Source organism: Talpa europaea (genome assembly GCF_964194135.1).
Source record: "Talpa europaea genome assembly, chromosome: 8".
In the NCBI taxonomy this organism is placed as follows: Eukaryota; Metazoa; Chordata; class Mammalia; order Eulipotyphla; family Talpidae; genus Talpa; species Talpa europaea.
This window is the reverse complement of record NC_140075.1, coordinates 67,134,008-67,710,723: the sequence shown is the minus strand read 5'-3', so window position 1 is coordinate 67,710,723 and position 576,716 is coordinate 67,134,008. Positions and strand designations below refer to the sequence as shown.

General features: G+C 36.0%; 1 protein-coding gene and 1 pseudogene across 3 annotated transcripts; both read left to right on the top strand.

Annotated features, from left to right (window-relative positions):
- Positions 1–263,070: 263,070 nt before the first annotated feature.
- PRKD1 (protein kinase D1) lies at positions 263,071–547,947 on the top strand (the record flags this gene model as incomplete). Of its 2 annotated transcripts, XM_084241019.1 has the most annotated exons (19): positions 263,071–263,334; positions 410,039–410,177; positions 470,136–470,267; positions 471,580–471,740; positions 478,354–478,377; positions 496,027–496,237; positions 496,392–496,469; positions 498,828–499,032; positions 500,781–500,904; positions 502,978–503,055; positions 503,886–504,165; positions 505,159–505,211; positions 507,446–507,518; positions 509,707–509,813; positions 527,199–527,360; positions 528,250–528,348; positions 529,253–529,520; positions 546,872–546,957; positions 547,729–547,947. In XM_084241019.1, 19 exons carry the CDS (start codon positions 263,071–263,073, stop codon positions 547,945–547,947), a joined length of 2,763 nt encoding a protein of 920 aa, XP_084097145.1. The 2 variants fall into 2 exon arrangements, with proteins under 2 accessions (XP_084097145.1, XP_084097146.1); XM_084241020.1 differs by lacking the exon at positions 478,354–478,377.
- Positions 459,408–459,689, top strand: LOC311175786 (small ubiquitin-related modifier 2-like; annotated as a pseudogene). Its single transcript has one exon. The product of its transcript is annotated as a small ubiquitin-related modifier 2-like (transcript).
- Positions 547,948–576,716: the final 28,769 nt, after the last annotated feature.

Here is a 576,716-nt window from a genome sequence, read left to right as displayed (position 1 = left end):
GTGCTGCAGAAAGATAAAAAGGAGACCCAAAGAAAAGAGAAACATGTTCAAATATGGAGGGTGGAAGGATAACAGAGGTAGCGGGTAGAGGAAATTACTTTGATGGGCAATCATAGCTAACTTCATAATCTTCATAATCATAACTTCATAATCATAGCTTCAAATGGAAGAATGCTGTATGTACATATTTAAATGTCTACTTAGTTTTTTTTTGGTAGCTATATCCTAATTCCTTAGAAGTGGAAATTAACAGAGGTAGGATGGGGGTAGAGGTTAAACACATATAGAAACCTGAAAATATTAATTTAAAACTCTGTATCCAGAGTTTTATGGAGCACATTGTTTCAACACCTGTATAAATGTTTAATATCATGTGATTTTTTATTACAATCTAAAATTTCACTTTCGGGTATTATGTTCTCACCCTCCCCCTTATTTAAAAAACCTCAAGGCAAATTTATTCCTGGTATTTATGCTATTACTGTAAGACTTTTTTTGTTGTTTGTTTCTGACACAATATCACAGATTTCTAATAAATCTGCCCCTTCTCCTGATAAGTTTTAAGACAATACGACTTGCAAGGACTACATATCACAGAGAACTGAGCTTAGAGTTTACACTGGCATTTGCTTGGATTTGGGCAAAAAGGACATAGCTGGCTAAACTGAAGTGAAGCAAATGTGAAAATTATAGGAATTATACTTTAAAACCTAAGAGTGAGGAAATAAACAGTATATGTTTGAAAAATGCAACAGTTGATTTTAGGAAAAATTATTAAAGGTTGATATAAGTGACAGCACTTTGAGCAGTCGAAATAAAGGCGAGTATGTGGTCCCTTTCTTGAAATAGCTGTCAATATCTCCCTTCTGTGCCTTCAGAAACAACACAAAGTCTGTCTAGTTTGCATGGCAGCAGCATTTGGTTGGATTTAGAGAGCTGTTTGCCTCGGCATTGTTACTTTTCTCAATGTGGAAGTGCCAGTTACTAGGAAAGAAGGCAAACCTCTGAAATAGAGAGCTGTGCTGTGTGGTTTAGAGAACGTTTGCAGCTGCTGAAATCCCGGGACTGTGCCACAGCGAGGACAGTATTATGCAGCAGGCGCACCTAGTGTTGTTTATTTTAGATTTTTCTAGCATTTGCCAACATATTATCTATATTGGTTAACTGTAATTTACACAAATATACAGAGAAATTGCTGAGTTTTTCCCCTTCTCAAACCTATCTCTTTATAGTGAGCAAAGTCAGACTTGTGAATCCGCTCTAAATGTTTGAAAAATATTAGTTGTTATTCCATAGGGTAATAGAATATAAAACTAACAGCAATACAAAAATATTAGTCAATAATGTCCTTTCCCAGGTGACTCTTGAACCTTGTGAAAGCACACATTCTCAACAAAGATTTATTAGTCTAGTCGGGGAACACATGATAATGATAGCAAGAGCTGCCAGAATCTAATTTGCTTTAATTAATCATTTGCTTCATAACACGGCAATTCTACCCCCTCCCCCCGTTTTTTTTAAACTGTCTAGATTATTTTAAAACATTAGATATTACACTGTGGATGGCTGATGAAACTGAAATTGAATGCTGTAAAAGTTAGATTAAAAATTCATTTAACAGTATAAACATTTTAGAGTGCAGGATGATACAGATTAGGTCAAGTGAGTATGGAGTGATAAAACAGTCATGGAGCTGAGAGAAAAAATATTGTCAGAGGGCACTCAAACAGCTGAATTTAGTCTAATTTAAATGTTATAACAGATTAAAAAATCGTTAACTAGAAATCCCATTAAAATGACTCTTTTGGTATTTTAGCAACAGACTGATAAGAAGTCAGCACCTAGGTTCAAATGTATTTATTCATTTAACTGTACAAAGAAGCTTTGGTTCTGACTGGAATTAGTTCCCATGGTTAAGGGTCCTCAGTGGAGTGCTGAGACTGAGTCAAAGGTTATATAACAGGGTTTTCTTAGTAGAATTAAATGGACTATTTCACAATCTTGGGAGAGCCGATTCCAGATATTCAGCATGCCCTTTTAAGCAAAACATTTGTTTTGGAGGCCTTGCAGCTTACACTATTTTGCTGATACCTTGATGGATCATTTCAGGCCTTAATTCTTATCCTTGTCTTTGAAAGCCACCTCAACTAGGTGATTGGCTGTGTTAGGTGGTATGTAGCTTAGATTAATGTTCAGAATTCTCTAACAGCTCTCCTTTATGTACATGATAATCTTAACCCCCTTTTGGTGTCATCCAGAGCCCTCAATGACCTGATCCCTTCAGATATAGATATAGATACAAATATAGATATAAGATCTCTCCGATTTCACCCCAGCTTCCACCCCTTCTTTACCCAGCACTTTATTCACTATTAATGACGTACTATTTATGATTCAATTATGTCTTGCTAACTCATCACCATGCTTCCTCTTGAATATTATTTCATAGACAGATATTCCCGACTCTTTCTCACACACAATGCTGACGTTATAATAGCTGCTATGAGGATTAAATGAATTATTTTTATGTAGGATGAGTCTGGCACATGGAAAACACTGTGTAAAAATATTATATTATTATTAAGCACTCTCTTTCCTTTCGGCTCCCTATATTCTGTACCGTTGTCTCCCATATCAATCACATTATGATATTGTTTGTTTTCATGGCTTTTTCTTCACTATATTATAATCCTCTTGAAAATACATATCAATCATCTTTGGATCCCCAAGCTAACACAATGGCTGGCTGACATGCAGTATTTACTTTGTTAATGACTCTTGTGTGAAGAAGTGGCTATTTGTTGTTAACTATTTTGCAATCTGGTCACTGGCCAATTTTTAATAAGTATATAAGGTCATAGATTAGTATTTTTGAAAGGAGACATTTTGTATGTGTGCATGACATTTTTTTCCTCAAGCAGTTTTCATACTGCATTCAGAATCAGTTCTGGAACTTCATAGAAGAATTTAGCATTATAATATACTTCTTTTTTTTCCAAACAAAAACAATAGTCTCCAGAACAATCAATTCTTTACCTGATTAATTGAGATTGATGATTATTGCATTCATAAAGTGTTTAAAAATCAGTTCTCTATGTATGAAAACTTGGCTTTTATTGAAAATAATAGAAAGCATTTCCTTGATTGAATAAAATAATGGCAATGGGCATGGACCAAGTTTGTATTTTTTTCACTGTGGTTCCTTGATAGAAACTATGCTCCCATCTTCCATTAAACTTCTAATTTCTAGTATGTTCTTAAAACAGACAAGCTAATACATTTCCCTATTTCCCTGCAGACTCCAAAGACTTCTCCTGAGTTACAACCAATTTACAATGGTAGAACATACCCCATTGAGATAAAAAAAAAAAAAATGAGAGTGGTAGGAGACCTTAATTCTGATCCTAAAGCATGTTTCAGACTAGGAGAATCAACTAATTTTGATTTTTTTAAAGATTTATTTATTTATGCATACAAGAACTGGAGTACAGGCCAGAGGTGGGGGGTGAAATGATTCACCAGAGACAGAGTGGGGAGCAGAACAGGAGGATTGACCAAAATACATTGCTCAGGGGAGCAGCGGGCGAGTCAGGAGAGGTATGCTGCACCATGTGGGTAGCTCCCTGGCTAGGTATCGAACTCGTGCTGCAGTGGCTGCAGATATCTTCATAGGTTGTGTCCTAACCCCTTGCACCACCAGGGAGGCCCTAATTTTGAATTTTGTAAAGAAAAGCACATTAACATCTCCTGCTTCATTAATAGTGGAAAACCTTGTGGGATCTTATGGTCAAAAAAGTCAAATTCAGGAGAATTGAGGCTGCTCCCAGAAGGGGTCCTGTGGGGTAGTGTGCAAAGAGGTTAGGGACCAAATAGACTGTGGTAAAGGATAGTGGGTACTTTTCTGGTGGGCATGGTGTGATAACATATCTAAAGAGATTTTAACCAATACCCCTAAATCATATGCAATGATACAAACAAATATTACCTCAATAAAAAGATAATATAATTTGAACATTAAAACAAAAAGCAAAAAGTGGTAGTAAAATTAGAAATTTGGCTTCCCCGGTAGCGCAGCAATTGAGTGCTGGGTTGTGAAGCTTCCCGCAGCCTCAGCAGCACTGGTTTGTTCACCAGACGCTGGGCAAGGGTCCCACATGGCGCGCAGACCTCTCCTGCCGCCCGCTGCTCCCCTCAGCAGTGTATTTCATCAGTCTGCCTGCTCTGCTCCCCCTCTGGCTCTGGTGAATTCTCTCACCCTCCCACACTTCTGACTGTACCCAGTGCTTGTATAAATAAATAAATAAATAAATCTTTTAAAATAAAGTAAAATTAGAAATTAAAAAAAGCCAAAGTCATATAGGTATTTTCTAGTCCCTGACCCTGAGAGAAGTAGGATGTCCACTGCAGCTTAAGGAACATCTTTATAATAAAGACCTAGCAAGAAGTGGGGTAAAATTAGAAATTTGGGGGTCTTCTTGTAATTTTGCCCCTAAAATTCAGGGGGTGGAATTATAAATTTGTATTGATTTGATTGACTTCTTTCAATCTCAGTGAAAAGAACAGAAAAGAATGCACTGTCATTTGCTTGGTTCCGAATTTCTTAACATTCAAAATGGAGGGTGAAGATGGTGGTGAATAATTCCTGTCATCCCACAGGGAGCACTGTAATCAAGGAGTGTTAGAAGGGTCTTTACATCCTCTCTAGATCTCTGCAATACGCACTTGCAGAATTGGTTAAATGAGCTACCATACTCTGGTCAATATGAATAGGCTTGTAAGTTGCTCAGTTTGATTTAATGGCCACCCATAGACACTTCCATATGCAGAAGGAAGTGTCATGTTCAGCCTGAAAAAAGCTCTAAAAAAATCAGCTACTCCATTTGGCATTGTGGCTGTATTTTAATGTCCTCTTCAGAATTCTTCGTTATAGTAACATCTCTGCAATCAGTCTAGCATAAAAAGGCCTGTTTATAATAAATTGGTCAGCCTTTTATGTGCCTATCTTTCCTGATGGGTTAGAGAACTATAAGATTGTTCCTTGTAGACTTGCCTATAAGATTCTCAATATTACTAGTTGTATCTCTCCCTTTGCATAAATGATTTATTTTAGGCTTTATATGTTTTGAGTCTGTTTTCATTTTTACCTTATAATTAGTGGAGGCGGACACAATGGGTTCTGCTTATGAAGTGTAGGTCTTTGGACCATTTAAATAAGATGTGGTTGTTGAAGGAAACCAATAAGTGAAAAACAAACTGTTCTGTCTTTTGTCATCTTTTCAATTAGGAGACTATGCGACAGTTGTGAACTGTAGTGCCCTGAACAGGAAATATTGGCAGAGGTAGAAGTGTGCCATTGAGTTACATGAATATTCTGAGGTAGAGTAATCATGTTGCCTTGTTAGTACATAATAATCACCCATTACACAAGAACCTAGATCTTTGGAATCACTCAAAGTTTTCATTAGAGAGTCAGCAGTCTTTTAGACTCACTACAGTGTGCCTCAATGTTGAAATTGCATATTACAGGTTATGCTCCTGTAAATAAAAGACATTTTGTTATGCCCACACTCAGCTGTGTATCCTACTGTGATTTCTTTACCAGACCCTACTGTGAGCTATTGCCAAATACAATGAATTATTGGGAGCCTTCCCCCCCCCGCCCCCCCCCCCCCGCCCAAACTTGATGTCTGTCCAGAAGATGAAAACACTGATTAGGAAAAAGAAGGATAAAAGTCCTTCAGGAACAAAGTGACTCTAGGCCTTGTCTGCAAACTGTAGCGTATTCATAAATGTCAAGAGTTAAGTAAGGGGTGAGGAACCAGGACATCCTGTCTCTTTATATATATATATATATATATATATATATGTCATTTTTCATTTTTGCACAATGTATGCATTTTCATTTTGGTTATATTCCCTATACAATTCCCACCCCCCTTGCTTTGATGCTAATCCTTCCTCCCCCCTTCCCCCCCTCCCCCCCAGGATGTCTCTGGTTTATAGTTGCTTGTTGATTTTGATTTTTACTTTATTATAATTAGTCTTTTTACTGGTCCCTTATTTAGGTTTTCTAAATTCCTACTATGAGTGAGACCATCAGGTATTTTTCTTTTTCTTTCTGGCTTATTTCGCTGAGCATGATCCCTTCCAGCTCCATCTATGTTGCTGCAAATTGCATGAGTTTATCTTTTTTGATATCCTATCTTGAGAGTGCCTTTCTAACCATCTCTGGGAAGCATAACTTCCTTATGCATTGAGGTTTAATGGGAAATGAGCAAACATGACCCCTGAGTTGAATTTTAAAGGCTTCTCTGGTTTAACTTTAAAAGGAGAATCAACTCTAAGGCAGTCTTTTGCTTTTATTTCTCTTGGGGGGCTCCAAGAAGAACTCAAGTGTGGCAAACTTTTAGAAATACTAGTGGATTGTTATAGAATAGGCAGCTTCCCCAGACCTTGTTCCTAGTTCTCAGTACTTCTTATCTTTACTCAAAGTGCTTAGACTAATAATTACCATAAAATACACTGATCTTCTAAGTTGTCATGTAGATAAGGAAAACTTTCGTTCTTTAAGAGAGATTTTTCCCCCCTTATCATTTATTGTCCTGTAGATATGGAACTCTATAATTGAAAGATGATACTTGGGAGACTTTCATTGTGAACTTTTTGTTGAATTCAATTAGGTATTTATAATAATATCAATGGTTTACAGTTTCATTTACTGTGGGTCCCATTTATAAACAATGTCTCATATGTTACAACATTTTTCAGATAAGGAAATGTGATTGCCAAGAGCCACTTTGTTGACAATAGTGAGTGTAAGGTTTTGTGTTAGACAGTCCTGGTTCTGCCACTTATTTACTTCTTGAATTAGTTGTTATTTATCAGTCTCAAGTTCAGTATTTCTTCCATTTTACTTTTACCAACCTGAAATTATTACATTACAAATTAAACAGAAAGGGAATGTATTTTTGTAATTATTTATCACAGATAATGAATTTTAAGCTGTACTCTGCAAAGAAAAGTAGAAATTTTAACTAGTTTTTGCAGAGTAAGAAAACTTGCTCCAAGGGCATTTAGTTCTACTGTTTTTTGTTGGCTGCAGCAGCAAATCTTAGAGAAAGGAACTGTTTTGTATCACCTGTGTTTGAGTCATCATGGAGTACTGACGTTTCTATTAAAGAGTTAACATGAGCTAGAAGTATCTGAAGATGACCAGTTTTATTTATTTTACTTTTTTAATGTTGAGGTAACATTAGTTTTCAGCATTGTATCTATAATTTCCAAGTACTTTTTTTTTTTTTTTAAAGATTTATTTATTTATTTATATAAGCGCTGGGTACAGTCAGAATCATGGGAGGGTGAGAGAATTCACCAGAACCAGAGCAGGGAACAGAATAGGCAGACTGACAAAATATACTGCTGAGGGGAGCAGCGGGCGTGGCAGGAGAGGTCTGTCGCGCCATGTGGGACCCTTGCGGGCGGCTGGGGATCGAACTGGTGCTACAGAGGCTGCGGGCAGTTTCGTAGCCCAGCGCTCAACTGCTGCGTCACCAGGGGAGGCCCAATTTTAAAGTACATTTTATTGCTATGTCTATTGCCAAATATCTAGTAACCATCCACTACCAACCAATTAGTCCCTTTTACCCATTCCTTCATCTGTTCTTTCCTTCTGGTAACTACCATTCTGTTGTCAGAGACTAAAGGTTTGTTTTTGTTTTCTTTATATTCCACAAATAAGGGAAATCATATGGTGTTTGTCTTTGTCCTGACTTACTTCACTTACTATAAGCCCCTTAATGTTCATCAATTTGTTTCAAATGGCAAGATTGTCTTTTTATGGCTGTATAATATTCCATAGTTTATATGTACCATGTCTTCTTTATCCTTTCATTTTATTATTGGATCATTTCCATATCTTGGCTATTGTAAATAGTGCTTCAGTGAATATAATTGTACATTTGTTTTTTTGAGTTAGTAATTTAATGTTTTTTGGGTAAATACCCTGAAGTGGGATTACTGGACCATGTGATACTGCTATTTTTAATTTTTTTGAGGAATCTCATACTGTTTTCCATAATGGCAGCACCAGTTTACATTTCCACCAACAATGGATGAACTCCTTTATGGAGAACTCCTTTTTCTCCACATCCTAGCTAACATTTATTAGCTTATTTATTTTGATAATAGCCATTCTAACTGGCATGAGGTGAAATCACATCATTGTGGTTTTCATTTGCTTTTCCCTGACATTAAATGATCTAGAAAATCTTTTGTGTCTGTTGGTCATCTGAATATCTTTGTTGATGAAATGTCTATTTAGATTCTCTATTCATTGTTTAATCAGATTGTATGGTTTTTTTTTGTTGTTGTTTTGAATTGTTATTTGTTATATTTGTTACATTTTGGATGTTAACCCATTGTTACAAATATATTCTGAAAGTATCTTGTACCATTCAGTAGGCTGTCTTTTTATTCTAATGATGGTTTCTATTGTTTCTTTCACTGTGCAGGAACTTTTTAGTTTGCTATAGTTTCATTTGTTTATATTTTTTTTGTTATTCTTGCTTTGGAGACAAATCCACAAAGACATCACTAAGACCAAAATTATAGAACTTATTAGCTATATATCATTTAATGTATTTTATGATTTTACAGCTTATATTGTAGTCTTTAATTCACTTTGAGTTAATTTTAGCATATGTTATAAGATAGTCCTAACTTACTTCATTATTTTATATGCTGCTGTTCATTTTACCCAGGACTGCTTATTGAAAAGACACTCCTTTCTCCATTGTATGCTCTTGATTCCTTTGTCATTTATTTGTTGTCCATATATGTGTAGTTTTATTTCTGGGCTGTCAATTCTATTCCATTAAACTGTATGCCTGTTTTATTCCAATACCATACTGTTTTGATTATAGTAGCTTTGTAGTATAGTTTGAAGTCAGGGAGCATGATAATTCCATTTTTGTTCTTTTTTCCTCAAATTATTTTTAGTTCTTTTTGGTTCCATATAAATTTTAGGATTTTTGCTTCTGCTTATGTGAATAATGTCATTGAGATCTTCATAGGGATTGCATTGAATCTATATAATATTTTAGGTCATTGATAATTTTGGTGATAGTGAGTCTTTTGAGCCATGAGCATGGAATATCTTTTATTTCTTCTGTAGTCTTCCATTTCTTTCAACAGTATTTTATAATTTTCAACTTATAAGCTTGTCACTTCCTTGGTAAAACTTATTCTTACATTCCTTATACTTTTTATACCATACATGTGAATGGTATTTTTGTCCTTATTTCTTAACCTGCTGGTTCATTGTTTGTGTAGAAAACACAAGAGTTTTGCATACTGATTTGGAAACCTGTAGCTTTACAATATTTGTTTGATATTTCTAATGGGTTTTTTTTTGCAGTCTCTAGAATTTTCTATGTATTTTCCTACTGTGACAGTTTATTCTTTCCTTTCCAAACTGGATAGCTTTTATTTATTTTTCTTGTTTAATTGCTCTGTGCAGGGCTTCCAATACTATGTTAAGTAATAATGGAAAGGGTAAGCATCCTTGTCTTGTTCCTCATTTTAAAGGAAAAGTCTTCAGTTTTTCTTTATTGAGTATGATGTTGCTATGGGCTTGTCATAGATGGCTTTTGCTCTTTTGGGTATGTTTCTTCTATATCAATTTTATTGAGCTTTGGATCATAAATGGATGCTGAATTTTATCAAATGCTTTTTTGTATCTATTGAAATTATAATTTTTTGAAATCCTTCATTTTGTTGATTTGATGAATCACATTGATGTATTTGTGTAGGTTAAATCATCCTGTATCCCTGAAAGGTCATAGTTGTATGACCTTTTTAAATGTATTGTTGAATTCAGATTGCTAATATTTTATTGAGGATTTTTGCATCTAGGCTTATCAGAGAAATTGACCTGTAATTTTTTTTCTTGTGTTGTCCCAATTTTGGTATTATTATTATGCTGGCCTCATAAAAGATTTAGAAAGTGTTTACGTCTTTTCATATATTCAGAAGAGTTTGAGAAAGGTGAGTATTAGGTTTTCTTTGAATGTTTGGTAGAATTTACCACTGAGTCATCTGGTTTTGGGCTTTTGCTTTTTGGTATGCTTTTGATTACTCTTGCAATTTCTTTACTTGTGATAGGTCTATTAATATTTTCTTTTTTGTCATGACTCAGTTTTGGGAGATTGTATAGCTCAAGGAATTTATCCATTTCATCTAGGTGGTCCAGTTTGTTGGTATGCAACTGCTCACAGTAGTCTTTTATGATTTTTTACATTTCTGTGTCTCCTCTTTCATTTATGATTAATCTGAGTTTTTTCCTCCTTTTTTCTTAATGAATCTGGCCAAAAGTTTGTTAATTTTGTTGATTTTCCCCCAAGAAACCAGCTCTTTCTTTATCTTTTGTATTTATTTTTTGTTTCCTTTTTTTGTTTATTTCTATTCTGATTTTCATTATTTCCCTCCTTCTACTGACTTTGAACTTTGTTCATTCTCTACTTCTATGAAGGTGACCAATTTTAGATAACTGTGCTTAGCACTGAGCAAGGGCTTTGGAATGATGAGTATTTTTCTCTTTTCACTTTATAAAAGTTCTCTGATTAAAATCTAGGAAAACTCTGTTGAACTGTGAAGTAAGCAAAAATTAAATTGAATATGACCAAAATATTCAGCTGTACCTCAGAGAACACATACATACTCAACACATGCATGCATACCCATACACAAAATAAAGCAAAACAAAGAGTAGTTAACTTTCAGTTTTATTCATTAAAAAGACTCATTTATAATTGTACATGTGCAGAAGGGCTGCGAGACTGAAGTGATACCTGAGAGAGGCCTGGGAATATGTTTGCACCACATTACTTGGACTGCATGATAATTGAGAGTCATTGTGGCTGAACACTTTATGAGTTTGTTTAATTTGTCACAGTAAATAAAGCTTTTTTGATGCAAGTTAATTAGCTCTCTTGTGTTATTGCACATCAAATGTAATTAACAACCAACTGCCAGTGTGGGGTTGCCCTTGTGTAACATGGTAATAGAGGGAAAAACTTAGCTGGGACTGGATTAAGTAAAAGATAATACTGTTACATCAATCACACTTCTGTTTGCTTAGTTTTAGATGAGCTAGAATCTAGGGAGAAAATATCAGATGTCATAAGATATCAGTTGTTTGATATGATTTCCTGAAAACCTCAAGTATTATGTCAGGCTCACATTTGCCACCACATTAAGTAAATATTGCTAAGTAGAATTCCTACCACTGCTCAGAGTTGCCTTTCTCCTTTTCTGTATATTCCTTCTGCTTGAATCTTTCATTTCTGGCCATTTACCTTTCTTTGACATTTTATCTCCTCTGTGATAGGTGCTGCTATACCTAAAGCAGAAGGAATACCATTAAATAATGAGTAGGAAGGAATTTTAATGGACAGGAGAAGATAACTTAAGAACCCTTGGAAGAAAGTACCATGCTTCCAAATTCCTAATGATGTACTCAGCTGGATTATATTTTCAAAAAGCATTGTGCCTTACTTGTTCATTTTTTTCTTAAGCACATTTAACACGAAAACATCAGTCAGCCTCGAGTTAGCCTTATTTTGATCATGTGATGAGAATAAACCACCACCTCCTTCTCTTTATGGAAGGAAGACTATATGTCAATTTCTCTAAGTAATAACACTCTTGTGAGCAGTAACTACCTGGGTAGGCAGGGAAATTGAACTGGAATGGGAAGATATGCATTAAGTCCTGATTTTGCCACTGCAGTCTGACCACCTGGGTCAGAATTAACTTCTCTAGGATGCATTATTTCCTCATAGAAATAGTTGTCTTCTAGTTCTAAATTTTCTATGATCTCTCTCCTGCTTTCCCAGGAAATCCTCTGGGTTTCATTTCTTTTCACCTTCCCCACCCCATATTTTTTCTAACTGGCAACAGAGGACGTGTAAATCCAGTGCTTTGAAAGTTGTAACAGTCAGTGATTCTACTCTCACTCATTCATTTAATAAATATTTAGTGAATACTTTTCATGAGCTCAGATTCTAGAAATCTGAGGATGAAAATGATCTAGATAATCCCCCATAGAAATAATTGAAATGCAGAAAAAGGTAGCTAGCTAGCTTAATATTTAGATCTCTCTACTCATATTGAATTGTTTAACAATATTCCTATATATTTTGCACAGATCCGTCTCTAATTGGGTTTTTCTTTCCATGATCTACATACTCTGTAGATCAAATATGAGCCAAAAGGCGTAAACTAAAGCAAAGGGGAAAAAAGCTCCCTTTTATACTTGAATATTTCGTTTTGAAACAACTCTTTTTGTTAAGAGTTGGCAAGAATGCACATTTTATTTTCTTTCTTTTCATTTGAGGATTCAGTATGAAGGATTATATCACATATTGAATTCATTTGTACTCTTTCAAAAATAATCTTTTTAGGAATAACAAAATACATGCTCACTGTAAAAAAATTAGACATTTATGATAGATAAAAAATTAAAGTGCCCCATTATTTCACTCCCCAGAGATAATCACTATAAATATTTTAGCTCATATTCTTCTCCTTTTGACATAGACTAGTAAAAATATATTTTTTCCCACACATGGAGTACTACTACTAATATTAAAACTTGATTTTTTTAAATAGTCTATCTTGGCTCTACTTCCATACAGATTAATCTCATTTATTTTAATACTATGTTGTATTTCATTTGAATGGACCTGTATTTATTTAACTGATACCTCAGCTGATAGATAGTTGGGGTTGTTTTTAGATCTCTTGCTGTAATAAATAATGCATAGCATTTATGATAATATCATCATGACAAAGAATAATAATTCATAAATACGTATGTCTGATACTTTATTGCACACTTCATAGGCATGATTTCAATTACTTCTCAATATAATCCTACAGATCAAAACAGTGAAATATAGACATGCTATATAGCTTGTACCATGTCACATATCTAGAAAATAATGGAACTGTGATTTCAGCCCAGTCTCTCTGATTTTAGAGCTAGAGCTCAGCAATCATTCAACAACTATTATTCATACATTTTTGTATACCGTGTTAGTATATGTGCATGGTACTTTTATAGTGATAAACTTACTGAGTCAAAGTACATGCAATATTTGTTTTTTTTTTTTTTTACTTTTGATGCTATTTTATTTATTTTTTATTTATTTATTTATTTATTTATTTTTAGATTTTATTGTTATATTCCCCATACAATTGCAGCCCCCCCCATTCTGACCCCAATCCCTCCCCTCCCGCCCCCCTAAAAGTGTCTCTGGTTCATAGTTTTTTGTTGATTTTGATTTTCACTTTCTTATAGTTATTCATTTTCCTGGTCCCTTATTTAAGTTTTCTAGATTCCTGCTATGAGTGAGACCATCCGGTATTTTTCTTTTTCTTTTTGGCTTATTTCGCTGAGCATGATCCCTTCCAGCGCCATCCATGTTGCTGCAAATTGCATGTGTTTATCTTTTTTGAATGCTGAGTAATATTCCATGGTATATATGTACCACATCTTCTTGATCCAGTCATCTATTTTTGGGCATTTGGGTTGTTTCCAAAGCTTAGCTATTGTAAACAGTGCTGCTATAAACATAGGGGTGCAGGTGTTCTTTGGAATTGATGTTTCTGTGTCCTTTGGGTAAATACCTAGGAGTGGAATTGCTGGATCATATGGAAGCTCTATGTTTAGTAGGTCCAGAAATCTCCACATAGCTTTCCACAGTGGTTGGACCAGTTTGCACTCCCACCAACAGTGTAGAAGAGTTCCTTTTTCTCCACACCCTCGCCAGCATTTGTTGTTGCTAGTTTTTTTAATATGTGCCATTCTCACTGGTGTAAGATGGTATCTCATGGTAGTTTTGATTTGCATTTCCCTGATGGCAAGTGCTGTTGAACATTTTTTCATATGCCTGTTGGCCATTTGTACATGCAATATTTGAATGAAACATGTATTTTCAAATTGCTCTCTAAAGTTTTCCTAATAAACATCTCCATTTGTAGAAACTAAGATACTAGCATCTCACTTTGTGTTTTTAACTGTTGAAATATGGCTCATATCTATGTTCTATTTTAGAGACATTACATAAAATTTTAAGTTTTTTAATTATAATTATTGTTCATTTTCTCTATCATCATATATATCCAACTCCTTATTCTGTTTCTTTACACAATGCCTTTGGAATCCCTTTCTAGACAGAACATAACCAGGTACCATGCTCCGAGCAAGCTCCAATTATTCAATCCAAAATCAGTCAAGTTCACAGGACTTGGGCAAGGTAACTGACAAGAGAGGGATAGGAGTAGACAATTAATATTGTTTTTTTCCTCATAAAAATGATGGTAGTTCTGGGAAAAGAGAAGAAATGATTTTTTGAAAAGTAACCTATTTTTAAAGAGAGCAGAGGGCTCAAGTGAAAAACTAAGAAAAATAACTTTAAAAGGATAGATGTTCAAATTGTTTTTTAAATAGAAAATTTAAAAATTATTCAGAAAATATAAAGTGTTGGATCTAGAACTTCATTAAAATCACAACATTTATAGACTACAGATATTTGAAATGAGTTTGTATATCAGCATTAGATCAAGAGCATAAGCACTTTAACTTATAGAATAAATACCCGTTGCCTAAGATTTTTCTAATTGAGTCATATTATAGAAGAGTGAAAGAGTAGGATCCATTTGACTTCAAGAAAAATAGGCTTATATGTCATTTTTTTCTCTTTGAAAGCCACCTGCTGTCAGATGTGTCCTTAAAGCGGAGGCAAGAATTTCTTAACTGTAAAATTCTAACTCTCAGTGAATAAAACCAAAATCAAATAAAATAATTATATGGACACATTGTTTATTTGATATATTGATGATATAGACAGAAAGATGCCTAGTAAGTTTATTATACTACCTGAATCCTTCAGGAATTTGAGACTAAGTGTAAAAAAAACACTAAGTAATTGTACAACAGGGAGCAAAAGATAGTTAAAATAAATGAAATGTGCTGCTATGTTGGACTCAGGATAGAAAGGGATGACTCTTTACAAGCTACTCCTATGTCAGAAAGGTCTTGCAGTAAAGCAAACTTAAAAATGTATTATCCGCTATAACCTACATCTTGGAGAAAGTGATTAATGCAATTTGACCAGTTTATAACAGAGCCATAATATATTGTTGAAAGGGGCCTGCTGAGGTAAAATATAGTGTTGAAAATGTGCTATTTCTTAGTAATAATAAAGGCTACCAAAGTAAGCCTCAAAAAAAAAAAAAAAAGGTAAGTCTGGTCGATGATTAACACCTTCGGCTTGCAGAAACTCCAACTTTCCCAAAAGCTTCCGATTCTTTAAACTTTTTGTTCTTGTTATTTTTGCCTGGCTTGGATATTTTGGTTTCTGGTAGGGATAAAACAAAACAAAACAATGGTTTATGGGGCAGGGGTGTGAGAAATATCTTGGGGAAAGAGGCAGAAAACTGAATTTTGTTTTTCTTTCGGTAATCCTGTTTTCTTCCTTTTTAAAAAAAAATAGAAATATATAGCAAATCGTATCACATGTCATGTTTCAGGATATTGTATAGTTAACATCTACAGAATTAGGCTGACTTGGAGGACTTAGACTTTGGAATCAGACTGCCCATGTGGGATGTGCAGTTCTTGAAGGGAACCTCCTACATGTGTGGGTGATGTTAGCCAACAGATCAGGTTTCTGAAAGTTTTGACAACAATTGGGTGGCAACTTAAGTAAGAAGTTGGTGTTAGAGAGGGCATTCAATATGAAACCTGGTAAAACGAGACAACAGGAAATCCTGAAAACTAGTTTGGAAGCCCATGGGGTGAGTGGTATGAACCCTCTTAGCAGGGCGTGGTGTTGCCCCAGTCACTGGAAGGAGAATAAAGCACAGGACACAAACCCTCAGTAGAGAAACTTGTATGAAATGACCCTTGCCCCTAGGGATATTAATTTTCTGACACTGGTAATAGTCCTGTTTGATAGTGGTTAGGTTGTTACCAGAGAATAAAAACAAGGAAAAGCACATGAATTGTTTATTCTTCCAAAGTGAGTAGCATAAACGGCAGTAGCAGGTTGACATTGCAAACTTTCATCTCTAATGTAACAGCACACAATTCCCTTGACAAGAGACAAAGCAACTGCTAGGTTTAATGTGTCTTTATATGAACAAATGATCTCGCATAATAATACTGCTCAGTGCTGACAATCCTTTATGAATACAGCAGCGTAATGCCGACAGTTAGCTAACAACAGTGCTGCCTGCCCAGATAGAAGGTTTGGAACTACACAAGAGGGACATATTCGTCTCAAGGTAATTCTGGGGAAATGTGGAAAGGCTGACATCTGGACTGTCACGCAAAGTACACACATTCTGAAACACAAGAGAAGTGCCTTCTGAGAGGTCTTAGTGAGGCTTCCAAATTGTCATCAAGAGCTTATTAAATTTTCATAATTTTAATATGAAAGCAAAAAGATTGTTTTAGAGAACTAGTGGGAGGGGCCAGTGTTTGAAATGGATGCATTTATCCATTTATTAAATATTTCTTGACTACTTTCTCTATTCCAGGTACTATGCCAGGTGATGGAGATAAGATAAATAAACATTATAAGGTGAGTCAGATGATTCAGAGGAGAAGGTGAGTAGGTGGATGGGTGACCATCCTAGTTGGAAAGAACAGTACATGCAAAGCTCAGATTCATAAAAAGGGACATTCGTGGGTTACATGGTGTGAATAGTGCTGGGAGAGATGGTGACCATGGAGACCAATAACTGCCAAACTCCTTAATCAGTGGCACCTTTTTGGGTCTTCATTGATAATAGAATATGGGTAACTAAGACATAAAGTTCCTTTTTCATGCAAGACAGAATGAAATTATATATAAGCATTTCCTGATACAGAACTGTTAGACATTAGAGGAAGTTGTGGGGGGAGATTAAGAGATTTCCTTTTCTAAAGGTATATTGTAGAAAGTAAGATGGGTATATATGGAAACTAATGATGAATTCTTTCATCCCTGGAGATTTTCTTTATTTCCCAAACCAACTAAAAGGAGTGTGAAAGATTAATGAAGGGGAAGGCCACTGTAACGAATGCAATTACAAAATGCTTCAAATTATGAGGGGCAGACTAACAACATGGGATCATACATAGGGGTATTTCAACATCAAGATAATGATTGCAGCATAAATGACTAAAATTATTTAACAACCCTAAAGCCTTTGAACTCTGTATGGCAATTTCTAACATGCTATGCATGCAACCTTTAGAAAGAGGAATTTACTCAGGTCAGGAAACTGTGCACTGAATAAAACCAAGGACATCTAGTTGGTCTTCAGTGATAGGTGCTGACCTCCAGTGCTATCCCCTAATTGTAGATTGTCTTCAGCCTTTGTGATCACAAGCTACGACCTGGCTGGTGTTTGGTAGCCCATTCACTAGGGGTGGCCAGTTTCATGTCTAATTCTCAGTTTAACCATCTATTTGTATGCTGTTTGCAAGTTTTTGCTTTGACATTTACATCCTGTGAATAACAAAAGAGAGTTAACAAAAATTTTCTAATGTAGATCATATTCAGTTTTCAAAGCACATTTCCTCATTCCCTGTTTATCACATCCCATTGATATTGGGAGAACCAGTGCCATCAGAGTTCACAGCAGGGTTTGCTCAAAAAAGTTTGCCACTAGATGTCCTCTCCATCTGGAAACAGGACAAGCATAGGTAACTTCTTGGAAATTATCAAATGTTAGAGTTGGGAAGGACCTTGGAAATCACCTAGTTCCTATCATCAGTTGGAAGTTGGGTAAGCTGAGATTCTCACTCAGAGCCGTACAATAACAAAAGACTAAAATTTGTATTTTTCAAAAGATTAGTTAGCATGTCCTTCTAAGCTATAATATTTCCCCTTTTATCCTTAAGTATAAAGCAGAATACTTATTTTCTGTTGTGGATCAATTATTTTAGAAAACACTTTGAAAATACAACTGTCATAAAATATGTTATTTTTAAAATTGTATAAGAAGAGCTACATTAAATTTTGAATAAAAACCTTTCACTTATTAAAACTTCATATATTTGGTTGCATATTTCACACAAAGCTCCCAAGTTCAATAGCCATTACATATGAGTTTTCTTTCTTTCTCTCTTTTGTGTTACATGATCTCACCTGGAAGTAACTGACCTGATCAGCAGATCACCATGATGACTCTGTTGGCAAAGGCAATGGAGCATTTCTGCATCATTTATTTTTTAAGCATGTTGCTAAGTGCAGAGTGATTTCATATATATTTTTCTTTGCCCATATAACAGCCTCAAGAGGCACATAGGACAGTATTAATTTTCCCATCATAGATATGAAAAAGCAATGTCTTAGATTAATTAAGTGATTTGTTTAAAGTCATGGGGTGGGTGCATAATAGAGCTGAGTTAGTGCCCCGTTATCCTCACTCTTGGCTGGTTGCTCCTTTCTCCTTACCAAACCATTCATAGCATTTTTATTATCATCATCATCACTACTACATCATCACAATCACCACCACCACTACAGTCATCATCATAATTATCACTTTTCTTTTTCTGATTATTGTAACTTTTCCAATCATGAATTCTTTCAACCCCAGCAGATCTCAATGTCTAACAGCATTTGTTTCCTTGTACCATTACCCCAACACTGCTTTTATATTCCCAAAACTTGCCTCTTGGTGGCCTAGCAAATTTAGTCAGGAGGCTAAGGGGAGATGATTATTCCTAATGGTATTTCAGGGGTTCTTCTCCTACTATTATTTCTCAGTAGCACTCAAGAGTAGGATTGATGTTTATTGTGTCCCTACATTATACTTCCTAGAGTATCTGAAGAAATTACTGACATTTTTTGGCTCCAGGTACACCAAAGAAAATGGTGATGGCAAAATCAGCAACTCAAAATTGTCTTCAGCGGCTACAGTCATACTTTTGGTGATTTTTCAATGAACGTAATCAGATATTGATCCTGTATCTTGCAGTACCCTTCACCCTTCCATGGAGCTTCCCACCCACTGGACTTACCCACTTTCTATTGCAGATCTTTAGGTTCTCTGCTCATCATTTTACAACAAATTAGTCCTCATGGAAAAGGTCTAGAGGAAAAGCTTTCCTACCCAAATCAAAGTTTTTATTTCATACTCAAATCATGGTCTTTTTCTAAGGACATAACTCTAATGCTTTTATTATTTGCACCATTAGGGATTTCAGTGATAGGGGAAATAAAAAGGGGCAGATAAAAACTCGTGAATCCTTTATACATTGATATACCAATACATAAACAGTAGATTAATGGTGCTTTGGGGGGAAGTGGTCAGAACACATAAACTTCTAGGTATGCACTGTACAGCATGGAGACTATAGGTAACATATTTTATATATTTTATAAAGTTTACTGAGAAAATTTCTTAAAAGTTCTCATAACAAAGAAAACATATTGTAACTATGTGACGTGACAGATGTTAATTACATTGATTGTGGTTATCAATCTACAATATATACACAAATCACATCAGTATGTTGCACACCTTAAACTTACACAATGTAATATGTTACTTTTATCTCAATAAACTGGAAAAATCAATTAAGCAGGAATATATGACTTAATCCATTGATTTTAATAAATCTCTCTCCCTCCCTTCCTTCCCTCCTTCTTTCCAATACATATTTACTGAGACTCTCTTCTGAATATAGGACAGTATGAGGATGATCAGGAGCTAACAACCTAGTTGGAAGACTGCGCATACAAAGTGAAATAGCATCAGAGTGTGGAAGAGGAGGACTTTGTTACTTAATAAATTTGGGAATATAAAGTTAGCAGAAATACTAAACTCAAATACCTTTGAGTTTATGAAAGTAGAACAGTATGAAGACAGTAGGCCAAGTGGCATCTGCAAGCTGTCCATTGCATTTCTGAATCAGTCTGGCCCACAATTTGCTTTTTATGATCTTTTATGACCACTATAGTTAGCCCTTGTTCCTACTGTTGCCCTTCTTCCAACTTCTGTCCCTCCTGCTAATGATTTCCTCCACCCATGTCCCAACCTAGATCAGGGATCCCATTTGTCATAATGAAATAATTGTAGTACATATTCTGTACAACATATGATCAGGTCTTAGTTAAGGCTAGCCCACTATTTGATAAACTTACCTATATGTATCTAAATCTGCAACTAGAAGAGTAGAAGCAATAAAAGTTTCCTGCATATACAAATATAAGATGTTGTTACTATTGTGAACATTAATTTGTGACAATTTGGAATGGGTTTTGTCCCTTGATAGGGACAGAGAGTCTTATATCCTAGTTGAAAAGAAAGTCTTAGTTATGTAAGACTTACGTGGGTTCTATGCCATCACATGGTAGATAAAAGGCTTTTCAGTGTCCTTAACAACATTATAATCTGATAATGAAATTTCATATGCATCCACATAATTAATCCAAGAAGTATTTAGAGCTAAAAAGGTCATCTCTATGAAATAGCACTGCAGTTCCAAGTTTAGTATTCTAAGACTGAGAAAGTTTAAGTTTAGTACAAAAATTAGAAGAGAGGAAAGGAATAGAAAAGCACGGTAAGCCTATTTCTTCATATTTTACATATGTATATGTAAACATACATAGGTAAAGATTAACTCTAGAATATACGCTAAAGAACTAAAGAGTTGTTGCTACTTTAAAAAATAAGAACAAAAAACAAATGTGAAAACTTTTAAATTAAATTCCAACATTTTCAAACAAGTGCTGCATGGGAGATCACGCAAAGCATCCAAAACCTAAATTGAATGTATGTTGGCAAGAGCATCTTCACATCTCTCTAAATAACTAGCTAATACAGTCAGTATTTTGCACCTCATCGAGGCCTGGCACTTATTTGCAAAATGTTCCAGTCAATTGTCAACTAAAAAGAATGTAGAATTTCAATCCTTTTGGGGGAAAAAACAGGCAAAAGTTTCCTCTCAAAGAATGTTGCATTGCAAAGAGTGGAATTCTCCTGTGGCTGCCAGGACTGCTGTCAGGTGTGATCTAGCCTGTCAACATTTTTAGGAGAAAAGCATAATCAACAAGAAAACAAAGATCAAGTCATTCAAAAAGAAGATATGGAAGAACCCATCTTTAAGATGCTACAATTAAGCATTTTATCTATTCTATTGAGTAATTTTGTAGAAATTCAATGCAAAAAAATGCAAAATACTCTGACTTATTTCTTTTTCTTATTTATTTGCTAGACATCTATTTACTTATCTGACCAGAAGTTCATTTATCATGTAACATTTAATTTAATGATTTATTCATTTAACTACAAGGCAAATGATCACAGAAATTATCAGCTATGTAGCTAGCAATGAAGGAATATGCAGGTTATTTTTTATATTTTAAGATTTATTTATACAAGAACTGGGGTACAGGCCAGAGGTGTGGGAGGGCGAGAGAAATCACCAGAGACAGAGCAGGGAGCAGAACAGGCAGATGGATCAAAAACACTGCTGAGGGGAGCAGTGGGAGAGGCAGAAGAGTTCTGCTGCACCATATAGGTAGCTCCCTGGCCAGCCGGGAATTGAACCCACGCCGCAGAGACTGCGGACAGTTTCACAGCACTGAGCTCAACCCGCTGTGCCACCGGGGGTTGGGGGGGGCGGAATATGTAGTTTAATAGAGAGGGAAGGACATGTACTGAAATTGTTGTAATACAGAATAGAAAATAAAAGGCATCTTGAAAGAGAGCAAGGGACTATAAGCATCCAAAAGAGACACGTAGTTGGAGATTGGTGTTTCTCCTTTATTGAACCCATATACATTGTGACCATTGTGCATAGTGTTTTATGCATTAAATGCCTTAACTACCCTATGCAGAAAGTATTATTTCCATTTTACAAAGGAAGTAATAGAGACTAAAAGGTTAATACATTTGACTAGGTTCCCACAGTAGACGATATTAGAACACTCAGGTGTCTGAGGGTGGCTTTAGGGAATACTTCACAGAGTTTGGGGCATTTGCACAGATTCTTGAGGCTCAGGTAGATTTGAATAGTGAAATGTGGGGAAAGCTCTCTTCATGAAAGAGGTTAAAATTTGGTTAGATCCCTGGGTAGGTGCAGGTTTCCCCTCTGGCATTGGAATCTGGAGTTAGTGCAAAAAGTGTAACAGTAGAGGAAACATTTAAAAATGTTACTGTAGACCTTTTATTTTATCATAAAATGTCTAGGCATACATATATTTTCCAATTTTTTTTTGTAGCCAAATCTACTGAATGGAGTTCCTATCCATAACACACAATTTGATGCCAGATTTGATATGATTCAAAGTGGAGTGAAACTGGAAGACACTTAAGAATAATCAGAGTATGGTTTCCTTCTAGGATTTTTATTGTTTGTTTTCTCAGTCTGTTTTAGCTGCCTTGCCCAGTCCTAATTTAACACCATTTTTTATTGGCCTCTTGGTTTTTCTTTTAAACTGAGCCTGTAACTTAGTTTTCCTAAAAACAATTTTCTTTCCGTACTCATTTTTATCAGTTTTCATATTTAATTAAATCACATAATTGCAAGAATAAGCAAGACTGGCATAAATAGGTTTGGACAGGCATACAGCTAATTGGTGGGAGAAGGGCACAGGCACACTTACTGTATAACTTGCCAGCTCAGAGTATTTAATCATCCATGTTTTACAGAGGCCATGTTTTACTGAGGGAATAGAGAGCATTGATATGATGAGTCAATTAGATCTAAACGTGTTAAGAGAACTGCTATTGCAATGGAAGAGTAGGAGATAATGTATATTGGGGTCAGATCTTCTAGGGCCTTGAATGCCAAGCTAAGTAGTTTAGTCATTGCTGATTAGCCATTATTGTCATCCCTACAATGCTAGGATCATTGTGCTCAGAGCTGTGGATAGTAAAGATTAATTTAGATACTGCCTAGAGAGATTTGATAGGGAAAATAATAATGTGGTGGCAAGTGTGAAAGAAGAAAAGGGGAGGGAGTGAAATATGTTTTGGAAATAGGATAAGTATGATATGGAAATGATCATATGTGAGTGTGGTATTTAATGTACCTTTCTTAAAAGTAAATGGAAGGAATTTGCTTCCTGGACATGATATGAAACTTCTACACTTTATAGTGCTTTTGACTTTTTGTTTCCATTTAGTTTTAGTCATTCCACAACCATCCAAGAGGTTGTAATGGTTTCTCTTGCAGTAGTCCTTTGTTTACCACTGTTTATACAAGCGCTCCTTTATTTAGCACTGTTGTATATTATTTCCTAATAGTTACAGCTATGTACCCTATTGCACTGATACTAAGATACACTTTATTTTGCATTTTTCAGATCTTTAAAATCAGTATGCTTCTTAAAGTGAAAGTGCATCTTGACATATATGATGCCATGTCAAAATTAATCAGTTGCGTGTTTTTCCTTTCTTAGTGGTTCAAACCATAGTTGTGCTTTATAGCTAATAACACCTTCCTTCCTCAACCAGGTTACAAATTCCAGGGGTGATTTTCAGGCTGCTTTTCTTCTTCTTCTGCATTCTTCATAGTTCCTTGCACAGTGCCAGGCACTTTTACTCAGTACTTCTTGACTTATTGTTAACTCAAGTTAGAATTATGGTAGGATAGTTCATGAATAAGGTATTGTATAGGGACTTAGAAACTATAATATTCTGAGCTTCAAGGAAACACCCCAAACTCTTAAAACATATACTTCAAGAAATATATTCAGAAATCACAATGTGAGCAAGAATTAACTTGGTTAGCCTACTATTTAATTTTTTAAAAAGATTTATTTATGCATACAAGAACTGGGATACAGCCAGAGATGGGGGGTGAAATGATTCACCAGAGACAGAGTGGGGAACAGAACAGGCAGCCTGACTGAGATACACTGCTGAGGGGAACAAGCAGGTGAGTCAGGAGAGGTCTGCTGTGCCATGTGGGTAGCCCCCTGGCCAGGGATTGAATCTGCACTGCAGTGGCTGCAGACAGCCCCACAGGCTGCGTCTCAACCCCTGTGCCACCAGGGAGGCCCCTATTTAAAATTTTTAATGTCTGTTGTTAATGATCTCTCATGACATCTAAGGAATTTTTGAAGAGGCTATTTGGTTTTCCTTCTGTTTATATTGTTTGTGAATATATCAATTATTGGACAGGGAAAAGTAAAGAGACCAGGAAATATCCAGGTAAAAAAACCATCTAGACCCTATGTGACAAAAGTATTTTGAATAAAGTTACCTTTTCCAAAATTTTTCATAACCCAGAAACCCTGAGTGAGGAACTGGAATTTCTGAATATATATACTTTAAAAGGCACAGTAGCATATAGGTCAAGGAAGTGGGCTAGTTAAACACAAGTCTAAGGAGGACGGTTAAAATAAGCAGGGTTACTTGGTAGATATTTCAGTTTTCCAATCAGAATATAGAAATTGCTTTTGTTGGAAAAACTAATGGATGATGGAAATAGATTTAAAAATGCTCTGGTGAGGGGGCCTCCCTGATGGCACAAGGGGTAAAGACGCAACCTATGAAGTTATCTGCAGCCACTGCAGCACGAGTTCGATCCCTGGCCAGGGAAGTGACCCACATGGTGCAGCAGACCTCTCCTGTCTCGCCTCCTGCTCCCCTCAGCAGAGTATTTCAGTCAATCTGCCTGTTCTGTTCCTCACTCTGTCTCTGGTGGATCCTTTCACCCCCCACACCTCTGGCCTGTATCCCAGTTCTTGTATGCATAATTAAATAAATCTTTTTAAAAATGCTCTGGTGATGTAAATCATTAATAAAAATATAAAGAATATGAGCTTTGAATGGAAAGATATTTGCATTATCAACAAATGGTCAGTGCAAAATAAGGATTTAGTACAATGCTGCCAGAAAGGAGTTAGGTTTTTGGAGTCTGAAGACAAAGAAATAAATGAGTACAATGGGTGTGGTTGTGTCTTCTCCTGTGTCACCAAAGCTGAATCATATTGAAAAACTAAGCCACGTTTATAAAGTACAAACTTTCCTGGAAAAATTTATCTGCTGTAAGAAGCGAATATACTTTTCCCTATGTAGAGTTTACATGAGCATTATTTGGAAAATGATGATAGAAATAAAACCATAAAAATAAAATATTTAATAAGAAAGTGTTTAGTAAGGTCATAGTATGATATTATTTAAATGATAATAAAAGAGATGCTTTTTATTATTTATATTGAAAACTTCACCTTGAATTGATTTTCCTAGGCTTATTAAAGATTAAATAATGCTAACTAACCAAATATTGCCAACTCTTGATTATTGGTATGAAGAGATGATTTATTGGCATATAATTAATAAAAATTTTGACTTCCAATGAATACTTGGTGTTTTCAAAATTTTATTGTGCTTTGGAATTGCATAGGGATCTTTCAAAAATGTTGTTGAACTTCCACCCTCAGATTCTGATTTCATTGGCATGAGGTTTTAGAAAGTCTTTCTGAGTCATTCTAATGGGCAACAAAGTTTAGGAATCATTATATTGCTAGTGAAAACCAAGTATTACTTACTTTTTAAAATTTGACATAAGAGCTCCCACTATTCACTGTGTAGGGAGAGAAAACTTTTGATAGTGAAACACATGCTCTTTGCAGAAAGGATAGTTTGATAGATGTACACTTTTGCCTGTGGCAGTGATAAGGCATGCACCACAAGGATAATCTTCTGGATATGAGAATTAAATGGTCTCAAGAAAAAGATACTTATCAATTTTATCTGAATTTGGACTTTAATGAAATCTTGTTAATTTACTTAAATTAATTTTCTGTAAAACATTCATATTCAAATGTCATTTCAAAATAAAAAGGTAAATTTTGATGATTCACTATTCTAAATTATTTAAGCATTGGGGAATAATCAGAGATCTATTTTCTGAAAGGGAAAAACACTTTAGATTGTTGATCATTGCAATCACTGCTCTAGGTAGATATATATTATATTTTTGTTGTCTTTAATTTCGATGATTCCCTGAACTAAAACTTGTTGTAATACTAGCCTTCATAATGGCCCTGACTATTCTTTGGTTAGTTCTGTGATAAAAAGAGCAAGATAGTAATTTCAAGATGTATTTCCTACATGACTCTGCTTTTGTGACTTTATCGATCCCAACATTATCTGAACTCTTTCCCCCTTAGTTTTGGGATTTCAGATGAGAAGGAGTTATTTTACTATCTCTTGGAGAATAACATCGATGAACTATTTTTGTCCAATGCAGCATAAATTGTTTTTGTCCACAGTGGATTCCACCCAAAGAAGGCAGACTCTGATTACTGGTTATTAAGCTTTTTTCCCCTGCCATATGTCTGAATGGAAACGTGGCAGTTTTTTCTTTGGGTTTCAACAAAGTGTTTTCTCAAACCGCAATGAAATGAGTTGATTGAAATGCCATAATAACAGTGGTGGTAGTAGATTGTTGCTACTTCTTGATAAAACAGAGAAATGGGGCTATTTGAAATCAGGGTAACTTTGGGTGAAAGGATAAGGCCGTGAAACCAAAGATCAAATTTTCTGTAGATCTAATCCTAGCTAATAATGAATAGCTTTTACTTGTTTGAAATCTCTGCAGTTGGGATATTAGCTTCCCATCTCCTGAGACATACAAGAACCACCTCAGAATGAAGAAGAAAAGCCAGAGAAGGTCTCATGTTGGGTGACATTTGTGTTGGCTGTACTTACGCAGGAGGAAAATGTCTTCTTTTTCATGTTCGGTAGCATTCCCAAGCCATTTAGGGTGATATTTAATGGGGCTGGTCATCAGCTTAGAAATGCATAAGGGAGAATGCATTAGTCACAATTTGTCTTGATAATGCTCTCTGCACTTATTCTGGAGTAAGACACTGATGTATTCTAAAGAAGAAGATCGCCTTCCTACGAGTGCTGATCACAATAGTCTCATTAGACTTCCTGAGGCACTGAAGTGGACAGTTTTGATAGCGATGTGAGGTAATTGTTTTATTCTTAAGTCTGAAGCCAAAAGAGTTTATCTAAAATTAATGAGGGACTTTTTGATAAAATAATATTTAAAATCAAAATCAGAGTCTCAGGCATCATGCAAACTTATACTAAAATCATAATATGCTATTTGACTAAGTGCCCAAAATTATGGACAAGGATGATTTTTCTAACCTCAATCTACTGGATTAACTCTATGTATTCTATTTTCTTCAAATGTCTCTTGGATACACACACACACACACACACAAATGTGGTAACATATACACGACATAAAGTTTACCATTTTAACCATGCCTTTGTGTGGCATTAAGTACATTCACATTGTTGTGGAAACATTACCACTGTATCTCTCCAGAAAAATCTCATCATCTCAAAGGGAAATTCTCTCTTCTATCAGCCACTGGTAACCACTATTCTAATTTCTATCTCTATGAATTTGGCTATTCTAGGCACCTCATAAAAGTGGGGTCACACAGTAGTTATCCGATTTTGTTATACATTCTTTTTTAAGGATCTGGTTTCATAAAGTGATACAGTCATCACTGTTTAGACCAGGAAAAGATCAATAATGCCATCCTACTTAGATGGGTAAGTGAGCTGATTACCAGAAAATTAGCTAATTTGCTTTGCTGACTTCTGGTTCAGAACATTTTCTCCAGTTTAAGAGACTCTATTAAGACTCTATTTGTACCTATACTCAGTTTCATGATATTTGTGCTAATAAAGTATTTAACATCTCTCTCTGCTGGTCTATAATCTTGCTATTGGTTCTACATTTAGTGTCCTCTAAATGAATAAACATTGATTATACTGGCAATGAAGATGGCTAATATTTATTGTGTGCTTACTGTTTGACAAGCTTCATGCTGAGTGCTATACATGTATTTATCTCATTTCATCTACACAACATTCCCTCCTTATATAAGGATATAAGTTTAAGATACTCCCAGTTATCCCCATTTACAGATGAAGAAACTGAGCTTGATAGGTGAGGTTGTACAACAGTTATGTGGTAGAGCCAGAAGACCCAATAACAAAATGTACCCAGTCTGAGTGTTATTATAAAAAATCAATGTTAAAATGAATTTGGTTTTGGCAGTCTATTAAAATTAAGGAATACTGAAATTGTTTTTTTTTACTTCTATCAACTAATTTTCATTCAATTCCTTAATACATAAAATGATCATCTATTTTGTTTGATCAAGGATGATGTTAAATTAGTTAGATAATAGAGTTTGCAGTAACATTCTCATGTGTAAAACACTTTATGAAAGAATTATCTCTGTGTTCCATCTGTAAATATTATTAAACATATATTTTAGACATTAAAGATATTAGTGACAATAATACTTGGGTAACTCGAGTTAACCAGTCTGGGTTGAGCAATACTCTGACAATGCTCTTGACCTATAAAATTAAAAATTTGCATCCTAAGTCCACATTGTCAGATCAGCAGCACCTATCAGTTATGATTTATGTTGCTTCTAGTCTTCATTTGCCTTCAGTATTATTTGCCTTCACTTCTTATTCTTAATGGTTCTCTCAGTCCCATCAAATGGCCCTAGTAGAGGTCAACAGAATACCCAGCCAGTCAGGAGAGAGTAGCTGAATAATTCTTAGCCAGGAGGTTGGCAGAAGAGGTTGTGGACTATTCAGTGATTGACATTATCTCTCTGCTTCTTTCTCAGTTTTCTAAATCACAGTGTCAGTAATTATGTATGCATTAGTCACTTCTCTGGTGGCTCTACTCCTTACACAGTATCTTCAATACTCACCATAGATGTATCCTTTATAATGAGTAGTCAGATAGAGTGCTGCTGTCAGTCAAAAAATGATCCTTGAGGTAGTTTTTTAACCTCTAATATTGGGGCAAAATCCCTTCCACCCCCAAACGTTTGCTTTAAGACTGCGTCAGCCCAAGACCAGAGGGGAGACATGATGTTTACCCCCTAGGTCCTTCAGAGATTAGCCTAATGCCCAAAACAGATCATTACTAGATAGAATTTTTGATTTTCAATTTCTGCTGCTTACTGTCATCCTATTACTCATGGCTATGTCACCTGGTTCTGCTTGCATGCTTGCCTCCATCTCCTACTGCATAATTTACTTCTTCCACATATTCTTGCTGCTGATTACATCCCCCACTTAGTCATCATAATTTTTATATAATGTATATATTGTTTGTAATGTGTCATTTTCCTTTATATTGTTACATTGTAAACATGCTGTGTTAAAATATGTTAAATTGGTTTAAACAAGTTTCCTTTTTAGATGCCTTTAATTTAGCTCAGATTGGTCTAAACCCATGAAGAACCATATATTAAACACTCTTGAATAGCTTCTATGAAAAGAAACTTAATTTATGATGTTTAGTATTATACATTATACAGTTTCTTTATTTTTCACTCAGTTCATCATGCTGTGAAAATTCATGAATATTTAACTATTAAATGAAATGCAAAATTTTCATTATCATTTTATTGAAAACTTGACATCTTAAAATACCATACATACCATTAGTATTCTAATGCATTGTCACCTTATTGAAAAATGCTGCTAAAAAACAATACAGCCATTCAGAAAAAAAAATTTTGTCCGCCCAAGGCTATTAACTATAGTTCTACACATACATTAGTGACAAATAAGTGAAGCAGCCAATGCTCACAAAAGATGTCACTAAAATGCTAGGAAACAACTGTAACCATAGAAACCATCTCACACTGCAATCTGAACATCTTTTGTCAGTGTGTGACTAGAAATGAGATGCTTAAAATCATTAGACTATCAAAAAATCTGAACATCTCTCCATTGAAATTTACATATTTAAATATTTTGAAACCTGCAAAAACTTCAACATGATACTTCTATAAAATATTGTTTCAGCTCCTAGCCCTCAACTATCAGTTTAGATATAACAACAAAAATTATACATGAAGACTTGCAATTTTTCCCCCTCTTTCTTTAGGCTACATGCATTGTCTAAGGAGCCTAAACAAACACCCTGAGAACAGAGGTTAGCTCCGAGGGCTGTCTACCTTCCTGCTCTAAATCTTCACAATGGTGCCATTCTTCACCTTTCCTTTCTCTTTTGAACAATCACTGGCTTAAATTGTACCTGTTCCAGCAAGACAGGTTTGCAGGTTTCATAAGCCTTCATGACAGTAAGTACAAAATTGTCTTAGATAATGAGATATTTAAATAAAGGATTTGACAAACCAGTGTAGGAGAGCTTGAGTTTGGATGAATGTGGAACAGCCTTTGCAACCTTGGATATGGAACTGACTTTTTCCCCTTGTCTTAATCTTCTCAGAACTCCTGAAAGGTCTGGTTATTTAGCTGAATGCTCTGTGTTTCAGGGGCAGTAGAAGCCATTTTCTTTGAAACCTCCATTTGAAACTGAAGGTTGAAATGCATCTTGAGCATCCTGGGTTATTGAGACTTTACTGTTTGTAAATCTTTCTCCCTCCCACCTTTCATTATTATTCCAAAAATATTTATGAGGCACCACAATGTACTAAGCACTATTCTAGGCACTTGGGACACATCAGTGAAATATTCACTGCATTGTAGAGCTTGTGTCTTAGCAGGAGACAGGCAAGAAAAATTAACAGAACAAGTGCATATGATGTCTGTAGTACATACCACGTTCTCTCTCCTGAGGACATAATAGGCACTTTGTGATAGTGGCTCTGGAGTTTCTTCTACCCTCTATGCAACTGTATAGACTCCATGAACTCCAAAGTCCAGGATATTCCTCCATAGGTAATCATGGGATTGTGGTAAGATCAAAGAAGAGTCCTTCCTGATTGCTTAATAATGACTTTTTGTAGAGAAATATTTAAAAATCTTAAAGTTATAATGGACCATGAAGAAATCTAACTCCTTCATGTCATTGATGAGTAAGTGGAGATTTAAAGTTGACATGAATTGCCTAATTACTTCATTAACTGGTTAGCAGCAGAATCAGGTCTGAATTCTGTCTTCAATATACGTGCTCTTTAAATAATAAACTGACTCCTACCTATGTCTCTTGCATGTGTGTGTATGCAAATATACAGATAACCAGCACAAACACACATATACATGTATACATTAAGATGTCTCACTTGCTTAAATTTGATACCTGATTTAAATTTTACTTCTGGAATGTCAGCTTTCTCATACAATTTCTTTCATGGTTGTTTAAATTGCCAGCTGTAATGTCAGAAACAAATGTGATTCAGTGGTGGGCACTGGAGGAGGCTCTAGAGAAATGACTGAGTGTGCTCAGGGAGGCCTTCATCATTCCTCACCCTCTCATTCCTCCCACAGAGCCTACACTGTTGTTATACTGTGCACCATTCCATATCTGTAAACTGAGAAATAACTTGTGAAATTCATTTGGTCAAACCATAGTATTAATTCATTAGTGTTTTATAAACTGTTTATTATATATATATAAAATATATATATTTTATGTTTGTGTTTATTTATACATGTGTGTACACACATGTACACACATGCATAATACATGCAGTAAAATGGTCTATACATACAATCTCCTTTTTCTTTAAAAATATAAATTTTCTACTAAATAGTTATTATACCTCTTCAGATAATAGAGAAGACAATACCACAGAGTTTTTAAACGGCTTTAATGATAAATCAACAAATTATTAAAAATTTGATAAAATAGCAGAGCAACTTACTCTTTGCCATGTTTAGTCAAGAGTGGGCTTCAATTCCATTTTTCAGTGACTAGAATGATATAGAATCTAAAATGTAAGTGGTTTCCATCCTCATTGCAATCTAATAACCAGCTCTGCTTTTTTCCAGCACCCTGCTGCCTCCCTCCTTCCTCCAACCCCCTTCCCAACTGAGGACAGGAAACACTATTAGCCATTCTTTTTTTTTTTTTTTTTTTTTTTTTTCATTATTGAACTGGATTCTTAGCATCTCAGGTCCCCTGGGGCATGGGGAAACCTGTTTAGGCAGACCACCCAGGATTCCACAGAAAAGTGGTCAGTGGATTGCAGGTGGTTAGACTCCTGCTCAAGTTTCTGTTAAGACCCATTAACTCTGACTTGGTGGGCATTTAAGAGCATTAACTACTTCATTTCCAAACCCTTCAGGCAGTAAAGTATTTGAATGTTACAGAAGAATTACTGCTACTTCTGGAGATTCCTGGGCACCACCATCTCTGCTTCTTGTGAGAGAATGCCTTCATCCCCCCAAATTCCAGCATAGGCTCTAAATCAGGGCCAAGAAATGTTAGCAGTTACCTCTTAGAAAAAACTAAGAAGTTTTTTTTTTATTATTAAATTGTTTTTCAGAGATATTGGGAAGACTCCTCTGATATCTCAGTGGCTTTTGAAAATTTACCATAAAAGCTTTATTTCTTTTGCTTAAGATTTTACCATCTTGTTAAAAATGCAAATTTCCTTGGGAGCATCAAAATATTAAAAACTTATGAAGTAAACCTTACAATGAGACCCAACCAGATTTGTCCTAAGTACATACTTTGATAGCCCATGAAAGTGCTTAGAGATGAGTATGGAGTATGGGCAGGTGGCAATGCCAACACCTGGGGAAAGGAAGAGGGAAGAGAGATTAGGTATTCTTAAAACACTTTTATTTTTAGTAAAATTTATGATAATTCAAGGATTTGGGTGGGGGATGAGGAAGAGAGAGTAAAGGAGAAAAGAGAGACAGTGAATGTGTCTAGGAGTCAAAAAATAGAAAGAGACTGGTAAGACTCAGATTGATTTGCATCACTGGACAGAAACAGATGATGATTGTTTAGAGCAGACACTAAGGATTGTAATAAGTTGATGTTATCTTAGTAAACTTTTGGTTAGTAGTGCAAGTAGAAATCAATAACTTGGTTTCAAAACCAAACAATTAATTTGTTGATATTGTCTTTATTCCATTAACATCTTCAAGGATGTGTATGAAGCATGGTGACTCATTTAAATTCTTTGGATTGAATTGAATCAAAACTCTGCTTAAAAATTTCTCTCAAAACTACTCAGGAAATATCTCTGCCCCAACAATTAGACTCAGGAACTCTGAGTGCAGAACTGAATGAAAGTGAAGTTCTCTTCACTGGGTTGACCAGCCATCTGATGTCAGAGTATAGTAAAGGAATGAGGTGGTTACCTTTGGTTATAAAGATTGATTGCTGACACCAAGATTCCTGACTTGAAGAACTGATTAAATGAGGGCTCCTTCTATAATGACAGGAACAGGGATTTGAAGGTAGGGCATCAACCAGCAGTAACTGAAGCATATAAGAGTCATATGGGTGTGAATTATAGTAACTGTTGAAACAGTGGTATAAGATATGGCTGGAGCTATCTCTAAATTGTAGTTCTAGCATAACCCATGAGAACTATTCCAAAAATTCTGGGGGGGATATGGTCATATCTCTTATTTTTCTTCAGTAGAATCTGAATTTCTCTTTTGTCTCCACTCTTGGGTGTTTACACAGCCTCACTGAGGTATCTGTATTCAATCAGGATAAACCTGGGGTTTGGTTCCTGAAGTGCTACCCAGTATGGTTATTAACAAGTCTGTCCCACACAGACTGCAGTAGTGTTGATCTCTATGGGCCAAATCCTTTCACCAGCTCCCATAGTTCTTGGAGGGAAGTTGTCATCTTGGAGAAGAAATGGAAGAAGAATGACTATGTTTAGTTAAGAATGCCTAGGATCATCTTGGATCATCCCACACTCACTGCTCTTAGAACTCAGCTCTTCAATCCTTTACACAGGTGTTTGGAAGACATCACAATTCCAGATATAATGTATCAGAAATAGTCTAATCATCCATTCCTTCCAAGGGCCTGAAATACTTGTCTGCTTCAGTCCCCCAGTTACTGGATAATCCTTCCTTCTCAACTCTTGAAACACAAAAGATCTTCTTACATCATTTTTTTTTTGACAATAAAGCTATCCATTCAGTTTCCCATGAGCATTCCCAGTCTTATCCATCTTTATCATTTCTGAAGGTGGGAGAGTAGAGTCAAATTTTGTGAATTAGGGGAAAATTATTGTCATAAGAAACATCAAGAAGTCTTTATATGATCTCTTCTCACTATAGCTTTTTTTTTTTTTTAGGTTCAAATTTACACAAACTATCCAGAGAGAGATTTTGTGCTCCACAGAGCTTATATCTTGGAATAAATTCTCCTTAGAAAGTAACCCTGTGAGGGAAGCTGTAGCATTATACAATATGGAGGATTTGAACTGCATTAGAATGAGGAACTTTGCCTCCCTTTAATTTCCAAACAACTTCTGTGTCACTGAGCATGGAGCTAATAACTCTACAGACTCACTTACAAGTTGAGAAGTGATAGTGTGATTGGATTGCAGTTCTTTAATATTTATGAGTGCCTAAATGCCAAATGAACTCAACAATAAGCTTTCTGCTGTTACTCTCAACAGGAAGGCTGAAAGCAGGTCAAGTGTGCAGGCTCATCCTTCAGTTATTTTGGAAGTAATGGTCCACTAAGGCTGGGTCTACATAATAACACATTAACTCTCTGAAAAATGAAAAATTAGGTCAATCACCTAACTATTTTGACACCATAGAGAAGTTATCAATGTGCTCATTCTGAGTTTTAGGCATAAACCATTGAAATCTATTATTTCTGCTATGTATAGATAGCAAATACTGTCAAAATTCACTGATCCAATAACAATACATGATGTAAGAGTACATTTTATATGTTGGACCAATGCTAAGTGCTAACACTTTAAATATATTATCTTTCTTAAATTTCACAATCTTATGAGGCAAATGCTATTTTATCCATTTCAGAAATGACTAATCAGAAGAATATTTCTTTTTCTTTATTATTAAAAATAGGACCATATACTTAATAAACTAAATATTCTTTTATACTGTGGTTAATTGTAAGCCTGAGTTTCTATTAGAGAAAAGATCAAATAATAGGGTCTTGGCATGCATTGCCATTGCTTTGGTTTCAAAAATTCTTCACAGAAAAGTGAATTCAGAAAAACAGCCTGGAGATTTGGAAAGCTGAGGTCATTCAGAAGAATTGAATCCTTGGGTGAGGGGCAGTTAAAATTCTTTTTTTTGGTTTCTTTAAAAGAATTATATAAAGCTATATATGTAGCTTCTCTTTTTAATTAAAGCTACATTGGTATACAGCACTATCTGATTCAGAGGCATACTATCATACCTTTTCAGATATATGTCACTTTGTCACACCCACCAACCACCAAGGTATTGTAGTGCTCCATCATAGTTCTTTGGGCCCCCTCCACATTTTGTTCTCCACCCTTCCCCTTCCCCTCTGGTAGCGTTAATTCTACAGATAGATTTCTAGGGTTTGTTATTGGTTTGGTTTAACCCTTTGTTTCTCTGTATTCTACCTATAAGTGATACCATCTGTTATATGTCTTCCTCCTTTTGATTTATTTTGCTAGAAACAACACAACACCCCAAGTGCCCAAGGACGGACAAGTGGATATGTGATACAGACATAACACAATGGATGGAATACTCAGCTATAAAAAAAAGATAAACTCTCACCACTTGTGACAACATGGATGAAACTGGAGGGAATAATGCTGAAGACTCTGTCTTAAGTTTCCTGTTTCCTTACATCCTATTATGACTTGAGGTCACAATGATAGAATTTAGACCCTGTCTGCACTCAACTAGCTCTAGCCTAGAAGATCTGTATCATGCATAGATGCCATAGAAGAACATTGAGAGGAACATTCTAGATACTCCATTTACCAGGATCATCCATAAAAAGGGACATGATCCAGGACCATTATGCTATTTATTGTCAACCATTCAGCAATGTTTATACTTATGAAATGACTAAAATAAACAAGTAGGGAAGTCTTAAAGTGAAAAATAAGTCAAAAGAAGTCAATTAATAAATAATGTACTAGAAGGGACAGGCAAGAGTGATAGGAAAGAACACTCATTTTGCTTTGGTGATGACAGAAGAGGTGGTAAGTCAATTGTGGGTGTGCATATGAGTCTCAAGTAATTTTATTATTTCTCTCTTACTCCAACCAGTTGCTTCCTTGAGTCAGTAATACATTTGGATAGATGAGGCTCCTTCCAAAGTTTACAGCTCAATTAATAGCTTCTCACCCTCTTCCCCTCCCCTAACTGTATACTTTGGATATACATGGATTTATATACCAAGTTTCCTTCTTGGCCAGGGCATAGATTCAGTGCTGTTACACACATGTGTTAGCATATAATGGTTATGTGAGATGGTATGTGAAATCATCCTTCCAGCCCTGTGCCTTGACTGGGAAGGTGAGGAGGGTGGTAAATGTGAGTGCAAAGATTCTCATAACCAGAAGATGCAAATGAACGAGAAGAAAGACAAGCCATATAACATAGGAAAGGGAAATACCACGAGAAGCAGATACTAGAAAGACCCTTCAACATTGAGGTTGATGCCTGAGAAACCTTTGTCCAGGAGAATTGTTTAGCTAATGGAAATAGACAGAAGCCTTATTTCCCCTTCCTTTTCCAATCCATAGTAATCTCAGAGATAGAGAAGGTACTATCTACAGTATGGGCCATTCAGAGTTTTAAAAAATCTTGGTTTTTAATTGCTTAGATAGAAGAATCAGGGATCAAAATGTATCAGCATAACAAAAATGATGACTGCAAATATGAATGTTTAAAACTCAGGTTCAAAAATTATAAATTATTATATTTATATAGATCAGTCATCCTGAAAGTTAGAAGGACAATCAACACCGGCCTGTTCTAAGATTTGTATTTCAGTGGCCATCTTGTTTCAAGTACAGTTGTGATTTACTTGCCAAGATTTTTGTCCTCTGGCTAATGAAAAGGAACTGAAAGGAAGTAAAAGTAAGGTTAACAATTAAAAATGTTCTGAATGCTTTTTCGCCTATAAATTGACTGAACTTGGCTTGGCTTAACTTTGCCAAATACTGTCATCATCTTTGACTCTGATGCTATATGAAGCTACAGTTTTTCCATCATGAGTACATGTTCTTTTGGTGGGGATAAATGTTCTTTTTTAGTCCTCTTTATCAACTCCTTTTCTTTAGCCTTTATTTCTAGTCACTATTTTTCTAAGCATGAAGTTCAACCACTGGAGATTTCACTGACATCTAACTGCAATCATAGTCTTTGGAGGATAGAAATAATTAAACTAGATTATATTCATATTTCATATCTTTTTATAACTTCATATACTTTAATACACCCACAGCGACAGGTAAAAGTGAGTCAAGATTTCCATAAAGAGACATTTCACCTTGTGTCTAATTGAAAATGCAAAATAAGAAGTGAGTTTTAGATATGAAATGGTATTAGAACAGAGGCTCTATAGCATATGAATGAGTTTGCTCTTAAGAAAAATGCATAAACAAACTTATTGTCTAATGTTATAAAGCTGTCTTATTTTGTTGGGAGGAGGGAAGGGAATAAATATTTACTCTGTGTAAACTTGGACAAAATTTTCAATATCCTGTACTTGAGTCTTCTCATCTGAGAAGTTAAGACATTGGATTAGATTATTTTAGTATTACCTCTAGTTTCAAAATTCCACAATTCAGTCCTAGAAATGATAAAAACATTTGCTGTAGGAGCTGAGTATCATGGGAGGAAGCAAAGTTTTCAGCAGGTGCCACAACTTAATTTATGATGCTCATTATTTTCTATGTTTCGTGATAGTGACTAGAATACATGTTACTAAAGGAATAGATCACTTTCCTTTGAACAGTGCTTGATAAATTTCTTATCCCTTATATTAGCTTCTTAAGTAAAACTGGACATGGTGTGTGAGATTTTAGCCTTTTATATTTCACTATCATTATTTTCTAAGGGTAATGCTGATTCTTTTATTGTGTGTTGTTGAGGGAGTGAGTGGCAGTAAGTTTAGAGAACTTGGCAAAAATTAAGGCTAGGTCATAAAGAGTCTTATATGCTATAAGAGGCTTGAACTTCTTAGCACCTTATTAGGAAGGTAATGAAAAGCTATCAATAACTTTTAATGAGAGGCAAGGTATTGAGACAGAAATGGTCTTGTCTTTTAGAGAGAAAACTGGCACAAATTGGTGTGGGAACAGCCTACAATCAGTGTGACCAGTTGAAATGCTCTGAAAATAGTCCAGGCAGAGGATGAAAAGTCCATAGAAGATGGAGAAAGAGGATGACTACAGTAGTAATTTAAGGCAGGCAATCACCGGTTTTTAATTGTTTCATACACATGCAATGTCAGGGAAAGAGGACAGTTGAAGATGGCTCCATGTTTCTATCTTGGAGGTCTGGGGAGATAGTAGATGTTTGGATAGAGAAAATAATAAGCTCAATTTTATGCATAGGGGATGAAAATGTAGCAGGAATGATCATAAAAGAGGAGCAGAGGAAAGGGGAAAGGGGAATGTTGACTTTAAAGCAGAGAAGAAAAGGAACCCAGCAAGATAAGTTGTGATATCTGTGTTATCCATGACTCAACTGATGAAACAGACATTTGTTATGTTAGAAAGGCTATGGCCTATGAGAGAGAGAGAGAGAGAGAGAGAGAAAGAGAGAGAGAGAGAGAGAGAGAGAGAGAAAGAAATAATGACATCATTGGATGAGCTAGCATTGGGCTTCTCTGTCTTCTTTTTAAATTTACTCTCTGTATTCTTGATGCCAAACATGATGCCTGACAAATAAGAAGTCACTTTATGCTTGTTGAATAGGTGGATAACTTTAATGTATCATCATGATGAGAGTGTATAAAGCATGATATGAGACCATCAAGGAAACAACTATTTTTGAATGGATAATAAAAGTCAATGATATTTAATAGAAAAAGTGGCATTTAATTTAGGTCTTGAAGGTAGAGGAGGATGGAAGATGAGAAACAATTGAGGTAGAGGTAAGAACATTTGTAAAGACATATTGGTAATAAGATGAATTTATTCTTAATTTTGAGCTCTTGAGGAAGAAGAATGTCCTTTTTAAAACAGTGTGCTATTGAGCTCTGTTTCAGTATGAATTATCATGAGGATTTTTTTTTATTTTCTAAAAAAGATTTTCACTCTTGAAAATATGTCTCTATTTCATCATTTTTAGGATTGCCATATTATTATGCTGTATGCATAAATAAATAGAAATGGTGTGCACAGCTTCTCCCACTTAAATGAAACAGGGAAATAATTCCACTAAGCTGCTCCCTCAATCAGTGAGTCAATGATGTAATGATGCTCTTATGTGAACAACAGCATCAATACTGATGAGTAAACCCTGATAATATTTAAAGACCTTAGTTTTGGAATGAATAAGTATGGAATAAATTAGGTTTTAAAAATGACTATTAATTTTTCTCAACAAACTGTGGAACTGAGGAAACATAAATTAGCATGTTTTTGTCTTCCCCTTCTCTAACTAACTATAGTCAGAATCTTGTCCTAACTATAGTCTAGAATCCTGTCCTAAACTATCCATGTTCTGATAGATTCTTATAATTGATTTGTAGAAAGAGTAGAAACATTTCCTAGTTTATTTGTAATAGATGTTTCCTTCTTTAATTACATATTGTTTAATGTCCTATGTGTCAAATATAATATTGTGTGTCATGAGGAATATTCTAGCTCCTGAGGAACTTGCAGACCAGGAAGAGACAAAATTTATCCACATTTAAAAAAATAAGCAATCAATAACTAAACTTAGTAGTTCTTTTGATTAAAGTTCAATTGGATTCCCAAAGAATTCAACTCTCCTTTTAGTTTCTGAACACTTTCAGAAGACTTCAATTCCACAAACATTTATCAAGTGCTTCCTGTGTACCTGTCACCTTGGCAGTTACGTTGGAGGATTCTGAGATGAAAAAGATATAGCCCCTGCCCTCCGGGTGCTTTATTTGGGAATGGGAAGAGTGGGAGTTAGATAAGTACTCAAATGACTCTGCTCTAGGCAGAGTAAGTTAAGAATCATGAAGGAAGGAAATCAAGTTGGCTGTGGGTGAAAGTCTCTCAAAGCATCAGAAACAATAGTATGGAGGTGTATCAAGTACTATGGGAAATAAAAAGAAAAGAAAGAGGATATGGGTCTTAACATCTTCAAAGTAATAAAACAGGAAAAATGAGATTCACTAGGTATTTTTGATTTAAATGGATCATGTAAACCTTCAACTTACTTATTACAAAGTGTTATCTCATGCCTTGAAAAGTTCAGTGAAGTAAGTATTGTGTTTAATAAGCCTTTCCTACCTAATGCCAGAGTTCAGGACCCAGGGCAATTGTCCTTCTTGTCTGAGGCTCAGTTATTTCCTTGGGAGCAGACAACTTGATGGTCCTCTGCTTTTTTTGAGATCAGCGACAGCTCTTATTAGTGCACTGCTGCTGGCTCATTTCTCGCACCTGCCACCCACCACCAAGTGTATGGGTGGTACTCAATTCCTGTTTGACTCACTGCTGTGACTCCTGGGAGTAAATGCAGTAGAAAAAGCAGCTCTCTGTAGTTCACATTTAAGGCCACAACTTGTTCCTAACTCATATGCTTTGGGTGGTTCAAGTTTTTAGTCTTCTTCTTGAGTTTTTATCTTCCTGTAGAACTGACCTCTTAGCTCTTTTATTTATTTTTTTTTTTAAGGTCTCTGCTCAAATGTTACTTTTTTTTTCTTTTTTTTTAATTTTTCTTTTTTATTTATTTATTTATTTTTTAATAAATTTTATTGTTATATTCCCCATACAATTGCAGCCCCCCCATTCTGACCCCAGTCCCTCCCCTCCCGCCCCCACCCCCCTAAAAGTGTCTCTGGTTCATGGTTTTTTGTTGATTTTGATTTTCACTTTCTTATATTCATTTTCCTGGTCCCTTATTTAAGTTTTCTAGATTCCTGCTATGAGTGAGACCATCCGGTATTTTTCTTTTTCTTTTTGGCTTATTTCGCTGAGCATGATCCCTTCCAGCGCCATCCATGTTGCTGCAAATTGCATGTGTTTATCTTTTTTGAATGCTGAGTAATATTCCATGGTATATATGTACCACATCTTCTTGATCCAGTCATCTATTTTTGGGCATTTGGGTTGTTTCCAAAGCTTAGCTATTGTAAACAGTGCTGCTATAAACATAGGGGTGCAGGTGTTCTTTGGAATTGATGTTTCTGTGTCCTTTGGGTAAATACCTAGGAGTGGAATTGCTGGATCATATGGAAGCTCTATGTTTAGTAGGTCCAGAAATCTCCACACAGCTTTCCACAGTGGTTGGACCAGTTTGCACTCCCACCAACAGTGCAGAAGAGTTCCTTTTTCTCCACACCCTCGCCAACATTTGTTGTTGCTAGTTTTTTTAATATGTGCCATTCTCACTGGTGTAAGATGGTATCTCATGGTAGTTTTGATTTGCATTTCCCTGATGACAAGTGATGTTGAACCTCTTAGCTCTTTTAAAGGTTCTAGAGAGATCCAGCTGATATTGCAGATCAGCCTCAGGGGCATTGAAAGAAATTTATAGGTCTAAGAGTCTTCCTTGCATCCTCAGAGATTCTTACTGAATCTTACTGAATTCTTACTGAACTAGCCTGTCCAAGAGATTTTTAAAAGCTTCCAGGTGATTCTTACATGTAGTTAGGTATAAGAACCACAAATTTTCACAAAGTGTCCTCTGTGGCAGCCTCTTTGTTTCTGAGTTTGACTATTCTTATAGGGTAGGAAGACTGACTTTAACAAAACCTGCTGTTTCATGGACAATCAGAATATCTGGGGATCGATTTAAAGGTATTATGTAAGTATTTCACTCACAAGTCAACAGCAATTTATCAGATTCTCTTGATCCTTCAATTGACAAATATTTCTTGGGTAGTTATAGTAACAACTGTCCAAGGTTGATAAGATGCAACCACGAGAAAAACTCTCTTTTACTAACAAGAAGCTACACAGTATGTTAGGAAGAATACAGGCTCCAGAATTAGAAAATCCTTCAAGTATTGAATGTGCTATGTATTTTGTTGTGTGACCTCAAAAAGTAACTTCAGCCTTACAGAAACTCCTGCCCTGATTTCCCTGAGCCTCCGATATCACATCTGCAAAATGAAGATATTAATACATATTTCATAGTTCTCTACATTAGGACTAAAATATACTTTTTAAACCCTCAAGGAAATTCATAGATAAGGAAATTGAGACTCAGAGGTTAACACGTTGTTCACAGTCACGCATGTGGAAAGTTTCAGAGGAAGGATTTATCTAATAATATGGTGGATCATTGTAAGAATGTCTCCCAATGAATCATACCTTTCTGTGTGCACATACCTTTGCAATATGAAGTTACTGCTCCTCTCAAGAGATGGAGTTTATTTTTCTATTCCTTTGAATCTGAGCTGTTCATGGGTACATGTGACATTGTGTGAGTTCTGGAGCCTAGGTCTAACAGACCATGTCACTTCCCTCTCATGGTCTTGAAAGGCAAGACTACCATGAGGTGAAGACATCCAGGTCAGCTCACTGGAGAATAAGAGGCCATTTAGAGGGGACTCGATGTTCAATTGACAGCATCAATTAAATACATGTAAGTGAGACTATTTTGGTATTGCCAGCCCCAGTCAAGCTGTCACCAATGAGACTAACAGACTACTTACACAATTTTCAGGCTGTGAGAAATTACAAGCTACCAAAAGTTTGGGTGGTTTATTGCTATGCATCAATACATAATTGAAATCCAGACTCACACTCTTCCTTCTAACCACTTTTCTGGAAAAATGTATATAAAATACTTATTAAATTGCTTGGCGCACAGTAGTTATTCTTTAGTCCTTCTTAACATTCTTATTACATCAGAAGGTAAAAAGTACACAAAGATTTCACTAACAGCAATGACGATAAATGACAATGAGTTTTACAAACAGATGCTGCAGAAATGTAGGGGGCATTCACTTTGGGTTGTAAGGATAGGGTAGAATTGTGACTAACCCTTGAAGCTTGCAAGTATTTGAGAAACCTGTAGAAATTCCATTGTCCTGCTAAACTTTGGTTCAGCTTGTGGTCACAAAGTTTATAACCACTATCCACTTCTTCTTAATGTGTCTTATGTTTTTAATGTGAAAAAATATGAGCCCCTGCTAGCACTCTCCAAAGTCACATAATTTTATTAAAGAACTAGAGAGTTCTATTAAAAACAACTGCTATGGAAAGAGAAAGCTTAAACAGAGTATAGGCAATTACCTGAAGGCCTGTTCACTGATTTCCCTTGGGCAGTTTTCTGGAAGGTGCTCGCATATGAGTCATTGCACAATTTCATGAGTGGGAGGGAGGTTATCAGAGGCCGGATATTCCTTTTTGTTAGGGGAAAAATAAGGCAAATCAACATAAAAGTCTTTTAAACTCCCCTGGTAACTAGATGATCTTGAATTTTAAAGACATATTGAAATACTTTATTTTAGAAAGCATTTAAAGTCATCATTGTTTTGAAATTGCTAAGAGGTTAGTCTCAGCATCATTGCCTTTGAAAGCAAAAATTTTAACCAAAAGATAATTTAATTATTAAATGGCAATTTGGTCCAATAAGCAGAAGTAAGGCAATATCAGCATGAATTTCAAAAACTGGCTAAGAGCTATAAATATAGCCTGCAATATTTTGCAATATCTAAAGTGTTTGGCCTAATGTTGAACATGCTCCATTGTTCAAACCAGCTGTGTTCTTTCACTCTTTCATTTCTATAAAACTAGGATAAAGGCTGTCAAAGCAAACGCGGCAGCAGCAGCAGCAGACTTTCTTGCTGAAAAGTTCTGTGTACATAGTACATAGCAATCTCAAGATGGAACTTTGAATGTTTCAAACCAGAACAAAATCTTCATCTAATTATAAGTGAACTATATTAAGCACAAAAGGCAATTTCAAATTATACTGAACAAAGTTACATTTTACTCTTTGCTTTCAAAATGCATTTATCGCAATTTCACAAACTAATTGCAAATTCATTTTGCTTAATTTTCTTAGGTTATTTCTTTTATTGCTTTCAAGTGCTCTGCATATTTCTGAACCATCGAAATCCATAAGGGAGATTTCGAGGAGCTTTTTTTTTTTTGTTAATTTGTATTTAAAATTGTAGAATAGGAAATGAATCATTCTTTTTGTTTCTTATTCTTGGATTAATGTGATGACCACCAAACCGGTTCCAGTTATTACAGACACATTCAAAATAGAGGGAGAAAAAGTTACCAGTGATGAGCACATTTGAAAAACTAGATTTGGAGAAAGACTGCAATTTTAGAGACAAACTCAAATGGAACTGAACTGTATATAACTGACTTCCACTTATGTTGATATGATTGTAGGTCTTTGTATAATTTTGCATAGGTTCTCAAACAGAGGCGGCACTCCATTTTCTACCAAGGTTGATTATCTACTACATAGATTAACTGTGGCATGTGGTTCATCTAAGGCTGATTATTTTGCTCTGTTTACTGTAATTCCAGTATGTCTTTCCCAATTATATGCTGTATGCCAGAAAAAAATAATTCTAAACTGGATTCAAAAGCTCCTGCTTTTCAAAGTAAAATAGAAGTTGATACATTAAAAATATTTTATTTTGTTATTTTATATTTATGGTCTGCTCTCCTCTTGCACCATTGGTAGGGAAGGACAGTGGATAATGGTCAGTGTGCAGCAAGTATGATTTTCTTTCAGTAGTTTCACAAAGTGTGTTTCTGGAAATGTTGATTCGTAGCTTAACATGGACTTTGTTCCTCTGTGTCCTGGGGGACATGGCAACCCCTAAAATACCTGCATTCGAGTATGTGTGCGTGTGTACGTGGGGGGTGTGTGTGTACGTGTGTACATGTGTGTGCATGTGTAGAGGGAGGGAGGAAGAATCCTGGGGATAGGATGTGGGAGGTCAGCTCTCCTTTCCTGCTTTGGCACAGATAAGATAGTAATCACAATTGAATTTCTAGGTTCTTATCTTTTAATAGTATTACTCTTCCTATAATTGAGTAAATTGTTTGTGTGCTTGTTAATTAATTGCCCCCAAATAATAAAAAGTGTGTGGAATTCATTCTGCTCTTTGTGGATTTTAGAGTTTTTGCTTGAGGGGAATGTCATTAAGTTGTAATAATAACCTACATTTACATAGCGCCTTCAACATTTTCATACTGAAAGAACCTAGAATACCTTGAAATTACCTTGAATAGATGTAAGAGCTATAGATATCTTTCCTTAAATGTCCTGAAATATCAGCATGCCTAAAATTAAAATGCAGTCATTCTTAAAACATAGCCATGGAAAATGAAAAGTTTTATTTCCTTGGTGGAAGCTGGAATTAATCAAGGATTTGGGAATCTAAGGAGCTTGTTTAAGGACATAGATATCTAATTCACAATTATTTTATTTCCAGCTTCTCTTGCTTGCTTCATCTTCTTATGGCCGTCTGTCTACCACATTTCCCCCCCTTCCCTCCTTCCCTGCCTTACCCCCTCCTCCTTCTCCTTCTTTAGTAAATGTGGTCTGGTCCTTTACCCTGCTGAGTTGGTGGCCAAAGCTGATGACTCTGTTTTTAATTAGCAATTATTGGCTCTTCAGATTTTTTTAAAAGATTTATTTTTTATGCATATAAGAACTGGGGTACAGGCCAGAGGTATGGGTGGTGAGAGGATTCACCAGAGACAGAATGGGGTACAGAACAGGCAGATTGAAATACACAGCTGAGGGGAGCAGCGGGCGAGGCAGGGGAGGTCTGCTGCGCCAGGTGGGTTGCTCCCTTGCTGCCTGGGGATTAAACTCAAGCTGCAGTGGCTGCGGATAGCTTCACAGGTTGCATCTTAACCCCTTGTGCCACCAGGGAGGCCCAGCTTTTCAGATTCTTGCTAAAAACATATCTCAAGCTCTCTGTTAATCAACTCTAATCAAACTCCGTTGAAAGAAATGGTAGTAACACACAATGGCTTGCAGAATTTCCAGATTAGTCATTTCTCATGATATTTAAATATTTCCCCATAAGAACAATTCAAGCCACAGGAGACTTGGGTAGCTCAAGCATTTTATTTTACTCTCTCGGGAGATTATTTTTTCCAAATTTATTTACTAATTTATTTTTGTTATACAAGAATGATTTTGGATAACTGCTTTTATTTAGCTGTGTTTTGCTATTATGTCATTCTCTAGATTGAGGGAAGCTGGGGGACAAGGTCACTTGAAACTTGCTCTATTTCTCACAGGAATGTTACTGCAAAGTCTGTTGCATTACACAGTGTTCTCTTTATGTGCATCTGAAAGACATTCCACTCTGAACACACTACTAGGGAAAGCATGGCTTCTTTATGGCAACTGTGTTATTTTTATATCCTGGTCCCTACCAATCATATTTTATTTTCCTTTGTTTGGCTTCTCACAAGCTTACAGCCAAATTTTACAGCCTACTTCTAGGAGCTATATGATTCGTGGTCTGCATTCTCTACACTAATCTTTTTCCTGGCTTTATTTGATTTGTCTGTCCTTGATTTTTTATCCCTTCTCCAATTAACTCATTATTCTAACATGATTTACTATATGATTTTTTTTTAGTGTAACTCATTCCTTTTCAGGGTAGGAGGAAATAAATGTGAATAAGCAGATAAATATCAAGGGAGAGCACTCAATAGACCGACCCCCAGGGGTACCTGAATTATTTCACATACAGCCAAGACAAAGTGTCCTCAGTCAGTGCTGCCAGGCTGGATGGCGTCCACAAACCCCATCTCATGAGACCTTGGGACTCAGATATTATGTCACAATATCTAAGAGGAAAAGGTGCTCTGGGCCCAACTGCATAAATTATAGTCTTCTCTTCTCCCCATATGAGATACTAAAATTCTTAAATAATGTAATTTGGAGTGAATTCCAACTTCGTAAAGTCCTTCAATGAAGAGATTACAGGAGGCTCAGAACTGCCTGATCTCCATGACTTATGGCTTTGGTGTTTCATGTGGAAGAAAATCCTCAGAAAGGAGGGAGGAGGCAGAGCCAGACCCTAAAGTCCTTAGGTTTTGACAGTCCCCAAACAGGGAGAGGGAGTGGTGGGCTGACTTATAGAAGAAAGAGCAAGATGGGTATTACATATTCTCCAGGGACTTTTTCCCCAGGTTTAGACAAAAGAAAATTGCCATCAGTATTCCTAGAAATGTCAGAGGCCCAGGAGGGTGGGTGACCCACAAATCAGCACTCTAGGGCAGTACATTTTAGAGGGTAGGTATCTCAGATAGTTGGCAGATACAGGGTTTATCAGTTTTAGGACCATTGACCTTAGATTCAGTAAAATGATTCTGATTCCCTTTCCCTTCCATACCTGGCATACGTATTAAACCTTCTGCAATAACACAAGTGGATGGAATTGTTGCCCTGTTAGGATGGCACGCATAATGCTGTATCCATGGACCCAGAAAGTTATTCTAAAACTGCCTATGGCCTAATTCTGGTCTTTCTGGCAAAAAGAGGATTGGGATTTTTTTTTTTTTTTTTTGAGTATGGAAAATGAGAGCCAGCCCAGGTCAGTATAAAGAAGCCTATACAATTGTTTTATTCTTTACATTGAGTTTGTTTCCAGATGTGAAGTTTTATCCATTTTAAGATCAAATTTTGCTTTTACAATATGAACAGAAAATGAGATCAACTCACCATCCTTTACTTTATTACAAACTTCTGGAGAACATTTTATAGATATGAGTGACTTGTTGGAGGGAATCCAGAAAATAGAGAAGTGAGATTGGGACCTATGAGAAACATTTTGAAATTTTTCGCCAAAGGGTGATAAGGTAATAAAAGCTGAGCTCAATCTAGAAAGCCTGGCTAGAATTGTGGGCCCCACTGCCTAACATGATCAGTCACACTTTTCAGTCCTCATGTGAATTCCAGGTGACAGTGGGGAGAGGAGTCTGACTACCTGTTCTCCAAACACCGTGCAGTAATGTCAGTAGTAATGGTTGAACCCACAGGTAACATCATGCCAACAAGGGGTCAGTGAGAAGTGAATGCAGGTCTGCAGCCTGCACACCTGGGTCTGGCTGGAGGCCTTTGGCACTGTCCCCTGTTTACATGAGTCAGAACTCAAGAGATCCTCTGGCTTTCTGCCTGATTTTTGAGTCATGGTCAGCTTGGAGAGGTCAGCCAGACTGAACTTCATAAACTATACCAAACAAAAGAGGCCCTTGGTTTTGACCATGTGCCCAGATTTCCCTGTGCCCAACTTTAAAGCAGCATCATTCTACTTAACCGTTTGTAACACGATATCACTTAAACTAGCTCCCCTAGTTACTTGAGATAAACAGCACAGAGGGAGAGAGAGAACTGAGGAGGAGTAATAGAAACACGTGTGCTTTACAGCTATTCATTTTGATTATTACAATAACCTCTATTTTTGAATTCTGAATTTCTGGGGAAAAGATGGCAAATCTAATGATTGTGATCTAGTAGCTTGTTGGTACTGAAAATAAGAATTAAAAGGGAAGGCAAAGGACTTGGACAGAACAAATTTGATTTTTTCCCTCCCCATGATGGTTACCACAGTGGTGCTATTTATCTAGATGTGTATCTCCTGCATCTTCATGCTCTACTTTAAACCCTGGTGTGGTATGAATAATTTCTCCCTTTGTTTCTCTTGAAGTTATTTCAAAACAGAGCAATATAATCTTCCCATTTTTTAAAATAGTTTCCCATTCAACAGGTATTTGAGTGCCTACATTATAGAAAACACTGAATGTAGTGATCATTAGCTTACAATTGAACAGGGAAACTATGACATACGTATATCAATTATCTATGATACTTGGCTCATTGTGACACATACATTAGAAGACTTGGAATTAAAGATCTGAGAATGTTCAGGACATTTTCATTGAGAAGTCAGAAAATGTTTTCTTTCTTTTAAAGATTTATTTATTTAATTACATAGAAGGAAATATAGGTGAAACACTACGTGATATGCACATCAAAGACATCTTTACAGACACATCACCCAAAGCAGTGATCGTGAAGGCAAAGATCAATAGCTGGGACTACATCAAATTAAAGAGCTTCTGCACAGCAAAAGAGACAATAACAAAAACGAAGAGAAACCCCACCGACTGGGAGAACATTTTTGCACACAACACTAATGATAAAGGACTGATCACAAAAATCTACAAAGAGCTGATGAGTCTCAACAAAATCAAAGAAAATAATCCAGTCAAAAAATGGGCAGAAGAGCTAAAAAGACACTTCTCTGAAGAGGAAATGCAAATGGCCAACAGGCATATGAAAAAATGTTCAACATCACTTGTCATCAGGGAAATGCAAATCAAAACTACCATGAGATACCATCTTACACCAGTGAGAATGGCACATATTAAAAAAACTAGCAACAACAAATGTTGGCGAGGTTGTGGAGAAAAGGAACTCTCCTGCACTGTTGGTGGGAGTGCAAACTGGTCCAACCACTATGGAGAGCTGTGTGGAGATTTCTTGACCTACTAAACATAGAGCTTCCATATGATCCAGCAATTCCACTCCTAGGACACAGAAACATCAATTCCAAAGAGCACCTGCACCCCTATGTTTATAGCAGCACTGTTTACAATAGCTAAGCTTTGGAAACAACCCAAATGCCCAAAAATAGATGACTGGATCAAGAAGATGTGGTACATATATACCATGGAATATTACTCAGCATTCAAAAAAGATAAACACATGCAATTTGCAGCAACATGGATGGCGCTGGAAGGGATCATGCTCAGTGAAAAAAGTCATAAAGAAAAAGAAAAAAACCGGATGGCCTCACTCATAGCAGGAATCTAGAAAACCTAAATAAGGGACCAGGAAAATGAATAACTATAAGAAAGTGAAAATCAAAATCAACAAACAACTATGAACCAGAGACACTCTATGGGGAGTGGGGGGCGGGGAGGGGAGGGATTGGGGTCAAAATAAGGGGGTTGCAATTGTATGGGGAATAAAAAATAAAATTGATTAAAAAAATATTTATTTATTTATTTATACAAGAACCGGGGTACAGGCCAGATGCGCGGGAGGGTGAGAGGATTCACCAGAGACAGAGCAGGGAACAGAACAGGCAGACTGATGAAATACACTGCTGAGGGGAGCAGCGGTCGCGACAGTAGAGGTCTGCAGCGCCATGTGGGACCCTCGCCAGCCAGCCGGGATTGAAACCACGCTGCAGAGGCTGTGGACAGCTTCACAGCACAGTGTTCAACCATCTGTGCCACCAGGGGAGGCCCAGAAAATGTTTTCTTAGGATTGTGGCTTTTATGGTGATGCTTTGAGAGATATATAGTATAAAATTTTGGAGCTAGACTCCTGAAAAAAAAAGAAGGGAATGGAGGCATCAGACTCCCAGACTTCAAACTATACTACAAAGCCATAATCATCAAAACTGCATGGTATTGGAACAAGAACAGACATACAGACCAATGGAATCGAATAGAAAATCCAGAAGTAAACCCACAGATTTATGGTCAACTAATCTTTGACAAAGGAGCAAAGAATATGCATTGGAGCAAAGAAAGTTTGTTCAATAAATGGTGCTGGGAAAACTGGGTCGCTACATGCAAAAGAATGAAGCTTGACCACCACCTCACACCATACACAAAAATCAACTCAAAATGGATTAAAGAACTAGACATAAGACCTGAAACCATAAAATATATAGAAGGAAATATAGGCGAAACACTACGTGATTTGCACATCAAAGACATCTTTACAGACACATCACCCAAAGCAGTGATAGTGAAGGCAAAGATCAACAGCTGGGACTACATCAAATTAAAGAGCTTTTGCACAGCAAAAGAGACAATAACAAAAACAAAGAGAAACCCCACCAACTGGGAGAACATTTTTGCACCCAACACTAATGATAAAGGACTGATCACAAAAATCTGCAAAGAGCTGATGAGACTCAACAACAACAAAGAAAATAATCCAGTCAAAAAATGGGCAGAAGAGCTTAAAAGAAACTTCTCTGAAGAGGAAATGCAAATGGCCAACAGGCATATGAAAAAATGTTCAACATCACTTGTCATCAGGGAAATGCAAATCAAAACTACCATGAGATACCATCTTACACCAGTGAGAATGGCACATATTAAAAAAACTAGCAACAACAAATGTTGGCGAGGGTGTGGAGAAAAAGGAACTCTTCTGCACTGTTGGTGGGAGTGCAAACTGGTCCAACCACTGTGGAAAGCTGTGTGGAGATTTCTGGACCTACTAAACATAGAGCTTCCATATGACCCAGCAATTCCACTCCTAGGTATTTACCCAAAGGACACAGAAACATCAATTCCAAAGAACACCTGCACCCCTATGTTTATAGCAGCACTGTTTACAATAGCTAAGCTTTGGAAACAACCCAAATGCCCAAAAATAGATGACTGGATCAAGAAGATGTGGTACATATATACCATGGAATATTACTCAGCATTCAAAAAAGATAAACACATGCAATTTGCAGCAACATGGATGGCGCTGGAAGGGATAATGCTCAGCGAAATAAGCCAAAAAGAAAAAGAAAAATACCGGATGGTCTCACTCATAGCAGGAATCTAGAAAACTTAAATAAGGGACCAGGAAAATGAATAACTATAAGATAGTGAAAATCAAAATCAACAAAAAACTATGAACCAGAGACACTTTTAGGGGGGCGGGAGGGGAGGGATAGGGGTCAGAATGGGGGGGCTGCAATTGTATGGGGAATATAACAATAAAATTTATTTAAAAAAAAAAAAATAAAAAAAAATAAAAAAGAAAAAAAAAAAAAAAAAAAAAAAAAGAAAAAAAAAAAAAAAAAAAAAAAAAATTTTGGAGCTAGAAATGAGGAGACAGGAATTATAGGAACAGGGATAACATGAATTAAGGTCAAAAGTGGGTTTAGGGTACAGACACTAGCCCAACTATAGGGTATATAATAAGATTTATAGCAACTTATCGTTAGATTTATGGTTTTTACATCTTTTCACATTTATTCATCTTTGTTACAACTCCATAGGCAAGACCTATGATTATTGAGGACCAGATTCATCTTTTCAATCCTACTCATTGGTCAGCAGGGAGTGGACCAACGGTCAGAAGGTGTATCTGAGTTGGGCATAATGAAGGACAATCCAGCAGAGAAGATGGATGTTGGAGTGGAAAAGCCTGGAGTTGGGGAGACCAATTCTAAGGCAAGAGTGGGAGTATAGTTTGGGAATGAGAGAATAAAAAGTAAAGGATTGGGGAGTAGACATATTCCCAAGGCAGAATTGCAGGTCAGTAAGAAGCAGTTTGAATGCTTCAAGGTGCACTTAAAAAAGTAGTATCATAAAATTATCTGCTCTGACACTTCTTAATTAGATTAATTGATCTTTATCTGTATTCTCAGATGTTCTAATAACTCTTTTTTAAGGACTTCTGCCTAATTTTATTGTTATTTATATATCTGGTACCCTTATGAACTTGCAAGCTGCTGAAAGATAAGGATTATTCCTCTGTCTTCCCCCAAGGAAGCAATAGCTTGGCCATTTGCACTTAAGTAGCATTTAATAAATGTTTGCCATATTTAATTAAAGTTTGACAGTGAAAGACAAAAAAGAGTGTAAAACAGCCTGGTGGCATGGGCAGGTTTAATTATTTTAAGAAACAAGTGAGATATGGTGCACAAAATATCTAAGTTGGAGTCAAACTTGGTTTAAATCCTGGTACCATCCCCCTATTTTCTACATGATCTTAATAAGTAACTTAATGTTTTTAAGCATTATTTTTCATCGTAACCTGCCAATAGAAGGTTTACCTTTTGAAGTTGCTGTGAGTACTACATAAAACATTGCATGTTAATGGTCCAACCCAGAGCATGCAGGAAGCTTCAGCAATGTTTGTTCATGTTCAGGTTTCTTACAGTACCTGACTTGAGTATGTTCTTAGCAAGTGGAAAGAAGATTTTTAAAAATGGAAAATGTAAGAGGAAGGGGAAATAATAGAACAAGTTTCCGTAAGATGGAACAGAGAGAGGAAATGTTTTTTAAAAGAAAGATAACTACTTCCTTTCAAATGGGCAGGAGAAAAAAAATAGTGAAATTTTAAATAAATTCTGCTAAATGAAAATAGGGGTCCTCAGAACACCAACTTCAAGATGTAGAAATGAAGATTGTCTTCTGGAGATGAGGGGTGGGGAGGGAATGTAAATCAGGTTAGGCAGTGAAAAGGAACAGACAATATTTGGAATAACTGCTCTGGTTATTGGGGCAGGGGATCAGCAAAACAAGAGGAGAATTGCTTAGAAATGAGGACAGTCAGTAAAAACCAGATGGCATCAGTTTCCATCCACATACGCAGCAAGTGAATATCAAAATGGGTGAGTCCAAATTGTTCCTGGTCAATTCCGTTTATGGAACTCTTTTCAGTACTGTGTAGGCAAAGATGTGCTCTCAACCAGGGAAGAGAATATGGGTACTACCGGCTCTGAAAGAATGGATGGATATGTGTGTGTGTGTGTGTGTGCGCGCGTGTGTGTGTGTGTGTGTGTGTATGTTATGCTATACTAGATAAGCCCTTTATTTGATGTGTGGCCAAGTCTTTAGAGATTATCTAGTTCAATCCAAACTTAGGTATAGGAACTCAGTGTGATTGGCCAGAAATTATTTTGTTAGGAAGTAGTTTGGTATAATGGTTAAGTTGTGACTCTAGAATCTGACTTCTGAAATTTGAATTCCACCTGTGTGATACTGGGCATATTTCTTGAGCTATGTAAAATATTTCTTTTGCCAGAGATGCCATAATCACTCTATAGTTTTACCTAGATTCAGGTCTCTTGATTCTTGCCCACTATTCTGTCTTCCACACAGGTCTGTCTTATTGACTGACAGATCTCCCTGAAGATTGACTGTGGTAACTATTTCTTTTGATACAGCTCTTTCTTTTTCTTTTCTTTCTTTCTTGTTTTTTTAAGATTAATTTATTTATTTATACTAGCACTGGGTACAGTCAGAAGCATGGGAGGGTGAGAGAATTCACCAGAGCCAGAGTGGGAACAGAATAGGCAGACTGACGAAATACACTGCTGAGAGGAGCAGTGGGCGTGGCAGGAGAGGTCTGTTGCGCCATGTGGGACCCTCACCAGTGGCCGGGGATTGAACCGACACTGCAGAGGCATCTTTAACCCTTGACACACCAAAGTTTCTCTTCAGTTGTTTGTATTAAACTTACCCAGTACCTTCACAGTTAATGTGGTCTTGGAAATACTTGTAACAATCTTTGTATATAATTTATGAAATCAATATCAATTTTTAAAGCCATATAGCTTTTGTTACCACTATCTTTTGAAGACTAATCTCAATTTTTTTTCAATCAGAATTTTGTTAGAAATTTAATACTATTAAACCTATTTTGGGACAAGAAAACTAAGGAACAGAGAGGATCAGTGAGTTTCCTGGGGCCAACCAGAAATGTGGGCCATGAAGCATGAATTATCCACAACTTGACACATTCATGTGGCTTTTCTGATTACAACCTCAGTCCAGCACATGCTTGTGGCATTGCATAGATGCTTAATGTAGATGATAAAACACTAAATTCCCTCTTTCTGGAACTCAGAAATAATGATTTCTTTTCCCTACCTCTCTATCATTTTTGTGGTGATCAAGAGGAATTAGAAATCAGACTTGGTAAGGCCATTTGCGCTTCAGGAAACAAGTCAATTGTTTGTGTTTCCTTCACTCTGGAGATATTCTGAGGGTTGGTACACACCAGTCTGGAAGAGAGAAGGATTCATGGACCATCTCATTTCTGACTCAGTCAGCCAGCTGGGTGTTGAGACTATTTCCATGGCTCCCAATCCGTCAATGCTTGAAAACATTTACTACGGAAAAGATCGCTGGCTCAGGGAAGACATTTGTCTAATTCGGCAACAGCACTTTACACTGCATTTCCAGATTATGCCTCTCCTTGAAAATGATCTATTACAGGAGCAGTTTATAAAATTAAACACTTGTCATTATGCAATGCAAAATTCATGAAGCAACCAAATGTCAGGGATCTACATATTTAAAAGATGGGAGCTTTAGCATTTCTCTCCTGGCAGGGATTCTGAGCAGTAAAAGGCCCAGAGAAAAACATAGCTAATCACAAAGCTGTTTTGGAAGGGACCAGACCACTCCTTTTTGGAACTGTTAGTCCAAAGGGACCCTCTTTTCCTAATAAAAAAATAGTTATTTCTTTAATAAATATGTATTGAATGTCTACTATGTGCCAGTCACTGTGCAAAGCACTCGGGCAACATCCACGAATCTAAGCAATGTTCTGGCTCTCGTGCAGCGCGCATTCTAGTGAGGGGTAGAGTACAGCGAGATAGACAATAAACAAGTAAACAAACAAGTGAACAAGAAAACGATGCTTTGACACACAGGGTTCCCTCCCCACCCACACGTGCGTACTGTTTTTTTCCTATCAGAGAGAAAGAGAGAGATCTGTCCCTTCCAACTACAGCAACCTTTTTTTGAATAGTCAGGGCCAAATCGCTCACTTATGAATAGTTAACACCGAGCAATTCTGGGGTGCAGAATACTGCCCTGGGTTCAGCAATGGAGAAAGACCACATGGTGAAAAATAAACTAGCCGTCTGCACAGAACACTCCTCTGAAAAATACAAAGCACAGTCTTGATAAAAGTCAAAATCAGAATGTTGGGACTCTCTGAGGCATACCCTCTCCCATGGCCACTTCACTTCTCGCACTGGAGGGAAGAGGAATTCTCAAACACTCATCCCGGATTTGGCCTGTGATAAATGCAGGAGCATTAGGCAACTCAAACATTTGCTTAGGGACCCGGTTTCCCATCCATTTTAAGCTCACGAAGAACACTCCTTGATAGAGGGACCAGGCATGTAGGATCTCATCAGTGCTACAAATCATATAAGCTGAGAAGCAAGAGAAAATCCAGAAGCATTACTTTTAGCCACTGAAAGAAAATGGCTGCTGTTTCAGTCAATTTTAAAGAAAATGACTTTTTTTCTTTTTAAAGCTGCCCAACTCCTTTGTACCTTCTCCCAAAACTGAAGTAATGGGCAAGGCATTTAGTTCAAACTGTCTCTCCTGGAGGATGACACATGCCAGCAGATCCTTGGCCAGATGGGAGCCGTAGAAAGAGGCTCAGAGGGCATTTTGTTGCCCAGTCAGTTTGGATTTAAACCAGGTGCCTTCAGGGGAGAAGGCCAGAGCTTTGCCAGTCAAGAGCAGGGATGTAAGCTGCCATTGTGTGAAAACAAGTTAAGTTGCTTGGTTCCAGGGAATATGGTCCAAGTGTCATAAATGCATCTGTTTAATAATGCATATCAGTAGCTGTTCCAGAATCTGGGCTCCTTGAGCTGCCTTTGTTTCCTCATTTCCAGAAACATGTACAAGCCCATGTCTTAACAAAAGCACTAGATGGCAGCATAGGACACCTATTCAATTGTCTCTCTCCACAGGCTGCTGGAATTTTGACAGATACAAAACGGTACCTGTGGTTTTGTGTATAAAACTGGTATAACTGTTTGTACATTTAAAAAATGTAACAATAAATTAAACATAAGGGAAAGGGGTTGCTAATAAATACAGTGTTAGACTGCATTTTTGTATACCAGGTGACAAATTCGGGCATTCAAACCCGATATGGGCAGGAAGGAAAGCGAGTTGAAGGAGCTGCAAAATGTACATGCTGGGTGGTTATAGCTTCCTTGAGGGTTGTTGTTGATTTACCCATATGTCTGTGTGCATTACACAGAGGTGAAAATTTAGGAAAGTGAGGGCTACGATATGTCTGCAAGTCTGGTTACAAGGGATTCTAGAAGGAAGTACTGTTCGTAGTTTCCTAACTCACTGTTTGGATGGGTAGAAGCTGAAAGTGTGAACTCATTATATCTGTTTTCCTTAAAAGGGACACAAATCACGCCTTTCCATTCTCTTAGATCCACTCATAATTTAGAAAATGGGCCTTCCATCTTAGCCTATAGGATTGGGCTCAGTTACACACTGCATACTGCAGTCATTTCCTCTGTTGGTTAGGCGGATTCATTTTCTTGGTTAGAATGAGCTATAGTCTGAGATGCCAAGGGCATGGGTTTGATTCCAGTAAGGGCCATTTGGCATGCTGCAGAGAAGAAGAAAATAAAAACTATTCCAAGGCTGAAAAACATAGTAAATTTCACTTAAACAGGTTATAATAAAGATTACTACTCCTAGAAAGAGAAATCAGGGCACAAGTCCTATCAAGATTGTCAAAAGAATTCTTTTTACTCTTTCTTTCACTCAAAAACATTTGTTATCTATTCTGTGCCATGATATGTCATTGAGACCTCACAGTGACCCTGTCAGTTGGATCTTTTCACATGTGCACAAGCACAAGTTCAAGAAACAATTGGTGATTTGCCTAAGATCATAGGCAATGGTACTAATGGGACTTGAAGTTAGTCTTTTGACTCCAATCCCTGAATTCTTTCTACTATACCATACAACTACAAAGAAAATGCTTCATATTTTATACCATCTCAAGCTCTTCTGAAAACATTTTCATCTCAGAGTTATGTGAAATTTAGATCAAAAGTTTGAATTCAAGTGCTGTGTAATTATTTAGTAAATGACATTTAGGAGTAAATATTCTACTAGCTGTGGAATAATAATATATATATGTACACTATAGAATTATATATGTGTGTATATTTTATATATATATATATATATATGCTATGAGGAAAGAACATTCCATCTTGGCTTGTTGTTTTATTACTTGTTTACAACTAGGACAAATGTCCTTTCCAACAATAACCTTTTTTGTAGAGCGGGCTTATAGCCTTCTTCTGGTGTAGGGAAAGGTATTTTTCAGATATCCTTTTTTATTTTATACACCTAAATTTCACTCTCATTTCCTTTATTGTTGCCCCTGGGTTTCTATGTTTTGCTCAATACAGTATACTCAGCACTAAACAGACTGCCTGACACATAGTGGCTTCACATTTATTTGTTGAACAGATGGAATGAATGAAAATAATGAGTCTCCATCTATTGGTCTTGTTTGGTCCAGTCTAAGCCAGCTTCTCTTTCTTTCCAAAGAAAGAGATCTCTCCATTTTAAAATCAGATCTTAGCTCAAATCTTATCTAGTAATCAAAGTTGTCCCTGAGTTGCTCTAATTGTATAGTCTTGCCACATGATGTGGAGCTTGTTTTTATTTATTTATTATTTTGCATTGTTTCTGGTTGTTTCACATGAGTCAAAATTCCTCAATTAGAGTTTCATGGCTGCAGGACAGTGCTCATCATCACATAATATCAGTTTACTTGCTTCTCTCAACAATCTGTAAATTCTGTGTAATCATGCCTTTCTGTGTTGGCACATTCCAGTATAATCCTACTATGGGTATTTGAGCATGAGCAGGGATGGGGAGATGTTATCTTTTGGGAGGGGATGCTATCTGTTTCAGTGTGCATTCAAACCAACAAAGAGGTCAACGTTGCTTTATTTCTGGAGGCTGCTGATTGCCCATTTTAGTGATACAGGTTCATCATCTCTTTTTTAGCTAGTCACAAAGGGGCAGTTGTAAACAACCACTATCCAAATTGGATCACATTACCCAGGAGATGAGCAAACACTAGATATAGCCTCAGTCAGAGTCAAGGGCTGAAACTGACAGTCTGTGATGTGAATCAGAAGCAAAGACCATAGAAAAGTAGGTTGATTTCCTCTTACTTAGCATCAAAGCAGTGGAATGAATCATTTAAATACTCAGTGATTTTTTTTTTTTACAAGCTTTCAACACAGAAATTAATCAAGTTTTCGTTGCTTTCTATGTGCATAAGCTCATGGTTGGCTGTAGTGGCAGGAGGGGACAGAGCAGGATCTCTAGGACTTGAGCAGACGGGCAAAAGGAGGAGTCCTAGAGCCCTTGGTGGCTTTTGCAGTCTTTTATTGGGATTACCAGGTACCCGGCAGGGAGTGGTGCTGGGGGGCCGGGAGGCTAGCAGGTAAGTCTTCACTCTTTTCTGGGCTCTGGAGTTCTCTCATGGCCTTCTCTGTTCCTTTCGCTCTCTGTTTCGCTCTGCTGTTCCTTTGTTCTCTTTGCTAGCGTCCCCGTGACGCCCCCCTTTATTAGCCCAGTCTTAGCCCAGGTAAATCCCATCTACCTATGCCCACACCCTACTCCAGGTGCCCACCATCAGGCATGCCTTCAGGACCGCAGATCCATCATTAATCCTAATGGCAGGAGGGCAGAAAAGCCCGATATTTTTAGTTACTCTACATTGGCTTATCTGAAGGCATTATATTGCCATCTATATGGTAGGATTTGAAGTATATTACAAAGTCTCCAAAGTTTGTCCCTACTGGCTTGGTCAACTTTTATTTAGCATCAGCAATGTCACTTTCTCACCCCTACACAGATGTAGGGTAAAGAAAATGTCAGGCTTTTCTGCCCTTCTGCCATCAGGATAGATGATGGATTCTTATCCTGAATGCATGCCTGATGGCGGGCACCTGGAATAGGGTGTGGGCATAGGTAGATGGGATTCAGCTGTGCTAAGACTGTGCTTTTTTAAGGGCGGCGTCACGGGGGGGACGCCAGCAGCACCAGCAGCAGAAGCAGCAGCAGTAGTAGAAGCTGAAGCAGAAGCCGAAGAGAAGCCGAGATCACCAGAGAGCCCAGATAGAGTGAAGATTTGCTGGGGGCTGGGAGGCCTGCTAGCCTCCCAGCCCCCCAGCCAGCACCCCTGCATGCCATATACCTGGTGAACCCCAATAAAAAACCTGCAAAACCGCTAAGGACTCTGACTCTTCCTTTACCCGGTCTGCATGGGATCAGAAAACCTGCACTGTGGCCAAGTCCTGCCCCTACAACAGAAAAAGTAGGAACGCAGAAAGGAAAAAACTTATCTCAGGGGTTGGAAATTCTAAAACAAACTTTATTTATATTACAATTAAAGTTAGAGGCAATTTTATTTTTCGGGGTGTTGGGAAAGTAAGGAGGGGCAGGATCCCAATTGTACTTTCTTAATCATATCCTGCCAGAAAAGTGTGAGGTCTGAGGTACAGGTTCACTGGCTCTAATGTCTGATCAGCATATGAGTCTACTAGTAAATCCCCCAAGACTTTTCTATAACTGTGTTTACCTTCAAGGATCAATCTTTCTCAAGGGCCATATATTCATGGAATTTATGCCCAAGATGGGATACAGCAACCAGAGTAGGAGGCAAGGGTCAGCAACGTTCCAGTGTCCTAGGTTCTTATCATCTTTATGATGCTTGCCTGTATTTTATCATGTTGTGTTAGTGAAACCAACCATGGAAAAACTTGAGAATTTCTTTTTAGGGACTACAACAACAGAATTAAAAGGTCTGTAGAGTCAAATAAACAGAGAATCTCTAAGGCGCCAGAAAATGCTACTCTACCTCAGTTGGCAAATAATCAGCTATGCCTTTGGAAATATACCCAGAGTTGAACTGTTTAAGGGAAAAGAGTGAGAATCAAAGCATTGATAGAGCTTTGGTAGAGCTAAATTTTGAGCTTAAGTGATATGGTTCCATTGATTGATCACATGACTTAGAAGAAAACTTGTGGAAACTCTCACTACTTCTTGATAACTTAAAAATTACCCTTTAAACACCTACTCATATGTTTATGCTGGCCCACAACCATCTCTCACCTTTGTGAATTCTGCCTGTTATTAGAGTTACATGCTCTGAATTTTTTTTTCATGTTGAAAATATCTTTTCAAATAACAGTTCATAGCTGAAACAGTTCAGCTGTCTGTTCTGGGTCCTTGTAGTGGCAGGAAGAAACAGGGCAGGTTTTCTATGGTCGAGCAGGCAGGTTAAAGGAGGGGTGGGCAACCAGCCCCCAGCAAGTCTTCACTCTTCCTGGGCTCTCCGTTGTTCTCTCATGGCCTCTCTTTTGCTCTCTGGCTCTGCTGTTGCGCTGGCATCCCTGTGACACCGCCCTTATAAGCTCAGTCTCTCAGGCCAGGTATATCCACCTACTATGCCCACACCCTACTCCAGGTGCCCGCCATTAGGCATGCATTCAGGACTGCAGATCCATCATCAGTCCTAATGGAAGGAGGGCAGAAAAGCCTGATACCTTACTTACCCTAAAGTCCTTGCCTTTTTTTTTTTTTTGTAGCATATTCTAGAACAAAAGTGTTTATTGATTGGTGGATGACATTAGTGATTTTATTTTCTAAGGAGTAATTATCGAAAATGTGAACTACTGTATTTGGATCTTGTTGTTTCTTTTTCCTTCACCACTCTATTTTGTAGTTCCAAGCATCCCATTAGATTATAAACAGCACAGAAAAAAAGGCAGTCTGATCTCTTGGTTCACTCTTTGATCAAAGAGAATTTGAGAAAACGTTGCCTAGAATAAGATTTTTTTAGATCTCTGTGTTTTCTTGACTATATATGTATTCTTTATTATTATTGTCAAGGTCTCCCGAGAGAACCTCATGGAAACCTTATACAGGAATCATTATTATTACAGGGAGATAAGGGTGAAGTATAACAGGTGGAATTAAATGTAAGTGCTGCAGCTGTTCAGCTGGGTATAATAGTACACACCTGATGCTACTTATATTCTGTCCTAGTAGCAGCTGCTAAGAATTTTTTAAACAAAGAGAGCACCGAATATTTGCATAACTCATTCCAAGTGTGGGAACTTGCTTTATTATTGGTAATAATGAAAAGGAGACAAAAAATTCAAGACTGTCTTAATTTGTGGAACCAGTTAAATGTTGCATGCTTTGTGTCTCTTCCCCTTCTTTCCCCCCATTAAAATGTGCGTGGGGATGGGTAACAAGTAAGAGGAGGAGTTAGGAAGAGGTGTGTAGGTCACAAGTGGACTCTTTTCTTCTAGTGTCTGTCATGATGACAAATGACAAAATCTTTCTAGTATATCCCATATCTCCTTTTCACCAGCTACCACCTTCATGTTATCCTAACACTAAGATAGTACAGGCTATACTATAGAAATTACTATAGGAATTAAGTGACATACTATAGAAAGTACTGTCATGTAGTTTCTAGCAGCAGAGAGCCTGAACTTGTGGGCACATCTCTCATATGGCACAGGATAGCAGAAGTGTAAGCTTTGCCAAAATATTGGTGACTTTACATATTCACAAAAAAGTCAAAGTCAATTTCCATGGTCTGAAACAGTTGAAAGCTAGCAACAGGGCTTTCCCTTCTAGTTTTTATATACTACTTACATTAAACTTTCAGAGTCCAATTAAGCTGGGACTGTAAGACTAAAAGGTAAAGTCATGGGAGCCTTGTTCTGTGAATACTAAGCAGGCCACATAACCTTCATCTCTTGAAAGGTAAAATTGCACTGTTTTCTAAATAGAGACACATACTTCCTGATGGTCTAGTGGCTAGGATTCTGCCTCTCTAAATGGAGGCAGTATGTTTTCTAAGAAACATAACTTCATTTGACTTTCAGTGGCGAAGCTAGTTGTTAAGTACCAGTACCAACTTCAGCCACAGTAGGCAACAGGGCCTAGTGGGATCTAGTGAGTGCAGGAGCTAAAGGACATCTTATGGCTTTATGCTTCTCTGATGATTTCCAAATAGCTTCTGTATCTTCCCTATTATTATGCATTCTGAGACAAATAACCAAGCCTCTGCAATTTGGAAGTTGTTGTTAAAGCACTGCACCTATGCTGACTCATATATGTACTATATCATTATTTGTATTTACATTATTTCCCTATTTTCTCCTGTGATTAGTAAGTAATATGTATTTGCAAGACATCTGGTTAAATGCCAGGATCTGGTGAGATTTTTGTGGCATAGTGTGTGTGCATAGCATTTTTCTCTGCACTACAGGAAACATTATTGGTAACTTGCTGAAGTCTTAGTCCAGTGGTGGAATGGGTGGGGGTCTTCCACACAAAATTCTAGGGTCTTGAAATACTCCCATGGATCCTCTTAATTCAGCCGGCTAACAAAACAAAGATAACATAGTGTATGCATAACCATTCTAAGCTGATGTGGCATGGAGGTGACACTTACTACTGCTCAGATTTTAGTATGAAAATAATTCAGGTGACTCTAATTGTAGTGAGCCTGGACAAAATGACCAGCCATTCAACAAAGAAGATGAGAACACAGAAAAGAGTTGCCTATCACTGTGCAACTTTCTGCTTTGACAATAGTGATATCTTTGTAAACATAGGAAGGCCTCTCCCCCTCCTTTTTACCATGAGATCTAGATAAGTCACACTGCTAGCTTTACTACATGTAATAATTTGTAAAAGAATTGCAGACACAATAGGGCAACTCTAAAATTTTCCTTTTGTATCACCTTCCCACAATATAATTCCACCACTGAATCTCACAGCTGGGGATCTATATTTCAAGATGACAGTAGTGGATTCACTGCCAGTCAGATCTTGTTAAGTGAATGTACACCACATGCCCTTGATCTGAGCCTGGGTAGCTGGTTAAGAGGGTTGTAAATTTCAAGACGGTGCCATTCCCATTTGCAATGGCACCTCATGTTTCATTTCTAGCTTCTTGGTGAGAGTGTCTCCTCCCACTGGCATGACATTTAGATTGTTTTAGTGGCTCCTAAGATGGGTGTGAGAAGAACGGAAAAACTCCTTTGAATTGTAATCAGTCTGTCTCCAGACATAATGCTAGCAAAGATGCTTAAACAGCACTCTGTAAAGATGTTAAGAAAATATTTGTAGTGCTTCACACACACCTATAGACAAAAAACAGTTCTTGTTGCTGTAGAAGCAGCAACACTGTACAGCCTTAATTAAAGCATCATCTGACCTGTTTTTTTTTTTTTTATGCTACAGTTGCAGAATCCTGCTGAAGAAAAGGATTAATTACAGATGAGCTGTGTGTCATGATAATTAACTATTGCGGCTTCTCTTATTTGCCACATTCTGGTACTTTTTCCGCTTTAGTAGATTCAAGGAATGAGAATTTTTATCACATCCCCTGCCTGCAGTCCCTGATGGATTTGTCACACATAAATTTGCACGGCATACACAAAATATTGAGCCATCAGCATTTTATCTCTGTGCATGTTGGAACAGACAGCAAAGTCAAGCTTGTAGTCAAGGCAAAAAGGTCCAGGTAGAGAGATATTAAAGACATCATGAGATGTGGGAAAAACAGATTGAGAAAGGATCCTCAAATGAAACTGACATGAGCAAGCGCTGGAACTATTGAGCACATGTTTATGAGTGGTGAATAGATTGACTCCAAATGATCATGATGAGACAAGATCTGTGACTCCACTCTGGATAATACTTAGGATTATCCCCTTAATATAATACAAGTTCACTTATTGCCAAAGTCACATCAGGTTGTATAGTTTTCCACAGAATGTATTACTTCCAAAAACATCTGTGGGAAGTGGGACCACAGTGCTAGGCAATGCATAATTTCCTATATTTGAAAGGATTCTATTAGTATTACCACTTGATTTTCTAAACAAATTGACTAACAGTACATCCATCATTGCTTTGCAGTTTCCTTCTACAGATGCGCAGAGCAAAGTATTAAATAAGATAATCAGTGAAGATTTTCTTTGACTTTGGTACTTCTGAAAATTACCCAAAGACCTGAGCTGCAGACAGCTTAGGTTATGAACTGCAACTTCCCTTTGATCGCCTGACTTCAGAATATCCGAAAAATGGCCCCACTTTCATTTCTCCAACACCGTCTAAGAGTTGTGCACATATATGCATTTCTGTATTGAGTTTCTCTCTAGTCAAAATACTGAGGATGGGTTCAGTTTTCCTAATTAAGCCCTAATTCATAGATATACTTCTTTTTTATATTCTTTTTTAAAATTTAAAAAAAGATTTATTTATTTATTTATACAAGCACTGGGTAAAGTCAGAAGCACGGAAGGGTGAGAGAATTCACCAGAGCCAGAGCGGGGAACAGAACAGGCAGACTGACTAAATACAGTGCTGAGGGGAGCAGTGGGCGTGGCAGGAGAGGTCTGGCGCACCATGTGGGACACTCACCAGTGGCCGGGGATTGAACCAGAGCTGCAGAGGCTGCGGGCAGCTTCGCAGCCCAGTGCTCAACCGCTGCACCACCAGGGGAGACCCCATCTGACTAATTTCTAATTTATCAGAAATTAGGAATTTTTTTTTGTAAACAGTGAAAATTTAAAATTTGTTTGAAGTGACTGATTTTCTAACAAATTCTATTAAAACAAATTGTCACTTCTCTCAAAATAAATTGTACATAGGTTGTAATATCATCCATTGTAAATGCAATACATATTAATATAAGGAAACAACCAGAGCAACCTTATCTTTTAGATATATTGAATATTAGTTTTTGGAACATGGCAAGTTAATAAATAATTTAAGAATATAATAGCTTCTGATTTTCTGGAAAATATGCTTCTCCTATGTTCTAATGGGATGATTTAATTCTACCAATTTGTGAGATAAACGATATTGCATAGAGGTGGTTAATATGGATTCTGTTAGTTTAGTCATGTGACTGCTTGCTAATCATTTAGAATTGTGTATTCCACAAGAGAAGTTCTGAGAGTCTGCTTAGTGCCTTATAAAAGTTCAAAAATGTCGCAATGATCACATTTATATTTTGAAATAAGGTACCATAATCATAACTTAAGTTAAATAATTTAATTAAAATCCCCAAAAGACAATGAATGTGTGGCTGCTCTCAGAAGTCAGATTTCTGACTGTTTTTCTGTCTCATAAATAGCTGATGTTTTGCTTTCCTGGACATATTGAAATTCATACACACATACATCTTGCACATACACATACTATAGTTAGGAACAAGTGGTGGACTTTGGTGGTGATAATGTAGAAATAACCAGAGTGAACATTTATTTATTCTTTACAAAATTTAGTTGTAGGCAGACATCATCACATGAAATTCAGCTTTAGGTAAACATGTGGTACATTGATAGGTAAATAATGGAGGAACAGTGATGGGACAGGAATCAATAGTTTGTTTCTAGTCTTATCTACTAATTATCTACTTACCTTGATGATGTCGCTTAAATTTTTTGAGGAATTTTGTATGCAATAAAAATACAAATAATGCAATACATGCAATACAAATAATGGCTATGCAATACAAATATGCAATACAAATAATGGCTACCAGATCTGTGCCCTGAGAGTACTCTAAGATTGATGAGAGATAGTGTGCTTTAAACGCAGACCTCTCATATCTCGCCCGCTGTTCCCCTCAGCAATGTATTTCAGTAGATCTGCCTTTTCTGTTCCCCACTCTGTCTCTGGTTAATCCTCTCACCCCCTGCACCTCTGGCCTGTACAGTTCTTGCTTGCATTAATAAATAAATCTAAAAAAAAATAAAAACATATAATGGAGGAACATGAAATTTCTCTCTCAAGTAAAGCAGATAAACATGAATATACAATTTTGACATTCTTAGATATGCTTAAATAAAATACAAGGTAATGAAAAATTTTAGGAGAGAATTAAGAATGAAGATTGGAATTTTAACCCTATCATTAGAATGAGTCCTTTCTGCTACTTATACAACATTTTTAATAGAGTTTTTTCTCACATCTGTGTAAGATGTTTCAGTTTATTACCATAAGTTATTTTGATTTTGTAGTCATCAATTTGTTTAGGTAAGTGTTATTTTATTCCTATTTTACAATAAAATGATACATTATACTTACTTTACAGATAAGGGAATGGGGACTTATATAGGTTAAATTATTTATCAGGGCTAGCCCAGTTAAGTAAGAGATGGAGCAGGTTTACTAACATCTAGTTCTGTGTTCTTTCCACTACACCATGCTCCTGTCTATTCTTTATGTGTACAAGAGAGCTACACTTTGTTTCTTTTGACTTCACCCTCATGCTTCATTGGATATGGAGTGAGATTTTCCCAGTTTGGGGACTGGAGAAGGAAGTTCTTGGGTCAGTAGGCCCCTGAGGTTAACGTATAATCAAGACAATAAGCTAGGTAAGAATATAGATAACCAAGATAACCATAGACCTGTAATGCTAGGACAAAGGAAAAGCCAAAAAAAAAAAAGTTTAGTGGCCTTAAAAAATGTACCTTTCCTGTCTCAGATGCTACATTCTAAAATTCATCACCTTATTTACCACAAAGCCATTTTTTTTTTGTTTTTGAACAGTCTGCTTTCAGACAATAAAAGAGTGCTTCAGAATGACTAAGATTTGCCTCTTCCTGAGGGTATAGGACTCCTCTGACTGCCAACTTTTGTTAAAGGATTTTGTTAAAGGCAGTTGAGTTCTTGAGAAGTCATTGAATTCTGTGTACATTTTGAAGGTAATCCCTGATGCAATTCACTGACAATTTGGATATAGAGTACAAGAAAAAGACAGAAATCAAGGATGCTTTCCAAACTTCTGACCTGAGCAAATTGAAAGCTGGAATTGCCATCAACTGAGTTGGAGAAGGCTTCAGTTGGATCATGTTTTTGAGCTAGTAGGGAGAAGGAGGTCAGTAGTTTTGTAACTTTGAGGTCTTTTAAGTATCTTATCATATATGTCAAATAGCAATTAGATGTGAGTGCAGAGTTCAGGAAAGAGGTCTCCATTGGAGTTACAGGACTGACTGTGATGTTGAGAGCAAGATCGATATTATGGAGCTTTAAACTATTATGAAACTATCAGTTGGTGAAGATGCTTGTGGTTTCAAAGACTAGCAAATGTGACTCCAGACAATTTTAATAGTAGAGGAAATCCTCTGCTTTACATATGTAAAATGTTCCGTGTAAAGTGAGGTTGAGGCAAGACCCAGTCCAGTTGTTGAGTGGTATCACGTGAATCAGAAGTTTTCTATCTCTGCTTTTGATTTGCCACAGTATTGGCCTCATTCTAAGACCAACTTGCCCAAATTAAAGTCATATCATCCTTGTGGTCCAGAAGACAGGATGCACAGATTGGCTTGACCCATTCAGTACCTTCCACGTAACAATGCCCAAATCTGAGATGGGTCTATCTTGCTAAAACCAGGGACTGAGATTAGGGAGAGGGAGGTAATGGAATCCACTACAATCTCTAAGAAAGCTAGATTTCTTGCTATTAAATGCTATTGAATGTAGTTGAGGATGAAGAGTTTGGAGGAGTAGTCCCTTTGGAACAGGATGAAGAAATTCAACAGCCAAGGCTTATTGTAATTGAATGAAGAAAATTAGTTTAATATTCTCAGAGAAATTGTCTATTCTTCAATGGAAAAAATGTTTTTGTTCTGTTCGGCAAGGGGTAATTCTCAAACCTGGACTATGTCTCACATTTACTAGATTTTTAAGCCTCAACTGAAGACTTCCTCAATGAAAATATTCAGAAAAGGGGCCTGAGATCTATATGTTTAGCAATCAATGCATATAATTCTCAGAGCCACATGGGAGGCTTTGGGAACCAATATCTAAGACTCATGCAAAATCCACCTTCACAGTTCTGGGCTGTGACATCAATATTAAAGCGTAAGATCGCTTGTGGTTTGGAAGATCACGTTCTTTTAATGTGAATAAAGTGAAAGAATGTCAGTGCTCCCTGGTGGCATATTACTTTCCTTGCAGATAATAAATACTTGTGATTCTTCTGGAAATACATATCCCTCTCTGTCACGTTCTTTTTAGGGTATGGAAGACATGGTTTGATTCATTTACCTTTCTAAGTAAGCTGCACTTCAAAGCCAAAGAATTCATTAAGTGCAAGTGGCAATAGTCCTACATCCTAATGTGTCTCTACAGTAAAATAAATTTAAAATACCTCACAGCTGTTTTCCTCTGGAACTCTTACAATGCAACAAATCCTGCTCTAAGGTTTTATATGTATTTATTCATTTAATTCCCAACACGATCCTCAAAGGTGGGTGCTATCATTATCTCTGATTTACAGCTGAAGAAACTGAGGCACTAAGAGGCCAAGTAACTTTCCTAAATTGATCCCACTAGTAAGTGAGAATTGCTTCTAGGACTGCCTTTAAGGATTAGCGCTAGGAAATAGGGAGCCTGAGTTTAGGAATGTCTTTGGCAATACCAAAATTGAAGGCCACCTGCTCATGAAATGACAGTGTCTTGATTAATTCTGGACAACAGGGAGCTATCTTGAGATCATTGTATCATCAACACCTTAAATATGGGTCTCATTAAAACAATGGTGGGAGGGAATGGCTTGCCTAACATGCCTTCTCTGTTGTGACATACTGTGATTTGACATTCCATGTAACCAAATTTGGCAATGTGAAGAACCTTGTAGTGAAGTTTTACCATATTTCAGATAGTCATTGTAGATGTTCACAGGGATCAGATTCATAACAAACAATCAAACAAACAAAAAGCATAAGGGATGGTTTGAAAAGAAGCAGGCTCTGTGAGACAGGGCTTTACTAAATGCAAATTGATTTCTGGAGGACTTTCAGGTCACCAAGGGCTGGACGATTTTCTCTGCTGTTGGAATAGCTTTGAATAATGAATGGTAACCATTAAACAGAGTGAAAGTTGCTTGCCTTTTGGACACTACTTCAGCATGTGCTTATGGCACATTTAAATAACAGGTCAAAGTAAAATAGAGCTCATTTAATTCAGAGTAGCCTTTTGAAAAATACCCTGCCTAAGAACTGTGACTTTCTTTGTTCAGTAATTTTACTGATAGTGTAATACTATACTCCATGAATTAAGGTGGGTGGGAAGTGGACTTCTAATCCAAGTAAATCATTGATTCACTCTTAACATTTATTCATTCACTTAACATTTATTGAGTAAGAGAATAAGGACAAATGAAGAGAAATGACTTGGGCATCTTAACCTCTTCAGAAATGCATGGCAGGTCATACTGAGAAGCTATCTATATCAGCATCTGACATTGTGCTGAGCACCTCCGCAAAAAGCGTTTTTTTAATATAGCCTTGGAGGAATAATGATAATTTATCCACACAAAACAATGCTGACTTGCTCTTACTAACTATATGTCATACTTTTTTAAAAAGATTTATTTATTTATGCATACAAGAGCTGGGGTACAGGCCAGAGGTATGGGGGTGGTGAGAGGATTCACCAGAGACAGCCTGGGGAACAGAACAGGCAGATCTACTGAAAGACACTGCTGAGGGCAGCTGCGGGGGAGACAGGAGAGGTCTGCTGTGCCATATGGGTTGCTCCCTGCCTGGCCAGGGATCGAACTCATGCTGCAGAGGCAGCAGGCAGGTTGCGTCTTCACCCCTTGTGCAACCAGGGAGGCCCTATATGTCATACTTCTTATTATATCCTAAATATAAACTTTTCTTTTGTTTTCATGTTTTAATATAGTTTATTTTTCCATTTAGTTTTCTCAATTACCTCTGTAGACAGTTTACTCATTCATACCTTATCAATTATACCAGGCAACCAAGTCACTGCTAGTGCCCATTGCAGAACTACATTTAGTAGCACACTGAAGTCACACAAAATGTTTCCTAACCTCCATATAATCTAATTCTTCCCACAGCCCTGAGCTGGATATTCTTGTTGCCATGTGAAAGATAAGCACAGGGTTTAGAGGATTAAATGACTTGCTTCAAGTCATCCTGCTGATAAGTAGGAGAGTGGAAGTTTGAAATTAGGCTTCTGTGGCCCCAGCGTATTGATTCTTTGTGTTGTGTTGGTGTTTTGCCATGCAGAATAAGTACTTCAAAATTTACTTTATTTTAATTGTCTCCTTTTAAGGTAATAACCATTTTCTTATCTGGCTGACTCTCTGCAGTTGTTTTCCAACATAATGACTCACTGATAAATCTCTCCTTTGGAATTTTTTCTTTTCTTTTTCCTGAATTATTGTGGAATTTAAGTTTCTAACATTAGTCTTTAAAATTATATTTTATGTTGTTATTGAAACAACATTGCATCATGACATTAAAGAAGTCTCAGGTATACAAATGATAAATTCAGCATATATATCTATTACATTAAGTTCAGGACTAAAAGTCCAATTCTGTCCTGCACCGTACAGTTGACCCCTTTAACCCGATTCACTGACCTTTGACCCCTTCCCTTCTGGTAACCACTGATTGGCATTACAGTCTAAAATTTTATTTTTGTTTTATTTTATCCATTTATTTCATATGCATGAAATGATTTTCTTTCTCCATCTGACTTATTTCACTCAGGATAATACCCTGTAGTTCCATCCATGTTGTAAATGGCAGGATATTATCTTTTTCTTATAGCAGAATAGATTTTTTACAGAACTTGAACTTGTGGGCATTGGCCTCCAACTTGTGGGCATTATTTATATTCAAGAGGAGATATATATAGTCTTTTTCTTTTATCCCTTCAGCACTTTCATTGTTAAGTTTTTCCTGCCTAACTCTCATTCTCCTCTCTTACCATTAAGTGATATTTTGATATTACTTATATTACTTATAAAACTGCTTTGCTTATCATCCTTAGTTCTATAGAAATTAGCTAAGAAGAAACAAGCAAAAAATTTCATGTGTTTCTGAATAGGAGCAGTTGAAGAGCTGGTGGGAAAACATATCCATGTTTATTGTTAAACTACCTACAGGAAACGAAGGTATGGTTATTGTCTTTCAATTTGATTGTGTGTTCCCTAAGCTCATGAATGTGTTTCACAATCAGGCATGGTTTTGTTTTATTGTGCAGACTTGAATAGTCCTTAGGCACTCAAGAACTAAGAGGGAGTCAAATATTCATTGGGTGTGAGATATAGTTTCCATCCGTTTGATCTTTGTACTTGCTTTTGAAGATATGTGCTTCAGAATATTGTATGATTTACAGGCCTAATTAATATTCTTAAGATTGGTACATGGTATCTAAGTGTGCAGGCCAAAATGGATTTAAGTAAATCCACTCAACAGCTGGTATAAGTGTGCTGCTATAAAAGAGCACTATTAAAAGTTACCATTAGAATGCAGGTTACATCCCAACATATATCACCACATCCCTGTCATCAGGTTTCCTTTTTCCTCTTCTGTCCTCATGCTATGTGACTATAAATAATCTGGTTCTAATTCTGTACATAAACTCTGAAACAAAATATGTTTCTGAGACTAAAGAAGAACCTTCTAGAACCCCAGGCCTATTTATTCACATTTCTAGGCATTATTGACATACCAATAATGTTCTAAGAATCCTTATTGTGTAATCAGAACAACCAGATAGTTGAGGAAATTCTGGGAGAGATGTTCAATACACAGTTTTTGAACTGATAGACATAGAGAGGGCACATTCCCTTGTTTCTGTTTAAAATTTGGACATTAGTTTTTCTATCTTCTAAATCTCCTATCCATCCTTTCCTGTTTGACTTGACTTCTCATCATCAGTTGTAGCAGTCACCTAGTGACCCTTGCCTCTACTCATCTAACTCCATTCCATCTTCCATTGTCTTCTGTGTTGATTTCAGTCATAAGCTAATTTTTGACATTCTTTTGCTTAAAGAAAGGCAATGGAAAACCAAAGTCTATATAAAAATTAAAATCTTTAACATGATTCACAAAATATTTAACAATCTAGCCCCCAATAACTTTATGTTTTATCTCCAGAAAACCTTTCTCACCACGTCAGGTACCCTATATTATAGCCAAACCATACCACTTGTCATTTCCTGAATACACTGCATTTTCTTATTGTTTTTGTTTCTGTACTTGTTATTCCTTGTTTAATGGTGTATAATTATGAGATGCTCATCATTTATTTCTGGTCTTTGTTATCCTCTCCTTTCTGAAGGTTGCTCTGTTAGCCCCCGGGAAATAGGTTACAACTTGTATAGCCTTCATTGTTGCAGTTGCCTATTCTGGTGTTGGTTGGGAGCATTTTGTTCATTCATGCAATTGTGAACTCTTTAAAATGGAGTTTGGATCCTTTCATTTTTGAATCCATGAATCCTGGTTCTCTATCTATAACATAGGAGGTATTACATGAGTATTGTTTGAATGAAAACAGTAATTTTGAACACACTAGAAAGTAAGATAAATGTAACTCAGCATGTTATGATTTTATAATGACATCAGAATTTGAAGTAATTAATCTTTCCCCAAATTCAAACATGAAAATATCTTCATGAATATGCTAGCCTTGATCTTTTAACCTAGAAGACACGTAATGGCTATTTGCCCAATTTTAGTGATACTGACATTAATAAGAGAGTTCGAATTGTGATAATCTGAGTTCTCCATCAACCTTTCATTTGTGGTTTCATGTACTGATGGTTATTACCCGATTTAGTGATTTCATTCACTACTACAAAATAGTGATATTTAGATTTATCTTAATAATTTATTTAGCTGGAATTCTGTTAGAAACAAAGAAAAACCTTTTGTTCATCAATATGGCTATGTAGCTATTTTAAAATACTTCATAGGGCCTTCCCGGTGGCGCATGTGGTTAAGCACAGCACTATGAAGCTGTCCGCAGCCTCTGCAGCACGAGTTCGATCCCTGGCCAGCCAAGGAGCTGCTCACATGGTGCAGCAACTGTCTCGCGCTACTCCCCTCAGCAGTGTATTTCAGTCAGTCTGCCTGTTCTGTTCCCCACTCTTTCTCTGGTGAATCCTCTCGCCCCCCACACCTCTGGCCTGTATGCCAGTTCTTGTATGCATAAATAAATAAATCTTTAAAAAAATAAAAAATAAAAAAATACTTTATACATAAAAGGTAAAACGCTTAATTATTTATTGCCAAACATCAGAGTAATGTTACTTTCAATGCTATCTAGTATGCATATTTGCATTTGGATTTATTCCCATTATGTAGTATCATGTAGAGTCCTTACTACACTATATGATGTCTCATCACCCTTTCTGGACATAAAAATTCTCAGCTTTTGACTTGTGTTACCTGTTTAATATCAAGAAAGTGATATACCAACCAACCAATCAAGTGCAGCAAAGTAAAATACCAATTAACCTAGTAATTGACATCGAAATTCCTGTGAGAGAGAAATCAATCTTTGCTTAGGAAAAATGTCCTGAAATTGCTTGGAATGGAAAATGATGTGGAAAAGGAGAGAAAAAGAAGCAAGGTAGTATGGTGAGAACTCAACTTTAGGCAAGAACCTGGAGCCCAAGTGGATAGATTAGCTGAATGAATTTTTAAAGAACGGACTATCAAATGTTTAACACTACATTGTTGTGGTATCAAATATTGTAACATTTCCTAAACCTTAGTAAAGCCTACCTAACACTCTAAAGCCTGATAGAGGGATATGAAATATTTAATATATTTTAAGGGGTGAGGAAACCCAGGAAATGGGTGAGTTCCACATTTTTGCCATTATGGTATAAAGACTAGACAAGTGAAAGAGTGAGATGATAAACTGAATCAGTTAAACAGAGATCGGACTTGAAGCCACAGGACTGAAGCCTTCTCAAAGTTCATAAATTTGGGGAAATTACTCAGAAAATGAAAAAGCCAGTTGCGTCAGTCATCTAGAGCTCAGTCTACAAGGTAATGTAATTAGTACAAAGAAAGTTTGTTTAATGTGTCTGAAAAGCTTAAGGAACTGAAAGATTCTCACTTCTACCCTCTTCTACCACAGGTTGAAACTTCTCCTTTCTTTCTACTGTTTTTGTCCATTAGTGGTATTCTTAGTTTTTCCTTTGCTTCAATAGTAACTGCTTAGCATTGTAATCAGCGATCTAATTTCATTTGAAGTTGCGGTTAACTTTTCTGTCAAGGATTTTGATCATGCCACTTTCCATTTAAAAAATTTCAGGGTGGCTTCTGTTTCACTGTGGATAAATTCTGGGATTTAAACTCACACTTCCACTCTCTTTGCAAGATGCCCAGAATCAATTATTGCCTTGATTATTTTTACTCACCAGCCTGGCTGCTCTAACTTCCAAGAACAGTGAGTTCAAAGCCATGTTGGTTCTGATGTTTTTATTCCCATCTCTAAGTCTTTTGAAAACAAACACTGTATGTTTAGATTTTCCTTCCATTTCCCCCAATTCTCAAATAATCCATAAACATTGTTAAAATGATGGAAATTAATATTTGCTTTGGTAAGTTTAGAGGATTAATTTATGTATTAAATACCTATTGCTACATGACAAATTCATAAAGAAAAAGTGTGTGTTTTGAAAAATGTGAGACATATATATATATTATATATGTATGTTTGTTGTTGAGAAAGGTACAGTGGAAAATAAAAAAAAAATGCTGGTATATGAGAGAGGGAAGTATTCTGGAATTATGTCCTTGAAAGATTAGATGTACTGCCCAAGTGGAGAAATAACCTTAAAAGGAGTGTAGGTAGTTTATTGCAAAAAGGTAGGAAAGTAGAGTATTTGTTATAAGTATTGGTAACGATGCTTGAATTTTGACCCAATATCTGGTCAATTCTGGAGAAGGTTCCATGAACACTTGAGAAAAATGTGTATTCAGCTCTTTTGGGGCACAGTGCCCTGTGTCTATTAAGCCCATGTGGTCTAATACTTTGTTTACAGTTATCATGTTCTTATTTATTTTATGTCTAGTTGATCTGTCTATTGGTGAAAGCAAGGTATTGAAGTCCCTTGCCATGAATGTGTTTCCCTCAATGTGTGTTTTCAGATATGATAGTAATTGCTTTATATATTTTTGTGTTACTTCATTCGGTGAGTATACATTGATGAGCGTTCTGTCTTCTTGGTTATTGTTCACTTAATCACTATATAGTGTCCATTCCTGTCTCTTATTACCTTTTTTCAGCTAGAAATCTATTTTATTGGATGTAAGTTTGGCTGTCTCTGCTTTCCATTGGTTCCCATTTGTGTATAGGAATTTTTTTTTTCATCCCTTTACCCTGAGCCTATATTTACCTTTGTAGCCATCAATGGATGCTGAGGTTGGGGTGGTCTAGGTCTCTGTCACAGACCGGGTCCCCACAATGGCAATGGGCCAATAATTACTTTTCAAGAGAGAATTAGAGTTTGGGTAAAGGGTGTGTAAAATGGTATTTTTTTAAAAAAACATATGCCTCTATGGAGACTTTCTAATATTACTTCTGTAATTAAAAATAGAAATCTGCAGAAGAAAAAGTAATTAGAATGTTATTCCTTCAGTGAAAGAATAGAATCTCAAGTGTTCTTTATTTTCTGTCCTTATGGTACTCTGTGAATATTATAGAAATAGGCATTATTCTACTTTGAAATACTAAAGTATAGCTACAAAAAAGATTAAAGTCCAAAATTACTGAATCAGTTTCACCTTTTTGGAAGGTTTTAGATAGAGTCTAGCTTCCCTTTAGATGCTATTTTCTAGAAATACATAAACAATAATATTCCATTTGTTAAACAGACAAGTTAAACCATTGTATAAACAGAATATATATCTCAGTTTTCTTAAAATATAATCCTTTCTAATATTGTGGGTAGGAACTCACTTTTTGGACTTTTTATTTGTCAAGGACAAACTCTAACTGCTGAATGAGGCGGTAGAGTTCACTGTGTGCTTCATTCTCTGAGAAGTAAATACAAGGAAATGTTGATTTATATTTTGAGGTACAAGGTCTTTCATTCTTCCAAAGGAACAAGATATTTCTGTGTTTTGTAAAGTGTATGATCCCTTATTGTAACAGGCAAAAAACTGAAAAAAATTCTTAACTATTAAAGAACATATACAATGTTTTTATTTAAATAACCAAAAATAGGAAATAAGGAAAGCTGTCTTCTTTAGTTCAAAATAAAGTCACACAACTTTGTGAGAAACTTACTGTGAATTATTAGGTGGTCAGTATTCATACTCCTCAACATATTGCAAAGAACATAGTTACTTCTTATCACTTTTCTATAATCTCTCTTTAATTGCATTGAGACTTCCAGTGGTATTCAGAATCCTGACTCCTCTTTCCTTCCTTGATTTACCAGCAGGGATTTTTGTTACAATACGGAAAAATTCACATCTAATCAATTCACCTCACCTCTAAATTTTTAAAGCCATACCTATCACGAATCTCAGTAAAACACTAAGATTTGAATGTTAATAATGTGACCCATTCTTCTTGGACAGAGATTATAAGATTATAAGATAATAATCTTATTATTATTGGGATTATAAGATAACTAGGGCAGGGCCTCCCCGATGGTGCAGCAGGTTGAGCACAGCACTGTGAAGCTGTCTGCAGCCTCTGCAGCATGGGCTCGATTCCCTGCTGGCCAGGGAGATATCCACATGGCACTGCAGACCTCTACTGTCTCACCCGCTGCTCCCCTCAGCAGTGTTTTTGGTTGTCTGCCTGTTCTGCCTCCTTTTCTGCCTCTGGCCTGTACCCCAGTTCTTATATAAAAATAAATAAATCTTAAAAAAAATAAGATAACTGGGTCAGTAGCGAACAACTTGTTTTCTGTGTTCCATAAAAGGTGAATGCACTTTTTCCAAGGATAGGTTGATATGACGAAGAATCTATCCTGATAACTTTATTCAAGTAGTACAGAACTGAAAGAAATAATCAGGCTGTAGTGTAATCAAGAAGACATTTATTCAAAAATAGGAACCATGATTTAGGTACAAGACCAGTGGGTATGTACTTCAGGGTCAGGATGTAGAGGGGTTTTAAAGGATTAGACACGGAGGTGGTCTCTATTTCAGTAATTTGTTATGAGCCATTTGGACAGGTTCTTAAATTCATTTGTCTCTTCATGCTTGGTGAACAGAAAGTCTCCATACAGAAAGCTGTCATGTAGGGGGTGTCCTGAAAGAATCATGAGGCAAATACATGTCTTTTTTTTCCTTGTAGTCACTGGATTGCTGAGTCAGCTAATTTTTACCTATAAGTTTCTGCTTGGCAACCTACAGATAAGCAGGGGTCTGACTCAAGCCAGGTTCCCCAGTAGCAAAAAATTCAAATACTTTATTTTACATTTTTATCTACCTCTGTGCTGTGTTATTGAATATGACTTCTTCCCTTAAAAGAATCAACAAAAGAATAGTAACATCAATTCTAGAAGGAACATAATTACTTCCTATATATGGGTCCAGAACTTAAAATTAAGCTATTTTAGTAAAGGTCATTTTTGTATATCTTGTATATAATGTAAAATAAAGGAAAAAGGTCTCACTATATTTGACACTTACAGTGACTTAATTCACCTTTGTTTTGACACTTGGGCAGTTTATGGATTACTGATGTGATTATGTGAGTCTCAGGTCTGTACTAATGGCTGTCCTAAAACACATTGCCTTTTCAGTGGTAAATGGATTTTAGAAGTCTGGGATGTTTTCAAGTACTTGCTTGGGATTATTTATTACCTGGAAACTCTTTGTTGAGAATTTGATCAGGACACACTGGTGCATTCTAAAGAAGTTCTGTTTGTACTGGTGAATTTGTCTTGAACTTCAGAGTAAATGTTTGGTTGCAAAGGAGTCTTTTAAAGGATTGGGAGAAGGAAACCTCTGATACTGTGATTTTAAGACCAGTCAAATCTTTGATCTTTAACCCTATCCCCAGTACAGAGGTCCTAAAACCCTTGGAATTTCCTAAGGGAAGAGAGCAATATGAACTGTCTTTGTGTTAATGAAGTGATTTTTGGACTGTCCTTTTACGTCAACTAAGGATGGGGGCTGGTTGCTATGGAATCCAACCAAGTTGTTAGAGCATTGTAACTTTCAGCCCAACACTCCTCATTACGTCCCCTCATCCTACCACACCCTTCTTTGGAAGGGAAGGGGAACTGGATATTGAGTTCAGTCAATCACACATGGCCAACCATTTAATCAGCTATACTTGTGTTTTAATCAACTATTTAATCAACTATGCTTGGGAATCTTCCACAAAACCTTAAAAGGATAGGACTCAGAGAGCCTTCTGGTTGGTGAGTGAGTGAAGAAAAGAAGAAAGGGGCATGCTTGTAGAGGGCATGGAAACTCAATGCCCCTTCCCTCATACCCTGCCCTCTGCATTTCTTGTATCTAGTTGTTTCTGAGTTATAGCCTTTTATGGTAAACCTGTAATCTAGTGAATAAAATTTTTCTGAATCCTGTGAACCACTCTAGCAAGTTAAAGTCCATGGAGTAGGTCAGTGAATGGAACCCCTGATCAATAGCCTGGTTATTCTGAAGCACAACTGATAACTTTCATTTGAGATTGATGTTTGAAATGGGGGATGAAGTGGTGGGGGAAGTTTTGCAGAACTGAACCCTAGCCTGTGGATCTGATGCCATCTCCAGGTAGATAGGTTGAGAACTGAATTGTAGAACATCCAGATGGTGTCTTAAAATTGTTTTGGTGGTGTGGAAAAAGAAGCTCCCACATACTGGAATTGTCAGGGCAGAATCTTAAAACCAAACTGCCCAAAAGAAGGTCCAAAATCATGAAACTCATTCACAATCCAATAAATTACAGCAGCACATTAAGATCTACACGAGAGGGCCTCCCTGGTGGCACAGGCGGCAGAACACAGCACTATGAAGCTGTCTGCGGCTTCTGCAGTGCCAGTTCGATCCCTGCCGGCCTCGGAGAAACCCACATGGCAAGCAGACCTCTCATGTCTTGCCTGCTGCTCCTCTCAGCAGTGTATTTCGTCAGTCTGCCTGTTCTGTTCCCCACTCTGTCTCTGGTGAATCCTCTCACCCTCCTCTGCATCTGGCCTGTACCCCAGCTCTTATATAAATAAAATAAATCTTTTAAAAAAAAGATCTATGCGAGCGTTATTAACACTGAACAGGAGTTACTAATCACACACTTGTGTGTGTATATATATATATATTTAAAGATTTATTTATTTATGCATACAAGAGCTGGACAGGCCAGAGATATGGGAGGTAAGAGGATTCACCAGGAAAAGAGTGGGGAACAGAACAGGCAGACTGACTGAAATACATTGCTGAGGGGAGCAGCAGGAGAGACAGGAGAGGTCTGCTGCACCATGTGGGTTGCTCCCTGGTGGACCGGGGATCAAACTCGTGCTGCAGAGGCTTCGAATTGCTTCATGGTACAGTGCTTAACCCCTTGCGCCACCAGGGAGTCCCACACATATATATATAAATGTTGTACACTTATATAATTTTTGTATTCCTGCAAATTTTCCTTCAAAATACATGATGAATTCTAATTTCTTTCTTTGAACTGCATTCTTTTTACCTTTTATATCTGCTGCTCACATCAATTTATTAATCCACAGTGATGATTTTCATCCCATCCCTTCTCTTTACAATTGCTCCATCTTTATTATTCTTACTGTTCTTTCCACACTTCTGTCTCTCGGTTTCATCTTTGTCTCCTTGATTCAAACGGTAAGTCATTGGAATTTGGGGCAAAGGTTATTGTGTCTGAGATCCTTTATCTTCCCTCCTGTAGCTTGTTTGGGAATCGTTTTTTCACAGAGTCTGCGTAACATGTGATTTCTTAGTGTTGCTAAGGCAAATCCACAGCTCTGCTGATATCTGAAGGTTAATTTGAGGAACTAACCTTATGAGTCTTATGATCACGGATGAGCAACCTAAAGGAGTCAGTATTCAAATAAGCCCCAGAGGCTCGGGTTCCATTAAAAAAGAATGTCTTCATTTTTCTCAGCTGTCCCAGTCCTTGGAAATTCCAGACTCATGGGGTTTCTTTCAAGAAGCACCTGTTTGCATTGTAGTCTGAATTTGTAGCAAATTATTTCTACACAGTTGGAAATAACATCAAATTGGCTCTTTTACCAGGCACGCTGGACGGGTGCATTTGGGTTTTGTAGATGTTTGTGTGTTCTTGTAGTGTGAAAATGCCTTTATTTAAAACAAATACATTTTCCAGCTCATTATCCCACAGTGTGAAGCCCAATTCTGTTAAAAATAATTACAATGGCTGAATTATTTTGCTGAGAAAAACAGGTATCCACATGCCACACTGAATCCAAACTTTTGTTTCCAACAGGCTTTTGATGCATCATCACAAGATATTATGGCTTGAGGGTTTAAAGAATATTCCTCTAAGATTATTATCATAAATATTTCTACTGATTTGATGAAAAATCCTGTGAATACTCACAAGAAGTGTGTTTTCTTGCCTCTAGAATACATCAAATGAGTTTCTTTTATTCAATTTTTCTTTTTTTTTAAAAAAAATAAATATTAGTATTGAAACTCATTAGATGGTGTAGTCTTGTTTGGAGGAAAATAAAAGGTTTATCTTATAACTTGCTATGCATCTATACAAAAGTCTAATTTGCTTTGGGAAAATAAGAGTAAAAATTTGAAAAAGAAAGCTTGAGATGCAAAACTTCTAATTCTCAAGCTACGCATGAGAACTTCAGTTCCATTTACCTCGTCCATGAGCTTCAGACAATCCAGTCTCTAAACCTTTCTTCATATTTACCTTTGTCAGAATTATATAAGACATTTGCATGCTCTATTCTTCTCTTCATCTTTAATTTGAAGAGAATTAAAGAATGGATGGATGAGGTAGATAGTGAGGAGGAGAGAACTGAATGCTGTTTTTGCTGGAAATAATTTTCAAAGTCTGAACCTTCATGTTATTCAAGTACTTAAGAGTTAGTCAATAATTCTCAATAAGTTTTCTAAGGATAAAGCAGACATGTTGTCCAGGGATACTAGATATTTTCCAGGTGTAATCCAGGCAAATACAATTTTTGCAATAGCTCTTTTGGTGTTTAACAGAATGTGGGCTTCTACAACATAGACTCCTCCACAAAGGGCATTGGACAAAGAGACATTTTTGTACACACACGTGCATTTTTCTGGCCCTGAAATGTGCTCCTTGAATAGTACTGTGAGATGCTGGGAAATTCTGCCCTTTATATCCTCTTCTTGGTAATTTACACTGTACTTTAACATACTAAAGTTCTACTAGGAAGTTCTGTAATAGAGTAACTTTGCTTTGTTTTATTTAGGTGATGTTATTAAGGCTTATATGATCATGGTACCCTTTTTATATACAACTTTTATTAACATTATGGGAATTTACAGAAGGAAGCTACTTTGCAAGGAAGATTTCCAGAATAAACAACTAATTTATAGGTTATAGTTGGCAAGAAATATTATATACACTAAAACTGCCAAAAGAATTTTGAAATTTTAGAAGACACGTGAAGGTCCAGATTACAAGGAAAATGCCACAGTGAGTATAAAATGAAATTCAGTCTGATCTCTTTCAAAATTATCACAATTTGTTCCTGCGATATAAGCTAGTGTTTATAGGCGATTTTACATGAATAGCATTGCTGGAAAGGGGCTAGTTAAATGTTAGAGGAGTTTAATTTTTATCAGGAAATAGTCCAAAATATGTATTTTAAAACTTTTACATTGAGTATATTTTCTTTTAAAATGTCTATAATATAAAGTTTTAAGTTTCCCACCTCTCTTTCTTTCTGGCCCTGCCAATTTGAATAGTGTAGAAGCAATTCTAGACCACATCCAGGATACATGGTTATATGGTAATTGCCACTGGGGGAAAAGAAGAAATAGGAGGCATGATCCCTGAACTTGAGTAACTGGTCAGAAAAGACATTAGGTTGGATTTTCACACTGAAATGAGTGAATGAGTGAATTGATTAGATAAAACAAAGAGGAAAGTTGCATGTTGGTGGGAGTTCAGCTGGGCAAACAATAAAAGCTGAAGGAAACCTGGTCTTATCCCATTGTTAACTAGGCAGTAGAAATAGCTCAGGCTGCTTTGAGTCAAGTCGCTGTTAGTTCTCAGCTGAATGATTGTTGCTCAGAGGCAGATGGTCTCTATCTGTAACAAGATATCCTTTATTTCTTCTATGGAGATATCTTCCTCCAAGTATAGGAACATACTTTGTAGAAGTCTGTGAGGAAACCATTCTTTATGAACCTGGATTGGCATAGGGGAAAACTCTGTGGTAAATCTTAATCCTGTCCCTCTGATGGATGTGGTAACAGTGTTGTACAGGATGACTGAGAGGAGAATTCTCCAGTGTGGTCATGTTTGTGTAATGAAAAGTATTTTGCAAATGATATCTGTATGTTCTAAAAAGCATTCATACTTCTATCTAGTAAAGGAATATATTGGAGAATCTGCTGGGCTAAAAGCCTAGAAATATACGAGGTTCCTACTGGAAAGTTGATATTTTCTTAGCTTTGGAAAGGAGGAAGAGTCTTTTTATTTTCTTTGGGGGAATTTGGCTGGCTTCGGAGAAGTTAGAATGGGAGTGAACAACTGGAGGAAATGGTAAGAGGGGGTCAGACTAATTCATGGTTGTTTGCTTGAGGACTCTGATAACGCCTCACCTTCCTGTCCCAGGGTGCAGCAGGGACCCAGTAAGGCACTCATAGTGATCATTAAACTTGAAATATTAGAAAAAATACACATTAAGAATATTGCCTGGTGAAAGATTAACAAAACATGACACTTCTGACTGTGCTGTGTATCGCCTTTGTTTTTTTATGTGCTTGTTATGAGAGACTATACCCGTGGGCTATGGTTAGTTAACCAATTAACTGGGAGTTACTCTTTAAGAATTAACTAGAGCTTTACAGTCTAAAGATAGGAATGTCTCAAGAAGAAGAAATGAATAATTTAACTTATGTTCAAATTAGAAAGGCTTCGGAAAGTTTTCTGGTGTCTTTTGGGATTTTGATTACTTTTCAAACACAATCAAATCCTGGATTGGTTGCCATGCCTAGCTCAGTCTCTGATATAGTAATGTAAGTGCCATTTAAATGAGCAGAGAAGGTTTTGTTTAATATTAAAACCATCATCTCTCTTCTTTAAATGTTGTAGAACCAGAACTTTAAAATGTAGCTGAGAAAAGATGGATGACAGCATAATATTCAAAGGTAATTTTAAGTTGGTATATAGGTACTTTTAAATCACAAATCTTAAAAATTGTGTTTTTATACATTGCCCAGGCATTGAAATTCTATGTATTACCTTTACCAAGGTATCTGAAGCTCATACAACACGTTAAGAGAACTACTAGGGTTATAAACAGTAATTTTAACTGGAATCATTTTACCTGTCTTACTCTTTGTAACACCTAAAAATTCATGTTAAGACCTAAAATCAGGATACATATTTTGATCACTTTTAAGGGGTTCTCCTATTATTTTTACTTTCTGGGATCATTATGCTCATATCTGTTGGAATTAATATTTGAATTTTTTATGTTCATCACAAGGCTGTGTCCAGTTAAAAAAATTGATTTATGTGGGATGATATTTGTGACATTGTACTATGTGAGAGATATTTTTTCCCCTTTTGGTAATGGTTACACAATAACAATAATAAAAATCTGATTACATTCGTTTATCTTTTCATCAAAAAAACTTATTGGACTCCATGTTCTATTAGAATAAAGGAGTTTAAAACTATCTAATCTCCAGCTTTAGCTACTGGTTTTTGTCCTTTAAGATAAAAACTCTTATTTGCTAGTGTATTTCATATAATATAGTACATACTCCAAATAAATGTTTTTCAAATTGATTTGCTAAATCAATTGCTTATTCTAACGATAATACCATATATGCAAACCTGGAGTTACTTGATAAATTTACAGAAGATTTAAAGAACTTTTAATAAAATAGAATAAGTATCTTTAGTGGGAAAAGGACAATGTCCTTAGTTAGACTTAGTCATTTCAGCTCTGAATCTCGTTTAATGGAGTGTTAGACCAAAATTTAATGGAGTGTTAGACCAAAATGGTACAGCAACTTCTTCCAAGGAAATGAAATCCAGTGGTCTCGTATTACTACTTAACTAAGAATGATAAAGAAAATAGAACAAAAATAAGAATGAAAAAGGCATTTCATATAAATATGGTAAAGCTTCTAAATCAATTCATCAGGGCTGACTATAAACTCAGAATTTACAGAACATAATACATTCACTTTAAATGAGTTTTGAATCTGCCATCTTGTTGATCAAATAAGGGATACAAAAAAAGATTATGCAAAGACATATTTTGGGAGAGGTTATGGAAAGTATATTAGAGAAGAAGGGATTGAGCCAGACCCTGCAAACTGGGAAAGCCTTGGAAAGGGAAAGAGTAGAAAGATATTAGGGGCAGGAATAAATGCTTAATTGAGAAGTCTGTGTAATATAAATTCATATCTTATATACAGGTCAGTGCTTATCAAACTAGGGTCAAAGGAGAGGGTACCAAAAACTTCTAAGAGAGCTTTTTAAAACTTCATTGCCCTCTCAATGTCTCGTCAGTAATGCGGCCCTGCTCTAGTGAGACTGTTAATTGATGGAGTGCTTAAATTGCTTTGGCAAAAAGAAATATTTGAAAATCACTGCTGTAGACAATTAGAAGCCATTGGAAGTTCATGAGAAGAAGAGTTTATGCCAAATAGTTATGTAATCAGACAATGAGCTTCATAAAGTGTCTCAAATCCCTCAAGAACTTCTCTTTGGCATCACTAAAGAAATATTTGACAGATGGACTTATCAGAGCCTATGCTTATCTTTTTTACTTATTATGTATGGCATGTGATGGAGTTAAAACCAACAGAAGTAATATTTAAAATATTTACCCAGATTTCAAGGAGGAAAGATGGAATTGTAATATTCATGCATCTTATAAATTCTAGATTCATTTTACCTCTTAATACACAGATGATTTTTTGATATACTTTAAAGAGATTGTTATTGGTAATTGTCATGAAATGACCACTATCTCAGGGCAAAGCTATAGTCAATTTATAAATCCTTTTTAAAAATAAATGAAGAAGTGTTTCTTTCCATCTGTTCTAAGTGCTGCACCTGAAAGTCCCGATCCAAGCCTGAAGCCTGCCAACATTTACATGCTGATTAATCCTATAAAATTTGATAGAGTCATTCCACTACAACACCTGGAATAATTGCATAGTGGCTGGCAAAAGAGAGCAGAAGGTACTGTTAAATCTGTCAATCATGGTGTAGTTAATAGTTCCCTCGAAATTGCACTAAATACATGAGTCCTGACCTTTTTGTTTATTCACGACCCATTTTCTTTGTATACTTCTTCCTTTGATTTGATTGTTTGTTGCTACATTTAACAACAACAAAAAGAAGAAGCAAGCCACCCACACCAAAATCCTCCCTTCTTCCATTAAAATTAAGCATTAATAATAACAGAGGCTGAGAGAATAGTGAAACTGCTGAATCTTAAAACATATCAGTGAAATGCAGGATGGGTGTTCTTTTGTCAACAAGGTAGGTTTGCTGGCTTCCCTGTGCTGGACTGGGCCCAAACCATGGTGCACCCTGAACTGGGAACAATTCTTTATAGTAAATTATGCTATATTATTCTAGAGCCCCCTTTTGATCTTTTAATGTCTTACTAATAGCACCTCCATTTCATATAAATTCTGAAAACAAGAAAAAAAGGACATAGGTATTTTAGCTTCCCATTTTACCAATAGAAAACTAAGACATAAAATTGTTGTAATACTTTTCTATAGTTAATCCTGGTTGAATATTCAGATAACTACTTATTGAAACAATGGCACTGGTCCACAAAAGTAAGTTGCACAATGGAAGGTATATGAGTTTTTGAATAACAAACTTGGGGTGAGTACCTAAGCTAATTGATCCTCTATTTTCTCCTCTATAAAGCATGGATATAATGTATATAAATTTGTACTAAACATACATTAGTCTTAGTGTTTAATTTGCTCAGTTGTGAGTTTCTGACTTTGTAAACTGGTTTTCCCATATGTAATAGGTATGAATTGTTAATAACTTATATGTAAATAGTATTTACCTTTTAATAAGATGTTTTTTAATTATCAAATGGAATAATTGGGCCATCTATGTAGATGAGAGATGCCTGAAAATATTGTTAGAAAAAAGGAGATTGTAAAGAAACAGTATAAATAAATAATTTAGAATGAGTTGGCCTAAAATTTTCAATAGTTTACAATTCTGTGAGTTCTTTAAAAATATTATTTATTGTGTTTTTTGAGATTATAAAATAATATATACGTACATTGTATAAAATTGTGTGAAATATAAAAGAGCACAAAAGTAATTGCAATTATACATGATAGATTGAAAATACGCTTCTTTTGAAAATAAGTTGCCCAACCTATCAGTAAATACATTTTAGAAGGCATAAAGCTTCAAGGACACACAGGAGAGGATATGACAGCAGATAGAAATGTCAATAAAATTTTGGAAGATGGGAAGCAGATGGATTGGTGTTAAATAAATTTGAAGAGTGAGAAAGTAGAAATCTATCTACTCACACGGGGGGAGGACTAAAAAAAAACAAAAACACAACACCTAACAAGTTTGAACTTCTAAATTCAGTGTTATAAACATATAGAATGGTGAATACTCTAGGGCAGGGTGGGGGCTGAAACTGGGAAGGATATTTAAAAAAATCTATGTGATGAACACTTGGGTCACAGATTCCCTCATCTTACAAGAAGACAACTTTTGTGCAAAGTTAAACCAAAGAGATGTGGATTTAAAGTACAGCTGAGGAATGAGGTAAATTAAGTGAAATTCTGTATTGGACATGTGTGTTACTACTTTTCAGTTTACTATTGGAGAATCTTCCCTAGAGTAACATTCTTGGCATCTTATCCTACCCTGTCTCACTTTTTCCCATGGAGGAGGAGAGAATTACATGATCATTGAGCTACAACGAGAAAAACAATGCAGACATTGGCATCTGGATGAAATGAAGTGAATGACCTGCTTTGGTAAAAACCAATGGTCAATAAACCTGTCCTGGTAAGAAGAGTTTCCAATGATCACTTTAGTGCCTTACTCTTAAGTATAAATTCACAGTCAATAACTTTTAAGGAAAGACTATAATATATACAAATAAAAAGACAAGAAACAAGAAGAATGAAAGAAAGGATTTCAGAGAAAATAGAAGAAATACTACATATAATGGAAGAAATCACACTTCATATTTATTATCCTCAAAGATAAAGTAAATTATTCTAAGAATAGGCAGATTCAAATAAATGCCGAAGAGAAGTTCCATGCTGATTGCTATTAAAAGGTAATATTCAAGAACAAGGCAAGGTTTTAGAAACTGAACAGAACATTAGTTTTCCCTTGCTGCTATAATAAATTATCACAAATTTAATGGTTGAAGAAAACACAGATTTATTATCTTATACTTCTGAAAGTCTGAACTCTACAATGAATCTCACTGGGCTAAAATCAAGAGATAAGTAGAGCATTGTTCTTTTCTGGAGGCTGTAGGGAGAATTTGATTTGTTTTTCTTTTTTTTTTAAATATTTATTTCACTTATGCATACAAGAACTGGGGTGTTGGCCAGAAGTGCAGAGTGGGGAGCAGAACAGGCAGATCTACTAAAATACACTGCTGAGGGGAGTAGCAGGTGAGGCATGAGAGGTCTGCTGTGCCGTGTGGGTTGGCTCCCTGGCCAGGGATTGAACTCGTGCTGCAGTGGCTGGTGATAGCTTGATAGTGCTGAGACTTAAGCCCTGTGCCACCACGGAGGATCTGAATTGTCTTCTTGACTTTTCCAATATCTAGATGTTGACTGCAATCCTTGACTTGTGACTCCCTTCCATCTTCAAATCAGCAGTGACTTGTTGAGTCTTTATCACATGCATCACTCTGGCTCTAACGCCTCTGCCTTCTTCTTCCACATTGTAATTACATTGGGCTCAGCCTTGTAATCCAGGATAATCTCCCTATCTTAAAGTTAATTAATTAACAATCTTTTTTTTTTAAGATTTATTTATTATTTATACAAGCACTGTGGTATAGGCCAGAGGCGCAAGAGGGTGAGAGAATTCACCCAAGACAGAGCCGGGAGTAGAACAGGCAGAAGGACCAAAATACACTGCTGAGGGGAGCAGTGGGCGAGACAGGAGAGGTCTGCCATGCCATATGGAAATTTCCCTGACGGGCCAGGAATCGAACTGGTGGTGCTGCAGAGGCTGTGGACAGCTTTACAGCACTGCGCTCAACCCGCTGCGCCATCAGGGAGGCCCTAATTAACAATCTTATTCCATCTATAAATTTAAGCCCTAGCCACGTAACATAACCTATTAGCATGTTCAGTGATTAGAACATGGATATCTTTTTGTTAAGGAATTATTCTGAGTATCACAGATACCAAAAATGAAACATTCTTATTGAATGATTAAAAGTGTAGAAGTAGCTCAGTCAATAGAACAAGATCAAAATATCGAAATGGGAGAAAATAAGTCAAGATGTTTGACAAACCAGGTCCAATGTGTAGAAATTCCAGAAGGAATATGCAGAAAAAAGGTATGAAATTATTTAAAATAAAAAACAATATAAGAAATTTTCCTACAACAAAAATACTTGAATTTCTGATTAACAGACACTCTAAAAAAGAATTCTCATAATTAATTTATAGAAATAAGTTATCAGAAGAATAATATTATAAAATTCCCCCAAATTTATCCCAAATCTTGAATTTCCCAATGGGAAGAGTTCACCTAGAATCCAACAGAAAGTTTAGAAAAGGATCACATCATAATGTATCACACATTTCAAAATACTAGAGATGATAAAGCAGAAGTTTTTGGAGAAAAAGAAAAGTCATATAAAAATTGATCCTCTTTAATGACACTTACATTCTCTATAATAATATTGAAATCTCAAAGAAAAGTAAGTAGTGCTTTTTAAATTCAGAGGAAAATTAGACACGTTCTTGAATTTTGATCTTGAATAAATTATTACAGGGAAAAATCAAACAATTGTTTTTTTTTACCTTCTATGCACCATATCTCAGAAAACAAATATATGAAATAAGTATATGAAAATGTGATGGTGCATTAAGAGAGAAAAGGAAAACAAAGAATTCAATAAAAGAATGTGGTAACAAGAAATTTCAAATAAAAGAGGTGAACGGGAGTTCTGTGCTGACTTCTGTGGAGCACAGCTAAGTTACAACCAGTGTGACTATAGTGGAAAGTCAGAGAACTTTAGTAGGGATAGCTCCAAGAAATTATTTTTAAAAAGGATTAAAGATATATGATTTAATGTATTATATTTTGATGAGGAGAATTTGCTGCATTTGTCAAGAAATTTGGACTTAAATAAGAATCAGTACCTTGTAAACAATAAAAGAATTAATAACTTAAATAAAAACAAGAAGCCATAAAGAAACAGGCATAAAAAAAGTATAACATGTAAGTCAGTTCTAAATACCATTATGGAATAATTAAAACATTTCAAAAATCATTGTTTTTTTAAAAGAAATTATTTATTTATTTAAAGAAATTATTAATTTATTTATTAATTAAATTTGTTTTTATTTTTATATTCCCCACACAATTGCACCCACCCTTATGTTGACCCCAGTCGCTCCTTTCCCTTCCCCACCCCCATAGTGTGTCTCTGGTTTATAGTTGTTTGTTGATTTAAAAAATCACTGTTATATAACTGTTTGGGGAAAGATGGAAGATAACTGTAGATGTATGTTTTCAGGCAGTTAAATCTTCATTTTTTTCAAATTAGGAAGTCAAAGAAAATACTAAAATTAAGGCATTTTAAGTATTTTTAATACAAGCTTATTATATTGAAATGAATATAAAGAAATTGTTAAAAGTGTTAGGAATCAGGAATTCAGAGTGTTGGGGCAAATTACAATTTGGGTTTTCTAATTATGTAAAAGTAGTACTTTTAAAACATACAATTTAAATTAATTTTCCCTTTTCATGTATTTCATTTAATAATGCTCTCTCATTCATTTGTTCTCGCCCTCCTAACCTTTTTCCTGTGCTTTGAAAATGTTATGTTCCCATCCAAGTTCTTTTACACATACTATTCTACCTTTCAATAACAATCACCTTAAAAAATTTTCAAGTGTTCCTTCTTAATATTCATTTGTGAGTTCAATCATGTCTCCTTAGGGTATGTGGTAGGATATAGATGGTTGAAGATTTGATACTCCTCTCTTCAGTAGGTACAATGTATTTCCTCTTCCTTTGAATCTGAATGAACTGTGTCCTTTTGAATTGATCAATAGACTATGTTAGAAGTGATGCTATGCTATTTCCCCTCCTAGCCTTCAGAGGACTAACATCTACCTTGGTCTTTTGGAGCCCTGAATTGCCAGTAAAAAGTGTGACTATCATGATGCTGCCAATCTGTGAGAAGTCCAATCCGAACAAAAAATGGTAGGCACAATCATGCTTGAACTAAACTCCCTGAGGGGGACAATGGAGGACTCTCTTCAGGCAAAGGATAGGATGTTTATTACTGAATATGTTGTTCTACGTGTGGTAATTTTTGTGTGGACCCTCATCACATCTCTACCTTCTGCCCTCTCAACATTTTTCTAAGTAACTTCATTTCATTTCTCTATTTCATCATCAGCCTGATCTCTCTAATTTTCTCTGTCTTTTAGGAGAGTCCGGGTCTTCATATATTTTCTTTCCAAGAATTGTTTTTGGCAGATTCTTTAAGCCCATTTCTTTTAAGGGCTTGGATTTTTGATTCTCAAATAACCAATTTTCAAACAAAGTTCTTCAAAAACTTTATTTGGAATTATATAGGATTATTTCTGCTATTACTTTTATACAAATTAGAAACTCACAATCTGATCTTTTATTTTTCATTCCTTCCATAATGGTCAGTGAAAGCCTCTGGCTCAGTGGGCTGGGGAGAAGATTTTAGGGTAGTGGTATCTACAAAACCAATCCCATCATATTTTCATGTTGCTGAACTGGAATGTGAACACTGACAGGAAAACTCCAAGGGCTCCATGTAACTGCTGTGTCATGTATCTCTCAAGAATTTTCCCTTGTTTGAATGAACCCACTTTTCTCTCAACCAGTAAAAAGGAGTGGGCAGGACTCTTGGTTATAGCCTTCCTTGCATATGTATGTGTGGGAGAGTCACATTAGACCTAATTACATGGTAGTGGCATTACCAGAAAAATAGTTGCTTGTGCAAACCGATGACTAACATTAGCCCTCTCTGACTGGACTTGAAAATGGTTCTTTAGTCTACTCTTTCATCTTTGGAGGCATGAATAAAAGATTTTCCCAAGTATGAATGCTGTAGAGTCAATCAGATTTAAAGTATTTGAATTCTACAGGAAAGATAAATTGCTAAAACATTCTAGGGTAGTAATTCAGTTCAGTTGCCAGAGTTCTAAATGACTAAATTTGCTAATCACTGTTGGAAGCTTCGTGATTCTTCTTATTTCTCAAGAGTGTCATACTGTGTAGGAACCATGTTGACTTGCTGACTCATAGCCTAAAGGCCCAAAAGAGTTAATTAACAGTTTCTGGAAGTGTGTGTCTTGTTTATTAGATATTCTCTTATCAGAGCATTCAATAAAGTATGCTATGCAGGACAAGAAGACCATTATTTCTTCCCAAACACTGAGCTAGATAGCAAGGATTCACCACTCTCCACTTAAGTGACTGCTTGTTTTTCTCTGAATTTCATCACTTCTTCTGTAGACTCCATTAAAACTCTTCCAGGTGAGTTTTTGAAAGTAAAAGTGAAACAAATAGTAATTTTATTGTTAATATATGCTAACCACAGCTGTGGAATGAAGTATAGAAGAAAAGGAAGGAATTGGAAGATGTGGACTTCTCACAGGGTGAACTTAGTGGCATTCATGATAGCATAGGCTTTGGAAATTGTGAGATTGAGAAAGTGACAGAATGTAATAGGGACCTGTTATATGACATTATCGATAGTGAATATTCTGTTGTTATAAATAAGTACACTGGATTTGATTGTTCAGCTAAGTATTGATTCTTCAATAATCTTATGTCAGTGTCCAGTGTGCAAGATCAGGTCTGTATAGATAAAGGGAATTCCTTACTTGGAAATTTAGGGCTTCTTGTTGATTCCATTTACTTCTAAAGGCAAAATGTGCACTACAGGCCAATTATCTGGAATCTACACTACTGAAGCAACTTTTTTTTTTTTTAAATTTTTTTTTTAATTTTTTTTTTTATAGAGGCATGTTTATTTATTTATTTATTTATTTGTTTGTTTTGTTTACACATGCACTGGGTACAGCCAGAAGCACGGGAGGGTGAGAGAATTCACCAGAGCCAGAGCGGGGAGCAGAGCAGGCAGAAGGACCGAAGCACACTGCTGAGGGGAGCAGCGGGCGGCAGGAGAGGTCTGCGCGCCATGTGGGACCCTTCTCTGGTGGCCGGGGAGCAGCCGGGGATCGAACCAGCGCCGTACTACTGAAGCAACTTTTAACTGGAATCTTACTTAAAAAAAATAAGAGAAGAGCCATTTTCACTGAGCTTATAGGAGAATAGTTCCTTTAGAGGAGGGGATGCGTTAGCTCTCTTGCTTTATAATATATAGCACAGCACCCTGCATACACAGGTGGTCAACAATGTCCATCTATGTAAGCTGAATTAATTCATTAACCATAAGAGAACAAAGAACGTGTAGTCAACATAATTACAGTGTCAAGTATGAACATTGCTTGAAGATTGTTAAATATTGGGAACATAAATAGCAGTTCACTTAATTTGGATAATCAATTTATCGGTGCACTTGATTTTCAAATTGTTTTGAATAAATAGGAATTTAATGGGGGAAAACTTTATTTTATAGGATCATTTAACAGTTGACTGGATTCATGTGCTGTCCTTCAAATATCCATTCACTTATTCATTCAATGTGTATTTATTTGGAACTCAGTATCTGCTAAGCTTTGGAAAAACGTGAAAGAAAAACACTGTCTCTCCAAGAACTTATGATATAGCTGGTGGAAGAAAATGGGCACATAAATGTTAGTACATACTTAACAATTTATACTATATACTTAATATATTAAATATATTAAATAAAAGTGCATACAGGTGACCCTAAAAAACTGTATATACTACTCATACATGGTATTGTAGGTGCAAGAGGCATTTGTGCTGTGAGAAAATGATGATGACTTTATCACTTTTCCAGAAATAAGTGAATGGTTATATATTACAGGAGCCCAAGGAGATTTTGTGGGACTAAGAAAGTAAAATGTTTTCCCTTGATTTGATGAGCCAGAAAGACATTTAGAGGAATATGTCCTATGAGCTAGTGTTTTTCAGACATTTTGACCACAGGTCACAGCAGGAAAATTAATTTTGTATTTTTGGTTCAGTACATACATGTATAAATATCAAACTGAAATGAAATTTTCACAAATCAGTACTTACCTTTACTACATGAGCTACACATTAATATTTTCTGTTCTAATCTAATCTACTCTAGTTTGTGCTAGTTGTGATCTGTGAAATGGATGTTACAACCCAATCACTGCTGTCAACAGTTGTGAGTGTGAATTTGGAGCTTATGGTCAGAGGAGTCCAAAGTTACAAGAGTGAGCCATTATGAACTCCTCGATTCTAGAAGTTGGTGATAGCATGTCTTTACTTTTCCCATATTAGTCAGTTTTAGGAGTCCAGGACACCTTGTCCTCTCTGGACTTTCATTTTCTTCTCTCTTCTCTTCTCTTCTCTTCTCTTCTCTTCTCTTCTCTTCTCTTCTCTTCTCTTCTCTTCTCTTCTCTTCTCTTCTCTTCTCTTCTCTTCTCTTCTCTTCTCTTCTCTCTTTTCTCTTCTCTTCTCTTCTCTTCTCTCTTTTCTCTTCTTTGTGCTTTTATATTTTTCTGACCCTCTCACTATCCTGACAGGCTCCCAGTCCATCCAGGGAGTAAAGTATGTCTTCCTGTTTTCATAGAAAAAGAGACTTTTTAAGATTCCTAATGTGAAGAAACTACAAAAAAAACCTTTTTAAAAAATTAACATTGACCATATCTCAAAATTTTAATGTTATTATGATAATGCAGTTTCTACAAGACTTTATTGGCTTTGGGAATCTTATTCCATGTTCATATTTTCTTCATGTGGAAAGACAGAATAACACTACCAACCTCTTATTGCCCCTTCACTCATTCCTCACCAATGAGACAAGAATGAATTCTAATTGGTATTCCAGAACTGGGCATGCTGGCTCAGTCCCTTTCTCCTACTCTTCTCTTAAGGTATCCATTCTTACCTCATTCTCCATATTGTAAATGGTGCCAGTGAATTACAAGGTAAGTTCAGTTCAGTGAACTATTAGGAAATGGTGCATTGGCTGAAAACATTGAGAGATTGACAGACTAGCAGTTAGGGAACAAAACAGTGCCTTGAAATTAAAATTTCTGGCAGCACCTTGAGGCTTTATGATTGTGTGATACTTTAATAATGGCATTTTAAAATTGACTGATCAGCTATAGGTGTGTGGAAAGCTAGTACAGGGGAGATAAAAATATGATTTTAAGAAAAGGGTAAATTGAAATATGCCTTTTAGATATGAGCAGGCAGAACATTCATTAGCTATTTTATGTGTTTTCTTTTTTTTAATGATTTATTTTTATTTATTTATACAAGCACTGGGTACAGTCAGAAGCACAGGAGGGTGAGAGAATTCACCAGAGCCAGAGCGGGGAGCAGAGCAGGTAGAAGCACCGAAGTACACTGCTGAGGGGAGCAGCAGGCGGCAGGAGAGGTCTGCGCGCCATCTGGGACCCTCCTCTGGTGGCCGGGGAGCATCCGGGGATTGAACCGGCACTGCAGAGGCTGCGGGCAGCTTCGCAACCCAGCGCTCAACTGCTGTGCCACCAGGGAGGCCCTATTTTATGTTTTCTGCAAACTTTTGGGACACAGACTTTCAACTACTCCTAAGATCCTTATTCAAGAGTATTGACTTTTAGCTTTGACTTCCTTTTGTCATGGCTCATATGCAGCATAGAGAACATACTCTGAATTTCATTCATTTAAATGATGCATTTGGAGCATACAGAAGAAACGGGAAAGGATAATTTTGCATTCATGTGGCTTCTCCAAAGTTTCAGAGTCTATCCTTTACTAGAAGGTCTTGAGCTGATGTTGAATTGTTAAAGGTATAAAGTCTGACCGTAGGTTAGAATTCAGAGATCAAAATTCTGGATTTTCCCCTATAAGTGTGATGGAATTTAATAAAAGATAAACTACAAAAAATTGGAGTCTTTTTTGGGGGGGAAGGTATATTCTTGGACATGAAGCAAAGAAACTGCTCATTGAAATTATTTTGAACTAGGGAATTTAAAAGGGTGGCATAGGACACTAATTCTAGGGATCATAAAAGAAAAAAATTAGTGGATGCCAGAGTGTACTTCAGTCTTATTGTCAGAACAGAAACTAGGGGGTTATAATATGCAAGAAGGAGAAATATTTATATAAGAGAAAGAATGAGATCTTTGGAGAGAGATGAAGAAGAAAACGAGACAGCGAAGGTCAGTATTGACTATAGCCACCTGACTTAAAGGAGAACATTATTAAAAGGGGAAATATTTTAGTGATTACTAGATATTACTAAATCAGAAGTGGTGCCAGGGTCCAGAGACATGCAATAGAAGACTGGCAAGATTTTATAGAGTAGACTGGGATAGACTTCCCAAGGGAGTGAAACACTAGGAAACGATGCGGAATTCACTCACTGTCACAGTATATAGGAGAGAAATTAGGGCACTACTGAAGAAGAAATGCACCAGATGTACTAAATGTTTCAAAAATGTGAACATAACTAAGAGGTAAAAACCATAAAAATTCTCCCTGTTATTGGAGGTACTAAGTAGTGGTGGATGGCTTGACCAGCGGATAATTTTAATAAAATCAGGACTTACTTATTTCATTTTCCTCATCATGAAGTATCCCTCAATACAAATTTTTTATGGAACATGTTAGAATAAAAATATGTCTAGGCCACAAAGTAAAGAAAGAAGCCGAATGTAGTCAATTTATCTCTCAATTCCAGCAAATGGTTCTGGTCATCATGGATTCAAGAAAGAAAGGACCGGGCCTCCCTGGTGGCGCATGGGGTTAAGCACTGCACTATGAAGCAATCAACAGCCTCTGCAGCGTGAGTTCGATCCCCGGCTGACCAGGGAGAAACCCACATGGTGAGGCAGACCTCTCTTGTCTCGCCTGCTGCTCCCCTCAGCAGTGTATTTCAGTCTGCCTGTGCTGTTCCCCATTCTGTCTCTGGTAGATCCTCTCACCCCCCCATATATATGTCCTGTACCGCAGATCTTGTATGCATAAATAAATAAATTTTTAAAAAAAACTTTAAAAGAAAAAAAGGGCCAAAGCACTTTAACTCATTAGAAACTCAGCTGAGTTTCCCAAAGAAGCATATCAACTACTGCAAATTAAAAAGAAAGAAAAGCTATTCAAAGCTAGGAACAATCAGAAGTTTATGAAAGACAGTGTCATAAGGAACATAACACCTGGGTACTATACACCCTAGAATACTAGGGTGCCGCATCTTTTAAAACCTAAGAGCAATGACAGTTCAAGGATCTTCTGAGGTGTTTCTCTAATTGAAATGAATGTGAGCATGAGGAACAACGTTTCTCTTTGAAATAGATTTCATAGCCTAAGTCAGAGTTTCTCAACCTCATTACTATTCACATTTGGGTGAAAAATTCTTTGTGAAAAACTGTCCTGTAAGTGATTTAACAGCATCCCTGGCATCTCTATCATAGATGCTATTAGCACACCCCGTTTGAAAAGACATCAAAAATGTCTGCAGATATTGTTAAATATACTGTGGGGGCAAAATCATGCCTGGTTAAGAACCACTGACCTAAGCAAGTTCATAACAAGAAGTAGCAGAAGAAGCGAATGTGGCACAGAATGGAAATGTTTGCTCACAAGACATGTAGTTGCTATAAGGTGAAGTTTGTCTTCAATTCATAATTGGTGCACTAGAATCACAGACTCCAAAGGAAAGAGGGAACTAAAGGAGTTGAAGATCTTGACTCGGAAAGAAGGGCATCTCACATTAGGCCTGAGGTATAAGCTAAGGTGCAAAATTTCTATATTTTGCAAGAAGGCAAGATTATCTCTGGCAGCTTTCTGTAACATATGAAAACATACATAAGTGTTACCTTCAACCCTTACCTTGCCCTCCAGACATAATAAACATGTTATTTCAAAAGTAACCTCTTTGTGGGACGAGTTCTCTCCTTTTGTTGAATCTTTAAAGTGAAATTTGAATAGGTTGTAGGCTTTCTAGCTAAGTGGAAACCAAGATTTTATTTCTCTCCCTTCCTCAGACACCACTGAGTCTAGGAACTTAATTTTTCCGGAGTAAGTGTTGACTGGATGGGGATTATTTTATATTCCAAATAGCCTTTAAAATTGGACCAGTGCTGATAGAAGGTTATGTCTTAAAAATTCTTTGTTATCTTGAAAATTGAAGCTCATCAGAGAATTTGAAGATCCTCAGGCTCTAAAGTAACTGTGCTTCATCCATTAGAGGTTAGAAACTGCTGCACCTGTTGAAACAATCCCATGTTTACCAATGCTTCTAACAGAGAATTTAACTGAAACCAAACAGAATAAGACTGTAATTTAACTGGACATATTTATAATATATCTTTCAATAGTAAAATAGTTTTCATCTGTGCTTCAATGTTATTGAATTTAATTTGTGAATACTTAAAAATAGGGTCTATAAGAGTATTCAATTTCTTAATAACTTGTGAAATTAATAGTTTATATTCAAATTTGAGGACTCTTACTGATACATTGCTGTTGGAGCATCTTTGATCTCATATCGTTGTAGAATCTATATAGCCATGTTAGTTAATATGACTGGGGAAAAATTGGAATTAGAATAGTGAGTGAAGGTCAGACTGTGAATAATAGAGTAGTCTTAGAGGTTTTTACCTATAGCATGACTGTGACCCATTGCAGAGCATTCTGGAGGCAAAATATGCTGACCTAAGAAAGTCCAAAATGAAGCTATGGTTTATCTGGGGAGCATGCTGTCTCTTGTAAATGGGTATTGCTCTATCCTTCTAGTGAGCTGTGTTTCCCCTGCCCTGGAGGATAGCTCCATTCAACTTTATCACTGGCTTAACAACTTTTTAACTGGCTTAACCTCGGTGGGTTTAGATGATGAGAAGTTGAGCAAACCTGGGTGGAAGAATGCTTTTTCTTTCTTCACATTTCTTTCAATGTTAGTGCCTCCTCCTGTTGCCTTCCCTTACCAAGCTTCTCCCCAGTGCAGGTGCACTGACTTCAGTCCCAGCTCCACCCCTTCCTCCCACTCTGCCCTTTATGCCCAGCTAGGGATCTGCAGAAAGCTTCCCAAGCAGTATGCTCTCCTGTGTTCCCAATTTGACAACCGTTGATTCTCTTATGGAAGTCCTGAGGATATTTGGCACTACCTAACTCTGAGGTTAGTCATGATGCTACTGGTTATTTCTGTCTTATTCCTCATTTGCCTCTTAAGTGGTTTGGAATTCAGAAAAGAAAAAAGAAATGTTACTATTTATGAGACTTTTCAAACTCTAAAAAGATTCTCTTACCCCTTTTAGGGATGGAATTAAGGTGACAGGAAAAGAAAGCGCCTTTCTGCCACCCTTTTTGACCTTTTGCTCCTGGCTCCTTTGTCCATTGTTAATCTTCAGGTATCTGAAGGGTAGTCTACACTTTCTACCATCATAGCTGTCACTATAGCTATTGGTCCCATTTTCTCACTTCACTCCCTTTCTTTAAGGAAATAGACTCTGTAGCAAACAACTCAAACATGTAGCCCTTTCACTTTAGATTGATACTGTCTCTACATTTGGTGGGGTTTAAAATCCTTATACATCTTTCTTGCTTCTCTATTTTCTATGCTTGGAAAAAGCTCAGTTATTGAGACATGTACAAGGGGAATGGTACCTTATTCAAGGGGTATGGTTTCCAGTATCCAGTATCAGTATGGACATGATTCTCACTAAAAATAAAGATCCTTCCTTGATACTAGACTCTCTTCCTTCCATAAATAGGCTGCACATGTCTCCACAGTGCCAGAGTTTTGAGTTGTATGTCCTGGAACAGCAGGCTACTTCAGTTTTCCATCTCTTTTTCCCAATCTAAGCCAAAAATCAGGCCAAATAACACCCTTAGGATAATGAGCAAACACCCAATTATGTCCTCCATGATAGAGATTCTGCTGTTTAGAAGATGGAGGAAGTGCTTTGGCTCTGATCTGTTCCCTCTGGGAAATGTTCTCATTTCCTAGAGGACTGGAAAAGCACCTCCTTATAGGAGTTATTTTAGAGCTTTTCTGGCTCACCATCAAGTGCTTCTTTTATCATATACTATCTAGTACAATCCAAGAAACCCTCTCTATATATTTCCCCTGATGAGTAACATGCAAAAGTGTTCACTACAAGATTCCATTAAGACACTGGCTATAAACCAACATTGCTTTAGATATGTTCCCTAACAGTTGACTGAGTAAAATGTGTGGGTACCGTAGCTACCCAAAGCATAGTTGTAGAAGCAGTCCTTATCTGTACCAACTCTGTCATTAATCTACTGATTATTTGGGCAGTCACTAAATAATTTTGCATTAATTTTCTCAATATTTAAAACAATAATAATAGCTACTAAAAATGTTATGTTGAAATAATACCATAGATGTAGAAAAGTTTAAAAGATTTTAGGAACATTAAGCATCTGAATTTAGTGTTACCATAGTCATAGAAAACAAAGACCCTTGATGGTGGGTGTTCGGTGAATGTGCTTTCTGCTAGTTCTTCATTGTATTGAGTATGGTGCTGGGCATGAAGCAGACACTAGAGATACTTCTTTTTTTTTTAAGATTTATTTATTCATTTATTCATTCATTCATACAAGAACCAGGGAATAGGCCAGATGCGCGGGAGGGTGAGAGGATTCACCAGAGGCAGAGCAGGGAACAGAACAGGCAGATTGACGAAGTACACTGTCGAGGGGAGCAGCGGGCAAGACAGGAGAGATCTGCCACACCATGTGGGATTCTCCCCGGCTGGCAGGGATCGAACCTGTGCTGCAGAGGCTGCGGACAGCTTCACAGTGCGGTGCTCAACCTCCTGCGCCACCAGGGCAGGCCCTAGAGATACTTCTTAATATGATTATTACACTACAAACAGGTAAAGTATTCAGTTTTCCACAGTATCTGGTACACCTATCAAAACATAAAGGAGTGGCCTTTGTATATGCCTTTTTTGGTTAATGTTAATAATGAGTTAAAGCGTCAAAACTGTGTTGTTTTTTTTTTTCCCTCAATCTTTTATTTCATATAGCTGAACACTGCTTTGACTTTTCTTCCTTGTAGGAAAGAGACCCATGGCTCATAATAGACCTTTCCCAGACCAGTGTTTCTAAAATTTGTTAAATTTCTGATTCAGTGATTTGGGTTTGGAACCCAAGATATTACTTTTTTTTTTAAGATTTATTTTTATTTATACAAGAGCTGGGGTACAGGCCAGAGTTGCGGGAGGGTGAGAGGATTCACAGAGACAGAATGGGGAGTAGAACAGGCGGATGGACCAAAAGCATTGTTGAGAGGAGCAGCATGCGAGACAGGAGAGGTCTGCCTTGCCATGTGGGGTTCTCCCTGGCCGGCTGGGAATTGAACCGGTGCTGCGAGGCTGTGGACAGCTTCACAGCGCTGTGCTCAACCTGCTGAGCCACCAGGGAGAGCCCCAAGATAATACAATTTTAAACAAGCACCCGCTGATAGCTTTGGTTTGTAGACCTGACTGAACAGTAATGCAACTGTACAAAAGGAAATAGGCAGAGAAGTTAGCTGTCTTTCTAATAAGGATGTTAAATAAGGAAGAAAAGGGAAAAAATACTTGCAAAACACATTCTGATACTGATGAAGGTTCCAGAGGGGGAAAACAGTGGTGTGTTTTATAGCCTACTGTTTCCAGCTTGAGGAATGTTATGGTCATGTCCTAAACTTTAGGAAGTTCATGGAAGAACAGATACTCACTGATCATATTTGAAGAATTCTTTATACATCCTAGCTGTGGAAAAGAATTTATCAAATATGATGCACATTTTCTTGCCCACTAAGGTCGATTCTTGGTAAAACGGAAGAGTTGCCTCTTGATATCACTGTGATTGTTATAGTCAGTTTCTTCATCACAAAAGCATCTCTTTGGAGTGTGTCATTAGTGATTGATTCTGTTGTGAATGCAGTCCAAAATCTACCATACCATACAGTTTGTGTGAAATAGACCACAGTGTAACAGCAAACTTGTCGGGGTTGATAGCAATATTCAGTCCATTAGAGATAACTTCTGTCTTATATGCTTGCACTAGCATAAAAATCAAATAAAGTTAGTTATGTATAAAAGCATTTATCTGCTCTTTGATAATAGGTAGGTGAAAGTCAATAGAACAATGTACATTAGCTTCTAGGATTTTCTTTATTCTATAATTTTTAGGATAATAATCAATGGTGAATCTGTGTGATGACCATAAGAACAAAATAAAATGAGGTACCTCCTGTATTAAGTGCCTCTCCATTATAACGTAAACAATCACAACAGAATCTCATTAAATTGGATCAGTTGAGATTTGGTGTATTTGAATGAATATAAAATAAGAACTATGACATATTTAATAATCTATTACTTACAAGTATCCACAACAACTAGAAAGAAGCTCAAAGAGAACATTTTAACAAATAAATAACAACACAATCATTTGCTTTTATATAGATTCCTCTAATATGATTGAGCATGTGAACAAAATGGTCCCTCACGGTTGTTACTTTATTCTTTTCACCATTGTTTTGTGTGTGAACATTTTATTTAAAAATAAATTGAACAAAATAAATCCTAGCTCTTCTGTATATGCTGTATGATGGAGCTGAAAATATTGAAGTTTTATTGACATTGAAGTTTGCTTTTCTGTTTGGCTGAAGTTCTTCTAGATCCTAGGCCCATGAGATTATAGTTTGGTCATATTTTGACCAAGTCAAAAGATCTTTTTTAGGCGGCATTATAATATGCATGGTTTATTTCCCTTCCATTTAATGGAAGTAATTTCCCCTTGCTTTCCTAGTTCTCCAGTGTTGTTTAAAAGCAGGCTACGGGATCCTCCCTGATGCTTGCATTCTGAGGTTCTTGTCTATAGGTGGAGCCGCCTATCTGGGGTTTGATGAAAACTCTTTCACTGATGATTCTATTTTCACATTTTTTTTAATAATCTCCCAATTAACTGCTTCAATATGTTTATGAAATTTCTAACCTGATAATACCAACAGGCGTAACATTTGGTGGAGATATTTTGATGTGAGCGGAGCTGGTAGTGGTAATACAGCAATAATTGCCGGCTCATTTACGGACTATTTAGGTCGTGCAGTGAGCCAGATGAGAACAGCTAATGAGCACAGCTTCTTGCTGTAATTAGTCGAACAGTGGTGGCTCACAGATGATTTACAGTTTGCAAAAAAATCTGTGTATTTACTGAAGTGCTTATGTATTCTGTAAAGTTGTGACAAAGTAACAACTTGGGGATGTTGTGCTTTCTGCTCCCACATATTCTTCAGAGAGATTAAACAATAATGTTATCAGCACCCACAGCTTTGGCGGCGAGTGGTACAAGTGATAGGCAGCTTCAGGTTTCCTCTTTGTCTGTTTCTCACCCAGTTTTTCTTTCACATTCCCACAGTTTCTTTCACATGCCTCTTTAACAATGTGGTAGGTACAACGAAGCATCTCCACAGCTTTTCAATCATGTCTACCATAAAATGAGATGTTGGAAATCTTCGTCTGGTTCTCCTTTTGGTAGTCGGATTTTTAAAACACTAACCAACTGGAATAAATAGACTCAAATAGCTGTAGATTATTGTGGCCTGTCTTTAAAGGGTCTCATTTCATTTCTGGAAAGGACTGACTCAGAGAGCTATCCCATAGCAAACAGAAAGTGGAGCCGTACTTCAGTTTTCCAATTTGGAAAATATTGTATAAAAGAAATTTGATCATAGGCTGCCCTTCATTTTGGAATTCTGTCAGGGTCATGACTTTAAATTCCTGTGATGACTAGCCCTAATGCTCTCAAGGTAAGTCAGTTTTGCCACATCCCTCCAAATTTGTTCAGTACATAAAAAATATTATCGTTAAATTTTTCCTTTATATGTTTTTTCTTAGTTTCCCTTCTTGTAGTTTCTTTTTATTCTAATCTTGATAAAATAACTTATTAATCTCAGGTCAAACTTACATCTTGCCATACTACTTGATAACCCCACTCTGATCACTGTGGCAGCCAACACTGTAAAGAAAGATCATTGAAGACAGAAGGGTGTTTTCTGTTGGGATCAGTATGATGGATATTCCAGGAAGGAAGAAAGGAATGGACAGTCAGATGGAAGGGAGGGAGGGCGGAAGGCATTATGAACATTTAAAGCATTTAGTAAATATCTTGGGCTATCATTGAAATTTTTTTTAAGGTGGATCTTTTGGCGACTTGCAACAAAAATGTTGTTAAAGCATACAGTTCTGAAGAGTTGTTCATCACACGTTTTTTTGTTCCTAAGTCCAAGATAGTGCTGTACAAATGACAAGCCCAACAACATTTCTTGGCAATGAACAGAGTTGATGTATTTTGCTCTTAGAATTTGTATTTGACTGAAATTGGTACATGCCATTTAAAAGAAGTACGGAACCAGAAGGTATCTAAAGAGATAATAACATATGTTTATTATCAAATCAGGCAAAATCTGGACTAGGAGCTCAAAATGATGGTTGTTAAACCTGTGCTTCTTCATTGTAAGTAAATGGACTTTCTTACTAATGCAAACCAACAAAATTGGAGTTTTGTTCTTATTGCTCTTTTACTCTCCCACAGTTTTGATGTTTTTATGTCCTTTGTAGCTTTTTTGCATCATTAATATCTATTGGTAAATCAGCAATTAAAAAATCCATCTTTATACTATAATCTGCCAGACAGCAAAAATCATGGTTTTTCTAATCAATATTAACTGATAACAAGCTCAGGACAACTTTATTCTGGAAATTTCTTAAGACATAGAATGGTGTTAAGTATAGTCAAAAAGTCAAAAGTAATCATGCTCACATGTTCTGTTTATAAGAAACTTCAAATGCTTCTTTCAAAGTGGTGTGCTGTTTTGATGGCCTAATGGCTCCTACTTACTACAAAGACAATCTTTTGCAGCTGTTGTCCCAGCTCTCCTTAACCCTATAGTGATTCACTCAGCAAAACACAACATACCCTACAAATTCCGAAGGAGGAAAAAAAATACTGCAATAATGCACTGAGATTGAGAGAGATTTGCACCAGCTTCTTAACATAAAGAGGACACTGCAAACAGTACTCTCAACCACAGCAAACAATGGAAATGATATGCTCCAAGCAGGGAAACTCGCTTCTTCATCAGTAAAATGGAAATAATACTAGCTCCTATGAGAAATTAGGGAGGATTGATTACCTAGTGTAGTGATTACTACGCAGGTGATATTTCAATGCAAGGTAACCACTATAATCTTTAGTGATTATTATAATTGACATAACTTGCAAAACTTTCTCAAAAAGTTGCCAAAGTATATTTTTATGACAGTGATATGCATTTAAGAATTATTAAATATTCCTGCTTGAAATGTATATTAACAAAATGTATATGGTCATAGGGATACCATTAGTAAGATGTGTTAACTGGGGACTTCTATGCAAGGAAGAATGTGATTCACACCCGAGAGCCTATCTACAGCTCAGAACAATAATGATGAACATGTCTAAGCAAATTTTCTACTACACGAATTTCTTAGCAATTTGCCTTCACTTATGTGTCTTTCTGACATTTTACTTAGAGGTGTTAAATTTAACACAATTCTTTTATTTTTACTTTTTAATAATTTTTTATTAAAGTAACATTGTATTATGACAATTTATAAGTTTCAGGTGTGCATTATTAAGCACCATTCTTTTAAAGAAAAGTATGCAATAGCTAGATTTCAGCCTTTTATCTTCAATATATGCTGGTTCCTTATGATTTTCTTTTTATTACTATTTGTTTTGTTACCCAGAAAACACAGTTTTAAGATTATGTTGCTGCAATTAATAATTGCTGAACAGATCTGGCAAAAAATTCCATAGGAAAAAGACTTTTTCCTGTAAATAAAGATAATTATTAAACACAAAAACTGATTATGAATCTTCAGACATTTACTTATTGAAATTAATATGTGAGCACCTTTGACCAAATACCTTTGGACATACTCAATTGTTGTGTAAGACAAATTATTTTTCCCTGCATGGGTCTTCTGAGAGCCTGAGAGGCCACTGTGTAATTATGTTAAGTATGGCCTCCTGAGGAAATGGTGCGTGTGCAATTGCGTGCACATGCACACTCACACACACACACACATGCCACTGTAAACAGTTATGAGGTCTGAGAAAATTAAACCTATAGGATATGAGTCTGTGAACAAGTTCATTAAAAATGAAATAAAAATTGTAACTTCACCTACCTAGGATTTTATTTATTTTTTAATTAAAATTTTTTTTTTCAAGGCAGTAATTTTTTTTTTAAGATTTATTTATTTATTTATACAAGCACTGGGTATAGTCAGAAGCGCGGGAGGGTGAGAGAATCCACCAGAGCCAGAGCGGGGAGCAGAGCAGGCAGAAGGACCAAAGTACACTGCTGCGGGGAGCAGCGGGCGGCAGGAGAGGTCTGCGCGCCATGTGGGACCCTCTCCCAATGGCCGGGGATCGAACCAGTGCTACAGAGGCTGCGGGCAGCTTTGCAACCCAGTGCTTAACTGCTGCGCCACCGGGGAGGTCTTATGTTTAACTTTTTAAGACACTGCTACATATTTTTCAAATTGAAACTTTTCAACAGTCTTTGAGAGTTCCAGTTGTTCTATATACTTTGATCATTTTTGGTTTTTGCTGTTTTTAATTTTGGCTATTATAAGTAGGTAGTAGTAGTATCTCAGTATTTTAGATAATTTCTCCTACTGGATTTTCTTGATTAGAATTATTTTTGTGTATTCTAAGTCCTTTGCACTTTTGTGTGTATATATATATTTTTTAGATTTATTTTATTTATACAAGAGCTGGGGTACAGGCCAGATATGCACGAGGGTGAGATGATTCACCAGAGACAGAGCAGGGAAAGGAACAGGCAGACTGACGAAATACACTGCTGAGGGGAGCAGCGGGCGGGACAGGAGAGGTCTGCCATGCCATGTGGGACCCTCGCCGGCCACCTGGGATGGAACTGGTGCTGCAGAGGCTGCGGACAGCTTCACAGTGTGGCGCTCAGCTGCCTGCACCAGCAGGGAGGCCCTGTGTATGTTTTAGAATTAGCAAGGTAAATTTTACCCAAAGCCTGTAGGGAATTTTTATTAGGATTGGATTACATCTGTAAATTAATTTGGGAAGAATTGCCATCTTAGCCATGGTGTGTCTTCTGTGCCAAAAACACAGCAGAACTTTCAGTATGTTTAGGTCTTCTTTAATTTGTCTCAGCAGAGTTTTCTACTCATCAGTGTATAGGTCTTGTACATCTTTGGCCAAGTATGTTTCTAATTATTTTATATTTTGGGTGACATTATAAATGCTATTTTTTGATTGACTTAATTTTAATTTCCAATTGTTTGCTGCTGGTGTATAAAAATACAATTAACTTTTGTTTATTAGCCTTGCTTGCTGAATGCCTTCCAAATTCATTAACTGACTATCTCTTTTGAAGATTTCTTAGGGTTTTTCTGCATAGAAACAAATATGATTTTATCTACACCTTTCCAATCTGCATCTTTTATTTATTTATATATTTCATCATTTTTATTTTTTCATCCTTCATTTCACTGCTTTGAAATATCAATACCATGTTGAATAGAATTCATAGTAACTTGTTTCTGTCATATTCTTATACTCAGAGAAAAAGCAGTCAGTTTTTTTAACCATAAAATATGATGTTATCTATAGTTCTTTTTATTTTTTTTAAAGGAGAGGACTCTCTTGTATGTTCTTTCTTTCTTTCTTTCTTTCTTTCTTTCTTTCTTTCTTTCTTTCTTTCTTTCTTTCTTTCTTTCTTTCTTTCTTTCTTTCTTTCTTTCTTTCTTTCTTTCTTTCTTTCTTTCTTTCTTTCTTTCTTTCTTTCTTTCTTTCTTTCTTTCCTTTCTTTTTAAAGATTTATTTATTTATTTATACAAGCACTGGGTACAGTCAGAAGCGCGGGAGGGTGAGAGAATTCACCAGAGCAGGGAGCAGAACAAGCAGACTGATGAAATGTCCTGCTGAGGGGAGCAGTGGGCGGCAGGAGAGGTCTGTCGCGCCATGTGGGACCCTCACTGGCAGCCGGGGATCTAACCGGGGCTGCAGAGGCTGAGGGCAGCTTCGCAGCCCAGTGCTCAACCACTGTGCCACCAGGGGAGGCCCCTATCTATAGTTTTTAATGTGTATACTCTTATACTAGATGGTGGAAGTTTCCTTCCTTCTATTCCTAATTCCCTAAGAGTTTTTATAAAGAGTGGACATTGGATTTTGTCTTATAAGTCTTCTGCTTCTAAAGAAGTGATCATTTGGTGTTATTTTTTAAATGACTGATTGCATTGGTTATATTGAATATTAAATCATTCTTTAATTTCTTGAATAAACTGCACTTGGTCACAATGTACTATTCATTTTTATATTTTAGGATTTGATTTGACAATACTGTAGGAGTTTTTGCATCCATGCTCATGAGGGAAATTGGTCTGTAATTTTCTTATAATTATATCTTCATCTTGTTTTGAAATCAGGGTTATTCTGCCTTCATAGGCTGAATGGGAAGTAGTCCCTCTTAATTTCTATGTAAGAATTCATGTAAAATTGGCATTATTTATTACTTAATAGGTAGAATTCATTAGTGAAACCATCTTGGTCTGGACTTTACTTTGGACAAGCTTTTACATTACAAATTAATTAATAGATGTAGACATATTCAGTTATTTCTTGATTGGACTTTGGTAGTTTGTAGCTCTTAAGAAATTTGTCCAGTTGCATTTATTAGAATAAAGTTGTTCAGGGCCTCTCTGGCGGTGCAGGGGTTAAAAATAGTGCATCAAACTATTAACAGTTACTGCAACACAAGTTCGATTCCTTGGCTGGCCAGGGAGGTGACCTATGTGGCGCAGCAGACCTCTCCTGTCTCACCCACTGCTCCCCTCAGCAGTGTATTTCAGTCAATCTGCCTATTCTGTTCCCTACTCTGTCTCTGTGAATCCTCTCACACCCTGTGTCTCTGGCCTACACCCTCACTTTTGTATGCATAAATATATAATCTTTAAAAAAATAAAAAAAGGTGTTTATAGTACTTCAATATTTCAATAATGATAATTGTTTAGTTTGTAGTAGAATGTGTAGTAATGTCAACTCTTCTGTTCATTTTTTTTTTTTTAATTTTTTTTTTTTTTTTTTTTTTATAGAGGCATGCTTCATTTATTTGTTTGCTGGTTTGTTTGTTTGTTTTGTTTATACATGCACTGGGTACAGTCAGAAGCGCGGGAGGGTGAGAGAATTCACCAGAGCCAGAGCTGGGAGCAGAACAGGCAGAAGGACCGAAGTACACTGCTGAGGGGAGCAGCGGGCGGCAGGAGAGGTCTGCGCGCCATACGGGACCCTCCTCCGGTGGCCGGGGAGCAGCCGGGGATCGAACCGGCCGCGGGCAGCTTCGCAACCCAGCGCTCAACCGCTGCGCCACCGGGGAGGCCCAACTCTTCTGTTCTTGATGTTGCTAATATGTCTTTTTCCTGACAAGTCTGTCTAGACTTGTCAGTCTAGACAGTTTTATTGATTTGTCAGTCTAGGCAGTTTTTTATCAGTTTTATTGATTTCTCAAAGAAACAGCAATAATTTCTCTTTTCTTGTTGTGTTTATTTTTTTCCCAGTCTGCTCATTATTATTTCTCTTCTTCTGTTTACCTGGGTTTTATTTGTTCATTGTTTCCTCATTTTTAATGTAGATGATCAAGGTTATTTGAGAGCCTCCTTAATTTTTAAAGTTTAGATGTCTAGTGCTATAAATTTTCCTCTAAGCATAGCATTAGCTGATATCCACAAATTTTGACATGACACACTTTCATGTGTTCAAAAATATTAATCCTCCGTATGTTATCTTTTTAGCCTATAATTTATTTATAAGCTTGTTTAATTTCCAAGTATTTGGGGATTTTCTAGAGATCTTTCTGTTAATGGTTTCTAAATTCATTAGTGTGGTTAGAAAACATAATTTATGTGGTTGAAGCCTTTTAAATTTATTTAAATTTTTTTATGGTCCAGAATATGGTCTGTCTTTATAAATCTTCAGTGAAAAGAATGTGCATTCTTCTTTGTTGCATGATTGTTCTGTAAATGTCAGTTAGGTTTAGATCACTAATAGCAACACAAGTATTCTAAAACAATAATTTTCTGCATATTTGTTCTGTCAGTTATTAACAGGGATATTAAAACTTTTGATCATATTGTGAATTGGCCTTTTTACCCCCTTGTAGTTTTATAATTTTTGATTCCTGTATTTTGAAACCCTATTATTAGATGCATGTTAGCATTTTTTTGTTTTCTTGATGAACTAGCCTTTTTATCACTATGGAATGACTCGTGTTTTTATATTGACAATATACCTTGCTCTGAAATCTACTTTGTCTTATATTATTAATGCTACTACCCCAGCTTTTGTTTTGATGAGAGTTGGGATGGCATATCATTGCAACCTTTTTAATGTTTTTCTATCTTTATAATGAAGTGTGATTCTTCTCAGCAAATACTGGTTAGGTATTGCTTTTTCACTTGGTCTGGCAATCTTTGTCTTTTAATTGGAACATTTGAACCATTGACATTTATTATTATTGATGTATTAGGTTTAAATCTATCATCTTGCTATTATTTTGTCTGTGTTCCATCGTTCCTGTTGGCTTTTTCTTCTTTTCCTTACTTCTTATAGATTATTTTTAAGATTCCATTTTATCTACTTTATTAGCTTATTTGTTTTGTTCTTTCAGTGGTTAATTTTTTAAAATATATATGTATCTTTAACTTATCACCTAGTAGAAGAGATACCATTCTGTAGTTATGAGATTGACAAATATCAAAAAGGAGGAATCTGAATTTATGTAGATTTGAGCAAATAAATTCTCTCATAACACTTGTTTGGGATATGAATTGATGCCATTTTTCTAGGGTGCAATTTAGTAGTAAAATCAAAAACACTAAGATAAACTATTTAACATAGTAGTTCTACTTCTAGGAATTAATTTAAGGAAAACATGTCTGAATGCTCAAAGATGTCTGTGTGATGTATTTACCAACTTGGGGCTGGTTAAATAAATTATGCTATAGCCATTTTTAAAAGAATATTATATTCTCATTAAAATGATGTTATAGTTCTTTCTTTCTTTCTTTCTTTCTTTCTTTCTTTCTTTCTTTCTTTCTTTCTTTCTTTCTTTCTTTCTTTCTTTCTTTTCTTTCTTTTCTTTCTTTCTTTCTTTCTTTCTTTCTTTCTTTCTTTCTTTCTTTCTTTCTTTCTTTCTTTCTTTCTTAAGATTTATTTATTTATTTATACAAGCACGGGGTACAGTCAGAAGCACGGGAGGGTGAGAGACTTCACCAGAGCCAGAGCGGGGAGCAGAGCAGGCAGAAGGACCCAAGTCCACTGCTGAGGGTAGCAGCGGGTGGCAGGAGAGGTCTGCGCGCCATGTGGGACCCTCCTCCGGTGGCCGGGGAGTAACGGGGATCAAACCGGTGCCACAGAGGCTGTGTGCAGCTTCACAACCCAGCGCTCAACTGCTGCGCCACCGGGGAGGCCCTAGTTCTTTATTTTTTCCATAGAAGAATACTTCATTCTCATTTCCTTTCTCATTTTTTATGTGTGTGTATATACATATAAATTTAAATGAAATATATTCAAATTATGGAGTAGTATATAATATGTGATCTCAACTTTCAATTATAAAACCACATGCATGTATATATTCAAAAGGGAAGGATGTGAATATATAACAATGTCTATCCCTTGGTGATACAATTTTATTAATTTAATTTGATATTTTATTTTTTAAAAAATGTAATTATCATGTACTACTTAAATAATTTGTTTTAATTAAGCAGTGGCAGCAGCAATTACTTTAAGTTTCATTTTCCTGTATTTTGGTTATCTCACCAGAATAATTGAGGTGATACTATCCACCACCTACCTCATAAAAATGTTCGAAAGACTTTTTAAAAATGTCAGGGACTGCATTAATTCTGTATGGGTTTGGGATATTTTGTATTGTCTTTTTTTTTTTAAATACTCTTTGAACTCCAATTAGTTTTTTTTTTAAAGATTTATTTTATTTATACAAAAACCGGGATACAGGCCAGATGCACAGGAGGTTGAGAGAATTCACTAGAGACAGAGCGGGGAATAGAATAGGCAGACTGATGAAATACACTGCTGAGGGGAGCAGCAGGCAAGACAGGAGAGGTCTGCTCACCATGTGGGTTGCTCCAAGGCTGGCGGGGATCAAACCAGCGCTGCAGAGGCTGCGGACAGCTTCACAGCACTGAGCACAACCACCTGCGCTATCAGGGAGGCATCCTACGATATTTTGTATTATGTCTTTTAATAGAATTGATAAACATTCCTGAATGGCAGAGAGGTTTGCAACAAAGCAAAACATGCAGTCTCACATTTAACTGACTTTCAAATCCCACTGAGTTGTGTAAAATGAAATTCCCTTAACATAAAAATAGTGGGAGAAATTCAAGGCTTTGGTTTCATTTAGTTCAAGTACATAATCCAGGCCTCTGCAGTTGCTTCATTTTGAGAGGGTGTAATTTTCAGAGACATTCTCTGATTTTGCTCATTAGAAATATCCCTGAGCAGCCTTTTCCAATAAATTTCATGGTTCTGATGTGAGCCTTGGCTAAAAAGTATCATTGCCTAAAGGAGGTAAAATTTAGAAAACAAAATAAACTGAATTTTGTTAGAACTAATGTTTTAATTTAGCTTCATACTTTCTTTAGAGTTTAGGGCCTACAACTTCTCTCTCAAGGGGATTTCTTTTCTTATTTGTTAATTCTCATAAGAAACACCTGTAACATTTCCTGAAACTCATTGTTCTCATATCATTTCAAAGATCCCCACCCCTATCCATATAGCCCAATTCATTTATTAATATAAGTTAGAACAGGACCTCCCTGGTGGCGCAAGGGGTTAAGCACAGCAATGTGAAGCTATCCACAGCCTCTGCAGCAGGAGTTCGATCCCCAGCTGGCCAGGGAGTTACCCACATGGCACAGCAGGCCTCTCCTGTCTCGCCCTTTGCTCCCCTCAGCAGTGTATTTCAGTCAGTCTGCCTGTTCTGTTCCCCACTCTGTCTTTGGTGAATCCTCTCATCCTCCACCCCTCCACTCCTCTGGCCTATACCCTAGTTCTCATATGCATAAATAAATAAATCTTTAAAAAAAAGTGTAAGTTAGAACAACAAGATTGAGACACTGGCTTATATGCCACATAACGGCTTTCCAGTAGTGACTGTCATTGGGATATCTGAAATTTCTGAGGAAATAAGAATTTTTTGCCTTTTACTTTTCCCTTTTTTATGGGTCAAGGAAACAACCTATTTTTCAAGTGTACATTTTGATGTAAATTGTAAGAGATAAACATGTAGTACATGTCAAATTTTTTCAAGTGCTGTAGACTATTATGACAGTGAATAAATTTTAGGTAGCATCAAGAATAGGGAAGAAACTGTAATAGAAATTTGGAGTACTTGACCATAAGAGCAATTTGGCTTTAGAGAATTTATTATAAATAAATTTAATACAGGGCTTCCCCTGATGGTGCAGGCGGTTGAGCGCTGCACTGTGAAGATGTCCGCAGCCTCTACAGCACCAGTTCGATCCCCGGCTGCCTGTGAGGGTCCCCATGGCACACAGACCTCTCCTGCCGCCCGCTGCTCCCCTCAGCAGTGTATTTCATCGGTCTGCCTGTTCTGTACCCTGCTCTGGCTCTAATGAATTCTGTCACCCTCCTGCACTTCTGACTGTACCCAGTGCTTATATAAATAAATAAATAAATCTTAAAAAAAATCAAAATGTGTTTGGTAAAAATAAATAAATAAATATTTTTGTAAATTATTTCAACTAAAACTTATAGTCTATTATGAAATAAGTTGTGTTTAGTTTCCTTGGGCTGCTTTATAAAATTTCCACAGATTAAGTCACTTAAGACAGCAGGACGTTATTATTATAGTTCAGAGCAGAAATAGAAAATTTGCTTTTTCTTGGGGGCCCAGAGAGGCAATCTATTCCATGCCTCTCTCTTTGCTTCCAATGGGTTCTGGCAATCCTGATGCTCATTGGCTAGCAACCCCTTGTATGTGCATCTTCACTTGATGTCTCCTTTTCTTCAGAGGCACTAGTCATTTTGGATTAAAAACCCACCATTCTTCACTGTGACCTCTTCTTAGCTAGTGATAGATACAACAGCTGTATTTCCAAATAATGTCACATCCTGAGATTTGGGGGAAATACAATGAATCTTGGAAGAATTCATTCAACTTAAAATGTAAGTATTACTCTTCTTTTAAGAGATGAGGAAATAACAGCTCAGAGCAGTTAGATAATATACTTAAGGTTACATATATATCACACTTGAGCTGGAACTCAAGCTCAGACTTTTCTGTCTGTGACAATATCCATTTCCTTAACAGTAAGATGAGAACTATGAGAAATTTCATATATCAGTAAATTTATAGTGCTGTTAAGGAGCTCTAAGGCATAAAAATTTGAGTAATTGAAAAAAATTCTTTCAAAGAGACTTTAAAAATAAGCTAATGGATAACCTACTAATTTTTTTTCTAAGTGCAAAAAACCACAAAGATTTAACAGAGTTCTACATTTCCTTTTCTTTAAAAAAAATGATGCTGGGAGAAATACAAACACCAAAACTACAAACATGATGATGCTATCATCTATAGGTGTCATTACTTTTTGCTTCCTTCAGTTCAAGTTAAAGGCAAGCTCTCTCCTAAATTCTCTGCCTCTTACAGTTTATGGTATCTCATTTTATATATAATCTGCATTTAAATTCACCTGTACGAAGACCAAAGCAAAGTCTTTTACCCCAGAATCTTCCCTTTCTTTAAAATAGAATTCGGTTGAATAACTAACTATAAATAACTCTTGTCTCTCAAAACTTACTCATGTTTTGGAGACCATGGGAGCAGTTGAACATGCAAAAGGCATAGAGTACTACTACGAAACATATTTTGGAAACTGATGGTGTAGTCATTAATTATGCTTCTGGGTTTTATGATTAAAGCAGAGCAAATATTAGCTGGGCCACAGGTGGAGCTCAGCTTGACCAGATTGAACTGGGGTTTGCAGGCTGGAAGGAGCTATCATAATTCACAGTACTGGGGTGCAAGGACATGGAAAAACTGGCCACAAAATTGACTTGTTAATAATTCTCTGAATGTGCTTCTTGGTATCCATAAATTTGCTCAAACATCTGATTTGTGTCAGTGGCAAAACATAGGTAGTGTGTGTGGAGGAGGTGCACAGAAAGGCACACTGATGGAGTGGCTCAGTGCACATTAAATCAAAGCCCGGTCTAATTATTGCCTTGCACATTTTCCCAGGGAAAGTAGTATTAGCTCTAAGTAATATTTACATAGTTCTTTGGGGGGGGGAGCAATAACATTTATTATGCACCTAAAATGTGTGAGGCAATCCTTTTTTGCATTTGACATGTGTTATCTCATTTAATTCTCACCACCTCTTCATTTTCCTCAAAATAATGCTATTAGGACACATTATTATTATTACTGTACTCCAGATAGGAAGAATGACACAAATCTAGTACCTTCTCCAAAGCTACTAGGCTTATAAGCCCCATGTGGAGAGCGACCCATGCCTGGGTTATTTTGTTGACTGCATGCTTTATCTTTGTTGTGTTTTCCATTATGGCAGCATTCAAGTCAACAAAGTATGTCAGAGAGCATATGGGTAGATGGATATTGGTGTCAATACTACTATATTTTCTTCCTAATTTTAGCTTATTTCTTTCATTTGTTACTTAGAAAAGTGGTAGAATTAGTTAGGGATCACTAAGTGGTCCCTATATTTTTACCCTCCCTTTCTGTGAAGTTGAAATTATGTGACTGTAGTCAGTGGTCATTGAGTGAAAGGCACACATGCCACTTAAAAGTTGCTGCACCTCATCCAACTCTTTTCTTCCTGGGATGACCTTGGAGGATGAGAGTTTCAGATGGCATAGCTCCAAGGTGGAGGCTGCTCACGTCACAGAGTCACCATCTGGAAAACAGTTGAACAGGAGTGCAGTGCACCCCACATTAAATATAGGTGTTATCCCTCTGATATTTGGGAGCTGTTGGTTACTGCAGCATATCCCATCCTATCCTTAATATCAGAGACAGTAACACGTTGCTTTTCTTTAATATTCTCTTCCTCCTCACATATTTTCCTTGACCTTTATACATTGCTGCCTAGAAGAATGGTATGCCTTTGGAAGGGAGTCACTTTGTCCACAAGTATGATCAAGAACATTTTTTCCGGTTTAATCCTATTCATTATACAATGCTGAATTCATTAGTGCTCATTTTAATGACTGATAGAAGCACAGAATTCTACTATTGAATACGTCTTACAGTGCTATCAGCACTATGCTCTTTAGGTATGTTTGATGAAAGCTGATAAGAAATATGCTGTTTTGGATGAAAGCTTTTTCTTTACTTCATCATAACTACTACTCAGTTCTAGGATATGGCAGATGATTCTAATTATGGGCTCATAATCTTGGATTTTTTGCACTAAAAATGTTAATTTGAGCCTAATTATTGGACGAACAACCTAAAATATGCCACTTTTATTTTTATTGACTGAGAGTTTACAGAGAAAATTAAATAATGCAGTGCAAACCTACGAGGAGGTTTTTCTTTCACTTTCTGCCAGCAGAGAAGTAATAGAGCCAGCAGCACTGAAGCAAAAAAGTAAGATATTCATTGAGTCTGCCTTCAGTTGCTTGGGCACACAGACCATCTGGCAATGAGAGGAGAAGGGGGCTCAACATGCCCTTTGTTAATAAAGTGATTGCCACTGGGAGGAATAATTCTTCCTTTAATTGTGTACCTATTTGAGAAGAGAGCAAATAAAGGGTCTCCCTTCCCAGATGAAAATGATGAATGACCTTGAAGACTCAGCACTAGTCATCCTTGGAAAGCTGGATTCTCATCAACTCTGCTCATTATGAGTCTAGTCTGAGTGTACACAAAGCACCTATTGACTTCAGTGGGAGTTCTAAGGCACAATCAGTCCTGAGGGAGGTGATGTTTTTAAATTGTGCTTCCTATCTCACTGAAAGGCTAAAAAATGAAGGCAGAAAACACGGACACCTCAATTATAAGCTTTAAAATAAGATAAAGCATACAATGAGGGTTTCACATCAGTAGCAACAATTAACTGCAACCACTACTTGCAAATGGAAACTTGTGGTGTTTGGAGTCGGTCAGTCACTGATACTATGAAGGAGAGAGAGAAATGCCAAAGGATCTTGCTGGAAACAAATATTTAATTTACAATTCATCTGAGACTAGTGTAAGTGAAAGAGAAATGCTAGAGTTCATGGAACCTAGATTTTATCAATTGGTATTAATGGTTATGGTTTGATGGGTTTATTTTTAAAGCAATAATTGCAGAGTCAAACTTAATTGTGCTCAGTTTCATATGTGTTATAGCAGTTATCCAGCTGTTGCTTGCTAAATTCGTTTTATTTTTGTTGAGGGCAATAAAGATGACAATGGTTACAGAAATGCAGAATAAATAAAATAGATGGGTGCACTCTTGCATAGGTTCCTTTCTTACAGATTTCATGGGATACAGATACTGTAACTTGATGAGCTTAGTAATATTTCACTAAAGTTATTTTAGTCACATGCTTGCATTATCATCTATACAATCAGAGAGAATTGCTAACTGTTGTGTTGATCCATTCCACTGAGAAAGCAAGTGGGAGACAACTGGCATGTAATAGAGGTATTTCTGTCTGAGTCACTATTGCTTATTGTCCACAGAATCATTTTGAAACCCAATCTGTTAGAAGCAGTGTCTAAATTCTACCAGGCTAATACTCCTACCTGTCTTATGACCAGAACATGCCTTACATCCTTTACTTGATCTCATAAAAACTGATTTTGGGGGGCATAGTTCAAAAACCCAAACTTAAAATGAAACATTGAACATTGATAATAATATATTACCACTTAGCACAGTAAATTAATAATTTTTAATGAGGCTTTTTATGACCTATAAATCTCAGCAATCTTGTTAACATGCTAGGTACGTTGTAAGTGATCAAGAAATATGTTTGAATAGTTTCTTTTTCTGTGTTGTACAAAGACCTGTTCTCTAGCAGGTTTTGCTTTTATTCTGCTTTCTATCTCAAATCATCTTCCCTTACCTACTCCCAATGACAGACTCTTTACATGAGCTGCATACACCTTCTGGCACACTGCAGGTTTTTCATAATAGTTAAACAACAACTCTAATTGCTATGTATAATTGAAGAGTAATTTTCCACAGTACAGGTGCAGTTACCTGAAATCTATTTGCCAATGAAGTACTTAAACAACTCTTTTCCCTGTGTTAATTTAGCAAGAAAACTAGATATCTCTTAATACCCTCTTTTTTTCTATTTAGGAGAAGAACTGGGCTTTATTTTATCTGGAAAGTAAAGTTATTTCATCTGAGCAGAGGCTATTAATGCTCTTTACTATGAATGTAAGTACATCAATTTGATATTATAAAGAAATTAATTCTGCAAAAGCAAGACCCTATTCATTTTGTACTCTTTGCAGTATTATGTCAGGTGATGAAGGAAATAGAAAATGGAATGTTTCTTTTACAGAAAAAAATGGATTTTTGGACATTTTGGAAGTCTGATGTAAACAAATAGTATTTTTTTTGGTATTTTAAATACATAACTTCCATCAATTTCCTCAACCTTTAAAAAGTACAAATGTGCAGTTTTGTACACACATTTAAAATATACCTTTACTAGAGATTTTGCTCTATTTTCAGTTTAACGTTATAGCCTTTAGTTTCAGGTAATATTCAATCTTTTAGTGGGGCATTAACGAATAGAGGATGAATAAAATAGAAGTTCTGCCTTACAGCTATGAGGCAATGAAGCTGGAATGTCATGGAATTCCAGAAAGGATCTATTTTTCTCAGTCCTAGCCATCTCACGGTACCTTAGGGTGAAGTCATCATTTGCTTAATTTTGGGAGTTCAGATCACATAGTAGCTCTTTCTGGCCATTTTTTATTATCATAGAATTGTTGTCACTGTTTTTTAAGGCTGTTTAATCAAACACTTTCTAAAACAGTCTGAAGTCTTTGTGATTCTTGAACACAAAATGGCAATAACCAGAGAAATTTTGGCATTTTATGCTGTAACATGCTACATAGCAGAAATTCAGTGCACTGTAAGTGCAGTTTCTTGGATTTACACACACACACACACAGAGAGAGAGAGAGAGAGAGAGAGAGAGAGAGAGAGAGAGAGAGAGAGAGAGAGAGAGAGAGAGAAAGAGTTATTAACAGTCTTACAGGACTTTGCAGGGCAGATTCCATGCCTGAGTTTGCTGATTAATTTGTGTAATTCTTTTGCAAGTGTTATACAGTAGACTTCTTGGGTATACATTAATACAGTAGACTTAAAGTCACATATGCACAACAAAACAAATCATAAATAATGAGATACTAAAAACCAACTGTCACTGAGGTAGCAATTATTGGTGTCTCTTTTTCGCTTCAGTGACTTTTTCCTTTTACCCTGAGACATGCAAACAGAACAAACAATTAGCGAAATAATTGATGATCAGTACCTTCAAAGCTTGTGGTGACCTGGTTTATGCTTTATAAGCTTAATAATGAGAACACCTCTTATTACTGATTAGTGTGCTGCCTGGTGCTCTCCGATGGTGCTTGGGAGGTACATCTGTATCAGACAAAAGGTTTTTATCTGCCCTTTACAGTTAGTTGGTCCCTAATGAACTGAGCTTTTGTCCCTTGCCATTTTTAGATTCCAATTAAACTTGTTTATAGAATAGACAAATAATTAAAGATGTACTGTTTTCCACGACTTAATATTGTCTTCCAATAGGGTTGTGTTGAAGTTGGTGGCAATTAACATATATAGTAATGTTTTTAATCATTTATGTATTAAAGCACATGCAAAATGTGCCCATGTTTTCTTAGTCTTCTTTGTGCTTGTCAACCCATTCTCTTAACTTGCATTGGGTATGCTAATTACCCTCTGTCAAGGTAGGGTAATTCATCTTTTTCAAGGAAAAAAAATCAGTTTTCATTTTCATGCTTGAGAAAGTCAAAGAATGGCAATTTATTCTGGAGCTTTCAGAACCAGAAAAGAATGCTTTAAGGTTATGACAAACTGATTTTATGTTGTGCACAGCAAGAAGCATTAAACAGATAAATAGCATGTCATGTTAGAAATTTTATGTTAAAGTATAATTTCTTACCTCTTTTGTTGAATTTTCTATCAACTTGTGTTCTATATTAGGTTCTTCAGTAAAATACCTGTGTAAAATTTCTTATCACAAAAATATGGAGAATGAAATATGAAAAACTTATGGTAGCCATGTCATCCCCAAACAAATGAAAAATCCCTGCAATGCCCAGAGACTATGGTACTTTTAGTTTACTTGTAATATATAAAGGGATACTCAAAACAATATCCTCAAGATCCCATGTGCAGTTTTTAAATGAAGAGTTTAATAAACTCAAGTCTTCTGAATGAGATGGACAACTCTTTAATGTGACTTCCTCTAGGATTTTTCAGGAAATATGTCATATTAGCGAGCATTCCCACATCTCCAATACTGTTTCTTTAACCTAACATGTCCTCAATATTGGAATGTGTACTAATGGATTAATTTCTTCATTTACATACTTTTGGTTCATCTGATTTTGGCTTAAGTATTAATGGAAAGGTTATGCCTTGGAATTCTAATGGTAACTGGAGAACTACCTTGGAGATATTATTTGGGTAGGTGAGCTTTTATCTCTCTGAAACATCCAGAAAGTGCCTTGCACAGATACTACAATGGCAAGGAAAACTATTGCAGTGTGACATCTTTTCAGTTATCATGTTTGTTTTCTTCAACCTGTTGGATAAAAATAGAAAAATGTTCTGTATTCTTTAGGGCTGAAGGAAAAATGGAAATAAAATTCTAGTTGTAGTCCACTTATTTTCCCTCTTTGTTCTGCAATTATATAATCTTGGACATTTTACATACAGTACATTTTAGATGACTAGCAATACTTCAGATACTAAAACTTGCTACCCCATTATGTAATATAAATAACTTGAATGATCCATAATTTAAAAATATATATTGTCAACTATGTTTTGAATCTTTGAGAATAATGCCAAGTGGAAATTTTTCCCTAATGCAATTATGGTCAGGGTAAGTACCATATTATCAACTCCTATACAATTGAGATTTCAGAATAGGTCCTGTGTACATGTAGTTGGAGTATGTATGTAGAAACATAAAATCAAGTTGTTGGATTAAGTTTTCGTCCCTGTAGCAAATCAGGTTGCTGGATGAGCATGGCACATGAATGAAGTGTCAGTAGCCAGTAGACTGCTCCCCAGGGGTACCACACAGTGTGCTCCCACAAGTGGAGTTGCAAGCTTATGAAGAGTTAGTTGTATTTGTTTCCAAACCCATGAATGTCATTTGTACTTATCATTTTAACCATGTAAAATTACTTTTAATTGCATTTTATATCTGTGAAATAATAGTACAAAAAGAGAGCTATGTTTATGTAACAACTGCATTGAATGCTGTTGAAAAACTTGTTAAAGTTACAAAATAAGTGTAGGTAGAATTAGATTTGGGTGAGTCAAGGAAATACAAAAATCTATCAGAGCACCCCAATCATATTTCTGTCCAGGTCTCTGTAAGTTGAATAATCTACTACTAGAACTCATAGAAAATGCAGTATGAATGTGGCTTATGGAAGGAAATAGCAGTCAGCAGACAGGCCCACATTCAATGAAAATGCCCAAGCAGAAATGAAAATTATTTCATTCTTCATTGAAATACTGGTGAAGTAATGTATAGCCATATTTCAATTTAATAGGAATACTAAAGACATATATTCTTTTGACTCTCTCCCACTTTAATTTCCTTTTTGATTAATTTGACAACTAATTTTCCCTTTTCCTTCTGATAAGAGACATCTAATGCAGCAGATAAGTGGAATTTCCTTATAACCAAGTACTTTGGATAATTCATTAACTAAACACCTTTGGATGGGAGCCCAGACTCTCACTTATTTTCCTGCATTTTGTTCCATGGGGATGTTAAGGTGAAATAACTCCAGAGCATGGGGAAATATCATTGTCTTGATTTAAAGCTACTAAAATAGCTAAATATGGTTAAGCCAAGTGATTCATTCAGCATCAGATCCTTTATATAGTAGAGTGTCTATGTAATCTCACACTAGTTTACTTCTCAAAACATGCATCCTGTACATTTATTTCTGGAAATATAATTTCTTCAAACACTAGCTGTTCTCCTTTGCTGAATAGTAGGCTATCTGGATTTTGGCAGCAGGTTCCAGGATTTCTCCCATTTATATGCATATCTAGTGCAGGGTATGTAAGTGAGAACTAGACCCTGGATAACCGACACATTAGCATGTGTGAAAATAGCTCAATTAACAGGTATAATGTGAGAATGTCCATTAATTCCTTAAGAAACAATGGCTCATAGTGCTAGGACCAATGCAGGGTCTTGCAGATGGTGTCAAACCAACTGTGTTTGCAAAGACACAATGCAGCATCTGGAGGGCTGGCAAAATCCAACAACTTCGGAGACAGCAAGTCAGATTTGATCAGAGAGACCAACACTTGACCACATGAGTATCTCAGCTTCCTGGGATGTGTTCCAAAATCCATCCATCTCATCCAGTGTGACAGTCAAAAAAGTCACACTTCACATCTCTGCATCAAGCCATGTCTCTGACTGTCACACAACTCGGCCTGCTTGACAGAATAAATTTGTGGCATCCTCCAATGGCTTCCTCACCTTTTTTTAAATACATAACCTTTTCTTCCCCTTAAGTAAAATAATATGCTTGATAGACACACTGAACTACAAGTGCAGTTTACTGTGGACAAAGGAAGAGATCAGGATTTTTCTAATTTCTTTGATTTTAGAAAATTCTTCTTCTCAACATTTGTCACCTGGTGGAAATAAGGGCACCAAGCACTATAACCGCCTGAGCCTGTGTGCGGTGGTTAAGAGATAGGGCTCTTTCTGACATTTTGTTGCTTCCTTTTTTTTTAAACTGAGATAATGTTAGTTTACAACACTGTATATGATTCAGAGGTATAGGTTCTACCTCTTCAGATGTCTGTTATCACACCACACCCATAATCAAGGCACCCATAATCCTCCACCATAGTCCATTGGACCCCCTCCACACCCTGCTGTCCATTCCCCCCCAACCCCCACCCCCAGTAGCTTCAGTTGTACAGTCTGCTTTCTGAGTGTGAATACCGTTATCTATTACCAGCTGAGTGCCACTGGGTCCATGGGTTTAGTTTTATCTTTTGCTTTTCATTGGAGGAGAGAGAGGTGGAAGGCTAATAAAAAATATCTATCTCTAGAGTGTCAGGAGACTCTGATATGTGTAGAATATTTAGCACATTGTCTAGCATGAAATGCAAATGTTAAGTATATGCTACTTTTAAGTCTCAGCTGTTTCATAACCATTTCAGGTTATGTTATGGTTGTGTTCAGGTTATGTCACAATCATGAGAGATATTTCAGGGTGGGGCCTCTGGAAAAGGAACTGGGAAGTGGTTTTCCATCTCTAGTGTAGGCTTATGGGAGAGAAGAAAAGAAACCTTCTTAAAGTGTACTGTCAAGTTTGCCAGGATAGGAGCATATTCTATAGTGTGCACTTGCCCAGAGACACCCTGGTGCTGTTTAATTCTTTTATATAGAATTGGTGGCAGAAGGTGGAGTAAAGTGAGGATTTGAGGATTCAGGATTCTAGTCATCTTCCTATCTATTGTGTCTGAGTAATAGTGATAATAAAAACCATAATACAGTAACATGTAACATGTTTATTACAGGCCCAGGTATTATTTAAAGCACTTTTCATATATTAGCTCATTTTTCAGTCTCAACTTGCTCTAGCTTACAAAGTCTTATGCATATTTTATAGAGAAAAAAACTGATGTACAGTGGTTGAATTGTAAGTGACAGAGCTATAATTTCAACCCAGCAATGTATGTCTGGCATCTGAGTTGGGCTATATTAGGAATACACGTGTGTTTAATTATAATCTATATCATTGTATTGTGCTATGACTTTTAACTCTTCCATTGCTTTTATTTTTCCCAAAAGTAAGAATTCCATGGAAATCAAAAATAATGATCATTAAGAGCAGATATAGTAAAATCACTGATATTAGAAGCTTCTTTAGGCATTCATTATTACTTATTCTATAGGTTTTTCAGGAGAAAATAATTGAGAGGCATTTTCTACTGGGGATGAGTTTGTGTTTAGTGAATGATACCATCATTACTATTAAATCAACAAACCATAGACAAGTGTTTAAGTGTCATGTCAGTCTGGAAAACAGAAGCCACCATGATATTTTGGTTAGAAATTAAAAATTCCTCTATGTGGAAATTCATAGGTTATACAACTTTTGTAAATTCTGAGAGCATGAAGCCAAGAAACTTTTTAGGAAATAATTGAGGAAATCCAAAGATACTGGGTTTGTAGGGAAGCAGCAGCCAATGATTTTAATTGCAAGTAACAGCATAGTGGGTAATTTCCTTGTGGAAATCCTCCACAGTCAAAGGCAGGCCGCAGCTCACATAATTAAAAAACTTCCTAACTGTAGTCACCTTGGGAATGAGCCTCAAACAGTGAAAGTGCTCAGTAGGTACTAAGGGCCTTTGAGAGGGCCAAGGACATATGGGAAGGGTAGTTCCAAACTTCCCTCCTGCTCTGCTAAGTGAATGTAGGTGGGAGCAACATTTAATGTAGACCCTGCACTTGTCCCGCCACCAGCTACAGATAAACCAAACTAATTAATATATTTCATATCACTATATTTAGTGCATAAAGATTTTGATACCTATTATTTCATATGAAAAATATAAAATGCATAATTTTAAGTAAAAAAAAATCTATATAGACCCTGTACCACAGTGATATACAGCTTCAGGAAGTCAGCTCGTTCATCCTTTTACTTCTAATCAAGGTTTTGTCAATCATGCCAAGAAAATTATTTTAAAAAACCATCATAGGAGAGTTCACTTTATCCTGTGACAGTGACCTAATGTTCAATTATTAATTCAGCAGATATTTACTGGCCAGTTTCTGTACTCAGAATGCTGAGGAAGTACTTCATTACTATGGTCCAGGCCTTATACAGGGTTTTAATCAAAGACTTTATAAGTGAATAATTTAATTCTGTATCATAAAGATATTAAGATATTTTCTTGCCTGTCAGATACTATAAACATTATATGTTATTAGTAGAAGACATATATACTAGAAGAATGCTAAAGAATTTTAAACTTTCATGGCCAAAGAAGATGTTAAATACATGGAATTTGAGCAAGGACTTAAAGAGAAATGATCTAGGTGCTGTCTCAAGTGATTTAATTACTTGCAAACTAAATCTAGACTCTACCAGCTAGGTACTGTTCCTAGTCCCATTGTATTTTGGTGGTAGCCAGGCTCAGAGATGTTGTGTAACCTCAGTTGCTTGGCAGACATTGTTAGAATCTCAAAAATCCAGGTTAGTGAGATGTTAAAGCCTCTTTCAACTTCATATTCAACATCAACTACAATTTAAGTTTTAAATATATACTGAGATAGAGAGCTCCCAAATGTTAGTTTACATACTTATCAGGAAAGCTATAAAGAGGGCCCAAGTTTTACATAAAAGTTAGATATAAGTGCATAATGAAATAAGTGTCTTTTATATGTCTGCTTATATCAACAGCGACCCATTGGTATAATTGTGAATTAGGATGGTCTAAACCCTTTTGTAGTCAACACTTAATTGAGTTGAAGTCACTTGGCCATGTTGTACTTGATGATCCAATTTAGGGAAAGAATTTTCATTCATTTATGAGGCTGCCTGACAATGTGATTAAGAGTGTGGACTCAAGCTATACTCCCTGGTTTGGAACCTATCGCTGTTACTTACTAGGTACGTAAGCCTCAGACTTTTCATCTAAAAATTAGGAGGAATATTAATTCTTACTGAATTTATCATCTATTACTCCATGACAATTGCCGCAAAATTGAGTCAGGAATCCAGGCGTGGCTTAGCTAGGTATCTCTGTATCAAGGTCTCCCCAAAAAGCTGTATTCAGTGTATCTTAGGGTATCAGTAAGGACTGTGGGGTCACCTGAAGGTTTGATTGGGTGAGAATATGCTTCCAAGTTCACAATGTTCTTAGTAATTTTCAGTTCTTCACAGACTACTGGACTGAGGAATTTAGGTCCTCTCTGGCTATTGGTAAGCTATTGGTAAGCTGGCTATGAGAAGCTTCTCTGTTCCCTGCCATTTGAGCCTCTTCATGAGACAGCTCAGAATATGGGCAATGACTTCTCTCAAGCAAATTGAACAAAGAGAAGGCACAAGATGGAAGCCACAGTCTTCTGTAACCTAACTTCAGAAGTGACATCCCATTAATTTTGTCATATCATATTCATTAGAAGCAGATTTTATGTTCAGCCCAAAGTAAAGACAAGTTGATAACAGTTGATTACAGAGGTGGAGATCATAGCAGGCTATTTAGAAGGTGCCTACCATATCTTCTGAATTAGTTTGTATGTTAATATATGTAAAAGATCTCAGAACAATGCTTAGAACTTAATAAGTGATATGTGTTAGTTGGTAAGTATTAATATATCCAAATCCAAATGCTTAACATTCACTTAGTTTCTACTTTTAAGAAATGCAGCCCGAGATAACATATAAGCAGATAGTGAAAAGTCATAATGGAGCTGTGGTTATTGAAAAAAAAGAAATCATCACGAAGAATGGTGAATGATGAGAAAAGTTTTTTTTATATTTTATTTTATATAATTCTTACATCATTTTTCATTTTTGCACAATGTATGCATTTTCATTTTGGTTATATTCCCCATACAATTGCACCACTCTTTATTTTGACCATAATCTTTACTCTCCCCGCCCCTCCCATGCCCCCCATAGTGTATCTCTGGTTTATAGTTGTTTGTTGAGTTTGATTTTTTCTTTCTTATAGTTATTCTTTTTCCTGGTCCCTTATTTAGGTTTTCTACATTCCTGCTATGAGTGAGACCATCCAGTATTTTTCTTTTTCTTTATGACTTTTTTCGCTGAGCATGATCCCTTCTAGCTCCATCCATGTTGCTGCAAATTGCATGTGTTTATCTTTTTTTATTGCTGAGTAATATTCCATTGTGTGTATGTACCACATCTTCTTGATCCAGTCATCTATTTTTGGGCATTTGGGTTGTTTCCATAGCTTAGCTATTGTAAATAGTGCTGCTGTAAACATAGGGGTGTAGGTGCCTTTTGGAATTAATGTTTCTGGGTCATTTGGGTAAATACCTAGAAGTGGAATTGCTGGATCATATGGAAGCTCTATGTTTAGTAGGTCAAGAAATCTCCATACCGCTCTCCATAGTGGTTGGACCAGTTTGCACTCCCACCAGCAATGCAGAAGAGTTCCTTTTTCTCCACAATCTCTCCAACATATGTTGTTGCTAGTTTTTTTTTTTTATAAATATGTGCCATTCTCATGTGTAAGATGGTATCTCATTGTAGTTTTGATTTGCGTTTCCCTGATTGCAAGTGATGTTGAACATTTTTTCATATGCCTGTTGGCCATTTGCATTTCCTCTTTGGAGAAGGCAAAGATAAACATCTGGGACTTCATCAAATTAAAGAGCTGCTGCACAGCAAAAGAGACAATAACCAAAACAAAGAGAAATCCCACCGACTGGGAGAAAATTTTTGCACACAACACTAATGGTAAAGGACTGATGACAAAAATCTGCAAAGAGCTGATGAGACTCAGCACAAACAAAGAAAATAATCCAGTCAAAAAATGGGCAGAAGGTCAGAAAATATTTGATTAATCAAGCGATATTTGTATTAAGTTCCAAAGTATGCATGAGAAGTAAGAGAAGAGAGTGTGGACAGGAAGCTATGGAAGTCAGTGAAGCAAAGCAGTAAGGTTTTCAGGATAGCTGGGCAATATCCAGGAAACCATGGGTAATCCAAGTCAATTGAAGCATCTAAACTATGCTTTTAAACTGGGAGATAACATTTTAACTGGAGTGGGAAGGGCACAATTTTGGATGAGTCAAGCTGACTCAGTTAAGGGTGAAAAGAAGGATTTACACCTGGTTGTTGAGAATATTGAAAGGAAGTCTGATGTATTTGCACTCAATTCAGTCAGTAGCAAGAAACATTGAAGATAAGGAACAGAGTATCACACATGAAACTGAACTTCAGGAAGTTTATTTTGGTAATTGGAAGTAAACTGGATTGGAGCAAGGGAATTCTGAAGAAGACCTAGTTATATCATTATTATAATAGTTAATTATGGATGAAGATCTATCCAAACTAGAGCAGTAGCAGTTGGATGGTGAGGAAGGGGATGAATTTCAGAGAGGAACAGTCTCAGTTAATAATTTTGTTATCTCACTGTAAGATTAGGGTTAGACTGACTGCCTATAGGATTTGGGGAATAGATCTAGAGACAAATCCTGCTGTTGACAAATTCTGTATCACCTTGGGCAAATTGTTATTCACTCTTTCAACCTTCGTTTCTTTGTGATGAGAGGATTAAATGAGCTAATGTTTGTAAATATATATGTGCCAATAAGGTGCTGAGCACAGCAGTATATCTCAATAAATTCTAGTTTCAGTACTCTGAAAGGGTTATTATTTACAAATAGTACTGTAAATAAAATTCTAGGTTAGTATTATATCATTAGTCTGCTTATAATGGGTTTAAACTTTAACTAATATATATGTATAATCTATTTCATTATAGATTTAAAATTTCATTAATCTTTTCATTATAGATTTCAAATTGAGTTCATATATACATGTGTATATATATATGTTTATATACATATATATAAATTACTCTATGCCATGATTTTCTCAGAGAGATTTCAAATTGAGTATACACACAAACACACACATATGTAAAAGCAAGAACTGCCAACTTTTACTGATCTATCAATTTATGCCCAGCACTGTACAGAGCATGATTCATGCATCTCATTTAGTTCTGCCATCAGTCATATGACATATGTGTTTTATCACCTGCCTTTTTAAGTTAAGAAATTTGAGTCTTAGAGAAACTAACTTTCATAAAACCCAACAGCTGATAAGAGGCAGAGTGCATGTTTGAACAGGTTATTGTTTATTTCAAAGCCTTGCCCTTAACTATTGTGTGAGCTGCTGTTCTGAAATATGAGTACACACACCTTTCTCTTTCCATATATATCTCACCTGATATACCTTTTGTATAGGGGGATTTGCTAAATCAATACATGCTTGTTGATGAAGACCCATCATTCATGTCCCAATTGAGATGATATGGCTGCCATTTTTTTGGCCTCATACTCTCCTGGCACTTCACCTCCTGAGTGATAAATGTGGTTTTACTCCTTACTATTTTGGCACTGCTCAAGTGCTTTAAAAATGTTCCATTCCTGACTTGGAGAGGTGATTTACCAAAATGTCAGTCAGAATTAATTTGAATGATATTCATTGCAGTTCCCCAAGGCCTAGAGTTACTGGCATGTTGTTTTTGGATGTCATATTTTGATGGGAGATAACATTTTAACTGGAGTGGGAAGGGCACAATTTTGGATGAGTCAAGCAGTAAGTCACCAGGGACTATATTCATAACTGTATTACTGCTCTGCTTTTACAGGAGTTGTCTAATCACAGTGATTCTAAACCATTTAAAAGTTCCAGCACCCTATTTTTTTATTTCATTTTGCAAAAATCTTTCTCCTTAAATTACTCTATGTCATGGTTTTCTTAAAGAGATTTCAAATTGAGTTTACTTTGACGGATTTTTAAAAATTATCCTATTAACAGTGAGATAATTAGAGCCATTCCAGGAGGCTATAATATGAGGATTTGGAATTATTTCATAATTCAATATTTCAGTGATATTTATTCAAATTAACTTGGAGAATCTGAAATTCATTTTCCTTTTTTTTAGGTAACATAGTATTTTTATAAACAACTTTATTTAAAGTATCTTTGGCATATAAACTACATATATTTAAGGTATACAACTTAATATGTCTGTGAGCAAATATATACATACATTTGTATATATGCACACACAAATGTATATACATATATATATAAAATAAACTTAGTCAAGCTAACTAACATTGATTACCTTTATATAGTTATTGGTATATGTGTGTATGTAGATTTGATTTAAGATTTATCATCTTAGAAACTTTCAGGTATACAGTACAATATTGTTGATTATTACCATGCTGCATTTTAGACCTCCAGGGCTTATCCTGCATAACTGAATCTCTCTGTACCTTTTGACCAATATAACACTTCTGGGAACTACCATTTTATTCTCCACTTTTATGAATTCAACTTTTAGGTTCCACATGTATGTGAAATCTTGTAATTTTTGTCTTTTTGTATCTGGCTTGTTTCACTTGCCGACTGAAAATAATGCCTACCTTAGATTTATCATCTTCTGAATTATTGCTAACTGGCCAACAACTTTGTTTTGACTTTAGCACACAGTATTGCCCATATCTTTTTCCTAACTGCTTTTTAGAAAAGCACTAGTTAAAATAGATGATTTCATCCATTTTGTTACAAATGGCAAGAGTTCATCTCTTTTTTATAATTGAGTAGTATTCCATTGTGTGTGTGTGTGTAGCACATTTTTTCTAATCCACTAATCTGTCTATAGGCACTTAAGTTGTTGCTATAACTTGGCTATTGTAAATAGAGCTGCAATGAAAAACAAACACTTTTGCTCATCAAAAAGGACATCAGGAAAATGAATAAACAATCCAGAAAGTCAAAAAAAAAGAGATGATTATATCAAGCCAAATGACTTTCCTACCGTATTTTTGAAATTGTAACAAGATCTGGTAATACCAGTATTGGACAGTATTTATCAGGCACTTATCTATATACCTGGTACAGTTCAACCATTATATAGACTTAGATAATTCTAATTTTTCTACTTCTCTGGTATTACTGTTGAAGGTAATGGACACAGTGAAATGACATCCAGTAAGTTAAGGTGTTTCATTGCAAAGAGGTTGCTAATGAAAGGCCAAGGCAGTTGTTTAGATCAATTGTCCCCTCTTTTTAAATTTCAAAGACTAGACATCTTTTTCCCAGACTTTGAAAGTCAAATGTAATGATGCTCTGCTCTTAAAAAAAAAAAAATTGAATATAGCTAAGTTTTATTTTGGAAAATAATGAAAACGTGCTTAGAAAGCATTATCTCCCAATGCCATTCTTATATAAGAAATAGTTTTATACTTTAAAAGTATAAGAAAACACAATCTCTGAAAAAAATACATATCTTCCCAAGATAAGGTAGTTTCAGCTGGTACTAGTAGGGGTGTGTGTGTGTGTGTGTGTGTGTGTGTGTGTGTGTCTCATGGTTCTTACTTTGCTACAGACGGTATAAACTCTGTAACAGCAATGTTCCAAGGACTTGTATTTAGGAATGATTAACTTTTGTTATGTAGAACCAGTAGATATTTGTTTTCTGTCCTGAAACTAGAAAAAGATTAGAGGAAAAGGAGATAATTGTAGGAGTGTTTTAAAAAATAAGATACCAGTGATGAAGTCATTTTTAAATATAGGTATCCTCTGGAATAGTCTTGGACATAGAAATTTTTAATTGAAATTTTTAATTTTTAATTGTAATTTTTCAATGAAGAACTTATTTGGTAACTACCTCTGAGGAAAAAATAAAACCTGCATATATTCCAATCAAAATTTCAATGTCATTCTTCAAAGAAATAGAACAATTATTGATGAAATTCATATGGAATCACAAAAAACCCCGAATAGCCAAAGCTCTCCTGAAAAAAAAAAAGAAGGGAATGGAGGCATCACACTCCCAGACTTCAAACTCTACTACAAAGCCATAATCATCAAAACTGCATGGTATTGGAACAAGAACAGACATACAGACCAATGGAATTGAATAGAAAATCCAGAAATAAACCCACAGATTTATGGTCAACTAATCTTTGACAAAGGAGCAAAGACTATGCATTGGAGCAAAGAAAGTTTGTTCAATAAATGGTGCTGGGAAAACTGGGTCGCTACATGCAAAAGAATGAAGCTTGACCACTACCTCACACCATACACAAAAATCAACTCAAAATGGATTAAAGAACTAGACATAAGACCTGAAACCATAAAATACATAGAAGGAAATATAGGCGAAACACTACATGATTTGCATATCAAAGACATCTTTACAGACACATCACCCAAAGCAGTGATAGTGAAGGCAAAGATCAACAGCTGGGACTACATCAAATTAAAGAGCTTCTGCACAGCAAAAGAGACAATAACAAAAACAAAGAGAAACCCCACCAACTGGGAGAAAATTTTTGCACACAACACTAATGATAAAGGACTGATCACAAAAATCTGCAAAGAGCTGATGAGACTCAACAACAACAAAGAAAATAATCCAGTCAAAAAATGGACAGAGGAACTTAAAAGAAACTTCTCTGAAGAGGAAATGCGAATGGCCAACAGGCATATGAAAAAATGTTCAACATCACTTGTAATCAGGGAAATGCAAATCAAAACTACCATGAGATACCATCTTACACCAGTGAGAATGGCACATATTAAAAAAAATAGCAACAACAAATGTTGGCGAGGTTGTGGAGAAAAAGGAACTCTTCTGCACTGTTGGTGGGAGTGCAAACTGGTCCAACCACTGTGGAAAGCTGTGTGGAGATTTCTGGACCTACTAAACATAGAGCTTCCACAGGATCCAGCAATTCCACTCCTAGGTATTTACCCAAAGAACACAGAAACATCAATTCCAAAGAACACCTGCACCCCTATGTTTATAGCAGCACTGTTTACAATAGCTAAGCTTTGGAAACAGCCCAAATGCCCAAAAATAGATGACTGGATCAAGAAGATGTGGTACATATATACCATGGAATATTACTCCGCATTCAAAAAAGATAAACACATGCAATTTGCAGCAACATGGATGACGCTGGAAGGGATCATGCTCAGTGAAATAAGCCAAAAAGAAAAAGAAAAATACCGGATGGTCTCACTCATAGCAGGGATCTAGAAAACTTAAATAAGGGACCAGGAAAATGAATAACTATAAGAAAGTGAAAATCAAAATCAACAAAAACTATGAACCAGAGACACTTTTTGGGGGGTGGGGGGCGGGAGAGGAGGGATTGGGGTCAGAATGGGGGGGTTGCAATTGTATGGGGAATATAAAAATAAAATTTATTAATTAAAAAAAAAATAAAACCTGCATAAAAAATGAGATATGGAACAAGAGGTAGGATTATCCCTTTTGGCATCTAACTAATATAACTGGGGGAGTTTACAAAATTTAAATTTTTAATCATGGTCAGAGTGTTACTGAAGAGCATTAATTCTGTTAGAGAAAGCAAAAGTATGGGTAGAATTATTTCTGAAGAAGTAACTAGAAAATTTTCCCTTTGAAAATGCTCTACTTGAAATAAATGCATACATATCACTCTTCAAGGTAAGTGCAATCAATCTCTTTTATAGGAGTTTTTCCTCTAAGAACATGTATTTCCTGGTAGGAAAATGTTATTTTATTCTATTTTATATTTTTTAATATATATTTTTATTTTTTAATATATATTTCAATATATATTTTATTTTTATTTCACATCCTGTCAATTTTTTGACAGTATAGGATTTCTCCCCTCAATTGTGGCCACCATAGCTCTCTCACTACCAAAGCACCCATAGTCCTCCAGCATAGTCTATTTTGCTCTCTCTTTTTCTCACCTTTTCCCTTCTCTTTGCCCTCTCTCCCTCCTGGATGGCTCAAATCTGTGGTCAGCTTTCAAGGGTTGTTTTTAGTTTGTTTTTATCTGACCCTTTGTTTGGCTTTGCAATATTCCACATATAAATGAGACCATATGGTATTTGCCTTTCTCCTTCTGGCTTATTTCACTGAGCATAATCCCTTCCAGCTCCATCCATGTTTCTGTAAATGGCATGAGTTTATCTTTTTTGATCACTGAGTAGTAGTTCATTGTGTATATATATATGCCACACTTTTTTGATCCACTCATTTGTTTTGGGACATCTAGGTTGTTTCCATATCTTGGCTATTGTAAAATACATAATACAGGAAACAGGAAACAACCTTTACCAACTAATTCTGGAACACCTTGCCTGGAAACAGTAATGCCAGGTTTTGCCAGGAACAGAGCTTCTCCCTTCAAGTTGGGAAAGCGATCCATATTATCTTCCTTTCAGGGTGTGGTTGTTGGGTATGGGAAAGGTTTTTCAAACTCCTCAAAGTAAGAATATATAATTTTTAAGACTAAACCAATATATCTAAATTTACTCAAAGGTTGCAAGAGATTCCATATTCAATGGAATTTCACCTTTCTTTGAACTGTCTTACAATTTTGCCTATAAACAAATTAAGAACCTCTTTGTCTTTATTTCAAATAATGAAATTAGGGATTTATACTAGATCCCAAAACACAGTAAAATAAAATATTTACATTACTACCTTTACTACTTGATAATGGGAATGCCCTAGTAATTGAATGCAAAAAAAAAGTTTTGTGGGCCAGAAATTCCCTCCTTCCCATGAGGAGATCATTTTGTCCCTTTATTGATGCTGCGCTAAGAAGGTCACTGGATGGGGTAGTTGAAGAGCACTTGAGATGCCAGGTTTATAAAAAAGGAGACACAATAATGTTACATAAAGCAACTTTAGCCTCCTCACTACTCATAACTTCTTTTCAATTGCAAAACTATATTTTTCAGATCTTAAAAATAGTGTAATTTAGCATAAGGTAATCAGTAAGCAAAGCAGTGGGGTGAGATGCATAAAGGACCGAGAGTTTACATATGGAATGTGGTGTGTAATCAATGCATCTCTTGTCTCTGTTAGTGCGGCAGTCCAATACCTGGGACCATATTTTCTCTGGCTTGAATAATATCCCTGTTAGTGGATTATTATGAGAATTAAATGAGTTAATATATGAGAGTTCTTTGAATGGATCCTGGCATGGATCCATATAGAGCAGTGTTCTCCAAAATATTATATTCCTCAGAGACTGACAATCCAAGCATCTATTTATGGTAAAGCTATATTCTTGTGTGTTTTCTAACATATTTAACATTTATGAGTATTGTCTATTTCATAAATACTGCATATATGTATATAGAAAGTGTATACTTTTTTAATAGTCATATTGGTTGGGAGATCATTGATATGATGGTCCCCTAATTTTGTTTAAAAATTGAATTTAAATTAGTTTTTCTTAGGAAGAATATCTATTCATAGCAAATTATTTTGTTTTAAGGTTATATGTTTTTTTTTTTTAAAGACTAAACCAATAGCTCTAAATTTACTCAAAAGTTTCCTTTTCTAAATCATTTCCTCAGAAAGTCCCCTACCAGGACATAATTCTTTAAGTTAATGAATCTTCAGATAATTTATATTGATACTTTCCTTGAAGACAAAGAACTATTCTGGGTTTCATGCTAAGATTTAAAAAGATTTTACTTGGGTATTTGTAAACTACTCTTAACTCCTTTCTACTTCCCCTTTATTTAGATTTTCTACTGTACATTGATATATTAATTCCCCAAATTATCTACTGAAAAATCTAAGGACAGGAGTATAAAAGAATCATTAGGTAGAAGAATGTTTTCCTATTAAAGTTGCATATTTCAAAATCTGCTTCAAAACATATGTCCCAAGCCATTTTGTTACAACTAAAGAATAAACCTGTGCCATTGCATTTAGACTGAAAATTAGCAGGAAGCTTTTGAAAACACCATTGCAGCTATGGAACAAATATATGAAATAATTATTACCTTCAAAAGTTCTAGAAAGACTTGCTTCCACAAGATGTCATTATATAAATGATCTTTGGAGGGCCTCAGAGCTCATGATAAAACTACCAAATTGCTTATTAAGGAGCAAACAACAGCTCTGCTGAGATAAGTGTAACAGGCTTAGAAAAGCACATCTATGGTGCAGTCCACCTACACAAATTCAGCTCCTACAGGAACACAGAAAACAGTTTGGAATTCATTAACATGCAGTATTTACTCAAAAAGCTGCAAAAACATTGTGTTTGCATAATTTTATCAATTGTCAATAGCAGTGCTTGCCAACATTCATATCTTTATTGAGATGCAAAATTAAGAGCAGGAAGAAAGTTTGTATCAATATTAATACTGAACTCACTTGAAAAGATGACATTTATTAATAATGCATCTGGCTCAACATTCGCAGTGGTATTTAAAGGCTAAACACAGTCCCAGCTCAGGGAACATTTTTCAGCCAATCTTTTTCGTCAGCCACCTTATAGTTTTGAAATATATAAACCGTTTTTTCCATTCCACAAATGGCTACTTCCCCAAAATTCTATTGAAATTTGGGATGGGCTGGATGTAGTTAGAACAAGAGCAGTAATAAGACAAAGATTACAATGCATTAAACATTTTATGAAGAATTGTGTTGGTGCAAAGCATATTAGTTTTAAGAACTCTATGTTTGGAGAACAGCTGGTGTGGGCTGAACATGGAAACAACTGTTGTAAAACAAATGTTAAGGAATTGCTGTAAACAAGACTTCATTTATTTACAGTATGTTTCACTTCTTTTTTTCCTCTATCTTTCACTCTATCTATATTCATTCTGGACAATACAACCAGAATGGCAAAAGATTCCAGCCCAGAAGTGTGTGTGTGAATGTGTGTGCAATGGGAATGTTATAAACATACACATTCACACACATATATATTGTGAAATATATTATTGTTTATATATACCAGTTTTTATAATTCTGTGTCTGCTTTCTTGAGTTGATCTTTTGTATCAAAAACTGTAAAAGTGGAATACTGGTGATACTGAGGCTGTGCTGTGAGTTGTAAATTAGTAAAACCAAATCTCACTTCCCATAAAAAAGCATTTTTCCCATATTCTTCATGACTAATCATTCCTGTGTTTGGATCTGACTTTCAGATTCTAATGCTCTGTGGACACATAGTCACAATGACTTTATATTGTTCAAAAACCAGCCACATCTCACGTGTTTGGAACTTGAAACCTTATATTAAAATGTGAGGATACTGGGCCTCCCTGGTTGAGCGCAGCACTGAGAAGCTGTCCGTAGCCTCTGCAGTGCCTGTTCAATCTCCACTAACCACAGAGATACCCACATGGCGCGGCAGACCTCTCCTGTCTCGCCCGCTGCTCCCCTCAGCAGTGTATTTCAGTCAGTCTGCCTGTTTTGTTCCCTGCTCTGTCTCTGGTGAATCCTCTCACCCTCCCCCATATCTAGGCTGTACCCCGGTTCTCATATAAATAAATAAATCTTTAAACAAATGTGAGGATACTGAGAACACTTGAAGTCAGGCAGGCCCCTTGGACTCCACTACTCCCTTTACTGCCCATGAATTTCTCCCTATTGCAAGATCCTAACACCTTGTCCTCTTCAGTCTGCTGTCAGTCAATTTCTGCTCTGCTGTTCAGTACTAGCGTAATTCATGTATCAATGTGTTTTTCTTCACATTTTTTAATGTTTTGCCCTTGTATGTTTCCCCTAATGAGTGCACTTATGCAGTTTAATTAAAAGAAAATGAGAAGATTGTTGAAAGAATCTAATGGAAAGCTTCTTATGCAATTTTTCCTTAGCATGTAGACTCCTGGAGGGCAGGAGGATGTTCTAAATGCCACTCATTTTCTTCTTCCTTGCAGGCTTAAGTAAATACACCCTTGTTTTCTAGAAGACACTGGCATCACTGTCTTGATTCTTGCTAAATTTTACCTCTCACAAAAACAAAAGGACCACTGCTGCCCAGTGGGCAATGTCTGCCTGTCATAGAACTTTCAAGGTTCATTTTGATCAGTCAAGAAACTAGATATTTCATATTTGTGTGATCTGTGTTTTGTGACTTACCTCAGCTTAAAATAACCAGTGAGGCTTTAAAGTAATCCCCGCCCCCAAGCTTGCTCTCTTTTTCAAAACATAATTAAATAGTACATGTAATTAACTCTCTAGAGCTGCTATTTTTGTAGTCTTTGCATTCCTTAAAATTTTTTAAATTGAAATATTGGGAAAATATATTACAATGTATGAAGTAATATTAAACACTCAGTATACTTCTCTTTTTTATTCACACACCAGCTCCTAATACACCAGGAATCCTCATTAGATCACTCTATGCTTCTGCTTGAAATCCTGCAATGGCTAACTGGTTCTAGAGAATAAGAAATACTGCTTTTGTTTTAATTTCAGTGATAAAATGTTTTGAAGGAAAGCATACCGTTTCTCAGAGAAAGGTGATTTTTGCTCTAGTTTTCCCTTAACTCCTCATTGCTTTACTGTATAATCCAAGGCAAATCTCATGTACTCTACTAGCTATGAAATTAAAATTATGATATTTAAGAACTGAACATTTTTTCTCTGGAGTTGTGGGCCATTTTTATTTATCAACCTTTCCCATATATGTTTTGAAGTTTGATGATTTCTAATTATTTTATTTTCTACTTGTAGGAAGAAAAATTCAGTATAGAACATGGTGATTACTTTTATTATTACAGGAAATCCATTGACTGGTCTGATTTGAGTAATCCATTTTTTCCTTCTCTTTCATTTCAACGAGAAGTATTTGGTGCCTACAATTTAAAAACTAGAATATGCTTGAAAATTCTTGTCATTTAATTTACCGTTCAATAAGGACAGAGGAAAAAAATTTCTCCTGCAGTAGATTATTGAAAATAACATGTATTTAATAGAAGAAAGAGGGAGCTAATGTTTATTGTGCTAGCCATGATAGTCTTATTTACTCCTGAAAAACCATCTTGGTTTGCTGGTGAGGAAAAATAAGGCCCTAAAAGCATCAACAGGGAAAAGTATCCAGCCCAGGTTGTGAGGATATGGGAATTCAATATCATTCTGAAGGCCACATTCCTTTCATCATAGTCCAAACATATTTGGAACTCAGAAAAAGAGGGATGGGAAAAGATGTCAAGGGGTTTAATGGGAGGCAAATAGATCGGGAAGGATTTTAGAAAGACAGCATTATTGAGAAAATTTTATTTTGTACAAATAAATATTTTTAAATGGTAGCAATTTTTAGCTGCTTATGCTGTTCTTTCAGTTTGTACTCTTTAATTAAACTATCCCAGAAATTTGAAATCAGATTAGAATAGAATGTTTGATTTGAACTTAAATTATTAAAGATAAGTATTGATAATTCTTGTTCTGAATGTAAATCTATAACTGGAAGTGACCAGAATTCATCATTAACAGCAAGCTACTGATATTACAATATGATGTATTATGAATTTGCTTATTACTGTTGAATTGGCTGTGCTCTGTGGCTGCAGATAACTTTATAAGTTATGTCTTAACACCTTGCACCACCAGGGAGGCCCTCCAGGTCACCACTTTAAGGATTCCTGAGAGTCAACATGGATGATATTACCAGCAGAATGTGGGAAAAATTATTTTTAGTGGAGGAATGTATACAAAAACTAACTAGACTGTTACCTCACACCATGCATAAAGACCAACTCAAAATGGATTAAAGAATTAGACATAAGACCTGAAACCATAAAAAATATAGGAAAAAATATAGGCAAAACACTACATAACATACATCTCAGTAACATCTTAAAGACACATCACCTAAAGCAAAGAAAGTGAAGGAAAAGATGTACTGCTGGGACTACATTAAATTAAAGAGCTTCTGTACAGCAAAAGAGACATTAACCAAAACAAAGAGACACCTCAATTATTGGGACAAAATTTTTGCACACAATACTACTGATAAAGGACTGATCACAAAGGTCTCCACAAATAGCTGACAAGACTCAACAAAAACAAAGTAAACAATCCAGTCAAAAATTGGGCAGAAGAGCTAAAAAGACACTTCTCCAAAGAGGAAATGCAAATGGCCAACAGGCATATGAAAAAATGTTCAACATCACTTGTAATCAGGGAAATGCAAATCAAAACCAATGAGATACCACCTCATACCAGTGAGAATGGCACATATTGAAAAAACTAGCAACAACAAATGTTGATGAGGATGTGAAGAAAAAGGAACTCAACTACACTGCTGGTGGGAATGCTAACTGATGCAACTACTATGGAAAACTGTGTGGAGGATCCTCACACTATTAAAAATGGAACTTCCATACGATCCAGCAATTCTACCCCTACCCAAAGGACACAAAAACACTAATTCAAAAGGATACCTGCATCCCTATGTTTATTGCAGCACTATTTACAATAGGTAAGCAATGGAGACAACCCAAATGCCCAAAAATAGATGACTGGATCAAGATGTGGTATATATACACAATGGAATATTATTCAGCAATCAAAAAAGATAAACTCATGCCATTTACAGCAACATGGATGGAGCTATAAGGGATTATAGTCAGTGAAATAAGCCAGAAAGAAAAAGAAAAATACTGGATGGTTTCACTTATAAGAGAAATGTAGAGGAACCAAATAAAGGAGCTGGAAAAAAAGTAATTATAATAAATTAAAAATCAAAGTCAACAGGCAACTATAAATCAGAGACATTCTGCAGGGGAGGAGAAGAGAGAAGGATCAAAACAGGGGTGGGAAGAGCACAAGGGACTATGGTAATGGTGCATGGATGAATTGGTGGTGGGAATTTCATGGGACTATACCCAAGAAGAGAAAGCATACATTGTACAAAAATGAAGAATGATGTAAATATATATATAAAATAAAATTTGAAAAAATTAATATTAAAAAAAACAACTATCAAGCATGCTTAGGGTCTTCAAGACCAATCAGTCTTCAATTGCAAAGTTTACAGCAATCAATGTATATCAATCTGAATTGACAATAAAGAAAGCAATTTAGAGCTTCTGAGGAGCTTTCTGGGGAGGGAACCTATATTTTAGCCACTCACATATGTGTGAGTTGTTGCCTTGTTTTGGTTTACATTTCTCCAGTGATAAAAGATGATGAGTATCTTTTCATGTGCTTTTGGCAATCTGTTTGTCTTCTTTGGAGAGGTGTTTATTCATATCCATTGCTTTTTTTTTTTAAATCAGTTTTTCTTGTTGTCGAACTTTATGAGCATTTTGTATAATTTGGATATTAACCCGTTACTGTTTGTATGATGTGCAAATATCTTCTCCCATTTAGTGGGATATCTGGAAAAGTTTTATTTTAAAGATTGCATTTAAATGAGGAAGGAACCCTAGAAAATGTGTTTGATAGTCTCCAATGTTACAGAACTTGATAAGAAATCATTGGTATATGCATATTTTTAATTATCAATTTAAAAATAGTTATTTTTTTAAGAAACAAATTTTTGAACATTCCCTGAATCACTACCACATAATTCTAGTGTTCTCTAGGGGCCAGAATTTGAAGTGTACTGATTTAAAGCATAATTTTCTTCCTGGAAATTTTCTAAAACTGTTGAATATAGAAGTAAACACTTCATTTTACTCTAAGCAAACAGGGGTCATTCGTGCCTATTCAACTGTTCTTTCCAGATCTTCAGAGGATCTCATGCTGCTTTTGTTGACATTAGAATTAGCCCACTGGGAAAGAAACTTTGTGGAGAGAAATGTCAAACATTTACTTTAAAAACTGGAAGTGGGGAAATAGAAGAGGTGACTATATGTGAGTAAATAAAAAGCTCTCAGAATGATTTAAAATACAAAGTTGCATTAATTTATTTTTCCATTGATGAGCTAGAACTCTCCATAATTGTTTTGGCTATAATAGAAGGATTACAATAAAAATATATTGTAGCAAATTGCATTACTCCCCCACCTATATCAATGATAATCACAAGTTATTGCATTCAATTAGGTGATACTTCAGTCACAAAATCTACATTTCTATTAACTCTATTTCAAGAATTTATATAATATAAAAAGAATAATAATTTAATATAGCAACTTGAATAGAAAATTAACAAGAAGAATATGTCTACTTTCAGATTAGATATTCCATTATACATCCTGACATGCATATTTAAAACTTGTCCTTAATATATTAACCTCCAAATTTTTGGCTTTCTTCAATTTAACTATTGAAAGAAAGAAGCAAACCACAGAAAACCTGATATAAAGAAAATACATCAAACATACATAATATTAATAATTGAGTTTAGATGTATCTGTATCATCTCTAGCAATTACATCTCAGTATGGAGTTGATTCTTTATGGTGATCTATATATTGAAAATTTATGTTCAGATTAATGACCCAAGAATATTTGCAGCGTGTTTAACCAAATGTGGTCACCTTTGTTCTCCCACTAAAGCATCCACAATCCTCCATCATAATCCATTGTGCTTTTGCACCCCCTCACCCCTCAATGCCCCTTTTCCCCTTCCTGGATGCTTCAAGTCTATGCTTCAGGTCTATTTCGGGGGTTGGTATTAAAGTTTGTCTTTATCTGATTTCTTCATTTGATTTCTCTGTATTCCACATGTAAGTGAAACCATCCAGTATTTATCTTTCTCCTTCTGGCTTAGTTTGCTTGGGGTAATCCCTTCCAGTCCCATCCAATTTGCTGAAATGGCCTGAGTTTATCTTTTTTGAATGCTGAGTAATTCCATGTATATTCCATATCTCCTTGACCCGTTCATCTGTTCTGGGGCATTGAGATTGTTTCCATATCTCATCTATGACAAATTCAAGTAGGTTCACTTAAATATTCTTACTACAGAATTCTTGAATGTTCATTATTTGTATATATATATATACTTATATATGTATGTATGTATATGAATAATTCTTACTTCATTTTCCTAGAAACATTATCCTATATCAATAGATCAGGGATTGGCAAACTTTCTGTTAAGTAGCAATTTTACATGCTTTAGTCTTTGTGACCATACTGTCTTTGTCACAACTACTCAGTTCTACCTGTGAACTCAAATAGCAGACAGTTAATGAATAAAAGAGTAAGTGTGGCTGAGATTCAATTAAATTTTATTTACAAAAATAGTCATTAAGTGAGATTTGTCCTTTATCTGTATATTTAACATATTCATCTTTTATAATTTGTGTATATGAATGCAAATCCTCTTGAGAATATTAAGGCTGTTTCCAGTTTCTGCTTTTATGAATGGCTGCAATGAATATCCTTGTGCATATGTCAATTATTGATTATTTCTTTATACAAATTTTTATCAAATTTTTCAAATTAGAATTGATCAAAGAATATGCATATTTAAATGTTTGAGTTATTACAAGATTGCTCACCAGTATCATCATGTATACTGGATGTAAATATGCTTATTATATTCCCATGTTCACCCTAATATTGGGTATTATTTCTCTTTAATTCTCAATTTGCTTTGTAAAACATTGAATCCTTCATAAATTTTTTTCTTTTCTGTTGTTTTTTAAAACTCATTGACATTTAACTATGTGGAACTTCTTTCCACTTGTTTGGTGGTTATTTCTGTTTATGTAATTTGCCCATTGTTAGATTAAGTCAGTTTTTCCCTATTGATTCATATGCGTGTTACAAAAAGATTTTACCAGTTTGTTGTTGGTTTTGGCTTTTGTATTTTTTCCCATGTAGAAGCTCTTACTATTTAAAAGTATTTTTATGTAGATTTTTTTCTTTTATTTCTTCTGAATTTGGAGTCAGGTTCACAAAGACATTTACTGCACTAAGTAAAAATATTCTGCCATATTTATTTGTGGAATGTGTAGCATTTTCCTTTTGAATTTATAATACATTTTAAAACAGTGTTTTTAGATTTGTTAGCATAAATTTACATGCCCTGTTACTTACTATTTTAAATACCTCTTCCATGATGTAGTTATGGAGAATTTGAATTGTTGAGTCAAAGAGTATGCATATGTATATGTTTCTCAAAATTATACATTTGTTCTGTCTCTTTTTTCTTTACTAATTTTCTCAAAATTTGTTATTTTTATTTTTAAAATCTCTTAAAAACAAACAAAAACCAAAGCTGCTCCCATGTTAAGAAAGACTTATTTATTTATTTCCTTTGGGTATTTATCCAAAGGAAATAATAAAACAGGAAAAACTATGCGCATCAAGTTCATTGCAACATTACTTATAATAGCCAAATTATGAAAACAGTGTAATTGTACATTGATGGATGATTGGTTAAAGAAAATGTGAGAGCTATATATGTATATGTTATATATATGTTATGTATGTTGTTATATATGTTATATATGTTGAGAATATTATGATAAGTGAAATAAGTCAGGTGGAGAAACACAAATATCTTTGATCTCATTTACATATTGAATTTAAACAACAGCAACAATTACAAAATAAATCCAAAAAATCCAAACTCATAGATACATAGAAAAGATAATTGGTTGCCAGAGGTGGGGGTAGGGGTGGGTGAAATGGTGAAGGGGACAAAAGTACAAACTTCCAGTTATAAAATAAATAAGTCATGGGGATGTAATGTACAGCATGGTGACTATAATTAATAATGCTGTATTGCATATTTGAAGTTACTAAGAGAGTAATCTTAAAAGGTTTCATTATGAGAGAAAATTGTAAATGTATATGATTATAGATATTAACTAGACTTATCTGGGTGATCATTATATAATGCATACAAATATTCAGTCATAATGTTGTATATCTGAAATAAATATAATATTATTTGTCAATTATACCTCAGTAATAAGTAAATAAATGAATTCATTAATTTATTTATTAATGTTTAGTTAAATAAATTTATTAAAACAGCAAAAGTGGACCCTCATATTATGTATAGAAACCCATACAAGTCTTACCCTACACCATGAACCACACTGGACTGACATGAAACAACACAAAAAGGCTGAAAAAACTGAACTGAGCTAGGATAACATATCCCTGAAAGTGGAAATAAATTTATACTCTTATTATGACCAGATTAATTTCTGCCAAAATAAAAACTTCAATATTCTTTTTTTTTAAGATTGGTTTATTTATGCATACAAGAGCTAGGGTGCAGGCAGTGAGAGGATTCACCAGAGACAGAGTGGGGAGCAGAACTGGCAGATCCACTGAAATATACTGCTGAGGGGAGCAGCGGGTGAAGCAGGAGAGGTCTGCTGTGCCATGTGGGTTGCTTCCTGGTTGGGCATCGAACTTGTGCTGCAGTGGCTGTGGATAGCTTCATAGTGCTGTGACTTAACTCCTTGCCCCACCAGGGAGGCCCCCAAAACTTCAACATTCTTTAGAGTATTATAACAAGACACAGAACCTACATATCACATTTAAAATTCATATAAATAACCAGAAGAATATGACCCATTTTCCAAGGAAATGAGGGTTAAAAGGGCCTCCCCGGTGGTGCAGCAGTTGAGCGCTGGTCTGTGAAGCTGCCCACAGCCTCTGCAGCGCAGGTTCAATCCCAGGCCTCCATGAGCATCCCACATGGAGCGCAGACCTCTCCTGCTGCGCCCGCTGCTCCCCGCTCTGGCTCTGGTGAATTCTCTCATCCTCCCGCGCTTCTGACTGTGCCCAGTGCTTGTATAAATAAATAAAATAAATCTTAAAAAAAATGAGACTTAAAGGACATATGAGTCAGTGAATTTGAAGACAGAGCAATAGTGTTTTCTAATAAAAATGGGAAAAAAATCCTTAAAAATATAAACAGGTTTAAGAGTTGGTGAGACACTCATAAAAGGATCAAAAATGTAATGGAGTCCCAGTAGGTGAGTACAAAGAGATTGAAATAAAAAAATGATTTTAATTAATAATGATTCAAGTCTTCCTACTTGTGAAAGTCACAAATTAGTAGCTTTAGGAAGCTCAAAACAAGCACATAGTTAAGCACATCAAAATCCAACTGATAAAAATCAAAGTTAGGTAATATCTTAACAGTAACTAGAGAAAATTGACATAGGTAGAGGGGAGTGATGTTATTAATAACTATAAAATTACATATTTAATGGGTGATTTTAGAAAGAATGGAGACCAGACAACAATGAAACATCTTTCAAAAAAAACCCTACCTAGTCTTGACTTCTTTGGTTAATACTTCTTTGTTGCTGCTTCCTATCTTATTTACTACTTCTTGATTTATGAATTTTTCCCTTTATTTTCTGGTATTCTACCTTTTTGATTTGGATACCTTATTAATCAATGTTCAGTATTCTTTCCTTACAATAAAGGAAAATATTTAAAGCTATATGCCACATCTAATTGCTTTGCATTTGTAAAGATGTCATTAGATTTGAATTATAAACAGCATGAAATAAAACTCCCACATATCACAGTTTCATAATAGATTCATCCAGATTTGGTTAATTTGAGTATTTGTTAGATGTATCATCTGCCCAAGTCATCAACCTGTACTTTTGAGAGCTGTGTAGTTTATACCATGTATAAAGTGACTCCCATGAAACAAAAATAAATGAGACCCTGGAAAGAGATATTCATGGCACAGCTCCCTAGTTTCCTGGGTTCCATGGAGAGGCACTGGGGCAGCAGGGACAGGAACCAGATCCACTCCCTTCCTCAGTATCTTTGTAAGCCCCTGCCTGTGTGCAGGGCACAGGTGGTATACATCAACTCTATCAGATACATTTGAATACAATCAGGATATTAAAAATTGCAATTCTAGAGCTTTCCCTGGTGCCGCAGGCAGTTGAGCGCTGTGCTGTGAAGCTGTCTGAAGCCTCTGCAGCACAGGTTCGATCCCGGCCGGCCAGCGAGGGTACCACACGGCGCGGCAGACCTCTCCTGTCGCGCCTGCTGCTCCCCTCAGCAGTGTATTTCATCAGTCTACCTATTCTGTTCCCTGCTCTATCTCTGGTGAATCCTCTCACCCTCCCACGCATCTGGCCTGTACCCCGGATCTTGTATAAATAAATAAATAAATATTAAAAAAATTGCAACTCTAACAGCCAACTAACTGATATTGAGATCTTTGGAAGATTCTTCTTGTGAGCTCATGATTTCTTCAAAGAACCTCTACTAAGATCCTCCTGGTTCATGGGTTTAATTATTTTATCCATCAATCACCAGAGATTGAACTCGTGCTGCAGTGGCTGTGGATTGCTTCATAGTGCTGCATCTTAACCCCTTGTGCCACCAGGGAGCCCCCTCTAGAAAATTAATTTTAATTTTAATGTATTAATATTCTTATTATAATGTGGGAACCAACTCTTTAACAGTAACTTATCTTTCGAAGATATGTGAGAAAGAAAAAAAATATAAGAATATTTTATGTTCATACTCTTAAAATGGTAGACCACGGGAAAGGGGAGCTTCTGTAATAAACCCTGATCTTTCTGAGTTTACAGAAACATGCTGACTGGCAGGTGCATGGTGGAGAACTTCAATCTCAGTTGCCCCTTATGTTCCTGTCTGTGAAGCATAGGGATACTTCCCAGTTTAGCAGGATGCATCTTAATTTAGAGGTACAGCACAGTCTTCAGATCTAATTTGAATCTCAGCTCTCTCAGTTACCAACTATGTGATCTTGAGCAATTCATTTAGCCTCTTTGTTTTTCAGGTTGGTATCTATAAAATGGGCATAACACTACTACTTACTTAATAGGACTATTGTGAAAGTCAAATGAATTAGTTTTAGAATAGTGCTTAATATATTGTAGTGCTAAAGTGGTTTAAAATAAATTCTATTTAGCATTACCTTCAAGCTCTGTAATGCAATCAACTGGTTATTGTCTTGTTGGGCTTAATATCTTTGTATTCTCAACACATGAACCTATACCATAGATATGTTAAAGTTATCCTTTAGTTTCACAACAAATTGCTCTTTTTAAGGATGTATTATTCTCAGTTCTATGGACAATAGCAATTGCACTTTATGTTGTCTTATTTTATTCAGTACCTGTTTTAATTAAGTCCATTTGTTCTGATTGTTCTGCATGACCCCAAACCTTAACATCAGCTGTTGTCTTTGCCCATCACTTTTCACTTTCCAGTGCTCTCCCATGATAAGCATGCCTTTCTGCTAGGGCCTCCCAATCTGAGAATACTCCTGTGGTATTGTGATTTATACTAGGAAATATTTATTTGGTCTTTGTTCCTGTGTCTGGTATAGAACTCTTAAGACCCTAGGAATTTCCTAGGAGGTAAGAGAGATAAAGGTGTCTTTTGTTGTGTTAAAAAAAGGTGTATTACTCTTGAGACACTCTGTGGGTGGTGAGGGGCGGGGAGGGGAGGGATTGGGTCAAAATAAGGGGATTGCAATTGTATGGCGAATATAAAACTAAAATTTATTTTAAAAATTAATTTAAAAAAAGAAAAAAAAAAGGTGTATTACTCTTCAGTAAGGGCTGGTTGCTAGGAGAACCAGCTTCCTGGTGATTAGAGGGTTGGAACTTTTAGGCCCATCCTTTGACTTCTGGGAAGGAGGAAAGGAGCTGGAAATTCAATCAGTTGCCTAAGTTCTGTGAATTCATCAGTGATACATATGTGATGAAATTTCCACAAAAATTCCAAAGGACTAGGTTTGCAGAGTTTCCAGATTTGTGAATAGGTGAAGGTGCTCCAGGTTGGCACCTGGAGGAGAATAGTAGCTTCATTCACCTTTTCAACATACCTTGCCCTATGTATCTCTTCCATCTGGTTGCACCTAAGTATGTCCTTTTATAATAAACTGGAAATCTAATAAGTAAAATGCTTTTCTGAGTTCTCTGAGCTGCTCTAGCAAATTTTTTCCTTTCTAATTTTATTAATTTGCACAAAAAAAGGTCATTTCCATAACTACAGAAGTATGAAGTTCCTCCAGCAAAGTAATCAAGCCAATGGTGAGGTCATGGGAATCTCCGATTTATATCCAATAAATCAGCAATACAAGCAATACTTGGAATTGGCATTCAGAGTTGGAGGGGTTCATTGGAACCTCTGTTTTGTACCTGGATGGTTAGAAACACAGTCACATTGGCCTTATCATTGGCCTCTGAAGGCAGGAGTAGGCGGGGGGGTGGGGGGGAGGTGGGAATTCTTATAGGTCTGAACCCTTATCCTGTGGAATCTAACACTATGGGTAGAGAGTGTCAGAATTGAGTTAAGCTACACCTAGCTGGTACTTGAGAACTGCTCAAATCCAGTGTGTGGTAGGGGTACCCCTACCACACATTGGAATTGGGTCCAGGAATCTTAAAAAAAAAAAAAAAAACCATTAACTCAGGCTCAACTTAACTATCATTCTGGCCACAATGACTGGTCTAGGCATGGAGACCTAAATTGGATCAATCAGAATTTTCCATGAGATTTTTATAAGCTATCAGACAGGCTCCTTGTCTTTTTTGGGTTCTAAAACTGAAAGTATTTGGCAACAACTATACTCCTTGCCATGAGGATAAAACTGATATGCAGCAGGAAAGAATGAGGCAAGGACATTTTTAATAAGCTGTGAAATCCATTTTAGAGATTCTCTGTTACTGTTGGTTGTTGTTTTTCTAATTCCTCATGCTAGTAACCATCACTATAGATTATACCCTTGCGTTTTCTGTATGTGCAAGCCTCTATATTCCATGTCTTGCTCCTCTTTTATTTTTTTTAAAGATATATTTTTTTTATAAAAAAAATATTTATTTATACAAGCACTGGGGTACAGGCCAGAAGCGTGGGAGGGTGAGAGGATTCACCACAGAGCAGGGAGCAGAACAGGCAGAAGGACCAAAGGAATAGTGGGTGAGACAGGAGAGGTCTGCTGTGCCATGCGGGTATCTCCCTGGCCAGCTGGGAATCGAACTGGCATCGCAGAGGCTGTGGACACGCAGACAGCTTCACAGCACTGCGTTCAACCCACTCCGCCACCAGGGAGGCCCTGTCTATGTTTTTATTGAAGTTGATTGAAGTTGAAGTTTTCTTAGAACACTGTATGCTCACTTATAGAATACATTTCTTTCAAGCAGTTAATTTGTTTTATATGTTTGAAGTGATTTGAAAATGTCTCTTCATATTTAAAAATGACTGCTTAGAAGTCCTCCTATCTGGTTCCATGAGGATATAGGTCATATCTGTTTCATTAGTCTTTACTTCTGCAATGTTTAACAGTCCTAATTAATTCCAGTTAATCAGACAGAAGCTAAAACATGAGCTTGGGGGTTACCAGGTAATTTCCTTATAGATAAGACCAAGGATTGCATTAAGTATACTAGATAGAAGGATGCAGTAGCACTTTCTAGTGGATAGGAGTGAGTTCTTGTCATTCAACTCAATTGATAGGATCCTTCTGTAATTATCCATAGTGGAAGAGATTTATTTAGCATTTCACTGTAGGTATTGATTGAGCTACCTCACTGAGAAATTTGGAAATAAACAGATTCAATTTAGACTTAGGTTAACATACCGCTTCCAAAACCCAATAAATGCAATTTAGATAGATTTTAAAGTGTTAATAATATATAAATGTTCTAGTTGTATGAAATTTAAATACACTAGATCATCCCATTCTACAACTGTTTCTTTAATCATGATTTCTATTGTAGTATATAAGATATATACAATATTGTATACAAGAGTTGGGGTGTAGGCCAGAGATGTGGGGAGGTGAGAGGATTCACCAGAGACATAGTGTAGAGCAGAACAGGCAGATTTACTGAAATGCACTGGTAAGGGTTGCAGCAGGCAAGACAGGAGAGGTCTACTGCGCCATGTGGGTAGCTCCCTGGATGGGGATCGAACTCCTGCTGCAGAGGCTGCTGATATCTTCATAGTGCTGAGACTTAACCCCTTGCATCACCAGGGAGGCACTTACAGCTGTTTGTTTTTAATCATAAATCTATAGAAATACAAATTCTTCTAAATTAAGAATCATTGAAACTTTAAACATGAGCTAGCTAAAAGAAATGATTGATGTAAAATATAATGTTTCTACATCTCTATATACATTCATTTTAAAATTCAACTTTTGCCTTCTTTTTTTCAATGGACAAAAGCAAAGTTTTTTTTAAAAATGAAAATTTAGTGAGCTGTCAAATTCCTGGTATTAGACCATATTTTTTTTTTTTAAAGAGTCCTCCTAATCTTGATGGATATAAAATTACCAAATCAGATTCACTTAAAGATTTTTTTAACAATATTTTCTTTTTTTTTTTTTTAAAGATTTTATTTATTTATTTATACAAGCACTGGGTACAGTCAGAAGCCCCGGAGGGTGAGAGAATTCACCAGAGCCAGAGCAGGAGCAGAACAGGCAGACTGACCATACACTGTTGAGGGGAGCAGCTGGTGGCAGCAGAGATTCGCGCCATGTGGGACCCTCTCCCAGCGGCTGGGGATCGAACAGGTGCTGCAGAGGCTGCGGGCAGCTTTGCAGCCCAGCACTCAACTGCTGCGCTACCGGGGAGGCCCTAAAGATTGTTTTTTAATCCCAGATAATGAAGTTATTTTTTCCAAGGAAAGCAACCCAAATAAAAGATAATCTCCTTTCTATGATTCTGCAGAAACTGAATTTGTTACTAATGGTAATCAATCTCCAGATACTCTGTAGCTAACTAAACCATGGGAACACAATCAGTCGGGTGGCTTGACACTGAAAAACAATGTCTACAGTAAGACCCTAATGAGAAGAGATTTCTTAGAGGGGTTGGGAAAAAATTCTAGAGAGACTTGATTTTACTTGCAGACAATTAGGAAGACAAACCAAGGTTTTGTGTTAGGATAATAATGGGCACCCTTGGCATAAAATGATTGTACTAGCCGTCATAGACCAGCTAGCAATTCTCAGTTCTGACTGGTACCTAAATGTAAATCAAAGCTGTCTTCTCTAGAAGTTATGAATATTGACACTTATTTTCTTAATTCTTTCAGTCTCAAAATTCAATTAAAACACCAAGTATATGTTCCTTCTACACCCAACCTTTCTGCTTTCACTTCTACTATCAATTACAGTTTCTTACATGTTACCAACTTTGGAAAAGCTATTTTTCGGTTATCTTTAAGGGGGAAATCAAAATAAACTGAATGATGAATAGGAAAATATAAAATGTTTCCATAAAAATTAATTCTTCCAAGGAGTCAAAGTGAGCCTTCTTAAATCAAACCTGACAGACTTAAGAACTTAATAGGGGTCATTATCCCGATATTCTGTATAAAATAGACTTGTACTGTGTCTGATTAAACACAAGCTCCTGGGCTCTCAGCTGGGCCTGTAACATAAAAGGGAGTTGAACAATAGCTTATGAATTCATTAGAAATGACAGCAATGTTTCTATCAAACATCTCATCTGTTGTATTGATGAGTCACATCAGTAGAATGAAAACTTGCACCACTTTGTGTACAAAACTTAGGAAAGCAACATACAGCAGCAATTCATAACATGTACACACTCATCATCTGGTTTGTAAACCATTACGTTTGGGCCTAAATACACTGTTTGACAGATGCTTCCAGCCTCTTAGGTTTTAAACAGTTTTCACTTGCCAGGATTCTCACTTCATTATAATGAACATAAAATAAGATGGCAACAGCTCGCTCAGGTAAGTTAGCAATTTTCATCCATACCTAATGTGAATCCCAAATTACAAGTCATCTTCTCAGAAAGTTAGAAAAACAGAGATAGGTGCCTTGAAGTTCTTTTCTGATTTCAATTTGAAAATATTCATTCTTAGGTCCTCCCTGGTGGTGCAAGGAGTTAAGACACAACCTATGAAGCTTTCCACAGCCATTGCACCATGAGTTTGATCCCCAGTTAGGGAGCTACCCACATCGTACAGCAGACCTCTTCTGCCTTGCCTGCTGTTCCCCTCAGCAGTGTATTTCCGTTGATCTGCCTATTCTGTTCCCCACTCTGTCTCCGGTGAATCCTCTCACCCTGTCCACAACTCTGGACTGTACTCCAGTTCTTGTATGCATAAATAAATCTTAAAAAAAAAAATTCATTCTTAAATTTCCAAACCTTCTATCTAAATACCCAAACTTAAGCAACTTAAAATTATTAATTTTGCTAGCAAATTGTACAAAATTCAAATTTTAGAATGTTTCAAAAAATCTTTTTAACTATTATGGTATATCTGTGGTGAAGTGCAAAACTAGAAAGATAAAGAAGCTGGAGCCTCTGAAGAGGAATATACCACCTGAATGGGCTAGAAATCCACCCTGAAATCACATGCTGGACAGCTTAGGAAAGACAAACAAAAGACTGTTTTCTCATGTGTTGCCATTCCCTGAGGCCAAGCTGCTGTAGAAAACTTGTCTCAGGAATATGGGAGAAGCATGGTCTGTAGTGTTTTGGTTTTTTTTTTTTTAAACCAGACTTAACCATGGAGAAAGACGAATAATCTCGGTCCACTTGAACCAAAAATTAAGACAAAACTATTCAAAAAGTGTACTAAAGGATCGGTATGCAGTTAGAAGGGCTCATAATTGGCAGTTAAAGTATGTTGAGTATTAGGGTCTGATAAAAGTAGAATTCTGGGTTAGATAAGATGAATTTTCTTCATGTTTCTTTCTGACAAACTTTGTCTCTTTTTATGCTGCTCTAACACAAGATAGAAACAATACTTATATTTCACAGAATAATATCACCTGTTAACATGTCTGAGTTTCTGATAGTTTCCTTTACCTCTGAGAAGGGTGTCATAATGATTTGTGGGGGCATATGATTCTGTGAAAGCAGCACATTCATGTCACCCTCTTTCCCCACTTCCTCTTCCCACATGCACACACTGAAGTTTCAGCTATATCTCTCTACATTGTGCTTTGAAAAAAAAATACTAATTTTTCTCATACTTATGTTTTGACTTTTCCCACTGTGGTTAATCAGTCTCTCCTAGTGCAAGAACTGACCAAAGTTATATACATTCTTTTTCTAATTTTTTATTATCCTTCATCTTTCATGTGCAGTGTTTTCTAGCCTGGGTATTTGTAGAATACAGAAAGAAAATACTAGAATACTGTGCCATAATGTTCCTAAAATAAAGGTAGGCAGATTGCAAATCATTTAAGCAATTAGAAAGAAAAACAAATGTTTTGTGTGAAATAAATTAAGATGCAAAAGATTTATTGCAATGCTAGTATGTTTTTCTCCATGGATCATTTGGTTCTAGTCTTGAGTTCATTTATAAATATATCTCTTCTTCATATTTTTAAGATGAGCATATGATTAAAGACATTTGTGATGTGCAGGTAATGAGTTTAGCACTTCTGTTTCTTGGTGTTCACCGATAATTTTCCATGGAAAATGGTCTCTTAAGTTATACTGTGAGCATTAGTTATAATCTAATATTTTATGATCATCCTTATTGTGTCTTTCATTGTACACATAGTTAATCATTTAGCAAGAGCATTCAAGTTTTTTAAGTAATGAGTCATTCCACCAGACATTATATGTACTTATAAGGACTTACTCAAATTTATAAAATTATAAATTTGTATATTGAAATATCCAGTTTAAAGGTCATATGAAAGTAATGCTAATCTATTTATATGAAAAATTTACCAATAAAGGTACAATATATTACTAGTCACTAACATTACTTTTTTAATCAAATAAATGTATATATTGCTACTTAATGGATTGAGTTCATTTCAATACTGTGGGATAATTTTTAGTTGACACAACTATTCTGATTCCAAATTTGCATTTTTTTTAAAATTGTGGCTTAGTTTAAGAGAACACACCTTCACAGAACTAAGTATAATAAAATAAAGTAATATTTTTATTACATGGCCACAAATTTAAGGACAATTGTGAGACACATGTTTATTTCCAACTATTAGGGAAACCATGTTTTCTGTAATTCTCCCTTAGCTCACTAAGTTCCATAACTAGCTACTTTGTTTTTCAAAGTCATTGGGGATTTTTTTCCCTCTATATGTGTTCATTAGAGAAACTTAAATCATTTTAATTACTTATTATTCTGTAAATCATTTCTGAAACTGTGATTTCCATTGACCTCCTGAAGTTCAGCTGTAGGAGTAATTTTTCTCCTCCTCTATTGAGAATAGCGTTCCTACAAGGCAGGATTTAGGAAGTAAAGTGTCTGCTCTAGAGATTCATTATGGTCATGGGAAAGGTATAACCTGGAATTTATGCCCAGGTTAAAGTCAAAAGATACATTCCAAACAGGTTTTTAATACAGATGAATAAAGATCCATGATTGAAAGTTAATTTGGAAAGAGGAGAAAGTGCAAGAGCAGCCCAGTGGTGGGCAATAATCACTTTAATTCTAGAGACAAGGTGCCAAGTACTTGTGGGATGCTTGTGGTAAACTCCTATGTATGTTTTTGTTGTCTAGTCAAGTTCATTGAAAGGTAAGGATTCTGTTTACATGTTGCTCAATCTAAGGCAGTTTGAGTTTCTCCTGTATATACCATATGTGGCAGGGGTTTATAGCACAAATGTGAAGAGATAAGTATTCATGCTCCATTCTTCTATCACAGTGCCTAATAGGCCTGAAGCTGAAATTCACATTATTTGCTTTTCTATGGTACAAGAACATTTGGGAATACTAGCTTTGTTTTGAATTGAATAAGTTGCTAAAACTTTTCTTCCATTTTTGTAGCTGTATTATCAAAGGTAAATGAATTAGTATTTGCAAGTTTGGAATGATTGTCTCAATTTCTTTACTAATAGGGAGTTAATTAAGATGTCTGATTGATATTTACTAACAAAATTAGTTTAATATTTTTAGTTTACTATGTTTCTTTCAATGTAGTATTGTCATCGTAAATTTTCTGCATCTTGGGAAGATTTTTATTTGGCATTTAAACTAAATGTAAATCTTCTTTAGAAATGATAGAAGTGTAGACTGGAGAGAAAATATTTCAAGTACTATCTCACCTTAGGGACTTATTAATTGTATGAGTTGTAAGGATATAAATGTTTTAAATGAATAGATGTAGTATTTAAGAAATTAAACATTTATTTCTGTTCTATTTTTAAATTTTCTGTTTATACCCTTTCTGTTTCTCTCCCTTCTCATTCTTATTTTGTATCATTCTATATCTTTTATACACAGTTTGGATATTTAGAATTTTCTTTCATAGAACTTATATTTTCTAAAATCATTTTTATCTTATCTTTCACCTCTGGATGAATTTTGAAACTTTTCTTCTATTTCACTAATGTGAATTTTCTGCAATATCCAGTCTGCTGTTCATTGCCCCTCCTCAGGTTTTAGTTGACAGTTTTATTTTTTACCTTCATGAAATTTGACTTTTCTTAACGCCTTCCTTTTGATATTTGACATATATTTTTGAGAATCCAAATTAGACATTTTATAAAATGAGCTTTTCTTCTTGCAGTAATTCTATTTTAGGGAAGGCATTTCCTCTGCTTCCTCCAGATGGTCTCCTTTTGACTTACAGTATCTTTTCTATGTCTTTCAGAGGAAGCCCTACTCTGCCAACTCTTGGTTCATAGGGGCCATCTGCTCTAGACGGAAGCTCATCTACACTTATTTTCTGTTTACTGTGGCTGCCTGCCCCATATCCTGCCCTCATTCCTCTTAGCTATAGGGTGCTAGTGGAGTTCTTTCAGGGTCTCCTGTACCTATTTCCCAGGTACCTCACAATATGGAAAGCCACACACTGGCCCTCCATATCATTTTCAAAACAGTAGAAATTCCCACGTTCTGACATGTGAGTACTGTTTTTTCCTCATTTCCAGCACTGATACTGGCATACTAGTTTTGTACTCTGTAGTCATTTCCATGGCAGTTGGGAGTGGAGGTGAGTTAAATGTTTATATTCATGGTTTTCCTTTTCTCTCTTAAAAATCACTATTTTTAGGTTTTCTGGGATACTATCTCCAGGTGCAGGTACCGCTGAGAGGCTAGTCTCTCAAGTGCACTTCTTATGGCCCTTTCCCCCATCCGTCCTTGCTTTGAACTCTCCAGTGAGAGTTCATAGGAACCATGAAATTCTTGTGCTGAGCATTCTCTAAATTCCTCCCTAACAGCAGTAATTCTGCCCTTAGTCTTATCTCCTCTTATGGATGCTCAGATATTATTGTGAGAAGAATGTAATCATTGGACTGTGTGATTGCATCAAACATGAATTCAGGTGGGAACTCCCTTGTAGTAAGGAGGGATCCTTTTTCCTCATGGAAAGAGCAGGGGAGATTATGACACCATAAAGAATACTTATTCATGTAGCTATGACTTGATTTTAATGTGTTTTTGTGATTAAATAAACTATGCTGTTAGGAAATTTATTCTACTTTTTATAACTGAAGTGACTGGGGGACTGAGAATGCAGGGATATAGAAATCTGTAAAGTCTTGGAGTGACTTTTTTTAAAATCAATAATTTGGTCTCTTTTTCTTTCCATGCTTTGAAAAATCATGTATTTTGGATGATTTGGGTTGCATGAAGCATTTTAAAAATACAAATTCCTACAAAAAATAATCCAAAGCAATTAAACTTTAATTTATTCTGTAATTACCAAATTCCTCTTGTATCTATATCCTAGCTAGCTTCTTGACAACTTCCTCAGTCTCTTTGTTCAGTTAAAAAATTGGCCACAAAGGCTGATGACTCTGAGGTGTAAATATGTTTTATTGTAGACATATATTTTTCTTAAAGCAGTGAGAACATCTAGCAATATCTCTACCAATGGAAGTATGCTTAAAAAAGAGAAACAGGTAGCCTAATGAGACCAAATGCAAGATCAAGTGATTCTAAATGCAACATGTTTGGAGGAAAAACACCTGTGCCTGCTCGTGGCCCAATCTACTGCCCTGATAAGAAATTTGATGATGGGGGAAATAGGTAACTAGGCCCCCAAGAATTCCTTCACATGCTAATAGTGCAGGACCAATGCCACTGCCATATTCTACTCTAAAGTATAGAGAGGAGAGTGCATGAGAGTCCTACTCACTCTATGAGTAGATGAATACCTGTGGAAGGTCAGAACAGGAGATGCTGCAGTAGGTGAGCTGTGTTGTATCCTCATCCTCTTGATAGTCTGCTCACCTTACCACCATCTCCTTTATCTATTTTGGCATGCTGATCTACTAATAAATTGAAAAGAACTCTAGCAGAATCTGAATCTATATTCACAAAAGTTTTTGAACTTACATGAGCTTGTGTTCTCTGGTATGGCTCAATACCATAGAGACAAGGTCAGATAATTTTCATCTCTTTATTTATTAGTATTGTAACATTATATTAAAAATAAATTGTAATAAAGTAACATTGGCTTATCCATTATGTTTCAGGTATATAGCATTGACATTCAACATCTGTATCTACTACTTCATGATCAGTTAGAACGTTTCATTCTAATTCCATCAGTGATTTCATTAAAAGGGTTTGAGGGCAAAATTAACCATTTTGCTAATGTATCAGATTCATCTTTCAAATGGAAACACTATTCATGACCTGAGATTGACAAGTTTACATCTGCAAAGCTTTAAAGATTGTCATTTTGGGGTGGAAAATATCTCATTAATCAGGATGTTAAATAATCCACAGTACTTATGTAATGTGTTATTATTTATCAGTCTGAGAAGCTCTATTTCTAAAGGGGAGAAAAAAATAATTTCAACCAAGTGAACATAATATTAATGACAGCAGTATTATAAATAAATTTAAAATGATGCCAGAAAGCTTGTGACAACAAGAAAAAAACCAGTCTCTTTGATTTTTCCCCTTCAATGTGCAAAACATGCTGCTGTACTTTTATCCACAGACTTTGTTTGAAAATTTCTCAATACACAAGCCAGCCCCATGTCAACAAAGGATGGGTGCTTGCTTTGGTGCAATTAAAAGATTTTTACAACTTAGACAATGGAAATCTGCAGGATACCAAGAAAACTGGCAATTCATCAAACAATCCATTTGAAGGGAAGAAACAAACAGGGTATAGATGAACCAATGAAAAAGTACTATTTTTTTCTATGGTATTAACATGTTAGTGATTTTTGGGCCCCATGAATGTGAATTTCAGGCTTTCTTTCATAAGCTCATTTTGGACCTGGAATGAATCCCACATGATGAAATACCCTTTGCCATCCCTCTTTCTCATAATTTAACTTGGAGCCCTTGTCCTGCAGCAGCTGTGTTGTCATTCTTCAATTAGGATAAGCAGACAGGGATCCTGTAGAAAACAGTGGTTCTCTACATGACACCACACAATCTCTGGGCAGAGTCTTGTTTCCAGTTTTAAGTTTGCTGTCTTGACACAATTAAGCAGAGTATGCTAGGAAGATGAACTATCTTCTTTATGCCTAACGTACATTGACTTCCAGGGGTAATTCTGCTGATTCGCACATCTGATAAATAAGTTTTTATTTATGCTGAGACCATCCACCAGAATGTGTCTGACCAAGAAATGGATGTTTTAATTTTAATATTTTCCCCAATACTTTATTCAATCGATATTGTTCTAAAAGAGAGGTATTTATGTAACTGTCAAATGCCAAGCTCACAAAAGGGAATGGCTCATGTGGATTGATTATAGCATGCCTCTTGGTATTTGTAGTTACATTTTGCAGAAGTTTATGTCCCAAAAATATAGAATCAACAACAATCCCAACAGTACATTTCTGTAAAAATTACCATGCTGATTCTAAATTTCATGTGAAAAGGCAAAGGAGCAAGAATAGCCAAAACAATTTTGAAACTGAACAAGTTGGACAACTCACACAATCTGATCTTAAGATTTACTAGAAAACTTTAGTAATTGTCAGGGCACAAAGAAATCATTGTTATCCTTCTGGATACAGGTAGGATGAGTAATAAAAATATCATTAGAGGGGTTAGTAAAGGAAGAAAAATCAACTAAATAACATATGTTATTGTAAAGAATTTACATGGTTGCAAAATCTAAAGAATAATGGAATGAACCAGGAATATATATCCTGTGTTTTAGAACCTGAGGCATAAAGGACAGAGCGGGGAGACTTTACAGGACAGATAAGAAAGGAGTGACCTCATTCTTAATATGAGAGTGAAGATGAAATTCTTAGAGAAAAAAATGTTTGTTGTTGAAACTATAACTGCATTAAACCCCCAAACTACTTACTTTAAGTCATAAAGAAGAGCAGTAATTGATTCTTAGGTTAGGAAAAGGGCCATAAACTTCAGACAAGATGATTTCTTCTTTCAATTAGAAAGAAGAGCTAAGGACTTAGCTAAGGATAGAAGCTTCTCCTAACCTTCAGGATCCTCACTGCTCTCAGAAAATCTGCATTCTTTAAGTAATAGAACCCCAAGGTGATTAAGGCCTTGATTGACCTCTAGTTCCCATATTCATGGGGACAAGAGACCTACGGTGGGCCTATTGTGAAAAGCCTGTCTGACCCTTTTATGGTGACAGACCCTGTAATTAAGGCAATCAGATTTTGGTGAAAAGATGGACACATAGATCAACAGAATGGAATTGAGAATCAGAAGAAGACCCACACATTTTATTCAATTGATTTTTGGCAGATGTGCAAATGAAGCTTAATCAGGAAAGCATGATATTTTCATCAAATAGTGTTAAAGCAATTGGATAAAGCAAAAAAAAAAAAAAAGGAACCTTGAAATAACTCCATATATCACACAAAAATTAACTCAAATATATCTGAAACTATTAAATTTCTAGAACAGGTAAGAGAAAATCTTTGTGACTTTGGGGAAGACAAAAATTTTCTTGCTGTAGCACCATAAGCACCAAAAGATTAACTGATAGGATGAATTTCAACCAAATGAAAACTTGCTTTACAAGAGACATTGCTAAAAGAATAAAAAGCCATAGACACTGAAAATATTTGGAAAAAATGTGTCTAATGAAATATTTTTATCTAAAAAATATAAAGAACTCTCAAAACTCAATTAAAAAGCAAAGAATCTAATTTTCAAAATGAGCCAAAGATTTGTATACATACATCACTGAAGAAGATATATCAATCACAAATAAGCACATGAAATGATAGTCAACATCAGTCATTTGAGAAAAGCAAATTAAAACCATACTGAAATACCACTACAAACTATTAGAATGGATAATAATAAAAAGAGAACTGACAATACCAAGTGTGAGCAAGCATTCTGAGCAAATGGGATTCTTGTATATAGCTAGTGGAATACAATATGGTATAGCTACCATTGGAGCGAGTTTGCCAGTTTCCTTTAAAGTTATGCATACATTTACCATATCACCTAGCAATCCTAGTAGTAGATATTTACCCAAGAGAAATAAAAGCTTATGTTTATACAAAAACCTGTACATGAATATTGATAGCAACCTTTTTTCATAATCATCAAGCACTAAAAAACCCAGATGTCTTTCAACTGCATTGGTAAGAGAACTGTGGTACATATATACAATGAAATTCTAGTTGGCAATAACAGGGAATGTGTTTTTGTTAAGTACAAGAAGCTAGACCTAAAAGATAGTATACTGTAGGATTGAATTTATAAAACAATCTGGAAAAGGTAAAATTATGGAGACAGAAAACAATTGTTGCTAGAATTTCAGGGTGTGGCAGGGTTTGCTACAAAGGGACTTTTGAGTGAAAAAAAGTGTGTTTTTTACGTTCATTTTGGTGGTAGTTACATGACTGCATTTTTTGAAAATTACAAACTTAAACACCACAGTGAATTTTACTGTCTGTAAATATTTTCAGTGTTTTTAGAAAAAAATGTTTTTAGAGCTTAAAAAAATAATACAGTAGCTCCTTGAAGGTAAGGACCCTGACTTCTTTCTCATCTTTGACCCATACTGTGAGCATCGGTGTGTTTAATGCTTGTTTAAAGTGAATTTTCGCTACATCATATCATAGTAAGTTTCCTATAGTAGGAACACTTCTATTTTCTTGAGACTAACTAGATTTATTTTTACCATAGGAAGAGGAAAAAATAAGAGATCATTCATTAAAACATCCCCAAAGGCATTCCCCAGAACTGTTTTGACCTATGTAACAAAGGGAGCCTTTATACATAAATAAGAATTTTCTCCCCAAATGAAGCAAAGATGTATTTTTTTAAGACAGAAATAACAGAAGAGAAATACATATGACCCTTAAAACATTTTTTCCCCCTACATTTGAAAATGTGACAGCCCCTCGCCTCCAGCACCTCAGCTGCACAATCAGGACGCAGAAGGATTATTAACGAGGGTGCTCCCATTCTGTTTTCAAACCCACATAATACCGGTTAAAAAATAGCCTTGCTGAAAGAATATTATACATCTTTCACACCATACTTGGAGATTTCTGACAGCCAGATCCAAAAAAGTACAACACTCTGTAGTCTATGTCAACCAGAACGACTTTTCTTTACATAGAATCAAGAAGCAGGGCCTGTTTCCCCCAGAGATTCTCCCAGCCTAATATTCCCCAAGTCAAATGTGTCAGGGGAAACTACATCTTGCTGTGGGATTCAGATGTAGTTAATATAAAGAAATGTTACTGTTGCTGTACTTATGGTGGTGACAATCTAAAAAGTTCTCATGACAGCAGAAATGACACTTTTGACATGCTATATATAGAGACAGAAGTGTACAATTTAGAATCTGCAATGGATGGTGACTCAGTCTGCTTGTTCTCACACTTTGTATTGTTTCTTGGCACCACCGTGTGTCTTAAAGCACACACCAGTTCTGCCAGTAACAGACCTCCTTAGCCGATCCTCATTATCACCATGGCACAGAATCAAACCTCCATTCAGTTCTCTCTGCTTTTAAGAAAAGTATCTTTTAAGCTTTACATCAATGTCATGTCAGAAAACTAGGGAGCTCCCTGCTTATGGATTTGCCTTATTGAATGGAAAACAAGTAAACCGATTAGTCAATGCTTATGCAGCAACAAAAGAAAGCTTCTAGCCCTAACATCTACCCCATTGGGCTAATCATTATCCAAGCAAACAATCTTCTGCCTCTGGGGCAGTAACCTTGACTAAATCAGTAACACTCATGTTTTCCATCCCTCTCTACAACCTTCACTCTTCACCAGGAGGGAACAGGAAGGAACTCTTTCAACTTAACTTTCATCAGAAAAGCCATGCATATTCCCTCTTCCATCCTGACTGTTTTTATAGAAATGGAAAAATTTCTGAGTAATGGAAAATATCCTGAGGCCATGATGGTTCAGAAGAACAAAATAAGCAGAAAATGGGTGAAAGACAGAAGGCACTGAGACAAGGTAGGAAAGAAAGAGAATGAGAGGGTCCACAGGAAAAGGGGTCAGTGTCTGGACAGGATGGACATCACTAACTTTCAGAATTTTGTGAAGGCCACAAAACCATTATATAAATGCTGTTTTCTGATGCCTTTTGGATAAGTGAGGGCTCTGCTCTTTATCTTTGGCATCATTACTTTGCTCCAAGGCATTTTCCACTGAAAAGACATTTGTTCTTAATGTTCTATCCTATACTGTATGGTACCACAATTTTTCTACTGTCACCAAGAAGCTTCAGTGTTGGAACATAGAAGCACTTACTTACCTTTTCTTCCCATACCACAAAGTAGACTTGTTATAGGACAGGGAGAGGGGCAGCCCAAACCCCGCAAACCTGCCTATTCTAAATGGGTTCTGCCATCCGCTGCATCAACACAAAACATATGAGACTTTAATGGGAAGGAACTTTAATTAGGAAACAATACAGGAAAGGCAAAAAATCTAGTTTTTAAATCAAGCACCCAAAGTTACCCATCCCCTCGTGGGTAAAAGTCCATCCATATGGGATCGGCCCAGAACAAGGCCCCAAAGCCTGCCACACGTCTAAAGCATCTCCAGTGGGGACCCACAGAAAAGGGTCAGAAACAACCAGACAAGCCCGGAAGGAAAAGAGTAAAATCAACATCAAAATAAAAGCTGCCATTGTCACCTCCCCATGGGTCTCACCCACATCTGTGTCACCCAGTCCACGACCAAAAGACAAGTGCAGTTTCTTGACATGTCTCCTGGCTCCATCCTGCTTCCTTCCTCAGTCTCTTCTGCAGCTTCTCCTCTTCCTGCTCAGCTCCACCCTCCCTGGGTGGGGGCAGGGAACCTGGAACTTCTCCCTTTCCTGGGGACCACCCTGTTACAGACTGAACAACCTTGTGTGTCTGTATACCTGTGTAACCCATATTTCTAAAAACTATTAGCTTGAAAAGAGCTAGTGGAATTTAGATATGTTTTATGTTTTTATAACCATTTATGAAGCTTTTTTGTATTTTATATAATTTTTGTAAAGTTCTTAAAAGTAAAAAAAAAATGCAAAAAAATGCTCATTTTTAAAAATCCCAAGAAGCAGAAAATTATAATAAAGGAAAATTATAAAATACAAAAATAAACTGTGTTACTTTTTAGCATATTATATCCTTTACGCATCTTATGTTAATACGTCATGAACCTTTAGGAATGTGCGTTAGTTAGCTTTGGCTAATATATGCTGTGGTAACAAAAATCTCATGACAGCAGTAGTTAAAGAGCATAAAAGCTTATTTCCCTATTAGAAAACTAAATTGGTACAGTAGAGTGGTATAAAATTCATATATAGAAATCCATTGCATTCTTATATATAATCTAGAAGACAAAGATTTAGAAAACAATCAAATTTACAGCAGCATCAATAAGTATCAAGTGCCTGGGAATAAACCTAACAAAGGAGGTAAAAGATCTACTTAAGACATTGCTAAAAGAAAGAAGACACACCATAATGGAATGACATTCCCTGCTCATGGATTAGAAGAATTAACATTGTTAAAATGACCATTTTACCCAAAGCACTATATAGATTTGATACAATCTCTAACAAAATTTCAAAGGCAGTCTTCAAAGAAATAGAGCTGGTGGTCTTCAAAGAAACAGAACAGACATTACTGAAATTTATAAGGAACCACAAAAGAGGCCAAATAGCCAAAGCAGACTTGACAAAGAGAAGAGTAATGAGGCATCACACTCCCAGGCTTCAGACAGTAACAAAGATATAGTAATGGAAACAGTACATGATGGACTGAAAACACACACACATAACAATGGAATAGAATTGAGAGGCTAGAAATAAACTAACATTTATGCAGACAGGTAATCTATGACAAGAGTCAAGTGTATACAATGGATAAAAAAAAAAAAGCCACTTCAACAAACAAATAGAGTAGGGGAAACTGGACAACCAATGGCAGAAAAATGAAATTAGATCACTATCTCACACAATACACAAAAATCAACTGAAAAATTGATTAAAAGTTGGATAAGACCAAACATAATAAAATACATAGAAGAAAACAGACAAAACTATGTTTCAAGTTGGCTTCAGTGTATCTTTGGGGACTTCACTCTTATAGCAGAAAAAAAAAAAACCAAAAAAAAAAAAAAAAAACCAAAAAAACCCCAAATGGGTCCATATCAACCTAAAGTGCCTCTGCATAGCAAAAGAAACTGTCCTTAAAATGGAAAGACATCCTACTGAATGGGAGAAAGTATTTGCATATCAAACATCTGATAAGGAACTAATATCCAAGATCTACAAAGAAATCATATGACTCAACAAAAAAGAAAAGAAAAACACAATTTAAAAAATGAACAGAAGAGCTCAGTAGACACTTCTCCAAAGAAGATATATAAATGGCCCACAGGCACATGGTAAAACATTCAACATCACTTATCATCAGGGAAATGCAAATCAAAACCACAATGAGATCCCACTTTAGTGAGAATGGTCCATATCAAAAAACCAGAAAGAACAAATGGTGAGGGTGTGGGGACAAAGGAACCCTCATATAGTGTTGGTGGGAATGTAGACTGGTCTAATATCTATGGAAAACAATATCAAGTTTTCTCAAAATATTACATATAGATATACCATATGATCCAGTAATTCTATTCACTCTTTGGTATTTATCCACAGAATGAAAAAAAAAACTAATTTGAAGGGATATATGCTCTCCTGTATTCATTGCAGCCCTACTTACAGTAGCCAAGTTATAGAAACAATCTAAGTGCCCAATTCTACATGAGCAGATCAGAAGATATGGTGTATATACACAATGGAATACTATTCAGCTATAAAAAGTGGTGAACTCTTGCCATTTGCAATAGCATGCATAGAACTGGAGGGAATTATGCAAAGTGAAACAAGTCAGAAGGAGAAAGACAAATACTAGATGATTTCACTCATTTGTGGAATATAGAGAAATAAAAGCAAAGGAACAGTCAAAACTAAACCAAAACTGGGCCTCCCTGGTGGCCCAGGGGTTGAGCGCTGGGTTGCAAAGCTGCCTGCAGCCTCTGCAGCGCTGGTTCCATCCCCGGCTGCTCCCCAGCCACTGGAGGAGGGTCCCAGATGGCACGCAGACCTCTCCTGCCGCCCGCTGCTCCTCTCAGCAGTGTACTTGGTCCTTCTGCCTGCTCTGCTCTCCGCTCTGGCTCTGGTGAATTCTCTCACCCTCTGGCGCTTCTGACTGTACCCAGTGCTTGTATAAATTAATTAATTAATTAATTAATTAATTACAAAAACTAAACCAAAACAAATCCTAGAAATATGACTGTAGAATTGAGTTGACCAGAGTGGGATGTCCAAAATGGGGAGCAAAAAAAGGGAGGAGACCCAATGGTGAAATATTATGGATGCTTTGGTGGTGGTATGGTGTGATAACATTTCTGAGGAAGTATGAACCTATTTCTCTAACTCATATACAATACTGTAAATCCATGTTACTTCAAAAAATGAAAGTAAATAAAAAGCAATAAAATCTATAGCTCTCCCCCAAAGTTTATTTCTTGCCATTGTTACATATCCCAAATGAATCAATGGAGGGCCCTATACCACACATTCACTTAGGGATCCCAGCTTATAGGAGCTCCATCAGAATGGCTTGGTTCCTCAATTTTCAAAGCAAGAGTGGCCAAGATTGGAAAACCTTACAAGGACCTCTAATTGCCTTAGTCTGGAAGTGTCACACCTTCTTTATAAGTTCCTTTGCCCAGAGTGAGTTACATGCCACCTCACTGCAAGAAGGATAGGAAATGAAAGAAGGAGGTGGAATGTTGGGTAGACATCATTGTCTCTGCCATATCATGTCAATAAATATAGATGTAACTCATAATTTTAATTATAAAAATTAAAATTAATTAAAAATATGTTTTTTATATCATCGTTCATTTTTTTAAAAAGATTTATTTATTTATTTATATAAGCACTGAGTATAGTCAGAAGCGTGGGAGGGTGAGAGAATTCACCAGAGCCAGAGCGGGGAACAGAATAGGCAGACTTATGAAATACAGTGCTGAGGGGAGCAGCTGGTGCAGCAGGAGAGGTCTGCACACCATGTGGGACTCTCGCTGGCTGCTGGGAATTGAACTGGTGCTGCAGAGGCTGCAGGCAGCCTTGCACCCCAGGGCTCAGGGCTCAACCGCTGTGCCACCCGGGAGGGGAGGCCCCATTGTTCATTTTTAAACAATGTTTGCTTCCTCCCCCCACACATGCCCCCAGGTGTAGTCCCATAGAATTTCCTTCACCAATGCATCTTTGCACCATCACCTCAGTCCCCTATGCTCCTCCCTCTCTCTTTCTGATCCCTCTCCCTCCTCCTCCCCTGAAGAATGTATCTGGTTTATAATTGTCTGTTTTTATTTTCTTTTGTTGTGTTTTGTATTGTTATTTTTCCATGATGTCTTATTTGTTCCCCTATATTCCTCCTATAAGTGAAACCATCCAATATTTTTCTTTTTCTTTCTAACTTATTTCACTGAGCATAATTCCTTCTAGCTCTATCCATGTTGCTGCGAATGGCATGAGTTTTTTGACTACAGGTTTGTTTTTTTTTAGTGGAAACACCTTAACTTGTCTAATCAACTATAGTTGAACATTTAGTTGCTTTGATTTTTCACTACTCTAAAGTAGGTAAGGTCATTGATATGTTTATCATGTGATCATTGACAAACATCCTTTCTACATCTTTGAGCACTCTCCTAATTGTTTCCTTAGGATTAATTTATATAATTTGAATTGTTAGGCAGAGGCATATACACAATTTAAGACTTTTATACATAATGTCAAAATATCCTCCAGAATGCATGTTTGAATTTATATGGTCACAACAATAATGAATAATGAAGTCATTTTTTTCATAGCTTTACTAGCAATAGTATTCAGCAATAGCATTCATTTCATTTTTAATTTTTTAAATAATAGTTATTTTTATTTTATGTGTTATATTGAAGTACCATTCTTTTATATCCTTGCTAGTGTTTTGAGAGTATAGGATTTCCCCCTCTCAGGTATAATCATTGTAGTACTCCCGCCACTGAAGCAGACCTATTTCTCTATCATAGTCCATTGTGTTCTCCCCTACTCTCCATTCTTCCAATCCTCCCTTCTCCCCTGAAACCTCAGATCTATGGTCAGCTTTCAAGCTGGTTTTGAAGTTTGTCTTTGTCTGACACTTTGTTTTTTCTTTATCCCACATGAGTGACACCATCAATATTTAACTTTCTCCTAGCTTATTTTGCTCCATTTATGTTAACTGTATATGGTATGAATTTATCTGTTTTGATAGATAAGTAGTATTCTACTGTGTATATATACCACATCTTCTTGATCTACTCATTTTGGTTATTGTAAACAGTGCTGCAATAAATATAGAAGTGCAGGTTTCCTTTCAAATTAGTGCTTTTTGTATTTTGGGGGGTAGATGCCTAAGAGTAGTATTGCTAGATTGTATGACAGATCCATTTTCAGTCTTTAGAGAAACACCCACACAGCTTTCCATTGGGGCTGGACCAATCTACATTCCCATCAAGAGTGTACTACGAAGGGAACTTGTTTCTGGTCTTTTTGATGTGGGCCATCCTCACAGGTTTGAAGTGGTATCTCATTGTGGCTTCAGTTTGCATTTGCTGATGTTAAGTGATGATGAACATTTTTTCATGTGCTTATTGATCATCTGTATGTTTTATGTGGAGAAGTGCCTATTTAGCACCTCTGCCCATTTTTTGATTGAATTATTTGTTTGTTTGTTTGTTTTTGTTGATTTGTAGATCTTGGATATCAGACCCTTGTCAGATGTTTGGTCTAAATATTTTCTCCCATTCAGTGGGATGTCTCTTCATTTTAGTCTCATTATGGTCTCTTTCACTGTGTAAAAGCTTGATATAGTCCCAATTATTTATGCTCCCTTTTGTTTTCCAGAGCTACAAATATATCTCTCAATCTTATGTCATGTGTGTTTTGCCTTTGTTTTCTGTTATGTATTTTATGGTTTTATCTCTTATATGCAAGTATTTTATCCATTTTACTTTGATTTTTGTATGTGTTGTAAAATAGGATCTAGTTTCATTCTTTTGTACATAGCTGTCCCATTTTCCCAACACCATGTATTGAAGAGACTTTCCTTGTTCCAGTGTATATTCTTTGTTCCTTTGTCACATATTAGTTGTCCATATATTTGTGGGTTTATTTATGGACTCTTAATTCTATTCCATTGGTCTATGTGTCTGTTATTGTTCCAGGACCATGCTGTTTTAATTATTATGGCTTTATATTATGGTTTGCATTCTGTTAGTGTAAGAACACTGTATTCTCCCTTTTTAGATATAGTATGAATTTTGTACTGTTCCCAGCAAGATGATGATGGGGAGAAAAAGAAGCTTCATTCTTTTGACTTTTATTTGTTTGCTTATTTCACTTATGCTTTTAAATTCTCCATTTTTCTGGGAGAAACAACCAGGATAATTTAGCATTTCAAGAAGTAGACCAGTATAGCAATTTGTATGTATTGATAAAATTAACTAATTTCCTTTTTAAAGAAAAAAACCAATATTTTAAACTATGTATTAAATAATTCCTTTATTTATACATGAAAAGTAAATTCAGTTTATCAAAGATTTGAGGCATCTATTTTATAATCTTGGAAGTTTTGCCAGAAATTCTTTACTGAGATCAAGTAAGATAGTGCCAATATTGAAAAACAAAGTTTACAGATTTTTCTTTAATAATGTTTGGAAATCATCAGTCATTTTTACCCCAACCAATATTTGAAGAATTTTGAGCATGAATTGGATATATGTGTTCAGCTTTTTGGGAACTCCAATAATACATTATAGTCCAGAGGTTGTAATTGATTACATGTATTATAGTATATGGAAATATTATGACCTAATCCTTGATAAGATCATAAAAAATCTTTATCCTATGAAAGGAAAGCTCATTCTATTTAAATCTTCAAAAAGCATATAATGCGGGCCTCCCTGGTGGTACAAGGGGTTAAGACGTGACCTGCCAGCCAGGGAGCTACCCACATGGCACAGCAGACCTTTCCTGTCTCACTCACTGCTCCCCCCAGCAGTGTACTTCTACCTGTTCTGTTTCCCACTCTGTCTCTGGTGAATCCTATCACTCCCCACACCTCTGGCCTATACCCCAGCTTGTGTATGTATAAATAAATAAATCTTTAAAAAAAGCTTTACTATTTAAAAAAAAAGTATATAATACACAGTAAAGTGATACTGAACACACAAAAAAGAAAGTGAACATATTAGATCAGGATCCTTGATAAATGAATGCTAAAGGGGAACAAAAATCTGCCACCCCAAAATATATTATTTGGCAGAAGGTTGATTTCATGGGAAGGGTTCTGAAGACTGTGTGGAGGTTATTTTTGAAAAAGATGTAGACTTCTCCTATAAGGCCATGTAGAGTGTTGGGGGTGGGAGAAGATCTAGTCTGCTTACCTCTTTTCAATGGAGAAGAAAGAACTTAAATCTGCATACCTTTCTACCATCCATCCCTTGTAACCTCCCTAACTGATCCACCTTTTCTCTTTCCCAGAGTCCCCAAAGTTAAAAATATTGAAGAAGGCATCTGAAATCAAGTGAGTCATGCTGGGTAGCTCCCATGTATACATTTGTATATATGTATACATTGAATTTCTTTTTCACTTTTTCTCTCATCAATCTGTCAGATGTTTCTTTGATTATTTGCTAGTCTAGAAGAATTCAGAGGCATATGGGATGATTTCCTTTGGAGTTGATAATCTCAATATGTATTACCAAGTCAACAAAAACATTGTTGGTTTGAAGTGAGAGAGAAAAAGTTTTGGTCTTGTATGCTTTTCCTCACTGATTTCCCATCTCTAATATTTAATTTTACCATTAATTTTATGATGACTTATTTGTAAGCAAGGATAAGGATGTACTATACTCCATTGTTTCTATGGTATACTTTTTCTTGGTTCACATTTTCATACTTATGAAATTGGGATGCATTTTATAGTTGTTAGCTAGGCATCAATTATGAATTTTATTTACTGTCAGCACATGCATAGCAAAGGTTAGAGGATGGGAGCATTTGGAAGAAAGTCTTGGAGACAGCAGAGGAGCACTCTTAGGAAATAGTGTGTCCAGCACTTTTGGTAGCACAGAGAACAATAATGTGTGGAAAAATAACATCCACAGTCCTGCATGCTTGAGGAATTAGACTGAATTGAAAGCTTTAGAAGTACCTTATGCAGTTTATTTACTTATATTTTCCTTTTCATATAGGCTTAAGAGTCTTGAGGAAAATCTATAGATATGAGTGACAAACTCTTCTATCCCAGTTTAATGGCAACATTTTTTTCTTTTACAACTGATGGCACCTTACAATTGATAAAATAGAGTTATAGAGAATCAAATGGGCTGAACTATTGATGACTTGAGAGAGGGATTAAATACTAGAAGAGGTAAAAGTGGAAACAACATTGACATAATTAGAGGGGTTACCTTGGGAAAGAAGGTGAAGGTTTTTGTCTTTTGGAAGGAAAGGAGAAGATGAATTTTCATCTTTGACTATTCCATTGTTCCCTATACGCCACCTCCTACTCATGTTGGTGCAGAAGTTTAAGTCTTTCTATCAGAGGAAGTGATTGTCTTGTTGTTCCTTAATATTAAAGAATGCAAATAATAAAAGTTGGAATTTATTGAATACATTCTAGGCATTATACTAGAGTCTCTGTGTAGGTCAGAGGAATAATTTGAAAATATTATAGGATCCTGTTTGAGGATCCTCGCTTTGGAAAGTTTAAAGGATGTGAGATTTCTGAAAGGTGCTATGAAGGAGGAGGAAGAGAATGAGGAGAAAAAAGGAGAAGGAGAAGACAAAGATGAAAACTTGCAAGTAATGAGATTCTCATGACAGCTTGAGCTGTCCATAGAATCTATGGACATAGAATCTATTATCCATAGAATCTATGGCTCTAATGTTTACCAGAGATATTGGGGCATGCTGATATAAGGACATCTGTGGGAATATCTTCAAGTATGGAATAAAGGAAAAGAGGTCTTGAATAGTCTCTATGGAATATAACAATAAATAACATTTATAGAGCACATATATAGACTGAGCAATATGCTAAAGGCTCACATTCATTCTTTTATTTAGTTACAAAGGAGAAGTTATTGGGAGACAGCACAGTGAAGTGCTATAGAGCATGGGTTCTGGAGGTTTAAATCCTGACTTTGCTATGTAATAAGTATATGCCCCTAACAAGTCAGTTATCCTAATGCTCCCTCTGTTTTGTTATCTGTAAGATAAAGGTAATAGTACCTCCTTCATTATGTTGTAAGGACCAAAGGGATTAATTTTAAAGGTCTTAGAAGAGTGCCATTATTTTTACCTTTTTATATACTAGAAGATCAAGATGGATAAAGGAATATGTGTGATAGTTACTGTGATAGAAATTCATGTTGCAAGAAAGGAAGCTGAGACACAAAGAGATTAGGGTCTATTGATGTAGTTAATTGTAGAACTGGGGCTTGCTCTCAGGACTCTGATACTAAATCCTATACTTCTTCATATGGTTGGCACTCAATTTGCAATGAAAAACAATTGTGAAACAATAAAGTAGACACCTTTGAATAGCATGATTTTTTTTGTGAAATCATTCAGTATGGTGACTTAAATTTTGCAGACTGTTAGAGAATGTGATGAATATGTGGGCTATATTTGTGTGTGTATAAATTTATATTTGTGTATTTTACATGTCTGTTTATGTGTACATGTATATAATTGCAGTATATTACACTTTAGACAAAACACAAAAACCATAATTCATTAAGAGAAAACTAATATGTAAGTATTAAAAATGTCTTCTTGATAAATCACAATGAAATTATGACAGATAAATATTTGCAAACATATAAGATACAATATTAATATTCACAATATATAAAGAACTCCTGTGAATAAATATGACTAAAAAACCCCCAAAATGCATGAAAAGACAATTCACCACATAGGAAATTCAAAGAGCCAATAATTATGAAAACATTTTAGAGCTTAGCAATCATTAAGGGAATTTAAACCAAAGTAGGGACATATCATCCTACATCCATCAGACTGGCAAACAATCTGACAATATAAATATGAAGTATTGGTGAGCATGTAAAGAAAATTATCAGACATTTCTGATGGGATGTAGATTCACGTAATTCCTTTAGAGAACCAACTGATACAACATAGTAAAGATGAAATTGCTCATATCCTACAACCAACAATTCCACCTGGAGGTGTAGACACCCATAGAGTTCTTGCACATGTGAAGAGACGTGTATAAGAACATTCTTCATTATTGTGTATAACAGTGAAAAAGTGAAAATGTCTAATGGGAATGGAAAAATCAAGTATGGCATAATCAGTTATATACTGAAATAGTACATAGCCATTCATTACTAGTGAACACATTAGTTATATATATATTTATATAGGCAACCTAACATATAATGTTGAATGATTAAAAACAAATTGAATAAAGCAGTATCATATTTTTTAAGTATTGATGTACATATAAAATGACCTAGAGGTATATTTAAGATGTAGACATACACAAATCAAATAGTAGTTGCCTCTGCATAGCAAGGCAGGGAGTGGAATGTGATGGGGATGAGTATATACTGTTTCAAATTTACCTGAAATGCTTGATTTTTTTTTTTAAACCTGCAACAGAGTGGTAAGTTATTACCATTTGTTAGTTCAGAATAGTACATGGTGGTGATGGTGTGTGCGTTTATATTTTTATACTGTATTTTAAAAATGTTTCTTCCAAAATATTTATTGCCAAAGGTTTTCAGGAGACCTTTGCAATGGGGAAGATGGTATTATTGAATAAATAATAAGGATATCTGAAGAAGAATTATTGATATAAAATGCTTCCCTCAACTCTGCTACTCCGTCTCATCACTTTCTCTTTTTCAGGATTCTTTCACAACCAAATGCAAATATTAATTTTACAAGTTAATCCCTTGACCCAGTGGCATAGGAACATAGATTTATTTTCCAGATTAGCAGAAAGCATGGCATGATTTCAAGGAAAGGACAAATTAAATAATTTATTTGGGAGTACTCAGATTGTGATAATCCTTATTTGCTTCAGTATGGACACTGTTCAAGACAATTTGTACATTGTAAGATTTGAAACGTAGTGTTTAAGAGGTTGGGGGTAGGAGATGGGAGCAGGCTAGGCTTCACTAGTGGTCTGGTGACACCCTGGTAGGATGAGCTTTTGTGACTGAGGCAGGAGGAATGCACTGCAACTTGAAAAACTAGTGACAGTCCTTGCACTTGAACCAGACATCTGATTTTTTTCTAGAGTTCCTAGGATGACTTGATTTTCCTTTTGTTTTAAGTACTGAGCTGTTGCTCAGCTAATCAGGTGATATTGATTGGTTCTCACTTATTCTTCATGGGATACTGTACTCAGTGGAGTGTATACAAAAGGAATAGAAATAGAAGCCACTTAAAAGCACTACCTAGTAACTATCTGAAATATCTCTCCAGTAACAAAGTTAAGATTTTTATTCGCTTATACATACTCTCCTCCACCATCATAAATCAACAAATAAAATGCCTTCAGAATAAGACTTCTCTGGTGAGCTAAATTTAATCTTATGTTTTGCGGGTAAAATAATTTTCTTCTTCTTTTAAATTAACCTTCTGGAACACAGATCTCTCACTGCTGGTATGTAATGACTTCTGCCCAAATTACCCTCAATTTTAATATATTTTCCACAAAGGCCAACTATGAAATATTTCCAGTTTCTTAATTTCTTCTTTTTGACTTTTTTTTCCTCACAAGAATACATTTCCACAATGACATGTAAATGCTACTTAGGCTCATTTGATACATCACTCAGAAAACCTTTGCAAGCCTTAGTAACATTTTCACTTCTGTTTGCTATTGTGGTGCATGGTGCTGACACGCTTAGAAAGTTTGTGGTCTTTCCCAGCACCTGCTTTTTTCAAATATGCAATTGAATTTTTCACAGTTGAACTCTAACATTTCTCTCCTAACTGAGCGAAGTTTCACAACACATTTGAAATATTTCTGAGGCTGGGCATATGTTCCTGTTTATCCAACACAAAGCTGAGGCCTCTTTGAACTTTCATCTCCTGATAATGTGCCTCATATTTTAACATCATAACACTCTATGATTGGAACTGTTTGGAGTCTTTTGTGCTATCCAAAGAATTTTTTCCTTTTTTCTCGCCTCAATTTTTCTCCTTCCTCGTTTTAACAGCGGTCTAAGGGCTGCAATGGAAGTGTATGTTGGTGGTCAGTGCCAATAAACCTTTGCTGTGTACCCTCTGCTTTCTCAGTAGGGAATTTTCCTAGACTCTATCTTAAACACATTTAAAGTCTTACAAGACCTTCTCATGAATTCTAATACACCAATGTGGGTGTCAGAAACCCAATGTATGCTAAACAGCTTTGTTCCCCAAGTTGAACCCCTTCGTTTGTTTTTTCTCAAATGTGTTACTAGCCCCTTTCCAGCTTCCCTTTCCATTCTATTTCAGATGTGTTGCTTCCCACAGGTCATGAGAAGTTAGCATAACAAAGCTTTATCTCCATTAGGAGCTGGAATGATGTGGGCACAGCTTGGATAGGCTACGACACAAAAATTCATGTGGAATTTCTGTCAGGTTTGACTTTTTATCTTTTCTGTGTTTTTTTTTTTTTTTTTTAAATCTGGCTCAGAAGAACCTGAAAATGACTTTTCTTTGGCTCTTTAACACCTTCTTCACACACCACAAGAATATTATCCAGGATGCGTTTGGCCCCCTATCTGCCATGAAACCTTGGTGAGATATTTCCCTGGAGTTCCTCCAAAGCTGGAGAAGCCCACATGGCATCCTTTTACACTTCTCAGGAAGAAAGGAGGTATTCAAACTACATTTGTTGGCTGTTTTCTTGGTTGGCTCCAAAATACCAGCTTTACTTGAGTACTGGCACCTTATGCTAAGAAAATATTACCTTTTAAGTCCTTCTTTTTAGATAGACTTTGATATATTCTCCACCTCTTTCTTGTCTCCGACTCCTACTCTTACCTTTTCTTATGAAAAAGCATAAGTCTCTCACATGAATTCTGAGGGAACAGACAAAATGATAAAGTGTTTTAAGATATAATGATTATTTGGGTCACACAGAAGCAAAACTTAAGCATTATTGCTCAAAAGATTAAAACCTCCAATTTTAACATTTACATTTACCTCAAGATGAGTTGATTTATTTTCAGTCTAACTTTTTCTGCAGTATTCATTGTTTGAAGTTCTTTGTAAAAAAAAAAAAAATTTACACATTCAAGATGACATCATAGTTATGTTTGTCTCTCCCTGAAAGTTTACTTGAGTGATTGGACAAATGAACTTTTCAGTAGTACTGTTTCTTTGTCTATATTTAAAAAAATATTTTTTTATCTCTTTTATCCATGATTATATTTATAAGGAAGAAAGTAGCAATAAATTAGCTTGTTTAGTATAGACATACTGACTAACTAATTGGCCCATCTGGAATCTATTCAGAACTAAAATACCTGCGGTTCTCATCTCAAGATGGCATAGTTTATATTTTCCAGGATACCCAGTACAGTAGAAAAGTCAAATTCTGTGGAAGTTTTGCCTTTAATTTGCTTGTTTAAAATAATAAAATGTTCCTAACCAAGAGTTATATCAGTTCACCTAACTTAGAAAACTTACATAGGGCCTCCCCGGTGGCGCAGCAGTTGAGCGCTGGGTTGCGAAGCTGCCCGCGGCCTCTGCGGCGCCGGTTCGATCCCCGGCTGCTCCCCGGCCACCGGAGGAGGGTCCCACATGGCGCGCAGACCTCTCCTGCCACCCGCTGCTCCCCTCAGCAGTGTACTTTGGTCCTTCTGCCTGCTCTGCTCCCCGCTCTGGCTCTGGTGAATTCTCTCACCCTCCCGGCTTCTGACTGTGCCCAGTGCATGTATAAACAAACAAACAAAACAAAATAAATAAATAACATGCCTCTATTTAAAAAAAAAGAAAGAAAACTTACATAAATAATTTCTCCAGATATGTGGTCAATGGTCATGGTAGACAGGAATATCTCTTTACTTTCTTCAATTTTCTATGTATTCTGGATTTCTCATAAGTTTTTGAAAAAAATTACTCTGTTTTAAGTGTAGGATTTTAGAAAGACTTATTAGAAGTGAATCAAGGTCTACTGTTCCCTTTTCTGCATAATTGTTTATACACTATTACCAGACTGGTTCTGTTTCTTTTCATTTTTCTCTTTTTTGATTCATTGTAATGCACTTATTTACTCACTCAGCTATTAAATATCTCTGAAATATATAGAAAGTTCAAAACAAAATAGTCTTTTCAGCATCTGACCAGGTTAATTTACATACCTGGTGTATCAAACCATCAAAGGTCCTTGCATTATAGTAAAATAACTTTAAAAAGACACTCACTGTTCACGTCATACTGCATTGCACAAAATTAATAAATATACTGCAGATAAGTGAAAAAGAGGAAGTATTATTTCAAATAATCTTCCTTAAAAATTATTTGAAAGGGAAATACACAAAAGCTGAGAAAGGAGTCAGAATTGAACACCAAGAATGAGACTGAATGAGACTTGTTTTAAGTTAAATATACAGTGCTCAAAAATTATTATTTGTAATTATAAAATGCAAAGTAAATGTCAAAGTGATTTTTCAGAGAAAGTACCAAATGTCCATTATTGTATTTTAGTATCAAGTAGGTGAATCTGAACATTTAAATTTTGTTAATAAAGATGATAAAAGACATTGGAGGGAAGACAGAAAGAAGCAGACATTTGCTAAGGTCTTTATCTTAAACATAAAAGCATTCAAAAGATGAATTCATTGTTTATTTTAGCTTTTACCACTATTCAAATTACAAAAGTAGTTATTATTTATTGTATATTGCTTACAAAACAGCTTCTACTTACTGATTTATATTTTTCCTTTACATATCCTTTATATTTTCCCAGTATTTCTGAAATGAATCAGTTTATATACTCTTATTTCAGCTATTATTTGGATATATTCTGCAAAACAAAATTCTTTTAGTGCTTTCTCTAAAAATATAAAACATTGGATTTTTATTCAATCAGGATTCAATGATCAAAATCAAAATTTAATTTGTACTTTCTTTTCCTCAATAATTTTTCATTGAAGCTGCTAAATACAGGAAAAATATATTAATAAATTAAAAAGGAGAGGGACTAATTTATGGATCAAGGGTGATTGTGTATGTCAATTTTGCTTATGATAATACTGAGACTCACTTAAAGAAAGGGGAGGAAAATTAATCCTACTGGGTGCAAAGCCACCATTTAGCCAGAGGAAGTAGGAGAAGGTCTGGCTATTCCCTACTGAAAGATTTAATCAGAATGTGTAGGAGTGTAGGAGCAAGAGTGATAAGCGATGGATCATCTGCAATCCTATGTTCCTATCTGAGGCCCAACATTGCCTTCTAGAAATGTCTTAATTCCCCTAATTCGGTTTATATCTTTTAAAATTAGTTAGCTTTTTCTAGTCCACATCACATAAGTACTCAGTTGGAGGATAGACTCCCTGAGCTGCTTTTGAGTCATTCTCATACTAAGGACAGGAAGGGAATGAATGTCACCTAGGAAAATATAAAATGAGCCTAATGGAAAGCAATGATTTACCTTTTGCTAAAACAATAATATCATTGGGATTTGAGAAAATATGAGGAAGTCCTTGTAGAAAAAACACAAGTTTCAAGAATCTTAAATAAGCTAACAATTTCATACATATATTGTCATTTTAATAAGGACACTTGAAAGAGAACTGACTTTTCAAAATATGTGAGTTGTATTTTTGTATATAATACACTCTAAAAAATTTAACTTTATTGACATGCTTTAAGCATAACAATGAAATGCTTAAAGATGGAGTGCTTAAAATGAGTTGATCACGTTTGATGTTGCCTCTTCATACTTGAAAGTATTTTGAATTAATGGAGTAGGCAATTTAAAAGTGAATATCTTTATTATTTGTTGAAAAACTATATAAAATATTTCAAAAGAACATTTTGCCCATTTGAGGATCCTGGCATTTTATTACCAAACAATTATAAGAAAAACACAGATTAACTCCATCATATTGATTAATTAATCAACTCAATAATTTTTTTTTTTATCATTGACTATGTTAGGTCCTGGGATACACAATCTGTCCTCATGAAGCTGGCACAACAACTGCAATGAAACAGTCCCCCAAGGTTAACAAGCTACCTCAAAAGGAAATGATTCAAAATAATAGCACTTGTGCTAGATTGATCATAATCACTGATCTTTTTTCTTTTTCTCTGTTCTCTCTTTCCTGTAATATGAATATTACCTTTAAAGTACCATGATTGAGAACAGTGTGCTAAGTGCTTTATAAACATTATCTCATTAATCTTATTGATGCATAACAATCCCTATTTAATCCTTATAGATATTACAGATTAGAAAGATTAAAAAAACATACCTCAGGCACTTATCATAGAGTGATTTGAAACCAGGGTTGGTTTCACTTTGAATGCTCCCAACCACTAAGAGACGTTACAAAATAGGTCATAGAAGAATTATAAAAATCATATTCACCTGGAATATTACATAATATGCTAAAAGATAAAATTTGCCTGGAACTTAAATTTGTAAGTTATGTTTTTCTGCAAGAATGGTAACAATTCTTAATTTTCTTTAAATCATCACAATTTCCAACTGTTCCCTTTTCTTTAAATCATCACAATTTCCAACTGTTTCCTTTCCCATTGACCACCAATGAGTTGAACTGGTGGCTAACTCATTCGTCTTTATTGAAGTTCTTCTTCCCAAACTTGCACAAGGAGTCCAGTAAAATAGTCCACTTAGCTCGGGGTAACCCTGTAGCTTGTTTTGATCATGGTTTGGGTATAGGGATATTTGGAGAGATTGGGAAACTTATAGCCATTACTTTTTGAGGTCTTGCAATCTTTTTGGGATATTGTCAGTAAATAGGGAGTAGGTCTCTTACCCCCTGTGCTGCAAACAGTTGTAAAATGTAAAAACTTGTTGATACATGAAACTACAGTTTCCCCATATCCTCACTAATCTCATGAGAGGTTAAGGTAAACTTATTCAAGACTGATACCCTGTAGGGTGGCTTCTCAAAGGGAAAACTGAGCTTTTACAAAGTTCCAGGGAAACTGACCCATATAGTCCAGGTTTAGAGCCACCAATACTTGTCAATCTCAAGGTATGAACCCCACTTCCTTACCCCAATTGACAATTGGAAGAGCCAGTGCTTCTTTAAGTAGGAAGGCAATTGGGTGAATTCTTTGCTAACTAACCCCTACATGCAACTATTAATGTCAGGCTTAGATTTCATCTACCTCACTCACAAGAAGGGACTTGCATTCTTTCCAACCATGAACAAATTAGCAGCTTGGGAACAAGGGACTGGGAACAAGGTAACAAGGGACTGCTCATCATATGCAATTGAATCCTGGCTTTAAGCCCCTCAGGCAAGGGGTTAGCATTTCCTTATGCTGTGGAATAAAAGCATCACAGCCCCAGGATCTGAGCCCCTTTCCCAGATTCTGGAGTTGGGGGTCTTTTCAATTGCTGTGTGGGGGCCTCCCCCGTGGCCCAGCGGGTTGTGCGCAGTGCTGTGAAGCTGTCCGCAGCCTCTGCAGTGCGGGTTCGATTCCTGGCTGGCCAGGGAGAAACCCACATGGTGCGGCAGACCTCTGCTGTCTTACCCGCTGCTCCCCTCAGCAGTGCTTTCAGTTTCTCTGCCTGTTCTGTTCCCTGCTCTGTCTCTGGTGAATTCTCTCACCCTCCCATGCCTCTGGCCTGTACCCCAGCTATTGTATAAATAAAAAATAAATCTTTAAAAAAAATAAATTGCTGTGTGATACTCAGCCCCCTTGAATACTCCCTAGGAAATACTACTCAAGGAAGCCTGACTTGTGAGGTGTGGCCACTTGAACTTGTTTACACACTATTTGGACATTGTGAAATTAAATTTCTTTCTTTGCCAACTGGAAGGGTATAAAATGATATATAGTGTATTTTATAATCCATTTTATTAATGGACTAAGCCTCATTCCACATGTTTATTAGTCATTTTCTTTTGCTCCTCTGTGATGTTCTTGTTCAGTCTTTGCCATTTTCTTATTCATTTGTAGAAATTTACAAGAAAAGCAATTGTCTATCTTTTATACATGCTGCAAACCTTTTATCCCTATGTTTCTCTTCTAATTTATGGTATCTGTCCTTACAAAACAAAATTATTTCCACTCCTAAATTTCATCCAAGCGTCAAGGCATTTTTTTTTTCTTTTTCAAAAAAACATGTGATCTTATTTATTGTTACTCTTAGAAAATCTAATTTTTTGACTGGTTTCTGACAGAAGATAGAAGCCTCTGTCTCTTGGAAGTGTTCCTGGCATTTCTCTTTGGCTTCCTATTCTCTTGGCCAAAATTTTAACTTATTCTGCAGGCTCTTCATTTTTCTCAGTAAACAGTTTCTTCAGAATAATACTCCGATATTATGTATTGCAGAATAAATAACAGAATCCTGAATCTTAGGCACATAGGTGCTGGGTATCTTTATTATTATTGAGGTCACATTGGTTACATCATTATTTATGTTTTAGAGGTTTATGTTTTATAGGATCTCCCCCTTCAGGTGTTGCTACTACACCACACCCACCACCAGAGCACCCATAGTCCATCCCCATAGTGCTCCTTCCAGACTTTGTTCTCACACCTACCCACTCCGCTCTCCTTCTGGGAGCAGCAGTTCTACAGTCAGATGTCGAGGGTTTGTTGGTAGTTTGGATTTATCTGACCCCCTTTTTCCCTCTATATTTCATATATAAGTGATACTATCTTGTATTTGTCTTTCTCCTTCTGACTAATTTGCTGAGAATCAACCCCTACAGTTTCATCCATGTTGTTGCAAATGGCAAGCGTTTGTATTTTTTTGATAGCTGAGTAGTTTTCTATTGTGTATATATACACCACACCTTCTGGATCCACTCATCTGTCCATGGGTATTTAAGTGTTTCCATAACTTGGCTATGGTAAGTAGTACTGTAATGAACGGAGGAGTGATTATTTCCCTTAGTGGTTTGGTATTCTTTGGGTAGATACCTATAAGGATTGATAGGTCATATAATAGCTCTATTTTTAATAGTTTGAGAAATCTCCATACTGTTTTTCACAGGGGCTGGAGAAGACTTTGTTCCCACTAACAGTGTGAGAAGGTTCCTTTTCTTCTACATCCTCGCTGATGTTGTTACTTCAAAATTCAGTCTGAAGTCAACTAAACATGAATTTCTCATTATGAATAACTACTAATTTCTGAACTTCTGTGCAGAAGTACAATTTTATTTATTTTTCATATTTTATTATAACTTTTTAAATTGAAGTCAGTTGATTTATAGCATTATATAGGTTTCAGGTTCACATCCTCGTAAACTAACATTTGACCTTATGATGGAACAGAGTATTTGAGTATGTGGCAACTCTGGAGAGGACCAGCACTTGTGTAGCCTGTCTTCTTACGTGGTTACCTTAAGTCCCATCTACAGGAATTTCTGTGCAAGTTCACTATATGTTGTCTTTATGAGCCACATCACCATTGCAATTTTATTTCTCAGTAGGCCACTAGGTAGAAAAAAAATCAGCTGTGATTGTAATTTTAATGAAGCAGAATTTACATTGTTTCCAGGCTGTCTGCCAATTTTCTATTTAGGAAAGTTAACCCAGATGCAGTTTAATCAGTTTGCCTTTTTTTAATCACAAAAAAAATCTCTTGTCAAGATCAGATGAAGGGTAATAATACACCCTTAGTGGTTTTGAACATCAGACAAGAGTCAGTCCCTGACTTCAGTGAATAAGAACCAGCTGCCATTTCCCAGAGGCTTGAATGGTCCATTCTTCACTCTTGCCGTGGTCTACTGCACTCATATTCTCTCCTCTTCCTTTTCCAATCGGATTCTTTTGGTTCAGCAAACCCATTAGCAGCCGAGGTGAGGGCTCGACCAAATATGTCAGAAGCAAAATTTGACTTCATTATAGTCACTCTTCCACTTCCATTAAGTTAGGAAATCTTTCATTATGTTACAGGGCAGCATGAGGGGTACCCCAGGAACTCTGACCCTGTCTCTTCTAAACAGATTCTGCCATGCACTGCATCAAAATAAAACATTCTCTAGAGGAAAGGAACTTTAATACAAATAGTGTGCACTAAAGAGAAGAGAAGGAAAAGGAATGGATTAAGTAGTTTCCAAATCAAAGTTACCCATCCCAGACAAACAGAGTTGACCCAAAGCAGGGCCACTGAGGCCTGAAAGCCTGCTACAAGTCTAAGGCACCTCCTGATGGGGACCCATAGAAAAGGGGCAGAAGAGGCCCAGGACAGCTGGGACAGAAGGAGTAAAGTCAAAATCAGGATAAAAGCTGGCATTGTCAGCCTCCCCACAGGCCTCTCACCCACATCTGTTTCAACCAGTCTAAGACCAAGAAGCAAGTGCAACAGAAGCTCCATGTGCCTCCTCTAGGTCTCCTGGCTCCACATCTTTCTTCCTTCCTCTCCTAGTCTCCTCTCCAGCTTTTCCTCCTCCCTGCTTAGCCGCACCCTTCCTTGGGTCTAACCTGGAACCTCCCCTTTCCCTGGGAACGGCTCTGTTAACAATTACATTAAAAATGTCTTGATAAACAGATGAGTTTTATACTCTCACAGAACATTGGGATTGTAGCTACTATTTCACATTTTACATAGCTGATTCAAATAGAACTTACATTTTGTGTTCTATCATGTTTCTGTCAGTTAAAATGTGTGTATGTAAGTGTGTATACAACCACCACAGTATTATGGTATCAGACCTGGATACCAAATGTTTGTGATGAGACCAGGTAATAAGATAAGATTATAGTCCCTGTTCCTAAGTAAATACCTAAGTAAGGCTATAGTGGCATTGATAAACCTAGTACATAGTGCAACATCAAGAAGCAAAATAGCTCATCTCAGTCCTAGAAGTGTTGAGTATTTCCCTGGCAATAAATAAATAAAACACATCTTTTACCATGTAAATGGCCATGTCCATGCTATGTTCCTTTCTTCACCACCAGCCCCTCTCCCTCTCTCTCCCACTTTCTGCACCAGAGTAGGCAATTACATAATGTGTGCATCCTGGCCTGTTGGGGCCTCACATACTTCCCCCCTATTTCCCTTCTTTGTATCAAGAGGCACTAATCTCCATATTTGTGGTTTCCATGCTTTGCTGACTTCAGACTGGATGGTGAAGTTGGTTGAGGGGAGGAATAAACCAGGTTATCCCTGGCTAGCCTCCTTGCAAGGAGCATCTAGAGTCTAGCTCTTGGCTGGCACACCAGCTATGGTTCCAGCTTCCAGGCATTGGGAACACTGCCGTTGCCCTTTATACCTTTAGTCATGGGTGTAGGTGGCTTCCTGTTGTTGTTAACCTGTCCCCTGTTTGGTTTCTCAGCTCTCTCATCACCCATGGAATCAATTTGCTGAATTAAAATCTCTTTAACTACTTAGGTAGTTTCTGTTTCCTGGCTAGCCTCTGATGATACACATCGCTTCCTTACTACATATGAAATAAACTTTCTGATTTTTTTCTTTCCTTTTTTACTATATGCAAAGACTGAAATCGTTCCATTACCCACAGAGAACAAAGCCAAAAATTTAACTGCAAAGGGGAAGCTCAAGAATGTGAAACTTTTTAATTTGTTATGATATATCTGTTGACTTGCTCTATTTAGAATATATTTATTGAAAAAAGAAATCTCCCCATCAAAGATGGTTGTAGTGAAGGAAAAAAGAATTGCTAGTCCAGAAATAAACTCTCGTATTTGCAGCCAATTGATTTTTGACAAATTAGCAAAAGGAAATTTAATGGGTAAAAATATTCCTACAATAATGGTGCTGGGACAGCTGACCACACAGACCACATGACTCTCACGTTGTATTTCTCTTGACTCAGTTCACATATTCCTCTATCCACCCTGTATCCATAAGCTTTGATTTTTCCACTTGAATTTAGTATAGTGATTCATCCAGTGTTGAATTCTACTTACCATTTCCCTGCTGAGAGTTTTTGACCTATGTCTTATGTCAGGGATCTCACATATATTGAATTCTATTACGTAAACCTATAGTCTTATAGGGAGAATTTTTAATAATGTGATTATTTTTATGTTTCATAGTAATTAAAGGATGATGCTGTTATTTAGTGGGCAGAAATGCTAGATGATCCATTATGCATATGTCAACTTTGCACAATAGAGAATTATAATATATGACTTGCAAACATCTCATCAACATTTGTGTAAGGGAAAAATAGTTTACAATTATTTGAAAGCCTAGAAAGTAATTTTATATCACAACAAAGTTTCTTTTTTTCATAGTTAAAATATAAACTAAAATTTCAGGAATACAATACTGTTTAAATCAATGGAATACCCACTATATTTTCTGAGCATTGTTCACCATTTCAAAAAGCCACATCAACAAAACAATACCACTCATTATAAGTGAGCCATCAATATAACATGCCCATGTCAGTTGGCGCAGGTAGTTGCCACATGCAAATATATAACAAAGGAAACTTCAGACTCTTTAAGCAAAATTAAATATTACATTAATGAAGATATATACAAAACACAGGGATCTTATTAAATTTTATCAATAAAGATTTTTTTATTTCATACTACTACAATTATGTATTTAAAATATTTTTGTAAATGACAATGGTAAGAAATCTAGATTTTAAAATTTACATATTGAAATTATTTATTTATTTTAGGGGTTGCCTGTTTTGCCAACGTTATGCGCACGGATCTGTCCCTATCATAGTTTTTCTGTGGTTTCTCTCACTTACTGCTCTTTTTTGCAGCACACCCTCTATCCCCATGGCTTGTCAAATGATATGGTCTCCTGGGTCTTTCTAAGTGCCAGAGACTGATTGTGAGCCTCAATATGTGGAGGAATCCAAAGCAGGAGATATGTTTTCAAAGCTATTTTGTCACTATCCCGTCATAACATTGGGAATTATTTTGACATTACACTTATAAATAAGGCCCAGCTCATTTGTGCTAATATCATACTTCATCATTTTCTCTGTTTCCAAAGTCTGTAATTTGTCTTGGCATGTTATCTTTATTTCATTTAAGATTATTTCCATTTTTCTTATAGACAAATAAGTCTGGTCTGTTAGGACTTATTTTTGTCTTACTGACCACATTTATCTCCACTCTTCATCATTCTGAATTTCTTTACTGAATGGTTTCTGGTCTTAACTCTCTTTAATTCCAATATATTCATTAGCAGTAGGTGCAAGCATCTGTCTATATCACCAAGTTTTATGGGAAAACCTTGCCTAAGCCTCTACATATTGAAATGCATGTTATTTCATTACAAATTACCTTTTTATTTCCCTAGCAGTGCTGTGCTGAGCCACAGTGGAACTGAGCCTCCTTGATGCTAACAAACTGAACTTAAGGACAAGCATTTCTGATCTCTGTCCACATCTTCATTCTCCTAGTTTTCAGTGCAGAGATGTCTGTGAAGTTTGGCTTAATGCAGCAAACAAGAGAATCAATCACTTGGGTTTTCTCTTCTGGATAGAAACACTCCCAGTTTATTTACCATTCCTCACATGACATAATTTTAACTGTTGCAGTATTAGTCACAAGGTGTGTTCAGTTCTAGCTCTTGGATGGTTTTTGAATAAATCCCCTAATACTCTTTGATATTGTCCTCAAGTTTCACTTGAGTTATTTCAATAATTGAAATTTTAGCCTTGTTTCTCTTCCTTCCAATTCTACTTCCACAGGAATCCATTTAACCTGAAATGCCAGTATGATTGTGTAACTCTCCTGCTCAAAGACATTCAATTTATATAATCTGTATATATATTGAAAATATTAAAAAATTATATATAATCACACATATTATATATTTTATATACAAAATTAGTAAAAGTTACATATAATTTGTTTCTATCTAAAGTTTTCAAATTTTACATATATATAAATATATATTATACCTCTTAATGTTTGTCATGTTGCCCCTAAATTAAGTCCAAATTCCTTATCATTGTAATCATTATTTTCTTAATGCTGCTCTTAATAACTTTACCAGTATCATTTCCATCAATCCCCTATACATAGACTTTTCTTATGCTGCATGTTGTTTTGCTACTCCCTAAACACATTCATTTTTATTTCAGCAATCCATTTTCCTGGAATGACCTCTTCATGTCTGTGGGAATCTGCCATCCTTCAAATACACATTCATTCGTGACTTCTTTACTGAACTTTTGCTTTAGCGCCAATCTGATTGACATCTTTCTCTTCTGAATTTTGAAGGCCCTTTTAATTTCTCTCACAGGTTTTATTTGACATCACATACATATTGCCGCACACATATATGCAAACACACACAAATACACACATATATTTTAATTTCCTCTACAAAAATCCAAGTTCCCTAGTGAGTAGCATGGGTGACATTGAATTAATGCGAACTCTGGAGTGAGATCCACTGGGTCTGAATCTGAACTCAACCACTTACTAGCTGAGTGGCTTTGAATATAAAATAATAGTACACTGTCTCTAAGGTGTATTAAGCATGTCTTTTAAGCATGTCTTGTTGTTCTGATGCTTTCTACCTAGAACCTTTTAATACTGGAGACTTAGTTACCTACCCTTCCCAGGAATAGTCACCTTTGAACTGTGAACATGTCTTTCATATGAAAACTGTCAAGTCCAAAGCTTATTTACTCCCCATGTTCACTACCAGGAGCCTAGACTCAAATGCTCTAGGTAGTTCCCTGTCTCAATTACTCTAGTGCCAGGGACCAGGCAATTTAGGACAAGCTCTCCAGAAGCACTTCAACCCCCACTTCCCTGAAATCATTCTAACTAGCCAATCTTAAACCTTCTTACTTGTTCTTTACGTGTTCTTCCCAATGGAAGCCACATTAAAGGCTTTTGCCAACATTTTTTTCTACTCTCTTTGTATCCTGATTGTGTTTGGTACTTCTCTATGTGAGCCTCATAATTTGGCATGTCTTTCCTTCTTGGCAACTATGAATAACTATATTTCAGTGATAGTCATATCATGATCTGTTGGCCTCACCATACCTTAATAATAATAAATCTATTTATTTAAATAATAATAATAAAACCTGTTTATTAAAATATAACAAATGTTGAGAGGGCCCAATGAGTTAATATATTGTTAATATTTGCAAAGCAATAGGTCAATGTCTGATGTATAGTTGGTGCTATATGAGTATTAACTATTACTGAGGACAGTGATGGTATGTCAAGCATCTTTGTGCTCTCCCACAATGCAATGTCTTCATATAATAACCTCTCAGTAAACATGTGATTAATGAATGAATGCAGCTCTTCAAATTACTGCTGTTCTCTCTATGATGTCTTCACTGAGAAAGCAGAAGTAACTTCATTAATAGTTTAGAAAATAGTATAATCAAGAGGAAAATATTAGTACTGATAATTTGAAGGAGAGTTTGAAAGGGAGCTAAATAAAGCTGAAATCAGAGAAATAGACTGCTATAAACAGAGGAGCTAAGAGCTAACAGGAAATAAAGATTTAAAGATGTGGGAGACCACAGAAGGAACCAAAAAGGGGAAACTAAAACAATAGAGAAGTCAAATCCTAAGTTTTTGTTGTTACACCCTAATTACCAACACCCTACTCTGGGTATTCAGGTATGATGATCTATCTGCAGACTTTGATACTGATAAAAAAGGAGGAAAAAAGAGTAGAGCTGTTCAGTGCATGTGCTTAGGGCCAAAGTAAGAACTGCGTGAAATGATTCCATTTTCACTACATGAATTTTCACTTATGAAAAATTAGACTTTTGCAGAAAATATGAATTTGATGAGGACTAAAATTGTGTCATTTCTACCACAGAACAGTAGGTTGTCACAGCACAGAAAATAAATACAAGTGGCAAAATTCCATGTCAGTAATACATCCATAAATCACTAATATAGCCCCTGGCAAAAAATTTGCTGAGCTATATAATGTTAAAGGAAAAAGAACTCTTTAGGAAAAATGACAGACTTTCACCTGTGAGAAGTCAACTGTCAAGGCAGAGGGAAAGAAAAACTTAGAAACTTCTAGAAAAAATGTAAGTTGATTTTGTTAGGCATATATCACATCTTTCTCACCAACAGTGAGAATTTTTTTCTCACAGTTCTAGAAGAGAAAGCAAAGCTGAACTCAGCCAAAGTGTCCTGTATGAAAAAAAAAAAAAATCTGTGTCCATAAGCTTGGAAAAGCACAGTGTTTCATTTTTAATTTTTTTAAGGAAATATGACAAATACAAAAACAGAACAGATGTTATGTCTCCAAGCAACATCATCTTTGACACATCTTGAAGTTTTGTGAAACCTGCTCTATTTTATTTCTAACTTTTTATACCATGAAAAAAGACAAAAATGTTTGATTTTTTTATATTCCCTTGTTAATTCTTTGCTCTTTTTTCTACTACAAAACAAGAAAATACTTTTACTTAAGCTTTCTCAATCTCTAATCAAAGGGCAGTTTAAGTGAAGTTACACATTTTACTTAATTTAACTGTATCACATAATTATTATTTGCAGATTCTGAAGAAGCACCTAAAGAAAACTATGCTAGAGCTAAGTGTATTATGCTATGGTATAAATGTGTTATTGTGTCACCTCTGCAACCCTTTAGGAAAAATTACTGTTTATTTTCAAAAATAAATTTATGGATCACAAAAAGAAAGTATACACAGAAAATTTGCGTCCTTTACCTGGCACAACAAATCAATGCTGTAGTCAACAGCTTTGTTCTTTATTTATTAAGCACTAACATACAACGATGAAATTATTAGACAAAGTAATGATTCTCTATCAATCTTTCTTTAGTTTTATAAAACCCAGTTTTACTCTGTCAGCCTTGTCAATGCTACTGAATATTAATGGGAATAAAGTTAATTGCTGGGTGGAAAAAGGTCTTACTCGAAGTGAAAAGGAAGCACCTTCTTGAAATCTGTCATTTTTGACAAGCCATAATTTATTTCTACTTAGTGATATGTACTGACAGGTTTCAAACCTCATCCTTATCTTTACCAAAAATTCTAATCATTTTCATTTGGAATATTGTTGGATCCTAAGTCTCTGACCACTTTCATCATTTAGAAAGAAATTATCTCATGATAGGTAGTTATATCTTCTTAGTCAAAGAAATTGTGCCTACAATTCTGCCATGTATAGAAGACATGCAAATATATTTATTGTATGTCAGTAACCAATAAGGAAAGAAAAACAATGACTTTCAGAATAAGAAAAGGTTGTGTGTGAACATGGTAACTTGCTAGCACAGCAACATGCAAGTTGAACAATTTCATTCAAAGAAAATGAATAATGAATAATCACTTAAGGTTCATCCTGATTAGATTGTCACCTGATTGGAAACACAACATTCAGTGTGTTAAGAATTTTAAGAAGTTTCCATTAAACTTTAACTAATTATAACTTTAAAACAATACATATTTTACTCTAAATCACTAGCCTTTCCAATGCATTATCAGTCTTCATTCAGTAAAATTTAGGAAGTACATTAACCTTGAAAATAAGCGCTGGCCAGTTTATAAGTCTCCTAGTGAAAAGGACCAAATAAAGTTAAGGTAGTGAGATGAAAATCCTTTCAGTACTGTGTACTTCCCCTTCACATGTCCTTATAGTTGCTTTTTTATGAGAATCTGCATTTATTGTTGGAAATTTTGAGTGACATGTTATTAAAGTTCATTGTGAGCTTTACACAAATAATAAGGAAAGCATTAAAAAGAAAAGAAACAGCTACAGAAAAGGGGTGTTCAATGATATCAACACAGGATTTTGTTTTAGAGATTAGATTATGGGTTTAATGATTTTGGTAATGATTTAATAAATGAAAACCATCTGTCCTCACAATTCAGCCTCTGATATTTAGCCATAGATTCTTCACTATATTCAGCACCTACATCTAACATTTTAGGAGCCTGCTCATTTCCCCTAGGCTGAAAGTAAGTGTCACATGTGACTGGCCGGCAGATTGGGTGGCGTTTATGTTGTGGTTCTTAGTCATCCCAATTTTTTTCCACCACATCCCAGTCACAATGGGGATAAATGAAAAGCAGCTGCTAACAGCCTCACAACAGTTCTGTAATTACTTTCCTGGGCTGGCATTATATGATTTGACAATGGCCTGGGGATGTAACAAATAAGAAAAACCTTGTCATTCAATTTAAAAGGCTTCCTACCAGGGCACATACTCCCCACTTCATCAGAATGACAGTACTCAACTCTGACACAGCCAGTGTGTTTAGTGCTGAGCGATGTAACTGCAGCCAGGTGGTGCCAAGCACAAACAGCCAACTTGCTTTCCTTTTGATACTGCTATTGAATTCAAAGAAGAATCCTAACTTAGGCCAGAGGTCTATCTTAGGTCCTAGAAGCACCAACCTATTTATTCAAAGAAGAAACTCTAATATATTGGGGTATTTTAGCTAAAAGAACAAGTTTTTACAGATGACAATCTCTCTTTGTCAAAGATTTAAAGTTTCTTCGATACCTAACTTATGCCATTACACAGCTCTGCATCATCAAGATCCATCCTATCTTTGAGACATTATTAGGAACTGACTGTAGTGGTTATGGTAGACTAGCTATCATAAAAATTGATCCTAATTATTGATGAATTAAAACTGGTAATGTTATAGAGCAACCCCGATATTAAACGGGTTCCTGGCTGTGGGTCCTCACCCGTGCGCTTTAAAGGGACTTATGAATACTCTACTACAGACACACACAACAGGGTTAATAAAAGGTTTATTTACAAAAGAAAAAAAAATTTAAAAAATGTACAACTCAGGAAAAAAATAGGGAAATAAAGTCTTTAATGCGTCCTACCCGATCCAACGACCTGGAAACCCAAAGTCACTCTCAGAGCTGGCCGGACACTGCGAGCTGGCTGAGATCCCAAAAATGGAGAGACCCCCCAAAGCCCACGTGTCTGCCTTTTGTATCCACCTGGCTGCTTAACCCCACCCTCAGGTCCCAGCCACCTTCCCTTTGGTGGTGATGGGATTTGGAGTTCCCAGTGTCTTTGGCTTTGACCTGGGGTGGGGTTGGAGTCCACAAAGCCTATATGGAATTTGCTTTGGGACATCCTTTTCCCCCTAACAGTAAGATTTTAGTCCTCATTCATGTCATTTGTCCTTAAAGAGTTTGTTGGATGATCTTCTTTTTATTTTTTTAATTGATGTAATACTGGTTTACAACACTGCATATAGTTTAGAGGTACAAGACCACACACTTCAGCTGTATGTTACCACACCACACCCACCACCAAGGTTCACATTGTCCTCCACAACAGTCCTTTGAGCCTCCTCACCACTTTGCTCTTCCCCCTCTCTCTCCTCTGGTGGCCTCAATTCTGCAGTGAGATTTCTAGGGTTTGTTATTGATTTGATTTTATCTGACCCTTTGTTTTGTTTCACTATATTCTACATATAGTAATCTTCCATTTCAATATTGAGAAACACAATCTCCTTCCATCCAATGACTGCATTGTATTTTAAGGTCTCTAAATCCTTTCCCATATCCTCTCCTGACTAGAGGACGAAGGAAGAGAAAAAAATTACAAGTGAAATCTAAGAAGTCTGCCTGGGAAATGCAATATAAAATTTCCATTCTACTCTATTGTCCAGAACAATCCTCATGATCTGACCTAAAATGCTGGGACTGAGAGGTAGAATCTAGAAGTATTCCAAGGAAGAAACAACCTCAGTCCCTGTCACTTTGCATTGCACAATGCGAGGTGGAGGACCATGAATCATCGCAGCTTAGAGTCACTTAAAGATAACCTAGCCAAGACTATTACATTATCTTCCCTAGTATACTTTATACATTTTTCCTTTAGTATCAGTAATGAGGTACATTCTTTGAAGGTACTTTTTAGTGTTATGCTAATTATATTTCAATTAGTGGGATTGCTAGAGGAAAAAGTTTTCCTTCAGAAGCTATTGGTCTGATCTTAAAAACAAAACTAAGCATTAACTCACTCAACAAATATTCATTGAATAGTTCTATGTGTTCTTGGTACTTGAAATATATCAGTGTGCAGACAAAAAAATTCTGTCCTCACGAACTTTCCATTTTAGAGGGGAACTTTATAATAAATATAACAAATGAGCACTTTTTGTATAAATAAGATTGTTAAGTACAAAACAATGAGTACTTAGAAAGGGAGTTGTGGTGGGTAGGATAAACTTAGTTGAGCAAGTAATAATTAGACTTGAAAGAGTAGGAGTCACAAATGCAGTATCTCGAGAAAAAGCATTTTAAGCAGATGAAAAAGCCATTGCTGGGATCCTAAGGGAAGGGCAAGCTTGAGATGTTTGATGAATGTTAATAGGACAGTAGGCTGGTGTGTAGTGAGTGATAGGCAAAATGAGAGGAGAGGCAAGATTTCAAGGGGCTAGTACTTGTAGGGCCTTATGGCCCACTGGAAAAGGCTGACTTTTACCCTGTTTAGGTGGGCAGACATTGGAGTATTTTAAACAGAAGAGAGTGTAATATGAATTAAGTTTTAATAACTTTACTCCGGCTGTTATGTTGAAAATACTGTAGCAAATCAAGGATAGAAACAGGTCAATTAGAATAACATTAAAGTAATAATTCAGGCGAGTGGATTATGAGGATATGTTAGGAAAAATGGATGAATGGCTATATTATGATTATACTTGAAGCTTCTTTATATTTTGGACAATAGACTTTCTGTGTCAACTGGATATGGGGTGTGAGGAAAAGAAGATACAGCAAAGAAAACAATATAATCTTTAGCATAAGTACCTAAAAGGATGGAATTTCCATCATCAGAAATGAAATGGCAAAAAAAAAACAGAACAGATTTGGTGGTGGGATGACTTGAGCTTTGGATATGGTGAGATTGAAATGTCTACTCTGCCCCCAAATATATTGAATTGGTAGTTATATGTGGCTGAAGTACAAGAGAGAGGGTTACACTGGTGATACAAATTTGGTGTCATTAGTACACACAGACACATGCACACACACACACACACATATACACACATACAAAACAGGCCCAAGTTCTGAACTCTGGATACTTAAATATTAAGAAGTTGGAAAAGAATCACCAGCAAAGAAGACTAGAAGGAATAACTAATTAAGGAGACAACAATCAACTTTTATTTATTTATTTATTTAAAAGATTTGTTTATTTATTTATACAAGCACTGGATACAGTCAGAAGTGCAGGAGGCTGAGAGAATTCACGGAACCAGAGCAGGGAGCAGAGCAGGCAGAAGGACCGAAGTACACTGCTGAGGGGAGCAGCGGGCGGCAGGAGAGGTCTGCGCGCCATGCGGGACCCTCCTCCAGTGGCCAAGGAGCAGCCGGGGATCGAACCAGCGCTGCAGAGGCTGCGGGCAGCTTCACAACCCAGCACTCAACCGCTGTGCCACCGGGGAGGCCCATAATCAACTTTTAAAAGAGAAAACATCTTTTAAAATATACAATGTTTTAAAAGTAACAATATCTTATATTGATGGAAATGATTTTTGTTGAGAGTGAAAATAGGAAACTGGGAAAGAATTTGCTGACGTAATGCCTTTTAATAGTCAAGAAGGGATGGGGGGGCCTCCCTGGTGGCTCAGTAACATTGGTTTACAACACTGTATATGGTTCAGAGGAGTAGGTTCACACCTCTTCAGATGTATGTTACCACACCGCACCCTTCACTAAAGCACCCATAATCTTTTACTATAGCCCATGGGCCCCCTCCACACTTTGCTCCTCCTCCCTCTCTGGTAGCATCAATTCTACAGTCAGATTTCAGGGTTTGTTTTGATTTGATTTTATCAGTTCCTCCTTTTTGCTCATCTATTTTTCAGATGAGTGAAATCATCCAGTATTTGTCTGTCTCTCCTGATTTATTTTGCTTAGCATTATACTCTCCAGATTCACTCATGTTGTTGCACATGGCAATAATGTGAATCCATCTTTTTCTATGACTGAGTAGTATAGCATTGTGTATATGTACCACCTCTTCTTTTAGTCAACATTTTATCCATTTATTGATCCGTGCTACTAGGTTGCTATGCTACTAGGTTTACATAATGTTACCATGCTTTTCACAATAACAAATTCCCATTTTGATACATTTACTGCTTTCTAAACTTTAGCCTTCTTTCTGGATCATTTAGTAGACCACAAGGAAGGTGCTCAGGCAACTATAAAATTTGTGTTTTCAAACCTGATGTGACATTCTTCCTTTGTATATTTGAGACAAGTTCAACTGTATCTCTTATACCACTTCTGTCAGGCATTATGGGTGAAGATTGTTCCCCAGAACACAAAATAAATAGTGGGAAAAGGAGCCACTGTAGAACAAGGCATGCATAGTTGGGAGGTAAAATTTTTGGACAATGGTGGATGGAAAAGAGCCATTTATTTATTAAAATGTGCTAGCATTTTAGTTGAATACAGTGGCAGGCAATGGTCTTCTTGCCTATTGCTGCTTCCATCTCTCCTACCTCTAGCTCAGTAGGTATGATATTTAGGCAAGAGTAGGGTAGTCTGTGAAATCAGCAGGTGTGGGTATGGTTTGGAGCTGAGAGCAAAGCCCATGCCCACCAGGTGTTTGCAGTAATATCAGCAACCTTGGTAAGAAATGGATCAGGTAAGCCTGCAGTTTTGCTAACCTGAGCTTGCAATCCTGGTTGCAAGAAGTGGCAGGTTTACAGATCAGCCAGAGATTTAACAAGGAGATCCTGGAGGGGAGAGGGCCATTGTGGAGCTGATAAGTTCTCCACACATCCTAGATTGACTGGGGACTGTTTGCACACACAGAGAGACCCAATAGGGCTGAGAAGAAAATAAAATCTGGAGCAGACATGAAAACTGTCTGAATGTTGAATGCCTGCTTCAAATCACACACAGATCCACTGGCAGAAGGCAAGTTTTATGGGCTCAAGGTGTTTGGACACAATCTCTGGACAGTCACTGTCTGACCACTAAGCTATGTAGGGTGGTCCTTAGAAGTCAGGCTAACAACAACAACAACAAATTTTAAAAATCGTAGTGGTGATATTAGTGGTGACACATAGCAGAGGAAAAGTTCTCTAGAGTACAAAGGAAGAGACGGAGGGAAGAGGAGAAAAAAGAGAATGAAGGATGGAAAGAAAGGAAAAGGGGAGAAAGAAGGAAAGAAAGGGAGAGGGAGAATGCATAAGAATACAGAGAGGGAAGGAGAGAGACAGACAAGCAGTGAGAAAGGTCTGAGGGAGATCAGACCTCAGTGGACACAATTGTGAAAATCAGAATTTTACTTCCTAAAATATCTAATGTTTAAAGAAGAATGTCAAACATGCAAAAAATAGGTACATGTAACCCATATTCAGGGGAGAAAAAGCTGTAAATAAAATCTGACTTTGAGTGAGTTTATATGGCTTTCCCCCAATATGTGCAAGCAGAATGTACCTATTTGGTGTGATTTCATAGATAATTTATTGGAACCATTTATTAAATGGAACAGCTGGGAATGCTGTTCCATTTATTTATATGATATAATTTTGAGCATTCCCAGACCTGAAAAATAACCTACCAAATCAAATCTAATAGGAACATTCTACTTTTAGGTAGTGGAGGAAATCTGTAGTTTGGATTTACCAGATAAAGACTTTAAAGAAGCTATTAAAAATATTTTCAAAGACTGGAAGAAACCATGCACATATAATATACATGTAGGTGGTTAAAAGAAAATAATATGAAAATAATCAGGAACATCAGTAAACAAGCAAACTATTAAAAAGAAATGAGTAGAAATTCTAGGGTTTGAAAAGTAGAATAAGCAATGTAAAAAAATCCCAGAGTGGGGTCCAACAGGATATTTGAGATGACAAAAGAAATAATCAGAAAACACAAAGATAAGTCAATAGAAAAATTCTACTCTGAATAACAAAATTGTAAAAAAGTATCAAGAAAAACGGACAGTCTCAGAGATATGTGCATAGCATATCTCCCCTGCACGCATGCCAAAATACATTGGAAAGGAGTCTGAGAAGAGAGAGAGAAAGAACAAGTATGTGAAGCGATAATGTCCAAAGACCCCATGTGTGATGGAAGAAACAGCCAAAGGTAAAGAATTTCCAAAACAAATAGGATAAAGACAAGGAGATCCTCACCTAAGCACACCACAGCCAACCTGTTGAAAGTCAGATAAACAGAGTAGCTTTTTTGAAATTAACAAGAGGAAAAATGATTCACTATGTACAGGGGAAACAATATGAGTAATAGCTGAATTTTCAGCATAAACAAAAGAAGGCCAGAAGATAATGACTTTATCAAAGTGCTAGAAGAAATGGAAAACTAACTCAACCAAGAAGAAGACTATATCCAAAAATTTCCTAAAATCAATGTGGTGATGGTTTCATAACTCTGAATATACTAAAAATCAATGAAATAAACACTTTCAATGACTGAGTTATATAGCATATGTAGGGGCAGGATGGGCATAGAGCAGGGTATCTATGATCCAAGCAGACGAGATGGGTTAAGCAGAGTCCTGGAGCCCTCAGTAACTTTCTCAGGCTTTTATTGAGCTTTACATGTAGTGTGGCAAACAGGTACAGGGCAGGGGCGCTGGGGTGCCAGGAGGCCAGGAGGTCATGAGGCCTCCAAGCCCCTGGCAAGTCTTTACTCTGATCTTCTCTGGCTTTCTTTCTCCCCTTCTCTCTTGCCTCTCACCTGCTTCCTCTCTCTCCTGGACTATCTTAGTACTCCTACTATGGCTCACAGAAGTAAACAAGATAGTTTGCAACAATGTGACAACTGCAGGTGCCCCATCAGGCAGGGCAATCCTAACTTCGGGAGGGCAGAATAACCTGAAAACCATTTACCCTACAGTATATAAATTATATTGTAATAAAACTATTAAAAACACACACCAAAAATTCTATATAGAGCAAATTTATCCTTCAAAAATGAAGGCAAAGTCATTGTATTTCTGATTAGTGAAGACTGACACAGCCATTGCTGGCATATCTTCCTCAGAAGAAATACTGAAAGTTCTTCAGGCTGTAACATAAACCCACAGGAGGAAATGAACACCAGAAATAGTAAATATAGAAGCAAACAAATATTGTTTCTTTTATTTTCTCTCACTTTCTGTAAAAGACATCCAATTATATGAAAATAAGAACAAATGATGCCAATTCTCAATTTAAAAGGTCACAATAGAGTCCTCATTGACTGACAGCAGTGAAGCAGATTTTGCTATGTCCAGTGCCTGAAAACTTACATTAGCAATCTGCCTTTTTATTTTTTTTAAGATTTATTTATTATACAAAGGCCGGGGTATAGGCCCGACATGGGGGAGGGTGAGAGGATTCACCAGAGACACAAGGGGAACAGAACAGGCAAAGTCACCAAAACACACTGCTGAGGGGAGCAGCAGGCGAGGCAGGAGAGGTCTGCTGCGACATGTGGGTTTCTCCCTGGCTGACCGGGAAACGAACCTGCGCTGCAGAAGCTGCAGACAGCTTCACAGTGCTGCGCTTAACCACCTGCACTTAACCGCTTAACCACCAGGGAGGCCCCAGCATTCTGCCTTCAAAGTCTAGACTCATCACCCAAAGCAAAGAAAGTCAAGGAAAAGATAAACACCTGGAATTACATCAAACTGAAAAGTTTCTGCACAGCAAAATAGACATTAACCAAAACAGAGAGACACCCCACTGATTGGGAAAAAATCTTTGCACTCCAGTCAACTGATAAGGGACTGATCACAAAGATATTCAAAGAACTCACACAACTCAACAAAAACAAACTAAACAATCCAGTCAAGAAATGGGCAGAACTTAAGAGACATTTCTCCAAAGAGGAAATGCAAATGGCCAACAGGATATGAAAAAATATTCAACATCCCTGATAATAAGGGAAATGCAAATTAAAATCACATTGAGATACCACCTTGCACCAGTAAGAATGGCACATACCAAAGACCAAGCAACAACAAATGTTGGCGAGGATGTGGTGAAAAAGGAACTCTCCTACATTGCTGGTGGGAGTGCAAACTGGTCCAACCACTATGGAAAGCTGTGTGGAGATTCCCCAACCTGCTAAAAATGGAGCTACCATACGACCTGATTCCACTACTAGGGATCTACCCAAAGGACACAAAAACATTGATTCAAAAGAACACCTGTACCCCTATGTTTATTGCAGCACTATTTACAATAGATAAAATAACCCAAATGCCCAAAAATAGATGACTGGATTAAGAAGATGTGGCACATATACATAATGGAATATTATTCAGCAATCAAAAAAGATAAACTCATGCCATTCACAACAATGTGGATGGAACTAAAAGGAATTATGCTCAGTGAAATAGGCCAGAAGGAAAAAGAAAATACCGGATGGTTTCACTTATTGCAGGAATATAGTGGAACCCAATAAGACATCAGCATAAAAAAATAATAACAGTATAAAACACAACAAAGCAAAAACAGGCAATTATAAATGAGAGACATCCTGCAGGGGAGGAGGAGGGAGAGGGATCAGAAGGAGGGAGGGAGGAGCACAGGGGACTGAGGTGATGGTGCACGGGTGCATTGGTGAAGGAAACTCTATGGGGACTACACCTGAGGGGGTGGGGAAGCAAATATTGTTTAAAAATGAACAATGATGTAAAAAATTAAAAAAAAGAAATTAAAAAAAGAAAAAAATAAAGTCCTCACTAAGAGAAAATAACAAAGCACAGTAAACAGAAAAGCATATTAACAACTTGCTAGAATTATGTTAATGTATATAAGTATTTGATATGTATATAATTGTCTTATAGATAGCTTACATATAATAATTTACATATATAGGAAATAGTTCAGAAATAGATAGCTTTAATAAATCAGCTTCACATGTTATTCAACATGCATAGCGGCAACTGGAATTACAATTATATTCCTTTTCAGCTAGGATTTGGTAGGAATGATAATAAAAAGCTGCAAAGATGATTAATCTTTCACTTCTAAGTCCTTGGCAATAGTGTGAATGTAAGACCATTTTGCTATTGCTGCCACTTCTCACACCTTTGGAATTTGAGATAATATTGTGGGTACTTGGCTGACTAAGTTTGAGGTAGTTCTCTAGCAGTCAAGATGAATGGGAATTTTTTTTTGCCATAGTCACCAATGTTAGTTTCCACTTAAAAATAGATATCTCAACTTCTCCAGCCCATTTTTACACCAGGATACAGCAATATTTTCATTGGTTCATTTGCCCGTTCAAAAGCTTTCTATGGTTCTTCACTGAACATTTTCAGTATTTCAGTCAAGGCACTCTGTTATCTGATTTTAACCTTGTTTTTGATCTTTTTTTTTTCCAAAATGCTTACAAACTAATTTATTCACAGCAAAGCATCTTTACCAAAAAAATTATTGTTGAAGATAGAGATGAAAAACAGACAAGAGAAGCAAAGAACAGGGAAAAACAAACAAACAAAAACCAGATAGGCACAGAAAAGAATACAGAGTTGATGGGAAGATGGACTGAACAGACTTCACTTGTCTTGGGGACCTTTGTGCTTTGTAACCTTTCATTATGAGAGTAAGTAAAACACACTAACCATAATAAACAAAAGCCTGAATCTTGTGAATGGGAGATCCCCACCCACCAAAAATGTCTCCCCCACTGTCCTAACTTGTATTTAAGGATTCGATCTTAAACCTGTTAAAAGATTATCTCACTTTTGAAGATACTAACAAAAAATATGACATTTGACTATGTTGGGGGGAAATGTGATATAATCAGTTAGGCACTCCTCAATTCCTAATATACATTAGGATCTGAGGAACATTATTGGACCTTTTCCCTGACATTTAGGTATCATGGATAGAGGAGGCTATATTTGCCATTCTCCACTGCTTATGATCTTTTCCACTGTTTTCTATGGAGTTTTAAAGGATTAATCAGGAAAGAGACTTCTACTTCTTCCTGGATTTTCCTCACCTCTGCTTTTTTTGGCTTTAAACACTTTTTTGCTGCCTATGTCAGTAGAACCAGTTTTCCATTATGGACTGACATCATCTCAAACTCATAATGGACCTTGCTTTATTTTCACTTTCTAAAACTGATATTTAATGCTTCTATATTTTTTAAATACCACTGCTAGAAGGTTTTTAAATACCACTGCTAGAAGGTTGACTGTAGTGTTTGTGGCTTGTTGATACAGAACTTATTTTAGGAGTATATATATTAAAATTTCTGGGTTCAGATTATTAGTTCTCATCATGAAGATGCAGAAAAACTACCCTACATGCATAGATAAAAATAACCTCTCGACCATTTTTATGAATTGACCTATCAGATTGGTTTATCGACAACCATTTTCACATAACAGGGTTCTGAAGGGATGGGGTAGGAAGGGAAGATGTTGATAGCAGAGAGTAAGTGGGAAAGATTGGGATCATGAGTGACTTTCCAGCCCTCAGAATCTCATGTCTGGAGACACAGGTGTGGGAAGTGGTGTCTGATGGTGGCAGGGGTGTTGGTGGACAGCCTATAGTAGGATATAATGAGATGGGCCCCCCCGAAAGCTGTAGTAATCTTCTTAAAGTAGGGTAAGTCAAAGAAAAACTCCCTATCTTTTATAGTTTTGCTATGGGATGACCTTATCAATAAAGTTTGATGACAATAATGGTAGCAGGCGGGTGAGTAAACAGTAATTGTAAGCTCAGGTGGGGAGTTGCAACACCTCTTACCCCTCATGAAAAGGTTCTTTCACTTTTTTCCCTCTATGAAGCCAGAAAATTTGACCTATTCAGGGCTTTTCTAACTTTAACAAGTGTGATTTAGTCACACTGTTCTGAATTCTTATTCCTTTCCCTACATCATCTATCACCTTGGTGAGATGAAAAGAACAGAACAGTTAAATGGGAAAGGGTTTATCCTTAACTACTTCCATTCTCCTCTCATCATCAAAGAACTACACACCTTCCTGCCAAACAACAGGCACAAAATGAAGTAGATATGTGCCCCTGGGACATTCTGGATATTAAGGGATAGATTGAGTAAAGATGATTTTGTGGCGGTTATTTGCTTTTTGTTTCTGGGTGTATGTGTTTCTTTCCATGAAAGTTTTATTTTTGTCTGTGCAACAGAAATGTTCCATGTTCCATCAGTAGTCATTAAAATATCTACATGCTAAAAAGAATGTAATAGAGTGTTCATAGGTATTTTATCGTTGAAAATTTGCCTTCGTATCACATTTTAATTTCCTACCTAAGGCACATATGCGATGACATGCACAGGGTGTGGAGCAGTGGTATATCACCAGCATGGTTTAGAACTATATATTTGTAAGAAAAAATATTCTGACCTTCATTGGTATTATTATTGTTTTTCAATTCTCTGAAAGACTGTGTGCCTCCTTAAATCCTACACCTGGGCAGACTGTCCCCCCACACCACCAGCTCTTGCCTTACTACTGGCATTGAAGGAGAGAGGGCAAGACATGCATATTGAGCTCCCAAAAAGAAAATTCATAAGCACCTACATATAATAATGAGTACCTGCAAGCATGAGGCTATATCTCAATAGGGTCTATTGCTGTATGTCTTCTTTAAGCTGTAACCTCTGGCTCTGCTTCTGAAAAATTATGTAAAGTATGGACAAATATGTATTTTAACTCTATTTGCTCTTACGATTTAGTCCACATTTAACACTATTATTTCTACAATATATAATTTGTATAATATATAATTGTATCTTATATATATATATGAAAGATAGAAAGAGGGAGATAAGTATACATGTAGCACTTCGTCCAACATAAATCCACAACCAATAATCATTAACAATTATTATTATATGATATATCCTTTTATTACCGTGAACTGGTTATGATTTTATGTGCTCCATTTCTCATTTTCCAAATCTTCTCACACTTACATACTCACTGGCAGGACAGGCACATGCCAATAAGTAATATCTAACTTGAGGGATCTACTTGCCTTCTCCAGGTTAGAGCTCTTCTAACATTTCAGCAGTCCACTGCTGCTGCTAACGTACTGTGACATTGTCAGTGGCTCACAAAAATCCACTCACTCAGTCTTTCCAACAACCTTATGTGGATGAGGAAACAGATAAGGAAACTGAAACCTAGACAGAAACCCTTTGCTGGAAATCACACTACAAATGACAAAAATAAAGGTCAGAGCGCCCGTGGCTTTGAGCAGCACTCTGCACTGAATCCTATATGTGGGAACATGGCTGTTGTTTGCCTGGAATGTGGCAGCTTAGACCCACATGTTATTAAATACAGTCACTTTACATAATCTTGAAGACAAGTGGATATTAAAAAGTGAGTGTCTCTGTCCTGTCACATGAGTTACAAGTTGCTGTTTAATTGTGAGGATTGCTGATTGCTTCTCTGCCTGGAGGGGAATAACCCCTAATGCATATTTCATTATTCTCAGGTATAAGTAGTACCATTATTTTATATGAAATAGGAGAATAAAAATTCCCCCCTCTTTTTTCCCCCTAAAAACAACCTGTCATTTTTCTAATCATCACTGGGCCTTTTTCTAAGCTTTTACTCTAGTGAGAATTCCTCCAGATTATATCCTCCTCCTTCACCCTCCCCCCACCCCGAGAGAAAAACAAAATAAGAGCAAAACCCTCTTCAGTATTATAAACTAAACTTCAAAAGAAAATCCATCCCCAGAGAGTGCAGTAATACAGTAATATCTTACTTTAGGGATCTATTTGCCTTCTCTAGGCTAGAGCTCTCCTAACATATCAGTTCAGAGTACATTGCTCCTTTTTATGTTACCACCTGCATGGCTCCACGCACCTTTAGTGCCAAGAAGCATGAGAAGATTTTATAACAAGAATAATTGTAATAGGATTTAATCATGTTGTTGGCAGCAAAGGGCCAGAAACCTTAATGATAATGTTACAATAGAGAGTCCTGGAAATGGTATAAGTAGGTAAAATACTGTAAATTGAAGGTGCCCTGCGCCTGTAATGTACACTTTAATAGCCATTCAAAGCCAGGCACCATAAAAATATGTCCAGGTCTATAAGGCATTAAACATTAAGCAAACCTCTGACAAAAATTCAAAACCCCAAAAGATCCTATTTTGTTAAAAACCAATCTGTTAGGAAACCAAATTACAGTGCAATCAACAGTGAAACACAAGAAAAATTATAGTTTACTAATAACTAGATCTTGCTAAATTTTGAACAAGTGAAGCTTCATGACATATTATTTCACCTTTATAAGTGTTATAGGTAGATAGGCCCTCTTTTAGATAGCAAATTAGATACGTATTTATAATCTTTTGCAAAAGCTTTTGGTGACTAAAAGTCTTTGATGAACCTAATATCAGATTGGTCAGGAATCCTCACTTGTAAGTTTTTCAAATGTTCCTTAAGGGCTAGTATGTGCATTAAATAATATTAACAATGTTTATTCCAACCCTTTCTAAAGAATATTGCAAATATTAATTCATCAGTAACCACAATACCCTTTTGAAGTAACATGAAAAATAATATTATTAATACTTCAGCCCTGTATAAAGCTTTCTACCTGAAAATCCCTGAAGGCATCATAAACATTAATAGCATGAACAAAAGTCCTGATTATGCTAGCTGAGTCTCAAACAGAAAAGATTCCTAACTTCATTTTGTAGATGCCGGGATTTAGTCACAAATAGGCTAGGAAAATTGCCTCAGACTGCAGAAGCAGTCACCAGCTGAGCCAGCAGTAGAAATCAATGCTTCTGATTCTCACGTCCTCATTCCAGACACTGTATTTTTTTTTTTCTATAGAAGTAAGAGGCATTTGTTTTTTGGTCTTGAATGTAACATTTTGCATTTACAAAACTATCTAGAACTCCTCGTTGCTTACATCAGTTATCCCCAGCACCTTGTCACCTTAGAAGCAGATTCAATACAAACATTGCATTTAATTGCATATTAGGGTCTTTCTACTAGCCCAGATGGATAATATATATTTTCAGAAACTTCACTCAATTTAGAGCAATCATATAGATGATGTCAATGTGATTTGGAGATGTCATTCTATTCCCCTACATTATGTTTTTCAAATTTCACTGTGGGAACAAATGTCAGCAACTGCTTGGAGATTTGTCCATTCTAGGTGTAGACGCAATTGTAATAACTGATATTTTATCTTCCCAATCATACCTGCCTGTATAGTAGACCTTATAAATGCTCTAATTTTGATGAGATTACAAAGGATTGGATTCCATTTTACTATATATAGCCATGGAACCTTTAAAGAATTTGAAATTCGCTAAAGCAACTGATCAAAAAATAAATTCTAATTCATTAGATGATATCACCAGACAAGAATTTTTCTTATAAGCTGTTGGTAAACATTTACCTTAAACTTGATTTGTGTTAAATCCAGCTTGTACTCTGAGTATCTAATCTCTTTTAGAGATGATAAAAAATCTACTCAAAGCCAACTAACTAATTCCTTTTCCAGTTATAGATCTTGATGACTTTTAGTATTTTTCCCTTTAAGCTGCTTTTATGAAATGATGTGGGAGCTTTTCAGCTTTACTTTTGAGGGAAGATGATGCTTTGCTTCCCTTTCATATTTGTCTGAAAGCTCCTTCGCCATCCAGTCAGCATCTGTGCTGCATGTGAACTTTTCTACAGAATCTCCCAAACAAGGTGAAAAAAAATCATTAGTAGTCCAGATTTCAATCTTCCACACAGCTCAGGTAACAATAAATGAGTAATTTGCCGCCCTTCGCTTTGGCAAGCTGATGCCTAATGATTACCCAGGGACAGGATAATGGTACCATAGTGATTACACTATGTTTTTCTAACCACTTTCAAGGCCTTTGCTTTCAGACCTGCCCTAATGAAAAGAAAGCTCTGAAATTGGGCCAGGTCTTTATTAAAAATGTTCTGACAGGCTCTGCTTAGATAAAATGTATTCACTTCTCAAATTTGAACCTTCTTCAGAGGATTTGGAAGGCACAGACTCCAGAGAAGATATTATTGCTTGAACACTTTAATAATGAGGAAATAGGGTGTTGTTTAATTCCATAAGCCACTGGAAAGATTTATTTAAAGAAGATACAATGATAACCCATCTCTAGACAGTGAACTGGCAAGAGAGAACTGTGTAAGATAAAGAGACAGAAAAATCATAAAAATCTGATCTCTGTTCATGTTACCAAGTTAGTATATGAGTTATGAAAGTTAATTAACATTTTTGAGTTTCTTGGTTACTACTGGCACTCAGTAAAGCTGTCAGTCAATAAAAACAGTCAGTAAAGCTAACCATTTCATAGCTAGAAGAGATTGATAGTTGATAATGATAGATAGATAGGAATACAGATAGAAGTACTATTGACAGGACCCATATCTTTACTTGCAGTTGTGGCTATAATTAGTGAATTTTATTTTATTTTAATTTATTTTAATTTTAAAGATTTATTTATTTATTTATATATACAAGCACTGGGTACAGTCAGAAGTGCGGGAGGGTGAGAGAATTCACCAGAGCCAGAGCGGGGAACAGAACAGGCAGACTGATGAAGTACACTGCCGAGGGAAGCAACAGACACGGCAGGAGAGATCTGCATGCCATGTGGGACCCTCGCCAGAGGCCGGGGATTGAACCGGCACTGCAGAGGCTGCAGGCTGCTTCGCAGTGCAGCGCTCAACCGCTGCGCCCCCCCGGGGAGGCCCATTAGTGAATTTTAAATTTTTATATGTGGGAAAATATGTTGGCAGCATTTAATCAGCTTCCAGTCCATTGTATGCACTGTTGCAGACCTGTCTTTCTGAAACACAGTATTACATGTCACAACCTAGCCTAATGCCTCCCCTATGCCCAGTGTTTTTCAGAGAATGGTTTACTTGATAATAACATGAGAAAATGCAGAGAACTTCTGCCCCCTCTAGATTCAGTGTATGGTATGGGGAGTAGATAGTCGTCCTCAGACTATCCCAGAAGGTCAGGTTGGGAAACCATAGACTACAGTACACATTACAGTACCTTTGGGGAACTAGCAGTCCTTTATTGGAAAATGGCTCTGAGCTATTATAAATAGTCCACATGAGTAAAATAACAAAGGTGCAAAACTACAGGAGACTAAGTAGGTAGAAGGAGGTCTGGATTTAACTTTAGATTTTGGATTCGGTGATATGGAATAAAAACTAGTACAGGGGATATAAAATGAAATACAAGCATATTTATTTATTTTTAAAGAGTTGCATTTCTTTTTTTTTTAAGATTTTTATTTATTTATGCATTCAAGAACTGGGGTACAAGCCAGAGGTGTGGGGGATGAGAGGATTCACCAGAGACAGAGTAGGGAGCAGAACAGGCAGATCTACTGAAATACACTGCTGAGGGGAGCAGCAGGTGAAAAGGAGAGGTCTAACGCTCCATATGGGCAGCTCCCTGGCTGGCTAGGGATTGAACTTGTGCTGCAGAGGCTGCTGACAGCTTTACAGTGCTGTGCTTAACCCCTTGCACCACCAGAGAGGCCCGAAATAAAAACATATTTAAAGGATGAAGTAGAGGGTATATGTATGGGAAAAGTGATGAGGTCAGTGTGTGCTGAGTTTGGGGTACATGCAAAAGAAACAGTTGGCATAATTAGTAATCAGTTAGAATTATAGTTCTGGAGCTCACGAAAAGGTTCTGGGTAAAAAAAATGCTTTGAAAGTCAGCAGTCAGTGGCATAGATGAGGTGACCTAAGGAATTTAACTGAGGATTAAACCTTAAACAATCCAACACTAAAGGCAGACAGGGGGCAAGAAGCAGGGAGTAGGGAGCAGAGGATGAAATAATTAAAAACAAGTCAGAATTGGGCCTCCCCAGTGGCTCAGCGGGTTGAGTGCAGCGCTGTGAAGCTGTCCATAGCCTCTGCAGTGCCAGTTCGATTCCTGGCCCGCCAGGGAGATTCCCACTTGGCGCAGCAGACCTCTCCTGTTTCACTTACTGCTCCCCTCAGCAGTGTATTTAGGTCCTTCTGCCTGTTCTGCTCCCTGCTCTGTCTCTGGTGAATTCTCTTACCCGTCTGGGTGCCTCTGGCTTTACCCAGTGCTTGTATAAATAAATAAATCTTCAAAACAAACAAACAAACAAAAAAAAACAAAAACAAGTCAGGGAATTAGGAGAGAGGTATCCCAGAGTTTTGGGAGGAGGTGAGGGTGATAAGCTCCTATAATCTCCTATATTCTAGAGAGCTCAAGTAAGATAAGTACTCAGATGTCCCACTAGGTTTGATGAAAGCCAATTTATTGATATATGTTGGTAATGAGTTGTACTAGGAATTAATGGGATGGAGGAAATTTAAACTCTAATACACTTTTTTAAGGCAGCTCAGTTGTGAAGGGAAAAAAGGAGGTGTAGTAGTTAAAGATATTTTTTAAGGTGCTAAGAAAAAAGAGCAACTGAGGAGATTGAGAATAAATAGAAGAGGAAGTTGATGGAATGAGAATGGTTGTTAAGGAAATGAGAGAAGGCATTCAGAGCCCAAGTATACTTTTGGCCATGGAAATTAAGAGAAATGTCCCTTCCTCTGAGGTTGAAGGTCAGAAGGCAGGGTAGAGAAAATTTTTTATCTCAGGTGCTTTTGAGAACTTCTTGGGGAAAAGATGAGCAGAACCCAGAGAATCATACTATAATTTGGAGCAGATTTCCTGTAAATTGAGAAAATGAGCTTATGAGATTCTAGGCAAATTAATAATCCACTTACAGTAAAAGATGACGAAAATATAGCAATGCAAATCTTGAGAACTATGTCATTTTTCTTCTATAGTTCTCAGCTGAGGTGTAGATGCAATAGAGTTGTTTGCTGTTGTGGTTTTTTTTTTTTTTTTAGGAGAATATGGCAGAACAAAAAGATTAAGTTGGAATGATGGCATAAAGGTTGGAGGTTGGAATTATGATTCTAAATATTAGACTGGAACTGTAAGCTGTAGAAGGCTGTGGAAATTAAGAGTTGAAGGTCTTGAGATAAGAGATATGAGACCGTGTGATATAAGCCTAAAATTAAGGCTCATTCATTATGTGCTTTTGACATCTGGTAAAGTTGAAAAGGTCTCCAATGGCATAATCACAAACTTCCCCCCAATTCTTTTCTCAGTTTATATTCCCTACTCAAAAAACTCTCCTTATCATGGAGGCCAGGTGCAGTTCCTGCTTCTCTTTTACTAATAAAATTCAGTTCTCTGACATCCCGTAGAATTGTTCAAATGAGTGAATCATATCCTCTCACAGGAATCAGGGGCACACAGCATTTTGATACTGTAAAGGCTGCCTCCCTCTGCTGCTGGGGTTCACACTATTCCCAAATGCCACCTGGTGTGGCCATGTGCAGTGTGGGATATCCTGTTCTCCAGACCTGTGGGTATCATGTGAGGGTTGCATGCCGCAGGAACCCCCTCCCTCAACAACAGGGTGAAAAGGAGGAGATTTAAGCAGCGGAGTGTTCCTTTCACCTGAGCCTTCATGTGGCCCAGCATGATGGCAGGACTTGGATAAGAGGGAAATTGAGAGTAAAGACCAAAATTTTAATAAATGTTAAGAAACATTTTTGTCTTTAAGGCTTAAACTTTAAATACTAAATCAGAGAGAATACCCAGATGACACAAGCCACATGTCTGGAGTCTGAGATTATGAGAAACTGATTAGGATTAGATTCCTAATCCTCAAGCTGAGACATATGGGAGAGTTGTAGAAGACTAAGAAATAGAGGACCCATATTTCCAGAGAAAAATCTATGCCAGGTGTTATACTGGACACTGGTCATGATCCTTCTTCTAAATCTGCCCTAAGTCAAATAAAATAGGTATTATTGTCTCCTTTTTTTTTTTAGAGTTGGTAGCTGAGACCATTGAGATAAGGAAACATAGTCATGTTCTCAGAAAGACAGAAGCTCGACTAGAACACTAATCTGCTAAATCTCACTACTGTGCTACTGTGACTCCTTCATCCCTAACAATGAACATCTTATTTTGAAATTTTATTATGTTCAAAACTCTGTTTCAGAGAGGACATCAATTGATATAAGAATTCCTCGCCATCAAAGAACCTATACTATAACACGAAATAGCATCATCATTCTTCCAAGAGAAGTCTGTGCCAAAAGAATTTTTTTTAAAAATTGATAACACAAGGTCTGGCTTTACTGCATACTGGACTGTAAGTTATTTTCAAACCGAGTGTAATCCCTTTGCTAAACATGAGAAGAGGTATCACTTTTGCCAATGCATATAAAAGCATCTATATTTATTCACCCTTTTGTTTTTGGATCTTTCACCAGTCCATACAACTTTAAGCTGTGTCTGTTTCGGTTATAAGCAGCCTAGCTACAGGCATTGTATGCAGTTCTTAAAGAGCCTTATGATTTTTTTATTATCCCTTTGTGACAGTTTTCTGAGAGTTATGCAAATGTATGCCAAGTGTAGTAGACTGAAATTTCTTCCATTTTATCTCTGTCCAAATAGAAGTTGCCTCATCTGCATATAACAGTTCCCTTTGCAACTCAGTTGTAGTAGAAAATTGGAAGTCGTTTGTATTTGCATTTCCTGTGGATACAGACAAGAGCAGATGCCAATAATGGATGTCATAATTTGCTGCCTTCCCTTTGCTGCCTATAAATCTTTGAATATTTTTCCTACAATAGCAAGTAAAGAGATTCAGCAAGCATAATGGAGAGAGAAGAGTTGTAAATCTCAGCAGTGGTGGTGGATTCCAGCTATGAATATTTCAGAAACAAGACACTCTCTTTAAATGAAACACTAATGGTTTTTAAGCTGCTGCTTGGCCTGATGTGCTTTTGATTTCATTTAATAACCCATAGATTCTGACTGCACAACACTAAATCCTGGTTGGTAGATTCTAGAGACAGTCTTTTCTCCTCTTCTGATTTCAAATGCTGACCTTACTGTGGTGTCAATTCTTGATTACCTGTGCACCACACCAGACATGCACCGTTTGTAATTTAAATCATTTATATTTGGTTTTGAATGACACTCAAATATAAAAAATTCTTTTTCTAGCTCTTTTCTCCCTCTCTCCCACTATCCCAAACTCATCCCCAGATACCTCACATTGAGTCTTTAGTTCCCTAACCCTTTTCCAGTAAGTCACAACTCATCTGAGTGAGTGATAGTGAGTATAAGAAAGGGAACATTTTACTCAAAGTATGAGTATCAAATATACAGACTTCAAAATACAATGTTATAGACCAAGTGCCATTCTGTATATTTTCTCACATCTGTGTCCTGCAAATAATAAATTAGGATAATCCAAAAGTTATCTAAACTCTTTTTCTAACTCGCTTTGGCCTTTTTATATCTATTTTACCCTAAATTCAAACCTTTGCATATTACATTGTTTCAGAAATTCTGGAGCACACATAGCAAGATTACCTTGCTTACAAGTTTTTTTTTTTTAACATCTGCCAAAGTATACAGCCTTTGTATAAGATGTCTATTATTACTCCAGTGAGATGTTTAAATACCTTAATTAGTGCAAATGTTGTAAACTAACCCCAGTATACCTCATTAACTAGCTATATTCAGTAATTCCACTGCCAGAAAGAATTGGCAGGCTATTAGCTTAAAGAAAATAATCCAAAAGAAAAAAAAAGAAACAGAAAGAAAAGAAATTAAATAAAAACTAACAACTAGTAGATGAACTTCTACTGAATTCCGAAGGCTGTTGAAAGCATGTATATTTGATTTTGACCACAAATCCCATCCAAACTTAAACTCAGTGAACTTGTTACCCGAATTATTCTTTACTCTTACCTTGGCTAACCTATTCTTGACCTAATTACCTCTTGTCCTTTCCTTACAAGTAAAGTGTAATCATCATGACAAAATTTTCTAATTCTTCAACAAAGAGTTTCTCATTCCTTCTACAGTAGAGCTATTGGTGCCTAGCCCATATCCCTTTTAGCAGATCAGCATACCTAACACTTAGCTGCTCTGAGTGTTGACTACTAACAGTTCATATATAGATATACTAATCACCTTCCATAGGAACCTCTTCATGCTGAAATGTCTGAAATGTTGTTCTCTGTCCTGGGAACTAGCTGATACGGGGAGACAAAGGCCACCTTCTTGCCTCAAGGTGTTATGACTCAGTGTGCATTCATTGGGAGTTCACCACAATATTGTTGAGTAGACTTATGCTACATATCTGCCTCTCTTTATCCCCTGCCCTATTCTGCTTTCCTCACTAAGTAAAGGTTTCTCATGAGGGAACTCACTTGTTAAATCATTTGCACAAGAAATACTATCTCTGGCTCTGTTTTTAGAAACCCAACCTAAGATAGTTGGTACCAGGAACATTCTTGGAAAGTAATCTCTATGAATGAGTAATTGGAGTTAGATCATTCAGCAGATGGTAACCCTATTACTGTTGAGTAGCAGATTTTTCATCATCCTTGACCTACTGTAGCACTATAATCGCTGAGACTTTCATGTCTGATAATATTGGGTAGATTATGGGTGGATCAGGAACATTGTGGAATGTTCCTGATGCTTTAGAGTTTTAGGATGAATAATAACCATAAAATTGTAGTATGCGGTAGCTGTTGCTGACATTAATGCCTGAAAGAGAGAAAATGATGGATTCAGATTCAATCTCCAAATTAAAGTAAACCATGTTTCCTTCACCATAATTAAAGAAATATATATCTCTTGTTGCCAAAATGTAGACAGAACTCTGACAAGCAGGCACAGGAGTTAATTGTAAGGGTGGCAGAAATTCAAAGAAAGCTGAATTCATAGCCTAGGCCAGTAAATTATATCAGTCAGGGTTCTGATAGGAATAGGCCCAATAGAATGTACTGCCTCTTAGTGGGACTTATCTAGTTACTGTCATGGCTGACTGTCTGACCCGTTAGCCACACACACACACACACACACACACACACACACACACGCACACACACAGCACTGATCCCCAATATAGTAATATCTTCCAAGGAGACTAACCAGGCACTTGGTGGCAAATTGATTAAATTGAGCTCTTTCCACCCTGGAGAGAGAATCTATTTAATCTGATTGCAACGAACTTGTATTCTAGACATGAGTTGCATTTCCTATTCACTGTGCCTCAGCCAGCACCATGATCAACGGTCTGATCTACCAGCATGAAATCCTGTACAATATTGCTGTGAACCAAGATTCATTTTATGGCAAATAGATGTATTGCTGCTACAAATACTGCACCATTCAGAATATGTGAACCTCAAAAAGAGTTGCAATAGCCTCTTGAAGTTGTAACTGTGACTTAAAGATGACACCCTATAAGGATTTGGTGGCAACCACAGGTAGGATGTATGGATCAAGGACTGGGAAGTTAAGAGTAACCCCAATGCCATAACTGATAGCAACCTACTTGGAGAATATATGTTTCCCAGTGCCATATATTTAGGCCTAGTATGTATCTAATATGTATCTAATTAGAATGATTGAATGAAGCCCTTCCACATTAGGGAGGTCTATCTGCTTTATTCATCTATTGGTTTAAATGTGAACCTCATCCAGAAGTACCTCACAGAAACATCCAGAGCAAAGTTGACTAAATATTTGGGTAATACATGGCCCAGTTAAATTAACACATAAAATTCACCATCACAGCAAATATTCCTCAAATAAAAGATCTTAGAACCTATTGTCACTCAAATTTATGTTATTTTTGTTGGGTTTTTAGGTCTCAACTGGTCTATTTTTTCTCCCCAAATTAATCATTGTTATCCGTATTAATGAAGTCAGTGTATTTTTAGATATATCCACTTTTTACCATTTTTTTTGTTCATCTTTACTTCCTCTATCTGATTTTACTGATTCAGTATCCTTTTTCAAGAAGAACATATATTAGAAATTAGTTCATTTATGGCCTATTGATAGCAAATGTAATCTATTTTTATTTTTGAAATGCTGTTTGATGCATTCTTAAATGATATTAAATGATCACAAGTATTTACTTTCAATAGAATTTAATTTTTTCTCAGCTCATTGAAGGTAATTCACTCTCTTCCCCATTTTCATTATTGCTACTGCGAAAACAGCATGTCTAACTGTAGATGGTCGTCCATTCTGTCTCTTGGCTTTGAATTCATTTATTTGCTTTTGAAACTTTAGAGACTATTGGGATTTCTGAAATTTCTTGAATCTGAGAACTGGAATATTCTCCTTCATTCTCCTAATAGACTCTGCACCATTCTCTCTCTATTCACCTTTGAAACTGCTCTCAAGTAATTGCAGCATTTCTCCATTTTACCTCCAGGTCTTTCAACTCTCTTTAATATCATTCCATTTCTCGGTCTCTCTGTTTTGCTATAATAATGTCTTCAAATTTGTCTTTCTATTTATTAACTGTTCATCCATATCTAATCCTTTCTATTTTGATTAATTTTCTTATTTCTGTAAGTATTTATTCTCCCCACTCCTTTCCCCCCTCCCAAAAATAAAGCTGACTGGTCTACGTTTTTCACTACTAATCATCTTGTGTTATGTTCAATAAAAATAACAGGAAACAAAGCTGTTAACTGGAATCAGATAAAAATTAAATGAACATCCTTAAAGCAAGCATAGAAGTGCCTTTTTAATTAATTTAGACAACAGTGGATTTATGCTATATGATGTTCTTGTAACTTAAGATTTTTATAACAGTGAGTTTCAGAAATCTTTATATTAGCCTTAATTAATCTTTTTTTAAATTTATCGCTACATAGTATTCTATCACATGCATTTTGATAGTAATGTATGACTTTCTTTTGGACTTCTGATTTCTTCCTATATTTATTTTAATTAGTTTAACCCTAATTATTTTTCAGAATGTTTCAGTCCCATTATCTGAAGCTCCTGTGATCTTATTCTGCATTTGCTTTTTGTGTGCATGCAATTCTTTGGAGTAGACTTTTTCCCTACCCATATGCCAGGATAATGCTCATTTCACTTTGCCAGTAGATGGATTTTTCCCTTAGTTATCTTTTCCCTGAGGGCATAGCCCTTTGTGTGTCCTAGCTTTATATACGTGTCTGTGAGGGGAGCACTCTCCTGTTTAATCCCCCAACTCAAACAGTTCCAATGTTTTGGTTTTTGGGCTATAATGTTCATTAAATTCCTTTGAATAACAGGACTGATTAATACTCCCTAACCCTCAAGCTGTCAAAGTGTCAGCATCAGTTTACTAATCTGGTTTTCAATTTTCTCTTTGCTTTTAGCCCCTGGGGATTTTACAACTTATTTGTTAGTTTAACTATGCATTTTAAATAATGTCTTATGTTATTATCCCAAACTTATAGGTGCTTGCAGTTGAAGATTTTCAAGGTCTCTAATAATATGTCATATTGCTAATCATGGAAGTCTTACTGTTTTATCACTAAGCCATGGGACTATCTGGGTACCACTTGTCTTTGTAAATTTCTCCCTAGCTCTGAATATCCCTTGTCTGCATATGTTCTCTTTTATATCTAGGTAAAGGTAGGCTAATTTAAGGCTGTAATTTTGACTTGAATATGATCTCCTTGTTTGAATTCCTAAATGAAAGTGGATATGCCTAATGTATAATGCCAAAGATACATCTGGCAGTTATCTTTATGTTTCCTCAACTACCTTTCTTCTCTTACATAATAATGTAATACTGTTTCAATTTCGAGTCTGATATATATTTTACAATTACAGTCAAGTCAATATAAGTTAGTAGAAATAATTGTGACTAGAGTGAAAAAACCTGAATTATAGTTTAAGGTCTACCACCTAATTGTATGACCTTGAGTTAAATTATTCTGTCTCTTACTGCCACTGTTAATCTGTATGAAACCTCCAAGCTCTATGATCTTATAGTTCTAGAGCTTGTTACTTCTAAGAATTTATTTTAGCCATTCAATGTACAGACTCATTGAAAAGCTGGTAGATTTTATCTTTCTAAGTTTTTTAAAATCATAATTCTAAACTTATTCATAAAATTAAATGAGAAGATAGCTCTTTGTGTCTGTTTTCCCCCTATAAATCAGGAAAAAAGAATCATTAGATATGTTATATTAAAATTATTTTATTGAGATTGTCTAAGCACCTGGACCCATAGATGTCTAGATTACATTAAAAACAGGAGCTAACTATAATAAAAATATGTAATTAAGCAACTAAACGTGCTTCACTCTGCAGTCATTTGACATTTCATCTATAGTCTCTGCTTATCCTCCCTTCTCCCACATTTACTCTTATCCCTATTCACACAAAAATTAGCAGAAGTCATTAGTAAAGTTTTCAAAATCCTGGTTTCCTCAGTGCTAAGAGCTATGTGCAATAGTTAGAATTTACATGCATACAGAACACTCCCTTTAATAAAATTGCTGGGAAGGACATTTGTAGTTATTTTTGCTTATGACCTTTTAGTAATTTTAATATTTCAGAGGTGAATTCCTCTTTCCATTTTTCCTACTCAAGTATATATGGGTATATTTTGTAATTTCATCAGTGATTAATGGAATTATTTTGTCTTTACTTTTCCTTAGCAGTAATAAAGGACCTTAACCTATGATATATTGTCTTCAAATAATAGCACTGACAGCATTTTCTTTATTCACTTTCTGGAAGCTTTGAGTTGCTGGTAGGGAAATGTACCTCCCATAGACTTCCAGTAGATGGCAGGTACAGTACTTCAAACCTTTCATAACATAAAAAAAAAAAAAAAAAATCCAATGGCTAAATACATAAATATAGATTGTTACTGTGTTTTAAATTTGAAGAGCAATAAAAAAGTGGGAGTAAAACTTTTGTTTATGGATTGAATATCAGATTGCCATATAAGTATCTTTTTATTTTTGTCATCTCTTAAAATACAAATGCAACAAATGAAAATATGTCTTTATTAGGGAATGCCTGCAATTCGAGATTGAAAATTAAGCATTTCAATGTTGAATAATATAATCACCATGTTATAGATGTTAATTAAAGTGCTTAGTGAACAAAGATACATTTAGCAATTTTTAAATATAAATTTTGGAGTATGACAAACTATTGTTTTACAGCAATTACATTTAATAGGCTTCCATTTACATTTTATTTGCTTAATTTTTTTCAGATTCGTAAATGGCAGAAGTATAAATATAGATAGATAAATACATACATATGTATATGCATACCTGCAAATATTTCTCAACCCATTCCTTTTTTTGTTTGCATAATTAATTCCATAGTGTTTCCTTCAACTTAACTATAAGAATGAAATTCTATAATGTATTTGGAAAGAAATTTCTCTGTGTGCTCTATGGTAAGAAACAAAGAAGATCTCTTAGATTGGCCCCTTGTAGATGAGAAATGAGCACTCAGACTACAAATCACCTGATTAATAAGACAGATGTTTTATCTGAGATAGATGACTGTGAAAGCTGCAGAAAATTCTACTTGCACATTCATATAATAACTTCATTAAAGATATGTCCGGGTGTGTGCATCTAAGTTACCTAGGACTTTAAGAAATATTTTTATTAACTCAGTAAAATATTTTCAGAGGTTTTAAAAGTAGTTTTAATGTCAACTTTTTTTTTTTAAGATTTATTTATCTATTTATATAAGCACTGGGTACAGTCAGAAGCACGGGAGGGTGAGAGAATTAATTCACCAGAGCCAGAGCGGGGAGCAAAGCAGGCAGAAGGACCGAAGTACACTGCTGAGGGTAGCAGCAGGCGTGACAGGAGAGTTCTGTGCGCCATGTGGGTCCCTCCCCAGAGACTGGGGTTCGAACCGGTGCTACAGAGGCTGCAGGCAGCTTCGCAGCAGCCCAGCGCTCAACCGCTGCGCCACCAGGGGAGGCCCAGTGTCAACATATTTTGAGCTACTTATGAGTTCATGTGTTTGAGTTCCATTAGTTTTTTTCATTTCACTTATTTTTAATTGGTTATTTTTATTAAGGTAATATTGGTTTATAATATTTCTTTTCTTTTTAGTGGTGTAAGGTCATATGTTTTCAAATGTGTGTAATACCATGCCCCACCACCAAAACACCATTACACAAATGTTCAATGTGACTTTTCTGAATGAAACTCAACCAAAATTATAGCTACGTGACATTGGGCTATATACTTGGTTTTTTCAACTTAATGCTAAACAGTTTACTTATTTTGTTTATTTTTCTTCCATCTCCTTAAATTGTGAGCAGTTTTTGAAAAATTCAGCTTTTATTGATTACTGAATTTACAATATTTAGAGCAAGGCCAAGCACTTCCTGAATGCTTAGAAAATAATTGTTGAATGATGAATGGATTTACTTTGTAAGGTTGGATCATAGGATAAAAGAGAATAATGAACAATAGTCACTTAATTAATGTTGGATTGCCTCAGGTCCTTTTTCTTTCTCTCCCTTCTACTCTAGAATACTAAAACATTGGCATCATCTCTGACTTTTCTTTCTTCTTCACCACACTTGGCTTCTTAAAGCATAGTCCAAAGGCTAGCAGCTTAAGAATTACTTGGTGGGGGGCGGGGGTGGGGATTACTAGAAATTCAGAATTTTGGCCCTCAGCCCAGAACTACTGTATAAGAATTTGCATTGTAAGAAGATTATCGGGTTTTCCATGGGCAAAATCAAGTTTGGGAAAGATTGACCTAAGTAATCATGTTTCTCTTATATGTACTGGATTTTTTTTTTTTTGCCAATTTTAATCACAGTAAGAGAGAAAATATCTCCCAAATTAGTTCACTTGCCTCTAAACTGTACAGCCTAGCACCTCCAGATTCAATTTTTTAAGCAAATATTTAACCACATTACACCTCTGCTGAAGGATCTCAACTCATTCCTCCTTTTCTTAGTCACAGGAATTCCGAATAATTGGCTCATTCTGCAATTCAAGCCTCTCTCTCACCTGATACCACCCTCTCAACAGTCTCATCTCATATCACAAAATTATTCTGTAGCTGGGTTTCTGCAAATTCTATTGTCATTCATGGCTACTTTGTCCCTTTATATAGAACATGTCACTTTTTTATTTAAGCAAATGCAACATGTTATTCACAAAGAATTACTTTCCAAGGTTTTCCTTATTGTTAGAGTCCACATGGATTTCTCCAACTTTAAGTGCATATATACCACGTAATATTCATCATGGAATAGGCTTCATTATTTTGGACACTTTGTTATAAGGAAAGCCTGGTTTCCCTAATAAGATTTTAAAGTGATTCAAAAGCAGTAATTTGATCTTTCTATTTCTTTAGTATCACTCATAGGTGATTTACAACCTTAAGTGAATATTTATTGATGGGTTCCATTTTAACTAGTCTAGCTTTAGGCGTCTCTGGGTTTCCAATAAAACAAAGCACAGCCAGTTATTTTACACATAGAGAGATATCTAACAGTATCAACGCATAGTTCAGTAGAGCCTCAGGAGGTGTAGGAACTAGAATTGATAACTGAAAGGCAAATCATGCTTGCCAGCATCTTTGAGCATATGTATTTTAGAATCAAAAGAAACTGAGTCCAGCTACTTCCACCCTGATGTCAAAGTCCTGATTAGTCCAGGTTAGATCTTTCTAGTCAACCAATGACAGAAACTGAAATCATAGTTTAGTTGGAGAAGACAAGTACATACACTGCTTTGTGATTAACAATTAACAGTGGGGAAAGAGGAACCAAAGTTAAGAAATTATTCCCAAGTGTGTGCACGATAACCAGCTAAAATGGAATCTTAGCCCATGTCTATATAGGTAAGAAGAGAATAAAGGTTCCCTTCAGGCCAGCAAGTGCAGAAAGCATAATTAGGACAATAGTCTCATCTCTTTTTCTCAAAATCTTTAATTGTAGCTTTGTTTTGTTATCTGATCAAAGAGATGTTTCACTTTCTACTTCATCATAGCTGTAGCAAAATAGATTTCCACGAGTCATCTTACAACTCTACTTCAATTCAGGAAATAATATCTTTTTTTTAAAAAAGATTTATTTATTTACTTATTTATACAAGATTGATTGATTGATTGATTGATTGATTGATACATGCACTGGGTACAGTCAGAAGCACGGGAGGGTGAGAGAATTCACCAGAGCCAGAGCGGGGAGCAGAGCAGGCAGAAGGACTGAAGTACACTGCTGAGGGGAGCAGCGGGTGGCAGGAGAGGTCTGCGCGTCATGTGGGACCCTCCTCCAGTGGCCGGGGAGCAGCTGGGAAACGAACTAGCGCTGCAGAGGCTGCGGGCAGCTTCGCAACCCAGCGCTCAACCGCTGCGCCACCGGGGAGGTCCAGGAAAGAATATCTTTTAAAAACTTCCCAAGAATAAATATCCTTCAGCTCCAGTTAGACTCTCTTATATAGTTCCAATAACCCTGAATGCAAATTTTTCTACTTAAAAAATAAAGGTGGCAGATCTGTTCACAAAAATCATTGTTACAGTGTTTCTATATCAATTAGAGTTTCAAACGGTGAACTCTGTTCTAATGCTTAACACGCACACAAACACAGAGTGACTGGGATCATTGAATCCATGTGAAAAATGAAATGGGTAGAAGTAGCCTAAAATAAGAGTTTACCATTAATTTTTTTCTTTTTTTTTTAAAGATTTATTTATTTAGTTATACAAGCACTGGGGACAGTCAGAAGTGTGGGAGGGTGAGAGAATTTACCAGAGCCAGAGCGAGGAACAGAACAGGCAGACTGACGAAATACACTGCTGAGGGGAGTAGTGGGCGCAGCAGGAGAGGTCTGCGTGCCATGTGGGACCCTCTCCCCGGTGGCCGGGGATCGAACCAGTGCTGCAGAGGCTGCTGACAGCTTCGCAGCCCAGCGCTCAACAACTGCACCACCAGGGGAGGCCCGGGTTTACCATTAATTGAAGAGTAAAATTATGATTTGAATCTGTAGTTGAGAAATGATATTTTGGATCAATGGTATGTTCGAAAATTAGATAATGGTAAAAGATACACAACATTCTAAATGTATAAAACCCAAGGAATTGTTTGTGTTAAATGGATAAACATTATAATATGAAATATCTTGGTAAAACTATTTTAAAAATGATGTAAGAGTAAAAAAACACATGTAAGTAAACTTAAAGCAACAGACACAATGTTGTTTCTATTGGTATTTGGGCACTAGTACATTTAGTACATGTACCTCATCATTTTGATAATATTTTGCAATTGTAAGCAGTTATTGAGTTGGCTTTAGGTTATATTTGAAAAAGGCAAATTATTAAATTAAGCCCACAAATATGGGAAAATCATAGTTGTACCATTGTAATGGATGGTATTAATGAAAAATTCATTTGTAGTAAATGACTAGTAGTTTTCATTAAAGTGCTGCATAAATGAAGCTGACTACAAGGTTGAAGAACAGTAGGCTTTTAGTGTTTGAATATTCGCTTAAAGATCAAATATCAGGGAATATTTAACTAATGCTAAAAACAAGCTCTTTAAGAAGAATCTTATGTAAGATTTTTGTGTATGAACTATCTGGAATGACCAGCTAATTTGGATGTAATTGATCATTCAATTCTTCATTTCATTTAGCTCACATAGTCTCAACTTAGTTTCAGTAACAGCATTTATAGACTAAGCTAAAAAGATCTTAACATTGGCACTTGCTTAATGCTTCAGTGGAGCTCTAACAAAACTGTTATATTGGGTCTCTTTTTGGATCATTAAACAAATCATACAACCTCTAATTCCAGTTTTCATTGTAGGCAAATGAAAAATCTTGCAGACAAATGTAGAAGAAAAAAAGTCACTCACTAGCTTACAAAATGACTTTCAGGCTACAGTATAGATGTGCCTTGCTCTTTTGCTATGTTCTTCAACTCTGTGAACCAATTTTCTATTTTTCATTGTTCATTAGAGAGAATTCTGGGTTTAGTGATTTTCTGTGCTTTCTGGTAACATAGCCCCTAATTGTCACCCACTACCTCCTTCTCAATAGATTCCTCAATGTATTTCCCTCTACTTATCTATCAATTAATATAGTTGTTGATGAGTTTTAAAGTAAATCTTTTCCTAAATGTTTTATCATGACTACCATTAACTAGAGATTCAATATATATGTTAAGTATTTTTCTTTTACTGTAAAATATACATAGAATAAAACACAAAACTATAACCTGTCTAGATTTGATACGTGCTGTTTTGACAACTATGTAATTAAACCCCTATGAAGATATAGAATATTACCATTACTTCAGAAAGATCCCTCATGCCTCTCACATCAATTTCCACCTGACCCCTGACCCCAGAGGCACTGTTAAGATTTTTTCTACCAAAGAAGATCTTCAAAACATTAAAAATAGATTTAACTTATGACACAGTGATTCTACTTCTAGGAATCTACTCAGAGGACATAAAAACACTAGTTCAAGGGCCTCCCCTGGTGGCGCAGCAGTTGAGCGCTGGGCTGCGAGGCTGCCCGCAGCCTCTGCAGCGCCCATTTGTTCCCTGGCTGCTGGTGAGGGTCCCACAAACAAACAAACAAATAAACAAACAAACAAAAACCCACCAGTTCAAAAGAAAATCTGCCCTCCTATGTTTATTGCATCAACATTTACAATAGCTAAGATATGGAAACAACCTAAATGCTCCAAAACAGATAAATGGATCAAGAAGATGTGTGATATATATATATACACACACACACACACAATGGAGCGCTGCTTACTGATGAAAAAAGTAAACTCATGCCATTTGCAGCACATGGATGGAACTGGAAGGGATTGTGAATACTAATGGCAATAAGTCAGAAAGAAAGAAAAACTATCAAATGGTTTCACTTATAGATGGAACACAGGAAAACTGAACAAAGGGTCAGGAAAAAGACAAAACTTGCAAGCTGACGATAGATTTGAGGTGTCAAGCTAGAAAGGGAGAGGGATGGAAAGAGGGGAGGGAAGAGCATGAGGGACTATGGTGACAGTTCATGGGTGCTGTGGTGGTGAGTTATGGGGACTACACCTGAAGGGAGAAATCAAATATTGTGCAAAAACAATGATGTAAGAACATAAGTAAGAAACTGTATTTTCTCCATCGAAGATTTGCTTTGCTTGTTGTAGAAGTTTGTATAAATGAAATCGTATAGTATGTTCTCTTTTGTGAGAAATAAGTTGTATCTTAACAGATGAAAAAGGGCAATTCAGATAACTGTGAGGGAAGAGAAGGGAATTATAAGACTAATTACAATTATAAGACTGATCCAATTATAAGACTAACTACAACCAATATTGCGATTTCCTTGCTTAATTTCACAGAATCTAGACTCTGCTTTTTTTTGTGTGTGTGTGAAATCCTGATTTGGACATCTTGATTACCTAGATATGAAGAATCAGCTGTCAGAATCTTTTAACTTATTGTAATTTCCTTTTTTTTTCTTTCACTCTTTTGATCAGATAAACCCGTTGCCTGGCACTGGAATCTTGATATGACAATCTAGAATCAAATTGCTTTAATGTAACTCTTTTTAAATGCCAGTTGATTCAGGTATCGATACTTACTCCAAAAGAGAATCCAGAGCTTATCTCAGTTCAACCACCTACCAGCATCATCATAACTCCTAACTCCCAATGCCATCATTCTTGATATCATCTTTATACCTTTAGTTGTGAAATCACAACCAACTACTTCTTGACTTCAAGCACAGTTAGTGAAGAAGCATAAAATTTCAGATGTTGAGAATGTTAGCACATAAGAAAAACTACTCAGTCATCTAAAAGAGCTTAGCATTCACAACTATCCAAAACAACTGATCAGACATTTTGTCCTTTGAAAAAGCAGGAGATAGAGAGGCATAAAACACAACTTCCAAGAATTGTAAAAATTAAACTAAATATTACCCCAAATTTGGAGCAAATACTTTGTAATTTGTGCAAGTACATAAAAATACTCTAAGTAATAATAAGATACATTTTAATTTAATTATGAATTTTAAAGGTAAATTTGGAGCACAAAAGTTGCATTGATGTACTTTGTTAGGCATTTGAGAATTTTCTTTTAATTCTTCCGATTATCGTTGTTTGCAAACATATTGCTTGTCTTCTCCCAGTGCAGATTTTATTCACCATCATAATATTCAACAGTCATCCAAAGTATGCACATAATACCCAGTTAATTTTGGGGGATTCTTCTTTTTCATTCAATAAACTATTTTAGGCCTTCAAACTAGTAACAAAATTCCCTTCACCCTCTGACTACTCATCTTTGCAATACAATCCAGCAGTCAAGATTTCCCCAGACAGATTCACTCTATCATTGTGAAAAGGAAAATGCCCAAGTCTGCAGGAATCACTGCAAGAATAGCAATCATCACAGACATTTAGCTGTATTTCTGCTGTTACAAATGGTATGACCTTGGATGACCCAATATATTTCTTTGGGCCTAGGGTTGCTTGCTTTTAAAAGGAAGAACAATGTGGGTCAGCCATAAATAAAAATGTCAACAAAAATTTAAAAGTTTTTTTTAAGATACATTAAAACAAGTTATTTTTAAGTGCAATTTTGAAATTCATATTTCATCTAGACCCTCTGGACACACATTCATGCCGCTGTGTCTTACTCAGTGTGTCTGAGATTTAATGTGTACTGATCAGGAGGGTTTTTCAGAGTTCTTTTGTTTGTAAGGGTTAGAGTTTTCTTTAGTAAGTTTTTAATAGTCTTATTAGTTAATTTAAATATATATTACTTATCAAAGGGATATTGTTTTTCATTTGTTCATAAAGACATTATATTGATATTATAAATTTGGATTTAATTTTTTAAAAAAGATTTATTTATTTATGCATACAAGAACTGGGGTACAGGCCAGAGGTGTGGGGAGTAGGTGAGAGGATTCACCAGAGACAGAGTGGGGAACAGAACAGGCAGATCAACTGAAGTACACTGCTGAGGGGAGCAGCTGGTAGGTAAGTCAGGAGAGGTCTGCTGTGCCATGTGGATTGCTCCTTGGCTTGCCAGGAATCAAACTTGTGCTGCAGTGACTGTGGATTGCTTCATAGGTTGCCTCTTAACACTTGTGCCACCAGGGAAGCCCCTGGACTTAATTTCTGAGTTATTACTACTCGACGTAAGATTATCCTATAATGAGGTTCCCCTATTACATGCTTAGGGGAACTTTTTTTTATGATATTTACTTTTAATTCCTGTCCTAGTTTTTCCTCCCTTCTATTGTTTCCATTAAGACAGACATTAATTTTTGTAACCTCAGAAAAGGGGTCTGAATGGTTTTAGGGAATAGATTAAATATCTGGGAGAGGAACATGAGAAAAATATGCCCAGAGAATAAAGAAAAGTTCCCTTGCATGAGAGAGATGGGAGGAGGAAAAGACTACTTTGGATGACTTTCTGAGAGTTTGACCAGGCCCCTAGGCTACCTGTCACAAGGAGTCTCTGATTCCTAGCATGGCACAGAATCTGAAGGGATTTTCTAATCTTGTGACACAGGGTATCTTTGCTGAGTAGATCAGTGTGCATCATAGCAGTAACCTGTGTGTCCTTCTCTTGTGCCTTGTTGCATATCACCTATAGGGACATAACAACCCTGGACATGATTGTGACTATTGCTAGCATGTATAAGTACAGCTCAATGTGACAGAGCTTAGAGAGAAGTTTCATTTCTTGAACTTTTGAGTTTGTGTTTAGAGGTGTATTAACTATTACATTCTGTTCTGCTATAGCAGAATATTCTATTTCCTAAAATGTGTTTTTAGGTATAGATGGGGATTCCTTTTTACATAGTTCTGTGGAATGTTGTACAAATTATTAACAATGGTTGTTTTTATTGTTCATGAAACCGTGCTATTAGGTGATCAGTACTGGAATTGGCCTGGGGTCTAGAGAATCGGAAATTCGGAGATAGCCAGCTACCGGGACCAGCCACAATTTTCAAAGACATGCTAAGTGGCAGACCCTGGTGAAATGGACTTCTCTCTCCAAAAATTACCAATTCTCACAAATGATTGGACTCCAAAGTTGACCTCAATAGGCAGATGATATTGGGGTTTTAGTTTTGTAGGGGACTGCCACATCACAGCACAGAGACGCACAGTCTTCAGAGGAACAGAGTGAAGTTCCCACCTTCCAGTCAGCACAAAGATACAGCTGAGTCTTGGACAGCCTCCAAAGCCAGAGGCTGCTGGGAGTGTGTCCCTCAGAAGAGGTTTCTACTGAAGTCACCCCCTGTTTCAGTCAAGATGATGAACATAAGCTAGAACAGAAGCAATATCCACTTGCTAAAGCAATCTATTAAACAGAATATTGGTGCTTTCCTTCCATCTTCTGACCCCTCAGGGGCAAAAACAGACACTGTTATAAGGAAGGAAGGTAGAAAGTGTAGAAACACACATATCTTTTTTATTTTTTTTTCATGTTTAAAGGCATTTGGGGAGACATTGAATGAAACAAACTAAGTTTCTCTTGTAAGTACAAACTAAGTTGCACTTGCTTCATGGGTATTTAATAATATGAATCCCGAGAAAGAGAATATTATGTACAATGTACCCAAATTAATTAAACCACCTCTTTATTTCATAGCATGATGTAAAGGTCTAGTATACTGCTGAATACTATTTGAGAAATGTTAACTTATTTGTACACAGCAGCAGGGGTGTGGGGCTGGTGGAAAACGTGGGAAATACCCAAGTTCATTCCAACTTAGTGCTTAAATTACACCTCCATTTCTTTAAAAAATAATTAGGCAAGTATTTTTCTCTTCACAGCTGAAATGGTGGTAAATATCAAAAGGTGGAAAGTTCTTTCTTCTGTATATAGGCTATAAATGTTTTGACTCTTCAGTGGGTTATCAAGTGTTTAAATGACCCTGTTTTCCAGAACAAAACATTCTGGAGAAAATATTTCTTTCTGAGCATTTGGCTGCTGTAGAACAAGATAAACTGGTTTTATTGAAAGAGAAAAAGGTAACTTTAATTAGGAAGTAAACATGTTATCCAAAAATTAAATACACCTATCAAAAACTATCTTCTGAACTTCTGAACTTTAATTTTACAAATGTATTCACATTTCTCTTTACTTTCCTAAGTAAATAAAAACCCTTGACTCTTCCTACTCCCTCCATAAATCATACTTACCAAAATGTTTTCTGGCATAGTCAATCATTCACACACACATATTTTTGTGTCTTTTTTTTTCTCTAAAAATACATCTGAGGTCATTTTTTACCATGAGATACTGCCTAAATAAGAATCAGTTGTGTACTAGCCTGAAAAAAAACAAACAAAGAATTAAAAGTTACAACTCATGATTGAGTTCCTAAGATGAATGAGTTCATCAGTGTAAAGCCACCTTTTATTTTGTCTTTGTTTAACTTACGTACACTTGAGTTAAGATATCTGAACCACCACTTTTTTGGGAAAAACTTGGAATCAAACTTCAGCATTTAATTTGTTCTCATTTCCTGAACTTTTGGCATCAATTCAAAATGAAATTCCATATGCAAAGCACACTTTTCAATTGCTTATACCTTACCTTACTCATCCCCAAATTTGTGCATCACAAAACTCTTCTCGTGAAAGGATTCACTGTTGAAAAGAAAAGTCTGACACAGCCAATGTCAAATTAGTTGTTATCAGTGTCTGACATGTGATGTCTGAGAAATATCAATGCACTTTTAGTTAAGTAGGATTAGGAATATCAACAGCTGTCAAGAATGATCAACAGGCCATAATGTAGACATGGTGCGTCTTCACCTCTGGTTTTTAGGTGAAGTGGAAGAATGTGCAATACAATGTATAACTGTCTAGTGTCACATTTTGTTTTGAGGATAACCTTCAGCACCTTCCATATTTAGCCACTGTATCCCTCTAGATAGTCTCAACTTCTGAGCCATCATAATAAACAGATATTTTTCAATTAATGGCAAAGGGCAGCATTTCAAACATTCCTCCCACTGTTCTCACTCACACTATAAATATGCAAAAGCCCTGATCCAGTGATGTGGATAAAGATGGGAAAATGTTACACACCTTGTTTATCAATTGTTCTTATGCTTTTGTCTTCTAATTTTTATAGTTACCTGTAACAATTACTCAAGTTGCCTAGTAGTTAAAAGATAAAATACCTGAAAGACAAAACACTAAAAAGATAATTAAGACCCATGTTGAATTTTTACCCCAGCTAAGATGGATTTTTATTGATAATTTCAAAGAGACAATGTCAAAATGGCATGTAACAAGTGGACACATTGAGCCAATCCCAAAATGTTAGATGACATTGTAAGATATGAAATGTGTTGAGATTTCACCATTTTTGACAGACTTGAAAATATATATACTTGACGTACATATTTGGAAAATGGCCGTTTCATATGGTTCAATCTAATAACAAAGTTTATATACCTTGTCTAAGCTTGCTTTCTGCAGCCCTTTCTGACCCCCAAGGTCTGTGTAATTTAAGAAATTCCTGTAATTGCAGGCCTACCCGGCGGCGCAGTGGTTGATCGCTGGGCTGCGAAGCTGCCCGCAGCCTTTGCAGCACCCATTCGATCCCCAGTCCTCCAGCGAGGGTCTCACATTGCTCGCAGACCTCTCCTGCTGCGCCCACTCTCCCCTCAGCAGTGTATTTCATCAGTCTGCCTGTTCTTTTCCCCGCTCTGGATCTGGTGAATTCTCTCACCCTCCTGCGCTTCTGACTGTACCCAGTGCTTGTATAAATAAATAAATCTTAAAAAAAAAAAAGAAATTCCTGTAATTGCTAGACCTAGTCAATACTGAGCTATGTTTACAAAGGTAATAATGACATCTACTATATAGAGTGCATATTACATACAAGGAATTTTATATTATTAATCTTATTTAATTGCTACAAGCAAAACATTGGCAAATCCATTTTGCCAGTAAAGCTTAAGGAGATAAATATTTTGCCATATTCACAGTGTGGAGAGTATGGTGTTGGTGCTCTTTCACTTACTTTTGCCTGACTCACAGTCATATGACCCTTGTCATGATCATATAAATTTATTATAGTTTGATTCCATCTTTCTAAAAGACAATCTGTTTCACTGTTTTCAAGCTTTTCACCTAAGAATAAAAATAACTACTTTCAGGCCTCCTTGGTGGCATAAGGGGTTAAGGCTCTGCACAATGAAGCTATCAGCAGCCACTGCAGCATGAGTTTGATCCCTGGCCAGGTAGCTAACCCACATAGCGCAGCAGACCTCTCCTGTCTTGCAGGCTGCTCCCCTCAACAGTGTATTTCAGTAGATCTGCCTGTTCTGCTCCCCACTGTGTCTTTGGTGAATCCTCTCACCACCCCACACCTCTGGCCTACACCCCAGCTCTTGTATAAATAAATAAATAAATAAATAAATAAAATCTTTAAAAAAACTACTTTCTAATTCACTGCTATATATGTTAGTAGGGAATAAAACGATGATATACATGATTTCAAATTAAAACTAATAGTTGCAAAAGTTAGTTGACTTAACAAAAAAGTAATAGAAAGTGAGAACAGTTTAAATGTGTCCCTTTCCTGCCAGGTTTTCTCTAACCCTGGTTAAATTAGCACTTGCAGTTGTTCAAATAGTTAATAACCTTCTTTTTTTTTAAAGATTTTTTTGTACAGACTTTGATAAATCTAACCGTTTAATAGGTTTTAAAGAATGACTGTCTTTGTCGATTGTAGCCAGGTGTGTACACCTTTGAGGTTTGCCCTTTTCTTCACAATGAATAAAGTACTTTACAGAATCAGCCAAGGATGCTTCTGTGAGTCTTGCTGACTTGACCAAGTGTAATCTATCAGAAAGTACACATCACTTTATGAAAACACCTGAGAAGGAAACACATAGTGGCTCAGTGAACATGTCAATCAAATATACACATACTTTATTACTTACTGATTTTCTGGTAATCTTAACATATTATTTCAGGAGGCATTTGTTCAAAATGTCCACTATCACTCATTCCTCTGTAGAATTTTGAGAGTTATGCAAGACATTTGTATTTGTAGTGAAATGACAATGAAACTGAATTTAATTTCAATCGTTGGCATGCCTGTGCTGCCTATCTTAGTTAAGTCATCATTCCCATATTTCATCAATTGTAAAGTGCACTCTCCCACCTCATTTTAACATTTCTGAAATAAGGATATATTTCATAATGATGACATTTGGTAATTGTTGGCTCAGGGCACAGTTATGATATAAATTTCATTACTGATACATACATGAACATTTTAAGTATCCCTGTTAATATATCTAGACAATGGCAATTTCTTGACCTTTTAGTCAAGAAAAATTTCAGCGATCACTTGAAGGCTTATAAATCCTAGACATTGTCTCAAAGCCTTCCTTTGACTACTTCTTGTAAGATCAACAAAGTGTCAGCATCAAAGCTTTCAACTTCAAAGAAAACCTCACAAACAATAGTGGAGAACTCTTATTTGCACAGAGGACAATATTGTATGGGAAAAAATGAATTTTTGACAATTCTGAGCAGAAAATTACTTGTAAGAGTTAGATTCTGAATGTGAAACATTTTAAGAATGCGTCAACCGATTTATTCTGCTTATGCTTTCCTTTTCAGAAGGATAAAATATGATTTTTAAAATTTCCATCTAAATAAATCTAACATTCTAAGGGGGGGAAGAACACATGTCACTTTAAATAGATTTTTGTTTCTTTCTTAGTGATAGATAAAATAATGGTGCATTTTACAATCAAAGTTAACATAAAGTAATAATAATCTAAGCTAAAGATGATCAGAGGCTTCTGCAAGTTCTTCATTCCTTGGATGCCATTAAGTCTAAGAGTTTGTCAGTGCTGCTTCTGAAATGCAATTTCAATCTTACCATCCTTCCTCATGCCCTCGTTTCTTCCCAAATTATGATCACCATAATTTCTTCCCAGATGGTTATAATAACCTCTTGCAGATTGCATTGTCTTGGTTTTCTTACCAGAATTCAATCTTCTCTACAACAGAGTGATCCTCGTCAATGACAATTACATTCAGGTCCCTGCTCAGGTTGAAAATTCTTTTTTTTTTTTTGAATTTTTTATTTTATATATTTTTACATCGTTTTCCTTTTTTGTACAGTGTATGCATTTTCATCTTGTTTACAGTCCCGATACAATTCCCACCCCCCTTGTTTTGATGCTACTCCCTTCTCTCCTCCTCCCCAGTAGTGTGTCTCTGGTTTATAGTTGCTTGTCGATTTTGATTTTTACTTTATTATAATTAGTCTTTTTCCTGGTCCCTTATTTAGGTTTTCTAAATTCCTGCTATGAGTGAGACCATCCAGTATTTTTCTTTTTCTTTCTGGCTTATTTCACTGAGCATGAAAATTCTTAATAGCTCCCCATTTCCTAAAGCATGGTTAATAAAGGTACTGTAAGCATGTTCTCAAACCAAATGCCCATGGCTAATCAATGAAGGTTCTTTCTCTCTTTGGCTTATATGCTCAGTGAGAGCATAGTTTGTGTTTACCTTGTCAGTCAATAAATTCAAATCCACAGCATATCACTTTCACATAGTATAGTCTCAGTAAACTTTAGGTGAATGAATAAATGAGCCAAATGTGATTCATAATCTATCTTACTACCAAAATCCAGGTAATAACTATCTTTTAGAGTTGGCACTTAATAATCTCAAATTACCAAGATGAGGTCCTAAACACTTTAAAATAACAATCAAAGTCATTGAGTCTGTCCTTTATGTTCTTTTAGTGTCACCACTTGTCCCTATCCGTCATGCTCTGTTTTACTTCAACCTAGAGACCATTTGACATTTCTGGAATAATCTTGCCAAAATTTTTAACCACTTCCCCTGTGCTGCCCTCATATTGCCAACTTAACATTATTACACAAGTTAATTATTTGTGTTTGTCCTCTAGAAAGTGAGCTCTTGAAGGAATTATGCCAGTCATATTTTATGTCCTGCATACTTAGCATCGTTTCTACCAGAAAAATGTGCTGAAATGAAATGTTTATAAAAGACTGTATTTGCATTAGGGCTGCCATAACAAATCACACACTAGGTGGCTAAAAACAACAGAAATGTATTCTCTTAAATTCTGGAGACCAGAAATCTGAGTCAAGGCTGTACTGTGTTCTTTGCAAAGAGTCAAGAGAAGAATCCTTTCTTGTTTTAACAACTTTTGGTGGTATATGAGATTGAGCTTAGGCATTCCTAGCAGGTTGTACTGAATCGAATAATGTGTAGTTCAGAATCCTGTGGCATGTATTCTTACTGCCTTGCCACTTCTTTCTTTTCTGTCTCATTTCTACATGCTGACACATGCCAGAAAGTAGATAGCCACTACCTTACAGTCTCATTTAGAGGTGACCCTGAAAGACAGTGGCTAACAGGGATCCTTCAAAAGAACAGAACATCTGGATATCTACTTAGCAGTGAATGAGAGATGCCCTGATATGCAGATCTATGTAAATTCAAGAGTAGCTAGCAAGTTTATTAGTTTATTGGAGGAATGGTAGGGAAGAATGGGAAAAGACATCTGGATGAGCTCTTTATAACTGAATAAATAAAGCTTTTGATAAATCCAAAAGGAAGATGACCTAACCCATGGTCAGTTATTTTTTATCCAAGTCACTTTTAATTTTTGTTGAATCAGCCCACAAACAAAATGGCAAGGGGCAGTCAGGATTGGAGGCCTTGCATGGACACAACAATATGGCCTTCCTTTACTAAGGCTGAACACTAGATTTTTTTTTTAAAGATTTATTTATTTTTATACAAGAACCCAGGTAGAGGCCAGATGTGCGGGAGGGTGAGAGGTTTCACCAGAGACAGAGCGGGGAACAGAACAGGTAGACTGAACAAAATACACTGCTGAGGGGAGCAGAGGGTGAGACAGGAGAGGTCTGGCTGGCCATGTGGGAATCTCCACAGTTGGCAGGGATCAAACCGGCACTGCAGAGGCTGCAGACAGCTTCACAGCACTGCGCTCAACTGCCTGCACCACCAGGGAGGCCCTAGATACTCTATTTCTGACCCTAAACAGTCTCTCAAGTCATCCCTGAACTTCATCTCATCCCTGGAAGAAAGGCTTACCTCTGTAGCAAGGAAGACAAACTTTGTCCTTGCAAGTCTGTCCTTGGAAGACAAACTTTGGCTACTTTATGGTCATCTTCTCCTCTTTTCCACAATTTCCTTAAAGTTTTATTGTATACATATTATAGCTATATGGAATTGGTTTTCTAATCATTTCACCTTTTATATAGAAGATGAAAATTCACATCTCTTCTTAAAAGAAGGGAATGTTAGAGGAAATGATAGCTCTCTGTTGGATTGCCATTTTTTAAGGTTATTTGACTTAATGCTATTAATAGTTGCAAAATTCTAAAAATTGAAAAATAAAAATATCAGCATTGACCTGGACCTTGAAGGTGTTCCAAATGTTCCTCTTAGCTTTCTAAAACTCATATTCTGTGTAAATTATAATGCCTTTATTAACTTACAAAACTGTAGATTTGGAAACACCACCTTAGGCATAATCTAGATGATTGGTTTCATTTATAAGTAGGCAACCTTGATTTCAGGTGGATACACTGTCACCAGACCCCAGAGTTAGGATTTATTTATTTATTTATACAAGCACTGGGTACAGTCAGAAGTGTGGGAGAGTGAGAGAATTCACCAGGGCCAGAGTGGGGAACAGAATAGGCAGACTGACGAAATACACTGCTGAGGGGAGCAGCGGGCATGGCAGGAGAGGTCTGTTGCACCATGTGGGACCCTTGCCTGGCAGCCAGGGATCGAACTGGCGCTTCAGAGGCTGCAGGTAGCTTCGCAGCCCAGCGCTCAACTGCTGTGGCACTAGGGGAGGCCCTGATTTTATTTCTTTTTAAAGATTTATTTATTTATGTATACAAGAGCTAGGGTGTAGACCAGAGGTGTTGGGGGTGATAGGATTTACCATAAAGCGTGGGGAGCAGAGCAGGTGGATTGACTGAAATACACTGCTGAGGGGAGCAGCGGGTAAGACAGGAGAGGTCTGCTGTGCCACGTGGGTTGCTCCTGGCCTGCGGGTGATCGATCTTGTGCTGCAGTGGCTGGTGACAGCTTGATAGCGCTGTCTTTAACCCCTGCACCACCAGGGAGGCCTCCACTCAGATATTTTAAAGAACAAACCAATTACTCCAAATAGTCAACAACAAAAAAAATTGATAACAAAAAGGAAGTACCAGATCTCTACTGGAGAAGTGAACCTGCAATTTTCCATGGTCATAAACACATTTGAACATCTTTTTTCTTTCTCTTTTCTTGTAAATGTGTTGATGTGGAAGCAGACTCTGGTGCCTCTGCCCTTCAGAATTCAGTTTCTATCACATGAACAGAAATATGCATGAAATCTCTGATAGATGGGCACAGTTTATTCATTTGTTTTTTAAGAAATTAGAATATTAATTTGACAGGGCTGGGGATATTATGCAATCTCTCATTTTGCCTATTGAATCCCAGCTATATAGTGTTGCTAGCATTGTATAAGTTTATCTTTGATCTTCTTGTTAAAGTTTAACGATCTAGAAAAACAGACAAATGATTAGTGAAAAGGTAGATATTTGAATCTAACAGTAGAAATTTCAGGCCAACTTCCTCTCTTTGAACGCAATTTGTTAGCTCTAACTTCTTCAGTTTCAATTTCCTTATTTAGGTTTCCACAAGTTAGTCATCATTTAGAGTCTGCATTTTTACTTTGTAAGAAGGTCCTATGATCCCTTTAAATTTAGGTTGTTTGAGCTGTGAAAATGCTTATAAAAATAAACATGCTTTGTTTAATCTGTTCTAGTTGTCTGAAAACTGCACCCGATTCATGCTTTTGTTTTGTTCATTGTCTTTGCCTTTGTTTATTTTTCAGATGGAGTAAGCCTGTGATTTCTAGTCTAAATTCCTTATAATGAGCTCAAGATCATTTTAACTTTTTCCACTATATTCTGTCTTCCTCAGTTCACAAGATATCTTTTGGGATATTTAGAGAATGAAAATTTAAAGATTTTATTTTGAATTATTTGACAACATATTATAACTAAATTATTATTTCACTGCTCTCAGTCAAAAACTCAGAAAAGTTTAATTTATATTGTGTGTCTATTTGAACAATATAAACTTCATTTTGTATACTTTTATTGAATCCCTTTATCTCTTAATTCTCCACTAAAATAAGTTAATGAATTCATTAAATCACAGTTGTTTTCCTATTTTGTTGACTTAGCATCAGCAATACAGTCTAGCTTTCAGAAGGACTATCTTGATTACTACTTGGTACCAGGTAGCCTATTAATTATAAATGGAAAATCCTCCTGATTTAATAAGAATATTTGCTTCTAATGACTTTATGTCCATTTAAATTAAAAATTCAGTGCTATTAATTTTTCTAAAAGTAATTGAGTAATTTAGATTAAAAAAAACTTTCCTTCTATGACCTCCTATGACCATATGGCTTCAATTCTATCTTCTTTTATGAAATACATTGGATTATTAATATTTATCTTAAATTGTTAAAATTGTAATTTTTAAACTTAGCTTTCTTATCTAATATAAAAACATATAAAAATGATTCTAATATTAGCATGTGCAAATTTGAAAAATATGGCAATAGGGAATAAGCTGCTCACTCCAATAACTGAGGGCCCAGTGCATGTAGGACCTGGTGCTGATTATAATTTCATTAATGGGCCTCCCTGGTGGCACAGCGGGTTGAGCACTGCATTGTGAAGCTGTCTGCAGCCTCTGCAGTGCGGGTTCGATTCCCAGACAGGGAGAAACCCACATGGCCTGGCAGACATCTCCTGCCTAGCCCGCTGCTCCCCTCAGCAGTATCCTCGGTCCATCTGCCTATTCTGCTCTGTCTCTGTCTCTCACCCTCTAGTGCCTCTGACTGTACCCTATCTCTTGTATAAACAAATCTTTAAAAAAAAGATCCATCACCTTCTTTTAAGAAATAATAATTTCATTAATATATGACTCATCAGTGTATGTATTTCCATTTTCAATGTTGACATGTGTGAGCAGCAGGTCTGTGCTTCTATAAATGCTTTTGCTCATTACACTATCATCATAGGAAAAACATTAAATCTTATCTACAAAAACACATGCACATAAACTGACATTTGAGACAGTGATTTTAAGCAGCTATCATACATAGACAAAAAAAAAGTGCTTTAATTACAGGGTCTGAGATTAAGAAAATATATTAAGAATAAAATCTTCTACAGATCACCAATTGTACCACTGACTGCTCATTGAGGTTTGTTTTTTACCCTCCTAATGGTAATTCTCTTAAATTATTTTTACAACTCAGAGGCTAATTCTGTGGCAGAGAATATGTCATGATCATCCATGGAAGTCATGCCCATGGCTAGAAATCAAAAGCAAAAGTAAAGTTGTCAGACTACACCAGAAATTAGGCTAACAAAATTAACATGGCATCAATTAATTTCATCATAAAATGTGGGGCATTTTTTTCCCCTTTGGGAAAATTTAGCAAAAAAAGGTGAACCTTATTTCTAATATAGGAATGCTGAAGGGTGAAATTTGCCAGTTGACTCCAGAGACTTATTGGACAGATTTTTGTGAAAAGTACACATCCTTAGTTATCTCAAAGCATGTATTTGGGAATTGTATACTACCCCAATCTCTTTGGTGTTCTCTAGAATATTGCCTGATGCATATTCCCCATTCTTGGTTATTTTTAACCTATCCTGCTCTACAAGCTTCTTTGTCTCTTTTATGCCAGGTCTCCCTCATTCTGAAAATATCTGCTCTCAACCAATGTCTTTCTCTGTTTTATTGCTGCTCTTTTTTCATTACCTTCACCAAGCAGCCTTAATGAGAGATAGTCTACATAGGTTGATTGCATTTTCTCAGCATTTATTCTTTCATATTCTCCTTACAATTTTGGTTCTACTTCTAATACTTTGCTGAAAATTGCTCTCATGAGGTCACTAAGAAGGTTGGGAAGGGCCACTGTGTTGAAGGCTGTTGAAAAGTGAGATAAGAATTCTAATTGATATAGACCGCCAAATGAAGCAATTAGGAGAAAGGGCAATCAAGACTTTCCATTTTGGCATTTTTGGCTGTTATGAAACACATCTATACCCAAAATAAGGAAACATTTTTAGCATTCCAAAATGTATGCCCTCTAAGGAGAGGCTATAAATCAAGACTGTTACCTAAAAGTTAAGGCAACACAGACATTCTGAGATATTCAAGAAACCTGAAAATAGAAATGTCATCTATTTTAAGGAAAAATATCACATTGCAATGTACATAATTAATATATGAAGCAAAATTAAAACTCAAGAATAAGGAAGTTGTGGGCCTCCCCTGGTGGTGCAGGCGGTTGAGCGCAGCGCTGTGAAGCTGTCCCGCAGCCACTGCAGTGCCGGTTCAATCCCTGCTGGCCGGCAAGGGTCCCACATGGCATGTCAGACCTCTCCTGCTGTGCCTGCTGCTCCCCTCAGCAGTGTATTTTGTCAGTCTGCCTGTTCTATTCCCCACTCTGTCTCTGGTGAATCCTCTCACCCTTCCCACGCATCTGGCCTGTACCCCCATTCTTGTATAAATAAATAAATAAATCTTTAAAAAAAAGAATAAGGAAGTTGTAAGAATTTATATAGAATGACAAGCAATGAAACAAGGTAGAAAAATAAAACTAAAGTCTAAAACTTGAAAACAACCCCCTGAAAGTTGACCATAGATTTGAGGCAGCTAGGAGAGGGGGCGGGGTGATTCAGGGTGAAAGCACAATGGACTATGGGAGGTCTGTGGCTGCTTTGGTGTTGGGAGACCTATGATGACCACACTGCAGGGGAGAAATCCTATACTGTCAAAAATTAATAAAGATGGAAAACGTTGTGGCACTTCATTAAAAAATAATTTAAAAATAAAAATAAACAAAGCTAAGTCTAAATGATTCAAAATTTCATTACAAACTTCAAATTAAAATGAATATTACATGGCAATCCTGGTAAAATAGAGATCATGTTTAATAACATTATTTAAGAAATAATAGTACTAATATTTCACTATGTGATAAGAAATAATAGTACTGGGCCTCCCAGGTGGTGCAGCGGTTGAGTGCTGGGTTGCGAAGCTGCCCGCAGCCTCTACAGCGCCTGTTCAATCCCCGACCACTGGGGCGAGGGCCCCACATGGTGCGCCGACCTCTCCTGCCGCCCTCTGCTCCCCTCAGCAGTGTACTTCATCACTCTGCCTGCTCTGCTCTCCCCTCTGGCTCTAGTGAATTCTCTTACCCTCCCACGGTTCTAACTGTACCCAGTGCTTATATAAATAAATATATCTTAAAAACATAAAATCTTTTAAAAAAATAATAGTACTAATATTTCAGCATGTAATAATTCACTATGTGAATGGGGAACCCAACAGGAAAATGTTTGTAAAATTCAAGTTGACCAGAGAGATATATAAATAAATCATGACTGAAATGTGTAAAGGGTTAAACTTTCCTAATACAGAGATTTTCATATGGAATGAAAAATTAAAATAAATACAAGCATGTGTTCTTTTCTAGCTACTTCTATAAATATATAATTCACATAAAGTAGGTCCAAGAATAATGTTGTTTTGTTAAACATCATTTCATTATAAAGTTGATGGAAAAAAAGTCAGTTTCCAGCCAGGACCCCATGGCTGTGTGGAGTTTGCATGTTTTCCCCATGTCTGCATGGATTCTCTTTAGGTTGTCAGATTTCCTCCCACATTCCAAAGATATGTGCATTAAGTCCATTGCCTTGTGTAAATTGTCCCAGTGCGGGTGGAGTGAGTGTGTGTATGAGTGTGCCCTGCAGTAGAAGGGCGTCTTGTTTCAGTTTGGTTCCCACCTTGTCCTGGGCTACCAGGATAAGTTTTGGTCACCTGTGACGCTGAAATGGAATAGTGAGTTGGAAAATGAATGAATAAATGAATACAAATTATTCAAATTAATAATGGAAGTGTTTTGAATTTTTATTTAGTAATTTGGTGAAATATGCTGTAAGACCTTAAACTTTTGTTATAAGTCATTTGCTGAAAGTTGTAGTTTCTAAGATTCTATTGAAGATATTATGTGAGGAATTACTGTATTTTGGCCTCTAGAGCAAGATGGTTTCAAATAATAGATACTGCCCATTATAGAAACTGGGAGCTTAGTTGTTTTTAAAAGACACGAAATATGTATCAAACAATATAAATTTTTAAAAAGTAATATTTTAATTTGAGTAAAATTCCAGGTAAAAGGAAAAAATTGAAAAATATATAATCTACAGTGAAGATAAGTTAGTTATAGACCTTTAAGTTCAGAAAGCACAAGAACACATAAACCAGAATGTTTTAGAAATATAAGGATTCATTGATGAAAATGCAACAGAAGTAGCAGACTAAATATTTGTGCTTCAAGAGCAAGTAGACATGATAAAAGACGATCTTTTAAATGTTTTATCACTTAAATAAATGCACTTCCTTTTTATTATTTATAAAATAATATAAAAATAGTAAAAATAAATTATGAAATTAATTCCACTTTCTTTTTATTCTTTAAAAATTAATATAAGGGCCTCCCCTGGTGGCACAGTGGTTGAGTGCTGGGCTGCGAAGCTACCCGCAGCCTCTGCAGCGCTGTTTCCATCCCCGGCCGCCAGAGAGGGTCCCCAAGGTGCCAGACCTCTCCTGCCATGCCCGCTGCTCCCCTCAGCAGTGCACTTCGTTGGTCTTCCTGTTCTGTTCCCCGCTCTGGCTCTGGTGAATTCTCTCACCCTCCCGCACTTCCGACTGTATCCAGTGCTTGTATAAATAAATAAATAAATAAATCTTTAAAACACACACACACACAATATTTTAAAAGAAATATGATACTGTCTCTGCCCATAAATGTTATACTCTATACTCATACAGTTAATATTACTCGTTTCACATTTATCTGCCTAATGTCCCCATAACACGATCTAATTATTTTAATGTGTCAAGATCAAGGACCCTTGACATGTACTTATCTTGTTTCCATATAGCTCTATCATGGGTCTAAGAACTATAATATAGTACTTAATATTTCATAGAATACTGCAAATTTTGAATTGATTGAGAATTATTCCACATTATTTTGTTAAACCCTTTGCAAAGTTTAAGTTGATAAACAAGTACAAGATTTTAATACTGTTTTTGCTCTCACAGTAACCTAAGTTGGGAGTTTATCATATTTTGGGTTTCTTTCCTTTCTTATGTTTAGAATATAAATTCTATTATGGTAAACTCTTAGGGATGGTCTAAATTACATTGTTACATTGAAATTGTGTTCCACAACACTTTAAAGTTGACTAGATGTTAGAAATTACCCTGTTATATAACATTTTAATACTTTTCTGATAGTAATAATTTAAAATTTTACTTTAGGATACTAATTATCAGTCACAAATACTAATGCTCAGTTTATTCTTAAAAGTGGTCAAACATAGTTTTTTTAGCTTCGATCTTAGTGCACTAGGGTTTTTTTTTTCCCCCAAGTGAAAGTATATTTTCTTATGAAATACCCTTAGCCACAGGTCTATTACAGGTTAACAAACTTTTGGCCATATTTGTAAAATTCACAAAGCTCTGATAACTGAGAATTTTTCATGGATCATATTCTGCCAGAATCAAACACTACTGCACTCAGTAAGTAGCAAGACTAACCTGGACTGTCATGAAGCTATTTCTATCTTTAACTGTTTTGTACATTTTGTCCGAAAACACACAAATTGTACAATTTTGTCTGAAAACACACAAATTTATTCCATTGTAAGCCTAGATATTGGTATGTGGAATGGTGTATGTGTAACTTCAGAAATAAAGATGGTATGGTGTTCTGGTTACCTGTTTATGCTATATAACAAACTAAGACTAGGTGATTTTAAAACAAAAATAAAAATAAATTTATTATTTTATTTCAGAGTTTTGGATCAGGGATAAAAGAAATGACTTTCTTCATCACGATGTCTAGGCCTCATTTTGAATGACTTGGAGACTAGTTACTAGCGAGTAGAATAACTCAAGACCAGCCCACCCAGAATCAATCTTTGTCTCTGCTCTCTCTCGTGTGTTCTCTCTCTCTCTCTCTCCCCCCTCCCCCCGCCCCTCTCTCTCGGGCTTCTTCATAGCATGATGGTTTTAGGAACTCTGATTTCTCAGAGTAGCTCAAGGCACCAAGAGCTCTGGAAATGAAAACAGAAAGTCCTCTTTAAGGCTTGGCCCAATGTAGTATACTGTCACTAATAGCATACTTTGTGAAAGCAAACTGAAAGAATTGTCAAAGAATTTGTGGTCATTTTTATTTTATTTTATTTTTTAAAGATTTATTTATTTATTTATATAAGCACTGGGTACAGTCAGAAGCATGGGAGGGTGAGAGAATTCACCAGAGCCAGAGCGGGGAACAGAACAGGCAGAGTGACGAAGTACACTGCTAAGGGGAGCAGGCGGCAGGAGAGGTCTGCGAGCCATGTGGGACCCTCGCCGCCTGTGGCCAGGGATCAAACCCGACTCTGCAGATGCTGTGGGCAGCTTTGCAACCCAGCGCTCAACCGCTGAGCCACCAGGGGAGGCCCTGTGGTCATTTTTAATATGAACCAATCAACGTCCTCTATTCTTTGGAGTTGTCTTCTTTCTTTATACTTAATTCTATGATCTTATGACCAGACTCCATGACTATCTTTATTTGATTTACAAAAGTTTCCTAAGTTGTTATTTTAAAAATCCAATTCATTTACATTTTCTGTAATGTTTTTGCTTCCTCTGTTTTTCCTACCTAATACTACAAGAAGACTAAAAGGTTATTTATGATTTCTGTAGCCATGGATTCAAATTGCAACATGATATTTATTTGAAAATATATGCAGTGGCTAAGAAAGACAGTATGTTTTCACCAAAAGTTGCATAGTGAGAAAATTGTGGGTATCTTTGAAATCTCTTTATTGTCTTCCTCCATAAGATTAGCCAATGGGGAAATTAATTTAGAGAATGATTTAAAAAAATCAAAAAAAAGGTTTAAAATTCCTGTTTCTCTCCTCCAGTACTACAATATTCTTGAAGTCCAATTCCAAGCATATGTATTTCATCTGCTATGATTAAAGTTCTTAATTGCAAACAAGAGAATCCACTCTGATTAATTGACAGAAAAGAGACTAAGTAAACGAGGGAGAGGTAAAGAAAACATACAAGCTTCCAGAAGCTTCCAGAAATAATAAACAGTAATATACCAGAGAAGAACTGGCTTGACAAGAAATCTGTCACCAATATCTCAAGAAGGATAGTATTACCTGCATTAGGGGGAAAATCACCCTACAGAGACTTTTCACACATATAGTTCCCTTCTGAATCATTGTCTTGCGTGAATGTTTCTGGTTGATGGAAGCAAGACCACATGTCCCACCTTAGCAACAAGACTCTAGGGCATGTGATATTTTTTAAAAACGAAATCAGGTGTTCCAAAATATCAAAATGCCAACTGAGTGTTTAAAATGTATTTGATAGGCAAACAAACAAGAAACATATTTCAGCTCATCTTTCAATTGACAATTACTGTACATTCTTTTATCATATTAAACTTACAAACAAAAATATTTTACCAACAGCACAGCAACAGTATTCTCCAACTTAATATTCTGTAAATATAAAATACACTTTAGAAGCCATTTCTCTTTTCCTAAAGGGGGATACCCAAATTCTCTACAGTTACCTAATATAGCTCCAAATCTGAGTCTTCCCCTCCTATGCATTCATAATTTCATCTAGATATTTTCTAGTAAATGGACTAAAATATAATAATGTCAAAAAAGTGAAGCACATAAAATGTTATTACAATAATATGTATGACCATCAATACATAAAATGTGAATGTCTACAGTTTTATCATCTTTTTGCAACTAATCATAGAAATGAAATTCATCGTCAAAAAAAAAAATAGAGGGTAGTTGTTACTTACAACTTTGTGCTTTTACTACATATTCCAAGTTCCCTTTCAGTTCAACCCAAATCTAAGTTGATTATGGTTTTTTTAACTTGTAGAATGATCATTTTGCAGACTTGCCTGTGTGAACTTACTCTAGCCTTTCATTAAATTGTTATTAATTGTTAAAGCCTGAGAAGGTTCTCTAAGCTTCTCTAGACTCCAGATATAGTTCTCTCTGTCCTCTCTGTGAAGAAGCTGTTTTCATCCTAAGTATAAGGTTCAATTATCCACCACCAATATAGTATTTTATGTCTCATTGACACAAAAATTTAAAGGCTATTCATAATTGCTTCGAATTTAACAGAACCATGTTTGTGTGCCAGGTAGAAGCGTTTATCCATTGACTCAAAAATCTGGAAACAACAGAATCCTGTTGCAGGGGCAGGAAGTAAGTTCATGTTAAGTATAATAGTGAAAGCACCAACCCTTCTTCTGCCCCATTGTTCCTGAGGTAGGTGTCCTGGCTATTGGAAAAATACAACCATTCCAAGGATATAACATCCTTAGAACCCCACTTTAATATTTTTAAAAATATATTTATTTATTTATGCATACAAGAGCTGGGGTGTAGCCCAGAAGTGTGGGGGGGGGGTGAGAGGATTTATCAGAGACAGAGTGAGGAGCAGAACAGGTAGATCTACTGAAATACACTGCTAAGGCGGGCAGTGGGTGAAACAGGAGAGGTTTGCTGCACCATGTGGGTCACTGCCTTGACTGGGCATCAAACTCGTGCTGCAGTCACTGCAGATTGCTTCATAGGGCTGACGCTTGACCCCTTGTGCCAACAGGGAGGCCCTAGAACCTCACTATAGTATATCAAGGTGCTAATATCCAGCTGAAACTGTAAATAAATTGTCAGTGTGTCACACAAATCTGCTCATATTTTTCTTACCTTTTTTTCTCTGTGTTTCTCCTTCAGTAAAGTATGTTTGAATCTGGTGACCAGTATGCGTAATTATCTCATAGAAACTGCCTTTGGGCTAAAGGAGCCAATTTGCTTACAGCTGCAGAGAACCAAGTACCTGGAAGTACATATTGGAATCTCCAGGATGGCTATAACCAATTGTAAATTAAAAAAAATATGAAAGCTCAGCTCCCTTCCTCCTTGTTCTTGGTGGGGCAAACTGAGTTCCAATTTATGCTCCAGAGATCCCTGTAGAGTCAGACTGAGGCTGTATCTTTGCCTGAAAATGTACCCTAGCTTGACTTTTTCCTTTTCCCTGTCCACTAGTCCATCTCTCCACCTCACCCAACCCTAACTCCCTTCCAGGCTTTTCTTGGGAGCATTTTTTAAATGCACGCACTACTCGGGAATCTTCATTTCACTTCACAGAGTCTGCACATAGGGTTCTTCCTCAAGCATTCCTAGCCTTCTCTTCATTCAAGAAACTATTTTGTGAATTGACTCAGGAAGTGATGGCATGGCAGCTCTGTCCTAGAATCTTTTTTCCAGGATGAGTTATTACTATCATTGCTGTTTGCTTGTTTATTTGCTTTGTTTTGCATATATAGATCAAGTGGGACCTTAGTGGGTAAATAAATTTTTCAGACTAGGGACCCACTAATCAATCAGCAAGGCAAAGTGATATAAGTCAAACAACTGTTTATCACTATGTGGGTTAAATGCTGCTACTGAGGCTAATGTTTCTCTTTGTTTAAACCTAGTATTTTTTCATAAAGTTACCCAAAACTTCACCTCAATACACATTATATTTCACTTGCACTAGTTCAGAACCTCAGAATTCATTCCCTCATATATTCCTGTAGGTCTTTCGCAATAATTACTTAACAATATGTTGCATTCATTTTCCTACCAGGGTTTAGTTTGGCCAGACTTTGATACTAGTTATGGACCTAATGCATTGAAGGGTGTCAGAAATAGGAGAGGAGAATTATGTCACCTTGCAAAGTAATTCCCCAGGGCAAGGTGTTTGCATAGTTTTCAAGGATGGGAGAAATAGTTCATGAAATCCTGGAGAAAAGGCTATTATAATAAGAGATGTTTAGTGAACTAGAGTATTCAAAGTACTCTGGACTTTCAACCTTTTCCCATTTGTGCAATGTCTTAACTTTCAATAAGAGACATGATACTACTGGAGTCTACTTATGTGATTCAAAAACCACAGGATTAGACTATGTATTTAATTTTCACTTTCATCAGCCTGTAGAGATGAGAGTTAATTTTAGGGTAATCATTTTATCACTCTGGCTTTTTGACTGTCTTGAACTGAGAATTTAAAACTTTAAGCTTGTTGTTTTCTTTTTTTCGAAGCTCAGCACATATAGAAGTAGATGACTCACTTAAGCTCTTGCATTTTTCATGCCCATTATACTCTTATAAGGCAGTAACCATCCATCCCCCCAATTCCTTTTCAAATGAATCATTTATTCCAGGTGACCAAAAGCACAGATGAAAAATATGCAAATGTTTTATTATAGTATGTCCTGGGAAATAGAACAGAATGGAGGCTGCTACAGGGTCAGAGAGGTGAAGAAACAAAAAAGCAAGAGGGGTTATGTATGAAGATATGGGGTTACAGGTGCTTTACTGGTGGGTGTGGTATGGTCAAATACATTTGAAAAGGTGTGAACTCATAATTATAAATCTTAACCAAAAATTACCTCAATAAAAATAATACAATGTTTTAGAAAAGAAAAAAAGGAACAATGATTTCTGTTTTTTTTTTTGTATTTTGATAAATATTGAAGCAGCTGGTGTTATTAAAATTTATCTTGGAGAAAACCTCAGAATTGGTTTATTTCGTGTGTTGGAACCTCTCACTGCTTTCAGTACATGATTAGTAATCAACTGTTTTGTATACCTGTTTTCAGTTGGACAAACAAGCACTGTAATTATAGCTAGTAGAATAAAACATGTGACCATTAAAAATAATAAGATACAATTTAATAAGAGACTTAAAATTAACAACTTATTTCACTCTTGTAAGACCATTTTGTTCTATGAGGAAGGAATGAAATGGTGGGAAATCTATGAAGGTCATTAACTGTTTATTATTATTATTATTTTTTGACTGAACCCTTCTTGTGCCATAACCTCATCCAGATATGCTTCTGAATATATATTTTTTTTTTGCTCTCAGATCTGTTACAAAGGGCCACTTATCTAATTATTTCTCTGCATCTCTTGCTTCCAAGAAACAGTTTTTGAAGTTTAAATCTGAAATCAACAGTTTTTGGCAACTAATATGAAGAATAGACTTAGAAAATTATGGACAATATTTTTAATATGTCTTAGAATCTTATGAATTCACATAAAGCATATAACAGATTCAAGGATTGATCTCTGAAGTAGATATGTACACAATAAGGAAGACAGACAAAAATTAAAACATTTTTAATTGCTGCTTGGGTTTATTTTAAACAAATTTATCTATTTAAACTTTTCATTTCAAAATCATTATAAATTCACAGAAAATTACAAAAATAGTAAAGAGATGTCCCATATACCTTTCATACAATTTCCGTCAGAGATTACATTGTATGTATTTATAGTACAATATCAAAGTTAGGAAATTGCTATTGAAATAATGAGTGTGTGTATAGATCTATGCCATTTTATCATATCTATAGATTTGTTAGCTACCATTGCAATCAAAATACAGAACTCTTCTATCTCAACAAAGATATCTGTCTTCTGGGTCCTATTCCTCTGTGTTATATACCTCTCCTTCACCACCTCCAACACCCTGTTTGCAATTTCTACACTTTTGTTATTTCGAGAATGTTCTGTAAATGGATCTAAACAGTATGTGACCTTTTGATACTAGCTTTTTAATTCTCCTTATATAATGTCCATCCAATTTGTTTCATGTATCAATACTTTCTTTATGTTGCTGAGTAGTATTCCATGGTGTGAGTATATGAAAGTTTGTTTAGCTATTTACCTCAAAGAAAATCTAGATTATTTGACTATTACTAATAAAGTCTGTGGACATTCATGTACAGATTCTCATTTCTGTAGGATAGTTCCCAGGCTTACAGTTGCTGGGTTTTGTGTAAATGTAATTTTAAAGAAATTTCCAAAATTTTTTTCCAGAGCAGGTGGACAATTTTACATGTCCATCAACAAATGTATAAAAGATCTAGTTGCAGGCCTCTGCAGTGGTGCAGCAGGTTGAGTGTCATGCTATGAAGATGTCCACAACTTCGGCAGTGCGGGTTCCATCCTGGCCAGCCGGGGAGAATCTCACAGGGCGCCGCAGACCTCTCCTGTTGCACCCGCTGCTCCCCTCAGCAGTGTATTTCTGTCGTGTGCCTGTTCTGCTCCCTGCTCTGTCTCTGTTGAATCCTCTCACCCTCCCGTGCCTCTGGCCTGTACCCCAGCTCTTGTATAAAAATAAATAAATCTTTAAAAAAAAAGATCCAGTTGCTTCATGTCTTTGACAGCATTTGATATTGTGCCCCTCCCTATCATTATTAAAAATTGCATCCATAGCTTAGCTATTGTAAATTGGGGGGGGGGGGAGAGGAAGGATTAGGGCCAAAATAAGGGGAGTGGGAATTATATGGGGAATATAACCAAAATGAAAATGCATACATTGTGCAAAAATGAAAAATGATGTAAGAATTATATAAAATAAAATATAAAAAAATTGCATCCATTCTGATAAGTTTAAAGTGTTGTGTTCTAATTTGCATTTTCTAATGGCTAGGAATGTTGAACATCTTTCATGTGTTTATTTGCCATCTGTATATCCTCTTGTGAAATATCTCTTTGAGTCCTATACCCTTTATAAATTAAATTGTTTTATTTTTACTGTTGAGTTTGAGAGATTTCTTTTAAATACTAGATTTGAGTCCTTTGACAGATACATGGTTTTTCCAATATTTTCTCCTGTGTTTTTTCTTTTCATCCTTTTAATAGAGTCTTTTGCTTATTAGCATTTTTTATTTTAATGAGGGCCTATTGATTTTTCTTTTTTTTTTTTAAGATTTGTTTATTTATTTATATAAGCACTGGATACAGTTAGAAGCACGGGAGGGTGAGAGAATTCACCAGAGTCAGAGTGGGGAGCAGAACAGGCAGAAGGACCAAAGTACACTGCTGAGGGGAGCAGTGGGCGCAGCAGGAGAGGTCTGTGCACCATGTGGGTCCCTCGAGGGAGGCTGGGGATCGAACTGGCACTTCAGAGGCTGTGGGCAGCTTTGCAGCCCAGTGCTCAACCGCTGTGCCACCGGGGAGGCCCGGTCTATTGTTTTTTCCATCATGGACCATTGCTATTGTAATCCTACCCCAAATTCTTATGTTGAAATCTAATCCTCAGTATGACAGCATTTGGAGGTGGGGTCCTTGGGAGCCCTAGTGAGTGATATCAATACCCTTATAAGAAGAAACTGGAGAGAGCATATTTTCTTTCTCTCTATACTCTCCATCATGTGAGGTTACAAGGAAAAGACTGCTGCATGCAAACTAGGAAATGTGTTCTCACTAGAACTTGACCAATCTGGCCTTTCCCAGGCTCCATAAGTGAGAAATAAATCTCTGTTGCTTAAGCCACTGAGTGTATGGTATTATGTTATAGCAGCCGGGATGTACTCAGACAATCATGCTTTTTTTGTCATGATTAAGAAATTTTTTAAATTACAGATTTAATTTGCCTCATAGTTGAAGGTCACTTAATTTACCTGTTATTCATTATTGAGTTGTGGTAATTATGTCTTTGAGAAATTGCTCCATTTTATCAAATTTGTCAGATTTATATGATAATCTATATTTATATGATAATTTATATTTACATGATAATCCTTTATAATCCTTTTGGTGCCTGCGGGGTATGTAAAGATACCCTTTTCATGCCTGGTAGCAGAAATTTGTATCTTCTTTCTTTTGTCAGTTTTACTAGTTTTTTTTCCTACTTTATTGCTCTTTTTTTTAAGAGCAAAAATTTTTACTTTGATTTTATTAATTTCACTCCTTAGTATACTTACTTTGTTTTTTTTTTATTTTTTTTATAGAGGCATGTTTATTTATTTGTTTGTTTTGTTTTGTTTATACAAGCACTGGGTACAGTCAGAAGCGCGGGAGGGTGAGAGAATTCACCAAGCCAGAGCGGGGAGCAGAGCAGGCAGAAGGACCGAAGTACACTGCTGAGGGGAGCAGTGGGCGGCAGGAGAGGTCTGCGCACCATGTGGGACCCTCCTCCGGTGGCTGGGGAGCAACCGGAGATCGAACCGGCGCTGCAGACGTCGCCGGCAGCTTCGCAACCCTGCGCTCAACCGCTGAGCCACCGGGGAGGCCCATTACTTTGTTTTTTTTCCCACTTCTTGAGTTGAGAGATCCGATCATGAGATTTGAGATTTGATTTGAGATTTTCCTCTTTTCTAATATCCTTATGTTCTATGCATTTCTCTCTCAATATTGCTTTAGCTCCTCCCAAAAATTTTTGTTATACTTTAATTGCATTTAATTCATTATACTTGATTTCATCAAGATTTTTAATTGCATTTAATTCATTATACTTGATTTCATCAAGATTTTCTTCTCAGCTCATTGTTTATTTAGAAGTGTACTTCTTAGTTTTCAAATATTTTGAAATTTTCCTAGTATTATTCTATAATTGTTTTCTAGCTTGATTCCACTGTACCAGAGAACACATTTGGTATGATTTCAATTCTTTTAAGTTTGTTGAGATTTGTTTTATGGTCCAGAAGATGATGTATCTTCATAAATGCTTCATGGGTTTTTAAAAATAATTTTTTTACTGCTCTTGCATGTTGTGTTCTTTAACTGTGAATTCAGTATTTTTGGTTGATGGTATTGTTGATTTCTCCTTCATACTTGCTAATTTTTCCTTAGTTTTTCTAGAATTTGTTAAGAGGGGGACATTGACCTCTCCAACTCTAAGTGTGAATTTTTCTATTTATCATATAGCTTCAATTAGTTTTATTTATTGTCATAGTTATTTCATGATGTTCAGGATATATACCTTTAATATTTCAACATATTGGTGAATTCAACCTTTTGTGGGGCTATCCCCTTCTATCCTTGATAATTTTCTTCACTTTGACATTTACTTTCTGTGATGTTATTATAGGCACCTTGTTATCTTATCGTTAATGTTAGTGTTATATTTGCAGTAAGTGTTTGTTGACAACATATATTGGCTTATGATTTTTAATCTGCTCTTTAAATATCTACTTTTTCATTAGTATGTTTGGATCATTTACATTTAATATAATTATTGATGTATTAATACATCATCATTGTTAATATAACTGTCTTAAGTATTTATTCTCTTTAGACTGAGGATCACATGATAAAATATATTTTTTTTCATTCAACTATGAAATATAATTTTAAATACTCAAGAGAAGGAAAGTCTGTTGTATTTACCTATGTATTTATTTTCCATTGTTCTTTCTTCCTTGTTTATGTCTCAAGTTTCTTTCTATTATCATTTCCTTTCTGTTTCAACAGCTTCCTTTAGTCACACATTTATGGTCCGTTTGCTGGCAGCAAACTCTTTAGTTTCCTTTCATCTGTGAATATCTTGATTTCCCTTTTATTCCTAGAGGATTTTTCTCTGGATATAGAAGTGTGAATTGAAAGATTTTTCCTTCAGCCCTTAAACAATATTGTCTCTCTTCCTTCTAATGTCATGCTTTCTGATGAGAATTCCATTGTCATTCAATTTGTTTTTCTTCTAGATGTCAGGTGTTATTTTTCTCTAGCTGTTTTTGTGGTATTTTCATTGTCTTCAGTTTTCAAAAATTTGATTGTGATGTTTCTTGGTATGGAATTCCTTGGGTTTATTGTATAGGAATTTACTTAGATTGAATTTTTAGTTTTTTGTCTTTTGTCAAACTTGGGGAATGTTCAGTTATTATTTCTCTAATATTTTCTACTCCTTTTTTCTCCTGTGGGACTCCGATGGCAGATATTTAAGACCTTTATCTCATTGCATTTATACATTAGACTTTGTTTATGTCTTGTCTATTTCACTCTGTTCTTCTGTGTCAGTAAGTCATTTCTATTATTTTACGCTCAAATTTACTGATTCTTTTCCATGTTCTTTTCATTCTTTTAAGCCCATTCATTGAGACTTTAGTGTATATTCAGTTATTGTGTCTTTCAGTTAAAATTTTTTCATTTAGATTTTCTTTGTAATTTCCCCACTTATTCTTTTTTTAATTGAAACTTTCTATTTATTTTTGAGTTTTTAGTTATTTCTTTTGCTTCAAGCTATTTATAATGTTCCTTGAAGCCTTTTATAATATCTCAGTTAAGAGCATTATCAGAAAATCACAACAAATTTGATATCTTTTTTTTTAAAATTTATTATTTTTTTAAATAGAGGCATGTTTTATTTATTTGTTTGTTTATTTATACAAGCACTGGGTACAGTCAGAAGCGCGGGAGGGTGAGAGAATTCACCAGAGCCAGAGCGGGGAGCAGAGCAGGCAGACTGACGAAGTACACTGCTGAGGGGAGCAGCGGGCACGGCAGGAGAGGTCTGCGCGCCATGTGGGACCCTCGCCCAGTGGCCGGGGATCGAACTGGCGCTGCAGAGGCTGTGTGCAGCTTCGCAACCCAGCACTCAACTGCTGCGCCACCAGGGAGGCCCCAAATTTGATATCTTAGTAGTAGTTTCCATTTTCTTTTGTCATTCAAGTTTTCTGGTTCTTTCATAATGTCTTGTTATGTCAGTAATTTTCAGTTATATCTTGGGCATTTTAGATACTGTATTATGATTCTCTAGATTTTACTTAAATCTCTTGTTTCAGCAGGTCTCCTTTGATACTGAGAAGAGGAAGGCAGAGACTATATTATTACAGCCAGGTGGAGGTGAAAGTTCAATTCCTCAGTCTCCATCATCACTCTAGTGAGAAGATTCACTTTATCACTTAATAGGTGAGGAACTTCAGGTTTTCTACTATGCTTCTGCTGACGACTCTCTAGCAGTAGGAAAAGGTATATCTCATTACCATTCAGAGGGGATGGAAGTCTAGGTCTACCGTGTACTCTATAATGCTAGGAGACTGTTGAAACCAAGAGAGGTTGAGGTTGAAAGTCCAGACTCTCCACTTGGCCTTCTCTGATACCAATCATCCCAGGGGTAAAATGGTATGTGTGTGTGCATATGTTTGTGGATTGCTTATTATAGTGGAGTGATAAAGGTTGAAGCCTAGACTTCTCTCTCAACCCTTGATGATGGGCATGCATCTCAATTTTCCCCATGATGTTAGGTTAGAGTAGGGCAGCCTTAAAACAGTAACACATTAATGTTTTCTGTTTTACTAGATTTTCCCCTTCCTGGTCTTTTTTCTAAGGAAAGCAGGCTTAGTGCATTTTTGTTTCTGTCTATTGGTGTTTCCAGGTTATAAGTTTCTCCATCAACTAGTGAGGAGATATAAAGCAAATAGAAAATACAAGGAACTTATGTCCATGTTCTTCCTAGTCATTTGGTCTTCTGCTTTTTGTTATTTTTTTTTTGAGAGTCCCCTATATTCTCTAATATACAACCTCCGGGTGTTTTATTTGTATTTAGCAGGAGAAATAAGGATAAGTATATCTATTCCATATTATCCAGACTGGATACTCAGTAACTGTCCTTTGAAATTTCTATCTTGGAAAAATTTATTTTGTTTTTGTGGATATTTCACATCAACCATATAACATAAATTAAATTTACATATATTAAGTTACAATAAATATACACATAAATAGTAGGTATATGCACAGGTTTACTAACAGAGTACATAGCCAAATGCAAATCACAAATACATGGTGTAATCAACGTAGCAGTAGGTAATTTATTATCCTGGCTATTCTACTAACGTGTAGAATAGCGTTATTCTTCATTTTAGGTGAAGAAGTAGTTGGGTATGTTGATTTCTAAAATGAAGTAGTTGGTTATGTTGATTTCTTCTCCCTCTAAAGTTCTACCAATACCAGCTAGTATCTATTCTAAATGTATAAAATACTTCATGAAAACTGTTTCTCTTATTTGTGTTTTATTCAAAGCACTTTAAATCTTGGAAAGTACCCATTTCATCAAATATAAACTTTTATCTAACTTGTATTATAATAACTTAACCAAAACTGATCTCATAAATGTAATTGTTACACAAAACTGGCAAAATTGATATGATTAAAAAGTTTATTATTCTGTGAATTGTTAAGTTTGGGATTGCATTATCTTGTTGAGTAACTTGATGTTTTTCCTTGACATTTTTCTGTAATATGCTCCCTTTCAACTTTTCGATGAAACTAAAAAGGTAAAAATTTAGAGAATATATTTACTCTCTGATTGCTAATCCAAGAAAATAGACCTTTGTCTTTTATCCTATGTGTACAACAAATACGCTCACTCTAATCTAAACATTATATGATAGTATTAATTAGTTAGGGCTGCCAGAACAAAACACCATAAACTTGATAGCTTAAGTAACATAAATTAATTTTCTTACAGTTTTGGAGGCTGGAAGTCTGAGCGGAGGAGCTGGCAGAGTTGGTTTCTTTTAAGATCTCTTCGGTTTACAGATGAATGTCACCTTGCTATATCTTCACATGGTTGTCCATCTGAGCATGTATGACTCTGGAGTCTCTGTATATGTTGTCATCTCTTCTTATTAGGATACCAGTCAGATTGAATTAAAGTCCACACTAATTTTTAACTTAAAGGACCATCTCCAAATACAATCACTTTCTGAGGTGCGGGGGGTTAGGGTCTCAACATATGAATGTTAGGGAGAATATCACCTGCAAAGAGCACTCATGGCCTTGGCCTGGTGTCTCAAAGAGCTGTTTGCCGTTGGTGTATGCCAACAGATCACAAAGAGCTGTCCACAGTCTCTGGTTCTCTAGCAACCATCCTGATGCTGTGGAATCTGTTGCTGTTGGGTCTGGCATCCAGGCTAGCCTTCATGCTGGGGCTCTGGGCTGCTGCAATGTCATCTCATCTTCCACAAGCAGCATTTGTTTGGGACTTCTGGACACTGTGGACATATCTGGGGTGAGACAGCTGGCCACTTGCTACTTAACAAGTCTTTCCTTTTTCACACTCTCCTGTTTATTAAGCAAACACTATTGTTGGACCCTGAGCCTGAGTGGTCTTGCAGTTATGTATATGGGTGACAATCCACTCACAGTGACCTGTCTCCCACCTTGGGCACTCTCTCTCGGCATTGTCTTTAATACTGCCTGAGTACATTTATGGTTCTGTTTTGTACTGTTTTAATACTTCATGAAATTAATTTCTGTAATAATAAAAATATATTTAAAAATCCTATATATTTTATCACTTTCCAAAAATAGCAAACATTACTGTTTTGATTTCTGACAGCAGAACTGATGTTCTCCCGAGGTGTCAAATTTGATTTGAATATTCAATTTAAAAAAACCTACAAAATGCCTTGCAAATTAAATAGATTTTTAGAGATTTTATTTCAGTTTAATGTATTTCACATTTATGAATTCCTTAAAATTTTGTGATTAAATGATTTTATTTTAAAAGCCTCTACATGTAATCCTTATTAACAGAGAAATCCCTTCCACTATTTATTAGTTATTTATATTTTTTCCTGTAGCTGCATTTCTGTATCTTTATTTCAATTTATGAATATGTTTTCTACCTATGTAATATATTGTTATTATTCAATTTTAAAAAGTGAGCAAGCAAAAACAGAAGTAAATGTTCTACCATAGAGAGTCAGAAATGATATTCTAGAATGATCTATAGCCATCCCAAATAATGTTTCTGAAGAATATTTAAAGCCTTTAGAAAAAAATGGCTTGGTATATTAAGTTTAAATATCAGATTAAAAAGCAATACTTTTAATATGATTGCAATCAGAACACATAAAAGTTAATATTAACTCTTAGGAGATTATGGATGTTTTTTGCTCCTTATTTTGATTTTTAATTTTTCCAAATTTTCAATTAACATGTATTATTTTATAATCAGAAAAAAAGAAAAATACATGTTATTTAAAATGGAAGCACAGCTTAAGGAGTTGATTCTGGGGGAAGATAGACCATTAGATTGTTATCCTTTTCTGAAGTCATTTTAAACTCAAAGCATTATGTGAAATATCCATCCTAGTGGAATATCAATTTCATAGTAATAATTGAGTTTTAGTAATAACCACTTAAATTTTTTCTAAGCTAAGAAAAACAGTTTGAGAGTAAAATTTAGTGAACAAATTTTGAGCAATTATGAATTTATACATGGTTATTGTATGCCATGTATAATAATTGGTTCTAGAGACATCTGTGGAGGGTATGTAGAGATGTTTACAAAATGGCTCCACAAATATGGGATGCTAATAAAATCAGTACTATGTAATAAGGGCTAAGAAGTGCTACACACAAATCTGGACAGGGAGCTAATTATGGCAATCTGAGTAAGACTAGACCACAAGAATAGAGCTTGTCAGAACCTTATTAGCTGAGTCCCACGAAAAATGGCTGTCTGACTTGGAGTTGATTCCTTTGACTTGAGATTTTGAACAAACTGGACGTAAGAGACTACTATCTTGAAAAAAGTATACAATTTTTTGAATTTCAACTGTAGCTGAACAATTTTATTGAAAAAACACATTAATAACCATTAATAAGATAAATGTGCTGTATAGTGGTACTGAAGAATACAAAGGTATGTAAAACAAGAATCTTGCCCTCAGGAAGTTCAGAGTCTAAATCAACTGCTTTCTGTATTTTCTGTAATGTGAACACCTATGATAATTTCATCTAAAAATTTTGTTTAAAGCCCAAGAATAAGAATTAAACATTGTTTTCCTTCTTTTGCTTTGACTGGGAAGAAGGGTAAAGCTAAACATTTCAGCAGAAATCATGGATGATCAGTGAAGCTATTTGGTCTACTTATTTATTTTGATAAAACATTTTCTATTCATTAAAATTGTTCTGTTGTTTTTTTGAAAATGACACAGGTGATGAATCAAGTTAAAACCACAAAAATGCAGTTACCATTTAATCGTAAGGTCTTTAAAATCCTACATAAAAATAAAACTTTTTGAAAAGGAAATAAAGGTTAAAATGAACCTTCCACCATAGTAACTTAATTTTTTTATTCTTCCAAAGCAAATAAAATTTATTTCAGTAACTAAATTAAAAAATAATTCAAGTTGCAAGATCAGTTATAGATGAGTATGCATTGAAACAAGATAAAGAATAAACAAAGATGTGTTTAGGCAGTGATAGAATTGCTGTTGTAAACAGCAATCTAATAAGCACTCAAATCCTATTATTTAAACATGTCCACTTTGGCACTGAACAAGAGCAGCAAAGCACAAAGATTAAAGTACTCTAGAATGCGCTTTCATCTAAAAGAATAAGTACATAATTCTTGAATACATTCTGAAACAAGTCTAAAATGTAATGACTTTTTCCTTTTATTCAGTTTATGAGGCTATAAGCAATTTTCCTAGACACTGGGTGACTGAGCAAACCAAAGTATATTTATGAAAAGTAAGTACAATACCATATAAGGGATATATATTTAAAATAATAAAAATTGCTATTTGTCTCAAGAATTAAATACCTACTTAAAGCTACATGAGACAGGGGTTTTTAGTTTGAAAGCAGATGAAATAAAATGCATAAATAATTCAATTTAATGTCAAGGAAAGAAGTCTTGTTATGGTTGCAACAATATGATGCTTTAGGATGGTTTGAGGATAAAAATTCATATAGAAAATGCATTATGATGATTAGATACAATATGACTTTTAAACCATAAATGACCTCATTTTATTTACACATTCTTTCATCCTTCTGGAATATCAATTATATAGTAATAAGTACGTTTTAGTAATAATGCCATTTAAAATTTTTCTAAGCCAAGAAAAGCAAATTATTTTTTTAAACTATTACAACTATTTTTCCTGGTTATGTCACTAAAGAATCTGCCAGATTCTTTCCCTTAAAATGTTCATTTTCCAAATCAAGCATCAGAAACCACACACAAGAAATTTCAGCTCAGAAATATTTTTTCCAGGAAGGAACCCAAAAAATGACTTTGGATTAACTGAATCTCCCTTATTCTTACTCACTTTTGAAAATGTAGTTAGTGTTTTATAATATATACTGAATGAAAGCATATAAAATCTTACAAAATGACATGTACTAAGACATGTACTGATGACATGTACTAAATTAGATTATGGAATATTATCAGTTAATGGGATATATTAGATATTCATGGTTGGAAAATTTTGGCTATGACAACAAATAAGATCTAATAAGAACATAAAGTTTTTATCCCTGAAATCCAAAGGCCTTGAAAATAGTATGAGAAGAATTGCATCTTTATTTGTTAAAAAGAAATAGATAATGGATTCTGAATTTGAATGTTGGAGTGACTTAATAAAAGCTGGTGTACACAATTAGAGTTGGCTGCTCTAAGCAATGGCCCTTTGAATATATTGAAGTCCAAGGAAAACAATGTTTCAACTGTTTTCTACATGGGAACTAAGCAAATTTTATAACTTGGAGCCAGCAGTTCTTATAAGAACAGCAGAGTCACAGTTATTACTGTCCATGAAGAAATAATATTTAGGGAATGAAGTCTAAAAAAAAAAAAACATGGTATAAAACAGAAATGTAACTATAGATATTTTGCATGTGTAGATAGGTAAAAGTTTCAACAGTTTGGAATAAAAACTTTTGAAATTCACTTATGACTTTAAAATTAAAGAAAACCAGATTTAATAATATTATTAAAAATGTAAAAGCAAACACTGGAAACTGGACCTATTTCTTCTTACCCCTTGAATATAAGGGCAAATAAAATTGTGAGCCAATAGCTAAGTCACTGACTTTTATAGAAAAAAAAATTAGTCTAGAAATCAATACACTCTCAGAGAGCTCCCAAATTGATTAAAAGACTTAAAAAACAAAATAATAGTAAGGGTAAAAACAGAAAATAAAAACAAAAATGGGTATTTTTCTGTTCTCAGATTAGGGAATGACTTTCTAGGCAATGTAAACAAAGACAGAGAAAGATAGTTACAGAGCAGTGTGAAAGACATAACTCCATACAAAATTAAAAACCAGTGACAAAGCTTTTGCCTTTATATATAGCAAAGGAGTAACATATATAACAACAATCTCTTATTAATAAGGAGAAAAGGAAAGTTTCCGTATATAAATGTTTCAGCATGCAAAATGTAACATTTAAAATAAAAAAAACGATCAATAAGCATACTAAAATGTTTAGCCTTAAATAAATAAAAATTAAAGTGAAAATTTCAATATTTGCATATAAATTAATTATTCAGGGGGAGGGTTTTTAAAAACTCACTACTCTTTTTTTTTTTAAGTTATACACAGTTTATTTTTTTATTCATATTTTTCCATATATCTCTCAAGAACTAATTGAGAACATTGCTATTTTTTTTAATAATAAATTTTATTTTTATATTCCCCATACAATTGCAACCCCCCATTTTGATCCCAATCCCTCCCCTTCCACCCCCCATCCCCCAAAAAGTGTCTCTGGTTCATAGTTTTTCATTGATTTTGATTTTCACTTTCTTATAGTTATTCATTTTCCTGGTCCCTTATTTAAGTTTTCTAGATTCCTGCTATGAGTGAGACCATCCGGTATTTTTCTTTTTCTTTTTGGCTTATTTCGCTGAGCATGATCCCTTCCAGCGCCATCCATGTTGCTGCAAATTGCATGTGTTTATCTTTTTTGAATGCTGAAAAACTCACTACTCTTATATGTAGCTAATGCCTGTTGTTTTCAGCTTAATGTAACCTTTATTTTTACTTATTCTTGCTCATTTAATTTATGTCTACTTTTGTTGATTCACTTTGCCAAGTTGCACTCATTCAGAATTTAAAACAAGTCATCCTGGTCTCTGAGTTTATTTCTCACCTGGGCCATTTGAGATCTTATCTTTGAAGGCTTGTCTACCAGGGCCACCTGTATTTTTAGAGGTCTCTGACCCTTTTATTATACCTGTTTTTCTTTGAATTTTTGAAATCTTTGTTAGAGAGCAAATCAGTTTTTCTTCTTGCAGAAAATTAAATTTAAAATTTTACTTTCCTTTTTCATTTTCCATAAATTTATCAGCAATATATGGCAACATTTTGTCACATACTCAGGTTTTAGCAGATTTTTGACAGATGTCTATATGGCTGTTGTCTCCATTAGGACCTTCCTTTCCTGACGTGCTGGTTTTGTAGACTTATCCTTATTTAACCTGATCTTACAGACTACCATTTATGTATACTTTTAAACAAACAATATATAATATATATATATATATAATGTGCATTAATCATTCCATCCATCCATTTACCCACCCATCCATCATCTTTATCCTGATGCATATGACTGTTAGCATTCAATTATATAAAAAGAACATCCTGAAAATTTATTTTATCCTTTAAATTTCTCATTTCCATCTTACTATATAATTTCATTGATTCTCAGTTTCTTGTATTGTGAAATGATTATACTGTGGAAATGGTCCTTTCAGCTATAGAATTACACATTTTTACTCACTTTCTCCCTTTTTATGTCCATTTCACAAAACACATAGTGTTTCTAGACTAACTTCTGTTCAAACCCAGTTACTCTCAACCCTCTTTCAGATGATTGTGAATTACTGTATACTTCCAATATTATGCATTTGCTTTTGCCATTCCTGCTCTTCTTCAAATTATCTGTTTAATTTTCTTTACCTTCAACTATTAACCTACATTCTTTTACATTTCTTGTATAGCACTCCATTTCTCAGTGCGTGTGTTCTGTGGAACACAGTTGTGTCCAATGTTAAGATATGCTGCAGGATAAACAACAACAACAAAACAAAACAAGGCGGATGCTTAAGGTAAAATATGTCTAGACAGCAGTGAGTTAAAAAGGAGTAAAACTGTAAAGGTCTTCTCTGTGCCTTTAAATGCTAATTTGTACCATGAATTTAAAAAGCTAGTAGCATGAAATACTAGAGGCCCTCTTTCTCTAGAGATCTCATTTAATTTTACTTTGAAACATCTTCTCCATGCCTATGATTTCCAAATGTATTTCTGGTCTTCCTCTCTCTCTTGAGCTCTGAACACAAATACACAGTTCTACTTGTAATTTCTAAGTTGAATGTCTAATGGCATCTCAAATTCTGTATGATCAGAGCAGAAATTTTATTTTACCCCAAGTTTGCTTCCTCTCTATCTTCTCTCTTTCAGTCATCAGCAACACTATCAGGCCTATTTGCTCAGAGACTTAAGAGTCTTTCTTTCATACCTCCCCTATTCTCTTTCACCAGAAGACCTTCATTCTGCCTCTTAAATATAACCTGCATCTCTCCATTTCTTAGTATCTCTACTACAGCCATAGTCATCTAAAACCATGAATGTTACTAGACTGGACTGCAGCAAGTAGTCTTCCACCCTACCTGATATCTCCTCTTTGACTCTTTTCTCTTAGACACAGTAGCTAAGAGTGATGTTTTTAAAAACACTTATTGAATCTTATTACTTCCTCGGCTAAAACCTTTCAATGTTTGGCAGGCCCCAAAGAATAGAATAAAAACCCTTTACCATAGATTTCAAGATTTTGAACTATTTCCCATGTCTATCAGGGTATGATTCACTCTGATCTTCTTAAGGCTATTCCCCACTCCTTGCCATCATCCAGGTTTTGGCTCAGATATAAACTCAGTGAAATTTTCTTTCATCCCTAATTCAAAGTTTTTCATCTTTCCCCAAAGTCACTTTTGTCACCATGACACTATTCTTATTTATTAAAATAATGGTTGTCAGAAATATTCTTATCTACTGTTTTCCTACTCCCCTTCCCCCCACCCCTTTTTGAACATGATCTATTGTGACAGGGCCTCGTGGACCTTCACAGCTGTACACCTGGTGCCAATATAGTACGTGGCAGAGAGAAGTCCTCCACATTGTTGTGGTATCGACAAAGCACAAATGTCTTCAGTTTTCCTGAATCTCAGGCAATACTAGATTTTTGTAAATCTTCTATAAACTTACCAGCAAACTATTTTTCTGGTAATAGGAAATTGTTGGAATATTTACTTTATTCCAACTTTAAAAGAAACTGTAATACATTTTTTTGGCATTAAAAACCCCCCTAGAGAATTTAGAGTGCACTGCATCAAGAATAATTCCACAATCCTCTTAGTTTAGCTGAATTGGGTACACTAGGAAACGACACTCTACCATGGATAAAGAGAACTACTTCATAAGTGAAGTAAGCAAGGAAAACGCCAATGCACACAAGTAGAATTCATCATACCATCAAATCCAGGGAGAACAAATTCAAATGCTTTCTAGAACAGCAAATGATACGGTGTCATTGGGGACACTGAAAGTTCCATTAGTTTCCCTGAGAAAATGGCTTCATGAGCAAACTACCTTGATTGCTGTCATGGGCCAGGAACAGAGGTGATGACTAGATAAATAAATAAGCAACCAAACAAGTAAAAATAGAATAGAATAAAATAAAACAAAATGTAACTGACTAAAAAATAAAACATACATAATGGTTTTCTCGGGTGTGTGTGTTTCTGTGTGTGATCTGTATGTGCTTGTGTAAGGAGAAGGACTAGGGAAGTGAGTAGCAGGAATGGCAACATAATTTGCCTGGCCCATACCAAAATGAACAGAATTATCCTACTGCCAAGAGGATGGCAGGAGACCATTGTGGAAGGGTATTACATTGAGCGTGGGCTGGGCCCTTGCACAACTACACACTCTCGAAGCCTGCCCTGGTGGAAGATTAGAATTCATATCCAAATACTAGGAAGCATTTCCCCCAAATAACAATAGCAACAACAAAAAACAACTCTAGAAAATAAATCACCTCCAAGGTGGTGCTAGTGGTGGTAGTGGCGCTGGGTGGAGCTGGGAGCTCCACTTCTCCAAAGCAGACTTTGGAGTGACAGAAGAGGAAGAAACAGTTTCTGAGGCTCCAGCAGTAGAAGCTACAGACAGAGAAAAAGGTAAAGGGAAAGAGGCCGCACCAGACGTTCTTCCTGCCTTTCTGTAGACAATGCCTTTTCTTTCCAAAGAGACTACCCTGATTTCAGCCACCTGTGTGTGGAGTCTTGGGCGCTGCGGTGGAGCAGACGTTGGGGGGTGGCTACCAGGGCGTGTCAGAGAGGCAAGAAAAGTAGAGGCAGTTTTAAACACCTCTCCGTGGACTGACTCCCCACTGTGACAACAAACCCGAGGGCTCTTAGAAGGTGCTGGGATGCACGTGGGCACCCGAGGACCCTCTATTTTCGGGTCACCTCGCGGGCAGGAGCGCGCAGTCCTCGGGCCTTTGCAGGAGGCGGCGGGCACCGCGGGCACCGGGAAGGTCGCGGCCCGGGGCAGCGGGTTGGAGGAGGCGCGTCCCGGCCCCTCCCCTCCTCGGGCGGGCCGCAGTCCAGGGGAGACGAGAGTCCTCCTGGGGAGAGGACTGGCGAGCCCCCAGAGGCTGCTTGAACCCCGCCGCTGGGTTCTGTCCGGCTCGGAGAGGCTCAGCCCCGGAGTCCGGGCGCAGCGGGCAGCGCCCGGGCACCCTGCGGCCACTGCGGCCGCGCCTCCTGCGCCTCCTGCGGCTGCGGCCACCGCCGGGTGGTGTCTCCGAGCGCCCGCCCCCAGCTCCCCTTCCCCGCCCCTCGCGCCCCCTTCCCCGCCCCCGGCCGGCGCCCGGGCCGCGCTGACCCGCCGCCCCGTCCCTCCAGGCGCGCCGCGGCGGCTGCTCCTCGGCGGCGGTGCCTCCCCCGCGCGGCGCCCGCGCTCCCGGCGGCGCAGCCCTCCCGCCTCGGCCATCTTCCTCCCCCTCCCCTCGCCAGGCTCCCCCTCCGCTCCCCCCGCGCGGGGACTTTTCCGGAAAGTTTTTATTTTCCGCCTCAGCTCCGGGAGAAAGAAGCTCCTGGCCCCGCGGCAGCAAAACTTTTCGGCTGTCGCGCCGTCGACCGCCGCCCTCGGCTGCCCGGCCCCGCGGCCCGCGCGCGCTCCGCCGAGCGATGAGCGCCCCTCCGGCCCTGCGGCCGCCCAGCCCGCTGCTGCCCGTGGCGGCCGCCGCAGCCGCTGCGGCCGCCGCGCTGGTGCCTGGGTCGGGGCCAGGGCCCGCGCCGTTCCTGGCTTCCGTCGCGGCGCCGGCCGGGGGCATCTCGTTCCATCTGCAGATCGGCCTGAGCCGCGAGCCGGTGCTGCTGCTGCAGGACTCGTCCGGGGACTACAGCCTGGCGCACGTCCGCGAGATGGCTTGCTCCATCGTCGACCAGAAGGTAAGGCGCAGCGCGGCTGGAGCCGGCGTCTCCCCGGCGCGCTGGGCGCACTGCCCGCCCGCGCCCTGCGCCCTGCGCCCCGCGCCCTGCGCCCCTGGCCCCGCGCCCCGCGCCCCGCGCAGCGCCAACTTTCCCGCGCCAGGGACTCGGCCCCCAGCCCGCCTCGCCCGCACTCCGGCGGGGTTGGGCACCGGCGGGGGGCCGGACGCCCTCACCCCGCGCGCCGCACTCCCAGTTGTGCCCTCGCCCCATCTTCATGTATTTCTCGATCTTCCTTCGGCCTGCGTCTCTTCCCCGGTTTCCACCCCTCTCAGGACATTGCCAGGTATCTTGCCTCTCCCTCCACTTAAGCTTTCCCGGCTCTTTTCTCTGGACCTGGACCGGCTCATTCCTGGCACCGGAATCCTTCTTCCTGCACCGGAGCTCCCCCCCACCCCACCCCCGCCCTCCCGTCCCCAAAGGCTCTGCACGGCACCACTCCCTTCCTCTTCAGACCCTTTCCCAGCTCAGGTTGATGCTGAGGCGTTCCTGGAGTGATGTGGAAATTAGGAATTTCTCACCTGCCAAATAAGCTTTAAGAGAGGGTGATTGACACAGCTGTGGAAACAACTGAGCGGGCCACAGCTGCCCACCTCCTTGACATCTTTTAGTGCCACCTCTTTGTGAATACAGGAACGCGTTTTGCAGCGGTACAATCTGAAAGTTGAAACTTCTTTTCTTCCTGGAGCGCTGAAAGTGGGGCCTTGAAGTGGGGGGTGAGGGGCGCTCGGGCTTTTAGATGGTGGGGTTACTTCCCAGGAGCACCCTAAGGATGACTGTGCCCTTACATTCGAGCTGTGGGACTCTGGACAGCGGCCACCAAAGGCAGGTTTGGAAAGTGCCGTTATCCTGGGTCAGGCCACTGTTAGCGGTGCAGTTCCGAATTTCAGGTTCTCTCTGTAGCTGTCCAGAGGAACGTTGCATGGAAGGGGGTGATAAAAAGTGGAAAGGCAGAGGGAACCATGGCACCGATCTTCTTAGTATAAATAGCCAGGATTAGGGGATGGAGTCAGGTTCTAAAGGTGATAAATTTCAACCCCAGAGAACTGGCCAGTACTTGCCTTCTGATGATCACCTGAATAAACATGACTTGCTTTCTTTAAACCTTTTGAAAGAGAGTTTGCTAAACTGAGTGGTGTGAATTGTGGCTTTGATCACAAAGGTAGTAGAAAAATTCCAAGAGAAAACTCGCTAATTTACCAAGTTGTAAAAGTTCTGGAGGCCAGACTAAGATAACAATGAGTGCCAGAAATTTTTGTTTATTGAATGGAGTGACATTTTTTCTTTCTTTTTAGAAATTAGTTTTTACTGTGATCACTTTAGTATTTGACACTGTATATGATTAAGTGGCGTCAGTTCACACGTCTCAGATGTATATTACCACACCATGCTCACCGCCAAGGTACCCATGGTGGAGTGACATTTATGTTTCACTGAAATCAGTTTTTTTCAGCTTCTTGTTGTAAATGGCAAATTTTGTCTGATTCTGTTACAAGTCATAGCGTGTGCCTCATCACCAAGATTATGGAATGTCTTTTGCAGGTGAATAAGAGCACTTTCCTAGGCATTGAAAGTTTCCTAACTGGAAATTATAATCTCTAACAATCTCCTGCAGGCTGCAGTCCAGTTTATTAAAAAGCAATCCTGGATAAGCATATAAACAATGTGTAATAAAATTTCTCAGTGAGCTAGTGCAGTTGTATAGAATTTTAACTGAACCTAAATTCTAGAACAAATAAAAGAGTTGCAGGGAATATTCAAATTGGGTCAAATTAATATCCAGAGGCTTTGTCTTCAACTTGCATTAAAACTAACACACACACACACACACACACACACACGCACGCAATAGGATAGGGAGAGACATGTATGGTTTAAGAGATTTGGGACATTGATATTGAATGGAGAATGAATTCCACTTATCTCAGTAGTTACCATAAGGGATGTTATATGGAGGCGGGGATATGAATGCATAAGGAGAAAGCCAAACAAGCACCTATGGAGCACAGCAGGACTTAGGTAATGAATAAGGTATATAGAGAAAGTACAATTATGAAAAGGCCTTGAAGTTAAAATGAACTCAGATAGATGTAAGCCTCAGTAATCTTTGACACAGATATCAAACCAAGGACATTTGAAAGATGGATTTGCTGTGTGGAGAATGTTTTAGAATACCAAAAATATTATGGCAGAGAGAAAACTGGAGTTTAGTCATGGACTAGTTGAGACCTGAGGCATAACTCTGGAAAAGAGACTTGGAAGAATACTGGAAAGAGAAAATTATCAGCTCTGGGATTGATTTCTAGAGGAAATCCTCCTTCTCCTCTTTCTTTTTTTTAAAATTTACTCTAGTAGGTCTTCTGTCTCTAAAATAATTTTTGTAAAGCTTTATTTTGATTTATTTATGCATCCAAGAACTGGTGTATAGGCCAGAGGTGCGGGGAGGGTGAGAGGATTTACTAGAGACAGAGTGGGGAGCAGAATAGGTAGATCTGCTGAAATACACTGCTGAAGGGAGCAGCGGGAGAGACAGGAGAGGTCTGCTGTGTCATGTGGGTTAGCTCCCTGGCCAGGGATAGAACTCATGCCATAGTGGCTGGTGATAGCTAGGTAGTACTGAGACTAAACCCCTTGTGCCACCAGGGAGGCCCTGTAAAAGAAAAATTTGATGTTTTGCTGTTTGGGATAGCTAAGGTAAAGATCATAGCTACACTTTTCTTAACAAGTTATGGCAAAGTGAGAGTTAGATTAAGAGATGTGAACTTGAGAGTTATTTATGTAAAAATACTGTAATTAAATATCTACTAGATGGTGAGTCTGGAAAGAGAATTTCCTGCCTGCCTGCCTCTCTGACTATCTTCTTTGTGACATCTCTCTTGTGATACATTATCACCCAGCAGAAACAAGGTTAGGAGGGTTGAATATCCATCACAGGGCAGCAGGTATCTCTTTAATTTATGACAACAGAATGGCAGAGACAGTCAGTCAGGGTGGAGTTAAACAAGTGCAAGGAGGACAGTTTTATTTTATTTCAGGTTTTCTTGAAGTGTTTTCTAAAGATATCACCTGTGAGGAAGCATGACAGTCGTGCAGGTGATAGAAAGGGAGAGGGGGAAAGGTGTGTTGCTGGGGGCGGGGTGGGGAAGAGAGAGAGGAGAAGAGAGGAGAGAGAGAGAGAACTGAGAGTTTAAAGTCATTAACAATTTACTATGTAGATAGGAATCTTGTTGAGGTTTTAACAGAAGGGTCTTCTGATTTTCTGAGTCCTCCTCCGTCAATGTTTTTATAATGTGTTAAGGGGGGGTTACATCCAATATGTTTGCTAGTTCCTCACTGTGAGCAAATATCAAACTAAAATCTTAGGAAATATTAGCTGACAATTCAGTTTATTTCATGGGACATTTTCTGTGGGATGAGCAGTTGAGTTGTGCAGGGCTAAATAAGACATTCTGCCCCTGAGTAACTCATCTTTAAGTTGTTGTTGTTAATTTAGAATTTAGGGTAAGTTTGCTTGAATTTCGTAGATTCAGAAAGTGCAGACATGATCGTACTGAACATTTCTAATGGGAATTCAACAAAAATATTTTTATTTTTAGATAGATGTGACCCTAAGTAAATACTGATTATTTAGCTGTAGAATTAAAAAATTTAGCTATGCTACTTTGTATGTAACAAATTATGAATATATAAGAGATTATTAATACCCTCTTTTTTGGAAGTGTTGGTCCAAGGTTTTATTTACATTATGCTTCTTTCTTTACTTTGTTACCATGTAACCTTGAAGCTTGCTTGTTTATAAAGACATATGTTCTTTTAGTTAGTAGAGGGTGTAAAAAAAAGAATTGAAATACTGTTGCTTCATTACTTTCTGCAATGAAACTTGAATATATAGACTAGGAAGGGATTGTTTTGAAGAAGGAGATAGTATTTCAAGGGAAGAATAAGTTTGGTTTCATACCTTATCATCTATCTGTGAGATTTTTCTGCCTGTCTAGATACACACACACACACACACACACACACACACAGTATTTGTTTTTTTTTTTTTTTTTTTTTTTTTAAGCAAACAGTATTAATTTAGGAATGTAGAATGCAATTAATACAACTGTCTGTCTGTTCATTCCGGCTCTTATCTTATTAGAAAGACAACTCATGTTTTCCTTTTGAATTTACTTAAATGGAGTAATAACACTAATAAGACTCCTGGCATAGAGGTTCACTTTGCAAAGTCATTTATGTCACCAGAGAAGCTACAGAATGAGATTTTATAGATGACACTTTACTAAAGGCATAACAAAGGTTAGTATCTTGGTTTGAGAGCAGTTTTGCTTTGCTTATAATTGTTTCACTTTCCTAACTATAAACTTTTTTTTAACCAACGTACGCCATTTTTACCTTTATTGTTAGTTTTAGCCCCTATACTATTAGATTGAGAAAGCTAGAAATAATTACTGCTTGTCCAACCCAACATAAGTGGACCAACAAAATCCTTTTAAACTAGTGGTCACCTTTGTGTCTTAGGTACATAATTATTCATCTAATATTATAGCTCACATGTTTGTAGTTGTATGTTTATTGATTCCTGATTTAATGATGACATGTAGAATTTGTCATTTATTTTATTTTAGTGATTTTTAAGTGATATAACTTTACTACTATATATTTTAAAGTTTAGATTTCTTTATTGTATAATAGAACTGTATCTTGATGTATAATGGTTTTCTATATATCTATATATGTGTAAGACAAAAGTATATTATCTATCTAAATGTGTTCTGAAACATTTTTAAAAGCCTAATTCACAGCCTCAAGATTCTGAAGTATTGTTTCATATTTTATATTGTAGACTGCAAAAAGTAGGGTGTCATTATGTATCCTATCCCATAATCCAAAAGAAAAAAACTCTGCTTTATAATTTTTCATCAGTACACAGAACTGGAAGCTTTTTCTTATAGGTGTGTACTATTTACAAAGAGAATATCCTTTGATTCTGCGGAGTTAGTCATTAATCCTTGTAACTTTTGGATTGGAAGAATGGTATGATTGACATTTTGATAAATAGAGTTAATTTGGGTCTTTAGAGCCAGGATTGAAATAATTTTTTGTAAAAACTATAGTGTGTGTGTCTGTGGAGTGAGGTTGGGAATTTGGGTGGACCTGGAAAGCTATTAATACAGTTTGAAAACTTGCCCTGTACTTGATGACTAAGTTGTCTCACACTTGAAGGCTATTTGTTCCACATCACCAGATTTCCATCATAACTATTAATGGGGAAGAAACTTTGATGTGAGAGTTAGTTTCTTTCTCTCCAGGAAAATTCTCCCCCCCACCATCCCTTGTAGCCCCATCGACTCTTCCCCCCTCACCCTCTCTCTTAAACTGAGGAGCTTCACTTTGTTTATAAGTAACCTCTAGTGTTTTAAAGCATTTTACTTTGTCAGACCATCTATGTAAATTCCAATATTTGTCTGTCATTATGACTTGTTTTATTACACATAATTCCCTCAAACTTCTTCCATTCTGCTGTAAAATTTCATCTTTTCTTATGATTGAATAGTGTTCCATAGTGGGATTATACCACATCTACTTCATCCAATCTTCAATGGTGTTTTCTTTCTGTTTTTATGGTGAGAAGATTGTATGTAGGTCCTCCTCAATTTGTGTGTGAATGAGTTAATGACTTTCTTAGACAACCTAAATTTGTAGCCTATAAATATATGGTTGTGAGTTATTTAAGATTTCTTTGAGGATTAAAGATAATGCATATAAAAGATTAAACATGCTGCTTAGTAAATATGTGCAAATAAATAGGATTATTGTCATGCTAACACTTTTCTAACATACCGTCTTGTTAACAAAAGAAATATATACTTTATTATCTTATTCTCATTGTAATATATACTTAAACGTGTAGTAGTAAAAGAACAATATGGGTATAAGGCCCAGGTGATATTATTTATCTCTGTCCTCTGTAACAAGGAAAATCTTAGGAATGGCTGCATTTTGAAATTGCCTTTCAAATCTCATCCCCTCAGAGTTCCGTAATTTGATTATTGCTAAGTGAAAAACACTGAGCTGGTAAAAGTAACATGTATCTTCATTGCTTTTTATTATTTTTGACAAGAGGTTGATTGAATTCATTTTCAATTATAAGTGTAACTCCAGTTATATTTCATTTGATAGCAAGGGGAAATAAAAATATGTCTAAAGGTACAACATTTAGTAACATAGTGATTCTCAGTTCTGGTCCTGAAGACCAAAATCAAAATTCCTTTGCAAATTAGCCCTTGGTATGAGCATGAAGGCACTTGGAAATAACTTAGGTGGATATCCAGGGGTTGTTCGCTAAATTGTTATATCTGATGAATAGGTAATATAATACAATTGTCTGTGCACATACAGAGATGTTATGTTGGGATGAGAGGCTATTTATTGAGAAATAATTGATTTAGCTATTTTACTAAGCCAAGCACAAATCCTTTCACAAACTACCACTTACTTTTCTTGGAAGTCCATGCCCCATTATAAAACATTTATACCACTTCAGACAGTAATTTTCATCCATCTGTTAAAGAAAATTGGAATCTATAATAGCATGAAAGAGTTGTGTGTGTGTGTGTGTGTGTGTGTGTATGTTAGACTGGAATCATTGAATGACCTCTCAGTCTGTATACTAAGAAACTGTAAGATGATTAAGAGGTCAATAGTAGGACTGATCTCATATTGATTAGTAATGGTTAAAATACAGTTGGAAGGAATTGATGATGTATGAATTCATTGTTTTATTTGTATGTTTGTTTACTTTGTTTCTGTGTGCTGGGGGTAACTAATCTTTTTGACCTCTGACCTCTGATAGTCACCTTGATTCATCTTTCACCAGAATGTGAAGACAGGTAAAAATAGAGAATGTTTCTAAAGATAGTACTTGATTTAATTTCCCCAATATTATTCTTGAAAATGAGATTTCAGGGCCTCCCTGGTGGCACAGGTGGTTTAGCACCGCACTGTGAAGCTGTCCACAGCCTCTGCAGTGCAGGTTCAATCCTGGCTGGCCAGCGAGAATCTCACATGGCGCAGCAGACATCTCCTGTAGGGCCGGCTGCTCCCCTCAGCAGTGTGTTTCATCAGCCTGCCTGTTCTGTTCCCCGCTCTGTCTCTGATGAATCCTCTCACCCTCCTGCACATCTGGCCTGTACCCTGGTTTTTGTATAAATAAATAAATCTTTAAAAGAAAAAAGAAAATGAGATTTCAGTTTCTTAAATATTTCCTTAATATTGTAATATATTAGAGCAACACAAAACAACAAGGGGAAAAACACCAATTTTTCTCCTTCTATTGAAAAAATTTAGATGCAGAGAAAATGGTTATTTTGTTCACATATATTTAAATTTCTTTTCCATGTACAAGAATATGTGAAATTTCCCCCAGGAATCCCTCTCATACTGTCAACCAAATATTTTTGTACCATTAAAAACCGATAATGACAGCACCACTTGAAGTTAGTTGGCAGCAGAGAAACCCACATTATGTCGTTTCCTACTCTGTCTTTCTAGTCTCACACAAAAACCAGAAAATTAAATAAACAAAGACTTCAATGGCAAGGTCACCATGGCCATTATGCAATATCACATAATTTAGAATGTTATAAAGGTAAGAATAGGCATAAAAACACTACATATCGAGACACAATTATGCCTGTCCAAATTTGCAGTTTCCTGAATAGAAGTCTCTTCCAAAGTTGCAAAAAGGTTTTATTTGACTAAAACTAGACAGTTGATAGAGCAGCTTAGCAATGTTGGCAAATACAAAGATTAGATTTTAAAATATGCAATCTTGCAGGATTTTTGTCCAACTTAGTTTAGTGGAAAAAAAAAAAAATCCTGTACCCTTCATTGGTTCATTGGCTTCTATTCTGACTAAGCCATTGATCAATGAGGAACTTTTTGAATTTACTCTTTCTATTTTGGCACAATGTCAAGAATATTTGATTGCCTTTCTCCCTATTGTCAGAACTTTTTTTTTTCACATATGTATCATGAAATGAATGAAATGTGAGTGTGATAGTGAAAATATGAGCAAGAGGTATGAATGTACATAACATGGTATTTTTGATAGTCTGAAGCTTTGTGGTTTAGTGAATGTTCTTGTTTACCATTTTATTACCAGTAAATTTAACTAACTTATTTTGGTAAAAAAGAAAAAAATATTATATGTTACCTTTTTTGATTCAGGTTGGTGGAAATATGAAATTTTATACTTGAGAAGGCTGAAACTTGCTTCAGTTTACATAGTCACAAAATAATGCTGATAAGATCCAATTAAAAGAGTTTTAAACATGTGAAATAAATATCTATTTACTTTTTCATAAACAGTGGAATAAAAAGAATCTGAATATAATCAGTGTGATGAATCACTGACAAAAAAAATTTCCACATAAAATAAAACAGCAATTTATTCAAATGTAAAATCCATATACTCTTTGATAAGTCTTTGGTAAAAGGTTTCAGTTGACTTTAAGAATATCTTGCTTGCGGGTTTTATTCAGCTTTATTTATGTTGATGTAAATTTCTAACTTCCTAAAGAAGCAAAATATTTTCCACTAATCATTAATAAAGATTGAACCATTAGGTTAAAAAAGTTTATAAAGATTTTCAAATTGTCAATATTGAACATGCCAAAAAATCAAAACCTTTTCTTGGTTGTCTAAATCAGTCATACTAATGATATAATAACTGCTGGATAATTATGGAACTATCACCGTGTTTTGAATGGATAACTATACCCAGAGAGAGTTCAGGTGCTTGAATTATATTTCAGGTAACTTAACTGATTGACAATTTGGTCTATATCTTGATATATAAAGCTGCAAGTAAGAACTTGTGTGACCAACAGAATTATACTTATGTGATTGGTGAATTCAGTTAGATCCTCAGAATAGTAACACCAGAGGTCAAGACAAGACTGCTTGATCACGAAGCAATGTTCTAGGGCAAACTGATCTAGCTTTTTTTGCCTTTGTCAGAGGCCAGAAAGAGTAGGGAGAATGATTGGGGAAGAAGTGGCAGTTAAGCTGTGGTGATGGCTGTAAATCAGTGTGGTGAGTCGACCTGCGAGGGTACAGTTTGCAAGGCTTGTGGGATTATGAGGTCAGTGGCACTTGGGGCCAGAAACAGTCAGTGGTGGTGAAGCCATGACCTGTGAATTGAGTCAGGCAGGAATGTCCCTACTCGATAAGTAATGAATATGAGTGAAGAGAGGTTTAGGAGGTATTTATCTATTTATTTATCTATTTATTTATTTATTACAAGTGGAGAAGACCTCTTTGCATGTTATCTGGGTTTTGGTTTACATAATTCCATGGTCTTAAGGTAATAATGGCCCACAGAAGGGAGCCCCCAGAAGCAAATCCTTCTTGATATTACTCTGTAATGCCTGTCTATATCTCAGCTTTTTTTCATTTGTCATCTTTTCATCTCTAACTTGCTCTTTGCAATAGTCATTTTATCTCCATTTGGATAAGGAAACTAAGGGCCAGAGAGGTTAAATCATTTACCCCAAATCACATAACTTCTAAGTAAAAATTAAACCCACCCCTATACTTTGTTCACTTTAGCTAATCTTAGGAACAGAGAGGACTATTGTCTATATATCTGTATAGAGTTTGGAATTATCAGCTTGTATTGGGGGGAAATGCTCTATTATGTTGGCTTAAAAATACTTTAAAATGCTTCAGCTTTGACAGTATGTTATTACTTCTTATACATTAGTTACAGTTATTCCTTAGTTTGGAAGGTTTCTCTTACCTGGCCTTCATATGCTAGTGGTCAGCTAGAATTCTAGTCACTTTAGAGGACACCACTTCACAGTCTCTCTCATTGGTGGCAAGATTTCCCCCCCAGGTATTGGTAATTAACATAGTGAATGTTAGAAATAGACTCTCAAAGGCTCAAAATGCATGCACATTTAAAGATAAAAGCAGAATTACATTTAGAATTTATCTCATAAAAAGAGTTAGCAGATTGCATGTATTAACGATGTCACTTTAAGTGATGTTTCTAACGAGTCTCAAGCTAAAAACAAAACAAATAAAAAACTTCTTTGGTTAGAATGTTATCCTTTTTGACCAAAAGTTTCTGTATAACCTAAGATGAAAAAACAACCAATATTTAGAATTGATTTCTTAAACCAATTAAATACCTCTCATTTGGAATTTAGTATCTAGTAATTTTTGCTCAATTTTCTCCATCCAATCAATGTAAAATAAGTTACTGTGATAAATATGTAGTGTTTTTATTCAAACAACAAATATTTTTCCTTATTCTGGTAGTTCATCCAACTCTTATTAATTCAAATAGGTATAGAGAAAGGCCTACCTTGAGGCTTAACATCCCTGGCACCTATCACAAAGGCAAAATACTCTGACATGCAGAGGGATGACATTATCATAGTTTCAAGATAATCATAGGATCATATTATAATCTACACTGTAGATAAAATATAGCATGGTTGGGGTGGAGACAAATACACACACATACATACACACATGCCTCTGATTACTTAGAATACTTGTTTTATATTTTAAAAAATAAGTGAGCAATTAAGAAAATGAAATTTTTAAAAATTGCATTGCCCCACAATAACAACTGTAGTCTGTAGGTGGTATTTTCTTAAGATGTTCATAGACAAAACTTAGATAAAGCAAATATATGTTATACCTGTTTCTGTTCCCTTGGTTTCTGTTGATGAATATGCTGTTGAAATAATGTTGAGAATTAAGGATCAGAAATAATAATGTTGAATATTCCGGCTTCTGAAAAATAAAATGCAAGTCAATGACTCTAAAACCACTTGACAAGGAACTTGATTTTGTGTAATTATTTCTGCTTAGAATTATCCTCACAAGGAAAATGATAATTTTTATACTTCAATTAAATACTTGTTTTCCTTTTATTTTGGAAATTACAAAATTGCCACCTTTGATAGGCTGAATAATTATCTGCAAAGATGTCCATATCTTAAACCCTGGGCCTGTGAATGTTACTTTAGATGGCAGAAGCAACTTTGAAGATGTAATTAAGGACTTTGAGATGGGTCCCAGATGGGCCCAATCCAATCTCTGTGAGTCCTTAAAAGTAGAGAATCTTCCTGGTTAGGTCAGACAGATAGATGAGACTGAAAAGCAGGAGGGATGTCAGGCACAAAAGGGAATTGATCTCCTGTTTTTGATTGAAAATGGAAGAAATGGGCAAAGGGCCAGGGATTACTGGGCTCCTTGAAAAAGGGAAACGTGAGGAATTAGAGTCATGGTGTAAGGATATGACAACAAGAGCAAAAGGTTGGAGTGATGCAGGAAAGGGTCAAGCTGGAAGCTGAAAAAGACAAGAAAAATTTTCCTTTAGTGTTCTCAGAAGGAATCACACCTTGCCTTTGCCCATGGAAAATAATTTCATACTTCTGATCTCCAGACCTGTAAGAGAATAAATTTGTGTTTTTTAAAGCCACTAAATTTATGGTAGTTTATTACAGGAGCAGCAGGGAACTAATATGCCACATTCACTGCAGAAAAGGTGAGAAATTCAGATAAGTCTCCAACAGAGTTAAGTGCAATTAACATTTTGGTGAATGTCTTATCAGATTTTTTTTTCTTCCAGTAAATATGCTCATCATAACTTGCCCATGGTTTTATTTGCTCTTTTCATTTGGTACTCTGTCTCTTTATGTTGTATTAAAATATAAAATGTTCAGTGCCCTTGGGGATAATTTTTGTGTGAAGGAAGGACTTTTCATATATTTACTGAATTTAGAATTTACTATTCCAGTTATTAACATTACAGGTTCAGATGTTACTCTTAATTTTATAGTGCAGTTAATAAATATTTTAAGTCTGGCAGATTTTGACAATCACATTTAAGGAACTTTGAAGAATTACCAGTATTCTTTACGAATCCAATTCTTTAGGTACTTTCAAACATTTTAAATTGTATTTCTAAATGTGACATATTTGATTTCCCATTTTCTTTAACTACTACAATTACCTGCTTGATAAGTCTCTTTTGTGTTCTTAAGGAATTCTTATACATCTAATAAATGAAACAGATATGTAAACATGGTAATGTTTAAGTTCTTAAATGTTTTAATACTACACACCTAAGTTGAATTTAATTGCTTCATTATGTGTATGTTATATGCACAAAGGTTTTTATGTTATGATTTTGATTTTCTTAAACTTCTCAAATATTCCCATGTTTGAAAGATGCTTTTTCACTCAGGAAATAATGATGAAATCCCATGTGATATGTAAGGTTTCCATTCCCTTGCCTTTTAGACATTTTGCAGTTGTCTTCTTGGCTTGGTTTAGATTTCATTAACACAAGTGCTTTTAGGTGTGAGAAAGATTAGACTCTTGTTGACAGTATAGAACAATTCCATGGAACCTTGTTTTTGTCAGTGATTTCATTGCTTCGAGGGATTAATCATTTATCCCATCTTTGTAGATTCAACTTATATATTATTTCTGTGTTCTCAAAATTCTTTCAGGGTTTGTCTGACCATCTAGTCATTACTCATAAGATTGCTTTTCTAACTCCTTAGCTACCCTGTAAATAAAAGAATGTCCAGTGCACTACTTTCTAGTATCTTAATAGAATGAGTACATGGATTTATCACACTATCACTAGTCCTCTACTCTTGGTTATCTAGGATTCTTTTAACTTTTTGTTGTTTTTGTTTTTTAAGAAAACATTTTTATGCATTTGCCCTGGCAATTTCCCCACTTAAATATATGTTTATATTTGAACTTCTTTTGATAATGTTTGTTAATAAGATTAATATTTAGATTATAGTTTTTAAAGAATTATACTGATTCGGGCCTCCCCTGATGGTGCAGGAGGTTGAACGCCATGCTGTGAAGCTGTCCACAGCCTCTGCAGTGCTGGTTCAGTCCCGGCTGGAAAGGGTCCCATATGGCACTAGAGACCTCTCCTGTCATGCCCGCTGCTCCCCTCAGCAGTGTGTTTTGTCAGTCTGCCTGTTCTGTTCCCTGCTGTGTCTCTGGTGAGTCCTCTAGCCCTCATGCATGTCTGGCCTGTACCCCGGCTCTTGTATAAATAAAAAATAAATCTTTAAAAAAAAGAATTATACTGATTCTTTGCTTTTTTAAATTTGGAAAGTACAAATTCATAGGGTTTTAGTATTTTGCTGTGTATTTAAAGAGAAAAATCAGGTGAAATAAGCATTGAGATGTAGAACAAACTGTTACATTTGATAGTCAACACTTCAATCTATTATTGGGTAGGCTACATATGAAATATATCTAGCAAATTTACAGAAGTTTTATACTGAATAAATAATATGCTTAAAAATGATTACTATTTTCTGTTTTCCTACTTCTCTTTATTAAAAACTGGTCTGATATTTTCTCTATGTACCCAAATTCACTAAGGTATTTAAAAAGCTGTTTGAAAAAAATCATGCTTATAAATACTCAATAAAATTCCATGAAGCAATTTCTGGCAAGTTTCAGTTCATCCTAGTTTGCTTTTTGTTTGTTCTACTCTGTAGTGTGCTTAAAAGTTAAAGTACAAAAAAATTGATGTTTTTAAAGACATAACTATGAATGTCATCTTTTTTGACATGTCTGTTTTCCCAAAGGTCCTTTCTCTTGAAAAAGAAGCAATTGCATTGCTCATTTAATACTGTAGAACTTTCTTTGGTAATTTAGAATATATTTCCACTGAGAAAACTTTAACTCATACACTGAGTTTCAGAAACATCTTTATTGGGTGAACTAAGTAAGATTGAGTAATCTCATGCTTATAAACACCACAAGGCCAACCATCTCTACTTGTATTTTCACTCATATCTCAGGTGTCTAGAATGGTCCCTGATGCTGGATGATTTGAACAAATGATTTGACTCATTATTTTCCAGTTATGTTCCTAGAAGCAGAACCATGTGGTCAATGCATATGCAAATTAGGTATTATGTTCTCTCTGGGCTATCTGCTTTCTAGGAAGTGCTCTACCTTTGATCCATAATGGTTATTCAAAAAGTTGGTTTTTTAAAGTGAACTAACAGTGGTTTGGGAGTTAAGGTGTACTTAGAATGTTAGACTACTATTTGAGGAAACAAGCCAATATAAAACCCTGGCATTCCAGTTTCTTCTAAGTAATTGTTATTCCTCTCATCTAACTGGGCCAAGGGTTTAAAGCCAGTGAAAAGCCTTCCTGAAAACACTTTATGATAGGTCCTGAATAAATATTTGTGGAATTGAATTGAGTCTTTGGAACAAAAGGACTCTTTTGTAGCTGTTAGTAGATACCTTGTTGAAATATTATGAAAGACACAGTGTTTACTTGTCAAATCTCAGCATAATTTACCTGTAGCTTTTAAGAGCTTAATTATAGAAAAAAATAATAAAAAAAAAACCCTGACATATGAAATATAGTGGTAGGAGAGCTGGTGATGAGAGGAAAGAATGATGACTTTGGGGGAAAATCAGAAAATAACACAAATTCAGCTAATGTTAGCTGGAAGTCCCTTTGCTTCCCACTGGCTTCTGAAGTGAATTTGAGAAACTCAGATGGAATCACAAGGAACATTCAGCAAGAGTGGCCTCCAGTGAGGAACATTTGAAATAGTTAATAGTCATTAGTTTGGCTGTTCTGATGTGAGTCAGTAGGATTACAGTTTAAAAACACTTACCTTTTCTTTGTTTCCTGCCAGTTCTTAACGTTGGTTACTTTAATTTTTACATCTCAATTACTGTGTCTTATGTTTCTTATTAAGACAGATTTCCGCTTTTAAAATGATATAAACTGAGCTTATTTTAAAAATACTTTTTATTCATACCTCCAATGCTTATTTATTGTATCATAGATGACAGGTGTTAAATTGTATATCTATATCTACCCATTTATATGTATACAGTGTGGGTTTCTTATTTTCTGGGATTTTTAGTCTTTTCCTAATTAATTTTGTTTTTTCGTCTTAGTAATTTTAGCTTGACCACTCAGATTTACACCTGAGATGGTTTAAATTTTTCTACTGTTTTTATCTTTTTTCTTCATAATTTACTTTTTCATGCAGTTTTAAGCCTTCTTGAAAATTCCTAAATGCCTCAGAAATATTCATGAGTTGATTTTCTCCAGTCATAAACCTTGCTGCATGGATATCGTATTTGATTTCCCAGAGCCCTGTTGCTTTTTAACATAACATCTCATCTTTGGAAAAGGAATCTGTGATCTCTCAAATACATAACCTCTATATTTTGGGCAAGTAGTTGCATCCTAAAAGTCAGAGTATGGGTAATCTCTTGGGTCACTCCAGGGGAGGATTGGTCCCAGCCTTTGGTGATAAGCCAGGGGAGATTGATACCTGATATCCTTCATTCATGAGAGGTCAAAAAGTAGCAATTTTGTAGCCATGTTTCTATTTAAAACTATTCTCCTTCTGGCTACTTATTGTAAGGATGATCCTAACATTTCCTGGAAAGATTTTATGAAGTATGAAGAAGCTGTTACCTCAACCTGGATTTCCACAGTGGAATCTGTTTACTGACAAATAATTGTTCAGAGTCATCAAATGGGTTTTTTATACAGGCATTTTAAAAGTAGGGCTCTTGATGTACAAGAGCATTCCTCCAGTTTATTTTCTGATTATTAAGAGGCAGGGACATGGAAGACTAGAATCCCTGGAAGGAAACTTGGTCAGAGTTTAGGACTTGGCCAAGTTACAACCCTCATGATGGTGTAGTGTGACTTCCCTACCTTTTCCCTTCAAGAGCATTCTCTCTGACTTCCCCCAAGTTGTGCACTTTCATCTTGGGGGACAAGGCGGGGGGACGGGGTGGGTAGGATGCCCAACTCACACAATCAATGTAGTTGTGCACCTAGAAATCAACTTATAAAGTAATATCACTCATCTGGAAGACTCAGAGGATATTTAAATTGTCTTTAGAAAAAGTGACCATGTGTTATCAAATTATTGATTTATTGACCTTTTCTTCAAATTTATTTGTCCACTTAAAATATAAATATGGTTATTTTGAGCCAATGATTTTGCACCAGAAGTAGTCAGGATTTAGATAGCATTCTTTTACCACCTATTTTAATTTTAATTTGGGGTAATAAGAAATTGTTTTCAGCTTTTATGAATCTCACTTTGGCCTTTGAATCTATGGGTGAGATTCAGTTATGAGTTGATTTATTTAAACTCAGCACAAAGTCCTGATTATCCGATAAGGGACCATTGGAATAAGCATCTTATAGGTCAGCTAAAATAATAATAGCAATTACTGTTGTGATTATTATGTTTATTATCCTAGCTATTACTGTGCACCAATCTTTAAAGGTCCTAGCTAGACTAACTCACATATCTAAGAGGTAGATAACTACTTTTACCCTCATTTCAAAGATGAGGAAATTGGGTCACCAAAGGAATTGTATAGGATTCCATAGGAGTGACAGAGTTGGAATTTAAATTTACGACTCCAAATTTTATGTAGTTAACTTTGTGTGTGTGTGTGTGTGCTTGTCTTTCTGTCTGTCTCTTTCACCTGAAACATTTCCAGGTAGATTAGTGAATCTGAAAAAAAAACAATAGGCCCCTCTTCTTTTAAATTTGTTTTTTAATCATTTGATAATACCTTTAAGTGAGCTGGATACCTGTTACAAAGAACATGAAACAACACCCTTTTATAGAGGGGCACATTTTATTATTTGAAATTACTTGGGGCCCAAATTGGAGACTGATCCTGTCAAAAAGATTGGTACCTATATATTTTTCTAATTTTTAAATTCATTATGTTGGTAAATGTCTCTAAGCTTATAATTGGCTTAAAAGAAGCAATTGTATTATACATGTGTATTTATATATGTAAATTATTTATGTATTTGTAAAAACATATAATATATAAAATGTATACATATTTTTTGATATGCTCATTAAGTGTATGATAAAGAGTACATTAAGTCTAATACTGTACAATGTTAGGACTTTCTTAGATACTTCATTAGATTGTCATTTTCACTTTTAATTATGAACTCCATGTACTTATCACCCAGTTTTGATGATGGTAAAAATATAGCCAGTTTTGTTTCATTAATAATTAAAGCTATTGTTCCCTAATCATTACCTCTTCATTTGGTTCTGCCCAGATTATTTTGAAGTTAAATATTAATATTTATTTTCAATTAAAAGTGGAGGATCTTCAGGATAAGTTTTGGAGAGAATTTGACATTTACAATGGTACTTTGAAGGGGGATGGCGTGTATTTAGGTGCTTTACTTTGCAATCTCCTTACATTTTCATTTTCTTGTCAGTTAGGATATGTGGGTCTCTAGTCAACTGGCAATAAAGAAAAACCATATTCCAGGGATTATACTGATAGTACTTTGTAAGCAACTAGCATCTCTCTCCTTTAAGAGAGACGACTTTTCAGATTTCCCCAGTTCTTTAAAAGTATATTCCAGAATCAAGTTCTCTTTAAAACACTGTGTACCAAAAGACATTGCATTAGCATAATTTATATTTACTTGTGTTGATGCAATTAACCCATTATTAAGTTGGTTAAATGGTGTGATACACTGCAACTCAGCTAAGGTAAAGTTCAATACATAGTTCCTTATAATGTACAATCTTCGTTACTAGGAACCTGGGGGGAAACTTCCTGTTAAATCTTAATTCCAAGAATAGTTCATCTCCTGAACCATCCCTATGATTTTAATCTTGTTGATAGTGTAAAGTGTGAAACTAACATTTTCCCATTTTGTGTTGACTGCCCTGCAATTTAGAGTTAAATTTGGGGACAAAAGTTCAGGTATAAGGGGCATGATAGTATAGATTTAAAATTTTCTCCCTTTGTCCTCATCTTTGTTTATCTTTTTCCTTTTTCAATTATGACAAATTTACAAATATCTTAACAGAGGGTTTTCTCTGCTTTGGAGTAATAGACTTTTTTTTTCTTTTTACTTTTCCAAAATTTTAATAATTATGCAGTTATGAAAGTATAAAGAATAATGAAAACATTAAAAATTAATCTAAATAATGAACCACTTATATAAAGCTTGTTGTTGGAAAGCCAAGATCGTGTGAAATTAAAGGGATGTATGGGTATAGATTTTATTTTGTCACTTTGAATTCTGTTTAATTGAATTTATCAAATCAAAATTTGAGCAGGGCACAGTGCTGAGCACTTTCAGAATAGTAGCTCATTCCATCCTTAGAGCATTCATATAGGACTGAAAATTTTAATCCCTCCTCTGTGGCCAGTAAAACACTCTAAAGTGTAATGATCCATTCTTCAAATAAAATAGCCTTTTAAAGGAAATGACTTCAGATAAACAGCTGTTAACTTGATGTTTTAGCTTTATATCATTCACCTGACTTTTAGAAATTGTTCTACTCTTTTGATGGGTCATATTATTAATAAAAATAAGTGTACTCATTTCTTCCAGTGGGCATAATGTATTTTGAATGAGTTTCTTGTCATGATTATGAGTGTAAAATCAGTGTACCTTGCGCCAAGTCATACTTTGAGCCATATGATAGTGTGGAAAGAGAATACTGATTACAACGTCTTACACAGAGTACATTCAGCCCCTGCTCTTTGCTGAACTCTGTTCTAAGCATTGGAGATTTGAACAGCTTTGGTATCCTTAACAGTCTTCTAATTTCTGAATCTTGAGTTTCAACATTTTTACAGCATGTCCTCCAATAGGGAATTAAGTAATACCTGTTTTTCCTACCACCTAGAGTTGTTACAAGTATCAAAGGATGCCATGAGTATATTAGAAAAAGATCCAACAGTGTTATAATTAGAAGTTAAGATTGAGTGAATTGTTTGAAATTTTCATATTATTATGGATCAGATGCAATATAAGTTGATTAAATGATAAATTTGGAGTAGAAATTTTGTTTTGTCTTTTAAGCTGCTTTATTGGTGGAGTTACTACAATTTTTTTCCCTCTTTCCAAAATCAAGGGTTTTTATTAAAACTGGCTTTTGCTATGACCTCAATGAGGCGATAGTAAGAGGTTGAGCCTAAATTGAATCATCTCTGCCATTTGCTTTCTTAGTAATATTGGGCAATTTACTTGTGATTTATATTGCTTTTTCTGTAAAGTAGGCATAGTAAATGTGTATATATCACAATAACTGATAAGATCATCGTGCAGATTAATAACATCTGTAGAACACATAGTGCTTGGCACATAATATGCAGTCAATCCATGCTTTCTGTGGTGACAGACTCATACTTAGCATTATTAAGGTCGTAATGTAAGGCTTGTATGGGCAGAGTTCTAAATGGTAATTTCTTACTATACATGAACAACCTCTTCTTGTTCAAGGGTGTACTATATGTTCTAAAAATTGATTCTACAATTATTTGGCGAGGTTTGAAAACTGGGAAATTGATTGATACAATAGCAACTCTCATGAAGAAATGTTTAAGTTTTATTTACAAATGTGTCTAAATTCACTGTTATGAAAATACTGTATTTATTTGATGCAAACTGTGTTCTACTGGTATGTGCTTATATTGATTCTTAGTGAATTGTGGATTGAATTCAAAATAGCAAGTGCTAACCTTGATATAAATATTTTCATATTTGCATCATAAGTATGAGAAATTTTGCACTTTGAGCATTTCATAAATATTAATCAATTAAACTTCAGAACACTCCAGTGATCAAGATATTGTAAATCAACCTTCTGGATGAATTAAAATTTGCCAGCCCACAAAGATTCTCTGCCTGCTGTCCTCCAAAATAACACCCAGATAAATCTTTAATATTGACTTGTTCTTTAAAATGCATCCCACTTTCTTTTTGTTTAATAGAAATATTTAAAACTGTCTGTTTCAAGTAGCAAAGAAGACTCAGACAGTTTGTATCTGTGGGCACAACTGATGTAATCATTTGGGCTGGATTGGAGCCCATTAGTCAGATTCTCAGCCAGCTCAATTAAAAACAAAACCAACATGAACAGTATTTAACAGTGGCTATTCAGAATTGACAATCTAGTAATGTGTTAGGAGATACAGTGATATGGATGAACTGATAATGCGTTTTGTCTTAAGTCAAGAAACTTAATATCCAAATGATGTGATAAAATGTGGTATTTTATGTCTTATTCATCAAATGCACCAGTATTTGAGTAATGTAGGATCCATTTATTTAATGAACCTTTTGTAAATAATTCTTATACCTTAGGCACATATAGAGCTAATGATGTAAAAAGAGAAGAAAAGCTCTGTACCCCTCCCTGAAGAGCTAATGACTCCTTCCTTTAGCACATTTAGCTAAAAAGCAGTGAAACTTTTTGAATTCTTAAAAAAATGATATACCATCATTAGAGTACATTGTAATGCCCACCCACCCCCAAGTACCATCTTTTGCAATTTCAGACTGATCATTTTTTTTTAAAGATTTATTTATTTATTTATACAAGCACTGGGTACAGTCAGAGGTGGGGGAGGGTAAGAGAATTCACGAGAGCCAGAGTGGAGAGTAGAACAGGCAGAGTGACGAAGTACACTGCTGAGGGGAGCAGCAGCCTAAGAGAGGAGAGGTCTGCGCACCATTGGGACCCTCGCCAGGTGGCCGGGGATCGAACCAGCGCTGCAGAGGCTGCGGGCAGCTTCACAACCCAGTGCTCAACTGCTGCGCCACTGGGGAGGCCCCTCAGACTGATCATTTTTACTTTTCATGACCGGCATAAACATTCTACAGATAGTTCCAGATTTTCTTGTCTTTATGTACAAAGATACACTTAAGGGTAGCATTGCTAAAATGCAGAATTGGAAAGTTCTGTATGCTATTGACTTTCACATAAAGAATAACAAATAATTTCATCAATAATTGTTCTATTTCTTTGAAGAATGACATTGAAATTTTGATTGGAATAGCATTGAATCTGTATATTGCTTTTGGAAGGATGGCCATTTTAATAATGTTTATTCTTCCAATCCATGTGAACCAGAGACACTTTTAGGGGGGCGGGGGCGGGAGGGGAGGGATTGGGGTCAGAATGGGGGGCTGCAATTGTATGGGGAATATAACAATAAAATTTATAAAAAAAAAAAAGAAAAAAGAAAAAAAAGAAAAAAAAAAAAACTTTACCAGATTAGCAAGGTTTAAAAAATGAAATTTTTTGAATATAAGAAAGTGAAAATCAAAATCAACAAAAAGCTATGAACCAGAGACACTTTTTGGGGGGTGGGGGGCGGGAGGGGAGGGATTGGGGTCAGAATGGGGCATTTGCAATTGTATGGGGGAATATAAAAATAAAATTTATTATTTAAAAAAAAAAAAGAATAACAAATAACTTAATTTTTAAATTTTTGAAATTAGAAGCAGTTAGTTTTTGAAATTCATTTGAACTTGTTTTAAATTTGAAGGGCAGCATAATGTATAACATATAGAATATTTCTCTTTTCATTTCAAGAAAAATTAGTAACTATTGGTACACAAGATTATTTTTGAGAATGCATCTCAACTATTTCTTGAAAATTCCCTCCTCAACCCCCCTCACCCCCACCAGATTTATGTTTACCTTTAATGATGCAGTGTTTCATTGGCCACTTTATATTCCATTACTTTAATATTTTAAACTCATACTCAAGAAAGGAAAGCATTATTAGTTTTCTTTTTTTTCAGGAAATGCCCTCTAAATGAAACTTTATATACAGATATTTTGAATAATGCAAAGGCTTTATTCTGAAAACTATACATCATATTTTCTTGGATGGTTTAATAGAATTTTTGGTGGGTCCTGTTTTACTTGATAACTTACTATAATTACTGTGCATGAAGAGTTAAGCTGTCAAAATACTGTGAGATCACATGGAATACAGATTTTACCAAGAAGTCAGTCTTTCAAAAATGCAACTCTAATTCTTCATCATTTCTGTGGAAAAAGAAATCAGTGTCCACCTACCATATATAGAGTGCTTTACCTGATTTATTTCCTTTTTTATTTTTAATTTCACAAAAATGTTGTGAGGTTGGAATTGTTCTTATTTTACAAATTAGGGAAATGTGAAACAAGGATTAATAAATAGGCTACATAGTTAGTAAACAGAGAAAGTCTATTTTCCTCAAAACTCTTATTTTCTTCTGGATCATGGTTTCACACCAGAGATCATTGTACTGCAAGTCACAGGATTGCCTTAAGAATGGCAATTGTCTTCTGGTCTTGAGAAACACTCTCCTTTCAAAATGAATTGGAAACAGATGCTTGTGGGGTTTCATCAGGGTTGATTTAGTGGATGGGGACTTTGGACCATACCTTCTTCCCCAATGTATAAGCCCTCTTTGGTTTCTCTGTGTGAGTGTTTCTTTTAAATTCCTTTGACAATATCAGCTTGAAACATAAACACATTGTGTTCATGTGAGTTAAAACCCACCGTCTTAAATGTCAGTTGTCTGAGCCACACAGTTTATTACCAAATTGTTCTTCAACTCAATGCGTAAAATTGTTCACATTAAAGATTTATGAAATTGGAGTATATCTTATCTCTGTTCTGTAGCATTGTGAAGAGTTCTTTCTTTTGTTAGCTATGTGACCTAGGGCAAGTTCCTAAAGTTTCTGAGCCTTTTTCTTTTTAAATTTCTGGAAGTATTTCCTGGCCTTCCTGCTCTGCTTTCTTATTAGGTAGCTCTATTGAGAAAATGTAAGCCAAACCTTTTATGAGCTATTCAGCACTGTAATCAACATATGGGTCAGTGGTTCTCAGATTTGAGTGTTCTCAAGATTCATCTGTTGTGTGTATTAAAAATGCAGTCCTGGGACCCAGGCCCAGAGATTCTACTTTTGAGTATTTGTGGGTTAGAAACAGGTCATTATAAAAAGAAGATTATATCAATGTATGTGTAAAATTAATAAAAATGTACAAACAACATTGTTGAGGGATAGTTTCCACTTATCAAATTATCAGATAAGCAGACATGAAGACAATAACATTTGGTGTGAGAAAATGATGTATTTTATATTGTTGATAAAACTAGAAGCTTGAAAGTACTTTTTTTTAAAAAAAGATTTATTTATTTATGAATACAAGAGCTGAGGTACAGGCTAGAGATGCAGGGGGTGAGAGAATTCACCAGAGACAGACTGGGGAAAAGAACAGGCAGACTGACTGAAATACACTGCTAAGGGGAGCAGCAGGTGAGATAGGAGAGGTCTGCTTCTCCATGTGGGTTTCACTCTTGCTGGCTGGGGATTGAACTCTTGTTGCAGAGGCTGTGGATTGCTTCATAGTGCGGTGGTTAACCCCTTGCGCCACCAGGGAGGCCTTTGAAAGCACTTTTATGATGAAATGTCTAAGAATATTTAGTCATAGAAATATTCTTTACTTTTGATCTAGTACTTCCATTTCTTGAATTTTTAAAAATGAAGACCCCGCATATATACAACTAAATGTGCAGAAATATCATTTACATAGGTGTTTATAAGAGGAAAACTGCATACCACTCAAATATCTCAAAATAAAGAATTAGGTAAATTATATCTGCATAATGGAGAATTATTCAGCTATAAAAATGTGGATTTAGAACTATATATTTTTATTTATAGCAACTGTGTCTGTGATATATGGGTAAGATGAAAAGGTTTCTAAAACCAGTATAAAAATGAGTCAAGTAAAATTTTGTATGTATCACCTATTTTTAGAAAGATACTATAATCATCCACAATTGTAAATGCTTTCTTTCTGGCTGACAGAATTGTGTCTTTACTTTATTATATATAATTTTAATAAAATATGAAAAAAATTGTAAAATTTTATAGTCAGAAATACAGGTTTTTTTTTTTTGCTTTTAAAAGAAAAAAATATTTAAGGGTCTTAACTTATTGATGAATTATCATTATTTTCTCAGACTTTTTATCTCTAGCCCCCTTTTACTTACTCTTCTGCTGAACAGAGAAGTTTATTTGGTTTGTTTTCTTCTTTCACATCTCGTTTGCATGTTCCTTAAGGTGACAGAAACCATGGAATTTCCTTCTCCCTGCCCTGATTTTTGTATCTTTAACTCTCCTGATAAATTGGAACTTCTTAAAGTTCAGCCATTTTAGACCATTTTATGTATCTAAGGCCTAGCTACCATAATGTAATGTACTTTATTTGGTTGCCACACATCTTGTTTGTTTTATATTATATTTGCCTGGCTTTGTAATCGTATCTGAAGATTTAGCTGATGGAGGCAGAAATAATCTTCTTTTTTCATTTCCCTGACAGCTAACTGATTATCAGGGAGAGAAAATCTCTGATGTCCTCTTCCTCTCCTGTCACCTAAGCAAATACTGCTGGTAGGAAGGGAAAATGACCGTGTGTTTAGGCTGAAAGTTTTGATGGGAGGGGTGTGTGTGTGTTTGTGTGTGTGTGTGTGTGTATGTATACACATGCGTGTGCACATGTAGATGCTGTAAAAATCTGATGATTGAGAAGCATTAGTGAAAGATGATTTTGCTGAATTTAAGGGTCAGAACATCTGAATTTAAGCTCTGTATATTAAATATAGAAAATCATTTAAATTCTTATGGATTCTGTTTTCTTTAAAATAGGAATAAATTGTTTCCATACTGTCTTCACAGTTTGAAACATGATTCAATTAGATAATAGTTTGACCTTCTTTCATTTGCTCTACAAATATATGTTGTGTGTGTACATATGTGTGTGTGTATATATATATATGCATCTATTTTATTCTATGCATATTATTTATCATTGAACAAAGCACAAAAAAATCTCTGCTCTCTTGAAGCTTACATTCTGTTGGATAAATATGAAAATAGACATATAAAATATGTAAGATACAGACCACACTACTAGTGGTATCAATAAAAGTAAGATATACGATTAAGGAGAACTAAGAGTGCTAGAGTGCTATGGCTAGGACAGAGTGGGGTGACCAGGGAAGCAGGTTGCAGTTTTTAGAAGATGACATTTGAGTGAAGTCTCAAATGAGGGAAAGGAGTAGCCATGCAGTAGCCATGCAGACATCTAGGGAAGACTGTTATAGGCCAGGATAACAAGTAGACAAAAGTCCTGAGGTGTCTGAGGGACAGCAGTGAGACCACTGAGGCTGGAGTGGAGTGAGGTAATGAGTTGGGATAGGTAAGGGTTAGAGGCCTCTTAGGCTGTTTAAAGATTCTTGCTTTCTTGCTGAGTGAGAAATGAGCAAATGTAGGGTTTTGAGAGATGAGGCGATGTGACCTGAAAGTTTTCATTGGATAACTCCTGGCTGCTGTTGGAGACTAGAAACGGGGTGATTGGTTTCAGTGAATGAGGTTATTGGATTCTCTCTGAGAAAGATTTTTGCAGAGCTTCCCATTTAGTGGCACATGGCAGTTGTATTAAGGTGGCACATTTGTTCAGGGAAAAGACATTTGCATAGACACAGATGGGCAGTTAGGCTTATCAAGAAAAAGAAATGCCTGCATATACACAGAAGAGTAGTCTTAGGGCAAGATCTGTGTTTTGCCGTAGCAAGGGGTATTTTTTTTAAAGATTTATTTCTTTATTTATACAAGCACTGGGTACAGTCAAAAGTGCAGGAGGGTGAGAGAATTCACCAGAGCCAGAGTGGGGAACAGAACAGGCAGACTGACAAAGTACACTGCTGAGGGGAGCAGCGGGCAAGAGAGGAGAGGTCTGCGCACCATTGGGACCCTCGCAGGTGGCCGGGGATCGAACCAGCGCTGCAGAGGCTGTGGGCAACTTCGTAGCAGCCCAGCGCTCAACCACTGCGCCACCAGGGGGGACCCTTTTTTTTTTCCTTAAGATTTATTTATTCATGCATACAAAAACCGGAATACAGTTCAGATGTGCGGGAGGGTAAGAGGATTCACCAGAGACAGAGCGGGGAACAGAACAGGCAGACTGAGTGAAATACACTGCTGAGGGGAGCAGTGGGCTAGACAAGAGAGGTCTGCCGCACCATGTGGGAGCCTCATGGGATTTTCGCCAGCTGGCCGGGGTTGAACCCGTGCTGCAGAGACCGTGGGCAGCCTCACAGTGCTGAAGTCAATAGCCTGCACCACCAGGGGAGGCCTGCAAGGGGTATTCTTATATAGTATTCTTTGTGGGGATTTATTCCTTTGTGGAAATTTTTTCTGTTGTGGAATCTGTCATTTCTATGCTCTGATTGGATTAATCAGTAAGGATTGTTGTTTCTCTTTGTAATGACCTACAATTCTCCATATCCCCACTTCCAGTTTCTGTCTTTGCCTGCAGCTCCTCCAGAGCCAATTTAATGACTTGTTAAGTATTTCTAGCCCTGCTTCTGATTTCTGGCCTTATGAAGCTTCCTTCCTAAATTTTCTACCTTCTTACCAAAATTTCTACCCTTGAGGGGTACAGAGAGACTTGGTTTGGGATATGAAAGGGATGCTGGCAAGAGATGGCAGCGGTTTGGTTTGAATAAGTGTGAGCTGTTGAGGTGGTGAAAGTAATCTGTGAAGAACAATATTAGTGAATGTTTATTTTTATAAATGTGGTATATTTAACAAGAGTATACACTTCTCAAAGGTTTTCTTCAGGGCTTAGAATTTAAATGTTTACTGTTACTTGAATGTACTTAATACATCTGGGTGTTTTACATCCATGTCTAGAAATTTAATAGAACATTTTGCTTTTAAACTGATTGGAATGTGATAACATTTATCTGAAGGAGTGTGAACCTAAACTCCTAAATCATATTGTAAACCAATGTTACTGAAATAAAAAAAATAATTCAATTAAAAATAAATTGGCTATAGAAGCCCTTGGGAAGTAATCAAGTTTCAGGCTCAGTAAAGATAGCTTTTGCGCTTTCCTCTGACAGTCCATATAGCACATGAGCTGGGGATGATTCAGTTGCTTATTTCACTAATTGAGAAGTCTTTCTTAATGCTGCCATCTTCATTTCCTCTCTGTTTTATCACCAGGTCTTATCTGTTCAAATTTGTTTACTTCTGTCCACCTTCACTGCTAACCAGTGGTCTTGGACATCATCAGTGTTGCTTGTATTGCAGGTATCCCCATCCATTCTCTATGTGGCAGATAAATTTGTACAATGGAAGTCTCATGAATTCACACCCTTTGTAGAAGACTTCAATAACTTCTGTAGATTATTCTCCACAAACTCCTGCCTTTATCTTCCTTGTTCTATGACCCAGGAGGTATAGGAACTTGCTTAATTTCTTGGAGAACTTCTTGGTTCTCCTTGCATCTAGGATGAAGTCCATAGTCTATGACATGGTGATAATCCGTAAGGATGATCATATATGATCTGACTGACTGACTGATATACCCAGGAGATGCACGTTGCCTCCTTCCCCATTAGCTGCCATTTACTTCCTTGAAGACCCTACGTCCTTCCTTCTTCCTTAGGTTTGTAGTTGTGATTCCTTCTGACTAGACCACTTTTTCTCCTTCTTCCTTCCCCTTCACTTAATCTCACTCTTGCTTATCTGAATGTATCAACTTTACAGTCTCTTCCTCAGAAAAAGCTTCCTTGGTTAAACACTCCCATATTCCACTAAAATTTTCCTCTGTAACAGGTGGCATGACTGTGCATACATATTCGTGCAACAGTTTGCATAATGCTTCTCTTCTCTGTTAGATTCCAGGTTTTATGAGGTCAAAGATATAAAAGTTTTAAACCTCTGCCTCAGAATCAGTACTTGGTACATACAGAATAGTCACTGACTTACTAATTGCGCAGTGGATGCATTCAGAAAGTGACAGTAGCTTCACACATAGTTTTCAATAATTAACAAGAAAGTTTTAGTATGTTTGTATAAAGCAGACCTAGGAGCAGAATTAGATTTCATAATTACAGCCAATATTCATACTAGAACCCAGGTGTCATGCATTCTTTCCTATGCTGAAGCTGATTGTTTCTGAATGCAGCAATACTATGCAGGACCCTGGGAACCATATGCAAGGGAAATAATGTCAATAAGGTATTTCTTGTCTTTCCATTTTGAGCAAGTCTTTGATTTTGTTTTTCATTTCATATGCTTGTATCTTTCATGACTGGCATTATTAACATTTTTTCTTAACTGTACTTAACAACAAAGTCATTTAACAAGTGGGATCGAGGAACGGAAAGTTATAACACCAATTATGTGGGTGGAGATTAAAAGAATAACATTAAAGAGATTTGAAAAACAAAACTAAAAGAATATATTACACATAATTCTACTTATTTTTAAAAATCCAAGTTAGTTTTAAAAAGATTAAATTGGGCCTCCCCTGGTGGCACAGTAGTTGAGCGCTGGGCTGCGAGGCTGCCCGCAGCCTCTGCAGCGCCAGTTCGTTCCCCAGCCTCCGGCGAGGGTCCCACAAAAAAAAAAAAAAAGATTAAATTTGGTCATTAATACCCTCAATAAAGTGTATTAATTTGGCATTGAATTTGGTCATTAATACCCTCAATAAATTTAAACCAGAAATTTGGGTTTTTGCCAGTAATAAACTACTGCTATATGTGTGAAATATTTTGCCATCTGATCTTTCACAGTTTTGATGTTATGAAACTTATTTTCTGTAAGAAAATGAAACTCTGATCTCTCAGGGCATTATAACTCAGTATAATCTCATTGACTCATTTTTTAAAGTTTGAATTGTATTCTGAGAAGGTCCATCAATGGCTATTTCAGAAGCAAGTAAACAAATACGTTATTGAAATATATATGGTGTTCTAAGTTCAAATTCATAGAGCTGAATGGAATTTATTTTTAACTATGAATAGTCTTTGATTGACATGTTTAATGGTACTTCCATTTCAAAATAAGTTTTGTGGCTGTAATATTCTAAAATAGATACATTTGCTGGAAATTTTGACGGATTTTTATTTGTATATAATAAATGAAGCCACCTAGAATTTTAGTGACTTTTTTTCCAAATGAATGACTATTCATATTTATTATTATCAATTCTAATAATAATCAGTTTTAGAGTGCTAACTGGGTACTGTGTAATGTTTGATGTTATCTCAGTCAAATGGGTTCACTTGTAAAGTACCATGATTCACCACACTAAAGCTAGTGCTCATCTGAGAAGAGGATTCAGTCTTGATCATTTACCTTTCACAAGTGAATAGATGATAGAAGGTCAGGGCATATTTATAATAGAAGTGGTAGCATTGATTCATTCCTGTCTTGCAAAGGAAGGTAATTTGGTTAAGACTTTTGAGGTCTTATTGGCCTGGAAACTGCAAAATAAACTCCTGAAGAGATACTTTTTTTTTTTTTTTAAAGATTTATTTATTTATTTATACAAGCACTGGGTACAGTCAGAAGCACAGGAGGGTGAGAGGATTCACCAGAGCCAGAGTGGGGAACAGAACAGGCAGACCAGCGAAGTACACTGCTGAGGGGAGCAGCGGGCGGCAGAGGAGGTCTGCGTGCCATGTGGGACCCTCGCCTGGTGGCCGGGGATCGAACTGGTGCAGCAGAGACTGCGGGCAGCTTCGCAACCCAGCGCTCAACCACTGCACCACCGGGGACGCCCAGAGATGATACTTTTTTAAAAAAAGATTTATTTATTCATACAAAAACTGGGTACAGGGCAGAGGCATGGGGGATGAGAGGATTCACGAGGTACAGAGTGGGGAACAGAACAGGCAGACTGAGTGAAACACACTGTTGAGGGCAGCAGTGGGCGAACCAGGAGAGGTCTGCTGCACCAGGTGGTTTGCTCCCTGACTGGATATCGAACCCGTGCTGCATTGACTGTTAATAGCCTCATAGGTTGTGTCTTAACCCCTTGCACCACCAGGGAGGCCACCAAGGTGATACTTATTATACTTTTATGATTTATTTTTGTATGAATGACACAAAGTTATTCCATATCAATCAATTGAATGATTCTGAATGCTTTCTATTTAGTAGATAAAGGCACAGATGGATTGTTCTTGATGCAGAGAAACTTCCTCAATAGTTTGGCTAAGGTATTTGGGAAACTTGAGTTCTTAAACAAAAAGTGAAAACCCAATTAATGATGATTTATTTAATACTTTTTACTGATAAAGGTGTTATATTCGATACATTGGTGTTTTTTTTTAATGAAAGAAGAATGGCTGTGTATAGACATGGATGTTGCAATAGAGGAAATAAGGCACTGAAGAGTTGTGTATTGAAAAAACTTCTGGAGAATGTGTCAACTGTAAAAGGGGTCTGTGAAAATTTCCTTCATATATCAAAAGGACTTGCAGTTTGGTGAGAGTGAGTACTTCTTAATTTATATCAAAGTGAAGTCATTACTAGGCATACCAAAGTAGTGAATGAAGTGGTTTAGTTATTGGCATCAGTGGGTCTTAAAACTTTGGATCAAAGTCTTTTAAGTGGTGAATAGGGAAAACTTTTAGAAGTTTTTATACAAAATAAATTTAGATAAGATTATTTTGGTATGTTTATAGAGGTATATGTTTGCAGATAGATAGGTGCATGTAAGCTATTCTGAACTTAGTTTCCCAAATATTTCTCAAGTACCTTCTATTTTTCAGGTAATGCTTATTTTCTATAAAACCTAAAATAGGGGTAAGGTATAGGCATGTTTTAGAAATCTACCTACATATGGCAAAAAAAGCAATCTAGAAAGATTTAAGAAACAACAAAAAATTACCTCCCAGTACTAAGGGCAGATTATGAGAGACTTTTTGGAGACTCAGAGGATGACATTCTGTTCATTCAGAGGGATCATGAAAGCTGTTAAGGAGGAGGTTAAACACTGTAATAGACTTTGAAGGGGGAGAATTACTTGCATACATGAAGATGGTGAAGGAAGAAGCATCATGACTTTAGATGATGGGAAATAAAATTATAATAGTACATGTTATATGAGCATGTGAGAATGAAAGAAAAAAGGAGAAAGAGAAAGAAAGATAGAAGGAAGGAGGAAAGAAGAGGGATACTTATGTCTAATCTGATATTTTACTTGCAGTTTTTGGTTTTGTTCTGCTGAATTGGACAGAGGGTGCTGACATCAATAGCGTCTCTGCTTTATATGAAAAAGTCTCTCCATTTCTTATTATCACTTTAATTAGGACTGTTGTTATTCCCTAAGTGTCTGAGCCACCTATACCTCGATGTCATAACAATGATACTTATGCTCCTTTAAAGGAGATTTTTTTTTACCCACTCTTTTTATATTTGCACTTCTTAGAAAATGTCCATTTGCCATAAGTGTGCTAAGTGATAGGAGATAATGTTGCATTTCTCCCTTGATAAGACTCCAATGTCTTGATAAGACTCCAATGCCTGCAATAATACAGGCACTTGTTAAATATTGGTTTAATATTTTTGGTAGGAATTCTTTGTTGATATTTGGTATCAGTTATACTTTTTTGTGACAGGTAGATGAATCATCACAAGACATTGTGACCTTGGTAATAGATATGATTTTCAGCCATGTGAAGCATTATATTTCACAACAGTGGATTAATTTAAGAAAAATTACCCATCTTTGTTTATCAGACTTCGCTGTTTCAAACAGTAGTGAGGTTTCTTTGTATTGTTATTTTTAGTGTAGGTGCTATCATTCATTTATATGCTATTAAAGCAGTATCTCTTGGAAGACTTATTGTATTGGAAGATATTCTTCCCTTCAAAGATGCTTAGAATATTTTATCTTTAGTCATTTTATTGAAAAACCAAAAAAGAGACAAGTCAAGGTACTCAGTTTAGTTTCAGTATAGTTCTTTTTTTTAAAATTTTTTTAAGATTTATTTATTTGTATAAGAACTGGGGTACAGGTCAGAGGCACGGGAGGGTGAGAGAATTTACCAGAGAGAGGTGGGAGCAGAACAGGCAGAAGGAACAAAGATACTGCTGAGGGAAGCAGCGGGTGGGACAGGATCAGTATAGTTCTTAATGTATATATGTACATCTGAATTTTCTATGATTATTGCCTAATTCACCTTAAGTCTCTACATTGTCAGGAGCTTATCATCTGTAGCTACGTGCATGCACATACACACGCACACACACACAGAGATGCATTCATGTTTGGATAGCATTCACTATCCCAGGTACTGAGCATTATTTACTATTCTTCCTAGCATTTTTGCTCTGTAGATGAAGAATCGAGTATTTAGTTACCAGAGCCTTCTTGCTCAAGAGTAAACAATTAGTGAGGTCATGCACAGAAATTGAATATAGGGAGATTCATTTTATTTGATAGGGTTTTCACTTGCAATAGTTGCTACCCAGAGATGTTTTCTTTTGCACATAACATGTTGGGAGAATTAATAAGGTATCTCAATAGTGAGAAAGAATAAAGCACTTGAAATATTTGAACAAGTCAGAAACTAGTAACTCTTTGTATAATTATGCTGTAAATAATGATGCTATCTTTTCATTTTCTTTTTTTTTAAAGATTTATTTATTTATGCATAAGAACTGGGGAATAGGCTAGAGGTGTTGTGGTTGGGGGGGATGAGAGGCTTTACCAGAGACAGAGTGGGGAACAGAACTGGCAGATTGACTGAAATACGCTGCTTAAGGGAGCAGCGGGCAAGTCAGGAGAGGTCTGCTGCACCATGTGGATAGCTCCATGGCCCGGGGGGATTAAACTCTTGCTGCAGTGGCTGCAAATAGCTTCATAGGCTGCTTCTTAACCCCTTGCGCCACCAGGGAGGCCCTATCCTTTTATTTTCAATACATAACTCCTGTTTCCCATCAAAACTTCAGAAAACATTTTAAAATGTGAACAAGAGTATTTCTGTAAGAATTCTTCTAATGATTATTAAATACTGATGTTAACTTTTGTTTCATATAGATTTTTTCATGTAAACAGAAACTTATTTTTTTCTCTAGTACTAATCAGTGTAGTGTGTCACCTGAGGAAGTTATGTGTAGAAATAGTTGTAACTACATGTCTTAAAAAAATTTGGGGGCCTCCCTGGTGGCACAGGCGGTTGAGCGCAGCACTGTGAAGCTGTCCATAGCCTCTGCAGTGCCGGTTCAATCCCCGCCGGCCTCTGAGCAACCCACATGGTGAGCAGACCTCTCCTGTCACATCCGCTGCTCCTCTCAGCAGTGTGTTTCATCAGTCTGCCTGTTCTGTTCCCTGCTCTGTCTCTGGTGAATCCTCTCACCGCCCCCACACCTCTGGCCTGTACCCTGGCTCTTGTATAAATAAATCTTTAAAAAAATTGCGTTTTGGATTGATTTTCTCATTTAGAGCTGAAACATTACTGCCTTTAAAAATTATTATTCAGCCCTCCCTGGTGGTGCAGGGGGTTGAGACACAACCTATGAAGCTATTTGCAGCCACTGCAGCATGAGTTTGATCCCCGGCCAGGGAGGTACCCACATGGCACAGCAGACCTCTCCTGGCTCACCTGCTGTTCCTCTCAGAAGTGTATTTCAGTCAATGTATTTCAGATTATGTTCCCCAATCTGTCTCTGGTGGATTCTCTCATCCCCTACACCTCTGGCCTGTGTCCCAGTTCTTGTATGCATAAATGAATGAATCTTTTAAAAAAATTATTTCAATTATATTAGGCTGGTAGTCTTTATACTTTTAAATTGCATTAAAATGAGTTTCAGAAAGTATGTGAGGGAATCAAGGACTAGAGGACCAATGGTGCTAATTTTAGTAATCTAAGGAGAACCCAAAAGTGGAACACTTTGTGATTATTTGCACATGTTAAGAACACAACAATTCAGGGGAAAGCAGAAGAGATATGTTTCAGAGGTTTATGTCATTGTCACTACTTGTGTAATAAAGGGTAAGCTTTGCCCAGTTTTATGTAGCAAATTATTTTCACATATTTAACCTTTGAAGTTGTATGTTTTTTTTTTTTTTTGTGAGCTCTTTGAATCATTTGGAAAACAAGGTTGATTTACTTACCTATTGTTGGGCATTCACCTTGTTTCCATAGCTTGGCTGTTGTAAATAATGCTTCAATGAACATAGCAAGGCATATATCCTTTTGAATTAGTGTTTTGTATACTTTGGGTAGAAGATGTGGTATATAAACACAAAGAATATAAAAAAGATGAAATCTTGCCATTTGTGATGACATAGATGGAACTGGAGGGGGTTCATGCTAAGCAGAATAAGTGAGAAGGAGGAAGACACATACTGGATTTTTCACTCATGTGGAATATAAAAAGCAAAGCAAAGGAATAGAAAAAAACAAACTCTTGAAATCTGACTGCAGAACCTAGTCTACTAAGAATAGCACAGGGGCAGGGGGCTCAGTAGACTACATTATTGATGCTTTAGTGAGGGGTGTGGTGTGACAACATACATTGTAGAGGTGTGAACCTAGAACACATGCAGTGTTGTAAATCAACATTACCTCAATAAACAGAACTAAAAAATAAAAACAAGGTGAGTTTGCGTGAATATATACTAGGAATTTTGGATCTAGGTGAGCTACAAATAACTTAGTGTTCCATTAATTATGCATTATCTAGGAACGCAGTTTCTGATTTGTGTGATCTTTTTTCCCGACACCCCTCTACTTTTTTTCTTTTTTCATTGCTATGTAGGGTTTTATTTCATTATTCACCAATGTCAATCCTGTTGGTCAAGTATGGATGTCACAGATTTCCTCAAATATCACTTGTGATTTGCTGTCCTGTTAAAACTTTGAATTTTTATAAGTTTTATCTGAGTTTTTTTTCTCTTGAAAATTTTTGTTTACTAAAATACAACCTATATTCCATATCTCGAGGTTTTGATGTCTCCTATATCATGAGGTGATTTTTAGCCTATTCCATGTAAAAGCTAATATATCTTTCTATAGATATTTGCGTTACTTTGTTTTTCCACTCATGGCATTTATACATTGCCTGAAGTCTTACTGAATGGGACTCATGCCACTTATCACATGCTATGCTGCATATTAATAGCTAGAGCTTTTATTTCTTCTTAATTTTAATTATTTGATGAAATCTTTGTACCTTATTTACTTTTATATCAGTCATGGAACCTCACCCTCTTCCTTCTATCGATTGGGTACTGAGTTTTTTCATGATATTCTTGTCTTCACAGAACAAATAGCTTATTTGGTGCTTACTTGAAAGAAATATTGCTCCATTGCATCAGTAGTATGGACACACTAAATACACACACATACAGATATAATACAGATCAAATCTTAATGCATTACAGAAGCATGCATTGTGTTGACACCCTATTTATTGGTGTACTTGTTCCACTGCTAGTGAGAGATTTCACCATCTACATTCAAGAGAAAGGGGAAGCAATCATGACAATAGGCTGACATACAAGTTAATTTATATCCATCCTCAGGGCAGTCAGGATCATTCCCTAAGTTTTTCTTGTAGTTTGAACTGATAGTAAGCATTAGAACAATTTTTAGAAGATTTTATCTTAACATTGGCAAGTAACAAACAATTGACATCAGGCATAAGTCTTATTTTGCTTTATACTTTTGGCGCATCGTTACTGAGAAGATTATGCTAATCCACACCATCTGCAGCTACCAGATGTGCCATTGAGAGGTGCACAAGTTCCTTTCCAGAAAACTGCTTGATGTCGAATGTCAATCATTTGTGTTAAATTGACAGCAACTACCATCAAAAGAGAGATAACAACTACTATTCTTGTTTTTCTTTACTATTGTATACCAGTCTAGCTGATTAATGCTGTGATAAATGTGGCTAGAAGGAGAAGACTAACAAATGTAATTGTTCAGTTCATCTTTTGCTCTGTTGAAAAATAGGTAAGGAATTTGTTGACTATCTCATTGAGCATACTTGTACAGTGGGTGTGACTTCATCCTGCTGTCTACCTTACATGTCTTGGATTATATGATTTATTGTACCAAGGGAATTGGCTGGGAGGGTGTCAGCAGATGGTGCTAGGCACAGAGTAAGTTGTATCATTACATGGTTGAGTATGCTTCCAGGAACATTCTCCTAAATAGGATTTTTGGAAATAAACGTTCATTTGAAGATACTGACAGGTTGTTCATCCAGATCATTATGTCATAAAAGACACTTCCTTCAGTTTAGGGGGATTTAAGCGATTTTCTTTATTGGTTGGGGAAGTGAGGAGTTGAGGGAGCATTTACAGTTGACTTTCATCTGAAATCTTTTCATGTTCTATATGAGTCTGGAGGTATCTACATTTAGAAATAATAGAAATTCTTTAGCTTCTAGTTTCATATATTTTCAATTTTGTCAGCTACTACTACTAAGCATTAAAAGAATGCCAGGGAGCAACGATTTAAACTGTTGAACATACTGGGTACATCCTAATATTCCACTGATTTCTGAATTTTAATGAATAATAGTGTTTGCCAGCAGCTGGGAGTTAACTGTTAGCTATACGTAGGCAAGAAGTAGGGGTCAAGTCTCTTCTCCTTTCCCTTATTCTTACTGTCGAGTTCCTGCCAGCCACACTACACCAGTGCCTGAAGGAACTTCGTATGCACATCAGAGAATATTTTCTCATAGCTCAGGTTTTCTGTAAACATGTTCCAACCATTATATCAAAAAAGTACTTTGATTTAAATTCCTCCCCTTAGGGAATGGGAATTCCCCCTTAATCCTGGTAAAGGCTGTTTTTATTCAAGTTTTTTTTTTTCAGGAAATGAGGAAATTTTAGTCATCATTATTTCTGAGTTGCCCTTTGGTCCTGTAGTTGGCACATGGCTTGCACGGTGTTGTTCTTAAGACCCAAGTAAACAGGAATTTATAATGGAACATGACTGACAAGCAATTAAAAAATGTGGGGTCCTGTGCATGAGTAGGCAATCATAAACATTAAAAGAATTACATTTTGGAAAAATAGTGCCGTTGAAAATTCCTCTCAACAATGAATACAATACTGTATTTTATTTTCTCCAGATTGAGAAAGCAATTTTTGCTGGTTTCTGTGCCTTTGCCTGGCCTGTTCCCTTTTCCTACAGACTTGTCACTTTTCCCACACAAACCCTGGACTCAACCCTAGGTGGATATTTTTCATTCTCAAAACTTAGATCGTTTTATTTGTGTGATGCCTTTTGTTTTTTGACTGCTCAAGGGAAGATTTTTATGCTCTTTTTATTTTGTACCCTAGCCGCCTTCCCTTCTGTTCTCAGTGAGCTTCTTGCATGTTCTAACAACATGCTAAGGTGTGTCTTTGTCATCTGAGTGAAGTTCTCGATGTGCTGAGACTGCTGTTCTCTTTTCCTTTTTTTAGATGTATCTTTGACTCTCCCTTAGGGTGTCTATTAAATATTTGTTGAATATGTGGATGCATGAATATATTTTTAATATATTATTGTTAAATGTAAATTTTCATATCTGGAAAATCATCTTTGCTGTCTTTATTTTCAAGAGTTCTGATGGTATAAAATTATGGACCATAAATTGCAGATTAAATACTTTATCATTTTAATTTTGAAAAATGGCTATAAAATGTTACATTAAGTGAGCATTAGTATTTCTAACTTTGGACTTGAAATATTAATACATTGTTGTACATTTGTATGCTTTTTATAAAGCCTTGGTAACTTTCTGTATTTTAGTTCAGCTTTAAATATGAGATATTATTTGTCGTATATATTTCATATCAAAAAAACAACTGATTGATAATCTTGACAGCAAAAGTTACTTGTAAACTTTTATTCAGCAGTCAGCACACCAAGGGAAAAACTGCATGCATTTTTGAAAATTATTTGATTCTAATATCAGCAATTACTCTTGACATTTTTTTAGCCCTGCATCCTTTGAAAAATAAATTTATGTACACAATACACACTTCTAACTGAAAAGATCACATTGTCCGTATTATTCTTTAACTGAACATGACTTTTCAGTTGACCAAATCACCCCAAACATTTTAGGGTAGGAGTTACCATTTGATGATCCTGTCTGCAGATTACACTCACATTGAAACTTGAAGGTCAGCCATATGGAGAGGTTAAAAATATAATCTGCTGGCCTTCAAAATCCTCTTATCAGCCACATAATGGGGTCAGATGCTGAGAATGATGCATCTCAGAGGAGCAAGTAAAGACAGATTACAGAAGTTTTATAATTGTGAATTGTTTTCTCGATTTATTCATTTTTCTTATCTTTGTTTCCAGTCTTGGGGTCTTTGGACTGTGGATGTCAAATCTCAGATGCAACCCTAGAGGACTAGTAGTTATTTACATATTAATATATGAAATGAATTTTTTTTATATTTTAATAAAAAATGTACTCACAAAGCAGAAAAGAACGTTTTTCCAAAGTCAATTCCTTTTAAATGTAGCTAAAAAGAGCTACTTTGTCATTAAAGTGAATGAATATTCATTTTTAGAACAGACATGATGTTTGGATTGTGTTTAACATATGTCTGTTAGTGAAAGTGTTAGTCACAAAGATAAGATTTCATCTAAAAATAATATCTATATGAAAAAGCAATAAATATACATGTTAAAAATACTTACCTTTTCTGTAAACTTTTACTTCTTTATTTTTAAAGCTTATGATATTGTTTACTTAATTTCTCTTCTTAAGATAAATGGGGGGCCACATTTGCAGTAACATTTGTATAGCCAAGAGGTAGAAGCAACATAAAAAATCTATCCACAAATGAATAGGTAAATAAAATATGGTGAATACTTGGAATTAAATGTCATTTGACCTTAATAGGGAAGGAAATTCTGCCAAATGCCCCAGCATGGATGAACTATGAGAACATGATGCTAAGTCTAAATAAGCTAGTCACAAAAGACAGGTGCTCTGTGATTTCACTTACAGGAGTTATCTAGAGTTGTCAAATTCATAGAAACAGAAAGTGGAAGTAGGTGTTTGTCAGGGCATGGGGTGAGAGTGAAATGGAGAGTTGCATTTTCATGGTTACAGTTTCAGTTTTGCAAGATGAAAAAGTTACAGAGATTGGTTGCACAATAATGTGAATGTATTTAACACTGTTGAACTATAGAGTTAAAAATAGTTATGATGATAAACTTTATGTGTATTTTACCACAGTTAAAAATCTAGGGAGAAAATTGGCAAGTTTTGGATTGGAGCTTTTCCATTTTTAGCCATAATTGTTTCTACAGAATAAATGCTTAGGATTGGTCTTTGGATCTTGAACGGATTATGATAATAATGCATGATAACTGACCAAACAGAGCTGTATAAGAAAATAATGGTTAAGGTTCCGTGGCAAGTCATCTCTCCTGAAATTGGCTTATTATATTTTTGGTGGAAAACATTGGACACAGTAAATTATTATTTTTAGGATGATTGAAGCTATCTAAAGTGCTGATACCACTATGTCCGGTATTAACAGAGGTTCTTTGCTTTTTATGTTTATTAATTCATAATCCAAATATGTATTGATGTATTGACAGAGATTGTGAGCTGGGTTAAGATATATAATTTAATAATAAGGTAAGACATTCTCAAGGGGTCTAAAATCAACCAGAGGTGGGGGCATGTGGAGAGAGTAAGCATCATAAAATTATGAAAGCTATAAATACAGAGTGTTGTGGGAAAGGGTAGGAACTTTTGGGGGAGTTCTTTAATTTTGGTCTGGGACTTCAGGGAAGATGTTTTGGAAGAAGTGATACCATAGTTCCATAAGAAATGGAACTTAACTATTGATAGGTGAAATGGCTGGAGAGAAAATGGAGGGAAATACAAGTACAGAGGACTCTTGGCATTTTCCCTGGGACTGTCTGGTTTTCTTGGGAAAATCCTTTATGCCTGTTTCCTGAGTTTTATGATTTCTTTTTCACTCTTCTGTTTGATGACCTGCCAGAAGGGCTCAGAGAACCATACTGAGCCAGTAGGGCTTAGTAACAGCATAGTTACTAGAGCATAGTGCCCTAGAACACCAGAGGTGGGGGTAGAGAGGAGACCTCACAAGAAATGAAGATATATGCTACCTTGTACCATGATTCTGGTGGCAGTGAGAAACCAAATGAGGTTTTTAGAGAGGGGAATAATATGAAAAGATATGTTCTTTAGAAATTTGAATCTTGCCGTACAGAACACTTCTGTCCTGTTCCATATTGCGATAGAACAAGGGACAGGATGTCACTTAACGGGACAGTGCAGTGGGGGCAAGAACTGCACTGCTATTTGTTGTGGGTTTGGAAGGAGGGGAAGAGGGAGAGGGATGGTTGTTGGTGGTGGAAGGAAAAGCAAAGAATGACTTAAATTACTGAGTGAGTGATGGAGCAGCTTACCAAGGTAATGAGGAAAAAGGAAGGGTTGTTTTGGGAAAATATGTCTTCTTTCACTGAAGCCTTTTTCCCCAAGCCTAGTGATAGTCCTTGCAATGTCACCAAAAAAGGTCCAAAAATTGAAACCTAAGGGAAAAAAAGGAATGAGCAGACCACTAGCAAATCCGACCAAACCCAACCCAACCCAACCCAACCCACATCAATAGCAAAGCATAAAGCAATCAAAATAAAAAAAAGCAAAGGTAAGTAGTTAGTAGTGTGTATCAGAGGTGAAGAAAGAAAACCCAGATTGTCATTTTAAGAAACCAAAGGTGTTTCTGGAATGACACAATAGTCAGTGGGCATTATCAGGGAAGGGTGTGGCAGTGAGGTGCTAGGCCCTGTGCCTGGTGGAAGGCATTTCATATTGCCTTGGGACCTGGGCCAGATTTTGATGTGGGTTGCTGAGTTTATCAGAAATGAAGGCTATGAGAGAAGACAGCCCTTTCAAGAATTTTAACTGTAAAGAGGAGAGTAGAGTAGAAAGAATTATACTGAGGAAGGTATAATACATGGTGTAATATAATATTGTGGTAATAGACCTAACATAAGTTGATCACTATAATCATGTTAGTATACAATTTAATCATTGTTAGTATACAATGTCTTAAGTGCATTCAAATGTCTTATAACCAACACCATTAGTTAGGCCAGAACTTATTTTTTTATCTCCCTAAACAGAAACTCTGTACCCATTTAATGATAACTCTCATTTCCTTCTCCCTTAAACCCCTAGTAACTTATAATTTTCTTCATGTCTTTTATACCTTGCCTATTCTGGGTTTATCATATAAGTAGATTCATAGAATATTTGTACTTTTATTTTCAGGCTCTCGATATCTTCCTTTTTGATACTATAATATAAGGCTTACAATATTGTTTGAATGGACATTAGCAGTGCATAAATGAAAGTAACCTAATATAAATATTTTGCCTATGGCAAGTAGATAGATTGCTTATCTTAAAACATGTCAGTTGTTGGCAAGAACCTTTAATACAGTCATTAACTTTTATAATCCTTTTGTCAAGACAGTCTTCTAATTTTCAATTATTATTCATGGTAAAAGCAGTTTTATACCAACAACAATAACAGAAACCAGAAAAGGAAAAAAAACTTTTCATTTTTTTCATCCTAATAAATGAGCTGATTTGTTGTGCTCATATGCATTACTAGTATTTGTCACATGCATACATATTACTGAATCATTCTCCTATTAATTATGTCATAGGTACAATGTAATTTATTCCTTTTCTATTAACATCATCTTTATAAGCATATTTTATTTATGCCTCTTGGGGCTTTAGTAATAATAATACATCCCACCTTCTAAGCTTTTGTGAACTTTCTCCTCCCAGATTTATCCATTATGTATCTAGTCATTATTCTATTTATGTTACAGATATAAAACTGAGGACTAGGAAAGTTCAGAACTTTGCCTAAATGCATTGAAACTCTAGGGTAAAATATTTATATCTATAAAGATTTAACATACTTGGTGTATTTTCATTGGTTTTTCCTTTTCCTTTCCATGAACAGTAACCCTAAAATTTGAAGCAGTAACATGTGAGATTACAAAGCAGCCTGCTTATCAAGATTCATGCAGCTTTTACTCTGTATACTAGCAAGCAATGAAAATATATATTTATACACATGGCACCCACAAGAACTTTGATAAAATTGTTAGAACTTATTAACAAATAAAATAGCTGCATGAATTTGTGAATGAAGAGTTTTCCATTTTGGGTAGTTCTCAAACTCTTTTGAACACACATACACATACCATTGTCGAAAACAAGTTTGAGCTTATATTCCAGAATACATAAAAATTATATAATGTGCTACTACTATCTTAATAGTATTTATATAATGTAAAGTAATGTAGAGTAAAAAAAATAGGCATTTTATAAACATAAGGCTAACATTAACATGAGCATATCTAGTATTTTCTTTCTCCTTGCAATAGTTTTTCTTGCCTATTTCTGGCATGGTGCTTCCTAAGTTGTGTTAGCTACTGACAAAAAAAAAATTTAAAAAAGGCTAACAGCCACCATCTTCTTTGAGATGTTCAGGCATATTTAAAACAAGTATTTTAAAAGTTCTTTGCACATAAAAGGTGTTTACTGAAATCATTTCACATGCATGTTGAATATCATGTACAAAACCTTTTTGTACACATGGTGATCTTGCTTTGCTTTCTGCAACACTTGTAATATAACATTAAATGTTGTTCTGCTGAATCAGTAACCTCTTGCAAAATCTAATTTTAACTTAATATATAGCTAAAGTTCCAAAAGCTTACCCTTTGAGGAAGTGTGTGTAATTATATAAAAATACTGTAAGCAACATCAAGTTTACTTCAAAAGTGGTAGCGGTCACCTTTACCTATTGTTTGTATTTAAATTGTCTTTGGGAAAATGAACAAGATGATCATTTATTTCATGAAGTTATTTCTGCTGATATTTTGGCATTTTGGAAAGGAAAACACATACAATAGAATAGAATATCAAGGGTAAACTGGCAAATGATTCTTCATGGTCTCAGGAAAATAACATCTAAATATTTACCTAATTTTAATAGCCTAGCTTACCTGAATATCTCTCTCTTTTGACTGCTTTTGCACAATTAATTTGCTCCATAGCAACTACCATATAGGAATATTCAAATGGGAAAGGAAGAAAAGAAAGATATGGGTGTGGAGATTATAGATGGTTTTGGAATCAGAACAATCAGCTCCTTTCCCTTTGCTCAAAGTAATTAAGATTTTAAATGTATTTTTGTGGTTAGGTTATACTATGAATATAGTAGTAATTTTTTTCCTGAATGGTGTGCTTTTGTTTTTCATTTGGAGCATTAGAATTTTCTGAAACAATATTAAATTCAATTTTTCAAGGTCAGAACATGTAAACTTTGTCTTCAGTGACTCCTGAAAATCTAGTAGCTAAGTAAAGATATTTACTGTCTAATTAAATTCCAGAGACTAGAATAATGTATGAAAAGAATAACATCATGGGACAACTTATCAGTGAATGTGGCTACTGTTACTTTAGGTCTGTAATAAGCAAAGGGAATAATTTTCCCTTTGTGCAGGAGAGTTAAGAACACATTTTTCTAAGCATGTTTCATCTCTTTCACATACCCTTTTCATCATTGAACAGGATTAGTGGATGGTAATTTGAGCCAAAAGGTTTACTATCTCATGCAGAGCTGATTTGATTTCCAAATGTTATCATCCCTTTTAGAAAGTAGGTTAATAGATGTGACATAGGAGAACCCAGACCTAGAAACAAGCACTTGGTAGACAATTCATTTAAAGCAGGAAACAGCATATCATTATTCTCAGACTGTGGGTCTAGAACTGCTCTTTCAATAGATGATGGTGATGATGTTAACAAGGTTAATTGACATTTATTGAGAATTGACTAGAACCTGCTTTGCTAAGAGCTTTGAGTGATTATCTCATGTCATCCTCAGAACTTTGTATGTATTATTTCATGTAATCCTGAGTTACTTGTTCTTATAATCCCCCTTTTTTATAGATGAGGAAACTGAAACATCGAGGGCACAAGTCAGTTGTTTAGAGTCACACATTAGATGGCAGAATCTCTGTGAGAACTCAGGCTCCTGACTGCAGAGCCTCTGCCTACTACTCTACTGCCTCTAATTTTGGCAATAAAATTTTTGGCAGATGGTGATCACAGAAGTTGCTTAAAGTCACAACTTTTAAATACTCTTTTTTTCCTGAAACCAAATTATGTAGCTTTTATTCCCCCCAAAAAATTATATTATCACTTTTGTAGTTTTGAAGAGGAAAGTGTGAAAATTCGAAATGTTATCTATTCTCATTTAATTTCTTACTTTCCATGGAGAGCATACCATACCCAGATCTAAATGTCATTACCAGTAGTTTCTCACACTTAGCAAAAAGTATATGCTCAGTTTTGAGCAACTCCCTTGTAGGAGTTTTAACAGTCTTCAGCAAAGTTTTTGGCCCTTGTGTTTGGCAAAATATCTTGGGCAGATGAGTGATTCATGAGGCAGGGGCACTGCTGCTGAATTAATATTAGTTAATATGAATATTAGTGCATTAATATGAATATTAGTTACTATAAGTGTTTGTGAAATAAACTTAATGGGAGGATTACAATATTGACAAAACATTTTCAAAAAACTATACTACATTTAGTGACCAAAGATACAAAGAGGAATTTATTGCAGAACTCTTGTGATGGATGATTCATTTCCAAGTTTTATGTGGTGTCTATAATTATGTTTTAGAGGAATATTAAACAATATGAATGTGCTATCTGATTCTTAAATGTCAACATTACACTGAGTTCTAAATATATTCTATCTATAACCATACTTATAACAGATATTACTGTGTGACAAGCAATACTTAAATATAACAAGAAAAAAATGAAAATTTCAAACTTATGCAATTTCCAAATCTTAACATTTCCTCAAGTGTTACGAAGGCAAATGAAAGGGATTTTTATAAGGTATAGTTCAGTTGCAGTTTTCTTCCTCAGAATTCACATTATTGCCACAGCCTACAAATGACAAACATTTGTGGACTATGGCAGCAATCTGTTGGGTGTTTCAATCTATTTTGAGCTGAAATTGATTAGCACTTTATGAAAAGTGTACAGAAAATTGCCATGCTTATCAAGGCAAATCAAGCCATAATTCTGCCTTTTTTTTTTGTACACCTGCAGCTATGAATATTTTTTGGTAGATACATTGAGATGTGCTCAAGAATATACATATTGGACTGCATATCATGCAATTTATTCTGATCTTACTGACAGTTTGCAAACAAAAACTCAAAACAAGATGGAACTGTGTGGAGCTCTCGAACTGTAGGTTCTGATTTTGGCATCCATGAAAGTACGAGGAAAGGGGCTACAGCTGAAGAGGTGTGCATTTTGCTCATCTTACTGTGAAATATAATCTGGGCATTTGTTTGATGTATTTCATGAAATATGGAGGAAATCTGAACTAGATTTTTTTTCTGATTGCCTTTATTTTTGCCCTACGTCGGTAAAAATAAGTGGAAATAACCTGGAGTTGATTGTAGTGACATACATACTTTAAGCATATTCAAGGAGAGCAGTTGAGAATGAGCAAATGAAGAAGTGAGCAAAGGTGTAAATTGTGAGAGGAAGAGCCCTCTCTGTGGAAATACCTTCAAAGAAAAGCAAATATCCTTGACTGAAGGTAAAGGAGTAAGACTACGGAATGCATGGAAGTCAGTGTTATTTGACAGGATTTTTAAAACAGAAAAACTGCGTAGAAATAGGCTAGTTTTCATGCTGTCACCCTGGGCAGAGTTGAACTCAAATATCATGGATAAAAAGGAAAGAAAATCATGGGACATTTACATGTGCTGTGGAGTAAACTATTCACCTAAAACTCATTTTAATTTCAGCAAATGATATAATATTCAACTTAAAAGTACCATAATATGTGTAAATCTTTTTTTATTTTATGCCTGGCTCTAAAAAAGGATTGTGGATCATCTTGCTAATAATTTCTGTACCTATAATGAGTCTTGTAATAAATTCTATATTTGACATGAAAAGACATTTTAAACAAAAATTATTTTAAAAGTAACTTCTAAATTTTTTTTTGAAAAATAAGGAAAAGAAAAAAAAATATGTTAATCCCAGTCCTAACAATCAAGACACACCACTGTTAACTTTTAGAGTATATCATTCTAGTAGTCTCTTTTATTGTAGACTTGATATGGTTAACTGTTTTGGAATTTGCTTTTATATGCAATACAGTATATATTTCTGTCATTAAATATTCTCACATAACTATTTTTAGAGGATATGTAATTTTTATCATACATTGGACCATATATGGACCTTCCAACATTATATTCAATCTCTAAATGGTTAGATGTTCAGGTATTTCCAATATTTTGCATTTAACAGTGATAAGAATTTTCATTATCATCATCATCAACATTAAAACAAATTATTGAGGTGAAATTCTCATAACACTTGGAGTATTGTATATCCACCACTTTTCTGTAATCTCAAACCATACCCAAAAGCAAAACCTATGAGCCACTAAGGGGTATTTCTCTTTCTGGTACCAACCTGCCACTCCATTGTTACTTCCACTCCCCTCAGAATCAGACTTTTCCATCTTATCAGGGTCCAAACTGTCCTTGTAAATCCCGGCTTTATCATCTTAGTCAATTGAATTCACTTTTCCATTTCTCACCAACAAGCCCAAATCAATTTCTATCTCCTTGGTGAAAACCTCACTTACCAAGTAAGCCTCAATGATGTATCTCTTCTGAAAACTTGGATCTGTATTACTCATTTGGCTGACTTTTTATCTTACCTTGTAATGCCAGTTCAGTAGTATATGTTGCAAACATATACTTTGCAATAAATTATATTGCAAACATTTTTTTTTGTTAGAGTGATATCTGACTTATTTTGTGTTTCCTGGTGATTATCTTAGTACATGGCACAAGAGGGCACACTATTTTCTTGTCAAAATGAATTAAAATTCAATTTTTTCTCTTACAAATGTTTGAATAGTGCTTAGCACGTAGTAAGTTCTCCCAAATATTTGCTGTTGATATAGTTATATGTTTAATTCTCTCTTTTGTGGTCATACATTCTGCATGACTGGCAGCTCTATAAAAGTTTGATATGTACTCTTATTTATGTAAGCCTTATTTAGGGGATTACTGTTCATTTCCAAATACTGAGATTTATTGAACAAGGCAATCAATGTTCATGTGGGCGTCAGTCTCTTTCTCTTCAAACAGTTTGGTCTAGTATTTCTTACCCCTCATCTTTTTTTATGTGGTATCTATATGCAAATGGAAAATTCCAATGTGAGATTCTTAAAATGTAGAGTTGTTTTTGCTTTTGTTTTTATAATGGTTCTAGTGGCTAGTAACTTTAGATTACATTCCACAGTAGCTTATGGGTCATTTTGGTTATTATTTCTAATAGCTCAGGGCTCATTTTACTAGAGATATAAATTTTATGATTTTGCCCTCAGTGTATTTTTCTTGCACTTGTACCCATATCGATTGGCTTCAGTAAGTTGAATGCATGTTTCCATAGGAACTAGAAATAATAAATTGATACTACGATGCCTAGAGTTTCATTGTTCCATGATGACACTTCCAAAGCAAAAGAAAGTGAATTTATATGCTATATAATCTATCCATTTTACTTTTAAAAATAATATATATTTTTGAAAAGCTCCACCGTACTCCAGGAAAATATCTTTCTCTTCCTTATTACTTGCAAGGAAAATTCCTACTAGGAATTGATAAATTTTCATCCCCTTCTTTCCCCTCTTATTTAATTTCATCAAAAGCAAATTTAAAAAATGCAGTGAAGATCACATTTAGAGCTAAAGCTTGCAAAGAGTTCCTTCATATATTTCTGGTAGACTTTTTTTTTTACAGCATAAGGACCACCATTTATTTTTATTGTTCTTGTAATCAGTGAATAGGTTGAGCTTAATTTTATTGACACTCATTTTTAAAACAATTCAGCTTGATTTCAGAAGTGACATCTTTTGCATCAGAGAAGACTAAACTATGCAAAGTGGCATCCTTTGAAGAATGCTCATTACCAGAGTGGCAACAAGGAACTCAGCTCAAGAAGTGCCTATAGTGATTACAAACTGGCTCACTTCCCAACTCTTAATAATTTCACTGTGAGCTTTTCTTGATTGACCATCAGTCTTCAGCATCTCTAAACACATACATTACACACACACACACACACACACAAGCACACATGGCTAGACACAGATAAACAAACAAAAAACACTCATTCAACTCAAGGAATAGCATAGGGAGTGATGTAATCCTTTTTTATTTTTACATGAGTTTCCTGTTCTGTTATGCTGTTTTGGAATATGGAAAGCTCAGAAAGCTTGACTCTAAATTTTCAAAAGGCATAGTCAACTGTAGAATTTTTTTTTAGTGGTCCAAATATTCAGGTGCTATGATTAATGTTCCCCCAACTTAGATTCTCAATAGTCTGAGACATACTGCCAGATTATTCACTTTCAAACTAAATTGTGACTGCCACTTTCAGCTTTAAAGGTTGTTGGCTCAGTTATTCATAAATTCTGTTATCTATTTTTGTGACATTTACCATGTGGGAGGTTCTGTCTCATACAGAGTGTCAGAACCCTCCCTATAGGTGACCCTAGACCCCTACTGATGTTCTGATTCTATTACAACTTCTCCATGCCCCAGTCATGGTCATCTCTTCTGGCACAGATTTGACCATGCTACTACCCTTTGCTTAAAATATTTCATTGAAGTCCCATTACAATTTGCATGAGTTCCAAAGTCCTTATCAGAACTCACAATACCTTGCATTAGGCAGCTTCTGCCACCCTTTCTGACCTCCTTTCCTTCTATTCTTCCCTTTGCTCACTGTATGCCAGACATACTGGTTACCTTTCTGGACCTGGGTGAGACCAGGATCTTTCTCATCTACACGGCCTTTGCACATATTTCCTCTGGCTAGAAACTGTTCTTCCCAAGGTCAGCTCCTTCGCTCCTCCTTCATGTCTTATCTTAAATGTCACTTCTGTTACTGTTTTCCTTATATAGCACGTTCACAGTTATAAGTTTATATTTATTTGTTTTCTTTATTGTTTTCTTTCTCCCCTACTAAAGAATGATGTCAGGAGGAAGTTTGCAGACTGTGAGAATAAAGTTTCTATCTGATTGAGGAGAAAGTAGTAGAAGTGAAGATTTTTGAGAGAGCCAGAAAGATGAAATATTGAGGCCAGACTCACTTTTAAGATTTCAGATGTGCAGCCATTCTTCTGGGGAAAGGCTGCTGGTGTAGGAGACCAGTGTCAAGTAGAGAGGAAGTGAAGGCTGTTAGATATGAGAGTCTGTCATGAGCCAGACTTCAATAGGCACTGGGTCTGTAAGCATCACAACAAAATAAAACACACCATGGTATCTCCATGGTGTATTTATCATTTCTTTCCACAGTGTGTCTCTGGTTTATCATTTCTAACACACCATGAAGATACCATGGTGTGTTTATCATTACTAAGACCATTCCTCAACGATGCTGCTTATTAACCTCCCACTATAAATCCTGTTTAGGCTTACTCTCTGCCATTCCTACTTGCCTAATTATATCTTATCCACCCTTAAGTCTCAGTTCCTGTAAGTCTTTTCCATCACATTCTTCCCAGTTGCCTTCATCTCCCACTGATGTGTCATCTGTTTCTCCCATAAGCATGTAGAGTGGTGTGTGCCAGTTTTATGCATGTTGCCATTGTGATTTATTATCCCTCCCATAGATTTTACTTTCTATGTTAAAGTTAAGCACCTTTAGTGCACAGTAGTCTTCATATATCTATATAATACCATATCCCAGTGAATTATGTTAGGGTAAACAATCTGTGATGAGAAAAAGAGACTTCTCATTGTAGTCCCACAGTGTTTTATGGTGCAAATACATAACCGGCTAAGAAATTAACCATTTGACAACATTGTTTCTAAAATGATTATATTGTCTGGTATTTCGGTAGGAAGCTGGTGGAGACATAATAGATCATTAAATGACATAATTGACTGATTCAAGGCTAATTTTTTGGTCTAAAACAACAGTATATTCTAAATTTCCACGCTTGTTTTATGTCCATATCTTTATCTTATCATGTGAATGTCAATATAATGATTATATAAATATAAGCATCATTCAACATCATCATCATTCAACATGATTGAATTTTTTTAAAGAAGCCGTGTTGTGTCCTGAAGTCTAAGATCTTTGTTTTAAAGAAGATAGAGTTAGAGACTTGGAGAGAGGGGAAAGCATAAATTGAAGATTTAAAAATCATAGCATCAGAATAGGAGCAATTTCAAGGAAGTTTTAGAACAGATGTATGCTTGACTGCAGGGTTCAAAGCATAAGATGGAAATAGAGCAGGCACAGTGCATGGACTGCAGGCTTTCTAGAAACTTAACTCTGAAGGGTAGAGTTAAGGGCACATGAGGGCATGAAGTGGTAAGGTAGAAGATGGAGGAAGATGGTTGGGAGAGGACCTTTCTTTTTTTAAACTTGAAGCACAAAGAGAATGTGTGTCTATCGAGGAAGAATGACCAGTGGGAGAGCTGAAGAAACATGAAGAAAACTGATGTAACAAGAATCCTGTTCAAAGAAAAGGCCTTAAGAAGAAATGTGGATGATAGCTAGTAAACATATATATTTATTTTTAGAATATAACCCAATGCAGATAGGCATACGATAAAAATACAAGATATAACTTTTTTCATTTCTTTTTTATTATTTTATAATCCCCATACAATTGCACCCCCCTTATTTTGATCTCAATCCCACCTATCCCCACCCCCCCACCATAGTGTGTCTCTGGTTTATAGTTGTTGATTTTGATTTTTTCTTTCTTATAGTTATTATTTTTCCTGGTCCCTTATTTAGGTTTTCTAGATTCCTGCTATGAGTGAGACCATCCGGTATTTTTCTTTTTCTTTCTGGCTTATTTTGCTGAGCATGATTCCTTCTAGCTCCATCCATGTTGCTGCAAATTGCATGAGGTTATCTTTTTTGATTGCTGAGTAATATTCCATCGTGTATATGTACCACATCTTCTTGATCCAGTCATCTATTTTTAGGCATTTGGGTTGTTTCCATAGCTTAGCTATTATAAATAGTGCTGCTATAAACATAGGGGTGCAGGTGCCCTTTGGAATTAATGTTTCTGTGTCCTTTGGGTGAATACCTAGGAGTAGAATTGCTGGATCATATGGAAGCTCTATCTTTAGTAGTTTGGGGAATCTCCACACGGCTCTCCATAGTGGTTGGACCAGTTTGCACTCCCATCAGCAGTGCAGGAGAGTTCCTTTTTCTCCACATCCTCGCTAACATTTGTTGTTGCTAGTTTTTTTAATTTGTGCCATTCTCACTGGTGTAAGATGGTATCTCATTGTAGTTTTGATTTGCATTTCCCTGATTACAAGTGATGTTGAATAAAAAAATACAGGATATAACTTTTAAATGCCATTGTGTATTTGGGAAAGATAATCCAATATGTGTATATTCACTTCTGTATTTATAGTATTTAAAATAAATTGAAGATAGAGTAGTTACTGGACATAACATGTTGAATGAAAAAAATAGCATCAGGTTAGGATTGGAAAAAGAGTAAGACAAGAACAATTTAAGGTTATTAGTGATTAGAAATCATAGATCAAATACTCAGGAGGAAAAATTGGGAAAAAAGAGTTTGCAAGTTTAAATATTATTTCCTCACTCACCTTCACCATCCTCTTAAACTTGGCCAAGATTGCCTCTTCTACTTTCTCTTATGACTCTGGGTACCTTTTCTTCATGGCAGTGAAATATAATTAATGATTGTCTGTCTTCATTATTATTTTACTTACTGATATTCCCAGTAAATAAAGTGCATCATAGCACATGGGCTCAATGCATTAAAAATAAAACCAAATACAGAAGGTTGGGAAAGAGAACAACAAATTCCAGCTGGTTTCAATTACATGTAGAGTATAGGGAAATAAAAGGAAGGGTCAGACAAAACCAAGCACTAACAAACTCTAGAAATCTGACTGTAGAACTGAGGCTACCAGAGGAGGAGTTAAAGCAGGAGAGTCTAGTGAAGGGGTGCAGAGGGTGCACAGACTGTGGTGGAAGACTGTAAGTGCCTTGGCTGTGGGCGTGGTGTATATCATGACACACATGTGAAGGGTGTGATTCTGTATACCTGCATCCTATACAGTGTTTTATGACAGTGCTACCAAAAAAGGTTGGAACATAACAAGAAGAGGAATGAAAATAGTGGTGTGCATGTTCTCTTGTGAGAACAAAAGAATACAATTTTCATTATTATTCCAGCTGAAAAACAGACAGTAGAACTGAAAAATAAGATGGTTTGTTCTTGCTCCAGAGAAGTGGTATATTTTCGTCATACAGATGACGCATTCAGTTAAAAAAGTACACTGTTTTCAAAATACTTTTATGGTCGGATGTGTTGTTTTTACCTTAGCCTGTTGTAAAAATGTTTGAGTGGCACTTTATACTCACTTTATTGATTAACTTTTCAACTGATTAACTTTTCAGTTAACTAACTTTTCCCTTTTTGTGAAAACAAAAACAAACTAGAAAAGATACTAAAGGGAAACTACCCCCAAATTTCCTTAATATTGAATGAAATAAACTCTTTGAGTTTTGACTCCTAACATGACTCTCTTCTGCTAGTTTTACTTAATATATGCTTTTCCTATGTGAGAGGTCAGTGAAAGGTAACTCTTGAACCCCTGCTTCTAGTAGTAAGAAATTCTCATTATAGAAAGGCAGCAAAATCCAAACTGTTAAGATGTTGCTGTCTTTATACAAACCAAAGGTTATTTTATATAGGAAGCTCCTAGAAGATGCTTGGTGAAGTGGTATGGTAAAGTTAGGTATGGTATAAAAGCTTCTAGGATTGGTATGTCAGGATCCTGACCTTTTTATTGGAAATAAAGAGTTTAAATACAACTTTCTTATAAGAAGTAGCATCAGTGAAACTGAAAATTCCCTTTTCCTTTTTCCCTGTTGACCCCACAGCTATCACTTGGGATGCTTGTTTATGGTTGGTTTAGAGGTGCCAGGTATAGTTTGGATTACATTTATCATTTATACTGGCTGAAAAATTAATTTTTTCAGTGTGTTATTAAATATTTTTAATAAAATATTAAAAAGTAAGTGATAGAAGGGAGGGTCTGTTTTATTTAAACTTGAAAATTAGACTCATCTGATTTCTTTAGTGAATGTGGAAAATGTAACCTGTGTGATTACAGAATTAACACATTATTGGGTGAGATAAAGATCTGGAAAAAGCCGGAAAATTGATGTAGTAGAAAGTGTATTGGACCTGGAGTCAAATGATCCAAATTTGAGTCCAGGTTGTTACCAATTGACCTTAAGAATGCCATTTCAATTTTTTAAACTCTTGTTGTCTTACATATAAAGAGAGAATTTAAAAAAAAACAACTTCAAAGGGTGGGAGGTAATGTTTTCTGAAGCATTTTTTAAATTGCAAATGGCTAAACACATGTAAGATATGACTATTAAATGAAAAGGGCATATGTATTACATGCAAATCTTAGAATGGCAGTAAATGATAGCTAAAATGTGACATTTCTAGAGTTATGGCTCTAGAAGAAGTCTCTTAGTACCACTTCTAGGCAACAGCATCTCAGGTGATATTTGAGCCAACAAGCTTAAATTTTATGGACTATCGTGAGATTTCTGTGCACTGCTTCATAGGTTGTAGCAAGTCTGAGGAGCCTGGTTTGATTTCTTACCTTGGAGTTTTCACTACTGGCAGATAGATCATCGGTCTTGCCTGTTGTTAAGAAGAGTATCTTCATATCCCTTTCTGAGCTACACATTACTTGTGCCATTTGGGTTTCATTGTTTCAGGAAAGCGTAGCCAGTGTAGTGGTTCATGTCTAAAATCAAGGTGCTTGTCTGACCATCATGATTTTTTTCAGAAGTATCACTTATAATACAAACACACACACACACAATCTTTATGAATAAACATATGAATATATGTGCATTATATATGAATATATATATTCATGTGAATATATATATATATATTTTCATGTGTTTATGAAGTAAGGCATTTATTTTGTGAAACCACATCTTGCCTTTTAGGTTTCTTGCAATGAAGAGTTGATTTGACTAGTGCTGAATTATATAGTTAAAGTTCCCCAAACCCACACGTACTCTTTAATACATTTGTTTTAAATTAAAGATCAGTTTATTCATTCAGATTTTATATGGGAAATGCTGATTAAACATTGCTTTAATGACATATCTTTCATTGAGTATATTAGGGTTAATTGTTTTAAAAATGTTATTTTATGAGCATTCTCTCTAACTAAAGAATTACAAGTCTCTTCCAAGACCTTGAATATTTACTACCAAGTTAAGTAACTATTATTAGTAATTATTAATTAGTTACTAGCACTGAATTCTGATAAGGAGACCAAGGTTATAAGGTAAAGCTTATTTTATTTCATCCATTTATTTATATGAGAAAGCTGGGTGAGAGAATTTAAAGAAGTCATTTACCATCAGGTTTTCAAATATGGTTTACAAAGCAGGTGGACTTTATTGATTTTCTGACTTATTTTGAGAATTATCAGAGACTCACCCTTAATGTATGAGGCTAAGTAGGGACATGATTAACTGCTTTGTAACAATACAATCAATGAGTTTCATTGGTATGAAAACATAGATTTGATCTGCCTTTTGCCATTGGATTAATGGTCATGACCTTATAAATAAAAAAGATAATAATTAATTAAAAGTAAATGGTATTACGCCAATATTTGAAACTTTTTAAGATTGTAAAAATTGGTTACTGGGTAAGTGACTTCAGAAAGTAAATGTGAAATAGATTATCCACTTAACTCATTTTTGTAAGTATCAGTATTTTTTTTTTTTACAGAAAAAAATAATTGAGGTGGTCTTATTTCTGTTTATGTAATGTGACTTCATACAGCTTTCCAAAGAAATAAAATATTCATAATACTGAAGAAGATGTGATATGTATACACAATCAAATTCTACTCAGCTGTCAAAAAAGATGAAACTCTTCCATTTGCAACAACATGGGTGAACCCAGAGGATATTATACTCAGGAAAATAAGTCAGATGGAGAAAGACCAATACTGTGTGATTTCATTCATATGGGATATATAGATAAACCAAACAAGTAGTTGAGCTACAAAAAAAAAAAGCAAAATTAAGCTTTTTAGACTTTAAGATCAATTACTGGTTATCAGAAGGGAGGGGAGAAGGTAGAGGTGTGGGCAAGTCAGGTCAAATGTGTCAGTTGTATGGTAAAGGATAGAACAGAACTTTTAATGAACTTAATGCTATACACATGTTGATTTTTAATAATGCACACCTGGAATTTATATGATGTTATAATGAAAAGCATCTTCAATAAAATAAATAAAATCATTAAAAAAAAAACAATGCATTATGTATGTGGAGTCCTCTACTTTTGATGCTGCTGGTGGAAATACTCTTTGAGGGCTTCTGTTTAAAAGAAATTCCCAGGGGGGTAGTAGTTTTAGAGGTGATCACTAACATCATGACAGATGGCCTCAAATATTTCAAAGTGATCAGTGGGACATTATTTTTTTTAAAAGATTTATTTATGTATTTATACAAGCACTGGGCACAGTCAGAAGCACGGCGGGGGTGGGGTGGTGGGGGGGTGGTGGTGAGAGAATTCACCAGAGCCAGAGCTGGGAACGGAACAGGCAGACGGATGAAATACACTGCTGAGTGAAGCAGCAGGCATGGCAGGAGAGGCCTGCACGCCATGTGGGACCCTCACCGGTGGCCAGGGATTGCTCAACTGCTGCACCACCAGGGGAGGCCCAGTTGGACATTATTTAAAGGAATTGATGCCTGAACAGTGGTTAAGTACTTGTGCTGTGAAGTAATATGTGTAAAACTGAGTGAGGGACAGACCTAGTGACCTAAGGGCTTAGTGACCTGAAAGTATCCTTTGAAGACATTTCCTGTTCAGGTCAGTCATTCACTCATTCAACGAATATTTACTGATTTTGGAGGCACTGTTTTTTTCTTTTTATTGAGGTAGCATTGGTTTATAAAATTATATAAGTTTTAGGTGTACAGTGTTATAATTCAACATCTGTATACACTACATCATCATCACCACCAAAGTGGTCTAGTTTCTATGACCATAAATTGATCCCCTTTACCCTATTTACTCCCACCCCCAAACTTCCTTTCCCTCTAGTAATCTATTCTCTCTATCTATGAGTATTTTTTAAAATTGTACATATGAGTGAAATCATATATTTGTCTTTGAATTATTTCACGTAGTATCTTTTTTTTTAAAGATTTATTTATTTATTTATACAAGCACTGGGCACAGTCAGAAGTGCGGGAGGGTGAGAGAATTCACCAGAGCCAGAGCAGGGAGCAGAGCAAGCAGAAGGACCGAAGTACACTGCTGAGGGGAGCAGCGGGCGGCAGGAGAGGTCTGCGCGCCATGTGGGACCCTCCTCCGGTGGCCCTGGAGCAGCCGGTGATCGAACTGGCGCTGCAGAAGCTGTGGGCAGCTTCCCAAACCAGCGCTCAACCGCTGTGCCACCGGGGAGGCCCAGTATAATATCCTCATGGTTCATCCTTGTTGTTGCTAATGGCAAGATTTCTTTTTTTTTTTTTTTTTTGGTTTTATAACTGAGTAGTATTCCATATCAGTTCACCCATTAACAAACATGTGTTTCCATATCCTGACTATAATAAGTAATGCTATAATGGACATAGAGGTGCATGTATCTTTGTGAAGTAGTGTTTTTGTATTCTTTGGATAAAATACCCAGAGGTGGAATAGCTGTATCATATAATTCTTAATTTTTTGAGGAATCTCAAAATTGACTGCCCCAGTTTAATTTATCACCAACAGTGTGTGAAGTTTCCCTTTCTCCACTTCCTCACCTATGTTTGATATTTCTTGTCATTTTGATTATAGTCCACAGGTACAAGGTAATATCTCATTGTGGGTTTGATTTGCATTTCCCTGATAATAAGTAATTTTCATGTGCCTATTAGCCACGTATATATCTTTTTTGAAGAAATGTGCCAGTTGCTGTTTGGCTGACTTTAGCTATCAAAAGAAACCAACCAACCGATTTTTACCCTCATGGAGTTTGTGTTCTAATGGGGAAGACTAAGAATTAACAAAAGAACAAGCAAATGTATATTATTAGGTCTGATGATAATATATGCTTAGAAGAAAACCAAACCAGTATCAGAGGAGAGATGTTGTTCAGACTGCTGCTATGCTGACTTGTCAGGAAGGCTTTCCCTTTATTTATCTGTCCATTCATTCATGTATGCATGCATCTGTTCATCTTTTAGTTTAATGAAATGTATTGTTGATCTTAAACGAGACAGATGATTTCTACCTTCAGAAGTCATAGAACTATTTTCCTCTACAAAAAAAAAAAAAAAGAAAAAAAAAAGATTAGGTAAATGAAGTTAAGATTCTTAACTGGCTCCCAAAAGAGCCCCCTTAATTTACATTACAAGTTCACTGTGGTATTAATAGTAGAAGACTGGGAGAAAGAAGAAACCCTGGCATAGAAGGGGAAAGGATGAAAGGACTTTCCCCTTTTTTCCTGGACACCTTGTGGTCATTGTGTGTGTAGGTTTTTAAACTAGCTAGTTTTGGTATCTCATTCTTCCATTACATTTTCAGAACCCTCACACTTTATTTCTCAACCTTAACATTTCAGTCCCACTCAGCCTGTTCTACTCTTAGAAAATAGTCTGAAGCACTCCAAGATTTTATCTTTGGTTTTCCCTCAGGTATCACGAGAGAATATTGTGATTGAATTACTGCTTATAAGTATACAGATGAAGTAGAATATTAATGTCACCTAACCTGAACAAAGGAATTTGCATTTTTCAAAAGTAATGCTTGAATCGCTAATTGCTGGCTTTTTAAATCTGTCTAACAAAGCTAATTAAAAATATTCAGAGAATATAGAGAAACTCCTATGAGCAGGGGGCCGCCAGGTATCCATGGCCACCAGGTATCCATGGGTCCATACTGGATCCACCAGTATCCAGTGCTTCCTTTACCTGTCCTACAAGGTTAAGTATCTAGACTTAATTTTTACCTGTTTCTCTTTCTCCTGTGAAAAAATTGAAGTTTCCTTTTCTGATGGCTCTATGCCCGTAAGGAAGGAGAGATGGTAAGGATAGAATTCCTTTTTATTTTCTGTCTTTTGTAAGTTGGACATTTGTAAATCATTCTACTGAGGTAGGTATTCTGCAGTCACTTGTGGGTGGGCAGTAACAGAGACAATAGCAATGATTATATGAGTCTAGATTTTCTGAATGACTGATAAGCTAGATATTCCATGTGCCTTTATAATTTCTTCAGTCATTACTGCAGTCCTGCAGGATACAGTAAATCCATTCACAGGTACAAAAAAGCTGAGAGCTTGAGTAATCTGTCAAGGTCACATGCCCAGTTGTGGAGTTGGGATTCAACTCCCAAAGTGACCCTGAAGTCACTTTTCTCTTCTCCCCCTTTATCCGGGGAATAACTGAGTGATGAGTCTAGAGAAATGAGTCTCTTTGCTAGACAAGGATCTGTTAACTCAGGCTCAGTAAGCAGCCAAGGCGTATTGACTAGACTATGGAAGCAAAGATTGGCAGCTTGAGTTCTGTTTGAATGACTTTTCTTGTTTCAAGTCACCAGACTGAGAGGCATAACCTGGAGGCTGCTGCTATATCAGATAGCCACCCAGCAGACCTCAAGGCCCTCTGTGCTTGAACTCTGCCCTGAACTTTCTCCTTCTCTCTCTTTTGAATATTTAAAGTAGAAACATGGAATAGTGATTTAGAGCATTGAGTTGTGAATCAATGTTGGTACTTCTCATGCTCACTATAAATGGGGACTTTGCTGGCAAATTTTAAATGAAGTTTTTTTTTGTCTTTTATTTACACTCTTTGATTGTTTGAGTTTCTTATCTTATGGGGACACTTTCACTGATTGTTTAATATCTCCCAAACACCTAATAAGAAATCTGTGGTTTTAATGTCTTTGTGCTTCTGCTTTGTTTTTTGCCTGACAGATCTTTAATGGTAATGGTACTTCCAGTTATTCAGGTATTTCAACAATAGACTACATTAATTTTTTTTTTCTTTTTTGAGAGCAATAGCACCTGGATTGCTGTATTTGAAATGTAAAATGATCTACTTGTCTCAGGTGGAAAAGACCTTGTAGATGTGGCAAAAAGATTTTTCTTTGACTGTCTGACTCTGGCAGCTACTTTTCAGTTATCTAGTATTTTTCAGTTGGCCAAGTTCAACTTCTTTTATTCCCTTTGTGATGTGAAGTATTAAATGCAGTGTTTTTATGCTGTGTCATCCTTCATCCAGATGCACATGTTTGAGAGAAGCCCAAAGCTAATGAAATGCAATGTTTCCATTATGATAATCTAAATGCAGTTTATGATAATTTCTCCTTATCAGATATATTCCTTCCACAAGTGTATTTTTTGTAGAAAAATGAATTTTATCACCATTGAAGGCAGTGAACATAGTGGGAAGAGTAGAAATCTAAATGATTTCTGTGTGGTCCCATCTATGTTGATCACGAGATCTGTAAACTCTGATGTGTTCCTTTATTTTGTGGGTGTTAGTTTCCTAGTTTTTGAATTAAACCTGCTATTAAGGTGACCAGCAAGGCTGTCATTCATCTTATATTGTGTAATCCAAGGCAGAAATAAAATAGGATGCAGAAAAGTGCTTTCTAGAAGACAATAAGACTGAGTAGTAAACAATATATCATGAAATATGGAAACAATTGCAAAACACAAAATTGCATCTATAGATCTTACTGTATTGAGATGTAGTAGAAAAATGACATTTGTAATGTACTATAGTTTGCTTTAAAACACTTAATCATGACAATGTTGTATTGTTTGTGTTAAAATACTAGCAGTATCCTAGGTGATCATTGCCATAATCAGTAATATACATCACCAAGAGCTAAGCATTTAATCAAAAGACCAAATTAATGAAGTGAGTATTAACAGCTGTTTTTATCCCTAGTCAACCTGAAAGGTTTTACTAGCCAGTGAATGTCAGAAGTGGTTTTTCATTGGTGATAACAATGTTGTATTAGTTAATACAGTGGATGCTGGAATGAGTTTTTACTTTTCAAACAAAAAAGTAGGGTGGTCTGAAATCGCATTCAGTACTGAGTATTTGGTTCTCTCAGTTGCTCTGGTCTCTCTATGCAATAGCACTGTGCTTCTCTAAGTTTTAGTTTCCTTATCTATATAATGCATTTATTTTTACTATTATTACCTTGAGGATAAATAAAATAATGCCTATACATTGCTTACTTAATACAAGACACAAGGTTGACTCTTAAAGGTTAACCTATTGCCTTTTAAGTCTTTGCTCAAATGTCATCTTTTCAATGAAGCTTGTTCTGCAACTTGTACTTTAATTGTAAGCAACCCTTAACTCTTACTATTAATTCCCCTTATTCTGTTTTGTTTGCCTGTAGCTTTTATCATTTCCAACACTCTTATAGTTCATCAAATATAATTCATGAATCATATTTACTTATTAGTCTATTGTTCATTATATTATTTCCCACTAGTGGCTGCTTCAATAAAGTAAAGAATGTTAATCTGGTTTTGTTTACTAAAATATCGCAAGTCCCTAGAACAGTTCCTGGCACATAGTAACTGTTCTAGAAATATTTCTTGAACAGTGATGCTATTTGTATATTTAACATTGAATAAATAAGTATATTGAATAAATAAAATGAATAAATAAAAATGTGTGAGGAGTAAGTTGCAATTTTATCATTATTTGTGATTTTAGAGTTTTTGAAAACATCTGTAAACTTTTCCAGGCTCCAGAAGACATTTTTCAGCCTCCATATTCTGTCCTTTGTCAGCATCTGTTTTGGCCTAGTGCCTCTAATTTTTATCCTTTTCTTTCCCTCTGTATTGGTTTCCTAGATACAATAGACTGGGTAGCTTAAAAACAGCAGTTAATTTTCTCATGATTCTGGAGGATAGAAGTCCAAAATCATAGTGTTTGCAGGGTCAGTTTCTTCTGAGGACCTCTCTTCTTGATATGTAGATCTTTTTGTGTTATTGCATGGTCTTTTCTCTGTGATTCTGTGCTCTGATCTCATCTTGTTATGAAGAGAGTAGTCACATCAGGTTAGATCCTCCCATTATGCTCTCTTTTTTCTTTAATTGTCTCTTTAAAATTTTTATCTCCTATTGCAATCACATTCTGGGTTACTCAGGACTAAAACTTCAATTTATGAATTTCAGGGGTGTTGGAGCACAAATCACTTCATATCACTTTCTTTTTTTCTGACTGGTTCCTTCTGTTAGCTGCATGGTAGGACAGAATTGTATTGCCTGATATTTCTTCCTCTAACTTCCTTCCTACTGAATTTTATCTTAACCCTGTCTAAATCAGCTCTGGACTTCATACCTGGTGGATTTTTCATTGGTCCTAAGAAATGCGTGTTTCATTGCTCAACCCACAGGGCTTTCACAATTCCTACTTGCTCTGCTTATTTGAAATTGGATATTCTATCAGCATTGGTCTTTTTAGTCTTCTCCAGGGATGATGCTTTCCTTGCTGCCTCTGACTGAAAGTGGGCAAACCTTTGCACCCAAATGATGAGTTCAGATTTTGGTTATGCTGTCTCTTAACATTTTCTCTCTGTAGTGACAACTCCCTATGTAACTACTGCTATTCACATACATTAGGGTGGTCTGATAAACACTTAAGACATTGTTCTAACAACCAAGGTTGTCAATACATAGCTTACAGCGCTCTGTTTCCTTCACCTGCCATCATTCTTGAGCTCCAAGACCACAGTATTAATAGTTCTCCAAACAGCTCAGTCAATACAAGTTAACCACTTTTTCAGCCCCTTACTTTGTTAACAAACTCCTGGGCTCCATCCTGCTTCTGGTTCCCATTTTAATTTTCCTAGTTACTGCTTTGGTTTAAGCCTGAATGGTTCACAGTCTTCAATGACTCCTCAAGGTTTACCAATGCAGTACCAAGCCCCAGTCACACCGTCCACCCTTAGCCCCCCAAATAAACTTCAATTTACTTTTCAAGCATCTTTGTTTTTCAGCTGATTAGGTCAATTTGATATTCCTAAGCATGCTTCTTTTTGTTTGAAATGCCCTGTTCTTGCAGTCTCTTTGAATTTAGCCACGCTCTGATGAGCCAAGCTCTAAAGCCTGGCATAATTGACACCTTCTCAATAAAGACTACCTTTGTTGTCATATCTGGGGAATCCCCTCTTTCTTCTGATCTCTCATGCTACTTAGTTTCTATTCTTTTAAAAATGCTTATTATATATTTTTATTTGTATACATTATGTTTGGTTTTATGATGACATGAAATGTGAAAAGGGGTCTTGGAGCTCAAAAAAATATAATATTGGTTATGCCTGCATTTTTTGATAATTTCTGCAGAAAGCAAAGTCCAGAGGTAACTTTCAGAGTCTGGTTGGTGCAGAGTGAGAAAAGGAGTCTTTGAATGAGAATTAAAGTTGGTATTAAATAACACCTAATTTATTTAAATCTACGCTTATGTCTGTTGAAGTAATCTGTACTGTGCAACTATTATTTTTTCACCTGATATAAAAAGTGAAATCTTAACTTAGCATGAAGATTTTAATAATATTTTATTCAATTAAAGTAGGAGATATAATAGGAGATGGAAAATATTATTACTGTCTGTTAGTTCAACCCAGTGGCTTAGTAAGAGCAGTGAGAAGTTGTTCTTTTTTTTTTAACTTGAAAGTCGTTTATTTACTTTCTTACATCACCAGTCATAGGTATGAGGGCCAAGTCTTATGTATTCTTAGAGAAACACAGCACTATTGAGTGACTGTGACATCCTATGGAGAACTTCAGTCTGATCTCAAGCATTAAGCTCTCCTGGTTTTGGTCCCAAAAGCCTTCTGTGAAATGGTGTAAGCAATGAGTACTCTTGATCTTTTGTTTTCCTTAACTGCTCTTGTATTTCAGTAAAATAAATTTATTCCTTCAGTGCTGTGGACCAGCATTCACAGCATGAGAGTACATGATACATTTTTAATTAAATTGAAGTGTTGGTTGGTGTTTCCACATTTGTTTGTATTTCTTTATATGTTAATTTGAATTTATCACATTGTAAACTCATAAATAGAGAATATAAGTTAGTTCCTTAGCGGGAAAATAAAACAGCCTCAGTATAGCATTACATAATAGAAGGTAGTAATTCATAGGCCACTGCCTGCATGCGAATCTTAGCTCTACCACCTTTAGTTGTATGACCTTTGGCTAATTACTTAACAGATATGAGTCACTTTCCTCCTTCTAAAAAGGGGGGTAATAATTAATTCATAGTATATATGAGCCTCCATGAAATTATCCTTGTAAAATGTTCAAGTAAATTGCCTGACACACAGTAGTTGCTCTCATTTATTATATCATTATTATTGTTATTTTAATAAATGTTACTAGATAATAACACTAATATCTAGTGAAATGGAAAGCAAAGGCACTGGGAGAAAATTATATGTAAATCATTTATAAACTGTAAAAAACAGGCATTAAATAATTAGGAGTATGCTATGGCTAATTTGCTTTCTCTGACTTAGGGCTAACCTAAACTAGACAGGCCTTAGTTATATTTGAGGACTAATACTAAAGAAAAAGAAATATTTATTGAAACATCAGTGATGTTTTCACTGTGGGGGAAAGAAAAAAAAACACCAGACAAATCACTTTAGAAGAAAAAATTAACCGCTATTTCAAACATAACAAGAAAAGTTAGACAATAATAATAACAAATTAGATAAATTATAAAACTGAATTTTTGTTCAAATTACAGCTTGGATTCATGAATTCACCAAACTGGAAGAATGAACAGTTGACAGCCCCTGTCTCTAGCAGTGCCAGTTTGATGAAACTCAATGATATTTTTTTTTTTTACTGAAAAACTCTGCTTGAAGATATTCATGTAGCTAAAAACAAATTAATGTTTTATGCACATATATGATTTAGTGTTAAACTCTATATAACTACTTTTTAAAGGAAAAATAGGTCTACCGATAGAGGAAAGTCATTGTTAATCTCTCTGTAGGGCAAGATGGAGAAGGACATGCTCTTTTGGAAGACAGCTCTCTTCCTCTCTTCTGCACTCTGATTTTGATAGCCCCAAATAGCTACTCTGAAGAATTTTTCTTTTTTTCCAAAATCACTGCTATGTATTCAATAATGGGTCTGATGATAGAAAATAGAGTAGTAAAAAGGATTGCGTTTTTATATATGAAATTGAAATTGATAGAATTCAACAAATAGCAATTTCAATGTATAGGATGATAAATCACCAAAGTAAGGTTCTTTTGGTGATAGCTCAGAAAATGGCTATGTGGTTACTTCCAAAGCAGATTCCTATATGATACATATTCTTCTACTGAAATATTTCCTATTTGATGGGGAAGGGAAGGAAAGGCTGTTCAATTCTGTCTGCTCTGGAAGCAATAAATATCTGGCATCATCAGAATCCATTTCTGCTGAGGCACACTGCCTTTGATTTTGTAAATGTTTTTTATTTCATAGATATATTGAAGAAAGGAAGCTGTCCAAACCATTTTGGGCAGCTCAGTGTTAAACTGAATTTTGACCTTGAAAGTTGACTTGTAGAACCTTGAGAAGTGTGTTTGTGTGTGTGTGTGTGCGCGTTTTACAGATTTATAAAGGAACAAAATTTTGGAGGTTCTTTTGTCTATTATATTACTTTACATAAAAGGAAAATGAAATCTATTGACTTACTTATAGTTATCCAACTAATAACCAAGGGTTAGGTGTGTAGAACTACTTACGGTACTAATTACTGATCCATATGTTTCTAAAAGAATAATCCAGGATAGAAAAAACTTTTATTAGGTGCCACTTTCCAAAATGAACTGCTGTGATACTTTTGAGGTCTATTATATTTTTAAATAAATAGTTGTATGACTCTTTGGCTAATTAACAGGTATGAGTCAGTCTATTATAGGGAACAAGGTTTTATCCTTATAATCTCTTTTTATATAATATTCTTGTGCACATAGTTTTTATTTATGAAATTTTTGGGAGCATAAGAATGTATGATCTCTCAGTAATAAGACAAATTGACTTCAAAAATGAAGGAAACACATGCAAATTATGATACCCAGGTACAGATATGGGGTGAGATAAAATACCACAAGAAGGCCATTTGATTAACTATATTTATATTAACACATAAATTATTGGGAGCCTTATTAAGATAGATAACATGATTTTAACAGAAATGTAAATATTTTAATATTTTAGTTAAAGTAAAATATAAAAATGTATGAATAGTGCCACTTAATGAGAAATGGTGAATTCTGAATTTATTGTTTATAACTAAGAATTCAGATAGTCATTTTGAAGGGCATTTTACTCAATGTGAAGGAGGAATTGGTCCAATTCTTGCTTTTAAATTTCTTTGAGAAAATTAAAAATAAGGTGCCATTTCTAAAAATCTTGGATGAAAAATATATACTCATATGAATTTGAATTTTTGTGCTAATCAAAAATTGTGCATGTTGGTGTTTGTGATATGGGAGCATTGGAGAGTAGGCAAAGCTGGTGAGGGAATCAGAGGAACAAACTTCCAGTTATAAAGTAATTAGGTCATGATGATGTAAAGTACAGCCTGGTGATTATCATTAATAGTACTTTATTAACACATTTGGAAGTTGCTAAGAGAATAGATCTTAAACATTCTTACCACAAAATAAATTTAAACTATATAAGTGTGGTGAGAGATGTTAACTAGATTTATCATGGTGATAATTTCCCTGTTTATATATGTGATCATTATGTCGCACGCCTGAAACTAATATAATGTAATATGTCACTTACACTTTAATAACAAAATTTAAAAAAAAATGGAAATTGGAAATTCAACCCAGTCTTTCTTTGAAGCATTAGAATTTATACACTTGTTTTACTACAAGAAATAGTTTATTTTCTGGTAACAAAAAAAAAATAATGCATCAGTACTAAGGGAAATGGCATAAAATAAGAACAAGAATAGCACTTCATATTCACTGATATGACTTCACAATTTAAAAGTCTGGATGATACTATGTATTAGAAAAGATTTGGTAGAGGAGTTGGGTGGGGGTAACTGTGTGATCAGTGAAAGTGTGAGCTAGTATAACCACTTTAAAAAAGTATTTGGCCATATTTTTGAAGTGGATATACACATAAGCAGTGAGCCAGAAACTTCTACAAAGAAACCCAGGGAGACATTTGCACTTGGAATTATTGTAGCATTGTTAGTCATGAAAACCAGAAATAGCTTAAATAATAAAATGGTATCATCATAGGATATATATATAACTAAGAGTTAAAAAAATGAACTATATTATATGCATTAATTACATAAATATATATCACCAAGCATTATTATTTTTGGCAAGAATTTTTTTTTTTTGGTGGGACCCTCATCAGCGGCCTGGGTACGAACCGGTGCTGCAGAGGCTGTGGGCAGCCTCGCAGCCCAGTCCTCAACCGCTGCACCATCAGGGGAGTCCCTTGCCAAGAATTATTTTGAAAGATAAAGCAATACGTTTATAGTACCTAGATGTACATAGATGAAAAATAGTCCTATGCATGTTTGATTATGAAGACCTACAATACATGATTACTTATTTATTATGTATTATGAAATGAGTAAAGTACAGGCTGGAGAATATACAGCAAATTTAGAAAGGCTTGCTACAAATTGGAAGAACAAAAGAGACTTAAAAATTTAAAAGCCCACAGAATAAGAAAAAAAAAAACATTTCAGTGACTACTGGACTGGGATTGAAGAGAACTAAGTTTAGATCTCATCCTTTTACTAAATTAATGATGACCTTAAACCTTAAAAGTTTCTCTATCTTTACAACTGGCAGTTATATTAAGTCATCTTAACTGTTTCTTCCAAATTTGAAATTTTTATAAGCTTTATAACTGTGTGACACTAGGATGGTTTTATAAACATACTTTGTCCTAGTTTCATCATATGCAAAATGGATACTGCTAGTAGTACTTACTTACTATGGTGTTCTTGAAGAATATATGAAATATGAAGAGACCTTATCTCTGTGCCACACAGGTATTAACACTCAATAAAAAAGGTACTACAGCCATGATACAAAGTTTAAATTCATAAAATAGATCCGTTGTTGCATGCCATAATCACAAAGCTCAATTGTGGTATCCTATAATACATAGATTAATTAAGATATACTTTTATCATAAGTAATATTTTCCCTTCTGAGTCTTCTTTTAAATAACAAGTTTCTGCAGGATATTACAGTAAACTCATTATGTTTATCATACCCCAGGACTACTTTCTTGCATAAAATAAGCTGTTCATACCTTTTCTAAACTGTTGGCTAACTTGTAGTTTTTAATCTGGGGGAGAAAAATATCTGATATATTGGGGCCTCCCAGGTGGCTCAAGGGGTTAAGTCTCAGCACTATGGAGCTATCCAGCCACTGCAACACCAGTTTAATGCCCAGCCAGGAAGCTAACCCACATGTTGCAGCAGACCTCTCCTGCCTTGCCACTGCTTCCCTCAGCAGTGTATTTCAGTAGGTCTGTTTCTGTCTGTTCTGCTCCCCACTCTGTCTCTGGTGAATCTTCTCACAACCCCCGCCACACCTCTGGCCTATACCCCAGCTCTTGTATGCATAAATGAAATAAATCTTAAAAGAAAAATATCTGATACATGAAATAGGAAAATATTTAAAATGTTGTGTTATATGTGATTTTTTAAAATGTATTGATTAGAATGCAGACTTTGTTGACTTGAACTATGTCCTTATTAAGTCTGCTGATTACATATATATACACACATTTGAGGAAGACTAAAAAAATATTTTATATTGAAAGCATCATTTAATCGTCAAACATGAGAATAGAGACACAAAGTACCTCCAAGGCTAGGACCTGCCTTAATTCTTAGATATAATTCAGTAAAATATACATTTCTTAAATGAAAAGATTTGACAATGTGCTTAATTTAATTGTACAAAGACAAGCTCCACTCTGAATGTCTTCTTGGCAAACGAAGGCCCATTAAGCCATGTTTCAATACACTCTATGGGGTGGAGGGTGGGAAGGGAGGGAGGGACAATTTATAGTACACTGTATCTACTTTATGGCTACTGATTTTAAACAAATTTCAGATTACCCTTATTGTCTAATCATATGTTTGGGAGGATGGGCTATTTATGAGATGTTAGTTTTCCAGATGCTCGAACAATGTGCTTTAAATGCTGTATTCATAAACCAGGCCCCCAAATGCAGCAGATTAGCTGTTTCTAATCTTTGAATTCAGAACAAATGTTAGAAAAAGGAACACTTGCAGAACTGTGTAGTCTCTATTACCTCATTAAAATGTATTTATAAATGAAGTAGACAGAGGAGCAAATGTCTGCATAAAACATTGCTACTTCATTAATATTTTTTTATTACTAAAGCACTTTCTCTGAAATCTGTCAGCCCAAAGGAAATAAGTGAATCAGTTGTCTTTCATTTTTGTGTTTTGTTTATTTTCCCTGCTATGCAAACGCAAGTTTAAAAGAAATATTTTATCAGTAAATATGAACTTAGTAAAATAAAAAGAAAGTAGCTTGTGGCTTGGGGCAACATCTGGTTCATAGTATGCATAATGTTAGGATTTTAGAGGGACAGTTGTATGAACTTGGCGAAGTTCTATTTTTCTTAAATGTGAGGTTTCTGAGTTAGCTGAGAAATACTATGTTATGGAGGGCTTTATGCCTAAGTGCAATTGCTTTAAGGAAGGTCTCTTGTTATATCAATAGAAGCCATAAACAAATAAGTAAACATATAAACCTACCTTTGTCTGATTTCAAATTAGAAATTTTGTTAAAAATACTTAAGTTTAATTAGTCTTTTTCCTGGTCCCTTATTTAGGTTTTCTAAATTTCTGTTATGAGTGAGACCATCCGGTAAACTAATTATAATAAAGAAAAAACCAAAATCAACAAGCAACTGTAGACCAAAGACACTCTATGTGGGGGGCGGGGGGTAGGAGAGGAGGGATTAGGGTCAAAATAAGGGGGGTGGGAATTGTATGGGGAATATAACCAAAATGAAAGTGCATACATTGTGCAAAAATGAAAAATGATGTAAGAATTATATCAAATAAAATAATAATTTAAAAAAATCTCCAAAAAATACTTAAGTTTAAAAAACACTTTATTAAAAATAGTTTAAAAGATAGTGAAAACACTGTATGATACTAGATTGATAAATATTTGTCATTATGCATCATCATATACAGTTAATCTTAAACAATATGGACATAGGAGAAATACCTCCTCTCCTACTTCCTGTACATACCAAAATCCGAGGATGGTTAAATCTCATATAGTCAGCCCTTAATATATTTGGGTTCTGTATCCTTGAATTCATAACCTTTGGTTAGAAAAATATCCTCATGTAAGTGGTCCTGTGCAGTTTGGACCCATGTAATTCAAACCCACTATGAGTCAACTGTGTGTGGGGTGTGTGGTGTGTATCCCATAGAATTGTACAACACCAAGAGTTAATCCAAAGGTGAACTATGGACTTTGAAAGATAATGATGTGTCATTGTAGCACTTTGATGAGGGATGTTGGTGTTGGATGAGACTTTGCATGCTTTGGGACTGGGCAATTGGTATATGGGAATATGGAACATCTCTGTTACCTTCCTCTCAATTTTGCTGTGAACTTGAAACTGATATAAGAGAATTTGAATTTTTGAATTTAAAAAAAAGCAAGAAGTAAAAATACACTATGATTCTCTTCCCTATTATATTTGTGTAAGGCAATTTTGGATACTACTTAAGAAAGATCAAACACTTAACTACCTAAAAAATCTTATAATATGTTTTATTACTTTTAATGATGGAGCCTAGTTACTTGTTTCTGTATAATCAGTTACCCCAAAACCTAATGATATAAAACAGAGGGGGGCGGAGCAACATGGCGGCGAGGAGACGCTGCGAGTAAGATCTCCCATTAAAAAAAGTTAATAGGGAGGAAAAGCGGCAGGTCCCAGTGAGAACTGGGACACGGAAGATAAACGGACGACTCCAGCAAACTGCCCGAAGAAGAAAGTTGCCATAAAAGAGGACGAGAAGGGAGGGAAGCACAGAACCCTGCTCCCCTCCCCCGCCCACAGAAGCGGCACTCTCCGACCGGCAGAGAGGAGGAAAACAACAAACCAAAACGGCCAACAAGAAAAACGGACGCAGCAAGTGGGACTGTGAGTGGAAAGGAACTATTTCAGCCACCACACCCTGTGAACGGGAGCTGAGGCGAACCCTGCAGGATCCGCCTTGGAGGTGAGCTCCAGCCGCCATTAAAGAGAGCCCCGCCCCCAGGAGGAGACCAGCACCAGCACACAGCCCCGGCCGCCCAGTAAGCTTGCGCGAAAGCGGCACTCGGATTGCAGCTGCCCAGGTCCCCGCGCCTGCAACCTAGGCTTGCGGGGAGACAGCGGAGGCCCTCCCTGAGTGAGCAGGAACAAGGCGCCCAGGCAGGGGAGCGGGATTCAAAAGGCGCCATTCCCGCGCCACTGATCTGGGCTACAGCCCGCATCCTGGAACTGAGGGCTTTGGAACTGAGACCCGGGGCACGAAATTAGGGGCGTGGGTTCCCCACGACAGTGGGGCACAAGGCAGACACAGCACCCCAAAGCCGTTGAGGTGTACCCTACCATCCCCGCTCTGCTCCCTGTCCCACGGGGTGGAAAATCAGCTCCCCAAGGGCTCTAGGAGAGATCTCTGGCGCCACCTAGCAACTTGAAGCCAGCACAGGCTACTGAAGGAGCTAGTGGCCAGCTGGGGAGTTAGCCCACACCGGGCCCCTTCCAAACAAGTAGTCTGAGCCCACAGGGAGAGCGAGCACCCACAGCCAGGGCAGACCAGGCGCGCAGAAGAGTGTGCCTGAGACCAGAAGCGCAGGGAGTGTGTCCCACATCACCATTTTAGAACAGGGACATTTCTTCAGTAAAGACTACCTGCAGAAGGCTTCCTCAGGAGCCAGAGGTGAGCGGGGGAAGTTCGCCCACGCCAGACCCCCTCTGGCCTGCAATCCAAGCCCAGAGGGGAGCAGGAACCCACCACCGGGGCAGACCAGGTGCACAGGGGAGTGTGTCCCCACATCGGCATTTTAGAACAGGGACCTTTCTCCAGTAAAGGCTGCTTGAAACTGACAGATGACTCCTGGAAGAACCAGAGGGGAACAGAGAAGCCCACCCAAGATGCCGGCCAGTCCCAACAACACAGTGTCCCAACGCATACGGCAAATTAGAAAACAGACAGTAGGGAGGAGAAGAACCACACGCAACCTAGCAACTCTCCAGAGAAAAAGCACACCACAAAAAGAAAGCCAGCCCCCAGATTGCAACGACAATAACTTGGAAGAATTTCTGAGCCTTCCAGAAAGAGAATTTAAAATTGCCGTGATTAAAAAACTGACAGAAGTCATAAAGGAAAACAATGATAAGGGAAAAATAATCAATGATCAGAAGAATGCAATTGAGTCCCTAGAGAGGGAAAACAATGGTCAGAAGAAAGAAATTGAGTCCCTAAAGAGGGAAGTAAAAGAAATGCAGGAGATCAAAGAATTAATGGAAGAACTAAAGAATTCTGGGAAAAGCAATGAAAGCAGAATAGATGAAATGGAAGAACGAATAAGTAATCTTGAAGACACAGAAATAAAAAGAACCAAAACAGAAAAGGAAAGAGAAGTACGAAGGAAAAAGAACGAAGAAAGACTTCGGGAACTATCTGACTCCATGAGGAAAGGAAATATAAGAGTTATAGGAATACCAGAAGGAGAGGAGAGAGATGTAGGAACAGAGAAAATATTCAAAGAGATAATTGAAGAGAACTTCCCAAATGTGAAGAAGGAGCTGAAAATTGATATACAAGAAGCAAGAAGAACACCAAACTTCCACGACGAAAGAAAAAATACAGCAAGACACATAATAGTAAAGCTCCCAAGAATCCAGGACAAGGAAAAAATAATGAAGCTGGCAAGAGGGAAGAAACAGATAACATTCAAAGGAAAACCAATCAGGCTGACATCAGACTTCTCCGAAGAAACACTACGGGCAAGGAGAGAGTGGAGGGACATAGTCAACAGACTCCAAGAAAACAGATGCCAACCAAGAATACTCTATCCCGCAAAGCTCTCCTTCCTCTTTGAAGAAAGAATATGGACCTTCCCAGACAAACAGAAACTCCGGAATTTCATTGCAACTAAACCCCCACTCCAAAAAATACTACAAGGAGTCCTAAAGCCAGAACCTCAGAGCGACGAATAACAATGAAAGAAGGCCAAAAAAAAAAAAAGTTATTAAAAGAATAAATAAATAAAATCAAAGGAAAGACAAACACAATGGCAAATACAGATGTTAACATATCAATATTAACTCTAAATGTAAATGGACTAAACTCTTCAATAAAAAGACACAGAGTTGCAGCCTGGATTAAGAAACAAAACCCAACCTTTTGCTGTCTCCAGGAAACACATTTAGCTACAAAAGATAAAAATAGGCTCAAAGTTAAAGGATGGAAAACAATCCTACAAGCAAATGGACCAAAAAAGAAAGCAGGAACAGCTATACTTATATCAGATAAAACAGATTTCAAACTCAAAAAGATAAAAAGAGACCCCAATGGTCACTACATTATGATCAAGGGGACAATACTTCAAGAAGAAATAACACTCATTAACATATACTCACCAAACGAAGGAGCACCAAAATATATCAGACAACTGTTGTCCTCTCTGAAAACAGACATCAGAGAAAACACATACGTAGTGGGAGACTTCAACACACCACTATCAACAATGGATAGATCAACAAGACAAAAAATAAGTAAAGAAACCAAAGCTCTAAATAAAGACCTAGAGCAATTGGGCTTAACAGACATCTATAGAACACTAAACCCCAAAAAAACGGAGTACACATTTTTCTCAAGCGCACACGGATCATTCTCCAGGATCGATCACATACTGGGGCACAAGACAAACATCAACAGATACACCAAGATTGAAATCATATCAACCATCTTTTCTGACCATGAAGGCATCAAACTAGAAATAAACCATAAAAAGAAGGCAAGGAACTTTCCTACCTCATGGAGATTAAAAACCACACTACTGGAAGACCATTGGACTAATGAGGAGATCAAAGAAGAAATTAAAAAATTTTTTGAATTGAACGACAAGGAGGACACCAATATCTTAAATGTATGGGATGCAGCAAAAGCAGTAATAAGAGGAAAATATATAGCAATAGAAGCTCACATCAAGAAACAAGAAAGAACGCAAAGAAACAACCTAATCTCGAAGCTCAAAGATCTAGAAAAAGAACAACAAGAAAACCCCAAAACCAGTAGAAGAAAAGAAATAATAAAAACCAAAGCAGAAATAAATGAAATTGAAACTAAAAAAACAATCCAAAAGATCAATGAAACCAAGAGCTGGTTCTTTGAAAAAATCAATAAAATAGACAAACCCCTAGCCAGGCTCACAAAGGAAAAAAGGGAGAAAGCACAAATAAACAGGATCATCAATGAAAGAGGAGAAATCACAACGGAGACAGCAGAAATCAAAAGAATAATCAGTAACTACTATGAACAGTTATATGGAAACAAGTTTAACAATCTAGAGGAGATGGACAAATTCCTACAACTCTACAATCACCCAAAGCTAGATAAAGAAGAAATAGAACACCTAAACAGACCAATTACAATTAGTGAAATTGAAATGGTAATCAAAAACCTCCCCAAAAACAAAAGCCCAGGACCTGATGGATTTACAAATGAATTCTACCAAACATTCAGAGACGAATTAGTGCCTATCCTTCACAAACTCTTCCAAAAAATTGAGAAGGAAGGGACAATACCAAACACGTTTTATGAAGCCAACATTACACTAATACCAAAACCGAACAAGGACAACACAAAAAAGGAAAACTACAGGCCAATCTCCCTAATGAACACTGATGCAAAAATCCTCAATAAAATTTTAGCTATCAGAATCCAACAATGTATCCATAAGATAATTCACCACGACCAAGTTGGATTCATTCCAGGGGCACAAGGATGGTTTAACATCCGAAAATCAATCAACGTTATCCAACACATCAACAAAAAGAAATATAAAAACCATATGATAATATCAATAGATGCTGAGAAAGCTTTCAACAAAGTGCAACACCCACTCATGATAAAAGCCCTTGAAATTCTTGGGATACAAGGAACATACCTCAACATCATAAAGGCCATCTATGACAAGCCAAAGGCCAGTATCATTCTCAATGGTGAAAAGCTGAAAGCAATTCCATTAAGATCTGGAACAAGACAAGGATGTCCACTCTCACCATTGCTTTTCAATATAATACTGGAAGTCCTAGCCAGGGCAATAAGACAAGAGAAAGACATCCAAGGAATCCAAATAGGAAAAGAAGAAGTCAAACTATCACTATTTGCAGACGATATGATATTATACATAGAGAACCCCAAAAACTCCACAGAAAAGCTAATTCAACTCATCAATCAGTTCAGTAAAGTGGCAGGATACAAAATCAACATGCAAAAGTCAGTAGCCTTCCTATACACAAACAATAAATCTGAAGAAGAAGAAATCAAAAAGACCATCCCTTTTGTTATTGAAACAAAAAAAATCAAATATTTGGGAATAAATCTAACAAAAGAGGTAAAGGACCTATACAAAGAAAACTATAAAACACTGTTAAAAGAAATAGAAGAAGACACAAAGAAATGGAGAGACATCCCCTGCTCATGGATTGGAAGAATAAACATTATTAAAATGGCCATCCTTCCAAAAGCAATATACAGATTCAATGCTATTCCAATCAAAATTTCAATGTCATTCTTCAAAGAAATAGAACAATTATTGATGAAATTCATATGGAATCACAAAAAACCCCGAATAGCCAAAGCTCTCCTGAAAAAAAAAGAAGGGAATGGAGGCATCACACTCCCAGACTTCAAACTATACTACAAAGCCATAATCATCAAAACTGCATGGTATTGGAACAAGAACAGACATACAGACCAATGGAATCGAATAGAAAATCCAGAAATAAACCCACAGATTTATGGTCAACTAATCTTTGACAAAGGAGCAAAGAATATGCATTGGAGCAAAGAAAGTTTGTTCAATAAATGGTGCTGGGAAAACTGGGTCGCTACATGCAAAAGAATGAAGCTTGACCACCACCTCACACCATACACAAAAATCAACTCAAAATGGATTAAAGAACTAGACATAAGACCTGAAACCATAAAATATGTAGAAGGAAATATAGGCGAAACACTACGTGATTTGCACATCAAAGACATCTTTACAGACACATCACCCAAAGCAGTGATAGTGAAGGCAAAGATAAACAGCTGGGACTACATCAAATTAAAGAGCTTTTGCACAGCAAAAGAGACAATAACAAAAACAAAGAGAAACCCCACCAACTGGGAGAACATTTTTGCACCCAACACTAATGATAAAGGACTGATCACAAAAATCTGCAAAGAGCTGATGAGACTCAACAACAACAAAGAAAATAATCCAGTCAAAAAATGGGCAGAAGAGCTTAAAAGAAACTTCTCTGAAGAGGAAATGCAAATGGCCAACAGGCATATGAAAAAATGTTCAACATCACTTGTCATCAGGGAAATGCAAATCAAAACTACCATGAGATACCATCTTACACCAGTGAGAATGGCACATATTAAAAAAACTAGCAACAACAAATGTTGGCGAGGGTGTGGAGAAAAAGGAACTCTTCTGCACTGTTGGTGGGAGTGCAAACTGGTCCAACCACTGTGGAAAGCTGTGTGGAGATTTCTGGACCTACTAAACATAGAGCTTCCATATGATCCAGCAATTCCACTCCTAGGTATTTACCCAAAGGACACAGAAACATCAATTCCAAAGAACACCTGCACCCCCCTGTTTATAGCAGCACTGTTTACAGTAGCTAAGCTTTGGAAACAACCCAAATGCCCAAAAATAGATGACTGGATCAAGAAGATGTGGTACATATATACCATGGAATATTACTCAGCATTCAAAAAAGATAAACACATGCAATTTGCTGCAACATGGATGGCGCTGGAAGGGATCATGCTCAGCGAAATAAGCCAAAAAGAAAAAGAAAAATACCGGATGGTCTCACTCATAGCAGGAATCTAGAAAACTTAAATAAGGGACCAGGAAAATGAATAACTATAAGAAAGTGAAAATCAAAATCAACAAAAAACTATGAACCAGAGACACTTTTAGGGGGGCGGGGGCGGGAGGGGAGGGATTGGGGTCAGAATGGGGGGCTGCAATTGTATGGGGAATATAACAATAAAATTTATAAAAAAAAAAATAAAAAAAAACAAGCAAAAAAAAAAAACCTAATGATATAAAACAACTAATTTATTATTATTATTATTATGTTAATAGAGTCTATAGGACAGGGTTAAGGAAAAGCACAGAGAGTTTTTTTTGTCTATTCCATGAGGTCTATGATCTCAGCTCGGAAAACTGTAATGGCTGGGGAATTATTGAAGACTTCTTTAGTCTCATGTTGGCACCTGGGCAAGGATGATCGAAGACTTATGTCTGTGTCACATGGCTTAGCTTTCTCACACCATGAAAGCTGGTTTCCAGGAGGGGCCTTTTAAAAGGAATATATTCAAGAAGGAGAATTACTAGAGAAGGGGGGGAAGAGCCATTGTCTTTTAATGACTAACCTGGGCATTTACATACCATTATCTCCACTGTATTCTATTGATTGGAGCAATAACAAGTATGTCCTGTTTTAAGGGGAAGGGTTGTAGACCACATTTGTTGATGGGGGGAGTGTTGAAAAAATGTTGATGGGCCTAGTCAGAAAGTAGCAGTTGATAAATAGTGCAATTTTTATTTTATTTTATTTTTTTAAGATTTATTTATTTATACAAGCACTGGGTACAGTCAGAAGCATGGGAGGGTGAGAGAATTTACCAGAGCCAGAGCAGGAAACAGAACAGGCAGACTGACTATACACTGCTGAGGGGAGCAGCGGGCGGTGGGAGAGGTCTGTGTGCCATGTGGGACCCTCGCCCAGTGGCTGGGGATCGAATGGGTGCTGCAGAGGCTTCGGGCAGCTTCGCAACCCAGCATTCTACAGCTCCACCACCAGGGAGGCCCAATAGTGCAATTTCTAAAACATTGTCAGTATAACATGACTAACATGGAAATCAGTCTATGTCATTATCTCTTTTAAATTCTTTGATAAGCACACCTTTGGAGATAATGTTATACCTTGATATAAACTTACTATACAGTCTTTCATGATCTAGCAAATATCTACTCCTTTTCTATCCCATTGAAATTGATGATACTTTTGCTATGAGTTCCCTTGGTCTCACAAAAGTAACCCCTCCCCCCCCACACACTCCACTGTTTGCTGTGCAGTTGCCATTTCTTATTGTCTGTCAAGTGTCAGTTCATAATCACTTTTTCAGGCCTCATGTTTGCCACATTCACCCCTTTCTATGTATAGCTATGTCATAGCACTTCAAGATATTGTAAAGAAACAATCTTACACACAAAAGTTTCCCTTTTAGACTATGTGAAATATTTATCCTTATGTCACCAGGAAGCACCTATCACATTTCCTGGTACATGTAATCTGAGAAAATCTCTCTTCTGAAACACAGACAAGAATACTTTTTAAATTTTTTTATTTTAATTTTATATATTTTTACATCATTTTTCATTTTTGCACAATGTATGCATTTTCATCTTGGTTATAGTCCACATACAATTCATAGCACCCCCCTTGTTTTGATCCTACTCCCCCCGCCGCCGTAGTGTGTCTCTGGTTTATAGTCACTTGTTGATTTTGATTTTTACTTTATTATAATTAGTCTTTTTACTGGTCCCTTATTTAGGTTTTCTAAATTCCTGCTATGAGTGAGACCATCTGGTACTTAAGAAAAACTGGAGGTCCACTAGTTTTTAGAACTGAAGTATTATCTTTCTTGCAATAAAATTTTAAAGCATGGGTATTCCAGTTCCCCTCTTGAATCCTCTGAAAGGATCCTGTTAAAGTCATCAATTCTCTGACTTTTTAGTCTGTACAGACAAATGGATGATTACTGAGTTTGTATCCATTTGAACTAAATAATAAGGGGTCATCATTATTGACAAGTGCTTGGATGTTTGCAATCACAGAGTTTCTAATTTTTTAAAATATCTGAGTAAGACACATCCTTAAGTGTCTATCTACCTAGGGATTTCATATGTCTTAATTATATAACTATCTCCAAGTCTCTGGCCTAGAATGGGAGCCACTTAAAGAATGTACTTAACAGGATTTCTATACAACAATTAATCAGTATGGTGAATTAATTTTATGCATAGGAATATATTCTAATGTCTATGAAGTTGTTTTTCAAGTGACATTGTGACAGGTCATTTGATATATAGGTTACAATTGGAGAACCTAACATTATGCCTTTATAGGTCCTAAATAGGCAATGACATTGACTTTGAATTGGCTTCCCTTTGATCTCATCTAGAAGGGAAGGGAAGGGAAGGGAAGGGGCCATCATGTGCTGAAACTACTTAAAAAAATACTGGTTAGGATTTTGAAGAGGAAATGGGAGAGTTAAGAATCAAGTTTACTTTTTAAATCATTTTTGTTACTCAAAATGATAAACTGTAGTTCCTACCTTTAATTTTCATAAATGGAAAATTGTGAAAACTTGTTTTGGAAACTTGGACAAAACATTATTTAGCTTAGTCTGCTACCACTAAGTTCAATTCTTGTAGACTTTGGCAGAAGGTTGCAAGTATGACAGAGGCTGCTTCTCTGAAATGAATTAAAGAACATTAGAACATTCAAGTCCTATTATTTCAGTTTAAGAACTTTCCAAATACAGAATTGCTATACTCTCTCCATAGCTGATAACTCCCTTAAAATTCACACAAAATGATTAAAAATGCAAGGACCTCAAGCTCTGCATTCCAACTGTGCATATTCTGATTATACTGAATGCGTGCAGTGTGTGTCCGAAGAATGTGTCAGCTTATGGAGAACTTGGGGAATTTCTAAGGCTTAACCACATAGTTCTCAAATTGAACATTTGGAGAGCCAAAATACACAATGGAAAATACACAGACTTGCTGTTTCCAATTAGGACTGGGCTCCTGTTTCTTCGACTTCAGCAGGTGGCTATTCATCATTAAGAGATGAAAAATGTTTATTAATGTGAATGTGATATTTTGGAATGTTTACAATTGGGAATCAAGGACCAAAAAACTTCTATTTTCTCTCTTCCATTGACAACTTATAATGTTCTCATGGTAATGTTTTTGAACTCTGACCTATTACTTAAGAGCTTTATAAAAATGAGTTTGAACTTCTTTCTTTTTATGTCAGCTTTTGGGTTATGTAATGGGGACAGTGCTCCTTTAAAGAGTGTTTTGTATATGATCCAGTTTAATAGGTAACACAAAGGAAGTGGAAATGTATTATTCAATTATTTTGTCATTTGTAATAATCAGTCTAATGGGATTGGGACCCTGGGCATTTTCAAATTATAAATCTTGTTTAGTAACCAAGTAAATATTTTATTATGTCTGCATTTGAATGGGTCTTTTCTTTTGCATTATTCTATATAGACTATGGAAATAACTAGCTTTAAAAATAGTTTAGGGCCTCCCCGTTGGCTCAGCGGTTGAGCACTGGGTTGAGAAGCTGCCCGCAGCCTCTGCAGCACCGGTTCAATCCCTGGCTGCCAGCGAGGGTCCCACATGGCTCTCAGACCTCTCCTGCCGCGCCTGCTGCTCCCCTCAGCAGTGTGCTTCATCAGTCTGCCTGTTCTGCTATCTGCTCTATCTCTGGTGAATTCTCTCACCCTCCAGTGCTTCTGACTGTACCCAGTGCTTGAATAAAATAAATAAATCTTAAAAAAAATAAAAATAGTTAAACATGTGTAACATGGGATATTTGTGATATTCTTTATTTACGCACTGGAAAGTAATCATTGAACTGCAAACCACGCTCATGCATTATGGGAAATTATGGAATTCCCTAGTGGTGTTTTCATGTACAGTATCAAGATATAAAGTCAAGAAGGACTGTAATTTTTGTTAGCACTTGTGGGTTACCAGGTGCTAGGCTTAGTTTATTGGCATAGTGACTCATTTATATCCATCTGGATTCTCAAAGTAAAGTGACTTGTCCAAGGTCATTCATCCTGTAATTTTGGAGTTCAGGTCTATTTGAATTCAAAATGTGACTTTTAAATCTGGCTACACTCTTTCTAATCTTGAATTAGTCTTTGAGTAGTTTACTCTTGGCAAAACTTTAAAGTTTCCTTGGAGTTTTTTTTTTTTTTTAATCTTGGATTCTTTACAGAAATATCCAGCTCTTCCTTTAAGAATGTGAAAGGACTGAACCAAGAACTGTGGGAGTATGTTCTTAGTAGCAAGAATCAGTAAAGAATGTCCTTTTTGCATCTTTGCTGCTTGTGGGATATTCTCTAAACAGAATAGTTTCCAGATATGCATGAACAAAACCCAGGATTCTGTACTTAGAGCAACATTTTAAAAAATGTTGATGAAAATCTAGATATTATGTACCTAAAGTAAAGGGCAGAACATTAACTGCCTGCTAACAGAGTGATTGCTTTCTTCCTTTGTAAGCTAAGGATCTCTCAGCATGAGATTTTATTTATAAACAGTACTGTTTCTTTTACAGGAGGTTCATCATAAGGTCATCTTTTTGACTGTCCAGATTGAAGCACTAAAATAATTATTGCTCTATTAACATGCTAGGCAAACGGCAAAATCATTTTGGATCTGAGCCTTTATTTGCTGAGTTAGGAAGGCATAAAGTGAATATTGACCCAAGAGAAATGTTCACAAGATGAAAAAGCGGGTTATGCAATGCACATAGGATAAAATTCAGATCATTTCTAGAGAAAAGAAATTGGAGGGTTCTGTATAAATCATACCTACGTCATTTGTTTTGAAGCTCCTGAACTTGATCTGTGGCTGATTATTTTCTATAGCTCACATGTAATGGATACTTGCAGTCAGATGACAGGGTTTTATTGATTCAAATAATTGTATAAGAAAAAGAGACTGCTTTCTGTAGTGACCTGAATATCTGGGTAGTACATTAATCATGAAACTTGAAAAGAAAAAAATTAATATAGAGAACTAATTGGTGCATAGATTTAGTTGTAAAATATGGTTGCTATGCTGAGTTACTGATTACAGGTATCACCATGCCTGTGAGAGGATGGATTGATTACACCAGACTGGTGGTCGCTGTGGGTGACAAAGGCAAAGTGTTTAAAAGGTTGCTCTCACTGTGAAATCTGTATGTTTGGGGTGTTTGTGTGGGGGGCTGTGCATGCACACATTCTCTCACATTCCTTGTGCAGGCATTCCATGTGGAGGATGCTTTTTGTTTATCTCAAAATCACCTAACATTGCTGTGTTGCAGACAGAAGTTTACATTATCTTAACCATAATTAAAAAAAATAATTTCCCAAGAATTGGTTTGTGAAACTTTTATCTTTGTGTTGTTTTATAAATCCTATATGCTATAATGGCTATAGTGACTTTGCTTCCTTTTAAATTAAATTTCTTTGATTAATTTTGAAGTTCAGTGTGTAAGAAGAGAGTGAATAGAATGAGAAATTAACTCACACATTATCCAAACTTATAGTTATTATCTTACTCAGATAGAGTGGAAAATCAGGGCTACTATAATAATCAGGATCTTGCAAAATATCTGGTGCTGAATAGACCATAGTGAATGCGTGCTGAATGTTGATTGAACTGTGATCACTGGAAGAAGATCATTCTTCTTCCTTCTCTTGACTTGTTTTCATTCTTAGCATCTTTAAATCCTTTTCAATCTACGCAATCTTCCTTAGAAAATATAAGAAAACCACCTTGTATTTGTTTATCATCAACATGACCCTTTACATTTACCCTAATTTCTCTCCTGAACTTCACTGTATTTCCCATAATCCTAAATTCTGTATTGAACATCTCCAAGGATACTACATTGGAATCCCAAATTTAATATGTTCAGAGTTGACTTTGTCTTTTCTTCCATTACTGTTAATGCCCCTCCAAATTTAAACTGTAAAACTACATCGTCTTCATCCTCCATCCTCTCCATATCTCATTCTACACAGTCAATTGATCCTTAACTCTTACCTATTCTACCTCCTTATCTCATCTTTTTAAGTATTGTCTCACTTCAAGCTTTAATCACATTTGAGAGTTTGGAATAGTCTTTCTTGAAAAAAAGTTCTACCACTTTAATCATCCTGCTGAAAATAATCTGCCATTCCTTCCAGAGGATTGCCTTGTAGTTTATTTAGCACTGGCTCTGATTGGTTTTACCACCCCCATTATCCACCCTCTCTGAAGATGTTGTGTTCCCATCCATACTGATCCTCTAACAAGTCAATGAAAACAGCTTAAGCTTTCGTGGCTTTGTGGCAGTGTTTTATGGTATTAGGTGGCTTTTGCCTGGAATTCCTTTCTGACTTTTGTCATCTGGGGGAGCACTTACTCATCCTTAAGTTTCCTTTCCCTGACAAGGAGTAAATAATTATTGAGTAGCTGAATGAAACTATATCTTACTCATACACAAAGTCCTTATCAGTATACTTGATGAACAGCCACCGGCCCTTCATAGATTCTATTATAATTATAGAAATAAATGTCTTTTCCTTCTGAAGTTGTGAGTTCCTTAAGGTTAGTGTCAAACCATAGCTTTTTCTTCCTAGCACATAGCCTAGTGCTTGCACATAGCCTAGTGCTTGCACATAATGGACACTAAGTAAGTACAGAGTCAGACAACTAGAGGTGTTGCTTCTGGATTGGTGGTGTGAGAGAACCTTATTTCTAGTGTTGATGCCGGTGCTTGCTGCTGCTTTTGTGATTCTGTAACATTGTATTTAGGGTAGATTTGCCTTGCTTTTCTGTAAGACTGAGTTTATAGTGACTGAGGGACCACAGTGTATCAAGAAGTGCCTTTTTGGAGATATTTTAATCTTAGAAATAACTGGCACTCCATGTGGACCAAGGCCTTTGAGACTGAATGTCTGTGATAGCCTACAACATAGTATCAATAATCTGAGGATATGTTTTAGGAATTCTGCTAAACAGTGAGCTTAATCCACAGGATTTTAGTTCATACTGTTGGTCAGTGGTTCTTCATTGTTTTTACTTTTATTTGGACATAATTTCAAGTTCACAAAAATTTGCAAATAAGAAAAAATGATACAGTGAACACTTCCGGTGAATTTACCAAGTTTGCTTAAATATTTTACACCATTTGCTTTATTCTTTATGCGTTCTTTCTCTTTCTCATGGTTACCTCCCCACCCCAGGACAGCGTATTCTTTTATACAACTAGATTATGTTATCAACCTCACTACACTGATTACTACTTGAATCTATCACTCATGTATCAGCTGAGTCTCTAACACTTTTTAGAGTATTCTCTTTTCTCAAAACAGGATCCAGCCTACAGTGAGTTATTGCATTTGATGATTATGTCTCTCTTTATCCTCCTTTAAAGTGGATATTTCCACAGCCCTTGTATTTTATAGCATTGACTTTTGAAGACTATCGTGTTTGTCATTGTCTCTTTTTTAGTAGAACATTCCTTATTTGGGGGTGTTGATGTTGGTAGATTTTGCTTAATAAATTTTTTAAAGAGTTGGGTTTGCGCTAATAGATTGATTACTACTGTATCCAATATAAATAATTACTACATTAAAGCTGCAATTACTTATTTTTCTTTGAGTAAATTGATAATATTTTTGAGATTTCACACAAAAATTAAGGAGATACTTCAAAAGATGTTTATATCCAAAAGAAGCAAGTTGAATCAACCAATTTTTGGCAAATAAGTAGGCTCTTTCTGGTAATGCAAGAAGAAAACAAATGTCTGCTATTGCCATTTTCACTGATTCTAACACTGAACAAAAATTGGAGAACAGGTAAAAATTTTGTTTTATTTTGAAATAAAGTGAAATATTTATTTCAAATGAAATATTCATTACAGTATTTCAATTTTTAAATGCCAAGAAGATTGAATTTGCCTGAGTTCCATATGTCAATTAACTGATATTAAGCCATTGAATAAAAAGCTGTTATTTTGAGCAAAGTGTGTTACTTTGACTACAGGTACTTTGAAATGAATTCCTTGGAGAATAAAGCCCTCAAGGTATTAGAACGTAATACATGAATATTTCATAGATAACAAATATTTAGAATGTTTAAACAAGAAAGTAAATAAGCATTGAATTAAGGAAGCTGCTATGGATATTTATCCCCGCTATTGGAGAGAATTGTGTGGTATGGTGTTTCTGTTTGTTGTTGTTTGTCATCTGTTCTGCCATCTCAGCTAAACTCATGAATTGAGAAGCAGCCTGGGCTTATTTCCACAACATTCAGACCTTACTGTGCATTTACACTTGCTTACAATATGCTTCTCTTTTCTTTCCAAGCATGGTCATCTTGCATTTTCACACCACAGGGTGCTCTGCACAGCCACCCTCTACCATGCAGCCTCAGTCCAGGCAGCACAGTGAAAGGGACACTGCAAATGCCATTTTTTAAAAACTTTAATTTGTTTTCTCTCTTCATTGTTTATAATAACCTCCTAGAAACTTGAAAATAGCATTTCCTTCCCTGCTGTTTTTGTCGTTTGTGTTTGGAAGTCAGTTTTTTCAATGAAAAGTAGTTTATGTTGCTTTAACTGAGGAGGAAAAACTCCAAAGCTGCGCACTTTTCTTTCTTTTTAAAAAATATTTATTTATTTATGCATGCAAGAACTAGAGTGTAGGCCAGAGGTGCAGGGGGTGGTGAGAGGATTCACCAGAGACAGAGTGAGGGGTAGAACAGGCAGACTGACTGAAATACATTGCTGAAGGGAGCAGCGGGTGAGACAGGAGAGGTCTGCTATGCCATGTGGGTTAGCTCCCTGGCCGGGTATCGAACTCTTGTTGCAGTGGCTGTGAATAGCTTCATAATGAGGAGACTTAATCCCATGAGCCACCGGGGAGGCCCTGCACATTTTTCTTGTCTTCTGTTATATATATGTTTTCTTTTCTTTCTTTGCTGGACATTTGGGTAGAATTTATGAGAAGAATTAAGGAAGCAGTGCCAGAAGTAGGCAGGATGAGGAGTTATTAAAGACATGGACTCTGCAGTCTTGTTGGCTGGGTTTAAATCTTGGTCCAAGGACTTTCCTAGCCCCAAGTGGCCTTAAGCAAGTTAGTCCTTCTCTCTGAATCTGCACATTCTCATTTGTAAAGTGGGAATATGCAACAGCACCTACTCACAAAATTATGAGGATTTATTGAGTTAATATTTGTAAACTTCTTATAGTGACTAGAGTATAGTAATTGGTCTGTGTTTGTTAAATAAAAACAAGCATCTCCGCTTGCCCCTATCTTACTCCACTTATCCTTGTTTCCTCGTGGTATGCCTTAGAATTCACAGCTTTTCAGGGAGTCCACCTCAGTGTAGTAGAGTGCGCTCTACTACTATTGAAGAACTGTAGTCATTTTTGAGATTTAATCTCTTCAAAAATCAAAAATGTGTCCATTTGCCACTCATCGGTGTGCTTTAACTTAGTTGAGGGAAGGCTTAATATGTTTATTCACCCATGGATTTGTACTTACTCATAGGATATCTTCATTTGGATTTACTAGGAGTCTTACTATCTAGTTCTTGTGAAGAACATTATTTTAGTTTAAAATTTCACAGATGTCAGGTATATAAACTTTAAAGAAAACACGTTCTTAAAACATAGCCCTAGGAATTATATCCTTATTCTTTTTTTTTAAACATTTATTTATTTATTTATACAAGAACCGGGGTATAGGCCAGATGCGTGGGAAGGTGAGAGAATTCACCAGAGACAGAGAGGGGAACAGAACAGGCAGACTGATGAAATACACTGCTCAGGGGAGCAGCAGGGGAGACTGGAGAGGTCTGCCGCGCCATGTGGGACCCTTGCCAGCCGGCCGGGAACGAACCAGCACTGCAGAGGCTGCTGACAGCTTCACAACGGGCCTGTACCACCAGGGGAGGCCCTATATCCTTATTCTTTATAAAAACAACAATAATAAACCAGCTAGCATAACCGTAGTGTGCATAGATATATATTTACAGATATAATTTGTAAACTTTTAGGCCTTAAGATACTTTTAAAATCTAAGTGTAGTTAAAATGAATCATCTTTGAAGACTGGCAGTTTGTATTCATTTTATCCTGAAGGTAGCAACAGAGAAAACATTGTTTCTTGGACTGCCAGGAATTTGGGGGGCATTTCATTGTGTTGAGATGATTTTAATACAGGCATACCTTATTTTATTGTACTTTGCAGATTATGCATTTTTTACAAGATCTTCTACCAGCAAAAAGATAAAGACTTGCTAAATGTATTTTTAAATTAGACATAATATTTTTAGACATAATGTTATTATACACAGACCACAGTATAGTATACATGAACTTTATTGTCCTATAATTATAATTTTATTTTAATTACAATTTTTGTTTATACAACATCACATTATAATACTATATAAGTTTCAGATATGCGTCACTATAAATCATTATCTGTGTATACTACATTGAGTTCACCTCTAAAATCCAGTTTTATCTTTTACCATATAATTAAACACTTTTACATGACTTCACACCCTCCCCACTTCTTTTTGGTAACCACTAATACAACTATCACTTTAAATGTTTAGCAGTTGCTTAAAATTTTCATTAGCTCATCAACCATAAGATAGAAGTCTGGCATTCCAGGCCCATTAGAGTCTAGCCCTAGACTACTTCTTGGATCTAAGCATAATTTATGCAAACTGGATAACCAAAAAAATTATGTGACATGCTTTATTGCAGTATTTACTTCTATGCAACATTCTGAAACCAAACCTGCAATATCTCTGAGGTATGCTGGCCATCATAGGATTACATAGATGAGACTGTTTACTTTATTGAGGACATAATATCCTGCATCACAACTGTCTTAATATTGTCTGGCTCCAAAAGCAAATTACCACAGACTGGGTGACTTAAACAACAAGCTTTTCTCTCTCACAGTTCTGGAGCCTGGGAAATCCAAGATCAAAGTGGGAACAGGTCAGTTGTCTGGTGAGAGCCTGCTTCCTGGTTTGCAGATGGCTGTCTTCTTGCTGTGTCTATGCATGGCAAGGAGTGAGTCTGCAAGAACAAGCTCTCTTCTGTGTCTCCTTATGAGGCACTAGTCCTATAATGCGCTTTTCTCCCTTGTCATCTAATTACTATTTTGGGGTCCCATCTCCTAATAACGTCACATAGGGGATTTGAGTGTTAACTGGTGAGTTTTGGTGGATAAAAATATGTAGTCCCTCACAACAACTTTTACAATTCATTGAAATATAAAACCAGCAAAGTTAAGTAAACGCTAAACCAATATATTTATATAGGGCAAAGTCATAGTAAATGCAAACCTCAGAATGATGAGAACTTGAAGAGTAATGAGCTTCCCCAATTGTTTAAATGATGTGTTCATGGGCAACACTTTTTCTATTATGTTTCATCACAATGTATTTTAGTTACAATAGACCATGCATTTTTTTAAACATTTGAAAATCAGCCCCATACCACAAGATTCTGTTTCATTCCTGAAATGTGTGGTACATGGTTAGTTCTTCTATGAGGGAGTAGGGTAGCTCAGGAAGCCTACCTTATTCTCTCTGTGTGGATTTCTGTAGACTGCTGATAAAAAACTTGTAGGAGGAGTTTTGATGACTACTGACATGACAGTATTCCATTCACTACAGTGTTCTCTTTGCTTACAACTACTCTGAAGGTGGAACTATTTTTTTAGTTAAAGAAATGAATATTACTAGTATGTAGAAAACTGGCACCACATTTAAGCTGGTACAGAAAAGAATTTATAATTTCTGTTGTTTACCTGGAAATTAAAATAGGGTCTTGAGTTATACTGTATGAGGAGCACAGCAAGAAGTGTGTAGTGGGCCATCAGTCCACTTAATGACTTTAAAGTACATACATTGTTAATGGCCTCTTGGGAAAAGCCCTTAAATGAGAAAACATGTTCCACTATCCAGACAGTTAGATGTTACATGATGCATTAGGCTGAATTCTTAGTGAATGTTCCATTGCATAGTTCTATAAATTGTTCCATTTTCTCTAATTAAGTACCACTTGACTTAATGGTTAGTCAATAAATTTCTTTCCTACTTTCTGTCTTCTCTTTTCATATTCAGACATGAGTTGTGCCAAAAGCTTGTATCTTCTGCTTGGATTTTTCCTCTCATTGGCATGTTTAACATCTTGCTCTCAATAATTCTTCTCTAGGGATATTTTGAAACTGAATTTCTGGAATGGAGAGGTGAGAATATGCTGGAAGGATATAATTCATAAGACTCCATGGTATTCATGTTAACTATGATGTACTAGTAGATTAGAAAATAACTAATTACCATATGTTTGATTTATCTTAAATAATTTAGATATTTCTAATGGTAATTTTGGCATGTCTTGATTAATTATTTACTCTTATAGTTGTGTGCAGTCTGCTGTGATAATTCTTTGATGATTAAAAGGTCATTTGAGGTACGTTTTCATAGCTCTTTAGGTTAAAAGGTAGTGAGAAATCTTTCAAATACAACTTGGAAGAAGAGCAGGAAAGTTGGGGATGTTGCAATTGAGTTGAATAGCACAATAAAAGTAACATTTGCATGTAGTTAAATAAGCTTCATGAAAAATAATGATCTTAGATTCAAGTGCTGAGGAATAGATGAGAGAAAGGGAAAGAGTAAGGTTTTGTGGTGAGGAGATAGAAAGATGCATCTGTGCAGCTGCCAGCAATGGAGGCAGTGGGGAATCACTGAAGCAGGGCTCACAGCAAGGCTGGGCTCAAACTATGTGGAGCAGGGAGGGTTTTGAATATACTTTTGAGAATGTGTATTGCAATCAGGTGTGTGGACTATGGTTCGGATGCTTATAGACATTAGAGGAAAGCTGTGCAGTACTTGAGGACCCGAAATGGGACAAGGAAAATCCCAGATCCTTTAATATACTGGCAATCTGGAGCCTAGGATGCCTTGAGTCTGCCAGGACAAAACTAGGGCACTGTGAGCAAGGGAGACATTGATCTTCAGCCAGTGCTGTTCTCCTGCCTCGGGAGATTCGTAAGTGCTTTTTTGTTAGTCTCCCAGGCTCAAAGCTTGGCTAGACGAAGACTCAGTAATTTGCCACACCTGGCAAACCCTGACATAGAGTTGTTGGCATATCCACATCTCACTTGTGCTGTCAGAGATTAATTATGTAGTGGCGCAGCATGATGCAGTCAAGTGAGGTCGTGAGCAAAGTGCTGTTTTATTTGTGGTTCCTCCCCTTTTACATTGATATTTTAACTCTAAAATGAAGCTGAAAAGAAATTTAGCTAGTAAAGAGAAAAAAGCCAGGTTGGAAAGAAGTCTGTACATATCCATTCATTCATTCATTCAGTCTCTCATTCAACAAATATTTTTTGAATGCCTTAGTATGTAATTACCCAAAGTGAATGAATATTCATTCATCTTTGAAATTCAAATTTCATTTTACTAATGAACATCCCAGTGTTTTACTCAGAGGTACAGAGTTAGCAGGGGAAAAATTAATTTTGATCCCAAACTTCTTTCTTTATTTAATCAGTTCTTTGGATCTGTAAAGTCCTGGCTGGAATCAAAGGTGGGTTTATCTTGGCTGGGAGTGCTGCCTGACAGAGTAAGAAATAGTAATGGGATACATAATTTATATTGAGTTGGTATTAAGCACTTGAGAGGTCAGTGTGGGAACAGGCTGCCACAGTTGATTTAAATTGCTAGTCTGTAGTGTATTTCAAAGGTGCTGGACTGTGTGGTGTTAAGTGAGTCTTTTCTATTACCTCATTTAACACAGTCAAGTACAATTAGGTGCCCTTTGAGTAGGCGGTGTCTCTTAGGCCCTGAAGACTTAGTTGTACTCTTTTCCTCCAGGATGTGACATAGTCGATCTCTTTGGAGCATTTACTCCAAATGCATGCATGGTCCTAAAAAACAACATAGAAAAAAAACAACACCTGGTTCAGTTTCTTGGGAAGTCAGCCTGCAGAATTCAAATTTTCCGTTATATTTTTGGTGTTTCAACACCTGACAGGAAAGAGGTTTTGTCCTTTGTGTATAAAAATCAAGTAACTGTACCATCATTAAATATGCACTTTCAGTTGTAAATGGTACACAGATCAACTTTCTGGATGCAGGAGCTTAAAAATTTTAAGCTGATTTTGTGCCATTCCACATACTTGTCCTCATTTTGTGAATAAAGGCATGCTTTTGTATGGACCACTTTGGTTTCCAAGTATTTATGTAGTTTTCAACATTGTGTGTGTTTTCATTTTATCTTAAGTAGATAAGAGAAATTTCAACATGAAATTTAGCTGAACACATTCCTCCTGATAGTATACTGTGTGGTTAACATGCTGATTGCAGATTTTGTATTCAAGCTAGTTATTTGAAAGATTGCTCTTTTACATCATATCATAGTCTAATTATATCTAATTTAATATTCTGAATATATGCAGGTATAGGAAATTTGGTATTGTATGCCTACATACTGTGTTTTGTCCATTTTGTAGACATTGGGCCTTTTTAAAAAATAGAGATATACAGTTATAAGACATAATATAGAGACCCTTTGATTGCTTTACACATTTTGTTCCAGTGGTAATATTTTAAAAAACCTTAGTATAGCATCACAACTAGGATACTGACACTGATATAATTCACCTTTTTTCAGTTTTTGTGTCCTCAGTTTTGTGTGTGTGTGCGCAGGTGTGTATATACATGAGCACGCACATGCACAACACATATGAATTCATGTGTTATCCTTATGCAGGGATAATTTAATCTCTCTATTGACTAATTTTCATATATACACTCTAGAGTGAGCATAGGCTTTGGGTGTTTATATGAATCAGCTCTGGCTTTACTGAGGTTTAGTGCTTTGACTTGCTGTAGTGAAACCTTTAGTTTTATGTTTGAATTTGCTTGGTAAGTGAAGTCCATTGGGATAGACTGCCTCCTTGGCATGAATTATCCTCTGCTCTTTACTGCCTGCTCCCCCACCTTCAGGACCCTGATCCTTAACAGGTGCTTGAGTCTTGGCCTGACCAACGATTGCTACTGCTTTCAACCTCCTGGAAGGGAAGAGTAGAGTCTGGAGGAAAAGGCCAGGACATTTTGGGACAGAGCATTGATGTGGCCATTCCCACCATGGATAGCCACAGCAGATGCCTCAGTGGGGCAAGCTTTTCATTCACCCTCACATAGGGATTCAAGGCATCTTTGTGTAGCAATTGCAGTGCTGTTGGTGCAACAGGGTGGTCCCCAGGAAAGGGGGAGTTTCCCTGCCCCACTCAAGGGAGGGTGGAGCTGAGCAGGAAGAGGAGAAGCTGAAGAAGAGACTGAGGAAGGAAGCAGGATGGAGCCAGGAGACCTGGAGGAGGCGCGTGGAGCCTAGAGACACGTGAAGAAACTGCGCTTGTCTTTTGGTCGTGGACGGGGTGACACCGATGTGGGTGAGACCCGTGGGGAGGTGACAATGGCAGCTTTTATCTTGATGTTGATTTTGCTCTTTTCCTTCCGGGCTTGTCCGGTTGTTTGTGACCCTTTTCTGTGGTTCCCCACTGGAAGATGCTTTAGACTTTTAGCAGGCTTTGGGGCCTTGTTCTGGGCCGATCCCATATGGATGGACTTTTACCCACGAGGGGATGGGTAACTTTGGGTGCTTCATTTAGAAACTAGACTCTTTGCCTTTCCTGTATTGTTTCCTAGTTTTATTAAAGTTCCTTCCCATTAAAGTCTCCTATGTTTTGTGTTGATGCGGCGAATGGCAGAACTCATTTAAAATAGGCAGGTTTGCGGGGCTTGGGCTGCCCAAATCTGTTATAGGACAGGGAGAGGGGCAGCCCAAGCCCTGCAAACCTGCCTATTTTAAATGGGTTCTGCCATCCACTGCATCAACACAAAACATAGGAGACTTTAATGGGAAACAACTTTAATAAAACTAGGAAACAATACAGGAAAGGCAAAGAGTCTAGTTTCTAAATGAAGCACCCAAAGTTACCCATCCCCTCGTGGGTAAAAGTCCATCCATATGGGATCGGCCCAGAACAAGGCCCCAAAGCCTGCTAAAAGTCTAAAGCATCTTCCAGTGGGGACCCACAGAAAAGGGTCACAAACAACCGGACAAGCCCGGAAGGAAAAGAGCAAAATCAACATCAAGATAAAAGCTGCCATTGTCACCTCCCCACGGGTCTCACCCACATCGGTGTCACCCCGTCCACGACCAAAAGACAAGCGCAGTTTCTTCACGTGTCTCTAGGCTCCACGCGCCTCCTCCAGGTCTCCTGGCTCCATCCTGCTTCCTTCCTCAGTCTCTTCTTCAGCTTCTCCTCTTCCTGCTCAGCTCCACCCTCCCTTGGGTGGGGCAGGGAACCTCCCCCTTTCCTGGGGACCACCCTGTTGCATTGGGAGTGTACCTTTGCCTAAATGTTGGGAAGTGGGTCTGTGGAATGAATATGCTTGGCTTGACTCCCCCTTCTCTAGTTGGTTTGCAGAACATTGTTTTGGTGGTTTTGTGGCTGGTGGGAGGGGGCAAATCAACAGCCTGTGAGTGGGTAGCTTGTGCACACATGGGGGCACACAGTGGCACATACCTCAGAATGTCTGTACTCTGTGTGGGTTTTCTTGAATAACAAGTGAACAACACTATGGCAGGTCAAGAGAGGAACTGCAGAAGGGAGGAGGAATCTTGGTATTTTAATACCTTTCATGGAATTTTTCCTCTGCCTTTTCATTTTGCACAGGGCCCTGCAAATTATGTAGCCTGTTCTGATAGGCGTTGTGTTAACTTCAGCAACCATTTACTATATACACAGTGCCCACTTGTTTTCACTGCCTCATCCTATATTTGCTTCAAATCTCACTGACATAATAAGAAGATATTCAGTGAGACTGTGTAGGGACTAGAGCAGCACAAAACCCATAATGATATAAATATGTGGTGGAAAATTACAATAAAACCCTGCATCTTCCACTTTAATTTTGCCTCAAGGAAATGGCAAAGTGCCCAGCTGGCAATAACCATTTCCAAATAAGCTGCCAAAACTGCTAGGTGCTGAAATATATAGTTTGTAACTCGTCCCCATTTGGTACTTGACTGTAGGTTTTAAGGTTGATGTTTCAAAGCCCAAGCAGGTGCCTGCCACCTGGAAGCATTTTCTTAAGTGCTTTGCTAATATCAACACAATGAGACCTATTGAAGTGTATTTTTAAATAACACTGAAACTGCTTTACATGTGTATACATGCCTATTGAAACACAATCATAAATAGGCATAAAATGTTTTCATCTGGAATTCAAAGGATATGATTTGTGTCTTAGAACAATGAAGGATTCTTACAAAAAGGAACATGCTCATGGAAAACATTTAGATAAAATTTAAATATTTCAAAAGTTTGTAAATGTGGGTTGAAGTCTTAGTATAGCAGAATTAGATTGCTTCACCTTACAACCCTAAAGACCCAGGTGAATAAGTTTTTAAGAGTTATATCAGTCTTAGAGGACAAAGGACCTCATGTCATTTGAAGAAAGTGCCTTTAACTCTGGTACTTGAGATACATTTACACATCTGATCATTTCAGGGCACAGAAAGGTGGTTCCTTGTCTCCTGTTAAGGGTTTCTTTTCCTTCAGATAGTACTACAGTTTTCCATGAGCATCTCTGCATGTATAATACATTAGGGATCGGTGAATGTCAGAAGTTTCCAAGGTCAATTACTATTATAATGTTTGCTTGCTTGAGCAATCTGAACTGTTTCCCTATGCACATCTCCCCAAAATAACTGTTTTGTTTATGGTTCTGCCTGGCCTGATGCATATTCTGCTAGGTGCTTTCTAATTCAGACAGTGTAGTTCAGATTGGGTCCATATATTTGGGTCCACAAACTGGGTTCGACATATTTCTTATGCCAGCAATAGGAAGGCCAGGCAGAGTGGGTTCATTGAAATCTAGGATTATAAAAATGTATTTTCATCATTAGTTTCACATCTGACCTCCTCCCAAATATATTACTAGATTCCCAAATTAGAGGAAAAAAATCACCAAAAACACAAACTGACTTAATTGTCTTCTCATCTCTTTTCTCCCTACTCTCTCCCACAAAGTTGCTAATTGGAAGCAGGATGTCCAGACTGTCCTGTAGAAAGAAGAGATGCTACATGGGGTCCAGATAATCTTTAAATTATGTATTTAGTGTAAGAATAATCATGGCTGTCTTTTGAGTGCTTTTTAGTATTTTTGGTAGAAGTAAACTGTTCATGTCCCCTTATGAGATCTAGAAATTTGATGTTTTTGCCAAGCCGATTAATCTTAATTCCATGCATCTATGCCTGGGTGGATTATACCTCTATTCCCACAGTACCCTCTTCTGAGTTTTTTTTTCCCCTTTAAATATTTCTCCTGTTTTCTAATTGTTTCCTCCTTTAGCATATTCTTATTTTCTCTCTTGCCCTAATTTTTGTTTTCCTTTCCATTGCATATTCATCTTCATTGGCAATTTATAAGTGCTTAAACCACCTTGTGGAGAGCCACACTTCCCCTCAACATGAAAAGCATTTATGTTCCAGAGGTCAGAGTCTGAGGTTAGGAGATCGTCTATCAGTGATTGAGTCCTGGTTCCACCACTACCAGCATTGTAACCTTGGGCGACTTACCTAACTTCTCCTGCCTTCCTTTTCCACATCTGTAAAATGGGGATGATAACACAATTTCTACCCAGTAGAGCTGTGATGATTAAATGAGATAGTATCCAGAAAAATGACTAGCACATAGTAAATACTAAGCAGATGTTCACCATTAGTATTACTTAATTTTGTTTAGCTCAGTTATGTGACCAGTGAGTCTCCTATTAGCATCTTATTTTTCTGGCAGCGCCTATTACTGTCCAAGATAACTTTAGAAGACATTTGAAGAATGATACTTTTCAAGTTAAGTTCAGTATTTCCATTTTTTCTCAGTCAGTTCCCGAAGAGGGCAGTTGAGGTCAAAGACCTAGAAGTAGAATCACTCTTAAGGTTCAGTGTCTCTTTTGTAAGTGTCCCCTTCACCATTGTGCATATATTTTATTCTCTCAGATATCAGTATATAATATATTCTGATATCTTGCTACTTCAGGTGTGGCCTGCTGACCAACAGCACATATAGAACCTGGGAGCTTGTAGAAATTAAAATTTGAGGCCACATCCCAGACCAACTAAATTAAAATATCATTTTTAATAAGATCCCTACCCTGGTGGTTCTTAAGCATGTTAATGTTTGAGGAGCAGTATGATAAAATTTTGGGTCTAAAACACCATAATTCTCTAGAGAAATAGAAAGTAGCCAACCTGAATTCTATTTTATAATGTGTAATATTGACTATTTCTATAACTATAGCACTTTAAGCCCTATGAGATTTCCTGGCAAGCCTATGTTGGCATCCTCTTGGGTGTAATTGTTATTGATTAGTGTCATGATTAAAAGTGTAGCTTAAGTCTGCTGGGAGCTTTAGCCCATTGAAAGGGAAAAAAAAAAACAGCACCTCATTGATTTGAAGCCCTTAGTCAGTCATTCTTACCTTTTCAGAGAATACTTCAGATAAATAGCAATAATCTTAGCAGTGAGAGATTTGTCTCAAGGGATAATCTTTCCAACAATGACTTAGATTGATTAAGTTCCTTGCTTTTTAACTGTTCACTTTGTTGCTGTGGTAACTCTGTTTTAAAAATTAGGATGCATTTTCTTAGTTGGGATTGTATATGGCAGAAGTAGCACAAAAAACATATTTGGGCTTTTCTAATACTGGTCAAGTACTTACTGAATAGTTGCTGAGATCCTAGTACTGCTGGTGTTTGAAACATCTGGAAAATCTTCAGCTTGCAATGGTTGTGAGAGGGAAGACTTAGCTTACTAGATTGTATTTCAATTTATGAAGCACTAAACTGAGTGTACTAATTTGTTTATCTTCCCCAGTTACCATGCATTTTTTTTAAAGATTTATCTATCTATTTATCTATCTATCTATCTATCTATCTATCTATCTATCTATCTATCTATTTATTTATTTATTTATTTATACATACAAGCACTGGGTACAGTCAGAAGTGCAGGAGGGTGAGAGAATTCACCAGCACCAGAGCAGGGAACAGAACAGGCAGACTGATGAAATACACTGCTGAGGGGAGCAGCGGGCACGGCAGGAGAGGTCTGGCGCCATGTGGGCCCCTTGCTGGTGGCCAGGGATCAAACCAGCACTGTAGAGGCTGCGGGCAGCTTGTCAGCCCAGTGCTCAACCGCTGCGCCACCAGGGGAGGCCCCAACCATGCATTTCTTATAATTAAAATTATAACTGTTAATAAAAATAAAATTTACTTGACTTTCTGTAACAATTTTTGCCTTTCCATAAAGAGAGACAACAGAAATATAAGACCAGTATCACTTGCTTCCCACAACTGGACATAAAAGCAATTTTTCTAAAATATGACTTAGAACATTTAAAATTCCCCGGTGCTTCCCACCATCCTCTGGACATAGCATGACTCAATCAAACAGAGGTTCTATTCCCTGTATTCACTTAGAGTTGCTGCCATGGAGAGATACCTGCTATTTCTTGAACACTTGATACAGTCTCAAAAATTCCTGATCTTCTGATCATCCAGGACCCCCAGTGAGTTCCTTCTCTTCCTGATGCCATAGCTTCAAGAATGACCCAGTGTTAACAACTTCCCTGACCTCTGTTACCTCTGCCATAGTATCATTTATCATTTCTCCAGAGAAACACAAATAGTAGGTGTGTGTGTGTGTGTGTGTGTGTGTGTGATACACACGACTGGCAAGTCTGAAATCCACTGAAAGAGTTGTCAGGTTGCAATTCTTAGGCAGGAACTGATACTACATTCTCAAGGAAGAACCTCATCTTCCCCATTTTACTCTTAAGGTCTTTTGACTTGTTGCATGAAGTCTACCCAGATTATTAAGATTGATCTCCTTACTTGAAGTCACCTGACTGTAGGCATTAATTGCATCTCCAAAATATCTTTATAACAACATCTATATTAACATTTGATTAGTTAACTGGATACTGACACATAAAATTGTCCACTATATTTGTACTATATAATCATTTGTGTCCTGAATTTTTACCTCAGGACTGTGAGTGCTTTCAGTCATAAACGAGCATTACCTTAAAATGATCAAAATACTATTTTATAGATTGTATAAATTGTGAAATTAAAAAAGCGTATCTTTTATTTTTTTTGCCATTTAAGTGCGTGGTATCCTTAAATATTGGGTTGTCGGAAAAGTCATGATGCATTTTTGCTTGAAAAACAGAAAAAAAGTCATGACTTTTCTGACAACTCGATATTTGTGAGTCAGTTTGCTCCTGATTAAAATGAAATTATCCTTTGATAATATTTATTTTAATTCTCCTTTGCTAATATTTTTTCATTGAAGCAAAACAGAGGAAATGATATATTAACAGGAATTTGTTATGTATTGGTAGACATTAATTATGTGTCTTCTTAAATAATAAACTTGAAAATTATGGGTATAAAGTGAGAGGAAAAGTTCAGTGGAACAATTTAGATTAAGCTTATGTTTAAAATAAGATCTGTGTCATTATATGTAAATAAATGCTGTATTTGGGCCTCCCCGGTGGCGCAGCGGTTGAGTGCTGGGTTGCGAAGCTGCCCGCGGCCTCTGCAGCGCCTGTTCGATCCCCGGCTGCTCCCCGGCCACCGGAGGAGGGTCCCACATGGCGCACAGACCTCTCCTGCCGCCCGCTGCTCCCCTCAGCAGTGTACTTCGGTCCTTCTGCCTGCTCTGCTCTCCGCTCTGGCTCTGGTGAATTCTCTCACCCTCCCGCGCTTCTGACTGTACCCAGTGCATGTATAAACAAACAAACAAGTAAGTAAGTAAGTAAGTAAATAAATGAAACCTGCCTCTATTAAAAAAAAAAGATTTAAAAAAAATGCTGTATTTTCACTACGAGAAATCCCCATTAGATACAACCTTAAGTACATACAATTGCTCAATGAATGAATTTGAGTATCAGCTTATTTCCATTGTTCACTTATTTTCATTGTTTCATGATGGGGAAAGCTGTCCCTTACTTTGATCACACCTTATTTTAACATTTTTTGAATACAATACCTAACAACTCTTTTTTTCTCATGAAAACTTCCAGGATTAATAAGTGTATTTTGATGTTCTTTTTCTCTCCTTAATATTTGCATATGTATTCACATACGCCCTTATAAAAACATTGGTATGCTCTTCTGTAACTTTCAAACACCACTTTATTTGTGGTTTCAGTCTCTTAATAGCACATCTGCACCTGAGTTTGTTATTCAGGGCAAAATTCACATTGTCTAAACACAACCTCTTTGTCTTTCCTGCTGCCCTGTCCGTCTTCCCCTCTCTTTGGCATGTATGTTTCTTTTAGTGGCACTAGGAATTGCTAACCTGGAAGTGCACCTTTTAGACCCATTACCCTTTATATCTAGTCATCCTTAGTGAATCCCTATGATTGTCCTGAGTGTCTCGTCTTTTATGTCCCATGTGTGTCTATTATAATACCTATCTTTCCAGCATAGATTATTATCTTTCTCTAATGTAGACATTTGCAATACACTTGTTAGACCGATCACTCCCGCCACAAAGTTATCTACTATGTTCTCAATGAGTTACTCACCCTAACACAGTTAAAATTCTGATATTCCCCAGGTCAAAAAATATTAGAACTTGGTGGCTTTCCATTGCTGGTTAAAAAAAAAAAAGCTTCCCAGTATAGTCATTTAAAGCTTTCAAATGGCCTGTCTACCTTGTCAGTCTTCTTGCTCAACCTTTCTATGTGTTGATATCAAAGTGGGATAGTTTATTATAATCAATATGCACATTGTTTCCCAGTCTATGAATCTTTCTCTCTATCTGGAATGGTCTACTCTCAAATTCAGCCAATTGCAATACTTCTCACCCTCCATCTTTCTGAAGCTTTTGGAGCCTTTCAACCTTGAGTCACAAGTATGTCTCAAAGAAAAGAGTACAGAGTGGAATCCTGCGTGCTCTGTAAAACTGAGCTGTCAAAAGATTAGTTCATTGAAATAGGCTTCTGGTTCTCAAATTTTAAGATCCAGAAACTATTTTTTTCCTTCCAGACAGTTGCTCTAGTTTCTGGAAAACTAATCTCTTCTAATAAAGCTCACATTTGTTGTTACTGAACTATAATACCTATTTACCATTTCACAGTGAGAGATGTAATTTTCTAGGCAATTGTCTCTTTATGGCAAGGTGACTGTGAAGCAGAATAAATAACTGGAAAGTTGCTGAATTAGAAGAGAATTGAAACATAAGAAATTGGTTGATCTTGAAGATATTCCATCTAGGTTTGGGGGAAATCTCATTGCTTTATCAGGTTGCCTGATAAGCTTCTTTTCCTTGCACAATTTTATATAAACTGATGGATCTTCCAGCTCTAATCTCTTATCTATCACCCTGACTGACTGACTTGCATTTCCATTACAACATTTTCCATTCCTATAGTGACATTCTAAAGATGCTGCTTAGTTATCTTGTTTTAAATTTAGCAGGACTTATCCATTAACTTGTAAAGTAACCCAGGTCTTCAAAACCACATTTAGCTCTGTCTGCAGGGGGGGTGGTGATTTTTGATTACTAATGTGTTTGGTTTTGACCCTTTATAGTATGAGCATGTGCCCTTGTTGGAAATTACACTAGAATTCTTAAATTGTTTTGTTCATTAGGGCATTTACTTCTGTATCTTTTTCTTCATATGTCGGTATTATGATTATTTGCAAGTTGGCCTTATTTCTGTCAACCTTAAATAGCTTGAAAACAGGGACTATTTTTTTATTCTTATTTGTTATTTCTGCTGTTTTAAGTACAGTGACTTTGTTAAATTCTTTTCAGAAGTGAATTCTGATATTCATTTTTTGATCCTTACTAATTCATTTTTTTCTTTCCCTCTCTCCCTCCCTTTTCTCCTGTGGTCCCCTCCCTCCCTCCCTTTTTTCATTCCCCTCTTCCTTCCTGTCTTCCTTTCCACTTCCTTTCTCCCTCTCTCCTTTTCTTCCTTCCATATGCACTTATGAAACTTCTACTGCATAAAGGAATATATTAATATCTGGTAACAATAGAGTTATGAAAGACGTCAACCTTAGTAACAGAATTACTATTTATTGACACTCCTCGCCATCAAATCTGTAACTGCCAACAAAGTTAAGTGACTTTTTGTTGTATGAAATTGTTATTGAAAGCTGTCTGGACGTTCCTCAGTCTACTAAAAATGGAGCTACCATATGACCCGGCAATTCCACTCCTAGGGATCTACCCAAAGGACACAAAAACATTGTTTCAAAAGATCACCTGTACCCCTATGTTTATTGCAGCACTAATTACAATAGGTAAAACCTGGAAACAACACAAATGCCCAAAAATAGATGACTGGATCAAGAAGATGTGGCATATATACACCATGAGATATTATTTAGCAATCAAAAAAGATAAATGCATGCATTTGCAGCAACATGGATGGAACTGGAAGGAATTATGCTCAGTGAAATAAGCCAGAAGGAAAAAGAAAAATATTGGATGGTTTCACTTATAGCAGGAATATAGGAGAACCCAATAAGACATCAGTGTAAAAATATAATAACAGTACAAAACACAACAAAGCAAAAACAGATAATTATAAATCAGAGACATACTGCAGAGGAGGAGGCCGAGGGATCCGAGGGAGGGAGGGAGGAGCACAGGGGACTGAGGTGAGGTGATGGTGCAGGGGCATTGTTGAAGGAAATTATATGAGGACTACACCTGAGGGGTTGGGGGGAAGCAAATATTGTTTAAAAATGAACAATGATGTAAAAAATTTAATATTAAAAAATTTTAAAAAGGGAAGAAGGAAGGAATGCAAATTCTCAGGCCCTAGACCTGCAGGTTCTGGAGGTGGGGCCTAGCCATCTGCATTTACATGTCCTCCAGGTAATTCTGTTGCTCAGGAAGTTTAGGAGCCACTTCTTAGAGGGCTATTTTGGGCCTTAAATGAGTCTGCTCATTTAATCTCTGAAATCACAGTGCTTTGCAGTACAAAAAGTTCCTACAAAATAAACTAGTTCACACTAAAAAAAAAAAATAAACTTTTTATTGAGGTACTGTTGTTTTACATCACTGTTAATGGTTTAGAAGTGGAGGATCCTCTGCTGAAGTGAGTTACTATAGTTCATCTACCACCAAAGCACCCATAGTTTCCCACCACAGACCCTGTTCTCAGTTTGTTCTCGTCCCTCCCACTCTGGATGCCTCAGTTCTGTGGTCAGTTTTCAAGGGTTAGTTTTTAAGTTTGATTTTATCTGACCCTAACAAAATAACCTTTCCCAAAATGGCTAATACATACTCTCCTTTTTTCCTCCCTCCAAATAAACATACTCTTTTCAGAGAAGTAAAGTGATTTTCTTAAAATGACACAGTACTAAAGCTGGGAATTAAGCCCAGGACTGTTGTCTCAATTTATTCTTTTTTTCCCCTGTTCCTTATATCTGTGTTCATTGGAAGTGATTTCATGATTGAGGGTACTGTGATGGTGCCTACTTGGCTAGCCCTCACCTCAATAAAATACAACAAGGGCCTCCCCTGGTGGCGCAGCAGTTGAGCACTGGGTGCAGAGCTGCTCACAGCCTCTGCAGTGCTGATTCGATCCCCAGCCCCCGGTGAGGGTCCCACATGGTGCGACAGACCTCTCCTGCCATGCCCACTGCTCCCCTCAGCAGTGTATTTCATCAGTTTGTCTGTTCTGTTTCCCGCTCTGGCTCTCTCTGGCTCTTGTGAATTCTCTCACCCTCCCGCACTCCCGCACTTCTGTACCCAGTGCTTGTATAAATAAAAAAAAATAAATAAATCTTAAAAAAAAAAAATCCAACAAGCGACAATAAACCCCCATTTTCCTCCTGTGATATACATTGGCATCCTCAATATGTAGCAGTTAGAGTGTTTAGAGATTTACTCTTAGGTTTTATATGGTAGAGCAAATCAAAATTTTTTTTCTGCAATATAGTCTTTCTAATTAAAAAAGACTTTTAAAAAATGGCAATTTTAGGAATTTGGATTACATTAGGTAATTTCATTGTTTGACCCAAAGTCATAATGGTCAAACTGTGTAAGAAATTTTTCAGTTTTGTTGATGTGAATCAGAGATCATACTCTAATAAACTCCAAAGATCAAATACACAGTTTTATTAAATAAAAATGGACAAAATCTAGGAACAAAGTTTTAAACTAGTGTGACTTTTCTGCTTTACTCCCAGTGTTGTTTTTCTTGGGATGGTATCTCCCAGACAAGTTCATTGAAAATATACAGTTGGCAGGAGTGATGTTCTGCAAAGTCATCTTAAACACTCAATTAGCAAATATTGAGCCATTGCTCTTAGGGGAAATTTAGGGTTATTCTTATCAGTCTCTGGCACATTTTTATTGACCAATCTGTATATAACCTTTAATAAGAGTCTTATGTGTGTGTTTCTGTTTAAAACACCTTGTTTTAAATATATATTCATGGCCAACAGTATGCAATTAATGCTTGAGTGAAGCTCATCTAACACACACATTTTCTCCATAAGACACATCACAGTGTTGTGGTTAAGAACAGTACATAGAACTTCAGCACTCTTCTTGGGGGACATTTTAAATAGTGAAATACCAGTAAGCAGCAAAAAAGGCGGCACTAAGTAAACTGAGAAGGTATACTTATTTGCAGTATGAGAGCTAGAACAAGGCAGTGACTGCTGGGGATGTACACATTGGGACACTCAGAATTTTGCCACTATGAATGATCACAAATTGTCCATGAATGACCCCAAAGTACCTTAAGCATTGATTTGGGGGGGGTTACAGATATATTTAGCCAGTAGGCCAGTTTGCAAATAGAATCCACAAGCAGAATTGCTGTAAATACCTTGAGTCATTCTGGAAGAAACACAAAATTGTAATTAGAGAGCCTCCTGCAAATCTACTCGATAAAAGAGTACAATACTGCCAAAAAAGTTGTTGGACTTCTAAACATTTTGTGTTCATTTGAAAATTTCTTTGGTTAACATTTTTAATCCTTGCTACTGCAGTCTTTTAAGACAAGTAAATAAGTGCTACAAACAATAGGACTCCAGATATGACAGTAGTCATTCCTAAGGAAACCTTGAGCAATTTCAGGTGTCTGTTTGCACCACTGGAATGATTAATAAAATCAACACAAATAAACAAAAAATCAAAATTGAGCAAAGTAAGTTGTCATCTTTACTACAATATTACTGGAGAAGCGTTTTGTTTTCTTTCGCCAAGATTTACAAAGTCAGTTCATTAACATGTCATGTGTTTAACCATGTTAAAACAATTCTTTGTGTAACTGAGGCTTTCACCTTTGAATGATTTTTGTCATATTGAAATTTGCCAAGAAATTAGCAAGTCTACAACTTTGATTCTTACAAACCACTTATGTACTTTTAGGTTGATGCCAATGCTTTAATTCTTTGTCAAGCACTTATGTGCAAATTTCTGTGCTTAAAAGTCCTGAATTAGCAAACCAGGGCTTTTCTTGGCTTAAGTAGCTGCCATATCATGGAGGTAGCCTCTTCCAAGAAAGTGGAGTAAAAGGAAGATTTGCTCATTTATAGCTACTGAAGCAAAATTAGAACTTAACTCTACAAGAAGTAAATTGGCTCAACTATTGGTGAGGTTTGTTTTTATAAAGCAAAAAATGCAAAAGATCAGTGATGTGTGTGTATTGTCAGTATTTCAACCACTAGAAAATCGTGTGCTGAAAAAAAAAAAAGTTAGGCCATTATTTATTTATTTTGAAAAGATACTGAACACTATTTTTCCCTGCCATTACATAAATTAGAATGGGAGAAAATAGATTGTATTATAGCAAGTAGAACTTAGTTTTTAAACTATTGGAAAGGACACTACCAGAGGATTTTGGTTATGAATATTTATAACCTGAAATAAATATAAGAAGTAAATTAGAGAAATTAGCATTGGCAATAGTCATATTTTTATAGTGACACTCTGACTTGGAAAGAATTATATTAGGAAGTCAGAAAACTTAAGCCTATTGCTGCTTGAAATTATGTATATGTGAATCCCTAATGCTCTGGACTTGAATTTGAAAGACTCACTCATCAAAATTTTTAGACACATTATATTTGCTTTTGCAAATTAGAAGCTCCAACCACAGATGCAAGTATACATTGCCATGTGTGGAATTAATGTTTCAGACAGCTTATGAATATGTATGTGTATTTTGGTGGCGCTTCTGCTACATAAGTCTGAAAAGCAGTGGGAAGTGGGTGGAACTGCGTGGAACTGCATATTGCTGTCAGAAAAGTGCAATTCTCAAAGAAAAAATTATAGGGGCAAATTTTCATTTCAGACATGTCTTCAAAGACATAACATTTTCCAAAAGAGGAAAGCTGATATTTGTCCATTTTAATTGTTAAAATTTCTGTTGACATTTTCATAAAAATTTTGAAGTGTTCTGAGGACAATCCTTTGTACTTCAGTGTGCATACATCTTCATGATGGTTTCTGGAAGGCTTTATGTATTCCTATGAGGTGAGATTTGGATGATACTTTTGTAGTTACAGTTGTACCTGACTGGTACATATTGATTAGCTTCAGTTTAAATTTTAGTGTGAGCTTCTGTTCCTAGTGTGATGTCACTTGGATTTGGATATTAACTGGTGATTACCTCAAAATTATGTTTGTTTGGTAAGTAAATGCCAAGTAATTGGTAGTACAGTTTTAATTTATTTCATTTTATGTCCCCAGGCCTAGGTTATGGTATCTGGGCAGATTGTGGAGGAGGAACAAGAACCTTAAGGTGAATTGCTGCTCCTTCAGTGTGTATGTCTCTGCAGTGATGGATTTACCTTGAGATTTCCTGAACTCAGTGGTGCACACAGGGTCTGCACAATTAATGGTGGCCTCCCACGGGCTATTTGAATTAATATCCCATTATGGTTAGTGCAAAGTGGCCTCTGTTTTAAGTTTTAAGTATTCTATGGAACCTTGTTACTTAGTGACATATTAATATAAGGGATGGCTAAAGCAGGGTCAGAGCATATGTGCTCTAGCAGTATAACTCTGATACATCATGTAAATATTTAAAACATTCCTTACATAGCTTACTTTAAAAATCAAGTTGATACAGTGATAATAGCATCATCCCTCACACACTATTTTATTGTATTAAAACTACTACATTACATCACTCAGTTAACATCAAAGAGATTTTAATCACTTGTGTACAATTTGTGTACAAACCACACTATATCCTCCCTAAAAGATCATCTGATAAAGCTTTGCTTTTTTACCTGTTATGGGAATAGTGTCCCTCAGGAAATTTCCCTTCACTCCAGTTTCATTTTTGAAAGAGAAAGAGCATTTGGCTATTTCTTTTGAAGCCCTGCAAATTTTATTTTCAGTTTGAAAATAAGTCTGGACTAATGGAAGGTCAAAGGATTTCTGGACAAAACTATTTTTCTCTAGCTAGCCCAGGTCATTGTTTCTTAAGTTTCTTAAAGTGGATTAAGATAACAGGGTTTTTTTTTTTAACTTTATTATAAAGAATTAATTGTTAAATTTTTTCAATTGTCTTAAAAACAAATAATGCATCATGCATCTACTTTTTTTGGCCCACCTAGCTGTGCTTTGATTTCCCTTGGCAGTAAAACACAGCAAGTCTACTTCTCCTTTAATTATCTTTTAGGCATACTTTAGTCAGATTCTTGTCCCCACCACTTCAGCATAAATCTGATCAGATTCAAAGGTGACATCAAGTTACTATATCCATTGGTCAGTGTTTGGTCATCTTAATCTACTCCAGAGAGAGGGCTTTTTCTCAGATGCCCTTGTTCCTTCTTACTCTTTTTCCAGACTGTATGTTGGGATACCCACGGGATCAGTTCTCTTCTCTATTTGTACTTGTCTTGGGGCTCTCATTCAGTCTCATGACATTAAATATCATTTGTAGACTGATAATGATCGCCAAATTAATGTTATTAGCCAAGAACTCTCTCCCAAACACTCAATTTTGCTATTTCAGTAGGAAGTTATAGGAATTTCTGATTCTACATTCAGAAATTTTAGTAGACCAGTTATGAATCTTCTACCAAAAAAGCAAAGTCAGTCTATTACATGATAAATGAAGAACACAATTTAAGAAACTTGATACTATTATAATCAAAATTCATTCGAATTTCTACATTCAAGGAGTTGGGGAATTTAACTTCAGATAGACAAACTAAAATCATTCAATTAAAAAAAAAATACATCACATGTGTTTAAGTGATTTTTAAGCATACTTGTTAATTGCTATTTCATATTTAAGGTTATTTACCTATTAAACTAATTCTTGCTAACATAATATACCATGTGATCATATTGGGAAATGCCATTTAACAGAGAAACCATTTGCTTGTTTAGAGGAGAGTTACAAAATGTGTAGCACTGTTATTTACATATCAACAGATAAAAGTATAGAATTTATGATTAGGAAAAATACATATTAATATAAGTAGCTCACATGACCTTAGTAAATTATGTTTGTTTTCTTGCCTTCTTTTGTAAGTTGACCTTTACTTACCTACCAATAAAAAGTTAACTGTTTTAAACCATGTTAAAAAGTTGAATTTTAGGAGCCACCCTGGTGGTCCAGGGGTTGTCTCAGCACTATCACCACTACAACCTCAGTCTGATCCTCAGCCAGGAACTCACACAGCACAGCAGACGTCTCCTGTCTCACTGCTGCTACCCTCAGCAGTGTATTTCAGTAGATCTGCCTATTCTGCTCCCCACTCTATCTCTTGTGAATCTTCTCACAGCAGACGTCTCCTGTCTCACTGCTGCTACCCTCATCAGTGTATTGCAGTAGATCTGCCTATTCTGCTCCCCACTCTATCTCTTGTGAATCTTCTCACCCCCACACCTCTGGCCTACACCCCAGTGTCATCTCTCTATATATTTTTTAAAAGTTGAATTGTATAGCTAAAACATGCAGCCCGCAGCATGGTTCTTATAGTCTCATGCTTAAAAATATCCAAAATTATCATCATAAGCCTCCAAGAACATGTTTTTCTTCCATTGTCTTAATATCTGTGATTTGGGCATTTTCTAAGTCATAACCTAGTTGTTATATCAAAGTGACTCTAATACTACTCATATTGAAAAGAAGATAAAGATTCCAGAAATGCTTATTAGAATATACTATACAAAAATTTGGTGAGATATAATGGGAAGATGAGTTATTGAATGCACAATGTTGTGATGCTGAATTAAGAATACAGACATCACTTTTGGTGATGAGCATAATATACAGATAGAGATATTGATATATGTCTGTACTCTTAAATTCTGTATAATGTTATAAAACCAGTTGTTACTTTAATAAAAAAGGGTTTGGTTTTGAAAAAAAAAAAAGAATACAGAAATCAGTAAACGGTCTTTGTATCCCTTGTGATTAAAACCCAGGCAGATGTATTTAATATATAAAGTAGATGAAAATGAATTAAATATATGTATATGAATAGTACATATTATGTTTAAAATATATATCAAATAGAAGAAATATATAACAATAGACAAAACAACATGGCTTATGGGTGTAATTTTTTAATTTACTCTACATTTAGAATTTCAATAAATTTAATACTATGATGAACTATTAATGCTTTTGGTGATAGAGAAGTGATATTGCCATCATTTATAGAATTAATGAAAACTTTAAAGAATCACATTTGAAGAACAGATGTTCAGAAAATGAAAACAAATTTTTGTGTAAATCTAGACACAAATATAAAACCTCAAAAAAATGTTCATCTCAGTAGCATTACAAAAATGTAAATTAATTGTGTGTGCTACTCTCCATTTGCTAAATTGCTAGTAACATATTATAAATGTCCATTTTAGGTGAATTCATAGGGACATGGATGAACACCCATCCTGTTGCTAGCAGAATTTGAAGACTATATGTGTATGTTGGAGGACTGTGGTAACAATCATGCCTTTGATTGTGCCTTTCAACTTCTGTATTTGAGGCTTTTGTTCAAAACATAAGTTGAGGGATGGTGGAAGGGAGAGAGAAAGTATCTAAATTTTAAAATTTCAATTATGAAGATTTACACTGATGAAAACTATATTTGAAATAAATGTCAGTGTGCAGCATTTATCTAGAAAATGATTATCATTATCCAAGACTCCATATGTAAATGGGGGAATGAAAAGAATATTTCAAAAAAAACAAAACCCCAGAAAAAATTTATAGGTGTAATTTAGTGTAAGGGGTATTTTAGAGCTTTGTTTACTTCATTAATTTCTAGATATAATACTTACTATATATGCACATTTATAACGGAACGCAATTTTATATTTTTGTACATGCTTTTCTATATGCCATAGTGCATATTATATATCATGATTCTTATATGAATAAAATAAAAACTTGAAAACTAAAGTTTTGAAATTTTGAGCTCTTTTTGTAAAACCTTAAATTACAAAACTTAAATTATGAGTTGGATTTAACCCCAGATATCAGTTAAAATGTCTGTATTTTATGGCAGCTAAGTCAAGTCAATTTCTGTGTACTGCTGAAATTGGTAAACTGCCTATAAGCTTATTTAAAATGGCCACAGTTAAAATCTGTGCTGGAAGGAACATTTCATGTTAGTAAATGCTGAACTGAGACCATGAATTTTATGTTTAGAAGAAATTAGAAGGTATTTCCCTTACTTCTTTAATTTTCTTTCTGTAGCTTTCCCATTAATGCAAAATACACCTCTACATAGAATAAAAATAATATTATATATTTAAGAAAAAAATCTAATCAAATTCTGCATCTCATTTTCTGTGGTTAGACAGCAGCTGTGAATGATTTAAAATCCACTGCTTCAATAATGCTACACAGAAGAGATCTGGAAACCAGCTTCATTTTTGAAAGCTTAAGAAATTAAAACCAACAACAGCAACAACAACAAAACCCAAACTTGTACTTGTTTCTTCCGATTTGAATCAGAAATACCCACTGTTCGTGGACATGATTATTTTAAACATTGCTGCTATTTAAGTGTAAGAAACTAAATTGTGCAAGCAAAATAGCATTTTTACTTTCCAACTTCCCACAGAACACATATTGAAAAGATAACTGTGATATTTTTTATAGAATATGAGATGTAGTTACACAAGTATCTTAAAACAAATCTTTTCTTGATAGTGCTTTTGTTTTCTTGAAGGAGAGCGTATCTCATATTTACCTGAAGGAGAGGAAAAATGAGCAGATGAAATGTTTCTTTAGTTATTATAGTTTGGAAGATATTAAAATAGTTTGCTTCTTTGATTTTTCCTGTGGGCATTTTTTCTTGCCAACATTTTAAAGATGACTACTATATATGAGGTATAGAATTGGATGTCTTTTAAAGTGCAATTCCATTTTCTATTCTGCAGCAACACCTACCATTTAAATAAAATTACAGTGCTCCTACAAGCAAAAAATAGTCTTTTGTTACCCTTGTATATTTATGCATATTTTGCTTTTATTTTAACTACAAAAACTTTCTAAAATTTTGGCAGCACTAATAATCTACAGATTGTCATTTCATGATGCAAGTGTGATGTCTTTAAAAAAGAATCTGATTTGTAGCTGTCTCTATATTGCCATTACATTCTCTGTTGTGTTTCTGAATGCATTTTATTTTTTGATTAGATCACTTTTGATCCAGTGAACATTAGAGGAATGTTTGACTTTTTAAAGCAATGTCTTCAAATTGGTAGCATTTTATCATGCTATGTTACTAAAACCTTGCTAAGTGAATTTGAATTATTTTCCCGTCTACTTTCCATTATGTCATTGCTTTCTTCACAAACATTGCTGTGTCCAGGTGTTTGGGAGTTGGTAGCATGTTTCCATGTAGATAATAAACCTTTTCTTATTGCCTGAGTTCTTCAACAATGTCACGCTTTAGCACTTTGGATGTTTTAGTAATTTTCTGACTGGTACTTTCACTGATATAAATGTATGTCTTCCCCATTTTTTTGACTTACCTATAGTGGTTATCAAATTTCCACAGCCTGATGGAAATTTCAGAAGCTCAAAGTGGGTTGAGTGTCAGTCTTGGAAGCATTAAATATTGAATAATTTTTCCCACAAAGTGAATCACTCCTAATGACATTTGAAAATAAATTGATATATGAAACATTTGTAATACTACTAACATTTGATTACTAAGGAGGTTTATCATCTTGCCTAACTGTAGGATCACAATACAAAAATTGGGCCTGCTGACCTTGTGAAAGATACTCTACTGTAATGCTTTATCATTTTCCAATGAATGTGTGGGATTAAAAGTAATTTGCTAATTTTACTGTGACTTAAATCTATAGTATGAAAACTCAATTATAATATTAAGTGGCATAACCATTTTGACATTTTAAAGTTTTATGTTTTTGCATTAGAACACAATTTGGTGAACCTTGAAGAAACCCTGTAATTTAACTTGTGGAGAGGAAAATGCAGGCAGAGCCTCACTGTTCTGATCTATGTGAATTTTTAATAGAATTAAGCTATGAAAAAACAAGCTAGGTGGTATGTATAAAATCATTTGTGTTACTTAGTAGTTGACCATCTCACATGCATGGATTGAATTGAAATGGAAAGAATGATGAGGTAGAGGAAAATCAGAGATATTTTGTTAATTTTACAAGGAGCATGATGGTTAGACAGTAGTTTTGTTGAGATAGTTGCTGTGTTTATTTAAGGATTGGTGTTTACACTGGCTCATACTAATTTTTGCATGTGAATTCATTAAAGTCCCTCTTAACTGTGTTTTAGACCCCTGGTTGTCCAAACATGTGAGTGAATACAGTTCTAGGTCATGTATAACTAGGTAATTGTTCATCACATCTGGTACTTGCTTGAAGCTTAATACTATTTGTTGGGTGAGCGTATTAATAAAATATCATAACATGTTTTATAGTATGGACAATAAAAACTCTGTGATTCAGTGATTCCAAGTTCTGTACAGATTTAGTCTAGGGATCATTTTAATTTTATACAAGTGAATAAAACTGAACAGAAATGTGAGCAGATTGGAAAAAAGCATAGAGACTGAGAACATTGATATGTAGATATTTTCAATCAGATAAAATCATTAGGGATTGGCTAGTTTGAGGGATTGTTAAATTTAGGCAGTTGATGAATACCTTCATCAATGAGAGGTGTCAGCTTATTTTTTTTTCCTAAAGCAAAAGTAAAGACCTAGTGATATTTTATGGCATAGGATCAGCATGTTGTTGAATAAATTATGAATTTTCTGTTACATTGCAGCTGGCAAGATGACAACTAAATAATAATTAGACTGTATCATAATATGTCTTTTTTTGGTCTGAAGTTGCTCACTCTGCCAAGCGTACATCTAATGAGTTTTCATTCTTACTATTAAACACTGAAGTTCCCAAACCAAATACAATAGATGCTCATTTAAATATTAAAATTGTTCAAAGGAAAGATTAGTAGTTAGAATTCATTTCCCTCATCTAGTATAAAACAATATTTTGTACTTGTTTCAGAGCTTTTTGTTGTTGTTAGTAATACTCAAAACTCAGAAGAAATCATTATATGAAAATAGTCTTCACTGTAAAGCAAATTGAACAAATGCATTTGTGAATCAACCAGAACATGTTAGTTCAAATGCTCTTGAAAGCAGATTACTGGACACAGAGAGGCACTGATAGTGTTCAGAAGTGTTCACTTGTACTTGAGAGTATCAGTGATGACAAAATTTCTTCCCATTGTCCAGAACCTTCTCAGAATAAGTGGGATTTCATTCTTCAGCTGAACAGTGTCATGATACAGTTTCAGGAAACCAAATGTTTTTTAGAAACTCAAGGAATAATGAAATCATTAGGAATACACCCTAGAGGTATTTCTGTATATATATACACAGACCATATGATGTTTTTGGTAAGACAAGAGAAACATGATTTAATTAAAGAGAAAGACTATAAAATAGACATTTTTGGAAGTAGTAGCAAAGTGAATCATATTCCTTAGTGCATTTTCTAAGAATATTTGCAAATGGTACAATTGTCTCCTTTAAATACTCTTTGGGAAGAATTTGCTGACTGCTTTTTTTTCCCTTTCATATTAAGTGTATTTTATGATTAAGTGTATTTTATGATTATGTTAGGGAAGATTTGGGTCTGTAAACTAAAATCTCTGAAAATACAATGTACAAAGTGAACTTAAAAAAATGTTTTGGGGCCTCCCTGGTGGCCTATGTGTTAAGTCTCAGCATTATCACCGCCACAGCCTGAGTTCGATCCCCAGCCAGAGAGCTAACCCACATATGGCGCAGCAGACCTCTCCTGTCTCATCCATTGCTCGCCTTAGCAGTGTATTTCAGTAAAAATCACCTGCTCTGCTCCCCACTCTGTCTCTGGTGAATCCTCTCACTCCCCCACACCTCTGGCCTACACCACAGTTCTTCTATGTAAAAAATAAATAAAATCTTAAAAAAAAGTTTCTACACTAACTTGGTGGTATATATTTGTCAGTTTTTTTTTTTTTCCATATCTTCCTATATTTTTGGGAATTCTTCTTTTGAGGCAGTGCCCTCAAAATGACATATTACTGAGATTGAAAAATCTCTTGATAGTCTTTGTAGTTTCGCATAGCCTGACTGACTTTGTTTTTTGTAGAAGGGACCTTCTTGACCATTCTGGCAGTTGATGGCTACAACTGCACTAATTTCATCCAGTTTCTAGGCAAGGCAGTGATGACGGAATTGATGGCAGTGCTCAGCAGTGTCTTGCTTTGGAATTGTTGAAAATGCAAGCTGGGCATTAATGTCCAATGGCAGGATTCTGTCTTGTAACGAGTTATTTCATGACTGATGAACTTTCTGGTTCTCTAGTCTTCTCAACATTCTGCAAGCTACTCACATTTCTTTATGTAAATTCCTTTATTTCATAACTTAGACAATTTATTTTTGCAGCTTCCAACTAAGAACCCTCAATGATACGAATTCTTCTATCCAAATGTTATGAAATCTTGTCATTTCCTGCATAAGAATGGCCTAGCTTCTTATCTTTTTAAGCAAGATAACTACAACTCCTTGGTTGTCTTTTTTTTTTTTTTAACCTGTCCCCATAAGTTAAGTCTCTCATAGATATCTTCCTAAAACACAATGGTTATCATGCTGCTTTCCTGTGGGAGAAACCATAATAGTTCCTTACTTTCTCCTAAATGTTGTGAAGTGTTGGAACTAGGTAGACACAAGACACGTTAGATTGTGAGACTATGAATCAGGTAGTTCATTTCCCAAAACTACATTTTCCTCATGTTTAAATGTGGATAATAACCTAAAAATAGTTATTATGCTAAATTAGTTTAATAACATGGGAAATGCAGATGGTCTATTGCCTTTGTTTCAAATCCTGGTTCCACCATTTGATAGTTCTGTGAGTTCTGCAAGTTATTTAACTATCACTATACTTCAGTTTTCTTAGCTGTAAAATGGAGCTGTATAGTAATAGTACCCACCACCTGCATGCCCTGTGTTTGTGAAAGTGTCAGACTCTCAGTAAATGTTAATGTTATAATTAGTAGTAAATCATTCAAGTAATGATTAGCACTGATTTCCTCTTCCCTCTTTTCTTCCACCTTCCTTTATTTATTCTTGACTGTGATGTTATTACTACTATTGTAAAATCAACTGATGTGCACAATTTTTGAAGGTATAATTTGATAATAAAGCAAGAAAAAACTCATGAAATGCCCTCTTAAATTCCAACTCTAGCTGAACCCTTTAAATATGTTCTAATCCTGTTCTGACTCATCCTTCTGCAGTGCTCATCCACCTGCATTTGCTGCACCTTCTCTCCAGGATGTTCCATAGCAATTACTATTCCTTTGTTGTTTTCATGCTCAATTCCAGTGCAAATTGAGAAGGTGTTTGGTTTTTGATTTTCCTATGAGCTTATTCACATTGCATTTTTTTCAAGACTCTTCATGTGTTTTTCTGGGAAGCCTTTCCCATGTACTTCAGCTCAATTTAACATTTCTTTCTGTGATCAAGTATTTGTAACACACAAGACTTAATCTGTTATCTCCCTAATTTTCTTTGTGAATTATGAATTTTTTTTTTGTGGGACCCTCGCCGCTGACTGGGGAACGAACCAGCGTTGCAGAGGCTGCGGGCAGCCTCGCAGCCTAGTGCTCAACCGCTGCGCCACCGGGGGAGGCCCGTGAATTATGAATTTGTGTCTTTCAAATGAATTAGGAGATAGAGAGATTGGGAACTGCAGTGGCTCACTCACTGCTGGTCATGATGGTTGGTTTTCATCAAACACCTTGCTGTGCTTTAGTCATATTGAACAATTTTCAGATTGTGTGGGCATATCTTATAGTCTGATGGCTAACTTACATCCCCTTATAAATTTACTTGCCTTGAAATAGGAAAAATCAATTTTAACAAGCAGTGACTAAAATTAATATGAACTTAAGTAAGTTGTTGTGTTTCTTTCTGTAGAAATAAACATAGGAAATAAAAAAAGACATTTTGATATTTAAGAAATCTTATGCCACTGCTTGCCAAGAAAATTGAAGTCACTAAAACATAAAAAAATGAGCTATAGTGAAGATAAAGAGTAGAATCACTAAGATTTCCCTAGAGTAAAAATGAAGAATATTCTAGTTATCAGTTGTGCTTCCTAAGGATTGCCTGAGACTTGAAAATTTTGAGGGTAGACATGAAAGTAATACCAAAGAGAAGTGGGAATTATTTTTGCAGAAAAGGTGAAAGTTGCTAAGGTTTTAGAGAAAGTAAGTATGGTAGTCTTCGAAGGCAGAGAATTATAGTGTTATATGCTGATCTAATGTGTCTAGTAGTAGAACATTTTATCTTAGGCAGAACTTTGCAACCTCTTGGCAGTTGTCAAATATCAATAAAAAGAAGACTGATATTACCTAGGTGTCAGACACTTCAGATGGTAATAGAAGAAATAATATATACTAATACATATGAATCAATATGTAATATACAGAGTATGTGATATAATTTATACTGAATAATACATAGTCTATAACATTGTGTATTTTATATAAAATACATAGTGTATAGTGATGTTTTAGTATAAATATTTGTATTTTCATGTATAAAAATATATTTCCTTATATAATAGTCGACACCACTATTATCCCATATTTTTGTGTGTGTGCATGTGTGTGCTGTCATAGTATATAGTGTGTTAATTTTATTTATTTATAGATGGGATGGGGGTTGAGTAAACTGCTGCTTTTTTCCCACATAAAGGAAGATATCGACCTGGACTCTTTCAGGAGATTTTTACAAAAATGCTGAGGAATATACATAGTTCATACTTCCTCCCCCAACCTCTCACCCAGAAAAAAAAAGAGGAAAGAAACTGCTACTATGGGAGAGTCACTCTGGTGTGTCCCCAAAGGTGTAGGCCTGTGGTACTCTGGATTTCTCCTCTTAGTCATGGCTGGTATTTGTCATTCCCGCTGCCCCCACCCCCATACCATACTTCGAAGACTACCATACCTTATCTGTTGATGCTTCCGTTATTTCCTGGTATTTGGCAAGTTCCAATAATGTGTTTAGTCTCTTTCTTATTGCCTTACATTTGGCATAGCTTCAGCCTTTAGGAGTGGGGCAGTGGAGTTGTGGGGGGCGGAGATAAGGACATGTAGCGCTCAGGGTTTACAAATGACTTGTTCTTCCCGGTTCAGGATAGTGCTTATCTTGCCAGACTTGAGAAGTCTAATTAATAGAGGGGAGAGAAGGCTAATTAATAGAGGGGAGAGACCTTTTAAAACTGGCTTAATAAACTTTAAAGCATAGAGTAAATCTTTTTATCCTGTTAAAAAGAAGGTATTTGAAGCTAGTTTCAGAATAAAAATATCATGGAGGTGATAGGCTGATATTTGAGGCTGTTACATGGTATTTCTAGATGACGAGAAAGCAAAGATACTCAGTAATTGTTTTGATTTAGTACTTTTTTAATCAAGGGAAATTAAAAGCTTTAAACTTTTGTTCAGGAGGGAGAATAAACTATTGCTTAAGTGGTAGATCAAATTCTTGCTAACAAGAATTTGATTCCTTAAGAGATGTGGAACTAATGAATAAAACCTTAGGTGATGAAGGATTTTTTTCTTGAGTTCGGATTTACCATGCAGACACCTTGGAAACATTGTTAGTTATCTTTATAAATTCAAAGAACCAAAGAGCTATGACAAAGTAAAGATAATTTTCAGAAGGGCTAATAAAAGAATTTATGAATTACCAATTCGTAAATATAATTTCAGACATTTTAAAAATCTCAAAACACATGAAATTTTTGGGAGCACTTAGAAAAGTAGCAGTGATTAATAGGAAATGGATCAGCTTCTGGAATCCAAGAGCAAATCATGCCATGTTAACTTGTATTAAATTAATTAAACAAGGAGACCATTAGATTGGATGGTTTTAATGCCTTAGTAGCCTATGTAAACAAACCAAAACTCAAACCTATAAATGCCTGTTCAGTTAAGACATCAAAACCCGGGCCTCCCCTGGTGGCGCAGCAGTTGAGCCCTGGGCTGCAAAGCTGCCTGCAGCCTCTGCAGCGCCGGTTCGATCTCCAGCCACAGGCGAGGGTCCCACATGGCACGCAGACCTCTACTGCCGCGCCTGCTGTTCCTCTCAGCAGTGTATTTCGTCAGTCTGCCTGTTCTGTTCCCCACTCTGGCTCTGGTGAATTCTCTCACCCTCCCGCGCTTCTGACTGTACCCAGTGCTTGTATAAATAAATAAATAAATCTTTAAAAAAAAGAAAAAAAAAGAAATCAAAACCTTATTACAATCAATTTACACATAGCCTTGTCCAAATAAGGCAACAATTTAAACTACAATCAGTCAAATAATTTGCTTACATATCATCTCTATAAAAGTCTTGTCCCTAGCTCCTATTAGTGGAGTGCACTTTACTAACTAACTCCTGTTTGGTGCTGCCTGATTGGAATCAGTTGTTGCTCAAATAAATTTTAATGCTATAATATACTTAGTTTATCTTTTAAAATTGGCATCTCTTTTTACACTGTTACTTGATAGGTGATACAAGGAACTTTGTGTATATAGTGAATTGTTTGGATTGTTTTTTCATTCTTTGATAGTCTCGTTGGGTAGACAGAAAGGTATGGGTTTAGCAGAAATGATTAGGGGCCTTCCTCATGACCTAGGGGTTAAGTCTCAGCTCTATCATTGCTATGGACTCAGTTGATCCCTGCCAGGGTGCTGACCCACATATGTGCAGCAGATGTCTCCTGTCTCACCCACTGCTCCTCTTATCAGTGTGTTTCAGTAAATCCACCTGTTCTGTTCCCTATTCTGTCTTTCCCCTGCACCACTGGCCTACACCCCAGCTCTTCTACACGCAAAACTAAATAAATAAATAAACATAAACAAACAAACAAATAAATGATTAGCTTAGTTCTTATTTGTGAAATTAATCCAACAAGTACTGCTGTGTCTCCCTGTGAGAGGTTTTTAGTTGTAAGGATCCATCCCTGGACCATGTCCCTTTCATAAGTTTATCAGTAACCTGGTTAGAAGCTATTATAGAAGACCTACTTGTCAATCCTGTGTATATGTAGAGTAGTGGGATGGTAAGAGGGAACAGAGGTAGAGCAAAAACTTTGGAGTTACACAGACTAGGTATTAATGCTGGTCTCAATGCATTCCTTACAAAGTTTTGGACTTCTGTTTCCTTATCTTTGTAACAACAGCCAATTTATGTCATTACAAAATAGTAAGCACTCATCATATGTTAACTGATTTACCCCATCGAATTTTTTGACTGATTTCTAGGTAACAGAGTAATACTGCTGAAGAAATAGCTTTTATTCCAGGTTTAAGTGTAAAACACTTTATGATGAAAAAAATGACAAAAAATAATAAAGACTTTTGTTTCCTTCCTTACCTCCAAACATTTATAATCTCAAGTTCTGAACTAAAGTTCCACATTTAAAAGAATCACATTCTTTGGCTCCTAAAAGGTTATCTCAAAATCTGTTAGAATCCATGAATTAAGTTCAATAGCCACATTTTTCCACCTGAAGTTTAAAAAAGTATTTAAAAAGCAAATCTGTGCGAGTATGCATGTATAAGTTTTATGTTATTTATGTAGTTATGTTTTATGCTCATTGCTAAATAATCTATATTGCCTATACCACAGTTTATCCATTTTACTGTGGTGGACTTTTGAGTTATCTCCAATTTTGCCTTTTTTTTAAAAAAAGATTTATTTATTTATTTATACAAGCACTGGGTACAGTCAGAAGCGCGGGAGGGTGAGAGAATTCACCAGAGCCAGAGCGGGGAGCAGAGCAGGCAGAAGGACCGAAGTACACTGCTGAGGGGAGCAGCGGGCGGCAGGAGAGGTCTGCACGCCATGCAGGACCTTCCTCTGGTGGCCGGAGAGCAGCCGAGGATCGAACCTGCGCTGCAGAGGCTGCAGGCAGTTTCGCAGCCCAGCGCTCAACCGCTGCGCCACTGGGGAGGCTCTCCAATTTTGCCTTTTAAGAACAGTACTGTTAGAACATTATTTTACTTGTCTCTTGATGTCCCTGTGCATGAGTTTCTGTAGGATGTCTGTCTGTCTATCAATCAAGAAGCAATGCAGATTATTCTTATTTATAAATTTAGACTAAATTAGAAATTAGAATTAGCAGATTAGAGAAGTGGCAGGGCAATTTATGTTGCTGGATTGCATTTGGATCCAGGATGAGGCCAAATCTAAAAGGTTATATATCCTTATGAGATAGGAGCTGCTGCAGCTTGTTGGCTGGTCTGTGCATATTTATAGCACAAGAGATGGGAAGGAAAAGGGAGGACAGACCATTCAGCAGGAAGAAGGACAACAGGGAAAAGAGGTGCTTTAGGTACACAATTCACAGTGTACACTCCTCTGTTTGGCTCCTGTGAGGTACAAACCAAATTCTCACTATCTTGAACATCTTTGCAAACCCCTGAGGCATTACCCGAAACTATGGGAGCCATATCTGACCGTTTTAAAATTTCTGCTTTTCATTCTTTGATTCTTTTCCTATCACTGGGAACACAAAATTAACAATAATCACTACCTCTCTCTCCTTCCTGTTACTAATCTGTAATTTACTTTTAAATTCTTCAGTATAGACACTAATATATGTATGTGCTAATGTTTACTTTCCACTGTAGGCATGGGAAGTTATGTAAGAAGGCCCTTCGTGGGAGTTTGCAATCAAAAGTGGTCACTAAGAAATGGGTGTTAAAAATCTCCAATGAGGCCTCCCCAGTGGTGCAGCGGTTGAGTGCTGGGCTGCGAAGCTGTCCGCAGCCTCTGCAAGTGCTGGTTCAATCCCTGGCCACCAGTGAGGGTCCCACATGGCATGCAGACCTCTCCTGCTGCGCCCACTGCTCCCCTTTGTCAGTCTGCCTGTTCTGCTCCCCGCTCTGGCTCTGGTGAATTCTCTCACCCTCCTGCACATCTGACTGTACCCAGTGCTTGTATAAATAAATTAAAATAAAAAAATCTTAAAAAATAAAAATCTCCAATGGTGGGGCCTCCCTGCTGGCGCAGGGGTTAAGCACCGCACTGTGAAGGAATCTGCAGCCTCTGCAGCACGAGTTCGATCCCCGGCCAGCCAGGGAGCAACCCATATGGTGAAGCAGACTTCTCCTGTCTTGCCTGCTGCTCCCCTCAGCAGTGTATTTCAGTCAGTCTGCCTGTTCTGTTCCCCACTCTGTCTCTGGTGAATCCTCTCACCCCCCACATCTCTGGCCTGTACCCCAGCTCTTGTATGCATAAATAAATCTTTCAAAAAATTTCCAATGGTGAGATGAATGTGGCTTGTCAGGAGCTATATAGCTACCTCCATCCTTATATGAAAGATGTGAGGCAATCTTGTAAATAGAATAGCTACACAGCCTAGTAAAGTCCCTATACCAAGGATTCTAATGGTTCTTCTCAAAGGAGCATTCTGTCTCCTTATTTGACTGGAGTGTTAGCAGATCCTTATGGAATGATGAACCTTTCATGCAGAGTGGTGGTTTGAGTGCCTAAAAAGATTAAGAGAGGGGCTGTCAAGTGTCTGCAGTAAAGGTGGCATCCTGACATTTCTGCTGCTTGCTAATGTTTGAACTTGTGGCCAAGTTCATTCTGGGACATGTTTTCCTTATAAACTTGTTTTGCCGATTACCTAAGTGACTAATATATATTTATCAAAAGAATTAGGCAGTAATTCTTGACAGGCCCAATAGGTCTAAATCCATTTGTAACATCTCTTCCCCCCCTTCATTTTCCTGCAAGAACTTCTTTATGTAAAGAAATTCTCTTCTCTTGCTTATAGAGAGATGGAGATCTCTTTTCTGCGTAATATATGAAGATTCCTTTTGCTATTTTCATTCTGTGCCCCTCACTCCTTTTTTATTTCTTAGATCACTTGCTAATGTAATGATAGCAGTAACATCAGCTTAAAACATAAGAAGTAGGAATTATAATATTCAATCATGAGGACTTTATATGTGCAATAGTCTGGAGCTATTTTGACTATAGGCAGAGGTTTCATCTATCTCAGCAGACTCAGAGCATTCCAGTCTTCTAGAGGAATGACACAGACTTATGCTTTTTGAGTGCTGTTAATTATCTAACTCAATCATCCCAACAACCATATGAGAACTGTTTCTTCTTCCCATTTTGTGGATAAGCAATCCAAGGCTCAGACAGACCCAAATAACTTGATGAATTTGGGCATTGAGCCCAGGACTTTAAAATGCTTGTGCTTTTGATGCTCCATTGTGCTACTTCCAGTAATTATTGATGTTTATTATGATGACTTCAAGCTAATGTTCAAAATTTAAATTATGTTTAACAAAATATGTTTAATGAAGTGAGGAAGCATGTTTTCTGTTAGAAAAATTTCAATATTGGCTGCTTAAAATAAGGAATTTAAATGCTAATTAAAAGTAAAACATTATGAAATCTAGCTAACAAAGGTATGCCTAGGATTGCCAATTCTATAAGAATTTCATTTAGGGTAAACATATACTATAGACTACATAAATACAAATATGAACAGAAACAAGATATAAAAAGCTGCCTGTTATTAAGATAAATACATGGTTACCAAAGATCTAGAAAAGTATGAAGAACAAAATGGAATGACTTGTGTTTTAAGGCTTGATAGAATGGCTACTAGGTAGTAATCAAGAAATAACTCATCAACATGTATTTTACCTAACAAATGTGTGATAAAGGTGAGAAAATTCTGGATGTTGAGACCTACATATCACCTTAAATTGACTTTGTAATTCAGAAGATGTTCAAATATAGGAGTGAACTGTGTGTATTCTCTTATTGACATAACTCCATGACTTTGTAAAAACAACAGAGAACAATTTCTCCAGTATGAGGAAAGAAAGAATTTTGGGTTGGCTGAATGGAATGCTGCCTATTAAAACGAAAATAAGAGGCTATTGAAAAACACCATCATATAAAAATAGTAAACAATGGTTCTTGACCATTAATTGGACTCAGTCATCTCTATTTAATAGCACCAGCCTGTATTTCTAAAGGCTTTTCATGTGTTTACAGTCAAGGGTATGGTCAGCAGCTTGTTTTAACATTTGATTATAAATCTCAGAATGTGAAAACATTTAAATTTTACAAATAGAATATATTTTGCCAGTGACTGATACTGTATTTCTTATTCATAAAGAAAATAAATGTACAAAATTTTCTTTATTAAAATCCTCTCTTTAAGAATTTTCATCTAGTGGATTTTGCCATATTACGTGAGATTTTCACTTACACAGTACAATTTCTACCTCTGTACTTGTGGCTGCTATATTTTCTGTGCTTGATGAGCTCTCCTTTTTCTTGCATCAAAGACAGTGTTACACATTTTAACAGAATCCCTCTCTTTTTTATTTTAATGACTCCCAAACTTTTTCTTAGTATCACTTGTGGAACTTCCAAACTACTGTCCAAATGTGTAATGGCTAGTAACTAGCTGCTATCCCCTCTATGATGGCTTCTGGAATGTTTACATTTTAAAAACTGTGCTAGGATAATGTTTAGACTTACCTTAAGTGTGAAAATGCATAACAAATTTTATCTATGTGACCAGTTTAATTATTGAGCTTACTTTCATACTAATAGAAAAATTGGTTTTTGAATTAGTGTCTGTTATGTGGACCCTGTTCTTTCCATATACCAAATGGTTCACATGTGCTTTCAGTTGCATTGTGTGCACTTAACCTAGTCCTATTTACTCTGTTATCATTGTTTTTTTGTCTTGTTTACTTTCTGCTGGTTTGCTTCTTCTCATATGCTTGCTGCACCCCTTGCCTTTGTACCTAATCTCAATAGCATGTCCTAAAACCATAGTTGTGGAACCCACATACCTCAGCACAGTTATAACAGTCTCCGTAGACAAGGGAACCCTGTCATGACTAAGACTGAATGGTCCACACAGAACTAATGAGCACCCTTTGTGAAATGTTGAAACACTGTTGCTCTGGAGCTCACCTTTATTTCTACATGTAAAAGTTTGTAAATTGAGAGTTCACAAGTATGATGCATTACTGTTGGTGGGAGTGCAAACTGGTCCAACCACTATGGAGAGCTGTGTGGAGATATCTTGACCTACTAAACATAGAGCTTCCATATGATCCAGCAATTCCACTCCTAGGTATTTACCCAAAGGACACAGAAACATCAATTCCAAAGAGCACCTGCACCCCTGTGTTTATAGCAGCACTGTTTACAATAGCTAAGGTTTGGAAACAACCCAAATGCCCAAAAATAGATGACTGGATCAAGAAGATGTGGTACATATACAAAATGGAATATTATTCAGCATTCAAAAAAGATAAGCACACACAATTTTCAGCAACATGGATGGAGCTGGAAGGGATCATGCTCAGTGAAATAAGCCAGAAAGAAAAAGAAAAATACCGGATGGTCTCACTCATAGCAGGAATCTAGAAAACTTAAATAAGGGACCAGGAAAAAGAATAACTATAAGAAAGTGAAAATCAAAATCAACAAACAACTATGAACCAGAGACACTCTATGAGGGATGGGGGGTGGGGAGGGGAGGGATTGGGGTCAAAATAAGGGGGTTGCAATTGTATGGGGAATATAAAAATAAAAAAAAATAATAAAATTTTTACTTTTGCTAGAAGTGAATGTGCCATTGTCAAATGACTGTAATTACAGTATGGAAAATAATTGATGTGACAAGAAACATTCTTTACTTTAAGAGTGCTAATTGAAATTCCAACATTAGCTTGTTCTCTCCCTGAAAGAGGAGAGAGTTCTCTCTGTCCCAACTTTGTGTGTCCTGAGGGGAAGTGGGCCTTCTATCTTCTGGTTTTTAAAGAGAGTTAAAAAATTATGTGTTCTTCTAATTTTAACGTATTGACCTCTTGTCTTTTAAAGCTCAGTTGAATAACTGACTTTTTTTTTACAAATATATGCAATTAAGTCTGATATTGCAATGAAACTTCTCCACTTATTATTTGCCAACTGTCTACTTTTGTGAAATGATGAGTAAAATAAACCTACCACCATTCTTTCTTGCCTTTCTTTTTTCCTTCAGGGAGAGGATAGGCATTTACCAACAGGAGATGCCTGAGGTCTTTGACCTCTTTCTGAACTGCCAGCCATCTCTGGAAATTTTGCTGTAAAGGTTTGCGGGGCCACACGGGTTTTGAAAACATTCACTGTGGCCACCTTAAAGTCAAGTCTGTATAGCTGCTAAGGTTTGGCTCACTCTGCTGTTACTTCCTTTCCACTTTCTGTGGTTATTACCTCCTCCTTCTTCTACACTGCTCACTCTGCCTTTGAAGTATCTTCTTTTTTCCTCTTTATCCTTTCCATGTTTTTATCCCCTTTCTTAGTAAGAAGAGATTTTTATTTACCCTGTTGGGAACTGTAATTTTGGCAGTAAATTACTAGCTTCTGAGCAGTGCAATCAGAAAGAGAGGCACACCCAGGAAACAAACGTCATGACCTAGTGTTCACAGCTCCTTAGAGCAGTTCCTCATCTTCCCCCTTAAGTCTTTTCTTCATCCTTTATTCCCAGTTTTAGAGAAGGCCGACATCAGCTGTATGGTGTGTCAAGTTTCAGACCTGAATGATATCCCGACTTTGTCATTTTTCTGTGCACACTGCACCTCTATTTCAAATCTGCTGTCATCCACTGTATCCCCACTGCTCTGCCCTTAGGAAGGCCCTCAGAACTTCCTACTTCGATTATTTCTAGTCATTCCCTTTAAGCCAGTCTGTGGAAAACTTATTTATGATCAGGCATCTTTCTATTGAAAAAAAAAAATCAAACTTTTCTATTCATGTTATAGCAATCAAGGACTGTTTCCTGCCTACCTCTTTTTCCTTTGTCCTGATAGATGATAAGTTATAGTCATATGCAATCATTAGTCATTCTTATGGAATGCTGCGGATTTTCATATGTCTCCTCTCCCTTTGCCCAGGTACAGCTGGCATCAGAACTCAGATGAGGTGACACTTCCATGTAGCCTTCAGAAGGAGCTAGGCATCCCTCCTTCATGCTTCCATTGCACCATGCATTTGGTTTGATCATTGTGTAGATATGCGTGGTCTTCCAGCCCTTTCAGTAGGTGTGAGCTCCTTGGAAGCATGAAATATCTTTTATCCCCAAATCATATGGTTTAATGAGATGTTTGTCTGTGTGTCCAGGTATGGTATTGGAACCTATGAATGGTGAAAGAGCTAACAGACTTCTGCTATCAATTCCTTTAGGCTATGGAGTTTTTCCAACATATGAGCAATATGACATGTTAACTCTGTTGACTTAATTGACTCATAAACAATCAATTTATTTGGTTCATGTCTTACAATAATAATAATTTATTAAAATTATTAATTATTGCATGGTTATAATTAAAAACCCAGTATTAAAATTAAATAAATTTTAGTCATTTGAACTACACAGACAAATATAAAATTAAAAGCAAGAACTTTATGGGTCTCCCTGGTGGCCTAGGGTTTAAGTTTCAGTGCTATCACCACTACGCCTGAGTTCCACCCCCAGCCAGGGTGTTAACCCACATATGGTACAGCAGACCTCTCCTCTCTCGCTTGCTGCTCCCCTTGGCAGTGTATTTCAGTAAATCCTCTTGTTCTGCTCTTTGGTGAATCCTCTTACTCCCTACAGCTCTAGCCTATATCCCAGTTCTTCTATGCAAAAATTAAAAATAAAAAACAAACAAGAACTTTATATGGCATACAAGTGCTATGGCCTAAATGTTTGTGTCCCCATATTTTGAAGTCCTTATGCACCATGTATTAGGATGTGGGCATTTGGAAGGTGCTTAAATCATGAGGACTCTTACAAGATACTACACAGAACTTCCTAGTCCCTCCACTATGGGAGGGAATAGTGAGAAGTCTGTGACCCAGAAAAGGGTCCTCATCAGTCATGCTGACACCCTGATCTTGAACTTCCAGCCCCCATAAATGTGAGAAATAAATTTCTGTTGTTTATAAGCTTCCAAATCTGTGACATTTTGTTGTAGCCACCCAAGTGATCCAAGACAAAGAAACCTAAAATAGTCTGATCTTTCAGAAAGCATTTCAGTTAAAAGAGACATAGAAATTGCTCCCTATCTGCTCTATCCTTTCCATAAAATTCATAATCAACTAACTAACTCAAACGGCAGCCCCTTATGATGAGTTCTGAACCTTTCAGATAATTTCTGAAATACCACATCTCCCAAGTCTGGGGGCTACCACTGTGGTTTTGTCACTGTGTGTGCTCACATAACTTAGTTTGTAGGACTGCAGTCTTCCTTACTGTGTGCTTGACTCCAGTCTGCAAAGACACATAGAAGACACCAAAGGCATAGCATTGCTGAAATCATATGGGTAGTCACTATTCACACTGACCCTGTTCCCATCAATGATTAAATAAAGAACAGAACTGTTGAAAGTTGTATATTGCTTTATTTTAAAATAATAGTCACAAGACCTATCCATGTTGTCAGTAGTTTATTTTAACATTGTTTTTACTCTTGAATGTGTAATTGGTAAGATGAATTACACATGCGTATTTTCAAATTGTACAAAAAATGTCTTCAAAATCTTGAATATACCTTCAATCACTGAGTAAATTTGATTAAAAAACATAGAAGGTCTTTATACATAATACAGAGAAAGAACACTTCAAAATAGATTTTGGCAGCATGTGTCATTGTTTCTGAATGTAAAGTCTTTAAACATAGCTTGGTACAACAGTTTGTTACAGTTAAAATTCAGTTTGTGTCACTTTTAGAAATCTAAACATTGTTTCCCTGTCATATGTCTTTGAAATGATATCATATGTTCTGGAAACTCAATGGGATATTGAGTGTGCCAGAACCTACTGAAAGGAAAAATGCATATGTATAATATAGATATGACTATATGTAAATATATTGTTTCTATTTTGTTCTCATTAGGTTTATGAAACTGTAATGTCACAATTGGGGAATAACCATGGAAATTAAGTCATAATTGGTAAATCTCTATTTTATCTTCAAATTAATGACTCTGACGTGGGTAGTGGTCATGCTGATTGGGTGGAGACCTAAAGAGAAAGCTGGCTGTTTACAGGGTCCAAGGAAAGCCAAGGTGTGAAATAACATTAAATCTACTGCTTATGAGGGCTGTGTTTCAGTATGCCGAGAGCAAGCAACAGTGCTCTCAGGCTATCAGGCTATTAGGCAAAGGTCAGGGAGCAGCAGTGTCCCTCAGGCATCATTGTTGGGGAGAGATGGTCAGTACTTCACAAAGAACTGAGGACTATCCAAGTTTTGAGACTGAGGTGTTTTAGAAATGTCGGAAACTACTTGACATTTTTTTTCCCCTGCCAAACACTACAACAGATTGTATTGACTAGATAATTTTAGTTTTATCCCAGATTCAAAGTGTCACCAGGATTCATATCTTGAATTTGTTGACACCACATAAAGTCCAGTCTTTTTCCTTTATGGTTGTTCCAAGCTTCATATTCTTTTGCTGATAAGCCAGGCAATGAAGAGCTTCATTTTCTCAACTCTTCACATGCAAGTTCTGAGTTATATTTTGTCTGAAGGAATCTCTGAACCACTCGCTATGCAAAGGTAACAGATTTTGCTTGCTGATTGGTTGGCTTAAGGTGCATGCCCCACCTCTAGAGCTGGGAGCAGGGTCATCTCTCCAAGGTTCAGCGCCTACCTGTGAACTTAGATAAAATGATTCTACTTTTAGAAAGATATAAAATGCTCAAATTGGCACAATATGCTATAAAATGTTAAAATAATCCATTTTACAAGAAAAACACATAACTCAGGCAAAAATAGCTTTTAAATAAATTGTATTAAACTTTTAAGGAACTCCAATTCAAGTTGTTCCAGAAAATTGAAAATGAGCCACATCTACCCAGCCCATTTAATGAAGTTATTGTGATACTGATTCTAACATCTGATAAGGACAATAGAAGAAAGGGTCATTATAGACCTGTTTCTCATATGACTGTAGATACCTTAGTGCAAAGTAAGATATTAGCTAAGCAGTCTGATAGTACATTATAAATTATGGATGTAGGATTTCCACCCATCAAAGGACACCATGGACAACATTAAAAATGTGACTAAGTGGGTGAAGATATTTGTAATATCTGAAACCGAACAAGGAACTAATATATAAATTACCAGGAGTTTTTAAAAATTCACTAATGAAAATAATCAACACCTACTAACGAAGAGGAAGAAATCCCTGGTTCCCACAATTTGTAATTATTTTGTAATTAAATAAATGCAAACTAAAGGAATTATGATGTGTCCTATTTCACCCATTAAAATGCCAAGAGCTGGTAAAGATTTGTGTATTTCGGAAGCCTCAGTCACTGCTGAAGAAAGCACAAGTTGCTGAGACCATCTTAGAGAGCAAACTGGTATTTCGGGATGCAAATGGCCTAAAAAAAATTTCTCACACAGGTATGTGCGGAGGTTTGCATCAGGAGCTATCTGTTATAGCATTGTGTGTATGTTGTACACCCCAACTAGTTATGCCAGCAACTTATATATTTTTAAAAGCTATTTTGCACATGGTAGGAGGAAAATAGATGTTGAACTTGTCATTAAATAAGGGTTGAGAGATACAGGGTTTCGCCTGTCAGTCTCTAATCTTTTATCATCTCCTTATCTTACATAATAACTGATTATGACTTTATTTGCTAAACTTTACTATATGCTGGAGTCCTACTGACTTTATGCATAGACACATGAATTATTTTTACATAGATCAGGAAATGGACTCCAAGCGTGGGTCAGTAATAATCATTAAGTAAGGAGTTGAGCTAAATGTCCTGAGCCTTTTACCTGATTTCAACGTTGTTGTGATTCCATCTTGGTGTTGAGGGCTAGACTGTGGTGGAGGAAGTTGGTTAAAAAATGACTTCAAAGTGGCTTCAAAACTGCTGGTAGGATATGAGTCACTGAAAGAGTGATCCCTCTATTCCCTCCCTAGCACAAGGACATATATACATACATATAGGTGTAAGTTACATTCTGAGTAGGCTATAAAGTTCTATCCTGGAAGGTAGAGCACAGCCTGAAGCCTAGTTCTTGACTATCTGTATAACTTCCTGCTTGCCACCCCTCCTTTTTTCCCTTTGACCTCCCTGTGTGTTTGAAGAATATGACTAGGGACTATACATAGTATGGTATGAACTGGTTGCCTCGAGAATGAGAAAGTACATAGCATAGTACCTCTAAGAGAAGTGCAGAAATAAAACCTTCTGTTATACAATTAGAAAGGGAGTCTATACATGTAGTAGTAGTTTTAAAAATGCAAAAAGACATAAAAGATAGTTCAGTCTTTCATAATCCCATTCCTAGATATATCTACAGTTAATATTTTTTTAAGTCCCTTTCCTACGTAATTCCCTTTTTTTTATTGAGACTGAACTCAAAGAGATGGCCAAATTTACTTATGATCACTATCATAATAGATAATGATTATATTTTTGATTCAAGTAGGATTGGTTTATAACAGTACACAGGTTTCAGGGGCACCTCTTTCTAAGCCTGCATCTGTATTTACTCCATTATGTTCACCACAAAGTATAGCTCTAGAGTTCCACTGTCTGAGCTCATTTTATTGTTTTCTTTTTCACTTACTCGAACATCATGACAAAATTTTCACAATATTAAAATTTCATTTTCCATCACTTATTCATTTGTTCATTAGAATATCTTTATTAAGAACTTCATATATTGTAGATATTACATTTTATAGGTAATGTAGTGGTACATTAAAATGATTAAAATAAGTGATACTTATTTTTTAATTTATTTGCATTACTTTAGTAAATGTTATAATTTATTCTTTAATTGTCTATTCTTGGCTATTAATTTAATAGACAAGTGTTTATCAAGCAGCTGTTGTATACTAGTACGTCCTAGGTTCTGAGGAGGTAGCAGTGAATGATGCAGATAAGACCCCTGCATCTTGATAGCTTACACTGAAGGAAATAGGGAGGGTCTCCATGTAATTATATGCACAAACAAGGGGAGTGATGAGCTATGTTTCCATCAGATTTTTATTTTCTTGGTATTTGTCAAAAGCTTGGTTCATTGATGGCCCTTCTACTCTAAAGTTCAGTGGTAACATGGATTAAATTTCCTTTGTACTTTATTGTTTTAATAGAAATTTTGGAAATCAAATGTTAGTGTTCATGCTTCATATGCCTCTTGAACCAGAAGTTGGCTTGGCTTGTATGATTAGAAAGGACTTTCCCTGATCAGGAAACAATATCCTTATATTTCTTTCTGATATATTTAATTTGTTTTATGTTTAATTCAGTTTGTATGTATTTGGTTGTTTGTTATTGTAAATTTTTGTTGATTTTGATTTTTTTAATCCAGTGTGCTACTTTCTGTCTTTTTATTGATGAGTTTAATCCATTTACATTTAGAGTTAATATGTTGGCATTTGTATTTGCCATTTTGTTTGTCATTTTTGTGATTTTATTCCTCACTTTATTATGTTCTTCTTGATAATTCCTCTGTTGGTTTTGGCTTTAGGACTTCTTGTAGAATTTTTTGGAGTGGAGTTTAGTTGTAATGAATTTCTGGAGTTTCTGTTTGTCTGAGAAGGTCCATATTTTTTCTTCATAGAGGAAAGAGAGCTTTGCAGGGTAAAGTGTTCTTGGTTGGCATTTGCTGTCTTGAAGTTTGTTGAATATGTTACTCCATTCTCTTCTTGCCTGTAGTGTTTCTTTGGAGAAGTCTGAGATTAGCCTGATTGATTTTCCCTTATAAGTTATCTGTTTCTTCCCCCAGTTCATTTTGAAACCCAAAATCATAACATATTACATGTGTTCAACAAATTATAGCAGAAACTATTGATAGGATCAGAATATTTTCTTTTGCTGTATTGGGGAATATTGCATATAGTAATTTGGTAGCCAGTTTACACAGTGCTCACAGGTAGTTACATAAAATATTTGAAATAATTTTGGTGTATGTATTTAAGAAGAATTGCATTTTTTAAAGTTGTAATTCTTCAAGGCTACTTGCATTTAAATTATTTACCATATGTTGGTAGTAGCTTCTTATAGGGTGAAAGGAAGAAATTATTCCAGTGATGTAGTGAAACAAAGTCATAGACTCCTAGAATGTCATTCCACAAATTAATGAAATATATTATTGTTTGCTGTGAGTGATGTTTGTTTACATTCCCATAATGTTCACCAAATCAATAAAATGAATAATTTCCTAACTAAGAAAGGAAATTATATTCTAAAATAGGTGCCAAAACAGCCTGCACTTAGTAATTCTGTTGTAAATGAAAATTCATTAAGTGAATATTGAGGGGGGTTGGGATAAGATGATGAAGATATGCTAACAATTTAGGGAGCATTCCTTCTGTTTATTGATTACTTGTTCTGATCTGTCCTTGTCCTGGATACTGCAAATACAGCTGCTCAGATGAGCTCACATTTTCACATTTTAGTGATTAGAGAGACTGTGTGTTTGTGTGTGTGCGTGTGTCTGTGTCAAAGGAAATGAATAATGTAGAAATATCAGGTGAATATGTGTATTAGCAGTCTGCTATGTGGAAGAGTATTTCAGATAGGGGGAACTGCAAGAACAAGTGCCTTATAATGCTTGAAGCTTCCCAAGACAGTGACAGAGGGAGAATGGACAGTGGTAGTTGATAAGTCAGAAACGTGAACCAAGACAAAATCATGAGATTATCCATTGACTTTGTAAAACAGGATATTTAGTTTTTCTTGTTTCGTCTATAGTTTTCTAGAGGTGATGAGGTCAAGATAATCTGATAAAGCAGCCGAGGAAGTACCCATAGTGGCAAAGAAAATGAGAAGAAAGCCCTTAGGGATCTGGAGTTTCTATATTGGGGAAACGTGTTTCTCCAAAAAGAGCAGTCTGCCAAATTCATCGTAAACATTTAGTGCTCAAATGTGTCTGGGCTGTAACCTCTTCAGGGAAAGGAAATCCTGATTTCTAAAAATAAAGACTGTTTTTATTTTAAGAGTCAAAGAGGAACAGACTGTCCAAGTAAATAGAGGTCACTGACATTTTTAATTGTGGAATTAGAATATGAGGCAAGATCCTCTCTTTAAATCCATAGATGTAAGAATAGGAAGTAAATACATAAATTCATATTCATAGATACCAGTTAAATAAATGTCTCCAGATAAATCCCCAAACCACCATTGAGATGAATTTGTTCACTGTACTGCCTGGGTTGGTAATGTTAAATAAAAATGAAATAGTAGTTATTTCCAATACTTTTGCAAAGAAAAATAACTTGCATTGTTGTGACTTACTTATTCAGGCACTCAGTACTATATAGGGAGCACATAATATGTATGAGACACTATTCTAGGTTCTTGATTTTTAGCAGTGAAACAGTCCCTTCTTTAGTGAAGTTTATATTCTAGTTGGCAGATGGATAATAATCTTTAAAAATAAAATAGATATGATGGAAAGACATTTGTGCTGTCTGAGTATATTTGTATTTAAAGCCAAGGAACTGATGATATCCTCCAGGGAAGTGATTATAAATGGAGAGAAAAAAAAAAAAAAACTTTGAAGGATGAGCCCTGAATACTTCAGAATCTATCTAGAAGGCAGAAAGAAGAAAAAGATTCAGGAAGTGTCGCTGAAAAGCTAACAACCCATCAAGTCAGAGGAACGCTAAGAGAATACTCCATTATGGTGTCAAGGAAAAAGGTATTATATTGGATGGAGGGTCAAATGTTGCTGAGATGTTGCCTATGAGAACTGAGAATCACCCATAGGATCTGACCAGTGACGGTCATTGGCAGCTTTAAAATATTGGCTTGGGAGTAGGGGTTGGGCAGATATCTTGCCTGGAGTTGATTCAAATGAGAGTGTACACCAGTAACCATAGAGCTGTCTTTTAAGCAATGCTTCCAAAAATGGGACAAGGGAAATTGGGTGGAATTTGGAGTGCAGTGTGTCTTGAGTGTTTTGTTGGCAATCTGAATTTTGATTGTTGGGTTTGCAGTTTTGGGAAATATGATGTTCTGATTTTTGATGTGTATCAGTCTCAACTAATGAATTTTATATTTTATGAATTTAGAGTGAGATATCAAATTTCCTTTGGTTTACATTTTCTTAATTCTCTGTGTTCAATAGTACTGATATAAGCAATATGGCATATTAAGTGTAACTGGTTTAAAATATGTTTACTCAAATATGTTTCAATTTTTATATGCACCCATCCCATCCCATGAAGGAATATCACTTAGTACAATGACAGGATTTATACAAAATTACATAGTCACATGGTCACCCTCATCTAAACTCCTAATTGCTTTGAAAATACACTATTTTTCACAACTTCAGTTGCTAGGCTATTCAGATGGCCCAGATTTCTTTGATATCATAGTGTTAACCAGATTTCTCTCAAGAGGATTCTGTTCTGCCCTCTTTTGAAGGCAAATAGAAACATCTCTCAACACCTTCACTTTTCTGTCTTGTATTTATAAGCAAAATAGATCACAGGAAATACAAAAGGAACAGGATAAAGAATGTCAAGAAGTTAGCTTTGTGGGGTTTCTTGTGATAACACTAGGATACTAATAAATTTTAGCAGAGAAAACAGAAGTTTAGCAGAGAAAATATCTTAGATATTCATGAACTTGGAAGCTATTTGTCTATATTTTTCACCTCTCTGGCTCTAGGTCCCCAATAAATAAAAATATATACTTGTACTGGGATAATTTATGGCCCAAGGCATTACTCTACTTTCAGACAGGTTATCTAGTATAATTTTTGTTCTTAAAAAATCTTAATTATTTCATATTAGCATGTATGTACATATGTATATTGATATAATGGATGGCCTTTGATAATGTATAAAAATGAAAGAAATTAGCACTAAGTGATATTATAAGGTTTTACTTTTATATTCATTTTTTCTGTGCCCCAAATTAAAAAGTTTTTTCTCGGTGTCTCATCTCCTAATTCTACTTTTCTTGGGATCAAGTATACTTGCTGCCATACTTTTTTCCAGTTTGGTTTTGGTAAATTATATCTGTATTTAAAAGAGATAGCAAAGGATTATCAGCCAGTTTTGTTGAAAATAAAGTATACTTCTCATTGACCTTTTAACCCAAACTAAGGCCCAGAAGCATCACAAATACCCATAATAACCTATGCAGATAGCGTTTTCATATAAACTCAGTACGATCTTTAAAAGTAGGGTCAAAGCCTGTTCTTGACTGTCAGCCCAGCTGAGATCATCTAGCCACTTGGAAGTGAACTGAAAGACCAGTTATTAAACATTACTTTTGTTGGGGTGGCAGGTGGTTTTATTATCTTTGGCTATTCCTGACTCTTCCACAAGCTACAACATTCTTTCCAGATGCTGTATAGCTTTTTACAAGGGAAGAAGAAATTCTTTCCTATCTTGAGGAACATCAAAGTATATGACATAAATTGTTTTCATTTTGATCCTTTAAATAAGATGCACTGACTGCTTATCAGTACAAAGAAGAAAAAATACCCCAGTTTCTTGGGGATTTGGCTTTTAGGAAATGAGATTTTTATCCATGGAACCATAGGATCATTAGCAGCACAATCAGAACAATGGAATAGCATCAAAATCTATGGTCCTTGCTTAATTCTAATAAAGTACATGATATTGATGCAAAATTATCATAATATGAATAAATATAAGGAAAGGAATTGTTAAAATAATCAGCTAATTAAATTCTTTCCCAAATATAGAGGGTTTTGAAGAAAAATAACAGTTTAGGTATCATGTGTGTATGCATCAGAAAATTCACAAAACTGGATATGAGGAAATTCATAGTTTAGCCTTTTAGATTCTGTACTTGACTAGAGCCAATGAGAGATCATATTAGCTGTCCTGAAACTACAGGAGCCAAGCAGACAGAGCAGAACACTGAGTATGACTGCTGTATCCAGCAGTCTTCTTTCTTTGAGTTTGTGGTAAAGAACAGAATGACCTAGAAAATCTTGGTTTTCTTATGACAAACTTGTAATTAAGTAAGATACTTATTTTCTATAATTATAACAACCAATATGTATCAAGCACTTACTTTGGATCTTGGCCTATTATAAATACTATACATATATTAATTCATTTGATCTCTATAGTTGTCCTAGGAGGCAATCAGTAAACAATTATTAGTCATGTATGTATATATACATATGTATTATATAAATTCACGTACATCACCTCTAGGAATATGTTTGGATACATCACCTCTAGGAATATGTTTGGGAAGCAAGTTTTCTAAGCAGTAATTATGATAATATGCATGGTAAAGTTTCAAGAAGGGGACAGTGCTATATATTCTAACTTAGTACAAATCATACCATCAGAGCTTCTCTTGTGGAGTTAGTGCAAATACTTTGGTAAATGTTAGCTTCATCACTGAACTTGGGTCTCGGTCAGAGTGCAGGCGATTCTCAAGTGAATGAGCAGTTTGTGCTGTCTCCTGGTATCACAGCACAAAGCAGATCCTGTTGCAGGCACTGGCTCCAGTGTGGATTACCAGCAGATGTGAAGAAGTGATGATGTGGGAATCAGCGATACATTTTTCTACCCTTGATGGAAGGAGGCTTAGTACCATTGTTTTGAAGGGTAATAAACACATAAGATATCTGCATAGTTGCTTTCTCTTTCTGGAACTCCTGCCACCCTTCATCCAAAGTTATTGCTTTTATATTTGGATCTCAGCAGAAATGCCCTTTTTTTCCCCCTCCCCAGGGAAGCCATTCCCTCCCTAAGCCTTTGTTATTTGCTCTCTTATACTGATGCTCCATTTGTTTATAATACTTAGCTTTCTGGGAGTTTATATGCTTATATGTGGGATTACCTGTGTCTGTAATCCTGTTGTCTGTCTACCCAACTTCTACTCTCTTATATATATTGATCTCATGAGAACATGTTTGGTTTGATTTATTGTTAGATCTCTAACTAGAAACATAGTGTCTAAGTGTTTGCTTAGTTTATTTTCTGAATGAAGGAAGGCCTGTGAGCACTTGTGATGTGCTGTGTACCTATCTCACGAGAGTTATTAAATGTATCTTGATTTCTCTTCATGGATGTCAGATTCATGACATCAACTTTTCAACTTCATTAGGAAGTCCAGTGTCCTTACCCATCACTTATTCCTCTGTGGCATATCATTCAGATAGCTTTGGTAAGAAAAGGTATCTCACCTTCAAACTCTTCTCCCTAACCTCCGATTCTGTATTTATGATCAAGAGTATAATCCAGGCAATTCTCCACTCTCTCACACTCCTTTTCAGTGTTGTTATAATGCTGGAATAACACTGTATTCCAGTGTTTATTGTTACATATACTTAGGTTTATCCAATTATTATTTTGAAAGAAATTACCTAGAAAAAATAATTTAGTAAAAACAAAATATTTTTGAACAGGAGTAATAGTTAAAGAGAAGATAATTTTCCTTTTTTAAAATATTTTATATAATTCTTAAATCATTTTTCATCTTTGCACAATGTATCATTTTCATTATGGTTATATTCCCCATTTAATTGCACCCCCCCCTTATTTTGACTCTAGTCCTTCCTCTCCTCACTGCCCGCCCCCTCCATGTGTCTCTGGTTTATAGTTGCTTGTTGCTTGTTGATTTTGATTTTTACTTTGTATTGATTAGTCTTTTTCCTGGTCTCTTATTTAAGTTTTCTAGATTCCTGCTATGAGTGAGACCATCCTGTATTTTTCTTTTTCTTTCTGACTTATTTCGCTGAACATGATCAAAGAGGAGATCATTTTCCTCCCTCCCTCCCTCCCTCCCTCTCTCCCTCCTGCTTTCCCCCCTTCCTTCCCTCCTCCTTTCCTCCTCTTTCTTCTTGAACTTCATAAATTGACAAACTGTACAATCTCATAGCTATTAAAGATTAGTGTTACCTTTGAGGGTTTTATATATACTTCGTTGCAATATACTAATAAATTAGTGTATTCTGGTCATTGGTCTTATATTTTTAATGTTAAAATTTAGTTTTAATTTAATGGAAAGTTGTACTTCTGCATCTGAAATAGAAAAAAAAAAACTGCAGTGCACTAATTTATCAACAATGCAGATGATAGTCAAATGTCAAAATTTTCCAAATAAAAGTGCATTGTATTTTCCAGTTTCATTTTTCATAATTTAATGGAGGTCTTTTCAGTGATTTCCACAATACTATGTATTTGTTTCTTTTTATGTAAAGGGCCTGTAATTCTGTAAATATTAATTATAGTTCTCCTTTGAGGGTAGGTTGTGTAAGACTGACTGCCTCTTGTCTAAATGAGCATAACCAGTTATCTTTTGCCATAAGCTGTCTATTCTGATGTCAACCAGCCTTCAGTGGAATAATGGATTATCTCACTCATACTGACCTCTTAATGACTATTCTCTCTAGTAAGAATTGAAGATTGCCAGGAAATAGCTCCTACAAAACTCATTAATTCGTTTACCTTGGTTATTCAGAATTCCAAATCTGTAAAACTGGGTCCAGGGATTTCTGGCAAATAAAAATGTTCAGATTTTTCAGTCCTGAATCACTATTTGCTAGACATTTAGATTTTCTTGCTGTATTTCATTTTTAAGGGAAAAAGAACTGGGAGCATTGATTAAAAATTATGATTTAGGAGACTTGACTACTTGTCCTTGCTCTGGCATTCCTAGCCTTATAATCTTGGATAGATTCCTTAGCATTCAGTTTACTCATTTCTAAAAAGAAAAGATAAAATACATATTCTTTGGAAGTTTTCCTTCTTCCCAGTTAATGATTCTTAATTTTTGGTAAAACCTTTTGTTGCTGTCATAGTCTTCAATTTTATCCAGTACATGCATCCATAATCAGTAATTCATTAAAGTAATGAACAAACATGTAGCCTTATTATGAAACATAAAAAGTCTACAGTATGCCATGACAGCTTTATTCAGAGTGAGACAAAGAGTGTGAAGTACATTTTTTTTTCCATTTCAAAGCTGCACATCCACACACCTAATTACTGTTGTGTGAATAATTTCAGAGTGCCTACTAAGACTTCTAATAGCTATCACTGACTAGTAATCTGTCAAGGTATAATGCAGGATAATATGTTTTTACACAACAATGGTGAGGCTCTCATTAATTATTACCACCTATAATTGCTTGATATGAACATTTATTTTAAAACTTAAAAGTTATATACAACAAAATAATGATTTAAAATACCTCCAGGAAGTCTATACACAGAAGTTGCTGCATTAGAGTTAATGATGTATTAAGTTATTTCTTATTGCTCCTGTCTTTTTAATAAATGACATATTATTCAAATTAAAATAGAAGAAAGTTTCTGCCAACAATTCAGCATCGCACTGAGTCACATCTGCTATCTCAAAGATAAGCATATAATTCATTAAGCAGACTTCTTTAGCAATATCTGATATATAATGTCAATATATTTATATGCCCAAGGAAGAAGAATTTATAGTCTGTCCCCCCACCCCGAGACTACAAATCTGGGTTATAGCCATGTTTCTATGACTTGTAGTATAACCAACTTTAGACTGTTATAACCCAAATCTACCATTTCACATTTAATCTAAAATTTAATTCTAAAGCATTCCAAGAGCTCTCTTTGATAAAATATATTCTTTTTTTCACAGGTATATATTTTTTCTTATTTCCTATGCTGTAACACAGAGGAGAGGGTCAAGCTGAAGTTTATATTAAATTCTCTGAATATAAATTATAGCTTAAACAGTGGGGTTTTGGGCTTCCCCTGGTGGCTCAGTGGTTGAGCACTGGGCTGAGATGCTGCCTGCAGCCTCTGCAGCGCTGGTTTGATCCCCGGCCGCTGGCGAGGGTCCCACACGGTGCGCAGACCTCTCCTGCCGCACCAACTGCTCTCCTCAGCAGTGTATTTCGTCACTCTGCCTGTTCTGTTCCCTGCTCTGGCTCTGGTGAATTCCCTCACCCTCCCGCACTTCGGACTGTACCCAGTGCTTATATAAATAAATAAATCTTAAAAAAAAAATAAACAGTGGGGTTTTGAACTTATTTAAAGGAAAGTAGATTACAAAAGGTGATCTAACCAAAAGGGAGAATCCAATGGTCAGATTCTAGATCCACCTTTAGGAAAACAAGAGTGGAATACATTAAACTCCTGCCTTTAATAGGAAAGGGAAATATTTTAGCAATAGAGTAGCCAGAAGAGGACTAACTAAATTGACTTCTGTGTTTCTAAATTTGAACCTTGAAGATTTCTAAAGTTGATAGACTTCTGGTGTCAGGCATCCCTTTTGAAAGGAATCATTGGATTTGTGGAGCAGAAACATGACTGCAGAGGGAGCAAGGCAAGGGAACTGATTGTTTGCCAGGATTATCTGCATTTGGACAGCATGATCATGGCTCAGAAAATAGCAAAGGAAAATAGAGAATGCATGTGCTGCTGGCTCTGCAGAGGATAGTTTTGTTGCTTTCCATGACTTTGAAAATATAATGAATTTTCTTGTTTCAAAACACTATTAACTTTATAAACTTCATCATTTCCAAAACTAGAAATTTTCAAAGGCTTTAAAGATATTTCATGAGAAAAGTACTACAGATTTATCTTCATGAATCACACATCTGTTGGATTGAGAAATCAATGATTTGACTAAGAGTCTATAATAAAAGTTGCCATGAGGAGATATAACAAAACCCTACTTGTGATAGTAGTGCTGAGTTGTTATGGTTAAACACTATTCATTTGCTGCCTGGTTTGAGGAGAGAGAGGAGTAATACCTTGGGTAGCAGACAGACAGAGTAAAAGAAAAAGAAGAAGTTTAAATTTTTTCTAGTTTCTGTCTCCTCTAAGATTGCACTTAGAAATTAACCACATAGTTATATTTTCATAGCGTGGAATTCTTTTCATGTGCTTTTTTTTTTTTTTGAGGATATGAAATCACCAAATAAAAGAAAGTCTCTCTAAATTTGATTACATTTTAGAAATATGCCTGCATTAATATAGATTATTCAGTTTTTCTTTTCCTTTCATTTACACTTTATAACTTGTGTTTCTAAGTGAAAATTTGAATGTTCATGCTTTCGTTAGGTTTGAATCATCTCATAATCTTTTGTTGTTGCTGAAGCTGTGTAGCCACAGTGCTATGTACATGATAATCACTCATGGTTATTCATTAAGTATTGCCATAATTAAATTTTCAGTCTGTTACTGGATGATTTTTTTCCAAATTGTGAGGTGATTCAAAAGGGGAAGGTTTAGTTCTCTAGACAAGTTAATTATACAAGTTTATGATAGTGTCTTCTCTTCAGTGTTGTATCTCACAAGGTTGGCCTAAGGACCTACTGCTTTGAGAATCATCCTCAATGGCCTCACCTTTCCTTTTTTACATCGAAGTGCTAGGACCACTCAGGTGCAGTTTAATCAAGGCAGGCAAGTTCCCCTAACTTTTTAGGTGTTCTCGTTAAAATAGTTGCTCAAAATGTGACCTTGCTGTCTCCATACTTTAATACTCCTGAAATGACATTTGGGAATATTTTGTCCAAATGTAGAAGTGACAGAATCTTTTAAATTTCTGTGCTCATTAAGAGTGACAAGCCATGGCCCTATTTGTAGTCAGGAGTGTCATTGGAAAAAGACTTGGGAATTGTCTTTGATGGCAAGAGTGCAGTATTCAACTTTCTGATGTGTTTAGTTATTGGGCAGAAAAAAAATAATTTCAGGACATTCATCACCTATTAGCAAAAGTAAATTGACAGTGTATTTTCATTTCCTAATCAAGCTCTTTCCTCCTCTCTTTCCCAACCCCACCCCTTTTTTTTTTCTACTTGACTGAGTCATGGATTAATTTGTTTCTGGTATTGCTTGTTCCTCACCCTTTGTGATTGGCCTCAAGTATGGAAAAGCACCCTTTGTTCCTTAAATTCCTGTTGGCCAGGTCACATTTCAGCTACTCATTAAAACATGTATTTATTCTACTCTGGAGCACATTGTCTGGCGGGCCATGAATTTATAGTGAAATGTAACAGTAAATTGTGCTCTGTGGTCAAAAATGCCAAATGATACACACAGCAGCACAGAGGTTTCCAGCATAGAGTAGAATTAAAGAGCTTAGGACCAGTGCCGGGATTGTTGGCCATATTTTCACAGTGGCCAGTTTTGTTAGAGTCAAACTTGGAGAGAGCTTGAAATCACTTATCTCAGATGTTTGCGCTCACAACCACAAAGCCTCTGAGAAACACAGAACTGATCTTGTAATAAGCTCCAGCTGAGTTTACAAGTCTCTGAGCCTTTCTGAAAGCCTGTTTAGTTTAATGAGGGTTTTCAGATTTCAAAGCTCACACACCTTCACATAAAAACAGATGATTATGACCAAATTAGGGAATGTTGTTCCATGAGTGTTTCCCCCCAATATGTTCTCTTCTCAGTTGTTAGACTTTGTTCTGTTATACTTTTCATCTTCTAGACATCATTTTTAAATAGAATTTTTGAAAGTTTCATTGTGTATAGTTCCTATTCAATTTGAATATTATGTCACATTAAAAAAAGGTTTTTCCTTAGTAGTAAAAGATACGCATGTGTATATTCACTTCTGTCCAGTAAAATCTAAAAAAAAAAAAAAAATCAGCCTCTGCTTCTGCTGCCATGACAACTGTCCTTCAAGATTAGGACACTTGGTTCACCCCTGTGTCCTGCCTGACAAGGCTCTACAACCTGTTTTCTGGATGACTGGTTAGTGAGAGAGAATAGCCAGGTCTATGACCCAGTGAGAAGGAGTGTGGGGGAGCAGAGAGCCACACCTCAACCATTCCTATATTGGGAATATCATGAACTGTAATCACTATCTTCATTTTGAAAAGTTTAAGTTTTTAAATAATAGTTTTAATATAATGTGTGGGGTTTTACTGGTATTGTTCTAACTATTCTTATTTTTCAAAATGTTTTCTGAGTTACCTTGAAAAGACATATAGTAATCCTGATGTAACGTTTTCAAGCCTTACTTGAATACAAAATTATGGTTTTACCAAGAGGCACAGGCCAGAATGTGACATTCAAATGCCAACCATATGGGCCCACAGAGAAAGGTAATATAAAGATGTCCATAAAAGAAGCAAGTGACATTTGTATAAGGCCAAATGTGTAACACCAAAACTGTGTTAAGCCAGTGGAATCTTTGTCTCCTAAGAATGCTTTTCAGTTCTCATCTGACCCTCTACACATTGATAAGCACATTAATAAGATTTTAGAAGACAATGTGTGGTTAGCTGTTTGGGGGAAAACCATTGGTATTTATTCTTTCTTCCTTTCTAGTAGATTATTGCTTTATTTACATTAGGTCAAGCCCTGAATCCTTTGAATTTTTTTCTGTTGTTTGGTGGATCAGAATCAGTTATCTGTGGATTTGGGGGGAAAGATGGTAAGATCTGGGTGTCAGTATATGCTATTTTGAAGAACATTTGTGAATGAATCAGAGATCCTTTATAGTTTAAGCTTATATCAGTATAGCTCAAACTGGAATTTGAGAGTTATGGTAATTATTAAATTTTGCATTTTTATTTCATTGCCAGTCTTAGAAATGTACTCTCAGTAAATTATGGACATTTTGCTTTTCTTGCAAATGCAACTTACATAGAATTAAGGAGTCAAAAGATTGGGGACAAAAGATTAGTATTCTATATTTTAAAAGTATATGAGACTTTGGCTTCCATTCACAAAGAATATCTGGTATGGGGCCTGTTTGCCTGCTTCAAACAAATAGAAAACAATACAAAATGTATAAAATGCCTGTTATAAACACTGGCTAACATGGCAGTTCTGTGATCCTTGAGAGAAGGAAAACAAACAAGGTAAGTATTACAGTCATCTAAGCTTTCTTTCTGGAGCCGGGATACAGAGTGTAATATAGGGAGGAAGACCTCAAGTAGAGCCAAGTTGTCTGACTACATAGATGAGACAGAGAATGGACTCAAGAGACCAAGTCAACAAGATTTTCAGGGGTGGAATTCTGGAAAGGTGGGACCTATACCAAGAACAAGTTCTAGAAATCTAATTTGTGGTCTAGTTGAGTATCGGACCACAAATATGTGTTGAAATACAAATCTGTGTGTGCGTAGTCCTAAAATCTGTACAGCAGAATAAAGAGCAGCCATTGAAAACAATGAAATGACCACTTTCCAGAGCTTACTTAGGACTGAGACAGGTGAATTTATACCAAGCAAATGGAGATTTCACTGAACACTTGAGGAGTTCCATAGAGATGTCCGAGAGTCATGCATTATGAGTAGGGCTAAAGTGTCCCTAGAGCAAATATTACTGTAGAGTTGTGCTAATACCACTTAAAAATAAGCCTTGAAAAGGTAAAACTGATCTGCCAAAACAGCTATCAATGTTACTATTATTATTATTTTTAATTAATTAATTTATTTTATTTATACAAGCACTGGGTACAGTCAGAAGCACGGGAGGGTGAGAGAATTCACCACAGCCAGAGCGGGAAGCAGAGCAGGCAGAAGGACTGAAGCACACTGCTGAGGGGAGCAGCGGGCGGCAGGAGAGGTCTGCCCGCTATGTGGGACCCTCCTCTGGTGGCCGGGGAGTAGCCGGGGATTGAACCGGCGCTGCAGAGACTGCAGGCAGCTTCACAACCCAGCGCTCAACTGCTGCGCCACCGGGGAGGCCCTATCAATGTTATTTTAAGGAAAGAAACAAAGTCTAACTACTCACATTAACTCATATCTAGCATATCATGTGAAAAGCACACACATGAAAAAGCAGGAAAATGTGACCCATAACCATGGTTAAAGAGGTGATGAGACTAGAGTAGAAAGGGTGCAGGTGATGGCTTTATCCATATATATATGTCATGTGTTTATGGTACATATTTTTTCAAAATTTGCAGAACTATACAGTAAATACTGAGTGAATATCAATTATATTGTAACCATTTATAATAGCAAAAGATATCAGATACTTAGAGATCATTTCAACAAACATGTTTCAGACCTGCAATGAAAAGTACAAAGCAGTTTTGAGATAAATTTAAAAGAAACAAAAAAATAGGTTTGTATACATTGTTCATAACAGTATAGAAGTCTCCAAATTGTTAAAATACGTTTTCCCAAACGGATTTATGTTTCGATACAATATCATTAAAAATGACATTGACAAAGTGATTCTAAAATAGTGTGGAAACTTAGATACCAATAATGTACAAAGCAGTCTTGAAAAAGAAAAGATGGAAAACTTATTCTCTCTGAAATCAGGGCTTAGTTGTAATGCTCCAGTAATAAGTATAATGTGGTATAGTCATAAGCATAGGTATATACATCAAACATATATTTGTCATGTGACCTAGGAAATTTGTTCCTGGGTTTTACTCATAAGAATTGAAAAACATGTGCCCACTGAAATACATAAATGTTTATAGCATTTTTTTTTCTGTGATAACCACAAACTGGAAGAAAATCAAATGTCTCTCAGTGGGTGAATGGGTAAATAATTATCCTAGATGCTTCTATTAATGAAACATGAGCAACTAATAAAAAGAGATCAATCTCATATGCAGTAAGTATAAATGAGACTCAAAAACATTATAATGAGCAAAAGAAACCAGCTGAAGGAGTTCATACTACATAATATATGAAATTCTACTTCAGATGAGCTAATCTGTGGTGACAGAATGTAATTCTGTGCCTGGAGTCAAGGCTGTGGGCACCATGGATTATGAAAAAGTACAGTAAAACTTCAGGGGGGTTGCACTGAAAATATTTCATGATTTGATTGTGATTTTGATTTCATGGTTGTTGATGTTTGTAAATAAGACATAGACATTTTATTCCAGGCAGGTTATGCTTCAATGAAATTGACTTTTAAAATTTCTTACATATCCATTGTTTTTCAATTGTGGAAAGTGATGTCTTAGTCTTTCCTTTCTTTCCTTGTTCCATAGTAATATTTTAGGAGAAATTATCCAAAAAGGGAACTTATTTTCCCTTTTAATTAGTACAGTGAAAGTAGTGACATCATTTCATCTCTTTTGTTTCTTTTGAGGGAGCCAAGTTTGTTGAGTGATATGCAGAAGTAGTTTTAACTGTGGTCATCTACATACTCTTAAGAACAAGAGGATATTCGGTTCTGAATATACTTACTTTTAATTCATACAAAGTGTCTTACCTGCATGTAACCCCTAATGTTATGAATAAGAAATAAGAAAGAGGAACTTACAATATATTGTCCTACCTTAAGAAGATAGTATGTTCTAGTCATTTTCCCCCAATAATGGTTCCTTAAATTCTACCTTTATTGACATAGGTGTCAGACCCATCACCAGCTACAGGAATAAAAGACAACTTTTTGTCCTTCATTTATGACCTTTTCCCACAACCTAATAAATACCATTTAAATAAGATATAACAATCCTTAATAATTAAATGGAAAAGTCATTAGCAAGAAAAGAGCTTTTTTCACATACAAGATTAGCCTAGGTTGTTTATTCCTTTAAATGAAAATGCTCAGTGCTGGTGAAGGTATAATTCTCTCACTCTGCTCATGAGATTGTAGATTGCCTATTTTGTAATCAGTTTGAAATTTGCTTTTAAACGACTTAAGAATGTCCCTAACCTTTGATCAAATACTGTTAAAATGAAGTTCATCTAGAGGCTGCTAGAAGATGAGGGAGGGAGAGGGTGAAAACAAAGTGGGAAGGCAGCCCACTTTGTAAATGACCATCAGTGCTTTGTTAGTGGGTGTGGTGTGGAGACATACATATGAAGAACAATTAAACCTGTCCCCTAAATCATATGTAGTGTTGTCAACCAATGTTCTTGCTATAAAAATAAAAATCTATCATTTAACTACTATTCTGGGAATAGCACATCAAATCATTTACACTTCATTATGAATGTATTTAACTGTTCAGTTTTCTCCAGTGCCAGTAGATACTGGAATAATGTTAATAGCATTTTACAATAGTGGGAGAGATGAAGGATTGAGGAGAAAATGGTTTCAGGACATTCTAACAGATTATGATGTTTGAATGAGAAGCAAGTGTATATTTATAACCTTTTGACGCAATGAAAACAAAATAACAAAATAAAATGGAATTCAACAGTTAGAATTATGGTTTAAATTTATAGATCTTTCTTTAATCAGAAGGGAGAAAGGAATGTGGTGATATCATTGTTAATATCATACTAGTAATTGTTGTTATATTTTTTCCAGGCTTGTCCATTATATAAAAAAAAATCATTCATTTAGCTTTTATTTTGTGCCTGTTATTAGGAGGTAGTTTCTGAAAGATAAACTTGGGTATATCCCTATAAGAAGAATATAAGCTATATAAACTTAAAACAGGTTGGCTTTAGTTGTTGTACTTATGTTACTTAGAAAGAATGAAAACAAAATGCAACCTAAGGACAGCAACAGAAGAGAGAGTTGGGTTGTCTCCTCTAGAACTTGTCCTGAGTCAAAGTATGGAGATAATACTTATGCTTACACAAAGAACATGGGTAGATTTACTGAGTCATCTTTTATTTTTTAATATGGCAAAATGGATGGACTTTTTTTGGCAAATAAATTTCGATTGTGTGTATAATGGAATTGTAATAAACTAATTCAGACTTTATGTTGTTGGATTGCTGTAGATTGTGTTTGAATAAGCACACTTCTTAACCACCTTCCTGCTAGAAAGTTTGTGATCTTCTGCCATCTTCTCTTGTTTTCTTACTCTCCTAAGTGGTCATCATTATCCTTACTCTAAGTGATTTCTTTCCTCCTGACTTGGAATCATATCAATACCAGTTTTGCCATTCACTTTTATTTTTAATGTTCTAGATACTTTGAGCCACCCTAGTTAGCTTGAATTGTACCCTGACATTCATTTATTTGATAATTATTTATTTTTATTTTAGGAGGATTTTGACATTTAACCTTTTATGATATTTGTATTTACAGTTCCCTGAATGTGGTTTCTATGGAATGTATGATAAGATCCTGCTTTTTCGCCATGATCCTACCTCTGAAAACATCCTTCAACTGGTGAAAACAGCTGGTGATATCCAGGAAGGTGATCTTATTGAAGTTGTCTTATCAGGTAGTATACATTTTTTTTCTCTATTCATAGATTACTAATTTTCATTTGCATAATTCTTGGGCATGAGAATTTTTTTAAAAGATTTATTTATTTATACAAGAACTGGCGTACAGGCCAGATGTGTGGGAGGGTGAGCGACAGAGCGGGGAACAGGCAGACTGGTGAAACAGAACAGGCAGACTGGTGAAATACACTGCTGAGGGGAGCAGCGGGAGAGACAGGAGAGATCTGCTGTGCCATGTGGGTATCTCACCGGCTGGCTGGGTTTGAACCTGCGCTGCAGAGACTGCGGACAGCTTCATAGCACTGCGCTCAACCGCCTGCACCACCAGGGGAGGCCCAGCATAAGAATTTTTAAGTGAATATATCAAATTCAGCCAAAAAAAGGAAATTTTGCATCTCTGTCTATATGAACATTGAAAATTACTTTAGAAAAAGTGAGAGATTTTCTTTGATTTGGCTATTTCTACACACAGTACTGTCCCAATCACTTCTCTCAACTTCCTGCTCTCCCAAAGTCCACCAAAATACTTGTGTGTAACTTCATTCATTACCTCCAATCATTTGGTTAGCAAACTCACCTGCACTGAAGTTAAGACAGCTATCAGGATCCCAAATGTACTGAATAGCTGGAAGCCAAAAAATAACAGCAGGGCTAGGAAACCATTGCTTTAGCAAGTCAGAAGTCCAGTAACTATAAGCCAAGACCAAGGAGGAAACCAGAGGAGTGACAGCCAGTCTGACTGTGCATGTGGCACTAGTTAACTCACTCCCTGAGAGATGGCTGTGTTCCCTCTACCCAGATTTGTAGTTCTTGTTCAAGATTTAGAACTCAGTCATCAAACTGTACCTATCAGTACAGGGAAAAAGTAGATGTATTTTACTTAAAAAAAAAAAAATTACCAATGAAAAGCTATAGCAGAGATCCTTGCAGTGAAGGTCAATGCAATGATTATAAAGAAGTACAGATATTTATTGTTCCGTTTTGTTAAAATTGAGCCATTATTGAGAAACTCAGAATGTGTTGCTTATTTCTCTGCTCGCTAGCTCTTTGACTAAAAGGAATCTATTAACTTGAATGATTCTAGACTTATTTTCTCAACTTCCTCAACTAGTTCCAAATCCAGTACTTGGTTGCACTGATGACAATCTAGTTTGCCTTTGCTTCTATTCAGCCCAATCACTTGGTCTTTATCGATTGTCTAACATGCTTTTAGGTCATGAGATTGCCACATTTTCATTGTTAGATAGATCCTATAAAACAGCTTGTTTTGCTCGATAAAAATAATCATTCTCCTCTTGTTTGTATGCTTGTCAGTTGTTAAACAAACCTAAAAAGGAACACTATCATAGTTTTTTTATGATTTTTTTTTTTTAAAGGCACTTGCTTTGAGCTCTTGCCTTTATTTTTCTTTGGCTATTTTAACCTTTACTTACTGCACCTGACCTCACAAAACTAGTGTCTAAACATGTTGTTTTCTAAGTTTCCTGTTTCTGAGCACTAGGGGCTGTCTGAAATAAATTATTCAAGGAAATCAGGTACTGGATCTATTCTCAGCATAATTCATATTAAACTCATAGCCAGACTGCTTTGCAAATTATATAATGGATTTTATGACTCCTTTTTCCCTGTGGCAATGTCCACAAAGGTACGAGGATGTTTTAAATTGCATTTCTAAATTTAATTGATTTTTTTTCCGTTTACCTTTGTTATCAAGCACTGTATCGAACCACTGGACCGACTGAATGCAAGCTGTTTGTGGGTGTGCTTGTGGAGGGAAGGGCTGTCCTTGTGCATGTTACTCCAGCTTCTGTGAGTCAGACTGGGCTTCCCCCTCCCTGACCTGCCGCTGCCCTCTTGAGTGCCTTTGTCCTCCCTAACCAGGCTCAGGAAGGCCCCTCCTACTCTTACCAGCTATCTTGCCGGTGTCCACAAGGAGACATTCTCTATTCTAGTTACAGCTATATAGATAATAGACACATGCACATGCACGTACATGCATTCACTTCCACTTAGAACTCCAGCATTGACCTGTAAGCTTCTCTGACAGTGGTATTCTTCTCTTGCACTCTGATGTTTAGCATTGTGATTTTCTCAGTAGAAGTTCAAAATAGTTTTTCCTTAAAACATCCTACTTCCTATCTAACAGTCCTGCCTTTGCCCTTACCTCTTGATTTTTTCCCCTGTACTATTTTAGACTCTGAGTCCACTGTGATAAAATGCCTGCTATTCCTCTCCATCTTCTTGCCTACGTATCTGGCTCTCCTGAAGGTGATTTTCCATTCCCTTCAATCTGAGGGAACTTGCCTTTCATTTTCCTTCACTCTTAGGTGAGGAGTTGAATGAAATGATCTTCTCTTGTTCTTTGGGGACATTTTTTGGTTATTTTCTCTCGCCCTCCAGCAATCCCAATGATACTTATTTCACTTATTCATGTTACTGTCTTTGTAATATCACATTAAGGTGATTTACTTCCTTAGAGGCTTATTTCTCTTTAGCCATGGCAACAGCTATAGTGTCAGACTCCTATTCTTCCTTTCCATTTTATGCACCCGTTCATCCTTGCTGTTGTTAATATCCATGTTTAGAACTCTTCAGATTCCTTGTTCCTGCTGCTTATTGCCACTCACCTGCAGCACAGTACTATACCTGAGCTCACCGCCACTAGATAACATGTGGCTCCAGTTCTCAGAGCATCACCAGCTCTCAGAACATTACATGTTGCTACCAAATGCATGTACCTGTCTACTGTCTTTTTCACTGCAGTTTTCAATCATTAAGTCCTTAACTGTGTTTGGACTATATATAATTTTCCTGTTCTCTCCCATAGCACAAGGCTCACTATATTTATATCTCACTTTGATACATTCTCATCTACTTTGTATTCTCATACTCTAGGGCATGCAGGTGCTGCTATGTCTGTCTGTAATCTGAATTATTTTATCATCTGAATTGCCATTGTTTCTGTGCCACACTAGACTGTTAGATACACAATTCCATGCCTGTGTGGCTCAGTGCTGTCACAGCTTTTACCTGGCCATTTTATTGTATAGCAATTATATCGTCCCCTGCTTTTTTGTTACTATCAACATGAGGTTCTCAATAAACTTGTATGAGTTGGATGGAAGACTATTAGTTATCACATTAGGAGTTACTATAGATACAAAATTTTGTAAAAATATCAGTTTGTTGTAAAACTATTTTTCCATATAGACTCAAATGTGAGTGTCTTTGTTATGCAGTCATTATGTCTTGACAAGATTTTAGTGTATGTGATGTCAGCGACACTGCATTTCATTGTAATTTGAGGCAAGACAAAAGATAGCTACCAAAGCACCTTAGGCCATGGGTGCAAGGGAACTCATATCATAAACTTATTCCTAAACTAGTCCTTGAAGAGAATGGGGTTATATTATTGACCTGGGAAATGTACTGTTTCCTAGAGGTGTGGATAAGTATCAACTTCATTCAATCTGAAGTGGTTGAGGGAGTAGGGGGAACAAACACTGCTTTATTACCTTTCAGCCAGCTCCAAAATATAAACATACTGCAGAAATTTTTCTCTTGATGAATGATTAACATTCACATATCCAAATTTTAGTTTTTCCTCATCAAAAATTAAATTTCATTCTGTAGTTCAACATATGATCTAGGTCTTTTTATATTTAGCCAAGATAACTATTTCACCAACCAGAAACATTTTATGACATAGGGGTATGTTAAAAATGTAAAAGAAAAGGGGGGGATTATTTTTGAGGAAAGGCAAAAACTTTTGTCTCCACGCAGCATCCAGAATTTTCACGTATTGCTAGGGGCGGAGCAACATGGCGGCGAGGAGACGCTGCGAGTAAGATCTCCCATTAAAAAAAGTTAATAGGGAGGAAAAGCGGCAGGTCCCAGTGAGAACTGGGACACGGAAGATAAACGGACGACTCCAGCAAACTGCCCAAAGAAGAAAGTGGCCATAAAAGAGGACCAGAAGGGAGGGAAGCGCAGAACCCTGCTCCCCTCCCCCGCCCACAAAGTCGGCACTCTCCGACCAGCAGAGAGGAGGGAAACAACAAACCAAAACGGCCAACAAGATAAACGGACACAGCAAGTGGGACTGTGAGTGGAAAGGAACTATTTCAGCCACCACACCCCGTGAACGAGAGCTGTGGAGAACCCTGCAGGATCCGCCTCAGAGGTGAGCTCCAGGCACCATTAAAGAGAGCCCCACCCCCAGGAGGAGACCAGCACCAGCACACAGCCCCTGCCGCCCGGTAAGCTTGCGCGGAAAGCAGCGCGCTGAAAAAGCAGGCGCGGATCCAGATCGGATCACAGCTGCCCAGGTCCCCGCGCCTGCGACCTAGGCTTGCGGGGAGACGCTTGGAGGCCCTCCCTGAGTGAGCAGGAACAAGGCGCCCAGGCAGGGGAGCGGGATTCAAAAGGCGCCATTCCCGCGCCACTGATCTGGGCTACAGCCCGCGTCCTGGAACTGAGGGCTTTGGAACTGAGACCCGGGGCACGAAATTAGGGGCGTGGGTTCCCCACGACAGTGGGGCACAAGGCAGACACAGCACCCCAAAGCCGTTGAGGTGTACCCTACCATCCCCGCTCTGCTCCCTGTCCCACGGGGTGGAAAATCAGCTCCCCAAGGGCTCTAGGAGAGATCTCTGGCGCCACCTAGCGACTTGAAGCCAGCACAGGCTCCTGAAGGAGCTAGTGGCCAGCAGGGGAGTTAGCCCACACCGGGCCCCTTCCGAACAAGTAGTCTGAGCCCGCAGGGAGAGTGAGCACACACAGCCGGGGCAGACCAGGCGTGCAGAAGAGTGTGCCTGAGACCAGACGCGCAGTGAGTGTGTCCCACATCACCATTTTAGAACATGGACATTTCTTCAGTAAAGACTACCTGCAGAAGGCTTCCTCAGGAGCCAGAGGTGAGCGGGGGAAGTTCGCCCACACCAGACCTCCTCTGGCCTGCAGTCCAAGCCCAGAGGGGGAGCAGGAACCCACCGCCGGGACAGACCAGGCGCACAGGGGAGTGTGTCCCCACATCGGCATTTTAGAACAGGGACCTTTCTCCAGTAAAGACTGCTTGAAACTGACAGATGATTCCTGGAGGAACCAGAGGGGAGCAGAGAAGCCCACCCAAGATGCCGGCCAGTCCCAACAACACAGTGTCCCAACGCATACGGCAAATTAGAAAACAGACAGTAGGGAGGAGAAGAACCACACGCAACCTAGCAACTCTCCAGAGAAAAAGCACACCACAAAAAGAAAGCCAGCCCCCAGATTGCAACGACAATAACTTGGAAGAATTTCTGAGCCTTCCAGAAAGAGAATTTAAAATTGCCGTGATTAAAAAACTGACAGAAGTCATAAAGGAAAACAATGATAAGGGAAAAATAATCAACAATCAGAAGAATGCAATTGAGTCCCTAGAGAGGGAAAACAATGGTCAGAAGAAAGAAATTGAGTCCCTAAAGAGGGAAGTAAAAGAAATGCAGGAGATCAAAGAATTAATGGAAGAACTAAAGAATTCTGGGAAAAGGAATGAAAGCAGAATAGATGAAATGGAAGAACGAATAAGTAATCTTGAAGACACAGAAATAAAAAGAACCAAAACAGAAAAGGAAAGAGAAGTACGAAGGAAACAGAACGAGGAAAGACTTCGGGAACTATCTGACTCCATGAGGAAAGGAAATATAAGAGTTATAGGAATACCAGAAGGAGAGGAGAGAGATGTAGGAACAGAGAAAATATTCAAAGAGATAATTGAAGAGAACTTCCCAAATGTGAAGAAGGAGCTGAAAATTGATATACAAGAAGCAAGAAGAACACCAAACTTCCACGACGAAAGGAAAAATACAGCAAGACACATAATAGTAAAGCTCCCAAGAATCCAGGACAAGGAAAAAATAATGAAGCTGGCAAGAGGGAAGAAACAGATAACATTCAAAGGAAAACCAATCAGGCTGACATCAGACTTCTCCAAAGAAACACTACAGGCAAGGAGAGAGTGGAGGGACATAGTCAACAGACTCCAAGAAAACAGATGCCAACCAAGAATACTCTATCCCGCAAAGCTCTCCTTCCTCTTTGAAGAAAGAATATGGACCTTCCCAGACAAACAGAATCTCCGGAATTTCATTGCAACTAAACCCCCACTCCAAAAAATACTACAAGGAGTCCTAAAGCCAGAACCTCAGAGGGACGAATAACAATGAAAGAAGGCCAAAAAAAAAAAAAGTTATTAAAAGAATAAATAAATAAAATCAAAGGAAAGACAAACACAATGGCAAATACAGATGTTAACATATCAATATTAACTCTAAATGTAAATGGACTAAACTCTTCAATAAAAAGACACAGAGTTGCAGCCTGGATTAAGAAACAAAACCCAACCTTTTGCTGTCTCCAGGAAACTCATTTAGCTACAAAAGATAAACATAGGCTCAAAGTTAAAGGATGGAAAACAATCCTACAAGCAAATGGGCCAAAAAAGAAAGCAGGAACAGCTATACTTATATCAGATAAAACAGATTTCAAACTCAAAAAGATAAAAAGAGACCCCAATGGTCACTACATTATGATCAAGGGGACAATACTTCAAGAAGAAATAACACTCATTAACATATACTCACCAAACGAAGGAGCACCAAAATATATCAGACAACTGTTGTCCTCTCTGAAAACAGACATCAGAGAAAACACATACGTAGTGGGAGACTTCAACACACCACTATCAACAATGGATAGATCAACAAGACAAAAAATAAGTAAAGAAACCAAAGCTCTAAATAAGGACCTAGAGCAATTGGGCTTAACAGACATCTATAGAACACTAAACCCCAAAAAAACGGAGTACACATTTTTCTCAAGCGCACACGGATCATTCTCCAGGATCGATCACATACTGGGGCACAAGACAAACATCAACAGATACACCAAGATTGAAATCATATCAACCATCTTTTCTGACCATGAAGGCATCAAACTAGAAATAAACCATAAAAAGAAGGCAAGGAACTTTCCTACCTCATGGAGATTAAAAACCACACTACTGGAAGACCATTGGACTAATGAGGAGATCAAAGAAGAAATTAAAAAATTTTTTGAATTGAACGACAAGGAGGACACCAATATCCTAAATGTATGGGATGCAGCAAAAGCAGTAATAAGAGGAAAATATATAGCAATAGAAGCTCACATCAAGAAACAAGAAAGAACGCAAAGAAACAACCTAATCTCGAAGCTCAAAGATCTAGAAAAAGAACAACAAGAAAACCCCAAAACCAGTAGAAGAAAAGAAATAATAAAAACCAAAGCAGAAATAAATGAAATTGAAACTAAAAAAACAATCCAAAAGATCAATGAAACCAAGAGCTGGTTCTTTGAAAAAATCAATAAAATAGACAAACCCCTAGCCAGGCTCACAAAGGAAAAAAGGGAGAAAGCACAAATAAACAGGATCATCAATGAAAGAGGAGAAATCACAACGGAGACAGCAGAAATCAAAAGAATAATCAGTAACTACTATGAACAGTTATATGGAAACAAGTTTAACAATCTAGAGGAGATGGACAAATTCCTACAACTCTACAATCACCCAAAGCTAGATAAAGAAGAAATAGAACACCTAAACAGACCAATTACAAGCAGCGAAATTGAAATGGTAATCAAAAACCTCCCCAAAAACAAAAGCCCAGGACCTGATGGATTTACAAATGAATTCTACCAAACATTCAGAGACGAATTAGTGCCTATCCTTCACAAACTCTTCCAAAAAATTGAGAAGGAAGGGACAATCCCAAACACGTTTTATGAAGCCAACATTACACTAATACCATAACCGAACAAGGACAACACAAAAAAGGATAAATACAGGCCAATCTCCCTAATGAACACTGATGCAAAAATCCTCAATAAAATTTTAGCTATCAGAATCCAACAATGTATCCATAAGATAATTCACCACGACCAAGTAGGATTCATTCCAAGGACACAAGGATGGTTTAACATCCGAAAATCAATCAATGTTATCCAACACATCAACAAAAAGAAATATAAAAACCATATGATAATATCAATAGATGCTGAGAAAGCTTTCGACAAAGTGCAACACCCATTCATGATAAAAGCCCTTGAAATTCTTGGGATACAAGGAACATAACTCAACATCATAAAGGCCATCTATGACAAGCCAACAGCCAGTATCATTCTCAATGGTGAAAAGCTGAAAGCAATTCCATTAAGATCTGGAACAAGACAAGGATGTCCACTCTCACCACTGCTTTTCAATATAATACTGGAAGTCCTAGCCAGGGCAATAAGACAAGAGAAAGACATCCAAGGAATCCAAATAGGAAAAGAAGAAGTCAAACTATCACTATTTGCAGACAATATGATATTATACATAGAGAACCCCAAAAACTCCACAGAAAAGCTAATTCAACTCATCAATCAGTTCAGTAAAGTGGCAGGATACAAAATCAACACGCAAAAGTCAGTAGCCTTCCTATACACAAACAATAAATCTGAAGAAGAAGAAATCAAAAAAACCATCCCTTTTGTTATTGAAACAAAAAAAATCAAATATCTGGGTATAAATCTAACAAAAGAGGTAAAGGACCTATACAAAGAAAACTATAAAACACTATTAAAAGAAATAGAAGAAGACACAAAGAAATGGAGAGACAGCCCCTGCTCATGGATTGGAAGAATAAACATTATTAAAATGGCCATCCTTCCAAAAGCAATATACAGATTCAATGCTATTCCAATCAAAATTTCAATGTCATTCTTCAAAGAAATAGAACAATTATTGATGAAATTCATATGGAATCACAAAAAACCCCGAATAGCCAAAGCTCTCCTGAAAAAAAAAGAAGGGAATGGAGGCATCACACTCCCAGACTTCAAACTATACTACAAAGCCATAATCATCAAAACTGCATGGTATTGGAACAAGAACAGACATACAGACCAATGGAATCGAATAGAAAATCCAGAAATAAACCCACAGATTTATGGTCAACTAATCTTTGACAAAGGAGCAAAGAATATGCATTGGAGCAAAGAAAGTTTGTTCAATAAATGGTGCTGGGAAAACTGGGTCGCTACATGCAAAAGAATGAAGCTTGACCACTACCTCACACCATACACAAAAATCAACTCAAAGTGGATTAAAGAACTAGACATAAAACCTGAAACCATTAAATATATAGAAGGAAATATAGGCAAAACACTACGTGATTTGCACATCAAAGACATCTTTACAGACACATCACCCAAAGCAGTGATAGTGAAGGCAAAGATAAACAGCTGGGACTACATCAAATTAAAGAGCGTTTGCACAGCAAAAGAGACAATAACAAAAACAAAGAGAAACCCCACCAACTGGGAGAACATTTTTGCACCCAACACTAATGATAAAGGACTGATCACAAAAATCTGCAAAGAGCTGATGAGACTCAACAACAACAAAGAAAATAATCCAGTCAAAAAATGGGCAGAAGAGCTAAAAAGAAACTTCTCTGAAGAGGAAATGCAAATGGCCAACAGGCATATGAAAAAATGTTCAACATCACTTGCCATCAGGGAAATGCAAATCAAAACTACCATGAGATACCATCTTACACCAGTGAGAATGGCACATATTAAAAAAACTAGCAACAACAAATGTTGGCGAGGGTGTGGAGAAAAAGGAACTCTTCTGCACTGTTGGTGGGAGTGCAAACTGGTCCAACCACTGTGGAAAGCTGTGTGGAGATTTCTGGACCTACTAAACATAGAGCTTCCATATGATCCAGCAATTCCACTCCTAGGTATTTACCCAAAGGACACAGAAACATCAATTCCAAAGAACACCTGCACCCCTATATTTATAGCAGCACTGTTTACAATAGCTAAGCTTTGGAAACAACCCAAATGCCCCAAAATAGATGACTGGATCAAGAAGATGTGGTACATATATACCATGGAATATTACTCAGCATTCAAAAAAGATAAACACATGCAATTTGCAGCAACATGGATGGCGCTGGAAGGGATCATGCTCAGCGAAATAAGCCAAACAGAAAAAGAAAAATACCGGATGGTCTCACTCATAGCAGGAATCTAGAAAACTTAAATAAGGGACCAGGAAAATGAATAACTATAAGAAAGTGAAAATCTAAATCAACAAAAAACTATGAACCAGAGACACTTTTAGGGGGGCGGGGACGGGAGGGGAGGGATTGGGGTCAGAAGGGGGGGCTGCAATTGTATGGGGAATATAACAATAAAATTTATAAAAAAATAAAAAAAAATAAAATATTGCTAGTAAAGCAAAAAAAAAAAAAAAGAATTTTCACGTATTTATGTCACTTCTTGCTGAGGCCTTTCATCATCTCTGTAGCTTTGGAAGCTGAAAACTAACCTGGATAATTTGGTGGGCTGTTACTTTTTTTAACTTTATTTTATTTTTAAAAAACATGGCTGGTGTAAGCTAGTGCATTTAGACACAGTAAGCCAGGTAAAGATTGCTCATGGGTAGATGGGTTGGGTTTTGGAGAAGAAAAGAAATAACTGCATGGAAGTTCTTCACCACACACACTCCCACCACCGGCAAATTTTCTGTCTGTTAAGCAGAAGATTAACATTGTTACTGTTGTTATGAAGTAGGAAAACACTGCAAATGGAAATTTCTCTTACCAAAGCCAAAGTCAAGTTCAAGTGTATGATACTGAACTGTAAAATAAAGTTCATGGAATTTATCTGAAGTCTTCTTCTTGATGGGTCTCTATCAAAGCATGTTCATTCAGCCATAGAAAAGCAAATTAATAACAGGATTGCATTCACTTGACCCAGCACTTTTAGCTTTGGAATTTTATTTACTTGATGTCTAACGTGTGTGTGTGTGTGTATGTGTGTGTGTGTGAAAGGGAAAATAGACAAGGACCACAAAAATTTCCAAAATCACAATCTTGACTCTTTCTGTCTTTCATTTGTTTTAAAATTCTTACCTTTCTTAGATTTTTGAAATTACTATTTTTTATAATGGTCTATACTATATTATTTTATAACATTTGCAAAATGCTATTGTTTACATGTTATTGTTTCTCACTTTTTTTTAGATTTATTTATTTATGCATAGAAGAGCTGGGGTGCAGGCCAGATATGTGGAGAAGGGGGGTGAGAGAGGATTCACCAGAAACAAAGTGGGGAGCAGAACAGGCAGATCCACTGAAATAACACTGCAGGGAAGAGTGGGTGAGACAGGAGAGGTCTGCTGCGCCAGGTGGGTCACCTCCCTGGCTGGGGATTGAAGTGGCTGCCGATAGCTTCATAGTGCTGTGTTTCAATTCCTTGCACCACCAGGGAGGCCTCTGTTTCTCATTCTTTAGAAATGGGAGCCATGTTAGAAAGTTAGTGCCCAGGCAGAGATGGGAATCTGTTGAAGGCAGTGATAAAAGAGCTGAAAATGAGATAGAAAAATAAATATTTTAGAGATTTAATTACAGAGATGATAATAACCATTTAATGTAGTTAATGAAGGATAAGAGAAAAGAAAGACTTTAAGGAAAGCTAAAGCTACCTACGAATAATCATATTTCCTTTCCTATCTTAGTTTCTTGCCCTCATACATTGTCCAGTGTGTTTGCCAGTGTTTGTGTACTGCCCAGAAGGATAAAGAACTGATTTCTTGGGCATATGGTAACATTAGTTTCCTTTGCAATTTTGTACAAATTGTATATCTTTTAGGCTTCAGGTTTTTTTTTTTTAATCAAAGATACTGAATTAAAGTGTAATATAGTGCTAGTAGTACCTGTATTCTATCTTTTTATTCAGACTGCAAGTCAAGTGATACGTGTAATAATTGAGTACAATTTCCAGGGCCAGGTCAGCTGGATTCATATCCTTCCTCTATTCCTCATTATTTACATCTTTGCCAAGATATGTAATCATACTGTGCCCTAGTTTCCTCATCAGTGAAATAGGGACAGCAATAGTAACTACATTACAAGCTTATTACAAAAACTAATAAAAGTTAATGCATGTAAAATACTTCATTGTTTTTACCCAGAGCAGTTACACAGTGAATATTAGCTATTATGATTGCTTTACCTCCTCAAACTCTATGTAGCCTTTTCCAACGATGTTCATTGTTGTTGTACGTACCACAGAAGGGAATCCTGGTGTGATAACTGAGAGATGTTGAACTACATAACATTAAAGGAATTACTTAATGCAGACTCTTTGCAACTTTGGTGCAGGCTAATATGAAATACAACTCTCCCAAGATTACTTCCTAAATTCACTTTATCTCAAAATACTTTTTTTTTAAAGATTTATTTATTTTTATACAAGAACTGGGGTACAGGCCAGATGTGCGGGAGGGTGAGAGGATTCACCAGAGACAGAGCGGGGAACAGAACAGGCAGACTGATGAAATACATTGGTGAGGGGAGCAGTAGGCGAGACAGGAGAGGTCAGCTTGTCATGTGGGATTCTTGCCAGCTGGCCGGGATCTAACCTGCACTGCAGAGGCTGCAGACAGCTTCACAGTGCGGCGCTCAACCACCTGCGCCACCAGGGAGGCCCTCAAAATACTTTTTTTTTTTGTCTCTGAGCACCTGGTGAGTCATAGGTTCAGCAGTTCACAATGGAGTTGCCCCTCTGTATCATGCCTATAGGCCAGTGGTCTGAGAGGGGCTGTCCATTCTCTCCACACACAGGCAACGTCTTCCTCAGGGGGCGAATAGTTGAGCCATGGAAAAAGCAAGAGTTACTGAAGAAGAAATCTTTGTTTGCATAAGAGCACAAACTTTTGAAGCAGTTTACTTAAGCAACTGTCTCCTTTACAATGACTCTGGAAGATAGTGAAATCAGATAACTTACATCTATAAATTTTAACTTGTCCACATCCTGTAGTGAGTAGAGGTAGTACAAGTGCTTGAATCTGTGGGTTCAGCCACTATTCACTCCACTTCAACATTAGTCCTTTGAACTTGCATTAAAGAGAAATTGGAATAAACAGGAACTCTTGAGGACCTGTTCAGAGAATCCTACTACAGTAAGACAATTTATATTTCAGGGAAACATTGATGGTATTTGTAGTAGCAAAACCAGTGATGAACCACAAGTTTCATTGACATGATTTTTATCACATTGACATTTTCCTCAAGAAAAATATTTATTAATATACTCATATAAACTGTGCTTAGGTTAAGAAAACCGTGGAGGTGCTTCTCTGCAGAGTTGCAATACAAAATATGAAATAATAAGTTAATTAAGTCCCTGCTTGAAAAGGACCCATAATATAGTTTCATGACTCTGATCAAAATTGAAATAATATCTTAGGATCGCTGTATTTAAGGAGGCTTTTCAGTTACTAAACTGCAATGCATACATCAAAGGCCAGATTAAATATATGATCATAAATTCAAACAAGGTCCAAGTTTCTCTTACAGAAAGTATAAATTGTTGATTTTATGACATTGTGCATGCGTATGCATGTCTCTCAAATATTACATTGCTTAACATTATTTTGTACCCTCTGAAATGTAGATGGAGGAGAAAAACTTTTTCAGAGTAATATATTAAATGACTGCATTATTATTTCCTCCAGAGTATATTATATAGTTACAACATTGTTTGTTGCTTTTAAGAAAGTAAAATTAATCATGGAAGCACCTCCCTAGCACTCACACAGCTTGGGTAATTAAGGTGGTAAATGACTTGACCTTTAGTACTGAACAGATATTTCTTTGTGGTTGTTCTTAGACACTTGTACATGGTAGACTGATTCTTGTCCACCTTTAGTTGCAATTCTTGTCCACCTTTAGTTGCAATTATCTGTGCAGGTGGTTTTGTAAGAATGAAAAATTTAAATGCAAGATTTATAGGTCATACTTGCTTGTAAGTGTGGTTTATGTTATATGTGTCTTCAGCATTTCCTTTGCTACTGCTAATATTAATTTTCTTTCCATCCTAATCTTTCAAGTAAGCCTGGTTTTATCTTTGTGCCACACTAAAACCATTTTCATGGAAAAAGTGAATACAAAGAGCAAGTAGATCGGAATGTTTCATAGACTTCCCACCTCCTCCCACTTGTGACATCAGTGGCTGTTGGGCACTTGGAGTGCTCCTTCTTTGCTTTGATTGTTTTCTTGCTTATTCTCTCTTCCAAGAGTGGATTCTCTGGAGAGCTACAGCACATAGTGCATTGATTCTCTTTTTTAATCAGTACCCCTAGATGTCAGAGCAGAGTAAATACATATTCACCAGGCAATAAACCCTATAGTGGAAAGTTCTTTGAAGAAAATGATTTCATTAGAAAATGTTATACATATTTTGCATCTTTTGCATATAATGCATTCAACTGCCTTATTTCTCTTGCCTAATTTCAAACAAATATTTCCTTCCTTGTGTTCTTTAAGAAATAATGGAAGTGACAATAATGATGGTACTATAAGGACACATAGCATTTATGATATATATATTAGGCACTGCTCTAAATAGATTACATATATTAACTCAGAAATTTGCATGTTTATAGCATCTGTCCTTATAACTTCAACTTGATAATTAGTGGACTTCTAACTGAAGATTTTCCTTTGTGTCCAAAGCTGCCCTTTATTTCTTATATTTCTTATATTTCTTATGGGCAAGCCACCTCATTTCCCTGAGTCTTGATCTATCACCTGTCAAATAGTAATGACGATATTGCCAATACAGAATTGGACTGTGGATTTCTAACATATAAAGCATTTCACTAGGTACCTAGAAAATGGGAAATACTCAACCCTCTCACACCACGTTCCAACCCACTAGACTACCTATTTCCTGAAACAGTAACCGTTTTTGTATTTGAATCCTCAGCACCTGATTTATACAATCTATGCCTTTTTGTTGCGTGAGTGAATGAACACTTGAATTAATAAAATGACAAAACTAACAAATGAATGATTAAATTGGTGCTTTATGTATGATACCCATTATTTAGAAATTGAATTTTAGGGCCTCCCCTGGTGGCGCAGCGGTTGAGCGCTGTGCTGCGAAGCTGCCCACGGCCTCTGCAGTGCCAGTTCGATGCCTGGCCACCGGTGAGGGTACTACATGGCACAGCAAACCTCTTCTGCCCCACCTACTGCTCCCTTCAGCAGTGTATTTCTTTTTCGGTCTGCCTGTTCTGTTCCCCTCTCTGGCTCTGGTGAATTCTCTCACCCTCCCGCGTTTCTGACTATACCCACTGCTTGTATAAATAAATAAATAAATCTTAAAAAAAAAGAAATTGAATTTTAATGCATACATTTGGTTCTCCTTGGCCTAATCTAGTAATATTATCATTATAGTAATAATATTATTAATTTTATCATGTAATTAGTATTTTCCCCTGGATTTTTTATTATGTTCTACATATTGCCAAAAACTAACTCTGTTTTGAAATTATTTGTTTTTATAAATCTGGTTCTGTTTTCAAAACATTGTAATTTCTTCCACAACATTTCTCATAGAAAATACTAAAATTCATAGAATGCCAATTGATTTTCCTGTCTAATTCCTGCAGCTCCTGGATATCCTCATCACCATGACTGAGCAAGCTTGTTTGCTATCTGACCCATTTCACCCTTCCTTGAATCAGACTTCTTAACAATTGCTCTTTTCTCCCAAATATTTTTGGTTTCCTTTCTAAAGTGTATTCAGTTATTACGCCTTTTTGATGCACACTTCCCAACTACAGTCTTATTTGCTTTCATCAATTTACTGTCATTCCCTTGCCTCAATGCTCCATACCCACAAAGGAAGTTATAGTGATGACACTGGAACTGGCTTCAGGCTCTGACTTTTTTATTTCAGCATCTGGAATGAACAAGAACTGATGTTCTGGGATGCTGGATGACCTTTCCTGCTGCTCCCCCTTCCCCTCCCACTCCTCACATTGGAACTCCGTAGCTTTATCCATCTAGCAGAACAATTGTCTGTGCCAAAGGGTCAGCTGGCAAGATCTATAGGAAAAGCTGAGTCATGTGCTCCAAAACTGGAGTCTAAATCACCATACATCTCTGTGCATGTACATACTGTGGTTTTCAGAGAAGAACGTATCAAGCCCCTCTGTTCACACAGAATTAGCCTAAGGCCTAGTTCTTCACCATCTGGCAAGTGGGTATCCAGCCAGAAATCATAGTTTCTCCTTCCCTTTTCTTTTCATCTATTGCTTCTTTAATTGAGGACAGTATTATAACTTATCAAGATAAACAGGAAAAGAACACAGGGTAATTAAAACCACACAAAGGGGGATTTTTCTCTACATTCTCTAGTCTCTTTGTAACCAACATCTCCTAATATTTGCTTCTTAGGGTAGAGATTTAACAGCCTTGTGTATATAAATCTTATTATATTGGAACCTTGATGGCATAACAGGATCTCATAGAATTTTACATGTTCAGAATCCTTTTATAAAACACAGTAAGAGGTTTAATTTGTTCTTTTTTGCCTTTGTATATGAAGTGACTTATGAAACAAACAAAAAGGTGTTGATCCACTTTATTTACCGGATTTGATTCTGAATTATTTGTGGCTATTTCCAAAACATCACATTCCAACTCAAAAATGAGGATTTTGACACATCAGGGATTTGGAAATAAATGAGTCATGGACTCTGATGGTAACGTAAAAAATATCTTAGGGAAAATACTATCCTGTAAATAGGTATTTTCTTGGCTTACTTCAGTAGAGAGGTATGTGAATTTTTTATTTAGAAATCTTTGCAAAAATGTAATTGATTTTTGCTGAACTAGACAACACAACATTCTTGTGCACAAGAGTCTAACTAGAGACTAACATTGGGTTTTTATTTTGTCTGCTATAGAAATAAGAAATTCTAATTATGAGAACCAGCTGAAAGATATGCAGTCCATCTATCTTTTTTTGCCTTGTCTACTGTGATAGTCACTGTGACTGTGTATGGTTATTTCAATTTAAGTTAGCTAAAATTAAAATTCAGTTCCTTGGTCACATTAGTCATATCCAAGTGTTTTAGATACATTGGCTAATAGCTACCATACTAATATAGAACATTTTCAAAATCAAAAAAGTAATATTGAGCAGAATAGATAGATGAATCAAATTTTACCCCTAAATCTCTGGAACACGTTGGTTGTACACATATACAGTACGGAAATGCTTTTACTGAAATGCTCTTGGATATGACATGTTAAAAGATGTTATAAATAACACACCTAAAAATTTTGGTAGCATATTTATTACAGAACTATGATGGGAGAAGTTGTTCAGTCTATCACCCTTTTACTTCCTTGTAGGATAAATTCCCCAGATTTTAACACCTCAAACATCTCGTCTTAGAAATAATGTTACTCCTCTGACATCTAATTTTTCTTCTTGCTCTAACCTTGCATTCTCAAGGCTGAATTCATGGGCCAGCTTTAATAATAGTGTGAGTGAATGTGCTGTCACTTCTACTATACCTACCTTTTGAATTTGGCACAATATTCAGTTTTCCCAGGGTTTTTTTTAATTTCTTTCTCTTATTCCATTATGCACTAACAGAATAAGCTTGTTAAAGGCACAGACTCTGAAACCAAACTGAATGATTTCAGTTTTTAGCTTCCCACTTATTAACTGGGTGACCATGGGAAGGCTATTTAGTGTCTTGGTGTCAGAATTTCCTCCCTTCAAACTAAGGATTGGCTATGATAATGTGTAAAGCATTGCTTCAGAGATAATGATCTTGTAAATTCACCTGAGAAATGAAGGAGACATTGAAAATAGGAGATAAGGTAAGAAATAGGAAGAGTAATACAGTTTCCTCCTATGATTTGTGATTTTATCTCACATTTTTCCAAAGTATATTTATGATGGTTTACAAAAACTAAAAATCATAAAATATCAGCAATTGAAAATGACTGGTGTCCAAGTTAGAAAAGGTGTTTAGTTAAGAATATAAATTCTATAATATTGATTTTAAAGGTCATATGACTTTAGTGTCATACTTTATAAACTGCTTTAAATCAGAGGAAAGGCCTGCTTTGAAGGTCAAACCTTTCTCGTTATCGTGACCATCTGTTTATTCTCAGGAAAACCATCTCTCTGAATTTGGGGAAAAGTTACATAGTAACATTCTAAGTTCATTATAAAATGCATTAATGAATTTGATCAATGAAAAACAATATTAATAAAGATTGCTTCGTAATCATAGATTTGGACTTTCTTCTGCGAGAATCTATTGGAATGCATCCTTGACTTCTTCCTGTGCAACTGAAATCCCCTTATTAATGGGGAAATTGCTACATACACTTTATTTCCATATTCCCTCCCCACCCACACAATACATAAATATACACAATAGTAGAACCTACAAAAGGAAAGGAAGGAAGGAAAAGCAGAATTTTATATACTGTCAATATCCATGAAATCAGGTTAGAGAAGGCTGTTGGTGTTAACAAAGGCCAGTTGGAGAATGACTTCTGAATGGCTATCTGAAGACTTTGTGGGCATGTATTTTCTTTTTGTTTGAGGTAAAAAATTGAGTTTCACTTGAGAAGCTGCCAATTATCCCTTTTTGATGTTCCATGATTGGTGGCATATAGCGCTTCAGTTCAATAACTCAGCCGTGCCACCATCTGCCCAGTGCTCTCATTCTGCTGGTTGGCATGTCGTTTATTTGCTTTTAACATGCAACCCATATAAAAATCTCTCATAATCTGCCAAAATTAGAAATGCAGCTGTTTTAAATCTTAAACAGCAATAGCACTATTCATTATGCCAGCATGGAGGAATAAAATAGTAAGATGTATTTGAAAAGAGCAATACTACACCAGAATGTATTTGTACCTCCACTTTTCCAAGTATTTTTAAGACATCTATATTCTATTACCAGTGTGGACTTCAGGCTCAAAGCAGAGTTGACACATAAATATACCAAATAACTCTTTTCCTATGTACATTTTAATATAAGAATTGGAATTTGAGTCAGATCTAAATTCATTACTTTATGTTAGGAAGCAATTTTGGTTTTTCATTTCCTAGAAAATGAAAACTTTCTGCTTAACTCTGGGTCTCATCCTATTCTATTTTTATTTTCATCAGAATTGGTTTGAGGTTCTAATCATTATAACTTGTTAGTCCTGAGAACATGATAATGTAGAGTTACGTGGAGAATTCTAAATGAGACCATGCAGTTGGTCTACTATTTAAACAAAGACTAAGGAGAAAAAAGTTTCCCCACTTCTGGCATTCTTGTAATGCCAAAAAACAAAAAATAAAAACTAAAATGACCCGTTACTTCACTGTTGTCAATTACCAGCTTACTTAGGATGATGGACATAAGGAAACCATAAAAATCTGGTATGGAGCACAAAGACTATTTTCAGTGAGTAGAGAAAACTCATCGAAAAGTAAAGGTTGCATAGTTTGAAATTAGTTTACTCCACCTTTTACAATTTGATACTCATGTAGGTTTTAAAGGTCTAAGTTGAATTCATTTAGTTTTGTATTAATGTTGCTCCTATCTGAGGCCTGTTATGAGTTTCACACACCTAAAATTATCATTTATATTTGTGACAATTGACCTGTAAACATTATTTACTCTTTGTAGAATCAGCACATGAAAAGTAATGAATAGAGCAAGTCACATGTTTGCAAAATAGATGTATTTGATGTGCATTTATCTTACATATCCAGCGAGATTAGTAATACCAAAGAACACTCAGTGCCCGTGATGTTGTAGTCACTCTGAAAATACTTGTTCATGATTGTTGTGCTTTGCTTGGCAATTTAAGACTTCATAAATGGATTTCCTTTTGAATGGAAAAAAATGTTTTTAAAGTGAAAGTATTTGGAAAATTTCAAAGTTAAAAGACATATTAGACCCTATGACATGCTACTATAGCAATTATTCTAAACTTTTAATGAAAAATATTTGTGTAATGCCATATTGTCTTTTCCTCATAGAACAAATACATGATCTTTATAAATCGATTAATAGATTCATCTTGATGTCCTTCAAGTCTAACAGAAACATCAGGGTATCTCTTTATGAATCTCTACCCTTGCTGGTTTTTAATGCTTTCTTAAACCTTTAGTGCTTAGCAGAGGTCTTGGTTTGCCATCTCTAATGACTAAAGTATATTTTTGGCCTCCTGGATGACTTAACACGCAGAACCAGTGAGAGAGACACAAAGTCATCTCTCAACTTTTGAAATAAGAATGCCTCTATAGATGATACCACCCTAGCAAGGGAATATCTGTTATTCTTGTGATTTAAATAATCAAGTGAATCTCCATCCTCTTTTGATTTATCTCATTAAGTTCTGTATATCTTTTATGACTTAGCACATATATCATCCTCCCGGAAGTCTTATTTGAAATACCAAAATTGGGTCAGACATCTCCTCTTATCAGGTGTTTCTTTCATAAACGTTTATCACACTTTATTTAAAATAACACTTTTACTAATTTTAAGGGAAGAGGCCATGGCTGTCAAATGTGTAAGTGTAACAACATCAAAGTGTATTTTGTAAAGATTATATGAGCTACTACTACAAACTCATTAACATGTTTTAACTTTTCTTATCATCTCCAGTGTTTTGTCAATCATCTGCCTATAAGTGTTCACTAAATAATTATTGTTGATTACATTAAACTTCCACACTGATGATCATCATGGACACTTAAATAAGATTTAATCTTAAATATATTGATGATAATCTATTTAAAATACTATCATTATTTTCAAACCAAAGAGGATTTTTTTAAATGAATGTTTATGCTGGTTTTTAAACTCATAACTTGAAAAGCATCTAACAGAGTTCCTAAAAGTTCCCATTTGTGTACAGAATAAAGAACGTATAGATTGAATTTCAAAGACTTAAAAAGAAATGGGGAGATGAAATTTAGAAAAAAATAGGCAAAGAATTTGAGTAAAGTTTTTTTTCCAAGGAAGATATGTAAGTCACCAATAAGTGCAAAAGACCCATTATCTTTCGTCACTAGGGATCTGCAAATCAAAACCACATGAGATACCATTTCACATCTACTAAGGTGGCTATAATGAAATAGTCAATAGTTTTGGCAAAAATTGTAGAAAAGTGGAGCCCTCATATATTGATTGCTGTTTGGGATGTAAAGTGGTACAGCTGCTCTGGAAAAGTATTTAGTATCTCCTTAGAAAATTCCCAGCAATTCTACTCCTAGGTATATACCTAAAGGAAAACATATTGTCACTAAAACTTGTACATAAATATTCATGGTAGCCAAAAAGTGGAAAAGTCCAAGGATCTATTAACTAACTGATGAATGAATAAATAAGGTATGGTATATCTGTTCCCTGGGATATTAGTTGTCCATAAAAATGAATGCAGCACCAATATATTCGATGACATAGATGTATCTTGAAAACATTATCACAAATGAAAGAAATCAAAAACAAGTAGCAATGTGCTATATGTTTCCAATTGCATGAAATGTCCAGAATAAACACAGTCATATCTGGGGGGGAGGCAGAAAGTTGTTTAAAAAGTAAAAGAACAATAAATAGTGAGAATCTAGATTTTCTGTTCATCAGAGGACATAGGTTTAGTTAGAGGATATAGGATAAAAGAGAATTTTATGTCAAATATACCATAGAAGTTTTTCATTCTCAATTCTGACTTTCAATTAAGATTGAGAGTATGTGTGTATCAAAGAGTCAAGAAGCTAAAATTTAGCTGCAATTCTGGGGACATACTTAAGGAAAGATTGTTATTCAAATTATCCTCTTCTGAGAATAACACGTCAGTGTGAGTAATCCAAAGGGCTTGATTATAGCACCTTGCAATTCTGAAGTACAATATGTTTTGATGATTTTGCAGTAGAGATTTTCTGTTTTTACCAATGCAAAACTTTTTATTCTCTTTAAGTTATAAAGTTTATGCAGTGATATTCTTGATGGAACAGTACTTTATCCTTGACAAGACAAAAATAGCACGGTCTGAATTGTGTGAGTCTTGCGCAAATGTATATGTGTAATAATTAGTTGATGCCCTGATTGTTTCCAGTGGTGGTCAATATTTTTTTCTTTCACCCTACCTTTGTTTTATGTCTGTCTGAAGAACTCACAGGTTTTTACTTATTGTTATGTATTTATTTGGGTTAAAAGTACTGGAAACAACTCCAAAGCCCAGTGGAAAACGATGATTCACATGTAACACTTGGCATGTTCTGCATTCTGAAACAGCAACCCCTGGGACCGAATTGCCATACAGTGGGAACTTAGTGGAGCTGAGGTAGTTTTCTTGAAGGACAAAAGGCAGAAATTAAAAAGGATTCATTAACTTAGTTTACATTTGGTATATGTAGTCATAGATGTAATCATGATTTTTAAGTGGGGTCATGGGAGACTTCCAGATTGAAATGGGAAAACTTTATGAACTGAGGATCATGACCTAATTGGAGACAAGATAGCTGAAAGGAAAGTATATAGACAAAAGATGATCAAAAATTATGATTTGACCACCTCACTTCTTCAGTTCTTCAAAGTAGTAACCACCCAGGCTATGTTCCTTAAATCTCAGTGTAATAATATAATAGCAATCTAAAATACACACAAACTCTATCAACTTAAAACTTTAAAATATCCATCCAAAAATTCAGATTAAAGAGAAAAGACATACATAAACAAATCTTTTTAAAAAAAGAGAAAAACAAATGATAGATTATAGACTATCTGGAAATGAATGATGAGAGCACTATGTACATCATCTGCTTTTAGGGTATTGCCAGCGTGGTCTTAAGAAGAAAACAGATATTCTTAGGTGAATGTTTTAGAATTCAAGAATATTTGGAAATAGTGATTTAATCATCGCACTCAAGAACAATGAAATGAAATTTAAAAGAAAAGGATACTATGCATGATTTTTATGGATACCTTTGAAAATCTAAATGTGGCTTATTCTAGGAATAAAAATATATATACTTTCTAGATGTTTATTCCTATAATTTCTTCCATTAGTAGATGAAACGAGAAAAATGATGTTATAGGTACCAGAAAACTTAATAAGTACCAGAAAAGCTTTCCATTCTTTTCCGTAATAAATCTGTAGCATGAATTTCCTTAACTTTTATAAAGCATATTTTTGTGAAGCCTGTATCAAGCATCTCTGGTGAAGTGACAAAAATATCATTCTCAAGAAATGTCTGAAATAAAACACAGTAGAGTACTGTAAGGTAACTTTATCAGATATTATCCAGGATGCCTTACTAATGACATATGAAAAATAAATTGTGTAGATTATTGAAAAGGAGGAAAAAAGCAACTATTTCTTAAATAATCTTTTTGTCTAATATTTGAATCTAAGAACCTTAACTCATAAGCTCTTAGAAGTGATTAAAGCATTTAGAATAAGGTGACAATAAGATGTAAATCATTAGCGGTAAGTCCATAAAGTGCTTTGAAATAAACCTTAGTAATGTTTATAATTCTAAAACGAAAATTATGATACATTCTTGGAATAGATTAAAAGAAGAGCAAAGGAGACAGTTCCTAGATAAAAATGTTCAATAAACATTTGTTCTTCCAAGATTAATCATGAGTTTACTGCAACCTTAATAAAGTTTAAAGGAATCTTATTTATTATGCAAAAATGATTTGGAAGAGAAAATGTACCCAAAAAAGATTATTTTGAGTATACAGACTGTGGTTCTTAGTAAGCTGAAGGATTTAGTTTTGAGAGGGGAAATAATAAGAGATGAGCCTGCACTATCATGCTGTGTTAGGAAGAAAAGAAACTATCTCACACTAGTAAGTCTTGTCAAAAGAATATGAGTCAAAAGGGTCACCCATTAAGTATGTAGGAATTTGAGCATCAAAAAGAAGCAGTGTGGGTTTGATTCCTGGCCAGCCAGGGCAATACCCACATAGTGCGGCAGATCTCTCCTGTCTTGCCCAGTGCTCCCCTCAGAAGTGCTTTCGGTCTGCCTGTTCAGCCCCCCACTCTGTCTCTGGTGAATTCTCTCACCCTCACTCTCCTCTGGTCTGTATCCCAGTTCTTGTATAAATAAATAAAGTAAATCTTAAAAAAAAGAAAAGAATAAATTCAATTGATGGAAGCAATTTAAATATATAAATAAAAACTTGTGAACTCATGATTTGTAAGACAGAGTGGAAAAACAACAATAAGCAAAAAAATATAATTTACTGAACACTACTGGAAACAATTCAATTACCAACTAATCATTGAAAATGTCAGCAAGTAAAAGAAAATAATTAAGAATATATCTTGCCTTTCCTACTAAATGCATTTCAAAATAATCAGCACCCAGTTATGAGGAAAATAAATTTTTTTATAGGAAAATTGCAACTAGCAATGTGGAATGAGTGATAGAATTAGAAAATTGTGATTTTGTATCCTCTAATGAAATGTTGACTTAGGCAATGTTCATCAATGAATGAAGCTATTGCAAATTTGATTCTCAAATTTTAGTGGACACCAGAATTTCCTGGAAGTCTTTTTTGAAATATAGATTGTTAGGCTTCAGAGTTTCTGATAGAGTATCTCTAGAGTGTAGCCAAGAATCTGTATTTCTAACAATTTCCAGGTGATGCAGATGCTCTAGTCTGACCACCAAACTTTGAGAGCCTCTGCATCAGGTGAAATTTTGGTGGGAACTTCAGAATGGAAAAATCAGACTGTCACCACCAAAATCTACTTATCAATCAGCTCTATTGAATTGGGGATGCCAGATATTGTGGGCCTTCAGCTGTTATGCAAAATGAAGACACAGTACCAAACTGCATTTGATGGGGTTCTTTAGAGACAGTACCAGTAGGGTGTGTGTGTGTGTGGAGGGGGGGAGAGAGAGAGAGAGAGACTTTTTGACTTTTTTCCCCCAGGGATTAGCTCTTGTGATTGTAGGGACTGGCAAATCCAAAACCTGTAGGGCAAACCAGCAGGCTAGAGACCCAGTGAAGATTCAGTTTAAGTTCAAAAGCTATCTGCTGGCAGAATTCCTTCATCTTCCAGCTCAGTCATATTTTTCCATTAAGGCCTTTAATTGTATGAGGCCTACCCACATTACTGAGAGTTACCTGTTTTTTTCAAAGTCTGCTGAATTTTAATCGTACCTTACCATTAAAATATCTTTGTGGAAACATCTAGAATAGTGTTTGATCAAATATGTGAGTATTGTGGCTTAGGCACATTAGCAAATAAAATTAAGTGTCACATGAACATTATGTGTTCTTGCCAAAATATGTTGAACCAGAATCTAATCAAGACTCCAGAGCAAACTTTCTTTTATCTCTGAGAAGGAGGAACAAATTAGATTTGTAAAAGTGATTATACATCTTCTATGTGTAAATGATATTGGCTTACATAACCACAACATGTGATGTATTGAACTTGCTTGGACATTATTTAAATAAACAAATTTAAAAAGAAGTTTTGAAAACTATTGGATACATTTTTTAAATAAATGGAGTATAAATTAACAAGAAATGAAATTTTTGTTAGCTTTGTGACATTTTTGATTGTTATGAAATGTATTTTACTTTAAGAGGTACACTCTGAAATAGGTAGGTGTTTAAAGACAAAATGTCTGGAATTTACTTTAAAATTAAAGCAAAGGAAACATTTAAAGGTATATTTAAATATGGCAAAATCTTAATTTTTGAATCTGTTATTGGGAGCGGGAATTTACTACGCTGTTCTTTCTTCATTTTGGAAAATTTTTATAACATTTAAAAAGAACAAAGAGGAGCAACAGAGGAACACTTGCCCTTGTAGATATCAAAGCATATGACGACATAAGTAAAGCGGAAATTTTTGGCTTAGAACTAGGCAGACAAGTAAAAAATATACTCAGGGCCTCCCTGGTGGTAGAAAGGGGTTAAGCACCACACTATGAAGCAATATGCAGCCTCTGCAGCACAAGTTTGATCCCCAGTTGGCCAGGGAGCAACCCACATGGTGCAGCAGATCTCTCCTGACTCACCCGCTGCTCTCCTCGGCAGTGTGTTCAGTCAGTCTTCCTATTCTGTTCCCCACTTTGTCTCTGGTGAATCCTCTCACCCCTGTATCTCTGGCCTGTACCCCAGCTCTTGTTTGCATAAATAAATAAATCTTAAAAAATGAAAAAAAGAGAAAAATGAAAAAAAATTTAAAAAGAAAAAAATATACTCAGAAGGAAATATATTTGTGTATAAAAATTTCAATTTCATTTGATTCAGTAGGAAGAAATGTATTCTAAAACAGGTGATGATGGAACAACTGGAGGGATGTTATAAATGCTAAACATTCAAGAGTTAAAAAGCCTATAAATTATAGGTAAAATTCTTCTGAAATATGACAAAAAATACTAAATCCATAAGGGACGTTATCACCAGACTTGAACTTACTGAATAAACTTCTGAGCAATTAAAAAATGTCATAAATTTAAGGCACTAATGTAAGGATTAGAGGATGTTTTGTTATTAAAAAACAAAAAAAAGATTAAGAATTGGGATATATGTGGAGCTCCTGCAGAAATAAGAACAAGTAAAATTAATCAGAAGAAAACTATGCGAAAGTGGACAGACAGTTCACCAAAGAATCAAAAATATATGAAGATATATGGAAGACTATTAAGAAATACTTGAAATGATGGACAAGCTCATTTGTAATAAAAGTTAATGTCAAAAAAGTAAAAGGCCAGAAAATATCCAGTGTTGATGAGGGTATGCGGTACATACCCTACATACTGCTGGTTGGAAAACTAATTGGCAAAATTTTTTGAGTGGCCAATTTGGCAGTTCCTTTAAAAATTTTTAAGAAGCAAACTCAGTCTGACAGTCCATTATTTAGAAATACGGTCATATGTAGAATGTTCATACAAGCAACAAATTAGAAAACCACTATAATAAATGACCATCAGTAACCAAATAAAATTGATACTTTGTTGCCATGATATAGTGTATAATAATTAGAAGGAATAATGGAGATCTATACTTGGTGACATGGAAATATTCATGACATTAAATTTAATGCACATTTACTCTGAAGTATGCACTTCCTCAAAGGCTGCACTTGACCACATGAATTGATACAGATGTTGGCATCTACTAGGAAAGTGCCTTCCTCACTTCTTCCAAAACACAATTTCTTTTACTTCATGAGGGCACTGCAGGATGAACTTTGTGTTTTTGAGATTTATCTAGAGTCCTAGGTGCTGTTGATTTTGTCCTTGGTATAAATGGATGAAGCTATGTTTAGAAAGCCTTTTATTCTCAAATTGGTCTTATTACATCCATGTAGATAGCTAGGATGCATTCTCCATTGAGAAAGGCAGACCCTCTTCCAATTTTAAGAGTAATACATATTTTATTATCAAAGAGATAGAAAGAGATTGGAAAGGCTATATATTTCAGTGACCACCTGGAAATGCAGAAATGAATTCAGAAGGCCAAACTGTATTTACCATCTAGAATATTTCCTTAATCACTTTCCAGTGTCTCATTTCTTTCCTGTCATGTTTGGTAGAACTTGTAAAGCTTGCTTTTTAAAATTTCAAGACAGGGCCTCCCCGGTGGCGCAGTGGTTGAGCGCTGGGCTGCAAAGTTGCTCACAGCCTCTGAACACCGGTTTGATCCCTGGCCGGCCAGCGAGGGTCTCACATGGCGCGCAGACCACTCTCCTGCCATGCCCACTGCTCCCCTCAGCAGTGTATTTCGTTAGTCTGCCTGTTCTGCTCCCCGCTCTGGCTCTGGTGAATTCTCTCACCCTCCCGCGCTTCTGACTGCACCCAGTGCTTGTATAAATAAGTAAGTAAATAAATAAATAAATAAATAAATAAATAAATCTTAAAAAAAATTCAAGACTGTGAAAACTTTCCTTAGAAATGGCAGTTATACTGTTACTTTGCTCTCTTCATTGAAAAAATGACATCCTAGTGAATCATGTCTACTACATACAGTTCTAGTAATTTAAAAAATTCTGTATAGTATCTCATGATTTAGATAATAGTAATTAGAGATATTTGTTGATATTTTAAATGCCATTTTTTCTGTTTTTCTAAAACTTAATTTCAAATATCCAAATCTATGAAGTGGGGAAACACCAGGTTAGTGCTCCAAATGTCAACACTTTGACAGCTGTCGTATGACTAATGATAACAGTTTGTAGAAAAAAATGAAATATAAGGTGTAATCAGAAAGGCATATTTCAATAAAGTTTTTGGCATCATTTGTTTTCTTGTGAATTTTGACCTTAGGTTGCTTTCAAAATGCATAGTGCATCTTCAACTATTGCTCTACAAGTTTGAATAGGCATTTATTCTCAGGTGCTCTGTCTTTTCTGGCAATAAAATTATAGGGTTCTTATATAATATCAAAAAAGTAGAAAGCTGTGGGAGTTGTACAATTTCTTTATGTCAAACAGGAATACATTAAAGCTTACTGTTTGTTAAAGTTAAAAATACATTTGCTGAAATCACTGGAGAAATTCAAGCACAATCATGTCAAAAAATGAAAAAGAACTGAAGTGTGATTACGTAAATTTTCTTTAGTCCAATTTATGAAATGAAATTTTATATTAAAACATTATTTCCTTTCTCTAAAAGTTATTTTGCACATAAATTTTAATATAATTTCAATAAATAGATGTTTGCAATGGGATAACATGCTGTTAATCAGTGGCTGTCCAAAACATAGTTATGAAATGTAAAACATTACTGAAAGTAAATCTGCATATAAGATACAGGCTATCCGTATTTTAGAAAATAGTAATTAAGATGAAATGTTGACTTTATTAAATGTTTACTCTTTTGTATGCTTACACAATAGAAATGGTGGAAATTTTGTTGATGCTGTTATTTGCCATCTAAATAAAAGTGGCCATCTGCCTTAGAGTTTGGTATAAGAGTGAGTTTTCAAAAGGTGAAGCTAAATGTTTTAGTTCCTGATAGTGACACTTTAAAATTACTTGACTGGAGTAAGAGTGGAATTCAGTAGGGTACAAGATTTTTTCCCCTTTGAACTATGTGTCAAGATTTGGCTACAAACTAGCAGTACACAGACCAGATGCAACCTGCAGATGTACCCTGTTGAGCCAACAATTTTTTTTTTGTTTTCCTGGAAAACTAGAGCAGACATTTTAAAATCAGATTTCACCCCCCCTTCAAAAAAAATATGTGGATTCCAAGGGTTTTTTTTTTTTTTTTTGAAAATCCAGAGCAACTGGCACAGATTCTGATTTCCATGCCAGCCAGCTTCTGGAGTTGGTAGCCTCTTCACCTCCACTCTCTGACACACAGGCCAAGTACCGGTTACCACTGATCTTCAAAAATGCAAATTGTGTTCATAAATCTGAAATATTTAGCAGAAACTATGTTTCCAGAAAATAACAGAATACAAAAACATTGTTATGGCTGACTGCTTTAAGCAAAATGTGTGGAAATAATATAAAGTGATTCACTAAGCATATTTTTATTTTCTGTCAGGTCTTATACGCACTTAAAATATATTTTTTTAAGTTTTATTTTTTTAAGATTTATTTATTTATTTATACAAGAACCAGGGTACAGGCCAGATTCGTGGGAGGGTGAGAAGATTCACCAGAGACAGAGTGGGGAACAGAACAGGCAGACTGACTGAAATACACTGCTGAGGGGAGCAGCGGGCGGCACAGGAGAGGTCTGCCGCGCCATGTGGGACCCTCGCTGGCCGGCCGGGATCAAACTGGCACTGCAGAGGCTGCGGACAGCTTCATATTGAGGTGCTCAACCACCTGCACCATCAGGGGAGGCCCAGCACTTAAAATATTTTTATTCACATATAATTCATATGCCATATTATTCAGTTATCTATATGCTTACTGTTCAGCTCGTGTATTTTGTTGATGTTGTTTTTAATGTATTGAGGTAGTCTGAGTCACTCCGACATGTACTTTGGAGAAAACAAATGCTTTATGCTCTGGTTAGTCCCTCAGCTTCCAATATATACCAAAGAGAACTCTTACAGAAGACTTACCCCTAAGACAAAGTAACTTCATCTGGCTCAGATTAATCAACTAATCAGTATTTTCATCATTTCTGCTCTCAATTTGTCTAATAATCCAATGGGAAATTTACATTTTAAACATATTGATGAATGAGTTGTGTAATAGGTAGCTGGTAATGCATATCTATTTTACTTCATAAGAAACAGTATGTTTTTAAAGACTATTCTAAAAATTTTCTGTTCTGATAATTTTATTAAAGCCCGTGTTAGGAAAAGAAATATGTTTCACATAGTGACACAGACCTCGAGAAGTGCACAAAGAGTAGCTGAACTGGCATCACCCTACCTCAGAAGGGCTCAGGTTAGCAGGTCATAGAGCCTCGGGCAGGAGGGGTGATCAAGGTCAGACTATGGAAAATGAGGTAAAATAGGTAGACCTACAGGAACTGGGCACAAAAATGCTCTGATAGAAAGTTGTGGTAACTTAGTAGTAGTAGTCACTTCTGGCAAGTTCTGTGCCATAGTCAGCATCAGCCTTGTCTAACTTCAGGTGGAGAGACTGGTAATGACAATTGATTTCCTTTTGAGTACTTAGCTGAAAGGCAAGTATTTTCTTAATCACGTTACAAAGATCCACAAAATAGTCTGTTTGGTGAATAATGTAATTATCATTTCCATTTTATAGATGAAAACATTGAGAGACAGAGCATTTTATGAATTGGGTCAAGGTCCCACAGCTAATAATTGGCAAGTAGAATTGCATGACCTAAAAGCATAGACCTTAACTGAGAATTGAGTCCTTTGTCAGCTAATAGTAAGGCCTGACCCTTGATTTAGTGCCTGTGACTGAATCTCTGGGAAGAGACCTGGCTAAATCAAGATTGGCTAGCAGATATAAGCTAGAAACCTAGACCTGTATTTTAGTAAAGGAAAAAAAAAATACTCAACCATTAGAACTGGCTGTTAGGCGCACCCTGAGTGCGGAAAGAAGGCTAAAGAAGTACAGTTGTCACAGTTGACTAACAAGGGTAACTGGATAACATGTTGGAATGTCTAGAACCAGCTTATAGCCCCAAGCCCCTCCCAGCTGACTGGAGTTCTTGTATTTATTCCCCAAAATTCCTCCTTGCAAAGACCCTGTGTGAGAATCTTGGTGCCTGCTCGTCCAGCCAGTCAGAGTTAGTCGAATCAAGCAAGTGTGTCCTAGCTGACATGAGGAGCAAACTCTCCATTCAAACAAGAAAAAACCCAAATGATTCAAATTAAGAAGAGGAGGTAAAGGAGGATTGGGTCTATGAATGCAATAGGAGCTTTATATCCCACTCCACAAAACTGGAAGTAAGTAAAGAAAGTAAGAAGTCCTTTGTCGGAACTGCAAACCAAATCCAAAACTGCACCATGTCTTCCCCCCTTCTAATATTGTTAGTATGGAAAGTTATTATATGTGTGTCTTTGAAGACTTTAAAATGGAAATAAACATTTTCCCCAAATCAGCTGTCATCATCAAAATGAGAATCTGTCTTACTGTAGAAATACTGAGTTAAAAAACTTTCTATTTCTAAAACTAAATGCTGATGAGAGCTATACAGTCCAAAATAGAAACATTTTTCCCCCTCAGCATAAACATCTGAAGTTTGAGTTATAGTTAGCTGGTCCAGTATTCCAGTATTCCACAGAAAAGATTGTTAACACACACATAGAATGGGGATAAATACACATCTTTTGCTAATTCTCTGAATTATAACTGTTCATCTTTCTAAAGTATTAAACTAAAGATTCACAAAGGATGCTGTTTGCCTGCAAAAATTTATCGCCGTTACTGGAAAATATGTCAGAATGTTTATCACTGGATCAGGAATTTTAAACATCCACATTTTTGTTCAGTTCACTCACTAAAAGTATCTTGAACAAGGTGAAGCCAAAGTTGAATACAATGCTCCCCTTGTCTTAACAGGGTTTATGATATCAGCTTCATTTCCAAGAAATTAAAAGAATGCTTTATTTTGTATTCCTTGGAGATACTGTAAGAACTATGTTTATGTAAGAACACTAGTTTAATATTTCAGAGATGAATGATGATAACTTACACAAAAATTCAGTGATCATAGGCTTAAAGTATATGAAGAAAGTTCAGTAGTGAAAATTCGATCACTATCATCTGTTTTCAACAAAATGAAACTTTTTGGATGTTTGGATAGACTATCATTTCTGTCCGAGTGAAGTTCCACTGCAAATAGTGAAAGGAACAGTGGTTAACATGCATGTAGTTGGGCTTCACTTTCTCAAATTTGGACTAACATTGTAGAACACTTTTAAACAGTTGAAAATGAGCATCTAAGCAGAGGAAAGATGAACTTCCAGCAGTTATAAAATTAGATATTCTGATACAAATACGGTCACCCTGGGCCTCCCCTGGTGGTGCAGCGGTTGAGCGTTGGGCTGCGAAGCTGCCTGCAGCCTCTGCAGCACCGGTTCAATCTCCGGCTGCCGGACGAGGGTCCCACCTGGTGCGCAGACCCACATGTGCCACACCCACTGCTCCCCTCAGCAGTGTATTTCATCAGTCTGCCTGTTCTGCTCCCCGCTCTGGCTCTGGTGAATTCTCTCACCCTCCCACGCTTCTGACTGTACCCAGTGCTTGTATAAATAAATCAATAAAACTTTAAGAAAAAAGCAAATAAGGTCATCATAATTTCCAGAGCAGTCCAACTTCTACTCAGTGGGCTGCTCCTTTGCACTTGGGCAGGAAATGGAGAGAGTCACACTGGGCTAAGGGATATTGCAGAGAGCTTAAGAACCAGGAAATTTGCATTTTGAAGTTTATCTAAATATTACTCTGAAGAAAGACTCAGGTTTTTTTTTTTTTTTTTCAAACCAGGAAATGTTGTTTTGTTTGAGAAATGCTTTTTCTAGACTACTCCTATAAAGTGAAAAAAATTCTTTCAGAATTCAGAAATCAAATTATGAAAGGTAAGAAAGTTTTCTCATATGATCTTAAACTGCTAGTTCAGTGGAAAAATGCTATGCCTTAACTTACTAACAATCTCAGGGGTGTGATTATTACCCAAGAAGCCAAGTATATTTTCAGAACTTGAGCTCAGAACAACGCTCCTTACCCCACCCAGTGAACGGGGTCTTTCCTTTCTAGTCATCTTCCACTCAGGCCTGAGTAGTGTTGTTGGCAGACTGAGGATACTCCTTTTGCTCTCTTGAAATCATCCTGGTAAACTCCTAACCAAGAACATTTCTAACCAGTCAACTTTACCCAATATCTGATTTCTTTTAGAGTCTGGAGACATGGATTGATTCATAACAAATATTTTCTCACTACGCTTCTCACTGCTAGCACGAATTGCCTTGTAAGGTTCAGAAGAAGTAAAAAGGATATCTCCATCCTAAGGAGCCGGATACTTATTTGAGGAGTGATCTGTGCACTTAAAGTATTGATGCATAATGTAGGACATTATATAAAACTTAGTGCTCATCTTGTCTTGAAGAACAAATGCTGTGAACATTCTAAAGAGAGGCTAGTAGGGTTAGGGTTGGGAAGACCTTTGGGAAAAGATGATTTTTAAGCTGGACTCTGGGGGATGGTTTTGAGAATTATAAGGAACATTTCAGCTAAAGAAACTCCACAGCAATGGAACATGTGGGCACAAGGAATGTGTTAACTGTGAGAAAATGATCATTAGGGTCCAGTAACCCTGGCTCAATCCTACTCTGCCAGTTCTAACTAGCATATGTCCTTGGATAAGTTCCTTAAACTCCAGCATCATCATTATTTTTCTCCTTTGTTTATTGACTGATGATAGTAGAATCAATTTTGTTATGATTTGTGGTCAGGAATAAGTTCACATATGTAGTGTTTAATAGTACCTAATACATGCTATGAGCATAATAAATTACAGATTAGCATATATATACCATATATATATATTAGATATATATAACTAGTAAATGCTAAATTATCATTTCCCTGTATTCTAGTCAATATTCATCTTTTCAGCATTATACCATTTTAAAGATCCTTATTTGGACACAGCTTCTCCCTTAGCTTCATTTAAACTCTTGCCTCCCCTTTGAATATGGCTTATCCTTCCTTTAGAGGACCTCTGCTTGGATTCCTCACTCTTTTCATTGATGATCTTCCACTCCCATGTCTTGAGAATTGGCTATGTGGTGGGTGACTTCTCCAGTCTGAGGCTCTTCCTTAGCCCCTCACCTGCAGCACATTTTTAACCTTTGCAGGATATATCCAATTGAATATCCAGAACAGAAGTCAGTGTTCCTCCTTCTCAGTTCATACTTCCTGCTGGTGATCTATCATCATTAATGGTCCCAACTGTTTCCTAGTCAATTGTAAGGGCTCAGTTGGATGCTTTTCTTAGTAACTTCCCATCACATCCATTCTCAAATCTATAGCCTTATAGCCTGTGTTCATTTTTCTGATCAGCATGAGTGTTTTGACCCACTCTATTCATGATCTGGGCCAGTTTACCCCTCCTTGGCCAACTTGGGGGTCCTCCATTCCTAGGAGGTACCATATTGATGCCAAACTTAGTGCAGACACTCTCTCACATGGCATACTACAGCCCAGAACTCCCAAACTCAAATTATCCTCCAGCCTCAGCCTCCGTAGTGTCAGACTGCAGGAGCAGGCTGCATTTATTTTTTATTTATCGTTTCTACCACTAGAACTCCTGTAACTCTTTCTAACTGATATTCTTAAACTTCTACACTCCATCCTCTCTGCAAACTGTCCTGCACATTAATCTTCCAAAAACTTGATCATCATCTGGCACCATTTTGGCTCTGAAACGTCAAATTATTCCTGTTCATTCTCTGCTGAACACTATTTCTTTAAGCAGGCATGTACCCTCTCTACCAGGCCCTGACTCACTGTCCAGCTTTCCCTGGTGTACTTCTGTCCATCGCCTTTGAATGTTTCATGATATAGTCAAACTGAATAACTGTGTTTGTCAAATTGCCCTTTGCCTTTCTGGGCATTTCTTTCTGTTTGTAATACCTGACTCATTCCAGCTTTGCTTTTTAAGTTTCAGATTAACTTTTCAAGATCCAGCTGAGAACCCAAGTTCTACGTGAAGTTCCTCTCCACTGTTAAAGTATTTGTTGCAGTCTATGTATTAGTGTTTTATCTCTTCTACTGGACCTTATGCTCCAAAGTAATGGAACCATATATTACTTCTCTTAGCATCCTCACCTCCCCTTCCCAGCCTACTTCCTAACACTGTGTCTTCCAAATAATTGCTGTTCAACAAATGTTTCCTGAATGAATAATGCAGTGAGAAACATAAAGCCATTTAATTTTTAGCAAGGGAAGGATATTGATGAAAGTGGTATTTCAGGAAAATTAGTCTGATGCTAATTACATGAAGAATCTGAGCTAATTTTTCAGAATATTTGAAACTTAAAAAGGGAGGTAAAATTATTTTAATGAGACCCTGAACCCAAGTTATCCTTTTAGACAGAAGGAGGTTCTGGGAAAACCCTTTGAGAGAGAGAAGTTAAAGGCGATTTTCTCATTTATATCTTTTCTCCTACCATTGTGCATAATTTAGTATCCTCACATTAAATGATGCTAAATAAATAAGTACATAATAATTATCAGAGCTTGTTGATATCCCCAGACATGACATTTACATTTCTAGATGACCTAGTAAAATAGTGAACTGTAAGTCAAATTGCATGCCTAACTTCATAATTACATGAATGCTTGCACACACACAAACACACACTTTATGATTCAGTGGATATCAAATTATGTACAATGATCCATGGCCATTTACTACTTTTCATTTTCCATGTATTCATTATCTCTAGATTCAGTGTAGTTTTTTGCTATGGAAAATTTCATTGGTAGTATAATTGAGAATTACATCTATACTCAGCAATTTTGAAAGCTTAACTACATATTTTCTCAGCATTTTCTTCATTTTATTAGCTTGTACTGATCCTACTAAAAGTGTTTCACCATTAAGTACAGGAATTCTTGAATATAAATTGAGCCATGTTAAATGTTTGAATCAAAAGCACAGACTCAAAACTGATCCATGAGGGCAGGTTTTGGTTTTACACAAAGAACAATGTAACTATGATAAAAGAGAGATGTTTCTCAGAGATAATATTTTTTCTAATTTAATTTAAAGATATTCAAGTGTACAAATACTTGATATTCTAAATGCCCTCCTAATAATTTCAACATAATGAAAGTTTCTGCTTGCCTTCTGTTTCTCAGAATGCAATGGAGAATAATGCCTGCCATAAAGACTTTACAAATACAAATGACTGGTGACATGAGGAAGATAGGGTTGGTCTTAGGTAGGACCTTTACTTTGCTTTCATCTAGTGTGAAAAATATTATTCATCTCTGAATTAACTTGTTATTATTCAGAAGCAGAACAAATTTTCCAAAATACTAGCTTCTCCTCTCTTTATTTTTAAGCTTTTGAATTCATTTCATATTCTCCTTTATGAAAAGACAAAGGATCTGGAAGTAGATATGGAAGTAACACCAGAAAAAACTTTATGTTTTACTGTAAGAAGAAATTGAGAGCAGTAGCTAAATAAGGTTTAGGGATTTTTTTTTTAATGCATTAACTTCCCATTTTTGAAAGTAAGAAAATACGATGTATGAAAGAGAGCAGGCAAATAAGAAGTAAGTAACATTTTATGTGCGGCAGGAAATTTGTCCCAAAATGTCAGAATAGAGTTCTATACAGCTAAACTAAAACAAGGGAATAGTACTACTTTGTATTACTTTTCTTTTGCTTCTCTAACAACTCACCACAGATTTATTGGTTCAAATGCCACAAATTTATTTTACAGAGTCCACGTGGAGCTCACTGGCCTAAAATCTAGGACTGACGTGGCTGCATTCCTTTCTCGAGGTTCTAAGGGAATCTTTTCCAGTGCCTAGACTATTACCTCCACTTTCTTCAAAGCCAACCAAAGTCAAATCCTTCTCATTTTGCATTTCTCTACCTTTCACTCTTCTTTCCTCTTCCACATTTAAGGACCGTTGTGATTACTTTGTGCTAACCACAATATCCAAACTAATTTATCTACAAGCAGCTTATTAGCAACCTTAATGCCATCTGATCCCTTTCCCATTATCTATTTCAGGTTTGGGAAATGTGGATGTAGACATTCTGGGGGTTTGGTGATTATCCTACCTATCACATTTTTGCTCTGGCCTGCATAATTCTCATGCACCACATCTATAATATATTTGTCACATCCCAAGATCCCCATAGATTATTACAGAATTGACTCAAAGTCTGAAACTTCATCCACTCAAATGTTCAAAATCTCATTATGTGCATTTGAATACCCTGGTTACCTTGTTAAAATGTAGATGCTTATTGAATTGGAGCTTAGGGGAATGAAGTATGGATGGCTGCATTTTTTTTAAATTTATTTATTTATGCATACAAGAGCTGGGCCAGAGGTGTGGGGGTGGTGAGAGGATTCACCAGAGACAGAGTGGGGAACAGAACAGGCAGACTGACTGAAACACACTGCTGAAGGGAGCAGGGGGCAAGTCAGGAGAGGTCTGCTGCGGATGGCTGCATTTTTGCCAAGCTGTTGGGCGATAGCGATGCTGCAGGGCCATTTTTTATAGTGATTTGTTTATATTTTTTTTATGTTTCATACTGAAATAATTTCAAATTTATGGAAAAGTTGCAAGTATAGTATAAAGAACAGTGTGCCTCCACTCATATTCCTCAGTCAATAGTTTTTTTTTTCTTTCTCTTCGTATATATGTGTTCATATTTTTTTGAGCATTAGTACAATGCAAACTGAAGGAGACTGGATCACATTTTAAATAAAAAGAATTTTAACTTCTCTATCCAAAGCCTTTGTGGGTATTCATGAAAAACCTTCCCTGTGTTTTGGGTTTTTAATTTATAGTCTACTTGACCTATTTTGTATGTTTTTCAGTATATTTATCTTCTTTTCTCATCTAGATTATAAAATGCTAGAGGGTTGACCATGACTCTTTGGCTACTTTGTTTTAATTATGTTGGAAGATGCTTTATTTGTTTGGTTTAATCAATGCTGAGTGTCAAAATAATCTAGAGAATGTTACTGTAAATGTGTAGCAAGCCAAAAAATGTTGAAGGCCAGATACAATCTTTGAGTGTGGAGAACAATGGCCTTTGAAAATGACTTCAAAGCTATACCAGATGATATAATCCTGCAGGCAAAATCACCTTTTGGAACATTTTGCTCAGAATCACTTGTGCTAATGTTATGTTTATAGCACACTTTATAAAGATGGGCTAAAATTGCCATATGGTTCATGTTTAATCTATTCTCTGCTTATCATCAAATCAGTTTTCTTCCATTTTAAATTTCCATTTTTAGGCTCATTTTCATCAGCTTTTTTGATAAATGTGGTGCATGGCTTGGTTTCTGAGTTTTGTACTTTTTTTTTCCTTTATCATTTTCATCTAGAAAAATTACTAAAAAGAGTCTAGGAAAATGATTGTATTCTCTCCAGCCATGTGGCGTTCTGATTAACAAGCAACTTTATTTGTAATGCCTGAAGCTTTTAACTAACCTAAAGCTGAAAGTTCATGTAGAAATTGTCCTCCCTCCTTACTGTTTATTTTGATATTTTATTATCACTTCAAATAATATTTTAGTTTAAGATAAAGATTATAATGTTGAATGTGCCCTTAATTGTATTGTGACTTAAATATTCAGAATTTATTAATCTGTATCTGCACATCTGTGTTACAATCCATTGTTTTTATTATAGAGTCAATTAAAATCAGTTACATTTTAAAATGCATTTTAATAATAGTAAATTTCATCCACAGCTGTGTGGTTTGGATTGTAAGAATTTATTAGAATGTCTTATTTACTTTCTCTACTCTCTGACACACACACACACACACACACACACTCTCTTTTTGATAGGAATTGAAATTTGCTTGAGATATATCAACTCCCCAACTCTCCCCACCTCCAGCCTTCTCAAAAAAGAACATTGTGTAGGGAAGTTTGGGTGAGAGTTCTATCAAGAACTTAAGCAGAAATTATAACACATGAAAATTGAAAACTTTATGCAATAAATTACCCAAATCTAGCAAAATTTAACATTAAAGAAGAGCCAAGGGAAATTATAGGGGAAGTCAGCCACCTCTGAAGCAGGAAACAGACCCCACCAGAATCTGCCAGCCCTTTGATCTTGGACTTACCCTCCTCCAGAACTGTTGTTTGTAAATGCCCCTGTCTGTAGTATTTTGTAGTAACAGCCGCAATGAACTAAAACAAAAAGAAAATTGTAGGCTGTGTCCATTAGTGGAATGCTTAATGTTTTTGAGCATGTGCTTTTCACTAGGCATTCTGATAAGCCTTTTACAGAGATATACAGATATGAAGTAATTTGCCAGAAATCTGGAAATATCTGAGTACAAAGCCCACATGCAATTAATGAGGTATACTTTTGCTTCCTGTATACAAAAGTTCAATTCTTAAGAAAACAAAATAACAGTACAGAATAACCAATTATTCCAAAAAAAGATGATGTCATAAATTTTATTATTCTTAATAAGGAATAGCTAACGCACATTAACAGGATCATATTTAGCTACACTATATAAGGCATAGTCCAATCATATTTAAGAAGAAAAGCACTATCTTTCATAATATTCAACATTGTTCAGAAAGTTTTTACCAAATGCAATTAACATCACAAAAAGAAACAAGTTAGAAATGTTGGGAGGGAATAGACCAAGTGATTCATACTTGCTTGTTGATGTGATGACTTGCAAAGTTGCTTTGTAAGTAAGTCTGGATGCAGATTGATCTAAATTATTCTTCCGAGCTTCCCTATTCTCAGTTCATGACCTATTTGTCATTTTCAAAACCTTACTCTTTTAAGTTTGAAATTAGGATAATAGTAGCACTCATTTTGTGAGTTTGGGAGATTAAATGAATAGTATATATATATATATATGTGTATATATATATATATATATATATATACATCTGTTAGCACCAAATGACTAAAAATAAAAGTGCTCAATAAATGTTACATATTATTAATATGTGCAGTTAAGTATAAAGCTTGAGAATAAAAAATGAAATGAGCTTAGAAAAATAAATGTAAAAGCATTATTATCAATTTTCCATACCAACTATAAGGTCCATTTTCTTTGTTAAAGTCTTTCTCTAGAGCATTGCCATCTAATACAGCATTTTACAGTTTTGGAAATGTTTTGTCTTCCAATAAACTAACCACTATTCACACATGACTGAAGTAAATATAACCTTGTATATGAGTTAGTTATGTCCCTAAAAGTTATTTAGAACACAGAATGATTTTGTGATTCAAGAATGCTACCCATATAGCAGTTTTTGTCAGCTGTCTTTTTAAGCCTTTTGCATATTTTTTAATTGGTCCTTTCTTAATCCTATTGAAACATAGCTAGCATGACTGAGGAGCTGAATTTTTAATTTTATTAAATTTAATACATGTTCATGAAATAATAATGTGGCCTCTAGCTACCATATTGGAAATAAAAATATGGAGGATCTTGTAAATTTAGCTGGCTGTATTTGTTATTATTATGCTGATGACTCCCAAAGTAACTGTTCAGTCTATACCCTACTCTCAATTTTATTGTGCATCCTGTGCACAATTTGGCAACTCTAACCCTGTTTGAATATCTCAGGTTTCTTAGATGTACCCTTCACTTAGCAGATACAAAATTGAACTCCAGAATTGCTGTCATTGATATCAGAAGAAATAAATCATATAAAAAACATTTACTGTAAAGGAGACTATTTGCCTAAATCTATCCTGTCCTCCTTCCTTCTTCATTGATATAAATCAATATTTTGTTGTTTTTCTGGACACATTTTCTGCAGTATTCCTTGAAGTCAGTGATTTCCAATAAGTGTGGGTAAAGAGAGGGGGGCTGTCCTATTTATCCTGTTTCATGCTACTGTTATTTGGGAGTTCTTTGATACAAACATGAACCTAATCCCATCCCAAGATAAGTACAGGCCTCACATTATAAAAACATTAAGTATATTTAAGAGAAGTCATATAAAATAAAAATAATAATAATCATCCTCATACTAATGTTTGATTAACACCAATCCTGGCAGATATATAAGTGCTAAATAAAATTTTTGTTTAGGCAACAATAAATACTTGTCGAATAAATTACTATTCCTTTGAGAAGGATAGAGATAATCTACTGAATACCATAAATGCCTGACATGGTTTATCATGGTTTATCAGCAATTTTAGAGAAAAATAGAGAAACAAAAGAAAATTTCTAAATATTAGCAAACAATAATTATAACAAGCTTCTGTGCTAGGCATGGTCTAAATGCTTTAACCACTTCAGCAGTACTGACAGAATTACTATTATATTTATCACTGTCATTTTACACAAATGGTAACTAATGGTAACTAAGACCTACAGCGTTGGTAAACATTACCAGGCTCAGACACCTAGCAAGTTGTGAAGCTGGATTTCAAACCCAGGCACTCTTGCTTCAGAACTGACATCACTAACCCATTATATTCTATTGAACAACACAGTCCTCTCTGCCTCCATGTTATCTTCATGCCCAGGACAAAGTTCACTCTGACATTGCACAGAGTAATAATCATAGGAGACTATTTCTAGACTGAAAAATGTATGTTTATCAGAATTTCAAGTGATGCATATAATTTGAAAATTTCTTTATTCCCCTCCATCCCAATGTTGGAATATCTCACTAGGAAAGCATTATTACTGTGTGTGTGTATATTACTTACTTAGACAACCCATAATGGGAAACATAAGGTTGAAATAAAAGTTTATATCTCTGTCGTTTTGAACAACTTTTCCTGTGTCATTTATCCTCTGCTGTCCTGAAATCACTAGATAATTGGTTCAAAAATTATATATGATAAATTAGTTCCTTGTTGCTTTTAATAATAATGACATTGTGATTGTGATTTAAAAAGGGAGAGGGAAGGGAATATAAAAGAAATGCAAAGGGTAGGTCTTACTGTAATAGTATTATATGACAATAAAATGTATATTGAGTGAATAAGTCAACAAGGCTGGAATAATAATTTACTTGCCATACACATACAAAGTCTTTTAGATAATTAAAAATTAATGTCCTTACAGGAAGTTAAAGTCAATCCAAACAGTTAATTTTACATTAAAATGCCTAATCTGCAATTATTTGTGATGCTTCCAAAATTTGGTGATGATGCCTTGATCTTCCAAAATAGTCACTAAGGAGCACCAAAGTTTGTGACTATAGTTACAAAGATGGATTTTAATATAAGAACCTGAAATAAATATAACCTATCTATAAGTGAGCTATGTACCTATAAGTTATTTAGAACACAGAATGATTTTGTGATTGAAGAATGCCGCCCATATTGTCTTTGGCCAGCTGTCCTTTCAAACCTTTTGCCTAATATTTTAATTGGTTCTTTTCTTAATGCTGTTGAGAGTTCTTCATATATTTTGTATACAAGTCCTTTACCAGAAATTTATTTTACAGGTATTTCCTCCAGTTTGTTATCTCTTCTCTTCATTTTTCAACATATATTTCAAAGACCAGAAGTTTTTATTTTGATATAGTCTACCACTTTTTTTAAATTAGTTTTATTTTTGGTGTTGTATCTAAGAAATCTCTGTGTAAACCTGGGTCATAAATATTTTCCCTGAGGTTTTCTTCTAGAAGTTTAATAGTTTTGGTTTTATTTTTAAGTCTGCTATTGCTCTTGAGTTAATTTTTGGCAATGGCTCAGTCATAAGATTATTATAAACTTACATGTCCATATTGAAAATACCATATTTTGCCATATTTTTTGCACTATCCGGTATAGTATCATGTACATAGTATTATCACTAAATGTTTTTTTCACTAAAATCATTATGAAACTATCCTTTGAGTTAATTATACTCATATCAAAGAAGAGGGAAATGAAATACAAAGAGTTTCTGCACCTTCTAAGTGATAGGAACCCTATCTCTGCCTCCTAACTGTAGCCTGGACCCTGGACCCTGCCTGTATCTCTACTACTTTCAATTCCAGCATGACCCTTGCTCCTAATGCTCAGAAAATGGATGAACTGATGCCCTAGGAAAGAATCCAGCTGATGGGTGGCTAAGCAAACTGTGGCATATCAACTAAATGGAATACAACTCAGCAATAAAAAGAAATAAACTGCAGATGCACACACAACATGGATGAAATATCAAATGCATTATGCTGTAAGAAGCTAGACTTGAAGGCTGTGTTTATCTCATATTTTGAAAAGGATAGAGAACAGTTCAGTGGTTGCCAGGGAACAGGGATAGGAAGGAATTGTCTACAGAGGGACTTAGGGGAATTTGGGAGAGGTTGATAAAATTGTTCCGTATCTCCATTATCATGTTGGTTCTACAGATGTATGCACTTGTCAGTATTGTACACAAAAAGAAGGGAAATTTTATTCTGCATAAATGTGTTCCTCAATTAACCTGACTAAATGCATTAACTCAAATTTTCAATTTAAACTCTTTTATGTCAATGAATCAGAGTGGACAACCGAATCAGTCTAATTCTTCAAAAAGAATATGAGGAGTCCCTGGACAGCGAGCTCCTTTCTCTCAGTGCCCTTGAGCAGCAGCCAGAACAATTCCTGCTCACAGCAGGTGCCTGGTCAACAGGCACTGAATTGAATTCAGCCATCATTGAACTGTTGCTTCTTCTGGAGTGGGAATACCCAGCAGATTTCACAGCTTTTTAAGGGTTTTGTTGTTTGTGAATCAAAAGTAAGCATCTGTTTCTATGAAAAGTCCAGTGAGACTGAAAGAAATTTGAAGCAAAGTGTATAGAGCCTTAGCTTGGTGTCTCTATGTGTAAATGTATTTGACAACAGTGATGCTATTTGTCACCAGAAACCCTGCTGCCTATTAGAACATTTCAGTATAATGCTGTACCTAGCCTTTGTCTATCAGCCTTTTGTAACTCCTCTAAAGGGCAATTTGTATGCTGGTGTTCCTCATGTAAATGAGGTCATTATCCTTTTAAAGGTATAAAGTCTCCTGTATGCAATGGGGCTTTCTAAGAAACAGACTTGACCTTTCTTTCCCTCTATTCGGGGTGCCTGCAGAGCCTGCACTCATTAGCTACGATATGACTCCATGACATTTTTACTTAATTTTCTTTTTCCTCTGTGTTGGACACATGGGGCAACCATTTATGTTCTTGCTTGACCTGAGATGCTCTCTAATCTCTTTCCAGCTGTGGCATTTGTCATTCAGTCACATCAGGATATGGTGACCCTTCTTTCCCCACTGCAATTCCCAACTGTTAATTGATTCATTTTAGAAAAGGAACTAGACACAATCCTATGGACTTAGCTCCATTTAATTAGTGTTAACCAGACAGTGGATAGAAAAGCAGTTTCTTCTGGAGTGGAAACACATTCTTTATGAAGGAGTAGAGAGAAAAATGATAATAGCTTTAAAAGTCCTTGGTGTTTTCAGTGCTGTTGATTGGTAACAGACTTAAAAGCAGTATTTATCTCTATTAGTATTGAGTTGATTATGACAATAATCATAATTATAAATAATATCAATAATAACTGGGATTCATACCCAGGTCTTTTGGATTGTGAAACCCATATTGTTAGTTGTTATGCTAAGGACATTGTGTGATAACTGCTACCAGCATGTCAAGGACTACAGTGATCACTTTGTGTTCTCACAGCCAGCAAAGTGAGAGCTGTGAGCTTCGCTAAACCCGTTTAAGAGAGGGACACTGACAGTCAGAGAAGGGAGGTAATTTACTCAAGGTTACCCATTTGATATGACCCAGGGTAGAATCCAGGTATGCTTGACTGTATGTCCATGTTTTTCTTCACGGCCCATACCACACTGCATTAGAACAAGGTAGTAGCAGGAAACTTACCTAGAAATCACTGCTTGATGTTTTTTCAAATGTTAGAAAAATTATGATTCTTATAGGCTTAGGTTTTAAACTTTTGAAATACTACATTTACAGATTATTAGGATTTAATATGTAGAACCTTGGAACTGCAGGCAAGCAATGAGTTTTAAAGGCACTGCTCTATTTGTTCAACTGTGGTCATTAATTGATCACTTAATATGTGCATATAAACTCAGAGAAGGTGTGATCTCTATCCTCCAGCTATCTGTTATATTAGGTGTGAACAGATAAAGGAGTAAGAGGTGGCAGTATAGAATAATAAATTTAATGATACAAGTTTGCCCAGGAATTTAAGAGAATAGAAAAGAGGGCAGTTTTTATCAAGTGGTGTGGACTTATCAAAAAGGCTTCCCAGAGCAGGTGTTACTGAGCTCATTTGTGGTATGGGTAGGAGCTAACTACCTGAGGGGGAACTACATGAAAAACAAATGGAAAGGTTTGTGTGAAAGACGAAGAAGCAGTCATTAGCAGTGACTGGATAAAAAATATTTAAGGGGAGTATTCTTTTTGGACTTCTCAATATGGAAATGGAGGAAATAATTATTTTATAGGTTCATTTTGTGTGTGTTTTTGTCAATCCTAATAGCACATTGCTGGCAGAAGGCATTCCTTCTTCCAAACAGATGTTGTAGCAGCCAGAGAACTCAGTTGTGGCTGGAAAAAGGACTGCTCAGCTGTTAACTGTATTTCTCTAGGTTCATGAACATATTTTAAGCTGCTTCTTGAGCAAGATTTTAGCCATGCCATGAATATACTCCAATTGTCCTTCTGTTTGCTTCTAGCTAAAAAGGTAAACAAAAAGGTGAAGAAGGATCTATTTCTTTCTGAACAAGAATGAATACCTGTGAACTTTCCTAATTTACATAGTAGAACATAGACCTTGTCACCTGCATACCTGGTATCTAATAAATGCGTAGGGACCTCTTCCTGAATGTTTGAAATTATAGTCTGAATACCTGCAAGTATTAAACATAATTAGTTTTCTATGATTTAGCATATATAATTATTATAAAGAAACCTATACTATCTATGATAAATTATGGCTATTACATGACTCTTTGGCAAGACTACTACATCATTATCTTAATGTTAATGAGTATTTCCCATTTGATTTCTTTAATCACATTGAAGATTTATGGACTTTCCTTACTTTCTGAAGTTCCTTTGCCTCCAGGTATTAGATAAAAATTCACTTCTTTTTTATTTTAGATTTTATTTGGGTTGGTATTTTTATTTAATAATTTACTCATTGAATATAATTTTTATATATCACATAAATAGTATATGTAGATGAGACAGAAGATAAGCTTCTAGAGTATATTTACCCTAGTAGCTAATTTTTACTGATGGTTAATCATTTATTAAATAATGTTACCCTTCTACATTCATTATGATATCCTGTCATACTTGATACATAAGGTGGATTTCTGTACTATCGATTCTCTCCTATTGACTTATCTTTTATACAAACACCATATAGTTTTAAATAAAATATTTTTGTAGTATGTTTTCATATCAAGTAGGTCTGAATTTCTCCATTACTCTCCTTTTAAAGTTTTCCATTCATACCAAAATATTCTCTATTCTTTTTTTTTTAAGATTTATTTTATTTATACAAGAGCTGGGGTGGGTGAGAGGATTCACTAGAGACAGAGCAGGGAACAGAACAGGTAGACTGAGGAAATGCACCGCTGAGGGGAGCAGCGGGTGAAACAGGAGAGGTCTGCTCGCCACGTGAGTTGCTCCAAGGCAGGCGGGGATTGAACCAGCACTGCTGAGGCTGCAGACAGCTCCACAGTGTTGCGCTCAGCCGCCTGCACCACCAGGGAGGCCCCTCTCTATTCTTCTTAATGAAGGCATTCAGAATATAGTAAGCCAAGTAAAATTCTGTTAGAATAATGTAGTAGTATTTTCCTTATTTTTTAGTTGAAGTAATATTGGTTTTGTAATATTATATAGGTTTGAGGTATAGAGACTTGTAAATCAATATCTGTGTGTATTACTTTATGTTCATCATATTGATTTACAAATCTAGTTTCCATCCATCATCATGAATTGGACCCTTTTTACTTGATTTGCTCTCTGGTAACTACTATTAAGATAAATGTGCTCTTAGATTAAAAGTAAATTTTTGAGAACTTGTGTATAATTGTTTGGGTCTTTTGAAAACAGTACATTTGAAGTCTTTAGATAACCTTAGTTCTAACCTAGGCTTTACTTCACAAGTATGTTTGCTCTTCCTGTTCCCTTCTCTTATTTATTTTAGTTTGAAGATAGTCCATTCTAGAAAAAATAGAAGCAAAACTTAACGTTGAAAAGTTCAGCCCTTTCCATTTTGTCTGTTAGCATTAAGTTCTTTTTTTCTATATTCCAGGCCTATCTCTGCCTCAGTCTTTCCACATATAATAGACTAACATGCCTTTTGTTCTGTTTCAGCATACTTTAAGCTTTATCTTTTTTTTAGCCTTGTCGGGGTGCTTCTCACTAGTGGGGGATGCTATTTGCCTTCTTCCTTATTTGCACTGTCCCTTCTATAGTTGATGCATTCTCTTTCTGAATATGAGCTTATCTGAGAACTGCTTATCTGAGCATTTACATCAATTTCTCTGGAAACCACTCTCTTTCCTCCCTAACTTGGCCAACTTCATATCATGCTATCTATCTAGTTTGTGAAGCTTTTTTATTTTTTTACTCTTCTTGAGCCATACATTTTTTCAAGCGCCTCTAGTCATGGATTTATAAAATATTTTCCCAGACCTTTCTGAGATGCCTAATCAACATATCAAATAACATTTTGTTTTTTCTCTTGATTGTTATAATCTCTGGACTGATACAGTCACATCATTGCACCTTACTAGCATTTTTCTGATCTGATGTGAGTAAAAAAAAAAAAGAAAAATACCATCTTTTTTTTTCATTAGCCTCCTAAAAAGAGGCTACTGCAAATGTCATTACAAGAATGTTCTTATTGCTGGAGAGCTGTGGGGTCTTCCCAACTCTAGGTATCTGTAGGCATAACAAAAATGTGAAATGCATGGTTAATAGGAAACCTGGTTGCATGAAGACAGTCTGATAACGAGTAACTGCGAGAGACTAGAACTATTGGAGAAACAGAAAAATGACTAGCCTCAGAGTCTGGGTATGCATGTATTAGGGTGGGAAGGGACAGTACAAACAAGTGCAGGCTTACTGTTACAAGCACTGTCACACACATTTGGGTCACAATATTGGGTACTTGATCTGTTGTCATCTTTGTTGTAATCTGCCCCATTAACAACTTTGAGTCACTGTTGCTAACTGTCCTGCCAATACATCAAAAATGACGAAGTGTCAAGAACATAAAATAATTATAATTATGAAGAAATATGGTAAGCTATAAATTATGTTTACTTAAATAAAATATAGGCATACTATCATATAATATATATATATTTATGTGTATGTATACACACACACACACAATGTCCTTCTTTTCTGCATCCCGCTTTCTGCTTTTCAAAATACTCTTCACCCTTCAAAATTCTCTTCAGTGTCTTATAGCCTGAACTTCAAGGAACTTTGATGAAGTTTTCCCGGCAAAGCCACGTGGTCTTGGTGACCCTTTCTTTTGTCTTCCCATCCTCCAGTTTTGTATTATTATTAAGGGTGTGTCAACCTTACTTTGATTTTGAACCATTGACAGTAGATCTTACGCCTTGTCATTTTTCTATTCCCAGTGTATAATATATTGCCTGATAAGTTCTAGATATATAAGTAAAACATGACATAAATTAGCTGTATACTTGAAGGTGATAAGGCAGCTTTGACATTCATGAGCTGGTGTAAGAAATGAATGAAAGTGTCTTAATTTTAAAGACTTCGTTTTAGAAGTGTGGCCACCAAGTGGAACTTATAGAGGAGTGTTTGGACTCAACAGAAAAACTTTCTAATAATTTGATATACTTACACATGCAATAAACTGATCTATGAGTAGTCATCACTATAAATGAAAGCCTTCAGGTAATAGACAATGGAGGTAACAGACAGTGGTTTCTGTTTGTCTGTTATGTAAGATGTGTGCAAGGATGCTAAAGTATTTATGGCGTCTTTCATCTTATCCACAGAATACCTTAAAATTCATTTGTGCATCTTTGTGGGGACAGTAGTATCCAAAAGTTATTTTCAATATTCCAGAGACTAAGGAAAAACAAATTTGTTCACAGAAAATATTAACAGCTTTTAAAAACTTCAAAATGGTCTTGTCTGGTGTGGACCTGTTACCTCTTTTGTGAAGCGGCAGCTGAGGAGACTCCAGCCACTCGCCATGGCCGAAGAAAAGCCCAAGTAAGGAGTCAAGACTGAGAACAACAACAATTTGAAGGTGGCAGTTCGGGATTGTTCTGTGGTGCAGTTTTAAATTAAGAGGCATGCACCACTTAGTAAACTAATGAAAGCTTATTGCGAACAACAGGGTTTGTAGATGAGGCAGATCAGATTCCGATTTGATGGGCAACCAATCAATGAAACAGACACACCTCCGCAGTTGAAAATGGAGGATGAAGATACAATTGATGTGTTCCAACAACAGGCAGGAGGTGTCTACTAAAAAGGGAACCTGCTACTTTACTCCAGACTCTGTTACTCCAGACCAAGAAGACATTCTCGATTAGAAAACCGCAATTGGGTTCAACCACATCCTGACTACTGCTGTATAGTTTCTATTCTTTCATTTTCCCCTTCCCTATTCCTTTATTGTACATAAAGTAACTTGTGTATGTGCACAAGCATATTGCATTTTTTTTAACTACATGGCCAATGGTATGTTTTGATCGACAGCAAATGGAGATGGGACGGGGAAAAAATATTGGTTCTGTGAAAACACCCCCTTTCTCCATTAGTGGCATGCTCATTCAGCTCTTATCTTTATATTCCAGTAAGTTATTTTGCTCTCAATGTTTAACAACAACAACAAAAAAAAGAACAATATAAAAAGTTCTTGCATACCTTGTTCGGTTGGAGAATTTTAATGTTTTTCATTTATCATTGTAAAACCACTGACAAGTTTATAACTTTTTTGTACGTAGCTGTTACAGGTAGGGCAATCTGTCTTTAAGTAGGATAAATTACTCTAAAACAAATGAATCCTAGATAGTTTTCCCTTCAAGTCGAGCATTTTGTTGTTTAAATAAACTTCTTATTTAAAAAAAAATAAAAACTTCCAAATGTTTTACTTCTGAGCAAATTTACCAATTGAATGTTGCAACACTGGTTATCATGTGGATAAAAGCTTCATTTGGCTGTAGTTAATTACTTTTGATTTTTGTAAACAGTTAAACCCCAGTCATTGTTTTATTTATTTTTTTAATACAAGGATTCCTATTTCTCCACTTACTTTCCTACACATTTTTTCTTCCCCCCCCATCACTATCCCTTATACCCTCTTGACTTTCTCCCTCCCCCATCCTGCTTAACCTCAAAGCCTCACTTCATATATTATAAAAACTGCTAGTTTTTATAAATATTTTGCATTGTTGAATCATCTGCTATGTAAACATTAAATATTTGTCTTTGTCATCCTGACTAGCTTTCCGACCCATTGTTCCCTAGAACTCTCTTCATTTTGCTGTAATTAGTAACATTTCATCTTGCCTTGTGGCTGAATAGTATTCCATTGTGTGGCTATATCACAACTTGGTCGGTCCGATGTCAGTGGGAACTTTGGCTGTTTTCATGTCATAGTTATTGAAAACAATGCTGCAATAAACAGTGTAAAGAACATAATTTTGTGAGTTATTGGATGCATGTACTTCAGATGAATGTTCTCAAGAATGCGATTGCTGGGTCATATGGAATTTCCTTTTTTCATTTTTTAAGGTAAATCCAGAGGCTTTCCATAATGACTTGAACAGTTTACATTCCCAGCATTGATGTTATAGAGATACTTCTTCTATGCAGCTTCTTCAGCACTTATTGTTAGGGATCTTTTTAGCATGTACCATTCTCATAGATGTGAGATAATCTGTCATTGGGTTTTTGACCTGCATCTTTCTTATCAAAAAGGATAGTGAAAATTTTTCCACCCATTCATTGACTTCTTTGGTGAGTTGTCTGTTTAGGTCTACTGCCTATTTTTTAAAACTAGGCTTTTATTTTCCATTGTGAAATTGAGTATTTTTTTAGTATATCTTGGATATAAATCCCTTGCTAGTTTTTCTCCCATTCAGTTGCATGTCTTTTAAACCTACTTATATTAACCTACTTATATCTTCTTTGCTAGATAAGCCCTTTTTAATTTGAAGTAGTCTCAATTGTATGGTTTATTTTTATTTTCTCCTTGCCTTAGGGGTTGAATTTCCAAAACACCTTTATCACTGATGTCATGAAATGTATCACCAGTGTTTTCTTTTATATATTTTATTGTTGCAGGTCTTATATCTAAGACTTTGATCTATTATGGATATATTTTTGTGCATGGAGTTTGAGAATTAGTCTCTTTCGTGTGGCCATCCAGTTTCCCCCAACCCATTTGTTAAATCCACTCTCCTTTCCCCATTGTATGGTCCTAACTTTTTTAGCAAGAATCAAGCATTGAGGGCCTCCCCTGGTGGCGCAGGCAGTTGAGCCCAGTGATGTGAAGCTGTCCGTGGTGTCTGCAGCGTGGGTTTGATCCCTGCCAGCCTGCAAGAATCCCACATGGTGCAGCACACCTCTCCTGTAGAGCCCGCTGCTCCCCTCAGCAGTGTATTTCGGTCATCAGCTTGTTCTTCTCCCGGCTCTGTCTCTGGTGAATCCTCTCACCCTCCCGCACATCTGGCCTGTACCCCGGTTCTTGTATGCATGAATTAATAAAATCTTTAAAAAAAATAAAGTATTGATATATACTTGGGTTTATTTCTGGGATTTTCATTCTGTTTCATTGATTGATGTGTCAATTTTATTGCAGTACTACATCATTTTTAGTTACTGTTGTCTATATTGTATTATAAAGTCTGGTAACTTGATATCTCCATTTCTCTCATGTTTTCTAAGGGTTACTTTTGCTATTTGATGCCTTTTATAGCCCATAATAACTTTAATATTTTTTCTTCAGTTGCTTTGAAGAATATTGTTGGAATTTCAGTGGGGATTTGCATTAAATTTATAAATCACTTTTCATAGAAGATCAATTTTTACTATGTTGAGTCTTCCCAACCATGAGTATGGAATGTCTTACCCTATTTTTATGTTACAATTTATACCCTTTAATAACATCTTGTAGTTTTTATTATATACTCCTTCACTTTCTACCCTAGTCCAACTTCTCAGCCAATATGTCTCTGACAATTTTGTGCCCAGTCTTAGCCTCCAGACTGTATGTATGTTAACTATCATTGTACTCTACTAGGTGAGGATTGTAGTTGAGACAAGGCCACAAGCCAGGAATTATTCTTTTTGATTATCAGGTAGGAAAAGTAATCTTGGTGACTTTGCTCCTGGACTTAAGATCTGGTTATTTAGAGCATTCATTTGTTCTCTTGGTTTTGGCACTGGATGGGAATAAGGCAGATATTTTACATATCACAGCTTCAGACTGCAAATAATAGCCTTTCTTTGAGGAGACAGGTGATTCAACCTGACTTTCCCCCACCAGCTGGGATTGTAGTTGTTCTAATGTAGGAGCCAACGCTAAAGTTAGTGGTGTAGTCTCTGTCCTACATGCCAACTCTTTGAATTTCTTTCTCTAGTATAGTGCCTTGTTACTAAAGTGTCTGATGTGGGTGTTTGTCCTTGACTTAGTAGCAGAGGTGCTCCATATATCAAACTCCCTCTCATGGTTTGTACTGCCCTCATATTGCTTTAAACACACTTTCATCAGTTACTCCTGCTCCTTTCAAAGAACTGTTGCTCCTAATATGTATGATAATTATCAATTTATCTTTCAAGTGTTGTTACCAGTTTTGTTGTGATTTGGTTATGAATATGTGAAGGAGGCAAGCCCAGTGTCTTCACTCTGTTGTCATCTTTCCTGACTTCCATTTATTGTTTTAAACCTAGCTCCAATTTGTTTGGGGATGGGAGAGGATTTTTAAAAATGGAGTCCTTGAAGAAAGCATAATACTAGAGGAATTTTTTATCATGAATTAATTTGATCTTCATATCATGAATTATTTTCTCCTCCAATATTTTTGCATCTCTGAAATAAGAATATATCTTACAGTGGTGATGTTATCTTTAATTGAAGATATTTAAAATCTTTAAAAGTGATTCATAAAATAAAATTACTGTTGTAAACCATGTTTTAATGGTCAGAAAAATATAATAATTTGATTTAGAGTCTTTGTAAGATTTTGTATGGTTAAAGTGTCAAGACTTTATGAATCAAGATCTTATGTTACCTGGGGCAGATCCTTATTTTTTCTGAGAGTCAGTTTTCTCCTCTGTAAAATGAGGTAATGATATCTACTTCGGAGATTATGAAAAAGTATATGAGATGATGCTTGCAGTGTAATTAAAGATTTCCTCCTCTTTTATCTGTCCCAATTTGTTAATGCCAGAAAGAGTTAATGCTTCTCCAAGATCCCAATTTACCAGTAAAAAATGTTACTGAAAATCTTGGAAGATCTGACAATAATTTTATTTTATTATGCAAATAATCTTGACCTCCAGAGATTATTTATTTTGTTTTGGAAGACTCATTTCTTCTGTGCTGCTAACCAGTTTATTCCACTTTGTGCAACAATTTATAATGAACTTTAAAAGAACTACTGATTATCTTAGCGTTTTGGACTCAATTACCTGTTTAAAATGCTCAGTGACTAAGAAAGCATGTCATTTTCTCTTCTCTTGCACACTGAAGTATAACAATAGATTGCGAATAGAGCAAATCAAAGAGACACAAATACTAGCATAAGGGGGCGATTGTGTTTAGTTTTTAGCCCCATCATGTGGTTTTCATTTAGGTCGACTGATTATGGCTGACTGACAGATAGCACATTGTTCCTTCCTAGAGATCTGTAGACTTTAGTGTTCCCATTCTTATTTGTCCATTTTGATTCCAAAACTTAAGTGAAACAGAATTACAGCATTCACTTTGTTTTCCTGTGCTAAGTGATTATCTCTGAAGTGCAATTTTGTGATTAGGCGAGATGGCATGCATATACTCAACTAATGCTGATTTCCCCCAGGGTGCAGAATAGGTAAATTCATAATGAATGGATGTTGTGCTTTGATTTCAAATAGATGTAAAACCTCACCACACTTGGTAGTTTTATTTTAAAAAAATGTATTTAATTATTCTAAAATTAACAGGAGAATATTAAAATTGAACTTTAGAAAATGGCATTTAAACATAAGTCAAGAGTGCTAGCTGCTTATGAATGTTAATCCCTTTCAAAAAGTGAAAAAATAAACTTGCCTGACATAAATTGGGGAGGGGAGCCATGGTCATTGAAAAATCTTCAGTTAAGTTGTTTAAACTCTCCCTAATTAATTAAAAAAATATATGACTGCAACTTGGTATTAATATTGTCAAATTCTAATGGTTCTTAATTTCAAAACTACAGTAATTATTCAACTAATTGCTGTCATAGTATTGTCATAGATTTTTGGTGCTGATGGGTGGCTTTCTTAGTGGGATACCTCGGAGTTAATGGTTGGAACAATGCATTTTCTGTATTTTCTTTGAAGTTTTAAGAAACAAATTTTGTCTGTGAATATGAGAGCCCAACTTTGAAGAGCATTTAGCATTCCCAAAATGAGACACATTTGAGTACACGACAAAATTAAGTGGTTGATGGGGTCTCCCTGGGGGCGCAAGGGGTTAAGTCGCAACCTGTGAAGCTAACCTCAGCCACTGCAGCACAAGTTTGATCCCCAGCCAAGGAGCAATCCACATGGTGTAGCAGACCTCTCCTGACTTGCCTGCTGCTCCCCTCAGCAGTATATTTCAGTTAATCTGCCTGTTCTGTTCTCCACTCTGTCTCTGGTGGATCCTCTCACCGCCTGCACCTCTGGTCTGTAACCCCGTTCTTGTATGCATACATAAGTGAATCTTTTTTTAAAAAAAATGTAAGTGGTTGGTAACCAAACCTTATCTTTTTTTCCAGAGGAGAGGCTTTATTTGTTTATTTATTTTCCCCTGGGGACAGGCTAATAGCAGTGCAGGGCTTAGCTTGTTATTGACCAGTTTGAATAATCCCAGTGGGCCATGGACCATGATTGTTGTCCTTAGTTGTTTGCCACCTTGTCCTGGGTTCATTTAGAGCAGGGGAAATATTAGCTTGGTGTGAGTTACAGGGTATGATTGTGCTTTGTGTTCTGGGATGGTCCATTTGTGTTAGAAATGCCCATTCCCAAGCACACTGTTGACTCTCTTTTTGAAGTCTAGCTCTGGGCATGGTAGTTCCTCTTTCCAGTCATAGAGAACTCAAAGATGTTAATAAATATAACACACCAAAAAACCATTTAATTTTTGTAACATGAAGTTCAAATACCAAGGTTTCCTACAGGGTGGAACAGACTGATGCAAAATGGAGGAGATACTCATGGATGAGTTCACTTCCTATTGCTTGGTCTATGGTGAGTACCAAGGGGCTCACTATTCTGTTGTTCATTATCAGTACATATTCACTGTCACACAGTTTTCTGTATGTATTCAATAATTACAAAATTCAAGAATTGGGGAAAAGCTACCAAAAGCTATCCAATCTGATATTTCAGATTGGGTATAAAAATCCTGCTAAAATGTTTACTATTAAAAAAACAGAATGATTGCAAATATGAGTATTAAAAAATAGCATAACAAATATGAATGATATGTGGTAAGCAAAATATTGGTCTGCAAAAATACCAATTTCCTGAGTCCTGAAATCTCAGATGTGTATATTAACCGTGTCTTTAATTTTCTGTTTCTTAATGCTTTGACATCTTGACACCTTGCTGTCTTGAGGGACTGCTCTTCCCAGGATTCTCATGTAAACCAACATTTCCAGATTCCCAACCTCACCATTATTAGGCTCTCAAACTCTACGCAACAGTCACTCTGCATTGATGACCCTAGAGCCATGTCTCATCCAGGGTCAGCCCCTGCACCCAAGAGCCCAATGAAATCATTCAGATAAAGCAACCCTATACCTCCATAAATACTCTTACCCATATTTCTCCCTTCTACCCACTGCCTAGTACTTCCTCAGATAGAAACTACATATGCCTTCTCTTTTAAGGGAACTGTTAGATAAACTCCTTCCTTCATGGCCGTGTTTTCCACAACTGCTTGTATTACTATGACTGCCTAAGACAAATCCCAGGTATTCTTTAAAAAATATAAGATTACATGGCAAAGGGGAATTAAGACTGCATAATGGCTGACATTAAAATAGGGAGATTATTGACTATAGTAAGCAGCTGGGCCCAGGGGAATTTCAAGGGTCTGTAAAAGTGAAATAATATCAGCAGCACTCCGTTGTTTGACCAGTGAAGTAATTTTTTGCCTGGCTATGGTGTTAGCTCCAGACATAACCTCTTCCTTCACAGCTTAAACTTAAATGTCTCCTCTTGGTGGTAAAGATGTTATTCATCCACATAAGATGTGAAATCATAATTTTTCTGTACTGATTCCAAGCTTGACCATGAACTTTTATCTGAAAGTATCAACTGTGAGAAGGACAAGGCAATTTTAAAAATTTTACAGAGATATACACTCTATCCACTGCCTTGGTCAAGATAACCCAATGAAAATGAGTTCCATGAGCACTGTACAGTTAAGCAATCAGCATAATCACAATGTGAGACTATTTCATTCCAACAAGAGAATCCAGGAGGAGGTAATAAGAAGAGAAACAGTGGCTCTTCTGAGTCCGCTTTTGGCCAGGTTGCAATCTGGAAGGTGTAGCAACTAGGCTGTCCGGGCTATCAGCAGAAGTGCAGAAAGAACCACACATACTTGAAATACATCTGTCAGAATGCTATGCCTCTCACAGCGAACCCTAAGATATCAGGTTCAGGGTAGCATTTCTGATATTTCCCGTATTCAGTTTCTCTTGACTGTGAATCTCCTCATGTTTATTAAGGATTAAGAACAATCTAATGGAAAAAGATGACACTATAACATTTCTTATAGTCACAGTTTTTCTCAAAGTGAGATCATAAATGAACATTAAAGATATATAGCAGAACTACTATTTTTCAACATGCTGACATCACCATGCCCATGAGAAATGGAGGGCCTGGGGCCTAAGCAATGCAGTTCACCAATAAAAATTATTTTCCTTCGAGGAGAGTCTCAATTGCATACTTGCAATGTGAACCCAAACCAATCCAAACACCTTTTTACTGATCTGCTCAGATTAAGCATTAACCACAATATTGTGAATCTTGAGGTATGAAACATAATATGTAATTACCCGAACTTAGTTCAATTGAAATCCTTCTTATAAGGAGTTGTACCTTACTCTGAGCTCCATATAGGTGATGCTTATGCATGGTTATTTGGCTGCAGCTCTTTGATCTATTCCTTCTTTCCACCCTTAAATCTCTTAGCATAGTGTCCTGTCTATAGTTAGAGCTCAATAGATATTAGTTATTCTTGTTATTATTTTCTTTCTCTTTCCAACTGTGTGACTATAGTATGGTAGTTCACTTGGTAAGTGATTTTCAATAACAAAACATTAATTTGAGATCAAGTACTTTCAAGGTTTAAGAAAAAAGCAACTCATTAATAATTTTAACCTCCTATTATGGCTCAGTTATATGACCTGTGAACCATTAATAATATTCTTTCCAGTAGAAATAATTTACTTTCTTTTTTTTAATACAAGCACTGGGTACAGTCAGAAGCGGGAGAGGGTGAGAAAATTCACCAGAGCCAGAGCAGGGAACAGAACAGGCAGACTGATGAAATACACTGCTGAGGAGATCAACGGGTGTGGCAGGAGAGGTCTCCACGCCATGTGGGACCCTCGCCAGTGGCCCAGGATCTAACTGGTGCTGCAAAGGCTGCAGGCAGCTTTGCAGCCCAGTGCTCAACTGCTGTGCCACCAGAGGGGGCCCAAGAAATAATTTACTTTCATAATTTTTTTTAATTATCTCTTGCTCTAAGGGATATGTTAACTTCAAAGCCATACTCATAACTTTCTATGCCTGTCTAACAGAAATCAATTGCCTAAATTTTCATCATTCATTCAATTACAATTTTGCATACTTGAGATAGTAAAATACTTTATAACACATTTATTTGGTGAGTGACTTGTTAGCCCATAGCCTGCTATCCAAGGCACCAACTGGAAAACTACAAACGTTTATATTCCACATCATGGAACTATTGGCTATAACCTTTGGTACAGCGTTAGGGACAAGAAAATATATAGTCACATGATGAAAGAGGCATTGGCTTGGGTACCAAAATACTTATGGGTTGTAGTCTTAGTTCTGTTAGTATCTATGAAACTTGGGCTGAATTTCATATCTTTAAAGTTTAGAAGTCATTTATAGCTATTGTGGGATGTTTTGATTCATTGTTTTAATCTTTTCTGCTACTCTGGTGGGGTCTGTAAAACTTTTATTTATCTGGACATCTTTATCCCTGACACTGTGCCAATGACAGTATTGAAAGTGCTTAACAAATATATGTTGAAAAATAAGGTAAGAAGACAAACAAGTAAGAGACAGAGAGACAGAATATATTAGTATATGTTTAAGGCTTAAATTTTTCCCCAAATTCTATTTGAATAAAATCTTGTGATTTCAAGTGTACATAGTTTTGTTCTAGCATTAATGGAAGTTAAAACTTTAAGAGCCTTGAGAAGTCACTATCAGTCAAACCTTTTCATGCTTGAGAAACTGACTGAGACTCAGGATAAATAGGTGAGATATCCCTCAGGTAATGGCTTCATTCAGTGCTTCTCACTCACAGGTTGGCACTAAGCATCAGGCTAGGTGTACAAATGAGTTTACCCCTTAGTATTTTGGGAAAAGGCTAGTCTTTTACTTTCTATTCTCTACACCTTTCTGGTTTTTTATTTGAACAACAACAGAAAGGTATTAACTATTTTTTAAAAAGATTTATTTATACAAGAACTGGGATACAGGCCAGATGTGCGGGAGGATGAGAGGATTCACCAGAGACAGAGCAGGGAACAGAACAGGCAGACTGACGAAACACACTGCTGAGGGGAGCAGCAGGCGAGACAGGAGAGGTCTGCTTGCCATGTGGGTTGCTCTGAAGTCAATGGGGATTGAACCGGCACTGCAGAAGCTGCGGACAGCTTCGTAGTGCAGCGCTCACCTGCCTGCACCACCAGGGAGGTCCAAAAGCATTAACTATTTTTATAAAAGAAGTATCATGTGAAAAAGTAAAATTAAAAAAAATAACAAATTTCAATACTCTGCATAAGTACCATATATAATAATTGGCAATATTCAATAACAATGACATGTCTATGATTTGCTAAAATATATTTCTAAAAGAGTGACTGGAATTTGCCAGTTTGTGTGCATTAAATCCTGTTTGGCAGATTGGTGAAGAGGCTACTTGATTATATTGCTTAAGAGTCCAAACAGCTCTATCTCCCTAAGTGGAAGAGGCTCAGATTTCTTGTTTCTCTGTTGGGCTTTGCCTTTCTGTTGTACCTCTTCATGGACAGATCTAAGAATAATAACCATCTTACCTGTCTATAAATTCAATTCAATTAATTTTTCTTCTCATTAATATTTCTGAATGCCTTTTTTGGCTTATTTAAGAAGAGAAATATCACAAATACTTTTAATTAACTCAGATATTTATAAATTAGTTTGAATTACCCTTTCATTCATGCTTTCTTCCAGCGTTTTGACTATTTTCAGAGTGGCCTGAAACCAGAAGCAGGAACAGCAGAAGAGAGAAGGTTGCTATGTCACCATTTCTAAAGCTATGGTTGGAAAGAATGCAGTCTAATTGATAAAAGTCAAACAGTCTAGCATCTTATCTAATTTTACATAAGAGTTACAGCCATGCTTGCATATTAATTATCCTGTATATTAGTTACCTACAAGTTAGGGAATGCATTCAACTTATTTTTCAATATTACTAATTTTACAGCTTCTGCCACTTTTGAAGACTTTCAGATCCGTCCCCACGCTCTCTTTGTTCATTCATACAGAGCTCCGGCTTTCTGTGATCACTGTGGAGAAATGCTGTGGGGGTTGGTGCGTCAAGGCCTTAAATGTGAAGGTAAGGTATCTTTTTCCTAGACCAAGTCAGATGCATGTTGGAGTTAGGTGCTTATGTTGCGCCCTCTACAACAATGCCTCTGTCCCTCAGATATCTTCCAGGGGCTTTTGGAGTCCATGGACTTAGTCTGTTCGTTTCTTTGCATTTCCTGTCTCCAACATATTTGCTCTAATCTGAGAAACCTAATTCTCACATCTTTTTCCTATATCATGTGGGAATAGTTCTTCTGTGTTAGTTATTTTGAAAACAGACTAAAACTAAAATTTGCATTTGAAGTCTGAACTTGAAATAATAGGAATTCAATTAATGTTGAATTCCTAGAGAATTCAACTCTAGGAGACTCATCAGCTTAATCATACCTTCCAAAGCTACTCAGCCATTGGGTGACATACGAGAATTTGTAGTCAAGTTTCTATACCAATAGCATAGGTTTATCTTCCTTCTGGAAATAACTCCTTGAACTTCACAATTCAAGTTTCTAGAACACCACAGTATAGTTTTTAAAATTTACCAAATCATTCTCTGTTCTCTTTGGATTGGTGGATAGGAGGACAGAAGTACAGATGTTTGAACTTTTTCCAAAATAACTACTTATATGTGACCTGTAAATGAACTAGTGGCAATTTTTGTATTTCTGTCTGTGAAATTCAAGATCTTGAAGAAACGATCTAAAGTGTAGTCAAGTAAAAAATTATCTGGCCTTCTATGTAGCACATAGGAAAAAACTGAGTGGTAAGTCTCTGGGGGAATTATGAATAGCAGAAACATTGAAAGGAAAGTGGTGCTTCCCCAATCGCCTATCATATTTCACATGTTTTCTTAATCTTATTCTACAATATAGTTGTTATCCCCATTTTACAGACAAGGAAACTCAGATGATGTAATATGTCCAAGAATATGTAGACACACTGTGAGCCAGGATTCAAATCAATGTAATTCAAAAGTTGTGATGCATTGCGGTTAATTTTCCTTTATGTGTCCGTCACATCAGAACTTATAGCAGCTAAAAATGGCTCAGATAATCTTATTAGTGTTTTGTTGCTAGATTCCCTAAAGCCTAGGTTCATTATATTAAAGAACATTTTAAAATATGATAATCAGAGCAGTTGCCGAGCTCGTCAAATAAAAACAGAATTCACAGTCCGGTTATTTACAAATTGAAAATAGAAATCAGAAAAAAAACTCAAAAGAAAATTGAATTTCCTAATAGCCACAAGAAAAATGGAAACAGTATTATTTTTTCTTAAATTCAAAATGAGAATAGCTATTAATTTATGGTTGAACAGAAGACTTCTTTATTTTCACTTCCCAGGATGCGGTCTGAATTACCATAAGAGATGTGCATTTAAAATCCCCAACAATTGCAGTGGTGTGAGAAGGAGAAGACTCTCAAATGTTTCCCTCACTGGACTTAGTACCATCCGCACAACTTCTGCAGAACTCTCCACCACTGCCCCAGATGAGCCACTTCTGGTATGACTTTCTGTTATTTACATGAGAAATCTGTGGAATGATTAGGTAACTGTGTCCATCTAAGGCAGTTCCCTGGGAGGTAAAGTGTGAATAATTATTTTCTTCAGGACATATGCTGTAGGTTGGTAAGTGTTTTATCAAATACCACAAGCTTGGAATTTGCTTTTATCTGTGAGCTTGAGGTTTCATCATGGTCTTTGGGCCAGAGCAGCACAAGCTAATGTATTAATGTTGCAAAACATACTTTGTCAAAATTTAGAAACCAAAGATAAAAATGTTCCACTCTGAAAATTATTGGAATATACTTTATGGCATAAATATTTATCCTGAGAGGAAATTTGAAATCTGCTCTTATAAAAAATGAAAGTATTTAATTGCCAGGCATTACCAGCCTGTAGGCCTGCATATTGTCAGAATGACATTGATTGACAAATGCCATGAAAAAAATAGCGCTTAATATTTTAAATATTTCCATTAGCTCTAAAAATCTATATTTTATGGATATGACTTACATATCCTTCTTAAAGTTAAATTTGATTTTCCAGACATTCAAAATGAAGTAAAAATTGTGGTTATTATGTGAATTATTTAAAATAGGGGCATTTATTTTGAAATAGATGAAAGGTATGAGGCTTTACATTTCCCATATTTGCTCTCTTCCCCCAATGGATATTACAAAGACTATAATATAACTATTATAAAAATTAAAGAGGAAAAATGAAAATCACTGAAATATGTAGGTTAACTAAATCTCTCTTGGAGTAGAGAAGGCAATACATTTTTAAAACATCTTTAAAAAGCTAATTACTTCATTGTTTGTAAAATATTTTATTTTACAGCATAAACCAAACATGTTTTGTTTGGTTTTTGTTACTCAAATTTTGTTACAGCATAAACCAAACATGTAACTTAAATGAATATTCATTTTGATAAATAGGGAAATTCCATATTGTTTTTCCAGGACTTTCTTTTAGGGGATTCATGTGTTTTCAGCCCTTCTTCAAGTGAATCTGTTGGTAGAAAGCAAGTATTCAATCCTACCAATAACTAGAAAATATATCATATTTTTGTAACTATTCAGACTCTGTGTATATGAGTATGTATTTGTCTATCAAATTGTCATATGTATAACTATATTTCAAAATAGCACATATAGAATAAATATAATTAGATTTATTTTATAAGTATAAATTGGATTATATATTCAGATGATCACATACATGCACATATGAATTATATAGTTTATATATAAATAGAATTGAGATGATATGATTTTATAGCTTTTAGCAAAGATTTTTGTACTTTTAAATCAAATTATTTAATTGCTTTATTTAGCCAAATTAAGTGATGATTTTTTTTAATTTGTTTACAAGCTATGTTTTACAAAAAATATTGGAATTCATCAGTACTTTATTGTTGAATGGAATTTTTTATAGTAGAATAATTTAAAATTTATCTTTTTAAAAGCAGATTTAACTATGTCAAGAATGTAAAATTTTAATCAAATCAATAAATATAAAATGAAGGCCATAAGTTACTTTGAAAAATATTATTGTAAACTTTCAGGATCTTTTATAAAATGTTCTATAGGTAACCTTTACATGAAAAATTCCCTTGGAAAGAATGTGCACTTTTTGACATATTTACTTTCAAAATCATGGTTTACATTCTACAAAATTGTTGGTGCCTTTGTAGAGTGCCTGAATGTCACTTTTTTTTATCCATTGCCTATTAAAAGCAGAAATATTGGCCCTACTTGAAGTCTCAGGTCATACAATGACTACTTTTTGCAGGAAAAAAACCATCCTGCTCTACTCAGGCATGGGTAAACAAATAAGTCCTTTATCTACCTGTGGCAAGACTAAAAGACCAGTAAATATAGTTTAAAATTTATAGTGATAATAATAAAACATTTTAGTTCTATATACTATGAGGTAATATGCCTTTAATTTCCCTCCATGTCTTTTATGATTTGATAGCTCATTTTTTGACACTGCATGATACTCCATTGTCAGGATGACTGCAGTTTATAAATTCATTCACTTAATGAATGACATCTTGGTTGCTGAGTAGTTTTGGCAATTCTGAATAAAGCAGCTATTAACTTCAGTGAAGAGATTTTTGTGTAGACACAGTGTTCATTTCTTTTGAGAAGTATCAAGGAGATTACTGTATCATATGATAAGAGATAAGTTTTGTAAGTGGCCAAACTGTCTTACAGAGTAACTGTACCATTTTGCATCCCCACTAGCAGTGAATGAAAGTTCCAGTTGTTCCACATCCTTTCTGACATTTGGTGTTGTCACTGTTCTGGATTTTGGCCATTCTAATAGATGTGTGGTGGCTTATTGTTTTACCATTTGAATTTCCCTGATGACATATGTTGTAAGATTTCCTTTCTCATGCTTATTTCTTATCAGTATGTCTTCTTTGGTGTCATGTCAGTTAGGGTCTTTGACCCATCTTTAAATTGGATTGGTTGGTTTTTTATTAGCCAGTTTTAGAATTTGTGTTCTGTATATTTATCCATTATTTAGATGTGTCATTTGCAAATATTTTCTCCCAGTCTATGGCTTTTTTTCATAATTTACTCGATATTGTCTTTTTTTTTTTATAGAGGCATGTTTTTATTTATTTATTTATTATATTTGTTTGTTTGTTTTGTTTATACATGGACTGGGTACAGTCAGAAGCGCGGGAGGGTGAGAGAATTCACCAGAGCCAGAGTGGGGAGCAGAGCAGGCAGAAGGACTGAAGTACACTGCTGAGGGGAGCAGCGGGTGGCAGGAGAGGTCTGCGCACCATGTGGGATCCTCCTCCGGGGCCGGGGAGCAGCCGGGGATCGAACCGGCGCCGCAGAGGCCGCGGGCAGCTTCGCAACCCAGCGCTCAACCGCTGCGCCACCGGGGAGGCCCTCGATATTGTCTTTTGAAGAACACGTTTTTAAACTTAATGAAGTCAGACTTATCAAGTATTGTTTGCTATGCCCATGGAGATTTTTTCCTGTGTTCTAGGTATTTTATAGTATTGTGTTTTGCATTTAGATCTATGATTTATCTGAAGTTATTTTTTTTGAAGTGTGGCCCTTTGGTGTCTAGATTTTTGTGGTTTTTGCACATAAATGTAGTTGTTCTAGCCCCATTTGTTGAAGAGGGTATTGTTTTGTCTTTGCTCCTTTGTTAAAGATCAGTTGCCTATATTTATGCATATCTGCTGATTTATTGATCTATTTATTCTTTTCATGAATACCATACTGACTTTAATGTTGTAGCTATATAGTAAGATTTGAAGTTTTTACTGTGTAGCTTCAACCCTCCATCTTTGTTCTCCCTTCAATACAATGTTGACTATTTTGTATCTTTTGCCTCTATAGACTTTAGAATAAATCACTTGATATTCATAAATAACTTGCTGGAACTTTGGTAATGCATTGAATCTATAGATAAAACATATAGACAAGTCTATAGATTAAATCTACAGCTGGTAAGAACAGACATGTAAAAAATATTGATCCTTCTAAACGTGTAATATATCTACATTATTTTTATTTCTTTCATCAGTGTTTTATAGTTTTCCTGATATAAAACTTGTACTTTTTTTAATTTATACATAGTTATTTCTTCTGGAGAAGTGCTACACACGTATTTTAAACATCATTATTCAGAATAGCAAAAAAGCTAGAAACAAATAATAGTGTAGAGTGACACATTGAAATATTATGCAATAATAGAATTAATGCACTATCAGCTTAGCAACAACATGGGTGAGTACCACTAAATACTACTTAGACAAAAAAGTCAGAAACAAGAATATGAGTACATATGAATGTTAATATCTAAATAAAGCAAAATTAGTTTATGGTAAGAGACATAAAAATACTGGTTCCTTTTAGGTGCTGATTGAAAGGAAATAGAGAGAGCCTTTTTGAGTGCTGTAAATATTCATTATCTTGATCTAGATAAAGGTTACATGGATATATGCTCATGGAAAATCTCAACAAGATGTACACCTACAATTTTGTGCACCTTATTCCATATAAACTACTACTCAATAAAAGTGTTTTAAAGTGATAATAGCAAGCAGCTGTCAGAGTAGCAATCTATAAATTTATTAGGTTTCTTTATTGCAGGATGTATGAGAGAGAAATAAATATTATATCTGAATCAATAATAATTACATTTAGTTCTGAGGTTACCCATAAATCAATTAAAAGAAATTGGGGGTATAGAAATTGTATTTTGCAATAACAGGAAACATGAATTATTTGACAAGTCACATGTGAAATGTAAGGTGCCACATCATCCAACTGTATATAGCATTCATTCACCTAATAAGCATTGTTTTCCACATTAGTTTTTATCACAGATGCAGAATTGTATTTCATATGTAATTCCTTCAAGGGGAAAACTATAATAAATGCAAAACTAAGGATCCTAGTATCCTAGTACAACCAGCTACCAAAAGAACCGGTGGCTCTCTTTTTCTTGGTGACTTATGGACAGTTCTGGTGATTCTAATGTAAAAAGATAGAATAGATATTAATGTAAGAAGACAGAATCGTGTATTTCCCTAACTTTTTTTCTTCAAAATAATGGTGCAAAAGGAATTATGCTCAGTGAAATAAACCAGAAGGAAAAAGAAAAATATCAGATGGTTTCACTTATAGCAGGAATATAGGGAAATAAATAAGACATCAGTGTAAAAAAATAATAACAGTACAAAACACAACTAAGCAAAAACAAACAGTTATAAGTCAGGACATACTGCAGGGGAGGGGAGGAGGAGAAAGAGGGTTTAGAGGGAGAGAGGGAGGAGCACAGGGGACTGAGGTGATGGTGCACAAGTGCATTGGTGAAGGAAACTCTATGGGGATTACACTTGAGGGGGTGGAGGGAAGCAAATGTTTAGAAATGAACAATGATGTAAAAAAAATTAAAAAATGAACAAAAAACACAATAATGGTGCAAAAGAGATTTTTCTGGTCTAATAAGGAATGCTTCTTGGATCCATGCATGTTTTGGACATCACTATATCCATTAAGCAGCTATCAATCTCAAGAAGTCTTGCCCCTAATGAAATCCATATTTCTAAATTGATTCAAATGTGAGATCCCTTTTTCTCATAAAACCTAGAAATGTCTGATGTGAGAAAATATGTGCTTTGAGAAATTGTAACTGAGAGGAACAAGCAAATCAATGCATGTTGCACAGACCAGATTCAAATAGTAGCTGAGCAGTCCCCTGTTGCAGTAGAATTCTGATGAGAGCCCAGAGTAAAGCTATTCAGAATTATCAACTGGAGGAAAATCACAAGCTTTGGATATCAGATGTTTATGGACAAAGATAATATCTTATTTTGAAAATTGAGAAAATGTTGATTTTTAATTCCAACACAAAAGAAGTGCCTCCCCCACAGGAAAATGTTCCATGAAAGTATTTGCAAAGGGGCTTATAAATTCTCCCCAAAAGTCATGTTGATTTGATCAAATGAGCAATTGTTGCTTCTGAGTTTAGGAGGTGCTACATGTAAATGCAGGAATGTAGCAGGTATTACTGGGAAACAATTCATCTTGGTAGAGCCTCAGTCTAAATGCACACCACTTCCCTACATCTCTGACAATATGTGGTAGCTCTAGATGACAAATTAGGGTACTGGGATTCAGAGCACAGATTATAAGATTTTTTCTCAAAGTTCAATGGTTTACTCAACACTAGAAAAATCAGTGATTTTTAACATAGTCATGTCTTTTTGTTCAGAAAAAGAGTGAACGATGATCTATTTTTGATTTTTTTTATAGTGATCAGATAGAAATGTTTGATGAAGAAGCAGGGAATAGTAATAAAGATCATATTCAGTATATAAATTACCTTATAGTATTTTCTACTTAAGTGAAGACATTTCTTACATTTCTCATTAATATTTCTGCTCCTCTTAAAAAAAAAGGTTTCAGATATCCTTTCACTTTTGCATTAAATTTCTACCTGGATTGAAATAAGACAGAAAGCAATAACATGTGACAAAGACTAAAATGAATAAAGAATGTTCTGTTGGCATATTTCTCTCATTAAAGGACTAGTCCACTGTTGGACTTCCCAGGTTTGTAAACCCTGACTGATACTGATTCATCAGCTTGTTCTTGCCTGCCAGCAGATAACAGCTATATAACATTTGATTACTTTGATGACCTTTTTCCTTCTTTTCCCATTGAGAGGATGAATTATTGTGAAGAAAATCTAATCTTTCACTTAAAGGTCAAAAATGCTTCATTCTGACTATAATTTATCTTCAACAAGGTAAAATAATCATTTTTCATCACGGATACCATGACAAGTAGACTTTTTAACTCTGTCAGCTCACAACTGTAGACTATGTTTTTGCAATCTTGACTGAATGTCTTTAGTTCCATGTAAACATGAAAAAGTAGTTTCCAACTCAGCTATCTGTGACCATAAAGACTGATTGGTATAACATTTTGCTTTTATTGAAAACACCTATATCAAGCATTATTGAGTAATATGCATTGCCTTCCTCCAATAACACTATTTTCTTGTCTTTTTCCTCCCTTTATTCTGCTCTTGTGCCTGCCTTTTGCTCTTACAACTTCATGTTTCAGTCTCCTGTGAGTCCAGGCTTTGAGGTAGGTACTAACCATATCTGACATCTCACCATCTTTTATAATATTTTATATTCTGTGATATTTTATAAACTTGATTGGAATCACAGAATTATTTTCATTGAAACAATGAAAATAATCACTTGGGTCAGAATTTAGTTCAGAATCCAACCTGTTGAATTGCAGAATGTCATAGGTTTTTTGTTGTTCCTTTTATTGTTACGTTTTCACATTTCTCAATAAGACAAAGAGCAATGCAGACATTAGATTAATAGTTTTCTGTTAGATAGAATTTCCCTAAGATTATTTTGTTTCATAATGTTATTATCTATTCTGAGAATAGCACAAAATACAGTTGGCCTTCACTTTACTGGCACCATGTTAATTGGAATGCTTACATATTGGAACTATGTCCTGATGGCAGGTGCCACAGAACCATGCAGAGTGAGGTAACCATCCATATAGACACAGGTTTCAACTAGCACAGTAAGGGTATGAAACAAGGATGGTCTGAATAGGAATATAGTTTTTTTCAAGAAAGGAGCTTTCAATCTTTAATATATAATCACAATTAAATTTTAAGGGTGGTATGCAAATGGACATATCAAAGTCTCAATCTAGAAATTATAGTTGGAAAAGACATAAATTTTCCTCTCAAAGTTTTTCAGTTAAGCAAAGCCTCCAAAGTGGTATTTATCTATCTTAAACTTTTAATAACCTGAATTTGGGGGAGAGACATTTAGATTGTGTTAAACTGAGTATACAATAATGCTTTTCTTATAACTTATTTTGGAAACTAAACTTAAAGTTTAGTTTTCCTTATTTCTGTATCCCTAGCAGATTGAGATTTGACATATTGATATTTTTCCTTTTGAGACTAAAAATTTCAAATACCATTATTGTTATCCATTCTAATATGGACTTGTTAAAGAAACTAACAAAATATGCTAATGCATATTGTTCTGGGGTAAGTAAAACTGGCAGGTGAAGACACTTTGATTTATAGAGGTAAAGTGAAGAAATCTGCTTTAACAATAGTCAACTCTTGTGCATGGGAGAAAATGTCCTAGTTTAAATGAGCCCAATTTAGAAAAGTCCAAGATGAAAGCCAAGTGAATGTGATTTTTATATTCTTATAAATTTAAATTATGTAATTACAGTGCTTTCTAGATATAAATTTTAAAGGTAAGTTAGTGTTTTTCCTTCAAATTATTCTTTGGGAATGGGGCCATAGAAGGTCAGGAACCATTTTTCACTTCCCTGGAATAGGGAGCAGATTATGAAAGGAAGACTGATGAATACTCTGCTTCTCTATGAAAGTTGCACAACTCAAAGGCAGCCAGGTTTTCAGGACAACTCCTGATAGAAATAAGATGCACTCCATGAGCTATTTGTTCTTGAACTTGTCTGTATCTAGTTTGTTGAAAAGATAACGGACTTTTCATTTCTCTTTAGAAATGACTTGAAAGAATCAGTGCATAAAATTTGAGCAGTATTTCAGAGAAATACTTTACTGATAGTTATGTGAGCTCAGAATTATTATAAAAACCTGGTCTTGGCTCCACATTCAGCATGTCTTGGTAATAATATACATTCAGATCTATAACTCTAGGATGCACAATATACAGTTTTGACTTATTCTCTGCCCTCATGGAGCTTACATAAATGGACAATATGCAAATGTGTAAGTAGAGTAAGTGTCTTTGTAAAAGTTTCCAGATTTTTTTATATCACAAAGATACATATTAATTTACTCATTCTCTCCAATGATTTGGTTTTTTCCACATTTTTAATTTTAAACAAATAAAAGGTATTAAGTGAATTAATAGGTTTTATTTTTAAAAGCCAAAAATAGGCCCTCCCAGGTGGCACAGCAGTTGTGCGCTGGGTTGCAAAGCTGCCCGCAGCCTCTGTAGCACCAGTTTGATCCCTGGCTCACCAGGTGGAGGGTCCCACATGGTGCGTAGATCTCTCTTGCCGCCCGCTGCTCCCCTCAGCAGTGTACTTCATCAGTCTGCCTGCTCTGCTCTCCCCTCTGGCTCTGGTGAATTCGCTCACCTCCCATGCTTCTAACTACCCAGTGCTTGTAAAAATAAACAAATAAATAAATAAATAAATAAATAAATAAATAAATAAATAAATAAATACATACATATTTAAAAATAAATAAATAAATGCCAAAAATAGTTAAAGTATACACACACGTGCCAAATACTTTTTCAGAGAAGTATAGATTAAATTTATAGTCCACTAACTGCAATGCATATTCTTTTTGAGGATGAACAGCTTTTCATATATTTATTGGTCATTTGTATTTTATGCACAATGTATTGCCTTTTTCTTTTCTTTTGAGTTATTTATTAGTTGTTTAGATTCTTTGTATATTGTGACACAATCTTCCACCTAGTCATCTATGATGGGAGTGTATCTTCCACTTTATGTGTGTTTGTTGTCTTTCCCCATCTAATATGTTAACACCATGAAAATGTTTTATTCATTCTCTTACTACAAATAAATTGTTGAAAAGAAATTGTTGTGACAGATTAAACATAACATTCTTTTGAAATGTTGAGAAGAATGGTCTTTTCTTAAGGTAAAGGAGCCAAAGTTAAGTGTAGAAAATGGTGCAAAATTTAAGATAGTGGTATCCTTTGTGACCACAGGATAAAATTTATGACACAATTTTTTCTTCAAAAATAAGTTAGGCTAGGCCTCCCCAGTGGCGCAGCGGTTGAGCGCTGGGTTGCGAAGCTGCCCGTGGCCTCTGCGGCGTTGGTTCCATCCCTGGCTGCTCCCCGGCCACCGGAGGAGGGTCCCTCATGGCCCGCAGACCTCTCCTGCCGCCCGCTGCTCCCCTCAGCAGTGTACTTCGGTCCTTCTGCCTGCTCTGCTCCCCGCTCTGGCTCTGGTGAATTCTCTCACCCTCCAGCGCTTCTGACTGTACCCAGTGCATGTATAAACAAAACAAACAAACAAACAAACAAATAAATAAATAAATAAAGCATGCCTCTATTAAAAAAAAAAAAAGTAAGTTAGGCCTTATGAAACCTTTTTTAAATGTAAGAATTTTACTGAATTTATTTTAAATGACTTTAAAAAAGCATTTAATATCGCTTTGGAATTAAGGGACTTTACTGAGAATTTATTTTTGGTGAAGTTAAATACTTCTAGCTTAGTCTTTTTGGTAACTCTTAACATATAGACTGCATTGTGGAAATTAGTAGGAAGTAAATTTCTCATTGCAAAAGATTTACCTCTGTTTGGTTGTTTTTTATCTTCACTTTGTATCCTTTAGTTTTATGAAATTTAGACAATATTCAGTTGTACTTTTGTATAATGGTATATATTTTCTAATTTGCCATAACCTGCTATCATTTTAATAAAATTTACTGATTCATATTTATTAAGACAAGCATTGAAATAAAAGGAAGTCTTTGATACATACTTTCCTATAAAACTTCTCTCAGGAGTCACCCGTTCTCTTCCTGTTTTTGTTCATTTAAAAAAACATCAAGGGCATCCCCGGTGGCGCAGCCATTGAGCGCTGGGTTGCGAGGCTGCCGGCAGCCTCTGCAGTGCTGGTTCGATCCCTGGCTACTCCCCAGCCACCGGGCGAGGGTCCCACATGGTGCGCAGACCTCTCCTGCTGCTCACTGCTCCCCTCAGCAGTGTACTTCGGTCCTTCTGCCTGCTCTGCTCCCCGCTCTGGCTCTGGTGAATTCTCTCACCCTCCCGCACTTCTGACTGTACCCAGTGCTTGTATAAATAAATAAATAAATAAATAAATAAATAAATAAATAAATAAATAAATAAAAATCTTTAAAAAAATGATTAAAAAATAAAATAACATCAAGAAAATACTAGTCTTGCATTATCTGTCTGCAATTAGATATGATCATGATAATACTTTATAGTAGTCAAGGTAGATTCTTTCAAATAAGCACATAATGGGGGAAATAGGAGCTGGTAAATTATTTTTAACCCTCAGTGAGTGAAACTGTGATAATATTTCTGGTCCAAATGAATAATTTCTAGGCTATTTTCTTAATTAGCAAAAACCAACCTACAAGTAGAAACTTTGTTAGTTTTGTGTTCTGGATTTACAGGAATTATGGTGAATTCATCTCAATTAAAAAATCATTTTTTATTTAAATATGCACCGTGACATCCATGTAGTACATTTGCCAGATATTGCAAGATTTCTTTTGATGATTATATAAACTATTTCTCCAAATTCAAACTTGGACAGTGCACACTTTCAGTGAGGAAAGACATCCAGGAATTCTTTAGCCAGCACTTCTCTACCTACTATGAGTCAGAAGAATTTTTGCAGCAGTGGGCTTGTCAGAAGGAGCCCTTTAGTAAAACTAAAACTATGAGGCCTAATTTGATGTGCTACTAATTAACTGTTGCTAGATTTTATTCAGTGTGGTTTGACTTAGTGTATAAACATTAGTAATTCATGCTCTGAGCAAAATCTTTCAGATGTGTAATTCTGAATATGAACACACAAAAGAGAGTTTTTCATGACCTCCACTAAGGGAGGTTTCATTTATCTCTTGCCAACATTTACAAACATATAGATCTTAGGAACAAATATATTGTTTTAATAATTTTTTATTGAAGTAACATTGCATTATAACATATAATTTTGAGGTGTGCATCATTATAAATCAACATTTGTTTATACTACATTCAGTACTTCACTTAAAGCGCAATTCTACCCTTCACCATACAGTTGACCCATTTTACCTGATTTACCTATCCCTTCCTTTTCTCTTTGATAATCACTAATTTGATCTTAGTCTAAAAGTTCATTTTCATTTTATTCATTTTATTTGCTTGTTTTGTTTCTTTAAATACCACATATGCCTGAAACCATACAATCTTTGGTCTTTCTCCATCTGCCTTATTTCACAAAGCACAATAACCTCTAGATCCATTCATTGCCTCAAATGACAGGATTTCAACTATTTTTTTTAATAGCTGACTAGTATTCCAGTGCATGCACATCTACCACATCTTCTTTATGCAATCATCTCTTGATAAGCACTTAGGTTGTTTCCAGCTCTTGGCATTTGTAAACACTGCTGCAGTGAACATGGGCATGTGTGTCTCTTTGAATTAGTTGATTTTTAATGAAGGCTCTGAAGGGTCTGTGCTCCCCTCAAGCATAATAACAAGACGTCCTTAACACTATCCACAAGCCATGCCTTAAGATGAAAAACCTTCCTCTCTGTCTTAAGACACAGAATAGGGCACTCCCTTGTTACTACTAACACACATTTGGTTGGTCATTTTTATCCAGCTAATACCATGCCAGACCTGATCAGATTTAAGTCTTCCTCCTTTAATTTCTGACCAGTCATGACTCCTGACCTACTAGATGAGTACTGTGGGAAAAAATTTGCTCACTTTGAGAACTCTTATGTCCCGATAAACATGCCTACTCAAAAAAAATGAAATAAATATCTGTGTATAGAAAATAATAATGGAGGGAAGTAAGGAAAGTGAAGACTGGAATTGGTACTTGACTTCTAGAAACTTGAAAAAATAATTCAACTTCTAAAATGTTTATGTTTTCAGAAACGTACGTTACTGGTACATTAAACATACTTTTTCTGATATTTGGCTCTATTTGTTCACAGAAATTCATTTCTCTCTTCTCAAGAAGGATGAAAGTGTTAGAGTTTTGATAATAACTATAGTGAAATGAAAGCTGAAACAATGTTCATAAGTTATTACCAAATATACCTCTTTTCCCAAATAGCCCAGTTTTTGGTGATGTCTTTTTCTCTGTAGCTGTACACTGAAAATGTCCCTCAGTTTTATTAAAATCTAGTCTTTGGTTCTAGCATATTGTTTCAGGCTAAGATTTATGAAACAATAGTGTATTTTCCTTATGGGCCATTTTTGAAGGGAGAGGCTTGAACTTGTGTGGCCTTGGACTGTGTTTATACAATGCTTTTACAGCTGTCTCCAACGCAATAATCAATGGGACAGCATCTTTCCAGACTGTTTCTCTCAGCTTTCCATTGAGCTCATAAACCTAGGCCAGACCCTGTCAGTTTAAGCAGGGTCAGAATCTATGGAAATGTAATTCCTTGAAATCACTATTCTTGATTTTTCCACATAATCTATTTATCCTTCAGTTCACTTTCTGTGTGTAGATCAAGTCTGACATGTGGAGCTCCAAAGCATAAATTGTTGAGACATGCAAAGTTATTTTCTTTATAAGTGGAAATGCTCCTTTTTTATTTTATAAATTTTGAGTGCATGGCATTACGGTTGCATTGCCTTCAAATAAAAAGAGAAGTAATCTTGCTTTTATTATGTTTCCCATTCCTCCAGGAACTCAGATTTGTACAGTGTTGGTAACTGACGTTTTGAAAGAACAGTACATGTAATTTGCAACAGTTCTTGAATAGTTCTGGTGCTTTCCCTGCAAAGGGTGGAAAATAGTAAGGTTCCTTTATCCTTCATTTCTGTTTATTTAAAAAGAGTGAGGAACTATAAAAGTTAATGTAAATTCCAAGACTACTTAGCACTCAGCAAATCCAGATCACCTTGTATTTTTAATAAGAGATTATATATATTATTACTGTGAAAGCTTTCACAAATTGCTGCAAACATTAAGAAATGGAATCTCCACTGTAAAACACAGCATCCATCACCACTAAGCAGGGGGCGTATGTTTTTCTTTTTTCTTTCCCTGTGGCAACCCTTTTCACTGATATGAAAAGGTGTTGATTAGCTTTTATTTATGTTATACATTAAGGGTATCCAACTGAGGAACCAAACTCATTTATCTGGTGCATTTGGCAGGTAGTTCAAGGCATGTAGAATCAGAGTTGTAACAAAATAGCACTGAACAATTTAAAACTTGCCAAACACCCTACCCTCTACTCAAGGGATCACAGAGCATAGAAACATGGGTCTTCCTAGGTGAACTCCATTTCCCAGGGGTCATGAGTCTTGCTTGTTGCCCAAGAACTACTCTGAGCTGGAAAATCACCGACTCCCTATGAGAGATGTACTATGTTCATCCACATGTTGTTGAAAGGAGCTGATTATTTCCTTATGTCTCAGAAAATATGATAGCCTCAGACTCAGCATTCCCAGTGCTGTTTAAGCAGTGACCCTGGGTGGCATTAAATAATCTGTTCCAAGTGGGGTAATCAGGTACAGATATATAAATTTTGAGGCTGTCTGATTCGGAGAACTGGGCTAGCCTAAACAGAATTTTAGCTGGTAACAACACGTAACAGTCATTGTATGGCAAGACACTCCAGGGTCCACGTTGAATGCCTCTTTTTCAGGAAACTCTTTTTCTGAGTGACTCTTTTGCTTCCACCATGGGTATGGTTATATATATATATATATATATATATATATATATATTTTCTTATATATGGGCATTTATTCTATGTGAGGCAATGTTCTAGAGTTGATGATGCAGTGAAGAAAATAGCCAAGGAATTAATATTATATTGAAGAGAGACAGGAAAAACTAATTAACCAGCAAATAAGACAATTGCAGTTGAAGTACTGACTCTGGAGGAGACAGGGTGATTTTTCAGAGAGTAACAAAATATGAATGGGGAGTGGGAAATTAGTTTGGTGGTCCAGAGGCCACTCGGAAAAAGTGATATGTGAATTGAAACTTGAAGAATAATGTAGAACCATCTATGCAGAAAGAAGGCAAGAGGACCTACTGTTATTAATGATAACAAGTTATGTTGTTTCAATAATTCTGTTGGATAGTAAACTCATCAGGCACAGAGACAGTTACTTATTGGCCTCTAATGTCCTGCAGCAACTGAATTGGTTTCCCTGGTAGGATTTGCCCCAGGAAACACCTTGCAAATTAAATAAATCCATCTGTTGACAGTTGGAGAGAAGTATTTCAGATGCTTTTCTACTTAGTTCTTTGAATGATCATCCAGATATTAGATATTGAAATTTATAAAATAAAGAATTAATCTTTAGTTGAATCTGTTTTCAAACAGTTATTTTCATGTCTTCTAAGTATAACAATACCTGAATAGAGAAGTGGGCAACCAGCTGAAGGATGCTTATATAATAGAAACTGTTTATTAGCTAGACATTCTGTTCTAGAAAATGAGCATGACTCAGATGCTATCCTCTGAGCACAGATAAGCTGGTTAAGTGTCTTCTGTAGTTCAAGGTTAAGGAGTTCACAGTATTTTTCCATTGCATTTTGGCATGTAGAACATATTGATTCTTTGCTACTTGATTATTTTTTCCTTCATGACTTAAATGAGGAGATGAAAATACTTTCTATTTTTATATTAGCATAATACCAGAGAATTTTAGAGCTATCTAGGAGGAAAGAGGGAGGGAGGAATCATTATTCATCTGGAGGAAGACACCTGAGTATATAGTTCTGAGCTTATAAATTGTGTGACCTTGGGCAAATGATGAACCTTCCTGTAATTTCTTTTTCTTACTTAAAAATGAGGATCATAACATCTAGTGGTCATGAGGTTTAAGTGAATTAATACATAGAGTGCTATGAAAAGAGTTTGGCACATATAGGAAGGTTTTGAAAAGTGTTTTATGTCATTATCTAATTCAGAAGTCTCAGACTTCCCGCGAACAATATTTATTTTCCAAATAAGGTATGGGCATAATGTTTCAATTTTTTTTTTCAGAGCTGTCAGTATTTCGTTTTCTAAAACAACTAGATTCTCCACTTCTTTTGTAAGGCTAACGAGTCTGACAACACTAGCCTTGCATATTCACATGTGAAGTGTTAGTAGTATTTGTGGGAGCAATTAGGATTTATGAAGTGACCATTCCTTTTATACTTAGCTTATTCCTCCTATTTACTACCGTCTCCACCATTCTAGATTTTATATCCCTGTCTCTATGAGTATTTCAGCTTGTAGCTTACAGGTATTTCTGTTTGGTACTGTCTTTACCAGGGCAGAAGAGTTCTGCATCAATTTTGATCCATATTGTTTATACCAAGTAGAGAAGAGAAACAGGCAGACAAGTTCAAAGAGCAATGAATTGGAAAACATTCCTTAGCCAATTTTCTCTTTTAAAATTGAAATCCTTTAGAGAAAATATGTTATAGTTCACGTAATATTAAATTTTTCACTTTTTCTCCATTGAAGAACTGGGGTGCAGGCCAGAGGTGTGGAGGGTGAGAGGATTCACCAGAGACAGAGTGCGGAGCAGAACAGGCAGATCTACTGAAACGCACTGCTGAGGGGAGCAGCAGGAGATATAGGAAAGGTCTGCTGCACCATATGTGGGTTGGCTCCCTGGCCTGGGCTCGAACTCAGGCTGCAGCAGTGATGATACTGAAACATAATCCATAGGTCATCAGGGAGGATCCTAACATTAAACTTTTTAGAAGACCTACATTATAGTCTGTTTTGAATATCTCTATTGAAATGTTTCACCCGCTATTCTCATGCATTTATTTCTTCAAAATATCCATTCTGTTCAGTTCAAGCAATGTTTATTGTCCTGTACTAGGCACATCTTCCATTAACAAAGGACAAATATGATTTAAGCACTGTCTTTCACTTAAGAGCTTACTGTCTGATGAGGGAGACACATCTCTACAGAGAAGTCAGTATGTACAGTAAAGTGTTCACTACTCTTTTATTTTCCTTCACCTCAAGGGAAGATTATGTCACCCAAAATGTACTCCCAGCATGGTGTGAAATGGGTTTTACTTAATAAATGTATATTTTTTAAGATTTATTTATACAAGAACTGGGGTACAGGCCAGAGGCGTGGGAGGGTGAGAGGATTCATCAGAGTGGGGAGCAGAACAGGCAGATGGACTGAAAACACTGCTGAGGGGAGCAGCGGGCATGACAGGAGAGGTCTGCCGTGCCATGTGGGTATCTCTCTGGCCGTCCAGGAGTCGAACCCACGCTGCAAGACTGCGGATAGCTTCACAGTGCTGCGCTCAACCCGCTGTGCTACTGGGGAGGCCCAATAAATGTAAATATTTTAATACTGCAGAAGTTTCTGTTTGAACCATGTTTTTTGTAAAGTGACTTTTACCATTAAGGAAATCTTAGGTTTGATTTTCACATATGACAAGAAGAAAGCCACACGTGAAGGTAACTCCCCCCCACCCCCATTTTCTACCTTTATTAATGAGGAAGATTCATTTTGAACTGGCAGTAGAATATACCTTATTGGGAAATTGCTTCAGAGTCCTGTAACATATTTAAAGATGTGTTGGCATTTGAAGTTTCCATAATATAATCTAAGCAATCATTTCCTGGGAAGTTTCCAAACTTGCTGAGTCATTGATTTGACATAGTAGTTAAAAACAAACTCAATCTCTAGTAAAGCAGGATGCACTGTCTGTGTAAGTAGGTATTCCTTACATATAGTTTTAACTTTGGCAGTAATTTCAAATGAAACATTTTTAGCATAAGGATGTTGTAGAATCTCCACAAAACCTCAGACTTTAAAAACAAAGCAATCTCCATAATCCTTATTCTATTTAATATCTAATCCTGGCTTTAAAATTCAGCTTTCCTTATTGTCCTGTTTTCATATTCTTTCCCATCCATGGTGTGATACATCTTAACACTGAGATCATCATCTATAATTTGCCAAACCAAATCATTTTCATACATCCATCCCCAAACCATATTTGAAAAAGATGTTAATTCTCACAAAAGTCCCACTCATGTAATTTGGTCCAAACTCCTCCACTCAGGAAAAGAACAATTCATAGGATAAATGGCTAATGTAAAATGTAAGTTTTTAGAAGCACATCCTCATGCATAGGCTTACTATAATTATAGAGAAGTGAATTTTAAGTGTGTTTGTGAATTTTGAACCATTTTTTTGCTCCGAGCATAATAATGAAGCAGAAACAAAATATACCTGTTCCCTTTCCAGAGCATTTCCTCCCTTTTCCAGTAAAAAACAATCGTTCTGCAGAATTCTCAAATTAACCAACTATACAGTTCCAAACTAGAAAAACAAGTCACAGTGAAAATTAATTTAACACCATTTAGTTAGCCTAGTAAACCTAGATAAAATCTGCAGTAATGTTGATGGTTAAGGGATACTCTTTTTACCATAGTTAGCTTTCAAGAAATATCTGCTTTAAAACTCTGAAGCAATGTACTTATTATAAATATACAAATGAATAAAAAAAGAAATGAAATACGTTAATGAAGAAATAAAGCAATGCTGTTTCTCTTTACTTTGTACGATAAAATATTAAGTGCAAAAAAAAAAAAAAACCAGTCTGTTTATTTAAGTTAGCAGTACCCTTTGCATTACTAAGTCTAGTTTCATGTTATCTTAAAGTCCAAGTTAGTTGGATTTAGATCCCTGAAATTCTTTGCTTGTTATTTTTGTTAATGTATTTGCATTTATAATTGAGGAAACATTAGTTTACACTGATGCATATGATTTGCAGGTTTAGGATCACACCCCTCAAGAGAATATAATTACACCACAGCTACCACCAAGGCACACATAGTGTTCCACCATAGTCTATTGTGTCCTCTCCCCAGACTGCTCTCCCCTCCTCCTGGTCCACTTCTGGTAGCCTCAATTTTATGGTCTGATTTCTAGGGTTTATTATTGGTTTGATTGTATATAACCATGTCTTTTTTCCCTCTATATTCCACATATAAATAGTATCATCAGTATTTGTCATTCTCCTTTTGACTCATTTCACTTAACATTATTCCCTCAATCCATGTTGGCTTTTTTATAGCTGAGTAATATTTCGTTGTGTATATTATGCCACACCTACCTCATTCTGTCTTTGACCACTTAAGTTGTTCCTATAATGGGCTATTGTAAATAGTGCTACAATGAATAAAAGAGGACAAGACCCCTTTGAATAAGTGATTTTTGCATTCTTCAGGTAGATACTTCAGAGTGGAATTGCTGGCATATATGGCAGATATATTTCTTAATATTTTGAGAAATAGCCATATACTTTTCCATAGAGGCTAGACCAGTCTACATTCCCACCAATAGTTTATGAGGGTTTCTTTAACTCTACATCCTTACCAATACTTATTGTTTGCATCTTTATGATATGGACCATTCTCACTGATGTATTTTGATTTGCATTTACCTGATGTTAAGTATTGGTCATGGTGAACATTATTTTTTATGTTCTTGTTGGCCATCTTTCATTGGTTTCCCATTTTTCATTGGATTATTTGCTTCTGTTTCATTGAGTTACATAAGTTCTTTGTAGATCTTGGTTATCAGCCCCTTGTAGGATGTATGGTATATACTTTCTGCCATTCACCTGGGTATCTTTTTGTTTTAGTGTTTTGTAAGGTTTTATTTTGATATTTCCCAATTGTTATGTTCTCTTTTTATTTCTCTTGGCGTTGGAGATGAATCCACAAAGACATCACTGAAACCTATGTTTTGAAGAGTTTTCACCATGTTTCTTCTTTTGTTTTTTTGTGGTTTCAGGTCTTAAATCCAAGAATTTAAACCATTTTGATTTAATTTTTATGTGTGGTATGAAATAGTGGTCTAGTTTCATTCTTTTGCTTGTGACTCTTCCATTTTTCCAACACCATTTACTAAAAAGATTTTCCTTTCTCCACTGTATGCTTTTCACTCCTTTGTCGTAGATTAACTGTCCATATAAGTGCGAATTTATTTCTTGCTCTCAATTCTATTACATTGCTATTTGTGTCTGTTTTGTTATATCACCATACTGTTTGGATATTTATAGGTTTGTAGTATAAAATCTGGGCATGAATATCACCAATATTATTGTTTTTTGTCAGGACTGTGTTGGCTATTCTGGGTCTTCTGTGAACCATATGAATTTCAATAATTGTTTATATTTTGAAGAATGCCATTGAAATTTGCATAGGGATTGCATTGAATCTGTGTGTTGCTTTAGGTGAAGTGGCATTTTAATAATGGTTATTCTTCCATTTCATGAGCAGGTGATATATTTTTGCTTTTTGTGTGTTCTGTTTCTTTTAACAATGTCTTGTGATTGTCATTGTATAGGTCCTTCACTTCCTTTTAAGTTTACTTTTAAGCATTTAATTCTTTTTGGTGCAATTATAAATAGAATTGTTTTCTTTTTTTAAAAGATTTATTTATTTATGCATACAAGAACTGGGGTACAGGCCAGAGGCATGTGGGGTGAGAGGATTCACCAGAGACAGAGTGGAGAAAAGAATAGGCAGATTGACTGAAATGCACTGCTGAGGGGAGCAGTGTGCGAGTCAGGAGAGTTCTGCTGTGCCATATGGGTAGCTCCCTGGCTGGGGATCGAACTCGTGCTTCAGTGGCTGCTGATAGCTTCATAGGTTGCATCTTAACCCCTTGTGCCACCAGGGAGGCCCAGGATTGTTTTCTTAATTTCTTTCTTCTCTAGTTCATTGTTTGCATAGGGGAATGCAACATATTTTTGAAAATTGATTTTGTAAACTTGGCACTTTACTGTACCAATTTATTGTTTCAGTTAGGGTTTTTTTTTTTTTTTAAAGATTTATTGATTGATTGATTTATACATACATGCATACAAGCACTGGATACAGTCAGAGGCGCGGGAGGGTGAGAGAATTCACCAGAGCCAGAGCAGGATGCAGAACAGGCACAAGGACCGAAGTACACTGCTGAGGGGAGCAGCAGGCGGCAGGAGAGGTCTGCGCGCCATGTGGGACCCTCCTCCGGTGGCTGGAGAGCACCCGGGGATCAAACCGATGCTGCAGAGGCCGCGGGCAGCTTCGCAACCCAGCGCTCAACCGCTGCGCCACCGGGGAGGCCCTGGGTTTTTTTTTTTTTTTTTTTTAATTGAAGTCTTTAAGGTTTTCTATGTGTGTTATCTTGTGATCTGCAAATAACAATAGTTTTACTTATTTCCCAATTTGAACTCCTCTTATATAGTTTTCTTCCTATACTATGTTGAATAGTAGTAATGAAGGTTGCTACTTGTTTTTGTACCTATATCCTTGTTTTGTACCAGATTTTAATGGAAAAGTTTTGGCTTTTTTCACCATTGAGAATGTTTGGGTTTATCATTTATGGCCTTTCTCAGCACTTATTGATATGATCAATGAATTTTACCAATCTGTTTGTTTTGATGTGGTGAATCACATTGATTGATTTCAGATGTTGAACCATCTTTGTGTTCCTGGAACAAATCCCATTTGATCAAGATATATGGTCTTTTTAATGCATTGTTAATTTTTGTTTGCTAAGATTGGTTTATAGTTTTTCTTTTTTGTGGTGTCTTTTTCTGGCTTTGGCATCAGGTTAATTTTGGCCTCATAAAATATGTTTGGAAGTATTCGCTCTTTCTCAGTCTTTTATAAGAGTAGAATAGTTATTAGTTCATCTTTAAATATTTGGTATAACTCATTTAGTGATCTGTGCCTGAATCAGGAAGAAATAGAAAACTTGAACAGACCGATTACAAGCAAGAAACTTGAAATAGTGTTCAGAAGTCTCGCCCAAAATAAATGTCTAGATCAGCAAAATTCTTATAAAAATCTATTTCCTTTAAAAGTTACCAGTTTCTAAATTTTTTGTCTATTATGTAATTTGGTGCATAAATTAAAAATACTATAATTTTGTCTTTCTGCTACATATACCTTCAAATAAAACTTCACATAACTGAAGATTTTTTTCACTTAAAATATTAACTGAATATTAATTATTAATGAGTAAAATATGTCACTGTTTCTGAAAATCCTTCAAAGTTTATCATTTGTGTTCAGATCATTAGGAATATTTTTAAGTGGCAATTGGCAGCATTACAGAAATGGTGGTTTTTAAACATTTGTGATAAAACAGTTATAAATATCATTATAGACAATAGTCTTATTTCAGAGGTTCTTGTTTTTGTTTGTTTTAAAATCTGTTACATATCTGCAATAATCCATATTACATTACGATTAAAGAATGCATAAATATGAGGCATTAGCTAGTGACCCAGTATTTCATTTTTGTTTTGCCTTTATAGATTTGCCTCATGTTAAGGAAAAGCACATGGAAATGTATATGTACACTCCAAGAAATATAAAATACATCTGCAAATAGAACATAAGGAGATTTTTCCACTCTCTCTTTCCCAAAGTATCTGTTAACTAGTAAAATTAAAACACTGAGCCTTCTTCCAGCAGTGAATCAGTTCTCACATAAGAAGTGACCATATATTTGCCTGTCTCAAAATATTACAGTTTCACTTTTTCATTTAAAAATATTTTTCACATTGAAAATGATTAATTATATGTGAAGCTATAAGAAAAGGTAATGATAAGTATCTCTGGTGGTGTTGCCAGCTGATTTTAATTTTAAGATGTCCTGAATGGCTGGAGGGTACTCTTTATTAATGCTATTAAAATCTTAATTTGCTATGAAATCTTAAATGCTATTAAAGTCTTAATTTCTGTCTATAAATTATGTAGTTTGTGACTTGTTATTCTGTGCCAGGGACACATGTGGATGTGTGAATCTCATCATTGCTTGAAGATATATGGATAAGGTTTCTGGACCAAAAACTGACAGCCAATTTCTTTTCCCTAAACTCATGTAACATTTTAAAATTCCTTATGTAATCTGCCTTGAAGATAATAAATGAAATGACTTCTCAAGAATAATCTGGTTCTTACAGTTTTTGGCAGTGTTTATATGAATGTTACCATGTCTAAGGAGAATAAAACATTCAGTTTATCAGACTTCCTCCTGCTCTTCTAAAAGAAATTACTGCATAGTAAAGTATATAGACCTATGTTACACTTACTCTGAAGACAGCCTGGAATTAGGTATCTTAAATTAAGGCAAATAACTGAAGAGTGATTTAGTCAATTTTTTATAGGATTTTCCAAATCTGAGAACATGTTAAGTCTACCAAGTAAGTGTAACTTCAGGTCAGCTTTTACTCTGAATGTTGAAACTTTCCAACTGTGGAAAAAACATAACTTTGTCTATGCTTAAAACTGAGTTTGCTAAAGTTGCTAAAAAGGGATACATAGAACAGGGACCTAAGCCTGTAGATTTAGTTATTTTTCAATTCCATGGAAGGTGTACATGCAGTCTAGTCACATTTCTAATTTGGCAAATCTTTGGCCTATCTTTCTAAGTTCCCCTGACTTCTCTCAAAGAGTTGAGGCTTTTCTAGAATGATTATGCTTTGCAATTTTCTCTTACAGAATTATAATTGTAACTGTAAAAAGAATATTCCTGTGTAGAACCTCATCTCAAATCTTTTTTAGTTGAAGTTAGTGAAACTAAAAATCAAAATTCCTCCATTTGGTATGAATAGTATTACCTTTGTTACAGATAAGCATTGAAATGGACAAAAATTACATGCAAATATGATTTGTTTCACATCGTGTGAATAATCATTCAAAAGTAGAAATTAGTTGAGTAAGGTGATAATATAAGATCTCAGGATGCAAAAAAATATAGGTTCATGTTTGGGCTCCTTTAATTACTAGCATTTGACCCAAAAGACTTTATTTTGGGGGCCTCCCCGATGGCACAGCGGTTGAGCGCTGGGTTGTGAAGCTGCCCGCAGCCTCTGCAGCACCGGTTCGATCCCCGGGTCCCACATGGCGCACAGACCTCTCCCGCTGCTCCCCTCAGCAGTGTACTTCGGTCCTTCTGCCTGCTCTGCTCCCCGCTCTGGCTCTGGTGAATTCTCTCACCCTCCTGCACTTCTGACTGTACCCAGTGCTTGTACAAACAAACAATCCCAAGTTTTGACATCTTTTAACTCTCTTTTGTATGACTAGGAATCATAACTTTAAGATTTTATATTTTTTCACCCTTTTTATTTTGTATTTTTAGTTATTTACTTTTATATGATTGAGGAATAATTTTAGATCACATTCTTTTTTTTTCTTTAAGGGAATTCAAAGACAGTATTTTTCAGATGATGTGCTATGTAGGGTTGGGGAGGGGTATTAAGTTTTCATTTCTATCTCCTTGAACCACTTGCATTTTCTAGACATGTATACATAATATTTTAGAAAATATCAGTGAAGTAATACCTGCAGTGGGATTAAGGTCCATTCTTTTGTTTGCTTCTAGTTGTATTATTTCCTTATTAAAATTAAATCACATTTTCAAACCACAAATTTACTGAAAGTCTTAGAAATCTATTTCAGATTTTCTGATCTCTTGTTTTTTGTACTATAAAAAAACAAGGTAACTCAAATAGGAAATAAAGGGGGATAATTACATTAATTAATAGAAAGTTTATTTCTCTCATATACTTTTTTATGGAATTTTAGTAATGTGATACACTTTATTTATTTTTTTAAAGATTTATTTATTTTTAAACAAGAGCTGGGGTACAGGCCAAAGGCATGGGAGGGCCAGAAGATTCACCAGAGACGGAGCAGGGAACAGAACAGGCAGATGACTGAAACACACTGCTGAGGGGAGCAGTGGGCACTACAGGAGAGGTCTGTCTCACCATGTGGGACTCTCGCTGGTCAGCAGGATTGATCCCACACTGCAGAGGCTACGGACAGCCTCACAGCGCTATGCTCAACCCGCTGTGCCACTGGGGATGCCCTCTCATATTCTTAAGGATTAGACCATGAAATGCAATCATAAATTAAAATGCAATTTTAAAAAATACATGTATATGCAAATCAAGTGTTAGTCTCTTATTTCTTGTCATCCTTTATTGTTTTTACAAATATACAGCAAAAGTCACCATCAGAATCATTTATTGGTCGAGAGAAGAGATCAAATTCTCAGTCATATATTGGAAGACCAATTCAGCTTGACAAGATTTTAATGTCTAAAGTTAAAGTGCCGCACACGTTTGTCATCCACTCATACACCCGACCCACAGTGTGCCAGTACTGCAAGAAGCTTCTCAAGGGACTTTTTAGGCAGGGTCTGCAGTGCAAAGGTAAGGGTGATATTGCCACCCCAAATTTGTCACCAGCCAAACTTTGATCTTCCAGTTAATCCCCATCCATTCGAAATGACTATTTTTGTTTTTGCTTCTCTTTCTGATAAATTCTTAGTTTTTTATTGTTTTCTTTTAAAATCCTTGTGATTAGATTGCAGATTCAACTGTCATAAACGTTGTGCACCAAAAGTCCCAAACAACTGCCTTGGTGAAGTGACAATTAACGGAGGTGGGTAAAATGTGGGCATCCGGGTCTTTGTTTCTTCCATGTTGTTTGTTTATTTTATATTACTTTTATTTATTTATTTAACTTTTATTTATTCTTTTCATCTGGATAATTGTGACCTGACCCCAAAGTAAAGTATGGGTCTGAGTTTGTTTTACTTTATTGTAGGAAAGCACCCATCATTTAGTTTTAATAAAAAATTCAAAGAGAAAATATTTGATTTTTATACATGAACAGATAGTACTGAAAACTTGGCTGTCCAGAATTTCTTCCCCATCTCTTATTTTATATGCCTATCTTAATTTGTTCAGAAATGTGGAAATTGTTGCAGTGCCTTCCAGTTACAGCTCTGAGTTTCCTCTCATTCTAAGCATTGAGACAGAAGTTAACTGGAAGGGAAGGCTCACAGAGATGAACTGACAAAACCATCAGTAAAATAGTCACTCACTTCTTTTCTCCAAGTTACTTCCTTTTCTCTCTCTCTCTCTATATATATATATAAAATATATATTATATAATTACATTATAATGTTATATTTTATATATTATATAATATATATTATAACATATATAGAAAATAATGATATTCCTTAATATGCTTAATATTCTTCTATATATAGAAAAGAATGATATTCCTTAATATGTTTAATATTCCTCTCTCTATATAGAAAAGAATGATATTCCTTAATATACTTAATATTCCTCTATATATATAGAAAAGAATGATATTCCTTAATATGCTTAATATTCCTCTCTCTCTATATATAGAAAAAATGATATTCCTTAATATATGTGCATTCCATGATATAATAATTCCTTAATATATATAATATAATTCCTTGATCTATCTGTCTATCTATCTATCTATCTTATCTATCTGTCTATTCCTTTGGGGAAAACTGCTTAAATTAACTTTGAAGAACTGTTAAGAAAAATGCTCTGTTTTAAAGGAACAACTCACATTTTCTCCCCAGAGTATTCCTAATCGGTTCTTTTGTTTGTTTGTTTGTTTAATATGTATTTATTTATACAAGAACTGGGGTGCAGTCAGAGGCGCGGGAGGGTGAGAGAATACACCAGAGACAGCGGGGAGCAGAACAGGCAGACGGACCGAAGACATTGCTGAGGGGAACAGCAGGCGAGACTTGAGAGGTCTGCCATGCCATGTGGGTTTCTCCCTGGCCAGCTGGGAATCAAACCCCTGCTGCAGAGGCTGCGGACAGCCTCACAGTGTGGGGTTCAACCTGCTGCGCCATCAGGGAGGCCTCCTAATAGGTTCTTACTGAAATATTTGACTTGGTATCTCAGGCTAACTCTTCCCATGTCGTATACTGCTTAATACCTTCATCTGATGATCGTTTTTCTGATTCCTCTTGATAGAAAAGCCATGATAGAAGACCAGAGAAAATGTTGAGTATTTTTGTTGCTAAAATGATTATTTTTGCTCTAGAACTTTCTTCTCTGGAGAAAATATATACTTAGAAGAAGGGAAACTTCTCTAGAAAAATTTCCCATACTAGTTTCAGTGTTGAAGATTCATGTACTTGCTGCCAAATGAAAGTTTGGCAATCTTCCCACTTTCTGTGGCATGTCTTATTGACTTTGTTCAGGCCCAGAAAATGTCAATGTGTACTTGATAACTGGAACTAAGGGGAAACAGTGCAGTTTTTTTTGTTATTGTTGATTACTTAAAAATTGCGTTTTCCCATACAGCTAGAAAAATACTGTAAAATGTGAATTTTCCAAACTTGGCAGCTTAGGGAATGTGATCAATCTATTTTCTAATTTTAAAATAAATACTTTGTGTTAGTCAATAATTACAGTTTACTGCATTCCCAGCAACTACATACATGATGATGAGATTCAATATTACCAAATATCTTAAGTATTTAAAAGCTGCTGTCTATTGACCAATTTAATATATTAGGATTCATAATTTAAAATGTTTCTAGATTGGCAACAATCAATGGCCTTGAGTCTTCTTGTAAGGGAAAGTTTCCCTCATCCTCCCCAGTATTCCTTTTTCCCACCAGGGCTAGGCTATGGACACAGAACAGCCTCCTCTTATGCCTAGCATCACTTTGCATCCTTTTACTTGCTTCTCTTCCACCTTTGGCTTCTTCCCAGGGCTCTCCGTGTGATTAGGCTTAAAGCATGAAAACCAAACATCTGCCTCCAAAATTATATGTTCGTCCTTTCATAAATTCAGATAGTTATGAATGGAAAAAAGTGAAAGGGTATTCTTCACACCATTTTTTTTTAGGGTTTCCAATGTATTTGTTTTAGGATTGCCTAACTTTCTCTAGAACCCTGGCTCCAGGATTGCAGGTTTATTTTCATGGTTGCAAAACATCTTTTTAGATTTGCTTAGCCCTGGGGCAGAGTCTGATGTGGTCATGGAAGAAGGGAGTGATGACAATGACAGTGAAAGGAACAGTGGGCTCATGGATGACATGGAAGAGGCAATGGTCCAAGATGCGGAGATGGTGATGGCAGAGTGCCACAATGATGGTGGAGAAATGCAGGATCCGGACCCTGACCATGAGGACTCCAACAGAACCATCAGGTGAGGAGTACACCCCTAGCCTCCTCAAACTCTGGATCCGCAAGTGGTATTTAATTTTTAGAGCTTTTTATGATTTAGTCTATCATAAAAAAAAAAAAAAACCTGAGTATGTTTAATTTGCTTATGGATGAAATTTACTATAAAGGCTGTCTGGATTCCTTAAGAGAAATAGTTTAAAGCTATCCTTTCCTAGCATCCCCCATCTTTTGAGCATTTTCTTTTGCATGTGAGGGATACTCATATTTGCCGTCCACAAATTTATTACAATCAGTGTTTACCAAATATCTTTGTGTGGAATGGTGATAAGGGACCAACCTCAGTAGAGACCATTTTAGCTATCCCCTATTGACCGCATATATGCCTATACCTCATTATTAATTTTATTTCAAAAGTGCATAAAGTTTTATATTTGTGATCTAATTACCTATATTTTTTGATTACTGGGTGAACCTCAGTTTTATTTCAGGGGTCAGTGCACTATGGCCAAATTAGGCTGCTCCCTGTTTTATAATAAAGTTTTATCAAAGCATAGCCATTTCCAATCATAAAGTCTATGAAGTTACATATTCTGCAAAGCCTAAAATATTTTTCACCTGACCCTTTACAGGAAAAGTCTCCCAACCTCTGATTTATTTTATAACGTATATTCAAATTTCTGTGTCCCTTTTACAATACTGTAATCATTGAAAAACTGATATTGTTCTTGTGAATAGAATAGTAAAGTGAGTGGATTTTATTCCCATTTAATGACATAAGAAACATTTTAAAAATACTGGTAAATCTTAGTCTTGTGCTCCAGCTTTCTTTTGAAGGTATGCATTTCTTTGGTATCAAAGGGTTGAGGGGGTGTGCTTGCATATATGCACATGTGAGGGGGAGGAAGGAGGGAGAAACAAAGGAAGAAGAGACAAAACAAAGAAGAGGAGAGAAAGGAGATGGAAGGATCAGCAGTATTCCATAAGTAATTTATTGTTACTATTTTTTCTTGAAATTAGAGTGCATGTTTTATTCCATTTTAACAATAAAGAATAAAAACAAAAATTTACAGCTAGCCAGGCTGCACAGCTCTCTCACTTGAGATTGAGGACTAGAAACCAATGCTTTTATCTATATGTAAAGACTTGGCTCTGAAATGTAACTCAGTTAAATAAGATTACCTCTTGACTGTGCCTACACAAGCTTATGATCTTTCATTATTCATGACGGAATAAACATTTGTCATAGCAAATAGTTACCGATAATATGATGTCTAGCCATGTCTGTGATCTAATTCTCCAATATTGAGATTTTCTTGATTGAGTTAATGTGTTTACACATTAACTGTGTATATCTCTAGTTTTGCCTTTCTTTCATCAATTCAGGGACAGTCAAAGCTCTCCATAGTCACATTGTACTTATTTTTTTACCTTTATTTAGGTAACATCGGTTTACAACACTGCATAAGATTTAGGGAAATAAGTTTAGCATAATTCTATAAATAATAGTTACTTGAAAGGTGGTTTAAAGAGCAGATTCTAATTTTTATGAAATAATGCAGATAAATTAAAACTTCATGTTAAATGATAAAATCTGTCACTCTTCAGAGTAATTAAGACTCTAAACCTTGGTACTCTGATAATACAATTAACGAAAATGGTATGTGAATATTTTTGACTTTCACTTTGAAATAACTGGAATAAGGCTTTATGCAAGAAAGGAAGATGTATATCTAAACACATTTCTTTACTAAAATATTTTGACTTTTCAAGTCCATCAACAAGCAACAATATCCCACTCATGCGAGTAGTGCAGTCTGTCAAACACACAAAGAGGAAAAGCAGCACAGTGATGAAAGAAGGATGGATGGTCCACTACACCAGCAAGGACACGCTGGTAAGATCCACAGCTAGCAAGTTTCTCTTGTCTTCCGAACTTTTAATTAGAGGGGTTGCTAATGCCCTGTGAAGACACTGGGGTATCTGATTAACCAGGAGCAAACCTCAGCGCAGGCCAGGCATAGGATCAGGTGGAGAACATTAACAGTCTCTGGGTATCAGATGTAGTTGAGCAACCAAGTTAGAAAAAAGTTCAGATGCAATATCAGGGAAACAAATCATATACCTCTGTTACTTGAGATGATCTCCAAACAAACTGAGTGCCTAGCTGTCATTTAATGGCAGTGATAGTATGTATTTTCAGAATGCTCCTCTGTGGTTTAGAATTTCTTTTAAGAAACACTGCATTATAAGGAGAAAAAAAATGATTAATATTGTGTACATCTTAAATCTTTAAGTATTTACTTAAAAACTGACCACATTTGATAAAAACCAACACATTTTATTTGTCAATATAATCTGATGCTTTTCACTGTATCAGGTTTTCCTAATAGTTGATGGATGAGGTTTTGCATGTGTTTAAGAGAAAAAAAATTAAACATTTCAAAGGTAAACAAATGGACATTGGGTGATAAACTTCTTTCTCAGCACTAGTGGTGTTTTCTTTATCACCTTCCATCTATCTATCTATCTATCTATCTATCTATCTATCTATGTATCTGATCTTCATAATTTCTTTAAATAAGTGGACACCTAATTTCTTGATCTATAATCTCAACCATCTCTGCTGGAGAAATATTCACGTGATTTATTGTTGAACACCATCTAGTTCTTCTTCATGTGAAGCATTTAAAGCATATTTAATGCATTTGATTGTTCTAAAATTGATTTTGGAAAAGACCAAGAATATTGTTAAGGGTTTTTGCTTTTAAAAATATGATAACACGGCCTCCCCAATGGCACAGCGGGTTGAGTGCTGCTCTGTGCAGCAGTCCTCAGCCTCTTCAGCGTGTGTTTGATTCCTGGCCGGCCAGGGAGAAACCCACATGGTGTGGCACACCTCTCCTGCCTCACCAGCTGCTCCCCTCAGCAGTGCATTTCGGTTGTCTGCCTGTTCTGCTTCCCGCTCTGTCTCTGGTGAATTTTCTCACGTTCTTGTGCCTCTGACCTGTACTCCAGTTCTTGTATAAATAAAAAAAATAAATCCTTAAAAAAATATGAAAACACACATACACAAACACTTAAATTCATGGAGCATATTCCTAAAGTGACCAAGGACCTGATCACCAAATGGTGGAAATTTAGCTTTGTAATGAGCATAGGAGATGGTGGAGTTATTTGAAAGTTAATAGCATGGTGTCAATCCTACCATATAAAAATATTCTTTAGCTCCTTTTTTTTAAAAGATTTATTTATTTAGGCATACAAAGGTACAGGCCAGATGTGTGGGAAGGGGTGAAGTGAGAGGATTCACCAGAGACAGAGTGGGGAGCAGAACAGGCGGACTGACTCAAATACACTGCTGGGGGATCAGCGGGCGAGGACTGGAGAGGTCTGCTGTGCCATATGGGTCAGCTTCTGGTCTAGGGTTTGAACTCTTGTTGAAGTGCTTGGCATAGCTTGATAGCACCGTGACTTTATCCCCTGTGCCACCAGGAGGCCCTATTCTGTAATTGTAAGGTTCAAAATTCTTCTACCCCTAGTTGAAGTGAGAATCCTTGCTGGATTAGCATGGTATTCCTTATGTTCTAAAATAATGGGAATGTTTAAACATTCTATCTTTTAATAAGCATTTTTATTTTTTTACTTACTACAAATCCATCATTAGCTCTATTCAAGCTGTCAAATAAATTTAAAAGTGGTATTTTCTATTTACATTGCATGTACTAAAGGCCAGGCACTGTGCTAGATCCTAGATGTTAATACATCTTCCTTTTAACTCATAGCTCTGATCCACACAGATTTGTTACGTAGTCATCTTCTAGGAGCTGAAATTGAGTATGAATCTTTCTGGTCCAAAATCCATGTACTTTCTACCATTAAATCTGTCTCTATTGAAAAAATATTTTGATTTCATCAATTGAGTACTTCTGAAGTTTTTAAAAGATCATGAAACTAACTTCTGTTTCAGCGTAAAAGGCACTATTGGAGATTGGATAGCAAGTGTATTACCCTCTTTCAAAATGACACAGGAAGCAGGTACTACAAGGTAAGGGTCTCTCTTTTCTTAACTGGAGTCTCATGCCCCTTGCCCCTGGCATTGTAGAGTATCAGAAATACAAAATATAGCCAACAGATATGACTGGTTTTATGTGTGCTCCAAGAGAGACTTTACCTTCTCTGCAGTTTATACATTTCTGGGGAACCAAGTTGTAACTCATAAAGTCATCTGTGTATTCCAGATTTCCCTGGGGAGTGCTTCTGGCCACATGGGATATTGATGGAGAAGGCGAAGCTTAATTGAATTCTTAGCAGAGATGTGTGACTTAACTGGAAAAATCAGGGTCACAGCAGATTAGCTGAATGTTAATTCATGAAATCCACTACATCCAGCTTTTTAAAAGCACCTATGCAGCACATAACTGGGGTTAAGAAACATCAGGAGGGTGATGTCTTCAGGCACTACCAATATTCATAAGAAACACTTTCCACTGAGAAAAAATTGGCAGCAGTTTTCATTCTCTCTACATGAAATAATACAATACACCATAACATATCACCAATGAAATATGATTACAGAAGAAGTTCATAGTGAAAACAGTATAGATGTGTTCCTTCAAAATTAATGCAGGTCAGGCAAAGTTGATTCCCTATGACCACTTTACACAGCGAACAGAAGAAGAAAACCTCATTAATTTTTAAATTAAAAATTTGTCAGTCACTCCATACCCCTTGGAAGACAGTGTAGTGATTAATTTTTTTCAATATCAAAGTTGTCTTTGGAGACCAATTTCTGTACTCTTCCTCACTTGGCAATGTTTATTTGAAGGTGTACATATTTTTTCATAAACTACATCAACAGCACTCTCTCTTCCACAGGAAATTCCTTTATCAGAAATTTTATCTCTGGAACCAGCAAAACCTTCAGCTTTAATTCCTAATGGGACTAATCCTCACTGTTTTGAAATCACTACAGCAAATGTAGTGTATTATGTGGGAGAAAACGTGGTCAATCCTTCCAGCCCACCACCAAATAACAGTGTCCTTACCAGTGGCGTTGGTGCAGATGTGGCCAGGATGTGGGAGATGGCAATCCAGCATGCCCTCATGCCTGTCATTCCCAAGGGCTCCTCCGTGGGTTCAGGAACCAACTCGCACAGTGAGTCGCTAGTTTTCTAACGCGGTAAAACAGAGGAAGAAAACCTCATTGGGGATGATTTAGTTTATTGGAGAACATAGGGTATCTATATAGGAACTGCTACTCATGCTAGGACATTTCATTCATTAAAATATCCTATTTTATTTTATATTAGAATTTGAACAAATTCATACAAGTCCTATGTATATAGCAATAGCAGAAAATTAGAGCAGTTGGTCATGAAAGAAGAAATAATCTAATCAGCTGGCCCCAAAATGCCAGCCTTGTTATTTGAAAATATGAATTAACGTATTCTACCCAAAACCACTAATATGGTCCTCTGTGCAGAATACTGGGGATACAAAGTACTTAGTAACTCTATAGTTTTATCCCAGGAAGAAATCTCTACATATTAGTAGAATGTGATAGATTTTACCAAAATTTCTCAGTACTGAGAAAATGAATTTTAGCAACATAGTTTAGAGAAATATCTGTACAAAAATGTGATTTTAAACTTCATAATGACTTTTTATAATGAAACTTTTGGGGGTTCTATTTTTATATTATAGTGAATTATGTGATGATAGATCACAACTTTTTTATTTATCTCTAAAATTCACCTACATATTAATGTTGTGAAACACTACATGAGGCTTCTATTTTATGCCTGAGACCCCAATAGGTAGACAGTAATGATTTGCCTGTTTTGCAAGTGAGGACATAAGTCCTTTGGGAGACTAAGTTATCTCAGCTATACCAGATCTATGAAGTGACATGCCAGTATTTGAACCCAAGTCTTTTAACTCCAAACTCTAAATTGACAAAATACATTTTTAAAAGCAACTAACAGTAAATTTTAAATTTTAAAATCTGTTAGGCTATTTCCTTCCTTTTAAAAGCTAATTGTGATGATTTATTTGAAAAGAGCCCTGCAACTTGATTAGTAAACATGTATTTGCCTGTTTTGCTATTACCCCTCTTAGTTTTTGTGTATTTTCTAACATGTATTTCCAGGAGATATTTCTGTGAGTATTTCAGTATCAAATTGCCAGATTCAAGAAAATGTGGTGAGTATATACCTACTAATATAAAACGTGGTAGTGTGATATATTATTAGAAAATAGGAGCACCAAAAAATAGATATATATTTATCTAACATTTTAATTTTCCAGTATTTTCTGAAAAACAAAATAGAATCTATTTGTATGTTTTTCTTCCATAAAGACTTTAAGAATGTTATACTATGGGGCGGGGGAGGAGGGGAGAAGGGATAGGAGCAAAACAAGGAGGGGGGGTGGGAATTGTTTGGGGACTATAACCAAGATGAAAATGCACATATTGTGCAAATATGAAATGATGTGAAAATATGTAAAATGAAACAAAAAATGTTACATTACATGGATTCTTTTGGTGATTTGCTATAATGTAGTATAGAGCTAAATACCCATTATTTGCCTCAGAAAGGCTGTTATAATACAAGACATGATTTTTCACATTTGTCCATCTTGGTGTTGGAATATTAATGATTGATGCTACACAATACCAAATACATTAAACTCCTTGATATGGGTGAGTAGCTTAAGTACGTGGCTGTTCTTATTCCCTGATTGCAGTCTAAGTGTGCTGTCATAACAAAGAGTTGCAAATGGCCTTGCGGTCACTTATACATATTAAGGAGACCTCAGAAAATTGCGTGAATCAAAAATTACGGGTCCATATTCTAGCACCTTAGGTACCTGTGCTATAATAGCTCCCTCCTTTCAGCTTGGTTTTTGAAAACTAGAGATCACTCTATCCTTTGCTTTATTTGATATAGCTTGTAGCTGTGCTAAGTAGCCAAAAATTATTAAGGTATTTCCACCTCATCCTATGAAGCAGACCATTCACTATATTTTATCTGTTATACCAAATACCAAATGAACTTAAAAAGTTTACAGCCTTATTGGCACTGATATGAATTTATATTTGAAGGAATAAACTCCATGGAACTCCTTTTCCTAAGAAGTAGAGCTTTGCGACCTTTGCTGTATTGGCATAAACCAAAAGCAAAGATGAATTAGAGAATTAGGAAGACAACATAATGAAGGTTAGAAGTCTCGTGCTGTCAGTAACATGATAGGTTTCTAATACCTGAAGGTTCCTATTGCTCTTGCTTATACAGAGAAGACTTGGGGAAATAAACATAGATTAACCTGTAAGCTTGCTGGGAAATTCTAGATACCTGTGAGTCATTAACTGTTTGGACATTGTGTCCACTGAAAATTATGACTGAACCACTAAATTTGAAGATGTAGTCACTGAGACTTAGAACAATGTAGTGGTATTAATTTATTTTCTCATCTCTAGGCAACCTTAAACTTATCCTGTTTAGGATCACAGGATGGAGAAAACTTGTAGCTGATTTTGAGGGGAAGGACAGGGAAAAAAGTTAGGCATGGATGAGGTATGAAGGGAGAAAGATTTAGTATAAAAGAACTATGTTTTGAAAGGACAACGAGTATGAGAGAGAGAGAAGGATAGGCAGAAAATTGGACAGGTTCTAAAAGGAATACATAAAATTAAAAAGTAGTGTATCATGGTTTTATGAAGTCATCAAATCACCTACTGTAAATATAGATCAAACAGAGTGCTTTACTTAACAGTTTCAAAGAGAAATGAGTAGACATTTGGAACCTGATACTTTCAAAGGAGGTGGAAATGGAAGAATTGAGTTATCTCACAGATGAGAAGTTCATAATGAACTGTACCATCCTTTCATAGTGCCACTTGCTCTCAGTGATTCATTTCCCTCTTTCTGCAGTTTAGATTAAGCTGGATGTGGATGATTGATAAGAGCAGCCTCAACATTCTAGCTATAGAGAATGAAGGAGTTGGAATTAGGACTCAAACCGGGTTTGGGAACCATGATTATATAACCTGATATTTCCAAATCGCCTTCTCAAAAAAGCAAATCACTTTTTGAATATTTAGAGTAAATGGCATTGTACAGTTTAAAGTTCTATTTCTCTCAATTGAAAAATATCTGATTGACCATTAGAAAATCTCTGCTACTAAAAGTAGAATAGTTTTCAAAATATTACAAAATCACATTGATTGAGGACTTGCTTTGAACACTGTAGTAGTAGTATAGATTCTATCTATCATTGACATTTATTCTATCTACCATTGATATTTATTTGTGTTTAAAATATTTAATATTTATTTAATAATATTTATTATATGTCTAATAAAGTTATATAATTTATTTGGGCTAATGTTATTTCCCACCTCATGTTTGTTTTCACTGGACTTGTGCTTCTAGGACATCAGCACTGTATATCAAATTTTTCCTGATGAAGTACTGGGTTCTGGGCAGTTTGGAATTGTCTATGGAGGTAGGCTAATTCCCTAAGTATTTTTATTAATAAATTTTAGCTACTTGTGTTTATAAAAATACTCTCTCAGTAAAATATTAAAGATAAGACATATGCATATATATTTTTATGTCTGTCTCTGTGTTTTATCATTTTAGAAATTTCTCGTTGGTTAGAAAATTGGCATGTATCTGTTTTCAAATTTTTTTTCTAGTCCTGAAAAGCTTCTTTTGCTTAAATATTGACAAATTCTATACACAATACCACAATATTGGTTAAATATTGGTTTGTGTAAATAAAATATTGAGAAACAAGGATGTTATAATTTATAAATAAGTCCCATTTCATTTTAGCATGTATGGTCATAACTATAGAAACTGATTCACATTCCTAGACCATAAAATCCTTTCATTCTGATATCTTTAACGACACATATATATATTTTTTTCCTTAGGTTAACTTTTTTTTTAACTTTTAAAGTGAAATACTAAATTTTAATCTTTTTCCATAGCTTTGGATGAATTTATTATTTTTACTTTCGCTTATTTAGGTTCTAGTCAGTTGGTCATTTTTCAAGTCTTCTGGAAATACTTCATATTAATGTTTTGCCTGCCCTATAAAATGACATCATAAGTTTCAGTTTCTTAATATAATTAGTAATGAATTATATTTTTTGTGAGGTAGGTGGGCTCTGGAATAATCAAATGTCTCACTCGGTGTTATTTATATGGGTTACAGGATATTCTGATTTTTTAAATTTAAAATTAGTTAAGGTCTACTCTGTTTTACAAGCTAATATTGATTTTTATAAAATGCTTAAATATTTTTTGAAAAAGATGTATCAATGAGTAACCATTCTCTTTTTTATTAACACGTAGCAGTATAATGGGGGAGAAAAATTATTTCACAAAATACTGCTCTATGGTATGATAATTGCATGTCAAAAGTCATTTAGAGCATGATAAGTATACATGATTACACATAGTGTGGTAGTGAAGCAGGAGTGAGGAATGAAGTTAGAGAGATCAGTGGGTCCCAAATAATTTGTGGCATCCAACATTGGAGGAACAGGAATAGGAGGAGGTCTCCACACGGAAGAATAAGGAGTTAAGATTAGGCATGTGTGGGATGAACATTCTCAGAAGTGATGTCAAGTACTGGAGTGAAAGAGAAGTAGGTATAAAGAAACAGTGACCTTGGTGAGAGATATTGCAGTAAAATATCTGAGTTGGAATACAGATTGCAGTGAGCCAAACATAAGGAGTCATGTTATAGAAGTAGAAAGGTGAAAACAATTTGATAGTGACGGGAAGCAGTCTCCAAGGAGTCAGAAGAAGTAGTGAAGTGGAACATAAGAGGAAGAAATATTAGATCTACAACAAATGTTGAAACAGTGGAATTTCAAGGTAATTGTGACAAAATTTTTGAGTGTTTAGATCTATTTTTCATTATTAGAACTATTTTAACTTTCCACTTCAGGTTCAATTAACATTATTCTAGTCTATTCCATACTGCAGTATGGAATTGTAGAAGTTAAGAACTTGAGGATGCCTCATAGATTCCCTTAAAGGTTTGTTGTGAAAATAAAATTTGATGTAATATATATAAAGGGCCTTTCAGGTGATAGTGATTATAATGAAGATAAGTGACATCTTTGAGTGTGGATGCTTATCTGGGCACTGCGTGTACTTTGCATGTTTTATTTCATCTAATTATCAGAACAACCTTACCACTGAAGATGAGGAACCTATAATTCAGAAAATATAAGTGATTTGATCAAAATCAAGAAGCTAGTATGTGGCAGAGATAACACTTTTATCTTTACATTATAACATGTTAGTTTATCTTTTTAAAATCTTACTTTCTTAAGGAGAATATCTTCACTGGTTATAATTGTCCTACATTAAGTGGTTCAGTATCTTGTTTCTGAAAGCTACTTTATAGGAAGATATTGTTTGGTTGATCCATATGACTTTTAATCCCCCAGTTCTTTTGTCTTCTAAACTAATTTTATATTATGAATTGTATTTAGAATAATGCTGTTAAGAAATGAAATCTTTATGGATATAAGTCATTGCTCTTCAAAAATGCTAATTTATTCAGTGAAACATTATTATAATTCCTGTAAGTTGCTTTATAAATTCTAGTGTTCTTCAATATATATGATATTTAATAGCTAGTGTTAATATGTTCCTTTCTTATTTTAAAGGAAAACATCGTAAAACAGGAAGAGATGTAGCTATTAAAATCATTGACAAATTAAGATTTCCAACGAAACAAGAAAGCCAGCTTCGTAATGAGGTTGCAATTCTACAGGTACATCCTTGCTTTTCATTTGTGGGCTATTAAATACTCCCTCAATTCCTGCAGAACCAAAAAAAAAAATAGTATTCCAAATATCTGTAGCATAGATATTTAGGAACACTTTAAAATAACTGAAAAGACAGACCAAGTATCAAAGTGGGTAGTAACTCTGTTCAAGCTAGAAAGCAGTTCTTTTTTAATGTACGTAATTCTAGGTTTTAATATATTATTAATACTCATTAAATGGATAATGTTTCAGCATTTGCTCAGAATGGACATGCTGAGACCATTTTGTTTTACATTATAAATGACCTATCCTTCATAAACATTCCTCCTTTATGCTGTGATAATTACATGAATTGAGTTTGTAACTGTCAGTATATCAGGTAATTGAGTAATGTATGTCTGAGAATCAGATCATCTTGATATTGTTAATGTCTTCTTTGCCTCTCACTGTCTTTCATTTAACACTGTGCACATTACTTAACTTCTTTCATTAGTTCCAGTCCCTTTTTGAATCAGGATTTCTTAATAAAAGATACTACTAAGTATAAAGTAACCATTAAAACTTTCTGCAGACCACAATGAATTTGTGCAGTTGTTTACTAAACGTAGACCATATAACTATCCAGTTTAGATAATGTAGACCATTGATAATGGCCATTAATTCTCTAGTTGTCCTGCAAGCTGATCATAATTTCTAATTCATAGTTCTATTGAATAATATTCATTGGAACATTGTTAGCAAAACAAAACAAGATCACATTTCTTCATTTATTGTTTCATTCAGCTGCCATTTATTGAGTTTCATACAATAAAATGTTTAACAGATACATTTTTTTTTGGCCCTAAAAGAACTCATGTGTGTAACTGAAAATAATGTTTACTGAACTCAGAAAAATGTCATAGACTTTCCTGAGACTCAGAATTTAAAAAAAAAAAATGGTGTGTTTGTGCTTTTGGATAATTAATGTAAAACAAAGAACTATCATGATATTCTCTGCTTTTGTGGAAGAAGATAACCATTAATCTTAAGATGCCAATTCAGATTCATAGTGCTTGCTAATCAACTACCAAAACAAAAATTATTTTTTTTTATTCTTGTCAACATTGAGCTGAAACAGATATGTGAAACCGTAATAAATGACATCTCAAACCTGCCTCCCACTCTCCCAGTCTCCACACAGTGACATAAAGGCCAGTGCTTTTGCAGCATACCAACCTATGGAGCTGGCGTATTTACAGAGACATTTATCCTTCCTTACAGGGCATGAGAGGAATTTCATGGTAAATGTGGATATATCTTTCTCCATTTGGTTACAATTGCAGAAGCCTGATTATGTGTAGAAGGTCTAATTCTCTGATCTAGGCCTTTCAATTGTCTCACCCAAACCTGTCAACATATTATTAATATCAGTTGCTGACTCTGTGGTAGAAGGTAGTTTTGATGAAAACAAAACACACCTCTTCTTCTGAAAGAGAAGATACAATCAGCAACTCAGACACAATAAACACACATTTGGCAAAATTTTCATCATGTGGTTTTCTAAGAATTTGGTTAGGTTGAAAGTAAATTTTGCCTCTTGAGAGTGAGGAGAGGTCCAGCAGTTCTCATATTATGGTCTAAAATCTGAAAAGTCCTCAATTCTCATCACCTATCACTCAACCACACTGTTCCCTAGCATTCTTTGCTTTGTTAATCAAACTGGTATTTATTGAGGACATATCATTAGTTAATAATATTTCTAAGTCCAGTGGATACATAGGAATAAAAAAAAAAAAACACAGACTTTTGCTGTCACAGGTTTTTAACTAGGATCACTCAGCTTAATCAAGTATTTATAACACATTTATGTATTAAATTTTCAATCTTAATCAAGTGTTTATAACATATTTATGTATTAAATTTTCAATCACATAATCTTACAATGAGTCTTATTAAAACTATCAAGAAGATGTGGTACATATACACCATGGAATATTACTCAACATTCAAAAAAGATAAACCCATGCAATTTGCAGCAACATGGATGGCACTGGAAGGGATCATGCTCAGCGAAATAAGCCAGAAAGAAAAAGAAAAATACCGGATGGTCTCACTCATAGCAGGAATCTAGAAAACTTAAATAAGGGACCAGGAAAATGAATAACTATAAGAAAGTGAAAATCAAAATCAACAAAAAACTATGAACCAGAGACACTCTATAGGGGATGGGGGGCGGGGAGGGGAGGGATTGGGGTCAAAATAAGGGGGTTGCAATTGTATGGGGAATATAAAAATAAAATTTATTTAAAAAAAAAACTAAGTTTAATTATATGGCAATACAGGGTTCATGAGTTCATACTGTATCATGAAGTCGCTAGTGGTTTCAAAATGTGTTCATCGAAAGTGGAAAAGTCATCATGTCTTCCAAATAAAAACAAATGAAAAAAATATTTGAACACATTTTTATCATTATCAGATATATCAGCCTCTCAGAGCAGATTATAATTAAGTATCTGGAGGTAGGGAAGTTCAAGTTCATCTCCCTGGAGTCTTTGTTCAAATATCACCAACATAAGCACTTGTCTCACACCCTACTTAAAACTGTCGTTCATTCAAGTCTCCTCCCCATTGCTGCCTCCCATTCTTCTTTCCTGATGCATGTTTTCTTTGTTCCACAGCATTTATTACTGTGGAATAGAACTTTATTTATTATATTTGTTGTGGGTCTCTCTTCCCTTTGTTACAGCCAGCCCCTCTACTAGAATTTGCCCATCAAGAGGACAGATATCCTTGGTTTGCTTACTGATATATCCCAAACACTAGAAATTTTTCTGGGCACATACTGGATGCTTGGCAAATATCTGATGAATTTGTATTTTATAAAAACACCAGATTGTCACTTATGAGGACACACATAGTTGTACAAACATGTAGCAAAAGTATAGATGGCGGTTACTATTAATGGTTAATTGTTTGGTTCGTTAAGAAAGATTGGGTATAGTTTGGTCTTTGAAAGCCCTCATTGCTTCATCTTGTATTTTTTTAATCAAAAGAAAGCCTTCACATTTTGGACCTAAAAAGACAAAGTGATATTGGGAATAGGGGTTTCTCACTAGCTCACTGCTATATTCCCCAAAAGTATACTATGATTGAAATCAAATGAACAGTGGGGAAGGTTTATTTTTATTTTTACTACCATGACAAGCGAAATTCTGTTCTTCTGGACGTGAAAGTAATACCCAGTAGCTTTTGGTATCTTCTGCCTTGTGGCTCTCTAGCTTGTGAAAATTAGTGCCCTGGTTATGAAAGTTATGGTTGTACCTGGAGCCTGACAAGTTCTGCCCCAGGCCTTTCTACTTTCTGATTCTTTGAAGTGTCAGATGAAAGAAAATCTTCCTCATATAGCTCCGCCGCTCCTCTGGTAAAAATTAGATTTGCTTTTGTTTTTATAAAAGTAAAGCAAAAATTCACTTTATCTTATAGAAGACTTCAAAAGTATATAAATATGGCATGTATGAAAAAGTAGTTTTATCATTTCTGTTTCCATATCATCTTCTCTATATAATCTAATTGAAGGCTTTCCACAGCCTGATTCAATTATTAGAAAACTAAGCTCTTTAGATATTTCTTTTTTTTTTTAATTTATTTATGTATGCAAGAACTGGGATACAGACCAGATGTGCAGGAGGTGAGAGGATTCACCAGAGACAGAGCGGGGAACAGAACAGGCAGGCAGACTGGAATACACAGCCCAGGGGAGCTGTGGGAGAGACAGGAGCGGTCTGCCGCGCCATGTGGGTATCTCCACAGCTGGCCGGGATCTAATCTGCACTGCAGAGACTGTGGACAGTTTCAGAGCACTGCCCTCAACTGTCTGTACCACCAGGGAGGCCCTCTTTAGATATTTCTAATAGTTAAAAGATTAAGGTGGAAATGAATCCTGTTGTGTAAGGATCACAAGATAGAGCCTTATTTATGTCAATTAGAATGGCTCTGTTTTCATTTCTGTAAATGCCTCATCATCCTCTTTATGTTATAGAAGAATGTAAATTAATGTGGATGGGAAACATATTTAATTAAATTCCCATGGGATCCTATTTATATTGTTATTCTAAAGGTGCATCTTGATTTAAAAGACTAAAAAATTTGACTTATTTGTATTTTTCCATTCATATCAACAAAATAAAAATAAAGAGTTGTTTTATAATTATTTGAGATATTGGAGAAAACTGATCTTTATAAGGAGATTTAACTATAACTTAGACGACTTAGAAATCTTAACTCTATAAGATACTTAATATTGGTACAGTACATATAATATAATTAACAACACAGGCTTACTTGGTTAAAATTAATTTTTATTTGTGAATATTACAATATCAAAATCCATAAAATGATTTAGTATAATACTTACGAATATAATTCAAATTTATCTACTATTTTTTCCTTTTCTTGAATGTCAGCAATTTATCTATATAAGGAGCAATTTGAACACATCTTATTTATGATTTGTATAAAAGCATTTTGGAATTTAGACAGTGTCAGATACAGAATATAAAAAAAAAAGTGTTCTATTCCACAGCCATAAATTAAATGTATCCCTTTGCTCTTATCTCCCAAAATCACCCCTCTCATTCTGTTTTCTCTTCTGTGAAGTGCTCCTCTCTCCATTAAATTCTCTCTTACTTCCAAATAAGACAGCAACAACAAAATGTGGTTTTAATTTTTCCAGACTGCCTCTCACTGTCTGTCCCTTTGCTACTGTTCTATTTCAGATTGATGTTTTCAATTCTGATTCATAAATTCCCTCTCATCTTTGGTTTCCATGTCTTAAATAAAATTCAAGGTACTTTTTTTTCCTTACTCTTGTTTTCTACCTCCACCCAGCTAGCACCCTTTGAGTATATTTTATCTTTATCCTGCTTGACTAATGGGTCCTGGGACAGTAGTGGTAATTTGCTTCTTTATAGATCTTCTCACTTCAACCCTGAACTTACTAAATCCTGCTTCTCTTTCTGTTACCTCTTCTGTCTTCTTGAACTTTGTCCATTTATCTAAATAGTTTATGCTACTTTGGAACGCTGTCTCAGGGTGAGATCATCCACTAGAAGACAGTCATCTGTAATCTTTTCCCAGAATGACTGTCATTCCTTAGTTTGTCTTCTTGATCTCTGAATTTTCACAGACACTTCAGCTCATAGTTCTGTCCTTAGGATATCTCCACTTTGCTTGTGATCCTCTTAACGCAAACCAACCAGCTTAGTACCAATGCTCAATCCTTGTGTTTTTCTCTGCAAGATACTCTTCCTAACTTCTTATATTTTGCTGTCATTCTCCTAACTTCTTAGGTGAGAACCTTTTTCTTCAATTAATTAAAATATTTATTCAGTATTACCTGTGAAGCATGTACTTCCATTATGCAAAGCAAATCATTGGACCTCTGGGTCATAAAAAAAGAATGAAACTTTTTAGATGTTTATAAACTATTTGGATAGTAACTTATTATAAGGAGTTGCAAGACAGGATAGCTCTGGAAGCCTAGTGACAGAAGTCATGGGTTATGACAGGCCAGAATTTTGGAATAGGGAAGAGCTTCACAGAGAAATACAGCGCTGGTGAAATATTGAAAGGCGGGCAGTGATTTATCTTCAAAATTTTATTAATCCACTCTTTTAACAATTCATTAATCTTTTATAATTTTGGCCAAAGTGAGAATTAGAAACTAAGTTCCAAATAATCTGATCTCTAAATTATTGGGGTCATTCACTTCATACGAAAACAGTATTTAAAATTTTTATGCTAGAGGGATTTCTTTCCCATGACAGGATGCACTAGCAATATTTAAAATGGGTAAGAAGATTATCTTCCCTGGGGAAGTGGGAGAATAATGATTGTCAGAGGAAACTTTTGGTTGGAGAATTTGAAAGCTACTGAGATATGAGTTATTCTCAAAGAGATATGTATTAGTAGAGTATTTATGAATTGTTAAGATTCATTCATTCATTCAACTTATAATTATTGAGTGTCCACAGTAGCCCAAGAAATAGAGATACAGATATAAACAAACTAATTTTTCTTAAAACTTCCTCTGCTCACATATCTCCTAAAAACCTTCCTGTTCCCCCAGAGTATGCCTACCTAGTTTGGAGACTGCTGTGGTATGAGTGTCCAATAAAATCAGAAAATGGTTGTCATGTGAGTTCAAGAAGAACCTTAGAAACTGTGCCAAGTAGACTGGATTTTGTTACTTTTGGGCGATTATGAATTATGAAATGTTTTGAAAATAAATTATTGTGAACAGATCAGTATTTGTGGATAGCATATTATAAAAAGAAAGTTTAAAGGCACGATGACTTTGTTAGAGCCTATTTTCAGTTAATATTGACAGTCAAAGTACTCCCATTCTTTTGCCACTATTCTGGACTTTCAACTTAATGCCTTGATGATTGTAGTAGGTAAAATTCCTGATAGTTGTTTCTTCCCTCTCTCCCACAACACCTGCTCTTACCCTCGTCCATCTGAAGACCACAGTGAGCTTTCATTGTATCCCTTCCTAGCTTTATAGATTTCTTTTTCTTATTTTATGAAGTTTGTTTACTTTTCCGGGCTTTTAGCACTGAAGATGATCTCAAAGGACTTTGTCTCTCCTGTTCCGTTTAGTCTATCATTTCTCTTAAAGCCATTGTCCTCATACTCTTTTTAATTTTAATTTTTTTTCATAGAAGTACTGGGGTGTAGGCTAGAGGTAGGGGAGGGGGATAAGAGGATTCACTAGAGACAGATGGGGAACAGAATAGGCAGATTTACAGAAATACACTGCTGAGGGGAGCAGCGGGTGAGACAAGAAAGGCCTGCTGTGCCATATATGGGTTAGCTTCCTGGCTGGGGATTGAACTCAGGCTGTAGAGGTGATAGCACTGAGACTTAAACCCTAGGCCTCCAGGAAGGCCCCTCATACTCTTAATGTATGAAAATCCTTAAGTTTTTAATCACAATTCCAGAAACCCATCTTGGTTTTTGACTCATGCATGTTTGATTGATTTTTTACCAATCCTCCATGACTGTGTTATGCTGCTTTGGAGATTTGTTTAATTATGGTTTCTAGTCTCAGTATAAAGCAGTACTTTGATGGTTATTGAATGTGTCTATGTAATAGATTATAAGTAATCTGAAGATGTCAGCAGTGCCTTTTTTTACCCCCAGCTTCAATATTACCAAACACAGTAGTAAAGACATTATCCATTATCAATTCACATTTGACAAAATTATCTTAAATCATATACTGTGTTTCTTAAAATTCTTTCTTAGGGTCTTTATTAGAATACCTTTGTATAAAGAAAATATTAAATTGTAGGATCTAATATAAAAATGATGGTATTTAATGAGTAGGAAGATTTTGTAAAATTATTTGTCATTGTTTCAGGTTGCAAAGGAAATTAGAGAATATGTAATACTGTTAACTTGAAAGGCACTGGAACCTCAAAAACAGGATGGGGTTTGGTAACACATAACAACACTTGTGTACACTGGGCTTAGAAATAGAATGAGTTGTAGGGAAGGTATTTGCTGTCAGGAAGAGAGGAAATCCAAAATGTCAAGGCAAATTTTCAAGGCAAATTGTCAAGGTCATAACAGGTAAAATGGATATTTTGTTGAGAGGACTATCAGGCACATTCAGAAATCCTTACACTCAAATGAGTTTTGATATCATGGCAAGGAGGTCTGAGGCATGATGGTTAGAACAGGCAGAACCCCAGTCCTAAATGGATTTGAGTACAAGAAAAGAATAAAGGCATTGCATAACACATGTTTAAAGAGCCTGTGTTTTTGAGTCAGTCTGCCTTGGGTTCAAATTTCAGATATGTATGAGTTCTTAGCACCCTCATTAATTTACTTAAGCTCTCTGAGCCTCAGTTTTATTCTATAGAAAACCTGGTAGAGGTGTCGTGAGAATGGAATGTAATAATTTTATGAAACTTAGCAAAGGTTCCAACTTATTAGATGTTACTGGTTTTACCACTACTGAGTTGTAAGTCTAGCTCCTAAGTTCAAATAACTTGATGTTGAATTCCATATGTAGAGAACCTATAGTGAACCTAATGTCGTCATAGCAAAGGGCATGGTTGACTCAAAGCCTTGTGTAGGACTCAACACACCTTAATAGATGTTTGGTCCCTGTAGTGACTCAGTAAGTATTTGTTAAAGAATTTTTAAACCACAACTGAAGGAACCAGGAAGATACAGAATTGTAGGGCATACGAATAGGACAATAAAGTATCCTTTGCCTTGACTCTTTTGTCTAAAAGTCATTCTTAATGGAGTAAGATTAAATACATATCTTTTAAATAAATGACTATGTTCTATTAGTATAAAATATGGTCAGGAGTAGGTGGAAAAGATATAATCATGATAGAAAACCAGAGAAAAACATTGTTAAGTGTGGGTGGGAAAATGAAAATTTTTGCAAATTGGTGATTTTTTTAAATTATAAAGGAGTCAATATTTATTTACTTAGGAAAAATGTATGCAAAATTTGAGTGCTTTCTCTTTGGGTGTGTAGCTAGAGGTTAGTTTATACTTCTTGTTTTAGCTAATATGTTTATTATATTTCTTCAAATATTTCTTTGTATTTTATGGCATGCAGAATTTTCATGAAATTGTTTTATGTTTTGCAATTCTTAGGTAATCTTGTTTTCTTCCTCATGCTCCACAAAGTAAAGGCCATAGATGAAGAGTGTGTGTGTATAGCATATGTGTATATATATATACACATATATATGTTAGAGGAAAATACAGAACTCATATAAGGAAAGGGAACAAAATTAGAATAACTTCTGAATAGATATGTGTTTGATAAGAAGTTAGTCATGGGCTTCCCCTGGTGGTGCAGCGGTTGAGTGCTGGGCCGCACAGCTACCTGCAGCCTCTGCAGTGCCAGTTCGTTCCCCGCTGCCGGTAGGGTCCCATATGGCGCCACAGGCCTCTCCTGCTGTGCCCGCTGCTCCCCTCAACAGTGTATTTCATCAGTTTGCCTGTTCTGTTCCCCACTCTGGCTCTGGTGAATTCTCTCACCCTCCCATGCCTCTGACTGTACCCAGTGCTTGTATAAATAAATAATTTTTTTTTTTTAGATTTTTTTTTTATTTATTTATACAAGCACTGGGTACAGTCAGAGTCGCCGGAGGGTGAGAGAATTCACCAGAGCCATTGCGGAGAATAGAACAGGCAGAAAGAACGAAGTACACTGCTGAGGGGAGCAGCGGGCAGCAGGAGAGGTCTGCGTGCCATGTAGGACCCTCACCTGGAGGCCCGGGATTGAACCTGCACTGCAGAGGCTACGGGCAGCTTCGCAACCCAGCGCTCAACTGCTGTGCCACCGGGGAGGCCCATAAATAAATAAATCTTTATAAAAAAAATAAGTTAGTCATAATGAAAACTTAGTGTCAGAAGTCCAGGTTCCAGGTCAATTTTTCCATATTTTGGTTAATACCTTTTTAAACTTGGTTTCCTTAATTATGGATTAGAATTCATCTGACTTGGTATGCTGCTTCACAGGAGTGTTTTGTGGGCCTAAATTGAATAATTACAATATAAAGTGTTATATTCATCAGTGTGTCCCAACATGTTTTTCAGAAAAACAGTGGTCTTTTGAGTTTCTTCATGGAGGAGGGAGTAGGAATTAAGAGCACCTCCTTTTCACAGTTCAGAAAATTTGTATACTGTTTCCACCTCTTTGAAGTGAATACAGTTTTTCACTTAATAAAGAGGGTGGCATCTCCTACTTAAGAGTTTATTTAATTTGAGCATATTTTAGTTTAAATGAATTTTGCCACAGAACACTAACAAATGTCAGATATCATCGTTTGACCTCTTTGCATATAATGTTCAATATTTTAATCCTATGCAATAGGCCTACATAATACAGTTCCCTTCAGAAATCAGATGGATTTTGTATCTACACAGTTCAGTTAATATTATAATAGACATTTATGCTTTCTGGAATGCTAACATCAAAATATACAAGCTGGGCTACAGTGATAGGATTTGTTAAAAATTACACTTTAAATCTAACACCAGAATGAGATTTGGTTCATGTGTCCATATTCCCAGCCAGGCAGACTAACACAATAATAAAAAAAAAAAAAAAAAAAAAAAAAAAAAAAAAGTGTTCCAGATGGGTCTCCTTTCCTACATATTTGATATCAAATAGAAAAAGAAAGTTCAGATATTTGATCCATTTTTCAACTTTAAGATAAACACATCTTGATGTAAAAATTCCAATTTCCTTATTTGAACATGACATACTTTTAATTCTTGCCTTTCCCCTAAACCAAAACACAAACTGAGTAATGGCATGGAGGAGAGGGGGTTCATACTTTGTGGATAGAATGTTTACTAACACTGATTCTTTTTAAAGTATTAGTCATTAATGTTTTGTCTTTGAAACCTTTGTTGCTGGTGCTCAAATTGTATACCCTTTAGCCTACATTCAACTTGAAATTCTGGCCTGGTTGGAGGTGGGTGGTACTGGAGTACATAAAAGATTCTTGCTGTGGGAGGTCTTTCCAAAGTTCTCTTCATAGAAATCACTCCCCAGCCTGAGAAAAGTACAGTAACAAATTCAGACATCTACAAATACTGATGGAGTGAGCCTCAGTGTATGATCTAGATGATAGGCTTAGGACATCAAGAACTTGTGTTTACATTTTCTCATTCATGTGTCTAATCTGAATAATTCCTAATGAAGGTTAAAAGTTAAGAAAGGCTGGGAAAATAAGAGATGATGAGAAGATTTTTTTAAGTGTTGTTTTCTACTTACTCCTTCACCCCTTCTACATTTAGCTTCTCCTTTTTAAGGAAAGGAGAGGAGTTAATTATATTTAACATGTGTTTGCAGAAACTCTGGGATGTAAAACTAGAATAAAGTATTTCCAGAGTTTGTGAAGTACAGATTGAAAAATGTATAGATAGGTTAATGGAGATAGAGCAGTACAGAAGTTATGTATCAGGGACTATTGATTTTTTTTGCCATGCAAATATTGAATTGATTTTTTTTTTTATTTCATGGGCTAATATTATGTTATATAATACATAGGGCTTATAACTAAGTTGAAAACAATATTAAATTGTGAATTACAAAGTTACCCAGCTGAGAGTTGATTCCCTTTCTTGATATCTGTGCACAGTATATCTATTGTGATTAGCATTTAATGGAGATGCCTCACTTTATTCTTTGTTCCACAGAATTTTGAACTGTATTAAACCAGGATTATTCTGTGTTTCTTAGTTGCAAATGAAAGTAAAAGTATGGTCCAGTTCAGGGGCTCCCTGGTGGTGCAGGGGTCAAAGTCTCAGCGCTATCAAGCTCTCGCCAGCCACTGTCATGAGTTCAGTCCCCGGCTAGGTAGTTGACCAACAGGGCGTAGCAGACCTCTCCTGTCTCGCCCGCTGCTCCCCTTAGCAGTGTATTTCAGTGGATCTGACTGTTCTGCTCCCCACTCTTACTCTGGTGAATCCTCTCATATCCCCCCTCCGCACCTCTGGCCTACACCCCAGTTCTTATATGTATACATAAATAAATAAATCTTTAAAAATGTGTGTGTGTATATATATTTATTTGTGTGTGTGTGTGTGTGTGTATATATATATTCCAGTTCAGATAGCTAGTAGGAGAAAACAGTTCTTACAGGAATGAAGTGAACATTTCTAAGTTTCCAGGTTCAGTTAAATTTGATTGTGGCTCCATTGATCTGAATTTCAGTCAATGATATCTGAAATTTAGAAGAGATAGCTGAGCTTATCATGTTAACTTGGTTGTTATCATTAAGTATATAATCATCTCTCTACAAAATGACTTTTTATTAGTATCTATCAGGGAATTTACATGCTACTTCCCCTTTCATAAGACATTAGGTATTTATGGTTTCTAACACCAGTAAATGAAGCTTAAATTGTTTGCAACTTTGACTGGAGAATGGATAAATTGTGCTTTTCTCTCAACCCTGGAAAACTGGCAGGAATGAGAATCAGCAAAGCCTCAGTGTTTTCCCTCCCACAAAGGCACCTCATGTCCCCACCCACACCACTGCACAGTGGAAAATTCTTCCTTCTGCTCTGCATGCCATTTAAAATTTAAATCCTGGACACATCTCTTTTAAGACTTTCTGTCTCAGTATCAGCTAAATCACTTAGCCATTTGATAGAAAATTAGTTAGAAGTTCAGGTATGAAAGCTGTATTGCTCCTAAATAATCTATTGAAAAGATATATTGTTTCTAATTCCCCTCTTTCCCACCTGTCATATGTTTGTGCACAATAATCCCAAATGTAGAGAAAGAAAAGAAAAGTAAATCTCTGATTTATCATAGCTAAGTGCATGGAATGAGTTCTCAGCTCCATTTTTATAATAAAAGAACTCATAGAATTAAAGAAAATAAGTACCAATGAAATACTGTTCAACACAGAAGAAAAATATATGCAACATAAAATGGAATGTACACATAAACTAAAGCTCTTAATTAGTTTAATCTTTCTTTTCTCATATATAAAATTTCATTTTATAAAAGTATTTATTTTCAGTAACAAGTTTCCATTGATTACATAAGATTTCTCTAAGCAATTGAGTCAGGAAATTTTTTTTTCCTTATCTCCAAATGGTATTTCTTCCCTTACTTGGAGAGAAAACTTTCATTCACCCCATGGGTATGTCATCAATCTGTTAGGTGTGAATGGACACTTTTCTTTCCTGAACTTGACCAAATGTTCCATTTCCTGAAAATTAAATTACTTAAATGTAACAAGCAGATGGCCAGAGGGTCTGTAATAGCTTACTCTGTCATGAAATTTATTTTCTTAATTCCTGAGGTAGACCTGAGAAGTTAGCAGAAATTCTTTCTGAACACCATTATGTCAAAGTTGATGTTGCAGTTGTCAGACCATTTTGAAATTAATTCAGTTACTTTGGACTTTAGGAGAAAAGGTTGAAAACTTTTTATGTTTTATGTGAAAAATTAAAATTGTGAACAGGTCTCATGGGCGCTTTGTTTAATGTTTATTTTATTTTTAAAATTTATTGTAAAAAATTTTATTGATTGACTAATGGTTTACAATACTATGTAAATTTCAGGTGTACGACTTCATACCTTGATATGTATATATTCCTCCCTGCACCACCACCAAAGTCCAGTGCCATCCACACTATCAAATTTACCCCTTTACACTGTCTTCCCACCCTGTACTCCCCTCTGGTAATCATCATATTGTCACATAGTCAATGAGATACATTTTTTGTGTTTTGTTAATTTGTTTGTTTTGGTTGTTTGTATTTCATATATGAGAGAAACCATCTGGTAGTTGTCATTTACTTTCTGACTTACTATGTTTAGCTTAACCACTGTGAACCATGTTTGATTTTTTTGTTTGTATGTTTGTTCCATCCATGTTGTTACAGAAGGCATAATTTTGTCTTTTTCATTAGCTGAGTAGTATTCCATTAAGTTAAGTGAAACATCTTCTTTATCCAGTCATTTATTGATGGACGTGTAGGTTATTTGCATATCTTGGTTTATGAGAAAAGGCTGCTATGAACACAAGAGGGCAAATATGTTTTCAAATTAGTGTTTTCTGGGCCTCCCTGGTGGCGCAAAGGGTAAGATGCAAATTATGAAGCTGTCCACAGCCAATGTAGCATGAGTTCGATCCCCAGCTAGGGAGCTACCCACATGGCATAGCAGACCTCTCTTGACTCACCTGCTGCTCCCCTCAGCAGTGTATTTCAGTAGATCTGCCTGTTGTGTTCTCCACTTTGTAGTAAAGTTTGAAATCAGGGAGAGAGATATTTCAGTTTTTCTTTTTTTGCTAAAGATTATTTTGACTAAAGTCTTACCTAGTTCCATACAAAATTTAGAGTTCTTTTTTAAAATTTCCTTGAAGACACCACTGGGATTTTGAAAGGGATTGTGTTGAATCTGAAATTGCTTTTGGTAATATTTATTTTTCCAATCCATGAATGGAATAGTTTCATTGTGTCTTTTCTTCTATTTCTTTTAACAATGTCTTATAGTTCAATACATTGATATATATAAGGAAGGTGTTTTTACCTCCTTTGTTAAATTACTCCCAATTATTTTTACCTTTTGATACAATGTTTTCTTAATTTTTTCTTTCCTCTTACGCACTGTTTGCATATTGATTTTGTATCCTGTCACTTCACTATGTTCATTTATTAATATTAATAATTTGTTTTTTATAGCAATCATTAAGATTTTTCTTTACAATTTGAATTCCCTTTATATCTTTTTCTTGCCTAATTGCTCTGGGTAGGAAAGGTTGAAATTTAGAGTTTCTCTTAAGACAATAAAAAGATAATATGAGTTATACATGGTAATAGAAAGTAGTAGCCTGAGTTTTTGCTTATTTTCATTATTAAAAAGGTTAAAAGAAATCCTTGTCATCTATAGTGTAGATAAATTGGATAAATAATAAATAATTATTTATATTCTGTTTTCTTTTGTTACTGTCAAATATGACAAAAAGTTTGGCTATTTGGTTCAATGCAAAAACCATAACTCGTGAGAAAGTATCTATGATGGCATTCTTTCCCCACACATAATAAACTTTAAAAATATCAGCTATTGTGTATCAGCTCTGCAGAAAATGTGAAGTTATTTTGTTATTGGAAAGATTTTTCAGCTACCATTCAATGAATTCTTTAGCAAATTCATTCTAAGGTTTTTTTTTGTCAAAAAGCGAGGGTCAGGTACAAAGAATGTATGAATTTTAACTTTTCTAAAACATTTTTTTACCAATTGCGTATTCATGTATTTTAGTTCAATGCCTTAATTGAATACATACACAACACATATATATGTGTGAACTAAAATACATGTGTGTATTATATATATAATATCTGTGTATATATGTATATATAAATCTATATACCTAATTACATTGAATTCATTTTCCAAAAAAAGCAAAAATTTCCCTTATTTTCATAAAGGTGCTATTAGAGGACATTTGCAGAGGATGTGGCAAAAAATAGTTGACAATAAACAGTGTCAACAATAAACAGTAACCACCAATTAAATAAACACATTAAAGTTCTGTCCACTGTGTAGGGGTATTTTATAGGGCAGGGAAAATTGAAAAGGAATATACTGTTATAGTACCTCTAAGTACTAATTTACTTAAAGACATGTAGTTAGAGGAGCATGGATAATTCAGATAAGAGAGCTTCCTGGTCATCTACTTATTCCCTTTTCCCTCTTACCCTTCAAAGTTTAAGATAAGGTTAGCAGATATGGAAGACTGGGTAGTTGCTGTACCACTTCTGTCCTCCCTTGCCTAACCTGCACCCCAAGATCTCTCTCTTAACATTAATCTTCTCTCTAGTTTTTCCTCTGTCCACCCAGAGGAAACCCCCTGGGCCTAGCTGCCTAATTCTGTTGGCTCCTATTCATTGTTCCTGCTCCCAACCAGACAAGACCTTGGCCATTTAAGAAATCCAGACTCCTCAAAACAGTGCTTAAAATTAGAGTGAAGAGAAAAAAGATCAGTTAAGGATATAGTCAAAGAGAAAGGTACACTAAGAACAGTGTATAGTAGAACTGTCCCAGGAGAATCAAAACTAAGGCAGGATTCTCATGTTATCCTTAAAGCTTATGCTATGATCACTGAGATAACACATTTGAGATGCCTGGACACCCAGGAAAGGGATGGTCTTCCAGGAAAGGGATAGAGGAAAACAGCAATGTGATAACCTGTGCCTAAGTTCAGGTATAAGCAGTGAGTGCTATTACTGGTATTCCATACTGCATATCAAATAGATACATATAGTCATTGCCATCTGGAGCTCCCATAATGGTCAAAGCCAAACAGTTATCTGGTCTTATTTGTAGGCAGTCAGAACAAATAAAGTAAGAGTAGTGATGCTATGAGCTTTAACTCTGACCAGGAAGGAACAGCTCTAGTTTATCTGAAGTAGCCAGATTTTAATGCATTAACAATGAAATAGTTTCACGAACAATGACTGCAGCCCTCAGAGGTGAAAGGCTATCAGGTAGAATGTGCAGGCATCTCTTGGACCACATAGAAACATACTCTCCCATAATCACATAGTTCTGCATGCACCAAGCTATCAGAATAAAAAAGAGCCAACTTATGTCTGAAGCAGAGTCCAAATTGCCAAATAGTGGAAGGACAATCCTGAGAGGTGATCATCATGGGTGCTACCAGCTGTAGCATGACTCTGTGCCATCGGTGCCAGGAGGTCTTGCCAATGAGTAGCACGGAGGAGGACTGCAGTACAGATTCACCCACAATCCCTTCTGCTGCTTACCACCAAGTTTCCATCTGTGAAGTCTGCATAGTGAGCCATTTCAGATTCCAAGTAGTTGGTGAAATTTTCATTTTACATGCAATTTCTCCACTCACAGGGTATTTTTTTTAAATAAAGCATTTAGTATTTTTTTTCTTCTGTTAGCACATTTTTGTTAGTTCCTGTTTTTTAGGTTCTTTTTGTTCGTGATGACTTTTTTTTTTCTGTCTCACTGAAATATTAGTGGAATATGTAATCTTTTTTTAATATTAGGATTTTTTGTTGTTGTGCACCAAAAAAAAGGTCAAATAACCAAAGACTTTTGTTGATGACCCCAGGTCAGCATTTGGACTTGAGCATCATTACAAGGGCCCATCTAGTGTTCAGTGTAATTTGACTTGACATAAGTGACAACTAACACGTGAAGCCAAATACAGTCTACCATTACTAGACATTACTTTAATGTGGGAATATTTATCGACTGCTTGAGAACCATGTAGGATCGCACCATAGCATGGTATCCTGGACAAAGCAGGGGCTCAGTACTATTGGTTTTTGCTGTTTTCATGCCAGTCTTCACTCCATACAAGAGCTTCTGTAGCAAATACTGCAACTTCCAGTAGCAGAGCAATTCCAAAAGGTTTTGACTAACGTGCTTCATCATTACAGTCAGATGAAGTGCATGTACAAATTTTATCTTTTCCACATTAAATTGCTACCAATTTTGTAGAGATATCCTAGTATGCTTATTTAGAAGGGTATGCTCACTATGCTTACTATTGGAGATAATCCTAAGAATTACAGATTTCTCAATATGGTATTCTAATTAAAACCTCATTAGCAATTCACTGTGCTGGAACTTGGAATTTTCGCATAGAAAAAATAATTTCACTATGCATAGAAAGTAAAGATGTATTTTTTGGAGACATTAGAATTTCAAAAATATAAGGCAGCACATGTGGAATTTAGAGGTGTTAAAAATCTTAAGTGTGGGTTTCTCCATAGCTTTAAGCTTGAACAGTTTTGTATAATCAGTGAGCTTGCCAAACAGTATCAAAAAACTCATTTTCTTCAAGTGCTTTATTTATCTTTAATAGAACCTTCATCACCCTGGTGTTGTAAATTTGGAGTGTATGTTTGAGACGCCTGAAAGAGTGTTTGTTGTTATGGAAAAACTCCATGGAGACATGCTGGAGATGATCTTGTCAAGTGAAAAGGGCAGGTTGCCAGAGCACATAACAAAGTTTTTAATTACTCAGGTAAGAAATCAATTAGAGACAAAAAAAAAAAACATAATATTTTGTATCAAATGTTATTGTTGTTTAACTACAGCTTTCTAGCCTTGTTGTTTAGTATCTACTTCCAAAGTCTAAACTATATTCAAAGAGGATGTAATAGCTTATTCTGTTATTTGATTTATATCTGTGTTATCAGAGTGTAGTATTCCAAATGGATAATGTGCGTGCAGGCCCATGTATTGAAACTGCTCATGAAATTTTAAAATGCACAGGAATTGAGTCTGTTTTTTTTTAAAATACTTGAGAATTGATTTTCCTGTTAGATAGTATTAAATTATTTTATCTACACCGGCCTTGGTTGCTGTACAGATACCATTAATATGTTACTTTTTCCAGTGAAGTTTCCTTAGAAACATACTATTTTTTTTTAAAGATTTATTTATTTATTTTATTTTATACAAGCACTGGGTACAGTCAGAAGCATGGGAGGGTGAGAGAATTCACCAGAGCCAGAGCGGGGAGCAGAGCAGGCAGAGGGACCGACGTACACTGCTGAGGGGAGCAGCGGGTGGCAGGAGAGGTCTGCGCGCCATGTGGGAGCAGCGGGTGGCAGGAGAGGTCTGCGCGCCATGTGGGACCCTCCTCCGGTGGCCAGGGAGAAGCCGGGGATTGAACCGGTGCTGCAGAGGCTGCGGGCAGCTTCGCAACCCAGCACTCAACCACTGCGCCACTGGGGAGGCCCTAGAAACATACTATCTTAATCTAACTTATTTCACTATCTTGAGCATAAAGAATCTTAATTATTCAGTGTAGGTTTTCTTTTGTCTCTTGAAATTTATGTTTCATAGAAAACATTTTGAAATAAACTAATAGGCAAAAATAAAATTATTTTGATGATTTTCTTCTGTAGATACTTGTGGCCTTGAGGCATCTTCACTTTAAAAATATCGTTCACTGTGACCTCAAACCAGAAAATGTGTTGCTAGCATCAGCGGATCCTTTCCCTCAGGCAAGTACAAAAGCCTCTCAGCAGAAAGCCAGATGACAGCATCATTGGCTCTCCTAGAGCCTCCTGTCACCTTTTTCCCTTGAAGCCTTTGTTTCAGATTGTGCCTGCTCTTTTTTACCCATTTGTTCTTTTCCTCTTTCCCTCATTTGTTACTAATGTTTTTGGGATAGTGGTTTTGTAGCTCTGGCTTCTCAGTTCAGCCTGCCTTAATATTGCATGCCCTGCCTTCTCCTTCTGCCTCCCAGCTTCTTTCAGCAGATCCTGAAAACCAGGCAGTTCTAGGCCAATGAAGAAACACCTGAGCATGAGAAGCACTTACAAGTCCAGAAATGCTAACAGCTCCCTAATGCTGGGCAGCACATTACTCAGTGTTATTTATATTCAGGGGCAAGTGGAAAACCTACTTCCTTTTCTCAATTCAAGGGTAGAGAACAACTGGATTTCTCTCCAGAGAATGTTCTCTTTGAAGTGACCTGACCAAGGTGGCTGTCTGCCTTGCTTCTCCGACATCTTCGTTGCTGCCTAGGTACCAGTGCAGAACTAATCTTCAGAATTATTTTGGGTGACACATGTCCCTGTGCCTTATCAGCCCTTGAGACAGCCCTTCTTAGCTTCTCTGATTTGCATGCTGTTTGCCAGCCTTGTAAAGCAGTGTACTAACTTCTGAATACACATATATTCACATTTGGGGGAGAGGAAGGGATAATGTTTAGATGATATTGTTATGAATGAAAACATACTTTTGTATAGATACATCAGCCACTGTATTTAAGTACTATAATGGACTTGAAAAGACCTATTACTTCTACCATGACAAATCCATACAATTTAACAGAGCTGGACTAAGAAACACAGACTTAGAATTTGTGAACTTACCACTCCTGCAAACCTTTATTCTCAACAGGTGAAACTTTGTGATTTTGGTTTTGCTCGGATCATTGGAGAGAAGTCTTTCCGGAGGTCGGTAGTGGGTACCCCAGCTTACCTGGCTCCTGAGGTTCTAAGAAACAAGGGCTATAATCGTTCTCTAGACATGTGGTCTGTTGGAGTCATCATCTACGTAAGTTTGAGTGGCACGTTTCCATTTAATGAAGATGAAGACATACACGACCAAATCCAGAATGCAGCTTTCATGTATCCTCCAAATCCCTGGAAGGAAATCTCTCACGAAGGTATTGTCTTCCATTCAAAAATGATAATTATTTAATCCTTAAGTGTTATTCATTCAATCGTGAATTATTTAAGAGAGAAATGCTCATTGTAATTGACCACTGGACTACTGCCATAAATTGATTGAGGTAGGTTAAGAAGTAAAGGAAATGGAGGCCAAAATGTCTTTTTGTTGAGATATAGATATATATTATATAAATATATACATTTTCACACACTGTAGAGAAATTAAGAAATACATGTTGAGGTAAATTGAACAGGCACTTAAGAGAAACTTAATATTTTGACATATTTCCTTAAAACTTATATATTGATATAATGACTATAAATAACCCTTACTAGGGGCTTGCTTTTCATATGCCTGGTTCTATATTAAGTACTTTATTGTGGATACAAGAACTTTATGATACTGATTTTAGTTATCATATTACTTATGTTAGTGTACTAAGTTCTACATGTACTGATTTACTTTATGTGACATCAGAGGATATATAATAGATTATTTATTTCCCTGGCATTATATCTTTAGCATGTTACTATTTGTTTAATTTCTGTATGTATCTCTGATGATTTCTTTAGAAAAATTACCTTGGCATTATTTTAAATTCTACCCAGTAAATGTTTCCTTTTTCTAAACGAAAGGTATTTGTAAAAGAAGTGGCAGGGGCAGCCAGAGCAGAGAAAATGTTTTGTCAGTGCTTCTCAAAAGAGCTCCTTCGTGAACATGCTTTAGAGTTTATTTAGTTCTAACCAAAACCTTCTAGATAGTTCATTCAAGTGAATGAACTAAATGAGGCAAAATAAACTTTGAAACTATAAGACCCAATTAGTGGTTAACAGCTGAAAAGGGTAGGAGGGATAAAAATCATGTAAAAGGGTCAATATACGGTGAAAGATGGAATTACATTTTCAGTGGAGAACTTAATGTAGTATATACAGATGTTGGTTTATAATACACATCTAAACCTATATAATGCTATAAATCCTCTACTGATTGTAGCCTCGGTTCTGCAGTCAGATTTCAAAGGTTTGTTTTGTTTTTGTATGATTCTTTGCTTTGCATTTTATAATCCAAATATTAGTAAAATCATCTGCTATTTGTCTTTTATCTTTCTGACTTATATAACTTCGCATGATACCTTCCAGTTCTATCCAAGTTGTAACAAATGGCAAGGGTTTACCTTTTTTAAAAATGAGTAATATTCCATTATACACACACACACCCCATATCTAATGTACCCACTCATCTGTCCTTAATCACTTAGATTGCTGCCATAACCTGACTATTGTAAATAGTTTTGCATTTAATATAGTAGTGCATGTATCTCTTAGAATTAGTGTTTTAGATCCTATGGCAAATCTATTTTTAGTAGCCTACATTTTTGAGAAACCTGAACACTTCTTTCTGTAGTGACTGGAATAGAGTCCATTCCCACCAACAATTTACCAGGGTTCCTTTTCTTCCACACCTTTGTTAACACAGGTTGTTGATGGTTTTACTATATGGACCATACTAATTGGTATGGGATGCAAATAATTTGCATTTCCCTAATGATAAGCAATGATGAGAATTTTTTCAGGTACTGATTGGTCATCTTGATATCATTTGGAAAAGGATCTATTTACTCTTTTTCCCATGTTTATGATTGGGTAAGTTGTATAAGGTACTTACAGATACTGGATATTAACCCTTGTCAAATTTATGATGTGCAAATATTCTGTCCCATTTGGTAGGGTGTGTTTTCTTTTATTCACTGCAGAGACTTTTTAAATTTGATATAGTCCCATTTGTTTATTTTTGCTTTTGTTATCCTTGCTATCAGAGTTGAATCACCACAGACATCCCTGAAACCAATGGCATAAAGTCTTTGAAGTAATGGAGTGCTTTTACTTTAAGTATGATTACAAATGATATCCAGTGTCTGTTATCATGTATATATGTTTGCCTTGCTATTGAGGTATAACTTGTTTAGTGCAGAAATGGTTAACTATAGATTGTGAACACTTAATTATTACTGGCAATAGAGAACAGAGGCAGATAGATATCAAGGACTTAAGAATTTCTTGCTGGAAAACCACAATATACATACGTGGTATGAATATTAAAGGTAGAGAACAAGATTTAAAATTTGCTTTAAAGTACTTGAAAACGTGTTGGGGAGATGAGTTTCGTTAGTTTGTGGAAATGATCACTTATTTCTTTGAACTGTTAACTATCCATAAAATCAAAGACTTCAAATTCAGAGAAGGAAGACTCACAGTGGGCATGACTAGTCAGAATTGTGATTTTAGTCACTAAAAATTAAAAAGGCAGATAAACAGCATGTCAGAAAGAAGATTCTATGGAACAGTTCAAGAGGCACATATATTTGACCAGGAAGTATACATTTTACTTGGCTTTTGAGATGCCTAAGCACTAAAAATTTCCCATCACTCAGATATAGTGGTGTGGAGACCAGTTCAGGTATAATATAACATCAGTTTTCTAAATGATAACTGTATCATTTGGGAAATTAACTGGCCTCTCCCCCCAGGATTTCCTCTGGCTTATCTTGCCTTTGATGCACAGTACTATTTGTTAATTGAGGCTCTGGATTGCAAATGAGTTATCTAACTGCTGTTACATGAACATAATTTATACTTGAATGTAAAGAAAAGCTAGTTAAATTATGTCATAATGTCAGCTGAGATGTTATAAAAGTAGTTACTGGCCCCATTTTTATTCCACTATCTTGTTGAGAACAAACTGTTCTGATTGAAAATTATAATGGACTGCTACCACAAATAATTTTAGCACATAACATCTCACAATTACACAAGCAAAGTAGTATCTGGCAAGGGGTGGCTACAACAGAATTAATAAATTTTCAATCTCAGGATATTAAACCACACCAGAACCACTAAGAATCCAGATATAAGAAATAAAACTCTAGGCAGCTCAGTAACCCTGTAGAGAATGTCAAGATCAGCAGTTGGCAGTTTGATATATTATCTATTCTACCATTCACATTTTTCAACAATTACCTCCTTTGCACTTCAATTCCTTAACTATGATACATGGTAATAATTGCTGCCACATAATGAGGTGTAATAGTTACTGGAAAAGATGAAGAATGCGACAAGCATCTATAAGCAGGTGTGGGGTGAGCCAAGGATTTGGATTTAGGAGGAAGACAGAAAAACATTAAGCTAAAAAATTACTCTTGTGGGTAACCAAGTATTGATTGTGTAATTTTAGAAATTATATGCCAACTGATGTGCATGTTTTCCAAGTATTCTCCATACATATTAGCTATCTTTTTTCTTGGCATGCTTTTTTTATTGTTACTGTAGACTTGTACTTCATATAATATAATACTATATTTGGAAATACTTGAACCATCATTGTGACATTTATTCCTCCCAACAATCTTCTGATAAGTAACTTGTTTCAATCTTTATAGCATTGATTATTGCACACCAAAGGGTGCATATTTCTTAAGGACTGATTTTTAGAAATTTATAAGGTACATTTTACACTAAATTATGTTGGCCATGATAACATAATAAGCTAAGTACTGGCACTCTGGAGATACGCTAATAATTTGTCAGTGTATTAATCAGGACTCATATACAAATAATAGAAACCTACTGCTAACTAACTTAGCAAGATTCAGATTCAAAGATTCAGATTCAGCTGGATCTTGCAGCTCAAATGTCACTTTTTTCCATCTCTCAAAAACTCAGCTTTAATTTATGAAGGTTTCCTTCTTAGGTGAACTCTTCATTGGTACAGAGTGATCATCCAACAGCCAGGCTCACATTGTACCTCATGGTAATTGATCTCAGAATGGAAGAGTAATTATCTGTCAGCAGCCAGGCAGTCTCTGAAATGGGCACCGATTGGCTGTGCTTAAGTCCCAAATACCTGAAGCACTCACACAGCCACCTCAGGAGCCTGGCCCTGATTGACCATACAGATGATGGAGAGCACTTCCAGGCTGGAGAGCAGTTCCTGCAGGGAAAAGTTACTAAGCTAAAAACAACACAAAAGCATTAACAGATGTACCTCACAAAAATGGATTTTTTTTTTTCTGAATCAAGGTCAGATTTGAAAAATGAAACTTTTGAGGAACAGTTGACCTAGCAAATATTTACAGATAAAATGGCGATAGTAAATTACACTTGAAAGAAAAACAGATAATAGTAGCTAACACTTCTGTAAAATATGCACTTCTGCAAAATTTGCACTGTAGCCAAGCATTACTTTAAGTACTTCACATAGATGAAGTCATTTAATAGTCCCTGATGTTTGAGTATGTACTACTCTGCTTCCATTTTAAAGATGAAACTATGCAAGCAAAAGAGAATTAAGTGACTTGCCTGGTGGGACCAGAGTGCAGATCGTATCAGCTGGCTCCCAGATAGATATTCTTATCCATTTACAGCCTATCCTTCTAATGGATTTAGTCATATTGTAACATTAAATTATTGATTTGCTTTCACTAGCATAGAACCAGCATAAAAACACAATTTTTAATAATATTTAAAAACACAAGGGAAGAGGATTATGTTATAATGAACTGAGTTGACAGCTCTTCCTCTTACAGTCTTGGTAACCTCATCCAACTTACTTTTTAAGTCTCAGTGTTTTTGTCTGAAACCTGGACAGTGCTTTGCACAGTGATTGACGTAACTACTAGCTGACAGTTGACCATACTCAAAAACATTGACGCTCCTAATCTAATGTAGACTAAAATTCCTTTTTCATTCCTAAAACATTTTTGTTTCCATATCATCTTCTTCATCAGAGCTTTTATCAACAGAAATAGCCATGGAAATAACAGTTACAGAAAAAAGAAGCAGTAGCTTCATTGAGCGGACATAGGTTTAGAAATTTTAGGTTTTAAGTTTCATAGATTTATAGGTTATAATCCTACAGTTCATCAGTTAATGGTAGTTATATATGGATTATTCCAAATATTGCTTGTTAACTTTAAATTTTAAATATCCTTTACACCAAGCCTGTCTAAATTCATTATAATTATGCAGAGAATGTAAATAATGAAGCAAAACTTCTACAGTGGGAAAGGATGATGATGAAGAGCATTAAGAGCCCTGACATTTAGAGTTCATATAGGATTCTGCCTAGGCAAATGGATTAAGTTATATGCTTACATGTATGATTTATTCACAAAAGTTCATACTTTTAAATAAATTTTACATATATGTTTGCATATAAATACCCCATCTTGAGTGCCAGGCACTCACTGTTCTAAATTACGAAAGTGAATAGTACATTAATTTTAACTAAATTAATTAGGAGAACGAGAGGACAACATGGTAGAGAAAGTTGAAAAATGATTCATTGTCATTAATTGAAGGGAATCAGTTTGTTTTTGGGTCTTTTTTTGGGGGGGAATCCGTTTTTTTTAAGGTAATCCTTCTCACACTATGTTTGATAAAGGAGCAGTTCTATTTTAATTTCCAAACATATGGACCAGTACATTATAAAATGTAATAAAAATGTGACAGCAATACCATATTGCTATAAAAATTTCCAAAGATTTGCTCTCATTTTCTTCTGTACTTATTGTATGATAGACCATCCAGCAGTTCATAGACTGGCGCTAATATATGGCTCACACTTTGAGTAGCGCCAATTTATCATCAATGAATCAAGCGTAAAAGATACTACATTTATTTTTTAAAGATATGGAGATATCAGAAGAAATTTTTTAAAATAGCTGAAAGTGGTAATCTTTGGAGAGCAGATCTTCTAATGATATGAGAGGTTTTTATTTTCATTTTGAGCTCTTTTTACTGATTGACAGCTCTTCTGGCAGGTACATATAATACTTTTGTAAAAAATAATAAAAATGAACAAAAGTGCATGGAGGGAAAGAAGGTGGCAAGAATAAGTTAAGTGTAAACTTTTATACAATTATAATTCTTCCATGTCTACTCTAAAATTTGTCTGAAGTTGTAAATATATAAACTATATAAATAATATTTTATGTATGAGTGTTCATTGAAGAGATAAGATTACATTTCCTTTTCTTTAACATCATGACTGAGTAGATAAAGATATAATCTAAGTCTGAAGTTGTCTGTGCCCACAAAGAATTTTCAAGTGTGAAAATCAAACAAATTCTCTTTTCCTATATTCTTTCAATTGCTCAGAATCATAATACATATTTTGAATTATATACTTTTATATATGACTTTATTATACAGCTTTGTTTTCTGAGTTTATTCTTAGAGGAAGAAGAGAAGTGACATAGGAAACAAAGTGGTGTAGATTATGTAGCTGGTGAAGTGAGATATAATTTGCTTCAGTACAAGTCATCTTATTAGATGATAGCAAACCTGCAGCATTGGGAAAGCATTTGTAAAAGTACATTTCCGTCATCAAATTGAATTGATGTGTTCAATTAGAGATTCATGGTAAATTTGAGGCAGGTTAGTAATAGAGCATGAAGAGCATCATAGAAATTACTATTTTTTTTTCCTCCCGAGTTTTGATATTCCTTTATATGCCATTAAGGAGGCAAGCAGGCAGTAATCAACACAGAGGCAACCTCGGAAATTGTCTCACAATGAGCCCCCAACCCCCGCAGACAGAGATCATTTTCTGTGTTCACAGGTGAAATCTGAAGAAGCACCTATTCTCAAGTCACCTGCTGTGTTGTTACTGCTCAGCTTCAGAGTCACATGGTTAGTTGGTATTATCAAGAATTAAGATCAAACCTGAAGCCTTGGCATATATATGAAAGGGAGGGGGGTACAAATGCCCTTGCATTAATTCTGTAACTTATTTTTATTTAAAATGAGGAAATCATGATAGTGCAGCAGTGGCCAAGGTTTTTTCCACTTTTGTGCTCTGACAGCCTCAGTGGTAGTATTTGTGCTGCTTCTTTTCCCTAATAAGCACAGTTATAATTTATTCTTGCAATTGGTCTCAATCCTCTGCTGACATTTATGTAGACTATAGAATATATGGCAACTCCAAGCATAAAACAGCTTTAATGATATGCCACTAAATTTATCAAAGCACCTAAATTTTATTTTAAAAGCAAATTTTGCAATTCAGTTTGGCAAATTCAAATAAAATTGACCAAGTATGTTTTTTCTTGCAGAAATTGGAGATGAAAAATACAGCCAGTACAAACACAAAGCAAAGCTAAATAAAAGCCTAGCACCATTACCACATGTTTTCAAAATCCAAGAGTGTTCCAGAACGCTAAACACTTATGTTGGAAGTAGCACTTTGCCATGAAAAGGAACCAGCTGTAGGTCCCTCTTTCACTCCATATTGTTCAAAACAAGAAATAACCCCATTGAAAAATAAGCCTTGGGTAGATGAGACCCAGAAATCCAATGCTATGAGAAACAAAAGAAAGACAATTGTCATTTTAATAATTAAACTGTGTTTGTAACACTTTATGAGGCTTGCAGATCCAGCAAGCCTGCTGAATATTAATGGATAGATTGATTTGTCAACATATTAGTACCACTGGCAGGCATAACAGCATGGAGGAGTTGCAAGGGAACTAGCCAGTGAACTGCTTAAAAATACTTGACTAAGTGCCAGGAAATTTAATCAAGATTGATAAGCTGAAGTGATTTGTGTGGGTCAGAATTAACACTGGGTTTAACATTTTAAACAGTCTCTATTTAAAATTCTGGAATTGCTTGTGTTTCATTTTCTGAAAAAGTACATGCATTTAGTTTAATATAAGAATTGTAAAATTATGAGCCAGAGGTATACAGTGATTTAAAAATATATACTAATTTTGTGAATTTGTACATATATATATATACACAAACACACATAATTCAGAATCCAGTTGAGATAATATTTGAAAATATATCCCACCAGGAAAGGAATCATTTATTTTGATAGCATATAAAATAAAATTAATGGGATTTTCTTTAACAAATGATAATATGTAGAGAGAAACTGCTTAGAAGATTTAACAAGAACTTTGGTAATATAATTGCTCAAAAATTAGTTTACTGCCATCACCCAAAATGGAAATGTTTCCTACATATTGCAATTATGAAATTAAATTTTCACTGTGAATATATATCACAATGTGCCGAAATATGACATGCCATGTGGACATGTCAGGGTAAAGGAACAACAAAAGTTAAATATTCTTTGACTTTGCTTTTTTCCACTTAACACAATAATATTTTAAAATAAAAATCTTATGCTGTGGGGCCTCACCGTTGGCGCAGCGGTTGAGCACTGGGTTGCGAAACTGCCCACGGCCTCTGCGGCACCGGTTCGATCCCTGGCTGCTCCCCGGCCACCAGAGGAGGGTCCCACATGGTGCGCAGACCTCTCCTGCCACCCGCTGCTCCTCTCAGCAGTGTACTTGGGTCCTTCTGCCTGCTCTGCTCCCCGCTCTGGCTCTGGTGAATTCTCTCACCCTCCAGCGCTTCTGACTGTACCCAGTGCATGTATAAACAAGCAAACAAACAAACAAACAAATAAATAAATAAATAACATGCCTCTATAAAAAAAAAAAAAGAAAATATTTTAAAAAAAAATCTTATGCTGTGCCATAAAACCAATCCACTGAGCAATTATCCAGAATATCCATAAATTGCTCCACTGATAGAAAATACATAATTTTATGAGGATCCCTGCTTCTTCTTAGTTGACCCTCGCACACAAATGAAAGGCAAATATCTGTTTGGTATTTAATATTTTTTTTCTTTTTTAAATTTTTTTTTTTTTTTTTAGTTTTTAAAGGTAACAGAGGTTTATTTACAAGGGAAGGGGAATGAGGAAATGTACAACTCAGGGAGAAGAGAGGTAGATAAATTCTTAAATGGGTCCTACCCGTTTTGCTGACCTGGAATCCCAAATGACCCACCAACACCAAACCTGCCTGGCTAAGAGCACCAGCCAAGCCTGCCGACCCCACTAACATGGCTGGTTTTTATTTACAAACAGAGAAAATGGCTGCTTAACTCTGCCCTTTGGTCCTAGCCACTTCCCTTTGGGGATCCTGAGATTTGTAGTTCCCTGTGGTGTCTTGATGGAGTGGGGCTGGCATTGTTTAATAAACAAACTGCTAGAAGCAGCCCATTCCTTTTTCCAGACAAAGGCCTTTCTTATCATATCCCCCCAAGTTCTCTGCTTTCTTGTACTGCTTTTCCTTCAACCTCCTATTCACTCTGATCAACAGTCTTCTTTGTTCATGTTACTTATAAATAAAATGCCAAAGCCGTTATGATTCGAGATTCAATGAGCTAGAGTGAAGTGAAGCCACCGCTTCCCTAATAACAAAGGGGAATTTCTTTTATCATGGCTTAAATAACATTTGGTTTGGGGACTGTAAGTAGACTCACATTGATTTCACTGTTAGATTTAGAACCCTTAATTCTTTCTCATGCAGGTTGTTGATAAGCCAGATTCTCCTATTCTCTACTTAGACATTTTTGGGGAAGCGGGTGGGGAAGGGTCTAGACAGAAGACTTAGTTTCATCTGTCCCTATTAAAAGTCTTCTAACCAATACAGCCCTTAGTTCCAGATGGTAGTTATTTTGGAACTCATGTAATCCAACCTCTGTTATCTGTGTTGACATCTTCTGAGTGGAAGCTACCTTGAAACTTTTCTGAATCTTCATTCCAGAATATTAAACAAAATTAGACTGAGGAAAGATACTTTTCTCTACTTATATCCATCTGTCATTCAGGGGCCCTTGGGGCAATATTAAATCAGTTATTACCTTTTTTCAATGCTAGCATAACTTGTTACTCAAGTTGTTGTCTAAAGCCCCCCTGTTATCATTAAAATACAAATTCCCAGGCCGCATCCCAGACCTACTAAATCAGGGATTAGCTTATTTACATTATTCATCTAAATGTCTGAGAAGAACTGCCTACCATACTCATTCCCAGCATTACTCTTACATATCAGAAATACCTGCAAGGCCTGAGGCACTCCTGAAAATACCAATACCAAAGGAAGCCCCTTTCTTAAAGATGTTCACTAGACCTTTGGATTAAGTATCAGCCATTTCAGTAAACAAATGGAAGTGAGTCTCCTGGGCCATTTTAGGACTGTGCTGTAGCAAGCAGTCATATGAACAAAGCCACTTGTTATTATATCATGCTTAAAATACAAAACCTGAGACTCAGCTCACATCTGGCTTGGGGCATGACAGGCCCATTGGAGAGATTGGCCTGAGTTGTGCTTTGGGACATGCTAACTGATGTGTATAGTAGTAGGACATCACTTTTGATCTTTTGTAGTTTCTATTAAATTTGAACTGAGAAAAGAGCAAACAAACAGAAACAAAAAATCCCTCCAAAATTTTTTAATGTGTATTGAAAAAAAATTTACCCTGAGTATTGTCAGAATAATATAGATATATTTGGAAGTTGACTTTAAATTTTGAATCAATTTGGCATCTGTTTGGGGACAGCTATATGTATTTTAGTTTAAACAATTCATAATTTCCAAAACTAGATTGCTGGTCTTGAAAAGGAAATGAAATTGAATGTAAAGCAAAGGAGTAACCAGTGGTAGAATAACTTTCTAGAGGAAAGAACTGGAAAAGGAAAGACTTGAGACTCCAAAGGTCTTGCACTTCATTGGATTGCGGGTAATTGGCTCAGGAACTAGTGAGATGATGACTTCCAGCCGCCTTGTTTGCTGCTGGCAGCCTCTGGTTTCAACCCCTGAGAGGTGCGTCCCAGTCAGTGTTGCTGGGCAACAGCTTGCTGGGTTCAGAGCTGGAATGTGAAGGGTTGCAAAATGACTTTTAAAATAAACACACAACTTACCATCAGCGTGAAGTAAACCAAAGGGAGGCTGACTGGGCACTACTCTCTGACAGGCAGTGAGGCAGAATTGAAAGAGAAAAAAAGAAAACACTTTCTTAAAGGCAAAGAGCTTGGTGGTTGACAGATGATGGTTTCATCACTATAATCTGGTTTCTAATTTAAAAATACGTACCTGGATATATGTAGGTAGAGAAAAGATAGTATGGAAGAAAATAAAAAGTTCTGTGTCTGAACAAAATAGATCAGGCATGGGGCTTCAGGGGTAATTACTGTAAAATAAACATTGTAAAACAAACTTGATCTGTATTGCAGATATTCTCAGCATCTTCCATATTTTCTGATAGAAGTCACTGATCCTTGGTTCTCTTACATTATTTAGAGTTGTTATATCCTAATATCCTGAATTTTTTTTTTTTTTGCTGAAATATATTGTACAAACCATATGCACATAATGGGGGCATAAAAACTTTAAGTTGAGAACTGGCCATTTAAATTTCTAATTAATCTGTATTCAGTCTACCAAATACTATTTGGCAAGCATTTCTCTAATGCAGTAAATGATACATTTTATTTTAAATACTTGTGAAACTTACGTGCAAATATGTGTACACTATCTGTGTGTCCTTAAAGGAACTAAAATACAGTAAGGCATATAAGGAGAGAAATAATTAAAGATGAGCTATGGAAAATGACTGAGAGGTATGACCTGAGGGGTCTGTTAAGTATTCAGAGATGTTCAGTTACATTCTTCTTGTAGGATTTTCTCCAAGTTGCTGTTCAGTTTAGCCTTAGCAATGGCACATACAGCTGCATGCACAGATGCTATTATATCTATACATGTGGTATTTGCTTTGAAGTATAGAATGGCTGTAATGTACTTTCCACAATTTCCATAATTCTTTATTTTGATACCAGAAGAAAATGTAACCCATCCAGTGAACACTGTGATGGACATTTCTTTTCATATAAAAACATAAAACCCTTCGGCACCTGCATATACCACTTAATTTTGTTTTGTTCAGATATACTTGCGCACCTGGAGAGCAGGCAACACAGAGCTTCAGCTATCTTCATATCTGGTGAAAGGCCCATCCTGGTAAAAGAGAACATTTGATAAAATTTTCTTTTCGCTCTCCTGACATTTCATTCTCTCAACTGATGGGACAATGAGAGAAATTGCAATACAGGAAGTTAATGGAAAATAACTGTGTTAGCCAAGAATTTATTGTAGCAAAAAAAAAAAAAAAGAAACATTAGACTGCAAAAAACAAATTTTCTCTTTCTTCTTTTTTAATCTATTGGAAATAGTATGAATCCTTGGCTACAGACATTGTAGAAACCAAAAAGCTCTTTGCTCATAAGGAATAGAGAATTCTTTAAGAATGAAAATTCAAACCACACAATTGTTTAAAATTTTCCAAAAAGAAAGAGAAAGGAAAGACTTCCCATGACCCAATGTGGCTGTCTAAAGTATTCAGAGAGCTTGGACTTAAGAGAATTTATTAATAATGTGAGAGGAAGGCCTTGAGTTTGATGAAGAGAACAAAATTCAGAATAATATCGTGAAGGTTAACTCTGAGAATAAATAGGCAGGTACAATTAGAGAGTAATCCTACCACTCTGAAAAAGTTGGTATGTTTACGGCAGAGAGGGGAATGAGCCACAGCCTATTTTTTGCCCCTATTTTCAAGGAAAGAGGAAGGGAAAGTCTTCAAACTGAGAGGAGAAAGTGTGCAGCAAAAAGTGTAATCCAACAGAAAGGAGGATTTACATCCCCTACACAGCTCTGGCCCTTATCTAAGCCCAGCTGTTAAGTAACATCTGTTTATGGCCCAAAACAGCGGAATCAGCATGATTTTTCAATAAACCTCACCTCACCGAAGGCAGGTGTTTAGCTGACATTTTCTGCTATATTTATGGCTGCAGATATAGGGGAGTACAGGGTGCCAGGAATTTCTGCGGCATTCTATGCTTCCCCAGGTATCTTCTTCTCACAGGGTCCCAGATCTTCAGGGAGTTCCAGGTAACCTGGAGTCTGCATTCATTTCTCCCTGTGCGCCACCTTCCCTCTGTCACTTCCTCTGCAGTCCTCTGTCCTATTCTCCATACCCGGACCATGCCCTCCTTTGCTTTGTTATCAAAAGTCACATAATAACCCGATTTTTCATCTCTTCCATTGTCTGCCTCTCTCTGTTACCACCTCTGCCGTTCCAAAAGCATTCCCAATGGCATCCCCTCCAGATCATAATTCTGAATTTTTGAGTTTTGGGACTGGAGCTGACATCCCAGTTGGGCAAGTTTTTCTCAGGGTTGATTCTTTTCAGGGACTGTTGGGAATGCCCCGTTTCAGTAGTCTTTTTGTTACTTTGCTGCTGTTTTTTTTTCCTAATATGGATCTTTACACATCAGTCTCTGCTGGGAGCAAGACCTAGGAGATGGGAAGGCATCCTCAAAGGGTGCTTAATGGCAATTAGAAAATATGATCAGTGTTCAGGATTGGGTGTGCAGAATATTGATAAGCTAACAAGTGATCTTAGAGCCACTGTAGTAACTTCTAGCGAATCATAGATAAAGAGATACTGAAGACTTAAAAACAGGCCAGAGTATTCTGAATTTCTAAAATGGATGATGAATGAATAATGGAGTTTAAACAAAATCCTAGAATGAATGATTGAGTAGTTTAAAACACTTAGAAAATAAATCCTGGTCCTTAGAAGGAAATGACTAAAAGTGAATATTAATTTATTCAGAATCTATTACACCAGACTAATTGCATTTTCTTTTTCAAATAGACTTGCCAGTTAAGGACCAATATGTCTTAACTATCATAAAACATTTTAAACTATTTCCCATAATAGCCTTTGAAGAAGATTTTAATATATGGATTGGATGTATAGACGTGAAATACTCACTTCAAGGAAGAAACACTGCTTATTTGTCAGCCTTGTGCAAAGAATAATTAATAGGGCATAGCAGTTGAGGTGTGATCTAGGATACAGTGATAACCTGTTTAAGTCTTATCCTACAAAACATTTCCTAATATTTTGACTAATACATGGCAGATAGACTTATTCAGTTTGGAAGTGGTAGAAAGCTATGATAGAAGGTCACATAATATTCAGGATAGTCTCTGAATACTGAAATGTTGAGCTAAATTCACAAGAGTGTGTGTATATTTATATAGAGATAAATATATGTCCATCCATCCTGCATTTTTAAAGTACATTAAAGTATGGCAGAAGCATACTCACAAAAGAATTCCATTTGAAATTTAAAGAGTTTTCAACACTATCAGTTAACAATATTGAGTCCTTGATGTGAACTGAGTGTTTTATACCATAGTGTTTACAAGCCTGGGCTTTGTAGCTATTGCAGCTCTAAGAACTGTCTGACTTTGACCAATCTTTAGAAATTTCACTTTATAAAAAATGTAGATTATTTTCATAATAGTGTTATTAGGAGAACTACCTAAACATCTGACTTTGAAATATTCTTATTTTAAAAGAGAATTCTAAGCTACATGAATAATATCTGTGTGTACAAAGCAAGTTTGTAGTTGATTATGAGGAAAATTCTGGTCAATAATAACCAGGGACATTGTAAAACAACTAGTGAACTTCAAAATAAGGTGAGCCAGAAGACTGAGGAATCCTGAAGACAACTGAAACAGCTGTAGAAGGCAAGGTTAAGGGAAATGACTGTCTGAGTCTTGAACTGTTGTGTACAATAGAGTCAGTTCTCCACTGCATCTAGAACACAGATAGCATCAATGTAAGTTAGGAAGGGACAACTTTGAACAGGATATAGGAGAAAAGAATTCTTGTCACCAGTATCATGCAACACAGTTGACATATGAAATAAACAGGACTTCTGGAGATAGTCACTAAGATCATAACTATATTTCTAAAATGCTAAAGAAAACATTTTCTTTCTTTGAATAGGACATTAATTAAAGGCCAATGATTTAAAATAGTGCAGCTTGTCATGATGTATCTATGCATGTGTGTATGTTTTTGCCTTTACAACTAGATTGGGAGACTGAGGTTTTCAAGACCAGAGCTTTATCATTAACTTTTTCATCCCCTAGCTCAACAGTAATTGAGCTAAAGTCACAAAGGGGTGTGTGTGTGTGTGTGTGTGTGTGTGTGTGTGTACACTACCACAACAATTACTTAGGAAGATTTAGTGAATGAACTGATAACTAAGTGATGCAGTTATGTAAGGAACACGTCCAGTAAAGAGAACATTGGAAAAAGTAACTTTAGAATTGCTTTCAAAAATGGGTTTAATGAAAGGTCATTGGATGAGACAGTTAATAGTAAACTTCATGAAACTTGATTAGTAAAAAACGTATTTTAAGATTTTCCGAAAGTGACAAATAGAATGATTTTCTCAAACACTAATGATGGACCTGTTTTCTCAGTAATACCAGCTTTCTAATATTTAGCTATAGGTTTCAACATTTCATAGGTATTTCTGTTTTCTGCTGCCAACCACCACAAAGTATATTTTATATATATACACACATATTTATGCACACATACATTCCCTCTAATTCTCTCCTTATATCCAAACTATTTTCTCTTGGAGGTACTTGTCATTATCTTGCTGTGCTTATTCAGGTCACCCAAGTACTGTGGCTGTGGTCAGACTTGTGATTGCATGCTTCATTCAGCAGAACAATTTTTTCATCTTCACATATTCCATTCCCTTCAGACACTTCTAGTTTCTCCTCTGGCAGTACTTCCCTCCCCATTAGGCAGTGTGGTTCACTGTTGGGGCCCATTTGGGCACAAACCAGACCTTTTGTGGAGTTACTGTACTCCTACATTCCTAATTATAGAATTCAAAGCAGAATGAGTGAATTAATAACGTGTATTTATTCCCTGTGGTGTCTGGGGAAGCGTAATGCTGTGGCATGCTTACAGTAGCACATGAGCTCTCCCTTCGCCCCTCAGCCTCCATTTTTTGCTGTGTGACTTCACAGCAGCAAGAATGGAAGGTGCACTTTACTCACCAGTGAGTAAATCATGTGAATGGATGTTTTAAAGTACATGCCCAATACATAGTTCACTGAGAGAACTATACTTTCAAAAGCTCTCTGAGAACACATGCTTGGAATTTGAAATTGCACTAAGTACAATGTTTCCGAAGGCCCTAGCTAAGGCAAGGACATGTAGACATAGGCAGCACTTAAATGTGTACTGTTGCATTTATTTTCTTAAACCAAAAAATGCTTGGGTATTTGAGTCTAAAGTCCCTTCCATGCAGGCAAATTCTTGGGAATATTAACATCAAAGAGGTAGAGTTACAAATAATCAATAGGGTGTAGAAATTATTTCTGTTTGCTAGATAAGGAGAGTCATCCCATTTGAAATTATTTATGTTCCAGGTGGCCTCTAGACATCTGTGATGGTATGTATTTTCAGGTTCCTATAGACCAAACCACTTTGGGGGTGGGAGAATGTTTGTAATCAGCTACCTATTAGATTTTTGGTAAAAAGATCCCATCTCTCAGGAAACAATGACCAGTATAGGCTTAGGAAAGAAATTGATCTGGTGAAATGCAAATGTTCCCGTCAGTTTGTCAGATTTCATTAAGGTTTTGAGACAAGAAAATGCTCTGATGAAAGAAATAAATATGGGAAGTAAGTGCAAGAATGAATGGAAAGCATAAGGTAATGAATGTACTAAGCAATGAACAATTAATGGTATAGACTAAAAATATAATTTTCAGAAATGTCAGAACTATATCAAATGGTGATATAGATAATTAGATGCTGTGTAGATTGGTAGAAATCTCACTTTTTCCATCAAGTTACATTCCCTAGGATTCCCTGTCAGAGAGAGAGCCCTAGACTGAATGGTTCTAACCTCAGAATAATTCTTAGACAAGTCTCTTACCTGCCTTCCCCTAGAAAATAATGAAGGCTAATAAAAGTCCAATATATTGGTTATTTTTAAAAGCAAAGTGCAAGAGACAAAAAATATTTTCCCAATTGTGTTTTTGGTTTTTAGGTTCTAAATTTACATGGATCATGATCATTGTTCCTTTATTTTTTTCCCTTTTAAATATGGTTTCCAAATGTCAGTCCTTAATTCAAGACGATAAAGACCATTATCTGTATTCAAATATTAAACACATTTTATAAAAAATCCGTGATTATTTTCTCTTGAATATTAGTTTTAGCCTATCATTAATGTAGGACATTTAAATTATAATATAGATCTATTTGTATTACATATATTGTATATAATATTGTATTATATATTAAAACAAAATTCCTACTTAGAAAGCTTTATTTTGAAGACTGGACCAAGAGAAATTCACATCACATACTCCTTTCTCTACAATTATTTCCTTTTTTTTTTTTTTTTTTTGCATTCAATATACAATGAAGACCAAGGTTCTAGAATTCTCAAGAGGCATTTTCTTCGGGTTCTATGCCTGTTATCATTATGCTGCATCTAACAATGTGAAATAGCTTGTGGAATAAAGTGTAAATGAATTATGCTTATGGTCTAAATTTGTCATCTATGTTTACCAATGATTAACATTTTTTTCAGCCATTGATCTTATCAATAACTTGCTGCAAGTAAAAATGAGAAAGCGCTATAGTGTGGATAAGACCTTGAGTCACCCATGGCTACAGGTAAATATCAGTCACTAGATATTTTCTCTGTCACATTAACTTCTGCATAAGATTTTAATATTGTCTGTAAATTATATATAATATGTAAAATGACACAGAAATGTATAATATTTGTCCTATTTTTAAAAGCATGACTGTGTGTCAGTTTTTGCCATCAGGCATGTAACTTGTTAATATGTGACAGCAATTTAGTGTTTTTCTAAAACTCTTTCTCTACCAATACCAACAAACAAAACAACTAGGGTCATAACAAAACTCCAGGACCAGATTTCAATAGCATTTGTGCCTGTAATCCTGATATACGTCCAAATAGATGCCCATCTGGTCAAGCACTGTACTCACTTGAAAGCTATATTTTAAAATCCTAGGCTAATATTTATGGGGGAGATGCATGGCAATACAAATTATATGCATATGCTTATTTTCTCTTAAATATTTGCTATTTTCACATTGAACTAAAGTTTAAAAAAATGATAATCGATAATTCTGAAGGATTATTTGTGGGTATTAAATTTCAAAGGAATACCAACATTCCTAATTGCTTGACTGCAAGTATTAATTACCCACCCTTTGGTGCATGATAACATATAAACAGTATGCATTTACAAAATTTAGGCAAATAGGATGACTTTGGTGCTGATGAAAGATGCAGCACTGTTAGAGTGGAAGGGAAGGGGTGACTCATCGGCTGTGGGAAATGACAACATATGAAACAGTGTTTTAATGAGGTTTAATCGTCTCTATGGTGATATTTTGGAATTTTTCCCTCAGGATTACCAGACCTGGTTAGATTTACGAGAGCTGGAATGCAAAATTGGGGAGCGCTACATCACCCATGAAAGCGATGACCTGAGGTGGGAGCAGTATGCAGGCGAGAAGGGGATGCAGTACCCCGCACACCTGATCAATCCAAGTGCTAGCCACAGTGACAGTCCTGAGACTGAAGAAACAGAGATGAAAGCCCTCAGTGAGCGTGTCAGCATCCTCTGAGTTCCATCCCCTATAATCTGTCAAAACACTGTGGAATTAATAAATACATACGGTCAGGTTTAACATTTGCCTTGCAGAACTGCCATTATTTTCTGTCAGATGAGAACAAAGCTGTTAAACTGTTAGCACTGTTGATGTATCTGAGTTGCCAAGACAAATCAACAGAAGCATTTGTATTTTGTGTGACCAACTGTGTTGTATTAACAAAAGTTCCCTGAAACACTAAACTTGTTATTGTGAATGATTCATGTTATATTTAATGCATTAAACCTGTCTCCACTGTGCCTTTGCAAATGGGTGTTTTTCTTACTGGAGCCTCAGTTTGGTAAGAGTCTCCAGAACCTGTACATGAAATACTTCTACGCTGTGTGTCCCATTGGTGTTGTCATTATAAACAAACTCTTGAAGAGTACATTATTACCAGTGTTCTATGAACAGCTCCAAACTCACGTGGAAAAAAGTAATGATGGGAAGTGAGGGGAAGGAGATAACAATCTTGAGACACAAATGCATGAAAGAGTTTTACTCTAGTTTCAAATTTTTTGTCTGCCTGGTGTGCCTCGGTATATTTAAGCTCAAAAAAATGTACCTAGGCACACCTACTTCTCTAAAGCCTAAATGCCTTAGAAATGTAAACTGCCATATATAACATACACTGCCTCCTTTCTTACTATACCCTGCTGTACTATGGAGAATCAGCAGCTGAGCAACCTTTTGCCTTTGTGTATTTTTCAATAATAATAAATAAATATTCTTGTCAAAATGCGCATCCATCTGACTGAGTTATTTTCATTGTGTTCTCAGGCCAGTTGGGAGCAGAAGTATCTGTTCAAAAAGCAGAAAAGGTCAAGGTCTAGAATTTAGCTTTATTTACTCTAAAGCCCCAAAAGTGTGTCTCTTAGGACAGTGAAGGCTTTTGTCTTGCATATAACCTAGTTTGTAATAGAAAAGGGAGCTTTCAAAAAGAAAAGTGACCAAACTCACACATGATACTTGAAGGCATAAGCGAGAATATTGCAAATAACAGTTTCAGTGTAGCCTTCTGAGTTAGTCAGGATAAGCCAGGGATTTCTTGGAATAATGGCTCTAGTTTCTATGTTATCCAAACAAGATGCTTTTAAGATGAAGAACAGAAACACACAAAGACTATATTTTCCTAAAGAGAAACCCAACCGAAGTGAAGTTCTATAGTCCAGGGAAGAAAAACCTAATATTGAACTTAACAGACTTCATGTGTGTGAAGTAGGTAACATGAGCTGGTGTTCCATGTGGTAGCACAACAGTGAATAACCTACTACTACTGTTACTATGTGACAGAAATTCTATAATAAATGTTTGGAAGAATTTTATAAGTGTTAGGAGACACTTAGATATATTAGATAAGTATGTTAAGAGTATAAATGGTAATTAGACTTGGAGAGAAGGGAGTGGTGGTTGATCTTTCAAATGGCTAGTCATTACCTCATATTATTATTTCTATTTTAGGGGATTTGGAATATATTCTGTGTAAGTCTCAAGACACAAAACTTTGCGAAGAGTAAGCAGCATCAATAACTTCTAACAACTAGCAAAACAGAGTATGGATTGAAGATAGGGCAGGGAGAAGCCAAAAGATCAGCTAAAACTCTTATGAAAACACATCTGGGACAGTAAGACCTGAACTATAATAGTAAGTAGGAATCCGTCTTTTATATATGATATTAATAGGTGAAATCACTGGGATGTGGTTACTGATTGAATGTGAAATTTAAAGAAATGCAGAATGAATTTCAACTATCAGGTTGCATGATTGATGGATCACATTTTGGATTATATAAATATTGATGGATCAATATTTATAGTCTTAGAAAGAGTGAGTTCCTGTTTTAGCATGTTGAATGTAAAATTTGTATAGAGCACAAATTTTGTATAGAATGTAAAATATGTATAGAAGCTATTTAGTTATGTGTCAAGAATTCAGGGAAGAATCTGGAGTTGATACAGATCAGAGAAGAATCCAAAAGCCCACACTAAGTTGGTTAAATGACTTAGATCCTTGGGGGATAGAATGGGAAAGAAAATGATCTTAGGACACAAACCTGAGAAATACCAATTTGGAAGTTTCCATCAGACTACGAAGAAAATTGACAAGAAACGTTCAAAGACACAATTAAATGGAGTACTGTGAAAGTTAAAGGAAGACGTTGAGTTCAAGAATAGCGAGCAGTAGAAACACAATGGAGAGAGAATGGCTTCAGCCTTTTGTGGCTAACTTCTAGCAATTTGTAATGAACATGACTCTCCTACATTCAGAGTAGCAGTATCAAAAGGATCTCTGTGTGACAGTGGTATTGACACCTCTTTTTGGCAGTTCCTCAGGCCGAGGAAAGAAAATAATTGCCTCTACTAAGTGGGGAGAGGGAAATAGACCACCAAAAGTATGTCACTTCCATTCAGAATATCAGGGATGTTGTAAATAATCTTATTTCACTGAATGCACACCCACTTTTTATGCTAAACATCATCAGTACAGTTGTCGAAAGTTTACATCAGCAATATATAATTAAATGATATGGGCGGGTCTACTTAATACAAGAAGAAGACCAACATTTTTGATTCAGAAGCATCTTCTGATTCTGACAAAATAAGTGAAATGGCAGATATATGTTTTAGGGATGATGTGTTCTCTGTCATTGTCACAAAGGCAATAGTCCTTAACAATGACATCAGCCTCCCCAAGAAGCCATAAAAATAGCTGGTCTTTGTATTCTTAGCCATCAGTGCTGAGAAAAAATATTTTAAATAATGATGCTTTTGCTAGCTCCATTCTCCCTGGGAAGTTTGATTTAGTGAATACTTACTCTGATAGAGACTATTTTGAAAAACATGGTCAGTCATTATACTGAATTTATAAAATAAGCATAGCAATGAGAATAAGAAAGGCATCTGTCTCTGCATCCACTACCCAGCTTGTTACTAAGTTTACTTCTAAAAATAATTGTTTTGCATACTGTTTGCTTTAGACCTGTTTTAAGCAATCAAGTAATGGTTCATATGAAAACCAGTGAAAAGGGGCCAACTGCTTTTAGTTTTCAATTTTTAACAAACTCTTCTATCCCAGGATTTTCATGTTGCCTGAAATGCTGTTCTCGCCATCCTTCACCCTTGTTTTAACTCCTTTTCATCCTATTACTATGCAGTTGACCTATGACTCATGTATTTTTATTTCTCTGCTCCTCCTTACTACTTTCTCTTTTGACAGAATTTTTGTAATGTACTATTTTAATTCCTTTATTAGATTTTAACTATTTTCAAGTTAGATTCTGATGATTGCTTCAAAGAGTATAATAGGTATTATAGCATAATATTTAAGATCAATACTAACTTAAATCCAGTGAAATATAAAAACTTTGCTATCACATAGCTTAGTTTTGTCCACCCTTATTTGTGATATTATTGTCATATATGTTTTAGATTAGTAAGTTATAAGCCAAATAACATTGTAATTATTGTTTTATGCAATTATCCTTTAAATCAGCTGAGAGAAGAGAAAAAAAAGTCTTTTATATTTAATGACCTTATTCATTATGATTTATTTCCTTATCTTAACTGAAGTTAGTCTGGAATCATTACCTTTCTTCCTAAAGAACTTCCTTTAGTGTGTCTTTAAGGTCTGTTAGCAACAAATTCTCTAGGTCTTTGCTGATGATGGAATGCCTTTATGGCACATTCAGTTTGAAGAAGTTTTGATGGACATAAAATTCTTGATTGCCAGGTATTTTTCTCCCATCACTTTGAATATGTCATACCACTGCTTCTTTTCCTCTATAGTTTCTGATGAGAGGTCACCTTTAATTTAATTGTAGTTCCCTTATATGTGATGAATTATTTTCTCTTGCTGCTTCAATACTTTGTCTTTCAACAGTTTAACTGTGATGTGTCTCAGTGTGGATTCCTTTTGCTCACCCAGCTGAAATTTTTGAACTTTTTGAATATAGAGGTGAATATTTTTCATCTGATTTGTGAAAATTTAGGCCATTGTATATTCAAATACTTTTCTTTCACTTTATCTCTCTTCTCTCTACCTAGGACTCCCTTTCTATATAAATTAGTATGCTTGGTGAGCCTCACAGGTCTCTATGACTCTGTTTTTCTTCATACATTTCCTTTCTGTCTTTCAGATTGTATAATCTCTACAAATCTATCATCACATTTGCTGATTTTTCCTTCTTCCAAATCAAATCTGTTGTGTCTCTCCAGTGAACTGTTCAGCTCTTTTTTTTCCCCAATGTCCAAATTTCTATTCAGTTGTTTTTTTTTCTATTTTTAAAAAATATAATTTTTGGATGATTCACTGTTATCATACTTTCCTTTAATTATTTAAATGTGGTTTCCTTGAAATCCTTAAACATCTTTGTAGTAATTTTTTAAAGTTTTTTTCTGTTAAGTTCACCACTCCATTAGAAACAGTTTTCACTGAATACCTGTTTTCCTCATGTATGTACACTCCCCTTGTTGATTTTCCTGTCCCGTTTGTGTGTGTGTGTGTTTGTGTGTGTGTGTGTGTAAAACTGGGTGACCTAATCAATATATTGTAGCATAATATATTGTGTGTACATCATACACCAGCCACTACAGTGTCCATTGTTGTTTTGTTGTTGGTTGTTTTTTTAGTAATTTTCTAGTATTTTTTGTTGTTGTTAAAGATTTATTTATTTATGCATGGAAGAACTGGGGTAGACCAGAGGTGTGGGGGGTGAGAGGATTCACCAGAGACAGAGTGGGGAGCAGAACAGGCATATCTATTGAAATACAATGCTAAGGGGAGCAGTAGGCGATACAGGACCCTGGATAGGGATTGAACTTAGGCCCTACTGGTGAGAGCATGATAGTGCTGAGCCTTAACCCCTACACCATCAAGGAGGCCTCTCTGGTATTAATTCATGGCATATGTTCCCCCTGTAGTATACAGTGCTGAGGTCTCTGCTCATTTTTATTTTAACTTTTATTTCTTGGATGTCACCACTGGGATAGAACTGGTAAGTGCTCAGATAATGATTGTTCAGAGATTGTGTTTAAGCACCATCAAACAATAGAGGCTCTTTCCTTTGCTGATGGATCTGAGTGTGGGTTAGGGTCAAGCAACCAATAAGTTTTTTCCCCCACATAAATTTATTTTCTGTATATGTAAGGCCTTTTACTCACCCAAGTGAAGAGTAGGAATCTAAAGCATTCTTCAGTCTCTCCTGAGTGTGTATGCAACTTTGCTCATTTGTGTATTTTTTAGCCACTATGGATATTTGGGAAATTTCCTATCTTCCTATTACATTCTGATTGTTCTACCAGTGTTTTCATTGTCCCAATCAGTATTATAACTTCAGAGGGGTTGCAGTGCTGGCCTTCTATAATTGTTCACCACCTTCAACAAAACACAACAAAATAATATAAACAAATCAATTTGGACTTTGCTTCTTTAGCAAATATCTAATTTATTTATTTTTTATTTCTCTGGCAGTTTTCTCACATTTTTGTCTTTGAGTTTGTGTTTATAAAATAGAATCTTCATTTTTTATAACCAGTATATTCTTACAAGGGTTATCAGTGACCCTTAATTCAAAATAGATATTTTTCTCAATATAGCATAGAGATTAAAAACCCAAATGTAGAAACACAACAAACTATTTTGACTTGAATTCTGGGTGGCCATAAAATCATCCTCATTGCTCATGTTTGTTTGGGGTGTTGTAAGATTAAATTGTATGATACATACAAAACTCTTGGTACATAGTTGGACCAACACTTCAATAAAGCCACCATTAGGTGATATTTATTATTACATAGTCATTCAACAACAATTTTAACCACTTTCTATGTGCTAGAAATATAGATGAAAAGACAGATGTGGTTACTACCCATTTTCCCTATGCTTTCCTTCTCTGATATCCTGCCTCCATCTGTTGTTTTTTTTTTTTTTTTTAGATTTTATTTTTATTTTATTTTTTTTTATTTTATTTATTTATACAAGCACTGGGTACAGTCAGAAGCGCGGGAGGGTGAGAGAATTCACCAGAGCCAGAGCGGGGAGCAGAGCAGGCAGAAGGACCGAAGTACACTGCTGAGGGGAGCAGCGGGCGGCAGGAGAGGTCTGCGCGCCATGTGGGACCCTCCTCCGGTGGCCGGGGAGCAGCCGGGGATCGAACCGGCGTCACAGAGGCTGCGGGCAGCTTCGCAACCCAGCGCTCAACCGCTGCGCCACCGGGGAGGCCCGCCTCCATCTGTTTTGATGGGCTACTGGAAAGAGTGTGAACTTTGAAGCTTAATTGGGATGGATCCAAATCCACTCTAAGCCTTGTTGAGTGAATTTAGACAAGCCACTATATTCTGAGTTGTGGTCTTCTCAGGATTAGAATGACAATGATATGTAGAGTTCAGTTGGGATAAGTAAGTATTAAGTTACTTAACCAAATTGCTGGTATATGTTGCAGTTGAACAGATGCTAATTTTCTCCTTTCTCTTACCTCTATATTAATTTCCCAAGGTCTTTTTGTTTTTGTCCCTTTGAATGGTTTCTCCTGATGTATTTCCATGAGTTCAACTTGTTTAAATAACATTTCCAAATCCATATTGACCACCCCAAACTCAAAAACCCTGTTCTCCATCATTTATAGAATATATCTATTTAGAAATCTCACCATGACCTGAATTCAACATGTCTTAAAATCATTATTGTTTTAACCCTCAAATCATCTGCATTTATGTTTAAGTGAACCATTTCCTTCAGGCTCTTGACCTTCCCATCTACTGTATACACCACTGCCAGATGTAGCTTCCCCAACAATTGCTTTCATTATTGTACTCACATGTTCTAATTATATAAATTCATATACCTTAATGTTACAAAACTGTGGGCCAAAAATTAACAAAGGATTATTACAATAAATTCCATGTATTCCCACAGATATCTGGAACACAGATATGAAGGGCTTAGGCAGAAATAATTTTCACCTCTTTGAAGTTCAGTTTTTATTTCTGTAGTTAGACAAGAAGCTGGACAAGATGACTTCTAACTAATCTCATTCATTGATTTTATGAAAGCATGGTTTATTTGAATATCAACAAGGTGTCAATGGTACATATTTTTTGTCAGTTTTCTTGTCTTGACATTTTCTAATTCCTTGGCAAATGCTATTTTGAAAAGGGAAAAGTCACATCCTTCCCTGGACTTGTGTCATGGATTATGTATAGGAACTTTTGACAGTAGATGTTTTCTTTAAAGACTATCAGCTTTTCTCTATTGAAAAGTATCAGCATTTGCTGCAAAATTTCTTTGTACCTCCAGTGAAATGATACAATTTTGAATGTACCTAAAATTTTGGATTTTTTCCTTTTTTTTTGCAATATTTAGCCTGATACGGTCTGAGAAATGTGGGTGGGCTTTTCTTTATCTTTGGGCATTTAGTAAACTCAGTTGTCAAGGAAATTCAAATGGATTCTTTTAAATTTTTCTTCATAGTTTTGCCTCCACAGTTAAAGGTAGGTTGTTGCCTAGTATTGATAGACTGCCAGACTCCCTAGCTTCCAGAGAGACAAGATTATTAGAAGCAAGGTGTGATCTATAAATGACCTTGTGCAAAATCTCCAACAGACTGGATTCTTGGTAGAGTTTATACCCCTCTATATTGAGGCATAGGGACAGGAAGAATCACTTGAGTAAAAATGCAGAAGAATGAATCTGACATGGATAGATAGTAAGGCTCTAATAAAGTAGGGATTTTAATATAGAGATGGAACCAGGAAATGATGTCATCCAGGTTAGGAGAGCTATAATATTGAAGACCACAAAATGCAGGAAGAACTCACATTTTATCTGAAAATAAGAAGTTATTGGAGATTTTTTGATAAGGGGAATTGTGGAATTCTTTACTCAGCACTTAACAAACGTATAATACAATTTTTGTTTGGGATTCAATAATTTAAATTTTATCTTTAATTAATGCTTATTCATAAAGACATTAGATGGCATTTTAAAAAGTCATGTACAGTCTAACTTTAGCCAACTGCACTTTCATTATTTCCTCTTGAAGACTGAATACATTTTTACTATCAGATGTGAATCCCTTCCTCATAATTTATTTTTTATGTTCAGACACCAGATGAGCTAAGAGCATCTCAGACAAGATGGTGGCTTGAAGTATGCTCTGTAGACAAAACTGCAAAATAAGCCATACTTGGACTTGATAAAATTGTATCTTGTGTACATAGAGAAATAATCATTAGAGCCAATTATCTTTAGACAGAATGATGTTTCAAATTCTAATTACAAAGTTTTAGCCTCATTAACACATGTGTTTCATTTTATATCTTGGCTACCACATTTTATTGTTACAATTCATTAAAAATAATGTGAAAAATGAAGATGATCATAAACTTCATCATATAAGCAAAAGAAAAAAAATAGTGCCTGGGTAATGATAACAACGCGCTATATTTGCATAGCAACTTCCTTTTAAGGAGCTCAAAACATTTCACAAACACTATCTCATTAATCCTATGAGTACAGCAATAAAAATAATTTCTTAGGTCTCTGAGCTAGGAAAATTGATGCCTTAAATGGCTCTACTTTGTTTCCAGTGTGGCACATTGAGTTCTGAAAAAATAAAATAAATGTATTCAGACTTATTTATTATTTTTAAGTCAATATATGGTAAAATTGAACTTTATGTGGGGGTCTGTATTTCTATGAATTTTTACACATACAGGGTACTTTAGCTACCATCACAGTTGGGATTTGGAACAGTTCTATCACACCAAAAATCCTCAGTATACTTCCTTTTAGTGCTACTTTCTCAACCCCTGGCAAACACTAACCTGCTCTCCATATATATTGATTTTCCTTTTCCAGAATTTCATATGAATGGAATCACAAATATATAAACTTTTGAGATTGGTTTCCTTCTCTCAGCATAATGCTGTAGTTTCAAATCAGCTCAATTTTTCAAAGCTTTGCTGTGCTATTTGTACCTGCTTTGCGTCTGTGCCACCCAGAGGTAGTTCAGAGTTTATGGAACAGCCTCTGTCATAATTTAATCCCAAAAGTCTGAGATGTTGATTAAAGTCAGTTTTAAGTACACACAACTTGTAATTGAAACTGTGACAAGTGGCTGAAGCTAGGCTGTTACAGGTGGCGCCCCCTGGAGAGGGATGCTGGTGAGGATGGATAGCCCCAGAAAAAATGTGAACAAAGTATCTGTGGGAGTGGAGACTGATACGAAATATAAGGGACTGAGAAGCAACCCCAGCATTCAGTGTTCAGGATTCAGCGTTCGTTAGGAGTTTCAGTGTTTTCGCATCTTCAGCGATCCAGGGTCGGCAATTTCCGCCCCCACCATGCTGATCTTCCAGAAGGCTGTTGTGGGCCTCTGAAAAATGTGGAGAAGTTTCCAGCAGCCAACCTCAGAGAGGAAAAGTTCAGAGGCTTTGCAAGTAGCTGAGCCACTGAAACTGTTCCCGGTTTTGCTGCCGGTATAGCCTGGGGGTGGGGGGGTTGGGGAGGCAAAGACCTGGGGCTGGAGCCTCTCTAAGTGAGTGTGGCAGTTTGCTGGGCCCTTCAGCTGCTGCAGCTGTTGTTTTGAGTGTTGCTTGTCGGGTGCTGTGCTGGGGCATCTTGGCAGCTCTGTGAGCACCTCCTGTTGTGTCTCCTGCTTCTACACGAGTTGGAACCTGGCCTGTAGTTTGGCTGCAACATGCTCCAGGTCCACATTGGCAGGAATGCACCATCGTGGGGATTTTGTGTTTAGTACTTGAAGGCACAGGACAAGGCTTTGGGTGAGGTAAATGGCCATTTTTGGCCTCAGTAACTCTTTGGTTTTCCTTGATTTGTTAAATCCCATTATTGTTGTTCTCTGAACCTGAATAGTCTTGCAATTGTGCGCACGAGTAAAGAACTCAGACAGTCACCTGTAAACTGTTTAGGCAGAGTCCTTGGTCAGCTTTAATGTCCCTTGCTTTCTTGTATCAAAACCAAGAGTTCATATACAACTTTTATCCAAGAGTTCATATATAACTTTTATGAGTTATTTTCTTGAGTTCCTTCCTCTTTATGGTCTCCCTGATACCTTCTGCAGCACAGGAACCCCTTTATGGTCATCTGGCTCATGAACGAAGGTTTTAGATTCTGATGCATGATTACTACTGCTGTACCTATTTCCAGGGCCAACCAGAAAGAGGATATGTAGAAGAAAAGAAACAATGAGGCATTTCCATACAGTCTTGGGATCAGAGTTTCTCTAACCAAAGGAGAATGTGTTCCTTACTTGAATTTTAGGTGCTTGCCTGATAGTCACTGCCATTGTCACCATGCTTTGGGGCTGCTTGAGGGTGGGCTAAGAGATGAAAGAAAGAAACAGGGAATTTTATCTACAAGAGAAAAAAAAAAGAAAAAAAGCACAAACAGAGAATTTCCTCTACTTTCTCTGACCCTTGGGAACCCCTTTACTCTTCCTTATTCAAGAAGTAGAAAACTTGTCTTGGAGTTGTTTCCCTTTACATTTGATTCACAGTCCAGGTTTCCATCTGCTTTTGAGCTTATTGCCAAGACATACCAGAGAAGAAACTCATCTCTGATTCAGTGGTACTTGAAATCATGGCTCTTTTTCCAAATGTGCCTGCTACATTCTTTTCAGAGTCCTCTGATCGTTCTATGCATTGTATCCACCATTTTAAGTTGTACTGGAGAAGAAACAAGGCAGAATTTGTTTGTTCCATCTTGATTGGAACCAGAAACCAAGGTTTAGATTTCTTGAGTTGCATTTATCATATCCTGAAAGTTTGCTTTCGTTTAGAGTCTAAAACAAAAGTCCAAACAATAATAGGCATGTAAGATTTAAGTAACAAAGGTGTCCCAAATGCAGGCATTTCAAATAACTTAGCCTTGACTCTATGTGGTTATATTGTAAGTGTTTTAAGTGATTTTACTTTACAGATAGGGGACAGAAGTACAGAGATAAGAAGTAACTTACCCAAGTCACAGCTAATAACGATGTGGTCAGGATTTGAATTCAGGTGTCTGGTTCTAGAGAAAAATCTCTTAATCAAGAGCTTGTTCTTAGTTCTTTATTTTCTCTTTTTGTTTTGTTTCAATGCATGTGATACTGCACTTTTATGGGAAAACACTGAGCATAATGGCTATATCTAAAAGCAACTTATTTTATTCTAACTTAAGGACAGAGTAAAGATTAGTTGGCAAAGAGGTGATATTAACCCCTTCCTAAAAGAGGAAAACACTTTGGGAATCAAAACAATTTTAAAGTCTCATTGTTACTTTAAAAGTATGTTTGTATCAGTAGGATTTATTTAAATATGTCTCCTTACTCCTCAGATCTTAAAAATTTAATGTTAATGGGCCTCCCCTGGTGGCACAGTGGTTGAGCGCTGGGCTCCGAAGCTGCCCACAGCCTCTGCAGCGCCAGTTCAATCCCTGACAACCGGGTGAGGGTCCCATATGGCGCACAGACCTCTCCTGCCACCCGCTGCTCCCCTCAGCAGTGTATTTTGTCAGTCTGCCTGTTCTGTTCCCTGCTCTGGCTCTGGTGAATTCTCCTGCACTTCTGATTGTACCCAGTGGTTGTATAAATAAATAAATAAATCTTTAAAAAAAATTAATGTTAAGTGGAAGAGCATATAGAAAGTAGACAGTTTTTGTTAATAATTACTTAGCCCCTCCTACCAAAAAATTCTTTTAACTAAAACAATAGCTTTCAGTTATCCATATTATTAATACCAAAATGAAGGCACTAATGTAGTGCTATAAAAAGTAAAATCTGTGTTGTGTGGTAGGGCTAGCTTCATGCTACCACAAGAATGGAAATTGAAAATAAGTGTTTAAGAATTTTTAAGGCAATTAGAGTATATTTATGTTGTTTAATACAATAATTAAAGTGTGGACGTGTTTTTTATTATCATTGTTTTTATTTTATTCTTAGAGCAATTAATTTTAACTCTATTTTTCAAAAGTATAATTAAGCCATGGATTGAAAATTAAAACAGATGACAACAACACAACAACAACAACAAAACAACAGTTCTTCACCACAGTCTGAGAAGTGCTGCCCTAAAGCATAGCAACTGCCTTCTAATTTTATAGAAACAACGAAAAAAATTAATTAGAACACAAGTTCCTATGTGATTTTTTTCCAGTTATTTTTTAAAGGTTTGAAAAAAATATGCCTACAATTTTAAGGAAGTTTGTGTTTTTTTGTAAGGGCCAAAGACCTGGAAAAAGACCCCAAGAGCTGGTTTTGAACCGGCTAAAGTTGCTATTTATAGTTATTGTTTCTTTTTTTTAGGATTTTAGGTTTGGAGGGTAAACTTCTAAAAGCAGTCGAAAAGCTGCTGTAGTGCTACAGCTCTGAAGTCAGGCAAGCTCCTGGTCTGGGGTTTCTCAGGGAGTTGGAAGACCTTTTGAAGCACATGGCATTTAATCTTAACCCTTACAAGATGAAAGGAAATGAATACAAAGACAGGGAAGTGGAGGCAAATGCAGTCCAACACATGTTCACTGTTTTCCTTATTACTCAACTCTATCAGTGACAAAAAGCTCTTACTATTGTACTTTAATCAAGTCGACTAATATCTGGTGATACTGTTATCTGCTTGCTATGTAAGTATTAATGTCTAGTTCAACATGACCATCAACCAACTTCTCTGGAAGTTCCTTAAGTATCTTGAATTAGATGTTAATATAAGATGTGTTGCCACAAACACCATATGTGTTCTAGAGAAAAGAACTGCCTACAGTATTGGAGATGTATGCCTTATGATAAAGTTTTATTTTTTGAAAGGTTTATTTATTTATGCATACAAGAAATGGAAGTATAGGCCAGAGGTATGGGGAGGTGAAAGGATTCACCTGAGACAGTGTGGGGAGCAGAACAGGAAAATAGACTGAAATAATACACTGCTGAGGGGAGCAGCAGGCAAGACAAGAGAGGTCTGCTGCACCATGTGGGTTAGCTTCCTAGCCTGCCAGGGATCAAACTCGTGTTACAGATAGCTTCACAGTGCTATGCTTAACCCCTGTACCACCAGGGAGGCCCCTTGTGATAAAGTTTTATAGCATTTAATCAGAAAAACATATCTAAATTTGCTTAACACCTTTTTAAAAAATTCTTTTTGATCCAGATCTCAGTATTATAAAAAGAAAAATATTCATAGAACTAAAAGTTGGGGCTGTCTTATTTTTAACCAAAATACTACTGATAATTAATAAAAGTAAAATACATTGTTAGTCTTATTCTATGAACTAGTCCATCAATGTTGGTTTATAACCTTTAGTTACCTAGATGTACTCAGTCTTTCAGTCTACTTGAGCTACACCGTCCAGTACAAGTTAGGTAAATGTTCTTTGTAAGGTAGGAAACACAATGTTTTATCTTGGATTTCCTGGATATTCTAACATCTTTTCCTGCTTAAAAACTTTTTTCTTTATATTCCTGTTTCTTTTTTAGTCTTCATTACCAAACTATGTAATATATTATTTAATTTTCCCAAATTATCACTCCATGATGACCTGCGTTTTGTAAACCTTTCCTGAAGAGTAAAGTTCCTACTTCATAGAACAATTAACAATATAAATTTGTAAAAATAAAATGACTGATCTACAATAATCTGTTATTATTTGTTTACAGGGAATGCAATGGGGTGACCTAACAGAATGAAATATTAGATGTCCTTGTTCTCTTTGAAATTCTTTAGCTTGCTCAACAATGGGTATTTCTTACTAGGTCAAACTTACTTCTGTAAATGGCTTATTAGCCTTTTAATCTAGCTGTCCATATTTCAATTCTTATTACTTTTTTTGGGCAGAGGACCTCATTGCTCATATTCTCTATCTCCTTTGTCTTTTGACACCCATGTCCTATGGTACACTGTAGAAGAGAGAGGATTAGGTTTGGATATGGGACCAGAAATCTTTCGATGAAGCCCTTATCTTCTAACCCAAGTACTATATGAATGAGAAATTGTGCCACCAACCTAACAGCTAGCATCCGCAGGGCCAGCCAGTTGCAGTTAAAGGTTACAGCAATCCCCACATTCTAATTTTATTTTAATTAAAACTGTTTCTGCTAAAGTATAAGTCAAATGTGAAGAAGAAAAATTCTTGTACCTTTTTGTAAACAATTCCATTAACATTATATTGAAAACATCCCCCCCCCAAAAAAAATCCAATGTTAATAGACTCTAAAGAAAAACAATTTTTTTAAATATTTAACCAAACCAATTCTTCTAATTAATGAATTTCAATTATCACTTATGTATTGGCTTCTTAGGGTTGCTTAATGAAGTATCACAAAGTTGGTGGCTTAAAATGGCGGAAGTGTATTTTCTCATAATTCTAGAGTTCAGAGATCAAAATCAAGATGTGGTCAGGGTCATGCTCCTTCTGAACACTAGTAAAGACCCTTTTCTTTCTTCTTCTTTTTTTTTTTTTTTTTTATAAATTTTATTGTTATATTCCCCATACAATTGCAGCCCCCCATTCTGACCCCAATCCCTCCCCTCCCGCCCCCGCCCCCCTAAAAGTGTCTCTGGTTCATAGTTTTTTGTTGATTTTGATTTTCACTTTCTTATAGTTATTCATTTTCCTGGTCCCTTATTTAAGTTTTCTAGATTCCTAGGAATCTTTCTTCTTCTTACTTCTGATTCCTCACTCAATGGAGACATAATTATAATCTCTGCGTCAGTTTTTACATGACCTTATTTGTGTTTCTTCCCTGTGTATCTTTTATAAGAATATATGGCATAGAATTGAGGGTCTACCCTAATTCAAGGTAGTCTCATTTTGTGACCCTTAACATAATCTGTGAAAACCATTTTTCTAAGAAAGGTCACATTCACAGATATGAGAAACTAGTATATAAACATCTTTTTGAGCCAATCAACCTATTAAAGTTAAGAAAATGGATAATAAACTGAGCTGGAAAAAGAAAACTTTCAGTAAAATTGTACTAAAGGGTAGATTGGGGTAATGAGATCAGTATCTGATTATATTTTAGTATGTATAATTTTAGCAAAGCAGTCTATTAAATGAATTATAATATCAGTGAAATGAGAATGGTACTCTGTAAACTTGAAATGGCTTCTGTTCCTTAAAAGAAGATTCTTTATATCACTATGTATACTTTCCAGTATGGTTAGCAGATAGTTTCATCACAGATAAAATCAATTTGAGTTGAACTCTTTTGAATGATCAAAAATTTTTCAAGTTTGAATTTATAAAATATAACTCAGAAATTTTAAGAGTTGGATGAAGACTTCCATGGCTGAAGAATTAAAAGTTACCAGAATTCACTTGGGGACTTACTTTTTCAACATATATTCCTGTAGGTTAATATTATTCCATGTTTTGGAAGAAGTCCCACTTTAATGAGATTAATAGGGGATAAGAAGAAATTGAAGTCTTAAATCTTGACCTGTGATATCACAGGTATGTTAGAATATCAGTAACTTGAAACCAATTGGCTAAGCAAACTAAAATTAATTACCTATTTTATCAGAAGATAATTAATACAAAGAACCTGAGGCCTTTCATACCTACTTCTCTAAGTTAGATTTTGATCTGGAGAATTCTCAGCCACCCTTAGAATAAATCAGAAGACTATCATAATTTGCCTTTAATTATGTTCATTAATATTCATTTGGGAAAAGTGTATCATAGTTTCTATTTCAAGAACAAAAGCTGAAATACTAAACCTTGTTTTCTGCTAGAACACTTGGTTTGAGGCTAATCTTTTCAAGACCTTTTTTCTGAGGAGATTATTGTGCTCTAACAGTTCAGTTGTTGAAATGTAACACTTTTGCCCTATTGAATAATAAACAATTTCTCTAGGGAGTATATTATATAGGCCAAAGGTGAATAATTTTAAGTTGGTTTAACAATTTGCCCCATCATTTTCCTAAGACCACATCAGCATGGGGAATTAATGAAGGGATATGGCTCAAAACAGCCATCAAGAGTGAATGTCAGTCCTCCCCTGGTGGTGCAGCGATTGAGCGCTGGGCTGTGAAGCTGCCCGCAGCCTCTGCAGCACCACCGGTTCGATCCCCAGCAGCCAGGCGAGGGTCCCACATGGCGCGCAGACCTTTCCTGCCATGCCCGCTGCTCCCCTCAGCAGTGTATTTCGTCAGTCTACCTGTTATGTTCCCGCTCTGGCTCTGGTGAATCCTCTCACCCTCCCACGCTTCTGACTGTACCCAGTGCTTGTATAAATAAATAAATAAATAAATCTTTAAAAAAAAAAAAGTGAATGTCAATGATTTAAAAGTCACTGGTAAAAATCAGCAGAACTCTAGGCGTGAACAAGAAGATTAGCATACTTTTATTTAGCACTACTATGTGTCAGCTACTGTCAACACTTTTTACATGCGTTAACTCATATAATCTCCATAGCAACTCTATTATTAGCATTCCAATTTTATAGATGAGAAAACTGAGGACCAGGGAAATTGAGCAACTTACAGTGACAAACTGAAAGAGCCAAGATATGAACCAGGTGGTTTGGCTCTAGAATCTTCTCAACCCTCTCAAACTTACCTTTGACTTGATATACAGTAAACATTTTTCTTAACCATTAACAGTATTTGAAAATTTTATTTACATAGCTGCACATTCTTAGAGTTTTACTGTAATTTATTTTACTATTTCTCTGTTGTCTAAGCTTTCTGGATTTTTTGCTGTTACAAGTAATATTTATACAAGTGTCAGACTCTTTGATGACTTCGTTTTTTAAAAGTAGAATTCACAAGACACAAGAGTATGAATTTTCGAAGGTGCTTAATACATGATGTCAGAAACTTCCAGAAAGGGTGCCTCCCTGGTGGTGCAAGCGGTTAATACACAACCTATGAAGCTGTCTGCAGCCACTGCAGCACAAGTTCAATCTCCAGCTAGGGAGCTACCCACAGCAGACCTCTCCTGACTTGCCGGGTGCTCCCCTCAGCAGTTCATGTCATTCCATCTGCCTGTTCTGTTCCCCACTCTATCTCTGGTGAATTCTCTCACCCCTCCACATCTCTGGCCTATAGTGCAGTTCTTGTATGCATAAATAAATAAATCTTTGGGGAAAAAAAAAAGAAACTTCCAGAGAGCTTGTATCAATTTACAACCCCACGTGTACTAGCTAGATAACAACCACAAGAAAAAGCCTAAGCAAAGACACAGAAGGATGAGAGAACATGGTTTGAGGAAGACCATGGAAGAGTGGCAGAGACTGAGCCCAAAGAAATGATCAGGATGCAGGCCCTAAAGTGTACAGGGAAGCAAATGAGCAGCTATTAAGCAATCCCAGGTTCCTGACTTAGATGTCACAGTCCACTTTATTACCAGGAAATAAATCAGATGGGAGGATTAGGCATTGGGAGCAAGATAATGGAATCAGTTTTAAATAAATCAACTATATTTTGTTTATGGTATATCCAGATGACTATTTTAGATTTTTTTTTTGACTTAGGACTTGTGATGTAGACTTGACAGTTATTATTACATAGTGGATCACTGAAAACTGGTTGATCCTTCAAACTACATTATGAGGTGAAGAGAAGCCAGAGCAGAGACTTGGGAACAACAACATTAAGAGGAAGTTTAATAATCTGACTTCTCTGAGCCAAAAATTTTTGAAATATAAATAACTGTAATTTTGTGATAACTAGCACTAATCATATAATCACATCATGGTTCTGAATTTGTGTAGCAATACGCCCACCTCCTGACTGACTCATATATACATATCAAATGGATTTATAATGTTGTAAGAGAAGGACCCAATAATTTTGCCTGTAAAATATATATTTAGGATTTAAGAAATTCAATTCTGCTCTAAAAAGGAAAATTTTATAATAAATTAGAATAATATGATACATATACTCATCTCAAAAACCAGGAATTTGGAGTAATTATGAAATTTTAAGAAGTTAGTATAATCTTACTATTCTTTAGTAGGTAATCATAAAAGACACCCTTCCCCCACCTCATCCCCCATACTGAAAGACATTTTCTTCAGGAAGCATCCATCTAAATGATGTAGATTTGTGTACTTTGCCACCTTGTGGTCATTGTGGTTATTTGCATGACTCCACCTATCTTGTGGCTGGAAAATTTTCTTTTTAAAATGGCTACATGTCTTTATATATTTAATTAACAATACTAGCAAACGATGTTAGCGTAAACTTGAATTACCTTGGGAAAAAATGGCCATGCCCAAGGTGAATACCTTTCTAATGAATTATTGTGGAGTGCTGCTTCCACTTGAACCTCTTCTGGACCTTTCTTATTTTTTTTTCTCACATTTTGCTACAGTAATTATTCTAATACAGTATAAATGTTAACAAAAATAAGAAAATGTTATTACTCTTGATAGTGTATTTACATAATCTTTTCTACATTTTACTAAGATTTGAAAGAGAAAATAAACTCATGACTTCATATGTATGGAATATGACATAAATACACACATATACACACACAGATATATATATTACTAAATAAGACAACTTTTCATAAAACTCAAAGCAGAGTGCACATGAACAGTTAGGTTAAACTCTAGTTTCTATATTTTTAGCTCAATCTGTAAGAAACCAATGTGCTGGAGAAATAATCTTTTAAACATTACTAGAGGTTCAATAGTCACTGCCAGAATACTAATGGGGTACAGATGCATATTTAAGAGGTTCCTTACAAGATACTAATTACAGTATATTTCATTATACTTTTGTTTCATCTTCTGATTCCTTTTCATAAGAGATTAGATCTTCCTGTGTTTGTAAATCTACAAAATATTCAAACATTTGTCTTGGAAACCATTCAAGGAATATCATCTTGGTTTTAGTGTTCTTTTGTGGGCATAAACAGAGATTTTTTCCATTCCAAGTCACTAGTTCCCTGTATCTTGAGGCAATAAACTGGGATTTGAACAACAGTTTCACAGGGATTGTCATTCAAAAGCTGCATTTTATTATTCAAAATTCAGGCAATACTATTAAAATGTAGCTGTCTGAAGAGCTGAGCTAATTTTTCTCTTTTTTTTAATCCATTACAAATTGTATGCACTTTTTACTCACTAAGCATTGGTCACTGGGTTAGTAGATGCCATATTTACTCATGTTATTCAACTGAAGAGACTTTGCCAAGGTTACAAGAGTAGTAAGGGCCCCTGTACAAAAGTCTGAAAAATACCCATTCTTGACCATAAGAGAAAATGCAGGGAGAAATGATTGTCATTCTATCACAGTTCTTAGAAAACCAATCCAAATTATAGATCACCTTGGTATTAGGTCTCTAGTGCTTGTTCTACATGATAGACTATCAAGAATTATTGTGGCTTATGTGTCTAATAAAGAAACAATTTCCTCCAAACCATCAAGTAGCCAGGAAACATGTTCTTCTGCACATATTTATTCCTAATTACCCATCGGCTTTAACTAGAATAGAGAAGGAGGAGATTTCTTAGCGGACATCCTCTGCTGTGTATGGGAAATGAATTGCAGCACTTGTTAAACTTCAAATGGTGAAGGTGGGTTTTTTCCTCATTGGATACATCTTTGCTTATGCAATGAGGATCCTCACAGTAGCGATGCAATGAAAATTATGAGGATGAAAGGGGATCAGAGGAATCACTTTTGTTCACATATCAAGGAGATTTGATGTAAAAATAGTCCATCTCGTGTGACTTTCATTTATATGCAAGTCACATTATATGTGTTATAATAAAGGAATAGCTTAATTAAAAAATGTATGCATTCAAATGAAAGCTATATACAAGTCGCAGCTTGACTACTTCTTGTTTAGGCAAGTTATTAAATCTCTCCAATTCTCAGTTTCCTCATACATATTATAAAAACAATCATATTTGCATCAAGTGGACAATAAATTGGAAAATATTCATAAGTATACTAATGGACTAGTTGGGATAGGATAGACTATGCTGTAGTAACAAAGAAACCTCAAAGTCTTGGTGGCTTAATACAAGAAGGTTTATTTCTTGCTTATATTCAGTCTGATTCAAGTCTAGTGAAGTTCCTCTCCCAGTCCGGACCTAGCGATCTGGCAGAAGAAATGGGAGAGAGCACACAATAGAAAGCATACCCAATGTTGGTTGTCTGGACAGGAAGTGACATGTTACATTTCATATGCTGTTACTGAGATGGCTACATGACCTGATGTGGTTGCATGGACACTGAGAAATGCAGAGAAGTACTTGGAAATATAAAACCCTCTATTACAAGCAATGTATTTTTACTGTAGGAAAGCTAGAAAGGATAGTTGCACCTATTAAGCACAAAGATACCTATTAAGCACAATCCTATTATCGTCTCAAAATTTCAATCTCCCTTCAAACTTTTCTACATATACAGTCATATAATTTTAAATGGGTATACAGGTTCTCAGGAAATGCTGTTTCTTTTTCCTTTGGAGACTACACCTATTTCTCTTCATTTAAAAAAATATAAGAAAATTGAGAACAAGAGTGTCAATGTAGAGAGAAACTTCAGTCTGTTCTAATTTCCATACAATGTACATCACTTACACATTTCTGTCATTATTGGCAACAGATTACTTGTAATACAACTTGTGGCCTATTTATAAGGTGAAAACCCCTGCTCATAGAATTTTCCAGAGGAGTTAGGTAGTGACTGAAGGAGTCATTTAACTTGGAACATCTTTCCCCAACCACCAATGTTGCTATCTTAATGTTGCATTACAAAGTAGTGTATATGGTTTTCACTGTTTTCTAATGATGTTTATATAGGCAATAAGTCAAATTGCAGCATTCAGTAAATCCAATGTTTCTGTTCAAAACAAATTATGATGCACATAGGCTTCTTTTCCTTTCTCTGGTCTCACATCAAATCAGGTAGCTATTATAAGTAATACAAAACAAACACTTTATTTTAGAAAATTACAGAAAATAGTATCACCTCTTACAGTATTGCAGAAATATGTGACTATTTAGAAACTCTAAGTCAAAATTCAGATGAATGACTATTTAAACTGACTGGTAAAATGAGACTAATTTCGTAAAATCACCTTTTCTATTTTTTTAAAGATTTATTTATTTATGTATACAATAACTGGGGTGTAAGCCAGAGGCGTGGGGGTGGGGTGAGTGGATTCACCAGAGAGAGTGGAGAGCAGACCAGGTGGTTTGACTGAAATACACTGCTGAGGGGAGCAGCGGGTGAGACAGGAGAGGTCTGCTGCTCCATGTGGGTTGCTCCCCAATGTGGGTTGCTCCCTGGCTGCCTAGGGATCAAACTTGTGCTGCAGTGGCTGGCAATAGCTTGATAGTGCTGTCTTTAACCCCTGAGCCACCAGGGAGGCCCCTTTTCTAATTTTTAATGCAAAGTACATGTTTTATTGTGTAGAGCAGCTACAGAAGTACACAAACAAGACAAAACCAGCCCAGGTTACTATATAACTTAAGTAGCTAGAATTAACGGGTAAAGATGAGCGAGAGTAAAAAACGATACAGAAAGGAGAAAGAAAAGAAAGGAGAATTAGAGACAAACATATGTGAAAACCCAAGGAAAAATGGATAAGTAGTTGCTCTAATTTCTGAAGAGTATTCCTTCTCAGTTCCAGGTCACATATAACTTAGTTGCACTTCATTTTGATGAGCTTATTTTATTATTACAATAAACATTTTTTTCTCCCACTGGTTTAACTGAATTTCTCACTTTTTCAAACACACGCATACACACACACACACACACACACACACACAGAGTCTCTGATACTGCATTGGGTTTTTTTTGGTGTTTTAAGAAAACTTGCTATATCTAACAATTAGAGTATATTCTTCGGAAAGTACAGAAAGTATGAAAATAAAGGAGTTGCAGTCTACCTGACTGGTGTGACTTGGCACAGCCAAGAAAAAGAACATCTTTTTCCTTTTGTGTTTTTTTTGAAAAGCAGCATTTATAAACAATTCATGTTTTCTGGGTATTTATAGAAGAACAATAAAAAGGTATAATTCCCAACCTGGAGCAGTTTGATTGCAGCAGTGGAAGTTCAGTCTGGGAAACTCTAGATGGTTCTGTTTTGAACTAGAAATATTTCTGCTTTTGAATTGAGGTTGTGAGCAACTTGGAACTGACCATTTCTGCTATTGGCATCAATATTCCTGCATCCACTCCCTTATGAATATATTGGTGCATCTCTCACTCCTTAATTATACAAGAATGCATTACCAAACTCAATTATTTACCATGAGAATCTGGTTGGGTTTTTATTTGTGTGTGTGAACAAACCAGTTTCACGTGTGTATTGGTCAGTTGGGCTGCTATAACAAAAATAGCATGGGAGGCTTAAACAGCAGTTCTGGAGGTTGAGAAGTCTAAGATCAAGGTGCTGGTTGGTTCATTCTTGGTGAAAGCACTCTTGCTGGTTTGTAGTCACCTTCTTGTTATTTACTCACAAGGTGGAAAGTGCTCTGGTTTCTTCATTCCCTTATAAGGGCACCAATACCATCACAGAGAATTCACTCCTATGACTTCCTAAAGCCTAATTGTTGCTTAAAGCATCTATCTTCAAATACCACACATTGTGTCTGGGGCTTCAACATATGGATTTGGGGGAAAGGGAGGGTATCCACAAACATTCAGTACCCAATTTGCACGGGGTCACCTTTAGAAGGATATTAGTTTAAGATGAACCAAGCATCTGACTTGTTAAAATTTCACCTAAATTATAAAAACCAAACATGTTCTTTTGATCAATTGAAATATACTTGAACCCTCTTTCTGGAAATCTACTGAAAAGGAGAGTTCCAACCCTGGCCAAGTTTTCTCAAATATTCAAAATACTCCAGTGACCTACATCTTTGTACACTGTTAGCAGTCAAAAACCAGATCATAGTGTGTTAAGGGTAGAGATGCATGATGTTTTTAAATGGTTCTAGCTTTGTAAATTACTCAGTCCTGCATATATTTATTGAATTCATACTCTCCATTTTGCAGGTATTGTGCTGGATAGTGAGGACTCAAATCTAGAAGGTGAAGCAAAGGTACAATATGTCAAAACTCTCAGAGATAATGGCCTATAGCAATTCATAGAAGTCTCATGCTGGAAGGAAAATAAAACATCTGGCCTAGTCCTTTATAGACAGAGCTATAAAGTTCAGCTTTACCTTTCAGAGAGTCACTCATATGGATTTGGCAGAACTCAAACACAGGGCTTCTGATATTCATATGACCATTATTTATTTGTCACAGAGTGGGTGCATGTCACAGATTCTAAATTCTTCTATCAGTTTTCTTGGGGACTCATTTAAGTTTTCAGTTTTCTCAACTTTTTTAAAAAAAGATTTATTTATGCATACAAGAACTGGGATACAGGCCAGAGGTGTGGGGGATGAGAGGGTTCACCAGAGACAGAGTGAGGAGCAGAACAGGCAGATCTACTGAAATGCTCTAAGGGGAGCAGCGGGTGAATCAGGAGAGGTCTGCTGCGTCATGTGGGTCACCTCCCTGGCCAGACATAGAACTCATGCTGCAGTCGCTGCTGATAGCTTCACAGTGGTGTGTCTTAACCCTTTGCACCACCATGGAGGCCCGGTTTTCTTAATTTTTAAAGATACAAGGGCCTCACTACAAAGAATATTGTGAGAATCCAACTTCAAAAATGCCCAAGACAATGCTCTGAAAATTTTAGAGTGAATTTACTTTTTTTTAAGATTTATTTTTTATTTATACAATAGCTGGGGCATAGGCCAGAAGCGCAGGAGGTTAAGAGGATTCATCAGAAACAGAGTGGGGAGCAGAACAGGCAGACGGACCAAAAGCACTGCTGGGGGTAGCAGCAGGCACGACAGGACAGGTCTGTGGCGCCATGTGGGAATCTCCCTGGCCAGCCAGGAATCAAACCCATGCTGCAGAGGCGGCGGACAGCTTCACAGAGCTGTATTCAACCCCCTGCACAAATGGGGAGGCCTACAGAGTTAATTTACAAGTCATAATTATTGTCCTCTATATTTTTTATTCTGACTCCTAGAAGGCAGGAAGTTGTACAAACTGGTATCCTGAGAACATGGAAGAACACATGGTTGGTGTGAAGTAAACCAGGTGTTAGATTAATAAATGTTTAAATAGGGGAGAGGGAAATGCAAAGATGGGCTTTTGGAAAGAAATAACTGAATAAATTATTATGAAAGTAAGTTTACCTCATAGCAAGGTATCCACTTGAGTTATAAATGACTGAAAATAGTGATTTCTATGAAAGCATAAATCTTATGTCAGCCTTGCCAAGCAAAATTCTAGTAAGATTTTCAAGGAAAATCATAGAATAAATGACAGAAAAATGAGTGGCATGATACAAGGGTTAATACAACATTCTTGTTTTTTGTGCCTTTGCATTTCACACAAACTCAGATTGAACTTCTACCAGTAGAAAGAAATCTTGGTCTCCTGAGGGGTACCTTTGAGGCTCAGTAACCCTGTTTCTATGTGTGTGTCACATCTTATGGCCTGCTTATCAGACTGTGCTCCTGTGCAAAGCCATGGGCACTGCTGCAGCTGCTCCAGGGGAAGCTCAGAAAGGATGGAAATAGGTGGCATCATTGTCAGTTCCCCCATAGTCACCAAATTTCAAACCCTGGGTGTCCCTGGTGGTGCAAGGGGCTAAGTCTCAGCCACTGCATCATGAGTTCAATACCCAGCCAGGGAGCTACCCACATGGCGCAGCAGACCTCTCCTGTCTCGCCCACATTTCCCCTCAGCAGTGTATTTCAGTACATCTGTCTGTTCTGTTCCCCACTCTGTCTCTAGTGAGACCTTTACCACCACCCCTACATCTTTGGCCTATACTCTAGTTCTTGTATGCATAAATAAATAAATCTTTTTAAAAAGGAATTTCAAAACCTCTTTTTTTCTTTTGAAACTCTGACAAGTGCCTCAGAATCAATCTAGAACATATTTATTCACCTTTAAGATCGCTTCAATCTCCTTTTTTGAGCTCTCCTTTTGTATCTCCATACACACAGAACAATAATATTTGTTTAAAAGGCATGGGTTTTTAAAAAATAAGCCCTAATTTCCAATAGGTGGCATCCACTGTGCAACACAAAACTGCCAATTATTTGAAAGAACACTCTACATTTAGAAAAGATTCAGAGAATAAAAAATAATAATAATTAAAAAGTTCTTGCTCGGGATTAGTGCTGGCTATTTTCTGTTTGTCCTCTAGATCCTTGCTGGTGCTCCCAGTGCTCCTGGCTGCTCCAGAAGACTGTCCTGGGTGCACCGCTTCACCTGTGCCTCCTGCCCTCTGGCTTCCATTGGCTTCAACGAGTGGGAGGAAAGAGTGGGAGTACGATGGAGGGATGGAAGGAGGACTGAGAGGTCTGGGGAGTGATTTTCTGGGTCATTTACCCCACAGGCTGCCTGAATCTCCTTAATACAAGCCTCTGTTTTCACACAATATTGTTTTTTTAAAAAGATTATTTATGCATACAAAAACTGGGGTTTACAAACATCAGAGGTGCAGGGAGTGGGGTGAGAGGATTCACCAGAGACAGAGTGGGGAGCAGAACAGGCAAAATGACTGAAATACACTGCTGAGGGGAGCAGCGGGCGAGACAGGAGAGGTCTGCTGTGCCATGTGGGTAGCTCCCTGGCTGGCCCTGGATCGAACCCATGCTGCAGTGGCTGGCATTAGCTTGGTAGCACTGTGTCTTTAACCACTGCACCACCAGGGGGGCCCTCACACAATATTCCTTACACAACCTTAGAATTAGAATTTGGATTACCATACCTTTTTTTTTTTTTTTCTCTCTACAGGGAGAATCAGTACCAGCTCCTCTTCTTGTGAGCATCAAGGTGTTTTACTATCTCTTTTTTGTTTTCCTTCTGGGGATTTGACATATACAGAAAGACATAAACAAAACCATATAGTTAATTAATATATGGGGTTAGGAATTTCTGACTCCTAGAAGGGTACCTGGCAAATAGCAGGCATTCAATACTTATTTATTGAATAAATTGTTATACATCTAAATTTTTAAGAAAATTACAACTGTTAAGTGGATAAAGAATATATTTATGATTTGCCAACATAGATTAGAAGTACATTCTAACATGTACATAAAAAACCCAACACATAGCAATTTTTATTATATATACTTGATAGTTGCTACAAATAAATTAATAAAAGAAAAACTATTAATGAAGAGGGTGAATTGGCTTTGTCCTAGCGGAAATAACTGAAGAAAGATGTTCACTACAAAGACAACCTTGTAAGTAGGAGACAGTGCATGCTTTATCTTTGAATGCTACCTAAAGAAACACTTCTACAATACTTTATGCAATAAATAATGATTTAACTAGCCTCCACAGGGTCTGTGCTGCTGCAGAAGGTGAGAATACAGTAATGAATTAATAGGCCCTACCTTTTTCCACCCTGTTAAAATGTGATGCCATTCCTAGCGGTGGGGTAGATGAACCCTGAGTATTATGGGAACACAAGAAAGGGTTATCTGTTCCTCCTCTTGTGATGTCTTCACTGGAGAGTTAAGTAATAAGGGGTATTAGCCAAGTGAAACTACTGGGCAGGAGAAGGGTGTTCTAGACTCAAGGGGCAAGAATATGACCAAAGGTGGGAAAGTGAAGGTATAGTTTCACTGTAAGCGGGAACAGAGTTTGAAAAAGGGATTCTAGAGAAATAAAGAAGCAGAAGGAAGTGGAAGTGAGACCATGACAAGTTTGATAAAACAAAACAAAACAAACATGGAGCTATCCCAAGTCTGGGAAACACTCAAACTCAGCCAAGGGCTGTTGAGAGTCACATCCATGCACTTCTACCAAAGCTGGGGCATAGGCAGTGCAGTCTCTCCCGCAGCAAAGAAGGGAAGGAAGCCATGTTATCAAGGCAAAGAGGGCCCAGGATTGAAATTCGACCAATCACCACTTGACAAACTTTCCACCAATCAGAACAATACTGACTGAAAACCTTATTTGCTTAAGGAAGATCTAGCCACTGACCTTTACCTTACATAAGCACAATCTCCTCAAAGGTCCTTGAGCAATCAGATCAAGTATCTATATCATGAGGTTCGCAGTCCTGATACTCCAAGGAAACATTTGATGTAACACTCCAGCTCTTACTCAGTTTCTATAAATGGGTCAGAACTAAGTATCCTGGTGCCCAGGATTCCTGAGACATGAGAGATTTGAGTTCAAGTCAGTTTAAGAGTTCACAGAGTAGGAAATAGAATTATTCTTCTCCTTCAGTATATAAATGCACATACACATTTTATGTTTCCCAGTTGGAAAGAAAGTAGGGGCCCCTAAATAACTGTAAAGCAACAATTGTCAAGTTAATATTAACCCATGTCACTATGGGTGCTTTGGTGGGAGTGCTATGGGATGTGTGTGGGCGGGGTGGAGGAGAGGGTGTAATCTTTAATTTGCAAAATTCAAACAACATGTAAACCAAACATACTTCAAAAAATACATGTATTATTCCATATTCCTTGACATACTTAAATAATAGCTGATAAAACAGCTAACAGTTACTGTGTTTACTAAGTTACAGGCACTGTTTTAAGAAGTTCATGATTTCCCGTAACACTCGTGATAACCTGATAGATAACACTATGAAGTAGTTACTATTATTATTATTATTCAAAATTACAGATAAAGAAGAAGAGGCACAGGGAAGTTAATTGACTTGATTAAACTTACACAAATAATAAGTGATAAAGTTTTAACAAAAAGGGGGGATGTGTAGTAGTTGAGTTTCTCACCTCTTATAGAAGATAGGTTGGGAAAAGACCTGGGATTAGCATTGATATTTAACATGAATAATAGGAACTATGCTGATGAGCTTGCTTTATGGTAAGTCAACAAATTGTGTATGTACTTTATATCGTGTCAGAAAGAACAAATTTAGTGAATGGGTAAATAAAGCCTTTACCTGTTGAATTGGAAGTAATCACAAACAGAGCAGTTAAATTGCTTTTCTATGGGGAAAATTTAACAGAACATCTTTAAAATCAGAGGAGCCATGGAAACTAAAAAATTAAGGTTGAATCCAAACAAGCAAGGGGGCTAGTAAGTCAAGGCAATATTTACTGCTTCCCTTCTCCTAACTTTAAAGCTACATCTTACATTGCCATACTGTGGTGGGAATGAGACACCAGAGTGCCATTTGAAAAGAATCTAAACAACAGTGTTAAATGAGAAAAGACATAAGTTATTTGAGTCAAATAACTTCTATGTCCTTAGTTTTAATGAAAGGGTACTATTTAATCTTCAAGAAAATTAAGACTTTGGTGGTTTGACACCAGCAGATGGCACCCTAACAAAATAATTTGTGTGCCATAGGTGAACTTTTTACAGCCCCTGTGCATTCAAATGCAAGACAAGCTCACTGTTTCCAGACAAGCAGGGTAGAAAACAGAAAAAGCAAAGACAAGACTTGCTCAATTTTAGTTAGATAATTTTTATATGGAGAGGTAAAGGCAGAAAGAATATTTTCCTGACTATTCTTTATTTTGTGTACACATACTAGCGTGACTTGTTAAGAAATCCCTCTGTAAGTCTGCATAAAAGTCCAACTGTAATAAAAAATAATGATTATAATTGAAAGGAATAAAATTGACCCATCTATTTTCTAGGCCCTCCCCACCTCATCAAATAAGATTAGAGGGAAACAAATATTTTTGATTGCTTCAACTGGCAGAGGAAAAAAATAGTTTTTTTGTTTTGTTTTGATTTTTATATTTTAATTGAGAAGAACTTAT